Raw genomic sequence first — 501,972 nt, 5'->3', positions numbered from 1 at the left:
AGAGGACAGCTTCAAGCTATGTATTCGCTGAGTGTTCGCCGATGACAGTACCGATCAAGCAGTCACTCGCATGCAAGCGCAAGATCCAAAGGCTCTTGCGCAAAAGTGCTCCTGGGAACATTTCAACTTGACTCAGCAGATACACACAACAATCCACTCGAGACAATTCCTCGAGCATTGACGCGATATAAGGGAGTTCTGAATGACTTGAGAAGCTTCTAAAGTGAATATCATATCTCTTTGCTTGCGCGAAGACTACCAACGCGTACTTTACAAGGATCTAAACCAATTACGGTTAGTAGCTCGCTTGGCTCACTCTGGCTGCAATATGGTAATATCAGTCGTCTGCAAGATTTCTAAGACGCTTAGATAGTGTCTTAGCAGTGGGGCGAGTACGCGTTGGTAGTCTTCGCGCAAGCAAAGAGATGATACGCTTAACTTGCGCGAATATTGCGGGGTAAAGTGCCTGCAGCCACATCAACCACCCCCACCTGCTCAAGGATGGTGTTAACACACTTGTGTGTAACAGCACACGTTATTGGTCCAATCAATCTTCGTGGTCTAACCGTTCTTGATCTTGACCTTGCTACTTGCTTCGCCCAAGACGGCCAATAGCCAGCAGAGCTTGGCCCCGCAAAATCCCTGTCCAAGGACCTGCTGCCGAAGCCAACGTCATTGACCTGCTCCGCTTCAGACCTTGCGCAGCATGATGCTTCCAAGAAGCTGTATCGCGATTTTTCGGAGAATACAGTGGCATCTGCTTCCAATACTAAAAAGAATATATCCCCCTTTAGTACTGTCCTCCGGGTTTGCTTTAATTCGGATCGAGTCGTGTCAGACAACTGGCTCCACAGGGATCATTGATGGCACCAGTCAATTGATGAGAATTATCTAAAGAACAAAAGAAATTGAACAGCCATGTGTTCAGGCAGAGCTATTTAAGCTCATATCGTTAGGATTGGAATCCTTGATGCGACAAGTTGGATGTGAAACCGGATACACGACCCCAAAGTACGGGCCGCGTTTCATATCCAGTCGCACGAACCTAGTGGTGATATGCGACACTCAGCTGTAGTCTTCGCAAAATAGAGGAGATAATGATGGGGACAGATCCCACGAGTGCCCACAAGGCTCCAACCAGTACCTTGCCCCAGTGTTATATCATTAACAATTGGCCGCTTCTTTTAGCCGAAGAGCTGCTAAAGACTTATCATCACGATACTTAGTTCTCAAGCAGATGATAGAGAGCGAAGATGTATCGCCGTCACTGGAAGCCCTGATTGGTACGAACCCTTGGAGCCTTGTGGGCACTCATGGGATGGGGGCAGAGCAGTTCCGCGCCGCGCAGCTCCAGCTTCTGATTGAGCTCGTAAAATGCCTCGGGGTCGCGCCGCCTCTGCGGGCATGGACGCCAACGGCAAAGATACGATGGTCGACTACTTCTGCGTCACGCTCACTGAAGCGGATTCTATGTTTAGCCCGGATTGCCAAATTTAGACACCTCACGTACGTTAGACTGGCGAGCCGTAAGGGATTAATTGGGTGTGTCGCTGTGAGAGAGTTTCAAGTCTATTGACGCTGGACCTTATATATAGGCCAGAGCAGGGAGCCGATAATCGAAGCATTTGAGATGCCGCGAACCGTCTGTCGATAAGAGACTATTCATGAACTCGGGTAGTCAACTTAAAGTTGCCATAAACCAAGGCTCCAGATCTTTATCCGCCACCAGGACATCAAGAAGACAAACCCATCGTCTCTAATGTGACCAACACCCATTCTCGCTAGTATACCTACAAGAATTCTAAAGAGAGTTGAGACGTGCGAAGACATCCCCTCCAGCTAGGCCTAGAACGCTGACGGAAAGTTCCATCATCACCTGCGTCAGGGAACGAACGTTGGAAGCAAACGACCCCAATGTAAACGCCACAATATGCTTCAAGCCTCCGGTTATATTTGCACCCCTGACCTCGCTAAATAAGTCGGTGTATGTACAAACCTCGGGTTCCGACCCAGAAACCAAACTATCAGCCGCTTTTACAGTAGCTGACAATCTGACCATGTAGACCGTCCCTGATGTGTCCGCGTCCGGACAACGCCGCGAGATCTAGACACTGATGGCCCTGCTAGTTCGGTCCGCCTGGAACAGATATTGGCCATCCCCAGCCCCTCCAACGAAATGTGGCAAGCTGCCAAGCATAGGGCGACGGTGACAAGCGTTACCGGGGTGGTGCCCTTAACGAGGACTGCTACTGACTCTGCGGCGCCAAAGTGTGTGGCCGCCGAAGGGCCATTGATGACCTAGCTCGAGTGGTCTAGATTCGAGAGACTTTTACTTTTGAAGAGGATCAGCCCACTACTACAACTACCGCTACTACTACTACTACTACTACTACTGTACAAATTACTCTGTCGCGGTGCTCTATGTCGTTAGGGATGTGTTATCGGCGGCGAGCTTCGACAGGTGGTTGCCGGGCACCGTATCGTAAAAAATCATAGCACACATGGCCGTGGGATCTCAAACCCACCCTCTTGGCCTGGTAATTTCTCAATCAAGAAGTGATTTTAAGTAGAGTAAAACACACTATTATAGAGAATGGAGCTCTAGCTGTCTATTGATACTATTCTTTAATATGTTCGAGCTGCTCTTTCACGTAGCTTCCCTGTTGTGAAATGACCATTATCCCAGAGTGTGCCATGTTTTATTACGATATGGTGCCGGGTTATTGGGCGTGTCGTGCAAGCTTTTCACGGCATCCCATAACCTTAATTTGGCGCACGCCACGACGCAACGGGAGCAGCACTGCAGCTACTGGCACCAGACGCCACGAGAAGGTCAGCCTCTTCCGTCCTACTGGTCTCTTAAGAAGCATCCAGTGTGCTCACTGGAGGGTGTTAGCATGTGAGCGGAGCTAGCCGTTGGGCTCTCCCTGCTTCAGCGTATCTTCTGCAAAGTCAGCGGAAGTTCCCAGCTCGACCTCCATCGTTGATGTCCGGGCTAATATCGACCTAACTTGCCCCTGAAGTCTCGATATCTGGCTTTTTAATTCATGACAGTCTTTTTCTCTCGTTAATATCGATCCTCGCAGCCGGGCTTTGAATCCTTTCTTCCGCTTTTATTGTTGAAGTATAAGTCTCAACAGTCTTCTGGGGGTAACCCCATTTTTGTTTCAACATTTATCCTGCCGTTGTCGCTACCGGATCAGTCCCCGACCCCCTTACGCTACGGGTCTTGCCTGTCCTCAATTGGGAGGTTTCGTCCATTCACCTGGAGCAAACCACCCGCGGTTGTGCGCTCTCTTCGCATCCCTATCTTTCCTTTACTGACCGCTGGTTGCTAGATCCAGAGTACCCAACATGAAGCAAAAACGGGCCTGTGATGCCTGCCATAAAAGAAAGGTACGCACTCCACCTTGGACCCAACAACCAATTGGCGCCGCCAAACACCCCACCCCAAACCGGCGGCCCACCATCTTACCCCCCCTTCCCACTGCCTCCTTTTACCCGGAAGACAGAAATGTGGGGACGATACCGTGATTAAAGCCATTAATCTCATTGCATGGTGGGAACAGATTCATTGTGACGCTCCTACTGTAGACGGGCAATGCAACTGGTGCGACCATCATGGTCTGGCATGCACCTTCAATCGGGTAAGATCGAGGAGGAAGCCCAAGAACAAGTAAGTCAAAACCTCTGACCAAGTGAGACTATCTTAGTGTAAACACGGCCTATATTCTCTAACACTCCTTTTTCTGTCTCCGCCCTAGGCCAAGCCTCGGGTCCGAAAAAGAGTTGGCTGAGCGCCTTGAGCGCATCGAGAACACCTTGGCAAGGGCCATCGCCCTCAGAAAGAGCATAGACCCCTCCTCGCCTCCGGCTTCTGGTGCCGCAATGTCATCCCCATCGACGATAGCCCAGGCGCCAGATGAATGCTCCGCGAGCCTTGGGGAACAGTTTGCCGCTTACGAATCAAACCATCCTTGGTATATTGCATCCCCTAGCGCGCTGAGCACTAGCAACATCCCAAATGGACAGATTCACCTTGCAGGATGTCACCTGGGCCACATCACCTGCCACGATGGGGTGCCACTGTTCTCCGAGGAAGGCCAGGCGTGGATTTTCTCCCGAACAGGCGAGGCAACAGCATTTCAGAAACTGAAAGCCTTGAACAAGCGTCAGCAAGTCCAACCACCCGCCTTGTCACTCTCGCACCTCCACGGTTCTCTCGAGCAGCTTTATGAGTTACCAGACAGGAGCATCGTCGAACAGGGGATATATTGGTTCCAAAATTCTGCGTTCAGACTGGTGTTTCCTGCAATCGACACTGTTCTCTTCCAGGACAGCGTCACGATGGCCTATGAGCCCTGGGAGGGACCGCTGTCGCTAGAACGCATTAGCGCTAAAGGCTGTGTGTTGGCCTTTCTCTCTATTATGTGCGTTTTCAATGGGGACTCGACATGGCGCCCCATTGTGGATAGCGATGCATGTGCTATCAAAGCGCACTATTTACTATCCGATATGGTCGAGGACGCTAGCATAGTGACCCTCCAGACCGTCTTCATGCTGGTAAGTGTCGGATCCCCGTCAAGCATAGGTCGACAAGCTGATAACTCATTCTGCGATAACAGTACATGCATCAAACATTTTCCGGCCGCTTACACTCCGCCGCTCTGCTACATGCGGTTGCCTGCCGCATCATCTTCATGCTTGGTGGACATACGCAGACGAATATCAAGCCCTACGGAGCAGAAGTCACTCGCAAGGAGCGAGAGATCCGCCATCTCCGCATGATCTTTTGGCTCTGTTACATCTTCGATAAGGACATCGCGTTACGGACTGGCCAACCCCCCATCATGTGCCAAGAACACTGTGACCTCATGCTGCCGAACGGATACCTAGAAAATTGCTTTTGTCTTCCAGCCTTGAGCAACGGCATAGTCTCCCCTTCGTTTGCGGACGAGAGCCTGTTTCCATATCTTCCTGGAGACTTACGACTTGCTCAATTAAAGGAAAAGACTTTTCGACTACTCTACTCGGTTCAGGCTCTCGGGAAGTCTGACGCTGAACTACTCCGTGATATCCGGGAGCTGGACAATGAGATTGAGACCTGGCGGTTATCGATTCCACTTAAATTTCGCCCTGCGCTCTCAATTTCTCAACATCCGCGTTTAGCACCAGAAACGAACTTACCACAGAGCATGCAACACATCGCTTTGCGCCTGGAGTACCATCATCTCATGGCCACCATTCACCGAGCAAGTGGCAGATGCTACCCTATCAGTCTAGACGTGAGCTTTTATGAAGGAGAAAGAAGCGGCGCTATTGACTCAAGCCTAGCGCTGGCCTTGGAGGCGAGTCGATCGACTTTGTATTATCTTCAAGCAGCCATTGATGGACTTGCAGGTGAAGCCTTTTGGTAAGTGAAACGCACCTCTCCTTCTGCTCCCTCCCCCGTCCTTCATTTCTCTTCTTTAAGCCGAACAGGACAAGGCAGTTAAGTCCACCGAATGATCGACGAGAACATTCTAACAGTCAATCGTCAGGATCATCGTCTTCTATCCCACTGCCGCAATAATGACATTATTCTTCAACATTCTACTGAACCCGCTTGATACGCAAGCGAAACTCGATCTGGAGCTTCTTAGCTCCGCGGCGGATCTCATTAGAAGCATGCCGATACGGAGGCTAACAGAATACGAAATTGAACACCTCAAGATGGTGGATGATTTTATAGCAGAGTTGATACGGCTGGGTAATTGCGCGATTTCCAAAGCAAAAAGGGAAAACGGAACGAGAGAGTGAGGCGCGAGTACCGCGTGGACATGAAATTGGGACACGAAAGAATTAGCGCATGGATTAAACCTTCCCCCCTAATTTGTGAAAGACTTGCTTACAGTGTAATTCTGTGCTTTTGTTTAGGGCTTTGGGCATCTCAGGTACTGTAGATGGATAACACTGATCGCAAGATAGCACGACTTAAGAAAGGCCAGAACTACTGGGTTTGGGTACGTGATGCATACCATGTCCATTTTTGCTAGTGAAACGATATAATCGCATCTCATACATCTTTCTTCATGGATCATTCTCTTTGACTACCCCATATCACCAATTTTGGGTAACCGAGTCCTCAACCGGGATAAATGAGAAGCTTGAGAAACAGGCTACTTAGGGGCTGAAGTAAGGTCACGTCCGAACTTATGAGCTAGTACACGGTTGAGCACCAGACACATTCAACCAGTCGATATGGGTTAGCTTTTGACCGCGCAACAAGCCTCACCTCTCGGAGGAACTGGTGCTGCCCCGAGCCTTATTCATCACAAATCGGCCCGGGTGTTACTCTACCGCTTGGCATCTCTAAAGTAGGCTGAGCAGACGCCTAGTATTATCTAACGTGCAAAATAATGCCTGTTTACACATCCGGTCCTCGGAGTAACTTGGTGTTTTATGTTTCATCATATGTTGGTGGAGCAAGCTTCGGTCCTCCAACCCACTGCCTTGAACAACATTTGACATGGTGTACGCGATAGAACGACCCAACACCCTTGATAGGAAACTTAAAAGGCTGCTTGCCGATTATTGAAATCCCAGCTTTGTTCCATGAAAGTTCGACCTGTCTCTTCTGTAGCGAAAAGGCTCAAAAACCCGTGCTGAGGATCGAGAAACTTTAGCCAACCGCGATGCAACGGGGCTTGAAAGTATTTTAGCACGGCCGCCGCGTCTGTCAGCCCGACAGCATCGTGTGAAACGAGAGAAAACTTGTCGAAAGTTACTGCATTTTGTTTGGTCAGGTATAATGCTACCATGCTAGGGCCGTGAGTCTGCTTACTGATGAGCAGTCTTGGCAGATACCAGAAGGTTGCAAACTGCTCCAAGAAGAGTCGAAGAATGTTTTCTTGCGTTTTTACTCCAGCTGAGCGGTCCGGCCAGGAACTGCTCATGATTTTATAGTGGAGATGAAGGATTACCAGTGCTGTGTAGATAATGAAGCACACGGCTGGGTCGACGCTCGGCGAGTGCTGGTTGTCCCACTGCTTGACGACTGCAACTATGTCCTGGCAGTACTCCAGGGTCTTATACCACACACCTCGTCGTTTCTCTTCTGATTTTTGCAAGTGCAGAGGCAGGCAGATGAGGAGACGAGAGACATGCAAGTGAAGGACACAAATCAATCGAGCGTGGTATGCATGGTGAGACTCTTCGTGCAAAGCATCGCGTGCAATATTGAGATATCGGAGTGGCAACGCCAACCGTATCTCTGTGAGATGATATTCCAGCGCAGTTAGACGGTCCTGCAGGCGGTGGGAGGGGTTCTGCCACCATAGACGGTAGAGCGTGGCGGCTTCCCTGAGAATGGCGGTCGTTACGATGTGGAGGTTGAAGTTGACATTATGGCCATGAGATGTGATCGCCTCAACCGTCTGCCAGAACATCTCTGGTTGACCAGGCAGGAATATTTGGGCCTTACGGCCTCTTTCTCGACCTGGATTGGTGATGAGAGACGTCCTAATGCTTTCGATATGAACGACGAATGGACTCGCTGCTGTGATGTTGGAATATGAGTCAAGGCAGAAGATGCACCACCAGACGTATCTCCACTCATCTTTGTCATCATCCTCATCATCATTATTATTGTCGTCACAGAGGTCGTGGTTGTCAAGCTGGTGAAGTCCGCAGGAGTAAGCTTTGCGTGTGAGATGGCCAACTCTCAACCACGCCCTCTCCCCTGGGTGTTCATGAAACTCGTAATAGGCGAGCAGGCAAGCCTGCCTGAAATCATCGAGAGACCACCGCGCTGCTGATGTTTCCAAATCTAGGCCGTTCCTTTCCCGAAGATGCCTTAAACGCTCTTCGAGGCGTGGGTCGCTACAGAGTTCGCGTCGGCCAAGTATCTTGACAGTCAGCGCAAAGATGACGAGAAGAAGGTCTCCGGTCACAGCCCCGGATTCGAATTGCCGGAAAAATTTGTCTCTGCGGAAGAGAGGCATGGATGAATGGATATGATCGAAGAAGTTATTTAGACTGGCGGGTCATTCGTCCCTGTTAGACAAAAAGTGTTTTGACCAAGAAGGGGGGGGGGTTACAGTTCGCGCTCGTGCTCAAAGGTCAAGGAAGACTCAACGGCATTTGGCTGATCTTGTACTGGAGTCGGCCAAGAACCTAACGCCTGCCAAAAGTCGTATGTTGGTTCCGCAAGGACGTGTTGGGCGTCGAGACACGCACTGTCAAGCTCCGGGAGGGACACCTGATCAGCTTGCAGAGTCCGTAGAAGGGCTTCCTCAGCGGTGTCTGGTACGGGTAACTGAGGGGATCGTGCCGCTATAACTTAGAGAGTAGATAATGTTAGCCAGAGAAGAGGAAGAAGGTGCCCGGGCTCTCTTGAATAACCTCTTACCGGCGCGTTTGCGGAATCCCCTTACTGGGCCGGGTCTCTTCCTGAATGTGGAGTATACACAGATCCGCCCACTCTCCAGGCAGCGGGAACACGTGGGTCGCCTCATATCGCCTACATAGCTTTAGAGGAGTTCAGAAACCAAGGGGTCAAACATGGTACTACACTTGACTTTTTTCTTGGTACAGTCAGCAAGCTGTGACAATAATTGGAGACTCGAGGGAACAGACGAGATGCATAGGTCGCACACGCGAGTCCTCAGAGGCCCATCCGGCGCAGATCGGCCGTCTGGGGAGGGAAGGGTACTGCCCCACGACATTGGCGTGGGCAAGTTGAGATCGATCGCGTCTCCTATCGATCTCTCTGCAGCATCGATAGAGCCAGGAAAATCGAGCTCAAGAGCATAGTCCATAGTTCGGGAGATATTGCTGTTGGATGATTCCTCGCACACACAGGCAGTAGTCTGTGACCAGGCATCAGGCGGACGTACGAATTGATTACTTGTCTGTCTCCAAGGAAGCGAAGGGGGTCTCGTCAACTTATTGCAGGGTTGCGGGACTCATGGCGGAGACGGAAGATAGTAAAGCCGCGATTGGACTCGGCTAAAAACCCACTTTTGCTAACCAGTGGCGGAGAGGCTAAAGCCACTTAACCAAACCAATGCTTTTGGTGGCCGAGCCCACCACCATTACGGGGATCGGGCATCTCCGGCGCCCACACATTTAAAAGGCGGGGGCTTGTAGATCGCCGATCTCCATAACTTCCAGTAAAGTTTTCTGGGAGTTCCACCGAGGAGTATCTCTTAGCCAAGGTGGCTTGGCCAGCCCTTTCCCTCTAAGCAACCGAGTTTTCTCTGTCTTCTTGCCGAGACGCCGCTGACACATATCTAGACCCTCGCCACAAAGTTTTTGTGCAGTAGCCTGCATCCAGAACCCCGTACTCGTCGTACTGTCTACAGCGCTCTCGTTATCAGCAATGGCACCGTTTCACTCCCTCATTCGTTTTGAGTCCGCCATTGACGGTCAGACATACTTTGCTGACGTGGGCATCGGTGGCATCGGTGGCATCGAGAGCGCTCGTCCTGGGCTACAGCTCGAGGGCTATGTCTCCATCGAAGATTTAATCGCCAGGAATGGTGGCGAACCCGTCACGGTCGGAAAGGTAGGCGCACAGCTAGGTTACAGCGCTGAGCCGGGACCAGTTACAGATTGGATAGGGCTCTGACCAGAATTCTGCAGATCCTTGCGACGGTTCCCCAAACCGGACCGGAATACCGCTCTACTGCATTGGCTTGAACTACAAGTCGCACGCAGAGGAAGCCAAGGTCGGCCGGTTGACCCCACGCTCCGATTCTCGATCCAGGAGGCGGAGACTGATAGTGTGCTCCAGCGTCCAGTTACGGAACACCCTTCATTGTGGACCAAGCCGGCTGCATCTCTGGCCAACCCAGACGAGGATATAGTGATGAGCAAATTCTGCGCAGCGAGCTTGCCAGACTACGAGGTGCGTCCATCACTGCATTGACAGCTCCAGCGTCTCTTTAGAAGACATTCACCCTTTCTAAGGAGAACTTGTATTTGTGACTTCTCGAGACTGTCGGGACGTTGGCCCAGATGAAGCAGAGTCCTACATCCTCGGCTACCCCATCGGCAATGATATCTCCTGTCGCCTGTTTCATCTCCCGGAAAATGCTGGAGGTCAATTCTTCTTCGCCAAGGCATTTGACAAGTTTGCCCTATTGGGCCAGCGCTTACACATCCTGATATCTTCAAACAGGGTGAAGGTCTCGGAATCGTCACGCGATTGAATGGCCAGGTTGTGCAGGAGGCAAAGCTCGCTGAAGATCTCGTGTGGAAGCCGGCTGAGCTATTGAGTTGGATGAGCCGAAGTATGTTTGCAGATGAATGCCCTCTTCCCCATAAGTTCGGGAGCCCTTGAGCTCTTTGCACCAGAACTCAACTGATGAACGCTCAAAATCGCAGGTACGACAATACCCGCAGGAACTGCCGTGATGACTGGTACCCCGGCCGGAGTGGCCATTTTCAAACAGCCTCGCCGCCTCTTAAGCGATGGCGACATCGTTGAAGTGGACGTCCCGACCCTGGGAACTTTGAGAAATAAGATAATCTTTGAATGATGGGCGATAGGGCTGCTGCCTTGCTTCCATCGGTATGATGAAAGGGGGAAGTTTGAAATTGGGGGGTTGATACGGCCGGAAACAAGTTCGCCAATCCGTGGAACCGGGGCTGAGGTAGTTTCAACTCCGGACGCTTCCTTACAATTATGTGACAAAAGTCTGTATCCACCCGACGCGCCCGCGCCAAAAACGCGACGCGACTTCGACCACCCCTCTGACTTTACACCCCTACAACTTTTCAACGCGATGTCCCAGGAACGTCGTTTAGGGGATATTATATGTCCAAATCGCAAGAAACATGAAGAGTTCTCTACGGAGGCGAAAGCTGTTATGGTTGCGCTGATACATCAAGGTAAGTCCGCGAGGTACGTCGGCGATCAGTTTTACACAACCCATCGCGCCGTCATTAAGATTGTCAATCGATTCAATACTTCCGCCACGCTTAAAAATCGACCTCGAAGCGGCCGTCCGCAGAAGCTCAATAGAGTGCAGAAGCGCTATATTATGCGTATGATTCGGCGAGACCGCTTTATCTCATGGGACGCGCTTGTCGGCGCGTTGGATGGTTATGCATCCCGCCGGACAATCCAACGCGTCGTTTCCCTTTATTATAGGCGCAAATGGAAAGCTCTCGACCGGCCAAAGTTAGATAAAGAAAAAGCAGCTATTCGGCTACGTTGGTGTCAAGGTTGGATCGACGAAGTCGAAGAATTGCGGGAGGTATGACTATTTAAAGATTGAGTGTCTGTCGCCTAGCTAACCGTCGAGATGATCAACTCGGACGAAGTTACAGTCCAGAACAAAAGCGGCAGCCCCAACGCATACGCCTTCCGGCTTCCTCATGAAAAGCATAATAAGGAACTAGTGAATAAGGGAGACCACGTTAAACCTACGATTTCTATGATGTTTTGGGCAGGAATTTGGCCGACAGGTCGTACCTCTATTTTGTCTATGACACGAGATCAGACAGCCAGAAAGAAAGGTTATTCGGGCTGGAGCTATAGGAAAGTCCTTGGGGAGGGACTTCTGCCTCACTACGACGGCACCCGTGTGTTTCAGCAAGATAATGCTAGGATTCATACGTCTGAGGCGACTATGACTTGGTTGCTTGAATACGGCATTGAGCTTTTAGATTGGCCGCCTCACTCCCGGATCTCAGTCCCATTGAGAATATTTGGAGTATTCTAAAGCGACAATTACGCAAGAAATACACTCATCTACAGGATCTGAAAAACAACGAAGCGGACAGGGCAGAATTGCAACGTTGCGTGGAGGAAGTGTGGAGGGCAATTCCCCAAGAGCAGATTTTTAACTGTATTAAGTCTCTCGAGAAAAGACTGCGAGCCTGCATTCGGGCACGGGGTTGGTATACCAAATATTAAAGAGAAAGAGCAGGGCTTTCATTATATATACGAATGATTATAATTGGACTTCATTTGGCTGAGAAATATGTAAGTAAAGTTGCGCGTTGAAAATGAGGTGGTTGGGAAATTGGGTGGGTGGGTACAGACTTTTGACATGTTACTGTACAACCCAGGCCTTAATCGTATTCTCTTTCATCCCTTCTCCGTAGATTACGACTCGCCTCATCTTCAGTGACTCCAGTTCCGTGATGTGACTTAAAAAACATGCACGTTTGCACACTGTTCACCAGCTAGCATATAGGAAGCAGTGAAGGGCAGGGCCTGAAATGATGTCAATGAGCCAATACAGAGCTCATCCCCTGTTTCCAGGCGTTTTTAGCAACGTCATGAGATTTTACTGAGGCTGATTGCGAAGTACTACACGAAGGGATGCATTGGTCAAGCGACATTATCCATTTACTCTTGAATGATACAAATCTTTCTTTCTTTTTTTTTTTTTTTTTTTCAGTGATAACAATACCTATCTGCTTTCCAAACCGAATAAAAACATGAGGATAGCGCAAATGTCTGTGTAGTTCTACGGTTTCATTACGCTGATGCTCATAGAACATCACCGTGCGCACCTTGTTAAGGCTCCAAAAGTCTCTTAAGTAAGACAAGGCACTGCTCGAGTTGGTGAAGCGTCTGTACTGCTGAGAATATGATCGTGTCGGGCCTGATAATTGCAAATTTAGTCGAATGCCTCAGCCGGGTCATGTATGCGCCCTCGTCATAGCCGGGGAGGATTCGCACACCAGCAAGGTCTTGCTTGCGAGGGATTGAGTACTGCTGGGGCTGAGTAGGTGCTTCGATGATGCTTGGGTTTGGATCAAGGAATACAACAGATTCTTCTGAAAGGACAGCAGTGGGCAAATCCGCAGCGCGAAGAATATTCTTGACCTTGGTTTCTTCATTTGCGTCACCCCGTCCGACAATAAGGAGTGTGAGGATTGGATGTCTGACCAGGATCTTGTCCGAGAGCAATAACCCTTGACCACCTGTTCCAACATAGACTTGGGCCAATTTTCCGCCACCACCAAGTCCTGCGAGGTAGAATCCGCCCTTGGTTGGCTTGTACCCAAGTCGGTCATCTTGGATGCTTGGAGGCAGGGCGCCTGACAAGACCGGGATGCGTTTGAGCAGAGCCGCAGTGCTGCGGAGTATCCACGATGTGAAAGTGTCTTCTTCGTTGCACATCTTGCCATTTATCATCGTTAACCTGGTGGAATCGTCGACGCCTTGTCTCCGCTCCAGCGCCCAGATACCTAGGAGCCTATTGGCTAGTGATCGAGAGGGTCCTGTTTTTTCGAGCAAAGCGAGGCGCCAGGCCAACCCATGAGCATCCCGGATGCCACAAGCGATGCCTTGGCCGCCAAAGGGCGGGAAGACGTGTGCGGCATCGCCTATAAGGATGATGCGGTTGTGAAACCATCTATTGACGACCTTCTGCGTGAAAGCAAAGGGTCGACACCGCAGAATGTTGATGCAGTCCACAGGAAACGAGACGGCGCCGCAGGACAGGGTCTGTCCGCTTTCGTCAGTGTCACGCGTCAGCGAAGGTAGTAGCTGCTGTAGAAGCACGCCGCTGGGATCCATTGAGTCGTCCCAATTCTGCAAGGCGATCTCGTGACGCCAAAGCCTTGCTTCGTGAGGGCCAAAGCGGCCGCAGGCGGTTGGGTTACCGGGAGGGCTGCAGAAGTGCCAGAATTTGGGCCAGAAAAGGTCGTACACTCCCTCTGGTGTGAAGCCCAATTTCCAAAGAGGGAACTCGGGATGCGTCTCAGGGGTCGGTGGTCGAATCTCCAGGTTTGCCGCGAGCCATGTAGCCTCATACCGGAACAGGCCCGTTTCCTGCCTGACATCGGCCGTTGGCTCGAGAAAGTGCTTTCGAACGATGCCTCTCTTTCCGTCCGCTCCAATGAGCCACCTGCAATTGATTTGTCCAGGGACACCCGACGAATCAATATAGTCCACCCTGAGACTGTCAGTCTGCTCCTCACGAGCAGTAACCTCGCATCCTTCCTTCAGGTCGCAGAATGCAGATTCTGACACAACGCATCGTAGCGCATGCTCTGGAGTTAAGTTAGACATATTTCAACCCCATACATGGTGCTTAACTGACATACCGAGCCTTGGTTGAACTTGCATGATGCCTTCCGGAACTGCTTGGTTGAGCGCATCTCTGGTGGTGTCGATTGAGAAGAATGGATCGTCCTTGAAACTTGATTTATGGAAGAGAATTTTTTCGACTTCTGTAGAGCAAGTGTTAGGAAATTAGAGCATTGAGGTAGGAGTTTCTGCGCATCCATCCCTACCATGGCCTATTGCTCCCAACTTATCACCTATGCCAATGTCATACAGAATCCTGATGGCATCTCCACCCAAAAACACCCCTCTGGGATCCTCGGTGATGCCTTGCTCTTTCTCGAGGATTATTGACTGCATAAATCAGCTCTGTGAAAGCGGCGTGATCGGAAGCGTCAGACGTACATGGACTCCATGCTTCGCAAGAGAGAGCCCAAGCATCAGGCCTGAAGGCCCTGCGCCAACAATGACAACCGGTGAGTTCACCATAGCGAGACGAGGGCATATGGAATAGCCATCCTCGGTTGCTCGAGAAAGCGCGCCATCGATCATTCTTTAAATGACATTTGGGCCAATCAAGGGCCCAAATAAAAAATTGCGGAGGAACTACAGTACCGTTTGAGACGATCCTCCGTTAGCTCCCAGACTGTCGGAAGCATGAGATCCTCCTCGGAGGAACTTAGCCCCACTGACCCCGCACGGCTCGGAGGATGTAGCTTCCTCTGTGCTCCCGAACATACATCATCGTCGATCCACCAAGCTCCCAGATTTACATAATATCAATCGCCGCAACTCATTCCAGAGCACCCGACAAGAATCCGGACATCTTTGTAGTTGTCAGTTCGAGCGATACGATTCTCTTTCTCCATCTTCCGTTGACTTCAAAGGATTCTGAAGACACAACTAAAAAAAAAAGCACTCGTCATGGAAGACATGCTCATCCCCCCGTTTCAAACTGCCCATCCAAGGTGCAGCTGAGTCGGCTAGGACACATCTATTTTGAGCACCCCGATCTCGAAAAATTCGGACTTTTTGCCAAAGACTTCGGCTTCGTGGAGGTCACACGACGCGAAGATACCATATACTACCGGGGCTACGGCAAAGATCCGTACATCTATGTCGCTCTGAAGAGCAAAGATGGAAAAGCCAGGTGTGGTGGGGGAGCATTCATCGCAGCCTCTAAAGAGGAGTTCCAGAAGGCGGCCAAAATCCCCGGTGCGTCGGCTCCTATGCCGATCAATGCACCGGGCGGTGGGCAGATCATCACGTTTGCACGCCCGAATGGCACCTGCTTCCACGTCATTTTCGGTCAACAAGATCGGCAGGTTGACGCGGAGATCCCATCCGAGACACATGAATTCCAAGGCCCCTATAATACACCATTTGAGAAGCAAAGACTTGGTGGGTAGCCCAGATTCCGCGAACATGGCTTCCTCGCCTAACCCATCTTGCTAGGTCAGTTCCAGCGCTACCACGACGGCCCGGCTCTTATCCACAAGATCGGCCACTTCGGGTATGTCTGCAAGGAGTTCGATAGCGAGTTCGAATTCTACACATCCAACTTCAACTTTGTGCCTTCCGATATCCTCTATCACCCACAGTTCTCTAACGTGGATGTCCTTGCTTTTATTCACCTCGATCTTGGGAAGGAATACTCGGACCATCACGTCTTCTTCTTGCAGCGTGCTACACCAGAAGTAAAGAAGACATTCCTTCATCACAGTTCGTACGAGGTGGCGGATTTCGATACCCAGCTGCTAGGACATGAATGGATGGGGAAGAAGGGTTGGAAGAGCCTCTGGGGTGTTGGGAGGCACATCCTAGGGAGTCAAATCTTTGACTATTGGGCTGATCCCAGCGGATTCAAGATTGAGCACTATGCTGATGGTGATGTTGTCAATGAAGACGTTCCAACTCGCCGCGATGTAGCAGGGCCTCTCTCAGTCTGGGGTCCCGAGTTGCCGAAGGATTTCGGGGAAGATCTAACCGAGCAATTATCTATCTAAGGAGGAACTTGGATTCTTGCTCATATTCAAGTCGAAGCGATACGATGTGAGAGGCGCCCTGATACTGTGACTAGAAGTTTTCCTCTGCCCCAGCCACCTCCCCCACCTTACTATAGAAATCTCATTGATTAAAATGAAACACTTCGCCAATAGATGATCTTATGAGTACCTACTTTGGCAATACTTGTGCAGAAGAGTTCATGCCTTGCCACCGCCCCGGCCAGCCCTATCCCCAACTGGAACCCCCCTTTCTTCCATACTTAGAAGCCACGATGGACTCTTAAAGGATCTATAGAAGACGATATATAAGAACAGTGTTGCTAATAATATAAACAATACGTATAACGTGCATAATAAGCGAGTGGCCACCAGACCGCGACCACGCGACAACATCCCTTACAAACTCAACCACAACTCCTTGGATCAATTGAAATCAGTTGGGACCGTTCTCCTAAGACATTTACACTTCTCTCTGACATGTTCGCGCGTTATTTGCTCCGTCTCAGTCCTCGGTTTGCGCCCAGTATCCTGTCGCATTTCTTCCTTGACCTGGGCCTCAACGTCCGTCTGGGTCTGAACATCCTGTCTCTCGGCTAGAGTTAGGCTTCTTCCTTGTCTGAGATCTGTTTTTCCTGCCCTGCGGTGCTTGCTAAGTGTCTCATTCGCCGCCCGAAGTATCATGATCTCCGACAACGTCAACGCCATCTTGTGCATGATTCCTCGCGCCCCCTTCGCAACCTGATTAACAGCCTCGATAATTGACGTCGGGGAGCTGTTCTGATAATGGGCAATTTGCCCTTTGGTGAAATCAGACTGCGAGGACGCTTCGATCGGATTGTTGAGCGTCTTGGAAACCCAAGGGGCCGGTGCCTCCGGGACCCCTCTCCTCAGGCGTTGGCGTCCGTGGATTTACATCTAGCCAGATATAACACTTTCCGGGTCAAATGGAACGAGCCCTGCCCCTCGAAAACCCAGTTGGACGCTCTTTTCCGCTATGGAAGCTTTGAATGCCGCAAAAAACGCGGGGAAGAGGTCCTCCTTCGTAAAGTGGGTTGCACTGGCCTGCATCAGATCCTCGATCTGTCGCCCGTACGCTTGCTTGAGCGGGCTAAAGCACCCAATATTGAGAGGCTAGAGTATGTGGGATGAATAGGGTGGCATATAAATCGTGATGATGTTGTTGTCCTTGCAGGAGAGCTCGAAGTCCGTGGAGTGGTGACTGTCATGCCCGTCCGGATAAGGAGGCGATGTCCGATTACGTTCCGCGAGGAGACGATTAGCCATTTCTGCAATATAGCTGAGCCGGGGAGGAAATAATCGTAAGTCAAGGTAAACGATATACTCGAGACTAGTATCCTCTTCTAGTCGCGTCAAATTTCTCGAATTGTGCATTGCATCGCGTCGTAATGGTCGACCCGATATCCGGTCGCGAAGGGTTGAACGGGGGACTTTGTAGATATCAGCGATTGACCTGACACTAAGATTTGGGTATTTTTCAAGAGCCTAAATATCTAAAATTCAGCGAACCTCTCTATACCTCGATTCCATACGAGGATGTCAAGGATGGAGGCGCGCTTGGAACTGATCTCATCGGTATAGGCCTCTCCCGCGAGACGCGTGATCTCAACCCTCGTCTGCTCATCTCGCACGTACTCGAGGAGGGTGAGGAGGCTCTGGACTTGGTGTTAGAAGATAAGAATCTTAGGACAACTAAAAACGCGAGGTCTGAAGGCTCAGACATACCCTCTTGGTTGTAGGCTGAGAAAGCTCCACGTAGGAGCTGAGAATGCCGTATGCTGGCGTACTTTCGTTCACTGGGAGGGGCGTGGGCTGATCGGTGGTGATACTTAGGTGTACGTCTCTCGCTAGCTTGAAGCAGCGCAGGGCGCGATATACGCTTTGTTTCGGGTTGATGGGCAGCACGGCGAGATAGTCGCCAGATTTGTACGTCATACCCTCGGGTGGCTTGATCTCAAGATGTTTCTTGATGCCGTGGGATTCGTAACTGACCCCCTTTGTCAGTAACTTGATATTAACGACCACGGCCTCTTTCACGTCTTGTCTCAAAGTTGTTTTCCTAGGGTTCGGGACAGTCACATCGAAACCCCTTGGCTTTGCTTTGGACACAGAGGTAGTGGCTCTTTTGGTCTCGGGGTGGTATTTCTCCTCGAGCGAAGGCCATAGAATCTCGTCCTCCCAAGTCTCGAACTCGGCGAAGACCTCACCACTCGACACGTCTGTGAGACCCATTGTAGCCAAACGTAAGGCGCCAGCCTTCTTGAGCGTCGAGTCGATAAGTTTAGGGATACGGTGAAAGGTTTGAACCCAGTCTCGGTTGCCACAGCCGAACACGAATAGGAGACATCCTTAAATGGAGACTCAGTTCCCTTGATTCCCTCAATCCAAGTAACGAAATGCCCAGCGTTCTCGGGCGGTTGATCCTCGTACGAGGCCGTGATGATGACCACGGGTTGGTCAGTGGGAAGATTGCCGTTGGCGTTATCGAGACAATCGACCTTTGTGGCGTAGAAACCGTGCGAAGCGGCATCCGAGGCAACGCGCTGAGCAGGAGATTCGCAAGTGCCACTATTGGAGCCATACAGGATCGTCAGTGGCATACCCTTCTCGGTAGCCCCCGAACCGTTTGACAGCCCAAACTTGGCGGCAGCATGAGACTCCGGCTCAGAAATGCCGGCAAGACGGCACTCCAGACTCGTAGGAGTCAGCCCTTCCCTCAGAATGGCGCGCATGTGGAGCTCCTTGGGCTTTGATGGTGAGGGTCTGCTTGACTCCGAAGACGTACGGGGGGACCAGCACGAAGTTGAAGTTTTGCAACAGCATGGCCGCGACGAGCAACGCCTCCTGCCAGGCGAAGGGTCGTCCAATGCAGGCACGCATCCCATTGCCGAAGGGCTTCCATGAGTTGGGGAACCCTTTGCCCCGTTGCTCAAACTTGGCATCCAACATGCGCCCAGGGATGAACTGGTCGGCATCGTCACCGTAGACGCTGGGGTCGAGGTGGGACTTGGCGAGGAGATTGAGGATAGTTTCGTCTTTGCTTATAGGGTATTTGCCAGCGAGGAGGGTATCCTCGTGAGGCTCAACGGCGAAAAGAGGAATGGTGGCATTCAGTCGAAGGGTTTCCCGGAGGACGGCGGAGATATAGGGAAGCTTCGACAAGTGGTCGACCTTGATGGTGCTCTGTCCGATGACGTCATCAACCTCGTGCTGGGCCTTGCGGTACTTTTCCGGGTACTTCAATAGCTGGTAGAACGTGAAGGAGAGGAGACCAGAAGTAGTCTCGTGGCCGGCAATCAGGAAAGTGATGAGGTTATCCATGATGCTCTCGTCAGTCATGTGCTTGCCAGTCTTGGGATCAACGCCCCTGAGCAGGGCAGTAAGCAGGTCACGGCGGTCACTCTTGCCGGCTTTGCGAGACTCGAGGACTTCCTTGGCTGTTATCCTCAAGACGTTGATGTCTTCCTCAAACTTCAGATCCCTGGCCCGATAAATGATCGAGGGCAGTGGAAGTCTATTAGACTTTTTGCCACACTCGACGAGGAAGGTGCCCATAGCGTCAACGAAGGGATGGAGGGTGGGAGAGTAGAAGCTGTTGAACCGGAACCCCATTGAACATAGGGCCAGGGTGTCGAGTGTCAATCTCGTGAAGTCGTCGGTTACCGTGATGGGGGCTCGGGGTCCGTGGCGAGCCCACTTGAGGGCGAGCTGAGTGGCAATATCGTGCATCTCGTCGAACATGCCGCGGATAGAGATGGGGCCGAAAGCGGGCATGAGGACGCGGTGGGCGATGCCCCAGTTCTCCTCACCTTCTCTCGCGGTGAAGAGACCATCGTGTACACCTTCTCTGACGATCTGGAAGCGTGTTGGATTAGGAACGGCCTCATACTGATGGGAAAAGCCAAGATGTACGCAAGTTCAATACATTGCTGACTGATTTCTTGAAGCGCTTCTCATCGCATGTCTCGTTGACCAGGCCTTGAGTGGAGACGACGACGATAGATATCCCGGGAAGCGTAATCTGTAGACTTCACCAAACTGGTCTGCCAGCGACACCATGGACCCGAGGGGAAGTCCTGATTGAGGTCGCCGATGTTCCCAATAATCGGCAACCCCTTGGGCTCCGGAATGAGTGCTGTTTCTGACATTGGAATGGTCGTCTTTGTCCCCTGCTTTGGTACGGATATTGCCGTGTCTGAAGGAGACGACACACAGGTATTGCGATGATGGCGGCGGTGGTGGTAATAATGGCGAGGCCGCGAGGGTCGATGAGTGTGTAGGCGCCAAAGGGAAAGAATGTCTAGAGGAGAGGGGCCACACCAGGAACGTGTAATACTACCTCGACTTGTGGAATGATCCCGGAGCGGGCCACACGTTTCATGGCCGATCCGTGCTGTTCGGCTAGTCAGTCTCATGGACGAAGGATGCCTCGCTCCACGGTGGGCGTGGAGTAAGCAGAAGGTCTATAGCGGGCGACATGGTAACGTCCTGGAATGGGTGATGATCATGAAAGGGGACGAATCACTGCTAGGGGACTACTAACTGAGTCGTCTTTGTTGTTGTCCAATGGGTGGGCCACCAGAAGGACGGGAGATTTGTCCGACCCGCCTGGGACGCATGGCGAAAGGTTTGACGGTGCTGGGCTTGTGCATTAGGCTCGCTTTTAGGGCCCCTAAATAATGTCGCCGGGGAAGTATCGATATACTTTGACCGAACCCCCACCCGACATCTCCCTCCTTCTTTCTTCTGCATCCGCATACTTCGCCATGTCATTTGATAGGCCAGAAGCCCTATTTTGGGGGTTCTCTAGCCAGAAGAATTCAAGCTGTGACGTTCATCGACAAAACAATGACCGTCACGGCTGGCACTTACTCCAGCGTCGGCCTCGTTTACTTGGCACAGGAAATGGCACCACTATGGAATATCCAGCTTTACGGGAGGAAGAAAGAGGGGAAATGGAGGATAGTGGGGGAGCGAGGGTCCGCGTTTGAGTTCCTCCGGTGCGGCTGAAAGCCGGGCTGCTCTGCCGGGTAGGAAACGCCGATGGCCAGCTTGACAAACGGTGGCCGGTCCTCTTCCTCTTTTTCTCCTCATAAATGAAGTTTCAAGCTACGTTTGGTCTCTTATTAATGAATGCATCTACTAGACCTTAGTGGTTCGCCAGATTTTACAAGCATGATCTTGTCTATTTAAGGGCGATGAGAGATGCGAGCGTTGGAGGAAGAGGCCGTCAACAGCACGGCCAATACGGCTTTTTTCTTCTTCTTCTTTTTTTTTTTTTTTGGCGATGAGGCTGTAAAACTGATATCAATCCCTACCGTGGCTGTTGCTTAGAATGATGAGATGAATCATGTGGATCGAGGAGACCAGATGAGGGCATATCGGGTCTACGATCATGCCATTCGCCGCGGCGCTTGGCAGCTCTCACTTGGACCTTCCTATTAGATGTGATCCTCGTGAATAGCTACCTTTTGCAACTACACGGTCAGCCTCATTGGGAGCGATATACACATCAGAAAGACTGGCGCCGGCGCATTCATAACTGTCGCAGGTAATGATGGGCCATGAGGAATCGAGGATCAAATGAGCGCTTGATTTTCTATCTAAAGGAGTGACGAGAGTCCGTCTCTTATACCTGTGTTAAATCTGTCGATCTCATAGGCAGCAGACTGTTGCCTGATGCTAGTTATGGTGTAGCATTCACGCTGACCGTGAAGCTATTCATGATGGTTGTGATCCTTACCCTTGACAATAACGAGCTGTTCAGGGCCGTCCACAACGAAAGTCAGTCTAGGCGGAGGTTTCGGACCGTGGATGAATTTACGCCTGTGGCACAGCATAAATTCGTCCGTCGAGGGAAAAAATCTAATTGCCTTGCTTGTCAAGGTCGTCAGCTTGGAAAGCCAAGGTCAAAGAGCTCAAGGAAGCCGTTGGGGCCGGTCAGTAATAACACCAAGAAGCCTCAAGTAAAGAAAACGAGGCGTCAGTCAATTTGGGAATGCAAGCAATGTGATGTCGCACTTTGTAACTTAAAAAAGTTGGGACAAGTGGCATAGACTATCCCTTCAATTGTGATAAGCCTCCCGGATGTAACTCGCCCCACATAACTCTGTCCCATCACTAGTACATCAGAGAAAGACACTCTTTACACTCTTTACACTCTTTATTTTAGCTGGTGGGCGTAGGCGTAGACGCCGGTGCTGCCGGGAGCGTTGCCTCGCGAAATGGACGCGACCGTTGAGGAGATCCTGGTCGAGGGTGGTGGTTCGGTCGCCGCGACGCGTCGGTCCTCAAAACCGGCGAAACCGACAGCAAACCTGCAGGAAAACCTGCAGGCGGCTGTGAGAAAGACGGGTACGTCAAAGAAGGCCGGTTCGGCGCAAACGCGAGAAGGAGAGAATGAGTTTGGCGACAGGGCCGGAGCATCAGAGACGGAAGGTGCGGCAAGCAACAACGCGTCGCTGGTGCAGATGATGCTCCGCACAATGCTCCAGGAAACATCAACCCATCTCATGAGCGAACAGAAGCAAATGCTGGAGAGGCTGTGGGACGCGTTGATGGAGAACCAGCGAACAGCAACTCAGATGATGAGTGATCAGCTGGAGATGATTCGACAACTCCAGCAGGAAATCCAGACGATCAAGATGCAGGCAGCCGAAGAGCTGAAGAAGGCAGAAGAGTTTAGACGCATGCACGAACAGACCACCAGGCAACTGAGAATAATGCGAGAACAGACGGCTGAGCAGCTTAGAACCATGCGAGAACAGGCAGCAAAAGACCTTGAGCAAATGCGGCAACAGATGATGGAGCAGCTAGAACAGGCGCGCAACCAGGCGGCGGAAGAAATGAAACAGATGAGGGAACAACTAAATGCGATGGCCGACGGTATCACCAGCGGTGCCCAGGCGAGCCCACAACCATCGTATGCAGATGTAGCCCGCACCCCGCCAACGAGCCAGCCGAGCAACGTCCAAACTCTCTCATCCATGCGCACAACACCATCATCATTCACGGATACTCTGTTTTGTACCATTGACACATCTCGAGTCAGCGAAGAGGACAAAGGCAAGGCGCAAGTCGGGGAAGTCCGTCAAGCGATCGAAGAGAGGGTGCGGACAATGGACGGCCGACAAAGCTGGAGGTGTGCAGCCGTGGTGAAAGACGCGAGGAACGCAGACCGCATCAAGGTGATCTGCCGGGATGAAGCAGAGATGCAGCTTGTCAGGGAGGTAGCAGAGAAGACGGTGGTCCAGGGCGCCAGAGTCCTCAGGGACCAACTGTACCCGGTTAAGGTCGACGGCGCAAACAGGACTGCGGTGCTGGATCCATCCGGCAACGTGCTGCCAGGTGCGGCGGAGGCACTAGGAAAGGAGAATGAGGTGACAATCGCCAAGATGCACTGGCTCAGTGACAAAGAGAATGGGAAAATGTACGGTTCGATGGTGATCTACGTTACGAAGGCGGGCGATGCGCGACGTCTACTGGAGGAGAGGTACTTCCATCTTGCCGGAGAGTCAGCCAGCACCAACGTCTTTGAGCGACGCCAGGGTCCGGCCCAGTGCTATAACTGCTGGGATGCCGGTCACAAGGCGTTCGCCTGCAAGAAAGCACAGCGGTGCGGCAAGTGCGCGGAGACGGGACATCACCACGGGCAGTGCCAGGCGGTCGAGCCGAAGTGCGTTCTATGCGGAGGGCCGCACGAGTCGTTCAGTCGATACTGCCGAGTGCGGCGACTACATGGTGATGTGCACTAATCTGAAAATCTTCCAGCTCAACGTGCGGAAGAGGGATGTGGTACAACTGAGCATGATGAACGACAGAGACTTGCGGGACTATGCGGTGCTGGCGGTAGCGGAACCATACGCTTTGAACATTGATGGAGCGTTGGTGACAGTACCGAACAATCACAGAAACTGGACGAGATTCCTACCGACAAAGAGACATGAGATGCAATGGGCGGTTCGCAGCATGCTTTGGATCCGCAGTGATCTAGAAGCGGAGCAGGTACCGATACCCTCGGCTGACCTAACCGGAGCAGTACTCCGGTTGCCCGACCGGGAAGTCTTGGTGGTATCTGTGTACGTGGAAGGGAGGGACGAGAATGCTTTACGCACGGCCGTGAGACAACTGCACACGACGATAGTGGACTTCCGCAACGGCACCGGCAGAAGAACGGATGTCGTTCTGGCCGGCGACTTCAACCGACATGACCAACTCTGGGGAGGCGATGAGGTGACAGGCAGGAGGCAAGGCGAGGCGGGCCCGATCATCGACCTCATGGACGAACATGGCCTACTCAGTCTTCTCCCGCGAGGGACGAAGACTTGGGAAGGGCCAGATTGCGAAAGCACGATCGACCTGATGCTTGCATCGTCCGAGTTGGCAGAAGAGGTGGTCCACTGCAGCATCCACCCGACCGAACACGGGTCAGATCACAGGGCAATCCGAACAGAGTTTGACCTCTCGACGACTGAAAGGATGGTTGAGCCAAGATTACTTTTCAAGAACGCACCGTGGAATGCGATCAGGGAGAGGGTGAAAGACAAGCTCGCACTACTTCCGTGGGACGGCGGAGTTCAGGCACAGACGGACAGGCTGATGGAGGTGGTCCTCGATGCGGTCCACGAACTGGTTCCACGGGCTAAACCATCGCCGTACGCGAAGAGGTGGTGGACAACAGATCTTACGAGGCTTCGAAGGGCGTATACGTTCTGGAGGAACCTGGCGAGGTCCCAGCGCCGTGTAGGCCACCGGATCGACAACCTAGAAAACAGAGCCAAGGAAGCAGCCAAGGAGTATCATGACACCATCAAAAGGCAGAAGAAGGCCCATTGGGATGATTTCCTCGCAGACGGGACCAACATCTGGCAAGCCGCCACGTACCTCAAACCCGGAGGTGGGATGGCCAGTGACAAGATTCCCCCATTGAAAAGAGCGGACGGGACGACGACGCAGGACAAGGCCGAGCAGGCGGAAGAATTGCTCAGTGCATTCTTCCCACCGCTGCCGGCAACCATAGAAGACGAAGGCCCGCGACCGCGGCGGAGAGAAGTGGCCATGCCGAACTTGACGATGGAGGAAGTGGAGGAGAAGATCATGGAAGCCAAGGCGTGGAAAGCGCCCGGGGAAGACGGGCTGCCGGCGATGGTGTGGAAACAGCTGTGGCCGGTGGTGAAGGAGCGCGTTATGCATCTGTTCCACACTTCACTGGGCGAAGGACAACTACCGGACCAGTGGAGGAGCGCCAAGATCATTCCGCTCAAGAAACCGGACAAAGGAAACTACAGGATCGCAAAGGCATGGAGGCCGATCTCGCTTTTGTCGACGCTGGGCAAGATCCTCGAAGCAGTAGTAGCTGACAGAATTTCGTACGTCGTCGAGAGGTTCGGACTCTTACCCACAAACCATTTTGGGGCGAGAAAACGGCGGTCGGCGGAGCAGGCACTGCTGCTCTTTCAGGAACAGGTCTACAAAGCATGGCGGAACCGCAAAGTGGTCAGTCTGGTTAGCTTCGACGTCAAGGGTGCCTACAACGGAGTGTTCAAGGACAGATTACTGCAGAGACTCGAAGCAAGAGGCATCCCCAAGGGGCTTGTGAAGTGGATAGATGCGTTTTGCTCGAACCGCACGGCCACCATCGTGGTGAACGGCTACACTTCTGAGCGATGGGAGCTGCCACAGGCCGGCCTTCCGCAAGGGTCGCCGCTGTCGCCTGTGCTCTTCCTCTTCTTCAACGCAGACCTAGTGCAGAGCAGGATCGACTCGAAAGGCGGCTCGATCGCGTTCGTTGACGACTACTCAGCCTGGGTCACAGGGCCGACGGCGGAGGCGAACAGGGATGGCATACAGGCCATCATTGACCGAGCACTAGCGTGGGAGAGACGCAGTGGAGCGACGTTTGAATGCGACAAGACGGCTATCATCCACTTCACACGCGTCGCTGAACGCACCAGTGATGCGCCGTTCATGATCAAGGGTGAGGAAGTCAAGCCGAAGCAGAAGGTCAAGATCTTGGGAGTGGTTATGGACACGAAGCTCAGGTTCAAGCAACATATAGCCGAGGCCGCTTCCAAAGGTCTCTCGGCAGCTATGTGTCTGAGGAGACTCAAGATGCTTCCACCGCACACTGCCAGACAGCTCTTCGTCGCCACCGTTGCTCCGGCCATGGACTACGCTTCTGTCGTGTGGTCGCATGCACGCGGAGAAAGAGAACTAACCTGGCTCAACAGGGCACAGAAAACAGGGGCACAGGCGATCACGGGCGCCTTTCGAACGGTGTCGACGGCAGTGGCTGAAGCGGAGGCTAGCATCCAGACAGTATGCGAGCGGCATGCTCAGGCCGGTACAAGGCTATACATCAACGTCCGGACTCTACCAAAGACACACCCGCTGGCAACATTAAAAGTGTCAGTAAGCCGAAGATACATATCGCCGATGAAGAGACTGGCACTTGCACATACCGAGAGCGGAATCGAGCGAATGGAAACGATCCAAGCCTATGCGGTACCACCGTGGCACGGCCGCATGTCGCTGGTGTGCGAGGCTGATCGGGAAGCGGCGGTAGCAGCAGCCGACAGTGCCGACGATATTGTCATCGCGACTAGTGCTTCCGACAGGGAGGACTGGTAGGCATGGGAGGCGTCATCTGCCACAAATCACCTGGCCGGGCAGATAAGGTAGTCGCCAGGTACTCGGTCACTCTCGGTTCGCGAGACGACCAGAACCCATACACGGCCGAGCTGGAGGCGATAGCGATGGCACTTCGATGTATGCCCGACGGACTCCGATGCCGAGAGCTTACGGTGTTATCGAGCAGCCAGTCATCCCTAAAGGCGATTACACGACCACGACAGCAGTCGGGTCAGGGCACCATTCGGCAGATCTATGATCATATTGAGCGACTAGGAAAGGCAAATAACAGGGTCAAGATGATGTGGGTACCGTCGCGAAGCGATGAATTTGCCATGGGCCACATGGCAAAGAGGCAAGCTCGAAGAGCAACCGCAGTAGAGCGCACACCGGAGTCGTTACCATACCAGGCTCGCTCCACCCGGACCAGATTGGCAAGGTTGCAACTGCGGCAGCAACGGACACTGCCCGACAGAGTAGGCGGCTACTCCAAGAGGATCGACAAAGCTTTGCCAGGCAAACACACAGAAGCGCTATACGATGGACTAAAAAGAGGAGAAGCAGACGTGCTCTCGCAGCTCCGTACGGGAATGGCGAGGATCAACAGTTACCTGTGCAAGATAGGTGCGGTGGAGTCGGACATGTGTGACTGTGGACAAGCAGCCGAGACGATGGAACATTTTCTGTTCCGTTGCACAAAGTGGGAGGCAGAGCGTGAAGGCATGCGACAGGTTAGACAAAACATGATTGGAAACCTTTCGTTCTTTCTGGGAGGCAAGTCGACGTCGGATGGGCAGAAATGGGCACCTAACCTACATGCGGTGCGGGCGACGGTCAAGTTTGCAACAGAGACAGGAAGACTGGGAGCGAATCGAGGGATATAACATACTAATCATCGAACCTAGGAGATACTAACATCCAACAGCCTCAGGTTGACAGACCATGCTTCAGCTGCTGAAGATAGGATGCTGAACACTTGGAGAAATCGGCCTTCAAGCAGGCCTGTCAAACAGAGTCCAGCGAGGCTGGAACAAAAAGAATCGGAGAAAGTTGGGCTTTCTTTTGTGGTCAGGATCAACACGACGGAAGTGTAAATGGCAAGCGTATCCAACGGCCCTATGAGACTCGTTCTCCCGGGCGTAATAAAACCTACTACTACATCAGAGAAACCTCGCGACGCGTCATCAATCATTATCAACGCGAAGTCGCACTTTGTAACAAGAAGAATTGCTGGAACAAAGACCAAGGGCTAATTTACGTTAGAATAGATGTACCTTTCATCCTTACATTTTCATTTGGCAGACATCCCTGGAGTGACCTGGCGGGAGCCTTAACACATTTGAAGGGATAGTAATTTGCGATGATATCCTGTGTTCTGTCGTGAGCTCCGATCTTGATGTTCTTGGATCGATAGGGGAGGCCTGCACGGATTATCGAATCAGAGCCCAAGTTAACTCCTATGTAGAAGCGTGGCGGTTACACTTATACAAGCAGTTATCAACAGAGTAAAAGCAACTTCATCTAGGAGAATAGTAAAAAGGGTCTATGGTAGAGCTAAGGAACAGGAAGCAAATCTAACTTTCAATTTTTCTGCGTTATTATCGACAGACCAGTCGACACCATGGCGTACTCTGTCCACTTATCAGACTTGAGGCTTCTCTGCTGCCGGTCCTGCCACATTATGGTGACACGACGCAGGATTACACATCTTCCCGGCAATCCTCACAGGCTTATCAAGAACCAAATTGACATTGTCAGACAGTGGGCTGCTAAGCTTGATCTCATCGATGGAGAGGATGAGATTCTGACTATGCCATTGGGAGTCTTTGGTTCTCAGAGAGGTGGCAGCTCAGGATCCCTCGGTGCAGGTGTTGGAGTCCGTAATCTCGGATCAGGGCGGGGGAGGACACCTTCAGGGTTGTAAGGAATGACTCCAGCGCCCCCGAAACGCTTAAATTTAATTCCGTCATCGCTACTTGGTTATAAATGCAGGAACGAAATTAAGCTTGGTAATATGGGTTACCTGGGTCCTAATCAGGTCCTCAATTTGCCGACCATACGCCTGTTAAAGCGGCTCGAAGTAGCCAATATTAAGTGGTTGAAGGATGTGAGACAAATATGCCAGCGTGAAGAGTGTAATAGTCTTATGATCCTTATAGAAGATCTCGAAGTCGGCGGAGTGGTGGCTTTGGTGCCTATCGAAGATCAATACGCGATATACCGCCGAAGAACGAGGCTTAGAATGCTGTTCGAAGCGTTGAATCCATTCTAAGCCTCTTTAATTGGTAGTCCAGCCGTTATCGCTCGTAGCGGTAACCCAGTCGTGAGGTAGGCCCGTTTCTTCATAACAGGCAGAGAGGTGACATTGACCCGCGAGGATGATATACGGCGGAATCGCCCATCTTTGGGAATTAATCTCTTAAAGCACAGTAGCCCATTCCTAGTTTCCCTATTGAGCCATTCTAGGTCTTCCATGCCTTCCAGCGCTCGTAATAACTATACCGCTCGCGATAACGCCTATTATAAAACCGGTCTCGTCAAAGTTATAGATATCAGACTCTTAGATACCATACTTCAAGATTATATTCCGTATAAGCTAGAACTAACACCAAATTATGTCTGGGTCCTCGCATTGGGCTGTATAATAGTTATATCTGCGATAAAAACGCGTCTTAAGCCCTGGTTATCGCTTGGCGAAGCTAGAAGCCTACCGCTTGCTCACTGTTACGGTCGGTAAGCAGTCGGTTGGCCATGGCTTCAATATCGCAAAGCAGGGGAGGAAATAATCACGCATCTAGGTCAAGGATATGTTGAATAATTAATCTTTCCTCGAGCTCCGTAAGCTTGCGCGAATTCAGCATAATATCCTGTCGTGAAGGCCGACCGCGACGTTGGCGAGCTAGTGTACTAAAGTCAACCTTATAGATATCAGCAGCGGCTCGTATGCTTAGAGTTGGGTCTTGATATCAAGCCTGTGAGGAAAGGAATATTTGAATTTCACTGATTTTAGTAATCATTGTGGATTAAAGAGAAAATTGCGATTGAGGGAGGAACACCGCGTTGACGCGATTGGTGTGGCACTCGCCTATCATGTACGTTAGATATCCGAAAGATATCTTAGGTGTAGATAGCCTCATAGTACTATAGCAAAAGGTAAGTTGACAAATTTTTTAGTAATGATTCCCGCTGATAATATAAGCACGGATTTTGATATAGTTATTCTGTTAAGGATATAGCAACAACAGCGATATGCAGTCTCTCACCTCTCACAGTAGCAGCCGGAGAGTTGGAGATTGAATGCGACGCCACGGACATGCTAACCAAATCCAGGGCATAAATTCCGATGACCTTCGAAGCGATTCAATCAGTGATTATGCAGCACTGCAAACCTCTTCTAGGAACACAAAGCGAATACCACGGTCTCAGGGACTGAGTGACTAGAGACGGATGATTACTGTTTTCGGGTGTTTGCATTTAAGATTCTGCAACAAGTCATACTTACGATTGGTTCGATGCAACGTCCAATGGGCTAGGACTATGCCATCAGCCTTCGAAGTCCCTTTTGCTTGGTCAAGACGTGCCCTATCTCCGGAGACCTGGCCGCTGCCACCTTGTTTAGCACCTCCGTAATTCTCCTCTTTGCTCAAAACGACACCATACACCCTCGTCACTGTTGTCGAGTCTCCTCGGGCGGGAACTGCAGCCACTGGTCCACGTCAAACTCGGCGCCAGTGACGGCGTTCCAGTCGAAGGCTTCCTGCCCTAGTGAAAACATGAGATTCGGGGAGCTGGCCTCCTCGGCCATGACCAAGTCCGTGGACGTAGGGCCACCGTTTGCCGAGTCGAGGTCCTGCTCCGCTAGCAGAGTTTGCCCGCTAAAACCAGCCCCGGTGAATTTGAGGTGCTGGTAGGTGACGTCTGCGGCGGCTAGCTCGTTAATGTCGACGCCAACCTTGCGCAGCGCGGCGTCTAGTAAGCCAACGATATCGTCGGCGGCAACGTAGATCTCGCGCAGCGTCTCCATGACGCACATGCACTGCTGGAACCCGCGGGCAGCAAGGTCACGGGCCTCTGGGACAGGGTTTCTCATCGCAAGGAGCTGTATCATCATGGTGGGCAGGATGACCGTCACGCCGGTGATGGGGAGAAACCTGTCAAGTCGGAGATGGCGTAACTCCGATGCCATGTGTGTGATATATATAGTGGCGTCCCGGACACGTAGGCGGGATATGTCCTGGACTATGCGCGGGGTAGTCAGGACATGAATGGGTGACGGCGGCAAGAGCTGCGGTCGGTGTAGGGTCAACACTGTGGTATAGTATACCATGTGCAATACGGTTCGATGGACTGCAATAGCCGAGTTACCGTCCTTGACGTCGAGCGGCATTAGAGGGGTATACCGGCAACACGGGGGCAAGGCGTCGGCCCAAGCCACAAGTTCGAGGTCGATAGATAAGAAGCTTTCCATATTATCAAGCTTCTTATTCGGAAATAGCATCCAAGTGCTATTAGTGGTGTTCTCTGGGTGGACTTTATCCCGCATGGAGACTGAATATAGAGAATTTAGCATGTGGCCGATGCAGATGCCTAGCTGAACTTTGGCGATGCATAATGCCGCAAGCTCCTGCTGCATCGTAATATCTCGGACAAGGGTGCATTCAAGTGGAAGAATGCTATTATCCTCTGGAAAGACCTCAATCTCAAAGTCGCCCTCCTCCAGCATCGGAACATCGAAGTCCTCGTTGTTTATACGGCTAGGCTGCCGCATACCTAGCGCGATGAGGCGATCGCGCATAAAGCATGACCACCATATTCGCTTCCTCAGCTTCTGGCTCAGCGTAGATATACCCGCAGCACCGGGATCACGATGGAGGCCGATGATGTATGCCTGCGATATGGCCAAGCCTATCCAATGCCAGGCGTCTTTCTGGTCGTCCGAAGTCTCGTACCAGTATGTCATCAGGAGTAGAGCCTGCACAACCACGAGCCGATCCGATTCGCAATCGAAATCATGCAGCAACTACAAAATCTCGTTCGTCAGCCTCTGGAGATTTCGGGAGGAGAGATGGTCCACTTGCTCTGGTCTTCTGGAAGAATGCCTTCCTCGCAGCTTTGCGGGTCGCATAGCCGCCTTCCAGCAGAGCCTCTATATCGACAAATGCCGTGGCGGCAAACATGATGGCCTGATACATCAGCAGGCTGACCTTCCCGGCCCGACCATCGCCGGCATTTACGGCGTTCAGGAATGGAAACAACTCCAGAGGCATATACGGGTGGACATATTCCACGTAAGCTTGCAGCAGAGCATTCTGTAACGGCACACTGGGGACCGACAGAGCGCCCTTGGACTGGAGATATCTGACCTCTTCAGCGGAAACCTTGGTCGGAAGAGGCTTGAAAAAGGCGGGCAGCTGGCCGTACAGGCTGGGCTCCTTGAGAGAACTCGGTGACTGACTACTTCTCAACTCGCCAAACAGCGATGCCTGACTGAGAAGGTTGGATAACAGTGCATTGTCATAGTTGAATCCGGATCGTTGATCTAATTGGGGAAAGACTATGAGTGGGGTGGTCTTGTGGTCAGGCTCCAGTCTTGTTACTAATGCTGAAACATGAAGAGTGAAATTGACAAGTGAATGTGGGTAGTTCATGTCCAACAATACTTACAGAGCAGATGAGGAACATGGTCGCCGAGGCCTGGTGCACCATGTACGATTATTTCCCTGGCTGCGGCCGCCTCTGTTGGTGCTTTATTTGCGGTAGGGCCATTAAACGAACCAATAGAAGCACCTCTCGACTTTCGCACCTCTGCGGCGCTGTGGATGTTGGGCACGTTGGCTATGGGGCGACCCTGTGCTTCGGTTCCTGCAACTTTGTTGGAGGTGAAGACGTGTTTTCTGTAGGTGAATAAACGTCAGCTTGATCAACCTCTTCGACTGCAACGTTCGCCTTATCCTCGTTGGCTGTGAATGAATAAGAGAACTGGGAGATGAATAGCAAGAACTCACATTTGCCGGCGACTCTCTTGGATGATGCACTCCATCTTGTCCCATCGACAATTCCCGCACGGCATGCCGTACGTGACGTCGCAGCGTACCTTGCGAGCTTGACAGCGCTTGCATGCCCGTGCTGCCCGCTTCTTGACTTTGACGGGCGGCGTGTTGGCCGCCGAGTGTCTCTTGCTCTGGTGTGGCCATGCGATGCCTCCGCTGCTGGTTTTTGCATCTGTTGTGTCTTTCGCTGCAATTTCTCTGTCCGCCGTCTTGGTCTGGACTGCAGAGAGTTCGGACGTTCTCATCTTCGGGTGCGATGATGCGTATTCGGAGGTCCGAGGAATGGCGCCGAGCTGCGGGCAATGACAATCGTACACCCTTGGATATCTTAACAGAAAGTGTGATTGCGTTGTAAAGATGCAACTCGTCGAGTCGATTCGGTTTCGGGAGCCCCGGTATATGGTTCGAATAGCTGCATGGTGTAATCTCCAACTCGAAGATATGTGTTGGTGACTTATAGGCGTGCTGAGGTCAGCAGCGAGATTCCAGATCCATCCAACCACGCAGTGATCTCGTCCAGTAAGTGGCGATCCAGTACCGTCAAGTCCGCGTCGTCCGCACCAACCTTGCTCGCAAGCCATCGCATTGACGCCGTCCCGATGCCAACCTCTAGAATTTACTGGCGGGTTTCCCCCATTCTTCCGGCTACCATCGGAGCTTTGGCGGCGCAAATGAGAGGCCGGGATTTTCGAAGGCCCGCGTTTTCGGCGAACCTTGCGAGTTGCTCCGAGGAGTATCTCATTTCCCCGTGGCCCCGGGCTATCTCACTCAATCATAAAACCTTATTGCTTCTCAGTAAGACATCCATCCATCCACCACCCTTTTGGACCAAGACTTCCGTCCTTGAACTTCCACTCGGAACCACGTTTCTCACCGTCATTAGCAATGCCGCTATTTCATTCCTCGTCCGGCTCCAGTGTGCCAACGACAACCAGATATACTTTACAGACTTGGATGTTAATGGCCTGAAGCGGCTTGGTGTTGTATCGCCAGTGGATGGCTCCCCTCCGTTGAAAGATTAGTAGCAAAAATGGCCGGAGACGCGTCAGACATGGAAACGTAGGCGGCCAGTTACTCGATGACTTGGCCCTAAGCAAGACAGATCCTTGCACCTGTCCCTCGAACCGGAGTACTCATCTACTGCGTTGGCTTAAACTACCAGTCGCACGCGGAAGAAGCCGAGGTATGTTATTCGACATGTTGGAATGCTAGCGTCCACCGAACACAAAAAAGACGGACACCGTGTATCCTTCAGCTACGGTCACGCAACACCCTTCGTTATAGACCAAGCCAGCTGCAGCTTTAGCAGATCGCTACGAGGACAGAGTAATAAAGAAATTCTATGCTTCAATTTTACTAGACTACGAGTTATAAATATCGCTTCAGCCGTCTAACATTAATCTCCTGCTTACTGCCGGCTTCGGTTCTAGGGAGAACTCGTATTTGTAACTTCGCGGGAATGCCACGACGTAAACGCGAAGAAAGCATAGTCATACATCATTGGCTACATGGTAGGAAATTACATATCATGCCGCTTATATCAGCTTCCAGGGCAGCATAGGCGTCAATTCTACTTCGCCAGAGCCTTCGACAAGTTTACCCCCATTAGGCCAACGCTTGTACACCAGTCATTAGGCAAGGGGAAGGCCTTAAACTCATCACACATCTGACTGGAGAGACTGTATGAGAGGCAGAGTTTATGAAAGAGCTTATATGGACGCCCGCCGAGATACCGGCTTGGATGAGCCAACATATGTCGCCAATTCGTGTTGAAATGAGAAGATTCAGATTGCTTGATTCATACAAGTGAGGTGGAAGGGCCACCATCTATATACATGTATGGGTAGCCGTAGAATGTTCTAGGGCTTTGCCACCGACTTGATCGTCTAACACCCCTGACTTCTAACAATTCGTCCCTTTACCCTGTTCTCCCTGTATTAGCACTCGACTAATTGGTGTCCGCAATTAAAGACACGACTATCCCTGCTTGGATAGTAGTTATGACTAGTACGCCGGCAGGTTTTGGAATTTTTAAGAACCCTCGCCTTCTCTTGACGGACAATGACGTTGTCGAGGTGGAGATCCCGAACGTGGGCGTGTTGAGTCATAAGATTGTCCTTGAATAACAACGGTGCATGCACTAGCCTCCAATCAGCAGCAAGTAGGGAGTGCTGGCTAGGCGTTGAAAGATAATCCATATAAGCCGCACGTATTCCAATTTAGATCTTAACAAAACCCAAGGTAGACTAGATGGCCCAAGAACATAGCCATAGTGTCATGTGGATGTATTCGATACTAGGCATCAAGTCTCAGACGCGCGGTTGTGAGGCAAGCTCAACCGCCAAGAGCTTCCCGCGATGTCAATACCATCGGTGGGGGAAGCTGATGGAGGGGAGAGTGGGACGATTGGATACACTACTGGATTGAAGTCCGAGTGAGGGTGATGTTGGGTTGTTGTCCATATTGACATCGGCCCTAGGAGAGTCCCCGTGCTACCAATCTCCAGGCCATCCTATTAGCCAATACTACAGCTTAAAGGCCATTCATATATACCACTTACATATCTGAGACGCGTTCCACGCAGTACAATAGCCCAGCCACCAAGATCAGCATCCAGCTGTAATATTTCAATTGCGGATGAATCGGGATAATGAGAGGCTCTTGATTTCTATCCAATGAGTGACTCAAGGTTAAACAGCTCATTCGGATCCAGATATCCATGGGTGGCTTAGAGTTAACCCCATCTATCTGCTATAACAAAACTCCTTTACGTCCTTCGCCACTCACGCAAAGGCTGTCGCCTTTCTCACCAACGTCTTGCTAAACACCCAAATGGGAATCACGAGGAGGTACGACCCCCACAGTATGCCCGCCATGGTGGAGAACTGATTCGCCGGGCCCATCCTCCGTAACCAGTCCACAGCACCATACGACACAGCAAACCCGATGCTGTTCTTCGTCACGTTGGCCAGGGCGCCGATATGTGCGGCCCGCGTCGGCAGACAGTCGACAGCATACGTGAGCAGTACGTTGGCCGAGCTCGTAAGTCCAAGACATAGCATGCCCCAGCCCACACATACCACAATGTAATTGCCCGGGTCTCGTAGCGCAAAACCCATGACTACGCAGCCAGCAGGGCTGAGCAAGGCACCAGGCAACAGGGCCGGGAGACGGGTCGCTGGGTTGGTCACACCGTTGGACCGTCGGGTTGCGCGGTTGAAGAGCAGGTCGGCGAGGGCACCGCCGATAGGGAGGCCAATGGTAATACCAACCAGTGGCCCGGCGTTGAGTAGACCGATGGACAACGGGCCCCAGAGGAAAGGTGGCTGGGCGTAGATGATAGAGATGAGGATGGAAGTAATGGCAGTCCAGCCGATGGTCAGGCCGAATATGACAACAGTGACGAGGACTTGGGGCAGGACGATGAGCTCAAAGGGCTGGAAGAAGGAGATGAGGGAGGCTTTCCAGTTCAGTTCGACGAAGTGCAGGGAGAAGGATCGCCGCACATATTCCATCTTCAGCGTCGGTTGTTCAGCCGACGATGAGGTATGCGCGGTGCTTGTGGTGTTCTCGACCATGCTCTCCTCAGCTTTACACTCCGTCTGCCTTGTTTCCGCCTCTTCTCTCTGCCCCACCAAGACCGTCCCTCCGCTGAGGCCCGTGCCTTCGTGCGTCGTCTCCGGGAGCATGATGATGCTGAACACGAGATTGACAGCCACGGCAATGGACATGACCCTCTGGAACCATCTCCATTCTCCCAAGCCTTGGGCTACGGCACCCGAAATGATGGGACCGAGCGCTGCTCCAATGGCAAGGAACCCGACGTAGGCCACCATGGCCCTGGCTAGCTGGCGTTTCGGGAATGTCTCGGTGACGATGGTCGGGGCGAGAGCCTCGATCAGGCCGCCGGCCATTCCACCTAGGATGCGGGCGCTCCGAAGGGATTGGTAGGACTGCGCCTCACCGCTCCAGATGTTGGCGCCGAGGAAGACGACGAGAGAGACGATGATTGTGTAGCGCTTGCCAATCAGGAAGGCCAAGGGGAGAGCAATGAGGTTCTGGGTGACGTCGGTGTTAGTGCGAATGGAGAGAGAATGATGGAGGATTGTCGTCGCCCATGCAACATGTGGAATGTTTCACGTACCGAGAGACCCAAAGTAAGCAAGACGTACGTGCCGAGCTGCGATGCTTCATTCTCGGTGCAGTGAAATTCCTGCATAATGAGCCCGAAGAGGGACGATATGCCTGCAGCAAAGACATTTCCGAGCATATTGTAGAAGCTAACGTTGAGGAGGATTAGGAGGCGCCAACAGAGTGGCCACGACTGCGAGTTTCAGTATGTGGGCTTGACGGAACTCGAGCTTTAGTTTACATACCCAAGGAGACAAAGCCATAATGAAGAGACCGATATGACTTTACGATATTCAAGCAGTCAGCAGGCGGATTATATAGTCTTGTGTCGATCTTCTCGGTTTATGCAGTGATCAAGTCTGAACCGCGAATGTCGGCCGATATATTTATGGTGATTGCTGCGAGACGATGCAGTGGTAAGCATCGTTTCTAACAGAGTCAGGTCACGCCCTTTTAACACCGTCGCCTTGGTTAGTCTTACACCTGGAGTCGAGGGTACAAGATTTCTCTCGAGGGTTACACGACCCCAACCAACCGCCATGTCGCCTACCATCAACCATTCCAGAGGAATAGCGCCGGAGGAACCAGTGCAGAGATGCCCCGCGTTGGGGATGGTCTAAGCGCTAGTTAATCCGGGGCCATGGTGATCATGAATGACACGACACGTCCACAACGCTCCGGCCCCGCAAACTTGTCGCACGCTAAATGGACGGTGTGGGTGATCGAACATGAATCTTAGCGAGAAGTCCATATTTTCCCAAGAGCCAGGAAGCCGTCGCCCACGCTGCTGTGAGTATCGACGGATCAAGCAAATCTTCCCCGACATGAGAATCCTTCCTAATATTGACCACATGAGGAATGAAGTGGCTGCGAGTTCCCGACTATTTGTGCCCTCCAGAGGATCCTTGGTCTCACAAATGCTTAGACATGGGCAAACTGCTCAATGATAAAGATACTGAGCTTATGCGTGCAATGCCATGCTCTAATTTTCCATGGTGTATTCGCCCAATTATATCTACCTGGGTCTCCTTGTAGCATTCCGCTCTATCAAATCTCTACACATGGTTCCGCTGTAACCCCAGCTTAGAGCTTGGCCTTCTCTTCCACCAACGGCAGATGAAGATAGTGCTCATACTCCTTCAGGCACTCCGGGTTTGTTGCCGTGCCGCCGACCCTGACCTTCTCCCCGCACACTATATCTCTGACGAGATTCTCGATCTTCTTCCCGTTCGACGTATATGGGATGTCTCGAACTTGAAACATATATGCTGGAATATGCCGCCCACTCAAGTCCTTCCTGATGGCCTTTGCGATATCTGCACGCAGGGACTCCTCTAGCCGGGTATTGTCCCTTATCTTGAGGAAGAGGAGCACGCGCTCGTCGTTGTCCTTGGGCCGGCGCTGCCCAACAGCAATGCAATCCTCGACTTGGGGGAACTTGTAAACGACGTTGTAGAGATCGGCCGTGCCGAATCGGACACCTGGAAATACCCATCATGGTCAGTCTACACTCTGCTCGAAGGATTTGTTCGGCATCGGATGCCATACCTCCCGGGTTCAGCACTCCATCACTCCGACCGTGGATGACATAACTCTGAGTCTTAAGATCCTTGGAGATGAAGTCGCCGTGACACCAGATGCCAGGGAAGACATCAAAATAAGCCTTGCGATATTTCTCGTGGCCTCCTTCACCCCAAAATGTGACGGGCATGCTAAAGAACGGCTTCGTGATGACGAGGTCTCCTTTCTGGCCTGAATTCTCAATATTCCTGCCGTCCTGGTCCCAGATCTCGACCTGCATGCCGAGAGTCGGAGCGGCGAGCTGGGATCCGTGAAGAGGAACGATGAGGTTGCCTCCGACGACTGCGTGCCCGCAGGCAATGATCAGCAGGTGCCACCACTAGGAACCTCGGCGATAATAGGAGGCTATGCTTACTGCCTGCAGCAAGATCCGTCCCCCCTGAACTGCTTTGAAGGGCGACTTGCTTAGGGAACACGGCGTAGAACCAGTCGCTCGTCTCCGTTGGAAGGGGTGCCCCGGACACAACTGCTACCTGGAGACTCTGGAGCGGAGGCAATGCGCCAGGAAGACTGTGCCTAAGCGCCGTGAGGAATTTTGGGCTTGTACCCCAGTGGGTGACACTTCACAACGGCATATCAGCGATCTATTGGTGACTCGCGAAGGGAACAAAGAGGCTTAGAGGATGACTCTGTTAGACGTACCCCTGCTGTTCGAGAAGTTGGACTTGGAATGCCGGCGACGGATGGAGCGGACTGCCATCATACAGGACGATTCTGGACCCAAGGCTTAGAGCAGCGACCAGCATGTTCCACATCATCCAGCCAATCTGTCCAAGTTGTTAGTCAGACTAAGCCTATTAGCAGGGAAAAGGACTGGCTCGTCCACTGACAGTGGTATACTGATAGTAGGTCGAGTCTTCTCCTAGCTCGGCACCAAGAATCAGGTCCTTTTTCTGCTGAAGGAGGACAGCCCCTCCAGCATGGCAGATACCTGCATATACTGTCAGTAGTTGCCGTTCAACATGTCACTGACTCTGTCTCTTTATAGCCATTCAAGCCATAGAATCAACGAGTGCCATAAGCAGCCTACATTTCGGCGGCCCGGTGGTGCCGGAGCTAGAAAAAAATGAGCTCAATCTGTACGGTCAAGAACGCCGATAGACGTACGAGTAAAGGATGTAGATGGGATGGTCAAATGGAAGTTGGGTGAACTCCAGTGGTAGGAGGTCAACGTTGAGGAAGTCATTCAGGTGGAGGCTGTATGGTGTCTAATGTCAGTCGAGGCTCTTCGTCTGGATCAAGGAGCTGCGAATGCACACTTACACGCCTGTATCATCCCAGGCCGGCCCTGTCATGACTACAACACGCTCTAGCTGCTTTACCCGTTTCTTTAGCTCTCCAACGGCCATCTTGAGCTTTTCTCGTTGGTCCTGCGTCTTTCCCCCGTACAGAACTGTGGATTCGAGAAATAGGACTTTGGGTTGGATTTGAGAGTATCTCTCAACGATGCCTTTAGCTCCCATGTCCGGGGCGGTGGACGAGAAGATGGCCCCGACAGAGCCTGCTGCAAGTAGAATGAGGAGCGATTCGATCGAATTTGTCGCCACGGCTGCACAATTCGAGGTCAACTTCAGCTTGAACTACTAGCATGTGACGATCGTTGCCAAACTTACTCGCCACGCGATCCCCTTGCTTAACTCCCGCTTGTCTCAAGGCACTGGTGTACAGGGCGACTTGCTGCCGGAGCTCCATCCACGTTAGATGGCGCCATCGCGTTCCCCCTCGCGACACGCCGACACAGCGACCGCGTCCGGGTGGGCGGCTAACCCTTTGATCAGTACGTTCTCTGTGTAGTTAAGCCGGGCATCCGGAAACCATCGCGGCCGCGGCCACATAGATTCGATGCCAACAGCGACGGCTGTCGGGGGTTTGGTGTAGACCAGGCCGCAAAAGGTCCAGATCTCGCGGCAGAAGGACTCAAGCTCGTCAACGGACCACTTGTGGAGCTGGGTGTAGTTGGTCAAGTTCAGGCCGTACTTGCGGTTGATAGATCTTCGGAATGCATCTAGACGCGTCAGGTGAGGGCTGGGGTGCATCCATGGACCCTTTGGTGCTACTGCTGATGATGCCGGCATGGGTGCTGCGTAGGGGTTTCGGCGGTGGCTTGAGGAGGTTGATGAGGAATGAGATATCCTGAATAATCCAGATGGGGTGAATACAACCGGCGTACTTTTCACGATCAACAACCATACGCTGTTTTATAGACGACGCAAGATCAAATCGAGGTTGCCTCTATATGCACAAAGCTTGGTTGCAATTTTCTTTCCGGCGTAAACTGGATGTTGGCCCGGAACGGCTATACCGAGGTAGAAGTGTCTGACCTGTGAAGGCAGGCTACTGTCCAGAGTAGCGGCCCCGTGATTCGCCATTGGCTCATGAGATAATAGAACGCGCAGAGGCAGTTCGTGAATTCCCTACAGGGGAAATCACTCCGCGGAGGAACCGTGCGGGATATTTTACGGAGAGAACGGGTCCTGGGTGGAGCAAGGCCTAATCTGGGGTTTCCGTTGATTAAGCATTTCCCCACTTCCTATCCCCTGAGAGAGGCGAGACCAACCAGCGGATGAGGAAGAATGTGTGGCTTTGGGTGATCACGACCAATCGGTAGGATCGAAAACAGATTAGCGTCTTTGGCAATCTCCTCAGTGCCAAGGAGACTGCAACCTGGTACCAAAAGCATGGTCGGCCCAATTGAATTTCGCAAAAGCCAAGATTGGCTTCCACCTATTCTTATAGCTGTAAAGGCACCCGCACTTATCAATATTACATATCACGACTTTAATATACGAGCTCATTAAGTAAGATCCTCGGTACTCACCTCGTACTCATGTTATGATAGGGTGGTGTGGGGCCGGGTACGCAGTGCAGCCTCCGTGGCACTGAGGAGATTGGCTGCCGCAGTGGAGGTCGAAGCCAGTGGAGTGGTGACTTTCGTAGATAACTGACTCCAGTCTACCGTACTTCGCGATTGTGTTCTTCACAAGCGGGAACCAGCCATGAATAGGCTCTGGGTCTTCGCATTGGGCTCTGTTGTAGTCACACTTACGAAAGAATCGCGTCCGGAGCGCTGGTTGTCGCCCGACGAACTCAGAGGCCCAGCGCGTCCCGACCTTGGCCACATTGCGGTCCGCGAGTAGCCGGTTGGCCATATCTTCCACTTCACAAAGCCGGGGAGGAAATGAACGCGAATCCAGGTCGATGATGTATTGGAAAATTGTCTTTTCTCAAGCTCCGTTAATTTGCGCGAATTGGGCGGGCAGTCGCGTCGGGGAGTCGTGCCTAGGCGTCGGCGACCCAATGTCGCGTAACTGCCTGAAGCAGATCTTGGCAGCGGCTCGGGCGCAGTTGGTTCTTGTTTAATAGCCTGAACGGCCAGGAACAATTGGCGTTCTTTGCTTGGACTCTCCCTTGTTTTGGTGGAGAAAAGTGCGTTGGAAGAAAAATAATCCCGTGGTCGCGGTTTTAGGTGTCTCACTCGCTGGACTCGGTACACGTCTGCGTTATGTATAATAAAAAAACTAAGATGTTAAAGCACCAAGGCTCCATTAACTTCAAAGCCTCACAACAACTACAATTTGATCCATCTCGTAATTAGTTATTTCGACCTGATTGTATATATAGGAAGATACGAGTAAACGTAGGAACCCCTTATGCATTGGGTCGGGAGCGCATAGCGCAAGAAGCGACTGCCATATTACCAACGCTTACTCGAAGTTTATCGTATTGGTCAAAGTGCCGACCTTTTGCATCTCAACTTCTACAACATCGCCATGTTGCAGGAATTGCTTGGGCTTGAGGAATGCGCCTACTCCCGCTGCTGTGCCTGTCATGACTGCCGTGCCCGCTGGAATCGTGGTTCCTATACAAATAAGCATCTTTCCCTAGTGGTCACGGATATCTTGAGGATGATCCCACCTTGGCTCATATGGCTAAGAATGATCTCCGGGGAAAATATCATATCCTTTTGCATATCCGCTTTTTGTCGGATCTCGCCGTTAACCCGTGTGAGGACGTAAGTAGAGGTATTGTCGGCAAAAACATCCGGACTAATCAATGTCGGGCCAATAGGCGCAAACTTGTCAAAGGCCTTAGCGAAGAAAAATTGACCTCCAGAGTTTTTGGGAAGCTGGAATAAGCGACAAGATAGGTCATTCCCAATGGTGTAACCCAGGATATAGTTCTTAGCATCTTTTGGCGACACATCTCGGCACTCTTTCGAGGTGACGAACACCAATTCTCCCTATAACTCGAAAAGGGTGGTCAATTATTGAGTTACCGTGATGGGAGGCTTAGCTCCATTACTAACTTCGTAGTCGAGGAGACTCTTAGCGCACAAGTCATTGACCGGAATTCTTTCAAAAGGGTGTGCGATAGATGCAACTGGCTTCGTCCATAATGGAGGATACGACGGAATTGGGAGCTGTTCGTTTTCCAAGTGTGTCAGATACTGCGAGGACATCAAGTCAGGGGAATTCCTACTTCTGCTTCCGCAGCATGGCTGCGATAATTGAGGCCCACACAATATATTGGAATACCTTCTCGCGGAAGAGGGGCCAGTAGCTGTTGGTGCAGGTTAGAACGTCTCGCCTTTGGGCTCTGACGTTCGAGAGGCAAGGACTGTTGGGAGACATACCCGCCGTAAAGTCACGGTTTTCTCCTCGCCCTTGTTGGTGAGGTCATCGAACGACTTGAATGCACCCAGCTTTGTTCCTGGAGAAGGCAACCCATCAGAATCGAGCCCGAGATCGGCAAAGTAAGGCTTATCGTCCTCTTCACATTCGAAGCGGATCAGACGGGAGAAGGACGACATTTTTGCAGGTAGGAAAGGTTGAGGGATTCACATAAAATCATTGATAGGGGTAATTGCAGTGACGGTGGAAAGTATCATTTAAGATCTCACACCCAAATGTATTCAACCGCCCTCTTGCCAAGTCTCAGGAACCGATTGTGGAAACGATACCGAGGTCCGCGTTGAGCGTCCATACACACATACTGGGGGCGGGGGTCTAGAACCGGAGGAACTTGATCGGAGTATCTCTTCATGCAACCAACCCGATCCCTTCAATGGGCACAAGAACGTATGGGGAAGCTCGAGGATCGGCATGGGTACGTACTTTTCTCTTTTTACAGGCATCGCAAGCCCTTTTTTTGTACCATGGCGGAGAATGAGCTGAATCAGAGATGACATGTAGACATGAAGAGAGCGAAAAGCTCCAGCGGTCTCGTTGCGTGGTATCCAGTCTCGGTTATGTCACAACAGCCAAGAAGGGTCTCAGGGGGAGACGGACAGGCCTATAGCCGCAACAGTTGATGTTTTCGGAGGCGACGGATGAGATAGCTACGTATGTGTCAGTTCGCAGGCAGAATCGGTAAGTCGGCGCAAATTTTCCTCAAACTCCGATCGCGAAGACTTTCAATTTCCAAAACGAGTTTCAAGACGATGAAGGGCTCAACTGGGAATGGTGACGCGGAATTGTCATGTTTCCAACTTCCGCTGACTCAGCGGTTGTCCAACAAGAAAAGTCCCGCTCAAGCCCCGGTTTTCCTGAATGAATGAAATGTTATTACGCCCGGGAGGACTAACCTCATAGGGCCAGGTGCGTTGGGCTGTGTACAGCTCTACGTTTTTGGTTCGCGTCTCCCAGAAGCCCCATATTCTTCCTCATCCGATGGTTGGTCCGGTTTTCCTGTGGAAGGAGCAACCCTCTCGTCTTTGAAAGAACCGACCTCAAACTGCCGCTTAGTCAGCGGGGGTGAGTCCTCAAATCGTAACCCGCTGTGGTTCTTCAGGCATCTCCTTTCGCATCTCAATCAACTCAGTGAATCGGACCCGATCTGGCCGGGGATACGGCGCCGACTTTGCGGCAATTTGACAGATCTCGGCATCTGAATTGTCATCCCGGGATTCGCTCCTTACAAACACCGACTTTACGCAAGCCCCACATGGCAGTTCCTCCGTGCCCGGGCCGCCGGCGAATCTGACCTCGAGAAATACCCCGGAGCTCGTCGGCTTTTTGCTCTTATCTTGGCTTCCGATCTCCGGCAGGGTGGCGATCAATTCAATCATACTCACTCCTCGGGCGGACAAAAGATTACTATGTGCACCGTGCGAGTGTGCACGTGCCATGTAACAGACCGCGCCACCCCTGATGCAACTCAATCGATGGCTAGATTGAATTGATCGCCACCCTGATCTCCGGTCTCCGTTCTCCACCCTCTCCACACGCACATGCTTATTGCGAGCAAAATGGAGAAAATGTTGATGGCGAGAACGTGTATTTCATGCTTGAATCGGATTCCCCGGGTCCCGTTTTGTTCTGCCGTCGCCTCTTCATGTGGTTGCTTTTTATCCATTCAACTTATACCTTAGCCAATGACTAAGCGGCGCCAGCTTTTTGAGAGTGCGAGGAGATAGCTCCAACAGCCCAATGGGTCTTGGTCCAGGGCATCTCATTGATATTAAACCCTCGCCTTCGCTTCTCCTTGCTTTCACTTGTTTTCAGAAAAGAACTTTGACATTGTCATCCTTTCACCCTTTTTGATATTTGGCCATCTTTCTTTTAAAGGCAGGTTTGTCGATTATTTCAGGAGTGGTTGCGGCTAGTATCCTTAGCCACGCGGACAAAGGTCCATCATCCAGACATCCACCATGGACTCGGACAGTAGCGACACCCAGAGGGTCTACGACCCGACTCCTACGAACGGTCTTGAGCACGATGATTCCGACTGGGCGCTGAAGCCCAATATCGCCGCTTTCAAGCAACGCGCCAAAACGTCAGGCTTCCCTGACCGAGAGCTTGGTGTGACCTGGCAAAACCTGAACGTCGAAGTCATCGCAGCCGATGCGGCTGTCCACGAAAACGTTGTCTCCCAGTTCAACATCCCAAAACTCATCCAAGAGTCCCGGCACAAACCCCCTCTGAAGGCCATCATCGATAACAGCCATGGTTGCGTCAAGCCTGGAGAGATGCTACTCGTCCTCGGTCGACCCGGCTCTGGATGCACGACGCTCCTCAACATTATTGCCAATAAGCGACGAGGATACGCCACTGTCTCTGGCGATGTTCACTATGGATCCATGTCTGCTGAGGAGGCCCAGAACTACAGGGGCCAGATCGTGATGAACACGGAAGAGGAATTGTTCTTTCCATCCCTTACTGTTGGACAAACCATGGACTTCGCAACCCGACTCAAGGTGCCCTTTCATCTCCCTGACGGCGTGACCTCCAGCGAAGAGATGAGGATTGAGACACGAGACTTCCTGCTTCAATCTATGGGCATCGAGCACACCCATGACACCAAGGTTGGCAATGCTTTCATTCGAGGTGTTTCAGGCGGTGAACGAAAGCGGGTCTCAATCATTGAGACCTTGACTACGCGAGGTTCGGTTTTCTGCTGGGACAACTCCACCCGTGGTCTGGATGCTAGCACGTGAGTATTTTCACGACAAATAACGTTTTGCATATAATTTCTGACCTCGATCCAGAGCGCTGGAGTGGGCCAAGGCCGTTCGAGCTCTGACAGATGTGCTTGGCCTTGCCTCCATCGTCACACTTTACCAGGCTGGCAACGGCATCTATGATTTGTTCGACAAAGTCCTCGTCCTTGATGAGGGAAAGGAGGTTTACTATGGTTCCATGAAGGAGGCCAGGCCTTTCATGGAGAGTATGGGATTCATTTACCAGCATGGTGCTAACGTGGCCGACTACTTGACCGGTGTCACCGTCCCCAGTGAACGAGACGTTCACCCCGACTACGAAAACCGGTTCCCACGAAACGGCGATATGCTTCGAGCCGAGTACGAAAAGTCCCCGATCTACGAGCGCATGATAGCGGAATATGACTATCCGACCACCGATCTTGCCAAAGAGAGAACGAGGCTGTTCAAAGAGGGCGTTCGGCAAGAAAAGGGCAAGAAATTACGGGACAACAGTCCCATGACGGTTGGCTTCGTCCAACAGGTCAAGGCTTGCGTCGCACGCCAATACCAGATTCTGCTTGGAGACAAGGCCACTTTCATCATCAAGCAGGTGTCCACCATTATCCAAGCCCTGATTGCCGGCTCTCTGTTCTACAACGCTCCAGATACCTCCGCCGGCCTGTTCCTCAAGTCTGGTGCCTGTTTCTTTGCTATCCTCTTTAACTCTCTCCTCTCCATGTCCGAAGTTACCGACTCCTTTACCGGTCGTCCCGTGCTTCTCAAGCACAAGGCGTTCGCCTTCTTTCATCCTGCGGCATTTTGCATCGCACAGGTTACGGCTGATATCCCCGTCATACTGTTTCAAGTCTCGACTTTCTCCTTGATCCTTTACTTCATGGTTGGCCTGACCTCAACAGCTGGGGCTTTCTTCACCTTCTGGGCTATCCTGGTTGCTATTACTATGGTAAGTTCCCGACAAATAGAAATTTCAGGGTCCTAGGCTGACTGATTCTCTTTCAGTGCATAACTGCTCTATTCAGGGCTGTTGGGGCTGGCTTTAGTACCTTTGATGGCGCTTCCAAGGTCTCCGGTTTCCTCATCTCGGCGACCACCATCTACTCCGGCTACATGATTCAGAAGCCTCAGATGCATCCCTGGTTTGTGTGGTTCTTCTGGATCAACCCCATGGCTTACGGCTTTGATGCGCTTTTATCGAACGAGTTCCACAACAAGATTATTCCATGTGTTGGACCAAACCTGGTCCCTAGTGGGCCTAGCTTTACAAGCGAGGAGCACCAGGCTTGTGCCGGCGTGGGTGGAGCACGGCCTGGTCAGTCTTTCGTGACTGGTGACGACTACTTGGCCTCTCTGTCGTACAGTCATTCTCATCTGTGGAGGAACTTTGGTATTGTCTGGGCGTGGTGGGCTCTTTTTGTTGCTCTTACTGTTGTGGCTACCTCACAGTGGCACTCATCGTCTGAGGATGGCCCTAGCTTGGTCATTCCTCGAGAGAATGCTCACATTACGGCTGCTCTCCGCCAAGCCGATGAAGAGGGACAGGTTGGAGAAAAGGAGAAGGCCATTAGCAGCCGCGACGACGGTGTCATTGCCGGCGATGATGCGGCCAGCAACTCAGAACAAGAGGATCTCGTTCGCAACACCTCGGTTTTCACCTGGAAGAATCTTACCTACACTGTCAAGACGCCATCTGGAGATCGTACCCTGCTGGATAATGTCCAGGGCTGGGTCAAGCCTGGCATGCTGGGCGCCCTGATGGGAGCCTCTGGAGCTGGAAAGACTACTCTCTTGGATGTTTTGGCACAACGGAAGACCGAAGGTACCATCCACGGTTCGATTATGGTGGATGGTCGTCCCTTGCCAGTATCTTTCCAACGATCCGCCGGTTACTGTGAGCAACTGGATGTCCACGAACCTTTCGCGACCGTCCGTGAGGCCCTCGAGTTCTCTGCCCTCCTGCGACAAAGCCGCGACACGCCTCGGGCAGCGAAGCTGAAATACGTGGATACTATCATTGACCTCTTGGAGCTTCATGACCTTGCAGATACTCTCATTGGAGAAGTCGGCGCCGGCCTGAGCGTCGAGCAGCGCAAGCGTGTCACAATTGGTGTCGAACTGGTATCCAAGCCTAGTATTCTCATCTTCCTAGACGAGCCCACTTCAGGTCTGGATGGCCAGTCGGCTTACAACACAGTCAGATTCTTGCGCAAGCTCGCTGGCATTGGTCAGGCTGTTCTTGTCACCATTCATCAACCTTCGGCCCAGCTCTTTGCCCAGTTCGACACGCTGCTTCTACTGGCCAAGGGTGGCAAGACCGTTTACTTTGGAGATATTGGTGAACAAGCCAAGACAATCAAGGAGTACTTTGGTCGCTATGGTGCCCCTTGCCCCGATGAGGTGAACCCTGCTGAACACATGATCGATGTTGTCTCTGGGCATCTGTCTCAGGGCAAGGATTGGAACCAGGTCTGGCTTGCGTCTCCCGAACATGACGCTGTCACGAAGGAACTCGATCAAATCATCTCCGACGCTGCGGCCAAGCCTCCTGGTACTGTCGATGACGGCCACGAGTTTGCGACGAGCATGTGGGAGCAGATCAGGCTTGTGACACAGCGCATGAATCTGTCTCTGTACCGCAACACCGACTACGTCAACAACAAGATTATTCTGCACATCTTATCGGCTTTATTCAACGGATTTACATTCTGGAATATTGGCGGCTCGGTCGGAGAGCTTCAGCTCAAGCTATTTACGATTTTCAACTTCATCTTTGTTGCACCCGGTGTCATGGCGCAGCTCCAGCCTCTGTTCATTCACCGCCGCGACATCTTCGAGACGCGAGAGAAGAAGTCAAAGATGTACTCGTGGGTTGCTTTCGTGACGGGCCTTATTGTCTCGGAAATTCCCTACCTGATGCTCTGTGCCGTGTTCTACTTCGTCTGCTGGTACTACACTGTCGGCTTCCCGAACAACGCTGAGCGCGCTGGAGGAACTTTCTTCGTCATGCTCATGTACGAGTTTATCTACACGGGTATTGGCCAGTTCGTCGCCGCCTACGCCCCCAACGAGGTCTTTGCATCTCTGGTTAACCCTCTCCTCATTGGTATTCTCGTGTCTTTCTGCGGTGTGTTGGTGCCATACCAACAAATCCAGGAGTTTTGGCGGTACTGGATCTACTGGGCGAACCCTTTCAACTACCTTATGGGGAGCATGCTGGTCTTCGACATCTGGGGCACCGACATCAACTGTGACGACAAGGAGTTTGCGCGCTTTGATCCGCCCAACGGAACGACTTGCGGCGACTATCTGTCAGACTACCTTGAGCAGGGCATGGGCATGATCAGCAACCTCGTCAACCCTGACGCGACGTCTGGGTGCAAGGTCTGCTCTTACACCAAGGGCGAGGATTACCTGCGCACCCTGAACTTAAAGGAGTATTCTTATGGTTGGCGTGATGCCGGCCTTGTGGTTGTCTTTGCCGTTAGTTCGTACACTTTTGTTTACGTGCTGATGAAGCTCCGCACCAAGACTTCTAAGAAGGCGGAGTAAATAACAAACTTGGATCTTGGCTAATACCACTGAATAGATTGTTAGCGATTGAAAGTTATAGACTAGACATTATAGACTGGATTAGGTAATAGAGGTTTATTGTGTTCACCTTTGTCTCGATAAGACGTACCTTTCCCTGGTAATCATGGCGCCACTGTGGCTTGATGAAACGTGACTTTTCGAGGAGGGTTTTCTTTTCTGCAATGGTTGACTAGATGATGCTTCGTCCTGTGTGTCAAGTATTCTCCAACACAGCGTTGATGGTAGAGGAAGCCTGTTATTTCACCTGGGAGGCAAAGCAGCGCAGAACCCCGATAACTGGACACCGAATATCAGTGCTGTCAGAGAGACGGTGAAGTTTGCGCTCGCAACAGGCCGACTTCAAACGGAAGCAAGATAGCGTGAGAGTGAATCAAACAAGGGGTTAACAGAATGGTTAAGACTACAGTAACGGCAGCCTTGACTAACTCTCAGCATCTAACCTCGTGCCACCACTAATACCAGGATGCGCTTCAGCCGCCGAAGGTAGGGCACTGAACACTTGGGGGAATCGGTCACCGAGTTGCCTGCTACTAACGGCACGAGTTCTCGCGTATCAGCCACAGGAACCACCCGCACGCCTAGAGAACGACCCCTAGCCTTAAGACCTGGCCGTCCTTGAAAGGACCCCTCAATATCGCGACAAGACCTAGCTAATCTCCGGGTTCAGCGATACCGTGCCCAGCAACATTTCTTAAAGATCGAGCGAGTCAACACACAGATTGAAGAAAACATCAGCCCACTTCCGAGAAAAACTAGGTCTAGGTATAAAAGCGAGGATGGGCGGGGAGGTGGTTAAGGTCTTATTCGAGTAGTCTCGCGACGTCCAAGTGGCCTCTTTCGGTGGCACAGTGTAGCGGCGTCCGCCTATCACGTCCCTTAGCATTCTTGTCGGCGCCCGCCTCGATGAGCAGCTTTATCACGCCCAAGCAGCCGGTATCGGCCGCACCATGCAGCGGCATCTCCCTCTATCATCACGGCTGTTTGGATCCGCTTTGCCCGTAGCAAGTAATAATCGAACAATGTCCGTTTCACCCTTTTGTACAGATTTTAAGAGTAGCTTTTTAGTAGACCAGGAATCGCGCCCAAGATTTGGGATTTGGTTTGGGTTCTCCAAGAAGCTCTGACAAAGTCTCCGGAATGGGGTTGACGGGACCATGCTCCGCAAGCGCCAGGACTAGATCGTTACTTCCGTTGACAAGTGCTGCAAAGAACGGGTTTTCATATCGCTCCTTGGTCGCTTCTAGGGGGAAGACCTGAAGAAGTGATTCAGGGAGACTTAGAGATCCAGCAATATCGGCACAAATGTACCTTAGGCAACATTCTTTCAGTTGTTGATGACTTTGCCCTTGAAACCAGTTCCTTATCTTCGGCCAGATCTCCCGAAGGCCGTTGTCCTTGAGAAGGAAATCCCGCATCGACTTGTGGATGAACTGGACAACTGGAGACGTCGACTTAGTGGTTTCAGCTAGTCCTTTGGAGGAATCTAGTATGAACCTCTGAATGGTGACAAGGGTAGTGAGCTCCTGATCCCAGGGCCCCAATGATTCGGGGTCTGTCCCGGCGAGAACTGCAAAGTACAGTCCTTCTGGCCTCAAGGGCCTTTCTGCAAAAAGGACCCATTGAATGCATAGGACCAACTCGTCTCTGTCCCGAGCATCTCGAGTAAGTATATCCCGGAAGAGATCATGCAAGCCAGCAGGAATTTCTCGAAGTCGTTTGCGTAAAGCGTGTAGGCGTCCGCGGTCATGTTCCTTAATAAGGATGTCTACAACTAGGACAACCCACATAAAGACACCTGACGCCTTGGCCTGCAGTTCAGCTCAGATCTCCGCCGTGACTTTTCTGCGTCCGATCTTGAGCTCGCTGTCGACATAGTTCGGCAATGACTTGATCGTGGCCTTCCTGGCCCTCCAAGACCATCTCTCTTCCGTGACCGATGGCAATGTGAGGATAGTGTCAGCTGAGAAGCAGACTTGAAACCGGATATTGGAGGCCATGGCCAGCTCGCCAATATGCTCGAAAAATGACACCATGTCTCGAATCTGGTCTTCGTCGCACTCATCCAGCGCATCGATGAAGTAAACGACATATGACCGGCCAAGAAGTTGTATGGCTTGCCCAAAGAGATCCTTGACTAATTCGACAGTCCACTCCATCCGGCCATCTCGCGGCCACATAGTCAGGCGAAGTGAGTCGAATATGGCCTCAGGGCCGGGAACGCCTTCTAGGAGCTGGAAGAGGAGGGACCGATACATGCCAATGTGGATTTCTCCAGCTTCTCGCCACGTGCATTGAAAAGAATGAGAGGATGACGCTGTCCTTCATCGTCCTTCGAGCTTGAGCCAGGGCAAATTTCATTAGTGTCGATTTTCCTGTCCCTGGCTTTCCCTTGACCCAGAGGAACCCGTGATGTTTGGGAATCTCGCTAGGGTCAACCAGTCGAGATATTTCCTCTCATCCTTCCCGGCGATACCCAATAAGAGTCAGATTGCCCGCTTCGTCTGTAGCTTTAATGAGACTTATTTTGATAAGTGTCTGTAACTGCACAGTAACTACCATTATATTCGCTATATCCAATTACTCCCTTCTCACTGCAAATACATTCGGCTTTCGGCGATTTATTACCATTTAGTACTCGGATCCACACCCCTCCACATTACCGTCTGCCCAACTTCTTCACCCGGAAAAAGTAGTACAAGACAATCGCCACGATGATATTGAAGCCGATGTAAGCCCAGAAGACCCCGTAGTTGCGCCATCGCTCACTCCAGTAGATCTGGGAGGCTGCAAGGTATTGGTCGGCGGTGCTAACTGAGCAATACTTGCATTGTTCCCTCGCGTTAGGGTTCTGCAGCGTTCCGGGGGCTTCTTGGAGGAATGGTTCAAGATATTCACCGCAATTTGAACCGCTGGGTGGGTTAAATTCTGACGTCTCTGTCTCCGAACAGGTGATCTGTCGACCATGAAGCGCCGTCGATACGATGCCACCGATCCAGTACGTGAAGGGTGAAACGCGGTACATAAAAATCCAGAATCCCGGAAGAGCAGTTGGAGTCTGGAGTACACCACTGAAAATAGTGCTCATCAGAGAAAGCAGTATAACGATACTGGCTGCCGTCTGCGCATCCGGCATAACGGCAATAGTCATATGTGCAAAGGAACTGGCGTAGATAAAAAGCTGGATGACAAAGAGAAGGATCAGTCCCTGCCGGGCAGAGCTTTGGATGCCCATAACTGGGTAGTAGAAGCAGGCGTAAATGAGAACCCCGGTAATGATCTGATAGGGAATTTCCACGATGATATTGGCAATGATGAATGCCTTCCACGAGTACGCCTTGCTTGGGCGTTCTCGGACTTCGTACAGCGATCGTTGCGTGATGAAAAGCGGTTGAATCTATAAATCATATTAGGACATCTTTTGAGCACCACCAGTTTTGTTTGTTAACACTTACCTGCTGTACGAGAGTTGAGAAGATTGTCGTTAGAAGGAATACAGCGAAGATGACCTCCTGCACTCCGGCCTGTGTGTCATTGGCGTCAAAGAACGAGAATCCAATGAACAAACCAGCCGCGATACCTAGAAGGAATTTGGCAAAGATGTAACTGGGAATCCTCCAATACTGCTGGAAAACTCGATAAGTAACTTCTTGAAGTTGATACCCAAACGGCATCGCGAACTCGGCCTGGGAGGTAGGGTCGTCTTCTCCTGCCACCTTTTCAGTCTGTTTCTCGGCATGGATTCTATCAATCTCGATTTCGACGGCCGCCCGTTCTTCACTTTCCTTCCAGACGGTGTGCCAGTCTTTGCCCTCGCCGTTGGATCCGCTATTGCCAATTTCCAGAAGATACTCGGCCGGGTTTTCTTCCTCGCCGCACTTTCGGGCTCCCTTCGACTCGAAATAGTCTAACATGGTGTGCGAGTTGACTCCGATATTTCCAAAGTATACAGTCTTGCCACCTTTGGCCAGGAAGAGTAGACGATCGAATTCCTGAAAGAGAATCGCACTTGGCTGATGGACGGTACACAACACAGCCTGTCCAGAGTTGGCCAGCTTTCGCAGGAACGAGCAGATGGCCCAAGAACTCTGTGAATCAAGACCACTGGTGGGTTCATCGAGGAAAAGAAGCAGCTTTGGCTTTGCGGCCAGTTCAACTCCAATGGTCAGGAGTTTTCGCTGCTCGACATTGAGACCCTCGCCTGGAACACCGACGACGGCGTCTGCGTACTCCTCCATGTTGAGCATTTTGATTGGGAATTGATATACGGGCATGACATTTTGGCTACACGGGCATGACTCTTACACGGGCATGACTTTTGTAACATCTGATTGGATAGGACCCTCTTTTGTTAGCACATCTCGGTTCTGCCGACAGCTCTAATTTGTACCTCCAGTTTTCAACCCCTAGTGGCTGACGGGCGCTCTCCATCTGATAATGAGCTATCCATTGCTAGCCTCCCAGCCTTTGACGATAAGAACCTTCATCATGTCCCAATCTGAGCCTTTTCATAGCTTAGAGAGCAATTGAAGACGCCGAACCCGAAGGCCTAGCCCGAGCGATCAATCACATCATCGAAAACGACAGCGACAGACCCGACCAGCCAGGTTCAGCCCGCCACTGCTTACGGATAGACCACAGTCAGCTTCTCTGCGAAGTGGAAGAACTACAGGGATAAGTGCCAGCGGACGGAGGACGCAACCAAGCATCTGGAGGCGAAGGGTTCAGTGGGAGATGGTAGAGAGCGACGAGGAGGTTCTTTCTTGTATAACAGTTAGGAAGTAGAGGTGTAGATAGCTGCCTTCGAGGGCGTAATAGAGTTGGCCTTGTTCCGGATGGAAAGCCAGACCTTATTTTGACGCCTGTGCAAGACTTGTTCAAGGGGGCTGGCCCGACTGAAAGGGAGATTTTGTTAGCGAAGCTGGCTTCACCGCCTTTGCGGGGATGTATCTATGGGTCGACGGAAATCTAGCGAATCAGATGTTACAAAAGTCATGCCCGTGTAAGAGTCATGCCCGTGTAGCCAAAATGTCATGCCCGTATATCAATTCCCCACCAAAAAAACGCTGTATCGGCTGTGCTCGTGCGTGGTCAGTTGACGGCTTCTTCCTCCAGCGAGGACTTCTTTCATCGCCCTTGAACACAGTTGTCAAGGATAACACGAGGCTATTGTCTTTCCACGCGATTTGGTTGACCTAGGGAAGAAGCAGACAAATTAGCAGACATTCTTTCTATAAGCTCATCTTAGATTCCTACTAGATTATCAGAAGTCGGGATAACCTTGACTTCATTGAATTGATAGCCCACTTTGCCTGATGACATATCCCGTGCTTTATCGGCTTTGAGCTCCTCGTGGATGCCGCAGTTAGGGCGGGCTGTGCCTGTAGCACCGTGGCCATGAGAGCGGAGGCTGCGGAAGAGGTCTGCCAACGAGAAGAGGTTATCCACAAAGACGTGATATGTCTTCTTTGGTAGTAGATTACATAGGGTAATAACGATACTCTGGGTTGAGTTCAGAGGGATGACCTTGTCGCTGTTGGCCTCTGTAGCGGCCTTCTTTCCTATGCCTCTGCCCCTGCCTCTGCCCTGGCCCCGGCCCCGGCCTCGCGTTGACCTCTCTTTTGGTGGCTCAATTCCAACAGCGCCGTATTGAGCACCCTTAAGGTGCCATAGCCACCGCATGAAGAAGCCTTTTTGAGCGATAACCCAGATCTTGAAGCCTAGGGGAGTGGGCTTGCCCTTGACAACGGCTGTCTCATTTGAGCGACCTCTGTAGCGGACCATACACTCATCTACAGCGAGATGAGTGCCTGGCTCGAAGAGCTCGGTCGATACGGCTTGTATAAGGTCAGACCACTCATCAGCGGCTTGGAACATCTTCGGAATAGCGGCAGTCTCGGCGATCTTCGTATGGTCAAAGGGGCGGTGGTAACGATGAGGGAGCTGAAACGTCTTCAAGGTCATGAACTTGATAATCGAGTGAAGGGGGCGTTGTTCTCCTGGCTTTGGGCCTTCCAATGGCTCTCAAACGATCTTTCCTCATGAACCCCTATATAAATCAGCACGCCGAGTCATGTATATACTTCTGTGGCGGAGATCCCCTCTTTGGGCCAAGATCGTATCCTGGAGGAGCGTGTAATTGGGTGATTCCAGCTATCAATTACGCCTCTCTCGAGCAAGCTAGCAACCCAGCTGTTGCTGTAATTGACCCATTTCTCAACGATCCAAATAGGCACAAAAAGCTGGAAAAGCTCTAATGGGGCCTGGGACAGTGGATTGACGTGAAGATCGCGTTGTTCAATGTTGAAAGGCTCGAAGCTATCGCCACGGCTCTTATCGGCCGGAAAGGCCGGCGCCCGGGTAAGGTCATTAGACCTAATGCGGTAGCTATGATCGTCTCTAATAAAGCTCCTATCATCGTAGGCATTGGCTACTTGTATCTCGTTGAGAATCAAGGGGGAAGTCATGATTATTCTCAAAATAATTTGTATGATGTTTTGCTAGTAAATGCTTCTGAGGGCATCTTCAGGTACCCCGCTTGTATTGCGTCATTACAGGGCCAAGTGGGGCGAGGTACGGAGCGAAGTCTTAAGGCAGCTGATGAGACTTGCTCTACGGCTTGGTGTGCATGTCAGGTTGCCCAACCATCGGCTTAAATATGGTTCTGATCAACCCAATCGAATTCGAAGTGATGCGATCATCGATGCGAATGATGCGACAAGTGTTTCTCGGTTTCCCGTGTGATTGGACACATTGCAGCCATTTTTGGCCTGAAGTTGCAGGCAAGGCGGGTACTCGAAATCCCTTTCGCAGTGGTGGCAACTGCCAGAATCTTCGGCCGCTCTCTGGTGGTTTCTCGCAACCACCAGCAGGGAACTCGAGACCATTTGCCAGTGCAAACGTCATCATTATGACAAATACGTCAATATATGTTTGTTCCGCGTGATCCCGCCTGTACTGGGCTTATTCAGCGCCATTCTAGAAACACGATTGGCAGGTTTCATGAACCTTCGCGAAGATGTAGGAACCCTCGACTCGATCTTCCTTCCATCAACCGAGTGAGTATAAAGCAAACGCTTCACATCCTCTGTCAACCCAGATTCTTCTCATCATTAGAACAGAAACCTAAAGTATCTAGCACTCAAGCCTACCCTCAACCACACACGCACAATGGCTTTCTTCCCGCGAAGCCTCTATGACTCCGACGCCTCTTTCGCTCCCCCTCTTCCGTCTCCCTTGACGACTTCGACAACTTCGACAACTACTCTCGTCAGGGAATGAGCGCCCGTCGCACTAGTGTGCCGAGCTGGCAGCCCAAGTTCGACATCCGCGAGACCGGGGAAGCATATGAGCTCCATGGCGAGCTCCCTGGTATCAACAAGGAGAATGTCCACATCGAGTTCACCGAGCCCCAGACTATGCTCATCCGCGGCAAGACTAAGCGCACCTATACTACCGGTACTCCCCCTACAGGCCTCATCGAGGGCACTACCACGAGCGGTGCTATTACCGAGGCTGGCGAGGGGGCCAAGAAGGCCAGTGAGGAGGTACACAAGTCCGTCCCACACGAGACCGGCACTGAAGCTACTGAGAAGGAAAAGCCTAAGGCCAAGGAGCCCGTCGACAAGGCCAAGTACTGGCTCAGCGAGCGCAGCGTCGGCGAGTTCTCTCGTAGCTTCAATTTCCCTACTCCGGTCGACCAGGAATCTGTGACCGCAAGCTTTAAGGACGGCATCCTCAACATTGTGGTCCCCAAGGCCAAGAAGCAAGAGTCAAGACGCATTGCTATTAGTTAAGTGATCAACGACAGCTTCCGAATTATGACAGCTTTGCGCCGTTTCCTAGCCTTCTTATGATCAAGTCTGTTAACACCTCTGTTTTCTGGCATGGGATTGGTCTTTGCTGAGATTGTTTATTGTATGAAATATTGATGGCTTGCCTTGATTTCCTGGAATGGTGCTTGCGCTCTTTTGTACAATAGCAGAATAATAATCAACGACATCAACCAAATGAATCAAGTGACCTTGTCATTATGAATTATAGTGCCCGTTAATCAAAGCGCTCGGCTGCCATGACGAAACGGTTTGGTCGGCAGTCCGAAGCATTTGGCATTGGCATCGAGCGCTCATACCTAGGGTTAGGATAGGGTTAGTATTAAATATCTAAGCTAGTCTGCCCAGAGGGTTTCTTCTAGCTAAAGGTATAGCTTATAAACTGCAGCGCTGCTGTCAGATCAATCAAATCAGATCAGGACCCAAATCTGATCTGAACTGATAGTTTACCCTCTATATCTGATCTGATTGATTGATTGATAGATATTTGATATATTATAAGTCACGTGAAGCTATCCCCGGCTTCGGCACCCTGCCCTTGGCTCTAACTGGCCTTGTTGCTCAAGCATAGCCCCCCTAGAGTAATACGCCCTCCCCTGATCCAGTTCTTCAGTAATTGGACCGACTCAATGCTCGATCCAAGCAGTGAATGCCTCTGCGAGGTGATTGTAAGCTTCGCGAGACTGAATGCTCTCTCACAGTCAGTTGCCATGGCCGGAATAGCAAGGATATCCAACGCAAATTTGCTCAGACGTGGAAAAGCGTTCCTATGATCGATCCACCACTGAATAGGGTCATTCACTTGCTCCGGTTCAAGCCTATAGTATCGTTCAAGCTCACTGCCTGTTGCCGAAAGCTTAGGCTGCCGGCTTTTTACCCACTGCTCAAACCTGCTCTTCTCAGGTTGGGGCGTTGATGACGGCGTGGTGAAAATACTCTCCTCAGATGCATCATCATCGTTTGAGTACCAACGCTCAAAGTAGTTTTTGATACCATCCTTTGCATCCCGAAGCCATTGTAGCTGCTCTGGGGAGGTCCAATTAGCCTCCAGCCACTGGAGACCAAGGTCCGGGTTCAAAATAATAGAGGCCGCGAATAGAGGCGATTGTCCGAGGAGAGTATAGTACTCGTTGAGCTTAATCCAAGCATTATTGATGCTCGCCTTAATGCTTGCACGCTCTTGACCCTCCATACTAGCAATAGTACTCATAGAGCGAGCATCGCCCTGTAGGTAGTCATCCCGAGAATGCGCAGGGAGGGCATCTTCGTTGAACTATGGGCGGGCATGTGGATAAGCCGGAAGAGTTGTTTCGCGATGGCGGCGTAACGGCGTGAGCTCACACCCCTGAAGCCTTGATGGTAGTCGCGACCGGCGTGAGGATCGCTCTCGGGTTTGGCCGACTGCTGGTGACCGCGTAGATGTTGATTTCACACCCATAGCTAGCTCAGGCTCCTCTCCCTGGCTTATCTGCCTTGCTTCCATAGCTATATGAGCGGGTTTCTCATCATAGAGAGCCCGCCAGTCTTCGAGATGTTCCAGAATAAACTCCATCCCCGTCATGACCTCCCAGAGCCGGCCGTGACCCCTGCTTGTACCCCATCCCTGTGTTCTCATCGTCATATTATAGATCGGCTCTAAGATATGACGGACTTCCCTGAGGACCTTCCAGTCATCAGAGGTCAGGATATCAGCTGTAGGAGGCCTTCTTGAGGCATCCGCTTCCAGACCTAGCTCTTGAATGAAGCTATTCAGCTCAGACTGCTTGATCAAGGCGCGTTCGATCATTATATAGGTCGAATTCCATCTCGAGCCCGGCCGCCAACTCGAGCAACGCGTCAATCGTAAACAACTGACGAGGCAAACGGCCAGGGCCATGACCAGCGCCCCTGACTAGGCTCCTATATTGACAGCCCCAAATTCCCTTCTCCAGTAATCCACTGACGATCGTAGACTCTTCGAGTTTAAATATCTTCAGTATCAGAACGAGTATAAAGAATGGGAGCATCAGGAGAAGGAGCTCGACGCTCTAAGCACCCATTTTAATGAGACAGTTGGTGCTAACTACCGTCACCATCTGGATCCGATCAAGTCTCTTAGAGAGTGATACGCTCGACTGAAGGAAGACCTTCAAGAGGATCGAGCCACCGTTCATGTGAGGGCCAAGTCCCAATACGAGAAGGCATTAGTTCCTTGATTTAAATTACTATCCCTAACAAGCTAAACATTAAGCACCCGCAAGATAGACATTAATGTATAGCTCTTGGTAGAATCTATGATACCAATATCTCTTCCATGGCAGAGGGCATCAACCTCTTCTGTATCTGATCTTTTCTTCCTTCATAACCCCTACTTTCAGCTATGTCTGCACAAGTAGCTGCCTCATTACCAACCAGCCGCCTTTGAAACTCGCTGCCCACCGAAAGAAGTACTTGATCTATGTATGGAAGGGCAACCTGCACACCAGGTCTGAACCAGCTGAGCGGGAAAAGAGTTCAAGATTAGTTGGTGGCCGGAGGGTCCAAGGGGAAACGGTCAAGAAATTTAAAGGTCAGGAGGCCCTGCTTGAAATCAGACACAATGGTCGACAAGGAGCTGCTCGTGTAGACACCAGCACGGAGAGTCGAGATGCCGTTAGAGGTCAGAACGGAGACGGCGGACCCAACGGCTGCGATCGGCTTGCCCCAGTTGAAGCCACTGTTAATGATCTGAGCAGGTCGGTGGAGGGGGTAGAGGGAAGAGGACGAATTCGCCGAAAAGATGGACTCGGCACCCTGGACAACGATGATACCGTCGAAGAAGCTGGCATCGGCAGCCGAGTAGGTGAAGTTAACGCCGGCAATCAGGGTCTCGGCAACGACGTTGGCAAAGACACCGAGCGTGGTGAACTCCTGCGCGAGCTCGGCGGCCTGAGTCATGGAGGCCGTGTCGTGGATGGACGCAAGAATACCGACGCTGAGACCCCTTATGGTTGGCAGAGGGTTGCTGAAGATGGGAACGAGCGACGTGGTGAAGTTTGTGTAGTAAGTCGTGACTTGCGGAGGCACTGTGACACCTTCAAGGACCTGGGCTACACGGACGGCGAGATCGTGGCTGATATAGTTGAGCTGGGTGATGAAGTTCTGCTTGACGATATTGGAGGTGAGGCGAGAAGTCTCGAACCGCAGAGCGTTGACCAGAATCTGCCGCTCCGGCGCAGTGAGAGAGCTCCAGACCATGTTAGGCTGCATGTAGAAGTTGTTGAAAGTGGTGGAGACCGTGCGAGTCAGCATGCCTTGCACGGTGCGGTTCGGTGCTGTGAAGAAACCATCGCCAGTTGTCTGGTTCGCCTCCATCGGGAAGTTGCCGCCCAAAGTGTTAGGTTTATACGCGGCAATGTTGGCGTGGATGTAGCCCTGAGCATACCCGTCACGGTTGTTGTTGTGTGGGATGCCATTCCTCGGGCGGTTGGTTGGCGCTTGGTTGAAGTTGGGGCCGTTGAACCGGTTGAGCTGAGTGTCCATGTAAGAGTAGAGACGGGCCTGGAGAACCGGGTCGTTGCTGAACTCGATGCCGCGAACCACGTTGGAGGGCAAGAAAGACACTTGCTCAGTCTCGGCGAAGTAGTTGAGTGGGTTTTGGTTTAGCGTCATCTTGCCAAGCCAGGTTATGGGCACCATCTCGGGAGGGAGAATCTTGGTATCGTCAAGCAAGTCGAAACCATATGCGAGTTGGTCGTCTTCATCCACAATCTGGACACCCAGCTCCCACTCTGGGTATATGCCAGCCTCAATGGCGTCGTACAAGTCTTGACGGTGCGTGTCCGAGTTCTTGCCCCCCGCTACCTGTGCCTCTTCCCAGAGGTACGAGGCCTTACCCTGCATGGAGCTCCATGTGTATCTGACGAGCTTGCTGGAGCCATCGTCAGTGACAAAGCGGAAGGTATGCACACCCCAACCATCCATGTGGCGGTAAGACCGTGGGATGCCATAGCCGGCCATGGCCAACATGACCAGGTTCAGGGACGACGGAGTCTGCGAGAAAAAATCATAGGCTGTGTCGTGAGCAGTGGCGGCCTGAGGGATGGCGTTGTTTGGCTGAGGTTTGAGGGCGTGAATAAGGTCAGGGAACAGGATGCCGTCGTTAATGAAGAAAACCGGGACGTTAATGCCAACGATATCATAGTTACCCTCGTCGGTATAGAACCGGGTCGCGAACCCGTGAACATCGCGAGCGGTGTCAGTACTACCGCGCTCGCCGATGACGGTAGAGAACCGAACAAATGTCGGGGTGACCTTGCCGGCCACCGAGAGGAAGGAGGCAGCAGTGATGTTAGACCAGTCGGCATAGCTGGTAAAGCTGCCGTAAACTCCGGCACCACGAGCATGGACAACACGCTCAGGGATCTGTTTATATGTTGCGTCAGACTTCGGTCGGTTGACAAGAGACAGACAAACAAGGTAAAAGTTGGGGCAGAAAAGCAAAGTCTTACACGTTCGTGGTCGAAGTGCTGCAGCTTCTGTCGCAAGATGACGTCCTCCAGTGCAGTCGGACCCCGGATGCCCGCCTTCTCGCTTATAGCATCGTCGATTCCAGCACCCCAGTCGGACGTCATATACGTGTTCGTGTTTTCAACCACGAACTGTGAGATGAACTGCTCGTTTCCCTCGGGGGGGCCATCAGCCTGCCGGCTGTGCAGCTCGCCCCCTGAGGAAGGGGCAGCCGCTGCCGCCGCCGGCGGCAGCCAGGGCGGACTTCAGGAAGAGGGCGGCAGGAATTAAGGATCGCATGACTGTCCTAGAAAAATGTTCTTTGCTATGCTTCACGACCAAGAGAGAGTGTGAGCTCTAGCTGTTAAATTTCTCGAGCAAGTTGGGAGGCCATCGGGGCGAGTTTTATACCCTCGTCCCCTCTGACCGACAACAGACTTGTATGGAATGCGATGTGATTAGCATGGCGGGCCAAAGGGTACGTAATGCTCGTCCTGCTAACTCAGAGAAAACATATTATTTGCACTAGTGATCCGTACATATCTCCATCTATTACGGCTATGCTTATTGAAGCTCAAAACCCGCTGCCATTTTTCGGTACTCGCTGCAGTGATCCAGCCCTCACCAGGTCGGCCGGTCAGTCTTTCGCTGGAGGAACGAGATTGTACTTAGTCTCCACTATCAGTAGAAGAGAAGACTCGGGCTCTGTATTTCCGCAACGGCCCGGCTAGCAAGCCAATGGATGATTGCCTGCATGTCATCTGCTTACAGTGCTCCGTGGCTATGGGAAATAAACAAGCTTCACTAGCAAAGCACGAACCCTTCGATGTCCATGATGCCGTACATCCGTGATGCTGTGTCGGCCGGAAGTCCGGAGAACACGACATTTGTGATAACGCCGAGCCGTTGTAAGAGCAGCCCGCGTCATCGCTGGTGCTGGCTGTGCCCACAGTCTAAGCCGCCCCAATGAACTTCGCATAGATCTCGTACCAGCATGGCAAGTTAACTGCATATGGAAAAGAGTGAATATCCACAGCGCTATGAAAGGCCATCGTGACTTTCGGGTTCTTTCGTTTCCGGGGCTGGACAGACCCGCTGTTGCGCTTAACTGTTGAGTAGTCGCGTACTGATGCGCAGTCGGCCGATGCGAACACCGTCATAGCAATAGTATTATTCCCCGAAAGGCAGATAACCGGCCCGAGTTCCAACACAAGGGCTTACGGTGTGGCCCCGCAAAAGTGGTGCCGGCAGAGCCGCTAAAGTCTCCAGCGCCAGCAACAACGGCAGCAATAATTGTTCCTTGCTGAGTAAACCATTGACCGGAAGAGCACCTACCAACACCGAGCTTTGGCCGAGGTCGCAGGAGGAGAACATTTCGTAAAAAAAATAAATAATTCGGAGTAAGGATCGGCATTGGTACTGTATTATCTACAAACTACGTTAGAGACGATGGGTTTGTCTTCTTGATGCCCTGGTGGCGGATAAAGATCCGGAGCCTTGGTTTATGGCAACTTTAAGTTGACTACCCGAGTTCATGAATAGTCGCTTGTCGACAGACGGTTCGTGGCATCTGAAATGCTTCAATTATCGGCTCCAGGCTCTGGCCGATAAAGCTCCAGCGTCAATAGCCTTAAAACTCTCTCACAGCGACACATCAAATTAATCCCTTATGGCTCGCCAGTCTAACGTACGTGAGGTGTCTAAATTTGGCAATCCGGGCTAAGCATAGAATCCACTTCAGTGAGCGTGTCGCAGAAGTAGCCGGCCATCGAATCTTTGCCGTTGGCGTCCATGACCGCAGGGGCGGCGTAACCCCGGGGCATTTTACGAGCTCAATCAGAAGCTGGAGCTGCGAGGCGCGGAACTGCTCTACACGCGCAGATCACAACTCACCGTTGGAAAAGAGGATCAAAATAGTTGCTTGCTTTCTAGGAAGGAAGGAAAAGCCGGCTCTACTTACTAGAAAGAATTGCGTCATCTCAAAGTCACAATGTGACGGTGTGGGTTAACCAACTATTAAACCGGGCCGTGATTGGTTTATGTTGGCAGTAGGATCAGGGCGTTGTGGTACTGAGCAACAGTGGTCACGTCTGGTGATGTCAAAGTAACCAAGTTGTATTGATAGCTGGAGAGCTAGTCTTGATAGAAGGTGTGCGAATGAGTGAATCTATATACATGATGGTGGTTTGATGGATCAGTGGTGGTGGAGGGGGAATCAGTGGTGAGTTAGAGGGGATCAGTTTAAGGACAGACTACTCCAAAGGTTAGAGGCAAGGGGCATACCCAAAATGTTAGTAAAATGGATCGACGCCTTCTGCTCGAATCAGACAGCTACCATTGTGGTGAACGGCCACACATCCGAGCGACGGAGGCCACCACAGGCAGGTCTCCCGCGAGGATCACCACTATCACCGGTACTCTTCCTATTCTTCAGTGCAGACCTCGTGCAGAGTAGGATCAATTCAAAAGGTGGGTCGATCGCCTTTATCGATGACTACCCAGCATGGCTAAGAGCGTCAACGGCGGAGGCGAACAGAGCAGGCATCCAGGCCATCATAAACCGGGCACTAGAGCGGGAAAAATGGAGTGGAGTGACGTTTAAAGGTAACAAGACTGCTGTCATATACTTCATATTCAATAACGAACGTACCAGCGATACTCCCTTCACCATCAAGGGAAATAATCAAGCCGAAACAGAGCGCTAAGATTCTAGGAGTCATGATGGACACTTAGCTACGACATAAGGAACATATAGCCAGGGCAGCCACCAAGGGCCTCTCGACGGCCATGTATTTGAGGAGGCACAAGAAGATCTCGCCGCGTATAGCTAGATAACTTTTCGTCGCGATGGTGGCCCCAACCATGGACTACGCCTCCAGTATATGGTCACACGCACGCAGAGAAAAAGAACTAGGATGGTTAAACAGAGCACAGAAAGTAGGAGCGCGGTGATCACAGGCGCCTTCCGGACGGTGTCGACAGCAGTAGCCAAGGCAGAGGCAAGCATTCAGACAGTGTGCGCGACAAGCTCAGGCCGGCACAAGGTTCTACATCAAGACTCGAACTCTGCCCAAGACACATCCGCTTGCGACACTGAGAGCGTCAGCGAGCCGAAGATACATCTCGCCGATGAAGAAACTGGCGCTTGCACATGACGAGAGCGAAACGGAACGCATAGAAACGACCCAAGTATATGCGGTACCACCATGGCACGATCGAGTGCCGATGAAGTGCGAAGCTGACCGAGAATGTGCGGCGGCAGCTGCCAACGATGTTGGGGACATCGTCGTCACCACCAACTCTTCTGAAAGGGGAGGACTGGTGGGCATGGGAGGCATTATCTGCCACAGATCAACTGGGCGAGCAGATGACATCGTCGTGGCTAGATATTCTGTCACTATCGGTTCGAGAGATGGATAGAACCCATACACGGCCGAGCTGGAGGCGATTACAATGGCATTGAGATGCATGCCTGATGGACTACGGCGTCGACATATGACCGTCCTGTCGAGCAACCTGTCAGTACTGGCAGAAAGCGCACGGCCGCGACAACAATCGGGACGGTGCACCATTCGACAGATCTATCACCACACCGAGTGACTGCGGAAAGGAAATAACTCGGTCAAGATGATGTGGGTTCCCGCCCGAGACGGAGTCTTTGCCATGGGACCCAAAGCAGAAACGGAAGCCCGTAGAGCAACCAAAGCGGACCGTATACCGGAGTAGCCACCTTATCAAGCCCGATCGACAAGGATGAGATTGGCAACTATGCAGCTACGACAGCAACGGATGTTGTCTGGCAGGGTAGGCAACTACTCGAAGAGGGTCGACAAAGCATTACCAGGCACACACGCGCGCTCTATATGATGGGCTGAAGAGACGTGAAGCAGCCGTGTTCTCGCAGCTTCGCACGGGAATGGCGAGGATCAACAGCTATCTGCACAAGATAGGCGCAGCAGAGTCAGACATATGTGATTGTGGGCAAGCAGCTGAGACGATGGAACATTTCCTGCTCCGGTGTACGAAGTGGGATGCACAACGTGAAGGCATGCGGCGAGTTGGACAAGCAAAGATAGGGAATCTGTCATTCTTTTTAGGGGGAAAGTCGGCATCAGACGGCGAGAAGTGAGCATCTAACCTACAGGCAGTGCGAGGGGTGGTCAAGTTTGCAATTGAGGCGGGGAGACTGAACGTGAACCAGGAAAATTTGACACACTGATCATCAAACTCAGGGGAAACTCACATCAAACAGCCTCGAGTTGGCAGACCATGTATCAGCCACCGGGACAAGGAGCGTGCACGGACCAGTTCGGTTGCGTTGCGACGCAAACGACGTGGCAATTGTACAGTGTCGCGGTCAGATGGAAAAGACTTGTAGAAAAGCTCTTGATTCCTAGCTAATTGAAGGCTGACAGTTCTTTTATACACACATAGTGTTGTCATCATAGGGGCTGTTGTGAGGTCCCGAAACGGTTGCTGTGGGTCTGGCTGACTTGTGGTGTTAGGACTGGATCTTGGTAGACCCCGTATAAGAGAGGCAAACGTTGATTGATGGGTTCTAAGATACCATAACAGTAGATATCCTAAAGCCAAAGTGGTTTACTTGATCATAATGTATTTCTAGGCATCTGTTTAATCATTTCGCTCGTCTATTGAACAGTGCATTTTGCCAAAAGTCCACAAGGACCCTCCTTATACTTCTTCAGCTCCCTAAGTTCCCTTGCATCCTCCACCTTCCTGGACACCTCCCTTGCCGCCTCAATCGGCTTGCTCACAGACTCATCCGCAGTAAGTTTCTCCACAGGCGCAGGGCCGCTGCCATGCAGTCAACCGGTGTACCTTACAGCGGTCTGGTAGAAGTGCTCTCCCTGGATGGATGCGATCTCGAGCTCCTTGGCCGAGGGTTGTCGGGAGCCATCACCGCCGGCGAAAGTACCGGCACCCCAGCCGCTGCCGCCGCGGACCTCAGACAGGTTGGTCAACTGACCGAAAGCCTTGGCATAGCCGAAGGGAACGTAGATGATACCGTGGTGGGCGAAGGTAGACATCGCGGCGAGAGCAGTGCTCTCCTGACCACCACCCATGGAGCCGGTAGAGACGAACACACCAGCCATCTTGCCCCAGAAGCTACCGGCAGCCCACTGTTTGCCGGTCTTATCCCAGAAGGCCTGCCACTGGGCGGGGAAGTTGCCGTAGCGGGTAGGGATTCCAATGAGGAATGCGTCGTAGGACTCGAGGGTGGCAGGGTCCTCGAGGACGGGGATGGAGGTGTCCTTTGGGGGGGGCGTGCATCTTTGCGATGACTTCTTCGCATAGCGTCTCCGGGATCTGGAAGATGTCGGCAGAGCCACCAGCCTTCTCGATGCCGGCCTTTTCGGCCGCGGCCAGCTGCTTGATGTGGCCGCACATGGAGTACTGGAGAGAGAGGAAAGAGTCAGTATCACTGTCATGGTTTGGAATGGCGGTGATGTTCTCGCTGAGATCGTTGGGTGTATGTTGACGTGGGGTTATTATTTAGGGGTTGGCGAAGAGGAAGGGCTGAATCTTGAGAGGTGGGGAGGAGAAGCATACGTAGACGATGGCAATCTTGGAAGCCATTGTGAGTATATTTGTCTGGACATCAAGGTGAAAACTGTGAAAAGAAAGCAAGGACTAGGTAACAGGACTCATCGAAAGTGAGTGCTGTGGAAACCAAAACAGTCTTAGGAGGAGAGTGAGCACTCTATCGTCTTATGGCTGCGAGCTCCTCAAGCTCCACTTTGAAGCTTGCTTATCTATCCCAAAGGTATTACAAAGGGATGGACAAGGTACCTAGGTAGGCATGATATCATTGGCTGCAGTAGCTCTCGGAATCTCCATCTTCCGCTCGCCCCAAAGCCCCTGTCCATCGGGGAATCTCCAATAAGCCTCATCAACAACAGTTTCGGTGACAGGGCAGAAGGCTTCGTTATCTGGGGTATCTCACTGAAGTAACTCACATTGCCATTTTTCCTTTGAAAGTGCTCATTCCCTTGTCTAGTGCCATCATAACCCCATCCCTTTGTAGAGTTAGTGACAGAGTAAACCCCATTCGAAATTATCCTATCTCGTCCCCTCCTATCCCATCCAAATCCTTGTCGCCTTCCCTCACCTCTTTCTTTCGCCTGCGGTTCGTTTCCTTTCTGCTGAGTCAAGCCGAGGCAATAACCGCTGCTTGGTCATTCTTAGTTAGCAGATGTCTCCCGGATTGCCCGCTCCACCTCTAGCAACGGTTAATTACGCAAGCCTGACAACTGTACCACTTCCTTCACGATAGAGAGAGACTATCGCCGCTCGGCTCGCTGCTCGGCGCTGAGAACACCGGACTTGGCACATCTTACACCGGGAGGGGCGATGATGTAGATCCTTGACGAGGCCTTTCATTCACGAGTCATCCCGCTCAATTATTGCAATACTCCGCCCGCGGTTACCATCACCGGCGTTGGGGCATCGCGGGGAGGACTCAAACATGTGGTGTAGTGGTGCCACAAACGGTCCTTCAAGGCTCCACATCTGGCCTCTTGTCGCGAGTCGTGGCAGTCCTTCCTTAGTCAAGAACTCGGTCGACCTTCGGCGGAACACAGCGGACACCCGCAATTGCCAAAGCATCCGAATTGAGCCGCAAATCTTGGCAGGCAATCCCCTTGTGGGCGGGAATATATACGTGGTAGTAGTGATTAATTCCAAGTCTAGCGAAAGATTGAAGACGTCATAGGAGCACCAACACGACTGAAGTCAAACAAATGCTCACCTCCGTTATCATAAACGAGACTCGGACCACCCCTGTAATCCCCCACAGCCCTCCACATTCCCGGCAGAAGCAGCACCATTATCACGGCAAAGTCTAACCGCCTGGCGTAGGCATTTTTGGAGGCTATGGGTAGGTTACTCGAGGTCTAAATCGGCCCACCTAGTGCTCTATCCCATGGAGTTGATCAACAAAGCAGGCCCCCCGTTGTTCTATTGCCGGTTGATGCGGAGGTTGGTGCGGAGATCTCCGGATCATAAGAATAACCTGCGTTATTTTAATGGCCGTCGAATCGGCATTGAGTCGTGATCCAAGCCCGCTATTTTCCTTCTCTTGATGGCCTTGTCATCTTTGACTCCTGGTTCGTCGCGGACGACGAGGAGGGTGGCAGGAGTGTTGTCCCTCGGCACACTTTCTGCTCCCCGCCTATTCGAGCGGCTCTGTAGCCTCCACAAGTGAATCTGCGGAGGGCGCGCCGCAGCCTCCACGAGTGAATCTGCGGAGGGCGCGCCGCTCTCCAGATGTGTGCAGGAGGGGAGTAAACAAGATGGAGTGGGGTGTGTAGATAAGCAGCCGAAAGCTTGAGGGTTGCACCCTCCAATGGATAGGTCCTGGTATGTCTTGCGGCCTTGAAGCACCGCGAAACCCCGCCGGCATCCACGGCTCCACGTACTACCTATCTTGCATGGTCACAGCCATTCCCAACCCAAGTCATTGATAACCCACGTTTTGTCCTGCAGTAGCCCGCCCGCAACGTCTCACTAGACAGTTGCGCTCGCGATCTAGACTGCTTATTGTAAGTCCAGGAGGCGAAACAGCCACCCCGCCAGGGACCCGGCTGAACCTTAATATCAACTTCGTAATACCTTAGTATATTCTTAGTCGATCTCGGGACCAGTCCCAACGGTTAGACTTCTTCCCGGCAGATGTCCGAATCCATGCCGCGGCGCGTGGAGTCTTCGACCGGGCCGCACTTAGGTCTATAGTCTGGTCACCTTCTTTCTCGAAAGCCGTTTCGTTAGACGAACGACCAATACGTCGCGTTGCTCTTCGTCCGTGTTCACATGTCAGTGGTCTTAATAAGATTTACTAAATGCCATAGTTGAACTACAATACTGCTTTCCTCTTGCTCCATGGCCGAGTACAAGGCTTCTTGTTCGTTAATTCAGTACGATCAGTCTCTGCTTTGTCCCTGTCTAAATAAGCTATCACCTCTTCTTTGGTCCACTAATGTGGGGAGTCTGACAGCGGAAGGGCTATACTTGATGCAGTAATTGGGACGGGGCCCGTCCAGTTTAGAAGGACGGGTACCCGTCCCCCTATTGATCGCCCTCATTATGGGCCCAAGCGCACGCCCCTGCAACCCCGTTATGGAGCCGTTTCTGCCACTACAGCTTTGAAACGCCAATGGAAGTTGCTCTTTCCTGCGATCCAGCTCTCTGTAAGCTGTAGTCCTACGATTTCGCCCCGGTCTCAAACTCTCCAGACAAACCAGTAAGACAGCCCGGAAAACCTTCCCGGGAGATTGGCCAATCAAAACCTCATAGGCTCCCCCCCGATTCGAAGGGTTTACTCAGCCCAGCCTCTCTTCGCCCTGTGCCCGCTTTCTAGGGCATAGGCAAGCTTTTTGTGAACTCCGCTCAGTACAGCATTCCGGCGAGCAGTTGGTAGCTTGTGAGAGCTGCCATATTTGATCCTCCCATGTCCCTCGATCCTCTAATGCTCTGCTCCTATTCTTGGTTCTCTTTATTAAAGGATTCCGCCACGGATCGTTTCCTCATCCATGTTCAGGATCATCAACCCGAGCCCATCGGAAGCCTGCTCATACCTTCTCTTCTGTCGAATCATCTTTCAGCCCTGCGCCCATTAAACACCTTGCACCGGCATCTAGCCTCCAAGCGGAATATATCCATCCAGGCTGGTCATCGCTGCCTATGGAGCCGGTGATGTCAGCATTCGTACGTTCGTGCTCTCACCCGGTAAGAGATCTTGGTTTCGGTGCTCACGCAGTGACGCAGATGCAATCGCCGCCACACCGTACCTGATGATTCCCTCGCCCAGTCGGATGAGCACTGCTTCCCCGATGTCCCGAAACAACATGGCGTATCAGCCGACGCCAAATCAATTCACCGACAGCTCATTCTTCGACAAGGCAATTGACACATCCCCAATCTCGATAGAAGTGGGACTCGGCTTTTTAGAGCACCCCCATTACATCACCACATCAGCTCAGCCCATGGAGCCTGAGAGCCTCAGGGACGGTGGAGCCCAACAAAACATATTACCAACCGTCGAGGGCGATAAGAAAGCCGCCCACCGCACCCGCAACCGGCGACAATCGCAAGCAAGTTCGGCGCTTTCAGAAACCAGTGCCTCTGGGTTAGTTACAGAGTCGCCTAAGCCAAGAAAACGCAGTCGGAAGCCTAAAAAGCAGTCGAAGGAATCGGATACAACAGGCCAGCAGGGGGACCTCGATGATGATGATCTTCCCAAAGATCCCCGCCGGCGGCGCATCCTCGAACGTAACCGAAACGCTGCCACCAAGTATCGTCTCCGCAAAACCGACGAGGCTTCGGCCCTTGCTTCCCGTGAACAAGCCCTGGAGGATCAGAACCGCTCCTTATCTACGTGCTTTGACGCACTAACTACCGAAATCTACCACCTGAAGACGCAGCTATTACAGCATACCGACTGCAACTGCGTTCTCATCCAAAAATACATTGCCAATGAGGCAAGGAAATCCGTGGAGGGCCTGCTTGCTTGTTCTTCAAGCTTTAATGCCTATAGTGGTTCTTTGAGTCCTGACTATGGAGGCTCTAATGACGCCAGCACTACCGATTCATTTAATAATCAATGTCCTGAGGCGGGAAGCATCTCGCTAACCTGGACGAACCCCTTTCAGCAAAGACCGCGGGCCCCAGAGGTTAGGGATGGCATGTTCGACATGAGTTTAGAGCCGTTTCAAAACGCTCCCATGCCGCCTGATTCGATGATATCTGCCCAGACAAGTCCAGCTGTGCCTCTCGCTGGATGTGAGCCGGGGCTATATATCAGCGCCGGGCCACAACAACAGCCAGCGGGTGAGACGGTTTTGGGACACCCACTGGGAATTTCGATGATACTAGATACTTTATATTAAATTATTAGAAACAAGAAACGATAGATTTATACCGGTAGTAGAATTGATTTTGTAGGTCTGGAATTGTCATCTTTGATCATTAGCGGCTCGTTATGCTTGTCTTAAGTACTTGATATTCATTCTGGTGTACGTAGGGTCGAGTGGCACTATCCGTTAGATTCCGACTGGACTTGAACATAATGCACCAGTTTTCGGGCTTCAAAATTTAAATAGAGATAAAAATAGACAATTTTAAACCATATTAAATTTCTGAACTAGTAGCTTATTCAGTTGTGGTGCTGTGCTGTGTTGAAATCAGCAGCTTTTTCGTCTTCGTGTCTACCGGTGTATGATTTGTTGCTGTTGCTATTTTTGAACATCGGCCAATTCATCCTTCGCGACCGTGCCAATCGGTTGGGACTGAGCCCAGGGGTTCAGCAGCCACTTGTTCCTCGAAATTTTCTTCGCTTCCAGTTCCATGTGTAATCGTGATCTCCCTCCTCCTGTCTTCTCATCCCACCCCAACCCCCGGCTCTTCTCGTCGATGTTTTGCCAAAAATTTTCTAAAGTGGCCCTCTTTTTCCAGCTTGTCAGTACATCAGTTGGAGTATGCCATTTGACTTCAACCCTCATCACTAGTCGCTTGGTTCATCCATTCTTCCAGTTTCGAGGAGCCAGCGAAGGAGGATGATCCAAGCCCGGTAGCGTTGCCCAAGCCACGCTCCATAGCGCCATCGTTTCTCTGTTCTTAGCGACGGATTTGCTCCTTTTCATCCGAGTACTAACCCCATTTCCTTAGCTATGTGATATTGAGACACCCTCACACCTTAGTCTACTCTAGAAACAACGTGTCATACCCCGTCCCCGGGCCTCGCTCCGTGTCAGCCACCAGAGGACTTTGGTATCAATAACCGCTCTCCGCCTGCGCTTCAATCACTGGATATGGCTTGGCTTTCTATTCAGATTTTATCCTCCTGGCACTCTCGAGGAATCTGTTGCGGACGTTCTGGTAATCAGGCGCAACAATCTTGCCATCCTGCTTAACGAACTTGCCATCGACCATAACATGCGAGGCGTCGCCAACGCTCGCGTGCAGCACAACGGCTGCCACAGGGTCCTCCCAGCCAAGGAGTGACGGTGGCTCCCGAGCGTTCCACACCACGAGGTCGGCCTTGGCCCCGGAGATCCTTCGCTGATTAATGCACAAAGTAAATGACGCCCTCCCGAAGAGTTAAGAAGGAGCCACAAGAGCTAATAATTTCTCCTAAATCACCCTAATCGGAGTCCTTAAGCGACTTAATAAGAACCTTTAATTCGTCTAAGGTAATAGGTTAATATACTACCGAGGCAATAGGTAGGATTTCCTTGCAAAGGCTAGCATCCTCTGAATCACGGATATGCTCTATCATTCGGCCATAGAGAGAATCCAGCCCCGGAGGGAACGACTGCAACCTAGGGAGCATGCGCCGTTTTCGGACCTTGGGATCTGCGAGCTCTTGACAGACCAAGGCTACCCAGAGAAAGCGGGAAAAGTCAAGTACGGAAGAGATATCGAACAGGAGACAAAGCTAGACAACATCAACAAGAAGCACAGCCATATCACCTTAACAGGGAAGTCAATCATGTCAATAGGCGTCATAAGTCAGATTGCTTTGCTTGTAAGGGTTTTCGGCAAGGGAAGGGCAGCCTAGGTCAAAAGCCCAAGAAACGGTGCCCTTAGGGGAGACTGATGGTAATAAGAGGAGGAAGAAAGAGAGGGGCCCCCAGAGCACATACGGCTGTAAGGTGAGTGATGTACCAATTTGTAATAACCAGAATTGCTGGGACTTTTGGCATAACCAAATTTAGGTGGGGGACAATGTACCTTCCTTTGCTGCATTTTAATTGGGTCGACCCCCTAGTCGTGATGGTCGTGGCGAAGTCTTAAGGCAGCTCAAAGAGATATCACTTCTCTGCTGCTCAATTGCATCCAGATTCCTCCCAACCTGCCTTGTCAATCTACTCGCCCTTCTGAAGTCCCACTAGTTCGATAGACATTTCCCAAAGTTTGACGGCCTTGTCCTCATTGTACACCCACGGTGCGTAGCCAGATCCCATCTCCCCCGTTTCAGGATCCCAGGGCCCAGCAATCTGGCAGTCTTCGACGTACTTCCCTCCCGTTCCTTCCAGTGCCTTAGACATGGCAGCCCAGACAGTTGTCGCAGCACCCTGTTCGGTATTCTTCCAGTTCGGTCCCATTGTCTCATGGCTTGTCCATTGATCCACTATCTCTTGCGGAACGTGCTTTTGCAGCCCAGTTGAAATTCCTCCGGGATGGACGCTGAAGGCGTGAAGGTTCCTTGATCCATATCGTCGCTCAATCTCATTTGATGCCCAGATCGTAGCAGTTTTGCTCTGGCCATAGGCCTTCCATGGGTCATAAATCCCTTCCAGGTTGATGTTGTCAAATTCAACTTCGCTGAAGCGATGTGCGCTGGAAGAGACCATGACAACGCGAGAGGCGAAGTTGGGCTCAGAGGCACGCAGTAGCGCAGGCTTCAGCAGTTGGAACAGTAGGAATGGTGCCAAGTGGTTGGTTGCGAACTGAGTCTCGAAGCCGTCCTCTGTTTGGCCCTCTGGCGTTGCCATGACGCCAGCGTTGTTGATAAGAATGTTCAATTTCTCTGACTTGGACAGGAACTCTTTAACGAAAGCCCGAACGCCTGCCAAAGAGTTCAGGTCGAGTTTTAAGAGTTGTACATTCTTCATTTCAAGCAAGTCTCCCAATGCCGCTTTCGCTTTCTCTTCATTGCGAGCGGTAACGTAGAGTCTTGCACCCGTCTTCGAGAGAGCACGAGCCGTTTCAACGCCTATGCCAGAGGAGCAGCCAGTAATCAAGATGACTTTTTCAGTAAGCTTCTGTTCAAGACCTTCGTCTTGAACGATCTGCAGCGCAGTGGGACGGGCGTCACCCGGGCCGGAAGGGTGGGCGTGAACGGCGGCATAGGCTGTAGCCATTTTGATAGAAGATGGTAGTGTGTCGAGAATTCGGAAAAGAACAGTAGAGAATAGGAGGTGGGTTGAGTTATCCAGTTGTATGGTAAACAACGGCGCTATATATACAGCAAGATTGACAAAGACTGCAGTTTCGGAGTTAAGGACGGGCACTGGTAACTCCGTATCGTCCTGCATCACCGTGATGTAATCAAGCAGGCTGTGGTGTCGTATCGTAACCCAGAAATTGACGAAGATTGCCTTCACCTCAAGTGCGTCAAATCCACCGATTTGCACTACCCCGAAAGTGGCAAGCCTTGGTGCCGTCGAAAGGTCCGACGCATGCTGACAAGCGCGCGGGGGCGGGCGGCGCATGCGGACGCGGGCGGACGCCGCGGGCGGACAAGGAGCGGATGGTCACTGCGACTCGCTCCGCCGCCACGATTCACGAACTACTAAAGTGGTGGCGCTAAGATCAACAGTCTCTGGGATATCACCAGGCAAAGCTTGTGCTGCCATCTCCAAAATCAAGACCGAGTCTTCCGAGGCCGGCGTTCATTTCCTAAAGATGGATAGATCTGTCCTCTGTAGTGAAGGCGGCCGACGAGCGAGTTTAAAAGCCGGGAGAACAGACTAAACGGGTTGGTCAATATCGTAGTGAGGCTTAGCATGGAAATACCAGAATAGTTAACATTACCAGCAATGGACACAAAGCCGCGCGAAGTCTGAGATGGATGTCGACGATATAGATTAAGTTAGCGGTGGAGTCTGGAGCCGTTATGGGATCTTAATAAGCTCTTTGATCCATAGGGTTCTGCTAATAAGTCGAAGGCTATCTGGATAGCTGCAGTGCATCCAGGCTTTACTAATACAAACCTCGTCAAGCAGCCAGGGGTGTCTTACATCGTATACTCCATTCTCAAGTGTTTGTGAGTATAAAAGACGGCTGAAGAAGGCTCTTTTTAACACGCTATGCGCGATTGTGTCTACCGCGTTCAATCAAAAACGAGAATGGCCAGTATTTTGAGCCTGTCGCGAAGAAGGGGAATGCAAGTAGTCACGCGTTTTACGGTGAGCTCGCGGGCCGATTGTGGCAATGGACTACCGCGAGATGAAGAAAGGGGAGTGGATCAACGACTGAAACAGAGAAAGTATACAAAGCTATATTGAGACTTTCTCTCTCGGTTCAGTAGGGGGAGCAGTCTAGAAAAGGCGATAATGGCATGTACCCGCCTAGTTATTTCCCGAGTAGTCATAACCGTCAAGAATCGCGATATATTCCCCTATTGTGTATTTAGCAAGCCAACGACCAGGGAGGATTAGTACCAACCGAACTTACTAGCGGAATTCCATCTTGTACCCAGAATACCGAGCACATCCTTGATAGTATTGGCCATAGGTAGGTAATCTTGGCCACCTGTTTCCAAGGTGTACCATAAATAGGTTGCGGCAGCCTGATAAAGACAATCGCAGACCAAAGGACTCATTCTCAACATCCCTCCCAATTCTGTGACGGCCTGAAGGCGTTTTGAAAATAGAAACACAGCATTAGGTATTTCCTTCAAGCCTGATATAGCTAGTCTTTGCATCTCCAGCAAATTTTCACATCCCATTTGGTTAGCCTCGCTATTTTCAGTGCAGCAATACGTATCGTAAAGGTGAAGCAACGCACTATGGCACAGTGCCGTTGCAGTAAAAAGGGGCAGGTCAGCCGTGGCATCGTTCATATGCTCTAGGAGTTCTTCGGATTCGTTGGTAATTGTGGCAGCCAGCGCCTGCACTGTGCGACGAAGTTGCAGAGCTTCGCTACATCTAAACTCAATATCAGAGTCTCTGTCGCTTATATGCCGCAGGACACGAGACAGCAAATGAGAAGCTTGGCAAGTTCTACCAAAGGGACAAATTTTCACTGTTGTGCTAGTTGATACTGCAAGTGGCTGGATAAGGGCGAGTTCCTACGTCGAATTAGTTTATTTTTTTTTTTCCTTTTGTTTAGGCTTAGACCATACCCCTTGATCCCAGTGTTTGTCATCCGCGGGAAGTAGCTCATCTGGTCGGACATCGTCGCATGAGAATGGACGATTTTTGCCGCCGACATTGACGTATCTGTTTATTCAGCAAGCGACTGCAAGCAGGCTCTACAAACATACCTGTCTAGTACAATCACAGCCCACCAAACTCGGTGCCTTTCTTCCAACTCAGTGGCTGATGCTTCTTGACATTAGAAATGAGGCAGAAAATCAAATGCAAGGGCAAATGCCTACTTGGTGTGTGAAGCATCTGTGGTGCTCTCTTGAAATCGTGGATACCTATAGCGTGGCCCAATCTTGCGCAATGGCCTACGCTGAGATAGGCTGCTGGGTATATCGCATTCGCTATCTCATATAAAGTGATGAGAAGTGTGGCTTGTAACAGCCGAACGGAGAGAATATTGCTCCTCTCGACATGAGAACAGCAGGCTTTGGCGAGCCCATAGAGCTCACGATTCGGTGGGTCTGAACTGTCGAGAGACCGGGTATGCAGTTGCATGGTGATCAAAAGGAGCGCTGTGTCGGGTTTTCGGCAACTCTGTGGAGCAGTGAGCTCTCGATACAGTCGCAATTTCGAGACTATCTTAAAGTAAGCGCACATGTTGCTGCCATGAACAACACAACAGATGTTGCAAGATGGACTGACCTATCGGCAAGAAAGTATGGATAGAGTTGAAATAGACGTCAACATCATGCATGTTTGATTGGGCATCAATAGAGTCAAACTCGGGAGGGAGTTCAAGCGTTGGCATCTGCAGTTGGGATTTTGTTTGCTGAAAATAACTAGAATCGAGAAAAAACAGAGCCGGAAAGTGGTTTTCGCCTGGCAAGAGCCCCGGGGCAGTGGATTCATTGGAGCTAGGCGCCTCTGCTGCGGAGTCGACGACCTGTAAAGGCATTACAGTCGGGTTCTGGATTCGAGGAGCGACACGCGAGCGCCCCTCAGGATAAGGCGCCGCACGGCTGCCGACAGCGTATTCGCAAGGCCGTCCATTTTTGGAGCAAAGAGAACATTCGGGAACCTCTCTGGTGCATTTTCGTTTCTGTTTGCGACATGCTACGCAAGCACGGACTGCTAGCGTGCGCCTTTCACTTTCCATGATGCTGAGGCATTTGGCCGGATGGCTTTTGCAGGCGGAGTTTGCGTCTGGTGGTCATTTATACATTTGGTGGTGGGCCCGGATTTTCCAAGCTCCGCTCGTCGAGTCTGACGGTGCTAACCAAAATAGTATATGCTAACTGTGCCGGCAGATTAGGGAATACCAGAGGGCGGGCGACTGATACATGGGCACCCGGATGCCCAAACAGAATGGCGCACCCGGGTGCCCAAATTATGTCAGCGCCTATTAGTACATATTCCTTAACGCTACATGTTGAATAGATTTTTATGGTGATGAGATTTTGATAAAATTAGAAGTTAAGATGACGCGGCTACAATAACGAAAGTAGTCTCTAACACATGAATTTGCCTTACTTCACCTTCTATATAACGTTCGCGCACATTGAAGTAAAGAGCAGCTCCCGCTTATAAGCGGATTCCTCATCGCAGCGCTATTCTCGATCACATTGAGGATTTACAATATCTCGTCAATCTCTTGGCACAGAATTTTCTCTCATGTCTTCTATGTCCACCGAAATGCTTGAGATGAATAGCAAACCCAGCTCGGGACAATAATGATTGGGATCCTGCAGTGTCAGACGGTGCTGTTAGTGCTATTGTAGCAACTTCACCATTTATGAAGGCCAGGCGCAGAGTAATGGAGTGGGTAAAGTGGGTACTCAAGAACCAATATTATTGGGTACCCAGCCCGGGTGCCCAAGGCTATTTGGGCATCCGGGTGCCCATGTCTCAGTCGCCCACGGTGCGGGCTTTCATCAAAGATCTCGAACATGAGGCTGCTGTTTACGAGCGTCTCAAACCGATCCAAGGCGTCTACGTGCCTGTCTTCCTGGGTGCCATTGACCTCCGATCGATGAACAAGATTTACTACTATGACCATCGGGTCTACGTGGTGCACATGACATTTTTGTCCTGGGGAGGGTGCAACATCGACAAAGCGCAGAACATTGGCGACATAAACAGGTCACTCGAAGACGAGGCCATTCGGTCCTTGAGAGCCATGCATCGAGAGGGGTGATCCACAAGGATGTGCGGCTTGCGAACATGTTATTCAATCCTGAGACCAACGGGGTTATGGTGATTGACTTTGAACGGGCTTTGTTTCTCAAGCCGCCTCGGCGTCCATTGGCACAGCTGGTGCCGAACAAGCGAGCGTGGAAGTCGGAGACGATGGATGCCAACAAGGTGACTGGTGATTCAGGCAAGCGAATCCGGTCAAGTCAAAGCTTTTCTGAGGATATTTGGTTGGCTAAGACGGCGTTCTTAGAGTGGAATACTCACCGAGGGATATGAGAGTCTCAGAACGGCCGAAACTTATCGTATTTAGCCCATCGGGCAATGACAGGACTGTACAGTAACCTACCAACCAACTCTACCATCAATCAGCCTTTGCACATGATTTCCTCCAGCATGTTCCGTGCCAATAATGGACGCCCTTTTCATCTTCCTAGTAGATAATGATTTTACTGTCCTAAATTACATGAGGCTTTCATCATCGATCCTCTCTCACAAGATGGTTTGGGTAATGCGATATATTCATTGTCGGATTGCCTGACTGGCCAGCAAAAGGGAGCGCGCGCTCCGGCAGTGCCTAGTACAGTTCTGGCTTCTATCCTCATTGTGACATCCATTATGTTCTTCTACCTAGACACTGGATCCTCGTGTGCTAGCTACGCGACCCTGCGGCCGAGTCCGACAGGTTACTACACCTTTGAACAATCATGCACACCGAGGAATTGTTGACGATTCCATTGCTTCATCCCAATCTCCATCGATCCGAAGCCGCTTGGAACTACCCCGTCCAAACACCGCTTCTACGGCATGCAACCTCCCGCCTTGCTTTTATTTAAGTCGAGCCCATTGCCTCATCCCAGATCATGCCAGATTTTCGTCCTTTGTCAAAGACTGGTGATCAGATCTCACCCCAACCGTCCAACACCAGTATATCCAGCGCAAGCAGTACGTCTGGGTAGGATTTGAGAACGCCACAGACTCGACCGAGTGCTATTGCATTTCCAGTCCATAAGATGGTTAACTTTACTGTGATACTTCGTGCCGAAAAGGAGCTTCAGAATCTCATTGACACTTTCTTGGACAAGCAGCCGCACACATTAGCTACCATTAACCAAACTATATATGAGCCTCTACGCACCCGGCAGGATTTCATCTTCATTAAGACCAAGACCTCATCTGGCAACATATACACTGCCAATGTTCAGCTTAGTGTTTGGGTCGCTGTGTGGCATGAGCGTATGCGCGGTTTCATTGCGCGCGGAGGAGGTCCAGAGGAACAGACAACATCATGACGACCCCCGTCATTCAGGTAGTTGGTAGTGTCTGGACCCTCCTGTTTGTCACGTATGCAGGCGTGGAAATTGTAAGTTACTTCGCACCCATCTCAAGTTAAGTACCTAGCCATGGAAAATAACGCGTGCTCGATGGGAACTTTCGGATAGGTGGTACCGACAGCATTTTTGGCATTTACCAGTTGCGAGCCGCCATGTCTGCGCTTGCCAACTGGACAAGGACACCTTTGAGCCCTAGTTCACTCCGCTCTCTAACTCGCGCAACTGGGTCACAGCTCTAGCAGTGATGAAAAGAACCAGCGTCAATTAACAAGCGAACGAGGCACCGTGGTTGTCACATGAACTTTGTTTATGTTTCAGTGAGCATCTCCCGATACAGCCCCTCCACGGGGTTCATCTGCGTCCATCCATATGCTGATCACATTGGCCAAGATGTTCAAGTCGTAGACAGCTCTGGCTAACAAACAGCCTACGACTTTAACCAAATGGTTAACAGCTCTGAGAAGGAAACTTATATGAAACTGGCGTCTTATATAGTCGAGACAAAATTAAGATATTTTTGGACCACATTATAATTCCCATCTTGATGTATATCACCGCGAGTAGAACGTCTTTTTGCTGAGAATTACTCCCAACGTGTTGAGTATATTACGGCTCGAATTTGGTTTATCTCAACGCACCAAGAAAGGACTGAAGGGGGAATATCAGTACATCGTTTGGCCTAAGCTCGGTTTTACCGGTACTCGAAACTTGAAAGAGATTTATTGCCTCCTGCAGGGCCTATGGCGCCCCAAAATATTGATCATTACAAGTTACTATAATAGGTAGCATAAGCTATTTAATCGGCTCGATTGCTAAAATGGAAGAAAAATTACCTAATAATCGTACAGACACGCTGGGGTAAGTCCTTAGTTGTTCGGGTGGGACGCGAAAGCGATTAAGATATATTGAGTTATCTATAAGAAAAATACTGATAGGAGAGAAAAGTAAGTCCGTCTGGGTTTTCCGTCAATCCCAACCCCTAATCATCATCAGCCATCGACCCTAACATTTACAAGACCATCAAAAGCCAAGACCAGGGACCCGGATCTCAGATTACCATTGCCCTCGGTGGTTGGACCTCAGTGACCCGGCCCTTAGCAAGATATCTCCTCTTCGCTCGCCTCCAAGAAGGAGAGCAGGGCCACCTTGATCAACAGCATTATGGGATATTTTTGCTAGTATGACTACGATGGTAGCGGTAAGTATCATATGTTGGAAGAACTGAGAGTTTCCCCTTACCTTCAGGATCAAGATTAAAGTTTGAAGTCCTACGGAGCATCGGGGCTTACCCCTTCGCCATCAAATGTCACATGTCAGCCAAAACTGCCGACCATCGGCGAAGTCCCGGCCAGCCACTTCTATCTCGGAGCAATTCATAGGGCCTCTCGAGGGCCTCAGCGTCCGCCGAAAATGTTCTCCGATGACCCGCATGTGACAGACGCTGAAGGTTGCGTCCACTCGGCACCCAGCATTGTGGTGCTTAGAGAAGAGATGGCAGAAATGGGCGAGATGGGTGCACTCTGGTACTGCGGACGGGAACTTTGACGGGCTTTTGGTCAGCGAGCAATTGAAGGTTTTGGCTTTGGCTTTGTGAAGGGATCCGAAAGTTCCCGCCTGACGATGATGGCTGCCGTTCATGATTCTCGGAGGGACGAGCGGATGTGAAAAGGAGGCCTACTAACATTTCAAGCATTTATCATTTCTGCTCAATTGGATATAAGGAGCTGTCACACTCACATTTGCGCGGTAACAATCGGTCTAACGACCACGAGAGATTAGGTCCCAGCCAGACTTGACCGTTGGGAGCAGCTGAATCGCATTATTTTGGCGGCCGAGGCCTGGCCCGAGGCATCACTTCTAAATCCCTTCGACCTCTACCTTGCTCACGACTTTCACCATTCCCCTATGTCCAGTCTTGAACAGCGCTCCGCCGCGGAAAGCCACGGAGAACCTAGACTACACCATGGATCCAGAGCAGCGCCCCGTCGCAGAGAAGTACCTCCTCAACACGACGGTCAAGAGTCTCACCTGGCGTAGTGTCACAGTAACTGTCAAAGATCAGGAAACGAAGCAGCAAAAGACGATTGTTGATAATGTCGAGGGAATAGTGGAAGCTGGTTTGTCAATTACCCTCTTGCATTGGGTCAGCATGAGAAACTAACAACTATTGACTAAACGGGCGAGATTTGCGCTCTCATGGGATCTTCGGGGTGTGGAAAGACAACGCTATTAAATGTCCTAGCTCGACGACCAAGCAATACAAGCAATATCGAAGCAAAGGTCCTCATCAATGGAAGCCAGCTTTCGAGAGCGGCGTTTCGGGATATTTCTTGCTTCGTTGAGCACGAGGATGCGCTTATTGGATCTTTAACTGTTCGCGAGACGCTGGAGTTTTCTTCGCGATTAGCTAGCACAAGGTAAGCTCCTGCAGAAGTCAAGAACGGGATCGCATGCTCTAGGGAATAGACTGGCTGACTGCTTAGCTCCCTCTCCAAGCAAGAGCGTCTCCTCCGTATCAATGGCCTCCTCGAATCCTTCGGCCTCGTCGACCAAGCCAACACTCTCATAGGCACGCCCATCCGCAAGGGCGTCTCTAGCGGTCAAAAGCGACGTGTTGGTATCGCAAGCCAGCTCATCACTAGCCCGAAACTTATCTTCCTCGACGAGCCCACCAGCGGTCTTGACTCAGCGGCGAGCTGGAAGGTCGTCAACTACCTCCGCCAAGTCGCTAGGCGGAACAAACTGATAGTCATCTGCTCGATTCATCAGCCCTCGACATCGACGTTTAATTTGTTTGATAAGTTATTGTTGCTTTCTCGAGGAAAGACGCATTACGTCGGTCCTGTGAGCGACGTAACGATGCACTACGAGGAATTCGGTCACACGGTTCCTAAGCACGTTAATCCGGCTGAGTTCCTCCTGGAACTGATTAACGTCGATTTTCAGCAAGACAAAGTCGCGGCAGCCCAGAGTCTCAACAATCTCCAAAGTACCTGGCAAAACTCGCACCGCGCGAAGGATACGAGGTCCGCCATCATGGCTGCTGAGCAGGAGGGCGGCCAGTTCAGAAACGAGGGGACGGATAACAAGCCCAGCATGCCGAGTCTGACGCTTACGCTATTGCATCGGAGCTTCATCAAGAGTTACCGCGATCCTGTGGCGTATGGTATTCGACTTGCCATGTACCTTGGATTGGCTGTCCTGGTGGGAACAGTGTGGGTTCGCCTTGCCCCTAACCAGGAGTCCATCCAGCCCTTCACCATCGCTCTCTTCTTCGGGTCTGCCTTCATGTCCTTCATGGCGGTCGCGTATGTCCCAGCTTTCCTGGAAGATAAGGTGCAGTACGTCAAAGAGCACCAGAGCGGTCTCTACGGCGCCGCCGAATTCATTCTTTCCAACTTTCTTATCGGCGTACCGTATCTATTCCTTATCGTCGTTCTTTTCTCCCTCATCTCGTACTGGCTATGTAACTTCCACCCTACTGCTAAAGCGTTCTTCATTTGGATTATGTGGTTGTTCCTCGATTTGCTGGCTGCTGAGTCCCTGGTGGTATTCGTAGCCTCCTTGTTCCCCAGCTTCGTCATTTCGCTGGCGCTCGTTGCCTTCGCGAATGGCCTGTGGATGTCCGTGAGTGGCTTCATGATCCCGCCCACGATTCTCAATCCGTTTTATAAGTACGTCTTCTCCTACTGGGACTACCAGAAGTATGTCTTTGAGGGCATGATGATAAATGAGTTTTCCGATCGGGTCTACGACTGCGGTGAGGGCTGTAGGTGCATGTACGACTCTCCCCTGGCAGACCAGTGTAAGATTGATGGCCAGGCGGTGCTAGATCAATATGGATATGAGAGGGGGCATATGGGCAGGAATGTGGGCATTATGATTTCTATTATCTTTGGGTATCGATTGGCATCGTGGATTGTACATAGGGTTAGGAAGTAGATAGATCGCCTCGGAGATTGTTGGACATTATTCACGGAATTAGTTCAGAATGTCAACAGTGCATTTAGAGCGTATCTACCACGAAGTCAGATGGAAATACATATGAAAAGCCCTTGATTTATAGCTAATTGGGGGTCTAAGTCGGCTCTTTCGTACATACATAGGGTTTATCATTATTGGGACTACCATGCAGTACCCACCTACCATACGGCGTCTCCTTCGACCCAAAGAAGACCGAAGTCATGCACTTCTCCCGCAGCAAACTCAGGGCCGCCCCGGCGATACGCCACGGTGATGTCGTGAAACATCCCGAGTCAGCTCTTTGCTAGCTAGGTGTATGGCTCGATAGCAGGCTACCATTCCGAATCCATATCGAAAAGTGGGCAGCAAAAGCGCAAGCCGTCGCCTACCACTTAAGAGGGCTAACCAACACGAAATATAGCCCTCTGCCGAGTGCCGTAAAGAGTGCCGTCAGAGCATGCGTCGAGCCAGTCCTGCTCTACGGCGCCGAGGCGTAGTACCTAGGCACTACTCAGCCACGGTAGAACCAGCCATCTAGAGACCTACCATCGAGCAACCAGCATCTGATGCAAAGAATGACTAAAGTCATGAACCAATCCATGTGGGCCATTCTCCCCGTCTGGAAAACGGCTCCTACCGCCGCCCTCCACCGGGAAAGCGAGATACCACCAATCGCCCAGCTTCTCGAAGTATGGCGGCTCCGGTTCTCTGCACGACTGAAATCGCTCGGCAAGGCTCACCCTCTGGCGAGTCGAACGCTCCCGCCCAGTCAACCTGTTTACCACGACCTCATCAAACGAAGATATCAGCCACTGACAGAAAGCAGATTCAGGACCCGCCTTCGTCGGACTGATGAGATCCTTGCGCCCTGCGCACGACCGAAGCTAGTCCAGCAATCATTTAATCAAGAACAGATGCCACCGCTGCTGACAAAATCGAAAGAGGAAACGGCCGACGCCTTCCTCCACTACGTTCAGTCACTCGATCCGCTCACCCTGGTCGTATACTCAGACGGCCCCTGTCCCCAGAGGGAGGAGCCAGCTACGACTTCACCGTCCACCAGAACAGACTTGATCCTTGACGGATCAGGCCGCCTCGGACCGGCAGAGGTCTTTGATGCCGAGGCCATAGGAGCATTAGAGGGCTTGAAGGCAGCTCTGAATCTCCAAGAATCACCAATACAAGAGATCATAATCTGCTTGGACAACCTCGCTGCCGCCACGTGCCTGCGGGGCACACCGTCCGACTCCTCCCAAGAAGTCTTCCTCGAGTTCCAAGCCTTGGCAGCATCCCATGGTGCTACCAAGGTGCGTTGGGTTCCAGGCCACACCAATATTCCCGGCAACGAACAAGCCGATAAACTGGCAAAAGCAGCATCCTCACTGCCCGATCCCGAAGGCGCTCGGCCAACGCTAGCGTACCTGCGAAGAATGGCAAGACAGAAACCCAAAGAAGCATTCGAAACGTGGTGGTCTACCGCCTCCCCTGAGCAGTACAAGAGACTCAATCTCAAGGCGACCCTAGCGTGCCCGCCAGAGCTTTCGCTCCCGCGCGCAGTCTTGCACCATCAACTCGCAGCGAGATCCCTTCATGGGGACTTCGCCGCATATCATGAGAGATTCGACCACAGTGAAGCACGGCTGGTCTGCTCGTGCAACCGACGCAAATCGCCGGATCATATCTTCTATTGCAGAAAGGTGCCGCCGCGTCATCGAATGAGACTGGCACCCTCACCGAATGCAGCAGTAAACCTCGCAATAGGAAATGTCTTCACTAAGTTTGTTAAGCTGTCTAAATCAGGCGCCTTCTTTGATAAGATCTGCCCTTGCTATTAGACGAGCCTGACTCGAGACGCACTTGCGTCCCTTACCTCTTTTATCATCTCTTCTTTTCTTTTGTTACCTCTTCTTTCTACCTGGGCTCAGTTAGATGGGGGATGCCGCGATGCCCTCCATCTGGCCGTGACCACGCACGCCCATGGCCCCAATATGGCCGTCCTGGTCACAGGCTTGTCTTGCGGCTACTGTTTCCAAGCCGCGCCTGGCCATCCCGCTGACGGGTAACAGGCTCGATACGATGCGCCGTTTGTGCCGATGATATGCTGGATAGTGTGGTCTGTGGTCGGTTTCCGCAGAAAAGTCATAGATAGATCCCCCTAGCTCAGCACGTCTTGTGCCCCAGTAGGGGACTTTTCGGGCCCATTGGCCCCCGGACGAATAATATACATACATACATACATATTCGTCTTCCTGTGGGTCTTTCGACCCTACTAGGAGACAGAACTCATGACCGGATCGTCTCCATTTGAGCACTTCGGCTGAACTTTCGGATGTAGGTGCGTAGCCGGATCTGAGACGCCGATCGGCCTCGTGCTTTAAAACGCTCTCAAGGACGGTACCGTTAGGCAGCGGCAAGACCCTGTCCCATTGCCTTTCGATACCTGGTTTAGAAATTATCCTTCAGTAGATCTCCTAGGAACATGGGTGAAGAAAAATATGGTAAAACTCCTCTGGTCTGTGATCTTCTGGATCGGTTGGGCCACTTACCGTAAGGTATTGTAGAGATAAAGAACTGCGTAGATGTATCCTAATTCGTAGCTAAGAGTAAGGCCTGTTGAAAACGTAACGTCTAGTATGTCGATTATGTGGTACCTTGCGGTCTAGGGAGCTTGATAGTATAAATCGAAATACCGCTCGCATTGAAATGTGCCAAGTCCTTGGATCCAGTCTTATCTCCTGAGTGCGTGCGGACCTCCAAGCCCGTACCCCGCCCCAGTGTTATTCCTTTAACAGTTAGCGCCCTATTTAGGAGGTCTCACAGGGACTCACTGTTAAGGCCTTATGACAGTTATACTTACTTCTCAATTGCAAGATAGTTGAGAATACGGTAACGTCCCTACCGAGACCTCTAATTGGCCCGACACCCTTAGAGTGACCGCATTGGAGGTCCGCACGCACTCAGGAGATAGGCTAGCTGAAGCACCTTTGTAATTCCAACAATAGCAATTATGGCCCAATCTTTTGCCCTGTGGCGTGACGGCTAAGGTGCACTATTACACGAGTTATCTGGCCACAGCTTATGGGCATGCTCTTTTTTAATGAAGCTATTATTATTATACATATTGATCGTATTTGCCTCTTGTGGAATTAATTAAGTACTCATTGTTAATATTGAAATGCTCCAGAGCTCTCTTAGTAGTGTTTTTTGGGGAAGGGGGGGGGGGTTAGGTTAATAGATCAAATTCTCAGTACAGAGTACCTCGCTCGTACTCTCGTTATCGGAGGGATTATGTGGGGCGAGGTACGTAGCGGAGGTTTATCAGGAGATGGGGTGCCACGGATTGGTATTAATCCGAGGCGCTTCGGCTGTTCGCCGGACCCCGCTATCAGGGCGTAGTTAGTTGGCCAGAGTCCTCCGCGCGTGTCGCGTCACGAGTCGCGACCAAAATGACCAAAATGTGGAATGACCACGCGGAATCAACGCGATTCTGGTCATTACAAAATTCCAAGCCGTGCTTCGCTTCCCTCCGTTCTTTCAATAATACTGGTACTGATAGAGGTCTATTCTGCTGATTGAGCGGCATATCGGGCACGGACCAACCTTCTCATGCATATTTTGTCCCCACGCGTCTGCGTGTTTGGATATTCTTCCATCATTGTTCAACTCCAGCTGGTGTCATGGGGGCTGGCGTTCAGGGGAAGTGGCACGTCGCCAATGGCTTGGCGGGATCGGCATCCCAAAATGCTCACCGCCAGCGCAAGCGCAAGCGCTCTCCTGCTGAAACACTGAAAGCCAAGGCACAGCAAATCCCTTTTTCACTTTCGGGAACTGGAGAGCAGGACGAGTTGATCGACTACTACACAGTTGAACCCCGCCAACAATGGGACAAAATGGGCCGATACAATAGCTTCATCCGTACGATCATGCAGATCATTCCCTTTATCAAGGCACTGACAATTTGTTGTAGTCAAGGACAAGAAGTTCCAGCGCGGAGACTTCGTTCTGGTTGCTAACGAAACGACTCGAGAGAGAACGAATAATGCCCGAGACTCGAAGCAGATGACCGGTGAATCGAGCCGCTTTTGGATCGCCTACATCCTAGAAATCAGAGCTGCTGATGAGAATAGAGTGTTTGCTCGGGTTTACTGGATGTATTGGCCAGATGAACTGCCGCCAGGTACGTTCAGCGGCAAGAAATCCATCCAAGGACGCCAGCCATACCACGGTCGCAACGAGCTTATAGCATCCAACCACAGTGAGTGATACAAAATAAGTGCCCCAATATGAGTTAGTGACACAATCCAGTGGATGTCATCGATGTACTGTGCGTCGAGGGGCCTGCATCTGTGAAGCAATGGATGGAATCCTCAGATGACGATCTCAATTCTGATTTCATTTGGCGACAGAGATTTGATTGCCATCAGAAACGACTCACGGTGTGTCTTCTCAATCGAACCATATCAGCTCACCGCTAATCCACATAGTCTGCCGAACCAATTTGTAGATGCGAGCTTCCTGCTAACCCACACCGACGCACAATCGGTTGCTCAGCATGCGGCATGTGGTTTCACGAATGGTGTCTCCTTTGGGACACTCTTGAACGTCTTCGAAATAGACTACGAGACTGCAAAGGCACTCCCCCTGGGAAATGGACAAGATTCAACGGGAGTGAGTGCCAGGGCGGTCTACGTTGCTCCGATGCGGAGACGGATGACCAGGAGACGCTTGCCATGATGTCAAAGGGTATGGATATCCTAGAATCTAGCATATCCCGATCGTTGGCGCAGTTGCTGGAGCCCCGGGGTGAGGACGAGCAGACCGAAACGGTAGGGCGGGAACCCAATCCTTACAGGACCCTACCGCATCCGTTCGAGGCCGAGCTGAAGTTAGATGAGGGACCGATCGTGGTGGAGGTTAAAAACGCGGAAAAGGAAGGGCCCTCGTCTACATTCTTAGCCGCAGTTCACTGTTCAGGTTGCGGCGGCCCCATGACATGATTTTCCAGTATCAAATTGATGGTGCGGTAATGAAGACAACGATGCAGCTCATGGTACGCCAGGGGCTGTATATGCGGCATGGGCAGCAAAGTTGAGCGGTGAAAGTCTCGGGCAATCAGGCTGGCGATCAATTCAATTCAATCATACATCTGGTGGACAAAAGACCAGCTAATGAACCGTGCGAGCGTGCACGTCCCATAAAACACACCGTGCCACCCCTGCTTCAACTCAGTCGGCACCCCAGATTGAATTGATCGCCAGCCTGCGGGCAATGGTGCATTTATCTAAATATCTTTCTTCTCTGTTATAATACGAGAGAGAACAAGAGGATGGCAGATTTTTACTCACTTAAAGATTGACTAGGTAGCGCTTGTCGGGTCATATGGGCTACCTTGACAATAGCGTGCTAGATTTTCTCAAGGATATATGGTGTGATGATGAGCAGAGGTGCGTGAAGTTTCTGCCGCTCTAAAGCAAGGAATGGAGAGAGACAGAGAGGCTTTATATATTCTAGTCACAATAAGTACCTCTAAATGCACTTATTCTCGTTCATAGCCTGAGTTACATAAGAAGGGCATGCATGGGACTATGTCGACTGAATGCGCGCGCCAATTGTGTGCCTCATCTTTCTGCAGCTAATCCCTTCACGCTCACCACTGTCTGAAGAAGCCCAAAGGGTCAGGTTGTTGCAAAGGAGTTGCATGAGAAGGATACTGTCGCCATCAGGCTCCTTGGTTAGGGCATCGAGCTCGGCCTTGGCATCGTCAAAAGCATGTTTCGCAAGACGCCTGGCACGATCGCGTAAATTCAGAATTCTGTAGTAGAAGACAGAGATATTGACAGCCAAGCCCAGCCTCAATGGGTGAGTGGCTGTGAACTCTGTCTGAGCAACATAGGCAGCAATCTAGGAAGAAAACAAAATCCTCAATTCAGTATACCTTGGCTGATTGAATTCTGAGCCAACAGATTTGGAACCCACCTTGTAGGCATTATACGCAGAGATAACTGCAAGATTGTGCTTCTCACCCGACACGAACTCGGTCAGATAACGGCTGTAGTCACCCTTCCTTAAAACATGAGGAGTCAGCCAAAGTATTCTCGAGAAGGGGAGACCAGTAAAATAGGCATACATCTTGTAGTATAATGCCATTGACTCGCCAGTACTGGCATTTGGGATCAGGCTCTGGTCTAGCAGATCCAAGACGTCCCGACAGATCTTTTCGATCTCATTCTCAATCTTAATGCGGTATCCACGGATGGTAGCAAGATGCTTCTCACTACCCTTGTACTCATTTTTCTCGATCGAGGAGATAATGCGCCAGCTGGCACGACGGGTGTCGAAAACGTTATTAAAAGCAGTAGTGAGAAGGTTCCGCTCATCGACACTCAGCTCACCACCCCTCTTGACGACTTCCTTCAGAAGGGGGACCATGTCATCATAGCGCTCAGCCTGACCACAGAGGCGAGCGAGGAAAACCTGGCTACAGCCATAACATCAGTGTTATGGGCCTGGAGAGACCGATCGAGCGGAGAGACAAACTTCTTACGCTGCATAATGGGTGTATGGTTTGGTATATTCCGGCGGTGCGGTGGGGACCTGCAAAAGGGAAATCGTACTCCGGAATAGAACAGTATCAGATATCCAAAGGAAAATGTGCTACTAGAATAGGAGACAATAAGGTAATGACACAGCAGCAACGGTAATAGAGAGTAGTGTGTGGCAGGGGCAATCTAAGGAGGGTTTGTTTGTTAACTCCTAAGTGTGGTGTGTCGGTTTCGATTTTGGCAAGCAGAAAGGAGCGGTATAAATGGTCGTTGGGAGTCTACAACACGCCATAGTCGGGCAAATGTAATGGGTTGCGCACCAAGCCGCTGACTGAAGGTTGACGTTGCGTCCTAACGGCACGCTCAGGCCCACATTCTGCTGCACCCGAGAGATGTGCAGAACATCAATGTATCGGCTTGAATAACTTGTATCAGGAAATGGGGATTTTATATAGATGTCTGCATGCTTTAGAGACGATGCGCAGCATTCTCATCTGCATTAGATGATAACTGCCTGGATCCGATCTGGCCGGATCCGATCTGGCCGGATCAGCATTAGCCAACCAACGGCGTGCATGTACAGCTCACACCAGAAGCGCGCAAAGGACAAATTGAAGTCAAATTAAAGATGGGTGAGTTGATAAAGAACGATTACCTTCAGTTTCGGGTGGCAAGCTCTCTCACTCGATGAAGCCGATAATTATTGTTCGCTTATACTCTATATCTTGCTTGGCTATGTCCATGGTCCTCTGAGTCCGGCTCACCAAGCATTGGATCGGATGTGGATGGTACGGATGTGTTTGCCCGGGACTGCTGGAAGCTCGCCGGTGGCGCAATACCTACCAGGGGAAGAACCCTGCAAGCGTGCACGGGCGAAAAGCGTGTATTTTTGAGGATATATCGGCAATGCTTGGGGCACGGACGTGTGCACGGACGCGCTTGGGGATATGCTAAGATGTCTTCTTTTGAAGGTGTAGAAAAGGATAATAGAGGATTAACAATATCTATTAACCTAGTTAAGAGGGAGTGCAGCTGAATCTATATGTAGGCAGGGGACCTGCAGAAGAAGCCAACTAGAGAGCCCTATCCCCTGAGGGGGCCTAAGGTCTATCTGGCATACTAATAAGTGTGACGAGAGGCTGCAATAACGACTGAATGGTCTCCCCCACCGGATCCAATGCTTCGTCAAGATGCACGCCTTGAGCAATCTCCGTGACTGCGCGGGGGCTACCATCGCGTACCGGACCCACCATTTCTCACGTAATGACGAGGGTACAAGCGGGGTACGGAAAGGTGTCTCAGAAAGGAATTACTGCCAAAACACTACAGAAATCATTTTAAAGAGACCTATGACTTCTCAACCAATTCCCGGCGAGGCACTTAACGCTTCTGATCTAAGTAGCTATATCACAGAGAAAAACAGCCGCCGTGAGCAGCCCAACGACGTCATGTGCCGACCGGTCTTCAACCCGGCCACAAGGTGCGGCGCCTACTTCCTCCCTATGGAGATGCCCTCTCGCGACCCTATTATCAAGCCTCTGCCCCATACGCCTCTTGACCTTTTCCAGCTTTTCCTACCTTATTCCTTAGTTGAAAGATGGGTTCAATACACCAATCGCTGGGTTAAAAGCTTGCTCCAAGACCGTCATTTGAAGCCGGCAGCCCGGCTCAAAAGCTGGGTAGAGACCTCTGTTGCAGAGGTATACATCTGGCTTGCCATCCTGATTTACATAGGAATTCACAAAGAAGCTACGATCCATAGCCATTGGGAGACCTCTCACCCAGAACATCATGCTCCTGACCACCCAATTCGTCGGCTCATGACCTACGACAGGTTTCAGCTTCTGCAGCGGCACATACGAGTCTTCAACCCGTTCAACATCGCCGATACACGCCTTCCGAGGGTATTCCAAGCTGTGGATGACTGGTCTGAGCACATACAACGCGTGTCTCTTAATTTATAGACCCCACCCACGAATCTCGCTGTGGATGAGTGTATGACCCGCTTCACAGGAAGGTCCTACGAGACAACAAAGGTCCCAAATAAACCCACGCCTCTCGGCTTCAAGTCTTGGGTGCGGCTCAAAAAGGCTCCTTCCTGCGGTGGATTTGGCGCCAGCCAAAGAAGAGATATGGGCCAGTTGCCCTGCCAAAGTAGAAGGGTCCCAGTCAGCTTTCTCGTCAGCTACGCAGTCAGAGAAGAAGGGGGCTTTATACGCCTCTGAATCCGACACAAAGCGTGGTCGTTGCCCTAGTTAAGAAGCTGCCAAAAGCCAGATATCACGTCTTCATCGATAACCTATTTTCCTCCGCGAATCTCTTCACACATCTACGAAGGCTAGGCCACGGGGCCACAAGCACAGCCCGCCGCAACTGTGGTATTTATAAGCCCTTTGTGCAGCTCAAAGTCGATGACACTGCCGGCCGGAACCTTCTTCGATTTGGGGAGGTACGAAAGGCCCCAACAGTCGATCACAAGGCAAGGAAGAAAGATATATTTACGTATAATTCCCTTACTAATTTGTCTCTTGGCGTGGCAGGTGAATCAAATCGCGTGGAAGGATAACACCCTCGTGCTCTTCCTGACTTCCGTGTTCAAAGGAGACGAGCTCGTCAAGCGCAAGAGGAAACGGCCCAACACAATAGAAGCTCGTGCACGCCCGATACAGCGTTTTTTTTAGTGACGAAGCCGTGAAGGACTTTTGTATCCCTTTGGTGGCCGCTATCTATAACGACGAAATGAATCATGTGGACCGAGGAGACCAACTGAGGGCATCACTAGGTTATAATCACCGCATTCGTCGGGGCCCTTGGCAGGCTCTAGCTTGGACTTTCCTCCTCGAAATAGCTCTCGTCAACAGCTATCTTCTTCAGCTCCACGGCAACCCAAGTTGGAAGAGATACAAGTCACAAACGGCGTGGAGAAGCTGTATTGTTGATGCCCTCATCGCAGCTTTCAGCCCGGGTTACAAAGGAAGGAAGCTATATAGATCAGGTCACGATAACCTCAGTCATCCGGACCATCAGCTTATCTACAGAGGGCGCACCAAGAATAGCCGCTGCCACGCCTGCCTAGGCCATCGCTGTGGTGTTGCGAGATCACAAGCACAAGAGCGTGCCTTGGCCGAGATCAACGGGAATAGGGGCAGGAAGGAGGCGCCAAAATCGAGGTACGGTTGCGGGCTGTGTGACGTTGCTTTATGTAACTCGGCGTATTGCTTTGACTTATATCACCATAGAAAATAGGTAGGAAAAGAAGTACCTTTCATTTGCGGCATTTTCATTGGATCAATCCCCTGTCCGGTACGCGATGGTAGCCCCCGCGCAGTCAAGGAGATACAAAGAGGGTTTCTTGATCACTGACCACCGCTCGGCCCCCTCAAGCGTGGCACGGCCTATCACGCTACACCACCACCCCCCCGCCCTCGGGGTCGCCCACCCCTACACCCGCCCGCCCATCAAGCGCAACCGAGGGTCCGATAGCCGTGTGTGCCCGCCACGACTTGATTAGCTGCCTGCCCTGCTTGTAAGTCTCAACCCTGCGACGGGGCTGTTGTGGCTGCAGCCGGTCAAACACGCCCGTCAATGAGCTTCCGACAAGGGTTCCCATCAAAACTTAAAAAAAAAAAAGGCAATTGATCAACGTAGTTGTCTCTTTTCCCCGAGGGGAGATACCGTCGATCATCCCATCAGGGCCCCTGTTCCTCCCGCTCCGCGTCGAAGCTAAGGCCTGAGAGCTTCGGAAGCTGGCTAAAGGGCACTCGAGCAATGCTACGAATGTGAGAGCAATAATTCTCAAACTAAGGCGGTTTCCGACTTTTATCTTTGAGTCGAAATAAGAGGCGTGTTGGCCGGTATTAATTTGATCATCTGCCTGTAGGGTCGTCATCCCGTAATTTCTCTTCCGTTTTAAAAATCGAGCCGATCAAATAGCTCATGCTACCTATTGCACTGACTTGTAAACATAAATCGAGACGTGGCAGGCCCTGCAGGAGGCAATAAGTCTCAACTTTGAAGTCAAGCCGAGCTTAGGCCCTGAAATGACATACCGATATCCCTCCCTCAGTGATTCTTCGATACATGGAGATCAAGAAACTCAAGTTACCATAGCCTGAACATATTAAAGGTAAGTCGGATAAAGAGGACGTTTTATTCGTGGCGACGTATATTAAGATAGAGAATACAATACGGCCCAAAATATCGTGGTTTGGTCCCGACTCTATGACTCCAGCTATACATAAGCTTCCTTTTCGGGGCTATTGACCGCCTTGGTTTTGATGCTAATGGCGATAGGCTTTCTTTGAAGTTCAGGTTAATAAATGTGATTAATTTATTGATTAGATTGCTGGTTTAGGACGGCTCGCTAGTCGTTTCTGTAATGTATCATCATGATATCTACTATCGTCGACTACGAAACACACCGCTCAACCCACCCACGGAACTCTTGGTTAACCCAGCCTGCCAGTAGTCGCAACACCGCGAGCAAGCGGTATGAGCCATCCACGGTAACGGTGCTGCCAATCTCGAGCGGGCCGCACACCTCAACCTCGCTCTCTCTGTCAAAGGCAAAGTATAGCTCCCAATTCTCGCACACAACAAGGAGGACTGGGAGGAAGGGCAGGTTCACCAACGTACCCGGATCCTCAGAAGGCAGCGGCGTAAACTTGGCCACACGCCCATACCAAGCAGCTAGCCATACTCCCAGCTGAGCCTTACCCTCAGCACGCCGTCGGATATCAACCTTGGTCTCGACAAGCACGCCCGTGGGCTCATAGCACAGCGGGCCATGTGTCGATTGGTTAAAGGACCGTGGGCCATCAAAACCGTCGACGAAGTCGGCGATGCGGATGGCAAGATCCCTGTCAGGCTGGAGCAGAAGAGCGTAGTCAATCATTTTCCCGCCCAGGGTCTCAAGCTCCCCACGCGAGGGTGGGATAAAAGCCTTGGCGATGGCGGCTTGAGTTATGTTCTCAGCGCCGACGTGCGGTACGCCAGAGACAGCGAGGCGAAGGGCGGGGCCATGGATGTGGTCGTTCCACGTCGCTTCGGAACGGGTCGTGTTTATAAACCGTATCGTGGTAGCGACGATATTGCGGATAGCGCTAAGCTCGTTGTAGAGGGCGATGAGGTTGACTATCCCGGCGTCAAAGGATGGGAAGAGCTGGCTGGCATCGTCCACCTCTTTCTTATCCACGACCGGAACTCTATCCTCAGCCGCGAAGCGAGACTCGCTAACCATCAGCTCATCTTTCAAGATATTTTTCAGCTCCCGCGGCAAGTATCCTTCTCCTTGTATCACTCTCCAAACGTCGTCAAACAAGCCCAGCGCCTGGGCACTCCCTGTCTTCTTCACCGTGTCCCGCAATGTACGAGGGTCAGGACTCGTCCATGCGACAGGTTTCTCGAGCTTAAGAAGGTCGTCTGGGTTCTTGACGGGGCTCGTAGATCGTGTGCGGCTGGTGGCACTGCTCCGTTCTCGCGAGCCAGAGGCAAAGGATTGCCGGTCGCTTGTGCTAAGCTTGGCGGTGAACGACATGGGCGGTGGAAAGACATGATGCAGCTGCTGCCGTTGCTGAGGAATAGTCCGACGGGGCCGCGGTGTAACTTGATGGGCGGCTATATCGGCGTCGTTGTCGTCGGACGTGGACGGGTCTTGCTGATCTGGATGGTTATCGTCTTTCTTTCTCGGGCTGCGTCGCATGTCGCTCTCTCTCGGTGCTTCTCCGTCGGAGATGGGATCGGTGCCAGCGCGGTCAACCCGTTGTCGCTTCGTTGAGGGACAGAGGTCGAGCACGTGTCGACGCCGCCGCGGGGAGGGAGAGGTTGAGGACTCGTACTCGTACTCGAGCGGCAACGAACACGTCTGTGGATCAGAGCAGGTGTGGAGCAGAAGGTGCTGGTCACAGATCCAGGCGGCAATGGCTTCAGAGTCCATGTGACTCCTGCAGACACGACGATTTGGAGCCGTTCTGCGATTGTGCGTTGAGTGACGTTGAGGTCGAGGATAATGATGGTGTGGATGGACGTGATCGGGTGATTGTTTGTTTTCAGTTGCTGCGCCAGCTGATAAGATAAGATAGCAACACCGCTAGTTGCTTGAGCGCGCTATCCTTGCAGTTCAACATTACCTGACTCTGATTGGCTCTTGAAGAATTGACAGGGATATCGTTCTTCCCACGGTCTGACCAGGGTAGTAGTTAGACTTACCCTGTACATTCCTGTTATTGATTTCCACGAATAAAATTCAACTCTCTCCTGTAAAAACTTTTTCTTGGCACCCGCTGTTAGCGCGCTGCTAGGGCAGAAAGTTTTTTTCCAGGCCAAAATGGCAGCAAAGACAGCTGTGGGGCTAACGGGACCCTAACAGCTGTCTGAAGAAGGGATTCAGAGAGTTGACCTTTCTTCGTGACGCGTGTCCCCAACGACACTGAGCTTCGCGAGCTCTTGACATCGCCTCCGGGCGCTATTTCCTATGTGGTATTTGCGGCTTATTCTTACCTCGACATCCCGGCTTCGCGAGCCTTCGACATTCCGGGCTTTGCGCCCTCGATTCGTTTTTCCCGTACGACCGACCTCTGCAGCCTCGGCTGCCCAGACGACATTCGCAGCATCCTGCTGCTTGACATTCAGGGTCGACGTACCCTCGCCCTCATCTGCAGCCTAACGCTGCCTCGACCGACCTCTGCAGCTTTGTCTGCCCGAACAACACCAGCAGCCGTCAGCTGCTCGACTTTCTGGGCCCTCTAGAGCCCCCGACCTCGACGCACGGGCCCCAAATGGCCTGCTGCCCTTTCCGCAGCTCAAAAGCTGCATGACCGACCTCTGCAGTCGTGTACTGCCCAGAGAACCTCTTTCTTTCTGCAGCCCCGGCTGCTGCCCGGAACAACACCACCGGGCCTCGACGATTCGTCTCATTGGATGAGACCACTAGACACAAACCGCTGGGTCGAAATGGTACAGAGCTTACCTGGAGACCGTAGAAAGAGGCGTCTGCCTCGTCTACAGAGCAGCGTTCTGGCCGCCTTGGGTTTTTCTCCTGCGAGGGTTTTCCCCAAGGATGCACGGTTCTAGGGTCGCAGCTACTGGCGATCTTGGGGATCATGGTTCTCCTACCTGTGGGTGTGGAAAGCTGCTTGATCTATCTGTGTAGGAGAATTCTGGGCTGGAGGGGGATTTGTTCCCGCTGACGGGATGCCCTCTTGGAGATAATGCGCCATTGTGCCGATGATTTGCTGGATGAATTAGATGGAGGCGCTGCTAGGCGGGACCTCTGCCAAGGTCAGCTGTATTGATGTCCTGTGGGACGTGCCTCACCGGAAACTACTGTAGGGCGGGCTACTAGTAGAGAGGTGCCTTTTGGGGGTAATGAGTACAGAAAAAGCTCGAGCATGTTGACGCTCCGATCCAAGAGGCCTTGCAGATGATCTGAGCGAGGTTCAGTGCGGCAGCGATTGTAGATAGTTTAGCTCAGCACGTCCTGTGCTCCCTTAGGAGACTTCTGGGGCCTCACGGCCCCCCGGACGAAAAACATACATATTCGTCACGCCCTATTCGTCTTAGACAATAACACAAAGAGCGATACCAGCACCGGGACGGTTAATGGTGTTGAAAAGTTTGATATTATCCTATTCTGCCATAGCATATACGGCATGAAGCGCAAACGTAGCTTTATCGAATAAGCGCTAGAGATGCTTATTGAGCGGCCAAAAGGCGGAATAGTAGTTGTGTTTCATCGTGATGGAAGCTTGCACTTCGATGGCTTGGTCTGTTATCGAATGGCTTCTTTCCCTACCGGGGCCATTCGTGTGGCAGATGACGACGAGGTACTGGATCGTTTCGCACCTTTCGTTGCAGGGTTTGTTATGTAGGATATGGGTGTGGATAAGACTATCCGACTCGAGTGGCGTAAGATATGTCGCGCCTTGGGCCGTCGCGAGGAAGCTAGCCCGGGCCATCTCTTTTTTAGCTCGCCTAATACTATGGTGGCATTTACCCAACATGCTACCACGTTGCGGGAGCTGACAGCGTAGGTGCTATTGGCGGCGAATGGGGATATGATGATTAAAAACCGGGAGGCTCGTCTCCGCTATCCCGCATCGACGTTAAAGCCCACAGAGATCTAGCACGTCTAACAGTGCGTGAAATGGGCTTTGAGGAATAAGGTTGGCATAACTGTCGTTGGCGGGGGGCATAGTGGTTACTGTCTCTGGCCCAACGTCGTCTCGGTCGATATGAGCGCCTTTCAAAAAATATATATTCTCGCGGCCGGAGAAGAGGGAGAAGAATCGGATTTTAATTCCAAACCTTTAGTCGTCGTCGAGGCTGGCTGCAAGACAGGTGACATTGTCCGAGAGACCATGGCGGCGGGCGTGATAGTGCCCCTAGGGGCTCGCCCAAGCGTCGGCGCGGGTTTATGGCTATAAGGCGGAATTGGTCACCTCGCCAGGCTGCACGGGCTCGCATGCGACGCAATCGTCGGGGCCGTGGTGGTCAGCGTCGACTCGGGCTAGGTCCTCTGCATCGGCCGTGTGCTAAGCTAATACTAGCCGACTGCCGCCGTGCGCCCAGAAAACGGTGATGCTTTATTATGGGCAATGAAAGGCGCCGGGACCAACTTTGGCATCGTAGTCAGCGTTACTTTCAAGGCATACGCAGCCCCGACCTACCTGATTCGAAACTGGGTTGTCCCGCTGGACGATAACGCCGATGCGCAGGCCAAGCTCAGTGATTTTGATGAATTGGTCGCTACAGAGGTCCCTAGGAACGGCTCTGCAGACGCTTATTTATATTGGGACACCGGCCGGCTGCGTCTCGGTATGACGATGTTCGAGTCCTCCGTGACTGGGCTTAGCCTGGAAACACCCATACCAACGCATACGCTCATGAGCATAATCCTGGGGCCAGAACAAAGTTCCAAGATCGTGGACGGCGTTGGTTTATTCGAGACCGAGATGTACGTGTCCGGTATGCATGGCGGGCATGGCGGCGGTAAGACGTCCTCATTTAAGCGATGTATATTCTTGAAAGGCATCGGAACATCGAACGTCGCCCGCATCCTGGTGTCAGCTGTTGAGACTCGTCCCTTAGCGCTCTGTTATCTCTATCTACTGCAAGGCGGTGGAGTAGTCGGCGACGTGGCGGGCGATGCCACCGCTTTCGGTTGCCGGGACTGGGACTTTGCTTGCGTTGTGACTAGCGTCTGGCCCCGTGATCAAGATGGAATAGAGACCGCTCGAGCTGCTGTGGAGTGGGTTTACAGAGTCGCCGGGGATCTGTTGCCCCCTGAGCAACGGCGCTTATGGCGCCGATCTTGGGCCAGACCCTAGAGACGCGGCGCTGGCGGCCAAGGCTTTTGGGCCAAACCGGCCACGTCTGGCCCGTCTTAAGCGCAACTTAGACCCGCATAACGTGCTCCCTTACGCCTGTCCGCTCCTGAATCCGCCAGTGGAACAGAAGCTCATCATTCTTATCACGGGCGAAAGCTGTGTCGGCAAGGACTACCATGCCCCACCCCCCTTTCGGTAACCCCCCCCTTTCGGTAACCAAAAAAATCGCCTTCCCATACAAAACTCACCAAGTTCATTTACATAGATTTCAGTCATTCTTGAACCTATTCGCAAGCCGTCGCCTTCAACATATAAAGAAATGGCTAGAGTTTATTTTTCAAGGTCAGCTGGTTACGTGGGGCCAGTGGTCCGTGGTCACCATGCATTTCAAAATTTACAATCCAGCGCCCGAATCCCCTCCTGCCTCCAGATAATATCTCCTCTTGCCAGTCCTCCACAATTCACATAAAGTGGCTTCAAAACGGCCTCGGGGTGTTTATACAGAGGATAAAATGGTTGATGCCATATTTAATATCACAGAAAACGGTTTATCGCAACACCGTGCCGCCCAGAAATATGGCATACCTCAGCAGACCATTTCCACCAGATTCCATGGCCAGACAGCCTTGGATGATCAGGTTCAGCCTAACCGACACTTATCCAGGAATCAGGAGGCTAAACTAGCCTCTTGGATTCTTCGTAAAGAGTCCCTGGACCATGCTCCCTCCCACAGTCAGATCCGCGCCTGCTGCGTGGCCCTCTTGAAACAACAAAACAAGAAGCAGGAATTGGGACGCAACTGGGTAGCCAAATTCATCAAACGCCATCCGAAGCTCAAGACTAAACCTGGGAGACGCCAGGAGGCCAACAGATTCAATTCATTCACTCCCAAAGCGGTGCACTGGTACTTTGATATTAGGGAAGAGGAGTATGGGTGGATTAAGCCGGAAAACACAGTGAACGTTGATGAGGGCGGTATTATGACTGGTTTTGGTGAGTGTCTAACTTTTTATTCATGAATTTAGCTAATCAGGCTTGTTTGCTAGGTCTGGATAGCCTGGTGATTGGGAGTTCAGATCCAAAACGAAAGGCCCTACTCAAGGGTCCCCAGTCCCGTAACTGGACTTCATTTATTGAGGCTACCACTGCGGACGGCCGTGCTTTGACGCCTGGCATCATATTTAAAGGCAAGGAACTTCAAAAACAGTGGTTTTTGGAGGAATTCCGGAAAATAGCTGATTGGAATTATATTACTTCGCCTAATGGATGGACAGACAACCACATTGCTGTCGAGTGGCTTGAGAGAGTCTACTTGCCTCAGACCCAGCCTGCCGACGAATCTGATGCCAGGCTTATTATTCTGGATGGATATGGAAGTCATGCAACGGTGCGTTTTTTTTTGTTTATATGCCAAAGAATCAATGTTGATTTGAAACAGGACGAATGGATTGTAACGTGCTTTTTGAACAACGTCTACTGTTGTTACCTCCCTGCCCATTGTTCTCATGGTCTCCTGCCGTTGGATAACGGTGTTTTTAATCTTCGAAGGCGGCATATCGGAAAGAGCTTGAAAAACCGGCTTCTCTGACCGATTCTGCACCTGATGACAAGGTCAACTTTATACGGCTTATGCCATATTTCTGGGCGGCATGGTGTTGCGAGAAACCGTGTTCTGTGATGCCAAATATGGCATCAGCCATTTCATTCTCCGTATAAACACTCCGAGGCCGTTTTGAAGCCATTTTATGTGAATTGTGGAGGACTGGCAAGAGGAGATATTATCTGGAGGCAGGAGGGGATTCGGGCGCTGGATTGTAAATTTTGAAATGCATGGTGACCACGGACCACTGGCCCCACGTAACCAGCTGACCTTGAAAAATAAACTCTAGCCATTTCTTTATATGTTGAAGGCGACGGCTTGCGAATAGGTTCAAGAATGACTGAAATCTATGTAAATGAACTTGGTGAGTTTTGTATTGGAAGGCGATTTTTTTGGTTACCGAAAGGGGGGGGTTACCGAAGGGGGGTGGGGCATGGTACGTTATAAAAACTTCAGAAAAGATATTTCGTATAATTCACTGCCCAGATAACCGAGTTCTCATCTCTGAGTTGTTTTGGGTTCAGCTTGAATATATAAAGAATTTTCTCAAAATCGCGATTTAAGGTATAAATCCCGATTTCCGACTCGCTTGTATTTCCGACTCGCTTATCATGTACGTTATTTTATTGCTTTTGCGGGTTGCTACCCCTTCAATTGTCGAGGACCTCCCGCCAGGTCACGGCAGGGGGAACAGCCAATTAAAATGCATCGGATCAAAGGTGCCTAATCCCCCACCTATTTTAGCCTATGATAGAAGTCCCAGCAATCTCTCGAGTTACAAATCGCTACATCACACTGCTCACATCCCCAAATGGATTGATGCCTTCTTTTGTTGTAGCTGACCGGGGGCCAAAGGCCTCCTTGCACTTCTTGACCTTGTCTGCCCTAATTGAAGCCCTTTGCAAGCAAGACAATCTGATTTTTTCCCTCTTCGGACGTGCTTATGTTGTGCCACGGGCGTAAATTCGTCTCTGGCTCGAAAAGTCCGCCTTGACTGGCTTTGCGGATGGAAGGCCTTGAAGACCGCGTTTGCAGAGGCATTCCCTCCACTTCTTCTGACTCGTATAACGGCTCCAAGTCGGCTGCCCATGTAGCTGCAAGAGGAAGCTATGTACAAGGACCACATCTAATAAGAAGGTCCAAGCAATAGCCTGCCAAGCGCCCCGGCGGATAGGATGATCATAGCCAAGATATGACCTTCTTTGGTCGCCCCGGTCAACATGATTCATCTCGTCGCTGTAAGAAGCAGCGATTGTAGGAATCGATATAAGCTTGACTGGCTCACCACCAAAAAAGCGCTGTGTTGGCCGTGCCGTTGGGGTCTGCGTTGATGGTCTCTTCCTCCAACGCTTAGTCGTCTCATCGCCGGTGAACACGGTTGAAAGGAACAATACGAGGGCATTATCCTTCCACGCGATTTGGTTAACCTAGGGAAGAAAAAGACTAGTCAGCCGCTAGATAAGAAGAAGATCAGATTATCTTACCTGATTATCGGCAGTTGGGATGACCTTGATCCCATTGAATTGGAACCCTGACTTACCTGCCTTATCGGCATTTTTGGTCTCTGCAAGACCTGGGTAGATACCACAGTTAGGCCGGGCTGTGCCGGTTGCACCGTGGCCGTGCTGACGAAGAGAGCGGAAGAGGTCCGGCGATGAGAAGAGGTTATCCACGAGGATGTGATATATCGACTCCGGTAATAGGTTGATAAGGGCAATAACGACGCTTTGAGTCGAGTTGAGAGCTATGATCTTAGCCCCGGCTTCCGTAGCCACGTAGATAACTTCTTCAACCTCGTCGGCCTTATCAGCCGTGCTAGGACCCTTGCTATTTCCCTTGCTTTTCTTTCTTTGTGATGCCGGCTTCTTCTTCTGAACTCCAACAGGGCCGTATTTTGCGCCGGGTTGGTGCCATATCCACCTCATGAAGAGGCCTAGCTGGGCGGCTATCCACACCTTGAAGCCTGTGTCGATAGGCTTACTGGGGACGTATGCAACTTGCTTATTCCTTCCGGTATATTGGATCATAGCCTCGTCGCCGGCAAGATGCGTGCCCGGCTCTCAGAGCTCTGTTGTTGCAAGTTGAATGTGCTGAGACTATGACTCAACGCATTGGAAGACGATAGGGAAGTCGTCGCCGCCGCCGTCGGTGAATCTGGTAAGGTCAAAAAGGCGGATATGACGATAAAGAAGCTGGAATCGATTGTAAGTCATGAACTTGATTATCGAGTGTTCAGCCCGCTGATCTTCTAGCTGAGAGGTCTTCCAATGGTCTTCAACCATTATGTCGCTGTGGACTCCCATATAGATAAGTATTCCAAGCCAGATATATACCTCTGCAGCCGTGGATGGCTTCCAGGCGTGGAGGCGTCACTGTTCTGTTATTTCGTGTTCTTGGCTATCAATAACGCCGGTTTGGATGAGGCTGCTGACCCAGTCATTGACTAGGGAAATGGGAATAAAGTGTTGGAAAAGTAATAGCGGGTTCTGGGGCAGCTTATTGATGAGAAGCTCTCGTCGTGGCACCTCGAAGGGTTGAAAATTGAAGCCTCGGTCTTCGGCAGGCAGAAAAGCCAGTCTCCGGGTGCTATCATCCTCATGCTCTTGACGGCTGTTATCTTCGTTGATGAAGCTACTATCATCATACGCGTTGAGCGCCTCCGCCGATATCTCTGTAGGTATTGATTGGGAAGTCATCAATTAATTCGAAATGATGTGTAGGGTGATAAAGGCGGAATCAATTAATGACGCATCACTACCTTCCCCTCATGTACCTCCTGACAAATGCGTGACACCCCACATATTCAACAGGATCACGACCATCGTGAATAGCTTTACGGTCAGCGTGAACGCTACACCATAACTAGCATCAGGCATGTCAAGATCAGGTCGCTCATTCAATAGTGTCACACGGATAATGCCTATCCAAGCCGGATAGAGACTATCCGAAGGATCAAACACATAGAAGTCTCAGCTCTGGCAGCAGACTTTAACTATAAAAGACTAACCTTTAGACCCTTATTAGATAGGGAAATTTAGAGTCATTCGTTGCCCGATTCACCGAGGGACCTTCTGCCCGGTCGTCAGCTAGTCATGCACCCGTGCCGAGCGACACAGACACTGCGATGTTGTTGAATTGCGCAGTGATGCTGAGTGTGATTGATAAAATAAGGTTATTATTATTATTGTCATGGTGAGAGCTCCCTAGGAGTTTATATCCCATGCGATTCCATCTAGGACTTTGTGATGTGACCCTGAAGTGAGGGGGAAGCTCCCAATTATTCCAACATGCGATCGATACAGGCCTCAGACTTTCCGAAATTGGCTTGGATTCTCTCATGGCAATCGAATGGCGAAGATGGCTCCGCTAGGCGTTTGGGCTTCAGGTCAGCGTGTTGGAAATGATGGGGCTTGCGTCATTGAGGCAGCTCGGAGAAACGGTAGCTACGAGGCTTCGGGAGAAGGTCAGCCAGTAGGATTGTTATGACTCATGAATCCAGAATGTCATCGTCAGGACGGGACTGGAATATGCCGATTTCAAAAGTCTATTTCCCAAGGCACACTTGTTGTTTCTGGAAATATTTTCACCTTTTTTGGCTGGAGTTTTGCTGGCTCAGATAGATGCCCAAGGGTGATACGCGATTGTCGGTGAAGGTTCTGGCGTGTGCGGGGCTCGGCCACACACGACGGTCCATCGGGTGACATTGAGATGAGTGTCTAGACCTAAACCGATTGCAGATCATGGGTCTGGAACACGCCACAGGCAGGCAAAATGAATCAATTAAAAAGTCCCGACCGCCGCCTAGCCACTGTATGTGTTATCATAAATAACAGGGACGCGAGTGTGAGGAGCAGTAACAGCTTCGACACAAGAGGTACCAAGATTAACATGGTCTCTAATAATGGCAAGGTTACTTGTCACTTATGTTGCACCCAGCGGATAAAGTGGCCCGAGTGTTATAGTCTGGCTGGTGAAGGGGAACAAAATGACGGCAAAGTAGCTGTTAATAAGTAAGGTAGTGTCTGAGCGGTGCCTATTTACTGTGATCGCCTTCAACTACCCCGCTTACCCGCGTACCAGCCACCCTTAAAACCCAAACACCGGATCCTGCTCTAGCCTCTCACAACCCCTGCTTCACGGCTTGCCCTAAAACAACACGAGAAATTGCCCAATAAAAACTGCCTCCCCTGTCTTGGATCTCGCGCACCCTCCAATCCCCCGTCCCGATCCTCTGGGTCACCGTGTATAAGCTTTTCCCATGCAACCAACCCATCGGGTCGACTCTCTGTCTTATTCAGCGATCTCAGCCTTAGACCCAGTCTGTCGGTGTCTCGCTGAAACCCCTCTTCTCCTCTTCACAGAAACACACCACCGCAGCACGCACCACCACTTGACCCTACAATTCCCTCTCCTCTCCCCAACGCAAACTCCTGCCTTTGATCCCTCTCCACTCTTGAAATCCCTGTTAGGGCGCGACGTGTCGTTGCGCACGACGCTTCCAGTTTTCACGGCAGCGACCCACAACTCGGTTATAACTCTGAGGATCCCGATGTCGAGCACTAATGGGCCGAGAGACAGTCTTTCCGAATATGAATTCAGCTTTGAGGCGTACCTTGACTATTCGACAGGAATTGAAGTCGACGTGAGTCTCATAAGAAAACCTTGGCCCCCATTCCACCGTATGCTCACATTTCATAGTCAAATCCTTGGAGTCGTCCCACGCTGTCAGCTCTCGGCCCTCGATCGCCAACGTATCTCATTTTCAGGGCTAATGTATCGCAGAGACACCGCATCCGTGGCAGAGAGCATCTACGAGTTCCACAAGGAGAATGGGCGAACCTACCATGCTTATCGCGCTGGCTGTACGTTCTGCTCTCATGTCTCATCTCATGCGCAATAGAAGCTCAACCTGCAGCCTACTACTATCCCAATGACATGATCGAGGTTGAACGGTTGAATACTCAACATGAGATTCTCAAAATCCTCTTAGATGGCAGGAGTTGCCTTGCTCCCTTCTCTCAGGGAAAACCCTCCACGCAAGGTTCTTGATATCGCCACAGGATCCGGCTGCTGGGCTATCGATCTGGGAGATGAGTTTCCCGAAGCCCCGGATCATCGGCACGGACCTGTCTCCTATCCAGAGCGACTTAGTTCCTCCTAATGTTGAATTCATAATTGACGATGCGTGCGTAACTGCCCCTAGCCCTTGCCTTTGACAAATAAACTGACAAACATAGAACCGACGAGTGGCCTCAAGGCAGGGACTGGTGTAACTTTGACCTGATACATACCAGGGTAACCATGGGCTGCTGGTCTGATATGGCTAAACAAATCATTCAGCCGGCCTTTGAACGGCTGAAGCCTGGTGGATGGATAGAATGCCAAGAACTAGAGGGCCTCTTGGAGTGCGACGACGGTTCGGTCAAAGACAATGCTTTCAAAAAGTGGTGCGATGACATTGTCGACGCCAGCATAACCGCCGATCGACCCTTGCCCGGTGCTGCAAGTATGAAGCAGGCGTTCATAGAGGCCGGATTCGTGGATATCCATGAAAAGATATACAAGATTCCCATCAACGGATGGCCTAAGGACTGCAGGCTTAAGAGGTTTGGAGAGCTATGGCATGCGAACGTGGTGGAAGGACTACAGGCGCTTAGCTACGGCTTGTTGCACCGCGTTAAAGGCATGACTAAGGAAGAGATCGAGGTGAGTTTCGACTACCTAATTAACCTAGCACTCAACTAATAGGTACTAGGTCAACCTTGTCGACGTGAGGAAAGATTTAGCAGACCAGAGAATGCATGGTTATATCAGAAGTTCTATGTTGTATGGGGCCGCAAGCCAGAGGATGCTGAGATGTCCTAGAGTGCATTGTGCCTCGATTATGTTCGATTAAGACCTTCGCGCACTGGGGTATGTATGTTGTTATTTAGGGGTCAAGAAAATTCAGAAGGATTAGGATATCACTCCCTAATTCTCAAAGGTGCCAGACTTGATAAGACCCAAATTTCTTACCCTCATCAGGCTTTAGACAACCGCTGTGTTGATCACCGTGTAATCTTCCTTTCACGGCGCCGTCGAATCCCTACTTGCGACGAATGCTCGACTTACACGATGCGTCATTGGCAAAAGAGGTGCCGTGGAGCCGGCAGTCGGTACGTGGTACCCTGCGGAAATTATTCGAGGTAAAGAAGGGAGCAATATCGAGTCAATTGGAGAAGTCAGTCACACGGATTAGCTTTAGCTTTGACATGTGGACTTCCCTAAACCGATACGCTTTCCTTGGCCTCCACGCTCACTATCTTGACACCTCTTATCAAGTCCAATCGCAACTTCTTGCCCTGCGCCGCGTGTTGGGAGCCCCTTCCGGAGACAACCAAGCAACTACAATATATGACATCTTCGGCGAGTACGGGATACGAAATCGGATTGGCGCGGGTGTCTGCGACAATGTCTCGTCCAATGACACATGCTTGGCGAGCCTCTATCGTCAACTTTCTCCTGCGATGGCCGAGGAGGATATTAGAAACCATCGAACACGGTGCTTTGGGCATATTGTCAACCTTGCAGCTCGAACGTTCCTCTGGGGGAAAGGGATAAAGCAATATTGCGGGAGTGGAAGATGATGTGTTGTTCTTGAAAGATCTAAGTTACATGTGTCTGAGAGAAGCACAGCTCCTTACATAGTATCCACATCCCAGCCATCAGCAGACCGGACCATCTTAGCCATACGGTCTCAACAGAGAGACCCTGACTCGTTTGAGCGAGAAACCTTCACCGAGGCGGCTTTCCAAGTTGAAAAGCGTAAGCTTCGACTTTGGCGGAAACAGGGAGCAGTGGGCAAGCTGCATAACATCGTCCGATTCGTCAGGACTTCTCCGCAACGGCGAGAGTTGATGAAATCTCTGGCGTGCGGCCGGCGCGATGAAGACGATTATCAACTTTTTGGGGACGTCCGAGCTGCCATCGATCTCAAACTGATGCAGAACAATGAAACCAAATGGAATTTGACGTTTCTGATGATCCAGCGTGCCATTCGCAAACGAGAGCAGATTGACCATTTCATCACATATCTCGACACGAAGGCAGCAGAGCCCCGACAACGGGTGCCTGTCCAAGATCCTCTTTCACAGCAGGACTGGCTTCTCTTGGCGGAGGTAGCAGAGGATTGATTCCCCGCCGACAGCGGAGTAGAATGGCGGTTGCCGAGTACGTTGGCGTGGGCAATCGGCTGATACATGCCTCTCTAAGGTTGCGAAGGAGGAAGAGCCGACGGCTGTGCGCCTGCGTCCATGAGAGAGGATGACTGCACAGTAGACAGAGGTGAAGCAATAGCAGGTGCGTGAGCGTGGGCATGAACATGTCGCCAAGGACCCCCACGCTGGCTGACCTCCCGAGTGGGGGGAACGGCAGCAGGTGCTTGTGGTTCAGACTCGAAGTCGAAGCATAGATGGGAGGCAGAGACTCTATCTACGCCTTCTTCATAGCCGTGGGCGGGTTGAGTACCACTAGTCACTGGCTGTGACGGAGCCGCCGGTGCTGGAGGTTGGTTGGCATACTGCCATGGAGCCGAACCCGGAGTTTGAGTTGGAGGAAGTGTAGATGGATGAGCCACGAACTGTGGCCCCCATAGTTTCTGGCTCTGAGCCTCGCCGATGCGCTTGGCCGTGATGTACCTTTTCGCACCTTCGACGGTCGCCATATCGTGCAAGATGAAACCGACTCTCCACTGAAAGAGGTTCTCATCTCTCCCGTTTTCGACTTTGAAGATGGCTTCCCACGCGATCGCATCCGAAAGAATTCCCTTGGCTTGCGCAGCCAAGCCGCCTGTATATGTATGTCGTCAGTAAGCTGTGGGCACCAAGGGTTGCACGGAAGTGCATACGGAAAACAACATTATGAAGACGAGCTGTGTATTCGAAGTCCAAATCTATGTCGTCAATCAACTGGTGAAGCAGCGGACCTTCGGGAAGATTGTTTGGGTCGATGAATTCCATCGATGCACCTCTCAACCGTTTCGACAGAGCCATCATCAGCTTTGCCTCGAGATCCAAACAGAACTTGAGCGTCCAGGGCTGTCTGTTGGAATCTGCTTCGAGATAGGTGAAAAGATTGACGCCAGCTATCATCTGGCAGTGAAGCAGGTTAGGCCTCGTCTTTCCACAAGTGCAAGGATGGACTTACCGTGCAGCCATTATGCACACAATGTTGGCACATGGCGGGCACGAGATTGAGCCAGAGTGACTCAAGCGGGCAGGATAGGGACAGAAGAGGATGGGTAGAAGTTGAAATCAAAGATGAATCAGCCTGCGAGGCAAGTGTAACTGATGAAATAGATTCGCAAGGTGGGAGACGAGTTAGATTTCGTCGCAGCGTTCAAGTCTTTGAACCCCAGAAGTAAGGCATAAAAATTTCTTTAGGGCTTCCAAATAGGTCGAAAGCACGTTAAAGGGGGCATGGTCTCGATTGTGAGGCCGTTTGTCCAAGGGGTGACTCTGGGAAGTCTTGTGTTCAAGCTTGCTGTTCTGCCATGCATGCATCCGACAATGTTAGTGGAGCTCCTGAGGGCCCGTTTAGGACGCTACAATGGCCTCCTTTTTCTGTTTGCACAGTGTTGATCCAGTGTCGTCAATGTCAAACGGACGGGTGCATGCTGTATTGACAAAGTGATGCATCAAGTTTGGTGATACGTTGCAGTCTCGGAGACGGAGGAATTCCGCGGTGGCTGCGCTAGCACTCGGGTAACCCCTCGCAACATAATAGGGTCCCACTTTAATTAGGCCGAGCTTCAAAACATGTCTACGAATGCAAATACCCACCCTAACCCTACTGTACCAATTACGACCACCCGCTCAAAGGACATAGTATCCACATCCCAGTCATCAGCAGATCAGACCATCTTAGCCATACGGTTTCAACACATATGAGTACCTGAAGAGGAGAATGATAGTAGATTGAATTAAAGGTATCCATTGTATAAAGTAAGCGGTTGTCGGAATCAAGTGTTGCAACGCGTTTATTCTGAGATAATAAACATTAGAAAACAAGCTGGGTGGCTCATCTGCTATGTTTGGATACTGTTGTCAGGCCAACATAGATAAGATAACCCTGCCACTCGGTCACAACGCAATCGTCAGGCAAATGCCCCCCTCAAACAATCGATAACCTCCCATCATCGCCAACGACACAGCCAAGGTCTAGCAACACACGACGAGAATGAATCACGAGCGCATCGAGGCTTGGATAGCGCAGACAAAAACTCGCCACAGCCGATCTCCCCCATTCGCGCCTGGGATCAAGCCCGACGCCATGGAAAACATCCTGAATCCATCCTCTCCTCCTCACAGTGACGTCTACCTCATCGACGACCTTGACCGAACGCCCAGAAACGGCCACTCCCCGAAGCGCCGAAGATTCCAGGCGATAGAATATCTTAGCCACCGCCAACGCCCCATCACCGAAGGCACGCCGTCCCTCCACGACACGAGCTCCGTTACGAGATCGACACGGTCGACACGGACGGGAACAACGGGCGCTCGCAAGTCTAAAGGTTCTAGGAGCCCCGTTAAAAGCGTTTCGGACCTGCGGTTGTCCGAGAAGCCCGTTGAATCGCTGGAACTGGACTCGTTTGATCAGTTGCCTTCCGATGTGGCTGCGCTCTTTGCCCAGGTGAAGAGGGTGTGCTGCGGAGATGGCATCGTTCCCCAATCAATAAAGGGAGACTTCCTGTCATCATTAACACCAAGAGACATGGGGTACTCAGATGCAAGCTTCTACGACGCAGGGCAATGGGCGACCTCAGTGGGACTCCGACCGTGGAGGGCAGACAGGGAGTTGGAGGTCTTGTCCAAGGTGGTCACCAACACCAAGGAATGCAAACGGGAAAGCTTTTCAGAAGCAGCCTGGAACTCTCGCGTGCATGAGCCACTGCTGGACTTTGTCCTGGACTGCTTCGCCGGCCAGGTCCGGCACTATGACGTCACTCGCGCGGCCATCGACAAGGCTTACATCCCAAGCCTCGAAGTGGGCGTGGACATGCAGGCCAAGATGGTTGACTATTGCCTCACTCTGGCCGGAGACGATATTATGAGCTCAGCGAAGAAGCGCAACAAGGCCAACAGATCCGTCTCCATCAACCACACATCCTACGAGCCTGTGCGAGACCGACCCATCGCCGTCAACATTGAGACCAAGGCCCCAGGGAGCTCCAATTCGGAAGCAGAGGCGCAGCTGTCCGTTTGGACCCTGGCGCATCTCAAGCGGCTGAGGTCGCTAGCATGTACATCAAACTCGACGCTTACGATCGACGTGACGATCCCGGTGATATACGTGTGCGGAGGGGAGTGGCACCTCTACTTTGTGAGAGACCGAGCGGATAAGATGGAGATGATTGAAGCTTGTCCAATCGGAGACACGAGGACGCTTGTTGGATGTTACAAGGTTGCTACTTTCTTGCGACATTTGGGCATTTGGATTCGGCTCGTGTATCGAGACTGGGCCTTGAGGAATGTCTTGACCGTGGGGAGTGTCTCGACTGTACAGGATCCTCCAGCAGCGGACGGGGCTGTCTTTGATACATGACGACTTTATGAGATAACTTACCAGATTGTTGTTGTTGAGCTTGCACTGCTTGAAATAGGACATGCAAATCGGGCTCCTCCCAGGGCTTGAGTCAGTGGGATTATTGATCCCTCGCCCTACAAGCAACATTGATCGTGTGACGAAGCAAACAGCGCATCAATACAGAGAAGCGGGCTTGAGCGGGCAAATGGAACAGAGAAAGTCAAAGACAGTCGCCGATCGAGTGGAGATATGGAGGCCCAGGTTTCTCCTAATTTAGCGCAGTCTTGTGTGTGCTACTAAAGGCAGGGCCTCAAAGTCCTCTTTATTCTTTTAGGGTAACGTGCTCCATAAGTGAGTGTCCCAAAAATCTCAACCTTTAAGACCAGATTAAAGATTAAAACATAATAAAGTATTTAATTAATTGAATTTAATTGTGTCACATCGTATCATCAAAGCCGCTCTGACACACAGGCTGTATGACCAAGCAGATTTAAAACTTGGATGAAATAGATCGTGAGGAACACTTCGTCATAGCTGACGAATACGACCCAATCCAAGGAAGGATAAAACAGGCCAACTTCAGTTACTCATTCAGTTAGAAATCAAGAGCTTCAACGCACAGTCAAGATCCCTCGTCAAATGTGACATTGTGTGCATTGACCTTGTGCCTGAGTGGAGCGTGGATAGTTTATGCGCGGGCTGGATTGCGCAATCACATGGTGCTTGCATCGACAAGACTGGGCTGCCACCGTACCTCTCTCCGACGTAGAAGTACCCTAACGTGTGGAACTAGAACACGTCTTGGCGTGGACCCGGAGGGCAGAGGAGGCTTGGTCATGGCATCGACGGTAGGAGTACGGAGCATTCGAGCCGCGCCCTGCGTTTGCTAAGCTGATTTAGTGGGGCGTCAAAGGGGCAGCCGGGATTACCTGCCCCGAACTGGTCCGCGCGGTAAATAGTGCCCAAATTAAAAGCTCCTCCACACGTCTCCATAGAAGGTAGGATGCCCTTTTACCATCATGATACGTCAATCTCTGGGGTAACCAATCCTGATCGGGGAAGTCGAGGAAGGATTGTAGTGGAAAGCGAGAGGGGAGAAGTGGCTGGCGCAAACTGGGGATCCTAGAGCGAACCAACCAAGGTCGGAGTGAAACGGACAAGTTACCCCCGCACAGGGTTCACACTCCGCATTGTCAAAGACCACCAAATGCTCCTTTATGCATCTCTCTCTCCATAATTCAACGGCCGTCTGCCTACTCGGGCTCCTCGATATCCACACACCGCTCAAGAGCTTGTGACTACCAGCGCTCGACTACAAATCGCCTGCTCCAAGATGGCCGCCGGGAAGCAGGGCCCCGTTTTTCGCGTTACCGGTCTCCCAGCCTCGCAGCCTAAAGATGAACTGAACATAGCGCTGAAGACGGTCATCAACAACAGCCTGTCGGATGAAGAAAAATCACAGCTAAATATCACTACGGCTATTGTGCCGTCTAGCCGGGTTCTCGCGGGTTGTAGTTCTCCGTAGCGTTTTCCCGGTGGGAAAGGCCGCTGTTTGCCCGTCGTGCTAGCGGGTGCTCTTTGCCCATGGCTCTGAACAGGTGGCCGAACCTGTAGCGGGAGTGTTGCAGCGCCAGCTGGTGGTGGCAGTGTGTGCATGGGTCTGGCAGCGACACCATCCGTGGCTGCCTGATGCCTTACTGCCTCTCCTTCCAATTGATCCCTGTTCTTGGACATTATTTCCAGTTCAATATCAGCTTGCAACCCTCAAAAAGGGGATTAACATGAGAAACCGTCATCGGTGACCAAGGCGACCAGAGGGACACAAATAGGTAAGGGGTTGCTCTAGGGATTGTGAATATTAGAGGAGTGGCGTCACCAGCCGAGATTGGGGCAGGAGACACAAGGAGAAGGGCGGGGTGGTAGCACTTTGCAGCCCGATCCAATAAATGTGGCTGCGGGTACAAAGTACGGGTTATGGAATTGCCCTCGCAATCGTACCATCTCTCAAGTGCCCTTCAGTCAGCTTCCAAAGCTCAGGGACCATGGACCTTGATGGGGTGATCTACGTTATCTCCTCTCCGGGGAAAGAGAAAACTGCGTCGATCTATTGCCGTTTTTAGTTTTGACGTGAACCCTTGTCGAAATATCTCATTGACGGCTTGTCTGACCGTCTGCAGCCACAACAGCCCCCTCGTCGGGTTGAGTCTTACAAGCAGGGCGGATGTAAGCACACGCCAGGTTGGGGCCCAACTGCAGGCAGCTGAAAGTCGTGGCGAGGACCCATGGGTATCAGATCTTTGGTGGCGCTTGGTCAACAACAAATGTAGAGGTAGGCAACCCTAAAGCCAAAAAAGAGTTTATTCAGCTGGGCGGGTGACTTACCAATGTGAGACGGTGCAAGACGCAGCTGCCTTGAAAGAAGATACATGAGAAATCGTGGTGGGGCAGTTGGAGGGAAATTGTCGACTCAACAGTAAAGTAGCCGACACTGTGTCGCTTGCCCCGCACGCTCTGTCAGCATCAAATCGGAGACGGGTCCGCTAAGTTGAGCGTTGAAAGGAACAAGGGACAGGAGGTTTTCGGGCGAAAGGCGTGCAGTGCAGTCAAGTTGGATGTTCTGTCAACCTCCAAAAAGCAATGAGGCCCGACGGCGAGTGGGGCTCAGACCACAACATGTCAGACAGCGCGCCCTCACTAGGTAACTGATGAAAGATGATATTGGGATGATCTTGAGTGTATTGATCAGGTTTCTTCTGTTCGCCCTCCTTGTTCTTCGTTCTCCCTCGTTGTCTTTGTATCTGAGGGGGTAAGGCCAAGATACTAGACCTGCTGATCCTACAACAGATCTGTACCGCTGTTCTGATAATTAAGGTATCATGGGGTGACATCTTCCCTTGAGGTGGCTGCCTGTGTAACATCATCATGCATGCCACTTATCCAAAAATAACCGCGCATTTCGCAGCTTTGACTGGCTGAGCTGAACAAACCCCTTCTTGACTTGTGAGTTGCGCACCTGCATTTGTCATAAGTGTTACTGAACATCCGATGGCACTGTGCATCCGCTTAGTGGTCAGCTGCCCACTATTAACCCCTCTGTGTTCTCCATATCCTATGCTGAAATCTGCCTTGCTCACCTGTCGACGGGACTGTTGTGGCTGCAAATAGGCCGTCAATGGGGCTTCAAAAAGGGTCTCTATCAAAACCGAAACGGCAATAGATCGACGCAGTTTTCTCTTCCCCGGAAGGGAAATAATGTATGGATGTGAGGGTAATAACATCCAAATTAAGGCGGTTTCTGGCTTTTAGCTTTGAGTCAAAACAAGATGCGTGCAGGCTGGGTTTAATTTGAATATCTCCCTGTAGAGTCATCATCCAGTAATTTTTCTTTCATCTTAAAGGTCTAGCCGATCGAGCTGCTGCGTATTTGCGGCGACGGGAATCTGTATCAGCTATGGAAAGTTGGGGCTGGGGAAGGTGCAGGCCAAACGTGCACGGACCCGAAAAAAGAGTGGCAATTAGTGCGGATGGGAGATTTTAGAAAGTCGCCTTGTGTCGCATACCACCACTAGGTTCGTGCGACTGGATATGAAACGCGGTCCGTACTTTGGGGTTGTGTATCCGGTTTCACATCCAACTTGTCGCATCAAGGATTCCAATCCTAACGACATGAGCTTAAGTAGCTCTGCCCGAACACATGGCTGTTCAATTTCTTTTGTTCTTTAGATAATTCTCATCAATTGACTGGTGCCGTCAATGATCCCTGTGGAGCCAGTTGTCTGACACCTTGTCATTAATGAGAAGTTCGATTTCGTGCAAGCCACAAGGCGAAGTAGCAACTACCGAAATCATATTCTCTTAAAAGGTATATAGAGGCGAATGGGCTGAACGGCTGGCATTCAAGCCACCGTGGGGCTGACTGGCTGGCTTCTTGACTAGGCTGATCTGCCTTTTGGTTAGGCTGAACAGTAGGCATTCGGCTGGGGTTCGAGCTACTTAGGCCAGACAAATGCCATCGCTAGACTTCTACCCAGCTCACTAGCCCTTTCATTTTCATTCGGGCACCGACATTTACTTCCAATCTTACAGCCCAGGGAGATACTGGGGCTTGATACTTGAGTCCTCCTCGTAACAAAGCAAGGCAGCCATGACCGACTGGGTTAGCGGGGATGACTACGTGCAGAGCCGCGAAGAAGGCTGGCGCGCGCACTCCAGTTATCCGGATGGACCATACGTCTACACTCCACTGTGTAAAGCTCCCGAACAGACAGGGATTCGACTGCTCGAAATTCTACCCAGTGACTGCGGTTTTCATATCATCTCCTGCAAGATCCACCATGTCACCCTTGGCAGCCCGACGACGAGACCATATGAGGCCCTGTCTTATTGCTGGGGCGGCTCTTCTCTCAATCGCTGGATTTGCATAAAGAATGGATCACACAGTGGATGCGACCAGTATCTCTGCGTCACTGACAACCTGTACTTTGCACTCTGGCGCCTACGGCATCCATACAAGTCTCGCTGGATGTGGGTAGATGCAATCTGCATCAACCAGCGGGACAACGTCGAAAAAGCCTATCAAGTTCTCCTGATGCGAGACATTTACGCAAACTCCAAGCGTGCTATCATTTGGCTTGGTGAGAAAGATGAGGACCACAGCTGCGAAAGAGGCCTGGAGTTGGCCCTTCGGGTCAATGAAGTTGCTGATTGGGACAGACAGCACGGGATGCACCGAGATCTGTTCCAACAGCCTCCTCAAGCCCCAGCGCTCCCACCCCCTACTTCTAGACTCTGGTGGGACCTATTTGCCATCCTAGACAGAAGTTGGTTCAGTCGAGCCTGGATTGTGCAGGAATTGGCTGTGTCGCCTGATCCGCTCGTCGTTTGCGGTCACCACCGACTTTCGTGGACGCAGTTCTGCGGCGCTATTACTTACATAGGCTGTATTGCCAGTGTGAGATTAGCAGCTTTTTCTAGCGCCATGTCGCGTCTGCAGCTGTTCACCAACCTCGATCAAATACGTAAGCAGTATCAACAAGGCACACTCTCTGAGGCCAGCGGTGAGCATCAAAATCAAGGTCCGGGATTCGAAGATCAACATCAAAGCAGCGGTTTTGAATCTGTCCGTGGACAAGACGGTTCCAGGCCTGGTAATGGCTTGACTGTCATCGAGGCACTGCTGTATAGTCAAATGGCGGAAGCTAGTGAGCCGCAAGATCACCTATTCGCATTTTACGGACTGTTCTCTAGGCGCCATGGAGGACTCCAAACGGCTCATCGGGACTATGGTCTACCAGATCCCAATTATGAGGCTGTCTGTGGCGAAATTTATCGGCAGGCAGCGGTCGGGCTGATGCGGCATATGGGAAATCTGGATCTACTGAGCGTCACCAACAGAACCATCGACGACCGAGGGCAGATTCAAGACGATAGAATGGCAGGCCTACCCACCTGGGCTCCCAATTGGGCGGCTGGCGCATTAACGGAGTGTTTTCTTTGGCGACATTTTCTGACGGAATTCCGACCAGACCAGAGATCTACGCACCGTGCTTCAGGGGACTCATTCTATACACCCAAGTTCGACGCGGCGGAGCGGAAACTCCTTCTACAAGGCTACATATTGGGTACCATCTGCAATGTCAGCGAGGTTGTTCGTCCCGCTCCCAAGCAGGAACTATCCTCATCTTCGCGAGCCAACTTTGCTCGAGGCTACCTTGCGTACCAAAGAGCTTGTCGCTCCTGTGAAGACGTGGCAGGCATGTGGGAGTCTGGCGACTACGGTGCTACAGGCGAGTCCAGAATACGAGCTTATTGCCAGACCCTTCACGGGGGAGCGGATGGCTTTCTTGGCGATGGAATCCAGGTCGAGCAGGTCGAGTTTCTCTTCAGGATTTGGTATCTCTCCCAGATGCTCCCAGCTCGGATTCTCCAGTTCCTGAGGCTCGATACCCTCTGGTTTTTTCTGCCTTGGATGCGAGTGGTTGCTGCTTTGAGTAGTCTCAGAGTCAAACTGTTCGGTTGGTCCGGTGGGCTTGACATGGGCTTCGGCATTCTGGCATCCCGTATGGCTCACCGGCGGATAGTCAGAACTGACGATTGGGAGGAGGGAGGCTATATCGGGCTTGGGCCGCCGTTGGCGAGGTTGGGTGATTCAATTCTAATCTGTAAGGGTGGTAAGCTGCCGTTAGTTGTGCGTCCAAACGGCAACGGAGAATGGGAGTTTGTTGGGGAGTGCTACGTCCATGGAGTGGCGGATGGCAGAAAATGGGAAAGGCTCGAGCAGGAGAGGAGATTATATAGAAGAGGATTAGCGGACTTTTGGGTTATTTAACTATACTGAGAGATTTATTATATTTTATTCACATTCTCCATAAGCAGGCATCCTAAAAGTCTTAACCTTTAAGACTAAATTAAAGATAAAATATAATAAAGGAACTATGTAATTTCTTAAGTTTAATTACAATTTTCTTCCCTAGAGTGCTTAATAACTATTTAAAATAAGATACTTGATAAGCATGCGGATCACTTATGTCACGGCCTATCTCTTTGCTTGCACGAAGACTACCATCCGTGGTTTCACTGTCACACGCGACGGAGCGCCAACCCGACCACACTTCCATGCGCGGATTAAGAACAACATCAAGTCGTAGAAGAGGGCGGCCGACAAGATTGGTCATCATTTACTACACTTAAGTAAGTGTTGAGATCCGTTGTTTTGACGGATCAATGACTATTCCGATCCATTGGTGGCGAGGATGTGGATGTCTTCTTGTCAATAGTTTCCGGTGGTTAACACCAATCTTTCTTCTTCTTCAATCAACACAACATGCTCATTTCAACACTAATACCCCCCGTCACGTTACCGAATACATCGGCCTTGATCTCGAAATGGCCATCGAAACCGACTACCACGAGGTCATTCAGCTTATCGATATTTTCCTGAAAGAGGTCTTCAAGGCCGTCTACTCCTCTCGAGAACTCGAGGTTATCCGCAAGCGATGGCCTAGCGGCGAGCTCAAGTGGCTTGACGAGACACCCATTATTCCCTTCAGCCAAGGTATTCAAATGCTCCGAGACAATGGCTGCGACGCTGAAGAAGATTTATCTAACCCCGACGAAATCCTTCTTGGCCAGCTTGTCCGCGAAAAGTACGGCACCGATTACTACGTCCTCGACAAGTTCCCCGCCGGCACCCGTCCCTTCTATACTGCTAAGGACCCTGACGACCCTAAGTATACTCGATCTTTCGACATCTTCATCCGAGGGCAGGAGATCTGCTCCGGTAGTCAGCGTATCCACAATATCGAAGAACTCCGCGCCAATATGGCTGCCGCGGGTATGTTGGAGGACGGCATGGATGACTACCTAACGGCCTTTAAGCTCGGCGACCCTCCCCACGCCGGTGCTGGTCTTGGCCTTGAACGTATCGTCGCTTGGATGCTTGAGCTTGGCGATGTTCGCTACGCCTCCCTCTTCCACCGTGACCCCAAGTCTCTCCCCGCCAAGGCTCCCAGCCTTGTGTTGGATTGTGACCCTGTATTACGAAACCTCTGATAGATCGATATCCTGACCTTAGTCAGAACGGGTGTGAGATTGACCCAAAAACCCCTCTCGAGAAATGAGGGGGGCCGGGAGGATCCTGCAGAATACAATCATCATCTTTGGTCTCCACAGTTGACCCTCTCTTGAAGTCCTGATGATCCTAGCCGTATTGGATCCATCACCTTGTTGAAATGAGAAGATGCTGATTGCTTGATTCTATCTCAAAGTGCAGTAGGGGAACCACTATTTATGTACAGGCACGATTTCTTGTAGAATGTTCCTCCTTCTTCCACACCTTGCCACCGACTTGGTCGCCTCACACTTGTGATCTCCAACAAGCCTACCCCACCCCGAAGCCGACATGTCGCATATCACCACTAGGTTCGTGCGACTGGATATGAAACGCGGCCCGTACTTTGGGGTCGTGTATCCGGTTTCACATCTAGCTTGTCGCATCAAGGATTCCAATCCTAACGACATGAGCTTAAATAGCTGTGCCTGAACACATGGCTGTTCGATTTCTTGTTCTTTAGATAATTCTCATCAATCGACTAGTGCCACCAATGATCCCCTGCGGAACCAATTGTCTGAAAGAGACAAATAAATTACTTTTAACAAGATACAACGATAGAGCTCCTCACTTCGCCTCGCTCGCGTGTAGCGCCCGTTTGAGCCTGCTCTCCAGCGGCTGATACGGCTCATTCGCCTCCTCTCGTGCCATATCGTTGATCCAGCGCTCATTTGGCTGAATTCTTCTTCCTTTGGACAATTCAGACGCCAGATACAGCCACGAGAGCAAGTTACCCACTGTGCTTACTTCGTCGCTGACGTTCGTGGACGCATATTCCCTCATACGATCGTAGAGCTTTTGGTCAGTCCAAAGTTGGAACAGATGCTCAGCTACAGCATCTGTATCGCTCACGTCTACGAGGAACCCGTTCTTGCCGTGCTGGACCTGCAATGGGATTCCACCGGCCAGCGTTGCAATCACGGGTTTGCCCTTATGCAGAGCCTCCGACACCTTGACCTCAAAACCCTCGCGGGTTGAGAGCTGCAGGGCAATTCTCGCCTTAGACAGTAGCGCGTTGAGCATCTGATCGCTCGGACCGATACGCGCGATGCAGATGAGGTGCTTGAGGTGATTGAGATGCTGGTCGACATACTCTAGGGCGGCGTCGTAGACAATGGTGCCGTCTGGATCATCAACTGACCCATGTCCGCAGATGAGCAGTTTGGGAGGTCTCCAGTCGGGAAGGGAATGACAGAGGAGCTTGTGGAACTTTTCGTATGCGACGAGCACGTCACATATTCCTTTGGAAGGGTCAAACCGCGCAATGTGGGCAATGTATTCCTCTAGGGTTGAGTGAAAGGTCAGAGCGACTCATAAGAGACATCAAGGTTAGAATCTTAGAGGACCTTACCTTCTGGGAACTGAATTGTGGGCATGTACTGCTCTCGACATTGGGAATTGAAGATTCGTCCATAGTAGGAGATGTCCCAGTCACTCATAGGTTTGGTCAATCCGTCTAACCTAATAATTGGTGAGCTAGCAATCATGAAAGTGCCCAGGGGTGCATCTCACCAGTCAGTTGACGCAGGCATGTATCCAACCGTCGAAGTGGGAACGTTCTTTGGCACAAACGCACGCACGGGGTGGCTGATGAAGACATCCGCTTGCTTGATGGACTCCCACAAAAGTTCCCAAGCCTCTGCCTGTGGAGTACCCGGCGTGGCGACGAGATCGCTTCTAATCTGGATATGACTTCGGTAAATGACCGGTCTGTCCGGCGTGCGCTTTTTTATCAGAGGGATCAAGAATGGCAACTGCGGGTCATCTATGATGATTACGTTGGCGCCGCCCTCGATAGGATGAACCAAGGGACCATTTCTCTGGAACCAGGGAAGTACTGGCAACTGAGGAAGTAACGGGGCATGCTTCTCAAACCACTCAGGCAACCACTCAGGAGCTGGTGGTCCGGCTCTCTTGAGCCAGAAGCGGTCTGCATTCTCATGGACCCAATCGCGGACAATATCCCTTTCTTCTGGTGTGAAACGCGTGCCCGGGGGGGCTACACCTTGAAGTATATTGTGGTTGTTCTTGGTGATGCGGAAGACGCCCGGCCTGGGTTTCGGGACATACCTGCACAGTAATGAGATCAACAGTGCATGGCATAATATAAGCTCGCTGCAAACGGGCGAACCTGGGGGCGAACGTACCATTCCAAATCCACTCCGAGTACCTTTGCAAGCCGGACAAGGGCATGGCGCATCAGGGCAACACCGCCACCCTGCGGGGTTGCGCTGAAGAACGCTATCTTCACTCGCCGTTTTTTGAGGTCACTGGCAAACTTATTGACTGCGGACCAGGTTGCCGGCCCCACCGTCTTCTCGTAGTCCAAGGGTCTCGTCAACTTGACATGGAACGCAGCGTCAACTTCAACAACGCCCCGGCTGCCAATCTCTAGGACCGGGGCTTGGCTGGGACCAAAGAACCTACAGCCAGTGAGAAGAGAGCAGTTACTAAATTTAAGAAGCCGAGGGATGCTACTACTTGCCTGATACACTTCCTTGCCATCGACTCAGCCTGTTCGTCCAGCGATTTGAATGGCAATTGCTCATCGTATGAACCCCAACTAACCTTCTCCTCCACCTTCCGGAGTACGATGGGTATGATGTCCAGCTCAAGCCAAAGGCGAGCACACAAATTAGGACACCGTTCAGCCAAGTCAGTCGACATGGCCAAGCCGATGAACTTCTCGGCATGGTCTTGTTGATATTCTCTCGCTGTCACGATGATATGATCTGTGATCACGGCCCAATCTGGATGCAGGTTACCGGAGGAGATATCATGCTGTGCGTAGTCTAGCATGTATGAGCTGTCACGAACAGCGACAGCGAGTGTGACTCTCCTATTGGCGAAGTGGTAATTAACAGCAATGCCGGCGTATATGGCCTGTCAGAGTAAGTCAGAGTGATGCTCGCCCTTAATTTGTTGTTTTCAACAGTGCCAATGGGACAGCGTCATACGTGGTATGGTGGCCCATCCCAGGTGTACTCTCCGAGGTCGCTCTTCAGTTGGCGCATCTGGTGTGCAGACGGCCGCCGCTGGAAGCTTTCGCAAGTGACAGGAGGAGCTGCGACCGCTGTCTGGTTATTCACGCTCTGATCACTGGGGTCCATGCTTAAATAATATAGCGGGCTATAAATCTTAAGTGCACAACAAAGGTCGTTTCCAGGTAGTATACTCATAGAGGGTTGGACTTCGTCAAGATATATAGTAAAATATCCCGGCAATTTCTCTTCGCATTATTGACTTTCTGATTTCACCATATGATTGGTTCAAACTCTTTCGTGGCAAAATCGATGATAACTCTGACGTAAGTCTAAAATAGTAAACTGACGCCTCTGTAGTAGCATATGATCGGAGCCAAGGTCTCCCAGAAGTTGAAGCTTTAATGACGAACGTCCTCAACAGTCAAAAAGCTTGTTGTGCGCGGGGATTGGGGCGCGAGGGAACCCCCTTGTGTTCGGCAGTGAACATGTGAATGCCAGCAATTTTTGGTTGTTACAAATAGCAACCTCGCATAATTTTGCAGCCGTACACTGTCTGCCTTCCTCGAGGCCTTCTCTTATTGCCGCTGACCTCTCATTTGAACAAACCTTTCGTACCCTGCTCGTACCCTCGTGATGACCGGGGTCATGTGGGGCGAGGTACGCCTTGGAGGTTCTTATGCACTAAGGAGATGGGCGCAAAGACCATCGAACCTTCAACTTCAACATCACGCCATTCACGTGTCGAACCCCCCCGGTCGTGACCGTAGCGGAGTGTCAGACAACTGGCTCCACAGGGATCATTGATGGCACCAGTCAATTGATGAGAATTATCTAAAGAACAAAAGAAATTGAACAGCCATGTGTTCGGGCAGAGCTACTGAAGCTCATGTCGTTAGGATTGGAATCCTTGATGCAACAAGTTGGATGTGAAACCGGATACACGACCCCAAAGTATGAGCCGAGTTTCATATCCAGTCGCACGAACCTAATGGTGATATGCGACACAGAGGCTTCGGGCAGCTCATGGGACAGATCCTTGCAGCCGGTTGGATACGTAACTTCGCGTCATTTTGAAGAGCTTGAATGGCAAGAATAATATTTGCCTCATTATTTGATGGTGGCATGTTTTATGGTTAGGGAAACTTTAATCAAATGAAGAGAGGTGAGGTTGAGGGATTTTTGATCGCTTCGCTTGTGCAGTCGGCTCGCTCATCATATACGTTAGAATTTATTCAAGGTTGAAGACGAAGTGTCATTTGGATGTGTTGGCTTTGAGGGGCGGGGTTCGGAAACTCCTCGGAACTTTTGTATGGACAACGGTCTCGAATGCCTCGAATAATCTTCTATCACCTCCACTTCCAATTGACTGTACCCGCTCCCTCCAAAATGGCACATAGCGGTTCTGCGCATCAGATCATATCTGTTCTCGTCCTTTCTAGGGGAACTTGCCTGTGCTGTAATTGTCCTCGGCCTCCTCAGCTGCCTCATTTATTCTCGCCACCATCGCCGGGGCGAGCGCCGATGGACGGATCATCTACACCATGGTCGTCGCAGGCATCGCATTGTGTACTCCATCTTTCTTTTCCCGCCCTTCGATACTCTTTTCTTTTCTTGAGCTTCCCGTTTGACCACTTCAGTCAGTCAGTATTTATTACGCCCGGGAGAACGGATCTCATAGGGCCGATGACTACGCTAAGCTGTCTTCGCTTCCCCGCTCTTCATCCGGACCACCCAAGAGAGCCCCACCCTTCTTGCCAGCTCGTCTCTTTTCCAGCCCCGCTTGCTTGACTCTGCTTGACAGGCCTGCTTGAAGGCCGATTTCTCCAAGTGTTCAGCATCGTTTGACCACTTGTTTGTAATGTGGCTTGTGGCATTTTGCCTGCTCGAGACCGCTTGCCCCTCCTTCCCTTTATCATCATACTCCTTGTGGGGAGACCACTAGCGGACCGCCTCTGCCCGCTGGTATTATGACTATTGGGGGGGGCTAGTACTGGGGCTAGTACTTGGGCCGTTTCTGGCGTGTCGTAGCCTTTTCGTTCATTGCCTGCTTGCCCACCTTCTGGGCGGCATTCTTAGTCCTCGCCCCGCGTCTAGCTACTTGCCGCCGTGTCCACTCTCATCAAACCTTTTTCTCTCCCGTTCCCATCTCCAAGAATCCCCGATAGCGGAAAAGTCCTGAACATCTTCCGTTCAGACCCTTATCGCGAACACGAAAGCGACACCCTTTGGCCCATCGCCAGCATAAGCTTTTTTGGTGCTGACCGGCTGCATGCGTGGATTCATCACGATCATCTCATTTAATATTTTGAGAGTCCTCCCTTTGACTTTGAGTACCTTCGTCGCGGGCCACGAGACAGCGGCCACAGAATCCACACGCCACTTACCCGTACAAGCATCATAGATAACCCCGCCGGGCACCTTTCGCTATGAAAGACAGATGTCAACTTCGCTGCCTAGCTATTCAACCTGTACGTGACAAGCTTCTCGTGTCGTCGCTTCGCAGCGAATTAGAGACAATGCCAGACATGCCTAGTACCGAGGCGTCCAAAGAGGCTCTTTGCGAATGGCTAACATGAGTGCACGGTGACAATTGTTCCACACATTGGGCTTGTTAATTTGACGCCCCGGCCATGATTTCGTTATTGTTGCTGGAGGAGATGCGGAGACACGGATATCCCTAGTGGAAGCTCGCCGAAAGCCAAATATGCATGGTTTTGTTTACCTACACGAAACTTTCTGCTAGCCTTATCACGTCTGAATTGAGGGGAGCCCAATGTTACTGATATTTATCCTGTGTCCCCCGATTCGATGGCTATCCAATTCTCATAATTAAGCATCCTTTTTTTTATTAGGATGTTTCTTGATGCAATAGCATTTCAGATCGTCAATTGCCTTCAATTCGCTTTAAGATGGCTTCATCTCAGGCGAACGATGATGAGATCAGCCTAGCGACCTCACAAGTCAATGTTAGGCACTCTGAAGAGATTCTGAACGAGTCCGACGATGCATCATCTCATAATTCTGAAGGGTCCACTACTTACGAGGATGGAGGAAGCAATTCCCGAAGCCCCGGTTCTAAGGCACCCATCTCGAAGGCACGCCCAGGATTTCACCGGACAGAAACCAGGCCCGTGATTGAGGACAACGACAGAAACGAGATTTTTCGGATTGCTACGGCGCTTTCCCGTCGCCATTCCGTCGCCACCGCCGGTGAAGGCCCGTCTCGCGTCCACACGCTCATTACTTATGATGAAGACTCCCCGGCTTTGGACCCGCAAAGCGATGAATTCAGCTTGGAGAAGTGGCTCCAGAATTTCGTCAAGACCCTTCGCGAGCAGAACATCACGGCGGAACAGACTGGCGTGGCGTTCAAGGATCTCAATGTCACAGGTACGGGAGCTGCTGTCCAGGTCCAAGAGACGGTTGCATCGGTGCTGCTCGCTCCTCTACGACTCGGCGAATTTTTCAGCTTCGGAAAGAAGGAACACAAACAGATTCTCAGAAACTTTGATGGACTGATTAAAAGTGGCGAGCTTCTGATTATTCTGGGTAGACCGGGATCCGGATGCAGCACTCTTCTCAAGTCGCTTTGCGGAGAGCTCCATGGCTTGAGCGTGGATGAAAAATCCACGATTCATTACGATGGAATTCCCCAGAAACTTATGAAGAAGGAGTTCAAGGGCGAAGCCATCTACAATCAGGAGGTAAGAGAAGTCGGCTGTCAACACTGTGAAATGATGCTAACTTGGACGTACAGGTTGACCGACACTTCCCTCACCTCACGGTTGGGCAGACCTTGGAGTTTGCCGCCTCTGTTCGAACGCCATCTCACCGAATCAATAACATGAGCCGCAGGGATTTTGTACAATATGTCGCCAAGGTTGTCATGGCTGCGTTTGGTCTCAGCCATACCTACAACACCAAAGTGGGCAATGACTTCATCCGCGGCATCTCCGGCGGAGAGAGAAAGCGAGTATCTCTCGCTGAGATGGTCCTCTCCGCTTCCCCTTTCTCTGCTTGGGATAATAGCACTCGTGGTCTCGACTCAGCTACTGCCCTCAAGTTCGTCTCTGCATTGAGAATGGCTGCCGACATGGGTGGGCGTGCTAATGCTGTGGCAATCTACCAAGCCAGCCAAGCTATATATGATCTCTTCGATAAGACTATCGTGCTCTATGAGGGCCGGCAGATCTACTTTGGCCCAGCAGAGCAGGCCAAGGACTTTTTCCAGAGACAGGGTTGGGATTGTCCCCCGCGTCAAACCACTGGCGACTTTCTCACATCGGTCACCAACCCGATCGAGAGAAAGGCACTACCTGGAATGGAAAACAAGGTCCCGCGAACTCCAAATGAGTTTGAGCAATATTGGCGTGAGTCGCCTGAGTACCGCGTGTTGAAGCAGGATCTTGAGGCGTACGAGGCTGAGTACATGGTCGAGCGCCAGGGAGAGAGTATCGCCCAACTTCGAGGGGTCAAAAATTGGCAGCAGTCCAAACACGCTCGACCAAAATCCCCGTACACTCTAAGCGTCCTGATGCAGGTCCAGCTCTGCACCAAGCGGGCCTATCAACGCATCTGGAATGACCTCTCGGCAACTGGAACACAATGTTTCGTGCTGCTCTTCATGGCTCTCATCATTGGATCCATCTTCTATGGAACGCCCGATGCGACTGCTGGATTCTATGCCAAAGGCTCTGTTTTGTTTATGGCTGTTCTTCTCAATGCGTTAACGGCCATTTCGGAAATCAGCGGTCTTTATGCTCAGCGACCGGTCGTCGAGAAACATGCTTCATTTGCTTTTTACCATCCTGCTTCTGAGGCTGCCGCTGGCATCGTGGCCGATATACCGATCAAATTTGCTACTGCGTCTGTCTTCAACATTGTGCTCTACTTTATGGCTGGATTGCAACGAGAGCCAGGCAATTTCTTTCTGTACTTCCTGGTTACTTATATGTCCATGTTTATCATGAGCGCCATCTTCCGGACGATGGCAGCCATCACGAAGACGGTATCTCAGGCCATGACCTTGTCGGGGGTCATGGTTCTTGCCCTCGTTGTCTATGTCGGATTCACTATTTACCCTCCGGAAATGAAGGTTTGGTTCTCCTGGATTCGGTGGATCAACCCAATATATTATGCTTTCGAGATTCTTGTCGCCAATGAATTCCACGGCCGTCAATTTATCTGCTCTAGTATCATCCCGCCTTATACGCCTCTTATCGGAAACTCGTGGATTTGCGCTGTTACTGGCGCTGTCGCTGGTCAGGATTATGTGAGCGGAGATGCCTTCATTGCCGAACAATATGAGTACTACTACTCCAACGTCTGGAGGAACTTTGGTATTCTTTGGGCTTTTCTTGTCGGTTTCATGGCCATCTACTTTGTCGCCATCGAGCTCAATTCCTCAACAAGCAGCACTGCCGAGGCTCTTGTCTTCCGAAGGGGTGGAGTGCCGGCTCATTTGCGCATCGGTCAAAAGCAATCTCCCAAGGATGAAGAGACGCCAGTGGATTCAACCAGCAAGGGGAGCGCCACTGGTGAAGGCGTCAAGGCAATCGAACCTCAGAAGGATATTTTTACCTGGCGCAATGTTGTATATGACATTGAGATCAAGAAAGAGCAAAGACAGCTTCTCGATCACGTCTCTGGTTGGGTCAAGCCAGGCACGTTAACTGCGCTGATGGGTGTCAGTGGTGCTGGAAAGACAACATTGTTGGATGTGCTCGCGCAACGTGTGAGCATGGGTGTCGTCACTGGCGATATGCTTGTGAATGGCAAGCCTTTTGATGCTAGCTTTCAGCGCAAGACGGGCTACGTGCAACAGCAAGGTACGTAAGATGAGCTGGGGTTATGACATTTTCTGACACCTTTTCAGACTTGCACCTCGAAACTGCCACTGTCCGCGAGAGTCTACAATTTAGCGCAATGCTAAGGCAACCGAAGTCCGTCAGCAAGAAAGAAAAGTACGGGTTCGTCGAAGAGGTAATCAAAATGCTCAACATGGAGGAGTACGCAGACGCCGTCGTCGGTGTTCCAGGCGAGGGTCTCAATGTCGAGCAGCGAAAACTCCTGACCATTGGAGTTGAACTGGCCGCAAAGCCAAAGCTGCTTCTTTTCCTCGATGAACCCACCAGTGGTCTTGATTCACAGAGTTCTTGGGCCATCTGCTCGTTCCTGCGAAAGCTGGCCAACTCTGGACAGGCTGTGTTGTGTACCGTCCATCAGCCAAGTGCGATTCTCTTTCAGGAATTCGATCGTCTACTCTTCCTGGCCAAAGGTGGCAAGACTGTATACTTTGGAAATATCGGAGTCAACTCGCACACCATGTTAGACTATTTCGAGTCGAAGGGAGCCCGAAAGTGCGGCGAGGAAGAAAACCCGGCCGAGTATCTTCTGGAAATTGGCAATAGCGGATCCAACGGCGAGGGCAAAGACTGGCACACCGTCTGGAAGGAAAGTGAAGAACGGGCGGCCGTCGAAATCGAGATTGATAGAATCCATGCCGAGAAACAGACTGAAAAGGTGGCAGGAGAAGACGACCCTACCTCCCAGGCCGAGTTCGCGATGCCGTTTGGGTATCAACTTCAAGAAGTTACTTATCGAGTTTTCCAGCAGTATTGGAGGATTCCCAGTTACATCTTTGCCAAATTCCTTCTAGGTATCGCGGCTGGTTTGTTCATTGGATTCTCGTTCTTTGACGCCAATGACACACAGGCCGGAGTGCAGGAGGTCATCTTCGCTGTCTTTGACGCCAATGACACACAGGCCGGAGTCAGGAGGTCTTCGCTGTATTCCTTCTACGACAATCTTCTCAACTCTCGTACAGCAGGTAAGTGTTAACAAACAAAACTGGTGGTGCTCAACAAACGATCGCTGTACGAAGTCCGAGAACGCCCAAGCAAGGCGTACTCGTGGAAGGCATTCATCATTGCCAATATCATCGTGGAAATTCCCTATCAGATCATTACCGGGGTTCTCATTTACGCCTGCTTCTACTACCCAGTTATGGGCATCCAAAGCTCTGCCCGGCAGGGACTGATCCTTCTCTTTGTCATCCAGCTTTTTATCTACGCCAGTTCCTTTGCACATATGACTATTGCCGTTATGCCGGATGCGCAGACGGCAGCCAGTATCGTTATACTGCTTTCTCTGATGAGCACTATTTTCAGTGGTGTACTCCAGACTCCAACTGCTCTTCCGGGATTCTGGATTTTTATGTACCGCGTTTCACCCTTCACGTACTGGATCGGTGGCATCGTATCGACGGCGCTTCATGGTCGACAGATCACCTGTTCGGAGACAGAGACGTCAGAATTTAACCCACCCAGCGGTTCAAATTGCGGTGAATATCTTGAACCATTCCTCCAAGAAGCCCCGGAACGCTGCAGAACCCTAACGCGAGGGAACAATGCAAGTATTGCTCAGTTAGCACCGCCGACCAATACCTTGCAGCCTCCCAGATCTACTGGAGTGAGCGATGGCGCAACTACGGGATCTTCTGGGCTTATATAGGGTTCAACATCATCATGGCGATTGTCTTGTACTACATATTCCGGGTGAGGAAGTTGGGAAGACATTAAGGTGAGGGGTGTGGATAGGTAATAAAAGGTAATAAATCTCCAAAGACCGTATTTATTTGCAGTGAGGAGGAAGTAATTTGTGTCAGACAGTACGTGTATTCGGTCCATTGATCCCACATCAGTGTATTCGTGTGGTGTTGTTCAGTGTCTGCCCCTGAATGATCTACTGTTTCTATGCGTAATCTCAAGACCCCTGACCCGCGCCTTCTGTTCAACATATGACTTTTTTATAAGATATCTAATATTTCATTTTTTTTTAAGTGTTTACTAATTATATAACTTACATGATAAGCATGCGGCGCATTTTTCACAGAAACTCTCATCTTTTCATTCTCTCATCTTTTCATTCTCTCATCTTTTCATTCTCTCATCTTTTCATTCTCTCATCTTTTCATTCACACACACATTTCTCAACCACCCAATATGTCTCAGCCAAATACCGAGGCAAAGACCCTGCTTGCCCTTCAAGCCCTTCAAAATGACCCAAAATTAAGTATCCGACGCGCTGCTAGCATCTATGAGGTCAAGGAGCAAAGGCTTCGTCGCCAGCAGAATGGCATTAAATCTCGACGCGATTGGATCCCGAAATCGCGTCGCCTATCCGATCTGGAGGAACAGACCATTATTCAGTTCATTCTTGACCTAGATTCGCGAGGGTTTCCCCCGCGACTTCGTGGTGTTGAAGAAATGGCTAACCGACTGCTCGCCGACCGCGACGCGCCACCCGTCGGCAAGAGCTAGGCTTCCAACTTCGTCAAGTGACACGAAGAGCTCAAGACGCGTTTTAATCGTAAATACGACTATCAGAGAGCTAAATGCGAAGATCCGACAGTTATTTGCAATTAGTTTACACTCGTAGCGAATACAATCGCGAAGTATAGTATTACCCTAGCCGATATCTACAACTTTGATGAGACTGGCTGTATGATGGGTGTGATTACAAGCGGTATGGTTGTTACAGGTAGAGAAAGACGCGGAAGACCGAAATCAGTCCAACCTGGAAACCGGGAATGGGTTACAGTCATCCAGGCGATCAATGCGGAAGGCTGGGCGATCCAGCCGTTCATCGTGGTTGCGGGCCAATATCGCCTCGCCAACTGGTACCGGGAAAGCAACCTCCCGGGCGATTGGGCTATCGCCACGACTCAAAATGGCTGGACCGATAACGATACAGGTCTCGAATGGCTAAAGCACTTTGATCGGCACACAAAGGCCAGATCAACCGGCCGCTATCGTCTTCTGACCCTCGATGGGCATGAAAGCCACCACTCGACCGACTTTGAGAAATATTGTGAGGAAAACTAGATCATCACGTTTTGTATGCCGCCTCATTCGTCCCACCTGCTCCAGCCTCTTGATGTCGGGTGCTTTGGGCCGCTCAAAAAGGCCTACGGTCGGGAAATAGAGCATTTGATCAGATGCTCAATAACATACATTTCAAAGACTGAGTTCTTTCCGGCTTTTTACGCTGCCCACCAAGCCGCTATGACAGAAAACAATATCAAGGGAGGTTTTAGAGGGGCCGGGCTTGTTCCTTTAGACGCGGAAGGTGTTATATCAAAGCTTGATGTGCAGCTACGGACTCCAACACCTATCGAAGGGGAGGCTAGCCACCCTAACCCTTGGGTCTCAAAGACCCCAAAGACAGTCCTGGAGGCTAGCTCTCAGTCTGAATTTCTCAAAAGACGAGTTGAAAGACACCAATGCAGCTCTCCGACATCTATTCTCGATGCGATTGAGTCATTTTCGAAGGGAACGAAGGCAATAATGCATGAGATGGCTTTAATGAAGTCTGAGATCTAGATCCTTCGACAGGCGAATGAGACCCTCAGCAAGCGGCATAGAGCAAAAAGAGCACGCCTCCGTAATGGAAGAAAGATGGCTCTAGATGAGGGAAGGGATGCAATTGATCAGAGGGATGTCAATGCGCAGGTAGTGGCCGAATCGTCGAGAAATCGTGGTCAAGGAAGGTCGGCGCCGCCGAGGGAAAGGCGCTGTGGAACATGTGCCAAGACCGGTCATAACTCAAGAAGATACGAGATCGTTACTGGGATGTCTAGGGAACGGAATAGTAATTAGCTTTAATTGATCAGATGCTTTGTTGTGTTTTAATTCAACGTTGAGTATTGATGGGTTAGGATTTTTGATCCACTCACTTGTCTGATTGTCGCATATCAAGCCCTGGCCGCACTAGTGCAGCTGCCTGCAGGGCAGCTGCTACTGCCTAGAACAGGCAACGCTTTCATTTGTGTATAAAGAGCTGCACGACTCAGTGCATCTTGTCATTGAGTTCTTGCTCCTCAGATAATCCTCATCAATTGACTGGTGCCACCAATGATCCCTGTGGAGCCAGTTGTCTGACAATGCATCTACTCCTAATTTCACGCTTTTTCACGACACCAAGCTGTAAAAAACACCGCAATTGTGTCTATCTTCGTTATGCCGAGTGAGGCCAATCTCAAGGCCGCCCGGGAAGTCGTGCAGTCACATGCACGCTTCGCCCGGTGCCTCCATCGCCGCCGTCAAACCACTCTCAATCCGCGATGCAGCCTCGCGGTTTAAAGGAGCCTCTCCTGCGACTGTTCAACGGCTCGTAAAGCTGCTCGAGACCGGTGATACGCCTCGTTAAGTCGGCCGACCGCGGCTGCTCACAGAAGACGAAGAAGAAGCTATCGTGGCCTTCATCATCTGGATGGAAAGATCCGGATTCCCCGCCTCCAGGCCTGAGATTGAGGACGCCGCGAATATCCTCCTTCTTCGCAGAAACGCAGAAGCAAGCCCAGTTAGTAGGATGTGGTATATCCGCTTCCGTGACGATCATCCCGAGCTTCAGCAGTCGCTCCTGAAGGCCGTCGAGAAGTCCCGTGAGTCCTGGGAAGCAGGCGGCATTGCCAACCTTAAGCAATGGTTTAAACAGCTTACTGAGGCTATTCGGAAATACAGGATTAACGCCTCTGAGTGTTGGAATACAGACCAGGCCGGCATCAGGATCGGAATCCTCAAAGAGAGCATCAAAGTCCTCATCGTCCGCACAAGGCGTCAGACAAGGAAGCAGGTCCTCTCTCCCTCAAATCGTGAGACCTGCACCCTCATCGGTACAGGCAGCGCTTCGGGTGATACAATTCCTCCCTGGCTCGTGTTCAAGGCCTTTCCAACGCTAGATTGGGCGTATATTGATGCCGATCCGCAGATGCGATTCACAAAGTCAGAAACAGCCTTCTCTAACGGCGAAATCACTCTTGAGTGGGCAATACACTTTAACCGGTGGTCCTGGGAGAAGTCAGCTACGGTACAGAGCCGCGGGCTTGTCTTTGAGGAGTGGTTTGGCTGCGATGAGCATCTTCGGGATCCTTTACGAAAGTACGTTCAATATGATATTCCTCCTATTTCTCATAGTGAAGTTGATGGTGTTTTCCGTCTCCTCGTGCTTGACGGCTTCAGCGGGCACGGGATCGTTGCTTCTAGAGAGCACTGTGCAAAACCCAATACAATCGCCGCTCCCTTGCCTCCTCGCTCTACACATGTGCTACAGCCGATGGATATAGGGGTGTTCCAGCCGTTAGAGAACGAACATCAAAAAAAGCTCGCTAAGTGGCTGCGGAAAGGTAATATCTCCTTCTTTCGCAGCGACTTCGTCAATAGCTTTCAGGCAAGTCAGACCGCTTCTTCCTCGTCGGAATAGATACTAAATTAAACCGCAAAAATAGGAGGTCTTCGACAAAGGATTCGCCGTACATAATATCATATCAGGCATTGAGAAGTCCGGCATCTATCCTCCTGATCCCGAGCCCACGATGGCGTATCTCGCTAAAAAGCAGCTACAGTCGAAGAAGGCCGTTGACCCAGTTTTTGCCTCTCTTTTGCCCTCAGAAGCACGCTTCCAAAGCGCCTCAGATACCGCAAAACACCTCTCAGAGCGGTACGGCGATATCCTCAGCTCTCCGGCTTGTGCAGGGCTTCGTCAGATCCGCAAGGTTGTCACTGAAGCCGTGATGCTTGAGAATACGGTGACTGCCTATGTAGATGACCGGCGGGCTCGCATTGAGAAGCGATATAACGCCAAAAAGAGGGGAAAGAGAGCAAAGCCGGCGGGATACTTCTCGCATAATGTGAGTCTCCAAGAGCTTCGAGATCAGCAACAGGAGGTCATCGCGGAAGACCGTCAGAAGGAAGAGAAGGCGCAAGTCCGGACCGCCCGCAGCTTCGTGATCCAAGAGATGAAGAAGATGAAGGATAAATGGAGGCAGAACAAGGAGATGACCGTCAACGGCGTGCTAAAGAGACTATCGTGGGCTCAGTGGCTTGAGCACACAGGAAAGGATATCGGGTATTTCTCGATGGAGTCACAACGTGCAACTACCGTATGCATCAGATGCTTACGCAGAAGGCTGATGACTTCATAATAGATATAAAGTTGCCGGAGGACGTCAAGGAAGCTATTCACGAAGCTAGCTACGCCCCGAAGCCGCTATCCGCGATGGATTGGACTGCCCTTGCGAGAAGTGACGATAGCATCACTTTCAACCTTGGCCAGGCAGCCGCCGCCGATGACGATGATGAAGACGATCCTGACGAGGAAGACGACCTTCCGCTTATTGAGCTTTCACAGCGAATGGCCTAATCATCAGAGATGCCCTCGTCGCCGCCGGTTACGGCTTCATCAGCTTCATCGCCGCGGCTGCCGTCTTTGCCACCCGAAGCCCCCTCAACGCCGTGCGCGTTACAACCTCAGCAACCCATATCAGGAATGCAGAAGATCGAGAGGATCATCAGGCAAGGAAGGGCTGCACCGGAAGCCAGCGCGAGAGGCTTAAGAGACGATATCACAGCTTAATTCGTATGGCAAGCCGTCCATCAAGGCGGCGGCTGTGGAAGCTCAGGCGGCGGCCGCTATCACAGTTATCATCAATATCATCACATCATGCATCGCGAATGGCTTCAAACCCCCTCTTTTCCAGCTTCAATAACCACTGTTGATGGCTGCCAATACTCAAAGGATGAAAAACTCGCCAAATCACACCAAAAATGAGGCCTCGTGGATGTGTCACATTTTTGTGACTGTCTCATGATTTTATGAACAACCTAAGCTTGCTAGGTTGGCTTGCCTGGGGCCCTAGCCCCACATGAGCCAACGGGTAATGCTCAACCACGACTTCAAAGTTTGATCGCTTTGGCTTTAACATGTGATTTTGAATCTCCTCGTTGGTTGAGTTCAGCCACAAAAGCTTTGTCACACCCAATGCAATGTCCCCGACGCAAAATGGGTGGGATCAATAGTAATGGTTACAAATCCCGCAGGACAAAGTTCGCGAGGTCATGATACATAGTATCGAAGAACCCGTATGCATTTCGTTTCCGTCTATACCTCGGTTCTGTCACATACACAATCTGATGGCATGAAGTATGGTACACACAAGGGAGAGGTATAATATTGCCTCAGGTACAATGAAGTAATGCACCCTGAATGGAAGGTATGCCCACGATAAGCGGCAGACTATATCACTTGTCCGCCATCACATCCAAGCATATAGCACTATAACAAGAACGGTTAATTTTAGAATGGAATTTTCTGTTAATATGAATGGCTTACTAGACAATAAGCGCGTTGGGCTAGGCTGAATGTTCCCCTGGGCCTTCGATTTCCATCTCCGTTGTCACTCGTTTGTACGTCCGCGGCGGAGCTATTGAGTCTAACAAATCGCTGCTCTCGGAGTTTGTGCTGCTTGATGGCTGGCCGCCCTCGGAATCCCCTGGGGTCGCGATCTAGTTTCGTCTGGTGTTCCTAGATTTGAGTCTTTCCTATCATTAGCACTTGACCTGTACTTGTTCGGTTTGAGATGACATACTCGTATATGAAGCCTGGATTTATGGCGATGCGCAGCTTCGAGCGTATACTGGTATCAGGTGCAATTGGCATGACCTTCTGGTTGGCATTCCCACCGAGTGATTCGGCCGGTGTGATCTGATCCGGAAAGTTTATTTCAGACTGACTCCTCTTATTCAGGCATGTGATTCTTACTCTCAAATCTGCTTCCAGGGTCAACTGGGCCCGTTGAACTGCAACAGTGTTATGTATACACAGCCGGCACCCACCTTTATTCCCACAGCTCCCGTTCGAGCTCTGGACTCTCGTTTTCGAACTGACCAGCCTTTCCACCGTCTGGCTCACACATTCGCGAATTCCTATTCCTCCGACCCGGAAGACATCTTATAGAATTCGCGGACCATAATCGTCAGTATGGCCATGAATGTCATGAGCGGCCCTGTTCATGATCCGTCAGTGGCCATGGTGAACAGCTGTGCAGTTACGCCACATGGCGCTCCGAGACAGCTTCAGGAGCACTACAACAAGCAGACACAACTGAACACTTACATTTACGAGTATTTCCTCCGCTATGGCATGTTTGACTGCGCACAAGCCATTCTCAAAGCCGACCCCGACGTCAAGCTCCAGAGGCATAGCCCCCGCAGTCCCCGTGACAACAACGGATGCCGGTTGAGGAATGCCCGCTCTTATGAATCCATTGACATTGCTTTGGACTCCAAACGCTCTGGGTTTCTTCCTGCTCCCAATCTTCCCAATCTGTCGCCGGAGAGCTGCTTTCTCTATGAATGGTTCTGCCTCTTCTGGGACATGTTCAATGCTCCAAAGAATGAGTATGGAAGGAGTGAAGCAAATCAATATTCCAGTCATATACAGGTATCGTCTTTAGAACATGATTTCTGGTCTAACGTAGCTCACGCGATACACAGCAAAACAGGCTACGGTGGAATGCTAGCCGGTCGCAGACCCAAAGTTCCTCACTACTACCGCATGCTCCTGACGGAACCACCTACGACGCCTTCTATAATCTTGGCAAGATGGATGTAGGTGACCTGGCGCCCGGGACTTCGGGTGGTCAGGCTGGTGGTAGAAGGAATCGAGCTTTGCAAGAGTTCCAAGTGCAACTGTCGTTAATGGGGCAGCAAAACAAGAAGGAGCTCATAGCGCGACAAGACACAAGTGGTCAAACGATCCGGCAACCAGAGGCGGCGGAAGAGACACAATTCCAGCAGCAAGAGAAGACTGGCCACAATGGGTCGGTGCAGTGGCAGGGCGGTCCGAATGAAAACCAGATTCCTCAGGCTGCTCGGCGTGGGGTCCAGGGTACACTGCAACAACGGTCTCGCCGCCCGTCATTCAAGCCGGCCCATGCGAACGACAGCTCCAAGCCAAGGAGAACCATTCCGTCACCGCCACAGACGAGCAAGGCTGCCCCGTCAACTCCACAGTTTAGTAAGGGCGTTCCCAGGAAAGGCACTGTTTCCAAGGGGACTACTTCCAAAAAGGAGACCAAGAACGTCAAAAACGAGGTAGGTGGTTTCCGATACAAGATTAGGTTGCTTACGTATTGATAACGCCCTATAGGCGGTGACTCAGAAGATCCGGAAATCGATCCCAGCCGGAGCAACCCCTCGCAAAAACTGTTCCCGTCTCATCCCAGTCAACTCAGTCGAGTACGGAAGGAGGCCCATAATACTAGTCTTGGCCAAAAACTGTTCCCGTCTCAGTGCCCACCGGACAGCCAGCAACACCTCTGTCACTTGCACCTGCCCCAATGGTGGCCCCATCGCCCGTTGACTTGGCTCAGAACGTGGCATTTAGCATGGACAAGGCTAACATGATTGTAACTCTTGTTCTCTCCTTGGTGCCAAATGGAGGGATTAGCTGATATGGCCGTAGGACTTCACGAGTCTCTCTACATTTGATGATGATCTCGACGGTTTCGATTTCGATTCTATTCTGGAAATCAGCGCAGAGGATTTCACTTCGATCATGTGCCGTTTGATGTAAATGCCGGTGATATCGACGGTTCATAACTCTCTGGAAATAGCCAATGGAGAATTTCACTATCATATGTTAACTGACTCAAACTTGATGCTGAATCTATAATAAAACGACTCGGCATAGAATCCAAGCGTACAGTAGGGTATTTAAATTCATCTTACCTATACATTAATAAGTTTTTATTCCTTATTGTTGTTATATTCGTCTTGCAAGTTCTTGACCTTACTGTCGGCCGAAGGCAACAAGCTTTTCTTCTGCTAGCTGACAAACTTCGCGGTCGGTGTACGTGTTCTGATTGAGCTGATAAGATCATCGTGCCCGGGCCGGAGGTGGGCACCTAGGTGCCCATGTATTGGCCGCCTGGTAGCAGGTCCTATGTTTGTCTAAGATGGGGCCGCTCTGTTTGAACTGAATCTCGCAGGAGGACGCATATTCGTCCCACTAGTCTATATCATACTCAAAGGGTACTGAATGGCGAGCTTTGAGCGTCGGCTACTGATACAGTAACAACAGATTCGACAACCATTCTTGGTAGCAGCCGCGAGGCTTTGGCAAATCTTTGTGAAGAATGCTGCGAGTCGCGCGATTCGGAAACACGGACAGGCGGACTGCTCGGGGAATCATGAGATGCTAACATGATCTGAACTTTATTAACAGGCATCATCAACGGCCGTCAGAACTTTAATGCCTCGTCGGACTGAGTGACCTGATGAGCTGATGCAAGCGGGACTCCCGCTTGCATTTTTTTCTGTACACGTACGTACGTACATACTGTATTTTGGGTAGCTGTACGTACGTACAACTTTTCTGTACGTACAAAATTGTACCATACAAATTTCCTCTTTCCTTTTTAGGCAATAGTTGAGTACGAGCATTCATACAGTCCTGGTCTCCTGTCACTCTAGTCTCCAACCACTGATTCCACTTCAGTACCAACCCCCAATATATCACCTGTCGACTGCAAGACACCTTCCCACTCGAAATCTCCATTGGCAGAGGCCATCACACCATCCATCCAGACCTTCTTGCCCTGCGCATTCACAAACAACTCGAGGTACGAATCTTCAAGTTCCAGCCAGTCCTTCTCCTCAAGATCCGCCCAGCGCTTTTTATGCGCGTACTTCTGATCCTTAAGGCGATCTAATACGCGATCATTCATAAAAATGAAGGCCTGCATGTCCGCGTGCATGGGGGTAAGGCGATTTCGAGCTTTCGTGTGTATGAAACTGATAGCAGAGAAACTTCGTTCTGAAGGTACGGAGTTTGCAAGCGTGTTCATTACCTTCACAGCTACTCTAGCCAGAGTCGAGCCCTGGTTGAGGAGGCACTGCCACGCCATTGCTGGCCTGAAGCCATCGTCGTATACAGCGCTGTGCTTATTGAATAAGCCGTCTGGGCCGCCTGTACGCATTCGGAAGTGTGTGAATTCGGAGAGGGCACGGTGATACTCGTCGTCATTTTCCAGCTGTTTCTGCAAATATTCTTGTACGCGTGCAAAGACGCTAGGCGGAAGTTTCGAGTTTGGACCTGTTGTATCAGGCCGGAGGGCATCAGCGATCCAATGTATATCGTACGTTTGCTTATCAAGCCTAGCTTTGAATATAGCGTCAATATCGTCCCACGGAATATCAGGAAACTGATCAGCCTCTCTCATCTCAGCCCATTTGCTTTTGATTTGCAGCCAGCGATTTACAACGTGTGCAATTCCCGCCCCATCAGCCTCAGAAACGTGTTGAAAGTCGTTCGCCGGTTTCAGCACGGCGATCGCAGCCTCGAGTTCTAGCCAGAAGCTGCTGTCTTTGATGATCCGAACCGCTTCGGGCAGGAGAACGGGGCAATCTTGAGATCGCAACTCATCCCGTACATCTTTTCGAACAGACCAGTCTCTGGCAGGATCTCGAGAACGGAGGAGGGAGAAGAGAGAACTGTACTGGGAACCCCAACGCGTAATTATACTGTTCGGAACGAGCAGGTTAGCATATCGATTTCTCAGTCGCAGCTAACCATTCACCGGTACCTTCTGATCAGCGCGCGAGTTACTCCGTTCCACCTTGTGCGCTGGCACATTCTCAATCTTTGTAATTGTAATTTAGACCGTGAGAAGAACACGAGCAGGGTGCTGACGTTATTAAAGAGATCCTCGAAGAAGGGAAGAAGAAGAATATCTTTAATCAGAAGCTGAAGGCCGTGAGAATCGCACAGAGAGAAGTTGGTGTGTGAGAGCTCTGGGAATCCCCCTAGCAGGTCGTGTACAGAGCGCATCGTATTTTCGGTATCCGTACAGATAGAATTGATCCTGGAGAGATCGCTGCCGCACAGTTGCTGCATTTCTCCCCAGATCAGCCGCACCCAGTTCTCTGCCGTGTGCTGTTCGTCTCCCGTGTCAAGTGTTTTCCAGTAGAAGGCCGGGCCGTCTGGTACCTGTACCGAGATATTAACGATCCTGTGGCCCGAGACATTATCGGAGGCGTCAAATATGATGTTGAACCATTCCGAGCTGGTAATACGTTTGAAAACCTCGTCATAGATTTCCTGATAGAAGTCGGGAAGAATTCTTGTGATAACGGCGCGACTGGGAGGCTTCCAGCCAGGCTTGATGCGAGTGAAGAAATAACGCCAACGACGGCTCTCGAAGAGGCTGAAGGGGCGACCGCCGGCGATTACAGCAGCGGCGGCATCATAGGCGAAACTGCGGCTCTCGTCCTGAGAGATATGCTGAATTCCGACCTCCGTTATCTTCTTTTGTACAGCTTCAGAATATGAGGAAAGATAGCCGGCGTTATCTCGAGCTTGGCGCTCTTGTCACTGCTTAGCTTGCCATTTGTCACACGCAGCGAGGCGCTCTTTCGGCCTCCCAACAGAGGTCGCTGCAAACTCCTTCTGGCAGTGACGGCATCTGTATCGCTTACTTTTCTTACAGTTAGAGCGGCCAAGGTCGATAAACTGTCGCCAAACGAAGGCAGCGTCAGCTTTGATGGGCGGCATCTTTTTGACGATACCCTCATTGAGGAGAGAATTGCAGAGATTTTGTACAGCTCCGTACTTGTACGATGGGACCCATAAATTACCGTGTTAGGAACATTGTGGGTCCCATCGTACGTACGCAGTACACGTACGTACATTTTCTTTTTGTACGTACGTACGTACAACACGGTTGTACATCCTGTACAACATCACTACCCCAGATAGCTCTGGGTGGCAAAGACTGACAGAAGATGAAAGCTACAACCAGGGTCTTTCGTCTTAGGGACAGGGAATAAAGTTAGAGATGTACTCAGGAACTCGGGGCTTGTATTGGTGGTGCCACGATGCTGTGGATATGATCAAGTTTCCTGATGAAGCGAATAATTGTCAGTGATGTTAAAAGGTCTAAGTTACATATGTCTCAGAGGAGCACAGCCCCTCACATAGTATCCACATCCCAGCCACCAGCAGATCGGACCATCTTCGTCATACGGTCTCAACATTTCCAGCCTGATTGACACGGGAGCCGCCGAACTCACGTCGCTCAGCGGCCTCAAGGTTCAGCCACAGAGTCTGTTGTTGGTTCCATGATGTGATGCAAAGTCTAAACAATACCACTCAGACCAAGCCATCGGGCGTGCGAAGTCATGGCACAGGTATTGTGATCTTTGGGCGTCACTTGTCCAAGGCTCGGCACTGGCTTGCCCGGTGCAGACCAAGTTAAAGAAGGGCCGCAGCCCGCGTCGAACTCCTTGTTGAGAGGACAAGCTGGATACGATCGCAGCAAACACCCTGCCACAATCGATCATGGCTTCAAAGTTTCAGATCTCAATCGTTGGCGTAGGCCAAGTTGGCGGCGCAGCAGCCTACGCACTCATCCTCAGCTCCCTCGCGAGCGAGTTGCTGCTGGTTGACACGGATATCGAGCGGAGGAACGGCCAAGTTCAGGACCTCCGCGACGTTGCCTACAGCTGCAACAACGGCACGCACGTGCGGGCGGCCTCACACCGCGAAGCAGCCAAGGCCGACATGGTGGTAGTGGCGGCTGGGTCAAAGCACACCATAGGTAGGGATGAGAGCCATAGTTGAGAGCGAGGGCTTACTCGACTACTCCCCAGGTCAAACCAGCCTCGACTACACTTCGCGGAACATATCGATTGTCCGTGAGGTAGTCGAGTCGATGAAGCCGTTTGGGCCAGACACCATCCTGCTCATTGTGGCAAACCCCGTCGACCTTCTCACGTCGCTGACCCGCGAGCTCTCTGGTCTCCCGCCCTCGCAGGTCTTTGGCTCGGGCACCTATCCGGACTCAGTTCGGCTTCGCGGATTGGTGGCTGAACGGTCGGGCGTAAGTGCGCCGTGCGATTGTGCGCCCTGAAGGGTCGTGTACTGAGCAAGCTCCAGGTTGCAGCGGACACGGTAGACATCTCCGTACTTGGCGTCCACGGAGATTTTCAGGTCACGGCATGGTCAACTGCAACAATCGGCGGCACGCCCATCGACAAGTCGGCCGCGGCCAAGGTTCTCAACCGTGACGAGCTGGCGGATGAGTGCAAGACCCGGTCACAGAGCATCATCCGAGCCAAGGGTGCGACCCCGTTTGGGCTTGGCTCCATCATCTCCAGCATCTGCTCCTCTGTGCTCCTAGATAAGGGTGATGTTCGCCCAGTCAGCCATTACCAGCAGGAACTCGGTTGCTGCTTAAGCCTGCCAGCTGTCATTGGACGAAAAGGAGTTGTCAGCACCGTGCAGAGACCTCTGGACAGTGAGGAAGAGTCCAGGATAGCCCGGTCAGCCAAGGATCTGAAGGGGATCATTGAATGGGTCCATTGTAGCTACTGAAGAGAACCCATTTGGGATAGGGCGTTTTGGAACAGATTGAAGTCCATGTAATTATGTCTAGTTGAGTCAACGACCATGTCTGCCACACCTGTCGTGCAACCAAAGATGACCGCTGCACCATGCACCAAGAGGTGGAAGGCCCTAATGACCTGGGGGCGCTTTGTTTTGGCATAATGTCCTTGATGTTCTTTCGTCTCCTCATCTCATGCTAGGCCGGCCGCAACGTGGGCAAATAGGAGGCAGCAACTCACCACTGCAATCCATGCATGCTTCAGCATGGAAAGCCAATTCTGACATGGAAAGAGAATACGGCATTGCCAACTATTGAAAACTAAAACTGCAAAGCTCAAGAGTCTAGTCTAAGTCCCTCATATCCTACCGCGAGATCAACGCACCCAACCAGACCCTCCCTCATTCAGGCCGCTTGGCAGCTACTGCGTGCCTTTTGACGGCGACAAAGCTGTCGGGACTCACCGAGATGGAATCAATACCGGTGTCGACCAGGAACCTTGCAAACTCGGGATGGTCACTCGGCGCCTGGCCGCAGAGGCCAATCTTGCAGCCCCTCTCGCGGGCGACCGAGATGACGCGGGCAATCATCCACTTGACGGCCTCGTCCTGCTCGTCAAACACCTCGGCCAGCTCGCCCGAGTCACGGTCTACACCGAGCGTCAGCTGCGTCAGGTCATTGGAGCCAATGGAGAAGCCGTCAAAGTGCTCGGTGAAGCTCGAGGCCAGGATGACGTTGGAGGGTATCTCGCACATGACATATACCTGCAGGCCATTCTCGCCGCGCCGGAGCCCGTTCTCTGCCATGACGTCGAGGACCCTCTTGGCCTCGCCGACGGTCCGGCAGAAGGGGATCATGACGATGGCGTTGGTCAGGCCCATCTCCTCGCGGACCCGCTTGACGGCGCGGCACTCGAGCGCGAAGCCTTCCCTGTACAGCGGTGAGTAGTAGCGCGAGGCGCCGCGGAAGCCTATCATGGGGTTGTCCTCCTTGATCTCGAACTGCGCGCCGCCGATGAGCCTCGCGTACTCGTTCGTCTTGAAGTCACTCATGCGGATGACGGCGGGCTTGGGGTAGACGGTGGCGCAGAGGGCCGCGAGGCCGCGCGACAGCTTGTCGACAAAGTAGTCGGGCTGGGTCTCGTAGCCGGCCGTGAGCCGCAGGATCTCTTGCCTGGCATCCTCGTCTCTGAGCTGGTCGAAGTGGACCAGGGCCATCGGATGCACCTGGATGGCGTTGCTCACGACAAACTCCATGCGAGCGAGGCCGATGCCGTCCGCTGGGAGGCGCCACCAGCGGTACGCGGCGGGTGACTCTGCGGCGAAAACACCAAAAGGCTCACCTGCGCATGGCTCCCGTGACCGTCATTAGAGCCAGCTGAGGCCCTGTGATTCTTTCTCTCAGCATTGCTCCCGCAATATTACTGTCAAGGCCATGTCTGACCTGACTAGCGCTAACTGTTGAAACAAAAAGGGTTAGGACCTAGGAGCCTGTTGGGTCTTATATTTCAACACTAACGTACTGTACGACGTATGTCAGGTCCTGCGGCAACTCAAAACGATGTGATCAATCATTCAACATGAAAATCCCCCCTGCCATGGTCTGCCTCGGCTGACAATAAGCTGCTGATGATTGGCTGAAACAAGTGTGGCTGAAAGGGTCCAGAACGTGAGCCCATCTTTCGATCGTACGATTCGGACCCCAGCGAATACACTTGAGTGGGGAGGGGAAGCAGAGCTCTGCACTGAGAATCTGAACAACCATGAAGCTGAACTGGCGACAAGAATGCTGCATAGTGAATGCTCCGTCGAACAGAGTGCCATCCGCCCTGGACCACCCACGAGCCGGGATCCCAACTTAATGCACCAGATGGAGCCTTTGGGCCGACGTAGTATTCCTCGTGACTCGGCCATGGCCGTTGTAATCAGCCCATACTTGCATCAAGACGTGGCTGCCACTAAGTTGCTGCCGGACAGTGTTATCCCCAGCATTCAGCAATACTTCAGCTGAAAGCTTAACTATGAAGTTCCCTGAAGAATCATAGTTCTCGCCCATCAGGCCATCTCGCACGTAATCGATTCTCTCGACAGTGCAAAGATCACTATTGAGGTCACACCGACCTTATCTCTCACACGAAAATGGACGCTACCATATATCCTTTTGACCGGGTCCTATCCTGTCGCACAAGCGAAAATGTAGGTGCCATGGATTCTCTTTGTCTCTGAATCCACTCGGGGATCTCCCCCCAGCTACTCCGTGCAGATCAGCCTACCCAATCTCATCCTTCCCCCAGCATCCTGCTCCACATTTCCCAAAAGCCGAAATCCCTGTGGCGCACCCTCCATCATTTTCCGCGACACATCATAAGATATTAAGATCACTGAAACAAAACGTGGGGCATTGTCATCTTTGAACTTGATCTGTGCTCATCGTTTGTTAGGCTGCGGCATCAGAAATCGGTCACTTTCCACCTGCGTGGGATCAATCCATCCCCAGATCCGATAATTACTCCGAAAAGGCACCATTTTTTCGGAAACTACTACGGGAAGGTTCCCCGGACCTTTGTTATAATGACTCTGCACTGTTGCCTTTCCAGAGCATAGCCGTTTCCACTCCAGAATCTGACTGCATCTCATTACCCATTCTGGATGTAGAAATGGCACTGGATTTCTGTATGTGACACCAGAGCTACTTATAACTCGCAGTGGCGACTAAACCCAATGGACGTAGGGGATACGTCAATGGATATTATGGAGCCTATTCCTTGGGATCTCAGTCTAGATCAACCAACATATGGTGGTCTTCCCACGTCAGACCTGTCCCAAGATGTCCAAACTGCCTCCGGTTATACCCGCACAACAGGCTACCGACAACAATCAGACGCATTTTCTCTATGGACAGTAGCGAGCAATCCCCGGGCAGAGCCGGGCCTAGACGAAGCGCAAGAAGAGGACCATACCTCGAGCTCACGGCAAAAGCGAACCGCCCGATCTCGACAACAGAAAAGAGATAACAAAAAGTCTTCCGAAACATCCCTTGCTAGCAGTGCCAGTACTATTGGTGGCGCTCCCTCGGTATCAGACGCTGCCAGTCCCAGCTCCAGGCCGCAAGACAGCCGCGCTAGCATTAGGTCCAAATCGACGTCGATGGCTTCTACAGCATCAACAGCTTCTAGCCGTCAAGCAAAGCTCAGAAGCGCGTCTCGTACTTCGAAGAACAGCCGATCCCGGCCAAACGATACCCCCAAGGAACGCCGAACGCGCGCCTCGCACAATCTCGTCGAGAAGCAGTATCGAAATCGTCTCAATGCGCAATTCGAATCCCTTCTCAGCGCCCTACCAGAACAACTTCGCGCGGGGTACAATGGAAATGGCGATACTGACGAATCGGGGGGAATGACGCGGACCGCCGTGTGAGCAAGGGTGAAGTTCTGGAAATGGCTCGCAAGCATATACAATTACTGGAGCAAGAGCGCGCTCAGTTGGAACGCGAGAACCTCGAGCTTCATGGAAACCTCCGACGGCTAAAGGGATACACCTCTGATGGTACAGTGTCCTCGTCGAGCCAGGAAACTCCACTCGATTTCAAAGCCGATGCGGATGGCGAGAGACAAGCCGACGACGAAGACAAGAGTTGAAAATGAAGGATCGCCAAGAAACAGAGAATGACTGCGCAGGAACATGATGGAAGATTCCAAACCATCCGCTGGCAGCTCTGGAAGGCAAAAACCGTTGGCACTGGACGCCTGTTTTCCATGGTACCTCGGGCATAGAGTCCAGGCCATCCTTCTTAGGCCTTCCTCTGCCTTTCGGGTTCTGGCAACGGTTGCACTGGCGGCAACGCGCTTGTTTTCCCTCTGAGTGTTGTAAACCTCCACCACGGTCACTCCAGGGGGGTCTAGTTAATTAAAATGCGTTAAATCAAAGATAAAATTAGTGTGGAACCGTAATTTTAATCAAACGATGAGGGGAATCAAGCGATTAACATCGTGAAGGCGATCGACAGGGGAACCTCGCCACAGCTGACGAACATAACCCCTATCTATCCTTAATTAGATAAGTAGACACATGAATAAAGGCCTGAACTATAGTCACTTATTAGATATCAAAATCAAGAGTTCTTCTGTCTATCCTATCAGCCCGGGAGACAGTGCTGTAATCCATGAATTCGAAGTTTCAAAAACGCCTTTACTTGCAGCTCCCAATATCACGCGTCACAGTACAATGATTCTTCTCACTTTGGGAAACCATAGTCTCAAATGAATGATAATACACTGATTGCTTAAGCTGTGCTGCGATTTTTCGTATCTCAAGAAACCGCAAAACATCTATGCCGTCAGTCTGTCCGCTTGAACCCTTTTGACAATCTCCAAAACCCGAGGATACAACTTCTCACTTGGCTGTAAGCCACAGACACTGGCCACTACTGTCTCTGGTGTCTGGCTAGCAATGATCCGGGCCAGTTCCTTGCTCTGTTCGTCTCCCTCCACATTTTGGAATCGGAGCGCCACTTCAACCGCATCGAGCAGCGCCGAGCAGTCATAGCCTTTCTCGACTAATTCAGACGCTGGCCTGATAAACCTCTCCGTGCGACCCAACTTCCGTAGAGGCGCGCGGCCAACCCTCTCCACGGTGTCCTCGAGATGAGGATTGCTGATTCGTATAATGACTTTCCTGACATACTCCTCCTGATCCTGCTTAGAGATACCGTACTTGTCAACGATAAGAGTGCTCGTATTGCTAAGCACCTTCTTTACCTGACCGAGAATAAAGAGGTCTTGCAACGCATTATGAACCAATCCCTTGTTGCGGTTATAGCCATAGTAGGCTGCTGCTGCATGTCCGGCATTGACTGTGTATAGCTTCCTCTCGGCATACAGCTGCACGTCGTCGACCCATCTGACCCCCCTGATCATTGGAACAGCGTCATCTGCAAAGGGCTTCCGATCTATAACCCATTCGTAGAACTCCTCCAGTTTGACATCGAGCTCTGCGTCCGGATGCTGAGTTGGAACGATGCGATCGATGACGCAGTTTGCGTATCTTGCTCTCTTGTAGTGGTCGTCGAGTCTATGTTCCTTTGTAGTGATTAGATGCCCAATGTTTGCCGCCAAGGCATCTGTGGCACCAATGGCGTTTTCACAAGCGATGATGGCCAACGGGATCTTGTCGCTAGGCCGCATACTAATAGCTCGGGCGATAATTGGCGCGATAAACCTGAGATTGTCCCTACCGACCGCGCAGGTAACGACATCAGCAGACATAATCTCCCGGATCAGATCATTCTCGTGCGTTCTTGGGTTGATTGCTTTGTAGTTACTTATGATCGTTTCCCTGGTCCCCTCGCTGCTAACTTCGATGACTTTGTATGATTTCTTAGTGTTAAGCTGGTCGACCAGCCTATCGGCGATATCTGCAAAGACGACTTCGTAGCCTGAGTTGTGCAGGAAGCAGGCAACGAAGCCCCGGCCTAATCAGTTTAGCGCGAGATATTCTTGCTGTTTGCGGAAGCAGGGGAGGGGCCTAACCAATGTTTCCAGCGCCGAAATGCACTGCCTTCTTGTCTATCGTACAGAGTATCTTTGCAGAGCATTTGGGGACCATCTCGACAACATACAAGTCACTATCCTAGGCAATTGCCCTCTGCTTTTCAATGGAGCTGCAATGGGAAACACGCTTCGTCACGGCATTACGACACCATCGTGGATGGAGAGATCGAGATACTTGGCCTAGAAATAATGATCAGCCGTGCGCTTAAGCCTCCTGTGTGGCTATGTTGGCGAGGGGATTTTCCAAGTCATCGTAATTTTCACATGGAAGTTATAACATTGGAAAGGACCTAGAGTGACTTCGTTTCGCGTCCCCCTCCAGGCAGGAAATGTGGGTTACGACACCCAAACCATGCTACAAGGTTAGAGATGGCTCTTCTGAGCCCTTCTGAGAATTTCGCAGAAAGGTATGTAATCGCCCCATTTTTGCGTCACCAAATTGCGGTGACATGCACATTCCGTTCCTAAGGTGCTGTTAGACCTCTAACGAACTTAATGTCGACTTTTCGCTCAGCGAGAGTCACTTGGATAATGTGGGTGGCTGCACCGGCTGAACAGGTAACCTGTCTAGTACTTCTGGCAGGCGAAAATTGCCGCGTGGTGCGTGACTAACTGGTTACTAGGGCAGTTCAAAGGGCCGTCGTAATGATGATGCGTCGCGAAACTCTCCGACTAAAGATGGCCGGCGTGGGCTAACCGCCTTCATATCGCAAACAGACCTTCTCAAAAACATTGGGTGAAATCCCCCTGCGATGTTGACATCTGACGATAATCAGCGCACGCACACTATTTGTGACCACCACGCTGCCGGCTGCGGTTACCGTTGGTGTCAGAAGCCCAACATTTGGTGTATTCGACGGCCCTGCCAACACCAAAACAAAGTTTTGAAGCCCCGCTCGTCTTAGCAGGTCTTAATGGTTGCCAGCCAGTCTGGTGCTCGCCAGCCGCGAACTTCACAAGCCACACGGGATCTGCGGATCTCTCAGTTAGTGGCAATTCGCGATGCTTCCTCGTGAAGGCGCTGGTATTTCCTCTCACGGCTAGTTCCTAACTTACTATTTACGCTCACGGACCTCCGTCACGAGACATGAAAATGCTGTTGGGTCGCTTGTCGAGTTGGCAGAAAACCTTCCGCTACATTCACTACCGTAGAAACTCGAAAAACCCGCCCTCTTGGCATTTCCACTTTTTACTTCATTATGCACGTTAAACAGCCTAGCGGCCAGCCACGCCCCAGGCTGCTCAAATCAGAGACCTGGACGCTTTTGCTAACTCCCTCTGGTATATCCAGAGCAGCCATTGGCTGATCGTGAATTTGATGAGGCCCACTTTGCCAAGAGGGTGGATTTTTCGAGTTTCTACGGTAGTTACTAGCAAGTAAGGATAAGTGTTAACCATCCAGTGATGTAACTACTACGGGTAATAAAAGTGTTATCTCAAATCGTCGAGAGTATGTGGTCGGTACCGACAGATCGCATCTCTTGGTGCCAGTATTGAGCTGCGCTCTGTGTTCAAGCCCTGTTAGCCACATTCAATTTCATGCTTCTACGCCACAAGCTTTGCGGTTGCCTAGCATTTGGTTCCCTGAAATTTGGAACACCATTTTTTAATCGCTTGGGGGGGGGGCCTCCACCACCTTCGTGAATTTCACATGATAACTATGTAGTAATATCAAAGTGCACCCCAGGCTTGCAAACAAATAAATCAAATTCAAATCTATTCAAATCAAATCAAATTTATCTAAATCAAATCAAATCAAATTGGCTGTAATGTTATCTAAATCAAATCAAATCGCGACGTCCAGATTTATTTGGATATCTGGCTATTTGGATAAGCCCCACAGCTGTGACCAGGCCCAATCACTGCCGGGAATCACGTCCCTGCTCGCGTCGCGTAAGGATACACAAAACTTTGCTTTTTACCACCTGACGACGCGCTGCACACGAAATTAGTTTATTTTGAGCCTGTGTCGGCCTTGTGGTAAACGTATCGCGCTACTTCATGAGTGCCCCAGTCTGAGAATATTGTAAAGCGATCGGCAATTCACGGTAACTCTTGTCCTATATTTGACACGGCTCAATCTGCGAACGCCAACGAGGCGTCAAAAGCTCTTTCCAGTGCTCCTTCTACTGCTTTTAGCGTCCTTGACAGCTCCGATCTCAGTTTATCAGAGTCCAAAGGAGGGGTGGAGGAAGACACATCGTTCTCGGTCGACTACATCGGCTATGAAGGCATCGATTGGAATCGCCTTTCGGGATATTCCATCCGCAAACACCGAAGAAGGCCGCGGACAGGGTGGGTATGGGAACATGGATTCGATATCGAGAAAGACGGCTCCGGTCACCGATTCTGGCTTTGCAAAACGTGTCACCGGAAGAAGGCTACGATCACCCACAGTCGGCTTCGTTGTTGTGGCCACATTATTAATCTTGTCGCCCGATCTATTCTTTTCGGCACGGACGCCGACGCATTTGAGGAGGATTGCCAAGCCGACAAGGAAATCCAAGATGAGGTCAAACTCTGGAGATCAAAGGGACCCATAGGCAAGCTGCACAATATTGTGCACTGGGTGCAAAGGTCCGGCCAGCGCATTGAGAAGCTCCACAAGCTCCAGTCGATTGAGAACACCGCCTTGAGCCTTGAGGACAAAACAACCTACGACGTCATTCCCGACAACGCTACTCGCTGGAACTCGTCTGAAGCCATGATGGAGCGAGGCTACCTGCTTCGGAATGCACTCGATTCTCTGGTCCAAGCGGAAGTGACAGAGTGGAACCAATACGTGGCCAGGAGGACACAGAACGGGACAAAGCCCATGCCGAAGAAGAGTCGCAAGAAGCCTGCGATTGTTGACGACAAGATGGCCACTGAGGACTGGTCAGTGATTGCAGAGTATTTGGCGATCCTGAAACCATTGAAGATTGCGACCAAGCGTCTGGAAGGTCGACCTCAAGAAGGCGAATTTGGCGCGATTTGGGAAGTTCTGCTAACGATGGAGTGGCTTTTGAAGCATCTGGAAGAGGCAAAGGTACGACATGAACGAGATGAGGAACCGTACCTACGGATTGGTTGCAACCTCGGCTGGATGAAGCTGGACCAATACTACACCCTTACCGAGGATAGCCTTGCGTACCTCGCAGCGCTTGTCCTCCATCCTGCATTTCGCTGGTCGACCGTCGAGTCGCAATGGGCTGACCATCCGGATTGGTTAGTCAAAGGAAAGGCGGTTGTGCAAGAGCTGTGGGAGGAGTATCGAAACCTCTCGGTCGAGCAGGATACGATACCGGAGCAACCGACTGTTGCAAGGTAGATAACGGACCTGGATGATTTTATGGCCTCAATCAGGAAGCTCAGTACTCAACCTGCACCTTCGACGTCCGCCATGCGCGATGAGTATGCAGAGTGGGTGGCCACAACCGATCCAGGTGATTGTTTAGTGGATGATCCGATTCAATATTGGCTTCTCCGAAGACGCCAGTATCCACGTCTGTCGCGGATGGCAATTGATCTCTTTTCAGTTCCGGCCATGTCTTCCGAGCCAGAGCGAATATTTAGCCTCGCCGGACAGATGGTCACGGCTCAGAGAGGCCGCCTCAAAGCAGATCTCATAGGAGCCGCTCAATGTAAATCATCTTGGGAGAAAAGCGGGGTTATCCAGATATCCAAATAAGATCCAAATTGATCTAAATTAAATCAAATCAAACCAAATCGCTAATTTTGGTATCCAAATCAAATCGAATTGGATTGTCGATTTGATTTGATTTATTTGTTTGCAAGCCTGCAACAGGGCGCCAGCGACGGCTCCTGCAGGTTCGAAGTAGAGGAGCACCGCGCGGTAGACGAAGGGCAAGTTGATAACTGGCTCGCTCATTATTACCAAGTGACAAAGAGCAGTTTGTAGAACACTGAAAAATAGATCCTGTGCGAAACGGTCCCAAGAGAACCACCTGGAGCGCCGTGAAGGTCGTGTTGGTGATGGCTGCTTTGATATCAACTGGCATTGACGGATCTGCGAGAAGGAAAAGGTACTAATAGTAGCCGAGCGCTCGTGGTCTAGAATCGACCCAGGATCCCCGCTGGCCGATCCGTAATCCACCTCAGCCAACAGACATGAAGAGATGCTTGTGGCGATTTGTGGCTTTTTCAGACCCTTGAACGCTCTTGCACTGGGAGTTGTGCGTGCGATCTCCTGACGTTGCATCATTTAACGCACACAATCTCATAGAAGCATGCGATCCGGTGCACCTCTGTCACATGCACCTCATTTCTTACTCCATGACATTACAGTCAAACTAAAATAGTTTGACTGCACCCAGCCCTGACGAACAATTCTTGACACCTTTAATTGTTTACCCTTAGTCCTCATCATGTCGAAGTCGTGCATTCCGGCATCCCCTTATCCTATTCTCGATGAAGAGCTCATCTCTGCCCTTTATAAACTTCCCGTCCTCTCCTTCGACGGCAAGTCTAGCCCATTTGGCGAACTAGTCGCTGCAAGAGATGGCATTCTCAATGTTGTCGTGATATTCAGTAAGTCCTTGCCGAGAGACCGAAAATGTTTAGGACGGGCGATTTAAAGTCAATAATTTAGTTCGCCACTTCTTCTGCTCCTGCGATCAAGATTATATCCGTTCCATAGCGTTACATCTTACACCAACCGTCCTCTCCACTCTCCCTATTGGTCCGTGTAGACTCATTATCGTTGGGTGCGGCGACTCGTCCCGCATCCCCCCTTATGCAGCGGAAACATCCTGCGAGCTGCCAATCTTCACGGATCCCACTGGCCGCCTGTACGAAATGCTCCGGATGAAAAGAACCTTAATTGCCTCTCGGAGACCGTCATACACGAAACAGTCCTTGTTCGGTCTTATCATCAGAAGCGCGAAACAAATGGTTTGGAGTGGGTATGAGGCTTTCAAAGGTGGAGACTTTTGGCAGAATGGTGGTGAACTGATTTTTAGAGAGGGACGGTGTGTATGGGTGCACAGGATGGAAACAACGGCAGGTCATTTGACAGCGGAGGAATTGGTGAAAGTTCTGTCGGGGACCGAAGATTGTCCCGTCGCGAAGTAGTTCAAGGGCCTCTAGAAACTTTAGGGAAGAAATGATTGCCGCCCAAGCCAGACTAGGAGAGCTGAGCGACAGGACTGTTAAGGATGTTGCGCTGGTTGAATGACGAAACGCATTCTGAAGAGTCGAGGTGGCTTCCTTAGGGGACAAGACGCGAGGAAGGGCCAGTCGCAGGGTAGTGTCAGACAATTGGTTCCGCAGGGATCATTGGTGGCACCAGTCGATTGATGAGAATTATCTAAAGAACAAAAGAAATCGAACAGCCATGCGTTCGGGCACAGCTATTTAAGTTCATGTCGTTAGGATTATGCGACAGGCCAGATGTGAAACCGGATAGTTACATCCGGTCACACGAATGTTATGCGACAGGTAGGCATGATCTTCACGGCCTCGGGAAACAACTGCGTTAGTAATCTAGCCGTATGCTTTAAGTAACTCTGCGGCCAGGGATGACTCACGACGTGACTGTTACTGTGTCCTCCTCGAGAGTCATAGCACCTGGTGAGCGCAGCCATCGGTCACGGCAGAGAGGGAGGAGAGGAGGCCAAGTGCAAATCCTGTTTGCAGCACCATGCTAGGTACTTCCTTATCTGTGACGGATGTCAAGGGGATCTCGTTGCATTTTGTACATTGAGCTGGTGCCGTTGGTCCCAATTGTGGCGGTAGTACGGAGTACCTGCCATCCATTGCTGGCTGGGGAGAATGCCCTGAAGACGCGCGCTGCATGGCGCCCAGGTGGCCCTGGAGCTGCCCCCTGGCGACCCGAGAACCACCCAAGCTCCGGGCCCGCCACAGTTGAAGATACCTACAGTGGGGTGCAAAGAGTATGAAACTTATATCTTGTATCCGTACCGGCCAAAGTTATCTAGGCCTAACTGGGCAGTTTATTTATTTACACTGCTCTTTTGATTGGAGCGGCCCATATTGACAGGGTATAATTCCCCTAAATTAGCGATCCAGTACAAGATACAAGTTTCATACTCTTTGCATCCCACTGTACTAGAGCTACCATCTGGATGATGAGCAATCTTGTTGTTCCCCCAACGTCAATGTACCTCGATTCAGACTGTACCTGCTCGGGGCATGTACCTCGTCTCAGCCAATGCCCGCGCATTCTCGAGGCGATGATGGCCTTGGGCTGCGGGGATACCGCCCGGCCGACCATTTTTTTTTTTTTGAGACTGGGAAAACTAGAGACCGCTAAATACATGACACGACCCCTCCAGCAAACGTCAGACTTGTTCCGTTCATCTCCCCGTCATTCGACCTTTTTCTTCCCTTGTTCCTCCTCCTCCTTCTCTTCTTCTTCCTTCTCCTCCTTCATAGAACCAGTCTCTCGAACATTCGGCAAAATGGGTTACTGTGAGATCGATCAGAAGGCCATCAACACCATCCGCACCCTTGCGGTAAGCTTTTTCCTCTTCCCCTCCAGCTCTTGTGCATTGGATTTTACCCCGCCACGCCTGCCCCACCATTCATTCACCTTGGCTTTGGGGGGAACGCGCAGAGAAATGTGGTGAGAGAGACAGTGTCACAACCATCGCAAGAGAGCGTCACCGCCTCATCGGTTTTGTTGTTTCGCTGGCTCTCGTATCGTCATCGTGTTGGGCGTGTGCCTGGCAGCTCTGTAGCTCTCATAACGAGCAGCAAACAAAGGACAACGTCAACTGACCAACTCTCAACAGGTTGATGCGACCTTCCACAGCAACTCGGGACACCCTGGTGCTCCCATGTGAGTTTTCCCACCCTCCGCTTCGTCGCCGATGAGCTTCTACAACAAAATACATGAATACTGACTCTCTTATCAAGGGGCATGGCCCCTGTTGCCCACGTCCTGTTCAACAAGTTCATGACCTTCAACCCCAAGAACCCTGACTGGTTGAACCGTGACCGCTTCGTCCTCTCGTAAGTCTTTTACCCGGCGACCGACGCCACAAACTCATTCCAAGAAAAAAAAATTGACCATTTTCCTCCTCAGCAACGGCCACGGCTGCATGCTTCAGTATGCCCTCCTCCACCTCTTTGGCTATGACCTCACCATCGATGACCTCAAGGCCTTCCGAGTACGTGATTCTGACGTCTTTTCTCGCCATTGCATGCTTACCGTTGCTGTAGTCGGTCGACAGCCGGACTCCCGGTCACCCCGAGGCCCATGACACCCCCGGTGTTGAGGTCACCACTGGTCCTCTTGGCCAGGGTATCTCCAACGCCGTTGGTCTGGCCATTGCCCAGGCTCACACCGCGGCTACCTTCAACAAGCCCGGTTTCGACCTCGTCAACAATCACACCTACGTCTTCCTCGGCGATGGCTGCTTGATGGAGGGTGTCTCCAGCGAGGCCTGCTCTCTCGCCGGTCACCTCCAGCTCGGCAACCTGATTGCCATCTGGGACGACAACAAGATCACCATTGACGGTGACACTGCCGTCGCCTTCACTGAGGATGTCCCCAAGCGATACGAGGCTACGGCTGGCAGGTCCTCACCGTCGAGGACAGTGACCACGACCTCGAGGGCATTGAGGCTGCCATCAAGGAGGCCAAGGCCGTCACTGACAAGCCCACCCTTATCCAGCTCAAGACCACCATTGGTTTCGGCTCCCTGAAGCAGGGCACCCACGGTGTCCACGGCTCTCCCCTCAAGGCTGACGACATCAAGCAGCTCAAGGAGAAGTTCGGCTTCAACCCCGAGGAGAGCTTTGTCGTCCCCCCAGGAGGTTTACGATCTCTATGGCAAGCACTCGTCCGAGGGTGCCGCCGCTGAGCAGGAGTGGAACCAGCTCTTCGCCAAGTACAAGGAGCAGTTCCCCGCCGAGGCCGCTGATCTCGTGCGACGACAGACTGGCGACCTCCCCGAGGGCTGGGAGAAGAACCTCCCCGTCTACAGCCCCTCCGACCCCGCCATCGCCTCGCGAAAGCTGTCCGAGACTGTTCTCCAGAAGGTCCACGAGGCCATCCCCGAGCTGTTTGGTGGTTCCGCCGATCTGACTGGCTCCAACCTGACCCGATGGAAGGATGCTGTCGACTTCCAGCCCAAGTCGACCGGTCTCGGCGACTACACCGGCCGATATGTCCGATATGGTGTCCGTGAGCACGCCATGGGTGCCATCCTCAACGGTCTCGCTGCCTACGGCACCATCCTGCCCTACACCGGTACCTTCCTGAACTTCGTCTCGTACGCTGCTGGTGCCGTCCGTCTGTCTGCCCTGTCCCGCGTCCGCACCATCTGGGTCGCCACCCACGACTCCATCGGTCTCGGTGAGGATGGTCCTACCCACCAGCCTATTGAGACTCTTGCCCACTTCCGTGCTCTCCCCAACACTCTCGTCTGGCGACCTGCCGACGGTAACGAGACCAGCGGTGCTTACTACGTCGCCCTGACTTCCAAGGTGACTCCCAGCATCATTGCTCTGACTCGCCAGAACCTTCCCCAGCTCGAGGGCTCGACCATCGAGAAGGCTGCCAAGGGTGGTTACGTCCTGCGCGAGGTTGAGGGCGCTGACATCACCCTCGTCGCCACTGGTTCCGAGGTTGCCATTGCCCTCGATGCTGTCAAGGTCCTCGAGGAGAACCACAACCTCAAGGCCCGTGTCGTCTCCCTGCCCTGCTTCGAGGCCTTTGACCTCCAGGACCAGGAGTACCGCCTGTCTGTCCTCCCCGATGGTACCCCCTCGCTGTCCGTTGAGGTGATGAGCACCATGGGCTGGGAGCGCTACACCCACGAGCAGTTTGGCATCAACCGCTTCGGTGCCTCTGGTGCCTACAAGGATGTTTACAAGGCAAGTTACCCCCTACCCCTGGCAAAGTTAAGCTTGGGCCAGGTGGCTCCCCGGATCGCTATCCCCAGAATCCTTTGCTAACCCCGACTATAGAAGTTTGAGTTCACCCCCGAGGGTATCGCTAAGCGTGCCGTCGCGACCGTCGACTTCTGGAAGGATGTCCCCAACATCCGCTCCCCCCTCAACCGCGCGTTCAAGCAGATCATCTGGATTCAAGACGAACAAAGCAAAGAGGAAAATAAGAATAGGAACAAAAACAAGAATAAGAGTGATAGCAAGAGGCTCGGGACGGGCCGACCCCGGGCAGAATGATTATGCAAGTGATGACGACAGGCTTTGGAGCTAGGGGTCCGTCGAGGTAATTTACCGAACGGTAATTTACCTATCTGACCAAGGTTTTTGACGTCAGAAACCTCGAGGTATTTTACATGACAAAAACCTCTCATTGGCCGATGTCCATTTCTTCTCCACTATTTTCTAAATCGGTCTCTTCCCAACCCCAGCCATCCACAAATATGGAGTCTTGGAAGGTGTTTTCTACCTTCATCAGCCGAGCAACATCAACTGTCTCCCAGTTTTTGACAGCCATCGGTTCTGCCGGATTATCTTTGACCGTCTTAAGCTCTTTAGCATCCGACTATTCATATAGATGAAAGTGACTTGGTCAGTGCTAAGTGGACTAAGCCGATTCCGAAGCTTACAATGAAGGTACCGTAGGATCTCGAGAAATTCGGACACTCTAGCGTCGCCACAAAACTTCGTATCAGCCAATTAACCAATGGTAACTCGACGGTTTGGAGGTTAAAAAGTGGAAAAGTGGAGGAGCTAGAGTGTCCGAATTTCTCGAGATCCTACGGTATTTCGCCGTTGTTAACCTCTCAATTTAAGAAGAAGAAGCGTACGTCGAAGATATGGGATCATACGCCCTTCGGAAGGAATCAGATCGTCCGTAATACGGAAGGTCAGATTATATGGCGTTGCAAGTACTGTAAAGGGAAGCCTGCCGAATATCTCGAAAATGGAGGCACGGCACACATCTACAAGCACCTTAAATCTCACACTACTCTCGATATATTAACGCCTAATGAAGAAAGGGCTGCTAAAACAAGGAATCACCTTGAGGAAGCCTTCTCACGGATGTCTCAGAACACGAATCCCCTCAAACGTCGTCGACACGATGACGAAACGACAGATCTTGACGCTGATAAGTTTGAGCAACTGTATGTAGAGTAGATTGCAGACTGCGGGATTGCACTTCGTATGGCAACAAGAGAAAGCTTTCGAGCGTAAGCGCTCTAATATACTTAATATTAATGGTTCATATACTAATCTTATGCCCTTTTAGCTTGCTCAAATTCCTCAATCCTGGAGTCCTCTCGATTTTACCTACATCGCATCAAACGATTCGCGAGTGGGTGATGCGAACGTTTGAGACGCAAAAGCGACGTATACGACAAGTTCTCCAATCAGCTATCTCGAGAATACACTCCACCGTCGATATATGGTCCTCTCCAAATAAGCTTGGTATCCTTGGTATTGTTGCACACTCCATTGGTAGCAACGGCGAGCTGGTTTCATATTGTGTCGCTTTACGAGAGGTACACGGCAAGCATTCAGGAGAGAATCAGGCCCATATTGTGATGAATGTCGTCGAGGACTACGGAATTGTCACCCAGATTGGATACTTTGTTTCAGACAATGAAGACTCGAATGATACGTTGATGAATTCTCTACAGAAATGTACGCCTCTATCAATTTATTGAGAGACCAATACCAATGATTAATAGTGTTGAACGAGAGGCACAATATCATATACGACGCGAAACATCACCGCCTTCGTTGTAACGGTCATACCATCAATCTAGCGGCTCATGCGTTTATGTTCCCAAAAACCGCACCCGACGAAGCCCCTACGAAAAACCAGGTTAAAAAGGACACTACGAGCGAATATATCAAGCCTTCAGACGCTGATATATTGAAGTGGAGGAAGGCTGGTCCAAGGGTCGGACCCACTACACTGTAAATCCACGTAGACCATCAGTATCAGTACCAGTATTTATTACGCCCGGGAGAACGGATCTCATAGGGCCGATGACTACGCTAAGCTGTCTTCGCTTCCCCGCTCTTCATCCGGACCACCCAAGAGAGCCCCACCCTTCTTGCCAGCTCGTCTCTTTTCCAGCCCCGCTTGCTTGACTCTGCTTGTGTCGTACAGAGCGCCTGCGGTCACCTTGAAGCATGAAAAACGGTAGTTGAAAGAGCCTTGTTCTTCTGAAAATGAGGGCATCGCCTAAAGCGGTAATATAACAGCGCGTAGCCCCTTTAGCGGGGCTGCTCTGACCAATCAGAGAGCGCTATCGTTCAACAGCTTGACAGGCCTGCTTGAAGGCCGATTTCTCCAAGTGTTCAGCATCCTATCCCCAGCAGCTGAAGCATGGTCTGTCAACATGAGGCTGTGTATGTTAGTAGTCAGCTGTAGTGTTGGTGTTTAGTATGTTCTGTTTCCCTTTTTCACCTCAGTCTTCCCGTCGCCATTGCAAACTTAACCGTCGCTCGCACCGCCTCTAGGTTAGGTGCCCATTTGGGCCCGTCCGACGCCGATTTTCCACCCAGAAAGGAGGAAAGGTTTCCCAACATGCTTTGTCCCGCTTGTCGCATGACTTAACGTTCAGTGTCCCATCTCGAGCATCGGAAAAGGAAGTGCTCCATCGTCCCTGGTGCGCGTCCGCACTCACACACGTCCGACTCTGCCGCTCCTATCTTGCTCAGGTAACTGTTGATCCTTGCCATTCCTGTACGAAGTTGCGAGAACACGTCGGCTTCTCGTCTTTTTAGGTTATCATAAAGCGCTTTCGTATGCTTGCCCGGTAGGGCTCGGTCGACCCGCTTAGAGTAGCCGCCCACTCTGTCGGGTAGTCCTCTTTGCTGGTGCAGCTGCGCTGCTACTAGCCTGGTCCGAGTGGAGCGGGCCTGGTATGGCAGCGATTGCGGCGTGTATTCTGCTCTAGTTGCTTTCTGCGCTTGTCTCTTCGCCTTGCGGCCGATGGCGAGGTCGTCATCTCGGGATGGTATCCATGCCATTCTGACCCTGTTGCTTCCCTTTCCCAGACGTTCAATGTGCTCATAGATCTGTCGGATGGTGATCTGACCGGATTGCTGCCGTGGTCGTGCGATCGCTTTCAGTGACGACTGGCTGCTTGGCAGCACCGTGAGTTCTCGGTGTTGCAACCCATCGGGCATGCAACGCAATGCCATCGCAATCGCTTCCAGCTCGGCCGTGTATGGGTTCTGGTCGTCTCGCGACCCGAGGGTGACCGAGTATCTGGCCACTATCTTGTCTGTCCGGTCCGGCGATCTGTATGCTACGATGCTTGAACGTCTGAACAAGGAGAAACCAGCATGATAAAGAGGGAGAGGCGGCCGCGGCAGAGGAAGTGGAAGAGGCAGCCGAGAGAGAGAAGCTAGCGAGGCTGATAAGGTTGAATAAGTTATCCATGTCCTCATAGACGATGAGGATAAAGTCATCGCGTTGAACTCGACTCAGAGCGTTGTTATTGCCCTTATAAACCTACTACCAAAGTCGACATATCACGTCTTTGTGGATAACCTCTTCTCGTCGCCAGACCTCTTCCTCTCTCTTTGTCAGCACGGCCACGGTGCTACAGGCACAGCCCGCCCTAACTGCGGCATCTTCAAGGAGCTCATTGATGCCAAAAAGAACGATAAATCAAGGAAAACAAGGTTCAAATTCAACGAGATCAAAGTCATCCCTACCCCAGATAACCAGGTAGAAAGCCTTTACCCTATTATCTATGAGTTCCTTACTAACTTATCTTTTCTTACTGCAGGTAAACCAAATTGCATGGAAAGATAATGCCCTCGTGTTATTCCTATCAACTGTGTTTAAGGGCGATGAGAGATGTGAGCGCTGGAGGAAGAGGCCATCAACGAAGAAGTGTACGGCACGGCCGACACAGCGATTTTTTTAGTAATAAGGCAGTCAAGCTGATACCAATCCCTACAGTGGCTGCTACTTATAACGATGAGATGAATCATGTCGATCGAGGAGACCAGATGAGGGCATATCAGGGCTACGATCATGCTATTCGCCGAGGCGCTTGGCAGGCTCTCACTTGGACCTTCCTGTTAGATGTGGTCCTTGTGAATAGCTTCCTTTTGCAACTCCACGGCCAGCCGCATTGGAAGCGATATACAAATCAGAAAGTCTGGCGCCGGCGCATTCATAACGACCTATTCAAGGCGTTCCACAATGAAAGTCAGTGTTGGAAATCCGAGGATCCCCCTTCCATTCAGGATTCAGACTAGCAGTCTGAAAGTCCTAGATTTAGAGTTCAAAGTCCTAGATGGAATCATTCAGAGATATAAACTTGAGAAGAACTCTTATATTAATAATAATAATATAATCAAGTTCCAAAAAAAAAAAACATCTTCACCCAGCACAGCTGCACAATACAAACAACAGTCAGTCCAGACGGAAGTTTCGGACCGGGGACGAATTTACGCCTGTGGCACAGCATAAATTTGTCCGAAGAGGGAAAAAAAGATAATGCGTTGCTTGTCAGGGTTGTCAGCTTGGGAGGCCTAGGTCAAGGAGCTCAAGGAAGCCTTTGGGGCTGGTCAGCAGCAATAAACGGAGGCATCAATCAAGGTGGGGATGTAAGCAGTGTGATGTCGCGATTTGTAACTCGAAATATTGTTGGGACTTCTATCACAGGTTAATTTAGGTGGGAAATAATGTACCATTCATATTGTGCAGTTTTATTGGTCAGACATCCCTGTAGTGACCCGATTGGAGCCTTAACACAGTCGAGGGGATACGACCAGCTATCGTAGAAAGAGGCCAGCGTGCTAACACAGCTTAGGACCGGAATAGCCCGGCTTAATGGTTATTTGTATCAGGTTCGAGCTGCGCCAATAGATAAGTGCCCGTGCGGACGGGCAAAAGAAACGGTAGAGCATTTTCTCTTCCGCTGCGTGAATTAGACGAGACACCGCAAAAAGATGCTTCAATATATAGACACAAAGCGCGGTAATATCTCCTTCTTTCTGGGAGGGAAGGCAGTATTAGATAGACAGAAGTAGACACCTAACATGAATGCTATACGAGCGATAATCAGATTTGCAATCGCTCGGGTCGCCTTAATCAGAGATGATCTAAGTTCAACTCACCCACCAAACTACCAATGCTAACTATCAAGTCCTCATATAATCGAAAGCACGCACTGCTTCAGCCGCCGAAAATAAGAAACTGAACACTTAGAGGAATTAGGCTTCAAGTTCACTTGCTACTAACCCCATGAGATGCCGCTGAAAACGTCCAAATTGGCAATAGGAACGTGGAAAGCAGATCTTCGGACGGGTTTTAGGAGACCATAGCAAATTGACATGAAGAGATTGTGTAATTTAGCAAGAGTGCCGTTTAGGCTTAGCCCGGGCGTCATAAATATATACATGCATTCGTATGGCCGATTCTGGCAGAATCGCCGGAGAATAATACCTAGCGTGAACCCGTAGTAATGACACCGGACGTGACATACCGGACACTCGTCTGTAACTTTATCTAACCACTAGGGTGAGATTAAATGCCTTGAGGCATTCCACGCCTCCTTGTTAATTATACCAAAATTCTTATGTATCTAGGGGGAAGTTGCAGTATATACACCCCGGCAGGATCCCCTCGTCAGAAGCCTTCCTCAGTAGCTCAATTGACCCTAATTGCTTCTTTCCACACCTTCTGTTGAACCCCCTCTTTTGAGGAGAAAGGCTAGATTGAGCTAGTCAACTTTAGTTATCGTATCTCTGAGCGTGGACGAATCAGCACTGAAGCTATCACCACTAATGTCTCATAATGACTTCATGTGAAATGGGGCTATGGACAAGAGCGGCTCCGCATAATTAATTCAGGAAGGCTCTGCTGCGCGCGTCCAAATCTCTGGACTCGCGCTAACGACGATGCTGACTCCGAAGCCCAACGCAATCCGATAACCATCACTTCTACGGTCGACCAGGAGCAGAGGTGCGCCAGCTGAGAGTCAATGTTGACCGAGTCTTCTCAATTGGGACGCTTCACCATGGCGCTCAATCGCATCAAATCCCCACGGGCCCGGTCATGTCGCGATTGACGACGCGAATATCGGCAACGGGCCATCGAGCGACGTCATCGGCGATGGACGCGTACGGGTCCAGTTCCACGACAACCCGCAAGCGCTGGCGACATGGTGCGACCGATTCCAGGGATCCTTTGCCGGCGAGCTGCCAGGCGTCGAACATTTGGAGCCTCCGAAGCCGCGAAGGACGAACAGCATCGCGTTTCTGCCGGACGTCGAGAAACCAACTACCAGCCCGCGCCTCAACATCGCCATCCATATCGCTGGCTCCAGAGGCGATGTCCAGCCGTTCATTCCCATCGCCCAATTACTCATGAAGCCACCGTGTGGCCATCGCGTCAGAATCTGCACGCACCCCGTCTTTAAGGATTTTGTCGAGGCCCAAGGCGTCGAATTCTTCAGCATTGGCGGGGATCCAGAAGCTCTCATGGCCTACATGGTCAAGAACCCTGGCTTACTGCCCAGCCGAGAAAGTGTCAAAGGAGGCGACGTGGGCAAGAGGAGAAGGGAGATGACTGAGATTATCAATGGCGCCTGGCGGAGCTGCATCGAGGCCGGTGATGGGATGGGAGAGCGAGTGACGGCTGCCAACGTGCAATGTGCGGGGGACCTCTTCATTGCGGACGTCATCATTGCCAACCCACCATCGATGGCTCACGTTCACTGCGCCGAGAAACTGAGCATCCCGCTACACCTGGTCTTCACCATGCCATGGTCACCAACAAAAGCATTTCCTCATCCCTTAGCGGCGATGAGATATGGAGATGCTGATGCACGGGTTGCTAATTACCTCTCTTTCATGATGATGGAGTTGTTGACGTGGCAAGGGTAAGTATAGTGCGAGACCACCAGAGAAATGAAGCGAACAAAATGCATTTACTAACTTTCCACATTAGTCTGGGAGACTTGATCAACAAGTTCCGCACCCAAACACTACACCTCGACCCGGTCAGCCCAATGTGGGGGTATCAACTGCTCTCCAGGCTGCGAGTCCCATACAATTACCTCTGGTCCGAGTCTCTGATACCCAAGCCATCCGACTGGCCTTCTCATCTCAACATCACAGGGTTTTCCTTTCTACGGCTCGCAAATTCGTACACGCCTCCTCCGGACTTGGTCGAATTTCTCGAGAAAGGGCCAATGCCAATCTATGTTGGATTCGGCTCTATTGTTGTGGACAATCCACAAGCTCTCACTCAACTCATTTTCCAGGCCATCAAGATTGCCGGTGTTCGCGCCATCGTGTCAAAAGGCTGGGGTGGTGTCGGCGGGGGAGATGACGTCCCTGACAGTGTGTATCTGATCGGAAATTGCCCACATGACTGGCTTTTTCAGCGCGTTTCCGCGGTTGTGCACCATGGCGGTGCAGGTACGACGGCAGCTGGTATCGCCGCTGGTCGACCGACGGTGATTGTTCCTTTCTTCGGCGACCAACCTTTCTGGGGCCGAATGATGGCAAGGGCCGGTGCCGGCCCGACATCCGTACCGTTTAAGGAGTTGACTGCGGAGATTCTAGCAGAGAGTATCACCTTTGCTCTGCAACCGGAAGTTCATGAGGTGGCACAAGAGATGGCAGAACATATTGCAAAGGAGGATGGGGCGGGCCAAGCCGCTATGGATATCACCGATCGCTTGGAAGTTGACAAGCTGCGCTGCGATATCTGCCCTGAGAGACTGGCAACCTGGCTTCACAGGAAAACGGGAGCCCATCTCAGCGGCTTCGCAACCTCCTGTCTTGTTGACAAAGGGTTGATTCAACCACCAGACCTCAAGTTGCTTCGTCATAAGCACTGGTATGTCGATGAAGGCGCCGAGGACCCCATCATCGGTGTCATAGCTGCAGCCTCGGGCTTTGTCGCGGCCGTGGGTACCGCAACATCTGACTACTCCCAACGGTTGAAAAATCCAGCTCCACTAAGGCCATCAAAGAGACGCCTGAGTTCAAAAAGAGACAAGCACTTCACTCCCATAGAAGAGCATCGAGCTCATGACGGCATCTTAAGACCCGTCATCGGACCGGCTACCCTAACACTGACGGACATGGAGAGCATCGCGATGAAGATGGCTACTAAGTCGCTTCGCAACGCTGACCCGGCCATAGCGACCTCCAAAATAGCACCCTCTATCCGCAATAGGCACAAGGCCTCGTGGAGAGCTCACGAAGAGGGCAAAAACGGCCGTGCTTACTACGTCACTCGTGCCACCGGAAGATATGCGTGCGACCTGGCCAAGGCTGGCGCCAAAGCTCCCGTGGCACTCTTCTATAACGTCGCCAACGGGTTTCACAACGCCCCATCACATGGGTTTGCTGGCGTGGAGGTGCGACGGCGCGATGAGATCACGGGGCTCGGAAGTGGGCTCAAGACAGCTGGGAAGGAGTTTATGTTGGGGATTTGGGACGCCTTCAGTGGGCTCGTTACAAAACCTTATGACGATACCAAGCAACGAGGCGCAAAGGGCCTAGGTAAGGGTATGTTGCGCGGTGGTCTGGGATTTATCAGCAATTTGGGCTCAGGTGAGTACTTTCAATTATTTCCCTATCTTCGGTAATGATCATTGCGATCTCGCAAGCCGGCACTAGAATAGACGAGCCGCTGACGCAGCAAAGCAATCTTTGGGCTGCCGGGTTACACACTCAAGGGCATCGAGAAAGAACTAGCAAAGCATCACCTTACGAAGCTGAAAGCAGAGGTTCTATTGATTCGGCTGAGACAGGGTATTAATGACTGGCGGGAGGCTCCTGTAGAGGAGAGGAAAGAGGTTGTGCGGAGGTGGAATGCTTTGGTGTCTAAATAACTATCCCTTCGAATATGCAAAGGCTCCCAAATGTACCTGGCCCCATACCAACTCTGTCACATGATTAGTACATGAGGGGAACCTCGCTTTGCATTATTAAACATTACTACCAAATCCTCCTACAAATCATTTAACAATCATCCATGAGCTCTCAATCAATCCCTGCAGAGGCACTTAATGCCTATGATAACCGTAGCTTTATTAACAAAGATAATAGGCGCCGCGAACATGACTGCGATAGCACCCGGCGGCCTGTTTTTCCGCCTTCTGAAACCCGAGGCTTCAATTTTAAACCTTTCAATGTGGAATGGCGCGAACTTGAGGTCAACCAGCTGCCCCAAGAGCCGCTATACCTCTTTATGCCTCTATCCCTAGCGGAAAGCTGAGCAAATCATACTAACAGCAGGGTTAATAGTTTGCTGGAAAGGGGCGTTATTGATAGCCGGAACCATGAGTTAGAAGAGGGTCGCGGCTGCAAGCTTGGCAGCCGGCCACAGCAGCAAAGGTATGTATATGGCTTGCAATCCTAATTTATTTAGAAATCCACAAGGAAATCGCGATTGAAGGCCATTGGAAGACCCCTAAGTTTAGGAACCAACGCCCTGAACACTCAATCATCAGGTTCATGACCTCTGACCGGCTTACCTCCTCCATCGTCACCTTCGCCCACTTGATCACACTAAATTCGAGGATTATGAGGGCTTTCCTGACGTCTTCCAATGCGCACAACGCTGGGTCTGAGCTTATCCAACTTGCTACAACGCAGCTATGCGAGCCGGGCTCCCACGTCGCTATAAATCAGGGCATGATTCGCTATACAGGACGGAACTCGCAAGTCACATACGTACCCAACAAACTTATTGACACAGGGTTCAACGTGCGGGTTGTGGCCCATCTTGGCATCTGTCTGAGGTGGATTTGGCACCAGCCCGGTGCAGAACACGGTCCCTTGGCGTTGAACGTTCAAAGAGGAAGAATTCGGTATCTCAAAGAGACAGAGGCCACCGCCACGGCCGAGGGAGAGGGAGAGGGAGAGGGAAAGACCGCCAACAGAGGGAAGCTAGGGAGGCTGATGCGGTCGAGGAAGTTATCCATGTCGTCACAGACAGCCGGGATAAGCTCACCGCGTTGAATTCGACTCAGACCGTCGTTGTTGCTCTCATAAATCTACTGCCGAATTCGACACATCACGTCTTTGTGGATAACTTCGTCTCCGGACCTCTTTCTCTCTCTTCGTTAGCACGGCCACGCTACTATATTCAATGAGCTCGTTGATGCTAAAAGGAACGATAAGTCAGGGAAATCCGGTTTCAAATTCAACAAGATCAAAGTAATCCCTACCCCAGATCAGGTAGACAGCGTTGACAATGTTGGCTATGATTCCCTTGCTAACTTGTATTTTCCTGCTATAGGCGAACCAAATAGCGGGGAAGGATAATGTGGTCGTGTTCTTCCTCTCAGCCGTGTTTAAGGGCGATGAGAAATGCGAGCATTGGAGGAAGCGGCCGTCAACAAGAATACCTACAGTACGGGCAATACGGCTTTTTTCTTTTTTTGGTAGTTTACTTGATTTCTGTCCTGGAACATCCGACACATGGTAAGATGAGCCGCCCCCAGTGACTATGCGTTGTCATACATCCGGCACTCTAGTGACATTAATGTCACGAAGAGCAGCAGTGAAACATGAAGAATGAATCTCCAAGATGAACTTCTAAAACGGTAGGCGATAAAAGTGACCCTTATCAAATGAACCAACTGAGCGGCTTCAACGCCTGCTCAACCTCAAAAGAATGAACCGAGTGGATGTGTATAAAGTCATCCAATCCAAGAAGATATTCGCCGTTTCGCCAAAGCATTTTCAGAACTTTTTTCCTGAACCAACCTTCATTTTTTGGCAGCCTTCGTCTTCTTTCCATCTTCCGTCAAATCCTTATCCTTGATGTTGTTGAAATGCCAAATGCCCCCTCTCCCGGTCCTCTTGAAGCTGCTGGATATCCTTGTCACTGACAGGAACTCCCTCGATGGCCTTGACCTTCTTTCCTTCAATGAACATCATGATTCCACCGACGGCGGCAACCACACACGCGAGACCAACAAAGAGGCCGGTTGCCCAGCTAGGTCGATTATATCGGTTCATTCCCCACATGAAGCCGGCGAGACAGCACTGAAAGAAGGTATTCCAGACCATTAGCCAGATGACGGCGTCCAGCTTCCAAATTGGTGTGGCCGGTGCGCGTCGTTCGGTAAGGGGGCGTCGGGGATCTTATCCTCGGGGAATGGGCAAGCGATAGACGAAGCGAGCTTGGGCGAGCTAGACACATTCTTCGGCCCTATGTGAGGGTTGAGCTCAGCGGAGCCCGGGAGTCGGAACCAGCCTCGGTGAATTCCACCCAGGCGTCGGAGGGGGATTTCTTTCCCTTGCATTCGGTATTGAAGCAGGTACCAAAGGTCGCGAAATCTCCAGGGAGCAAGCCCAAAGCCAGTAACGCAGAAAAGAGCGTTGAGGATCTGCGAGTCCCATTCAATCCATTTTCGTCTGGGAGAGTCGATATCATTGCAAGAGGGGTGACACATGGCAGGGGCAGCATTGCTGTGATAAATTCAGTAGAGTTCTTGTATGATGGTGGAAGGGGCGTCACCTTACCAGAGCAGCAAGAAGAGCATGCCACCCAAGCAACAACATTTCAGACCGTAGATGGTAACGCAAAAGCCTAGAGGCGTCACGAAATAGTTCCAGAATGCGATGCAGCCAGACTTTGTCGATTGCCAAGCGGAGTGCTTAGGGGGGAAATGGTACCCATTCTCAAAAGGTGCAGCAGTAGCTGGCTCTCCCGTGAAAGCCCTGCTCGCAGATGCGGCGCTCGGACAATCCGTTTCCTCAGGAGGCACCTCTTCACTAACAGCAGGAAACGTGCTCTGTCTCGAAGGATCTCCAGCAGCGGAACTTTGTTGCATCGGTATCGACGAATTCGAGGAAGTACGCGGCACGGCTTGACGTGTGAAGATGGATGAGCAGATGGTTCCGGTGGCGGCCATGAAGCCCTCCGGGGATTAGACACTTCAAAGCTTTGGGAGGCGCGACGAAGGCGACCGCTTATCGATGATGAGGCGGCTGGGCGATTCTCGACGGGCGATGAAGGGGCTGTATTGTCGGCGCGCGGTGATGCATCTTCGATGGATGGAAAGGGTTCGGTCTCGGTCTCGGTCTCGGTTCCGTGATTGGAGGCTTGTCGAGAGCGCATTGTGGCGGTGCCTACTCTGATGCTACCTATGACCTACCGCTCAGATTTGGGCAGGTAATGTATGTAAGATGGTTAGCGCTGATGAGCAAATGCGAATTAATCGGTGTAAAGGTGTATGAGCAAAGGTAAAGGAGAGGGAATACGATTGTGATATGATGCGCTAGGTACACAATACCGAGCAACGGGGGACTGGGGCAGTTTTAAAAGCGAATCTTGGAGTCTGAGGGCCGCTACTTGCATACGTGGGCGTCGAATAAGTTTATGAATTGATGGCGACGGTTTCTGCGCACCGAACCTGTCGCTACGGAATTGTGATGAATTCAATCTCTGCTCTTGTGATTTGGTCATCATCCAAGCTCAAAGGTTTACTGGATTTTCGCAAGATGGTGATAGGCTGGCTTTCGTTCTTCTATCCCTTGAGTTGTGGAAAACCTCCTGGCCGTACCGAGCCCCACATCCCCCCACTTCTCAGAGGTACATGAGGGGAACCTTATGACGCGTCATTAATTGAATCCGCCTACATTCCCATAGAAATTCTTTCAGATTGATCAATGACTTCCCAATTGGCACCTATAGAGATATCGGAGGAGGCGCTCAACGCATATGATAATAACAGCTTTATCAATGAAGATAATAGCCCCAAGAGCATGAGGGTGATCGCACCCGGAGACCGGCTTTTCCGCCTGCCGAAGACCGAGGCTTCGATTTTTAACCCTTCGAAGTGCCGTGACGAGAGCTTCTCGTCAAGGAGCTACCCAGGACCCGTTATCCGTCAATCAATTTGAGGATGTGAGCAGTGTGATGTAGCAATTTGTAACTCGAGAGATTGCTGGTAACGTACTTAATAAGCATGCCGGTCAGACAAGTATGCCGGACAGCATACTGTGCACCTAAAATTAACCTACCCTAGATAACCTAACTTTCTCTATAAAATACCTAGAAACTTAAAAAAAGTATTTTTATAAAGCTAATTTTGTAAATAATCTAGAAATAATTTTTTTTTTAGATTTTTTAGAAAAATCCGTTTATAAAAAAATAGCTAAGTATACAGTGCGAATTTACTTTTTTCTATACTACCTTATAAGGAATTAAACAAGATTTTTTTTTAAAGATTATATAGGATAATAAATTATGTAATAAGTATAATATAAAGTTTAAATTTATTTTTAGCTAGATTTCAAATTTTAAGGGTTTTTTTAATTTCCTCTTTTAAGGTAAAAATACCTCTGTCTGGCATACTTGTCTGACCGGCATGCTTATCAAGTACGTTACTTCTATCATAGGCTAAAATTTTGAGGGGGGGTTGATTAGGTACCGTTGATCCGATGCATTTTATTTGGCCGCAACCTCCTGTTGTGACCTGGCGAGAGGTTTTCCACAGCCCAAGGGATAAGGAAACGGTGATGTAAGAAGTTCGTCATAGAAGGCGAGAGGGCAGCCGTTGAGTGGGGTTCGTTTGAACCTTAATGAGTCCCCACCCCAAGAAGTTGCGCACCACTCAAGCTTCATAATCACTCTCAATTTAAATAACACTCCAACGTTATGACAATATTAAATCTGGCATCGCTGTAATCTCTAATTACACTCATGAAAGAGGTTCTCCCCCCCGGTTCTTTGGCTTCATTCCCTCTCTCTCACGCCTAAAGAGTAATAACTCTTGTTCTTGGCTACCATACGCCACCACCCTTTCGGCAACCCCACCCTTTCGTCAGGCAAAAAAAAAAAAATTTCATCTACCAAAACTCAACACTTTCATTTACACGCAGCTTGACCAGAATAAAAGTTATTTGCAAATGGTTGCTTGGTGTAAACCTACAATTGATGTATCTATTGATTTTTAGGCCTTTCTACTAGCCTCCCCGACCGGGTGGTGTGCTGAGGTGTTACGATTTCTTCTCTGACTTCAATTACCGAAGCAGCCTCTGATTCTGACCGAAGAGCTATAATTCGCCACAACACCCTTCCTTCCGCTTCCTTTTTCGGTAATCGCTTCTCTAGAGGCTAGAGCCTCACTAAGAGTCATGAACCGTTTATTGGGATTCGGAAGTGCCTTTCTCTTCCCTCTCTTCAGACGGGCCAGTTCCTCCTCCAGACTAGCAATCTTCACGGTATGCGCCATTAACGTCTGCTGTTGAGTCTCAAAGCCTTTGGCTATCACGTTGTATCGTCTCCGTGTCTTTGGTGTTTTGTTTAGCCCAAGATCGCGGATTTGGCGGCTGGTTTTTAGTGTATCGTCCGAACCAAAATACGGCGCCCGCTCTGAAGTCCTCCTTGGGCTGTCATTCGGCTTATCCCCTTGGATTTCTGGGTGCCGCAGAGCTTTGGCACGTGAAATCGGCCAATTGCCAGTAACTCTCCAGCCGGAGAGTACGGCGACTGATACACTGGCGCCTGGGCGCCATTTTAAAATTGGCGCCCGGGCGCGTTTTCTGACTAAGCCCCAAAAATGGTGCCCCCAAATCGGTGCGTGTGTGCGTGACGCGCCACGAGCAGTCGTCCGGCAGCTCAGGAGCCAAGCAACCGCACGACGATGGCCCAGGCATCATTTGTTGACGATGTTCTCCCACCTGAAGGGATATACGAATCGCGAGAATCAAGCTACGAGCAAACAGCACTAAACTGAGTTTATATGTGCTCTGCCTAGTTGCACTGTCGGGAACTTGATGTTTTCTAGTTGATTCGGTATACTCGAAGCGCTGGAAGCTTTGCTTAGAAGGCAATCAGACTTGATCCAGATATTTTATCTAGAGTCGTGCTATTCATATAACCCCTTATTGCTAAGGGTACAACCCGTCACGTGAAATTCGGTAATTTCTTCCTTCTTTCCTTACCTTCGCCTCTACATACCAAAAATTCTGACAGCTAGAGGTGACTAAGAATCACGCAAAAAGTCACTTAGTCTAGGTCCAAAGACCTAACCACAATCTCATCTCGCAGGGACGATTGAGTGACCGGGATGAAGTTATCGCCGGACGGCGTTGGTGTTGCTGACAGCCTCGAGCTAACCTGGGTTCCCCTTCCGCGCCTGCCTCGTATTCTCCTTCCCCTTGTATTTGTAGCTGTTCGTGATCGAGTCGATGACGGCGTTGAAGCCTGTGTCTGTGACGGCGTTGAAACCCGTGATGTGGGCAAATCCGTTTCGATCTCAGCTTGTGTACGGTTTCGACGGATACTCGGATTCAGCTGCCGTGTATTATGACGGCTTTGGCTCTGCCTCATAGCGGTTGAAGCCGTTGATGAGCGCGTTGACGATGATGTTGATGAACGCGTTGATGATGATGATCTCGTGGTCTCGCTGCTATACAGAGACCCAAGATTCAACGGAACAGCGGTCTTTGGGTTTATCGTAGCTCGGGGTCGGCCGCGAAGGTTCTGAGCAACATAGGGGTCTCGGATTCGGAGGAGTGGTTCTTCGAAGTCCTAGTCAACAGAAATTAGCATATTTCATATGTAAATACGCAGTTTTCTCACCAGAGGCTCCTCAAGCCACCAGCGGGGATGAATATCATCCTTTTGGATGCTCTCGTAAGCCTCAAGCCGCTCCAGAATACGATGGGCACATGGGAGTGCAAATTGCTGCGTAAAGCTGCCTGTACACACAGAAAGATGCTTCGGGCATGGATTTTTTGCTGTGAGATATGCCGCTATTGCGAGACGGGCTTGGTGGGCTATTAAATTAATTGCAATATACGAGACTTGCGTATTGATATCACGAAGCCAGTCTCGGTGCATAAACTTAACTCGGATATGCATATTCATCTCTGCGGCGCGTTGAATATAGTCTCGCTTCTTCTTCTCAAGCATCGTCTCAAGGGCCTGGTGGAGAGATAGAAGATCTCCCGTGCCGGTGACTAAGAATGACTTTACGTCCTTATGCGCAGTCTCAGTTGGGCTGTTAACCCTTTGGCCAAAGTTGCGATAGTTATCGATGAAACACTTCGCTCATTGAAGGCGCCAAGCCATGTATTCTTTAGAGATATAACTGAGGATGTGATGCTGAAGAGGATACGTGTCATTGAGCTTCATCCACTAAGCTTCAAAGTCAGCCTCAGTAGGAGCATACACAACGCGTTTCCAGGCTTCAAACATCCCTTGGCGACTATGCGGGTCATCTTCAGGCAAGGCTGACTGCAATGCTAAGTGGGCTAGGGTGGGTTCTTGTTCTTGTAAATCGTTAAGGGATGACGAGGCCACGTTAGCAGTTTCAGGTGCATCGTCAGCTTCAGAATCATCATCTTCAAGATCATCCGGGTCATCAGCATTCCATCGTGATCTAATCTTTGCCCTCACATTAGCGTTAATATGCCATACACAGAGTTGCTGCTGAGTAGTAGGGAAAACCTGGTTCAGGGCATTCTTGAGAGCCTTTTCCTTATCTGTGATGATCACAGATGGAGCTGGAAGATGAAGATCTCGTCTGCAGGCATCGAGTTGTCGACAAAGCCAGAGATAAGCATCCTCTTTCTCATTATCGATAAGGCCAAAGGCGAAATTCACAACAGACCTCTGATCAGAGATACCAGTTACTTGGAAGAAGGGCATTTTAAAGCGGTTGGTTTTGCATGTGTTATCGAGACCTAGGACCTCAGGAAAACGCTTCCACTGTATCTCACACCAGGGATAAGTCCAGAAGATTCCTTGAATGCGATGTTCATCATCATCTTCATATTTGATGAAATGCCGCAGACCGTGTGATCGAAGGATCGAAATCCAGGCTTGAGTTGCTGTCAGCCCACCGAGAAGCTGAGAGCGGAGACGTTGTCGATCATTATAGATATCTTTCTGCGTAAAATAACTTGGTGTTGATGATGAAAGACGAAGCATTTCTCCCATTTCTTGTGCAGGAAGAGAATGTATCTGAACAAGCGACTTAGCAAGGCCTCGCTGTTCTGAAGTTCTCCTCCGAAAGACGAGGTGAGCAGACAGATCATGAGAAGCAGGATGATTGTGACATCCTTTGGGCTCGTAGACCCAGAAATGGTTCGTGTTTCCACTGCAATTTGAACGGGCAGTTGATATTTTTCCTCGATGACTGTCGAAGGCCTGTAGATTGAGATTCTCGTACTGCAGCGCAGCGATCGCAGGCCAGCGTAACATATCTCAATCGAGAGGTTCCATCGATATCGCGCTTCTTTGTAGCAGCCTTCTTGATAAGGGCAGCGCCGTTATTCCGATAGAAGTCTTGAAGGAAGTCGAAAAGATCGTCAAATGTATGAAAATTCGGCGATCGGAGCGGCGAGGGGATTTCTGTTGGTCTCGAAGACTGCTCGTTGTCTGCAGGGGAATCGAATTCGCTCTGTGAGGCATTGGAAAAATTATCAATCGGCGTGAAATAATCGTCATTGATGAAGAGAGACTCGGTTTCGCTATTCATCATAAAATTTTGATGAAAATGATGACATTAGGGGTGTTATGCCTTTCGGTACGAAAGGTATCGCATTGTCGGCTACGGCAAAAGTGGAATGAACACTCCGCTAATAACTGAGGCCTATATCCTCATTTGGCAATGCGCACATGTGAACTCTCATTCGCTCTCTGAGATTATAAGTGTAAAGGAGCCTTCTTTTGAGGGTTTCTTGTTAAGAGGCACATGAAATGCACGTGAAATGCACGTGGGAACTCGGTTTGTGATAGCATTATTGCTCTTGTCTTTATATTTTATGAGATTTTCTGTTGTGCTTGAGTTAGGTGTAATGTATTGAGTTGATTTGGATCTAGTATTGTGCAGATGGATATGACAATAACGATAATCGGGCCTCATTTACTGTCCTCTCGCACAACTGTTCCAGCCTAGCCTCGCCATCAAACATTTCCCGTGGTATTTTATTCCCGACTACTTGTGGGGGCCTGCATCCGTGCCTTTGACAGCAACATAATAATACCATGCGCAACCACCCTTTCGCCAACCCCAGTCTTTCGCCACGCAAAAAAAAAAAAGCACCACCAAAACTCGTCAACTTCACTTACACGAAAGTTGGCCAAAATAAATAGCTACCTAAAAGAAGTTACCTCTATTGATTATAGAAATGATTGGAGGTAATTGTTTTGACTCTGCAAGGCTGTGCGGGGTACGCGATATAGGCAGGCCGTGCTATTGAAATATTGTCAGGTTAATCACCAAGCTCATCACCGCTCTTTCTCGCGTTTTTTGGTCTTTGTCTTTGACAACGACAAAAAAAATGCCTATCTCGCGGCTTCGATGGGAATATACAGAGGACGAGATGGCCGAGGCTATATTGGATATTACTGATAATGGCCTTTCACCCTCTCAAGCGGCTGAGAGACGGGGAGTGCCCCGAAGGACTCTAATCGACAGACTTAACGGCCGGGGAGCCGTGAAAGAGCAGATTCAGCCTCGCCGACGTTTGTCCAAGAATCAAGAGGACAGATTAGCTTTCTGGATACTCCGTCAGGAATCCTTGGGCTATGCTCCGTCCCACAATCAGATCCGCGCTTGCGTCATGGGCTTGTTGAGACAGCAGAGCGAACATCCCGAGTTAGGACGCAATTGGGTGACCAGATTTATCAAGCGCCGCGCAGACCTCAAGACCAAGATGGGTAGACGCCAAGAAGCCAAAAGGTTCGACTCTTTCACGCCTAAGGCAGTTCATTGGTACTTTGATATCAGGGAGGGCCAGTATGGCTGGATCAAGCCTGAAAACACCGTCAACGTTGACGAAGGGGGTATTATGACTGGTTTCGGCAAGTATCTATCTGTATACCTTGTCAGTGCTTGAAATTTGACCGACTAATCCTTTTTATTTAGGGTTAGATAGCCTGGTTGTTGGAAGCGCGGACCCAAAGCGGAAGGCATTTCTCAAGGGACCACAGACTCGAAATTGGACTTCATTTATCGAGGCCGTCACTGCTGACGGCCGCGACTTAATCCCTGGCATAATCTCCAAGGGCAAAGAACTCCAGAAACAGTGGTTTCTTGAGGGATTCAAGAAGATAGCAGACTGGTATTACATAACCTCGCCTAACGGGTGGACTGACGACCACATTGGCGTTGAATGGCTTGAAAGAGTCTATCTGCCCCAGACCAGGCCTGCCGACGACTCTGACGCGAGACTAATCATTTTAGATGGTCATGGGAGTCATACAACGGTATATTCTTCGTTTTCTTCAGCTCAAGATCACTACTGAGCGACAGAAGGATGAATGGATGGCCACGTGCTTTTGAACAACGTTTATTGTTGCTATCTGCCAGCACACTGCTCTCATGGGCTCCAGCCTTTGGACAATGGAGTATTCAATGCCTCCAAGGCCGCATATCGACGAGAGTTGGAGGGGTTCGCTTCGTTGACTGATTCCACTCCGATGGACAAGGTTAATTTCATCAGGGCCTACGCCAAGGCGCGTCGAGTTGGAATGACTGAGAAGAACATACTCTCTGGCTGGAGGGTTACCGGAAATTGGCCGATCTCACGTGCCAAAGCGCTGCGGCACCCAGAAATCCAAGAAGAGAGGTCAAATGGCAGCCCAAGAGCGACTCCCGAACCCAGGCCGTATTTTGACTCAGACGATACACCAAAGGCGAGCCATCAAATTCGTGATCTTGGGCTGAACAAAACACCAAAGACACGAAGACGGTATACCGTAATAGCAAAGGGCTTTGAGGCTCAACAGCAGACGGTAGCGGCGCATACTGCGAGGATTGCTAGCCTAGAGGAGGAATTGGCTCGCCTGAAGTGAGGGAAGAAGAGGAAGGCGGTGCCGAATCCTAACAAACGTTTTATGACTCTTGGTGAGACTCTAGCTGGTGGAGAGGCCATAACCGAAGAGGAGACTCAAATTATGCCTGTTGTGGTGGAATGTGGCAGCTCAAGCGAGCCGGAGTCAGAATCGGAGGCTGGCTCGGTCATTGAGGTCAGAGAGGAAACCATGCCCCATCAACCAACCACGCGATCAGGGCGGCTTATCAAAAGACCCAGGATTCAATAGAGAGATTCAATTGTCATTTATAAGACGGAAATTTTTGCGCATATCTATCATTTTGGTCAAGTTCTGTGTAAGTAAAGTTGTTGATTTTTGGTGGTGCTTTTTTTTTTTTGCGTGGCGAAAGGGTGGTTGTGCATGGTAGGCAAATCGAAACATCTGTTCTAGCTAACTATATAGATTTTAATAATCCATCTCTAGTCCCATATCATACAGTTCATCATCATAGACGCATTAGCTTATTTCAGCTTGAGGACAGCCTTGCCAAAGTTCTTGCCCTGAAGCATACCAATGAGACCCTCAGCAGCGTTGTCAATTCCCTGAGTGGTGTGCAGCTTGGCCTTGACGCTGCCGTCAGCGAGCCACTTCTGCAGGTTCTCCTGGTGCTCCTTGGCGTAGGCAGGACCGAACCTGGGGTTGGCAACGAGGAAACCTTCCATGTTGACCTGCTTGGAGATAAGGTTCATGAGGCCCTGAACTCCCTTCCGCTGGTTGGCAGGGGTGTTGTACTCGGAGATCTAATAGAAGTCAGCTAGGTGGTATTTCATCGAGAATGGTAATTAACTCACCATGCCGCAGACGGGGATTCTGCCGTTGACGTTCATATTGGCGAGAGCGACTTCGAGGTGCTCTCCGCCGACGTTCTCAAAGTAGATGTCAATACCGTTGGGAACAAGGCGGGGAATGGCATCCTTGGGGCTCTCCTTCTTGTAGTTGAAGCCGCTGTCGAAGCCAAGCTCCTTGGTGATGAAGTCGAGCTTAGCATCGTCACCAACGGATCCGATAACGGTCAAACCCTCACGCTTGGCGACCTGACCAACAACCTGACCGACGGCACCGGCAGCAGAGCTGATGAAGATAGTCTCGCCCTTCTTAGGCTGACCAATCTTGTGAAGACCAGACCAGGCGGTGAGACCGGGCATACCCAGAGGACCAAGGAAGAGGCCGAGATCGAGGTTGTGAGGGTTCTGGATCTTCCTCAAGCTGACCTTGGGAATGGTGTCCTTCTCAACGCGAACGTACTCGGCAATGGCGAGGTGGCCGACGACAAGGTCGCCCTCGGCAAAGTCAGAAGCGTCGCTCTTGATGACCTTACCCAAAACGCCATTGGTGATGGGGTGGTTGATCTCGAAAGCGGGAGAGTAGGACTTGACTGATGTGTCGCGCATCTTACCGCGCAGGTAAGGGTCGAAAGATGCATAGAGGGCCTCGAGGACGACACCGCCCTGAGGAGCCTCGTTGATGTCGACGGGACGATCCTCGATGACGAGATGCTCACCAGCCACGGGGAGGCCAGTGGGTATCTTCTTGTAGATAAGAGTCTTGTTCTGTGTCATTTTGGCGGTGATGTGAGTTGACTGAGTTGGATTGGAAGGGTATCAAGAGAGTAAAGAGAAAGATTGTTTGAGATAAAGTATAAGACGATAGAATAAATCAACGACGTCACTGCAGCTTCTTCAACTTATATACAGATCAACCACATACCGTAGCCACGTCAGGGTAGCGCTATACATATTGTACCGAGGCTCGTTGGAGACTGATTTGTAAGGGCAGCGCATTACAAACACGGAGATTATATAAAAGCTAAAACGTCACGGCGTCGTTCCCGAGGTCCACATCAACGCCGGTTCTTCCCGAAGCGGCAATGACCTCATGAATGATGCCATGGCCGAGTTCAATATTGAGAAAGCGTTATATTGAGGTTTTGCTACGAGGTCATGTAAAACATGACTTACATATCTAGGTATTGTTTAGGAAGCCAAGGTGTTTTCCACGCTGTTAATTGACCACGTCAGATTCTTATTCCTATCAAATTGCGGTAAGAAAGTAAGCAGCAAGATGACAAAGGCGGGATCTACAGGGATTTGTCGTCGACCGCTCGGATAAATACCTCCGAAAGGTTTAACGCTGTGAATAACCTCGGCGACCCCGTTTATCTTGCTGGCCGTAGAAACCTTTGCCAACTTCTAGCGTAGTCGACAGCAGGAGTCTGTATAGCCCCGAGTGGTTGCCGATGCCAACCTCAACCATTTTTTCTTCAACAAATACGTAGTAGTGAAACTTGAGAGGTTTTCCGAGAGAAAATGTGGTCGACATACCGTACCTTACGTAACGCAACATCTCGACTCAGATTCCGCGGGGTACTGCTCAGCACACGAGTCATGCATGCATGGCCTTAACAGTACTGGTAAATGTCTTGTCCTAGCTATCTGGCCAGTGGCCACTCAGTCGCAATGTTTCCCCAGCTATTTCATCTGATACTGCTATACCAGGGCTGCCGTCAGATCAATCAAATCAGATTAGGGCGTAAATCTGAACTGAACTGATAACTTGCCCTCTGCATCTGATCTGATTGATTGATTGATAGATATCTGATACATAATAGGTCACGTGAAGCTATCCCCAGCCTCAGGATCCTGCCCTTGGGTTCTGACTGGTCTTATTGCCCAAACATAGGCCCCCTAGACTAACACACCGTCCCCTAATCCAGTTCTTCAGTAGTTGGACCGACTCAATGCTCGATCCAAGCAGAGAATGTCGCTGTGAGCTGACTGTAAGCTTTGCAAGACTGAATGCTCTCTCACAGTCGGTGGCCATGGCCGGAATAGCAAGGACATCCAAAGCAAATCTACTCAAACACGGGAAAGCATTGCTATGATCAGTCCACCAACGGACAGAGTCATTCACCTGCTCCGGCTCGAGCCTGTAGTACCGTTCAAGCTCACTTCCAGTTGCCGAGAGCTTAGGCTGCCGACTTTTTACCCACTGCTCAAACCTACTTTGCTCAGGTCGGGGCGTTGACGAGGACGTGGCCAAAATCGTCTCAGAAGCATCATCGTCTTTTTCCTAGTACCAACGCTCAAAGTAGGCTTTGATGCCATCATTTGCATCCCGAAGCCATTGCAGCTGCTCTGGGGAAGTCCAATTAGTCTCGAGCCACCGGAGGCCAAGGTCCGGATTCAGAACAACAGAGGCCGCAAACAGAGGTGACCGCCCGAGGAGAGTATAGTACTCGTTCAGCTTAATCCAAGCAGTATTTATGCTTGCCCTGAGACTCGCACGCTCTTGGCTCTCCATACTGGCAATGTTGCTCGTGGAACGAGCATCGTCATGTAGGTAGTCCTCTCGAGAATGTACAGGAAGGGCATTCTCATTAAACTGTGGGCTGGTAAGTGGACGAGCCGGAAGAGCTGTTTCGCGACGGCGGTGTAACGGCGTGATCTCGTAGCCTTGAAGTCGCGATAGTAGTCGTGACTGACGTGAGGGTCGCTCTCGGGTTTGTCCGACTGTCGATGGCCGTGGCGGTGTTGATTTCACACCCGTAGCCAGTTCGGGCTCCTCCCCCTGGATCATGCGCCTTTCTTCCGTAGCTGATATAGCAGTTTTATCCTCATAGAGAACTTTCCAGTCTTTGCGATGTTCTGGACAAATTCCATCCCCGTCATGACTTCCCAGAGCCGGCCGTGGCCCCCACTTGTACCCCATCCCTGTGTTCTCATTGTCATATTGTAGATGGGCTCCAAGATATGATTAACTCCCCTAAGGACTTTCCAGTCATCGGAAGTCAGAAAATCGGCCGTAGGAACCCTTCTCGAGGCATCTGCTTCTAGTCCTAGCTCTTAGATAAAGCTATTAAGCTCAGACTGCTTGATCAAGGCGCGCTCGATCATTATATAGGTTGAGTTCCATCTTGTAGCGTTGTTCTGTATTACTTCCAGCTTAGCTGTTGACTCTTCTGCAAGCTTATAAATATCTGCCTCTTCCTGCTCCCTAGCATGTGCTTTGAATGCTTTAGTGCGCTGCGGAGAGGCCCGGATGAACTTAACGATATTATGAAGCTTCCCAACTGGGCCCTTAGCTTGCCAGTGCTCGAGGTCTCCTTCCACCCGCTCCAACATGCCATAAGCCTCAGATTGAAGTTCGAAAGAAGCTGCATCGTCGCCATAGAGGAAAGCTTGGGCAACAAGTTTAAGATATGCCCGAAACATCACATCCTTTGTGCCTCCGTATCCGCTCGAGTTACCGAGGCATCGAGAGTTGTGTAGAGGCTTCGCAAGTAAATATCGTTGCTGGCCGCATTGTCACAGATCGAGGCCCCAAGCTTACCGTCGATCCCCCAGTCACGGACGACATTTCTTACAGTATACGCGATATTCTCGCCAGCGTGAGACCCGATCTGTCTCCTGAAAGCAAGTAGCCGGCTTTGGTATAAGTTGCTCCGATCAATAAAGTGACCAAAGATCGAAATACAAGCTAGTCTGTTTGGAGAAGTCTAGAGATCGAAGTTGATATGTATCTGCGTAACAGCCTCGTCAAGTTCCTCCTTGACAATTGCTTTTTTTTAAAGAGAGTATGTCCTCTAGGTCTTTCTTTGCTGTAGTTCGACCCCAGGGTACCTGGATATGAAGATCAGAGTCCAACTGACGGAACAGCTCCTGTAAGTAGGTACTCTCGAAAGTAGTAAAGGGGAGATTGGAATCAACAATATAGCCAACTGAGAGTTCTCTGAGCCGTGCCATCTTCGCTCGGGGAAGAACTAGGGAAGAAGGGGTTGGCCGTTTCTTGGATGCGCTTCTTTGAAGATCGAGAACCGAACGAATCGCCAGGTGAGCCCGGTTCGAAGGTCTCGGTGATCCTGCCAGCTCTGAAACCGGTAGTGATAGCCTAGAAATGGGAAGGAACGCCAACTTGTAAAGATGAGCTTGTGCCGAGGATGTCGACTGAGCATTAAAAAACCGCGGCGCGCCTTTATCATCACAGAGCCGGCAACACCAGATATATCCGCTAGATATATATCTCTCTTCAATTCTACCAGGAACTAGCTATAGTTTCCTATCCAGCTTCGCCGGCCTCTACTCTTCCTCCTCTAAGAGGCTTACAATAACGAAACGTCATTAGCCCTAGGTAATTTTATAAAGGTCATCAATAGAAGAACCAGCAATCGAGGCCAAAGCTAAAGCTGCATTATACTGCTTGGCGATGCTCTTGGGTCGGGACCCAAGACGAGGAAACGTGGGTGGCGGCGATGGCGACGGACTGCTGGCAAGGCTGCCTTTCAAAGCGGTCTCGGACATTATATGCCATAGGCCATGATCAGCAGTAGATATAGATGGCTTGAGATTGAACAGCCAAGATACATTTCTGACGATCCAAGGGTAGACTTGTTTGTCTGGCTAAGGCTATGCCGGACTAGAGCGAGAAGTAGGAAAAGGGGGTAATCTGCCTTTAGATTTGCCTCTAGCTAAGACCCAGGCGAGCAAGGGTCCAGGGCCAATCAGGCTCGACTGACCCCTGTAACACCGTTACTTCTTAGAAAGAGCTTCCCTCTTCGGAGCCGGAACAAATGGATGATCCGGCAGCTCTAGGGTAGCCGCTCGCTGTATAAGAAATATCAGATATATCAGATGGATAGACGCCTGTATCTGAATTGATCGATCTGATAAAATTCTATATCTGGTTTGAACTAATTGATCTGGTTGGTGTATCTGATTGTTAATCTGATATGACGGCAGCCCTGTCCGTGACTCTACGGCCCTGTCAGTAAACTCATTCCTGCCTGCATTTTCGCCTTCTCCCGGCTGATCCGAGCTATTCTTTACTGCTTCGGTCTTCTTCGCGGTCACCTGCAGCTTTTCCTGCAATTTTGACGTCGGCTTTTTAGGTCTCGAGGACCGACGCGTCGCGGCGACGGAATCTCCACCCTAGACGAGGATCTCCTCAACGGTCACGTCCATTTCGCAGCTCAAAGGCTCGCGGCCGCATCAACTTCCACGCCCACCTAAAGATTGTAAAGATTGTCTCAATTACCCTGGGATCGTGGGGGGTGGTAGATGGTAATGCTACGCAAAAGCCTTTGGTGGCTCTACTTTTAACGGCTTTAACTGTGAACAGCCGCTATTTGCAATCTACTGCTTGAGGCGTATCTGGGATTGATGCCAGTGTGGACACAGTTGAATTTAAGATACAGGTAGACCACCATGGAACCCCACGATTCGGCTAATTCCCCCATTTCCTCCCTCTGCGAGCAGTGGGGGAAGCATCTTCAACTGTTCAAAACCGCGCAGAACATCCAGGATAGACTCCGTGGTATCAACAAAGCCGTGCCACCCAAGCTTCCGAGCTTTCAGCATGCTAATAACACTTCAGTATTGACTCGACCAATAACAAATATCGCAATTCGTACCTGAGGTAACTGGAGTATGGCGTGCGGACGGCCAGGTCGGCGGTACCAAAGATGCGATCCGTGTCATCGAGCTGGCTATTGACGAGGCCGTGTTTCAATCCGAGTTCTTTCCATGCTTGCTGCACTTCAGGCTGCTTTGCCCATTCCACAAAGGAAAACTTGACACGAACCTTGGCAACAGGGCCAAAACCACGTGGCGGTGGGTTGTGAGCGGTATCATACTCATGGTAGGTGGCGTCAGTGTCGGGCGCGTTGGAGTCGATCCCATACCAAGAAGCAAGCTCTGGCCAGAACTTACACCAAGTGAACGGAGAACCATCAGATGCGTTAAATGCTTCGTTTTTAGCAGCTTCTGTGAGAACGCACCACTCCTCAAGGTATGCGTTGAGCATAGCACTGCTCTGCATATGAATAGACTCCCATGATTCAAGGCCTGCTGGGAAATCCAAGGCTTGGCCAAGATGCTTGCATACAATTGCATATACACCAAGCGGGAAGCATAAGTTCATGGCTGCATCAGGGACTGCACCGAGGATCCAGGCTGGCCGTACCACATTCCATCCAATATCATGCTTCTTGCAATAAGTCCAAAGAAGATCTTCCTGGCTGTAGTAAAAGTTTGGTTCAAGTAGAACTCGAGCGTCGGACTCTTCTTGGGGGGCCACACATGGGCCAAGGTGCAGCCTGAGCAAGGTTAGCATTGGGGCTAATCACACACGTAGAGACTCACCCATAGTTCTTTGCTCCTGTTTGGAGCATGATCCGTCGTGGCTTTATCGAAGCTAACGAGAGCGACTCCAGGAAGTTTGAGAGGAGTAGGGCTTGAAGAACAATGAGCATCAATGTGAAAATGGCATTGTTTGGGTTTCTTACTGTTGACACGAAGTAGGCCCTCTGCATTCGCCCATATAGAAGCACCAGGCTCCGCCTTGACTTGTACATAGGAGAAGAAGAAGATGTAGTCCCTGTGCGTCTCAGATTGTGCACGCCAGCATTAAAGGCGATAAAAACTTACGCCTTCACACTTTTATCAAGCAGCGTCTTAGCAATAACGTTCGGCTCGTCGAGAAAGTCCAATGGTATGTGCTTTACAAAATCTGGCAATTTCCCTTCGACAACTGGGGGGCGCCTGGACAGACAGTAGATCCGAGCCCATCTTTTGGAGACTGGGTCAAGACTTGAAGCATGTATTGGCCAGAAATGCCATTTGCACCTGTAATGATGGCAGTGAGGCCTTGTACATGATCAGGAAATTGGGGCAGGCCATGGAAGATGTGGTTTGAGTGAACTGTTTGAGTCAACATTTTGCGTTTGTATGGAAGGTTTGAATACTGGGAGGAATATAAAACGGATAATTGTGTTGTAAATTGGATGCTTGTGGAAGATGGCACATGTCCAGTCCGAAAGATAATGAAGGAATGATGTAAAGGTATGTATTGTTGAGCTGTTGCAGGTGGTATGTGCTGTAAAGAAAGGCCACCGGAGATTTTAACTTGGCCCCGCGGGGATTCCATTTGCCGAGACTATGGCCACCGGCCCCAAATCCTCTAAAAGCCACCGGCTGTATGAAAGTGGGCCAGTTAAAGCCACCGGATATTAGAAATGCCGCGACCAATCAATAGACGAGGCACATCCCACATTCCAGTGCAGCGACTTATGGTCAACCTACTGATCAACATTTTCCGATGCGGACTACATTTCCCCTACCTTTCTGGACGCGCCAACAAGTCTCTGCATGCCTTTTCACGTCAAGCCAGCCTGAAAGCTGCTCGAGTCGTGCTTTCGTCCCACCGGGGCATGGGCATGGCAGGCATGTCGCACTCGGCCGATGTCGTGAAGATCCAAGGCACCATATTCCACATGTTTGTTGGGGCACTTGTTCTCGCCGCATATATCTCTGCAACCAGCCACGTGGGCAAGATGGCGAGACGCAATCTTCAGAGCTGATGGCGGTTCTGAAGCAACTGGACGGTATCAAGGATCACTCTCAAATGGCTGCAAGATTACTAGATGTTTTGACGCAGTTGTTGATCAGATATGTAGTTTGGTCAACGTCCACAACTGTCTCGACATATGCAGAGGGTGTAACGCCGCTGAATGCCGTTTCATTGGCAGATGACGAGCTGGGGATTTATGATCTTGACATGCCCTTCCCGTTTGACGAGCTGTGGGAGACGTTTGTAGAGCGACCGTCGGGTTTGGACATGCCAGATATTTTGGAAGTATAGAGCCTGCTTGGAGAATAGAGAACAGAGTAGTTCAGTAGTCCCAACTTTTACCGGCTAGCTGATGTCGGATCAAAATAATTCACGGTCTCGTAAACAAAAGTATAACGACTACTATTAATTGAACAGATAATTTATTATGTATAGCTATAACCTTGAACCTTGAGTCTTTTTCTGCATTTTCATATCTATTCCCTCGTGTAGAAATACGATATAATAGTGATCATGGTTTTTGAATCACGGATAGTCTAGAATGGTACAGCAACATATGTAGAAGATGCCAAGATGGCTTAAAATACTGATATTTTAGGCGTGCCCTTAGATTCATTGGCCTACAAGCAAATGCACCTTTAGATAGATGACACACCAAGGTAGTAAATCATTCTGTCATTCACAACCAAATTCCCTGGAGATCGCATGGCTTCTTGTGATACATTTTATGCTTCAAAACCATGCCAGCTTGATCCTATCCTACGACTTGTAGATTAAAATAGCCCCTGCCCAAAGAGATCCCGGATTGATGCGGTCGGGATAGATCTCCATCATGCGGGCATACAGCTCTTCGGCCGTCTTCGTCTCCGCGCTGACTTTCTCAAAATTCTCAAAATATGCCTTGGTATCCTCGATTGCTTCGATGCCAAATGAGCGACTCGGATCGCTATGCCCGCCCACGACATGCTTGGGCTGGAGTGCGGCGATGGTATCCAGACCCTTGACCCACTCCTTTCGCTTGCTAGCTGCTCCGGACTCTCCCAGATACGGGTGAGTGTTTGCGTAGACAGCATCGCCAGTCACGGCAAGTTGGATAGAGGGAACCCAGAGAGTTGTCGTATCATCAGTGTCGGTGTGACCCGTCCTGACCACCACCAACTTTTCACCTTCTAGTTCAAGAGAGTCTTGCTCAAGAGGCTCTGCAACCCTCAAAGTCGGCGGAATCTGGCCGGGAAACAGCTTTTCCCAAAGACCGCTGAGACGCTCCGGTGCAGTCTCCTGACTCATCTTGGCTACAACTTCGGGCGTTGCGACGAGAACGGCCTTGGGAAATCGCTCCAGAATAGGCGCGCTGCCAAAGAAGTGGTCGCCGTGGGCATGTGTAACGTAGATGTGGGTGACATTCTTGCCGCTCTCGATTACCCACTCCAAAAGCTCATTCGACGCTTTGGTAGTCAACTGGGCGTCGACCAAAACAGCATCTTTGTCGCCGTAGATCAGCGTGGAGGAAGTGGGCACCCACTTAAGGTGATCATGACCCGCTGGGCCAGACCGAGTGGCCGAATCGCGTTTGCTGAAAAAGACTTTGTACTGTAAGCCCATGTTGAAATAATGTGATTTAATTTGCGATGAGTGGCATTCTGTGTTGGCTTCTGCGGGGGAGACTGTAGCATCTTACACTTCCTCGACCTGAGGTATTTAATGGACGAGAGCTCAAGCTTTGGGACGATTGCTCAAGCCTTGGGGCGATTTATCAGCATACTGCTGAGTAAAAATGGAGCACGATTTTGAGTATGTCATCACCGCTGTTAGTTGCGAGAACCTGCGGAACAGCGGTTGATCCACCGTCGATCGCCTAACTTTAGTCGATGCTGTCGATATAGGACCACACCCATTGAGTCGATACGCTAAGGTTTTCCCCACTAATGCAGCTTATTCGCGTGACGCAGATAAAGGTGAGAAAATAATTCGGCTTTTGAATATACAAGGAAGAATAAAAAGGTACCAATTTAAGTTTTGGGAGGGCGTGGACCTCGGCACCCCACAACTTTTGGTTTGTCCGGGGTCCCTCACGGTGGAATTTGTCAGTGACCAAGAAGGACTGAATAGTAATCAGACTGGTGCAGAAGTAATTCTGACTCACTTGATACTACTCCGATTTCTAATACAGCATGGGCTTTGGTGTGTCATAAACTCATGCTCTTCTAGACAAACCCGTATCTTGATCGTTTTCAACGAGCCCCCACTATTCATTCCATGCCATTCGTCTCATCAGTCTTTGTTCGACTCATCCATATCCAACATGCCTCGACACTCTAGCTCGGTTGATGGCGCGGAACTGTTTTATCACTACTATACACCAGAAGGCAGACCCGCTCCACTTGCAGGTGAACCAGCCAGCGCAGCCAAGAGCCTAACTCTGGTCCTTCTTCATCAATGGCCTCTCACGTCGCGCATGTACGACTCGATCATCCTGGGACTTTGCGAGACCCACGGATACAATGTTATTGCCCCCGACAGGCGAGGTTTTGGCAAGAGCGACTGGTCTGGACCTCAATCCACGGCTGCCATTGGCTACAAAGAGCTTGGGCAAGACTTATCGGGTCTACTGGAAAAGATCCAGCCAGGGCCTTTTGTCTTTGTTGCCTCCAGCATGAGCACGGGCGAAGCGCTTCTGGCCTATCTTGATAGCCCGTACGTGCAGGAGAACTGTCAGGTAAGTCATATGGCAGGACAGCTTACGAAGTCAACGACTCAACAATGTGTTAGGGTATGCTATGGATAAGCACTTGCCTGCCGTACCCTACGGCTTCACCCGAAAACCCGAAGGCTTTGCCACAGAGCGCGTGGGATGAAACCCTCCAGGGTATAAGACAGGATAGGCCCAACTTCCTCGGCAACGCCTTCGGGGGGCCTTTTGGAGTGGGAACATCCGGTTCAGTCTCCGATAAGCAGATTGCATTTTTCGAGAAGACTTTCTACGAGGCTGATCCCGTCGCGGTTGAACGCTGCTTGAAGGTTTGGACCCGCGAGAACCTGTTTGGGGAGGTCAAGAGGTTTGGGCAAATCTTCAACAAACCCTTCCTTCTCATTCACGGTGGAGGCGACGGCGGAGTGCCCGCCGAAGTGAGCGCAGAACTTGTACAGAAGGCTGTTCCTGGATCGAAGCTGATTACATACGATGTGGGAGGACATGGTAAGTTGGCAGGTTTCAACGCCTGGCTGAGCACGGCTAATCTGTATCGCATAGTGCTGGTCCTTGCTCATGCGGACCGTCTTTTAGACGACATTGTAAGATTTGCAGCAAGTATTGAAGGACAGAATTGATGAGAACTCGAGAGGCCGTGGATTATTGACTCGGAAAAGAATTTGCGGCGACTGGAACCAACGAAGTGTGAGGAGCACGCAAACATTGGCCAGTATCGTAGATTTAATTTCAAACTCACTTCTCACCTCCGGGTCTCAATATTGATGAGCTTGGCCACAAACACCTATCATGTCTTGACTTTATTTCGCAAACGATTCCAAGTGGTTTACCCGTGGAATAACTGATTAGCGTATATTGAGTAGGCCTGCTTAATGCCAATATTTCATGTCAGTATCGACTTCAAAGATCTTGTGAATTGATGCAGCCTTTGTTCACAGAGACTCAGACCACCGATTGAGACGTTGAGGATGAATGTCCATCATCAAGGCAGAAATTATAGGGAGTAGTTTTATTGAGGTTGCCTCACGTGATGACCACACTGCACAATAGACTTCCCGGCTCGGAAGGTTCACTGAGGGGTTTTCTTCCCTCCTGCAACTGCCTCACGGGGAGTCAATTGCTCGCCTCGGCAGGTGTCTCGTCATCTCTCACGCAGTCAAGACTCGACTTTCACCCCCCCCCTTCCCTCTGTATATAGCACTACTACAATATACAGACACTTGCCTCCCTACGAGGGAGCGCGGACGGGCCCTCTCTGACGCTGCGGTCTAACACGCTTACGCATAAGACCGCAGTGACAGGTGACCCGTTGCGGCCAAACTACACACACTCTGTCCCTCTTGACTGCGTGAGGTCACCAATAAAAACAAGTTATCTTAAAAAGCAAACTCAATTGGCAAGAACATCACGTGATTCCCAGGTTGCCAATATGGCCGTGTTTGAATACGGCAGCTGCTACTGAACCATGGTGGGCATTGTATTTGCAGATGTTACAGTAATGCAGCTGGAAAGCTGATCTCTGTAGGCGCGCAAAATTACATAGAATTGTTCTGTCAGTATGATGTTATGCTTCTGATTTTATTAGGATATTGGCAACAACCGGGCCTCCCGCAATGTTAGCTATACTACTAGCACGGGGTTCGATTCTGAGATGTTTCCGCTCTTTCCGCCTCATTTGCATCAAACGGAAAAGGACTTGGGAGAAACACCATAACTACCTTTGTAAATAATGCAAGAAGGGGAGGGGGGTTCCAATGTTGCTACAGTATCAATTACCTCTCGATTCCTCTTACAGCCCCAAGGGGAGTTTTGTGAAAGCTAGTAAACCAGCCACAAGATAGGTAGAGATTTGCCACATATACCTCTACTCGCCTCATAGGTAATAACCTCGTAGGAGTTAATGTTCCTTGACAGCGGAAGATACGCGCGAAAATGCGGAATCTCACAAAAGCTACCCTCGGGGGCTATAACAGACCTAGCCATCGAGGGAAGTGATTAGAGCGGGAGCGGAGTGAAGCTTATCTTAGCATTAAGCAATAAGTTTACTAGTAGATATTTACAGTGCAAGTTCTAGCTAGGAGTTGATAAAATTGTCACCGGTCAGCATCTCTCTACCCAAAGTTTCTGCCACGTGGGAACAAGTACACGTAGACCAGCGGAGGAGATCCACCTTTAAGCCTCGGCGTCTCCACATCTAGTCCCAGGCCTGCTACTGCTAAGCACCCGCAATGTGGCGATACGTTATTATACTGACTCTGGGATACTTATTATTTACACTATACCCCGTGTATGAAATTAGCGTGGTACCTATTAAAGGGTTTAATAAATACATTTTCTATTATTTAGCTATAAGCTAATTCAAAAACTAGAAAACTAATTAAGTAATATTTTTAATTAAAACGTCCTTTTATTTATTCCTTAGTTTTTTAATAGTTATTATAAAGAAAATGCTATATATATAAACTACTAAAGTGGTACTAGTGCTAAATGAATAACTATTCAGGGGGTAAACTGTACTTATATATGTATAGCTAGAAGGAAACTTTGCAGAATCGCGTACTTAAATAGCTCCAATGTGTTACGAGTAGGAAGATCAACCAGGATACGAACGGAAAACGTCGGAGCTCGGAACGGAACAAACGGACCCCGGTGGAAGTGGTGTGTGGTCGAACGGGTCGAACGGGTCGAACGGGAACGAGTTCGACCACGTTCGATCAAAAGTGAAACCTTAACCTTGAATGGTAGAACAGGTCGAACGAGAGCGCGTTCGACCATGATCGACCAAGCAAATCAGAATAGTATATATAGCTTCGCTCATTCCCACTTGCCTGTCTAGATAGCTCTCCAGCTTTCAATACAACTTGATTACTCAAGAATACTTCTTGACATTATCAGACGTGATTCGCCACCCTACACTCAGTACGCCACGCCCCGTTGCAACTGCCAACATAAACCAAATCAGGTTACGGTTTACTACGTTGGGAACCTTGACCGTCACACAATGCTCACTCGCCAATGCCGAGTTGACCCTCTCTGAACACAAAACTACCGAGGTAGAAGTTAGCGTCAAGTATTCCGCACGAAAGATTCCGTAAACCAGCCCAGCGTTCCGGAAAGCTCCTGAGAGGTATCTTTAAGTGGACACCATATTTTGTTTGGTCAGTTTTAATGATTAAGTGACTCAATAATCACAATTGAAGCCTGATATTGGATTATAGCCATATCCACTTTCAAGGTACATCTTAGGAGCCTTACGAAATGCTATGGTAAAGTGCTAGCCAAAGGCAGGGATCGATGGAAAGCTAGTAATACGTGCGATGGCTAACATGATCTCATCCGGACAGCACAGAATAGTGATCATCGGGAGATCTGACACATAAGGCCGGTGCGGGTTGTTAATAAATACGATGAGAACTTTGTGGATTATTAATCCGTCACACTTGGCAGTTCCAGCGTTGTTCGGACTTCTGAGAAAGGTTTAGACTGCATCGTACCTAAAGACGCAGTTTGGAGAATTTTGCCCTTTGGCAAACACCCCGCACCCAGCCATTCCATACTTTCAATGACTATATGAGAGTGAGTATGGTCTGCGGTCAACCAAGCATGGCGTAGTTGCCGTCTGTATCTTCTGAGCTGGCTTATTTTCTCCTTCATTCACGGTCTCGACACACGTACCACAAGCGATTACAAACATGGGACTCTCACGACAAGACGTCGAATTTCGAGCTTGCGATGGTATCATACTACGTGGCTGGCTATACCCACAACAGGAGACCTCGCCATGTATTATCATGACCCACGGTGTTAGTATTATATAGCCTCCGCTCCAGATCGCATTTTAGGTTATAGGATCGCTAATATGCGATGTTCATCTAGCTTGGTGGCACCCGCCACTTCCTGCTGCCGAAGTTTGCGTCGGCTTTTCACGACGCAGGATACGTGGTACTATTATATGACAACCGTAATTGGGGAGACAGTGATGGCCTGCCTCGACAGGAGTCCAACCCACGGTTACAGCAAGCAGACTACTATGATGCATTCAACTACGCAGCCACTATTCCTTGTGTCGACAAGGATAAGATAGTGTACTGGGGTAGCAGCTTCTCTGGAGGGAACGTCATCTACGCTGCAGCGATCGATAAGCGGATCAAAGCTGCTATCATCCAGTGCCCAGCCGTCTCAGGCGAGACTAGATCACTTGCGTTCAAAGATCGTATTCCGACTTTGCTGGAGGACAGGCGTCAGATCACCTCCGGATCCGAACCACCGACTGTACCGCTGGTTGCTGCTGATTGAGAGTTTGCTGATCCAGTCAAAACAAACGCCATGTTTCCCACAAAGGACGCTTATGATATCCTGAGTCTCCAAAAGGATTGTGGGAGCCGCTGGGGGAACTTCATCACTTCGCAAACTCAACTGCACATGCTCACATTTGAGGGCCAGGCTATGATTCATAGAATCTCCCCAACACCACTTTTGTTTGTTGTTCCCGGCAATGACGTCTTGGTAAAAACAGCATACCAGGTGGATGCTTTCAACAAAGCTCGGGAACCAAAACAGCTGCTCTACCTGGATGGATGTGGACATTTTGATCTTTACGTTGGGGACTATTTTGAGCAGAACATCAAAGCGCAGATCGAATTTCTCGGCCGTCATGTCAAATCGCAAAGCAGTTAGCTTTCCTTTCAACAGAGAATCATTATTGTTAGCATGCGGATACAGTATCTCCGGGACATGGTCGTGAGATATGTCATCACAAATACCCTACCTAGGTATGCTTATTTTTCTGAGTTATAGGTAAGGCCGGCCCATGTGGAAGAATTCTGTTCAGACAGCTACAACCGAACAATACTTCTCAAGGAATAACTCAAAGCGTACTGGCGAGCGATTAATGCGTTATTATATTACGTACCCCTCAGCCTAACAATAAGGTTAGGATCAACACGCCGTATAAATACGGAGGATGGAGTAAAAAGGCCCACTTTAGATCATGTTATTGGTAATTATGCTTTCAACCCATGCACACTTCCTAGGCATACCCACGAAAGTACAGCCGTCAAAGGGCAGATTCTACACACAACAATCAATGAATACACAAATCTGCATCAATGGACCGAACACATATAATGTCTGACAATAGTAATAAAGATAAAAAGGCCTAGCTAGAGTTTCTCTAACAGGCCTATAATATTATCACCGAGCTCCTTATTGCCGATACTATTTCCACCGCTATTGCCGGTCCATTTGCTTATCCCCAAGCCGCATCTATCAGGGACAAATAACCCGGGATCTGTGCGTCTCGCAGAAGCTCAGCAGGATCGAGTCGTACATGCGGCATGAGAGCGGCCTCTGGTGGAGGAACACGAGAGTGAGCCCTTGCGCTGTCTGAGACTCTTCCTATGCATCGAAAAGAGGTGGTTCATTTTCTGGGCCGTACTAGCGATAGAAGAAATCCGTGCTATCGACCGAGCTGGGGTATCGAGGCATGTTGGCTGTACGGTGTATCCGTACGATAGCAAGTCATGAACTGTCAGGTGTGGGATCGTAATAACGAAGAACAGGTACTAGTCAATCTGTGAGCTTTAGGTGCTAAGGTCGAAAATAGAGGGTGGGTTAGTTTGACCACGGGAGAAATTATTAATGAAGGCCGTCACTCCATCATTTACGTTTCTGACTAATTCACTTGCTGAACAAGCCGTCGGATATGATAATTATTAATCATGGCATCCAAGAATCAACCCGTGAGGTGTCGAAATCCATGGCTTTCACCAGGGCTTGATCACCGTCAAGCTCTAGAGTCGTTAACTAGCCAAGACCTCCCTGCCAGATGGTTGTTTCCACGTTTTTCCTCGCCCGAGAAAACGCACGTTATCGGTCAAGGGCCGGTCAGCCCGAATTTGTAAATGCTGGCTCAAATCGAGAGGCCGGCGACATGATGGAAGTAAACAGTCTAGTCTTGTATTGTGGGTTTCCCATCTAGTCTGGACCAAATAGCATATTTGAGTCAAAAGACTTCTCACAAGGGAGAGTGGCTATATCTGTCTTTGGCTTGAGTGACACCACAAACATCCGGTTTAGCAATGGTTTACAAAGTAGTCCTAATGATCCCCGTTTTGAATGGACTTCGCCTTGATGTGTGATATAGAATGACTTTCGTCGCGTCTTTTCTCTCCAGCTTACCTTCAATGTTAGATCAACCGTCACGTTACCTACCACCCAACTCTATCAACTCAAGGAGGTCCTCATGCAGGATGGATGGAGTTGGGACAGTAACTGTTTGGGTCCACTCCTAGGCATATAAATAGAACTGTTCAGCCGTCGCTTCTTAAAAGGACAGCTGCTTCTCACAGGAGACCGAGTAGGTTAGATATCCCTACTCATTCCCAAGGGTGGATATTCATCTTCGCCCCCTTTCCATCTCGATATTGGTCCAACGCCTTGTTGACAGCATCCGCGTTTAAACCCTTGATAACCTCAAAACTGCTGGGGCGAAGTTTCCCTTCTTTGAACCATCGAGGAACCTCTTCCCAGAACCCCATTGTCACGTCTGGGTGCACGGGAGATACGCCAAGCACAAGGCGCCGTTCATACCCCGCAGACTTGGAACCTATCCGAGCAGTGTCAAAGTCTCCGTCGGGTCGACGAAGAGTGATCAAGGTGCCCTTCTTCGTGTTTGACAGCGCCGCGACACCGAGCTCTTGTTCCACGCCCGCATTGACCGTGTCAACCGCATAGACTAACTCATCCCCCGTGATGGCACGAATCTGGTCCTGCGCATCGGGGGCTCGTCGGTCGATGAAGTGGGTAGCCCCGATAGACTTGAGGTTTGCTTGATTGTGATGGCCGGCGACTGCGATAATTCGGCCTATTCCAGCCAACTTGGCGAGCTCAACTACGGCTCGTCCGGTGTTGGAGCCGCCTCCAATGACAAGAAGGGTGACGCTGGCAAAGTCGAAAGACTTTGCTTCGGTGAGAAAGGTGGGGGCAAGCCATGGCCAGAGCTCGCGAAGAGGGCAATAAAGCCAGCCAACACTATGACGGGGATTGTAGATGCCTCGTCGTTGCTCAGCCCGCTGCTGGCCACTCTACCTACAAACCTCGCATCGACCAGAGCATATTGCTGCGCTCCGTTGAAGTCATTGTGGAAGCCCCCCTCGGCAAAGGTGTGACCAAAAACACGCTCTCCAAGGGTGAACTTGGCAGAATACTCTCCGGTTCCCACAGTCACGACTTCTCCGACCAGGTCGCTAGCAAGGACGTATGGCATGCTCGTGACAAAGAGGCCAGCGTCGCGGGTTCTCTGGTCATGAGGATTTACTAGCGTCAATTAGTTATGGTTCTCTCATCCTCCGCGGTGGAACTGTTTCCAAAACTTACGGCCGGCAACCAGAACCTTGACCAGTAACTGGTTCTTGCCAGGCTGCGGGATGGGACGGTCCCCCACGACCAATGGCTTGCCCACCTCCTCGAGTAAAAGAGCCTTTTGTGACATGACTGTTTCTGAGTCTGAAGCTGAACGCGGTGATGAATAAACCCAAAGGAGTAGTGCTAATATGTAGAGGTATAAGGATGGCATTGCCGACGGTTCAGTAGAAGCTTAGTGCCAAGAATGGGAAGCTTGAAGTTTTAAGACGTCTGCATTCCATTGACAAAAAGGGCCTTTCGAACGGCCATCGCTGTGCTTAGACGGTTTACTAAGTCGCGGAAACCTCGGGAGGCTCCCTTCAAGATTCGTCACATTACTAATTCCCATTCCAGTCACAACATCCACACTGCAGCAGAGTCGCAAACCACTCCACTAGAGACCTCGGTGGAGTGGATTTAAAGGTGTGTGGGCATGCAGGGTTCAGCTAAGTGGTGCTAAACTCACTTAGGATGTGCGTCGAGTGGCATGGATTGCAAATCCAAACCCATACAGATGTTGCGGGAAGCTGTTGCTCCCCAGATCCATCCGTCCATAGACCCAGCTTGCCGAGTTTCTCATACATCAAGACTTGGAATGAGGAAAGGCGGTAAGTCAAAGTCACAATATCCGTACTATGTATGTGGACACAAGCTCAAGCGCATCTCTCGCCTCATGCGTCTCGGCACCGATCTGCAAGCCCCTTTGATTGGTAAGCGCTCAAAGCGTCAGATCAGACTCGTCTTGCCCCCCCGCTTTAGTAAGCGGCCAATGAAGTCTGGCCGCCTAATTTGCTAGCTTGAAACTAATCATATATTAACCGAGCCCGCGCACTCCATCACCGTATCTATACGGCGCCTCGTGCGACCCTCAACGTATCTCTCCATGACAAATATGATCAGAAGGCGTAAAGTGCACAGAAAGTCTCGGGAAGGCTGTGTTCAATGCAAGGAGCGGCACACTAAGGTACGGTGAGCCCCCACCCTGTGCTGTCCCTACTACTCGTCATGCCGAGGCGAAGCCCACAGCTGAACCCTGTAGTGCAACGAGGTCCATCCGCAATGCCTTCAATGCGAGCGGGCCAATATCTCGTGCAGCTTCTCGTCCCCTACCCTTACCATGACGCCACTCAACGAGGACAGCTTAGCTGATCTCGAGCTGCTAGAGCACTGGCACCGGTATCCCGTCACAGGCGACATGTCGGAGACCACGAAGCACCTGCAATACGACCTTGTTCGCTTGGGCTTCTCTCACCATTACCTGCTGAATAGCATCCTGGGCCTCACGGCCCTCCAGCTCTACAGTGAAGATCAGTCCCAGTCTAAGTGGTACGCTAGAGCCGTTGCACACCAGCAGGCCGCAATCACCCGAGCCAGGCCGCATTTCGAGTCCCTTGATCAGACGCAGCATCGAGCCCTGCTGGGGTTCTCTGCTTTCACCTCAATGTATGCGGTAGCGGAACCTGTCTTTCGCCCCCCTCGCGTCCGCTCTCTGGCACGGTTCGACCCTATCGAGGAGCTGTTAAAGGCACTTCACTTTAGCAGGTCTACCTTGGTGTTCGTGCAGCAGAACTTCCCCCCTCTAGTCGTCTCAGAATCGTGGCTTCTGACTAAATTCGGCGCCAATCACCAAGACACTCGGCAGGATCTCGAAATAAGATATCCACAGCTTGCGTCTCTTCGGGGATGTATAGAGCGTCGGTGTGCGGGGGAACAGAAGGCAGCATGCCTCCATGCCATCAAAGTACTGTTCCGCCGCATTGCAACGCTCTCAGACAACCTCGGAGACCCCGAACCGGGCAAGGTGATTTGGGGCTGGGGACTCGAGGTATACCAGACCTTTCTAGACTTGTGCTCGGCGCGACATCCCGTGGCGCTCGTTGTTCTGGCTCATTTTACTGTCTTGATGACCTTCTATAAGGAGCACTGGTGCCTGAGAGACTGGCCAGGTGGGTTGCTAGGACATATCATGGAGGTCCTCGGAGATGAGTGGGAAGATGCTATGAAGTGGCCGAGTAATCTTATCTTTGGGTCGGAAACCTTAGCGCCAAGGGGCCTACCGCGGCCACTCGCAGCGGCGTAAGGTGTCAGGAGGTCTAATAGAGGATGGATGAATGAGAATATCTCATTCACGTCGTGTTAGCGCTAGTTTTCGTATACTGCGGCCAGTTAATTTTCTAAGTACCGATTCTCCCGGTACTCGGGGTTTCCATGTCCATAAACGCCGGGGCCACTGCTCCTGGAATCCCCAACGGCAGTAGCCCGAGCCAAGGGCACCCCCTAGCGTAGCAGGCCGTATTAATACGGTCAGTGACCCACAAGCTATACATGATAGTAATACTCTCTCATCGCAGCTGTCCTAAGCCTCTTTACGCTAAGCATCATGTTGCAGGGTATATGACTCTGGTACACTGACCCCGAAGAAACGGCAAGGAACTTGGGGTGCGAGTAAAGTCAAATGCCTGTTTGAGGCAATTCTTTCATCCACTTGCAAATTGATTAGCAGCAGAATGACAAGGTCGATTCAAGTCAAGTTACTGTCTGAGGCTAGAGGTCCGGCCTGTGATGGCTTTTTGTAGTCGCGTAGACTACTTGCAATTTGATTGCAGACCTCCAGCTGGAAAGTCGCTGGGCTGGGCTGGGCTTCGTGTTTCAAGACGGGGCGTGGCGTCGGACTCGGATGAATGCTTAATAATGGTCACTGCTCGACTGATACCCATGTCCACGGAAAAACGCGTCACCTCGTCTCTGAACTTACTGTAAGATGCCAATGGGACGTTTGATTTACCGGTAATACTGGGGACCCTCAGTTTAGAGTTCATCTGTCGGAACGGTCAACCTAAACATTTGCCGAGGTGGACTATTTCACGATTTCACTCTGCATATGGCGACGACAAGACGGTGTTGAACCACCAGCACCAATCACAATCATCACATACACCTCAGTTACTACAACCATTAGAATGCCTGTCCGATACGCTTCAAAAGACGTCAGTCCCGAGCCGCTGGCCCAGGAGCTACACTTCCACCCTTCCGGCCGGGTTGCAAAGAACAGATTCCTCAAGGCACCCATAGCCGAGTCGCTGGCCACCTATGATGCCAAGGATGTCTCCAAGAGGAATTCCGACCGACGAGATGATTGGGCTGTACAGACGGTAAGTTGATCGATGAAGAATAGCGACTTGGACTGACTCGTGTAGATGGGGAGAGGGCAAGAACAACTTTGGCATCATCCTCACTGGCAACGTGGACATTGACCTCAACTCTGTGGGCCCCGCCGCCTGCGCAGGCATTCCCATCGATACCCCCTTTGAGGGCGAACGCTTCGAGAGGTTCAAGCAGCTGGCTGCGGCGGGCAAGAAAGACGGTTCTTTGTTCGTCGCCCAGGTCAACCACCCTGGCCGACACGTTAGATATAAGGCCAACCCCGTCGCCATCTCGGCTTCCGATGTTCAGCTTGGCGAGTACCTCGCGACACCCTCGCAAACAACTGCTGACTAGGTATTATAGAGCCCAGAATGGGAATGACCTTTGGCAAGCCGCACGCCGCGACAAAGGAGGAAATCGCGCAGGTCATCGAAGGCTTTGCCCACGCCGCCGAGTATCTGGAAAAGGCTGGCTTCGACGGTATTCAGATCCACGCAGCTCACGGCTACCTTCTTTCGCAATTCCTTTCGCGAACAACCAACAAGCGCACCGACGAGTACGGCACGCAGACCACCGAGAACCGACTCCGTCTCGTCTCTGAGATCACAACAGCCGTCAAGGCCCGCGTGTCGCCCAGCTTTATCGTCAGCTCAAAGATCAACAGCATCGAGTTCCAAGACGGCGGCGTCACTCCCGACGAAGCGAGGGAACTCTGCGAGAGGCTTGAAGCCCTTGGCTGTGACTTTGTTGAGCTTAGCGGCGGTACTTACGAGCGCATGGCGCTGATGTGGGAGAATGAGGCAATGCGCAAGCGGGAGGGCTTCTTCCTCGAGTGGGCAGAGACTATCACCAAGGCTCTCGACCCAGCACATAAGATGAGATTTTACCTCTCTGGCGGCCTGCGAACAGTGGGCGCCATGGTTGATGCGCTCAAGGTCGTCGACGGCGTGTGCATTGGACGACCTGCAGCGGCGGAACCTCGTCTGGTGAGCGACATCATCGAGGGTCGTGTCAAGGGTGCTATTCGTCCAATTGAGATGGCCGAGACCGATCTTGGTGTGAGCATGGGCGTTGCGGGGGCTCATCTTGTGCAGATTGCAAATGGGTTTGAGCCTTTTGATGCGAGCAACCCGGAAGCGATGCAGTCGTTCTCTGCCGACATGGGACAATGGTACGAGAAGCTGGTGCAGGATGGTGATAAGAATGAGTTTATTAGTCCTATTCAGTTTTCAGGCGCTCAGGAGCCGTATGGTACGGTCAAGACTTAGATGGGGCTTCATTTTATAGCTATAGTTGTAGAGTCAACAGTCCGGGCTCGACCCTCCACTCATAGTGTTGTTGACAGCTTGCGATCAGCAGGCTTGCAGGGGCTGGTACGGTGGGCGATAGGGGGGACTGTTGCAAAACTCCTGGTCGTTTCCATTTGGGTTCAGGGGCTTTACTTCTTAGTCATCTGAGTACTTTGGGATCGTCGGGAAAATGGTACTGCGGACTAGACTCGCGCGGTAGCCTTCAGCCAGTCGAACTTACCTGTCACCACCACATCAGGTGAATGGTGGACAGTCGCCGCGATACAGATGCTTACAACACGTTACCCAGGACATAATCTGAGTCGGTTTTTCCTATATAAACTCACAATCTGAGCTTTGATTTGCATTTCGCGATTGCAACTCACTTGCTTCAGACATCGCGAAGGTCTGACTGGCCATTCCTCTTCCATTCCCAACGAAAAGCAGCTTGGTGAGCCCGTGGTGGTTAACGCAGTAATCTTATCGAGAACTGGGCTCGGCCCATTCTCATAGAGCAAAGCCAAATGTCTGACCAGATTCTACTACGCACTCTTTGGCCCGTCAAATTAAATGCAACGACGATATCTCCGATGCCGAATATATATCGCAGATTGAAGGGGCGTATCAGAGGAGGCTAGACTCGGTGGTATCACTAATATTCCTATCAACAAAATTTAATATCACAGCATTCTATGGGCTATGTGCTTGGAGCTAGCTATGCGTCAGCCTAAGGTTAAGCCCTTTAGCTGGGGCTTGCCTTGGTAGCTCAATTAAGCCGTCATTCTAAAATCCAACTCTCATCCACACCTTCAATCGCGTTAGAGCGAATCAAGCTATGATGTTCCAAAAAGAAATTAAAAAATTAGATCTTCAAACGTAACCAAAGAGCGTATTAAAAATCCATCAATAGCCCGTTATCTCCGCTCGATTGATCTTATCTTATAATACACCGACGGCGAAAAACTCCGAGAACATCCGGAAATAGCCGAAGTCAACAATTGGCCGAGACTATAAAGAGAGGCAAACATGCTGTCGTAATGGCATATCTTTCCGCAATCTCATCAAGGTATTTCAAGGGCTTGCACATCCTTCTCACCAAGTCATTAATCTCTTTGTTCAAACTCACCACTATTATGGCGCAATTGAAGGTTCTCATCTGTGGCGCCGGCATCGCTGGCCAAGCGCTTGCATTTTGGCTCTCAAAAATCGACGTGGATGTTACAATCATTGAGCGTTTTCCTGGCTTACGTTCCATGGGTCTGCAGTTGGGTCTACGGGGGCCAGGCATTGAAGTCCTGAAGCGCATGGGTCTTGAAGAGGCGTTTCGGAAAAAAACAGTCCAGGAACAAGGTCTCGAGGCGGTAAACAACTCCGGCAGACGAATTGCCTATTTTCCAGCAAATAGGAGCGGCCAAGGGCTACAAAGTTTCACAACGGATTTCGAAATCATGAGAGGAGATCTCTGTCAGCTTTTGCAGGATTCTTGTAAAGATCGTGTGAAATATATATTCGGAACGACTATCGAGAGCTTCGACCAGAGAGATGGCGTCGTTGATGTTTCCTTCTCGGATGGAAAGAAGGATCAGTTTGACCTCCTTGTTGGCGCCGATGGCCAGGGATCTCGCATCCGCAGAACGTTGCTCGGGCCTGGTGTTCAGGATCCAACTGAGTATCTCGGCGTCTACATTGCCTACTTCACCATACCCAAACCACTTCAAAGAGGAGAAGAATACAAAAGCGCAATTTATATTGGTACCGACAGGCGCTTTGTGTTTACTCGCCGCTACAGGAGTTCCCGAATCCAGGTTTACATGGCTTGGAAGACCAAGTCGGACAGAATGAAACATATCCGCAAGGGCGACGTCGAAAGCGAGAAACAAGCTTTTTTCCATACTTTCAAAGGAGCGGGGTGGGACACTGATGCATTCCTGGAAGGAATGTTGGCCACTGATGATTTCTACTGCGAACGCTTGGGTGTTGTGAGGCTGGATGCTTGGTCTGAAGGTCACGTGGCCCTTCTCGGAGACGCTGCATATTGCCCATCAGCGAGTACTGGAATGGGAACTACTTCCAGCATGGTTGGAGCTTACGTGCTGGCTGGAGAGATCGAGAAACAGTGCGGACGGTCGGGAAATAGGAACGGGCTATTGGACGCGCTCAAGGCTTATGAGGACAAGTTTCGTCCTTTCGTGAGCCAAGTTCAGGAGGGCATATCGGAAGACCAAGTATATTGGGGGAAGATACCGTCCTCAGCATTTGGTGTCGCGATCATCAACCTTGTTCTCTGGCTGGCCGCGTTCTTGAGGTTGGATGTCATTAGCAAGTGGCTCCTTCGTGAGGACGTCCAGAACTGGGACCTTCCAGACTATGACCGGATGGCGTATGGATCGAAGTAGTGCTGAAGAGGAGCTACTCCGTATGTCAACGTGCCTGTGGGTGCGAGGGCCTGGAGTCGGTATCTAACTTGAGGAGCTGTGGTATAAGGGTCCGGTATGAATACAATACAGGTTGAGTCCGAATACAAGACGTTGCGCAAATGCATCAAGAGGAAGATGAGGCCTGTGGCTTGCGTCATGTTTTCTTGTTGAAACGAATAAGTTAATTGTGTTGTTGTTAGTTCTAAGTTACATGTATCCGAGAGGAGCACAGCTCCTTACATAGTATCCACATCCCAGCCATTAGCAGATCGGACCACCTTAGTCACACGGTCTCAACACGACGTACGCACGCGGACCGGACGGAATCAGTCACAAAACAACACAACAGCATGCTCTGAAATAATAGTACGATGTTTACATCATCTCCCGTGTCAACCAAGTTTTGCGGAGCAAAACCAATTGCACAATTTTCAATTCCGGAATCCATTTCTTGAAGCCGGTTTGAACTAGGAACAAACTGCGAATCGTGACTCTGCTTTGTATATACCTTGCTGATCATCCTAATCCTTAGTTGTTCTAGTTTACCTCTTGTTGGAAAATCCGGGAATTCCCCTTCCCTTCAGGATTCAGACTGTTAGTCTGAAAGTCCTAGATTTAGAGTTCAAAGTCCTAGATGAAATCATTTAGAGATACAAACCCGAGGAGAACTATCATTTCAATAATTAACAACAAGCTTAATAAATATATATGATCCACTCAGCACTACTGCGCAATATAAACAACAGGTTATGAGCCCGGGTTAGCAAACACCAGGTTTCTCAAGCAGCACGTTAAAATACAAAACAGGGCTTTCTCCCGAAAGACACCCATTCAGGGCCAGGTTCACGGCGCTCAGTATTGAGAAAGCGGAGTGAGGGAGTACCTAAAGGTTACCAGAAGGAGTAGGAAACTTCTGTAAGAAAGTCGATTCTGTGCTACCGGGGAAACACACGCGCAAGCTATACCATCCAGGACCACCTAATGCATAGCCCCACTGTCGCATATCACGACTAGGTTCGTGCGACTGGATATGAAACTCGGCCCGTACTTTGGGGTCATGTATCCGGTTTCACATCTAGCTTGTCGCATCAAGGATTCCAATCCTAACGACATGAGCTTAAATAGCTGTGCCTGAACGCATGGCTGTTCAATTTCCTTTGTTCTTCAGAAAATTCTCATCAATTGATTGGTGCCATCAATGATCCCTGTGGAGCCAATTGTCTGACACCCACCTGATGCATCACCAAAATTCCGGTCCTTCCATACGAAACTAAATCTTTAAAAGCGTCGCATTGGCTCTGAAACAAAGTGACTCACGAACTGAGACATGTATTATCATTTTTCTCCCGCGGGAATCTGATATCGGATTGTTTTTTTCCCGTTCCGAGACGTGGCTTGGTTCTTTAGTCCTTTGAAAAAATTCCAGTTTCACCTAACCTACCTTTTGAGACGACACATACTCAGGTAGGCATATCCCCTGGGGTACGAGGCGCAATCCCTGACCCAATGGCTCAAAATGACTACACTGAAGACTACGTAGCCGATGCTCTATTTGATGTCACTGATAGAGGCCTATCGCAGACTGAGGCGGCCCAGAAACGTGGAGTACCTCAGTGGACCATTTCTAGAAGACTTTCCGGTCAAGCGAGCAGGAATGAACGTATCCAGACTCACCAGCGTATCTCCAAGCTCCAAGAAGAGACTATACTTCGTTGGGCGCTGCGACAAGAGTCTCTGGGCTATGCTCTATCACACAGCCAGCTCCGCGCCGGTGTTGAGGCCATCCTCAAACGACAAGGTGATAACAAACCATTGGGCAAGCACTGGACCACGAGGTTCGTCAAACGTCACCCAAGTCTATCCGCCAAGCTTGGAAAGCGCCAGGAAGCTGCCAGATTTAACGGCCTTACTCCGAAGGCTGTCAACTGGTACTTAGATATCCGGGAGAACGAGTACGGCTGGATCAAATCTGAGAACACGGTTAATGTGGGTGAGGGTGGCATAATGGCGGGCTTCGGTAAGTCCTCTATAAGATCTCTACTGGTTCTTGCAGGTTATAACGAATTGGTCGTCCATAAGGCCTGGATAGCCTCGTAATCGGGAGCTCTGATTCGAAGAAGAAGGCGTTGAAGGGCTCCCAGTCGCGCACTTGGACCTCATTCATCGAGGCTGTTACCGCAACTGGCCGCGCTCTGAAACCGGGGATTATCTTTAAAGGGAAAGAGCTTCAGAAGCAGTGGTTTCTCGACGAATTCAAATTGATAGCCGACTGGCACTACATCACATCCCCGAACGGCTGGACCGACAACCATATAGCTCTCGAGTGGTTGAAAGACGTCTATCTACCTCAAACGGAGTCTTGTGATGCATCGGATGCGAGGCTAATTATCCTTGACGGTCACGGAAGCCATGTGCAGGTGAGCCTTTTGATGTTTTCGCCACGCAGTTACCCGCCATAGGGTCGCTAACGAGCAGTCAGGACGAGTGGATGGCGACGTGCTTTCTGAACAACGTCTACTGCTGTTACCTACCAGCACATTGCTCTCATGGTTTGCAGCCGCTAGATAATGGAATTTTCGATATCATTAAAGGAGCATATCGAAAAGAACTCTAAAAGCTAGCTAGTTTAACCGATTCTGCACCGTTTGACAAAGTGAATTTTATTCGGGCATACGCGAAAGCCAGGGAGGCAGGCGTGATAAGAGAGATTATCTTAGCCGGCCGGAGGTTTACAGGAAACTGGCCTATAAGTCGTCACAAGGCTCTAACACATCCTGAAATTCAACCGGACAAAGAAAAAGTGGTGGAACAGTTCAAGACGCCGAGCCCTCCTCAGTTGCACTCAGATGATACGCCGAAAACGAGCCGCCAGGTGAGAGATTTGGCCAAACACCGAAGTCGTCCAACCAGGTAGAAGTACAGTAAGATCGCGAAGGGGCTGGAAGCTTTAGAGATGAAGGTGGCCGTTCAGAATGCGCGGATTACTGGGCTGGAGGAGCAGGTGTCCCAGCTGCGGCGAGGGAAGAAAAGAAAGGCGGTACCGAACCCGAACCGACGATTCATGGCTCTGGCGGAGGCTCTAGCGGCTGGAGAAGCTCTTCTTGACTCAAAGGAGGCAGAAATAGAGGTGGATGTGGATGAGGAGGTCGAGTCGGTGATTGAGGTGGGTGTCGGATCAGAGGATGAAAGTGACGACTTTAGGGTCGTAACAAAGCACTGCCAGCGCACACGGAGCGGTCGGGAGGTCAAAAAACCACGCAGAGAGTAAAAATTGATCAATTTTCTAGAGTCTCTCTCCAAGGCTTCGCTTTTTAATTGACGACCTGGTGTTTTGTGCACGCATCAAAATTTGGATTTTGTGTGGGCGGAGCGAAATTTTGGTTATCCATTAGGTGGGGTTATCCATTAGGTGGTCCTGGATGGTACTGCTTCTGTGCCTTACGAGAAGGGTAGAGTCAAGGCTGCATCTTCAAACCGACTCTTCTGCCCGTTGATCCACCAAAAACCTCAACAATCCCCTCTGCAACGCACAAGGGGCAGCACCACCATGATTCTCAGCCTCAAACTCCCACTGCCAAACCCCTCTCAGATGGGGCGACTTTTCCATCCTCGCCACCAACGCAAGTGCATGATCCTTCATCTTCCTCAGCGCCGCCCCCTTCTGCTTCTTGTCAAACTTCTCATCCGACTCGCCGGATAATCTGATCAGAGTCTGCTCAGCACCGCCAAACATGGCCAGCAGCCGCGGGGCTCGGCCGGCAGGGGGCTCGAGCTTGTTGAACTGCTCTTCTTGCTCTCGCACGATGCACTGGTTGTTGAACCAGATGGAGGGACTAGCTGCGATGAAGGTGTCGAATGCATCTGGCCTTGTGAAGAGGGCGTTGAGGGCGAAGAGGCCTCCGTAAGAGTGGCCGAAGAGAGCCTTGGGGCCTGTTTTGAAGTGGGAAGAGCGTGTTTTCAACGTGTGACTGTATATCGTTCTGGATGACGTCTAAAAAGTCGGAAGCGCCACCGAAAGGACCCAGCGACGGCTTCCCATCGGGGCCAGGCGGAATATCGTACATCCCGTCGGAAGAGGCGGGGGTTAAATCGCCATTGCGTCGCTTGTCAAAGACGCATGTTTTATTAGGATAGCCAACCGCGACGAGGACAGCTCGAGTGTGGTGAGTAATTTCCAGGCGACGGGCAATATCTGTGGCAGTGAAGAAGTAGGCGTTTCCGTCAACAATGTAACTATAGTGAGTGCATCAGTTAAATGTCTTTTGGAGGTGAGGCTTTTCTTTCATTGTGGAGACGGGTGTGATATCATCTTTTGGCGGTGCGCGCTCATGGCCCCAGCACAGAGGCCATGAGACTTGGACCAGGTAATCGCCTCTTCTAGTTGGGAAGGTAAACTGGCACGAGTTGTGCGCGTTGGCGTGTTCGAATGCAAAGGGTAGTTGAGTCATGTTGGCGAGGCTGTGGTTCCTTTGGTGGCTGTGAGATGAAGATTTAGGTGTGTCTGATGATCAGATAAGATTACCTAGGCGAGTCGACCGAACCAACGAGATTATCGTGGGTGGAGCGACGAGGCTGGGGTGATTGGGATTGGGTGAGTGTGAAAGCGGTTATTCTTTGGGGAATTACCCAGATAGTCGTGGTGATGATCTCCGTGGTTTGTGCCGAGAGGGTGGACGGCTGATCGATCTGTCGTGTCGAGTGAAACACTGGCATTTGATGATCCGTTCTAACAGTAACAGGCGCGAAATGAGCATAAGTTATTAACTGATACTAAATTTAGGAATGTGACGTGACAGCCATCAAAGCACAATCCAAAGCCTGTTTGTTTTTGTTATCTGGCAACTCGGCTGTAATGCGTCATTAACCTTGTTGTCTTAGATAGCTCAACGCCCAATTCCGATAGTGTCGCGGGTCACAATCCCGAGCCAGCCCATGTGGTGTAAGTGATTAGTGCCGTTTAGCTCCTTGCCTCAATGCTTGTATCTCGCATAATAATACGGGTGCACAAGATATTCTACGAGCCAGTATAAGTGTGATGGATAACTAATTACCGCTTGTTCGGCTGCTCTTTAGACGGATATTCACCACGTCCAATCCCTTGTCCAGCCTCCCACATGTAGTAGCATTCACAGATATCTTGGCATTGGCTCTCGTCTTGCCGTCCCATGCACGTGGGCCCGCCAACGAGCTCAACTTGAGTTATCTGGCGTGGGGCCGCGTAACTAGAATAGAGCCAATTCTTGTATCCAGAATAACCTTGACGGCTTCCGGCATGAGGTCTCTTGGATGCAAGCTTGTTTAAAAGTCGGGGCTCCTGCTCAAGATCAATAGTGATTAGTTTGCAACGTATGGCGCCTGCGTGAGAAGGCAACATCTGGACCAGGCGGATACTGGTTGCCGTCGTGAGGGGAACATATTGGAAAGCGGGGGGTTCGGGAACATGATTGAGTTCGACACGGGAGCTATGGTGGTTTTTATTGTCTGCCATGAGGCTTGGAAGGTCCGAGGAATAAACTTTTAGCGAAGAGTGATATTTTTCGTTGAACTCTATGGAGATAATCCGTGATGTGCTTAGGCTGCAGGCTGCGAGCTATTTCTTCCAAAGCAAATGGTAAATTATTTGAGTATTTTTGGCTTCTTCAATATGATCGCACTCCTATCAGTGAAACTAGTTATGTCGGGCGCCTACTCAGCGTCAAGCAGCAATCTGTAAAAACGAGGCAGTTGTCTGTAGACCAATGGTAGAATCCACCCTTGCATCTGGGCTCAATCAAGCCTTGGCAGGGCGACAGGCCGTGGCCCACAGCCCTTCACTGAGGCCCTACTGAAGTGACCACGCTTAGCGCCTAACCTTGTGATGGTCCACCCAGCTGAAAGAACCTCGCAGAACCCTGTTTGAATACGGTATGGATACATGTGTACATCTGAAACCGATGAAAGTGACTGGGGACTCGATTACCATGTAAGTGAACGTGTCTATTGACTTAAATATGGAATCAATTAGTAAAGACACATGGGATTATAGCCAATCCCAGGCGCGATACGTTTTAATATCATCGTGAGTATCTATGAACTCTCCAAATAAATTGGTGTTAAGGTGAATACTAACCGACTCAAATGATAAAGTTTGTATCTAGTGTATAGTATGATAATGCGGCCCGTAGGAACCGCGGTATTAAACTAATTAACGGAGGAAGAGGCAATTCAGCGATGCTATTACCTCACCAGTCCAAACTAGGCGCCAACTGGGCAAACATGTCGATAGCCTCAGGCCTCCAAGTATCCGGTTGCAGAGAGACTCCATTCTCAGCACTGAAAACTAGATTCGTTGGATTGCCTCGGGAGTATCGTGGCCACCTCACTTTCAAATCGGAAACTGCTGAACGTTAGAGAAATATTTTTCTTCGCATGTTATAGACATGCATGACTCACTTCGGTGATGGTTAGGAGATCCTGTAACCACAAAGCTGATCCACATACGGCTCATGACCTCCACTAACTTTATATACTTTTGCCTTTTCCTAGGTTCGGATGGGAACGGGTCTGTATCCCAACCAACAGCTTCAGTATTGGCGAAAACATAAGGGATTTCTTGGAAATGAGCGGCGCCGAATATCGTGGAATTGAGGTTCGCGGGCGGAGTGTCGAAGAAATAGCTGTAGCTTGGCGTGCCATGTTCGGCCCATCTCTGATTGGCGATCCGCCGACCAGCAGCAAAAGCAGCGTCTCCGTACCAGAGGGTTGCCTTGCCATAGAAGGCCCCCAGCTGAGGACCTGGATTAGGCAGAACATTGTCTAAGCCTGCAGAAGAGGGCCTGTTGACCTCACTCTGATACAGCTTGGACCACTTGGTAAAGACTGCCTCATCCACTGGTCGTCCTAGGTATCCCTTGGCAAACGTGAAAAGCTCCTTATCAGTGTTTACAGGCAGAGAGCCGAACAATTGAAATAGAGACGTCCCTTCGTTTCTATTAGACCCAATCAGAAGAGGAACTTTGATGAATGACCCCGCCTCGAGAAGGCGAGAGCTGGTCGAGGTAAAGAGCTCTCCATCAACGACCCAAGATAGAGGAAGAAGCAGGCTGATCTTTCTCAAGGTTTCGGCAGGTAGAGCGCGTAGACAAGACAACTGATCCGCTGCTTTGGCACAGCCTGTTTCCGATATTACTTTATCGGAGTAGGCCTTCCTCTCGGCTGCGTTGCGATAGGGAGAAAAAGATAGAGGACCTCCGCTTTGTGCGATAGCATTGTTGAAAAGCCCCTCGTCTCGACCTCCATATGCGATGAGATGCTGACCTACAGAGGTAGCACCTGCTGATTCACCCGCAATAGTGACTCGTGAAGGGTCACCGCCGAATTGTGCGATGTTTTCCTGGATCCAGCGAAGCGCTTGACGCTGATCGTGGAGGAAAACGTTGGGGGCCCAGCCTTGGCTGCAGCCGGGCCATTCATCATGCCGAAAACGCCTAGGCGATAGTTGAAGCTTATAAAGATGATTGGGGTGCCCATTCGCACCGAGGTATTGACTAAAAATGAGCCGTTGTATCTAGGATCAGTGGCGCCACCTTCAGCGTAGCCACCACCCGGGATCCAGGCAAAGACAGGAAGTTTTCGAGACTTATGGATGCCAGACGGACGAATGATGTTAAGCTGGAGGCAGTCTTCGCTCATGGATGCTGTCGTGTTTTGACTGAATCCTATCAGGCCCAGATAGTTGCCAATGCAGTACGGCCCAGATGTCTTGGCTGATTTGATGCCTTTCCAGGGCTTTGGAGGCTGTGGCATGCTGAAACGTAGGTTACCAGTCGGGCTTGCTGCAAAGGGTACCCCGAGGAATGCATCTTGGTGACGGATCGGATCATACGAGCCTTCTAGCGTCCCGTTTCTGATCTTGACTACGGGACTGGGGGTGTAGATTGTTTGATGAGCCCAAGATAGTGAAGTAAGGAAAGAGAGCGCCCACAAAACGTGGATACTGGAACTCATAAAACCCATTGCGGTGATGACCAGTACACGGAGGCTCCTATCAGCGTGACAAGTTCAGTGCCTTATCATTGCGGAAATGTGCATTATATGCCGACTGAAGGATTGAGTCGCGAATCAGCGGATCAAAGTGAGCCGGGAATACTACATGCCATTACAAATCTACCTCCGATCCAGTGAAAATTACATAAAAGAGCCGGCCGGTGGTTGATGCGCAATATGATTACTGAACGAATCACGGCTCCTGCTATCCAAGGTTCCAGGGCAGCGTCAGGCTGGCATTTTGTTACCCCGGTTATCCACATTTCAAATTGGTTCGGTCTAATTATTTAAACATCCCGTAGGCTCGGTAGTTGGGACTTTTAAAACACCGAGATGGCAGGGCTAGCGGCCTTTTTGTTTCGAAACCTTATTTCTAGGAAAATTATCGCCCAGCGGGATTGCCTTTCTCAACTTCTTCTGTGATAAACACGTGAAAGGGTCTCTCGGGTGAACGCCAATAGTACAACTCCGATAACATTGCTAAATCTGTAAAGCATAGGGATACTCAATCGACTTTATGTCCCATACAGTAAGGAGTTATCTTGCATGCGGCCGAAAACTTATATGCTTAGGTGCTTAGGCAACGCGTACTTCAATAGCAGTAAAGAAGGTGGAAATCTTCCTTCATTATTTCATTATCAGGGCGTGATGTGATATTAAGCGTGTGCGGTTGATACATAAACTCCGTAGAATAAATCGTCTTCCAGTTGGCTTCATTTCGGATTTCACGTTTCGCTCCTTGATGTTAATAAGCGGGTCTCGATCGGAAGATGGAAACGCAATCACTCAACTAGGGTGTTGCACTACCCTTGAAGCATCACTCGCACATCGGCTGTCCGGCAATGTCCGGAGCAGCCCTCAAACGGCTTGGCGCGCGACAAGAAACGTGCGACTGGCTTTAACTATGCCTTTTAGGTCTATGAGCATGGAATTATGCTTTTCTCTAGCTAGGATGTCGGTTCCTCGAAATCAGGTCGTCAAAGAGATGGGTGATAATCCCCTGGCAAACAAGAGAAGGGGTGTAAAGGATATCTGGAAGAGCGTAGATGTTGCGTGACGCCTCGCCCTCTAATTGGTCAAGCACAGCCCCTATCGTGGGGCGCTCGGTGGCTCACAAAACCGGCTCTTCAGCCCCTTTCCTTTGTCGAAGAACAAGGCTCTTTATTATCCTCTTTCGTATGCTTGGTCGGTGCAAATAGCTGTTAGTCACAGTAGAACAAGACAGTAAAGAGCAGCAAGCCATGCACTCGGGCACTGACTCGACAGAACAGTGTATTACAGTCAAAGGATAGTAGAATTAAAATCCATTTTCTGTTAAATCTATCTGTAGCAGAAGAAAGAATAAACCAAGGCAAAGAAACAGGGGCGCCATTTTTCTTGGGCTTAGTCAGACAACGCGCCCGGGCGCCAATTTTAAAATTGCGCCCAGGCGCCAGTGTATCAGTCGCCTAGGGAAGCCCCTATGATTGGTAAGCGTTCTCGGATTATATGACTCGCCTTTACCCCGCTTTTAACAGCGGCCGACAAGGTCCGATCGGTTAGCTCAAACTAATCATATCAACGTAGCCAAAACACTCCATCACCGTATCTATACGGCGCCCCATGCGACCCCAGCGTATCTTCCTGTGACGCGACACGGAGGCATGACAAATATGATTAGAAGGCGGAAAGCTCACAGAAAGTCCCGAGAAGGCTGTGTTCAATGCAAGGAGAAGCACGCCAAGGTAACTATCCTCCCTGTGCCATTCCTGCTACTTGCCACGCCGAGGGGAGAACCCACAGCTGAACTTCCTAGTGCAATGAGGTCCATCCACGATGCCTTCAATGCGAGCGGGCCAACGTCGTGTGCAGCTTCTCGTCTCCTACCCTGAACAAGCCGCCACTGAACGAGGACAGCATAGCTGATCTCGAATTGCTGGAGCACTGGCACCGGTATCCCGTCACAGGCGACATGACGGAGACTACGAAGCAGCTGCAATACAACCTTGTTCGCTTGGGCTTCTCTCACCACTACTTGCTGAATAGTATCCTGGGCCTCACAGCCCTTCAGCTCTACAGTGAAGATCGTTCCCAATCTAAGTGGTATGTCAGAGCTGTTGCACACCAGCAAGCCGCAATCACTCGAGCTAGGCCGCATTTCGAATCCCCCAGTCAGGCGCACGAACAAGCTCTGCTGGGGTTTTCCGCTTTCACATCAATGTATGCCGTAGCGGAACCTATCTATCGCCCCAGTAGCGTCCGCTCCGAATCACCATTCGACCCTGTTGAGGAGTTGTTAAAGGCACTTCACTTTAGCAGGTCTACGTTGGTGTTTGTACAGCAGAGCTTCCCCCAGTAGTCGTCTCAGAATCATGGCTTCTCACTAAGTTTGTTGCCAATTACCAAGACACTGGGAATGATCTCGAAACAAGATATCCACAGCTTGCGTTTCTCCAGGGATGCATAGTGCGTCAGTTTGCAGGGGAACAGAAGACAGCATGCCTCCATGCAGTGAAAGCACTCTTCCGCCGTATTGCAGTGCTTTCAGACAACCTCGGAGACCCTGAGCCTGGTAAGATAGTTTGGGGCTGGGGACTTGAGGTATGCCAGACCTTTCTGAATCTGTGCTCAGCTCGACATCCCGTAGCACTCGTTATTCTGGGTTACTTTACTGTCTTAATGAGCTATAATCAGGAGCATTGGTGTCTGAGAGACTGGCCAAGCGGTTTGCTGTGCTACATTAAGGGGGTCCTTGGAGATGAGTGGGAAGATGCCATGAAATGGCCGGGAGGTCTTGTCTTTGGGATAGAAACCTTAGCACCGATAGGCTTGCCGCGGCTACTCGCACCAGCGTAAGATATTAGGAGGTCTAATAGAGAACTGGCGATGGAGAATGTCTCATTCACGTCTTGTCAGCGCCATTCTCGTCTACTTGCGGTCAATCAAATTTCCAGCATCTTATCTTCCCACTTCCCACATACTCCGGATTACCATATGCATAAAGTTTATTAGCGCCGCTGCCCCTGGAGTCCCCCCACACGGGCTAACCGCGCCACCTAGCGAAGCAGGCCGTATCAATACGGGCAGTGATCCACTAGCTGTACACAACCGCATGCTCATTAAATACAGCTATTCTAAGTCTCTCAGCACCAGCCATGATATTGCGGTGTACGACTTAGTCATGTTCTCCCCGAGGAAATCGCGAGGAAGTTCAACGCAATTCTTACATCCCCGTGTGAATTGGTCAGCAGCGTAATGAAGGCGGAGTGATCAACATGTTCATAATCAAAGCAAGGCTGGAGGAAAGCTATCATGTTATATATAGGATCAAGCATCCTACCCACGTATCAACCGACCCATTAAGCAACAACTGGATCAAATCTCTTCACGCCTTCATTACATCGATTTCAAATCTCACACCATTCTACTATAATCATCATGTCTTTGCCAAAAACTACAAAGGGTTGGGCGGTCGAGGGTCAGGGCAGCTTCGACAATCTCAAGTTTGACACACAACAGCCTCTCCCTGAGCTCTCCGACAACGAAGTTTTGGTTAGATTCCATGCGGCTTCTCTCAACTTCCGCGATCTCATGATTGCCCAGGTAACTAAACATCCTCTACTGTCACCAATATGACTAACTTGCACAGGGCACTTATCCTTTCGGTGTGAAGCCAAACATCATTCCAGGCTCCGATGGAGCTGGAGAAGTCGTGGCTGTCGGACCTAAGGTCACCCGCTTTGAGAAAGGTTCCAAGGTCGTGACGTTGTTTATGCAAACGTACTATGGTGGACCGTTGACCCCAACGGTCTTGGGATCGGGGGTAGGTGGTTCTATTGATGGCACTCTGCGACAGTACGGTGTTTTCAACGAGAATGGACTGGTGGATATGCCAAGGAACCTCAGTTATCTGGAGGCTGGAACGCTATCTTGCAGCGCCCTCACGGCGTGGAATGCTCTCTACGGGCTCAAGGCAGTCCTTCCCGGCGACTGGGTCTTGACACAGGGTACGGGCGGCGTTAGTATCTCTGCCCTGCAATTTGCAAAGGCGGCAGGTGCTCGAGTTGTTGCCACGACGTCTTCTGCATCCAAGGCTCAGAAACTGAGGGAGCTCGGAGCAGATCATGTCATCAACTACAAGGAGATTCCGAATTGGGGCGAGGAGGCCAAGAGGCTCACCGAAGGTGGTGTTGACTATGTCGTCGAGGTTGGAGGTGCGCATACTGTGACAGAGAGTCTCAAAGCCGTCAACATCGGTGGTCTTGTCACCATCATTGGCTGGATTGGTGGACCGGGAGAAACCGGACCGAGCTTCCCTCAGATCCTGTCCAGCATGGCTGTTGTCAGGGGAATCGTCGTCGGAAGCCGAGATCAATTCGAAACAATGGTACGTACTTTGGCAATGGATTTCCTCCTCCGGGCGGCTTTCGCCAGTTTTCAATTGAGTGGTTACTGACGTGAGAAGATTCGTGCCATTGAGGCTTCCAACATCAAGCCCGTTCTGGACCAGCAGGTCTTCAAGCTCGAGGACCTCAAAGAGTAAGTCGACTACATATCGCAACGATTCATAATCCAAGCTAACCAATTTAAGGGCTTATCAGTACCTGGCAGACCAGAAGCATTTCGGCAAAGTTGCAGTCAAGATTGAGTAGTCATGGTCTATACTGGTTTATTGCTTCCTTAGCTATTCAGTTATGTCTCTTAGGACAAGTTCACATACATCTCAGGATAGATTCTCATCATGGGCCTTATCTATCATCTCCTCCCTCACTTTCCACAATTTGCATCTATTGAGGAAAATTGACTCCTAGCTGCATGTCACTAATACAACTGTAAAACGTAAATAATCTTCTTGTTTATTTCTGCATTAGCCCAAGAAAAGACCAGACGACAAAACCCGGAGTCCTTTGTGTTGTTTGAAGTTCATACTTCGAGATCCTGTATGAGATGTATGTCGCATATCAAGCCCTGGCCCCACTAGTGCAGCTGCCTGCAGGGCAGCTGCTACTGCCTAGAACAGGCAACGCTTTCATTTGTGTATAAAGAGCTGCACGACTCAGTGCATCTTGTCATTGAGTTCTTGCTCCTTAGATAATTCTCATCAATTGACTGGTGCCATCAATGATCCCTGTGGAGCCAATTGTCTGACAATGTATGATATTGTCACGACCTATGTGTCAACCTAGCACCGATACATGAATGCAGACATCGAACAAAAGATCAGTGTAGATTGAGGATCAAAAGGAGCGTGTGATTTCTTATCTAAAGGAGCGACGAGAGTCGGTCTCTTATACCCGTGTTTAGTCTGCCGATTCATAGACAGCAGGCTGTTGCCTGACGCTAGTTGTGGTCGTTCACTCTCATCGTGAACAAGTTCACGATGATCGTGATCCTTGCCTCCAACAGTAAGCGAAGGTCTCCGGAGCTTGACAGCTGGTCGGTAGATCAAGGTCATCACACGAGCGACAATGATGGAAAGGAAAATGCTCAAAGCAGTACATCTCGTTCCCTTGTGAATTGTTTCAGTGAGAATCTTGTATCGTATGTATTAAAACGTGAGTTTGGACCGCTGTCATGCGCCTCAGATATACCGGGTAGTGTGTTGAGTAATTTGCACGTTTTCTGGCGGGTGCCATGTCCACGTTGGTCGTGGTTCCGCTTGCATGAAGCGAAAGATCTGGTAAATCATCAGTATCTTGCAATAGTAGATAAAATTTTGTATCCATCTTACTTTGATCTATACGTTCCCTGTGGAACATCGCTACAACCCTTCTTCTTTCAGGTAACAGACTCAAAGGCATCTGCTCTAGGGCTCAGGCTAATCAGGTCGCCTTTCTGCCGCCTCTTCTGCCTCCGAGCGCGACACCTCGAGGTGCCTTGAATTGTTGTCGCTAGCCACAGAAGCATACCAACTAGGTTAATCCAGACGACAGATCTCACTCTGCTTTGTGACGGCTTGAACCTTTCATTTTTCGGCGGTTTTCCTGAACCTATGTACATCGGCGCAAAGACTGCAAACTGAGCCATCCAGAGAATAAAAAGAAGCCTGTCCAAGATAGTCCAGCGACATTGAATCGTGGTGAGAAACAGGTGGGAGATGCAGACAAGCATGGGCAGCCCGGCCACAAATTCGGCGTAGATCCATGTCGAGTCTGGCTTGACGCCGTCCTGGGTCGCTCGTCGCAGATCGAGTGCGTAGATAACTACGACGACGAGCGCAAACACGCATTGAAGCCCACGCAAGACGGCGCGAATCAACAGGCCCGTGGCACCCTCCTTCTCCCAGTATTCGGCATCGTTCGGCGTCGACGTGGACATTGCGCCCAAGTGAATTTCGGGGGTCGTGGTGAGATGGATCGTGACTTTGTAGGGACCAGTCCGGGAGATTTGGCGCACATAAGTCGATGAGAGGCATAGGGTATCCATCAGAGAAAAGTACATACTTCCTTTTATTTATGTTTTGCCTTTGCATCTGTGCCCCGTGACCGGCACTTCACAGAAACCGGACTTGGCCGAGTCGACTCCACCCCTGCACAGTCCATGGCCGACTTTTGGTGACGAACTGATATCGGGGGGGTACGGAAGCTAGATACTGAAACACCCCACGGCAGATTGAACAGTCCAATACGGAAAGACAGGACATGGGTGGGGATGTAGAGACAGGAATCCTGCAAACGATTCTGCCGTAAATGTTCCGTAGCGTGGGCCACGTTCAAAGTTTAAAGGCGTAAAACAGGCGATTGGATGCAAAAGTGTCACTCGCTCCACTTTAGCCTTTGCGAAGTTTTATTAATAGCGGCCTCAAAAGCAGGATCTACATTCATCGACTCCTGTTTTGTGCGGCCTTTCTTTCCCGGTTTTTGTGGCAGCGAAGAACAAGCCTGGGCTGGGGAGCGATGCGTCTCGTCAGAGTCCTTTCGTCATTATCTTCACCCAGCTTATAACGAACCTGACAATCTGCGTGCATCCATGTCGCGTTGGAGTTATTATGACTCATGGGTTTGTCTCAGGGATGGGAGGACTTCACACCATTTGGCCCATGCACGTTTCCGAGGCGGTACCAGACACATACGTAACGACGGCTCGATAAAGCTCACTCCCTGGACTGCCGAAAAAGAGTGCCGGTCATGGTAGCGCATTGAGTGCGTTTGTGATACAAGCGCTTATTATCAATGTTGCTTGTAGGGATCAATGATGGGTTTAGGTTGTCGGTTTTCGGTTGTGTTTGGAAGGGCTCAGCCAATCAGACCGCGAATAAAATGAACAGCCAATCATACCACGGATAAAACGAGCAGTCTCCACTCAGCGAGCGCGATCTCTGTTCAACAGGAGAGGCAAGCCGGGGCTTGCGCATAGAGCCTTGAGGAACGAAAGCTTTGAGGTCGGTGCGAGATAGGATTTTTGATTTTGATAGTTCGGAAGATGAAGATAAAATGGAGGGGTTTGTAGTTTTCAGTAACTATAGAGTTAGGCTAGATAATAGGCCATTTCTGTCTTGGTTTTAATTTTCACCCTGAGAATATTGCAGCAGACTACCATTCACGTTGTTATTCCTTTTCCAGAATTTTTTTGCTAGGTTGACGGTTTCGATGTGGCCGGATTGGCGAATCTGATGGTAACGCGACAATTGAATGAAGCGCAGGCGTCGAAGGGTTTACCGAGGCAGGGCTCTGCCTAGTAGTGTTTGAGTCGCTAGAGGAAGACGCCGAGGCTGAGGCTGAGGGAGGGAAGGATTGAGTGGCAGCGCTGCAACCGTCAGGCGAAGAGGAAAGGTTTGGGGCCGGCTGCGGCATACGCGGCCTCTTCGTCGGCGTCGGCGCAGGGTCAGGGCAGTGTCGCTTTCGTGGCGGTGTAACGGGCTGGCCGGAAGATGAGGTTGGAGGACTCGGTAGGAGAGTGCTAGGCGTAGTCACAGAATAGCAGGCAGCGCGCATATCCTGGAAAGCGGAGGAAGCCGAGGAAGCTTGTTGTTTCGGTGACGTAGAGAGAGGCACGGTGGTAGCCCTATCGAGAAAAGTCCAAGAATCGGGAACGACAATAAAGACGTAGTCTCGTTCGAAGCCCGGGGGATGGACCATGACCCGATGGTCGAGCAGGCCGGCGACTTTGCCAGTGCAGGTGAATTGGGTGTTAGCCTGGAACTGGGAATCTCGCCTCTCGGTCATTTTCTTGCACAGGATGGCCCAGGGATTCGTGTGAACGGGGAAGATGACGAAGACCTGGAAAGGGTGAGAGCCTCTGAATGGAGTTTTGTCGGGGTTCCCTGGAGTAAGATAAGTGGAAAGCTGGATGAAGCCGCAGCAGTTTAGTTGGGCGGCGTCCAGACCTGGGAGGAGGTCCTGTCGCAGCAAGGAGTGACCGGGGCCGACGATGGGGCCGGTGAAGGAAACGATGGGCGGGATACAGGGGAAGTTGACCATGGAGGCCAAGAGCCTAGGCAGAACGCTTTGGGCATATATCAGCCGAGTTTGTTCGAAGGAAGTGCGTGTGGGGGGAGTGCGTTAAGACCTACGGCTGATAGCTTTGATCACGGACGATGAGGGCGGGCATGGTGTAGAGAAGGGTGCGGCCTGCATCAGATTCTAGACCGTCGAGCTGCTCAACCTCCCACGCAAGGGCGTAGGGGTGGACGCGGCCATTCATGAAGAACCACTCTTCGATCCATTCCGAGGCTACAATAGGTTGATTGTAAATCGAGAGATTGAGACTGAAGAAGATGGATGTCGGCGAGTCGTCAACGTCGGACCGCAGGGGTGCATATTCCGCGGCCAGCAACCACGAGGGGGGAGGCAGGAAGATGCGGGCGAGCGTTTCGGCATTGAGGCCCTTGATGCGATGCTGATCCTGGTGAGCGAATCTGGAGGGGCAGTCTGGTTGGGCGAAGAACATCATAGACATATCACCGCCAGCGGCCCTCTGGGTGTCGAGCGGCTTTCGAAGGTGGGGCGAAGCATGGGCGACGGGCGAAGAGGAAGACATGATACGTCCCGCATAGATTAAATGACTGATGTGGCTACAGGTGGAGGATTAAACCGCAGCTGTCGCGCGGCGTGGATACATAATTAGCTGACGACCGGGCAGAAGGTCCCTCAGTGATTCGGACAAAGGAAACGACTCTTGGGTTTCTGCCAGAAAGAGTGGTAAATCAAGTTGTTCTATATCCTGGACCATGTCCGTTCGATACCGGACTATCTCCGTGTTGAGATGGATATATATCTATATATAGAGAGATATATATAGACATCTAGATATATATATATATATATATAGGGTAAACTAAGCTGATCTATATCCTAGACGATGTCCGTTCGATACTGGACTGTTCCCGTGCTGAGACGGCGAGTGACGTAACGGCTCCCGAGGTCAACGAGGCTGTTATATATAGTAGATGATATCCGTTTAATATCGGACCGTTCCGTGTTAAGACGGTGAGTGACGCTCGACGGGAGCTGTGTGTTGCGCGAAACGGCAACGATGCGACCGTCTTCCTCAAAGTCACGGAGGGACGCGGAGGAGAGCACGGCGTTGGAATAGCCGGCTTTTGGCAAAGTTGCGGCGATGAATTGTATGCATGGACTGGCTGAGATTGTGACAATGGACGCATACAGGGAGGGTTGTAGGTGGTTAAGGGGGCTCTATTAGCATCATCAGCCAGAAGCGAAATCATGCAACTAAAGAGACTCTGACACGGAAGCCTTGTGATCTAACGGTCCGCCTGGAGTCATCGACGTCGAGAAGGCAGCAGCAAGATGGATAGTCCAGCGGCGAAGCCACGTGAGGCGGTTACTCACGTGGGAGCCTACTCATTGTCAGCTGGGAATGGACAAGAGGATAATGATGTAAACGTGTGGGGGAGAGAGCATGGAGTTGCGACGACAGGAGGCGGCGTAGTTGTGGTAACAGCCGGCGAAAGGGAGCCCAGCGCACAGGGCAAAAGGCTGCTGGGACGATTGTCAACATACGATTCGCTGGCGAACGCAGCATCAATGTTCCGACAGATTTTGCCTAAGCAGTCTGAGGTTGACGATACCTCATGGAGGCAGCATGCGGAAGCAATTGCAAGATCGTTGCCCAGAAGACCTCTGCGAGGCGGCTTGCGGTCTAACAGAGCACGGAAGCGTCATGATACGGCCAACAGTGGAGGTTCCGCGCGACATCAAGCATCGGGTGAGCTTGAGAATGGGGAGCTTCGAGGGAGGGGGGGGTTTCTGAACCGGGGACGTCGGCATGGCAGCCCCCGTTGCTTAGGGAACATGGCGCACCGGAGGCGGCGAATTCTGAACTCCCGCGCTTTCATCGACACTTCTTGCCTCAGGAGAGGGGCCTTGGAGATGATGAGCAGGGCGGTACGGCGGCGGCGGCGGCTAGCGACGCTTCGCTCTTTCGACGGAATGAGGCACCCACGGTTCGGATTATTCAGCCCAAACAATCAGTGTCCGAAGAAGATATTAGTCGAAGAGAGCTAGCAGCAGCAATCACGCGGGGTTTGCCCAAAAGACGTAGGGGAAGAGGTCGGCGGCTGAAAGCAAGACCGCACACTAGCCATGTCTCCGATGCAGCAGGTTTGGCGCAACATGCATTGCTGGCTCAGGCCCGAGATGGGGATGTAAGGGTGAATGTGGACGATGCCGCCGCAGAGCCGGAAGACGCTGCGCTGGTCCGAAAGACTCTGTTACCAAAGGTAGCGAGTGGTGCGGTGGGGGCGGCGGTTGCTGAGCCAGTCCTGTCTCGCCGACATGTTTTGCCCAAGGAGAATCGGCGAGGAGATGAGGAGGAGGATGGTATGGCAGCGGCTGCCCAGAGAGAGTGCGGGAGGGAGGGAAGCTCAGTGAGCAGGATGAGGCTTCGGATTGAGGGTGTTCGCCGGCATGGCTTGCAGCCTCTTGTGCCCAAAGAGAGGGACGGCGCGGTGGGAGATGCGCATCTAGCCGAACCTTCGTTGACAAGGCCACAGCGTCAGATGGTTTGCGGGAAAGCAGACCAAGCACGCAGAGATGAGGCCGTGGATCTGAGGCAGCCGCAGCGGCAAGGAAAGAGAAACCGCAACAACAGCCGAGATGAGCCTCCGAGGAAACAAATTCGAGCTGGAGGAATCCGAAGGCAAAGGAGGCGGGAAATGCAGGCCGAAGACTTGGCGAGCGTGCTGGGGTTCTTGGAGGAGGACTTTGCCGTGAAGGAGAGACTGTCCAACGAGCAGACGTGGTGTACGCCCGTATCGCAGGAGAGAAAGGTGTCGACCGTGCGAGACTTTTACCAGGCGTTCCACGATGCAAGCACCTTGCCGATACGGACCTGCATGCTGTGCTATCGTAAGTGCGCGAAGAAAGAGTTGAGAGAGGTGACGTGGGACCGGTGGATGTCTATATGCGTCGAAAAGGGCGACCGCTCGCCGTTTTCATGTCGAAGCTGCTTTCCCGTGGGAGACTCGATCTTGAGCTGTGCGGAGTGTATGAGTTGCCTAAGGCGGGGTGGCCTGTCGCCAGCGGCCCAACTTCACAGCCGCCTTGGCTGTGAGCACATGTTTCCGGACGAGCTCAAGGGCCTCACACTGGTCGAGGAGAAGCTCATCGCGCTGAATTCGTGTTATGGATTTGTCACAAGATACAGCATCCCGGGTGGCCAGAGGCAAAATCTGAGGTATCCGAGGCATGTTAAAGGCCACATCACGGTGTTCCCGAACAATGTGCAGGAGCTGGTCACGAAGGTGCTCCCCCATCCGCTTTTGCAAGTCATGGACGAGATCCACATCTCGTGGCAAGGCGCAAACAAGCCGGGACCGAGCGATCTTTCAAGCCTCCTATCGGTGAGGCGGCGAGCCGTTGAGAGGGCCCTTGTCTGGCTGAAGAAGAACAATCCACACTATGCTGAGATCGAGATCGACGCGGCGGAGATGGAGAGTTGGGGAGCCCCGCCGCATGGGGTGCCGTCTCTGGTGTATGATCGCATGGAGCGGAACGAGCCGTCCCCGTGGGAAAAGATGCGAACAGCGCACGTCGTGCCGCCCACGGAGCGCGCCATGGACGACGAGGATTCGGTGGAGATCGAGGAAATTCTCGCTCGGCTCAGTCAGGGAGAAGACGCGCCAACACGCAAAACCGGAGGACCAGCGACAGATGAGGCAAACGAGTCTCGCTGCAAAGGCGAAGCTGCGGCTAACCAAGTCACGATACCGATCAACGAGGTCACCTCTTCTGGAATGTTTCCGCTGGACGGACCGTCGGACGTAGCGGATGTCGAGAAATTGCGGTTTGCTTGCGACGCCGTCGGTGAAGGTGCTGGGACCGGCCATACGGGCCCGAGAACATGGGTTGGATCCTCGGCTGAAAGGTGGCGGGGGCATGCTGACGACTCTGAGCCGTACATTCATGTTTCTCGCGGGGACGAATTCGCCGATACGTCTGATGCCTCGTTCTTCGCGAGGACGTTTCCCACGCTATTACCGTTCGGCGTCGGGGGGCCACGATTAGTTCAAGAAGCTGTCTTGGAGGCGGGAAGAGGCGCCAGGATGAGTGTAGCAGATGCCGCGGCGCAAGATCTCTTGTCGTCTCGGAACATGAGCCTTCGGGCCTGGACTGACATCGTGTTGCGGCGTCATGGCGGCCGATTTGCGACGCACCACATTTTCGCATTTCTCGTGTTCAACATGGGCGTGCGGTCAAGGAACCGGCGTGTCAGCATGCTGAGCGTGACGAGGAAGAATTTCCGCAAGGTGGAGCGCATCGTACGGTCGCTGACTGCAGACAGGTTAGCGGCGGCGAGGGCAGAGTTGGAAAGCTCAGGCAAGACTACCGACGATGGTGTGAAAGAGCTTCTCAGGAGCCTGTCGCTGTATGGTTACCGCCAGCCTATGTCCAGAGAGCTCCGTCTCAGCATGCGGCACAAGATCCAGGCGCTCATCGTTCGCTACGGCGTGCCAGCCATTTGGTTCACTATCAATCCAAACGACATTACAAACCCGGTAAAGCTCCGACTGGCAGCGTACCGCTCACGCGATCCTGAGGCAGCGGAGGCTTTCCTGCGAAGCCTTGACATGTCGTTTAAACGTATGCGGTTGTCCATCTCAGACCCTATGAGTTCGGCTGTATTCTTCCACCGGGAGATGACGTTGTTTTTCGAGCATTACGTGAAAGTAGGAGAGGAGTCAGTTTTCGGGCGGATCAGCCAGTACTATGGTGCAGTGGAAACCAATGAACGAGGGGCGCTTCACGTCCACGGGCTGCTCTGGTTGCATGGAAACGCGCATCTGAGCTCTATGCTTACCGATATCCAGGGGGAGGATCAGGCGGCGTATCGTGAGCGCATCGTCCAATACGTCGATAGTGTTTTCTCCGAGGTAATGCTCGATGCGCGTTGTTGGCCTGGATCCAGGACTTCTGGTGGGCAAACAGGGCTGGGCTGACATGCTAGGCAGGATCTTGACCAGGAAGGGTTCTGCGCCGTGCAAGCGGAGCGGTCGGTGACGTCCGATATTTCCTCCCTGCTGGACAACACCGAGCAGTTCTCGGCCGCATTTGACGAGGAAGCCAACTTCTGTGCCGGCGCGACGCAGATCCATACGCACAGTCCAACCTGCGTCAAGTACTCCCTGGGCAAGAAGAGGCGGAAGGGCGACCTCTGTCGGTTCAAGGCGCCATGGACATTGGTCGAGAAGACTGCATTCACGCCAGACGGCGTGCTGCGGATTCGCAGGACGCACCCCATGGTTAACCGGTGGAACAAGACCATTGCCGTAGGGCTTCGCCACAACCACGACATCTCCTTCATAGCGACGCAGCGGAAGACCATGGCCCTCGTCTATTACGTCACAAATTACGCGACCAAAGTAGAGGACCCGACGTGGAAGCGCGTCGCCGCGGCCGCAGAACTGTTGCCTGTCCTCTCAGCGGGTGGCCAGCCGGCCGCTGGGGAGGATGCTGGAGGCGACGCCGTCGGCGACGAAGACGGTACAAAAAACAAGACGCGACAGTTTCTGATGAGAGTGGCTAACCGTATATTCACGGAGCGGCCTCTATCGCAAGTCGGGGTCATTGCCCATCTTCTAGGGTACCCGAGCGAGTTCACGAACAGCAGCGCCTGGGCGTACCTGAACGTATCTCTGCTCTACTGGCACGTCTTCCGACGGTGGCGACACCTCCGGCAAGAGAGCGGCATCGCGATCGCGGACGGTTTTGTGGACGAGTCGATCGTCGTGGAAGAAGCAGGCCAGAGAATCAGTTTCGCTAAGGCTTATCACCATCGTGGAGATGTCCTGCGACGTCTGTGCCTATATGACTATGTTTCGCTCGTCAGGCTCCAACGCGTTGGCAAGGACGAGAGCTTAGGTGCCTGGGGAGAGGTGCCCTTCGAGAGCGATTGGGCGGCTGGGAGGCAATGGGTGCAGGTGCTGAGACGGCCGGGAAAGTATGCCGTCGTCTGCCTTGACGGCTATCTGAGCAAAGATTTTGACCAAGACGATGAAGAATCGTGTTATTGCAGGTATGTCCGGGGATGACTCGACCGAAAAGGTGTTGGAAGAGATTTAACTCTCATACTGAAGAGCAGCCGTGCAGCACCTAGCCTTGTTTGTGCCGTGGGAATCATTCCTGGGTGAAGAACGAGACGGCATCAACGACATATGGGCGCGGGCACGAGAGTCGCTGCATCCTAGAATCTCATGCCTCGTCGATAACGTGCAACTCCTTCGGCGGTCCGCCGAAGACGCAAAACGGGACGCTAAGCAATGGGCATCCTCATCCGGCGACGGGGACGGCACGGGCGGACATGTTGAGGAGGCGGGAGCAGGCCAGGCGGATGAAGAGTCTGCATCGGCGTACCAGTCCGATAACGTTGGAAACGCAACGCGTCTTGTCGACGTCATCAGAAGCGCGGTCGGTGCGAACCAGATCACGGCGGGATCGCGGGAGCTCACAGCACTGATGCAGCAGCTCTGCCGCTTCCAGCAGTCAGCGCTATGCTCGACGGCCGAACTTCAGGCCACCATAACACCCGAAAGGGGGAAGACGGATCAACATGCCAGGGCGGATGTTTTCCGGGGCCGCAGTACCGCCGCAGGATCAGGTCAAGGCCATAAAGTCACAGCAGATATGTGCCTCCAAAGAGAGGGTGAAAATGATCCAGGGCATACAAAATATGGCCGCGGCCCATGGAACTGATCGCAGTGCAGCGGCGCGGAGCGTGCTCGCCGGTTTCGGGGACGGGGACATTCAAATGACGGCGGCGGACTTGGAAGAGATGGTAGACGACGCAGATCCGAGGGTAGAAGTCCGGTTCGGCCCATCAACCTCTTTCCTCGAGGCTGGCAAGGATCTGGTAGCACGATTGACATTGAATAAGAGACAGGCGATCACTTTCCTGATAATATGTCGCCAGCTCGACCTGATAAATCGTGTGGAGAACGGTGACATCGGGCAGCTCTGCCAGTTCGTCGGCGGCGAAGGTGGCACTGGCAAGTCGCGAGTCATCGAGGCACTCGTCGAGCTTTTTGCTAAGAAGGGCCTCTCGAATCGTCTGCTGATCACGGCGACGTCAGGGACGGCCGCAGCACGCATCGATGGCATCACGATCCACTCTGCATGTGGGTTCTCGAAGGACCAAGGGACAGGCGCGGACACGACGACGGACTTAGACGGCGTCCGGCTGCCGAAACAGGCGGAGAGATTCGTCCATGGTCAGTCGCGGATGGACTGGCAGGACAAGGACCTGCTAGTCATTGATGAGGTGAGCATGCTCGGAGCGCGGACGCTGCACGCGGTGAACGAGCAGCTCTGCCGGCTCCGCGGATCGCAGCAAGATTTCGGGGGGATCCCTATCGTTCTCTTTTGTGGAGACTTCCGCCAGTTCCGCCCGGTACAAGAGAGGTCGATCCTGCTCCCCAGCGTGGCCGTGTCGTGGGACGAAGACAACTCGTTCAGGGCCGAGCAACGGCACCAGCATGAAAAGGCGCACGCGCTGTGGAAGAAATTCACGACGGTCGTCATGCTGAACGAACAAATGCGCGCCGCCGGGGATCCGGTACTGCAGAGGCTGTTGAAGCGGATCCGGCTGGGCGTGCAGGACCGCACAGATCTAAACCTCCTCAACTCAAGGTGCTACCGGGAGGACAGGCGAATCCCGTGGGAGACGGGCATCAACGTGGTGACGCCGCTGAACCGGAATCGGTGGAACCTGAACATGGAGGCGACTCTGTCGTTCCAGATTCAGCAGCGGTCGATGATGCGAATCTTCATATCTGAGCACAAATGGAAGGAAGGTCTGCCGACGGAAGAAGAAGCCATCATGATCCTGAACCAGGGTGACGATAGCGCGATACCGGTGCCGGCCGTCTTCATGTTCGTGGCGGGAATGCCCGTCGTCGTGAACCACAATACCCACATGGGGCTGAAGCTGGTCAATGGTGCCAGTTACACGGCGCTAGAGGTCATTCTCGACAAGGCGTACGCAGGCTATCGGATCTCGGCCGACATGACGGTCCACTTCGGGCCGCCCGCGGGGATAGTTCTGGAGTCGGAAACGACAAGAGACTTCCACTTCGTCGGGATGCCGCAGGGCACCATCCTCCTGGCGCCCATGAGTATTAGGATACAATGCCAGCGGAAACGGCCGTGGCAGCAGAACGACGTCAGCCGAAAGGGTTTGCCTTGTGCGGCGAGTTTCGCGTGTACAGACTACAAAGTGCAGAGCAAGACGCTCGAGCGCGTAGCTCTGGAGCTGCGAGGAACGCGGACGACAAATGTCGACGGACGCGTTGTCCCCTCGCAGTGCGACCCGTACAGCCTGTACGTGCAGCTGTCGCGTTGCCGGACGCTGGACGGCATCATGCTCGTGTCCAAGGTGCGAGAGAGAGAGAGACCTGGTGGGCAATAGGGTCCCCGAAGATATGACGGCCGCGCAGGCGAGGCTAGAGAAACTGAGCGACAGGACGGTTCAGGAGGCGTTGCGCTGGTTAGATGACGGTTCTGAAGAGTCACAGAGACTGCGTTAGGTGACATGGGAGTGGCAGCGCGAGCCGCGGGCGGGGGCGGCTAAATAGGAACGCGCTTATGGGGGGGCAACATACACGCGGCGGGCACTGACCCATCACGGGCCGAAGCCCCAAAAGGCATCGACAGCCAATCACGACGGACACTCGGCAGCCAAGACACCATCGACCAATCGCGAAGGACTTTTCAAAAATTCAAGAGCACCTGGACGAATGTGGTAATTTTTGGGCCAATGGGAAGCGGGCACTTGAGGGGTGAGGCCGGCGGGTGGGGCATAGTCCTTTCGTTCCTCAAGGCACAGGGGAAGGCGCACGTCCGCCGGGGGACGTTGGAAGTTGGAAGCTGGGCGTGATGGGCAAGTTGGCGGCTCCCTTGCGCTGAGTAGCCTTTCGGTACGAAGCTTGCAACAAGAGCCTGTATGGCTGTTTTACTAGTGGGTTGCTGCACGTGTTGAGAAGAGGGCGCGGTTTTAAGTGGTCGGCTCCGGGTGGGTGGATGAAGAGACTTGGCCAATAGGGCGCGTGTGTGTGTTACCTTTATTTTGCGTAGCCAATAAGACGTACGCAGCGGGCTTTGAGGAGAAGGCACCATTTTGAGTGGCACGATTTGAAGAGCTTAATGCGGAACTAAGAGACGTAGCCAATAGGGTGAGGGTCAATAATTGAGACAGGGATCAGGGGACTGAGACTAGCAGAGATCAATCAGTTGCAATACCAAAGAGGGAAAATTGTCAATTTGAGTATAAGAAGCTGCCATGCCAAGATGTCCTGGTGTTGAGACCGTTGGACTTTTATCACTCGCATTGGTGTTGAAACCGCACCCTTATTGAGACTTGGCCTCTTCGCAGTCTTCAGTCTTGTAGAATTTCAGCCCAAAGCTGAACATGAATGTTTAGCGAGTCACCGTAATGCTTCTTGATGAACTTGAGTTCGTCGGCGTCGAAATACGAGTCAGCTAGCTGCCCCTCCGGGCGGTCATCGTTAGGGTAGTCCCGACCAATATCGCTATCGTCGCTGTCGTCGCTGTCGTCGCTGTCGTCGCCGTCACTGCCGGCCAGGATGGCCCGGAGGATAATACGACCCTCTTCGCGATCGTCTTCCTTGTTGATGTTGAGACCGTGGCTCGCTAGAAACCTGAATTCGCCGCCCCAGTGTTTCTTGAGCAACTGCTTTTCCTCGGTCGAAAGAGGACCTACCTCCGCCTGCTGCAGGGCTTTGCTGGCATGCGATGCCTCCCATTTCTCCCGCTCACTGTCGGCCCATCGCACGTTGATCCAGTACATTGCCGACGGATCAAACGGAGTAATGCCAACCCGAGGCCCAACCGGTGGACCGCTCAACCTCACCTGTAAGAATTTGCCGCGGGGCTCAAAGTAGGCAACGGTCCTACCCTGTTTATCAATGATGGTGCCTTTTATGTTTTGCATACTAGATCCCGTATGGATATCGTATTCGTCTAGAATCGGACTTCCAATGACATTACAGATGCCTGTGGGGACGTGAAGGACATCGCGCAGTCGTAGGATGCCGTGGGATCGTGGACCGGTAGCCCTCGGACTTCGTTTGACGGGAAGTTCGACCGTGCCGATCCCCACAACCGGCGTTTGGATCCCTCCCATCAAGTGGCCGACCATGGAGTTAAGAGGTGTGTAGTCGGCGCCGAACCACGACCGATCCTTGGCGGCACTAAAAATTCGATTAGATGTCAACTAAAGCTTCACTTCGACTTCGGCTTGGCCACTACGAGGGATAGAATAGAGCGGACCGGTAGACGGACAACGTATATATATGACTTGTACGTGATGATATTGCGAGCATGCGGGATGATACGTACTGGACGTTGGAATTATTGGACCAAATCCATGAAGGGCATGGAAGAGATCCGGCCATGGTTGATGATCCGTTGCTTCGCGCGTTGACGATCCGCTCTTGATTGGCAAATCTATGGCGACCGTAGAACGCAAACAGGAAATCTAGGCAGCCTAGCGGACGAGTATCGGCGATATGGAGATGAGATGACTAGACGGATGGAGGGAGAGTGTTCTGGCGGATCGTAAACGATGGTGGAAGTTCGCATGACGGAGCTCGTGAGCTAAAAACAGCTGACGTCATGGCGTCATGGCCTGAAGGGACCGGTCAAATCTCGGTACGGGACAACCTCGGCTTAAAACCAGCCAAGCTGAAATCACGAAACAAGACTTGCTTCACCGAAACCTTCAACGTCAATACAATGAATATATATTTTCAACGTTGATACTATTAATTTTCCTGTTCAAATTCGTTCCTTAAGGCCCTTTTGGATAAACCGCGAAGCGGTTTGGCTCTCCTGTAAAATATAAGGACAAGAGCAATAATGCTATCACAAACCGAGTTCCACGTGCATTTCACGTGCATTTCACGTGTCTCTTAACAAGAAACCCTCAAAAAGAAGACTCCTTTACACTTAATCTCAGAGAGCGAATGAGAGTTCACTTGTGCGCATTGGCAAATGAGGAAGAGAAGATTGGCACCTCTGGGGGCATTCGGATGGGGTTAATCCGGACCAACAAGAGGTGCGGTTGCGCTTCCGAATCGGGTAATCGCTGAATGCGGTAATTTTTTGCAAGGGGGGCCAAATTTTGGGGGGGGGGGAATCCCAGAGCTTAAGAAGACCTTTCGTACCGAAAGGCATACCACCTAAATCCTCATACAAACCATTCTTAATTAGATAATGACTTCCCAGTCGATACCTTCATCACTACCTATAGAGGCAGCCAATCCAGGGGCTTCAATTAGGACAGCCAAGGTCAAAAAGCTCAAGGAGGCCGGTCAGTCGTAATAAAAGGAGTCACCAGACAGTTTGGGGATGTGAGCAGTGTAATGTAGCAATTTGTAGCTCGAGAGATTGCTGGTACTTCTACTATAGGCTAAAATAGGTGGGGGGCTAGGTACCTTTGATCCGGTGCATTTTTATTGGCTGACCCCCCCTGCTGTGACCCGACCGGAGCTCCTCGACAATTGAAGGGATAGATATCAGCAAGGGTGATACCATATTTCGCGATTGTGTTCTCCACAAGCGAGAACCATTTACGAATAGTAGTCGGATCTTCGTATTTGGCTCTCTGATAATCGTATTTACGATTAAACCGCGTTGTAAGCTCTGGTTGTCGCCTAACGAAGTTAGAAGCCCAGTTCTTTCCGACAGGCGATGCATCGCGGTAAGCGAGCAGTCGGTTAGCCATTTCTTCTACACCACGAAGTCGCGGGGGAAACCCTCGTGAATCTAGGTCGAGAATGTACTCAATAAGAGTCTGTTCCTCCAGATCAGATAGTTTTCGTGATTTAGGGATAATATCGCCTCGGAAGGGTCTGCCGTTATGTCGGTCAAGAAGAGTACTATAAGGGGCTTCATAGATCCTTGCGGCGCGTCGGAGACTTAGTTTTGGGTCATTTTTATAGGCTTGAAGTGCAAGAATGATATTTGACTCATTATTTGATTGTGCCATATTGCTTGGTTGAGGAATAGATGATTAGATGACAAGAGGGGAGGATGAGGGATTTTTGACCGACTCACTTGTGGAGAACGTTAGACGAAGCACTGGACTGGGAAAAGACGGAGCGGCGCGACGTTCGAAGGAGACAAAACGGCCATCGTGCATTTCACACGAAACACCGCGCGTACCAGCGACATACCGTTCATAATCAAAGGAAAAGTAGTCAAGCCGAAGGCGAGCGCCAAGATCCTCGGAGTGGTCATGGATGCGACACTACGGTACAAGGAACACATAGCTAGAGCTGCCGCAAAGGGGCTCTCGGCCGCCATGTGCCTGAGAAGACTGAAGATGCTGTCACCGCGGACGGCGAGACAGCTGTTCGTAGCAACAGAGCTCCCACCATGGACTATGCGTCCAGCGTGTGGACGCACTCGTGCGGTGTCAGAGAAGCAGCTTGGTTGGACAAGGCACAGATGGTCGGAGCACAGGCGATCACGGGAGCTTTCCAGACCGTGGCGACAGCGGTGGCAGAGGCCGAAGCTAGCATCCAACCGGTGCAAGAACGGCATGCGCAGGCACCAACAAGGTTTTGGATCAACCTCCGGACCCTTCCCAGGACACACCCGTTGGCGACACTGAAAGTGAAAGCGTGCCGTCGACTCATGTCGCCGATGCAGAGGATTGCTCAGGTTCAAGGGGAGACAGCCACTGAACGAATGGAGATCATTCAGGAGTACGCGTTACCGCCATGGAGAAACCGTATCCTGGTGTCGTGCGACCCCAACCGGGAGAGAACGGCGGAAGCGCCAAAGAGGGCGGATGGCATAGTCATTGCCACCAGCTCCTCGCAGAGAGGGGGCATGGTAGGCATGGGAGGTGTCGTCCGAGACACGGCCATAAACAATGCCGACGAGGTAGTGGCCAGCTACTCCATTACTCTCGGGTCGAGGGAGGAGCTGAACCCATACATCGCCGAGCTGGGCGCTATAGAGATGGCCCTGAGATGCATGCCATATGGACTGTGTCGACGAAACCTAACCGTCATGACAAGCAGCCGCTCCGCCCTGGAAGCCATACGGCGGCCACGACAACAGTCTGGCCAACGGACCATTCAGCATATCTACGACCATGTCAAGCGTCTTGAAGACGAGGGCAACTCTCTCCGGATGATGTGGGTTCCAGCCGGGGAAGAAGACTTCGCATTGGGACCAAAAGCAAAAGCAGCAGCCCGGAAGGCCACCGAAAGAGAATGCAGACCATATGAGCCACCATATCAAGCAAGGTCTACGAGGATAAGACTAGCGATAACCAAGCAGCGGCAAATAAGAACACTACCAGAAAGAGTCGGGAAGTACTCGAAGCAGATAGATACGGCACTGCCTAGCAAGCATACCCGTACTCTATATGACCTGCTAACAAGGAAGGAAGCGGATGTATTGGTCCAGCTCCGCACCGGAGTGGCAAGACTAAACAGCTTTCTGCACAAGATCGATGCAGTGGAATCGGACACGTGCGAATGTGGCCAAGCATCCAAGACAGTTCAACATTTTCTATTCAGATGCACAAATTGGACAATGCAACGGGAAGGGATGCTGAAATGCTCACGAACAAAGATGGGAAACCTCTCGTTCTTCTTGGGAGGAAAGTCAGCATCTGACGGTGACAAATGGGCGCCAAACATACAGGCAGTACGGGCGACGATCAAATTCGCCATTGCAACAGGGAGGCTTGACATGAATAAGAAGCCTCAGACACACTAACTATTCAGATCGAATCCTACGAACATACAGTCTCATTTTGGCAGACCGTGCTTCAGCTGCTAAGGATAGGATGCTGAACACTTGGAGAAATTGGCCTTCAAGCAGGCCTGTCACGGCATATACACCAGATTGGACCAGCCAGTAAAGGTGAAATTGTTGGGCTTTGGGTGACCATGGAAGCACTGTACGAAACGAAAATAGCTTAGCGCCAAGGCCCTCTGGGGTGTGTCCCCCGGGCGAAATAAAATCTTTACCTTTACGATGATTGTGCATACATGGAGGGTCTGTTGATGTCTGACTGTCTGCCTTATTAGAGAGATCGAGTCAACACTAAGGAGCCTCGCACGACATCCCCTTTATAAACTATTGGCACTGCAGCTTGTCCAGAGGCAACTCTGGACTCCCGGCACAAGATACCATAAAGCCTCTGCACCGTCCAATGGGTCCGCCGCCATTATGGCGAACTGGTTCTGTCGGACGTAGCCAACTGCCGCGCCCTTATAATGTCGCCAAATCTCGAAGGGATCGTCGAGCTGTGTTACGTTCGTTGCGTTGCCGGAATTGGCCGTCGTATCCACTATAGGGCGCTGCTTGTTCCGAAGCTCGGGCTTGGTGGTTTCCGCGTCTAGTGCAGGAGGCTGTGGGAGCGCCCTGAAAGGGATTTGCCGTCGCGATGGAACAACGAGGCGTATCTGACGTCACACAGTTCAAGAAGGATCGCAATGAGATGCTCCAGACCGAGGCTTACACCGCCGGGGATGGCTCGACGAGGTCGAATCCGGTGATATATTCCTGCTTGTCGTCTTCGGTTATCTGTGAATGCTCCATGCTCTTCCGGATCTTCTGCTCATCATGAATCCGCTGCCCACCATTGCAGATCCAGTGACCACGCAAGAAGATATTGAATGAGTTTGCCCACTGGGTGCCTTCGGCACTATGTGTGTAGAACGGTCGGGTATGGGCGGGCAACTTGTCGAGTATGTAGTAGTCGGTCATGTATTTGTCATGTATTTCTGCTTGACCAGCTCGCCCAGCCGTACTTCATCTCGAGTGGACAAGTCTTCTCCTTCAATATCACGACCGTCGTTGCGGAGCATTTGCAAAACTTCGGTGAAGGGGATAATTGGGGTCTCGTCGAGCCAGACGACGTCTTTGCTGGGCCACCGGTCACGGACGACCTGGAGCTCGGGCATGGACTATACAGTAGCAAAGACATGCTTTAGGGCATCGTCAACAATCTGGATGACATAGTTGTATGACTGGCCAAGGGTCATTCCGACATCAAGGCTGGTGCACTCGGTAAGATCTTGTTGGGCTTCTTGTAAGGTTCTGTTGTTGGACTGCGCAGGGATGCTGAATGCACTTAATAAAAGGATTGATCTTGTGATGATTGTTATTATTGTTATTGTCTTCTTCTAGAGTTCAATGCAGGTTATGTATGCCTATTCCATGCGATGTGGAATCAACTAGAACAACTGCTTTATCAGCCTGTGGCGATAGGTGGCGATATTTCCAGCAGCTTCCAATAGCTTCCTCTTAACCTTGAAGTCGAGGGGGAACCCTCAGTTCTTCCAACAGGGTTTCGGAATTATTTGCGTGGAAGACCGGACCGATCTTGCGAGTCAGCATGTCAGACGTGAAATACATTCAGCCCGGCCTCCATCGACGTACCTCGTACACTTTCTTAAGCCAGCCGCTATCGCCATCTGGTTGGCTAGCTGCTGGCTTTGCGCCAGGACCGCCCTGCGACTATAATAGCTGACCTCGAACATCTCTGAGCCGCTTTCTATCGCTGCTGGCTGCAACTTAGGGGTATGGATCTCGACAAATCCTTGGTCCTCGAGAACTTGGCGGAACGTCCGAAGTATCATGGCACGGATGCGGAATAGGGCCTTATTGGATGGATGGCGGAGGTCGAGAATGCGGGTTGACAACAGCTCCGGGGGGGTTTGGGAAAACCGGAGTTATCAAATAGCAGGCCATGCGCGACGTCGACCAGGTGGACGGAGTAGACGGCGACTTCGAGACCAGAGTCGGTGACAGAGCGGATAGGCTCATGGGGTTGCTGGAGGGTACCAGTGACTTGAACGAGGGACTCCGGGGTGAGGCATTTGACCCATTTGACCAGGTGCGGCGTTGTGCGGTCGAGAGTGTCAACGATATTCCGCCCCAGCCGAGGAGGCGTCCGGATCCACTTGGGCGCCTTGTTGTGTATATAACTGGGACCTTCGTCCTCTTGACTTGAGCAGTGATTAAGGCCAATAAGACTCCGTTTCGTGTGTTTACATTTGACATTGGAGTCCCCCAGAGGCTGAAAACTCCCGAGTATTCTCTGCCAGCACTGGCCGCTGTGGCTGGGTTACATCCGTGGCTCTCCGTGTTTGACTTGACGCGCTGGCTGCTCGGGGCCAGGGGTTGCTCAATGAAACGGTCTGGAACAGGGGCGATTTCTGATACCCCCCTTGCACGGGTTTCTGACAAACCGCCGTCCTGAAAACCACAACTAGCCACTGTTGGGAAGCAGAAAACCTGTGGCTGTCGTCTCAAACCTAAATTTAGGGCGCGGCCGTTTGAGCGCCTTGTCGGATACCGTTTTGAACCACTCAAGCTGATGTTGTTGAATTGCGCAGTGATGCTGGGTGTGATTATTGTGCTTGCCGATTCGATGATTGGTTTCCTTATTGGATTTGTTCGTGGCTCGGGAGTTCCTTAAAGAGCCCCTCTTCTGGTTGTTTGTGTCTTGTTTTCTCATATTTAAGCCCTTCCTTCTAGTTCTCTTGCCATGGGCCCAATACGCAGAGGCAGGGCCAATACTATCGTCATCATCTGATAATCGGTTCTCGTCAATAAGGTCTTGCTACATTAATCGTAGTATTAGTAGATGCTCAGAGCGTAGGAGAGCGCGCTACCTAGCAGTCCAATCGGGGTACTTATTCTCGCAGGCTACCAGATAGACTACCTTTTTAAGGGTATCTAAGATTAGCTCTTTCTACTCGAGCAGGAGTTTAACGAGTCGTTTAAAATCGATATTAAACTATGATATCGTCTCATATGAGCCAGTTTTGATCTAAATAAACTAATATAATGTTAACGTAACGTATATGATAAGCGAGTGCACCGGACAAGTGAGTGCACCAGCATACTGTATAACCTAAAGTCACAAAATCCTAAGTCTCTAAAAATAGCTATAAAATAGCTATGAAGTTAAAAAGAGTATTTCAATAAATATAACTCTATATAGTATCTAAAAATGATTTTTTAATATTTTTAAAAAAATCCGTTTATAAAGAAATAGCGATATATACAGTGCGAATAATGTTTTTTCTGAACTAGCTTACTAAAGGATTTTTAAAAAGTTTATAAAAAATAATAAATACTTTTCTCATTTTATATAATTAAACTTTAAAATTATAGCTTTCTAAGATTTTTCCTTAATTTTAGAGAATTCTTTAAAGAGATTAAAAATTAAGGTATAAATCCTAAGAACTTTCAAAGTGGTGCACTCACTTGTCCGGTGCACTCACTTATCATGTACGTTACATGATAAGCTTATGTCACAGACAAGCATGTGTCACAAAAATGCCTCATTCTCTTCTCTTTACATTTGATCAATTGATTCTCAACCATTAAAGATGTCCCAGTCAAATGATGAAGCAAAAATTCTTCTTGCCCTGCAAGCCCTTCAAAATGATCCAAAATTAAGCATCCGAGGCGCCGCATCAATATACCAAGTCTGTCATCAGAAGCTAGGTCGCCGCCAGCGAGGCATGCAATCTCGACGCGATTGGGTCCCTAAATCACGCAAACTATCTGATCTAGAGGAACAGATCATAGTTCAGTTCATCCTCGACCTGGATTCGCGAGGATTTCCCCCGTGACTGCGTGGTGTGGAAGAAATGGCCAACCGATTGCTCGCTGACCGCGACGCGCCACCCGTCGGCAAGCGCTGGGCTTCTAACTTCATCAAGCGACACAAAGAGCTCAAGACGAGGTTTTTTCGCAGATATGACTACCAGAGGGCTAAATGCGAAGACCCAACCGAGATTCGAAAGTGGTTTAAGCTCGTGGAAAACACAATCGCGGAATATGGTATCGACCTTGCTGATATCTACAACTTTGATGAGGTTGGCTTTCTCATGGGCATGATTGCAAGCGGAATGGTCGTCACAGGCTCAGAAAGGCGTGCAAGACCAAAATCAGTGCAGCCTGGAAACAGGGAATGGATTACTGTCATCCAGGCGATCAATGCGGAAGGCTGGGCGATCGCGCCGTTCATCATAGGTGCGGGCCAATATCACCTCGCCAACTGGTACTGGGAAAGTAACCTCCCGGACGACTGGGCTATTGCAACATCTCCAAATGGCTGGACCGATAACGAGCTAGGCCTTGAGTGGCTGAAGCACTTTGACCGATGCACAATGACGCGATCAGTTGGTCGCTATCGTCTTCTGATCCTTGACGGCCACGAAAGTCACCACTCTCTCGACTTTGAGAAATATTGCCAGGCAAACAAGATTGTTACGCTCTGTATGCCGCCTCATTCATCTCATCTACTTCAGCCTCTCGATGTTGGGTGCTTTAGCCTGCTCAAGAAGGCTTACGGGCAAGAAATCGAGCATCTGATCCGATGCTCTATAACCCACGTTTCCAAGTCCGAGTTCTTTCCCGCCTTTTATGCAGCGTTTCAGGCCACCATGACAGAGAAAAATATCAAGGCAGCTTTTAGAGGGGCTGGGATTATTCCTCTTGACCCAGAACGCGTGGTATCGAAGCTTGATGTGCAGCTACGGACTCCAACGCCGGTTGAGGAGGAGGCCGGCCCCTCTACCGCTTGGGTTTCCAAGACACCCAGGACTGTCCTTGAGGCCCAATCTCAGTCTGAATACCTCGATAGACGAATAAGAAGGCATAAAAGTAGCCCGCCAGAGTCAATTCTGGAAGCATTAAAGTCACTTTCTAAGGGAACAAAGGCAATGATGCATGAGAACGCCTTGTTGAGAGCTCAGGTCCGTGATCTTCAACAGGCAAATGAAACACTAAGCCGGCGTCGAAGGGCAAAAAGGACCAGACTACAGAAAGGAGGGGTGATGATAGTAGGGGAAGCAAGGGAAGTAATTGATCAGATGAATATAGATGGGCAGGTCGAGGGCGAATCGTCGAGAAGTGGTGGTCAAGGAGGGTCGGCGCGACCGAGGGAAAGGCGCTGTGGAGGATGCGGCAAGACGGGGCATAACGCAAGGACATGTCAAATAGTTGTCGCAATATCTGAAGAAGAATACAGCAATTGATTTTAATTGATTAGAGAGTTTGTTGTGCTTTTCTGGTGATTTCTGTTTTGAAGGTTGAGATTTTTTGTGACACATGCTTGTCTGTGACATAAGCTTATCATGTACGTTATTATGCTAACCCGGGCTTATAACCTATTATTAAATTGCGCAGTAATGCTAGGTATGATTATTAAAATCAAGGTTATTATTATTATTATCATAGTGAGAGCTCCCTAGGGGTTTATATCCCATGCGATTCCATCTAGGACTTTTAACTTTCAATCTAGGACTTTATGATATGACCCTGAAGTGAGGGGGAAGCTCCCAATTATTCCAACAGCTGAGATGCGCTATCAATCTACCGAAGCAAGACGCCATTCCGATGGAACACCACTAACCTTTTTCAAATCTTTTGAGGCTCGCCGCGCTTTTTTCCACGAGTCAGTAGCGCAGCTGGTAAACAGCGCCGGAAGTAAAGCGCTTCTTGACCTGAGTCTGGCACATGGACTCAAAACGTTGTGTTAGGACCGCAGATGTTTGAGCGTTTCCGCGTCGAAACAGATTCACTGATCAAGAACGCAACAAATTTGATTCATCTGGCTTCTCCGGATGTTATGTTTGAATCTGGGCGTTTGAACCATCAATCGGAACCCCCAGATTTCAATGCCGAGGGCTCAGGGCCCAGAGTCGCTCATCGAAGCCCAAGCATGAGGGAGGACAACGAGTCAACACGGCGGTAGATTATCTACAGGTCATTTTCCTGATGGCCAATTGAGTTCTGGACCTCCTTGGATCCGGGTTCATGGTTTCGGACCTGATGCATGGGAATTGGTGATGTCAGGTTCTAGATTCAATCTCGCGGCTCTAGTCCCCAATCTGTACGGAGGAAGGGCCAAATAGTTTTTGCCCAGGAAAAAGCAACGAAAAAGCCACAACTAGGGTAGATACAAGGAATACTTCAATCTCATTTGACCCTGCTAGACACTAATATTTTATAGCACGCTCCAGTTGGCAATTAAAACACACGCTTCCGCTATACGCCCTGAAGCTATAGAGGCATTAGAGAGAGGCCCCCTGGAGCAGATTGAAGAGGGATGTACCTGTAAGTAGCTGACAAGGATTGAACAAGTCGGGCAGCGACTTTTTGGCCCTACATCTGTACCTTATCGCGAATAAGGTTAATTGCATTGGAACAGCCGTTGTTCAAAATTAGTCGTCATCGTCGACGTCTAGAGTATCACACGCGGATCCCCCCCCCCAGCAAAACAAGAGGACTAGCTTGCGACGTGGTTACCAGATGAAACCAGACCCCAGGGCCACCTCCAGGCTAACGCTGTGATGCAGCGCCCCCGCGTGTGCTTCTATTTCTGGATCCAAGGGCCCGGGGGAAGGGGGGAGGGAGCCTTCGGCCTTTGGATTGCGTCCATTCCATGTATGTCCACGTAGGCACGTAGGCACCTCGTGTCGCGAGAATATTACTATAAGAAACCACCCGGGCCATTGCCATCCTCCATCTCCATTCTCACTACCTTGTTTCCTTCCTTTTTCCTTGTCGCGCGGTTTGTCGTTCCATTTGTCTTCTTTCGGGGACTGGTTTCTCCTCTTCTCTTCTATAATACCCCCGTTTTCCGGCTCGTGGCTTCAACCTTCTGCGCTGGCGCAATACCCTTCATTTTTGATCCCACTGAAGCCTTTGTTTCTCCAGTAAAGAAAATTATATCCAAAATGGCTGGCTCTTTGGTTCTTCGGCTCGGGCTCCTTGCGGTCCTTGCGTCCAAGGCATGGGCATCTTGCGCCTACGGGACCTTGTTGCATCCAAGGGCCGAGGAGGGAACAGTCGACGTCAACATTTTTGGATACACGGGCGAAATTGTACGTTTCATCCAAGGGCTTGATTAGAATTCATATCCTTCGCGACTTGACCCATTAACACCAATGATTTTGTAGGGCCCAACGAAATGGGTGGCACTGAGCGCCGAGAACGCCCTCTGCTCTACCGGCACGAACCAGTCTCCCATCGACATGGTTGACGGAGCTTTCACAATTATCCCTGCCGCTGAGCTCAGCCTCTCTATCCCCGACATGCCTGAAGGCACTGAATTCGAGAACCTAGGCACCACGGTCGAGGTTGTCGCGGGCGAGGGCACCATGGCATTTGGCGGCGTCACGTACACCCTCCAGCAGTTCCACTTTCACCTGCCCAGCGAGCACCTGGACAACGGCACCAGCATGGCCATGGAAATGCACATGGTCTGGGAGGGCGCTGCTGGCGAGATTGCTGTCATTGGCGCCTTTATCGACATCGAGGACGGAGCTGGAGGCGAGGCCGGTGCTGCCCCCAACGCGACAGCCCCTGCAGCTCCGGTCAACACCACCCCAGAGGCGGTCAACTCTACCCCGGAGCCTGCCGCTACTCCGGAGGCTCAGCAGGTGCATCGCAGGAGGGATGGATTCTTGAAGATGCTCCGCAAGAAGTCAGTCAAGAAGACCCAGGAGAAGCGACAACTGCCCTCTATCCAAGGCCACTTCTTCCTCGTCAACACGCCGTCAACCAGCGTCGTCACGGCTTCGACGCTCCTCGAGACCGTCCTGGGTTCCGTGGAGGAGATTTCAGAGCCCGGAACCGTCACCAAGACGCAGCCTCTCATCATGTCCGAGCTGGTCAACACTCTGGCAGCAGGGTCGTTCCAAACGTGAGTTCCTGATGCTATCTCTCTGCATCCGTCAGGACAGAGTGCTAATTTCTCGACCAGGCACAATGGATCTTTGACGACCCCTCCCTGCAGCGAAGGCGTGAGATGGCTGGTTTCGGACCAGAAGCTGTCAATTCAGACGGCTACATTTAGCAAGACCCGGACTGTGATTGGATTCAACTCCCGGTTTCCCCAGGGTGCGCTTGGCGAGCCGAACGTCCTCCAACAGTAAACGTCTTCATGGAAAGGCAATGACTACGCGCGCCAGTGTGAGAAATAGGCAGTTCAGTCCAGTCCAGGGTGTCTGGACTGGAACGCCTATGTACCGGTACTGCCTGCATGTCTGGCGCCCATTTGGCACCGTCAGACGCTGCCTTTCCTCCCAAGAAAAACGAGAGATTCCCCATCTTTGATTGTGAACATTTCAGCATGCCTTCCCGTTGCATTGTCCACTTTGTGCATCCTCTTCTCCTGCTGGAACCCACATCATCGGGAGAGAGTTGCCATCGTCTGCAAGACACTTGACATGAGCGTAGATTCGCCGAATGGTCTGTTGGCCGGATTGTTGTCGTGGCCGCCGTATGGCTTCCAGTGCGGAGCGGCTGCTTGTCATGACGGTTGTATTCCCTATAGGGCGCCGATCGAATTTCGATCGAGTCTTGGCGTCGAATCGAATGATAGGTGCTGAATTCGATATCGAATCTACGGGAGACGTGCTGGATTCGATTCGAAATCTTATATGGCCACGCTCGAATCGAATGGCAATGGTTGACATTCGGTGCGATAGATTCGATAGATGTCTGTGCCCTGCGGCAGCCCTCGGCGCTATCGTCACATCGTACCGGCGCGAAGGGATCTACCATTTCCAATGAGATCCGGTGCGAATACGAGGATCTTACTAAACGCTACTGGAAGATACGAGCGGTAAACTAAACGTAGCATGCCACATCCAGAGGTCCCGCTGTTGTCTCTCCTCGTAAGCTCTGGTTTCGAGTATCGATCTATGCTTGCGACCATCTGCCAGACAAAACGAGAAGGGCGATCTTGTAAATTGTTGTCTGTACACATATCACTCAACGCATCAAGGCAAGCGAAGGCTTCGCCCTAGCTTCTCAATGATTCCCGCGGAAAACAAGGTCCAATCCTTTTGATAACCAGAATACAAGCAGCTGGTGATACTCTCCACCACGGCGTCGGATCGGCGTGTCTCTCGAATGAATCGACAACATCAATACCATCCAAACACAATCTAAACAATAGCAATTTGGTACCTTCGGTTCAACAGCTGGTTGGTCCCGCTTGCGCCCTTTGCCATCTTCAACTTCGTCTTGGGAGCTTGCCCAAACTCTAGAGGAAGAAATGTAGTCTTGCCTTGCCAGCAGTAATCTGCCAAGTTAGCAAAAACCACATGACTCCCAAGCTTCACAGCGCTCTTCCTTGGACCGAAGCATCCGCAGGACTCTGTTTCGTCAGAGACGGGAGCTGACAACATCCGGTAAAGCTGAGTGAACGAAAGGGCATAAAACATTCCAATACGTTGAAAATAGCCGGGCCTGTCTGGGCAAGGTTCTAGGAGAAGGCCTGATATAATGATCTGTACGAAATTTCCGTCGGCCAAGGGTTTGGGCGGACATCCGGAGATGGGGAGGAAGTAAGTATTATTGGCGGCGCGGACGGAGTTGCAAAGCTGGGTGCCGTCGTCGTACCAGAGGTATAGCGTGAGTTCGCCCCTCTGGGTCCCGGCGATTTTCCATAACCAGCCCGTCAAATTCAGAATACCATCCGACACGTCCATAAATGGATCGGAACTAGCGGGCGTGACCTCGGTGATTATCGAGTCCACGACTGTCCACCGCTCGTACTCTGCGCTGCAGCTGGCCGGAGTGATCTCTCCATCGATGGATGCCCAGGACCAGCTCGGTGCACGATATATCTTGGGCTTGGATGCGGCTGGTGACGGGTTCGAAGGTACCTGCCAGAGAAGCTGTTGGGCTAAGAACCGAGACCATAGCCCTGCGTGGTAGGTGATGTTGGGGCTGGGCGAGGATTTGCGTGACATATCCTGTATGGTTTTTGCGACACCGGCAATGGCCACAAGCTTATCCTTCTCGTAGGTTAGCGACGACGCGGTATATCTGCCAAGCAGCTCCGCCCAGATTTCCAATGGTTCCTTCTTTTCTATCATCAATTTCGCCAGTGGCAGTCTCCCAGCCTCCTTCGTCATTAGCCCGTCGGGCTCCGCTTCGGACGCGCATTTGGTAGGGCATTCCCAAAACACCATGTCTCGTGCAAAGTGGATAGTTCGCCGGGATAAAGCATGTTCCTGGAGAACCCAGCCTCGAGTGTTGAGAGTTGATTTAGAGACGCCTCTACTCCACATGTGCTGCGGGTTGATACAGACGAAGTGGCCGTTCGCCCAGTTTGTCCACTCGGTCTGCACCGTCGGTGGTTCAAGATATTCTGGGTTCCTCTCGCTGAACAAACCGCCTTCGCTGTCCTCAGCATGGGACGCCGAGATATTACAGATGCCGTTTTTGTAGATGAGGTGCATCTCTGCGCATTCTGCGTGCCAATCATTGCCGTCGTCTTGGAGGATACACAGCGAATCGATCCACAAGTACTCCCATCCGAGCTGTTTCACCACGGCAATAGCGTCACGGTACGTCCGTGGCATGCGGTTCATTGGCAGCTCAGTCTGAAAAGCTGCAACATTGTTCTGGAGAAGCCTTAAAGTGGGAGTTTGACCCCAACAATGGCTCAGTGTTGCGTACTGGGCCGACGTTGGAACGTTGGCGCGAAGTCGTATGGATGGCGACGTCTTTTCGTCTCCGACGTGGATGAGACGGCTGGGAAACCACGAGGACGTCGCACTTTCACAACCCGCATGCGATGTGAGGCACTGTGACAGCCACTGATGTACGCGAGTCATCATGGCGTCAGCCGTTGACCCTACAACCGGACCATCATCGTTGTGCATCAACTTCTCTGGACCCGACTCAGGTTGAATAAGCGCCGTGTCTACTTACTGTTAGTCGCAATGAACCGGCCTCGAATTTCCGCGGGCTACATACCTGGGATGCGCTGGACAATGATGAGCGGAGATGGGTTGTTGCCATAGTTCTGTCGAAAGAGGCCGAACTTGATTTTATCTCTCGATATTGAATCAACCCTCCAGTAGACGCTCGTATTGCCGCCCGGTCGACTCTTGTCATTCAAATCGGCGGTCCGCCACCTTGCCCGGTCCATCGAGGACATTTGGCTCGAGAACAACTGACAAAGGCTGCAGCGGCAGTTTTCCAGCTCTTCCAATGACACGTGGAGTTGTTGGTCAGGAAGTGACGTTTTCTTGAAAATCATACCGACCTGGCGGACAATGTCGCTATTGACGTCGGGTAATTGGTCGCAATGGAGACCCAAGACTCCGCGAAAAATACCTTGGCATGCTCCGCACAGCTTCTTGTTTGACGGGGGACGAAAGGCAAAGTTTGGCGAAAACTCAATTGCAGCGTCGTCTGGATTCGAGCGCTCGATGCGCATGCCCGTTCCAGCGCTTGTGGTTGACATGGTGATGGACGAGATCCCGTAGTCGTCTTCAAGTTGGTTCTAACGCCAAAACTTGGAGGATGACAGGTGCCTTCCGACAAGGTAAAAGTAGTGGCAGGCTCTGGTGATATACGCCACGGAATGTTCGGGTGCAGAGCTTCTCAATGTCGTTATCGCCTTGGCCATCGTTCCAGTGCGCATTGCTGATAGGCCGCAAGACTTGGCCTCCAGTGAGGTAGCATAATATCGGGCCAAATTGGCACCGAGTTGCGCCCACCTTCGCTTGAGCTGCCCAGAGTCCCGTCAATTCGCCCAATGAGTGCGACAGGACGGGCATTGACACGCAATGTAGCAGGCTGTGTTCATGACCAGATGCGAGGACCCCTACCAACTTGGCGGTCTGTTTCGAGTTAGTGATGACCAGACATCCCAATAATAAATAAATACATAATATTGGCATAGTTATTGTTATGTATTTATTGTTATAACCTTATATTCTTATGTATTGTTAAGCTTAACGTACTCCACAAGCGAGCCGACCGCACAAGCGAGCCGATCACTATACTGTACAGCTAAAAATAGCAATATCAGATTTTCTAAAATAAGCTATATAATTATTAAAAATATAAAAAATAATTTTTAGATATCTTATTAAAAAAGTCATGAGACAGTATTTTTTCCAGATTTTTAATTAATTTATCAAGCTTTCTATTTATAAAAATCAGAAAAAACACGGTGTGAATAAGGTTCCTAGCGCGCTAATAAATATGAATTTTTAGGATTTTTTTTCTATATAGGTATTTTACTAATTAGCTTATTTCCAAAATTTCAGCCATTTTAGGCTGAGTTTGAATTTTTAAGAATTATTTTAAAATCACGATTTAAGGTGAAAATCTGAATGATCGGCTCGGTTGTGCGGTCGGCTCGCTTGTGGAGTACGTTAGCATAATACGAAACAGCATGAAACTCTCAATAAGACACAGCTTGTTTCATGTAAATAACTTTAATTTTGGCCAAGCACCGTACAAGTGAAATTGGGCATTTTGTATGGGGAAACTTTTTTTTTGCTTATCGGTAGAGGGGTCTTATCGGTGGAGGGGTATCGCATGGTAGTCATAGGCGACCATACCGCATTCGTAATCTAAAAAATAATGCGATGATCTAAAACATCATGAAACTATCAATAAAATAAGCTTCATTCCACGCAAATTACTTCAATTTTGGTCAATCACCGTGTAAGTAAAATTAGGTATTTTGTATGGGGAACTTTTTTTTTTTGCTTAGCAGTAGGTGGGTACTGCATGGTAATCATCTCCGCCTGAAACATCATGCCGACAAGTCTACTAGAAAGCTCAAGTCCTTTCGAGGAGACTCAGTGGACTCGAGCCAGCCCTCGATATCCGATTACCAGGGCATGAAATCGATCTCCTCCCGCCGCTTAGATCGACCCAAGGAACTCCTAGTCCCGCTGGCTAGTCTATGGTATCGCCTTCGTCCAGACTAAGAATTGTCAATGTGAGTAGGAAGATGCCATGCATGTGAAGGTTATTGAGAGTCAAGTTGGCCTTAATCACTGCTCAAGTCAAGAGGACGAAGGTCCCAGTTATATACACAACAATGGTGCCCAAGTGGATCGGGACGCCTCCTCGGCTGGGGCGGAATATCGTTGACAAGAATGACTACTCTCGCGACCTCCTCTTCTATCTATTCCCACCCTCAGCTAACCTCCTTCCAAAGCCAGCATCAACCATTCGCCAGTGGGTGATAAATATGTTCGAGGTGAGGAAGGAGAGTTTGCGGCAGGATATGCTCGACAGTCAGAGTTGAATTTCGCTCTCCTTCGATCTTTAGACGTCGCCGAACTACCTCGCCGTACTTGGAGTAGCAGCACATTTCATCGACAAATCTGGGCTGATGCAGGGACGGTATAGTCAACACCGTACCCCAAGAACAAGCATCACTCACGTACAACGTACTTATGCCTTTAGCCAGGCAATTTTGTAGAGTTTTGGCTGCATTCAGTCTATAAAGCAATGGAGATGTATTCATCGCATCGTAAACATCCTCCCTCGCCTTGTATTCATGAATGTTTCCTGATATTCGGCTTGACAGAGTCCAAACACCCTACAAGAGGGTCGCCGCCATGGCAATGCCTACAACGGAGGCGGTTAAAAGTCTGCCCACCCCCCAATCTCACCAGGACTAGTGGTCGTTGTAATCCTCGTCCCTTGTGTCAAGTTAGCAATCGTTGAGAAGTTGTTTTTGGGGACCGAGGTGGAAACTCACCTTCCGGTGTACATGATATCTTGTTTTACCACGGCCCGGACGTGGTTGTAGAGGACATAGAAGTAGGTGAGGAGGAGCACAATGCTCATGCCGGTGCCCATCCACTTGACTGCCTCGCTGGCCATGGCACTTCCGATGGAGATGGTGGCGAGGATCCAACCGGTGTTGGGGAAGACCATGGCCCACCAGCCGAGATGGAAGTAGACGGGAGGCGACTGGAGGACCGCGATGACGGCAATGCCCCACCACCAGGCCGCGAGGGCCCAGAGGCTGATGCCGGATATCAGGGCAATTGTACGGATGATGCCAGCGTCGATGATGACGCCGTCCAGGTCGGGGTCGAAGCTGTCGGGGAGGCCGTTGGCCATACCGATGAGGGCCAGAGCAGTGAATGACGGGGGGCCGACGTTCATGAACAGGCCGGGACGGTGCTCGCGGTTGGGCAGGCCGGCCGACATCAAGCGGCCGACCATGTGTGCGTACATGAGGACGGCGACCGACAGGCCGAGACCCTGGCACGTCAAGCCGGCCACGATGATGGGAACGGCCGCGATCTCGGGCTGCGTGTCAGCGATGACGGAGGCAATCGTGCCCGAGAGCATAATGGGGAAGATGGGAAGGATCCACGTCGGCATCATGGTCTGCAGGCCGAAGCTGTGGGCGGCGAACACATAGCTGTACTGGCCGATGGCCAGCATGAGGGTGAGGATGACGTATCCCCAAAAGGCCACTTGAATGGCCCACACCAGCGTCGAGTCGTTGTCGGGGATGGCGTAGCGTTGGGTACCGGTGATGAGGGTCGCGATGGAGAGGAAGAAGGTCGGGAAGAAGAAGCCCTCGCGCTCGTGGGTGAGCGACTTGGCCATGTCTCCGGGATTGAAGAAGAACCGCAGCACCATGGCAGAGCATACGCCGACGAACAGCAAGATGTTGACCACGTAGACAGCCATGCCGATCTGCCTGAGACCGGGGAACTGGTGCGGCTGGGCGAAGATGAGGAGCGACAGACCACCGGTACTCATGGTGAGCGTGTACCAAGCCCATGTGAAGTGGTGCAGCCGCTGCTTCAGGGGCATCTTGGGCCGGTTCGGATCGAACATGTCGACACCGCCGCCGGGGTGGTCTTGGTCGTCACGGAACGGGTCCTCGCCCTTTTCGACAGCCGGTGTCATGGGTGGGTTGAAGATATCTGTATTTGTGTCCGGGTTGGCGTCGTTTGCCTTTTCGTGGTCCGGCTTGAGACTCAGAATAGGCGAGTTTGGTCTCGATAACTGCCATTCCGACGAGTTCTTGCGCGTCGACACGATGGACTCGGTCCAAGCCGATCTGTCCCCCCTGCTTTCCATGACGGGCGGTAACAGAATAATAATAGCAGAAAAAAAAAAGAACCGAAAAGAAAAGAAAGAGAAACCAGGAATAACAAGAGGGATAAAAGACGAAAATGCCGCTGCACAAGGGAGATTCCAGCTCCCCAGATTTTTGTATCCAAGTCTATGTCAGCTGCTTCTTGCTCCTTCAAGGGCAAGTTGCTTCCACACGATGATAAAGAACACTGTTTGTATCGAAGTCACTGAGGGTTTTGGACCGGATGATATATGGCATTGGGCAACGACTCGATTGCGCGCCCGGACAGCCCCAAGCTGCTGACAATAGAACTCACATCTACATCCTACATGGCTCGGCTAGCAGAGATTTCAGTTTAGTGGGCCTTTCTCCGTTCCGTGGTATCGTGCAAAACGAAACGCCAATCTCTTCCCGCGAAAGCTCGGTCAAGGCGGTGCCCCCGTTTGAGAAAGGCCATTCGATGTGGCGAGGCGGGCAACCTGAGAGTCTTGGGGGGCATTTCGATTTCGGATGCCATTTTTAGGACAGGGGATACCCGCCGTTGGCTCCACCGACCTTTGAGAATCCCAGAGGGGAATCCCAGAGGGAGAAGGGGTCCGAAGCAGAAGCGTTGAATCACTGAATCGTTGACGCGTTGAAGTGTTGAAGCATTCAATTTTCTATCTATAAAGGCTAGAAAAGCATAAAATTTGGTAACTATGGAAGCATTAGTTTGAAAATGCTAAAAACTACGGGAAAAAAATAGTTTGTTTTTTTTTGCCATTGTGCCAGCCACTCGCCCTTGAAGAAGCGGACAGCTATGAGGATGAGGATATTCAAGGCGTTCAGGGCGTGCGAGTCGTTGCAGGGCCCATGGTGCGGCTCTGTCAAGGCTGGCGAGTCGCCAGATCAGGAAGGACCCCCGCTGAAAGGAGGCTGCCATAATTAGAGCCGCCGCGCAATCAAGGTGCGTGCGCTACCGAATTAAGCCAGAGGGAGGACATCAACCGTCTCAGACAGCCCAGGGGGGACCCATCACTGTGATACAGATAGATACAGGCCCGTACCATAGAACGCAGGTTGTTTTCGGATGCTCCTGGCTGGATCGGCGCCGTGCTCTACGTCGGGCAGAGCCGTGGACGTGCAAATAGCCGCCAACGAAACACACGAAATAGAAACTACCATGGCAAACAGGGCTGGTGGGTTTTGTATGTTTTTGCACATTCATCGACGGCTAACAAGGACGGAAGCAAGAGGCCATCATTTTATTCATTCAAAACTAGAAATTAGCCTGGCTGTGTACATTGAATGGCTTCTCTGTGTGGCTCGAGAGCCAGACCGGACTCTTATCAAATCTCTACTACCTACATGTCCGTCGATCTCAATCGATTTGGGCCTCGTCCCGTATCAACACGACCCAACGCGCAACACATTGGGACGACAGCTGTTGGGCTCCGAGTTTTCTCGTACTGTGGAGACACGGATGGACAAACCTCAAGCCGTCGAAACAGCTGGCCTGGCACAGGGGGGAGCATGTACCAGAGATTTGCGAGAAACAAGTTTCACCAGAGGCTTAACTAGTTAGTTCTACAACGTAAAACCAATCGTGTGCTTTTATCCAGCCATGGCCCCAGCCAGTAGGGCCCGGCTGGCTACGTAAGCTGTTTCGAGGCCGCTTTAGGCCCTCCCATTTCTTGCCGCGTACGTAGTATGGACTATAATTAGGAGGCGGCCAGATCTCCGATTGTGAAACGAGGTCCGGACCCGACTCGGAGAGAAGCAGGCATCAAGCATCAAGCATCAGGCATATCTATCATCTATAAATATTCCCCGATCTACTAGTCTGTGCGCAGTAGACAGACTCCTGCCCCACTACACCTTCCGGGTAACAGGCGCCTCTTCCGGCCACTGTGATGGACGCCAATTGTTCAGATAACGAACGGCCTGACGCGGTCCGCCCCTCCCAGCGAGATGCAGAGATCGATCGCCATCGCCAAGCCAAGCCATCACGAAACACCATATGCGAGATCAAGCAACGCTCGGCTCCAATGAATGCCGGTGTCATGCACTGCCACGCCGCGATAAGCAACCCCAAGAGATACTGCGACGTTATCCCGCCATGACATGGCGCTTGGCATGGTCTTGAACGGAAAAACGCAGAGAAAAAGAAGGCGGGAAAAGTAACAAGGAATTTAACAAGCGCGCCAAATCGACCCTCGTTTTCTCTCCCCCAATGGCCCCCTCGAGCCCCGTTTTGCAGAGACGCAGTTTCCCCATGGCGGCATTGTCGGAGCAGCACGTCTGGGTGCAAACATGCATCGTCGCAGATCGTTTGGACGAATGCCATCCCTAACAGCAATTCAGAAATGAACTACTACTGTACGCAGTCGTGCTGGTAATTCGATCAATTACATAGAAACTGGTCTGTGCACGTTGCTGGGTCGTCCGTGCACGCGTCGCGTCTTGTATTTCATCAAATTACCTTAAATATGGCCCGTGCACGCATCGCGTCTAGGGACATCCCTCTACTACTGCTTCTACTATTACTACTCCTCTCCTTCCTCTCTCGTCTCACCTCTTCTATATACAGTACTATACCCATGCTTACTATAAGTAGAAATAGAAATAGCAGCTATCAGCAGAATGGCTACCCAGGAGCTACTCAGCAACCTCAACCTCTTCCACGATGCTGGAGCGCGTGTCTTGATCTGCACCCAAGATGATTGCAAATTCGCATTATCCAACGGGCCATCACGTGTCACGACACATCTTCGCGACAAGCATAACATTCCCACCGAGGCAAGGAAAGGGCTAAGCCGACTTCTTAAGTCCTTATCTCCACCCGGCCTTCTAGACCCCGACGAGGCGCCACTTCGAGCCGACGGATCTTCCGAGCACGACAAGTTGCGAGTCTACGAAGGCTTCGCATGTATCCACTGCCCATTCCGCACCATTAGTCGCCAGCTGATGCGGCGCCATCTATCCAGCCCGCCGGATGACTGCCGTTTCAAAGCCGATCATGCTCGACCCCGTCCCCGCCGCGATCTCGACCAGCAGTTCGAATGTGTCTATCTACAGACATGGACGACCGGATCAACGCGGAGATACTGGATTATTAAGCGAGGTGGACGTGCCGGGGCCCCATAGGGACACGCCTAGGCGCGCCTCCACTCGCGAACGCGTAGGCGTGCAGATTATGTCAGCCCTCAATTTGGCTTAAACCCCGCACACCTGTAATTCCGAGTTCTGAGGTGGTTCTTAAAATCCTATAAACTCTACTACTACTACTGAGTACTAAAATCCTATGATCCCGAACGGTGAGGAATAGTTGATTATCTACCTGAATAAATAGCCTGCTGGGCCTCGCCATCTGCCGCTGCCGCCTCCCAAATATCACACATACCTCTTCTACTAGAAAAAGGAATGCGTTCCATCTCCGTAGCTACCTGAGCCTCGACCCGGTCATCTTCTGCTTTGCTCCAATCTAGGTAGGCCATCATCTCCTCTTTAGTCCAATCTCTAGAGCCAGTTGGCGTATCGCAGCGCTTGCCCATCTGCTTCCAATCGAGACACCACTGATAGCTTGATTTGTCATACCGCAGAGGTAGACCTAGCGCCCTCCGATATTGCTGGTTGGTTTTAATACTGCCACGAGGCTGCGCCTTGTACCAGGCATCTCGAGCAGCAACATATCTCTGATAGATAGCCCGCGGGTCATCATACCTAGGTGCCGGCACCATCCTTGCCTGAGCCGACGGTGCTGATGATGATGCTGCCGGCACTGTACTGTCTGTGTCGTCGATACTAACAACAATGCAGCTAGCACTATCCCTGATTGGCCTTGCCTGCCCTGATGACCCTGAAGACATTGGTCTTAGAGCTTCCCCTGCCTGCAAAGATGGTGCTGATGAAGATGTCATCGGCACTGGTCGTACCTGCCCTGATAATGCCGACGGCAACGCCGCTGGCATTGCCCCTACCTGCGCCGACGATGCTGACGACTGCAAAAGTTCCTCGTATCGCTGAGGGCATGCCTTTGAAGTCATTCTATGACCTACTTGGTGGCATCTGCTGCATTTGGGTTGTGCCTTTGGCCGTACTATTGCCTGAACTGCCTCGAATGCACTTGGCTCTCTCTGGGTGCTTGATTGCGGTCTACCAGTAGTCGAACCGGCGGCTATTCGATCAGGTCGATGCCGAGGCTCTAGTAGTAACTGATGAACACCATGGCGATTGAGGTGCCAATGCGTGTGAAAATGCTCTAGGCGAAGGGCTTGACCTTGTTCTTGTAGAGCCTTGAGAGTATGGGCGCAAGGGAGGCCGTGAGATCGAGAGAATGCGCCGGTGCAACTAGGCAGGTTTTCTTTCAAGAGCAGCTTCCGCTGTTCTTCAACTTTGCGTAAAGCTTCGTGAGATACCCAGCCACGTATGGCACTATATAGTGATCCAGAGAGCTCAATCGGTATTCTCATTTGCTGGCTCGCTTGGTTGGATCGCAGTTCGGCTAATTGATTAAGGAGCGCATGCTTCATAGCCCTCCAAGCCTCGAAGAGATCCAGCGTAGATTTCTTGAGGTGGCTCTTAAGGAGCCCATGGATACCCTCAACCCGCGAGGTAACTACATTACCAAAATGAGGGTGCTGATCAACCCAAGCCTTCACCAGCTTTTCCTTGTACGGATCGAGCCAATTGGCCTTGATATAGCCAACCTCTTCAATGTATTGCGGTAGGTAGCGCCTTTCAAGCTCTTGTACGCGCTGATCAAAGGCCTCTTCATCTGGTGACTTCATAATTGAGTGCCAGTGGTTGAAAAACTCACTCCAATCGCTCAGGCCCTGCTGATAGGCCTCCGATCCTTGTTGGTGGCGCACGAATGTCGGCTGGCAATAGCGGAGGACTGCCTTGTTCGCGTGCCATAGGCATAAGAGAGAAATTGAAGATGGGAAGCAGATCTCTGCGGCATTCATACAAGCCTTATCGCGGTCTGTTAGGATAACAGATGGAAGCTTTGTATTGCCGAGTTCATACAGGGACCTGAGCCGGTCCAAGGCCCATAGGTAGTCCTGCTCAGTCTCGCCACTAAGAAATGCAAAGGCGATACAGAATGATCGCTGGCAGGCGTCGACGCCAATCATATCAAGCAGTGGCATCCCATATTTGTTCGTCTTGTATGTGCAGTCGAGGAAAAGTAGGTCTGGATAAGCCTGGAGGTACGCCAATGACTCTGGGTGGGCGAATAACACAGCCGTGACTCGGTCATCTGAATCGAGCTGCATCCGGCTCCAGAACCCTTCCTTATCCAGCTGGTTAGCAAAGGCATGTATAGTGCTCTGTCCCTCACACAGCTCTCGTTTGATATCTGCGATACGATTATAGATATCTTGCTGGGTTGCAATGGTGTTCGAGTTCTGACGGATATAAGTCCTGATATCCTTTGGCGCTACTCCGGCATTCGTAAGGCGGCTGATTGTTGACTTGTCCGCATCCAGTGTGGCTAACAGACCGACCGACCCAGACCGACCCCTCCGGTCTGTCGGTCTGGGTTTGTCGGGGCCCCCGGTCTGTCGGTCTAGGTCTGCCTGGCTTCAGTGGCCCGGTCGGTCTAGGTCTGGCAGTCTGATCACGTACTGCTTAAAAAAAAGGGGGGCTTGTCAAATGACTACAAAATGAAACCCTTTTGCTCTTCGTACCCAAGCATTAACTCCTACACTACTAGCCCTCTCATCAACCAGTGCTTTTGGAGTTGATCTGCCTCGACTATATCAGGTGCTAGCCTATTGCGCTCATCCGTGATCATCTTCTTTGTCTGGCTAAACACTCTCTCGCATTCAGCACTCATGCCAGGAATTGAGAACAGATCTAGCGCCATTCGATACAAGACTGGATATTCTAATTGATGTCGGCTCCACCATTCAAGAGGGTTTGCAACGTCTAGATCTTGGGGGTAGATTGGCCGTGCCTGGAACAAGTCAAGCTCGCTAACTGCCTTGGCCTTCTTTCGTTGTGTATGCAATGAGCGGATTGACCTCTTCCCAAATGAACTGTAGTCGTTAACATCAGCTTCGATCTCATCGGGTTCGTCTTCCCAAAGACCCGCTTGGGCTTGAGTTTCAACTTCATCCTGTCGAACGTATTCATCAAATAGGCCACCCACAGCGGACTCCATGTCGCTATACCACTGCGGTCTATTCATCGCGTTTTTCCAGTGCCGCTCAAAGTAGTCAAACCCATAAGATGGGTGAAGCGCTAGCGCTGCTCGGTAGACGGGTGTATGGTCCGTTTTGACGTAATAGTCTTCAAGCTTCGCCCATCCGCAGTCAATTCCTGACTTAAAGTGGGAGGCTTCCTCGAACCGAGTTTCCTCCGCGGCCTGCTTGAATTTGACGAACAAATAGTCCATGGTCTTGAGAGTTTCCCATATGGCACCATGCCCGCCCTCTGCGCCCGGTTTACTGGCGTTGCCCTCCATAGTCTTCGTAAGGATGTAAAACGGCTTCAGGAAGTCGTGGAAACGCTCCAGTTCAGCCCAGTCCGTGGCGTTCAGGAAATCTTTCGTCAAGTCACGGTGAACAGGATCACTTTTGGGCTTTTGCCAGCGAGATTGATAGAGCTCGATGGCGCTGCGCAGTTCGAGTGCTAGGATAAGCCGGTCCTACGTCAGCACAAACGTCCAGTAGAGGCGGATGACGGAAATTTACCGCGTCTGATCATAATGTAAATGGAATTCCAGCGTGTCTTGCCATCAACGACGACCTCCAATGTAAATATCACATCGTCCCCTGCGAGCTCGGTCTGTAAACGCCGCAGCGCCTGTCGTCGCTGGTCCGTCCGACGGATATAGGTAGCAAGGTTGTGGAGCCGACCAATGGCCCCCTTCTTAGCCCAAATATCGAAACTGAATTCATCCGTAGCCCCACGAAGCTCCGCCTCGAATTTAGCGACGTTTGAGCCGAAGATAACAGCCCGGACAACCAGATTGATAATGTGGCCTATGCAGCGTAAGCGACGGCGGCCGACGTCCATCGGGAACCATCTAGCCAGAGCCTCTAGGCAAGTATCGTTGCTTTCGGCGTTATCAAGCATGAAGTATCCAAGCTTTGATCCCATTTCATAGCGATCGATTACCTCCTTGACATACGGAGCCATATTCTCTCCAGAGTGTGGACCAACGAGGCGTGGCAGTCCAAGAAGGACATCCCGCTTTTCGCCCTCGCTGTCAACAAAGTGACCGACAATGCCGATATAGTGGAACCCGTTTGAAGCAGTCCAGAGATCAAAGCTTAGGTGAGTGGAGCTCTTTGCGCCCTGAACAAGATTGAAGATGATCTGTTGTCTGGATTCAAAGGTTTGACGGATCCACGAGCAGACCGTTGTGTGATGCTCAGGAAGCAGCCGACTCGCAAGCTCCCCACCGTTTGCTATCAGCCACCGAAGCCGCTCGCTTGATGCTTGCCGGAAGGTGATATCTTCGAGGATGACCCAATCCACGAAGCGAGATTTCCATGACCTTTCATCGAAGTGGGAGGCCAGCTGAAAGCCTAGGCTAGCCTGTCGCGACAAAGGACGCACAGAAGAGGGCGTTGACGTGGCTGCCAAGGTAAACGGAGTTGTCAAGCTGGGATTGATGCCACCAAATTCTGTGATCTGGTGCTGACGGAGTAGGTGCCTCGCGGCGTGGGCTGTCCCCGATGAGGCGTACAGAGCCGTCGAATAGCTCCTCTTTTTCATGGCAGAGTCTGCAAAGCCAGTAACGTACCCCCTTGTGCTCTAAATTTGCACCATGTTGATATATCCATGACTCCTTCATCTTTGTGCCGACGACCCGTCTATGACGAGGTCTCTTTTTGACGCCCACAAGTCTTTTTCCACAGTGCCATATATTCTCCCAATCGATGTTGAATTCACACTGGGAAGCATCGCCTGCCGTGGTCCCCGGGGTGGTATCGGTCGAGGTTGAAGGCAAATAAGACGTAAGAGACTGTGGTATAGACGGCACGGGGCTCGAATTCCTGCTAGAAGATATCATGATGCGGGTATGGATATGGATGCGCACATACAGAACATGAGCGAGAATGTTTGCAATAGTTTGTTCGCAAGTGCCGACGCGCCAGGTGAGTAAACAAAAACCTACCCCTGATTCCTAGGGGCATAGGGGGCCAGTGGCGGCACTGAAACACACTAGCCCATTTCGGCCAACCCAGGCCGACTCAGACCACCCAGTCAGACCGGCCTGTCCGGTCTGACGGTCTGACGAGAATTGGCCGGTCTGTCGGTCTGCGGTCTGTCAGACGGACTCAGACGGTCTGCCAGACGGTCTGTCTGTTAGCCACACTGTCCGCATCAGAGAGCTGCCGATGGACTGGATGAGCCGATTTGTGCCAGCTTGGCTCGTGGTTGTGTAAGGAAAATCGGCCGTCCGGACGATGCCTTAAAGACCAGGTCGCCTTATCCAGGGATTCCTTCGCAATGATTGAGAACCGACAATTGGTTCCTCGTGTAGTAGTCTTGCGCTGGCGATCTTTTGAGGCGCTAGGTGGACGACACCACCGATCACATGCGTATGTAACAATCTGCCTGCCACTGGTTGATCGCGAAGATCTCCCAGTTATGAATGCGTATCCTCTGGGCGCTGCCCATTCATTGATAGCTGCGAGTAGAGCCTCACGTGAATCGTATGTACCCTCCGGCGGGAGCACATCATCAGGAAATGTTGCTTGGGCCATAGCGGAAACCGGCTCCTGGAGACTGTAGTTGTGTTCAGCAGTGGCAGCAACAGACGGAGCCCCTGAAAACTGCGACTGTGGGGTTTAAGCCAAATTGAGGGCTGACATAATCTGCACGCCTACGCGTTCGCGAGTGGAGGCGCGCCTAGGCGTGTCCCTATGGGGCCCCACGCAACCCCTCTGTTCATCACAGAGGGGGCATCACAACCTGTAACTGCGTCACTGCTGTAACCGCCTTGCGCACCGTAATTGCCTCATTTCTCCACGAATTGAAGTCCGAATACCTTCAAATTAAAGATATACCTTATTTTCAATTGAAATTAACTATGCCTCGATTTTCAGCCAAAGAAAGCGCTGCTGCGGCGCGTGCGGCGCATGCGTATCTATCCGGGGCATCTACGCCACCGACAACTCGGGCGAACCCCTCCCCAGGCAAATACAGTATCAATGACACCGCCGCGCTTCACCACGCAAATGCCGCCCTGACTAAGAAATATATATATCTATTGAAAGCTGGGAAACCACTGCCTTCTGATTCCAAAGGAGGGTCTCCGTCGGCGCTGACTGGGCCGGAAGAACGGGCTTTGGTGACCTTTATCCGCTCAGTTGAAAGGAGCGCCTTTGCTGTATCAGAAGCCTCCATCCGTAACTACGCCAGTTTCCTTCGGGGACACCGATTTGACAACCCACAGCCTCCTGTATCAGTATCGTGGGTACGGAGGTTTAAAAAGCGTCATCCAGAGCTTCAATATAAGTCCCCAAAAGTCCAGGAAGTCACCCGTGCCGCCGCCGAGACCGATGTACAACACATCGACAATTGGTTCAAGGAATTCGACGCCCTGATGAGCACCCTTGGTATCCAAAAGTGCGATCTTTGGAACTTTGACGAGACCCCCTTACAAATTGGGTGGGTAAATGGTAGCCTTAAGCTCTTTTCTACCCGGATGAAACGAAACACACGGCCGACAGTCTTTCAGCCCGGCAATAAGGAGTCTTTGACCTCTTTTGATGCTATCAGCGCTGCTGGGAGGGCAATTCCTTCGTTCCTGATACTCACGGCGAAGACGTTACTAGAGGAATATACGCGTGCCGATATTGACGAGCGTGTTGTCCTCACATTCACAGAGACGGGTTATAATAACTCTCATCGAGCTGTCCAGTGGCTGCAACACTTTAACCGCTGTTCGTCGCGGTCGCCGGTTCAACGACTCGCATCTTGCTAGCATTTATGAGCGAACCGAATCCAAGGGCGTCAAGTGGCTATCCTGCATGATCCAGGCCACTGGAGAGATTCAGTCCAAGCGATGCTGGTCGTGCAATAAGAATCAGGGAGCTTTCGATGATTGTATTATTGTCGGTGGTGACCTCTTTCAGAAATGTGGCAACTGTGAGTGGAACCGTCAGCGTTGCCACGGCGCGTCTGGAGATACGATTGACATACTGGCTTCGAGGAAAAGGTCGCGCCAGCAGAGGGAGGCCAAGGGGTCGCACACCAGACCTGAGCCGGAACCGGAGCCTCCGCGCCTGGAGATCCAACCGAGACCTGAGCCTGCACCCGAACCACAACCCGAACAGGCACCTCGAACTGAGGAACCAGTCTGCGTGTCTTCGCATCATCCTTCACCCCAGCCTGTCCATCAGCCTGTTCCTCCGCCGGCTCCTGAACGAGGTCCTGAGCGAGCTCCCGAACCAGCTTACAGGCGTGCCTACGAGCCTTCTCCCGCACCAGTCAGCCGCCCTGCTCCCGTACCCAGGCCCGATCTTGCTCCAGAGCGTATGGTAGAGGCTATGGTAGCACCATCTCAGTCTCAATCTCAACCTAGGCCTGAAGTCCCATGTTCCGCCGTTCCTTCGCATGCCCCGCGACCTACACGGCCTAGCATCCTTCAGCCTACTACCGAGTTCGACACGCCCATGGAAGGCACGTCGGCTCCCATGCCCATCGAACTGTCGCCTCAGCCGACGGAATCTCCTTCTGAGGAGCCTCTGGAGGAGATCACCCGAGATAATCTGGTGCTCCGGCACAATGGAGAAGTCTACACTTACCCTGAGTGCGTTGAGGGTGTACCCCTGGTCAAGATCAACGAAAATCACCCCTATTGGGAGCCTAACTGGCCAAATGTGAGAACACTGATTGAGCCGCAGCTCGCTCGATGGCGCGAGAAACACCAGGCTGCAATCGATGCCGGTCCGAAGCAAGAAAAGGGTGGCTCGTCCAAGTATCAGATCGGTCAGCTGGTCAATCGGGGCGTCAAAATCCTTGAGTTTCACGAACAGGGCCCGGTTAGCCCGTATCAGCTCCTCAGCAAGAAGTACATCCAGTCAGGAAAGGGCGGCATCACGTCCTACGATGCGCTCTTCCGTTTGTCTGAGACGATGTCGGAGCTGGAAAAGTTCAAGTTGGATATCCAGCCAATTGAGTGGATGCGGCAGCGCCTGCACGAGCTAATCCTGGCCGAGGGCGCCAGCTTCAACTTGCCTCGAACGATCCATGACTTCTATCACGACCCGAAGCTGACTGCGCTTCGGCCGTCGGCCAAACCCTGCTTACCGGGCATGGCTGCTGGGAGATGGCGGCTAAAACCGAGTAGGAATAGAACCTGAACCTGAACCTGAACCCATGGTGAAGAACTGAAGGGTCTCTGATTACCACACACCAATACAGGATATCCTTGTATCAATTGTTAAACATTTCGTTTATGCCGCCAGTAGTCTGTTGGAAATAATACACGCTGAAAGCAGGATGGAAAGACGACTAGTTTTGTTTAAGCTGGCGCAGCCAAAGCGCGTCATCGAAAACCTTGGCGATTTACCCCACGCAATTCAATTCAGTTCCCTAGAGTTCAACTGGAATGGGGAAGCCAGGTTTGACCCAAAAACCCTGGGAGAGAATTCCCAGCTGTGATCTGATCCTCCCCAAAAAATGCCAAGAAACTTGTCATCCTCGTCGCCGGAGGCTTGTGTCCGATGGACTCCCACTTGTGAGCCCCATGTCTTTTGGTGTCGCTGATTGGTGAGTTATGACAGTGAATTGGCTCAAGAATGACGTATTGTACTTTTTGGTGTCATTAGAATTTCAGTGTGAGGTGGGGTAGTGCTGGTTACATATCTAAGCCATCATGATAGCTTCACGCGTGGCCGTTTATGTGAAGTTTCTAGGTGAAAGCTGCCCGTGTGAATGAACGATTGATTTACAAAACGTCGAACCTCGGAAAGAAATCAACCCGGCTGAATAAAGATTCTGTGAGTTTTCACAGGTTCACAATGCCGCTTTTCAGCAATAAAGCTCCCAGCGAAGACGTCCGCCAAAATAGCGTCGGACCAGAACCCGAAGAAGGGGAGCAATCTGCTCAAGATGAGCACACTCGTCTGCTCCCGAATCGCGTCAACTTGACTCAACGCTTATTTGCACCCTACGATCCAGCTGTTTCGCCGTATAACCTATGGAGCATTCGGGCCTTGAGATATCTCACTATTGTCTTCACCTTTGTGGCCTTCATCTGGTGGATTCTACTACTAGTGTCAACGTTTGCGACACCTCCGGGATTTCAGCTTCCGGGTAGTGGATGGCTGGCCTATAGCTATGCCAGTTTGACACTTGCCAACTTGCTCTTTACGCTTGTGTTCTTTGGGGTGCCTTCGAAATCAGTCAGGGTATTGGCAGTCTTCATGTCGGTAGGTTTTCCCCTTCTCATCCCCTGCTAATGTTGATCGAACAACGCTGATTTAATCGATAGGGTGTTCTAATTCTCGATATGATCCTTCTCTTAGCTGTGCACAAGATCCGACATGAAGAAAACTGGGTTGGAACTATCAGCATCATCTGGGCTCTCTTCATGGGACTGTGGACTCTGTTCACGGATCGCATGGTGAAATGGGGCAAGGCCGAAGAAGAGGAGCGCTTGACGGGACGCGCTGAAACGAGGCGTACACTCTTTGAATGGTCCGAGGTGATGCTTTCGACTATTGCGTACGCCATCATGTCAATGGTCCTGTTCCTCATCACCTTAACCATCATTCTCCGAGCTCTTGACACAGGCGTGGCACCGCCAGGAAAGCTTCACTGGGTCGATGATGGCAAGTATCGCATTCACGTGTACTGCCATGGCAACAAGACGGATTCGGGAGGCAATGAGCTGCCTACGGTGCTGTTTGAGGGCGGTGAGTGGACGGTTGAGCGAGACTTTTGGTCGTTGGCGGATAATGCTGTCAACAATGGCGCTATTTCTCGATACTGTTTCGCAGACCGTCCTGGATATGGCTGGTCAGACACTTCTCCCTCGCCATCCTCAGCCGGATTCGTGACTGATGTGGTGAGCGAGGCATTGGCCAAGGCTGGTGAGAGGGGGCATTGGGTTTTGGCCAGCGCCGGAATCGGTTCAATCTACTCGCGAGTCTTCTCGTCCCGCAATGGGGATCGGGTGAAGGGCCTACTCTTGATTGATCCCCTACACGAGGACTTGCTTGACCAAGTCGGAGCCCCAGGGCGAGGATTCCTACTCTGGCTACACGGCGTCATCTCCCCGCTAGGCCTCGATCGACTACCAGGAGCTATTTTTCTAGGACGAACGAGCCAGGATCGCGTGTACGGACGATCAGCGCAGCAGGGAGGCAAGTTCATCTTTGCCAAGCTGCAGGAGAATCTCGTGGCGAGATCGTTTACACGACGAGATGCGAAGAACAGTCGACAGATCCAAGACAAGGATACGCCGCTTGTGGTGATCAGCTCAGGACAACATGTCAAGCAGAGCAGTATGTGGGAGAAGAAGCAGCGAGATTTGACTAAGCTAACGAGTAAGTTGAGGAGCTGGGATATTGTGGATGGGGCACCGCATGAGGTTTGGAAGACGTTTGAGGGAAGGGAAACGATTGAGAAGCGACTTAAGGAGTTGGTGCATGGATGGGAGGCCGAGGATATGATATTGGATGGAGAACGGTTGTAATGAGGGTGTCACGTCCAACACCTGAAACACAATATTTCCGTCTTAAGACTGATAAAACTGCCCCTCTACCGCTAGGCAAGTTTCAAACTGTCAGCGGGAGCTGGTGAGTCGAAAGATGGTGAGGACGGTGAGAAAGTGGAACTAGGTACTTGGGGCTTGGTGGAGAGTGTCATGTTTGTGTCTACCTTTTTCTTTTTACGTTCGCATGAAATATTATTAGTAGCCCCTGATAACGTATGTCCGTACAGACGGGAAGGCTTCGTTTGTGTGGGGTCTTGAGAAGATTTCTTTTAAACTTTGCCGTACTTTATGTTTCTATTGGCTTTTTCCTGTCACATATTACTAAATTAATGTCGGATGCTGGGAGGGAAACGATGGTGATGTTGGTGATGATGAATGGTTAACGTACAACATCAGCGAGTGGATCAAATCAGTGAGTGGATCACTCATACTGTACAGCTAAAAGTAAAAATATTAGATTTTCTAAAACTAGCTATATAATTAATAAAAATTTTAAAAAAAATTATTTTAAGATTTATATAGTGAAAGTCATCAGATCTTACTTTTTTTAAATTTTAATTTAGTTTATTAAGCTTTTTATGTATAAAATTAAGAAAATATACAGTGCGAATAAGCTTTTTCATAATAACTCCATAAATAAAAATAAATAAAATTTAGGAAAATTCTTTGATATAATTTCTTATTTAATTAAGTTAATCTTAAATCTTTGGCTATTTTTGCCATGGTTTGGATTCTTAATAATTTTTCTAAAATCGCGATTTAAGGTGTAAATGCAACTGATCCACTCACTGATTTGATCCTTTCACTGATGAAGTACGTGTCAGACACGCGTGTTCGTATAATGATGGGGACAGATAGTCAGAAGATGGAGGAGGAGTGAGAATGATTGATTTAGGATGATGATCATGTCTGTGACTGATCTGTAGATGTGTTGTCTCCCTCTTCTTCGTTCTCCCTCCTCGTCTCTATATCTGAAGAGGCGAGGCCAAGATACTAGATCTGCTGATCCTGCAACAGGTCTGTAACGCTGTTCAGACAATTCATGTATCATCGTGAGACATCTTCCCTTGAGGTGGCTGCCTGTGTAACACCATCATGCATGCCACTTCTCCAACAGTACGTTACATCGCTTTCGGCCAAGAACGAAGATACTCACAAACCCAAACCGGCGTTATACTACTTCCCGCGGTACAAGTCCAACCCCCAGCATCACCAATACGATGATTTTTGTCGTGTGAAGCTAATGCTTGCTCATCCACATCGCGATCCCAACGAACTACGCAAGATCGACGGTGTCGAGTACGACTCGTATGCATCTGCCGCCGAATTCTGTTATGGGAACCACCGGCACCCTGATGATTACTATGGCACACCTAACGCCGAAGAACGTCGACCAGATCCGGATGAGTTCGAGGAAGAATTTCACGAGCCTGACCTTCTGGAGACTGGCTTGAGCTTGCCCGCCAGCTTCCCGACTGCCCACCAAGCCAAGAGGTAATAGATCTCCTGGGTCGACGGGATATCGATATCCAATACGATTGGACACCCCACGTTGGCCGCTACGCTGACTCAGAAATCGTTCAAGGCGATTATTGGCGCCATCGCATTGAGCAAAATCGTCTCCATATGGATGTTGAAGACCTGCCTTCAGAGGTCCGTGATACGCTCAACCCAGAGCAGCGGATAGTATACGATAAGTTTATTGGACACTTCCAATGCGGCAGCGAGGAGCAGATTCTACTCCATGTTGACGGTGGTGGCGGGACAGGCAAGCCGTACATGATCAAAGTCCTGTCTTCGCATCTTCAGAGGCTCGCTGGTAACCGGCCCAGTCCAATCTGGAGAGCTGCACCCACAGGTGTTGCAAGCAACCAGATAATGGGGACAACATTACACTCTCTCCTCCGGCTACCTGTGGATAGGGCTTTTACAGACCTATCCCCAGCAGATGCTAATGCTATTCAGAAGAAGCTACGGGACGTTAGGTATCTTGTGATCGATGAGAAAAGTATGCTAGGTCTGCGACAGCTTTCGTGGATCGACAAACGCCTCCGCCAAGTCTTTCCTGGCAGAGCAGCCGAATTCTTTGGCGGCATAAGCATCATCCTCGTTGGTGACTTCTTCCAGCTCCCGCCGATTGCGAACAAGCCTCTCTATTTTGATGGGCCACTCAAAGACCTGCAAGAGGTCTCTGGCCAGACGGCATATCTGGCGTTCAACCACACTGTCTTCTTGAAGAAGGTCCAGCGGCAACAGGGCGACGACCAGGCTGGCTTTCGTCTTGCGCTGGAAGAATTACGTGGTGGTCTAAAGTTATCCATCGAATCATGGAAACTTCTGAGCCAGCGTGTGCAGGCCAAGCTAAGCCAGCGCGAGGTAGATACGTTTGATGCTGCTCTCCGTATCTATAGCAAGAAAGCTCGTGTTAACGAGTATAATTACGAGCACCTCGTCCGTCTGAAGCACCCAGCAACCCAAGTCATGGCGAAGAACATTGGTAACGGTGCTGACAAGGCAACATCTGAACAAGCGGGCAACCTGGCTGGCCAGTTTCCGGTATGTATTGGTGCTCGTCTCATGCTAACCCAGAACATCTGGCAGCCAGCAGGCCTAGTTAATAGGGGCCCAAGGGACAGTATATGACATCGGTTGGCCCCCGGGCGCTGATACGCATCGTGACCCGCCATCTGTCATTATGATGGTGATGGATAAGTATACCGGGCCATCATATCTAACCACGGAAGGTGGACGCGAGGTAGTACCCATACTCCCAGTCAAGCGAGACTTCTTTCTTGGGACATCCGCGTGTACACGGAAGCAGTTCCCACTTATGGCATCATATGCCATTACGGTTCATAAGTCACAGAGCATCACAGTGGACAAGATGGTGACGGAGCTGTCTGAACGGGACTTCCAGACAGGGCTCAGCTATATTGCAGTCTCCAGGTCAAGATGTTAGACGGCTTAATGATCGATGCCCCATTTGAACGGGCATCTCTCCACTATGAGAAGCTACCTGATGGCAAGTATAGTTCTATAATGTTATTCACGCTTGAGGCTCTACAAGTCCTAACAGATTAGCAGGTGTTTTGATGAAAGTCCGGGACCAGGACCGGCGCAAGCAACAGCAACTTGACCAGCCACTATTCCAACCTGTTTTTTCTTGATGACGTCGCTATAGTACACAGAGAGTGCGAAAAAATGTCACGCATAGAGATACATCCTTCGGACTGTATTACACCCTCCCCACCGCTGGTGAGGGTGTCAGCATATTTTAACCTCCGCATAGCATCAAATCATCAATACCAGACAAAAGAATACCTCGGACGCTTGTGGGGAGCCGAAGAGTTCCTCGAGCATCCGAGAAGGTCCTAGGGCTGAGGAAGAGGGTACATGTTTGACGTTTATATGTAGCTTGAACATAGAAGTGTCAAAGTTCTTTTCTTAGCACATGCCACCGGTAGGTCCGGTATGGCCGATATTGATATCTTGGGCGCTCACCGAAGCACTAGATCGTGAGAGTCCTCACAGCATCGGATACCTCTGTCAAAGCATTCCGCACACAGGCAGAAACCCCTACTATAACACACGCTGCATGAGTAGCCGCAACCTTCCCGGATGCTCAGCGTACAGGCGTCGCACCAAGCGGATTCGGGATCAAACGGAGTAGAGATGGCATCATTGGGAGTAGGGTCGTCAGGGATTCGACTGCCAGCCCTTTCAGCATGCTGCACTAAGAGCTGGAGCACCCGAGGATTTCCAGTGCGCCGTGCCCACCATATCAGACTCCGGCCGACACCGTCTTGCTTCTCGATGGTTGCGCCTCCAGTGATGAGAAGCTCCACCACTTCGAAGTGACCGTTCGCTACCGCAGCAAACAACGACGTCGAACCGTACCAGTCCCTGGTGCCCGGGTTGATCCGCCCGTCTGAAAGCAGAACTTGTACCACTTGATGTTGTCCATACCTGGAAGCCAAGAAGAGCGCTGTGCGGCCAAGGCGATCCGTCTTGCTAGCATCGACACTAGGAATTCCTAGTAGTAGCCTGACTACCTCGACATGGCCACGACTTCATGCTGAGCTGAGTGGCGTCTGCCCGTTCTTGTTCGCGACCGCGACATCGGCCCCCTTCTCGAGAAGCAGCCTGGCCACCTCAACGTAGCCATTATTTGACGCTACGTATAGCGGCGTCCATCCATCAATATTCGCGACCGTGATATCGGCCCCCTTCTCAAGAAGCAGCTTGACCACCTCGACGCGGCCCTAGGCTGATGCTACAATCAGTGGCGTCAATCCATCGTCGTTCGCAACCGTAATGTCGGCTCCGTTTTCGAGAAGCAGCTTGGCCACCTCGACATGGCCCCTTGATGCTGTGGCTTCGTCCAACTTTCTACGTTCATTGCCCCTGGAAACCCTGACAAGACTCCCTTCAAAGGCTTCCATCCATTCCAGGTCTTTGTCATCTTCCCCATCCATGCCAATCCTTGGGCAGCCCTGTGCAAGAAAATGGTCGAGAGACAGGACACCCAGTTCCAGACTAACGCGCTTTTCACTTGCACGGGCAAAGTTGTCGGCCTGCTCGACCACAACATCATGGTGCACCCGCCCGGCTTTGACCGGGACTACGTTTTCATCGTCGTACCAGATACCTGGACCTTTCTCGACAGGGCCACGCCCAAATGGGCCGCCGCAGCCCTATCACTCTCGACCCCACCGAAACAACCGTCCTCCGGCCATATGGCCTTTGGGGATGCGAAAGCTATGTTTTCCTCGCCACCAAAACCAACAGTTCACCAATCCCCTTCGCTCGAACCGAATACACCACCGGCCAAGCGAACAAACTCTTACTGCAACCAGACCCCGACGAAGAAACGGCGCCTGTCCCCGGCCTCTTCTAGCACCATTTGTTGAAATGAGAAGATTCAGATTGCTTGATTCCTTCTAAATGTGCAGTAGGGGAACAACTGTTTATGTACAGGCACGATCTCTTGTAGAATGTTCCTCCTTCTTCCACACCTTGCCACCGACTTGGTCGCCTCACACTTGTGATATCCAACACCATTCCCTCTTCCCAGAGCAACGAGCCTATCAGATCCCTCAAGGTTTCGGCTTCCTCACAAGATGAACTTGATGTATCAGAGGCGGATTTTGCTACTACCTGCCGTCTAGATCCGCCCGCATCCGATTCAATCACAGCGTTCTCGTCAGACTCGCCCCGACCACATCGCAACCGTCATCCCCCAAAGAAATATCAGGAAGTTGAATAAGGATCCACTCAAAAAAAATCCCCTTATTGTAGCAACAAACGGTCACTTCGTACAGCAACAAATTGACTGAGATATCTGTTTGTCCACCCACCAGTGCCAACCATCAATATTCTCCAAAGTACGCAAATGCTCCTCGCTCACATTGCCCAGCCTTGGGCATGCAGACCTTCTTGTGAATCTTCCACTTTGCCTTTGATACTCCCCCCCCCCAAACAAACAATCTCCCGCGGCCCGGCATTGCCCGCAACTCTTAATGCCTTGTGTCTTTTCCCACACATACTTTATAAAGGCGAACTCGGCATTTGGTCATGATAGATACATGATTCTACAGACGCAAAGTTGCGTCTCCATTGCACGACGTTTTCAATCTTGCATTGTGTTTCATGAACCCTCACTTCCTACACCAGCATACCCTTGAAAGGACCCCATCTCCCGCAGATACATAACCTTATCTCTTTCCTGCTGGTCAGCGTCAGCAGTGACCCTCGATGTCTCTCCAAAGGACGGGGACAAAGCATACCTCTTCAGCCACGTTAACCGCCCTTGTGAATACAAATCTTCTTGTGAATCTTCCAGTCAGCCTTCTGGTGCTCTTTCCCACAGTATCCAACAACTTTACACCGACCACATCTCTTGGTCCCTTCCGTTTTCCCACATACTTTGCACGGCAAAATTTCCATGCAAGTACTCCGCCTTCGGTCCGGATCCTCTTGAACAATTTCACCCATTGTATCCTGGATTTCCTGCCGTATCCGCGTCTCACATCCCCCTTTCCCGCAAACGGGGCTGACCCAGATGCCAACGAAGGGATCCTCCGCCACGTGAAGCCAAGACATGGGGCTTTGTAAGATGTTCACTGCAAATAACCCACAGTTTTCGCAAAATGGTTTTGAAGCGGCACGACAGGCCGCCTCATGCTCCTTCATGAAAGGCTGCACTGCAGTCATAAACAGAGTGTTATAGCCGGCGTTTTGCCCTGCATTCTGAGCCTCGCTGACAAGACTGCGGGGAAGGTCGTGGGTGTATTTAAGCTCTTGAGTCTCGCCGCAGTAAAACTCAAAGCGAACTGAACAGCTGGCCATAGTGCAAGAATTAAACAATAAGAATGAGAACGCAATGTGTCTTCTGTTTGAAGGAAGGCCTCGAATGATCCTTGGTTGATTTATAATAAAATTATTTGAAAGTTTCATGATGTGCTTATCTCACCATCCCCTCATTTTCTCACCTTTTCAAACTGTCATTAGACTTTATAGCATGCCATGCGCCACCAGGATCCCCTGGACACATATAAGCCACCAAAGACAATTTCGGACGGAAAATATAAGACGGCCCCACGCAACCTTGGGAATAGCATTTGTGAAAATCTCCATAGCAGGCCCTTGGCCAATGCTGTAAAAGCACCTTGAAAACCGCCATAGCCATCTCCGTTCCTCAAGGCTCTATGCGCAAGCCGCGACCGGCTTGCCTCTCCTGTGAAATTCCCATGTCAAGCGAAATTCCGAGTAAACAAACCAGGGGGGACCCGCTAACGTACTTGATAAGCGAGCCGACCTGTGACGGTCAAGGTTCCCAACGTAGTAAACCGTAACCTGATTGGTTTATGTTGGCAGTTGTAACGGGGCGTAGCGTACTGAGCGTAGGGTGGCGAATCACGTCTGATAATGTCACGAAGTATTCTTGAGCAATCAAGTTGTATTGAAAACTGGAGAGCTATCTAGACATAGGGAAGTGGGAATGAGTGAAGCTATATAATATTACTTATCATAGATTTAGGATTAGCTTCTTCATAAGAATCCATATGTCCGATCAAGTATTCCTTCGGTAAGCTGGGAGGTTTCTGGATGGTAGTGGAGCATCATACTGAGAAGAGTCTTCCAGGGGAAGAGGGAAAAGGAAGACATGGAAGATTGTAGACAAAAGGATTGATCAGGAGTTTGGGGGAGTTTGATACAAAGTCTCTTAGGTGGGCTTTTGATAGTCGGTTCTATTTCTCCAAGCGATGATCTGGAGAACATTGGCTAGGCAAGCTGCGAATGGAATACAGGAATAGGGTTGATGACCTGTATCTCTTCTATAATTAAAGGGGAATTCATTGATGGTATCAAAATCAATTGATGGTGTTTTGGCGGGGAATTGGCAGGAATTCCTTCCGATTAAACTTTTCGTACCCCTCACGTACTTCCGGGGTTACCGCGGTCGGGTGGGGCTAGTGACATCCTGGGAGGGCAATGCGCACTCAGGAGATGAGTGTAATTTTTCCCGTAACCCCATCGAATCCGACCGGTTTTTGCGCTGCAATTGGACCAACCCCTCGCGAGGTACAGGATCTGAGGGTTATGATCACTCTGGAGCTAGGGCCATTTTCCGAGAATACCTGGTCGCCAATCCACTGGTAATTGACGGTCAATTACTAACCCCAGCCTGCGGGGACGGGTTGTCGCGCACGGGCCATTAGATTACCTTGGGCTTAAGGGACCCACGCAGTTGGACATGCAGGCGAATCTTATTTAGTAGATTATGGAGCGGAAGCTGGTGGTCTTATTGATTGATGGCTGGAAGATATTCTGTTCTTCTTGCTTATCCTTCGTGCGGAGCGTCGGTTCTTTCCTTACACCTTCACCGCCATAAGCCACAGATATTGTTGTAACCAGTGGGAAACCCACTCTAGCGCCTCTACAACCGCACACAGACGTCAATCTAACGTAGGCTATGAGGCCCCACTAAGTAGGTCTGTGGCGAATATGGTAGTGCGAGGGCCGGCCATTTCGAAGGATAGACCATCAACCTCCCGAGATGCCTCATTTAGCAAGGTAGAAGCTCAGACCTCTCGCAGAATTAACAGCCGACCCGCTGCGAGTTTACCAGATCATGCGATCGTGAGGCGGTGACCAGGGATCTTTATCAGTAAGGGACGGGAGCCTTGAAGCGGTGCACGAAGGAATAAGCTTTTCAATCGTCGCACTGTTCACATGCGCCTATGACGCGGCAATTGGCGAGACCACACCTAGTTCGTCAAGTCGCAGACTAGGGGATTTCCCAAGACTATGACGCTTGGACATCGAGGATGCTGGTGCTAACTTTTGTAAATGGATTAAGCGTGTGTTGGTTCTTACTGTGCCATAAGGCATGGTCAGGTTATTTGGATGAATCTTATCAGAGTGCTCGCTCAACCGAGCTGTTTGCCCTTACTTGTTTGGCGCTGTGGCTGGCATCTTCAACCCTAAACCACGAGCCACGGGATACTCGCGCCACATGGCTCCTAGCCACATCCCAATACCCTGTTCATCCTGCTGCAGCTCGTCCTTCCTTGACGCCATCACCACCGATTCTCCACCCACTCCCTTGCGACGACCTGATTCTCCCCTCTTTTTTTAATTTATTTACTTCACCACACATTTATTACTCTGGTACTTTAAGACACTTGCTTCTTGAATCAATCTTTTGCTTCAGATGGCCTGGCCGAGAGAGATGGTCAACCCCTCCTCCCTCCATCAGGGCTCCTCTAGAGGCCATCTTCCGCTACCCCTACAACCTCCCGCGCCTGCGACTTCGAACTCAACGACGACTCCAACGACAGTTCCCTCCTCTTCCTCGAACGCCGACGCCCCCTTACATCCTTATCTCCTCCAACCCCGTGTCGCCGTCGTCTTAAACGTACCCATGCCATGGCATCCATGGCTCTTCGCCCTGCGTCTTGTTTCCGTCTTGCCCGCGCTCTGGTGGGGTCTACCCTCGGCGGTCCAGCTGTTGTTACGCCTGCTACCGGGCCCGGAGCTTGTTGTCGTTGTGCCGTCGGCGGCTGGAGGAATCCAGGGGTTGAGTGTCGAGGCGGATTCCCGGTATGCCCTTACTGAGATGGGCCTCGCAACTATATGGGTGCGTTTTCGCGCGGAGAAGCTTGCTTTACCTGAAGCATCTGCAAAATGGAGGTAGAAGAGAAGAGTTATGCTGATTTGGTGGATGGTTCAGTGTTTTGTGTCGGGATATTTGTCATTCTTCTTTACAGACTGCTTGGTGTCTCGATGGTACGTTCCTGACATAGATTCCCTTTGGCACTCTGGATGATTTTTATGAAATACAGCTTAATTTGACAACTGGAGCAGGCTCATCAACTACACTCCCCAAGCGACAATGGTCCGTCTCCTTACCATCAATGCCTGCAACGCCTACTTCACAGCTGTCGTCCTCTCCCTCACAGGCGGCTTCCAAGATCCCCGTCTCCTGCTACCAGGCTGGATCTGCATAGCCACCGTACGTTCCCCCTCACCTCACCTACCCCTCACCTTCACTTTCACCGCAACAAATATCCCCTCTACTAATATCGCCCTGCAGACCCTTACCGTAATGTACCACATCATCCACCAAAAAATGAACATCCGCAAGCAGACGCCCACGTCCATCGACGTGTCCTCCATGGCCAGCTTCCTTAGTATGGTGACCCTGCTGGCGCATATGCGCCTACACTCTCTCGACTACCCCCAGATACCCCTCATCTCCTCCGGGCGGCACGCCTGGGACGAGGTGTTGCGCGTTGTTGCGCAAGTCCGGGGAGCATCGAGCAGCATGATGAATTGTAACCAGGGACTTTGGTAAGGAAGTTCTTCTAAAGCTCTGGATGATCTTTGGCATTCTTTGCAGAAGCGACGATACCAATTTCTGCTCACGGAAGAGGCTGAGGGATCTCGTCGGCGCCGTGGTGTGTTCGCAGCGCTTCAATTTCGCCCTTTGTAACTGGGAAGCCGGATCTTCTCTATCCACTTGCAGGGCGGGCTGGTCAAGGTCAATGTCATAGGCCCCGTCGCCTGCGCAGGGCGAGGTCATTGATTCGGCAGTGCAATTTTAGGGAAATTGATGATATCGGTGGCTTTACAAACAATACAATGCGCTTAACACAATCGAGGGGATAAAATCATATCAAAGTCAATTGTCTGCATCCTCCCGTCTCCAATCCTGGAAATCACCGTTGCCGACCAAGATACCTATCTCCTCAGAGCATAAGGACCTCCGAGGCGGTCACGACAGGGGTGCCAAGCCAATCAGAGTTCTCGGTAGGGGGGATACCTTATCCTAGCCAATTTTTTGCCTAAGGAGTAAGTAAACTTACAATGCGACCTTTCACAGTCATGCTCCCTGAGACCCCCTATCCCATCAGTGCACAAGGACCTCCAAGCAAAGTACCCCAAGGGGTCACCAACCAATCAAAGGTATTCATTAAGGAGATACATTATCCTTCCCTCACTTATGCCTCGGGAGTAAGTATCATGATCATAAGGTTTAAACACGAAGACCCCTCGCTCCGCGGACTAACTATTAGAGGGATAACACTGGGGCAAAGTACGGCTTGGAGGTCCTTGTGCACTGATGGGATGGGCTACTAATCATTACTGAACTAGTGACGAACCAAAAAATCCTTCCATCTCGGACGGTGACGCCGAACGGGTCCTGTCAGATCCCTGCATGCCAGACTTGTGTGCACAACACCCTATTCCGAAGGGTAGTGGAGCGAAAAAAAGGGAAAGAATTGAAAGAAGGGGTCTTTACGTAGAAGGCTCACCGTTCAGTCTCCGTTCAGTCTCCATATAATCAAAACCGCCTCCTTCATTGCATTTGTTAATCGACCGGCGATACTTCCTCAGCCGGAGCCTGTCGCCCATAATAACCCTACCTTCATGCCAGTACTCTGCGTTCGAGTTGAGCTTCCGGCGGGTCCGTCTTGGAGCACAAACCCCTTTGCGCCAAGAGCCGTTGACCGTTGAACCACCCTGACAATTGGCGCTTGACTGTGACATTCCCCCACGGGGAACCGGACGGCCAGTCCTCTCGGGCCGAGTAGGATTGGTTCGCCACCGCCGCTAAGCAAGCCAAGAAAGTTAACAAAGCAGACTGGGCCCTGGCGGAACGGCACCAGGTCGTGAACTGGTGCTGGCGGGGAATCCAGTTTCTGCTCACTCGCCATCGTACACTACCCCGCTTGCCCCGGCTCCACTCGGCCGTGAGGCATCTCGTCTTGCATCTTGTTCATCTCGTCGACACTCCGGGTCCGCTTCTTCTCCGTCTCTGTGACCTGGGGACCGCCCGGCAGTGAGGTGTGACCCCCCTGCGACAGTGGCGATCAGCACTCCGTCGATGTTTCGGCCGCATCCTGCAAGCGGATCTGCGCTGCGAAGGCTGCCAACATTCGATCCTCGTCGTCTAGTCACGCTCACAGAATGGCAATCTCACTGTCCTTCTTCCTGAGTGCCGCAGAGACGCTGTGACCTTCTCCAGCCATTAGCTGCGAAGCCTATCGACGCGCGAGGTGAGCTTTGCCCGACGAGCTTGGAGGCACTCGGACGGCCTCCCGGATCTGTGGTTCCTCCTCGACGGCGACTGAGAGGAGTGTCTCTTCGGCGGGCACCGATCCCACGCTGCGACTCGACGCCCTCGTTCTGCACCGCGTGGGCCAACCTTCTGACGGTGCATCTGATCCTTCGCAACCAGGCGCACGACACGCAGCACGGGGCGTGCGGGCGGGTGCTGAACGGGTGGGAGGGCGGCGTGGTGGGCGCGATCGAGACGGAGGCGGCGCTGGCGGCCATGTTTCGGAGTGCGCTGGGGTCAAGGGTTCGTCGGCAAGCCGGGTTCGAGTTCGAGAGGGCAAAGCGACACACGTCGACATCCAAGGGTCTTTCTTCTCCTCCGTGACCCCGGAAACGCGACAATCTCCTGAGTGCGCGTAGCCCTCCCAAGATGTCACGAGACCCACCCGACCGCGGTAACCCCGGAATTACGTGAGGGGTACGAAAAAGTTTAATCTCAGAAGGAATTCCTGCCAATTCCCCGCCAAAACACCATCAATTCATTTTGATATCATCAATGGATTCCCCTCCAATTCTAGAAGAGATACAGGTCATCAACCCCTATGATGACAACAGCTTTATCAAGGAAGAGCACGGTCATTGCTTGTGGCAGGGGGGGACCCCACCCGGGCCGTTGATCTTCCGGCCGAAAATGGTCGAGGCACCAACTTCAGGCCTTTCTATGTAGAAACACGCAACTTTCGCATCAGCCCACTGCCTCCAACGCCTCTGCAACTATTCCAGCTTTTCCTACCCATATCACTCGTTGAGAAATGGGTATCTTACACTAATTCATGGATCACGTGGCTCAAAGAAAACGGCGTCGTTGACAGCTGGAAGAACCCGATGGGGACGACCTCAAAACTGCACAAATGGGAAGGAACAACGGTCTCAGAGGTATTGACGACGATAGGTGTGCTAATCTATATGGGTGTGCATAAGGAAAAGACGATACGAAGCTATTGGAATCCCCCTAAGCCCGGTGATCAACGCCCTGCGCACTCATTTATCAAGTTCATGCCATACAACAAGTTCCAGCTCCTGCACAGGCACCTTCGTCCCTTTGACCACACCAAACATGACGAAACCGCACCTATTCCGAAGGTATTCCAATGCGTTGAAGAGTGGTCTGACCACATACAAGCCGTATCCATGCAGATATTCCGGCCCGGGTCTCGCCTTGCCGTCGATGAGTGCATAATCCGCTATACGGGCAAAAGCGATGACATAACGGTCATCAAAGGCAAGCCTAACCCCGTAGGCTTCAAGATATCTCCTCAGTGCCCACAAGCCTCAATTCTCGTACTGACAGCGGGGTCGGTCCAATTAAAATGCCTCAAATAAGAGGTACTTTATTGCCTACCTAATTTCTATTATGATAGAAGTACCAGCAATTCCCGTTGTTACAAAGAGGAACCTTACACACGCTACACCAGTAATCAGTCTGCCCCCTTCTCGCATTGCCGTCACCCTCCCCAAATGGCCTCCTTTTTTGGCCTTTTGACCTCACTTGGCCTTGCCGAAAGCCCTGACAAGCAAAGCGATCCGACCTCATCTTCCGGCGGACAAGAAGGTGCTCTTTTTGCTGTATTTCAAGGTCGGATTCGTCCCCTGCGCGATACCTCTTCCTTGACTGACTTTTTTCATGATATGTGTTGAATAAGGCGTTGTAAATGCACTCTCGCCACTCCCTTTGAGTCGTATATCTCTTCCAATTTGGCTGCGGCCCGTGTAGTTGAGCAATATAGCTATTGATAAGGGCCGCATCAAGAAGGTCCAACAAAGTGCCTGCCAAGGGCCGCGGCGGAGGGGATGATCATACGCATAATATAACCTCAACTGGTCACCTCGATCAACATGATTCATTTCGTCGTTGTAAGCAGCAGCAACTGTCGGGATTTTAATCACCTTAACAGCTTCGTCACCAAAAAAACGCTGTATCGGCTTGGCTTCTGACTTCTCAGAAGACGGCCTCTTTCTTCCTCTTTCGATCGACTCGCTGATCGCCCGTGAACACAGTAGTCGGGAATAACGCAAGGCAGTTGTCTTTCCAAGCTATTTGGTTGACCTAGAAGTACGGCACATAGGCAAATTAGTAGGGATTTCACATACAATAAGTGTCTGAAGCTAGTACCTGATTGTTAGGGGTTGGGATCACCTTGACTTGGTTAAACTCGTAGCTGGTTTTGGCCCCCCCATCAGCCTTCTTATCCCGTTGAAGCTCCTTATGGATGCCACAGTTAGACCCGGGCCGTGCCTGCGGCCCCGTGGCCATGCTTGCGAGGGCTGCGGAAGAGATCTGACGACGAGAAGAGGTTATCCACAAAGACGTGATATGTCGCCTTTGGCAGCATATTTGCTAGGGCGACAACGACGCTCTGGGTCGAGTTCAAGGCGATAGGCTTGTCTTCTGTGGCAGGCTTCTTCCCTGCGGCCTTGGCTGCACCCCTGCCTCGACCGCGTCCTCGCCCTGCCCGGCCTTGTGTAGATGAATTCGGTGGGGGGAGTTCAACGCCAGCGGCGCCGTATTTTGCTTCCTTGATATGCCATAGCCACCGGATAAAGAAGCCCTGTTGAGCGCTAACCTAGATCTTGACATCAAGGATGCGAACCATTCAACTCAACTCAATATGTTGAAATAGATTGACGTCAACCGTCAACCAACTCACCCAACGTCAGGCTTGCTGACCCAAATATACTAAATAATTTGATTAAATCTGCCGAGAAGTAGAATTAATTGGAAATTGGACCAGCAAACCTCATGTTGGTTGAGTCGGGATGGCAGTTGACGTCAATCCATTTCAACATGTTGATATGCGTGGAGTGGTTCGCATCCTTGGATCTTGAACCCTAGGGGGCCCGGCTTGCCCTTGACAAGCGTTGTCTCATTTGATCGGCCTGTGTAGCGAATCATACACTCAGCTACAGCTAAATGAGAGCCCGGAACGAAGATCTCTGCGGACACGGCTTGTATATGATCAGACCACTCATCAGCAGCTTGGAATACTTTCGGAAGAGGTGCGGTCTCATCGATATTGCTGTGGTCGAAGGGACAAAGGTGCCGGTGGATGAGCTGAAACTTCCAATAACGGCATGAACTTGATGATTGAGTGCTCAGGGCGTTGAACACCCGGCTGGGGGGTACTCCACTGGCTCTTGATCGTTCTTTCCTTATGTATGCCCATATAAATTAGTATTCCAAGCCATACATATACTTCTGCAACTGAGGTTCCTTCCCATTTTCTCAGACTTGCCGTTCTCTTCATTGGGTGCTTCCAGCTATCAGCAACGCCGTTTTCTTTGAGCCCCATGACCCAGACCTTGATGTATTGAACCAATTTTTCAACAAGAGAAATAGGAAGAAAAAGCTGGAATAGCTGCAGCGACGTTGGGGGTAGTGTATTGATGCGAAAGCTGCGTGTTTCTACGGGGAAAGGCTCGAATTTGGTGTCGCGGTTTGTTTCGGCTGGAAAAACAGCTACCCGGGTCGGGTCATTTGGGTGTATACGGCGACTGTGATCTTCTTTGATAAAGCTACTGTCATCATAGGCGTTGATAACATATATCTCTTCTAGAATTGGCGCGGAATTCATTGATAACTTCAAAATAATTTCTATGGTGTTTTCGCCGAAATTCTTTCATTGAACTAACTTTCCGTACCCCGCTTGTACTGTCGTCATGACCGGAGTCATGTGGGGCGAGGTACGGGATTGAGGCTTGTGGGCACTGAGGAGATGGGTCATCGCCCAATGCGGCTTCTAGATACATCTTCGCAAAGGCGGTGAAGCTAGCTTCGCTAACACCTCCCTTTCGGTCTAGAAGCAATTAGGTCGGGCCAGCCACTTAGAAACAGGTCTTGCCCAGGCGTCAAAATAAGGTCTAGTTTTCCATACAGAACAAGGCCAACTCCATTGTGCCCCCGAAGGCAGCTATCTACACCTCTATTTTCTAACTATTATACAAGAAAGAACCTCCTCGTCGCTCTCAACCATCTCCCACTGACTCCTCGACGCCGGATGCTTGGTTGCGTCCTCCGTCCGCTGGCACGTACCCCTGTAGTTCTTCCACTTCCCAGAACAGCTAACCGACCGCGTGTCCGGGGCTGGCATGAGGGACTGGCCTGGCTGCTGGCCTGTTGGCAAGTAAGGGTGGGCTGACCCTGTCTTGTCGGCTCTGTCGCTGTCGTTTTCGTGGATGTAATCGACCTCTAGGACTAGGGCTTCGAGTTCGACGTCTTTGACTGCTCACTGAGCTCGACGAAGACTCGGACTGGGACATGATGCACGTCCTGATTGTTGACGGTTGATAGGCTAGCAGTGCGTAGCTAGCTTGCGGATGGAGAGCTTGATCACGTGGTACTAAGGTATGATTGTGGGAGAGATAAGCTCTGGGTACGAATTAGAGCTGTCGGCAGAATTGTGATGTGCTAACAAAAGATGGTCCTGTCCAGTCAGATGTTGCAAAAGTCATGCCGCTGTATCAAAATTGTCATGCCGCTATATCAATTCCCTTGTTTTATGCAACCATAACGGCGGTCGAATAATCTTTAGCCAGAACACTACATTTCCCGCTGGATGGTTATTCCAGTACAATATCCCTCGCCTCACAATCCGTTAACTCCATAGCTTCGCCCGCCATGAGCCCCGTCATATAGCCCTCACCGACCAGCCTATATCGCCCTTCAGTGCCCAAACGCAAGACATACGGTATGCTCATTCCATCGAAAACACAGACAACGTCTCCTACATTGGCGCACTTCGGTACCCATCCCACGGCCCCTTTCCTAGAAGCGCCAAATCGTCGGCACATATTCTCGACTAAGATACCATCTATATCTTGAAAAAGAGGCAACTTGTATATCTTACCTACTTCCTCTTGCACTTCAGCAGTGGTTTTGGCCTCGCATATTGCTTCAATGAACGCGCGGTATCGTCGAAAGCTTTCCAATGCCTCCTGCGAAAGTTCATGACTAAAGTGCGATAAAATGGCGCTGATGAACTTTTTCTCGCCGTTATTTGCTGGGTGGTTGGTATCGTTTCCAACTTTCATGACAGATTCACATTCCTTCAGCCAGTGGTGGACTTCTGAGGCGTATTTCCCCAAGGATTCTGTCGTGAATATCCTTTGGGTCAGGTTGTTCACATAATTTGATAAGGTTAATGTTGGGCGTCATTCCCATGGAGTCGATGACATCAACAATCCTGCCACGGATGCTCAGATAGCCGGCTTGTACATCGACCGAGGCTTGCAGCGAGGAGTCACCCGCTGCATGTAAAAAGGACCAGTTTAATACACCGAGCCTAGAACCGACTGGATGGGGACCCCTGGGTGTGGACTTGATGTTGGGTATCCAAGACTCCAGTGCCCCGTGGTGGTCAGGCGAAATGCCGTTAATGAAAGACCATAGTATTGTGAGGCTTCTGCCATTCCGGATGCAAAATCTAGCAAATCGCCGGTAGAGTTCAGTGTCTGGAGTGCTGTAGTCGACCAACAGTTTGAGGTCAGAACTACTGACATCAGAGGCGAGCCCGAGCAGCGCAATAATGTAATCCCGAGAGTCTGAACAGTTGAATAGAAAGGTCGTATTCAAAAGATCGCAGAGACTTTCTTGTCTGTCTTGCAGGGACGCGAGGATACAGGCCCGTTGATACCATGTCGGCAGTTGGGAGTCGCTGTCGCTCTCGGGGCTACCAACAGCTCCCCGAGGGCAAGCGGCTTCAAAGTACCAGAAAGTCCAGGCATGATTCATGACATAATTAAGCCAGGAGGCTAAGAACTTCCAATGGAGTCTTTTTGTGCCAGCCACAAGTATTGGACTCGGGGATTTGGCTAGCTCCTGCAGGATCCATTTGCGAGAGAACCAACTTTGTTGAAGAAGAGTCCCAATGTCCCGAGCCGCAGACAGAGGGTCGGGCGCAAAGGCAGCAGTAATAAGTTCAACTTCAGCTTTATGTGGTGTTCTGGTATCACCGACTGGCAGACTCGTAGATTTACGAGAATATACCAAGTCGAACTTGCGAAGGAACTCAAATGCTCGCCTGACGCTGTCCGATTCCGTGCCGAGCCATATCACGGTCGTAGCCGCCGCTGAATAAATCTCGCCCATAAGGCGAACCTGGGAGGCACGCTCATCTGTATCGTTCTGGTTGATACACAACGCGTCTGCCCAGATCAAGCGTCGGTATTGTCGGGACCTAATGTTGACCAAGGCATTGTGCAGACTTGGGCCAATTTCGACCGCACGCCCAGAGCAGATGATTCTCTTTCGCGGAAGGGGATAACCCCAAGCGTATGAGAGAGCAGAAAATTCCACAATGGCGGCAGTTTCTAGCGGCAACGTTCTCAGTTCCGCAATAAGTTCGTCGTCACCAGATCCAGTGTGGAGGTGAAGCAGCCTGATATTGCGGGGAGGTAGTGGAGAATACTGGTACGCTTCCATCCCTGCTGATCATGAAGTGATGGTTACTCGCTTTGTGATGACGAACGGAAGATGTTGTTAATAACCAGAGGCTCAACGCTGTTGGAGTCCAGTTGTTGGAAAATGTCATGATGGGAATTGTTCCTGGGCGTCTTGGGCCAGAGTTTGGTCTGGTACTGACCATTTCAGAAGGAGGCGCAAGCAGTCAGCCTGGCCACACAGCCACCAGGCTGAGCCATTTGTATGCAGTTGGGCGTAGTGAGCCTTATCACTCGTAAGGCGACGATTCGGGAAATCATTCTGCTCCATCCAAACTAACATTTTGCCTCCAACCGTGGAGAGCCGATTCTGTGGCTCCCGGTCGAGGTAGCTCGCTACAGGCCGGGCAAAGTCGGACCAGCTCATGCTAGCTCACGCAGAGGTGAACAGTGATTCCTCAGGAAGGCAGAGAAATATCTCGACGTCGTGTTTGATGTCGTAGCTGGGCTGTGATCGTAGATCTATGATTTGGTTTGTCGCTGCTAGCCGAACAGACCGAAGAATAGAGGCAACAACCCCAAAGAATGAGCCAGAGAGGGAAAGAATGGACCTGCATAATTGCCATTCGACGGAGCTCCATCAGAGCCCTTCTTTGGGAGTGGCACCTCTGCGGTGTCGGATGACCGCCCGATCATTCGGAGTGGAGGGGTGGGGGTCGGGGACCGCCGCCGAACGAACCCCACCGAAGGCCGGGGAGGTAGTTAGACCGAAGGCAGGGTAACATGAATCATTACATTAACGCAACACGAAAGAGAAGTAAATAAAGCAACTCACACGCTTCATTCAACGGATCTCCCCCAGCTTGCCAGGGTCCCAGAACGACTCAAGGGCAGCGCCCGGCTTGAGAAGCTTCATTCGCGGGGTCAGCCCGGAGAGAGACAGCAAGGACCCATGTTTCATTTACGCGCCGGAGCTGGCGCCAAGGACCCAATTTAAATCACCAAAGTCAGGGCTTAAGCAGGGCTCGATAAATATCCCAGCGACAACGCACGCCGGATGGTGAAGCAAATGGGTCAACCCCTTCATAAATCTACTTTCCCGGCCCCTCTGCATAAAATTCCATCATGGCGTTTACTACGTGCTACCCCGTGCCTCCTCATCGTCGAGTACGCCGGCTGCTGTCTCCTTCTCCTGGTCGAGACTGCGGTGCTCCTCGTCATTTTCTTCGGCGTACCAGGCGCGACCGGGTACTTTGCTTGGTTCACGCATCAGTGCTTCTAAAGCTCTCGGGGCATGGCTCCGACGCGGAGCCGGGGGATCAGGGACCCTGAGGGGATGATCTACGTTATCTCATCTCCGGGGAGAGAGAAAACTGCGTCGATCCATTGCCGTTTTTGGTTCTGGAAAACCCTTGTCGAAGACCCCATTGGCGGCTTGTTTGACCGGCTGCAGCCACAACAGCCCCGTCGCAGGGTCGAATCTTAGAAGCAGGGCGGACAAGAGCACACATGGGTATCGGACCTTCGGTTGCGCTTGATCGGTGGGCGGGTGTGGGGGGTAGGCGACCCCGAGGGCAGGGAAGCGTTTGTTCAGCTTGGTCGGTCACTGGCTGGTGTGGTTAGGCGCAATCGTCTTCAAGGAAGATGTATACGGAGTACTACGGAGTAAGAAATCGTGGTGGGACAGTGAGGGTTAGGAGAAACTGTGCGCAATTGCGACCGGATTTGAAATCATTGGCCGTCGTTATCTTGTCTCAGTTTAAGGTGACACTGAAGGTTGCACCAGTGGGTAGCTGCATCACTTACCCTGCACACCTTGTCAGAGCAAATCGTGGGAGGGCAAACCGGCTCGGCCCGTGCTGATCGCTTAGAGCCTACTCGATGGTCTGCGTTATCTAGTCACCCTCGAAGCAAAAAAAAACTTGCCGCCGCATTACAGGTGTTGGTTGTAACCGAGCTTCGAGACTCATGAGTTGCTTGTATGCCGGTAGCTGCCAAAGCGGACAAAACCGGCAGGATGCGGTGTTTTCTCAGCCAACGTTGCTGGAAATGCATTGACCCATTGCTGCCTAATTCTCAAACATGCAGCAACACCAAAAGAGTCATGCACCTTGCCGCCCGAACTGCGCGTTGTTCTGGTTGAGCTGAGGTGGCTTACTAGGGGGTTGCGGGGACGCGTGATTGGCCGTGCTACGTTTGAGGGGCCCCGAGCGGTGGTCGGTGATCAAACAACCCTCGGTGTGTTGCTCAAGACGTGCATCCTAACGAGACACTAGATCTGCGAGGGGGGACCATTCCGTCGCTATTGCAGCTGACAGCTCTTGGTGTTGTGGATCATTACCGTGGATCACTCTCTGTGGTACGGGGTAATGAGGCCAGACGGCAAGTGGGGCTCAGATCACAACAGCGTGTCCGCGATTACTACTTGAATTCTTAACCTAAATCGTGGCTCGGTTTGTGGCCAAGTCACTTGAATGTGGCTCGTCTAGATACGTACCTGATACCTACCTCCTCTTACTAGCCCGTATCTACAAGGGCGGCTTTCCTTATCTGGAAAGCGCTGCACAGACCAAGCGCATGAAAAACATCTAGGTCGCCATCCCTTCACCCCATGTCGAGGACCTCCCGCCAGGTCACGGCAGGGGGGGCATCCAATAGGTGCGCTCTATCGGATCAATTGTCGAGGACCTACCGCCAGGTACGGCAGGGGGGGGGCCCCCACCTATTAAAATAATCCTATGACCTAATCCCCCACCTAGCAATAATTCCTATACATAGAAGTACCAGCAATTACTTTCTGAGTTACATATATTGTACATTATGATCAATGACGCATCGTGTGGTTCCCCTCATGTACCTTCTTGATGACAGGGGTGTTGTGGGGCACGGTACGGCCGGGAGGTCCTCGACAATTCAAGGGATAAATAAGCTACAATAAGTGTTATAAAATAGTTAACGACAAGACGACCTTATTTCTGAAATCGCCGGAATCGAAAGAAATATATATATATATATCAATTCCAGGTCTGTAGCTACTCTGTAAGCCATTTTTCGATTAATCGTCGGCTGCCTAATGGTCGGCTGCCCCTGGATTTAGCACTGCCATACTCCGTAGGATTCCAATAAAAATAAACATAAGATTAGCTATCTGGTGCCTCCCACCCCTCTAAGACGCCCCTATCCCCTGAGTGCGCAAGGACCTCCGCTAAGGTCATGCCAAGGATATTGAACCAATCAGAGGTCTTGATAGAGGGGATACCTTTTTCTAGCCTGGCTTTCGCCCGAAGAGTAAGTAGAGCTATGATACGATCTTAACCATTACGATCTCTAAAACCCACTATAATAGGCGCTAACTGTTAAAGGGATAAAACTGGGGGCGCAATACTTAGCGGAGGTCCTTACGCACTCAGGGGATACGTAACCAACACGATTGTTCACCGTCATCGCTGGTTTAAACTCCAGGGAACCATCACGAACGTGACGCCAACGCTCAGATGAACGCCCCCACCTCTCTTCCAACCTAACCCTGTCACTCGGGTTATTCCCTGGAAATTCAGCGATTATCACAGCCCAGCCGCCTGTGGAAGGACAATGGGCCTTGAGGCGGAAGTCGGAAACGGTTTGGCTGCTCGCAGCGGTTGAACCGATGTGGCCCAGCAGAGCCTTGGCATCCCTTGGGTGGCACGAGGATGGGTCTCGACCTCGATCGGAGCGGAGAAGTACCATCGACTTGCAGATGGTCTTTGTTTTGAGTTGCAAATCCCACTAACACCAGCGCCTCTCTGAGCGCCAAAACAACCTTACCATGCCCCCCGTCCCAATGCCACCCACAGGATCTCAGCCCGGACCCCCCTTAAATTGGGAAAGAGCGCGACTTGGATGAGAATTGACCGAGCTTGCGAGCTACTTACAGGATTACGATTAACCTTCTCAAAGGCTTTGAAGTAGGTAATATTGCCCCGGTTTGCTGGATTGACGAGGTTTCTCAGCTAAGAGTGAACAAAAAAGAAAAAAAAAGCCTTTCAACTCGACCCGTGCAAGACAGCGAGCACGACCTTGGAAAGCGGGATTAACCGACCGCAAAGCTACCTTCGAACGCCACGGCGGTCACACCAGAGCGCCCCAAGCCAGCGGCTTGGACTGGCATCAAGCATAGGGTCCATTTCGAGGGACTTCCTTGGGCACGTGGTGGGATCCTCCACAAAGGTTATCCGCAGCTACGAACTTGACATGGACCTGGTCGAGGCACCATTCTTGTTTGCCTCCGCCAAACCTGCCGAAATATACCACCGCCTCTCCGTGATCCCTGCTTCTCTCTTTGCCTCGTTCCTGATTATTGTGAAAGTAGGTCTGAAGTACCATAAATATAACATACCAAAGCATGGATACAGCACCTCCCAACAGCAAACGTCCACCCCTCTCCTCGTGGCCTGCCGGCACACCCCAACAAGTAGTATCGCTTCCGCATCCTCATCAAGCACGCTCGAGCCAGCTTCCTCCTCCGCCGGCGCCGTCTCCCGGCGCTCTGCATCCTCCCGCCCCGAATCCATGTCAGCATTATCCTTCTCGCTCTGCCGAAGACCGGGGCCGGCCTAACTCGACGGGCCATGCGCCGGATGGCATGCCGTCGATACCGCATCTCTTGCTGACGTCTCACCCACCACCGGCGCCGCCTCCTCCGGGCGCCTACCCGGGTAACCAGCCAGACCACATGAATTACAAAAGCGCGCCGTCGATGCCCCCAACTCCGGGTAGCGACCGTGCTCAGGCGTCCTACGAGCAACAGGGCGGGTATTCCTCTGGTCATGAGCCGCTCTACGGCGATTACTCGTCATCTATACTAGCCAAGAAGAGTACACGGGCTTCTCGGGTTGGCTTCGATCTTTTCAAGGATTGTGGAACAGTGCTGATGAGCAGTATAGGCGTGTTACAGTTGCCGTCAGCTCAAAACCAAATGCGATGAAGCGAAACCATGCAAGACGTGCAAGGAGAAGGGCGCAGATTGCAAATATCGATTCTCCGCACCAAAAGCGTAGGCTGTCAATCCTGGTGTATATGCATAAGTTGGACTAACTTTGAAACTAGCATGGACAGAGCTCAAGGTGACATCATGAAGAGCTTAATAGCCGTTCAGAATTCCCTGAGCACGATTCTGAGCCAGATTGGGCGATTTGATCAAAGACTTGCCAACATGGAGTCTCGTCTCCCTGGAGCAACCCCAGCAATGGAGATGAAACCCGAGCCCGTGGGGGGAGGGGATTACAAACGCGCGCCAACCTCGCCATATCCCACCAACGGTGCCTATGCTGAGACCTATTATCCGAGTGAGACACCGCAGGATCATCCTTCGTCAGAGCATATCCCCCTGCGCATGATAGCTGAGGATGAGATGGAAGTCAAGCCAGGTCCGCCCATTCCCCCTGGAGAGCCCGCTATCCCACTCAACCACACGACTCTTGCCAGCTTGCTCTTAGAATGGCCTTCGATTCGCGAACTAATCAACCATCACCTGGAGCGGGAAGGAGTCCGGCATATCAGCGAATACCCCATCAGTCAAGAGCAGAACAGAGGTGTTTTGTTTGTCTACGGGCGAGGCGAAGACTCACACCCTTCGCGACACGTGCGGGAGCTGGCTGACCATGGAAATCTCGATATGGCCGGTGGTGATTCATCGGATATAGTATCACCATTGCCAGCCTCTAATTGCGGTCAACTAAGTGGACTCAGTCCTCCCGATCAAGTCGAATACAAGGGTGGTGTTCTGGCATTCGATGTAAATCCAGACTTTTCCGAGTCGAATGTCTGGGCGTATGTTGAGAGCTTCAAAGAAAACATTCTGAGCATGCACCCTGTCATCCAGCCGGATATACTCGATCACTGGGTTCGGTATTTCTTGGACACGCTCCGGACACGTTCTTCCGAGCCCCAGACTCCGAAGCCGGCCTTTGCGGTGGGAGGCGGCTCGCAGACTCCGACAGAGATCACAGGGTCGAAAAGGAAGCGGTCGTCAGGCGCCTATGCATGCGAGCCGCCCAGGCCCGCACCGCCACGAACTGGCCGGCCAGATCGGTCAATCCACAGTGCCCTGGTCCTCTCTGTCCTTGCTCTAGGTAAGATTTGTTTACACCGTGACACCGTGCCTGATGTCGTGCAATCGTCCGAGCCTCTTCCCCATGGCAGCCAAGTTACGCGCAATGGTGCTGCTCCTCCGCCGCCTAACCAGGGCTCGCCTCCTGGTTTCTCGTCCCATTCGCATTCCTCGGGGCTGCCATTGCGGGAGGAGCAGGGCAGAAGCCTGGATAGCCGACGTTCTTCTATCCATGGCTTAGGGGCAATTCGCTCGGGTTATGGCTTAAAGAAGAATTACGAAATTACTCCTGGCCTAGAGTACTTTGCGTATGCGACAGACATTCTTGGCAATCATACAGGGGCCTACAATAACATGAAGAACGTCTACGCCAACGTCTTTGCTGGGTTATACCATGGACAGCTTGCAAGGCCGATGGAGAGCTTCGCCTTTATCCACAAGGCTAGCCACAAGCTGCAAGTGATCATGAGACCGTGGGTATTCTTGATTGTGTAATTGACTCGGACATTTACAGTGTACGCAGGAGCTTAGACAAGCTGCGAAGAATCAAGCGAAACTGCGAGTTCATTCAGGACATAAAGTACAACCAGCTCGCCCTCACGTTCTGGACTTGTTTGCAGCTTGAGAGGTAACAATCGCGGCAACACTGCTTCGTCGACAAACAAGTTCTAACATAAACAGTGATCTCATCGCCGAGCTCCGACTTCCCCTTCGGACCTGTTTTCTTACGAGGATGATATGCCTCGCCCCAATATGAGCCTTCTCGAAGGTTTTAATCAACGAGTTTTGGACAGCTATCCTGGACAGCTCTACTTGCGAACGCACCTCAACAGTATCCATCGAATGTTTTATGCGCCCGAAGACACCAGCAAGGCGGGCAAGGCTGGCAAGGACAAGTTCAGAAACGTCGTTGTGGTATCGGATGCCGTGTCGGGCATGCACTGGGTGGCTCCCAGCTTTGCCTTCCGGGAAGATGATCCCCCGGCAGACGATATCCTTGCGGCAAGATTGCGGGCGAAATACTGGGGTGCCCAGGTGATCACGTATCGACCATTCATCCGTCAAATTCTGCAGTTCTCGCAATTCGTGAAGAATCATGCGTCTAGCCCCTATCTTTCTAGCGTCAGCTCGGAGTTCCATCAGGGCATCATTACTCCGCTGATTCATCCTAAGCCAAGGACACACAGCGACATTGATCCGCAAGTGATTGAGTTGGCCAAGAAGGGTATCAAGGCACTGATTGAGAGTACAAGAGCTTTCCATGGACTACGCGAGAAGCGACCGATCATTACGAATGTTTTTGGCACAGCGCATGCGTGAGTAAATATGTTGGACTTTGTTTTCTTGGTAGCGGTGGCTGACCATGCGCAGACAATGGGGAAATCTGTTGGTTCTCTCGGCGGCATTCAAGGACCCTGTCCTTCATTCATACGTTGATGAACAGCTGTTGCGAATTCTGTTCCACAAGACGATATTGTTCTTGCAACAATCGGCGGCAGCGACTAGCTCGCTACGAACGGACATGCACATCCTGAAAGGCCTTCAGAGTGACCTGTTTGGGACTCCCGACCCAAGGACAAACTCGAGTTTCCCGAGCGGCACCAGCGCTCTGGGATATCATATCCCGAGGCCAGCTGCGCCGCCGCAGATGCCTCACCCTATAAGCGACCGAGTCCTTCCACAGCCGATGCTTCATCGCTTGCAGATGACGTCATGGCATGAGCAGTGATGGCCAACGTGCCCGAAGTTGACAGATGGTGGCGTTGGGAACTTAATACCAGCTAATCATCATAACGCGGCGTTTGGACGAGTGATTCCATGGCATAATTCTTACATCAAGAGAATGGGGGGTCTGATAGTTTCGGGTGATGTGCGGCCTGACTGGACAAAACGGAGCAGCATGGTCATCAATTCAATTCCATCAATGTCGCCTTCCGATTGCGTTGCATTGACTGCTTACTCATCATTTGGGACGCGGAGTTGAACCGCCGGTGCTGCAAATTGAATTGCTGGTGTTGAATTGAAGGCGTTGAACCAAGGCTCTGAGCCACTACATCCACTCCACATTGGACCAAGTAGAGTAGATGTACGATTTACTAGGCAATTACGTAGTGGATGTTGCACATATATCGACCGGAGTGGAATGGATGTACACACGCGTATTTATAAGTGGATTTTTGGGGCTATTCACAACCTCGTCGACGCCTATCCAGCCTCATTTTCAGAGGTTGACACTAACTCTTCAGCCTGTTGCTGCTGTGATGAATCGTCAACCTCGCTGGCGCTGTCCTCGCCCTCCAATAGCCATTTTGACTCAGCAAGCGCCAGCTCGTCGTCGCTTAGGGTCCCACAACCGGCATCTAGCTTACTCTCAAGGTGTGAGTTAAACAATGGATCCAGGTCCTTGATAAGGCCAGCACGGTACCAAGAGCGTAAAACCTGATAAATGGCGATAATCTCAGCATCTAGGCCCGTACGCAACCCCGAGACCATCTTTCCAGCAGCTGAAAATAACCTCTCACCCTCAGCGGACATCGGCTGGATCGTCATGAAGTCCAAGGCCATCCTGGATAATTGAGGATGTCTGCTTTACTTAGTGATACAGTAACCAATTGGATCACGAACGTTGACGTCGCTGGCCTCACGATCCGTCTGCCATGCTTGGTACTCGTCACCAACAATAGCTGCTGCGTAGGCTGGTATTGACCTTGGCAGAGGACTGTTCTTCTCGAAGGGGTTGAAAACCCGAGGTCTTTTTGCTGGTGGCTCGTTGTCGCCTCTTCTGCTGCTGGTTCTAACCTCGAGATGAGCGTAATCGGATAACCAGACGACGGCAACCATCTCTTTTGCCTTTTCAACCCAACTAGGCTTATGAGCCCACGTTTCGTCAAACCAGTCCCAACGATAAGCTGGATGGAGCGCCATAGCCGAATAGTAGATGGGCGTCTCGTCCAGCCGCTGATAATATTCATCCAGCTTACCCCAAGCGAGGTTGATTCCGATGCGGAAGTGCTCTGGGCCAGGAAAGTCAGCAGCAAGCTGCCTATATTCTTCCAGTGTGTTAATCAGCAATTCATAGCCTAGCACCCCGTCCCAGATATTGCCATAGGAGGCAGTCCAGTCTTGCTTACGCCTGCGGGTGTGCCCGTCGCCCTCAAGCGTCTTTACCACGGTCTCAAAAACAGTTAGAAATAGCTTCCAAATGGTAAAGAACCTTCCAGTCTTTGTCCGTTAGCTGATTCTCGTCTCGGAGGATGCGTGGTTTTTTTCATCAACTTGGCTTGTGTCACTTGGCCAGTCTTTTTAGACCGATTTTCGTCCTCCCATTGTACCTTATACTTGATCAGTAGGAGTTTGATAGAGGTTTTCAACCGTAGAGCCCTGCGGATCTTGTAGAATTGTGACAGCCAACGCGTGTCGTTATCGATAATTAGCTTGGGTGGTTTCTTCGATCAGAGTTTAAGGATGATGGCGCGATTAATTTCGTCCTGTTAGATATAGTTACCGAGTTAGTATGAGGCGAATAAGATTTAGTAAAACCGCTTACCCTCTGGACCACCTTGAATAAGTAAATCAGCCGATGGTTAATACGCACATCAACTACGATATTGTGTAACTTGGCAACTGGTCCTTTTTTGCGCCATTGAGCGTATTCAGTACCGGATAACGCTTCTGCGCCGAATAATTGCAGCTCGAATGCGTCGGCGTTTTTCCCAAATAAGAGCGCCTTGGCTGACAAGTGAATTGTGTGGCCATTTTAATGCATTGTTCAATACGTATCACCAACAAAGTCAATCAAGGAAGAGATATCGATCAGGAGACGAGTCCTACCCTGAAAAGCAGCAAAAACAGCATAACCACGTCCACAGGCCCAGCTTGAGTCTGAGCAACGATCTCTGTTGAAGGTGGCTAGCAGACCTCAACCTCACCAGTGTTCTTCTCAGTTCGTAGTTGCTGGTTAGCGTTGCCGTTAACGTTACTGGAGCATGGTACGGGAAATGAGGGATCAGATATATTTTCCAGGATGGGGGTGTTCGTTGCCGGTATGCACGGCGCCGACATCAGAGGACTTATTGGCCTGCTCGAGCGCCAAGTCACCCGGATCGAAATACGTTCTCCCCCTCGCATCGACGGAGTAAATTAGTTTGATTCGAACTGGCTAGCAGCATTGTAGAGCATATCCATACCTCTGACTGGTGATGGAGAAGGTTGCCTCTGGTTGGTACTATTTCCGTATAAGCGCAGGAGGCGCTTGTTCTTCTCGACAAGGGGCTCAGCGCTCTTAGAGGGATCAATATCTGCAAACTCGTATGTGTTGGAAGTTGAAGAGGGAAAAGAGATCATGGGGTACTTGTGGGGTACGTTCCTGGGTAGGCGCATTAACTAGTATCAAAATCTCTTTCTTGTACCCTAGGGCACAAGATTTCTAACATGAACGTGTAATATCCTATTACTGTACCCTGGGGAACAAGATCTAGCTCAGCTGGTGCCCATATTTTCTAGGCCTAGCCCAACACTAATGGCAGAAATCACTAATTGCAAACAATGACATCTTGCCACAATTATTTTCACCTCGAGATTACTTCCTGTCATTCTCTGTGTTCCGCTGGGGCAGACCGCCTTCTTGCGGCTGACCGGTAATGGGGTAGCCCAAGGGAGAAATTAAAATAGCGCCATTAGGACCACTTTGAACATAGATAATGCGCGGCTGTATGCTCTGCTGGTGAGTCTCGTAGCAAGTCATGACAAATAGCGTGATGTGGAAGAGTCTTCAAGGTTGGGTTGTTAGTAGTAGCGCGACAGCAGAGAGAGACATGCAGACGTATTACTAACATTTCCAAAATGCCCATGCCAAGGGCAGCGTAATAGAAATCATCAGCTTCTTCCGGATTTAAGTACCAACCACTGTAATCAGCGTCCTCTTCAATGCCCAAGACGCCCATCAAGACAGAGGAGGTCGTGAAGCCAAACCATAGGAGTAGATCGACGACGATACAAATGACTGGATGGAAACCACGGTGGTCACGGTGCGAGCAGAGAGATATACTCTCTATAAAGTTCCAGCACGCCGCGATGCCCGCCTGAGAGGGGAGAGTTAGGGAGGGAGACAGGTTAAAAAGCGAGCAAACGCACCGGAGGGGCAAATAGGCAAATAGGAAGCATGCTCCAGGATATAGCGATTTGGATACAGAGACCGATGTTGACAGTGCAGGCGAGGAAAGATGAGATGCGTAGGCTTAGCTTGGTCTTCCACAAGCCCGTACGTGAACCATCGTAGAGAGTCTCTGTGAGACTCTGAGGAGAATTTTGCTGTAGTTGTTGTGGTTGATAGTGATATTGGAGTAATTGTTGCTGCGGTGGGCCTGTTTGCGCCATCTTAAGACAGGAGAGGCACGCTCGTTGTCGAGTGCGATGCGACGCGATGAGTTTGTCGACTTCAACTCAGGTAATCTTACCAGTGCGGACCGTACAAATGAGGAAACAAAGGAGAGCAAACCGGGAGTGTGATGTGATGAAGGAAGAATGTCACAAGACCGGGTTGCCTCTGTCTTGTACCGATTTATATGCATGTGTGGCTTTGCGATGAGAATGGCAAACGGATTCGGAGGCGGAGAACACACTTGGGTTCCCAAATGACGATGCGTATGTGCCGTCAAAGGCCTCGGCATCGCTGGATCCACAGCTTATTGCGTCAAGATCTTGCTCTTGATGCTGTTCGGGTGACATTTCTTTTGCTGGGGATGCAAGGCAGGCTCCAGAAACGCCATTGCAGCGGCACGAAAGAGTGCTCACGGACATTTCGCCATCCTTGAGCAGGATCTCGGTCACCTCGACCGGTTTAGAAGCGTGTGGACGCAATGCAGTAGCGTCTGTGTGTAAAATGGTGTGGATCCTTGTCCCGTGTTTCCACCACTTACGTTCAGACGTTCCGTCGTCCGTCCTCTGAGGCAAAGTAGCTCACTTTGGTCGAAAGAGTCTTTAGCACACCATAGGAATTTGTGTGTTGTCTCACGCGCCCCCCTTATAAATCTCACGGCGCTGTTTATAACATCGACGATCTGTTGATACCCGGGGGTCTGTGATGTACGTACCTTACCAAGGCCGACCCCTCTCCTGCCGGAGAGGGGGTTGCAAAACTCGTAAATCTGTCGAAACCGTAAATATTGTCACCCTGTATATTCCGGTATGGGCTGACAGAAATAGTATTACAGTTTTCGTCGGATAAGAGTGGGTCCGATTTTCTAGATAAGTGGGCTACTATTATTGTCACCCTATATTAAAGAGGTATGTTTTTGTGGGGTGAAATATTTACAGTTTCGACGAATTTACGGGTTTTGCAACCCCCTCTCCGGCAGGAGAGGGGTCGGCCTTGGTAAGGTACGTACATCACAGACCCCCAGGTATACTCGTTGTCACTTTAACTAAAATATAGCGCCCTCTATTAGACCGGTACCTCGAGAGTAGGGGCTAAGTCGCTGACGTGGCAAAAAATGCGAGTTACTCTGCATCAACCTTGATTTACATAAAATTCATTCTTTGAGTCGAGGATGAAAGAGCGAGCTGAAGGGCAGTTTGTTGTGGCGGCTGCAAGTAGCGGGTCTCGAACCTCCAATGGTGGGGTACTTTGAGGAAAATGTGCGTTCTCCAATCTAGCTTCTTATTGGCTGGCTCCTATCACATCGCGGGCGCGTGATGGAGAAGATCATTCCCAGTCGGGCTGAGCGGGGGCCGAGCGGCAATGCCCGCGTGCCTTTCTGCCCGGTAGTTATCAGCGAGAGACATACCACCATAGCGCGTATCCTTAAAACAATGGTACTTGAAGCCAATAGATGGCTTAGCATATATTGCACAACCGGGGAGAGTATTGGGCAGTGGAACAAGAGCGGTGGTTTTATCGGCTACGAAATTGATTTTCTTTTTAAATCGCCCTGCGGATTGGCTCAAAGTAGCAGTCGCAAAGATTGATGCCGCGTTGCTCCTGCACTTTTCTAGCCTGCAGGCATGAGATTAGGGTTCGGTCGATGGTTAGCGTTGAGGCTGAGACAAATATGAGTCATGGTATATATGATTGGATGTTGGCCTTGCAGGCCTGACTTGGTTGGTTCTGGATTTGGGGAGTTCAAAAGCGAGGCCATCAGCCACGCCGATCTTTCTAGCATGCCAGCAGAAGATTAAGGTTCGATAGTTAGCGTTGAGGCGGAGACAAATATAAGTCATGATGTAACGTACTTGATAAGCCAGTGGTGAATTTTTCACCACCAGCGATACAGATTTTGTTTAAAAAAAAAAACAAAGACCCACAACAAGCCATTTGATCAATTAAACCTACCTGTGGGCTGCAAAGTTCTGGAACACTAGCATTATTCTGGGACAGCTAATTACATACGTATTTCTTATTTAAATAGAGACCTCAGTATACCAATCGATAGAGCTCTTTAAGGGCTTTCTAAAGACATTGAGTTTGTAGCATTTTTGATGTGCCATTGTTGAGAAAAACGGGGCTAAAGTTAAGATTTTTCAATAGGATTGATTTGCCCGAGAACAGCACTAAAATGCTATTTCTACAGTCTTAAAGGGAAAATTGCGATCTTTTAGGCGATTCTTTTAAAACCTCTATAGATACTAAATTGAGCCATAGGGATTATAACTCTTTTGTCTATTTTATTGTATCTATTCTATTGATTTATTTATGGATTTTTAAAGCTTGGCCTCTTTTAGTGAGAGCCTCATACAAAAATGCTGTCCCAGAATTGTCACGGCCCAATATCAGACCAGGCGGTCTGGCATGGCAGAACTCCACCACGTGACAGGATTGCTGCGGAAGTGAGCAGGACTCAGACAATTGGTTCCGTAGGGATCATTGGTGGCACCAGTCGATTGATGAGCGATTGATGAGAATTATCTAAAGAACAAAAGAAATCGAACAGCCATGTGTTCGGGCACAGCTATTTAAGCTCATGTCGTTAGGATTGGAATCCTTGATGCGACAAGCTGGATGTGAAACCGGATATACACGACCCCAAAGTACGGGCCGCGTTTCATATCCAGTCGCACGAACCTAGTGGTGATATGCGACATCAGGCGACTTGGCCAAGCCAAAGGATACCTGGCGAGGCTCAAAAATCCAGATGATGCGCGTATTGGAGCTCCTGGGTGTCGCTCTGATGACAGCCCTCGCGGCAGCCCAATTATCAGAGTCGATCGAGTCATTGTAGAGGATAATTATCCGTTCCCCATGGCTAATTCAGCGTCTGTTTCTTTGCGATGGCGCCGAGATGGAGTTGAAAGGGTCAAGATGCTTTATCTATCTGACAAGGACAGGGTGGGGAAGTTGTGCCATCCACCACGTGCGGGGCTGAGCATTGTATGTATGTATGTATGTTTTATTATGCCCGGGAGAACTAATCTCATAGGGCCGCTAGATACGCTAAGCCATTTACACTTCCGTCGTGTTGATCCTGACCACAAAAGAATCCCAACCTTCTCCGATTCTTTTTGTTCCAGCCTCGCTTGACTCTGTTTGACAGGCCTGCTTGAAGGCCGATTTCTCCAAGTGTTCAGCATCCTATCTTCAGCAGCTGAAGCATGGTCTGCCAACCTGAGGCTGTTGGGCTGAGCATTGCACAGCCCAGTGGCTTAAGTAATTGCTGCCTGCCTTATAATTTATTGCCCAATACCACTGTACTTTGTGCTTAATAACCCCGAGTTATTAAGAAGTAGTGATTTATAACAAGTCGATTTTTATATTTTGTGTAAAGAAAAATGCAGGATAAGCCTTATTATCTCGTCCCTTACGATAACTACCGTCCCGTGGTGCCGTGTCTCATCTTTTGGTGCACACCTCTGAGCTCAAGGCCGATATCGTAGGCTCTGCTGCCTGGACAAGGCTCTGGGGCTGAAAGGATAAAATGGTGGAATTGTGCCTTGCCCAGCAAATCAAGTTTCGGCCTTGTCGTTATATCCTTTGTTCTTTCAGTTACCAGCCACAGAATATCCTTTGCATCAACCTTTCCAAACTAGTGCATTCTGGAATATCTACTGGACTCCAGGCCTCAAAGACTAACAGGCAGCTAGGGAGTCTTGGGATACCAGAAACCGCAACTCGAATAGTTTCACGAAACATGACCACGGAACTGCATTTGAACTAATCGGGTCACGGCTACCTAGGGCATCATCTACTTCTGAGTCTGGGGCATCGGCATCCGGGAGCAAGTTTCGCGTAGGAGCAACAAGTATTCGTTTACGGTGACTATACTTTGTGCTGTCGAGATGCAGTCTCAACTTGTGTGCCTCCCACCCTTAGCCTCGGCTATGAACACAGAGCGTCCCATCTTGTTTCCTATCCATCGGAAAGATGTTCGTTCTCCCACTCAACCTCTCACTCCAAGAAATAGCGATCCAGCCCTAGTAAAAAGTCCAGTTCAACATTGATAAAGCTCTTCCATAAGTCAACTTCCCTCAGCCATGGCTTCGTCTGGATGGCAAACGTGACAGCAGTGCAGTACTTGAGCAGCTCATCAGCATCCTTTCCCATGACGAGAATCAAATCGCCGCGGCTCATCACATGGCCCTCAAACTGGCTTTGTAGCAACCCCAGCCTTCTCTGCGTCGTGTGGTGCGCGCTGAACTCGCTGCCAGGCATGTCCTTGGGCACGAATTTCCATTCCCACGACCGGCCAGCGCTGTCAAGGAAGCTGGTGCCCTGCCGGTTCTGCAACCCGACCATCAGAGGGGTAAAAGTGCGGAGCCGACCAGAGGCGGAGGAGGGCAAACCGGGCACCCTGAATGCGTCTCGGCGAAGCTCTTTGCCGCTGGCAAAACCTCTGGCCATTTGTCCGGGGGGATGAAAGAAGGGGGGAAGACCATGGGGAAGTTGCCGTGCCGGTCTTCATAGTTGATGAAGAAATCCAGCTTGCCGGGACGGTGAGGCTCCGTGTGAGCCGTGGCCATCCCAGAGACGACTTGCGAGTCGTTTTGCAAGTATGCCGGCGCAATAACTCCTGCACGATACACTGTAAACCTGTCAGTACTTGCACATGAAAGGGGGAGATAAAAGGGCTTTGACGAACAGCGAGCAACGATGGGGCGGACTGCAAGACTCCAATCAAAGGGATATACATCGGCGTAGTAAGACTTGGTCTTGAGGAATTCATTCCACTCGGTCCAGAACTTTGGGATCTCGGAACTTATAACTCGTTCGAGTTCTCCGATCAGGCAACGTCTTGCTTCGCTCCTTGGGGTCAAACAGAAGCGTGTTCCTGAAATTGTCGCACTGCTTGGACTTGATGAACATGGTGACAAGCGTGGCAGCCTCTGCTTCTGGGAAGAACATGGCCATTGCTGCAAAGGCGCGGACTAGATCCTGGATGATAAAACCATGTGGCCATGGAGCAGAGGGGTCGTGAGTGTAGTCGTCATAGTCTGCTCGCAGCCCGAGCCAGTCAAGGATCTCGGCGAGGAACCAAACCCAGTCAGTAGGGCCGGCATGGGGAGTCCCGAGCATGGCGTTGATTCTCTCCTGGACCTCGTCCCACTTCTCGTTGCTTCCCGGTTCGAGGTCTCCAGCGTGGAATGACTCCTTGAAGCCTAGTATACCCCCCGTTAGTGATATTGTCGGAGAGGAGTTTGAAGTTAGCTAACTCACCAAAAGATCTGTCTCGTTCCATCGTTTCCATAGGGTCCGACAGGTTGAGTCGCTGGTCGAGGGTCAAGCCCTTGTGAGTGGCAGACAGGCCAGTACGCTTGAGGAGGTTGCGTCGTGCGTCCGAGGGCTTTTCCTTGCGAGCTTGTTTGATGCCAGTCTCCCACACCTGGGGTATAGCCCAGATGCTGTCATTGTCGCGATCCTTGGCAGCGCGGAGTGCCTTCATGGGATCTTTGCCCTTGGTAAACGCCGCCATTCCCTTTGCAAGGTGGCGGATAGCGCCGGGCAGAACACCGTCTTCGATGCGACTGACGCCGTTTCTGATCTCCCGGAAGGGTACATTTTGCTTGTTGGAGACCAGCTCGTCTGGAAACAGGATCTCGTCTTCGGCAACGTTGACCTCGTTGTAGAACATGTAGGGCGAAGTGTTCAGCTCGGCGCCGGTGCGGCAAGTCACGCTATGTCCCTTGATGTCAAAGAGCCTGAACTCGTTCCTCTCATCCATGATGGTGTCCCAAAGGCTGTCCACCTTCTCGCCAGGCTTGATCAGACGAGTGCGCATCGTATCCTGCTCCCTTGTCAGGGTAGTCAAGAGCGGTTTCATGTGCAGATACACATCACGGGGGATGCTTTGATGCGCCATGCATTTCGCAGTTCCTATGGTGGTCGGTCAGCCACGAAAATACCGTGATTAGGCAAGACACGTACCGTGATGACAACGTTGTACATATCTAGAGATGGCTGGCAAGGGACAAAGTCCCAGATAAAGACGTCGTAGTAGTCATGGAACCCAAAGCGCCATTCTCGCAGCATGTCAATCATGTCAAAATACAAAGGTCCCACCTCCAAGACGTTGCGCCATTCATTCTTGGAAGCCCTTCCAAGGCCCTGCTTCATGCGATATGTCCAGAGATGCTCCTCGGGAGGCGCGGTGATAACACGCCCAGTCTTGCCATCTCGCACCATGATCAGCAGCTCTCCAGTCCGCATCGATAGGTACTGCAGAAAGCGGCGGGTGATGGGATCGTTTCGCTTCATGTGCCCGACAATGATGTTTCGTGTCTCGACAATGTCGTGCTGGCGCCGGCTTGAACTTCGGCCACCAACTTGGTTGTAGCGGCTGTGCTGCTGTGCCTCAAGATCGACAAAGTAAGGGAAGAAGCCCAGCTCTTGAAGCTGTTGGATGAGGCGGTTGTTGCCCCAAGAGACCCAGTTCGAAGCCGGGAAATACTGCCACAGGGTGAGGAGGTTCAGGTCCGAGAACTCAACCCAGTTTCGACAGAGCTGGATGGCGTGCTTGAGATCGCAGTCCTTGGCCATGACTGAGAACTGGAGCCAGCCGTCTCGGGACATGGCCTTCTCGCTGGCGTGGTTCCAGATGCTTTTGCCACAGACGGTGACCTTGGTCTTTTTCGGCTTGGACTTGGCCTTCTTCTTCAACGGTTTCTGTTTTTCCAGTTTGGCCAGAAAGTTTTCGAGAAGCCAGTCTTGGGTATGGAGATGGTGATAGCGGCTGCCGTCATTGAGAAGTTCTTCAAAGGTTTCTTCCTCCTCGTCATCTCCGTCGGCAGCCTCTACAGTATCCTCTTCTGCTTCATCGCCACGGGCAAAGTCTGCACATGCATCTCGAAATGTCTTGCAGAGTAGGGCTCCTCGACCTTCAGACAGAGATCTCGCAGATCCGATTCGGCAACCTGGGGGTCATTGAGAAACTCCTCAACACTGTTGGCACGTAGTGCAGCAGGCAGCATGGAGGCCTGTCCAAGCAGCAGGCGGCAAAACAACAGGAGCTTGATCTGTCTGATGTCACTGACGAGTGATTCGATCTCGTCATTGGTCATTGGTGCCATCTTGTCGTGGGTCTCGTGGGGGATTCTCCAGCGTCCCGACGATATGGAAGCCCCCGACGTTGTCATAGTTCTTCTTGACTCCATGGCCCAGCCGGTTCCGCATCTCCTCTTCGGTTTCGATGTTGTTCCTGTCCGGCTCTTGTAGGTCAGGCCCAACGGAAGCATGGTTGTTCTCCTGCATTGCTAAGAGCCTCCCCCTGGCCCGTGTGGGCCGTGCTGGATGGGTGCGTAGAGCCGCAGCCGCCAGCTTTGAGATTGGTCTTGGCCTTTGTTTTCTTCTTCTTGGACTTCTTGGAGGATGTCTCAGGCTCGGGGAGGTGGGGGGCTCGAGAGGAGGAAGCTCGAGTGGAGGAAGCTCCTCCTCAACGTCCATCACGTCCATCCAGAGGAAATGCTTGATCAAGTCGATGTAACGGTTCCGCTTGTCGTGCTCCATGTCTTCGATAGGGTCCCAGGCTTCGTCGTCTTCTCCCTCGTCTGCCGACAGCGACATGCGCTCCCTGTATGCATCCTCGAGGTACGCGTCTTGGCGCATCTGCTCCTCCTTCTGTCGCATCCGGTCGAGTCTAGCCTGCAGCTTCTTCATGTGACGTTTGAACAGTGCAGCCTCCTGCTTCACCTTCTTCTGCTCCTTCTTCTCGCGAGTGGCTTCTTCCTCCTCTTGGACCTTGCGAACCCAAGCGAACCATTGCTCTTTCTGGTGCAAGACTTGAGTGGTTCGCTTTTCAAGTCTCTGCATCGCCTTGAGAACTATGTGACGCTGGCTGATGAGCTTGTCAATGTAGGCCTGGTGGCCATAGTCGACATTGAGGGAGTAGAAGTGCTTGTGGTGAAGCTTGCGTGCATCAATGATGTTGCCGAGCAGAACATATTTGTCGAAGAGATGAGAGTGAACTTCTTGAAGGGTCTTCTCTTCCTGGATCGTCTCGAAGGTATCGTTGGCCAGGGGGGGTCTTGAGCATTCTTGAGGTATGCGGGGGCCTCGTCGTCCAGAGCATCCAGGCGGGCGTTGCGTCGTTTATAGCCCTTGTAGAGACCATAAACTTGCTTGGAATGAAATCCGCAGAAAAGGCCATTGGCGTGAGTTGCCTCGTTCTGGCATCTCTGATCATCAGAGAGCTGCAGAGCCTGTTGATTGTCAGTCCCCGCATCTTTCACCTCTCAGAACGACTTGGTCTCACCTGGCATTGCGCCTTATCTGAGGCCATAACGGCTGGAGTCTGCCTACACTGACTAAACACCCTTGGCCTTTGATCACAGTTACCAATTCGGCCCGAGCTGTTGGTTCAACTCTTGCTCAAGATGCAATCGCGTCGTTGCTGTGTCTCTGACGCGCTTACCCATTTCATGTCGTCATGATTCTCCCTTGCCAGCCCCGCTTGTGATTTGTGGGGCAGGAGGGGGAGTTTTGCCGATGATAATCCGAGGCGCGGCTTAACCGCGAGCAAAGGTACCACGGTGTGGAGCACCGTGGCACGGCCGCGTGTTGCTGGAGTGCGAGGCTGATCGGGAAGCGGCGTGTCAGACAATTGGCTCCACAGGGATCATTTACGGTCGCACATTACCATATGGGTGATAAAACCGTGTACGAAAATGACTGGAGCTATTTCGCACATAGGCTTTAGGCGTTTTTATATAGGGCTACAGTATTGATATGATAGCGCACTGTCTTTAATGTAGTAGACCTGATGCCATACCAAGCGGTGCTGATGCCATTCCATCGGCGCCGAAGCTCCGATAATGCCGGTTCAGAGGTGGCGGGATATTGCAGCTGGAAGCCTTGGAAGGAGGTATGAACTCCGACCTCTACCACGATCTCGACTCCCTGGTCTGCGTCTCGCACAATGCCGAGGCCCCGTAAGGACTTGGAGCGCGTCAAGGACTTGATCCTCGAGCAGCGGCGAGAAGGACTATCCATTGACACTATGTGCCCATCTCCGCGACGATGGGCACGTACTCGACGTCAGAACCCTGAAAAGGGGGTTAGCGGAATGGGGTGCCCAGGAGTACTCCCCCTTCATTCAAAGATTGATACCAACACCTTCGTCGAGCTGATCAAAGGCTACTTCTACCGATACGGATATAGCGATACTTGCATTGTCCGTGATCTTAAGCGACGCGGCATCGAGATCTCCGAGCGGACTGTATAGGAGTATCGTCTGAAGCATGGCATGAAGCGGCGCTTCCGAGATCTGGCTGAACGACAGGAGGCTATTCAAAAAGCAAGAGAGTTCCTCTTCCAAGACGACCGTCAGTCTTCAAGCATCAGAGGATTTGGCAGGGGGTATCTATACCATTACGTCCGCATCCGTGCCGGCGTCCTTGTCGGCCAGAATACCTTATATCGCGAGTACCAAACGAACCCAGAGTGGAAGAAGCGGGCCGAACAAAGACGCCTTGCTGATTGGAAGCACAGGAAGAACTTCCAGGTTCCTGGGCCTAACTTTATGTGGTCTCTCGATGGGTACGAGAAGCTCAAGAACTTCGGCTTCTCTATCTACGCCTGTATCGACACGTACTCGAGAGCCATCATCTGGATATATGTCGGCAGGGGGAACATGACTGCGCTGAGTTCACTCAAACAGTTTCTACGGACTGTGTCGTACTCAGGGGTCCGCCCCCTTTCCACCCGCTCGGATCATGGTATCGAGACTCCTCTTTGGGCCGGAGCCCAGGCGATTCTTGCCGACCTTGATCAGACAGAGCTTCGGTATACCACCGAGGATAACGACCAACGAGTCCACAGGCAGGGAGCGAGACTGATCTCCTGTCATATCTGGGGCCCAAGCACATCTAACCAACGGATCGAGTCTTGGTGGGAAAAGCTACTCAAGGGTGTCAGTCAGCGCTGGATCGCGTTCTCACACGAGCTGACTGACAGCGGCCTCTTCCAATCAAACCGTCTTGCTCACTAGATCACGGTGTATGCTCTCTATGGACCCATGATCCGTCAAGAGGTTGCGGACTTCACGGAGATGTGGAACGGCCATCGCATCCGGCCACAGAAGAATAGGGAGCATCTCGTCGCCGGGATCCCGATGGATCTGTATAATACAAGCGAAGTGGAGAACTGGGCAGTCTATCTAGGGCCTGCGGCTCGAGATGGGCTTGCCCAGATGATGACCGCTGTCGATTCTATCGATATAGACGATCTTCTTGACCCAATAACAACGGACTGGTGTGATCAACAGCTCCGGGATCTTCAGTTCGATGGTCAGCTAGATGGAGAGCTTGATCATAAGCAGCCACACCTCGCGATCTACTTACGGCTTAGAGACAAGATTCAGGTTCATCTCGACTGCAGGGCAAGTCCGGTGCTGAGCATCCCAGAGAGTCCAGATGGAGGGCAGGAGAGATTCGTACGTAAAGAAGTACTCCATCGCACTCAAAAGCTAGCCGACAATGCTTTAGCTTCAGCTCCTCGAGCAGAACTGCCTTGAGCCTATTAACAATAGCCTCTCCGGAACTGAGCTACCCGGCGATATTATCAGTAGTGTGGACGAGCTGATGGGGGACCTGGGTCACCTTGAGCTAGAGTAACTACTATTTCCTCGTCTGTTTACGAGGATGCCGACTACTTGGCCTCCTCGTATCAACTCCTCGGGTTCCAGCAGCGGGACTATGGGCAGTGAAGGCAGGGCCAGCTGAGAGCTCCTTATCCTCTGCGTCTACCGAGAGTGCTGAGCTTATAGAGTCTCGAGCCCGTTTCTGACCCGCGCGGGTCTCGTCCACGTCGCTAGTAATAACCTCGATCTGGTCTTCTGCGCTAGCTTTCGAAGGAGGTAGAACTGGGCTCAGAGAGGGGCTCAAGGAGGGCGAGCTGAACTCGCTCCCGATTAATAAGGCTGGCTGTACCTTCACCTCGGTCTTGACTAACTCTTTCTTGATTCCCTTCTCCTTTTTGAACGGCTTTACGGCTGACCTCGGCGTCTTGATATGACGAGGGGTCGGGACTTGTGGTCGAGGAGGCAATGGCTCATAGAAAACAAGGAAAAGGAGATATCTGCCCTCTGTTTTACTGAAACGAAAAGGGCAGTCCTCGCCGAAAAGCTCTGCGACTGTCTGTCTCTCCTAGTCGAGGTCGCTTAGCTCCGTGATACCCTCTTGAATATGGGCGTTCTGAACGAGTCTCTTGTCGAATTGAAGAATAGAAGAGAGGGTAGGCTTGTCCTTGAACTGAGGGAAGAAGATGCTGTCGAACCAGGAGTGGACAGGTAAAGATGGTTCCTCGTCGACGAAGGGGCGCAAAGCGACCTTCAGCAGCTCTCTAGCCAAAGACCACTGGGGCTCCTCGTCTTCGTCTAGTATTTCCCATGGGTCAGGCCTCGCAAGGAAGACAGTGAGACGCATCGAGATCTTCCGTCTGCTCTTGTTTTGGCTCTGTGTAGCCATAGCCTCACTGAGTTGCGACGAGCTCGCCCTCATGCCCCTCGCGATCCGACTCTGGGTAAGTTTGGCATCTCGATACACGGCTGAGGGCCGCGATGCTGCAAGGATACGGCCAGGGCCGTCTCTAGAGCCGATGAAGATCGTCTGTGAGGGCGTGGAACGATCAGAGGCTGTTAGGTCGATAGACTGTATAGCGGAGGAGGTGGAAGCTGTCCTAACGTCTCGAAACGGGACTGGCGAGCTGTCGAGGATGGAGATACTCGTGGGCCAACGTCTCCCGCAATATGGACAAAGATTCGACCCTGGGTAGCTATCGCGGATGAAATCGTGGCTCCGTTGGTACGATTTAGGGGCCACGGTCTTCGGAACATCGGGACATATCTGCGATAGGATGTGATCGGGCATATCTACGTACAAGACAAGGTCAGTCGCACAATCTCATAATGGATAGACCGGAGCTTACTTGGGGAATGGATGGGGATAGCCCATAACAGCTATGGGGTGGCGATGGGCTGGGTATTGACACTGGTGTGGATGTGTAAGTGGAAGAATTGTGACGCGTCACCAGGAATTATGACGACATATTCCCTGGTGGAGATGCCATCTAAATGAAGAGATACCTTCCGGATAGTGTGCGGTACTGTAGTCTTGCAAGGGGGGGCGCCGTCTAGGCGCACAGGACCCGTGTGCTCGAGGCACAGCCCGCTAGGGGCACAGTCCCTTGACTAAGCATTTCTCGTTGAATTGGGGATTGACTGAAAGCACTTACACATTCAACGGAGCCGACAACTACCTTTCGACTATGATTGTTGAAATGGGAAGGCTCGAGTTGCTTAATTCAGATAAGTGAGGGGTGAGAAGAGCTACTCAAATTATACACAGCTATGACAGCCGGAGAATGTTCTAGGGCTTTGCCATCGAGTGATCGTCTAACACCCATGACTTCCAACAATAATACAGTCTTCTGTCCTACGGCTAGCTAAGTGCAAAGCTTCTTGTTCCCTGCTATCCGTTTTTATTCTCTTCCAAATGTCTTTGACGCCCCTTCTTCTAATCGCAAGTGAAGTAAACTGTAAGCCTCCCAGACTTGCCTTTATTGGACCTTCCGGTAATAAAGGCATAGCCTCGTGGTGCTGCCCAGCCATTGATCGCATGGAATAGATCATCTCGAGATGCATATGTATGCTCAGGAGGTAAGCAGTCTTCCGGAAATTGATCCATTGAGGCTAATTGATGAGATGATGCAGAGATGAAGATGTTGAATTGGGCCCTGTACGCAACAAGCTCACGTGGAACCCGAAGAAGGAAATTGGCCCAATTAGGCAAGAAGGAGGGGGAGCTGCGTATTTCATAAGTGGCGATGACATCAGACAGTCAGATTGAACTCAACAAGAACAACAACACAATTGTAGTCATCTTGGTGCCACACATACTTTCCGACAGAAGATGCTTAACCCCTGAAAATCGCTCCTTCAATCGCCTAATAATAAATGCTTAGTCAAGGGACTGTGCCCCTAGCCCGCTGACGGGGGGGCTGTGCCTCGAGCACACGGGTCCTGTGCGCCTAGACGGCGCCTGCAAGGGGGCATACAATTACTAAGTATTTTAACATGGTTGAGGCTTCCCAAAAGGGTTATGTCACCCATGTGGTAATGTGCGACCGTATCCGTCGTCTGAAAAGAGGATACACCGTCCGCCGAAGTCCAATTTACACCGCCCCACAAGCAGATACCTAGTCAAGCTCCACTCTCCTTTCCGCCTCATTGTCAAGTGTCCGAAAATGGCTGGCGATTTCACTATATATACCTACTTGTCAGACACGCGTGTTCGTATAATAATGGGGACAGATAGTCAGAAGATGGAGGAGGAGTGAGAATGATTGATTTGGGATGATCATCATGTGTGTGACTGATCTGTAGATGTGTTGTCTCCTTGTTCTTCGTTCTCCCTCCTCCTCTCTATATCTGAAGAGGCGAGGCCAAGATACTGGATCTGCTGATCCTGCAACAGGTCTATAACGCTGTTCAGACAATTCATGTATCATCGTGAGACATCTTCCCTTGAGGTGGCTGCCTGTGTAACACCATCATGCATGCCACTTCTCCAACAGGATACGACCCAACGCCATTGTTTAAGGTAGGATTGGTTCGCAAGCAAACGGGTAATTTTTGAATCCTTTTTGGGTCTTATCCATCGCACCAATTAATAGAGCGATGCTTCCGGCGGCCGCTAGATTGTATGCATGGATACTCTTTTTACTGTCGTAGCTGCTTTGGCCTACAGATTTGGTGCTAATTTAGCATGCATGTCTGACAAACGCATTTCTTGGTATTTGTGATATGCCTTGAATCGGTAAAGCACACACCATCGCGTCATGTCGGCCACAAAAAGCATGCAAGTCCAATGAGGCCTTCAACCTTGGAAGCCATGCAATCTTTTCAAGAAAACTCTGTCGATCCCTCAAGATCTGTCCGATCGGCGCTAAATTAACTCTTCTCCTCTCCCCTCTCGGCCAAGACCTTCGCAATTCCAAGTGAGACAAATAAACCCCAAAGCCCGATTACCGACCGAGCCGACGTGTGAAACCCATGCCGCGCGCACACAAGTCAAGGGTCATCTGGACCCCTGAACCATTCGATTTCGGCACGCATTAAGCTCGGACGCATCTGGTGACAGCACCACACCTTGACCGGAGCACCTTAGATTCTTGGTATAATTTGATTCGTGGACGCCTTGCGCCGGCAGGCTTGGCGCTCTCTGTGAGTGTGGCAGACCCGAAGCAGCTCTCCTATGAGATGGGCACGCCTGGTGTGATGCGAGGGTAAAAAAAGGCGTAAAAAAAAATAACGCTTCAGCTCCACCGTTATCCTGGGATGTTTCAGCGGACCCCCCTTGCTTAGCCCATGTCGCAACAGGAGCGCCAGTGGGGGAGAGTGATTATGCAGGGTAACGCAGAGTAACGCAGAGTAACGGCAGCATTACGATCTTCGCGCGTGTATTGTTTGTAATGTTTCAGTGATTCATACCCCGGGCAGTAATAAATAGATACGTATTGCCTCGCCCGGGCAAAAGGGGCCACGTGTTTTGTATGGAATCACCCTTGTCGGGCGGGTTATTGGCACATGATGATGGCCGCCTGCAAACGCGTACTAGCCCCGCTGGGGCGCTGTAAGCGATTGGCCATGGGAGGCAATGTGCGAGATAGTGGTGTGCTCGTCGGCCAATCACGGCTTCGACCAGTCTATCGGGCCTCGGGCTGGGTGGTATAAGGAGAGGGTGTCTACCGCAAACGAGTTGCGTCATGTTTTTCTTTTTCATTTTTTGGTTTCTTTCTTAGAAAACCTTTCTATTCCAGCAGTAACCTACCCAGCTAGGCGCTGTTCATCGCCGCCAGAGTACCCCCAAAAAGAAGATTCGCCCTGCGTTCCAGCAATCTCGCTCTGGAGAGGCCATCCAAAAAGCTCCGCCTCTCATCTCCACCAATGTCTCCCGCCTCTCCAAAGATTTCCCCTCGGAATCTGAAGTCTACGCGATTGCGAGTTTCGCCAAGCCCATCAGGGAAATCTGAACAGTCACAAACAGAAAGAATAGAGGATACCATTTTTTTGCGCGCCACTTGAGTCTGTGAGTATGAAAGGGTGGAGCACCATTGAATTTGCCTGACATGAAGGGATTAGCGGTCGCCGATTGATGAGGACGAAAATGAGCTGGGTGAGCAACTGACACAGAGGTCGATACCATTCGAGGCAGTCATTCAGAATGAAACAGACAAGCACATCATTATTCAATACCCCAGAGGCCACGGATCCTGGTTCATCCTCCGCTGCCAGGAACATGACCTTGACTTTAGAAACCACCCGCTCAGAGCTGCCTCGGCGCATTTGAGGAGCAGACAGCACGGTCGGCTGCAAGACACGACTGGACCAGCCGTCATCGAGCATTTCGGCATCAAGGTTTTGAACTGCAACGAGGAGCTTGCGCAGATGAACAATGCTGCGACTTTGAAGTTTAAACCCGCCATTAAACGATCGGAATCCCGACACGTGGATGTGTCAGTACCAGCAGAGTTAGTACCAAGAGAGTCAGTGCCAGATGAATCCGCACCGGAAGAGTCGGTACTAGAACAACCAGTACCGGAAGAGCCGGCATCAGAAGCAGTACCAGAAGCAGTACCGGAAGAATCACCACTAGAAGAACCAACACGAGAAAAGTCAGCACAAGAAGAGCCAGTGCCAGAAGAGAGCACCCCACGCCAAAAGAGACGAAAACTGTCCTCAGCGCCATGCGATCTGGAAGACGAAGTGCCGCCCGCGAAGGACGAACCGATGCAAGAACCGAGCCATGACCCGATAATAAGCCCGACACCAGGCATCGTGTACCTGGCCTACCGAGAAACGACGAAAACTTGGCTTCCGGCTCTTGTTTTGCCATGGAACAATCTCGGCAAAGTTGGCTTGTCAACAACCCTCGAATCCCTGGGCCTGACGGAGAATGTTCCTAAATGCTACGTGTACGACCCAGGGACGACATATCTGGAATGGAAAGCGCAGTACGAAGATGGTGGCGCTCTTGTCGCTCAACGGCAATTTCCAGTTGTTTATTTTGATGCGACGGCTTTCCCAAGTAAAGATGCTGCGGGATGGGTCGGTACTGGCGGTTTGCAGGAACTGGACCTTTCTGATGCCTCTGCATGTCTCGAACCGCATTTCTCATTGGCCCGAGATTTCTTTGCGAAACGTCTGGGGATGACAGGAGATTGCAAGAGCTTGACCGCCCTTGTAATCCCGGACGGTAAGTTTGAGATTCTTATGATTGCGGCTCCTTGCATGTTACCAACTGCTGTTAGTCGAAGATGCCAAGAGACAACAACCCTCGCCACAAGCAACACCGAAAAAGATCGAAAGTCCCGTATTAACCATTCCCGAGAACTTACCGGCGAAGGAACCGGTCGTCGCATCCGTTATCGCAGAGAAAGAGGTCACTCCACCAGTGGAAACACCGACAACCGAGCCCAGCCGTGAAACTCCTGTGGAATCTGATTCGAAGCCCTCAGTGACCGAGCTCCAGCCGTGAAGCCCTCAGTGACTACTGAGTCTGAGCCCTCGGAACCCTCTGAGCTCCTCAACAAGCCAGAGCTGATCAGCAATTCTGAGTCTATCAGCAACTCCGAGCCAGTCGCCAACCCCGAGCCTATCCACAATTCCAAGCCCATCGACGACTCCGAACTCATCAGCAGCTCTGAGCTCATCAGCAAACCCGAGTCTATCGGCGACACCGAGGCGAACAACAGCCCCGAACCTATTAGCAACCTTGAGCCTATCAGTATTACCGAACACACTGACAGTCCCGTGCTCATCAACGAGCCCGAGCCGATCGGCAACTCTGAACCTATCAATAACTTCGAGCCCATTAGCCACCCAGAGCTCGCCAGCAAGCCCGAACCCATCAACATTCCCGGGCCTGCCAACGCCTTCGAATCTGGCAACAGCCCTGAACCTATGAACATCTGCAATCGAGAGGTCTCCATTGAGAACCAAGCAAGTAGGCGCAGCGAGTCTCGGAGCCACCATACCACACATGTGGTCATGGTGAACCAGCATACTTATTCACCGGCGAGCACCTACGTTGACCCCCGACCAACACCACCCGCATCAGAGATCCAGTCTCATCGACACCGCGTTGAGCGCGCTTTGCTAAACCACATGTCAGCCGATCTTTTTCAACTCAAGACAAAGTCAACAACCCTCATCTTTCCTAAAGCCGTATTCGACTTAGAGACATTACAGTCAACGCTGCCACCTATCCAACAACTCCCTAACATGCAGGGCCATTCTCAGGCTCTCCGACCCATCAGTGATCAGATGGGCTCCCCAGCACCTAGCATTAACTAAGCACAATCGTTTCTATCTCAGGCTACACAGCCCTCTGTGTACAGCTCACCAGCACCACAACACACGCCTGCGTCCATTCCCCGTACGGCTCCCGCAACAACAATCAAAAGGAGACTTGCCACACGGAAACCTGTTCCTACTCAAGGACCTGTCCACACACCGAGACCTCTCGCTCCGCGGCGACCTGCCGCCGTAGAGGAAGCTGAGCCTCGATTTGGAGAGACCCTCTACGGCGTTCCCGAGTATATTCTCCAGGGCGTGAGAAGATGGTTGAGGACGACCGAGAAGAACCCTAAGATTTCCGAGTTTTGCCTTTCTGATGGGCTGTACCGCTGCCCTTGGTGTCACAAGCGGTTTGCCAGACCGGGTATTTTCACGGATCATTTGTCGTTGAAGCATGATGAACGGCCCAAACCGCCGGAGATTAGACCAGATCACAGATGATCTGCAACTATAGGAGTTCAGGACGGTCATAAGTATATTGTAATGAGATTTCTTACATGCATTTTCACTTTATCGTTTAGTTATTGTATCGTTGACTTAACTCGCTACATCCGTTTAACCTGGTGGTGATGGATTAGTAGAGGGAGAGCCTTATCCTGGATTCCTTGCAATATGACAATCTAGTCTCATTAGAAATAGCCTTTCCTAGCGCAAATCCTCGCTTTTCAGGCACGTTCCGAAAGGCATTGGCGGACCCCGTAGGGGACCGGTCTCCTGTTAGCTTCACGGGTCTTCTCACGGGTGGGCATTTTGCAGTTTTATTGGCTGCTTTCGCCCCACCCCCCGAGGTCTCACCTCGGCCAATCACATAAGCGCTTCAAGAGCTACACTTGCACTAACATTCCAGACACCTGCCTCAATCGTGGTTGAACAGGTCAATTGCAAAGAACGAGTTGCATTTGATATTACCGCTGGCTTCGCAAAATCTCAAACTATAAATAAGTATGGTTAGAGAGTCCAGAGACAAGAATTATTTACGTCTTTGCTCAGCTACTTATCACAATATAGCATTCCACTCAGCTCAAACATGAGCTACGGCCGAGTCAGATCCAGCAATATATTACGTTAATGAGAGGGGAAAAACGGGTCTTATGTACAGCATATACTCCCACTAAAGGCTAGGTAAGACATAGAAGCTACAACTACTTCCTTCTTATGGGTTTAAGAAATGATACTTGGGCTGGATAGAGATGGTGTTAATGGATATGTACCGGTACCTGATTTCACGGGACCCGTGAAACTAATAGAATCACGGGTACCCGTGAACCTATGGGCTCCCCGACGCGATAGACGCGTTAAGCATATCTCCCCAATGCGTGCGGACATGCGAAATATCGACCAAGCAATTATGGGCAATCTGTCGTTCTTTCTGGGAGGCAAGACAGCAGAGGACGAGGACAAGTGGAGGCCGAACTTGGGAGCGGTGCGAGCAGCGATCAAGTTTGCAATAAGCACAGGCCGTTTGGATGCTACACAGACAGGAAAAACACACTAACAAATCAAATAAGATAGTAAGAACCAACATAGCACAGCCTCTGGTAGACAGACCAGGCTTCAGCTGCTGAAGATGGGACGCTGAACACTTGGAGAAGTTGGCCTTCAAGCAGGCCTGTCGCAGGGACAAACGAGGCTGGGGAACGTGGCAAGATGCAAGGATTGGTGAGGTTAAGGGCCTAAGGCGTGAGATGTTGGAAAAACAATATAACGAGATACAACGTTGTGGGCCCTATGAGGCGTGTCCTCCCGGGCGTAATAAACTCATTCATTCATTCATTCAGCCATCCGATTCCCCCCTCAGCCATGTATGATGCTCGCAAATTGCTATGAAATTTAATCCCGAATGGTTTCTGCGCGAAGTTTTAAGCTCGCCGGAGGTCACTGAGGTTTGACTGCTCGTCGACGTGATTGATGTCAGTCTCACTCTCTTCCTCCTCCCCTTTCTTCCCCTTTCCGTATAGTTTATATACCTAAGTTACGCTTAAAGCATCTATTAATCCCGTAATAGCGTCTTCTGCATTAAGCCCAAACTTATTTTCCTCGAACAAGATGCGGAGATTCCCGTCCCTAATCCCACACCCGCAGCAACCCATCGCACCCATTCTGAAAGTCTTGTCATCCTCGTTGGGCACAAGGGCCTCGAGAGTGATCTTATGGTTGAAGCATATCTTGTTGAGCTCGCTCTTCATGTCGGCGTGCTCTTTGCTATTGATGAGCATATTCAGCCATTTGTAAGCACCTGAGAAGTATCTGGATGCGTTTCAATTTACATCAGTCTTTCCTCTTCTCTAACGGTAAGGGGATAATGTATATGAAAGAAGTAACACTCTTCTTACCGTAGGATCTGGGATCCTATAGTACCGCGTTCGTGATCCGCTATATGTCGATGGATTGCGTCATAGATTGCGGCTGTGTTAGCCTCGATCATCCATGGTCTTTCAAAAAGGTTTGAGACGTCATTTTCCACTTCAGGTTTCTTGAATTCGTATTGGCTTCGTACTGCGAATGAACTGTCAGTGGCGCCTAGAACTACAGCATTGAGTAGAGAGTCAAAGAACCTACTGCTTTGGCGGACATTGTAAGGGAGTACACCTTGCCCGTACTGCCCATCTTGTGGACCGGTCTCCTCACCCGACGCAGCCGGATCCTGTTGCGGTCTTTGCGCCACTTCGATGGGCATGTGAAAGAACAACCGCCTCGCATATGCGGCCGCTACCGCAGCCGCATACCCATGCCACCGGTCGTTCTTGTGGGAGTCGCAGTAGTCGGAGATGCCACGGATAACAATGCATGGGAAATCGGCAAGCGCTCCTGCCGCCTCCATCTCGAAACATAGCAGCCCATACTGCTGCGCTAAGCTATCTCTCAGCTTAGCATCCTTCACCACCAACTCCCCAGACGCGATCGTCCCTCGGTGTACAACGACAAAAGACTCGTCGCCATCGTCAATAGGTCTCTCAATGCGCTGCCCCGGGTCACATCCACCTTCTTCGCAAGATGCCCCCGCCCGCTGATGTATGTAGTCTGATTGGTAAAGATGATCGTTCGCGACACCGGGAAACTTGAAGCGTGGAAGACTTCGACGGCTCGTTTGCATTCTCTGCGTATCCTCCCAAACGGGATCGCAGTCCACCATTGCTCGCTGCACTGCTAGGGATTGTGCAGCGTTCAGGAGGGCTGCCGGCGGCGGCGCGAGGGCGCCTGTCCGCTCAAAGTGGCCCTCCCTTGCTCTTCCATGGTCATATTTTACTGCACCAGAGTGTATGCTCGTCGGTTTGCTGACCACCACATGGCCTAACCGGATCGTCCCGTCATCCGTCTCTACCGGCACTCCGCCGCCAATACCAACCAATAGGCCATACCTGAGGTTCGGGAATGTCATCCTCATCTGGGCGATGACAGTGGCTGCGGGGCAGTTACCCGGCTGGTGGAGACCTGCGATAACGACATTGTGGTTGTTGATGCTGCCAAGTTTGTAGACGTTGTGATCCGCGGGCAACTGCGGTAGAGATTCGTGCTCCTCGTCCAGCATCAGCATCGCCGCGATCTGTTCCACCTCCAACGGACAGATCCATCCCACTCTGTAGGCATCATGGCTCAACATTCTCGGCGGCATCTTCGGTCGGCCGGGCGTCGGCCGGGCGTCGCACCTGGCCCAGGGAGGTTCTAGGTGAAGGGTATCTTTGGAGATTCCTGAATCGTCGGGGTTACTAAAGCTTTCGTGAACGTGGGGGGGAACCGACGTCCAAGAAGATGGGGAAAAGTGACAAGATGACTGCATGCGAGACCAAGGACGCCTCGCAATCAGCCCTGGGCGTTGGGAACTGAAAAGAGACAGTGCCTAAGCGCCAGCCTTGATGCGGGTTGGGGAGTGCATATCGCTGGCCAACCAGACATCTCGACTGCTGTTTGACAGGCAGTGACTAATACATGCACTAATGCAGTCAGAAGGCGTTCAATTGGTCCAGGTGTTAGACACGAATGACGAATAGAGCGGGCTGCACTTAAAATGCACCCCCTGTCAGATCACAATCTTTGCCGCTAGCCCCGATCAGGCTTTGTTATGATGCTGCATTTGCGTATGTGACCTGATAAGACTGGGACGGACACAGAGGAGAAGCGTCCAAAGAAGGGGAGGGCCGCTCGCTTGTCGAATCTTCTAGAATCTTTAGCACGTGACCTACTACTGTACGCAGTCGTGCTGGTAATTCGTTCAATTACACAGAAACTGGCCCGTGCACGTTACCGGGTCGTCCGTGCACGCGTCGCGTCTGTAGACTTCCCTCTGCTACTGCTTCTACTACTATTACTGCTCCTCTCATCATCGTCATGGGACGCGAATCGGACGTTCCGGGCGGGGGACATCATCGTCCCCTGCGTAAAAGAGCGAGAACGACGAGGGCAATGCAATCAGAGCAACAAGAACATGATATGGAATGGCAGGAGGAGGAGAGCAGTGAGGGGGTGCCGAGCAACATTCGACCCAGGAAAAGGACCACGCCTAAGGCGGCCGACAGTATGACCGACGCGATTCAGGGCCTGAAACAACTCCTGGAGCAAGACTTCAATAAGAAAATTGAAATCATGAAGACAGAGTTCCAGCTCGAGTTCACCAAGCTTAGCGACCGTATGACTGAGGAAGTCGCTAGGACCACGGCCCGGATGGCACAGGAATTGTCACAGGTGCGAGAGCAGCTTACTCAGGTGTGCAGCGAGCTGGAGCGTACCCGACTGCAGCTGGATACCGTGAGCGAGGCTCATGCAGCACGATCGCCTAGTCAATCATATGCGGATGCTGCCAGGATAACGCCTATTAGTATTACCACTCAAACTCCATCCACGGTTCGATCGGCAACCCCGGAACCGGTGTTCTGCACAGTAGACACATCCCGGGTGCCCGAGGATCATATCGGAGACACTACGCCAGCAGTGCTTCGCAGAACCATTGAACAGGAAATGCGAACGTCTAGCGACCAACCTAGTTGGCGATGTGTTGCAGTGACTAAAGATGGACGAAATACCAACCGCCTGAGGGTCATCGGTAGGAATGAGGAAGAACTGAAGAAGATCAAGACCATTATTGAAGTCAAGAAGGCTCCAGGTGCGAGAGTCCTCCGAGACCAACTGTACCCAGTCAAAGTTGACAACATCAACCGTGCGGCCGTCCTCGACCAGGAAGGCAAGGTCCTTCCAGGAGCAATGGAAGCTTTGGGCCAGGAGAATGAAGTCCAGATTGCCAAGATGACCTGGTTGAGTCGAAAAGACAGCGTAAAGGCGTACGGATCTATGGTGGTATACCTCACCAAAAACAGCGATGCCAGGAGACTCCTACAGGAACGCTACTTCCTTGCAGCGGGTGAATCGGCATATACCAGCGCGTTTGAGCGGAGAACCGGACCGATACAATGCTACAACTGCCAGGAGCTTGGCCACAAGGCCTTCTCGTGCAGCAAGAATCGGGTATGTGCGAGATGCGCCGTCGAAGGCCACCATCACAGTGAGTGCCAGACGCAGGTACCCAAGTGTGTACCCTGTGGCGGACCGCACGAGTCGTTCAGCAGAAGCTGCCCGAAACTCTATCCTACCCGGCATGAGTAGTATGTTTAAGGTGATCCAATTGAATGTAAGAAAACAGGATATGGTACACGAAAGCCTGATGAACGACAAGCGACTCCAAAATTGTGCAGTTTTGGCGATCCAAGAACCACAGGCACGAAAAGTCGATAGCAAACTATTTACAGTCCCTATGGGACACCCCAAATGGATCAAAATGGTCCCCACAATTTGGAGAGATGGCAGATGGGCGGTCCGGAGCATGTTGTGGGTGAACAAGAATGTGGAGGCGGAGCAGATACCGATTGAGTCGCCGGACATGACGGCAGCCGTCATAAGGCTCCCTGAGCGGCTGGTCCTGGTAGTATCAACTTACGTGCCAGGAGGAGATTCTCAGGCTCTACGAGACACCTGCAACATCTTACGCCAGGTTATCACAGACACAAGAAGAGAAGCAGGTAGGGTTGTGGATGTGGTGGTTGCCGGAGACTTTAACCGGCACGACCAGCTCTGGGGAGGAGATGACGTTACTTTAGTGAGACAGGGTGAAGCGGACCAGATCATTGACCTTATGCACGAACTTGGCCTCACCAGCTTGCTCCCCAGAGGAACGAAGACGTGGAGTGATGGAGTCTTTGAGACAACGGTCGACTTGGTCTTGGCCTCGGAGGGAGTTGACGGCATCAACTGTCCAATGCGCGATTCACGGGACGGAACACGGCTCAGATCATCGGGCGATTAACACGGTCTTCGACATTTCGGTTCCCGGACCAAAACAACAGACTCGGCTTCTCCTGAAGAATGCGCCATGGAGGGAAATCAACGCAAGAATTGCAAGCGCACTGGAGGCATTGCCGTCGGAAGGCACCGTACAGGAGAAAACTGACAGGCTGATGTCGGTGGTTATGGAGGCGGTTCATTCCCTGGCACCAAAAGCCAAGCCGTCACCGTACGCCAAACGGTGGTGGACAACGGATCTGACGCAGCTTCGCCAAATATACACGAACTGGAGGGACCGCGCTCGAGCCGAGAGGCGGGCAGGGCAAACCAGGACGGAGCTAGAAGAGATGGCCAAAGGGGCTGCAAAGCAGTATCATGACGCCATCAGACAACAAAAGAAGAAGCATTGGAACGAGTTTCTGGCGGACAATGACAACATCTGGAAAGTGGCCAAGTACTTGAAGTCTGGGGATGATACGGCATTTGGCAAAATTCCGCAGCTGGCCAGGGCGGATGGGACAGCCACGACTAACCACAGGGAACAAGCTGAAGAGCTACTATCCAAGTTCTTTCCTCCCGTGCCGAACGACATCGCAGACGAAGGCCCTAGGCCTCAAAGAGCCCCTATAGCGATGCCAGATATCACAACAGAGGAGGTAGAACGACAACTGTTGGCGGCAAAATCTTGGAAGGCCCCCGGGGAAGATGGACTGCCGGTGTTTGTTTGGAAGCAGGTGTGGCCAGTCGTCAGGCACTGGGTGATGGCAATCTTCCGGGCTTCACTGGAAGAGGGAACGTTGCCCCACCAGTGGAGGCACGCAAAGATCATACCGCTCAAAAAGCCCGGTAAAGGAGACTACACGGTGGCAAAGGCCTGGCGACCGATTTCCCTACTGGCTACACTCGGCAAGGTGTTGGAGTCGGTGGTCGCGGAAAGGATCTCACATGCTGTGGAAACGTACGGCTTGCTCCCGACGAATCATTTTGGAGCCCGCAAGCAACGATCAGCAGAACAAGCGCTTCTGCTCCTGCAGGAACAGATCTATGCCGCTTGGCGACGTGGGCGGATCGTGAGCCTGGTCAGTTTCGATGTCAAGGGAGCTTACAATGGAGTGCGGAAGGAAAGGCTTCTTCAGAGAATGAAGGCTCGTGGCATCCCGGAGCAGCTAGTTCGCTGGGTAGAAGCGTTTTGCTCCAATCGCACGGCATCGATCCTTATCAACGGAGAGTCATCGGAAATTCGAGACCTACCGCAGGCAGGCTTACCCCAGGGCTCTCCGCTGTCTCCAATCTTGTTTCTTTTCTTCAACGCAGATTTGGTACAGCCTCGGATCGACAGCAACGGAGGAGCGATCGCGTTTGTGGACGATTTTACAGCCTGGGTCACAGGGCCAACAGCGCAGAGCAACCATAAGGGAGTCGAAGCAGTTATCAAAGAGGCTATGGATTGGGAGAGGAGAAGCGGCGCGACATTTGAGGCGGACAAGACTGCTATCATACATTTCACCCGGAAGGAGTCCGAGTCCGACTCAGAGCCCTTTATGATCAGGGGGCAGACAGTCCAACCGAAAGACCGTGTCAAGATCCTGGGAGTTATCATGGACGCCGGGCTCAAGTACAAGGAACACATCGCCAGGGCAGCATCCAAGGGGTTGAAAGCAGCAATGGAACCGAAGAGGTTAAGGGGCTTATCACCAGCGACAGCAAGGCAGCTATTCACAGCTACAGTAGCCCCGGTTGTGGACTACGCCTCCAATGTGTGGATGCACAGGTGCCAGGACAGAATCATGGGACCAATCAACAGGGTGCAGAGAGCGGGAGCTCAGGCTATCGTTGGAACGTTTAGTACAGTGGCGACGAGCGTAGCGGAAGCAGAAGCTCACATCGCTTCAGCACAACAGCGGTTCTGGAGGAGGGCAACCAAGATGTGGACGGATATTCGCGCATTGCCCAGCACCAACCCTCTCCGCAGGATGACATCCCGCATACGAGCGTTCAGAAGGGCTCACCGGTCACCACTCTACCAGGTAGCAACGACACTCGGAGACATACCAATGGAACAGCTGGAAACCATTCAACCATTCGCACTAGCGCCATGGGAAGAAAGAGTGGAAGCCATCACCGACGATGCAGCCCCAGGAGAGTCGGAAGCAGGCTGGGCCATACGCATCGCAGTGAGCAGCTCTGCGCGAAATGACGTAGTGGGTGTTGGTGGAGCAGTCCAGATTCCGCTGTCGGTGCGAGGCGGTCCAAAGCTCGAGACCTTCTCATTTACTCTTGGTATGAGAACGGAACAGAACCCATATAGCGGAGAACTAGCAGCGATGGCGTATGCCCTAAGGCGAACTCCACCAAGGGTGAAATATCGCAGCTTTGCACTGCTAACGAGCAACAAGGCTGCTGCGCTTACGCTCAAGCAACCCCGTCAGCAGTCCGGGCAAGAATACATACGCTGTATCTACGATTCCATTGAAGACCTGCGGGAAGACGGAAACGTCGTAAGGGTCCTGTGGCTACCCTCAAGCGATGAAAACGAGCTTCTGAAGCAGGCCAAGGCAGAGGCATGGAAGGCAACACAGCAAGGAGCCATTCCTCAAAAGTGGTTTCCTGGCATGAAATCGACAACGCTCAGGATTGCACGATCAAAAGTCAACGCCAATGGGTCGTTGCCAGACAAGGTTGGAAGACATTCTAAAAGAGTCGATGCGGCACTCCCGGGGAAACACACGAGACAACTCTACGACCAGCTGTCATGGAAAGAAGCTAGTGTGCTCGCCCAGCTCAGAACAGGCATAGCGAGATTGAACGCATATCTCTTCCACATCAAAGCGGTACCATCGGACCGGTGTGATTGTGGACAAGCGAGAGAGACAGTTGAACATTTCCTCTTCCGAGGCCGAAAGTGGACAGCATACCGGACAGAGATGCTTCAATGCACCGATACCCAGAGAGGCAACATCTCTTTCTATCTTGGAGGAAAGTCACCATCTGATGACCAAAAATGGACGCCAAACTTGGAAGCTGTTCGAGCGACAATCCGGTTTGCATTGGCCACGGGACCCCCCAGCAAAACCCCTCCCCACCAACCAACTATTTCCCAACTTCACTCGACCCTCACCCCGTGCCAATAAAAGCGAACACCGCTTCAGCCGCCGTAGATAGGACACTGAACACTTGGAGAATAGGCTTCAAGCTAGTTCGTTAATAACACTACCAAACCACGGGAATCCGCAGAGAGAGAATAGGTAAGGAAACACAAGCAACAAGCGGGCACGGTATGGGCATAAGGAGACAAGGACACAATTTGAGAAATGTATGGATATATTAGTGATTGGTGCCCTTTCGGTTTAAGCCGCCGGGCGTAATGAATAAATAAATAAATGTCTTCGGACCCATACATTCTTCGTCCAACCCCATAATCCCTCTAGGGAAATAGTCAAATTAAATCCAGCCTACATGCCTCTTGTTTCTACTCAAAGACAAAAGCTAGAAGCGGCCTTTGGGAATTATTGCTCTCACATTCGTCGCTTCGCTCGAGTGTCCTTTAGCCAGCTTCCACAGCTCTCAAGCCATCTCTTCGACGCGAAGCAGAAGAACTAGGGACCCTGATGGGATGATCTCATTATCTCCTCTCCGGGGAAAGAGAAAACTGCGACAATCCATTGCCGTTTTTGGTCTTGATTGAGACCCTTGTCGAAGACCCCACTGACGGCTTGTTGACCGGCTGCAGCCACAACAGCCACATCGTAGGGGTCGAGTCCTACAAGGGCGGATATGAGTACAGGCCAGATACGTGCCTAATTGCAGGCAGCTGAGCAAGTCGTGGCGGGGACACATGGGTATTGGGCCTTCGGTGGCGCTTGATCAACAGACAAATGTAGAGGTGAGCAACCCTAAAGCCAAGAAACTGTTTAGCGGGTCACTTACAGGTGTGAGAGGGGGCAAGACGCAATTGTCTTGAAGGAAGATGCGCAAGTAACCGTGGTGAGGCGGTGCCCCGGTAGTTGAGTGGTTGGAGCAGTGAGCAGCTGAAAGTGTGTCGCTTGCCCCGCACACCCTGTCAACATCAAGTCGTAGTAGGGCAGACCGGTCCGCACCGCGCAGATCGCTTAGAGCCGACAGATGATCTGCGTTATCTATTCGCTCTTAAAGGAAAAACCATGCTACTGCATTGCAGGTGTTGGTTGTGACGGAGCTTACTGTCTTGTCTCACACAATACGAAGACCAGACATGGCTATATGAATATTCAAATAACACCTTATTTGAATATGCATGAATATATTCATATTCATATCCATATAATATATGAATATAATATGTACTTATGTATCCATATTCATGCATATTCATATAAGGGAGGGGGTCCTGATTGGCTCAAATGAGATGTAATCTCTGTGGGAGATGATAGGTACTAGTCACATCGGGCCTCATCAGCTTAGGTTGTATGGCAGCGTAGGCGCTATGCCGTCAATCTCCCAGTCACTTGAGTTGCTGAACCTTCTATGACACTGCGAAAAGTGGAAGTATACGACTAAGTTTTACATCTGCCTGCTTTATCTATAGCTTATACGCCATGCTAATCATCTAATTAGGCTCACTACTCGCAGCCGAGCAATCGCGATGATCGTATAATTCACTCTATCGATATGTGCTGGTTTATACTCGATAAGTATTACACTATGACCGAGGATGTCCCCGTATATGCCGCCGCCCTCCTTCTCGATCCTTCTAAACGCAAGAGCTATATCGAAGAATGTTGGCCCGAGGAATGGCACGAGGGCGCGTTTGCCGCCGCCCGTAGTCTCTGGAAGGAAGAGTACAGTCACGATGTCGAGATACAGCTCTCAGAGCAATCCTTGGCTGCGCCTACTTTATTAAAACGAAAGAAGGATACGATGCTCTCAAAGATGCGCTTAGAACTGCGAAATAAGATGATGGCGAGAGCTCGGGGCAAGGACGATTTTGATAGCTTTATCTCAGAGGCTCCTATTGCACTTGCAGAGGGTACTACGCCCCTTCAATGGTGGTGTAGTGAGGACGTTCGTACAGCGTACCCACAGCTTAGCCGTATGGCTATCGATATCGTGTCTGTACCAGCCGAATCAGCAGATCCAGAGCGGAGCTTTTCAGGGGCTAGGCGCACAGCTAGATGGGATAGGCTACGATTGCTGATTGAGAGCATTGAGAAGATTGAGTGTATCGGCAACTGGCTGCGAGAAGGACATATTAGACCGCCAGCTAAGGGCGGGACAGCCCTCCCGTGCGATCCAGAGGCTATAAATGGTGATATCTAAGAGAGAACGGGAGTGATTGGGAAATTTTCGGGACATATAGCTACGTCAATCGATTCCTCTCACTTCACTGCAGTAGCTTGGCATCACGTGAACCCTTATATGAATATGCATGAATATGTTATATGAATATGTGTTTTGCGAGATAAGTTGAATATAATATGAATATAAGAAAATCAGCGTGAATATTCATATAGCCATGTATGACGAAGACCGAGGAGTTGCTTGTCTACCGGCAGCAGCCAAGGTGGATAAAACCGGTAAGATGCGGTATTTTCAACCAACGTGGCCGGGAATGCATTGACCCATTGTCAAACCTGGAACATCAAAAGAGTTATGCACTTTGCCGTCTGAACTGCACGTTGCCTTTGTCGAGCTGAGGTGGCTTACTAGAAGGTTGCAGGGGCACGTAGTCAACCTTGGTACGTTGGCAAGGAGGCCCGAGCGGTGGTCAGTGATCAAACGACCCTCTGTGTGTTCAAGGCGTGCATCCTGATGGGATATTGGAGCATTATTGTGGACCCACTGTTGGAGGAATGAGGCCAGACGCAAGTGGGGCTAAGATAACAGCGTGTCCGCGATTACTTTTAATAAATATAAAGATTGTATTATATATAGAGGAAAATAAATATATATATATATAATATATAAGTTAAAAATAAATTGAGGTAAAAAGAAATAAAGTAGTAATAATAATAACATATGTCTAAAGACGTAATATATATATAGGCTAGATTCGAGGTATTTTATTTATTTACATAAAGACGTAATGCGTGCATAGACGGCCCTATGACGTGCACGGGCTAGTTTGGGTGTAATTGAACGAATTACCAGCACGACTGCGTACAGTAGGGCAGATTCGCCAGGCATCAATGAACAGCCACGACAGCCAAGATACCCAAGTCCAAGCCCAAGCCCAAGCCCAGGCTCAGGCCAGAGTCAGCCGTTAGGCCATTCAATATGTCTCAGCAAAAAAAGGTAGTGACAACAAAACAAGGCGGAGGCTCTTCTGAGGTACTGGTACGACCTGGTACGCGCTTGGTCTCGGAAATGGCCCGTCTCCAAATGGCGGTGGGGCTTGCGGAGGCGGGTCGAAGAAGCCGCAGTCGCCCCTGTTATGCTCCACATTCAGCCCTGCACCATTCACCCTGGATCCTTGCTATAACCTCTCGTGGCGAGGTTATGGGTAAATAGCCCTGAGCAGGCTGACTCCGGGCGTTCGATCGGCGCAGTATCCTGGCAATGGATTCGGTGGCACCAAGACATGGCTGACAAGCCAGTCCCCGACAAAGCTGCCTCTTGAAAGCGGTTTGCCCAAATGCAGCACCCATGACCGGCTCAAATAATCAGGCTGCGAAATGATTGGGGTGGAGTCTAGTAGTACCCGACAGTGGCGATATTGCCAGGGCCCCGATCGGCACCGGGCTCCACCCTACTAATAGCCTATCTAGCAATGTAATAGGCAGAGACGGGGCTTTAAACTCGACTGCTATCTGAGAACTTGAGGCGAGGTGCAGGGGTGGCAGGGGTTAAATTGTCTGGGCGCCATCCTTACGAGCTGCACCTGGACCGCGGCGTCACAGGGTTATGACCAAAATTTAATTACCCGGATGCACGGAAACCGTGCAGCTCTCATACATAAAATGAAAACTTTGACTTGCTAGGTGGTAGCAGCTGGCTGCTAGGCAGCAGGGCTGGATCCGAGGTCGACATGACTACTTGTCTCGCTCCGTCGCCCGAGTGACGCGCCTCGCCTCAAAAACTGGTCGTGCAACGTAATTAGCATCTGCTTCCCGTCGATACATGCAATTAACTGTTCCGCCATCTAGTATCAAGTCCGCGTATGCCCAAAATCTCCCGGCACATGTTTCATGACACCGGCCAGCATTACACCTCTCGCTAGTTGAGTTCGGTAGACCCTTATATCGAACAATGACGTGCCCATCCCAACCAACGAGTCCACCTGATTCCATTCACGATGTAGAAACGTAGATCGGGGAAGACTGTGAGGTGCCCATTGAATTCCCTATGTCGTTAACCAGCTGAACATCAAGTGGACCCGACGCCTGGCTGACGCTGACATCAATTTCCCCGTAGTTAAGTTTGGCGTAAATGTCGTCAAGTTTAGCGTGGACGCGAGCAATGAAAGCGAGGACCCCGATGAGGGCACCCATAGAGATGAGATTCACAAGGAAGTTGAGTAAAGTGGTGGTTTTCATGAAGGTTGAGGGGCCCTTAATGGGCGCTTCCGGTGGGTGAGCCATGGCTTAATCAGCGGGCTTGGAAGCTGTGTTTGAGACGCAGGTGGAACTTATGATAGAGGAGCTGGGGCGAGGTGACCGAGAGGATATGGGAGGGCGGAGAAGAAGAAGGAAACCTTTAGTTGGAGAAGAGAGAGGCATGGGGAATCCCTGGAAGATAAAGCCATGACGGTTTGACTGATGATCCCGAAAATAATCTTAAGATTGCCTTAACAGTGAGACGGCCAGGGAGAGGGAACCTCGCCAATGCGAGAAGTCTCATGGCATTGGACGGCCGTAACCATAGTAAGCTCGGGGAAATTGTTTGTTTGCTTCCGCTTTTATGGTAAAGAGCTGGCCTGAGGCGATGCCTATTTGGGCACGCCGCCAACGTGGGGAGGCCCTATCAGGAAAGTCGATTATCTCCCGAGTGCGCAGAAAGCTCCAAGGCGTACCTCGCCCCACATGATCCCAGTCATCCCGAGAGCACATGAGGGATACGAAAAGTTTAATCCCGGAAGGAATTCCTACCAATTCCCCGCCAAAACACCATCAAATTACTTTGATACCATCAATGAATTCCCCTCCAATTCTAGAAGAGATACAGGTCATCAACCCCTATGATGACAAGAGCTTTATCAGGGAAGAGCATAGTCGCCGGTTGTGGCCGACCGACCCCACCCGGGCCGTTGATCTCAGCGCTCATCATAAACCAACTCAATCAATCAATCACCCCAATCAAATCAATCAACCCAGTCGATTCCTTGGTTCAATGAGATTAATTCCGGTGATTTGTAAGTTGCCATGATTTGAGAAAGTTGATATATGCCGTGCTGCATCTAAACTACCTAAAAAAGAATAACTTGGACGTGCCCTTCGCCTAGTCCTACCCTGTACAAGATGGCTACAGATAGGTGATACTTCTTAATCCCGTGTAAAGCCGTAGCCTGGTTGGTAACTGCTATCGCCACCTAACGCACACCAAACCCCTCGGCGGAATGACGCGCTCCTCTGCACCCTACCGCGACGCGTTAATTTCGCCGTCAACATGACATGACACCAACGACAAGATGTCGGACTTGCCAGCACCCTTTTCACCGGCGAGTCTTTCACCGGCGAGTCTTTCGCCGGAGATTTCAACGCCTTGCCCCACGCCACTTTTTCCCTCTGCGTTCTCGCGGCTGTCACAACCAAGGACCGTGGCCGAGCAGCTCGAGAAGGCTGCGGTCGGAGAGCTGCCCCCTAACCCGACTATTGAGGATCTACCCAAGGTCATCTGGAAGAACCGCCGTTTCGTTCAAGAAGCTTTGCTAGCTCGGAAAGGTGCAAAAGGCAGAAAAAGTTGGATCAGATCGCACCGCATGTTCTTCATTGAATTGAATCACCAGGAGCAGCCAATCGGTCATGTGTGGTGCTGCAGCCGATGTGACACGAGGGGTCGGCCAGAATTCTTCTCAGTACAAGCGACATCTTCTGCAGCAGATTATCCTCGCAAGTATAGATCCACCCACTATACGAACATATCCCATATACTGACTTGCACAGAGCCCACCGGATCACCCCTGTGAGTCAATCGAGCCCCAGCGACGATAGCGCGATCCATGTACCCCGCCAGCAAAGTCAAGCGCCAGCTTTTACGGTAGCTGCCTTGCCGGAGCATTCTCAAGCTGAGTATGCGGCGTTTGACAAGCCACTGGCGTACAAGATTTCCCAGAAGAGCTCATTACCAGCAGACCACCGAGCATCGATCAATGACGGCTGGAAGAAGCTGGATGAGTACTACAGCCAGACTTCTCAACAAGCAGTACTGATTGATAAGGCCCTTACTGATAACTGATTGATTGATCACCATGTTACTGATACTGATTGATTAGCTTATCAGTAAATGCCAAGACATGACGTAGTTGTCCTTTCAGCCCGAATATGTCGCCACCCCCTGATTCTCAGCCTAGTTGTCATCATCGCGAAGTACATGCACCTCGCGAATAAGGTCGTTCTTGTTCCAACTGCTAAGACACTCTGTCATCTCAATAGTCTCAGCCCCAAGGCGTGCACGATCAAACGAAATAGTACGCCGAGCACCTGAGAAGACACGTTCGGCCTTATCCGACATAGGCGCAATCGAAAGTACGTTAATAGCCATCTTGTGCAGCCGCGGGTATTCCATCCGTTGCTCCTCTCTGGCCCACCATGCAAGGGGACTGACTGCGATTTTGCATGGAGAACCGTTAATAAACTTCTCCAGCTCATCCTCATCGCCGCACGCCTCCGTCACGTCGAGCGATAGCGCCAGCCTATCATACGCTGTCATCTGGGTCTCCGGAGGCTCCTCTGGAGTACTGGCAACAGGAATATCTTTGTACTGAGCCCAGATCTGTCTGGCTTTGTTGATCGCACCATCATGCCAATCCTCATGCCAGTTCTGGCGGAGGTATTTCAATCGCTTTGATGGGTGGAGAAGCAATGCCGCGGAGTATACAGGCGTCTCATCAGTCTTGAAGTAGTACTTATCAAGCACAAACCAACCCATGTGGATGGAGTGGATAAGGCGTTGATTCTCGCTGTACGTCTTCTATCATAACGTAGTTAGCGCCATCATGCATCATGCTATACAAGATCGAAGTGACTGTATACCTTTGCATCTTCAAAATGCTTGAGCAAGATGTCCATATGGTAAAGTAACTGGTCTAACGACGACCACTTCTTCTGTTGCGCTAGTGTCGCCTGCCAGAAGGGTTGGAGGAAGTCCGCCGTTAACCTGAGGACATCCCAGTCATCCTGTGTGAGACTATCTTCACCCAGGGCCTTATGATGCTCTTGTTGAAACATCATAAGCTTGTCTCTCTTCTCGAGTGCAGTACGAAGTAGCATGTACCACGAATTCCATCTCGTTGCATTGTCAATGCCGAGTGCACGACCTGCCAGGCGCTGCCACGCATCGCTGTGCACTGTCGAACTCTGTATAAACACGGCGATATTGTGTAGTTTACCAAGGGGGCCCATCGATCGCCATCCGGCTTGATCCTCCGGCACTTTTCGATGTTTACCCTTGCTGTTCTTTTGCTGCAATTGCGCCTGTAGAGACTCGACAACTGTGGTGTTCGCGTTACTATCTGCCTCTTCAATTGCCGCACGGAGTGCCTCTTTGCTGGAGGCGAAGAGAAACGCCTGGAGGCAGAGATTGATAATATGGCCTCCGCATCGAACTCGGCGCTCGGCGGGGTCCATTCCAATGCCAAACTCGTTCGCCAATGCCGTCGATAAAGCACGCAGGCAAGTGTCATTGGCGGTGGCGTTGTCTGATGTAAAGTAGCCAATGTTGCCAGCGACATCGAAATATCGTATGGTGTCAAGCAAGTGCCGCGACATCGTCTCTCCGGAGTGACTGTACTGTACGTTCGGCAGACCCAATAGGGCCTCACGGAGCTCGTAGTGTTCATCAACCCATTGCCCACATATTCCGAGAAAGGCTTTGCGATGCGGCGATGACCATAGATCGATGCTGAAGTGGATTTGTGACTTTGCCGCCTGCAATTGAGCCTTGATGTTCTCGCGATGCATCATGTATGACCGCTCAACATGAGCCAATACCGTATTACCTGACTGGATAAGAACCTCCTCTGCCTTCGGGTTAACTGCGCAAAGAAGCGCTTGATATTCCGGCCAAGAGACACAGTTGAGCGGGAGACGGCGGCGCGTGATCAGTTGGATTTGGGCTTCATAGAATGCGTCAAGCTTGATCGTATTCCGCAGGATCGATTCTTCGTTCCGGGAGAGTATCGCTCGATTTTTCTCTTCGGCACGCGTGAAAGCTACTTCCAGAGACTGTTGAAGTGCCTTCTTGGCTGGCCTTTCTTCGTCATCAATGATAATACCGTGGTCCTTTCGCATATGTCGTTTGGCGCTTGTGGTCGAGACTGTTCGCCATGGCGGGTTGTGGCAATGTTGACAATACCACAGTCTCTGGTTATTCTGGTGCGTCTCTTCGTCTCCTTGAGGCACACGGAAGTACTTCCAGGTTTCTGGAGTGCGTAATTTACGTTTCTTCGGCTGCGATTGACGCGTAGACGCGGATGATGCGGGGGAAAAGGGGCCGGAGAAAATTGACTGTTGTGAATGAGGCCGCTCAATTGCGGAGATGCTTGATTCTGGCGCCGGCGAGCTTAATTCTTCGCATTGAACGTCCCCTACGAATAGAGACGACCCGGGAAGCATGTCGGCGCGTGGCATATCATTCATGTCTTATAAATGCAAGCCTATTGAAACCTTTGGAGTGGTGCGCACGAGACCATCTACCTACCTTCAAAACAAACGTCGGACCCCTGGCTCTGCCCGACAAGTGGCATAGCGCTAAACGCGAGAAGCGGACACGCCGTGTCGCGTCAGCTTCGCGCACTTGTCGCCCCATTTTGGCGTCTGATCAGAATTGATTCTTGAGCTCGTCACTCAGCTCACGCAAGGTTGCGTCGTGGGACCTTCGAGGTTAAGCCATCATGTGCAGTCCAGGAAATCTGCGAAGTCGCTCATACAACGTCAACGGGCGTATTTTGGGTTGGGCGCAGTGGGTTGGGTGACGCTAGCGGGGTAAGTGCGTAGATAACCTTTTTCTCGACGGCGAAACGACAGCTGGGAAAGATAATTCTAACCGGGGTGGAATCAGTGCCAGGAAGGCGCTCTCGCCAGGGAAAATTTCAGCGACGATGCCTTCAACTTGTATGATAGATCATTTGTAGAGACCAGCGTGTTCGCTGCGATGTCAAGTGCATTGCGCAGCAGAATGCTAAGTGAGCCAACCTACCCTATGTACAGCGAATAGAGGCTACCGCATATCTCACCTATTTGTTATGGCGGGGCTAGTACCTAATAACTCTGTGCCTGTTTCCCTTGAAAGATAACAGGCGCCTCACTCAAGCTACGAATATTCGGGTTGTAACCCTGCAAGATATCGATTCAAAGTTAAAAAAAAAATATTGTGTTGCCGTTGAATACATATGTAGAAAGTAAGTAATTCTGGGCTCTGACCCGGGCGATGGGTTGCGTTGCTGAGGTACCTGATTTACCGAACTGATCGCAGCAATCTGACTGTACCTGCTAACACATCTTAGCACCACGTAGGCAGGTCGCAATAGCCTGGTCACGTGAGTTACTGATTACTGATTGATTGGTTAGGGGCTTACTGATACTGATAACGTATCAGTATCAATCAGTAATCAGTACTGATTGATAACTGACTGCTTGTTGAGAAGTCTGACTACAGCAAGCTCGGAGAATCTCCCTGATTCGCGGCAGCAGTCATCCTTCATCCGAGATTTGGCATCAGCTGGTTGGAGGCTACTTGGGCCACTGAGGAGCAATTGGCCTGGGTTTGCGATGCGAAGACGGGCATAAAGGACTACTTCGCGCGGTGGTATCAATCAAACCAGCGGAAGGATGAGTTACAGTCGAAGTCTACTCCATCGTCAACGAACAGGGGTAAGGAGGATGATCACTACACGCAATGGATCAACAGCAGAACGAAAAAGGCATTTGCAACGAGCAACAGTGTTAGCGAGATGGACAAGTACTTCCGTCTCGGGCCACAAGATACACAAGAGCCGATCCAATGGTGGAGGGACCACAAACCTTCATTCCCGGTGCTAAGTTACCTCAGCAGGCTCAGACCCACTCACTAAGCGCACAGACGTACCGATCACGTGCTTCTGTGAGAGGGCCTGAGTGGTTTCCGACGCGTTTTGGTGCGAGTGCGACTGAATTCATTCCATCGACGCGTCCCCGCCACCCCGCACCATCGCTAGCTTGTCCAGGCGAATGCCACAGGCATTTCCATCAGACCGTGGGCAAAAATACGACACAGGACGATTCTTCAACATCGAAGCGCACGATGCATGAACCCGCCACATCATTGTCATCCCTCAGCTCGATAGGCAGCCCGCAATCTATCAGCAGTCCGTCATCTCCTCCGCCATCTCCATCGCAGCGCAATACGGATGCACGAAAACAGAAGCGAGATAGCACCGAGAAGCTTGATCTGATATGGAAATACATACGTGACGACTTGAACTGGTCGATTGGCGACTTTGTTCGAGCTCTGGCAACCTCTGAGGGCCAGCGGAATACTCAGAGGAGGACTGCATTTGCCAAAGCAACGTTCCAAGATGCTACAGTCCTGGATGCATACGTGGGCCGGTCTGAGAATAGGGTTGTAGCATCCTCTCGAGGTTACTTGATCCAGTACCTAAACATCGGTGCTATGGAGCTGCGGCAGGAGATTGAGCAACTTGGCAAGATAACGCCATTTCTCTATGCTCAGGGTCAAGAGGTGGTTGATTTTGAGCGACTGGACAGCAATCAGATCATCGAGGCCGCTCAGCAGAAGTGCCCACTGCTTATGCAGACTCTGCGGAGTGTTTTGAGGCCACATAACCACCTCAGGAGAGGCTATGAGGGCCATGAAGATAACGGATATCTCATTAACGTCCTGGCAGTAATATGTAGATCGCACCAGCGGAATCGATCGTCGGGTTTCCAGATACAACTGAGCGTATATCTCCACTCCAAAGGCGTTAAAAGACGGCAGTTAGAAGCCCTACAACGACTCGGGCTTTGCTGCTCTTATCACAAGACATTGCAGGTGATCAAGAGGCAGTCAGAGCACGCTGCGAAAGCAGTAGCTGCAAAAGGGCAACAACCAACTGTCGTTACTGCATACGATAATTTCGAGCAGATGGAGCACGTCAAAGAACAACGTGTTGATAATCAGGGCTCGTTCCATTCAGTCACGACTGGACTGCTTATCCAAGGCATTGAGATGCCGGAAGGAGGCCTGATGCAAAGCATGCTGAATCCAGCAGCAAGGCTGCAACTGGAGGATATATTCTTATCCCCAGGGAATCAAAGAGATACCATTGAAGTAGAGGTGAGATTCATTTCCATATCACCCATCCACCTTACGGTTAGCTGATCTTGTAAAGAGGTAGATATCCCGTCATTTCGTGTACGAGTCAATCAGGGCTGCTTTTTCGGACTGCATGTCAATGCCACCGCAACATCCTATGCCGGTGATAGATATCCTACCACGACGGAAGACGGCTCACCTATCGCTTGGTCCTATCCCATACGACGAGAGCACGAATGCAGGCAATCTGGATGTATTATCCAATATCTTCCGGGAGCAATACCAGTTGCCGGATGAGGCATTCAAGGAGCGGTTACTTCTCGTATACGGTGACCAGAAGACAACCCAGCGCATCCGCATGATCAAGAGTCGCCGATCTAGGGCCGCCCAAGCAGTTGATAGCTTAAGATGGGTATTGCCTGTGCCAGCTCTCTTTCACGTGAGAATGAACTACCTGTATATGCTAAGCCGGACGCATTTCGGCGCAGCAGGTGATGGCAGCAAGGCCACACTCTATGACGCTATGAACTTCTGGGTTCGCAAAGGAATCCAGTCGAAGAAGGCCGACTTCTACGCTCTTGAACAGCTCGTTATCCACAGCTTTCAGGCCAGGATCTGTGCTCTTATGTGGTCTAGACTCGGTATTCTGGGTCTAGGTGATACAGAGTTGGATATCGCCCGCATTTTGCAGTCATACGGCCCGAACGAACTCAGCCAACTCATTGAGAGCATCGTACAGTCTTACGACGTCGACTGTCGATACACGAAGAATCCCGAGCTTAGAAACCACATCTTGTTCTTACAACATACCCAAAATTACCTGGTTATGAAGCATGCCATCAAGCACGCCGATCTTGGTCTCCTCCATCGAGGTATTGCCCGCAGCTGTGTTTATTTCCATGCATCGGGACAGCACAAATACGCGTTTGAGATGCTCTATCTTAAGCGTCTTATTTCAACCACGGCCGCAGCGCCTGAACTACAGAGAGCCATCTTGGCAAACGGTCTAGTGAATACCACTGGCGTTGACGACGGTTGGTTTGAGACCGATAGATTGGTTGAGTTCCATAATGGCAAGCTGAAGACTATATTGAGGAACCGCCGCGGCTCAGCCATTACCGTCAAATATCTCATGGAGAACTGTGCTCTAAACACAGACTTCTTCAAGTCAGTGGAAGAGAATACGGAGTCGCTCCTTGGCATGAGTCATAACGGGAACCATCCCGAGAAGAAGGCAACCAAAGATCTCAGAATGATGGCAGAAGTACTCGTTGGGAGTGGATCTATCACTGGCACTCAGCGCCGCCCAGTCACACATGAAGCGATCGATCTCTTTGATGCTGCGATCTCGAAACTAGCCGGAGGAGGTCTATGCAAATTCAATAGGAAGGAGTGCTTAGATCGACTGGATCTCACCGCAGATGACCTCAACGCAGAAGAAGAGGATGCTGGAGACGAGATAGGTGAGTTCTTCACCGTCGATGCGGAAGACGAGGTAACGGGCTAAGCCCTGCGGGACAAGGCACTGCCTTGTCCTCTTGCTAGTCTGAGCACTGTTGCTCCGGTGAGTGGTGACGACTTCGTCTATCTTGTCGAAGGATTTTCTGTCATCTTCTCTTTCTTTCTTTCTTTCTTTCTTTCTTTCTTTCTTTCTTTCTTTCTTTCTTTCTTCTTTCTTCTTTCCTCAGCTCGGATGTAAAAATGCATGAGGACTATATAGCTGTAATTTACACTATTAGAATCCATCACAGACGCGCTGTGATGCTCATTGCTCGGCTTATACTTTATATGGCTTTGTGGCCCTCTGTGCCTTCTTACTCGTCCCTTGACTGTTGCTCTCAATCTCTTGCAAAGCACGACGCTTCCTTGGTCTAAATTCGGTGGCCTTTGCCACCTTGGCTTCCGAACATGCAGCTCGTAGGAGGTCTACTACTTCAGTTGCATAAGTCTCCCGAGCGGCCCAAATAGTACCAACTAGCAGCCCTAGCGTGTCAACAGTATCGATGGAAGACGCTGCTTGTGATAGCTTGCGTAATACAGTATCGGGGAGCACTAAATCCTCTCCGCCCCGAGACAATACAGAGGACCACCGTTGGGCAGCCTCTTTCCTCCACTTCAACAGAGCGGCTCTTGCAGCAGCAACGATATGCTTCTGTGATACCATCGTATTCGGTAGGCCTCGTGCAACTCTGACTTGTAAGGACGGTGGATCTCCTCGACAAAGAGCGCAGCAAGACTGTGGGCCGGAAGGGTGCAAGTATGAAGCAGTATCTTCGAAGAACTGGAGGATACTCTTTCTGGTGCAGTGCTTGCTGTTGATCACGTCACTCAGTTCCTGAGATAGAGATCGATTGCGCGCCATGCTTGACTGTAAAGCTCCTTGAGATCCCTTCTCGGGCATCGCCACTTCGAAGCACCAAGGTTCCACGAGCCAGATGAACTCTCCTGTGATACCAGCACCTCTGGCTGCCCGACCTGCCCGCTGCCACAGAGAGCATAGTGTGGCCGGTTGTCTCCACTGTACCACGAGTTGGATATCTGGATTGTTGATGCCCATTCCCATGGCATCAGTAGCCATGATAATGCGATGCCTGGAGCTCTCCCGGGCAGTTTCTCTGTCAGGCTTCGCAAATTCCCTCGAGATGCTCTCTTTATCGAAGGTTGCGAGCTCGGCGTGATACGGCTGGATCGCGTTCGATGCAGCCGTCTTTGAGCAACCAGTGTTGATTAGTGCTACAGTTAATAACGCTGCGGCAGCCTCAAGAGTCGCAATGGAGTCGAAATACACCACTGTCTTGCGGATTTTCATGCACCATGTCCGGCTGTCCACTCCCTGAAGGACCTGGCTGCTCCGTGGCTCTCGTGCGGCGAGGGATATAAGCTGCGTTGCACTGTGCATGTCGCCAACTGCTATTGCTGCTCGCGCTTGGTTTTCGCAGTCCTGGGCAACTGCATCCTTTATGGCCTTCCTCACTGGCTGAATGAGGAACTCAAGGTCTCGGAACGTGGTAAGCGGATGTGCCATCCGCTTCACATCAATGAAGATGTCCGGGCGATCAACAGAGTTGCGCTGGATGAAGACCTTCGAATCAAAACCACACAACTCCTTCACTTTGGCTAGTGTTTGAGGATCAAGTGTTGCAGAACATGCTAGCCATGGCACCGTTCCGCGAATGAAGCTTCTCAGTACAACTAGTTGACTGTAGTGCATTCGGAATGACGCTCCCCACTCCCAAACTACGTGAGCTTCATCTATAGCAACAAGAGCCAGCTTTTGTTGGAACGACGGGTCTCTAAGCACCTTTGTTTTAAAGGTTTCAGACAATGCAAGCTCCGGACCGAGAAGAACTACAGAATCAGAACGTAGTTCGTAGATATCTAAGGCTCTCACTAACCATGGGTGTACACACCTTTCCTGATGCTTTCAAGCAATGCCAGTGAGTTCGTCCCTGCATTGAGTACACATGGACTGCAGCCTGGGACCCTAGATATTGATCTTGCCTAGTTAAGGCGACTCAGATAAGCCGTACTCGTAGTCATGTATCAAGAGCGGATGACTAACCTGATCTTCCTCTAGAAGCGTCAGCGGCATGATCATGAGGCAAATTCCACCAGCCAGGGCTGGAACTGTTTGAAAGACGAGGCTTTTCCCCAACCCGTCGGTGCAATCAATATCATATCTTTCTGATCAACCACGAGTTTGCGTATCGCCTCTACCTGCCCAACTCGCGGCCGGAAACCCACCAAACCCTCAATCTTAGAAGTCAATTGCGCGTCATCCATATTAGTGGCGGCAATCTCAGCCATGCTGGACGATCCGTCAAATCGGCAGCCTCTCCTGAATATCCGTTTCAATTCGGTTGAGTGAGGAAAGGCGGATGCCTTGAGTCTGGGACTATCCGACTATCGCTATTGCATGAAATCTGGGAGCCGTTGATGTTCGTGTCGGTTTCACAACAGAGGACTGTAGAGTACCAAGTCCAAGGCTGCCCGAAGGTCGTACTAGCTTGGGAGAGCCTCTCTTAATAATGGAGTCTTTGTTGCACAGGAGATGGTGGAGTTGCCGGTCGTTGTCGAGTGAATTAGCTGGCGGATTTTCCGACGCGAAGGCCGTTCGTAGTGATATTGCACAAGAACCGGATCCAATTGAACAAAAACAAGATGAGCAGGTACCTGGTGTTTGTAGGATTTTCGGAAATACTAATTATAATGAAAAGTGTCGAATTGAAGGCGCTATGCCGCGTGGGAGTTGATGGCGTTCACGTCGCGTTTGCAAAGCGGCACTCACTGTACCCATTTTGTATGGTAGATAGTCGCACTCACACCAAAACGCGTCGGAAACCACTCAGGCCCTCTCACAGAAGCACGTGATCGGTACGTCTGTGCGCTTAGTGAGTGGGTCTGAGCCTGCTGAGGTAAGTGCTAAGCAGCTTTGGGGGCCCCATAGGCACACGCCTAGGCGCGCCTTCACTCGCAAACGCGTAGGCGTGCAGATTATGTCAGCCCTCAATTTGGCCCAAACCCCGCACAGCTGTAATTCCGAGTTCTGAGGTGGTTCTTAAAATCCTATCAACTCTACTACTACTAACGTGCATGATATGCGAGCGCCGCAGACAAGCGAGCGCCGCACTTTAAAATTTCTTAGTATTTCTACCTATTTTTAAAAGTTATTTAAAAAATTCTTTAAAATCCATTTTAAGCTTAAAATAGCTAAAAATAATAAACTAAGTTTATTATATAATAAGACATAATATATAATTTTCTTAGATTTTTAAAAAAATCGCTTATAAGCTTTTTTAAGAAAAAGTATATTCGCACTGTATACTTAGCTATTTCTATATAAAGAAATTTTTTTAAAAATCTAAACAAAATACTATACGGTTTTATTTTTAGTTATATAGTTAAAAGCATTTTTCTTAGATTTTTAAGAATTATATAGCTAGTTTTAGAAATTCAAGATTTACTTATTTTAGCTGCACAGTATAGTGCGGCGCTGGCTTGTCTGCGGCGCTCGCATATCATGCACGTTACTGAGTACTAAAATCCTATGATCCCGAACGGTGAGGCATAATTGATTATCTACCTGAATAAATAGCCTGCTGGGCCTCGCCATCTGCCGCTGCCGCCTCCCAAATATCACACATACCTCTTCTACTAGAAAAAGGGATGCCTTCCATCTCCGTAGCTACCTGAGCCTCGACCCGGTCATCTTCTGCTTTGCTCCAATCTAGGTAGGCCATCATCTCCTCTTTAGTCCAATCTCTAGAGCCAGTTGGCGTATCGCAGCGCTTGCCCATCTGTTTCCAATCGAGACACCACTGATAGCTTGATTTATCATACCGCAGAGGTAGACCTAGCGCCCTCCGATATTGCTGGTTGGTTTTAATACTGCCACGAGGCTGCGCCTTATACCAAGCATCTCGAGCAGCAACATATTTCTGATAGATAGCCCGCGGGTCATCATACCTAGGTGCCGGCACCATCCTTGCCTGAGCCGACGGTGCTGATGATGATGCTGCCGGCATTGTACTATCTGTGTCGTCGATACTAACAACAATGCAGCTAGCACTATCCCTAATTGGCCTTTCCTGCCCTGATGACCCTGAAGACATTGGTCTTAGAGCTTCCCCTGCCTGCAAAGATGGTGCTGATGAAGATGTCGTCGGCACTGGTCGTACCTGCCCTGATAATGCTGACGGCAACGCCGCTGGCATTGCTCCTACGTGCGCCGACGATGCTGACGACTGCAAAAGCTCCTCGTATCGCTGAGGGCATGCCTTTGAAGTCATTCTATGACCTACTTGGTGGCATCTGCTGCATTTGGGTTGCGCCTTTGGCCGTACTGTTGCCTGAACTGCCTCGAATGCACTTGGCTCTCTCTGGGTGCTTGATTGCGGTCTACCAGTAGTCGAACCGGCGACTATTCGATCAGGTCGATGCCGAGGCTCTAGTAGTAACTGATGAACACCATGGCGATTGAGGTGCCAATGCGTGTGAAAATGCTCCAGGCGAAGGGCTTGACCTTGTTCTTGTAGAGCCTTGAGAGTATGGGCGCAAGGGAGGCCGTGAGATCGAGAGAATGCGCCGGTGCAACTAGGCAGGTTTTCTTTCAAGAGCAGCTTCCGCTGTTCTTCAACTTTGCGTAAAGCTTCGTGAGATACCCAGCCACGTATGGCACTATATAGTGATCCAGAGAGCTCAATTGGTATTCTCATTTGCTGGCTCGCTTGGTTGGATCGCAGTTCGGCTAATTGATTAAGAAGCGCATGCTTCATAGCCCTCCAAGCCTCGAAGAGATCCAGCGTAGATTTCTTGAGGTGGCTCTTAAGGAGCCCATGGATACCCTCAACCCGCGAGGTAACTACATTACCAAAGTGAGGGTGCTGATCAACCCAAGCCTTCACCAGCTTTTCCTTGTACGGATCGAGCCAATTGGCCTTGATATAGCCAACCTCTTCAATGTATTGCGGTAGGTAGCGCCTTTCAAGCTCTTGTACGCGCTGATCAAAAGCCTCTTCGTCTGGTGACTTCATAATTGAGTGCCAGTGGTTGAAAAACTCACTCCAATCGCTCAGACCCTGCTGATAGGCCTCCGATCCTTGTTGGTGACGCACGAATGTCGGCTGGCAATAGCGGAGGACTGCCTTGTTCGCGTGCCATAGGCATAAGAGAGAAATTGAAGATGGGAAGCAGATCTCTGCGGCATTCATACAAGCCTTATCGCGGTCTGTTAGGATAACAGATGGAAGCCTTGTATTGCAGAGTTCATACAGGGACCTGAGCCGGTCCAAGGCCCATAGGTAATCCTGCTCAGTCTCGCCACTAAGAAATGCAAAGGCGATACAGAATGATCGCTGGCAGGCGTCGACGCCAATCATATCAAGCAGTGGCATCCCATATTTGTTCGTCTTGTATGTGCAGTCGAGGAAAAGTAGGTCTGGATAAGCCTGGAGGTACGCCAATGACTCTGGGTGGGCGAATAACACAGCCGTGACTCGGTCATCTGAATCGAGCCGCATCCGGCTCCAGAACCCTTCCTTATCCATCTGGTTAGCAAAGGCGTGTATAGTGCTCTGTCCCTCGCACAGCTCTCGTTTGCTATCTGCGATACGATTATAGATATCTTGCTGGGTTGCAATGGTGTTCGAGTTCTGACGGATATAAGTCCGGATATCCTTTGGCGCTACCCCGGCATTCGTAAGGCGGCTGATTGTTGACTTGTCCGCATCAGAGAGCTGCCGATGGACTGGATGAGCCGATTTGTGCCAGCTTGGCTCGTGGTTGTGTAAGGAAAATCGGCTGTCCGGACGATGCTTTAAAGACCAGGTCGCCTTATCCAGGGATTCCTTCGCAATGATTGAGAACCGACAATTGGTTCCTCGTGTAGTAGTCTTGCGCTGGCGATCTTTTGAGGCGCTAGGTGGACGACACCACCGATCACATGCGTATGTAACAATCTGCCTTCCACTAGTTGATCGCGAAGATCTCCCAGTGATGAATGCGTATCCTCTGGGTGCTGCCCATTCGTTGATAGCTGCGAGTAGAGCCTCTCGTGAATCGTATGTACCCTCCGGCGGGAGCACATCATCAGGAAATGTTGCTTGGGCCATAGCGGAAGCCCGCTCCTGGAGACTGTAGTTGTGTTCAGCAGTGGCAGCAACAGACGGAGCCCCTGAAACTGCGACTGTGGGGTTTAGGCCAAATTGAGGGCTGACATAATCTGCACGCCTACGCGTTTGCGAGTGAAGGCGCGCCTAGGCGTGTGCCTATGGGGCCCCGCAGCTTTGCCTTGGACGTCTTCGCCATTCCGGCGATGGCAACCGACTGCGAGAGGCAATTCAGCCTAGCCAAGCTGACATTAACATCTCAAAGGCTCTCAATGGGCGCAGACACCCTGGAGAGTGTTCATTGTCTGAGGAACTGGGTCCCACACGGCGGGGTAAAGCTGGGCAGTTGGGTCGGCAATTGAGACTTGGGAGCCGGCGAAATACCTTCACATACCATATATAGGCCGCCTATACAGTTGATTGAGAGGGGCCAATCAAATCAAACAAATCAACTTTTACCTCAAAGTTGATTTGATTGATTTATGATGAGCGCTGGCGGCCAGTGGTGCGAATGGTGCCATGGTTAGGGGCTTGATTGAACTTGTTCAACTCCGCCTCAAGGTCTCGGATGAGCTCCTTGCAATCTTCCATGCAAGAGTTCATGTTCGCGAGTATTCCATGGTCGTCGGCTTGGGATACGAGCCGCTCGAGTTGTTGGCGCAAACTCTCAAGCAACTCGAGAAGGCCACGGAGCTTCTTGGTCGTGTGGGCAACATCGGATTTCTGGCCTTGAAATGCCGCGTAGCAGTCGAACAATTCCTGAGCAATTCCTGAGCAACTGTGATGCCAAGCGATATGACGCCGACTGCGCTTCCAGCGACCGAGAATGGGTCTACCATGCTGGTGCGCAAGGGGGCAATTTGCGTCCGAGGGGTGTTGACCGTGGATGACAGTCAAGAGAAATGAACGGCATGCATGCCTGATTGGAGCTGGGACTTTGCCAGCCTTTCATGTCTAACCGCCGTGGCGGCGTACTAGACGTCAGGCAGCAATGATGCAGGTAGCCCAAATGGAGGAGGCGACCATCATTCCATAGGACGGTTAAGATGTGGCAGGCGTGGGGACGGCCTGGTTGGACGCCTCAGAGAGAGGCTCATGCGTGGTGAATGATGTGGTGCAGTTGGCCTTCCTGGAGGCCAGTTCCTGACCTTACCAATCTGGAGACCATTGTGAGGCACTGGGTGGCTGACACAAGGCTGGCAGGCTGACTCCACGTCTTCACCATAAGTGAGGGAAACTGAATCAAACTTTTGGGCGCAGTTCGTCTCGTGATGCACGGCTCGGCACACTATGTTGGGAATCACGCGACGTCTCATGGTGAAGATGAGCCCAAGACTATAATCCATACAGGTGCTGAGTTAAGTTACAGCATATCGAAGTTCGCAGTCAGAGGCCTTTGTTATGGCCAGTGACGTGATACCTACCGCGTCGCGGACGCGTTGCGGGGCCATGGCCAAACGCGGCGGGGGCGGGGCGGCGCGAGACGATCATTAGCATCCATCCTCAAGCATAAACTCGCTAGCTCGGATGAGTGGGCACAGCCTTGAACTCGCCGGTGCGGGAAATTAGTGCCCCGAACCGGGTCACCTCATGCTAATGCACAGACAGCAGAGCCCTGCGCGTCGTGGAGGCGGGTACATCAAGGGTGCGGCGGCTGTCCGATTGGCGGCCGGGTTGGGGCTGGCTGACTTAGCACGCGGGGTAAAATTCACTCGTGGACGGCTCGGACTTGCAAGAACCTGGAAGTCCTAAATTTAAGGTATCACCAAGGGGTTAGGATAAGGACGCCTGTCTTTACACATGAGTGTAAAGATACAATAAGGCTTAGGAAAATTTTGCCTCAACCTCAGGTAATGAATGGTGCTATGTGTTTATTTCGCTGTAGTTGCTGGAAGGCATTCTGCTAATTCAACTGAGAACGCATTTAGCAGGGCCGTTTCGTCGTCCACCTGTTCTTTCGGATGTATGGTAAGTCTTATACTTGTACGACAGTATGAGCAGCTGTCAAAGCTGGAGCCTACGCTTATGGCGGTGGCAGTGTGTTTGCGGCTGCGCAGGCAGGATCGCGGACTGGCCAATGGCACAATGTCGCTGGCCTGGCGGCAGCTGAGCTACCTGCTGTGGCTGTGGCTGTGACAATAGCATTGGCGGTTGGCGGTGGAATTGATGGCTGCCACGTCACATATGTAGGAGCCGCGACGCTGTGTTGACAAGGCTCTGGACTTGGTCTTGGATGCCTCTTGCCATGCACAAACACAGTACCCTGTCCCAAATATATCAGCCCTCCTCGTCCTTCCTGAGGTCAGGCTGGCATCTTCATCCTTTTATTCTTTGCCGTGAATAGTTTCCACCATGTCGCTCAACATTATTGTTCCGCACTTCTTTCTGCCGCAAAGCTCTGTCAAGCTGGCCCGCTTCATCACGAACATTGATCATCCACACCAGAGCTTTCACGATCCTCTGTACACCGAAACACCAAAGCCCGCCGTTTCGCCCCGCGAGGCTTTCGTCGGATTGAACCACAAAAGCAGCAATGCTAGCTTCGCATCCGCACTCACATCCCTTATGTCGGCAGGATTTTCGAAGCGTGCTAAGGCTCAGGTGAAGATCACGGCAGAATGCGTCAAGACCCACACGCTCGACAATTCCGACGAGTGGTTCAACAAAGCCATGGAAATTCTAGCCACCAAGACCTGGATCGAGAGACAGGTAGACAGAGGCCATGACATATACATGATCGTGGGATTTCACACAATCACGAATGCCCGCATTGTCGAGGAATTCGTCCATGGGATAGGTGCCGGCGGCCAAATCCACGTCCCTGTCAGCCTCTCTCTTGCTGCATTCGGCGTCGTCGCGCCTCTCGGAGAGATCATTGACCCTTCAGTCGGGGGGAACAATGATTGCGTTGACAACACGCAAACCTCTTTCAGGGCGCCGGGCGAACAGGTCTGCGCTTTCCAGTACCGCAAAATCCGGCATCGGTGGTTGTCCAGCAAAAGTGCCGATTCCTTTCGGCTCTCCAAATCGCCTCGGTGGTCCTCCGTTGAGAGGGGCAGGGACGAGGAAGATGGCGAGGATGACATTATTGAAGTGGAGGCGACGCCACTGTCTGAGGGGGCCATTGACGGAGAGTGGGACAGGATGGACGCACCAGGGGGGAGATTTTACTGATCCGCGCGGGAGAAACAGAAGAATAGGTGACGAATGAAAATTCGATAGATGGATCAGGTCTTCCGGCAAATAATAAAATTATAAACTTAGGTCGAGACATACAACTCTTAGCGGGAGTACACAAGCTCCATGACGAGTGTGTGATAAGGCATCGCAGCATTAACGTTAGTCCACCTGGGTCGGTCCGCTCCTGGCGTCCCCACATGGTTGCGGCCATCAATCCCGCAGAAGATTGGCGAGGGCAGTGGGGCAGTGCTTCCTCATCTCACCCCTCGGGACATGGGGTAGTGTGACTAGTCCTATTTCGGTCCCTCCCCTCTGCTATGATTGACTGGTTGATAACAAACACGGACGCGACCACGTCGACATCTCGACGCGTCTGGAGAAATCAGGCGATCAATTATAGCTGAAATAGGTCTAGTCACACTGCCCTCTCATGCATTGTCCCTTCGAGACAAGACCGAGACAACCAAGGACTTCCGTGGCCGGCTTCAAACAAACTTCATCAAGGACCAGGGGGTTCAACGCACGGACGAGTAGTGTGTAATTCAGAACCCCTACTGCGCGTTCGGCCACTCTGCACGAGATCCAAATCAATATATGGATTCTAACTTTTACAAAAGTCTAGTCTACCCGTTGATTTTGGTCTCTTCGTTTTATTCTCGTAGAAAAACTTGCTGATCTGGCTAGGATATGCTGTACTGCAACTTATGAGTTACCGTACCTCGGACGTGTTGTAAAGATTCCATATCGCGCATGACCTGGGATTGTTGGGGTTGGTAGGAGGCATCCAGGGCTGAGTGTTGGACCCATAGCCGCCGCCACAAGGAGCAGCTTTTCAGCAGGCGACCACTGAGCGAACTCCAAATCCAAGTCAGCACACATTCCGCCCATCACAGCCACCGCCAGAATAGGCAGCCGCCAGCCACGCACGACACGTAATAATTCTGACCCGGCACCATACCATAATTAGGCTGTCATCATGCAAATGAGGGTCGACGAGGGATGCGCTAACCTTCCCATCGGCCATGGCGATAAAAGCATATAAGAGACAAATCATCCCAGCTAGGCAGCGAGCACCTCAGGAATCAAGCTTCTCCCAGCTCAGCACTTTCATCCCAGCTGAGGAAACTCCGCGATATTAGCCAGGCTGCCATCCAACCTGCGCGCGACCCACCTTCGCTGCCACTACCACAACAGCAGCAGTGCGCTGGTGATGGTCCATATGAGAATCCTACGAGTCCGAAAGTCTAATGGCCCAACCTCTCACTCCAAGCCAGGCTGCAAATATGGACCTCGAGCAGGTAATGCAACAGTGGGGGATCAGCGAGGAAGATATGCCGGCTTGTCTGTCAGGTCTGGCAACAGAAGCGTACAGAACATACAACAGGACAGGGAGCCAGAGCCACATTAGCCTGGCAGTTACCTATGCGCAGGCAGCCGTGGGCATGATGCAAGAAAATGATCCGGGCTGGCTAGGCATGGCGAGCATCCTCAGTATCATGCTTGCGAGTCAATATGAGGGAACAGGAAACGTTGCCGACCTGGAGGAAGCAATTATCGTGGCTCGTCAAGCAGTCAATGCCACTCCTGAAGACGACCCCGACCACCCAGTCTGGTTGAATAACCTCGGAAACGTGCTTGGTCGTCGGTATGAACGGACTGGAGCGATGGGCGACTTAGAGGAAGCAATTAGCGTGGCCCGTCGAGCAGTCAACGCCATTCCTGAAGACCATCCCGACCGCCCAGCCTGCTTGAGCAACCTGGGAAACAACCTTGGTCATCGGTATCGACGGACTGGAGCGATGGGCGACCTAGAGGAAGCAATTAGTGTGACTCGACAAGCAGTCAACGCCACTCCTGAAGACCACCCCTACCGCGCAGGCAGGTTGAATATCCTGGGAATCAATCTTCAGAGTCAGTGTCGACGGACTGGAGCGATGGGCGACCTAGAGGAAGCAATTAGCGTGGCTCGTCAAGCAGTCAACGCCACTCCTGAAGACCACCCCGACCACGCATGCAGGTTAAATAACCTCGGAAACGTGCTTCGTCATCGGTATGAACGGACTGGAGCGATGGGCGACCTAGAGGAAGCAATTAGCGTGGCCCGTCAAGCAGTCAACGCCATTCCTAAAGACCATCCCGACTACCCAGCCTGCTTGAATAACCTGGGAAACGTGCTTGGTCGTCGGTATGAACGGACTGGAGCGATGGGCGACCTGGAGGAAGCAATTAGCGTGGCCCGTCAAGCAGTCAACGCCATTCCTGAAGACCATCCCGACCGCCCAGCCTACTTGAATAACCTAGGAAGCAAGCTTAAGAGTCGGTATCAACAGACTGGAGATATGGGCGACCTAGAGGAAGCAATTAGAGTGGCCCGTCAAGCAGTCAACGCCACTCCTGACCACGTCGACCGCCCAGCCTGGTTGAATAACCTGGGAAAGCATCTTCAGAGTCAGTATCGACGGACTGGAGCGATGGGCGACCTGGAGGAAGCAATTAGCGTGACTCGTCAAGCAGTCAACGCCACTCCTGAAGATCACCCCGACCGCCCAGCCTGCTTGAGAAACCTGGGAAACAATCTTCAGAGTCGGTATGAACGGACTGGAGCGATGGGCGACCTGGAGGAAGCAATTAGCGGGGCCCGTCAAGCAGTCAACGCTACTCCTGAAGACCACCCTGACCGCGTAGCCTGCTTGAATATCCTGGGAAATGTGCTTCGGGGTCGGCACCAACGGACTGGAGCAATGAGCGACCTAGAGGAAGCAATTAGAGTGGCTCGTCAAGCAGTCAACGCCATTCCTGAAGACCACCCCTACCGCCCAGTCTGGTTGGACAACCTGGGAAACAGTCTTCGTCATCGGTATGAACAGACTGGAGCGATAGGCGACCTGGAGGAAGCAATTAGCGTGGCTCGTCAAGCAGTCAACGCCATTCCTGAACACCATCCCGACCGTCCAGTCTGTTTGAGTAACCTGGGAAACAGGCTTCATCGTCGGTATGAACGGACTGGAGCGGTAGGCGACCTGGAGGAAGCAATTAGCGTGACTCGTCAAGCAGTCAACGCTACTCCTGAAGACCACCCTGACCACGCAGGTAGGTTAACTAACCTGGGAAACAATCTTCATCGTCGATATCAACGGACTGGGGCGATAGGCGACTTAGAGGAAGCAATTAGCGTGGCCCGTCAAGCAGTCAACGCCATTCCTGAAGACCATCCCGACCGCCCAGCCTGCTTGGGCAACCTGGGAAACAATCTTCAGAGTCGGTATCGACGGACTGGGGCGATGGGCGACCTGGAGGAAGCAATTAGCGTGACTCGTCAAGTAGTCAACGCTATTCCTGAAGACCACACCGACCGCCAAGCCTGCTTGGGCAACCTGGGATACAATCTTCGTCTTCGGTATGAACGGACTGGAGCGATGGGCGACCTGGAGGAAGCAATTAGCGTGGCTCGTCAAGCAGTCAACGCCACTCCTGAAGACCACCACCACCGCCCAGACTGGTTGAATAACCTGGGAATCAATCTTCAGGGTCGGTATGAACGGACTGGAGCGATGGGCGACCTGGAGGAAGCAATTGGCGTGACTCGTCAAGCAGTCAACGCCATTCCTGAAGACCACACCGACCGCCAAGCCTGCTTGAACACCCTGGGAATCGTGCTTCGTCTTCGGTACCAACAGACTGGAGCGATGGGCGACCTGGAGGAAGCAATTAGCGTGGCCCGTCAAGCAGTCAACGCCATTCCTGAAAACCATCCCGACCGCCCAGCCTGCTTGATCAACCTGGGAAAGGGTCTTCTGGGTCGGTATCAACAGACTGGGGAGATGGGCGACCTCGATAATGCCTCCATTTATCTCCAAATGGCTTGGAACACAACAATGGCCATTCCCTTTCAACGTATCCAGGCCGCCTCTCTGTGCATCAAGTTGCTTGCCCTCCAGCGCAAGACAGACACTGCTATATCGCTTGGTAAAGATGTCATTAATCTATTGCCCACGGTGAACACAAAACTTCTCGACCGCAGCGATCAACAATACGTCGTATCGACCTTTGCAGGCGTAGCTGCCGATCTTTGCGCACTGCTCCTGACATCAGACCAGACCTGCGACGCCCTTCACTTCCTAGAGAAAGGCCGGGCGGTCATTCTGAGTCAGCTAATAGACAGCCGGAGCGACGTGTCCCATTTGGCACAGAACCATCCAGAGATTGCTCGCCGCTACGAAGAGCTCCGCGACGAAGTCAATACTCCCCTGGTCGGCCTTGAACAAGATGCTCTAAAAGAACAGGGCAGGCGACGTCGTCAAGCCGCCCTGGACTTGGACGCCTGTATAGGAGAGATCCGAAACATTATGGGCTATGAGCGATTCTTGCTCGGTCAGACAATAGCCGAGATGCAAGAGTGCGCAGCGGGAGGCAGCATCCTAGTGGTTAATATCACGGAGTTCCGGAGCGACGCCATTATTGTTTCACCCGCGGCCATCAAGGCAATCAACCTCTCTGAGTTGTCTGCATCAGACGCAAAGGCCTGGCTGAGTAAAGACTGGACCGGCCGGAGAGCCGAACGTGCAGCGAAAAATCGAGAGTATTTGGCCTACCTGGCTTGGCTCTGGAAGTCTTGCGTCAGGCAGATACTAGATGAGCTGCGCATACTCCACGAGCCAGCAGCGCAAGACCTCTCGAGAGTGTGGTGGATCGGGAGTGGTCTTGCTAGCTCGATGCCTTTCCATGCAGCCGGCATACACCGCATCGGCACGACCGAGACCGCCTACCACAAGGTGGTCTCGTCGTATACACCGTCGATCAAAGCGCTGGCCCACGCTCGAAGGCGAACCAAGAATTTGGAAATGACACGGGGGTCGCTCTTGGTAGTAACGATGCCGACAACGCCGGCTGACGGCCAGAGGCCACTGTCTGGCCTTCCCGGTGTCACTCGAGAAAAGGACACTCTGTTGGGGCTGAGCAGGGGACACATTTCGGCAGAGCACATGGAGCAGCCCAGCGTTGATCAGGTGCTCGAAGGACTACGGCGGTGCTGCATCGCACACTTTGCGTGCCACGGGTCGACGGACCATGTGGATCCATCGAAGAGCGGACTCATATTGCAGAGGCGCAGAGAGGATTACGTGGGTAATGGGGGCAATGGAAACGGCAACGAAGTCGAGCTCGTTCAGGACAGACTTACGGTGGGGAGGATCTCGGAAATGAACCTCAAGCATGCGCGGCTGGCCTACCTATCGGCCTGCTCGACGGCGCAAAACAAGGTAGTGAGGCTGTGGGACGAGGTCATCCACGTGGTGAGCGGATTCCAGGTGGCAGGGTTTCCACACGTGGTCGGCTGTCTCTGGCCGTCCAATGATAGGGTGTGCGTGGAGGTGGCGAGAGGGTTCTACTCGTCGGTCTTCGGGCAAGGGGAGGGGGGCTGGAGGGATGGAGAGATGGCGGCGGCACTGAGGGAGGCGGTGATGGCGGTCAGGGGGGATGAGATGGAGACGCCGCTGCATTGGGCGCAGTTTGTTCACTACGGCCCCTAAGGTGTGCGTGGGGTTTTTCTAGTGATTGTAGCTTAAGATTTGAGGAGAGTAGTACAGTGATAACAGTGACGAGTTTCTACCGCTCTCTGAGCTGCTCCTTCGTTCATCACAACCGTATCCCGCCGATCCTTACCAAGGCAAATAATCCAGTCATTCAGAGGCTTCTCACCACCTAGAGACGGGGTTACCAAGCAGCGAGGCGACCCCTAGAAGCCATGCAAGGCCTTATGCACAGCCAGAGAGCCAAGTTAGTGGTGACACTATAGAGGGTTTTGTTACGTTGAATGAACTCCATATCGTAATTTAACCAGAAACATTAATGAACATGCAGGGTTTATGTTGTTGGACTTGACAGATTCGGTTTTTTTGAAGACCATCCGAAAATCCAAAAGCATAAAATATAATGTTCATCTCATACAACAGATTTCAGCTCCTCCACAGGCACCTACGTCCCTTTGACCACACCAAATATGACGAGACCGCACCTCTTCCGAAGGTATTCCAATGTGTTGAAGAGTGGTCTGACCACCTACAAGACGTATCTTTGCAGATATTCCTACCCGGCTCTCATCTTGCCGTCGATGAGTGCATAGTCCATTAACGTACATGATAAGCGAGCGGCGCAGACAAGCGAGCGGCGCACTTTTCCCTCCTACACCTAACTTTCCACTTCAATCAAATCTTCGCCACCAAGTATGTCGCAATCAAATACTGAGGCAAATACCCTTCTTGCCCTTCAAGCCCTCCAAAATGATCCCAAAATTAAGTCTCCGGCGGGCTTCTAGTATCTATGGGGTCAAGGAGCAGAGGCTACGTCGCCGGCAGAATGGCATTCAATCTCGACGCGATACCATTCCCAACTCGCGGAAACTATCCGACCTGGAAGAACAGATTGTTGTTCAGTTCATTCTCGACCTAGATTCGCGAGGATTTCCCCCGCGGCTGCGTGGTGTTGAAGAAATGGCCAACCGACTGCTCGCAGACCGCCACGCGTCACCCGTCGGCAAGCGCTGGGCTTCTAATTTCGTCAGGCGACACCTAGAGCTTAAGACGCGTTTTTTTCGTAAATACGACTATCAGAGGGCCAAATGCGAAGATCCAACCATTATTCGCGATTGGTTCAGGCTCGTGGAGAACACAATCGCGAAATATGATATCACCCTCGCCGATATCTACAACTTTGATGAGACTGGCTTTATGACGGGCCTTATTGCAAGCGGAAGGGTTGTCACGGGCGCACAAAGGCGTGGAAACCCGAAATAAATCCAGTCTGGAAGCCGGGAATGGTTTACAGTCATTCAGGCGATTAATGCGGAAGGCTGGGCGATCCCGCCGTTCAACGTGGTTGCAGGCCAATATCACCTCGCCAGCTGGTACCAAGAAAGCAGCCTCCCGGGCGATTGGGCTATTACGACAACTCAAAATGGCTGGACCGATAACAATACAGGTCTCGAATGGCTAAAGCACTTTGATCGGCACACAAAGGCCCGATCAACCGGTCGCTATCGTCTTCTAATCCTCGATGGGCACGAAAGTCACCACTCGGTTGAATTTGAAAAATATTGCGAAGAGAACCACATCATTACGCTTTGTATGCCGGCTCATTCGTCTCATCTGCTCCAGCCTCTTGATGTCGGGTGCTTTGGACCGCTCAAGAAGGCCTACGGTCGGCAAATAGAGCATCTGATTAGATGCTCTATAACCCACGTTTCGAAGACCGAGTTCTTTCCGGCCTTTTACGCCGCATTTCAAGCCTCAATGACAAAAGCCAATATTCAGGGAGGTTTTAGAGGATCCGGACTTGTCCCTCTAGACCCAGAAAATGTACTTTCAAAGCTTGATGTGCAACTACGGACTCCAACACCGGTCGACGAAGAGGCTAGCCTCCCTGACCCTTGGGTCTCAAAGACCCCAAAGACGGTCCTTGAGGCTAGCTCTCAGTCTGAATTTCTGAAAAGACGAGTTGAAAGGCACCAAAGCAGCTCTCCGACATCTATTCTTAATGCGATTGAGTCATTTTCGAAGGGAACGAAGGCAATTATGCATGAGATGGCTTTAATGAAGTCTGAGATCCAGATCCTTCGACAGGCGAACGAGACCCTTAGCAGGCGGCGGAGAGAAAAAAGAGCACGCCTCCGTAATGGAGGAAAGATGACTCTAGATGAGGGTAGGGAAGCAATTGATCAGATGGGTGTTGATATGCAGGGAGTGGCCGAATCGTCGAGAAGTGGTGGTCAAGGAGGGTCAACGCGAGCGAAAGAAACCCGTTGTGGAACATGCGGCAAGACCGGCCATAATAAAAGAACATGTCAGATAGTTGTTGCGATATCTAGGGAAGAGTATAGTAATTAGTTTCGATTGATCCAATGCTTTATTGTGTTTTTATTCTATATTCTATATTGAGGGTCTTAATATTTTTCCGACTCGCTTGTATTTCCGACTCGCTTATCATGTACGTTAACGTACGTGATAAGTGTCGGATACGAGGGTGGTCAGTCAAGATGAATGATGATCTCAAGATGGAGAATAGATTAGTGATTGATCCAACTCTCTCCTGTCGTTTTCGTCCTTCCTCGTCCTCATTATATTCGACGAGACGAGGCTGTGATACGAGACCTGCCGGACCTGCAACAGATCTGTAACACCACTCTGACTCTTGTGGTGCACTCCTGTGACAATCTGGGTAGAGGCATATGCAACAATAAGCATGTGTCACAAACAAGTATGTGTCACACTTTTACCCTATAGTGTAAATCTCACCTAATTTAAAAAATACTTTAAAAAATTCTTAAAAATTTAATTTAAAGTTTTATAAGCTAAAGATTTAAATTAAGGTGTAATAAAAATTCTAAGTTATAAAAATGATTTTATACTATTTTTAAAAAAATTAATTAGTAAGTTATTTAAGAATTATTTATTCGCACTGTTTGTTTTTATTTTTTTATTTTTTAAAAATTAAAATCTTTTTTAAAAAACTTTAAAAAATTATAAGCTTATAACCTTTTTAGTTAGATTTATAAAAATACCCATTTTAGGTTTATAGCTATTTTATAATAGTTTTTGGAAATTTAAGGTTTATACTTTTTAGGTGCACAGTATGACTGCGACACTTACTTGTTTGTGACACATGCTTATCATGTACAAAAATACTATTTTTAAGTTTCTAGCTATTTTATAGCTATTTTTAAATACTTAAGGTTTATTATTTTTAAGTGCACAGTATAGGTGCGCCGCTCGCTTATCATATACGTTACCTACAAGAAAATTAGACTATTAACAACGCATACATTCTTTTATTGGTGACCTCACGCAGTCAAGAGGGACAGAGTGTGTGTAGTTTGGCCGCAACGGGTCACCTGTCACTGCGGTCTTATGCGTAAGCGTGTTAGACCGCAGCGTCAGAGAGGGCCCGTCCGCGCTCCCTCGTAGGGAGGCAAGTGTCTGTATATTGTAGTAGTGCTATATACAGAGGGAAGGTTGGGGGGGTTGAAAGTCGAGTCTTGACTGCGTGAGAGACGACGAGACACCTGCCGAGGCGAGCAATTGACTCCCCGTGAGGCAGTTGCAGGAGGGAAGAAAACCCCTCAATGAACCTTCCGAGCCGGGAAGTCTATTGTTGTCAGACAGTACGTGTATTCGGTCCATTGGTTGAATCAGTGTATTCGTGTTGTGGTCGCGTTCTGGTTCAGTATCTGCCCCTGAAGGACCTGCTTTTCATCTTAAGATCCTTGACCCACACGTGACACCCCACATATTCAACAATTGTGCAGTGTGGTCATCACGTGAGGCAACCCAAATAAAACTACTCCCTATAATAAAAATGTAACTTGGTTAACTCTATTTAAAGTTTAAAGCTAACTTATTTTAAAGAAAGCTATAGTTAGGTATAAAACTCACTGCTCTTAATCTGAACTCGCCTCGTGGATGTATCAGCCGGGAAGAATTTAGCGGGATGGGACCTCAACTCAGAGAATACTATTCGCCACCCACAGTGGATGTCAAATAATGACAAGAAGGTCCATGGACGTCGATATCGTATCATATCGAATCGACGACCACCTTGTAGGCAGCACAGACGCAGCCACACCTGCAGTGACCTGCTACGTCAGCTGTCGTGTTGACTTACTACTGGATAAATTACTCGCTGTTTTTTATTGAGTAATCGCGGACACGCTGCTCTGGGTGTGGAACCCATTTCGGCAGTCCCGGCCTCACTACCCCGGACCACAAAGAGTGGTCCACTGTGGCCCACAACACCAAGGCCTATCAGGCTGCAACGACGGAATGGCGTGCCCCTCCTGGAACCAATGTCTCGTCAGGATGCACGTCTTGAACAACACAATGAGGGTCGTTTGACCCCTGACCGCCGCTGGGGCCTCCCTCAAACGTATCACGGCGGATCACGCGCCCCGCAACCCCCGGTAAGCCACCTCAGCTCGACCAACGCAACGTGCAGTTCAACCGGCACAGTGCATGACTCTTTGGTGTTGCTGCAGATTTGAGCATCAGGCAGCAAAGGGTTAATGCATTTCCGGCAACGTTGGCTGAGAAAACACCGCATCTTGCCGGTTTTATCCGCCTTGGCTGCTGCCGGTAGACAAGCAACTCATGGGTCTTCGTATCGTGTGAGGTAAGACAAGAAGCTCCGTTACAACCAACACCAGCAATACAGCAGCAAGTTTTTTGCTTTAAGGCGGACTAGATAACGCAGATTATCTAGTAAGCTCTAAGCGATTGGCACGGGGCGAGCCGGTTTATCCAACCACGATTTGACCTGACAGGGTTTTGCGGGGTAAGCGACGGACTGCATGTGCCCACTGCTGCAACCTTCAGTACCACCCCAAACTGAGGCAAGATGCAAGATACCACGGCCAATGATTCCAATCCGACCGCACTTGCTGCTGAGTAGGCAGATTCCCCTCTAACTGCCCCACCACGATTATTGGAGATCACAAGTGTGAGGCGACCAAGGCGGTGGCAAGGTGTGGAAGAAGGAGGAATATTCTACAAGAGATCGTGCCTGTACATAAACAGTGGCTCCCCTACTGCACTTTTAGGATGAATTAAGCAACAGCATCTTCTCACTTCAACAACGATTTCTTAGTACATAGTATACGTCTTCCTCCAAGACGATTGCGGCTTACCCCTCCCACACCAGCCAGTGACCGGCCAAGCTCTCGAACAAAGCATTCCAAGAGACGGTATCCGGTGTGATGACGGCTTTGGCGTGGTTGACCATTCGATCGAATGCGATATGTATGAACCGAAGCTGAGCATCGTCTGACTCGCCCGGGTCGTTCGGACCGACTTCATATTCCATGGAGATCAAGTCCCTCAAAAAGCCCTTTTTCCCGCTAAAGTCCTTCAAGTGGAGAGCAGAGCTAAGCCGACGAAGCCACGGATTCGGCGCAGTAAAATCGTTCTCCGCATCAATTCGCCCTGCCTCTTGACTCCGGACATCATTGTCCTTACGCTGGAATGCGTCAATGGCCTGCTGAAGTCTGACCTGCGAGCCGTGGTCTTCAGATCTGAGCCCGTCGAGATTTAGTCCCCTTGCCACCTCGAAGTACTCGCTACGAGAACCCGTCAAGAAGAATCGTTGATAGAGAACCCCGCTCCTCCACGGATTATTGCTTCGCTCTTGTTCAGCCATAGCAGCTGAGCGTCGGCCAGCCTTCAGCTTTAGATCCCACTCGTGTTCATCCTTCAGATGCTGCCGTATTCGTTTCAAACTCGTGCCCACCTATCGGCAAGTCGATACAGTCGTGCTATCTTCTGATACAAACGTGCAGCGGAATCCTCCCGTCTTTGGCCTACCCAATGCAGCAATTGGCGGTGTGCCGTCGGGTACAAGCAGAAGACTATCGTGGATCTCTTGCTGATCTTGGATAATATCAATCTTGGATGCCCACTTCTGCACTTCCTTGATCTCGGCAATGCCCAGATGGTGGGGAGAACTCTAAAGATGGTTTTTGATATGTCGTCGAGTTACCATAATCAGACAAGAGCGGCAACCGAGAAGCCGGTATTCCGGCACGTGTACGAAGTAATCCATTGCGAACAAGTTTAGAGAACCAAAGATCAAGATTTCTTGCCTAACTCACCCTGGCTACTTCTCAATATTAATAATTCATCTAACCCCTTATTTCATATTGACTTTCTTCAAGCTGAACATAACGAGACCGATAGTCTGCAGCCACCTCTGTGCCTCGCAAGTCGAGACGCGTTCTTATTGGCCACGGCGGTACACCCCATGTTCTAAAACCCCGTCGCTCAACAACCATAAAAAAAAAGACATCACGAAGGAAATACGTCCACAATCCCGCAATCATATATTTCATAAAGAAATATTGATATCAATCAAATCGCAGATATCAGTTCTATATTCTTAGCTACTTTTAGCTTCACCGTAACCCTCGTAGTGGTCAAACTGGTAATTGCCGGCTGGTGCTCATTTTAATCGCCACCTGACCCATGCCTTACAAGCGCCAAACAATTTTCCATACAAAATTAATCGTCGACGACTCACTGACGCAAGGTATAGTTGTCAGGGGCGGCTCTCGTTCCAGATGAGAAAACTATTCCAGTAGGTGTTTGTTAGGCTCGCCGCGGTCATCGACGTCTGGAAGCAGGTCTGATTGCATCATCTGCCAGCGATGGTCGAGCTCCTCCCTGTGAACCTTGTTAGTTACCTTTCCACATGCAATGCTTGGAGGCTCCATGCAAATGAGCTGTGGAGGCAAGATTGGTACTTACGTCGTCTGCTTCAGCATCCTGACTCCCTTCTCCTTACAAAAGAACAGGAACCGCCGCATAGTTCGATCTCGCTTGAAAGATGCCATCACATCGCCACGAGGTGCTCCATCCGATTTGTCCATCGTAACGTTGACCTTGCGCATGATGATGTGAATGCGAAGCGCCTCAATGTTCCACATCACTTCCTCAATCTCGTCGAGGTTAACATGGAAGTCAATGTGATCCTTAAACAAACCCCACGAGGCAGGGCTGACGTTCTTAAGGACTTGGTGCTGGAAGCAGCCGGCTTGCTCAATCCAGGTCCAATACTGGGTGACTGCCGTCGAGCTCGTGAAGAATCTGTTTTTGACCTGGTAGAGGCGCCAGTCGTATTTGGTGGTTTCACCACCACTATGTGAGTCCGTATCAGACCATGCGTCGATGTGGAACTCGTCGTGAACCGGACCGGAAGCGGGCGACAAGAACTTGGGTCGCTTATGAAGATGAGTGTTAAATGGGCTCTCAGGCCCCATGGGAACTTGAGTAGCCAAGGGAGATTGGTCGATGAAGGACGTTTCGCGAGGCGTGCTAGCAACAGAATGCATGCTCTTGCGCTTCTTCAGAGGCTTGGGCGTGTCGCTTGGACTGCCCTGGCTCTGACGCGCCTTCAATCCAGAGGGACGGCCGATGTTCTTGAAGCCATGCTTGTATCGAAGGGCAGTCAGCTTCGGGTCGTGATAGAAGTCATGGATCGTTCGAGGCAAGTTGAAGCTGGCGCCCTCGGCCAGGATTAGCTCGTGCAGGCGCTGCCGCATCCACTCAATTGGCTGGATATCCAACTTGAACTTTTCCAGCTCCGACATCGTCTCAGACAAACGGAAGAGCGCATCGTAGGACGTGATGCCGCCCTTTCCTGACTGGATGTACTTCTTGCTGAGGAGCTGATACGGGCTAACCGGGCCCTGTTCGTGAAACTCAAGGATTTTGACGCCCCGATTGACCAGCTGACCGATCTGATACTTGGACGAGCCACCCTTTTCTTGCTTCGGACCGGCATCGATTGCAGCCTGGTGTTTCTCGCGCCATCGAGCGAGCTGCGGCTCAATCAGTGTTCTCACATTTGGCCAGTTAGGCTCCCAATAGGGGTGATTTTCGTTGATCTTGACCAGGGGTACACCCTCAACGCACTCAGGGTAAGTGTAGACTTCTCCATTGTGCCGGAGCACCAGATTATCTCGGGTGATCTCCTCCAGAGGCTCCTCAGAAGGAGATTCCGTCGGCTGAGGCGATGGTTCGATGGGCATGGAAGCCGGTGTTGGTCGCTCCGCTCGCTCGGCTGATGGGGGTCTACTGCGAACGTTGGCCGGCGTGAATCCAGGGGTAACTCGATACTCTTGCAGTATCGGCATCTGCTCAGGCTTCCGCGCTGGTCGAGTGCTATTGGGAGCCGACGTGTCTTCCATGGGCGTGTCGAACTCGGTAGTAGGCTGAAGGATGCCAGGCCGTGTAGGTTGCGGGACATGCGAAGGAAGGGCGGAACGTGGGACTTCAGGCCTAGGTTGAGGTTGATGTTGAGACTGAGACGGTGCTACCATAGCCTCTACCATACGCTCTGGAGCAAGATCAGGCCTGGGTAGGGGAGCAGGGCGGCTGACTGGTGCGGGAGGAGGCTCATAGGCACGCCTGTAATCCGGTTCGGGAACTCGTTCAGGAGCCGGCGAAGGAACAAGCTGATGGACAGGCTGGGGCGAAGGATGACGCGAAGACACACAGACTGGTTCTTCAATTCGAGGTGCCTGTTCGGGTTGTGGTTCGGGTGCAGGCTCAGGTCTCGGTTGGATCTCCAGGCGCGGAGGCTCCGGCTCCGGCTCAGGTCTGGTGTGCGACCCCTTGGCCTCCCTCTGCTGTCGCGACCTTTCCCTCGAAGCCAGTATGTCAATCGTATCTCCAGACGCGCCGTGGCAACGCTGACGGTTCCACTCACAGTTGCCACATCTCTGAAAGAGGTCACCACCGACAATAATACAATCATCGAAAGCTCCCTGATTCTTATTGCACGACCAGCATCGCTTGGACTGAATCTCTCCGGTGGCCTGGATCATGCAGGATAGCCACTTGACGCCCTTCGCTTCGGTTCGCTCATAAATGCTAGCAAGATGCGAGTCGTTGAAACGGCGACCGCGACGGATCTTGACAGGTCTCCGAATTTCGAGTTCCTGGATTCCTTCCACCCATTGATTCCACGGCTCGATGCGTTCCACCGGTCCGATCACATTGCCATCAGCATCGACAACGTCCACCATAACATCAGATGCGGGTTTGTCAGCGGCGTTCTCGTCGTCGTGATGCTCAACACCTTCCATGCTCTCTCCATGGGTAGCCGATTGATCGGTTCTCACTTGGATGGAATCATCGGCGACCTCTCTCCGAGGAACATTTCCACTGACGTTTGAGAGTTCCGGTAATTCCCGAGGAAGGCCAAGGGCTTCCATGTCGGGGTCTTCGGAGTCCTCGACGTCGGGGTCCTCGCCCCTCTTCTCCTTGAAAAACCGACGCATCGTCTTCCAGATCTTCTGCTGAGTTTCGATCCTCGCCTGTCGCGACTCGTGGTAGTCTTGTTCAATGCGCTTCAGTCGATCTGTCTTCACTTCACACTCCTCAGTCACGCGGGCTAGCTCGGCCTCGACCTTAGCTAGTTCTCGAGCTAGCCGCGCTTGCGACTCGCTCAGCTGGCTTCGTTGTCCGGTGAGCTCACGAAGTTTGATTCGGAGTTCGGTCGTAGACCGTTGAAACTCTTGCTCGACCATGTTGTTTTCTGCTTCTCGTTGGCGACGAAGGTTGGTCCAGAAATTGCGTTCTGTCTTGTCCCAAACGGACTTGTGTTCCTCCACTGGGAGCGCCTCCCCGGCCGCGGCATCATCCACGGTAGCCATTTTGGGCCGCGTTGAGGCTGAAAGTCGCCCTTGAAGAATCGTCGAAGATGACTGAGATTCAAGGAAAGATCAAATGTCTTATGTGTTGGTGGATGTTGGCATAAGTGATGCTTTCAGTCAATGTCGAATGCGGGACGCACGTGACCGCCTCCAGCTGGAGAAAAGTGCGGCTCGAGTGGGCAAGCTGCTGGTGGCCGAGCAAGTCCCACAACTTAGACCAGAAAAAGAGAAGAAAGGCTGGGTCGAGTCGGAGGAATTGGAAGATCGCTATGGCTCCAGCTACAGTCCGATAGTCCGAGGGGCGAAATAGAGTCGTGGGGCGCGTGCTCCAAGGGGGCGGGAATTGGACGAGCCACCCAAAGGACAAGCTGAGGTGATAGACAGGAAATTGGAAATGAGTAACCGAAGGGCGCGTAGGACGAAAGCCCGACAATGGAATCGTAGTTGGTAATCCGATTGATGTGGACCGGCCGATAGGCACCTGCAATCCCCTCACGCGCATAGCGCAATTTTGCGAAAGCGGACAAATCCCCGTCACTCGTCGCTCGTTAGTCGTCCCGGTTAACACCCAGCCTTTTTTTTTTTTCTCCCGGCGTCGTCGATGGCGTGTCTTGGGAAAAACCGGCCTCAATCCAACCGAGAGTCACTTCGAAATCCCTTCCACCTCCGTCGCGCCGCCCCCCCTGGTTGGAGCGCACCTCGTTTTCCTAACTTGTTCGAAGGGAGCAAAAACGAAAAGAGGGAGGAAGAGGAAGGGCGTGTGAACGAGAAAAGTAGTGAAACCAACAAGGCGACAGAGAAGGAGATTCCTAGGCTGGAGAGACTGAGTGAAGAGCGGGTAACGCGTTGTGTGAAACGTTGCACGACCGTGGCGCGCGATATTCCTGGTGATAAATGAAAGGAAAGAAATTTCAACAGGTGACCGGTCCCTACGGGCCCACCAACGCCTTTCGGAACGAGGCCTACGGGTGTGATCTGGAAGGCATTGGGCGCTATGTGCCCCGAGCGCTGGGAGTTTGAGCTACTGCGTATCCACTGTCTTGTCGCAACCCAGGGATCTCAATCTGAACGAATTACCAGCACGACTGCCTAGGTGCCTTACTAGCAACCACGCGGATCGAGGGAAAAACCAGACAGTTGTACAACGGCATTAGCTTTCCTTGCTTAGACAACAATAGAATTATACATAAAAAGGATATAAATTTACATGTAATTAGGATATTATTATTACAGTTATTATACCATATTTTAGATACATGTATTTATATCATTTGAGAGCAATTAGACTACCTCTCGTTCTCGTTCCCACGTCTCATTTATTTCTTCACCCGCGTGACATGCCCCAATTCGAGACTCGTTGGTTGGCCAGATCTCGGGGCTCCATCGTATTGCGCCCTCGTGATTCCGTCCGAGATCCATTGATCGGCCACCTCCCAACAAAGTTGCCGCCGCTGTGACACTGTCAGCAACAAGAGAGTATCTTTGACATGACGCATTTTAATTGGCTGCAACCCCCTGCCGTGACCTGGCGGGAGGTTCAACACAACTCAAGGGATAGGCTGCCGCATTAGAGACCCCCACAGTACCGATAAACTCCACCATCTTCTCAAGAGCATGCTGGTCACCTTCCATCGTCCCAGCCAACTTCTTTGGTACCCATCCCTCCGTATACCCACCGCCAAAATCGACAACCCACGCATCCTGATTCGTATCAATCAGAACATTATCCGGTTTCGCATCACCCCAGACGATGCCGGCATCATGAAGTTGGTCGATGATATCTCGGAGCTGTGTCGCCCATTTCTGCTGCAGGGATGGCGACGTCTCAAGCTTTACAGCATAAGAGAGCGTCATGAATTTGCAGTGAATATAGGTGAGTAAAAGGCCAAAAACCAAGCCACTTTCGTCCCGCACTACGCCACGGAGGCGTGAGACTCGCAAGGTGTTGCCAAGTCGCGCCTCGTCGAGCATCTTGTACTTGTCCAGCTCATTCAGGAGGGGCTGATTGTCGCCGCGGCGCATGAGCTTGATAAATGCGACACTACCATCCTTCAGAAGTACTCTACTGGGCGTCTGGGAGGGCGGTCCGGGCACATGGTTCTGGCAGATCAAGATTTCCGACGGAAGGAAATACGCCCATGGTGCACAGATTCCGTCAGCAAGAGGAATGCCAAACCGAGGTTCGACGTGCTCTGCATGGTTCCTGTCTTTCGGCTCCGGGATCAGTTGTCCGGAAACTGCTCGCAAGGTGTAGACAAATGTTTCTGGGAAAAGGAAGTTGTCGAGCGTTGGCTGCCGAGCTTTATCATCGGGGCCGACTGCCCTGAAAAACGGGATCAAAGGCTCAACGGCCCAATTCCAGAAGTCCTGCACATATAACCCATCTAGCTCGAGATTTTCGGCAACTCGCAAAAAGAACAGATACTGATCTCTCAGAGACTCAGACAATTGATCAGCGAATAGCTGTATGATGAAGCATCTGCCATTACACATAACCACCAACTCTGAATCACTGTCTGTTTTACTAAAGGTGAACTCGATCACGTTCCAAGGCGGCGGCATCTCCAGCGGCGTTGCCGGGTCAATGAGGACTTCGGAGACAGCATCGTTCATAATGTGAAGGTATGGCTACTTGAGGCCAGTTGTTCTCTGGGATATGAAGTCGGCGCAAACTAATAACAATTGTTGGCGATTTTTCTCTGTCAATGAGTCGGCTGGGGAAATGCATTTTCAAGATGGAAATGATGGGGAAGGAGAGTCGGCGGGCTTGGGTCAAAAGGGAGGAAGGGGGGCGGGGAGGAAAGAAAGGGGGAGGAGGCGGCGGGCAAATCCCTTCGACTGGGTGCACCTGGTAATGGTCACCTGGAATCACAGCTTCGTCATTATGTTGTCTCGACGACATGCATGTGGAGCTGGCATAAAGTTTAGCCAATAAGGCTGGGCTGCCAACTCTTGTTGGTCCTGGGTATCCTGATTGAGGCACTCCGCAGTAAAACGCATGTTGTAGCCAAGGACGCGATCGCCCCTCGGATACTAGGGCTTACGGAGCGCCTCCGTGATTCCTTATTGGACAACGCAACTGTCGAAGCCATTTAGTTGTGGGGACAACCCCAAATTTCGGAGGTCCTGCAGCCAGGGATCCTTCATGATCACACGACGAGCGACGGATCGTGTTGTGTCTACGGATAGGGTAAGCTTCTATCCTATCACGTAGCCTGCGTATAGAATTGGTGTGTGTGTGTGTGTGTGTGTGTGTGTGTGTTGTGTGTTGTGTGCTGTGTGTTGTGTGCTGTGTGCTGTCTCAAGAAACTTGTACAACTATGACGACACGGACATCCTCCATCTTTTTACAGTATCCCTTCAATTGTGGAAAGCCTCCAGGAGGGTCACTACATGGGAGACGTACTTGACTTCCCACCTAACTTATCTTGCAGTAGAAGTCCTCACGACCTCACAAGCTACAGATTAAAGACCTTACGTTACTTTTATCCTCTCGCTAAATGCCACACCGATGCAGTTACCTGACGTACAATTGAGGTACGTGGGGTCATGTGGGGCGCTATACCTAATGGAGGCTTTCCACAATTGAAGGGATACTAACAGTAACATTACCAAGCACTGGGGGACGGTAAGTGTCTCATCTTTTCAAGTTCTGACCCTCAGTCACACTGCACTGTGAGGACCAGGTTTTAGTTTCATGCGATTCGACTACCAGAGTGCGATAGCCGATAATTGCTGAGAAACAGCCTAGTTCTAGTGTGCGGCAGCCCATAGAGGTCACTGTTGCAAAACCCCGAAGCACCTTCAACCCAAAAGTGAAGTGGGTCCAAGTCCAACAGCAACAACAGCAGTGGGACAGCTGCGAACTAGTGCTTGTGTCGCATAACATTCGTGTGACCGGATGTAACTATCCGGTTTCACATCTGGCCTGTCGCATAATCCTAACGACATGAACTTACATAGCTGTGCCCGAACACATGGTTGTTCGATTTCTTTTGTTCTTTAGATAATTCTCATCAATCGACTGGTGCCACCAATGATCCCTGCGGAACCAATTGTCTGACAGCTTGATAATTTCATCCCGCGCTCTGAACAAACCCCCGCTAGGCCAACCGCCTCTTCTTTGGCAATAGCAACACTCACTCATCTACATCCTCTCCTCTCCTCGGCCCTACCTTCCTCGTTCGACTCATTGAGCTGCTATACATCGATTTAGCAGCCAAAACATAGTTACGGGTTTAAGCACTTACAACCCACAGCCGAGCAGCCTCGGCGATAGCCTCCAATGCAATAACCTTTCTCTCCTCTAGAGTCATTTGACCGACTTCACAACGTGGAGCCAGAGCAGGAGTGTGAACTTGAGCGACAGCAGGACTGCGCTCTACACTAGCACTGCAACCGCGCAACTGCTGCGCTGCACGCTGAGCACTGTGCCAGTCATCACTGGGTTCTATATTTGCATCCTCAATCTGCCGATTTAGCTCCCAGAAGGTACGCACAGCAGCAATAGCTCCAGAGGGGACCTATGTACCAGCTGATTAGTAGCTTGTTGGTCGAAAACGGGTCAGGCTCCTCACAGGCCTGCAGGTGTGGCCATTCCTGGCGCAGTTCCAGCAAGCAGCACCAGTGTCGAGTGGAGCCAAGGTCAATTCGGGCTACACTTACGATAGTGTTCCTGCTCGTAGCAGAGGCTACAGTACGAATGCTCTGTCGAAGGCTCTGTCGAAGGCTGTTTCGAAACATACTGAAAGGAGGTAGGAGAGATTATACAGCGAGGAAGAATTGATTGCAGACATGTGCAATTTGAAAGGGGATATATCCCCTCAACTGGGCGAAGGCTCCCAAGCGGTCACACGCAGGACCTCTATGGGATAGCGGAGAAGATGTTTTGGAAGACGATCTGGGGCGGGAAAGGAATAGCAATATGATGTACGTTGATAGCGCGGTGACATCATGATTGCGAGGATAGTTTGTAATGGGCCCCAAATGAGCGGTGCCGGGAGGAATCCAAGGGTGAGATTAAATACTGTAGAGCATTCTGTTCGATACGCGGACGGCAGTTCGAACGCACGATGGGGTGAATGCAGTAGATGGTGGGCTAGAACCGGTGATCTTGTTGATTGATGACTTGATGATTCCTATCTTGCTTGCTTGGTCTTGGTGCGGTAGTTGTCGGTCCATTCTTTACGCCTTCACCGCCCAGAGTCATAAATATCGTTCGTAACTGGAAAACTTGCTTTATCCGCGAACAGACGTCAATCTAACACATTCCCCGACCTCCCTGCTAATTACACCAAAATTCCTATGCAGCTAGGAGTGCAGCCTTCAATAGCTCAATTCAATCTCCTCTGCCCACACCATCCGGTTACGTAATATAATGCTGATGCCTCAACTTTGGTAAGGCATCATGTCGCAAGCCAGGCGTGATGTCAACGAGCCTCAGGAAACAACTGTACTTTAGTAATCCAATTGTGTGCTTCAAGTAAAATCGGTGGGCTAGAGTACCCCGCACCTTACGCAACAATCAATCAACACACTGCTGTTGCTTATTATCGTTTACCTGACCTTTGGTCCTTTTAGCACGCTCAGTGCGACACACCAGCTTCCAAACCTGCCAACGACGAAACCACAACCAAGAAAACCAAAGCTCTACGAACGCCTAAATCACAGCATTGAATCCGTCCCAATCCCCAACCACAGCCATGTTCTCCCGACAAGTCTTCCGCACCGTCCGGGCTGCTACTCTCCAGCGTGCTGCTTCCCTCCGAGCGGCTCCCGCACGAACCTTCGCCGGCGCCGCCAACGACAGCCGACCCCCAGTCTACCTCTCTGGCCTTGATGGAACCTATGCTACCGCCCTAGTACGCCGATGTGTCGTCCTTTGTAATGGACCAATGCGGCTGCGTCGAGTGAGGCAGAACCATCATGTGCTGACTATCTCAATTTAGTACACTGCCGCGGCCAAGATGTCGACCCTCGACCCCACCGCCAAAGCCATCGCCAACCTGAGCAACGTCTTCGTGAAGGACACCAAGCTGACGCAAGTCCTGTCAACGCCGAGGCTGAGCGCTGAGGACAAGTCGGCGATCGTAGCCGAGCTGAGCAAGCACACGGGTGCCAACGTTGCGACTGTCAAGAATTTCCTTGAGACTCTCGCTGAGAACAACCGACTGGGTCACCTTCAGGGCGTGTGCGAAAAGTTTGGTGAGCTGATGTCCGCCAAGCGGGGTGAAGTGGAGATGACTATTACGAGCGCCGAGCGTCTGGATAACAAAACTCTTTCGCGACTAGAGGCTGCTGTTTCTAAGTCCTCCTATGCCAGTCAGGGCAAGAAGCTCAAGGTTACCAATAAGGTATATTCTGCTTTTCGCAAACACGACCTCCGTTTTGGCCCCAACCTAACATATCTTGATACAGGTCGACCCTGAGATTGTTGGCGGACTCATTGTCGCGGTCGGCGACCGAACCATTGATCTCAGCGTCTGCTCCCGCATCGCCAAGATGAACAAGCTCTTGACGGACAGCCTGTAAACTTTAGCCAATAACCACACGTCTATTTTATCTGAATGCAATTCCGCCGAGGTCATGAAATCCTTGTTCTGCGCATTGGAACTGGAATTGTAAATTTATTTCGCATCCCGAGACGACACGAATGGCTTAGTAAATGATCGGGCGTCACTTAGTTGCCATATGTGATACCCCGTTGCTGACAGTGGAATACGTCGAACGAGGAAGAGCGTTTCTGGACATGTCAAAGTCTTGACGGCTGGTCTGAATACGTAGAGGAGATTTCCGGCGTTTTAAACGAAGCCGATACTTATCAACTTAATGATGGTAACCGCATCCTGCGAAGAGTAACCGACCAGAGGGGACTGGTGCGGTTGAAACTTAAAATGGCCCCGAAGGAACGAGAGTCGGGGAAGTTGATCGGCTGCGATCGGTTGAAGAAAGACTTGAACCTTGAATGGCCGACGGTCGGTCTCGATTCATGAGGACCTCGAGGAAGTACATTCTACGGGGCACTACATGAGGACAAACCTCATCTCCTTGTTGAAATGAGAAGATGCTAATTGCTTAATTCATCCTAAAAGTGCAGTAGGGGAACCACTGTTTATGTACAGGCACGATTTCTTGTAGAATGTTCCTCCTTCTTCCACACCTTGCCACCGACTTGGTCGCCTCACACTTGTGATCTCCAGCACCCTATACTCCCGACACGAACCCGATTGAAGAGCACTTTGCCGAAATGAAAGCTTGTGTGAAACTACGGTGGGATGAACACATCAACCTGATCCAGAGACTTTGGGGCGTACGTCAAGTCGTGCGTTCAAGCTGTCGGCGAACGGCAGGCCAGCGCTGAGGGTCACTTTCGTAATGCGGGGCTCGCAGTTGAGCAACCTCCAGAGAAGCACTAGAAACTGTCTGTAATTGCAGCTAGAAAGAAACAAGGCGTAAGGCACATGAAACATTCCATCACTCTACTACCCTAAAGTTTCTTCAACCCAACGTGGAACATCGTTGATGAACGACAGCGCAACGCCCAACTGGACTCCTTTGTCGGTGTAAAACTCGACACCGACTTTGGCATGGACATGCTTGAGATCGAGACATGCCTCCCTTGTGATTTCGTAGGCATGTTGAATGCTTTGCTGCCAACGCGGGCTGTCCATTTGATCCTGTCGCCATTCGTGATATTTTTCCAGAGCCTTGTTTCTCCGCATGGGAATGACACAGTCACTCGGTCGTTTTGAGACAGTACTGATCCCTGCGCTTCTCCCCGCGCTTCCACATTGGGCTCAGTGAACATTTCACCCGAATGCTGGCCAGGATGACCGGGACAGGTGACGTGGATACTGATTGGAGGCGAACTGTCAGATCTCTTTCGCTTCAGTTTCCTTCGCTCCGAACTCTCCTCTTCGTGCTTGTAGATCACCTGACGGATATTCTCAGGTACGTCATCGTGTGTCCTCAGAAGATTTCCTCCCTCAGCGAAGTCAACGAGCATCCCCAGAATGTTAGTGTCAAGTTTGTAATGTTTCTTGCTCTCTGGATCACGTCAGCAATAAAATTGTGAGTTTACACATGGGACCCCTGTGCAGTGCAGAAGCTCATATACTTCTTTCCATACTGGACGAGAGCCGGTTGTTTCTTCCTGATCGGAAAGCAGCTGGTCTCTGGCGATGAGCTATCGGCCTGTTGCCCCACGGCCGCGGCTCCTTGTGGCCACGGCCGCTGGCTGGGTGGTCTCTTTGTAAATAAAGGAAATGTAAATCCTTAGCTTGTTACCTTCACGGAAAAGAGGAGCCCAGCTTCTCAGCTTGTCTTCTATCGTCTTCCAGTCGACGATGAGGCCATCAAATCGCTTTCTCAGGTTACGTTCGCTACGTTTCTCTACGCTCACAACAACGGTGATCTCGTCGGGTTCGTATCTCGGGTCAGGGAGTTTGTCCTTTACGGTCGCCGCTAACTCGACGCTCAGAAACCTGTCCCAGTAGGCAATCGGGGAAAGGGTGAGGTTCTCCTCTGTGATCTCGACCAGCTTAGATAGTCTTCCCTTCTTGAGTTGAAGCTTCCACTCGATATCGTAGTGAATACACGTTGGATCAAGTTCATCGTCTCGGAAGGCCGGATCCCAGTTATTTAGTTGAAGTAACGGTAGGCAGCTATCTTGAAACGGACTCCCCCTAGCACAAGGAGTATCACAAGTCGGGAGTTATGGGGTTCTATCCCCTCAATTGTCGAAAGGCTCCCGAAAGTACCTTGCCCCACATGACCCCTGTCACATGACAGGTACATGAGGGGAACCTAAAGATGCAGATCATTTCAAAGTCATATGAGTTCTCAATCAATACCGGGCGAGGCCCTCAATGCATATGATGATGCCAGCTTCATCAGAGAAGATAGCAGCCGCCGCGAGCAAGAAGGGGATAGCACGCGGCAGCCCGATTTTCCTCCCGCCACAGACCGAGGCTTCAATTTTCAACCTTTCAAGGTGGAAAGGCGCGATCTTAGAGCCAACCAACTGCCCCTATACCTCTTCCAACACTTCGTGCCACTTTCCCCAGTTAGCAGCTGAGCCGAGTATACCAATAGCTGGGTCAACAGCTTGCAAGAAAGGGGTGTTATTGATAGCGAGAACCACGAATTGAGAGAGGGGCCAAGACTACAGGAGTGGAAGCCGACCTCTGTAGAAGAAATATATGTCTGGCTTGGAATCCTAATTTATATAGGAATCCACAAAGAAATCGCGATTGAAGAGTATTGGAAAACACCTGAGCTGGAGGATCAGCGCCCTGAACACTCAATTAAAGAAGAAGAGGCATCAATCAATTTGGGGGTGTGAGCAGTGTGATGTCGCGATTTGTAACTCAAAATATTGTTGGGACATCTATCATGGGCTAATTTAGGTAGGGAATAATGTACCTTTCATTCTTGCATTTTAATTGGGCAGACATCCCTGGAGTGACCTGGCGGGAGCCTTTCGACAATTGAGGGGATAATTTTGCAACGTCTTCCCTCCATGACTACTCACGGTCTCCGCTAACGTCGACACTTCAGCTCTGTCGGAAGCCGACCCACGCTAGTGAACACCTGCTCTCCTACTTCGGCTCCAAAGACATAGGCGTCGCGCATACGTTATTCCGACGTTTCATATGGTCTGATAATGCCTTGTGGAAGGAAGACATCCAGGACCATCGCGTGGCTATTGTGTTAGCCGGCAGAGACGTGATTGTAGACACGAAAGCAATTAGGGCGTATCTAACGGGCGCAGATGACTAGTATCTAGAGACTAAAAGCTAGGAAAATAGAATATGGAAAGGTAACGGGCTAGATGTGCTGTGGTTTTAAGATTTAGATCATAGAGAGGTCTTTAGCGGGAGGAGGACGAGAAAGACGTTGGTGGATATTATTAGGAGATTCGTTGTGGAGGAATAGCTGTCTAATAACGGCCGCGAGCTGATCTCTTTCACAGCTGGTAGCTTCAACTCTTAGTCGCACACTGGTGGAGGCGAAACGAAATTGATGGTGATTCGATAATTTCGTCAGGAGCCGAAGCAAAGGCAAATTGCGGTCAGTCATTGAGAATCGGGGGTGGATAAGGGGAGAAGAGTTTATGAAGCAGAGTAATAACAAGGAAGCCAATACCTGCAGGACGAAGGGCAGAAAGCACATTGCCCATGTAGATCAGGCGGAGAACTTCTGTCTCTGAAAAACAATCTGCTATTGGCTGGGATGTAGATACTATAGCACGGCGTAACTCTCTCACAGAAGCAGACAACTTATTAGACCTTTGATCATCAACAACATCCATTTCCTGCTTTATGTGAACTATCCCTTCGACTGTCGGGAGGCTCCAGTTAGGTCACTACAGGGGTGTCTAACCAATCAAATATGAGAGCATGAAAGGTACATTATTCTCCACCTAAATTAGCCTGTGATAGAAGTCCCAACAATATTTTGAGTTACAAATCGCGACATCACACTGCTCACACCCCCCCTAGATTGATGCCTCCTTGTATTGCTGCTGACCGCCCCCAAAGGCTTGCTTGAAGTCTTTTGCCAAGGCTTTCCAAGCTGTTGGCCCTTGCAAGCAACGCAGCTAGATTTTTTCCCTCTTTGGACGTATTTATGCTGTGCCCCAGGCGTAAATTCGTCTCCAGTCCGAAACGACTGCCTTGAGTGACTTTCCTTATGGAACGCCTTAAACAGCTCGTTATAAATGCGTCGGCGCCACTCTTTTTGACTCATATATCGCTTCCAAGCCGGCTGCCCGTAGAGTTGAAGAAGGTAGCTATTCACAAGCACCACATCAAGCAGGAAGGTCCAAGTGAGAGCCTGCCAAGCCCCCCCGGCAAATTAGGTGATTATAGCCGAGGTATACCCTCATCTGGTCTCCTCGATCGACATGATTCATCTCATCGTTATAGGTAGCAGCCACTATAGGGATTGATATCAGCTTTACTGCCTCGCCACCAAAGAAACGCTGTATCGGCCGTGCTATGGCCTTCATCGTTAACGGCTTCTTCCTCCAGCGCTCACATTTCTCATCGCCTTTAAACACAGTTGACAAGAATAACACAAGGGCATTATCTTTCCACGCGATTTAGTTCACCTATAGCAGCAGAAGACAAGTTAGTAAAAGCAACACAGCCAAAAGTATCAAGGGCTCTAACCTGGTTATCAGGAGTTAGTATAACCCTGATCTCATTAAATTTAAACCCTCATTTCCCTGATACATCCTTCTTCTTATAATCAGCAAGCTCCTTGAAGATGCCGCAGTTAGGGCGGGCTATGCCTATAGTACCGTGGCCGTGCTGACAAAGAGAGAGAAAGAGGCCCGGGGATAAGAAGAGGTTATCCACAAAGACGTAATATATCGACTTCGGCAGTAGGTTTATAAGGGCAATAACGACGCTCTAAGTCGAGTTCAACGCGATGACTTTATCCCCATCGTCTATGAGGACGTGGATAACCTCTTCAACCTTATCAGCCTCACCAGCTTCCCTCTCTCGGCTGGCATTTCCTCTTCTTCTTCCTCAGCCGCCTCTCCCTCTACCTCTGCCGCCTTTGCCTCCTCGAGCTACTATTCTTATTCTCTTAGAGCGTTCAACGCCAACGGGACCATAGTCTACACCGGGTTAGTGCCAAATCCATCGCAAAAAGATACCAAGTTAGGCCACAACCCACACCTTAAACCCTATTTCAATAGGCTTGCCGGGTATATATATGACTTTTGAGTTCCTCCCTGTATAACGGATCATGCCGTTATCTACAGCGAGATGAGACCTAGGCTTATAGAGCTCTGTGGAGGCGTATTGTATATGCTCAGACTACGGTTCTGCGCATTGAAAGACCGCAGTGAAGCTCTCGTGATCATCAAATTTGGTATATTCAAAGCGGCGAAGGTGACGATGGAGTTGAAACCAGTTATATGGCATTGTTGCGGGGCCCCATAGGGACACGGGTACCCGTGGGCATTATCTAAGCGTGGATGCGCTAACGCGAACACGTCGCGTGCCTGCTTCAAACTTCTCTCCAGTCCCTACGCTTCTTTTAGATATCCATCTGTTGCATGGTGGAAAATGGGGTCAAGGGGAACGGCTGCTCGTTTTCCAGATGACTGTCTCCCTCCTGAATGCGAGTATACATCCCGAGATGCCTTATTTAAGGCGATTAATAGCTGGGCAGCACCACGGGGCTATGCCTTCGTTACTGGAAGGTCCCACAAAGAGAAGTCCGGGAGGCTTACAGTCACATTCACTTGCGATCGAGCCTGTCGCCCTCCAGATGTATCGAAAGAACGACGACGGAAGACAAGCACCCGAGGCACAAGCTGCCAGTTTTCTGTGCTTGCAAAGCAGAGCCTTGATAAGGCCACATGGACTTTAAGGCACCGTCCAGATAGCCGATTCGCCATTCACAATCATGAGCCAACCTGGCACCAGTCTGCTCACCCAAATCATCGCACACTATCCGACACGGACAGATCAACAATCAGCAACCTCACAAACGCCGGGATAGCGCCAAAGGATATCAGGACTTATATCCGCCAGAACTCAAACACCATTGCAACCCAGCAAGATATCTACAATCGCATCGCGGATAGCAAGCGAGAGCTGTGTGAGGGTCAAAGTACTATACACGCCTTTGCAAATCAGCTAGATAAGGAAGGGTTCTGGAACCGGATGCAGCTTGATTCACATGACCGGGTTACAGCAGTATTGTTCGCTCACCCGGAGTCATTGGCATACCTCAAAGCTTACCCAGACCTGCTCTTCTTGGATTGCACATACAAGACGAATAAATATGGAATGCCGCTCCTCGATATCATCGGGGTGGATGCCTGCCAGCGATCCTTCTGTATCGCCTTTGCATTCTTGAGTGGCGAGAGCGAGGAGGATTATACCTGGGCTTTAGACCGGCTTCGATCAATGTACCAGCTTTGCGGTGCAGCCCTCCCGTCTATCATCCTCACGGATCGGTGCCTCGCTTGTATGAATGCTGTCGCTCGCTGCTTTCCAAGTGCAATCTCGCTTTTATGCCTCTGGCATGCTAACAAGGCAGTCCTCCGCTACTGCCAGCCAACCTTTACACGCCATGACCAGGGGCCAGAGGCTCGCCGAGAGAGTCTCAACGATTGGAACGAGTTTTTCAATTGCTGGCATTCGATTGTAAGATCAACGGACGAGGAAACCTTCGATCGGCGCGTCAAGGGGTTTGAAGAGCGCTACCTGCCCCAATATCTCGAAGAAGTTGGTTATATCAAGACCAACTGGCTTGATCTCTACAAGGAAAAGCTCGTCAAGGCTTGGGTGGACCGATACCCCCATTTTGGTAACGTAGTTACCTCGCGGGTCGAAGGTATCCACGCGCTCCTGAAGAGCCACCTGAAGAAGTCTACATTAGACCTTTTCGAGGCTTGGAGGGCCGTGAAGCATGCATTGCTCAATCAACTAGCTGAGCTACGATATAACCAAGCTAAGCAGCAATCGCGTGTGCCGATTGAGCTCTCTGGGGTTCTCTATAATGCCGTACATGGCTGGGTATCTCATGAGGCTTTACGCAAGGTCGAAGAGCAGCGGAAACTGCTCTTGAAAGAAGACCTGCCAGCTTGTACCGGCGCATTCTCTCGATCTCACGGTCTCCCTTGCGCCCATACGCTCAAGGCGCTACAAGAGCAGGATCAGCCCCTTTGTCTGGAGCACTTCCATAGACACTGGCATCTTAGTCGCCCTGGGAGTCCTCAGCTGCTGCTTGAGCCTCGTCAGTACATTGATCGAGTAGCTGATAACTCAGCTAAGCCACAGTCGAGCATTCGGCGGGAGGCTAGTGCATTCGAGGCAGTCGAGGCAGCTACACAACCCAGGGCGCAGCCTACATGCAGCAGATGCCACGCAATAGGCCATAAAATGAGCTCAAAGTCATGCCCTCTACGGCACGCGGAGATTTCACAACGGTCAGCAACAGAAACGTTGGCAGCCATAGCTGTTCCGCCAACAGTAGCCGGTACTTCAACAATAGCGTTGTTGCCAGCGACAACGAAGGGACCGGCAGCAGTTGAATCATCGGTGGAAGCAGTAGCGGTAGCACCGGTACTGCGGTACGATGACCCACGAGCTATCTACCAGAGATATACTGCAGCAAGAGAAGATTGGTACAAGGCGCAGCCGCCCGGCAGCATCAGGACTGACCAGCAGTATCGGAAGGCGATGGGTCTACCTTTGCAGTATAGTAAAGCCGACTACGATTGGTGCCTCGACTGGAAGCAAATGACTAGGTGCTGTGAGACGCCAACAGGCTCTAGGGAATGGACTAAAGAAGAGATGATGGCCTATCTTGACTGGGACAAGTCAGAGAACGACCGTCTTGATGTCAAAGTAGCCGATGAGATAGTAGTAGCACCTTTTTCGAGTAGACGAGGGCCAGGGGAGATATGGAGAGCATGTGAGAAAGATAGTGAGGAGCAGCAGGCATTGTATTCAGCCCTATAGTCGTAGTAGCAGGAGTAGTAGTAGTAGCATTAGAATTTATTACGCCCGGGAGAACGGCCTCATAGGGCCACTTAACACACCAATCCGGCTGCGATCCCTCCTCATTAACCCGATCTGCACAAGCCTGTAGCCATATCTCGTTGTAGTTGTCGCAGTGTTAGCCATCCACGCTTAGATAATGCCCACGGGTACCCGTGAGATTTTGGAGCCACGGGTACCCGTGTCCCTATGGGGCCCCCGATCTGCTGGTGGCTGGGATGTGGATACTATGTAAGGAGCTGTGCTTCTCTCAGACACATGTAACTTAGACCTTTCAAGAACAACACATCATCTTCCACTCCCGCAATATTGTTTTATCAGGCATGCACTTGATGATTAAATGTTCAGGATATTGATCCCCTAGCTTAGGGGTCTTCTAATGGTCTTTAACCTCACTTTCCTTCTGGATTCATGTATAGATTAGGATTCCAAGCCAGATATATACTTTCGCTGCAGAGGTCGGGGTCCAGGCTTGGAGCCGTGACTCTTGTTTCAACTCGTGGCCCCAGCTATTAATAACGCCCCTTTCCAGCAAGCTGTTGACCCAGCTGTTAACTAGGGAAAGAGGCACAAGGTGTTGGAAGAGGGACAGCGGCTCTTGGGGCAGTTGGTTGACCTTAAGTTCGCGCCTTCCACATGAAAAGGGTAGAAATTGAACCCTCGGTCTTCAGCCGGAGGAAAGACGGGCCGCCGGGTGCTATCACAACCCCCTTCAATCATTTAGGAAGAAATCAAGACCTTCAATGCAGTCAAAATCCCGGGTTGAATGTGATAGAACTTGGTGGAATGCTTTTTGTTCAATCTGGACAAGACATAAGATCACAGGATAGTTGGATATGTGCTGAGAGTTGACATAGGCCAAGTCCTTAATAGTAGAGTCTTAAAGATGGGAGGCAAATTTAAGAATAATATTGCTACTCTCAGAAGAATGGCAGCCCCGTGTCATTAATCGACTAAAGACTTCAGTGATTCCGTATGTCCTTGTATGTTATCCTTGCCCGCGTGTGTTGCCTTTCTTCCCTCGTTGAAAAGGACGAAATCTCTTGACTTATAAGCACTCTGGTAGCCCTGCTGGCTTGTGCATGTGACCACCTGACTGATCAGCCCAAGCTGATCTCAGCGAAGCTGAATGCCCCCTATCCACTATGTAGGCGTATCGCCCATGCAATTCTTCAGAACTCTCGATGCCAGGAAGGAGTTAAAGTCCCGCCTGTCAACGAATAGGTGCCCATGAAACCACCATCTTTCGCCAGGTTGAAATTGTCTCTAGATTCATGGTTGGTTGTGCCGGCTTGCACATCGACAGACATCCAGCAATTTTCCCTTCCTGAAACCCGTTCTTGGCCAGGTCCGCAAAAAGGAAAGTGTAATCTTGCCCAGTCATCAAAAGTCCACTATGCTCGGACTCATGAGCGCCCGACTTGACGTATACCCAGCATGAAAATGCTGCTCTGTTTTCGATGCGAATTCCGCTTGAATTAGGATCAGACATAATTCTTGCTAAGCTTTTGGAATAGCTGAAGTAGAATGTGATGGATACAGTGATGATACAGAATGGTTGTTAATGACGACCAGACTTCGATAATGTTGACTGCTGGAGATCATGGGAGAGCAGCTGAAGGCGTGTTTATTTTATCTTCCTCCTTTCAACCGATTTAGGTTTAAAATTTCCACGCGTGACACGTCTTTAGGGCCTGATGTAGTGAAGACTTCCGGCATTTGACGTCCCCATTAGTCGCACAAATACCGCATAAGAATGCAGCAACGCGAGTTCGCCACGACTGACATCTCAGGTGGCGTTTTTCAATGTACTGATCTGCACACCACTTCAATTGAGGCTGCTTTTCTCCACATTACTTCCTTGTGAGGTAAGAGAATTCAATTCAGATCGTGTTTTCAGATATCCGCGAAATTCATTGATCTGCAATCTAACATCTCTTGCAATCCGACATCAAGACTCTAGAGCTCCTATAGCGATAGGGAGCTTAGGTGCTGTGGCCACTATAGCTATAATCGCGGTTATAGGGGGGCCGACCCCGCTATGGTTCTCAAAGGCCCTGTAGCTACAGTGACTGTAGCTCCATAGCTCTCTATCCCATCAACTGTCATAAACCTCCATTCCGTACCTCGCCCCACATCACCCCTGTCATCGTGACGGTAACCGTACCCCGCCCCAGTGTTATACCTTTAACAGTTAGCGTCTGCTGTAGGGGGTCTTGGGGAGCGTAACTGTTAAGGTCTTATGAGAGCTCTACCTACTCCTTGGGTGGAAGCTCGGCGAGGAGAAGGTATCGCCTCTAATGAGGCCACTGATTGGTCTGCACCCCTTGTCGTGAACGGCTTGGAGGTTTATGGGCACTCATGGGATGACGCGCCATGACGCGTCGCGACTTGTCTCGATCTGCAACGCTTCGGGTCATTTCAAGAGAGCCCAACTCTTCTGACATCGATCAGCCGCAAAAACTCGATCGTCGCACGGAGGATGTCGAGGAGAAGAATGAGTCAGAAACTTAGCCAATCCTTGTGAATCGATTGCTAGGACCTTTGAACAGCCCACTAAAGTAGCCTTGGGCGCGTTGGGCTATTGTCCTGATCCAGGCTCAACCTGATGGAAGTGGAGCAGTTGATCGAGCCCTTTACAATGTAAAGCTATGCTGAGCTTGAATTTCATTATCACAATAGGCAGAGTAAAGAGACTATGTCGGCCTTTGAAGTAGCTGCTCGCTTAAAATGACGATCATCAAATGCTTTGAGAGAGTCAAACCCCTCATTATCCACCCCCTGTTTGAATCAAATATGGTTGGATATGGGTTTCGGGAGAATCTGACCTTCAGATATCGCAACACGTCACTCTTGCGCTAGTATTACAGTATCCTTAACGTCGTCGACTTTCGTAGTACGGTCACTTTAAAATGCTTTACACACTTGCTGCCTGGCCACTGCGGAAACTACAGCTTCAGCTCCGACGCCCCAGGATCGACTGCCACTTTGTGTACGACTTTTAGACTACGACAACTGATCCAGTATACTATGGCTATACTGTCAGGCTTCCATATCCTGACCGGCTGTTTGCCTAGATACAGCTCTCACACGTTCATACCATCTCTCAGTTGTCACAGCAGACTCAAGCTGCCATCAACCCGTCGCTCGATATCCTCCTACCTCACGAGTCCGAAGGACCTGCACGAAGCCATTAAGACGAATCCACCATCCACCGTCTCACCTGAGCCACGGGTTATTCCCTTGTGCGCCTCCTGGTTTCCAGCCAATGACCACGAAAGTCCCACCGGTATCCAGACCTTCCACCAGAAACGAATCCCGGAAGCTCGCTTTTTCGACCTCGACAAGGTTATTGACACACAATCCCCCTTTCCTCATCTGCTACCCAGCGCCCTGGGCTTCGCCGCCTCTATGAGCGGATTGGGCATTCGCAGAGAGGATATTCTGGTAGTGTACGATACAAGCGAACTAGGTATCTTCTCGGCACCAAGGGTAGGGTGGATGTTGAAGGTTTTTGGCCACCCGAAGGTGCACATCCTCAATAATTTCCGGCTGTGGGTGGAACAGGGCCTTCCGACAGAACAAGGGGAGTTACCTAGCCTCAAGAGTCGCGTGACTTGTATCTACCCGGTTCCTCAGATAGATGGGGGAAAATTGCTAGCTATGAGGAAGTTCGCGAAGCAGTCATGGACCATAACAAGGAGGGTAGAGAGGGCGTACAGGTTCTGGACTCGCGATCCAGCGACGACTTCAGCGGAAAGTATCCGGGACCACGACCAGACTCACCGTCAGGACACATGCCCGGCTCGATAAATATTCCATACGACTTAGTGCTGGATCCGAAAACGAAAGCATTCTTGCCATCTGATCAACTTGTGAAACTATTCAAAACGAAAGGTGTGGATCCCCACAAGCCGATTATCTCGAGCGGAACAAGCATCACAGCGTATGTGATTGAAACAGCGCTGAATGAAGCACAATTCGGCTCTTCCGATTCACGCAAGGTTTACGATGGAAGTTGGAGGTCAGTTTCTAACCTCTACTGCTCGCGCCTTCTACCATGTTTTCCTTGGTGACTGTTAGAGACGTGACTGACCATCTCAGTGAATGGACGCAAAGAGTACGGGCATCGGATTATTTGGTTCGGAAGACAAATCCTTGATGGAAAGCATGGAGAGATCGTTTGTTTTATCGACTGGAGACATGGGCTCGAGGACTTGGTCGAAAGTATGGCAAGAGCTTCGTTCCTGGTGGGAAGGAGATGGGAGGTGGTGGGAACCACGGATTTGTTCAATTTGGAAGGCACAACCCTTCTGAATGCCCTCACTTGGTCATTGGCCAGGGCCCCACAGGATCTTAACCAATGAGGAGATGTGTTGGAATTAGACAAGGATCATGATCCTCGTGAACGCTTCACCACAACTAGCGTCAGGCAGCAGACTGCTGCCTATGATATCGGCAGATTAAACATAGGTATAAGAAACCGACCTTCGTCGGTCCCTTAGATAGAAAGCAGCGCAATTCAATCATCTCTTCTGACCGCACCCTTTCTTGCACACCTCAAACTTCTGACAATGTCATCTCAAGTTCTCGTCGGTAGCTTCAACTGGTTAGCACTAGTTTTGCTCCTTTAATCAACACAATATGCACATTTCAACAGGTTATGAGCCCGGAACAGCCACGATATAGCTGAGCATCCTCCTAATCATGATTTCCAATATAACTCGAGATCTAATCGCCTCCTTCCACTGTCACAGATACTCATCACACCTTACCCGAATTTTCACCGAATACTGCTAGCTGCCTTATTTAGGAACAAGCGCTTGATTTTGCACACCTCCCGGCCTCAACCGTCACCAGCCTCTCGACCAAATCTTTGCGCAAAATTTCACCCTAGACACGGCCTTACAATGGCCTGGCACGACTATAATTTGAGAGCTCGACCGCTCTAGAAACGGACCTTGTTTTGTTTCCTCCACAAGCAAAGTTTTACCCATCATGTCGCTGAACTTGACGAACGTTCCATTGTTGAATTCCGTTGATGGATCGCACAAGGCCTTTGAGACCTTCCATCATCGAGTGGTACTCTCTAGGTCTTGAGTCCTAAGAACAAAAGAAATTCAACAGCCATGTGTTCGCGCACAGCTATCTAAGCTCATGTCGTTAGAGTTGGAGTCCTTGATGCGACAGGCCGGATGTGAAACCGGATACATGACCCCAAGATACGGGCCGAGTTTCACATCCAGTCGCACGTCTCACTGAAACACAGTAGAACCTGGTGGTGATATGCGACACGATCTGTTTCATCCAAGTCTGATACCGTAGGTCACACAGCCCGTGTGCCAGAGCGGCCTTAGTGATACGATGTGACACCTACCTTGACACTACTTCCCCACGGTACCTCTACCAAACTTGTCGTCGGCCCGGAGCCGTATGTATTCCGGAACTGGGCCTGGAGAAAAGAAGCACGGATACTGTCAAATGCCGGCCATGAGCGTCCTGGCAGTCTGCAATACGTCGGCGATTGAAGAGCAGTGGGCGCGGAGAGAATGAAGTGTTGGGAAATTACGGGGGTACCTGGCACCTCCACATATGTCGGCGATAGCGTCGTGGAGTTGTGTGTATAAGGCTACTACTATTTTACATATGAGCATTCGTCCTTGATGAACCGAATCTACGGCTCACACCTGCCGCGCTGCGAGGGAATGATTAAAGTGTCTGAGTGCGTCCCCCAAGGACTGTGTGACTATTGTGATAAACTCCATGTACCGTTATGACATGATCGTGGATTCGCATCTTAGAAAATTGTTTGGTTAGCGATGGCTGCCAATTGAAGGGTAAGTGCAAGCTATTAGAAGCCAGGTGCTGTCCGACCACAAGCTTACTATGAACTAAGCGTGGACCTCGGCAGGGATTTCCTCCTCGCCATAAACCTCCTCGCTATAGACGTCGTCGTCGTCGATGGCTGCATCCTGATACTGCTGGTACTCCGACACCAGGTCATTCATATTGGACTCGGCTTCCGTAAATTCCATCTCGTCCATGCCTTCTCCAGTATACCAGTGCAAGAAGGCCTTGCGGCGGAACATAGCGGTGAACTGCTGGCCGACGCGCTTAAAGATCTCCTGGATGGCGGTCGAGTTGCCGACAAAGGTGGACGACATCTTCAGTCCCTGCGGCGGGACAGAGCATAGAGTCGTCTGCACGTTGTTGGAAATCCATTCAACAAAGTAAGCCGAGTTCTTCTGCTGGACCTTGTGCATCTGATCCTCCACCTCCTTCGCAGATACCTTTCCGCGAAAGATAGCAGAGCAGGTCAGGTAGCGACCATTTCGGAAATCAGAGCCGGTCATCATGTTCTTGGGGTCAAACATCTGCTGGGTAAGCTCGGGGACAGAGACTGCGCTGAACGAGTACGAGCCACGGCTAGTGAGGGGCGCAAAGCCAACCATGAAGAAGTGCAGGCGAGGGAAGGGAACCTAGATGAGAAGAGGGGAAATGCTTAGCCATAACGTTCTTCGATGACAGTGATATGGGTCTGGATGAGAGGAATCTTCCCACCATGTTAACGGCCATCTTGCGAAGGTCGGAGTTTAGCTGTCCGGGAAAGCGCAGCGAAGTTGACACGCCGGACATGACGGTTGACACGAGGCGGTTAAGGTCGCCATATGAAGGATTCGACAGCTTCAAGGTACGCTTGCAAATATCATACAGAGCCTCGTTATCGATACAGAAAGTCGCATCTGAGTTGTCAAGCAGCTGGTGGACCGAGAGCGTGGCATTATATGGCTCCACGACGGTATCGGATACCTTGGGAGACGGTACTATACTGAAGGTAGCAATCATATGATCCGGGAACTCTAAATAGGCTGTTAGAACCGTGAGAGACAATACATCAAAATGAGCATCACATCAGTGATATCAATCTCACCCTCACGAATCTTGGAAATCAGCAGCGTGCCCATGCCGGAGCCCGTGCCGCCGCCGAGCGAGTGGGTCATTTGAAAGCCTTGGAGAGAGTCGCAGCCTTCGGCCTCGCGACGGACCACGTCCAGCACCTGATCAACCAACTCGGCGCCCTCGGTGTAGTGGCCCTTAGCCCAGTTATTGCCGGCGCTCGAGTGTCCAAAGACGAAGTTGTCGGGACGGAAAAGCTGGCCAAACGGACCGGAGCGCACCGCGTCCATCGTGCCAGGTTCTAGGTCAACGAGCACGGCGCGCGGCACGTACTTGTTGCTGGATGTCTATGCGAGTTCGATTAGAGACCGAGGATAGTTTGAATGGGTCACGCAATATCGCACACCTCGTTGAAATAGACGTTCATGCGCGCGAGCTGGAGATCGGAGGTTCCATTATACCTAGATTGATGCGTGAGGAGGAGGGATGTTGAGTGGCGATTCGAATGGATTGCCTACACGCCACTGCTATCCAGACCATGCTCGCCCGAAATGGTCTGCCAGAAGGCAGAGTCGACTTGGTTGCCCTATTGAGGTTGGCACACGGCATGAGAAAAAAACGCACATGTAACAAGAAGGGCGTGATACTCACACATTGGCCAGCTTGTAGATGCACCTATAGAGAAGAGGGAGCTCAAAATTAGTTTGTAGAGCTTCCAAGGCGGATTGGAAGCGGACTCACAATCTCACGCATGGTGAGCTCAATTCAGCAGTTGTGGTTATTAGGCGCCGATGAGATAAGTCTCTTCAGCGTGTGAGAACCAAAGACAACGTTGAAGTGGTGAGAAGGCGGGGTTGACAGTGAAGGCGTGACGACTGGTACGTAACAAGTAAGCATACAGCCCTGATATGGCAGTATCCAAGGAGACCATACACCGTTTTACGGGCTATCCCCAAAGTAAGGATGATAACGCGCTCCGCTGTTGAATTGAGATGCTCGCATGATGTCACCTAAAACGCCTCCATAAGCATATCTGGTTTATGAGCATACTGCCTCGAAACCCTGATGACGTCATAAAACGATGGCACGTTGGTTACTGTTCCAAAATTGTCAAGGGGTTGCAACCTTGTTCCTCAAGTCCTGGCCTTAGATCACCACTACGCGTAAATATTTCTTATACTAAAGCTCATACCCATTTATAATTCCGGATCAGTCCTAAATAAATAAATCATTTTTCGCTATGGAAGACACTAAACTTCTGTTGGCGAGCGCCGTCATTTTTAATAATATTTAACGTCCATTCATCCCCATCCACGTCCAGGAGCTAGGTTCTGGCACGACGTCCGTGCCGATGGCAGCGTTGCTCATAGTATTCAGCGAGTAGTCTCGATGAGGCCTCGATATTAAAACGGGGTGTTAGACACTACCAGAGTCAGGGCTTAGTAACTGGTGGCCCCCTTTCTACTACAAATTTCTTTTACTAACATCTAAAGGGCATACTACGATGCTTGATGCTATTCCGGCACCTGCACCCGTGAGAGTTTGAATCGTCTGAATGGATCATCGTGCCGTGATGATCTCCAGATAGGCCATTGATTCTTGGGAATAGCGCCCGTGACGGAAAGAATAGGGGGCAATTCTATTCGTTTCTAAAGAGTCGAGATATAGCATTGTTGGTGGAACTACAATGACAGGGTTGTTTATTAATGTGCAGCTTGTTTATACCAAGAATGGCGCCAGCAGAAATGATGACGTGGGCCGGGGACAAGCCCCACATGTGGCAGTCTTGCTTCCAGCAACATAATAACCTTTGAGGGGCGCAGAGGTTGTCTGCCTTGTCTACTTGTCCAGGATTGGGCCAAATTTTGCTGTACAGGTGACTTGGGTGGCGGAAGCACACATGCGAGCTCGATGCTGCACCCAATCTCCGATGGAGACTCGGCGGCGTTTCTGCCATCCGTGTTTTTGGCGCTTCGATATATAATATGAGTAAGACGCCGGTGAGCGCTTGACCTAGCACTCCATTCCATAATTCTTTTGGTCTTAAGACTGACAGACCATGATTGGTAAGCAACAACCTCATTCCATCTCCGCCGCATTGAAGCCTTAGATTCCACTGCGCTTCTATCAATTGAAACTCGCGCCCGAGCCGCATATGCCGTCGCTAGCTAACCTTTTCCGCGTACGCAGCCTACCCAGCCTTTCGCAAGCAGGTCCGTCGCACTTGGTCAGGCAGAAACTCCGGCCGAAGGGTCAACCGCATCTACAGCGACGATGAAGCCGCCAACCCGGGGCTCGACCACGAGGGATCGCCGTTGCTTAGCGTACCACCCGTGAATGAGGAGCGCCATGGATTCATGAGGCGCTTATTTGACGGCACAAGCACTCCTGGCACAGACAGCCCGAATTGTCTGAACAAATGGCCAGCAAATGCTTTCCATGTCACCAAGGTTACGCTGATGAGCAGTAAGCATGTCTCTGCTGATTGATTGAACTACGACTGAATTGATGCGATAGACTACGTCAACATCCTGCTCCCATTTGTGCCACTAGGTATCATTGCCGGCGTGCTTGGTTGGAGCCCTGCGGCCGTGTTCTCGCTGAACTTCATCGCCATTATTCCCCTGGCAGCGGTGTTATCCTTCGCTACCGAAGAGATTTCCATCCCACTGGGCGAGACATTAGGAGGGCTGCTGAATGCCACTTTTGGCAACGCAGTTGAGCTCATCGTGAGTATCGTCGCCCTGAAGAAGAACGAAATCGAAGTCGTGCAATCGTCAATGCTTGGCTCCATTCTATCCAATCTTCTTCTTGTCATGGGCAGTAGCTTTCTGCTCGGCGGCCTTGTCAACATGAAGGATGATTCAGGCAACGGCACCGAGCAGACCTTCACCAGTGCGATGGCACAAACGACATGCTCCTTGTTAGCGCTGTCAGCCGCCTCAATGATCATTCCCGCTACTGTGAGCAGCCTCCCGGAGGCCATTCCACAAAACATTGTGCCACAATTAGCATCAGGAAGAAGACTAACCTCGATATGCAGCTCTACAGCCTCCTCAACAGCTCGGATCAGCACGGTAAAGCCGAAACCATCCTTTGGCACTCGCGGGGGACGGCCATCATCCTTCTTATCCTGTACGCCCTGTATCTGTGCTTCCAGCTGCGGACGCACAAGAATCTATTCAGCGAGGGGACTGGTGAAACGTACTCCGTTGATGAGGGAGAGGACGAGCCCGAATCAGTAATGAGTCCTTGGTCTGCTGCAGCGGTACTGGTTGCCGTGACCGTTGTTATCTCCTTCTGTGCAGACTACCTGGTTGGCAGCATCGACAGCATCGCCAAAAACGCGCACACCAGCAAGAGCTTTATTGGCTTGATCCTGATCCCCATTGTCGGCAACGCGGCCGAGCACGCCACGGCGTGTGTGATGGCCGTAAGAAATAAAATGGATTTGGTGAGTGATAACCTGCTTCTTTACGTTGTTGTCTTATTGTGAACTGACAGGTTACGTGAAAACAAGGCCACGGGTGTTGCAATCGGATCCAGCATCCAGATTGCGCTGCTGATTACGCCGTTACTGGTTGTCTTGGGTTGGGCAATGAATGTGCCGATGAGTCTGAACTTTAATATTCGTGAGTTATTATAAGGACGTAAGCGACTTTTAACACGCTAGCTGATGCTTGGTGCAGTTGAGACAATTATCTTCGCTGTATCTGTTTTAGTCGTGACGGGCACGGTGCAGGATGGGAAATCTAACTATCTGGAGGGAGCCATGGTGAGTTCATGTTCCGCTGCCCTTCTATACCTACAGCGTACTAATCACACTGCAGCTTGTGGGACTCTATATTATCATCGCTTTGACATTCTGGGCTATCCCCAGTGAGGTTTTGGGAAAAGCTATGGGCTGATTGCCGGGTTGCGATGTGCTGAAGGTTTGAAGGTTACGCGACGTATGGATTGATAAGCATGCATTTTGCTTTCATAGAGGTGCATTACCCGGAAGGAAGTGAACTCAGTATCGACCTTGGAACTTTTTAATAACCTTGGCGGTGTTTTCTTTAATAACAAGGCAGCCTTCTTTTATAAAAATGAAATAGTTTTGGAATTCGGGTAACTAACGAAAGTTGCTATACATACGAACGGAGAAACTAAGGTATGTCAAAATGGAAAAAACGAAACCATCTCTTCCCCACAACGCTCAATGCCGTTTTACCTGCGTCACGAAATTTGTCCGACGTCAGATAGCCCCGATCGCATGATAATCTTCAACTCACACTCATTAGTGTGAAAGAACAACTCTGCTTACCAGTTCCTAGCCTCGGCTATACTCTCAGGCTCACCCTGCGAATTTTCAGCAGCCTTAGAATAGATTTCATGGATATTGCTCTCTCTGTTTCCATCGCTTTCTTTCTCCTCTTGTTGTGCTCACCTGTTAGCGTCCTTGTCAAGATTGCTTAGGCTCAGTACTGGACAGTATGGATGTGATATAGTCTCCCTGTGGGGATGTTGACTCCCAGTCTCAACACTGCCCATGTTGGAGGCTTTCAGGCCTGCGAAAGCGCGAAGACCCATCGCATTCTAAATTACAGCGGTCATCGGCTTTAACGTAAAAGCTTTAATAATCCGTAACTTCTAAGGCCTATCTCGCTCTCCTAAAGCATAATTAATACTAGTGATTGCCCTCTCGATATTATCAGCTACCTCTAGGCGCGATCTAATTACGATACTTTTCTCACCCTCTGTAATCGCCTCCTTTAGCTCCTTGAGAGTAATTCCTGCGCGTCTCCTCTTCCGACTACTAGCAGGTGTATCGTTCAGAGGGAGATTACTAGTTGGAGGGCCCTGTGGCTATCGTCTCCAGGCTTGACTTGCCGCCGGCATGCTCTATGTTATTAACAAGGTAAGGGATACTCGTGGAGTTGCTAGGGGAGTCATTCTGAGCTGATTTGACCTTATACTTGTAGTTGCCAGCCTTTGGCTTGGTATTATGGCCTCGGTCGACAGCATGATAGTCTTTCAAGCCCTGGATAAGCTCTTCAAAGGCGGTTCAGCGTTCTTGTCGAACAAATCATTGGCAGGATCATCTAACGCAACGATAATATTACTAGATTTATCCTCCTCTTCTCGATCTTCCTCTTCTCGGTTTTCCTTCTAGAAGTTATTATCACTTAGTCTTTGTATATATTTCCCAGCTAGGGGATTATCCTAGAACATAGAAGCCTATATTTAGAAGTTAATTTCGTGACTAACTATTAAACCTTCTCTTACTACCCTGCCTTCTTATATAATAAAGAGCCTCTTAAGTTTCTCTTACTAGTATTTACTTATAAGAAGCTTTCCAGTCTCCTTAAAATAGTTAACTCTAGACTAGTTACACGCTGGCTTAAATACCTGCTAGAAACTCTTTAGATCCTTTAGCTTTCTCGTAAGTATAGCTATATCCTAATAATCATATAGAAACCTCGCTTAGAACTCAGGAAGTATGCTTATAAATAATAGACGATATTGCGCTAGCTTGTTTAATTAGAACTTACCCTTGATACGAGCTTCTTATAACTTATAGATAAACAACAAGGTCGCCTTGTTACTTTATGACTAGCTCTTCGGGCTACCAAGCTTTACTCCAGTGCTAGATTTAAATAGCAAGAGTAAGGTGTTGAATTGGGCCCTGTACGCAACAAGCTCACGTGGAACCCGAAGAAGGAAATTGGCCCAATTAGGCAAGAAGGAGGGGGAGCTGCGTATATCATAAGTGGCTATGACCTCAGACAGTCAGATTGAACAAAACAAGAACAACAACACAATTGTAGTCATCTTGGTGCCGCACGTGCTTTCTGACATAAGGCACCGCTAGTACCCTCACTATTCTTCTCAACTAACGGGATGGCCCTAGTGACTCTACCCTAGAAGTTTCTTTATGCTGCTGCTTATTTTGCATGAAATTTATAGTTCGAGAAGTCATTTCGTTAAACCCTCATCTATATAGCTTGAAAATAATACCTATTGCAGACTAAGTTAGTAACCATTCCTGAATATTATGATGACCTCACTGGGGGCGGGGAAAGGCGGTTACAGAAGAGGAATAGTCATGAACCTAACGGGGGTTGAGGTGCAAGACACCCCTTACACCAAATTTATGCGTTATGAAGTCCCTAGTCGAGACCGCGGTCTAAACGAATCGATCCCGGCATCTGACCTTTAAGCCCGCTTCACACCCATCCAGCGGCTGTCAAGTCATGCGACCGCTAATGGTTGATTTTCAGGGTCGCCAGTCATGGCGTCAGAGGAGTGTCATTTTTGACCATGGTGCGTCATTTGGCATAATTCCCCGGGAATTCTAAGCCATCCATGTTTCCCGAAGTTTTTGGGGTCATTGCTGCGTGCTCGTATAACCATAATGACGACTCCCCTGAGTTCCCATTAGCGCAACATTTCAGGGTTCGTCCCATCATTGGCCAAGGATCGACTCAAAGGCCTCGTGGCCATCGAAGCAAACAATCGCGGGTAAAATGAAGGCGTTGTCGGGTGACGCGGCCGGCTTAATCATTCACGAGAATTGTCCAGCAGCTGCATCTGGCGTTGAGATTACGAGACGAGTCTGGGGCTTCACTATTTAATGCAGAATTACTTAGCGCTTGTGAACGGCAAATTGGAGTCGATCAGGTACTACTGCCGCTAACAATCAAGGGAAAGAACGGCAGTTGATGAGTTTGTCCACTTTTCTCTGCGTATTTCCCTGATGGACATCGTGGAATCCGCGCTTAATGGCTTTGGTAGCGAGATAGACATGTAATCGCGTCATGGGAAAAGCTTGTACGAATCTATATCGCCTTGTGGATCACGAACAAATCAACATGCCGAGCCAGATAAGAGCCCTTTCAGAACGACTCACTCCTCGTTCCCTTAGCCATGCAGCACGAAACCCAACAAGAAGTCAATAGACTTCCTCGACATCCACATTCACTGGCACCCTTCCATACGCCCAGTGCGCTGAACCAAACATGCATTGCCATGGAGGACACCAAAATCCCGTTGGTAAGCGCCATCGTCTCCGACGATCCTGAACACCCATTCTTTCCCGCCCACGTCAAGGTGCCTGGTTACGTCGCGACGTCTTTACCAACAACAGCGTTACTCACGATATTCTTTGGGGCATTGGCGGCCATTTTGACGACGTCAAAAGTTTTTCTCAAGTGGTCGAACTTTATTCTTTCTAAAGGAGAAGTATGGACGGCATCATGGTTTATTCTATGTGGATTTATTCATCTCTTCTTTGAGGGTATGATATGTTCATACCATTTGGTTGATTACATTCCATATTTGCTAATGCATTGCTTAGGCTACTTTTCCTACAATTCCCTTGCTATGGGCAGCCGCACCGATCTCTTCGGTCAGCTCTGGAAGGAATACGCCCTCTCTGACTCCCGCTACATGACACGGGACCCGTTCGTCATCTGCATGGAATCCTGGTACAGCGTACCTTTGGGACCCACTATCCTTTCTCTGTGCCTACTATTACTATTGGCCACTCTCTCCGACACCCGCTGCAACTGATCGTGAGCTTGGGGCAGCTGTACGGCCTCATCTTATACTACGGAACGTGCGCATTTGAGGGGCTGGTTCATGCTGTGGTGTTGAGTCGTCCAGTACGGTTTTACTATTGCGTTTATTATGCCCTGTGCAAATCTTTTTGGTTATTTATACCTGGGTGGTTGATCTATTAGAGCGTGCGGGAGACATCGATGGCTTTTGCGAGGACCAAGTCGGCGGATAGGGCCAGGAAGATCTAGCAGACCCCTTACAAGAAATCGGAGGTTAACCTCGGTGCAAAGCGTGAGAACTTGCTTATCATATTCAATAACCTCATTTCAACCTACAACTATAGATTAGAACGAATTTTGTCGGCTACTGCTTGCAAAACGTCCAGACAATCTCAACCAGCCTGCTTCTCGTCCTCTTCTCATCAAAGACCTGGCCGTGATCCAGATCTTGAAACCAGATCACATCCAATCCATCATCTTTCCGCCCGAGATCCATCAAGTCCGTAGTTTCCAAGGCCCAATTGTCTGACCCCAGCAGATATGCCCGAATCGCTTTCGTGTCGATCACACTGTCTCTGCCGGCCAAGACCACAGTCACTGGACGATCTTGGATGTCCTCCTTCCATAACAAGTTATCAGCCCAGAAGAAGCGGCGGAATAGCGTGTGAGAGATGCCTATATCCTTGGAACCAAAGTAGGAGAGTAGATACTCGTTGGGTTGACTTGGCCTTCTACATATCTAGTGTTTGAGTTTAGCCAATATCGTCAGTCTTGGGACAGAGCCGGCATACAAAATTATAGGCCACGTCAGGTAGATGAAGTAGAAAAGACACGGGGTCAATAAATAAAATGGGGCCAATATTTTGTGAGATCTCCGGGCTACGGAGGAGTTGCGCGGCAACCACACTTCCGTATCTTCACACGGTCAATATCAATAAGTAGGGGAATTGAGTCACTCCAGGGGATGGTACTTACGAATGTGATACCAAAACACACCTCTCCCACCCATGTGCGGTCAATGTGCGACGAATCTCATCACACATTTCCTCTTTCGACATTGCCTCGTATGTTATCCTAGAGCTTACCGACATAATCTCTATAGCGATAATCCCAACCTGCCCATCGGAGGGATCCTCGTCAACTTCGGCATTTACGTCGGCTAAGAAGTTTATGTATGGGTAGAGCCCCACGCCGATGCCGTGGATGAACAGAATAGGCAGCCTTGTCTTGGACGTATGTGGACGGTGCCAGTAAGTGAGGCTCTTCGCAGGGGAGGCACAGGTCGCAAACAGAGTGAAAAGACGTGGGGGAAAGATGGTGAGAAACTGCCGAAACGACGTGCGATGAAAGTTGAACGAGTGGTATCGTAAAGAGATAGACGCTATCGTGTCGACAACAAACACACACTAGAGTAGTACGAGCAGAGTTAGCAACCTGGTTTACATGAGCCAGTACTTGGGCGCGTAGCCCTGTGAGTAACTGACTAGATACCACGTTAAGCTCCGATGCAACATCTCGACCTTGTCGAGAGTCAATCGGAGACATTTGGCATTTCCGCGGCCAAGCTCCAACTTCCTGCCCAGCAACTTCTCTATCTCTTGAGTATACTCTTCTAATTCCTCTTCATAGGCTGGATCATGCTCTCCGGTGTTCAAGAATGCCCACCGGAAGAAGTCTTTGACGTTATCACGCTTAATCTCGGACGTTGGCGCATTCCGGAACCATTTTCTTAGGTACTGAGCCGGGTCGGGAATGTTATTGTGGCATTGTAGGAACAACTTCCGGCGATCGGCGCGACAGGGCGGGACGGGGTGTTTTGCGGCCCTCTGAAGGTATTCTTTGAGCGGTAGGTAGACAGCTAAATAGAAAAGAGCCTCCAGAGCGAGCCACGCCTGTAGTACTCGCGGGAACTGAAATGGAAGACGGACTAGCAGTCTGACCAATGAATAAACGACGCTGAGGGGTGCGACGAGGTGTAAGAGGAATATAGATGTGCGAATGAAGATGTAGTCCCATAGCGATGTTCCCGCCATGGTAGCGCAGACATGTTGTTTGGCGGCCTCACGGGAAACATGTATGTTGCCATGTTCTAGCTTAGGCGGTCATTGTTTTCTATGAAGGGTAGAATTGTGATACTTATGTTAGAAATATCCCGATCTAGATAAATCTGTAGCGTCATAATAACGTAATGTTTGTTGGATACAGTCAAGTCGATTTGTTGGGACCTCGCACGTGCCGTTGTCCCACTTACAAATGCCTTGGTTGAAGCATGTGCTAAACCTGGCATGTGAAAGCAATTGCTGCAGGGATGATTCTGCCGAGTACACGGTGGCATTATCTAATTATCGTGGCTTGATCCTAACTGGACACCAGCAAAGAGGCGGGTAGAGATTGCGCAAGCAATTACCGCTGGACCGACCGGAGCGTGTCATCACGATGAACTTCCTGAGGCTGCAGACGATACAAATAGACCACTATTATGTACGTAAATTACCAAAAACAAGCCACTGCGATGCAAGGAGCACATGGTCAGAGCAGCCGCCAAGGGCCTCTCGGCGGCTATGTGTCTGAGAAGGCTCAAGATGCTCTTACCACGGACAGCGAGACATCTTTTCATTGTGACCGTTACACCGGCCATGGACTACGCCTCTAATGTGTGGTCGCACGCGTGTGGAGTGAGACAGCTGAGCTGGCTAAACAGAGCACAGGGGATAGGGGCACAAGCAATCACGGGCGCCTTCCAGACAGTGTCGACAGCAGTAGCCGAAGCAGAAGCAAGCATCCAAACGGTATGCAAACGGCATGCTCAGGCCGGCACGAGGCTCTACATCAGTGTTCGGACTGCCCAAGGCGCATCCGCTTGCGACACTCAAAGTGTCAGCGAGCCGAAAACATATCTCGCTGATAAGGAGACTGGCACTTGGGCATGAGGAGAGCGAAACGGAGCGGATGGAAATGACCCAAGCATATGCGGTGCCGTCGTGGCACGACCGTATGTCGCTAATATGCGAACCTAACCGAGAATGCGCGGTGGCAGCAGCCAACAGTGTTAAGGACATCGTGATCGCGACCAGCCCCTCCGAGAGAGGGGGACTGGTAGGCATGGGAGGCATCATCTGCCACAGACCAACTGGGCGAGCAGATGATGTCGTGGCCAGATATGCTGTCACCATCGGTCCGAGAGATGAACAGAACCCACACACGACAGAGTTAGAGGCAATAGCGATGGCATTGAGATGCATGCCCTAGGGACTACGGCGCCGAGAGCTGACTGTCCTGTCGAGTAACCGGTCAGCCACTAGAAGCAATCATGCGGCCGCGACGACAGTCGGGATAGTGCACTATTCAACAGATCCATCATCACATCAAACGATTGGGAAAAGAAAGCAACGCCGTCAAATTGACGTGGGTGCCTTCCCAAGAAGAAGACTTTACTAGGGGGCCCAAGGCGAAGACAGAAGCTCGGAGAGCAACCGAAGCGGAGCATATGCCAGAGAAACCACTAGATCGAGCTCGTTCCACGCGGATGAGACTGGCGATCACCCAGCTGCGACTGCAACGGACGTTGCCTTACAGTGTAGGTAAATACTCAAAAAGAGCCAACAAAATATTACCAGGTGAACATACGCGCACTCTATATGACGAACTGCAGAGATGCGAATCAGACGTGGTCTCGCAGCTTCGCACGGGGATGGCGGGGATCAACGGCTACCTGCACAAAATAGGCGCAATCGAATCGGACATGTGACTGTGGACAAGCAGTAGAGACGGTAGAACATGTTCTCTTTCGATGCACGAAGTGGTATGCACAGCGTGAATACCTGCGACGGATTGGACTAGCAAAAATAGGAAACCCTTCGTTCTTAGGAGGAAAGTCGGCATCGGACGGTGACGACTGGGCACCTAACCTTACAGGCGGCCCGAGCGGCGATCAGGTTTGCAATTGAGACGGAAAGATTGAGCGTGAACCAGGAGATATCAACACAATAACCATCATGCTCGGGAAATACTAACATTCAGCAGCCTAAAGTTGGCAGACCATGCTTCAGCTGCTGAGGATAGGATGCTGAACACTTGGAGAAACTGGTCTTCATGCAGGCCTGTCAACTCTGCCTAAATCCTCTGATGCCAGGATCAGGTCGATTGTCGTCTCGCTGTGTGCGCCTTGCCATGTCTTCGTGCCTCTGCATAGCAGGCTCTTGAGGGAGCAATCGTTCATCAAGTCAATGATCGGGTCGGCCTTCTCCTTGCCTCGCCAAGGATACGTCGTCTCCTCCCCATAGCTGGTCGTGGGTGGAGTTCACGTTGTGGCTGCTGCAACGACTGTCGGAGCGGAATATGACTAATTCCGACGACTAGAATTGAACAAGTCTAGAGAAAGAAACCGACGCGGGAATCGAACTTGCGACCTCCGAAGCCCCGCTGGCTAAGCTCCGGTCGGGCTCGTCAGTGTGTGCACGGAGCAGAGTCTGGGTAAGTACATTTGAATTTCGAATTGATCGCATTACCACAATAGCCCCGGGTTTCTCTAGCCCAGTCGAGCACCAGCGCCTTCTGGGATCCATCTCTGTCTACTTATTCGATACTGTTTCCTCCACCAGCTTTTTATTCTTCGAATTTGTTGACAATGCGCTGCGCCTCCATTCCACTAAGCTCGCCTCCACGGCCTTTTGCTGATGCTTGACGGCGTTGCGCAAACCGCGGTCCATGTCACGCAGCTCCTGAATGATAAGCTGGATGTCACTCTCTGCACTATTTACATTTTTAGCTTCAAGCACCACTAGTTCAGACTAGGTAACACGCACACATCTTTGGGCTCGAAAGTACCGCCCGTAGCCGCCATGCTACTTGTCTTTGCGGGGACTGTTGTTGCCCACCTCCCGGGCTAAGGACTTATTGAAACCAAGATGTGGGATGCATAGGATCTGGCCGGCAGAAGACGGGATTCAGAAGTTGGCTCTACATGAAATTGTATTCTACCATGAAGGTAGTCTTATACTCGAGTCCAACTCTCGATATGATGGAGAGGTTCTAGACGGCGGTCTATTCGCCAGAGTGCCGAAGACAATAATACGGAGAAGCAAGGCCTAGACCACCAGGAAAGGAGGGGGGTGAAACCCCATTATGCACCCCGGAGCAACTCCCCCGACGGCGGGGAGGCCCTGTGTTGCCACCTGGCCAATCAAAGTGAATCATTCACATGGCAGCCAAAGCCACGCAGGCCCCTCCGTGTCTTAAGCGCTCCGCTGTCAGTCTCCGCTCAGCGCTCAAACCCAGCAGGCTCTCGGATATGCCTCATTGTCTGTCCCTCCTCTGAAACCGCTCTCCAGTGGCTCATTTCCTAGTCAAGTAATCCGACAAGCCCCGACCCTAAGCGCTCAGGGAGATGAGACGGGATCCCGGATCCTCGGGACACTCACCCAGTCCCACAAGGCAGCATCACATAAATCCTGACCATACTGTTTCCGTCCTTAGAACACCCATCATCAAGGGAAAAACATGATACATCACGGCAGGTGGTTCGACAATAACAGTTAGCAAAGCACGCAGCTGAAAAATAGAAGACTAGAGTCAACTAAACTAGAAATCCCCAGGATTGAGGGCTAGAACTGGGATACCACCCAGGAGATTAACAGACGTTTCCTTTGACGGCCAGAGACCAGTTCCCCATCAAGAACCACGAACCAACAGGCGCGTGTTACTTATTCTCGAGCGTTTACTACGGATCCCTTCGATTGTCGGGAGGCTCCAGTAGGTAACTCGCCCCACGCTACCCCTGTCACATGAGCAGTACCTGCGGGGAACCTAAAGACGCGTCATTAATCATTCCCACCTAAAACACCGTACAAATCATTTTGAAGTTATCAATGAGTTCTCAATCAATCCCTGCCGATACCCTCAATGCATATGACGACCAGAGCTTCATCAGGTAGGATAACAGCCGCCGAGAGCATGAGTATGGCCGGTCAGCAGCAATAAAAGGAGGCATCAATCAAGGCGGGGATGTAAGCAGTGTGATGTCGCGATTTGTAACTCAAAATATTGTTGGGACTTCTATCACTGGCTAATTTAGGTGAGAATAATGTACCTTTCATGCTCTCATATTTGATTGGTTAGACACCCCTGTAGTGACCTAACTGGAGCCTCCTGTCGAAGGGATAGTACTGTTGCCCAAAGCCAGCTCTACGGTTCTTAGGAACAGAAACAACGACGGCTTTCATCCCGGAGTTGAGGCTTGGAAAATCCGCAAGAAAACAGAAGATGCTTTAACGTCCCTAGCCACAATAGCCCACCAACTTCATCCGGGTCGCTCATGATATTTCATCCTGGAATTCATACCTGCTACGGTAGCCGCTTTGGATTAAAAAGTTTTGGTATCGGAAGAGCTGCGCATCGAGAGTCAGAATGCCCAGAATCAGACTGCCTTCAAAGCATATACGCGGACACACAGACGCGCAGTGCAGCCATGCATTTTTTCAGGGCTTTCATCTCATCTCGGGCTGGGGGAATGAAGACCTCCCTGGAACTATGAAGTTAGTGTCTTGAGAGTTCCCCTGGATCTTGGGATAGCATTTCCGGGGAGTATGAACTGTGGCGTCCAATCATGATGAGTTGCTTCATGTCATTCATTTCCTTCACACCGAAAAATGACTTGCCAACATGATCTTCCACAGGCTGCAACTGTGATCTTCAACAGGGGCAAGGTCCGGGGTCTCTGACTCTCTCTTCAGCTTCTCTCTCACTGTCGACCGTCAATCGGATAGAGCTCCGTCACAAGTTAGCAAAAGCGGTGGCCGCCTTCGCCTCCGACTCCGACTACCGTCTCAGGCTGGGCACATGCCAGTTTGAGCCGCCGGGGTAAGGGTTCAGTGAACCGACGACTGCGCCTGAGGGTAGTACACGGCATATATGTTCCAGGCGGACTGCTGCTGCTGGTGATGCGACATGTAGGGGTGAGAATGGGGAGTGCCGGGCTGTAGTGGAGGATTGCTGAGGCGGAACCCGGCGTCTAGACACTAAGTGTGACTAACCTCCTCGCCAGACCTCACGTCGGGCAAAGGAAGTTCTTGCGGAATCGCACCGTGGTCGTCATACTCCATCTTGACAACGCCCTTGTGGCACACGGCGCTTATGCTTGAGGAGCTGGTGTTGGAGGGGAGGATCAAGATGGGCCCGCTGATTGGATATAGCCAGCGCTATAGTTGTCGGCTGATGATGATGGGCTCGAGATATTAGAGGGGACAGGGCAAGAGACGGTGCCCGCCCAGGATTCGCAGTTGTTGGATAGAGGGACGTATTGTTGGCTGTAGCCGGGGAAGGAGTTATAGTCGCCAGGGAATGGTGACCCGCGAGGGCTAGGAATGGCATCGCTACCAGTGCTGAGGTTGTCGTCGTAAACTATTGATGTTAACAAGAGCTCATCTGGCAAGGAGAGCTATCGTAGAGTTAGACCTAGTGCAGGGCACGGTAATGAAAATCATTGGCACTCCCATATTCTCCTTGAGTCGCATCAGCTCTTCCTCGAGCGCCTTGTTGAGGCGCAATAGCTCTTGGACGGTCTGGTCGCCGCTCTGCTTGCTCTTGAGCTCCTCCAACTCGCGCTCCAACTCGCGCTCCAACCGCTCGATGTGCTCCTTGGTGCGGGCGCGGATGGCCCTCCGGGCCTTTCGATCGTTGGCAGGATAACGCCGTAAGCCAGTTGGGCAGGGATTCGCGGAGCCGAACCGAATACTGGTGGAGATTGAGGTTGAAGAAGCAAAGGCGGGAAATTTGGGGGCAGCTGGTCATGGATGTAAACATGACGAAGTGGGGCGTCACGGATCAATATTCGGGGCTTCGGCTGCCGCGCCGAACCCCAATAACCGAATAAACCAACCAACCAACCAACCAACCCAAGCCGGGCTCGGATGGACCTTGACCTGGAGTAATCCGAGGCGCGGTCCATTTGAGGTCCTCGAATGGACCATTACATCGAGTATCCTTGACGAGGGTCTTGTCGAGGCCCTCGGATTGATTGTTGAGCGCTCTTCCTCTGCTGTTTGTCGACAGCGCTCATCGATTGCTTTATTGAAAGCGGGCGCGGCGAGATCGCATATTGAGCTTGACGGCCTGTGCATCGCCGCATATTTCGCTTGATCAACGTCACATCCTGCGACGATCTTGCACATGTGCGGAAACACGGCCGCGCCCCATTGTGTTGCGGGGCTGTCAGCGTTGCTGACGCGGAGCATTGTGTCCGCCGCCTACACAATGATAGAATTGGCGAATCCCCGCTTATCACGTTTCTTTGTCTCCTTGTCATTCCCGAGTTGGTTCACTTCCATGAATTGTACCCCGCTTCTACCTCGTGCCCTTCTGCTCTCAATGGTGCCAAACTCTCAAATGTCCTCCTCTCGTCCACTTCCAAGTCCATCTCTCGGCGACAACGGATTACCTTCGGGTGTCCCCGGATTTCGTACACTTTTACCAGCTCCAGTTTCGAATTCTGAGGGCACTAGCTCTGGCTCCGACCGCGGACCATCTCTGCGATCCCATCTCCCTCCTCGAGTCAACCTGACAAAGATCGCCTGCGAACCGTGTCGGAAACGAAAGGCCAAAGTACGTGCGGAGGTCGACAGGTCCATGTTTCTTCTGGGAAATCTGACAAGTTCCGCCCGCTAACTCCCCATCTCTCCCACGCAGTGCTGTGGCGAACGTCCGAAATGCAGGGCTTGCATTAACAGAGGTCTCGAGTGCCATTACCAAGCTTCAGATCGAGACCTGCATGGCCTGAAGCGCAAATATGATGAGATACAAGAAAAGACCAACACATACGAACAACTCTACCACCTCCTGAGGTGCCTGCCAGAGCGAGAGTCCTATGGCATCCTCCGCAGACTTCGCGAGGGCGCCGACGTTGCCACAACTATGCGGCAGGTGAAAGACGGCGACCTTCTTCTACAGCTGGCATGGGCGCCAGAGACACGACTTCGTTACGAGTTCCCTTATTCCACTTCCATGCCAGCGGCTCTGTTATCACCGGGTAGCCCGTATCTCGGCTCACCAGTATTCCAAACTACGTTTCACGCTCTGCCGCAGTCAGCAGAGCAAACGGAGGCTTGGGCAAGCCCGTCCGAGACCATCTACATGACGCCGTATCACGCAGCAGAACTGATTGACCCTCACATACCAAGCATTCAAGTTTCCAAGTGGACATCGGTTGAGTCAGACGATGAGTTGCTGCGAACACTCTTGCGAGCGTACTTCCTCCATGACTATGCGAATTACACTTGTTTTCAGAAAGACATCTTCCTCCAGGCCATGAGAGACGGCGATGCTCGCTTTTGCTCTCCTCTACTCGTCAACGCTGTCCTGGCCGAAGCGTGTGTAGGTTACGAGAACGCAACAACACGTAGACCTGCTAAATCTCTCTCAGCATAGTTATAGTGGAGTCACCCACCGTGCCCAGCTTTGGAGACCAGAGACTCTGGGCTACAGGTTCCTCGAAGAGGCGAAACGACTTTGGGAGCTGGAGAGCGGTAAGGTCAAGCTCACCACTCTGCACGCCGCATTGGTGTTGCATATCATCTATACCATCAATGGGATGGATCAGGTCGGCATATCGTATCTGCTTCAGTCGGTTCAATTGGCGCAGGACCTGAAGCTTTTTGCACCGGAGCAAGAGAAAGGGAGAAAGAGGGCGGCCCGTGTATTTACTGCCTGGGCCCTATATCGCTGGCAATCGTGAGCCCTTTTACTCCATGTTGTACATAATCTGAGGAAGGCTGATGAACGGCTGACAGAATGCAGGGCTTCCACTGCCTCAGAGCTCCCCTGATCAGAGAACCTCCAGCGACGCCTATGCCAGACCTAGACGAGGAACCCTCGTGGTACGGGGAACTCTGGTTGAGATACCCGCCTAGTTCGACACTCTTCCCAATGCACTTTGGATATGTCTATCGAGCTCAAACGGAACTACGTCGTATTGCGAATGGCATTGCCTGTATCATATCCGAGGGCCAAAATATGACTCGGAGTTTGACAGCAAGCGAACTGGCTCATTTCCGAAAGGAACTCGACGACTGGTACGATGCTGTCCCAGAACCTATCAAGTCACACAAGGCGGTGCTACCGTGCCAACTCATAATGCAATAAGTTTCAAAAGATAATAAGAATACACTACGCAGTCCTTGAGGCTGACATATAGGCAGCATGGAGTACTGTGTTCTGCTCTTCAAGGTTGCCCAAATGGTGCCAGAAGAAACGGAGTTGCGCCCATCAACAGGTCCTGGAGCAGTCAAAGATGAGACTCGATCCCCCAAGCTGTCGCGTACGCTTTGAGATGTCTCGAAACTGTACTTCGTCTCTACTACCTCCGCCACAGCTTCAAGCACACCGACACATTCCTGACCTACTTCCTCTCCATCCTAGCAAATATGACCATCGAGAGCATGAATAGCGATTCAGTATCCCTGGATGATGTGGAAACTCTCAAGATCCTACGCGCAACACTTATCCTCGCTGTCAAAGGCCTCTACGACCAAGGCCAGCACGTGTACGTCTCGTCCGTTATCTGCCGGCTGATGCGGGACCGCATGACGGACGGAGACATGAATGCGCTGAGGCGACACACGACGTGGGAGGACGACCAGCCGCTGGTGCCGCAGTATGTTAGGTCGGCGTTTCCGGTGAAGATTGTGAAGCTGGATGAGGATTGGCAGATGGAGACGGTGGAGAATCTGACCAAGAAGTATGATCAATTGGCACTTGAGGCGAGCGAGAGCGCAAGTGGTAGGGCCCATGACGCCGGATAGGAGGTCCAAGCATGCTGTATGAAAGCTGTTAATTGACTGACCCGTCCTCCGAGTCAATGAACTTGACAGTAAATCTAACACCTAGCATACGTGAGCTGCCAGCTTTCACGTCTTCGTGTTTTTGTGCTGGCGATTGTATACCTGCAAGTCTCTGCCCGCACCGAGTCACATCTTGTTTGGTCTGGTTTAAGACAAGTATTGACTTGGGAACTAGTGTCTCGCGCGAAGCTGCCATGGTCCAGGACTCAAATGGCGGGAACGCGGGCAGACCCTTAATGAATCCTTCGCCAAGAATAGGCGTGAGGGTTTCCAGCTGGGCACAGCCTGATGGTGGTTCGTATCCACAAATCTATGTCATCATCAGCTGGGGCAGAGGTGACGTTGTCGATACTAGGGTTCCGTCGAGGTATTTTACATGACAAAAACCTCTCATTGGCCGATGTCCATTTCTTCTCCACTATTTTCTAAATCGGTCTCTTCCCAACCCCAGCCATCCACAAAAATGGAGTCTTGGAAGGTGTTGTCTACCTTCATCAGCCGAGCAACATCAACTATCTCCCAGTTTTTAACAACCATTGGTTCTGCCCGATTATCTTTGACAGTCTTAAGCCTCTCTAGCACCCAACTGCTTATATAGATAAAGTGACCTTGTCAGTGCTAAGCGGACTAAGCCGATTCCGAAGCTTACAATGAAGGTAGTTCGTAGTGCTGAAGGAACGCTCTGAAGGAACAGAGTTCGCCAAAGATCCTAGAATTCTTCTTACTAATGTAGCCAACTTAACTCCCATAGACCCAAAGTATCCCCACGTGCGTAAGACATAATAGTGAGAAGGCATATAAGAAGTCTTCGGCTATTCCTGATAGATCTGCAAGGTTGGGCCAAAGAGAGCACCTTCGCAAGAGTATTATACTTAGGACTTGTCAATCTGCCTCCTCCTCTTCTTCCCTATTAATAGCCTTAGCCTTTAGGGAATTGAGGACTATAGCATTATATACATATACCTGAAGAGCCTCTCTATTCACTAGTGAAGATATAATAGCTCTAAGTTATATTCTCTAACAAGTGATGGCTAGTGTAACGAAAGCCTTCTGTTTACTGTAACACTCAAACTAATAAGCATGAAGTCGTGCAAGTTGGAGCCTGGCCTTCTTAAAGAATATAATAATTCTTGTAACTTTCTTAAGGACTACCGGTAAAGCCCATCTCTTCAATTCCACAATGTCTTTCACCAGAAGTTAAAGACCATAGAAATCACATAAAATAAAGAAATAATACCTAAAGTTAGACATATTCTTTATCTCAGCGTGGAGTTTCTATATTATCGAGCATATACCTGTGCAGATAGTATTTATACAACGTAATCCTGAAAGTCCTCTTCTTCCTTTATAAATATATCTTCCAAAAGTGGCTGAATTAAGCAAATAATATTCAAGACTATATACTCCTCATTCTATATATTAACAGTCTTCTAATAGAATATAACTGAGTTGGGAACTAAAATTGAAATATTAACAATACAGTTATTGCTTACATTATCGGAACCATTAAAGATAATATTGAGATAATCAGCATCGTCGAGGATCTCCTTAACTTAGACTTAGTAATCTTGGTAGACTTCAGGCAGCATAGAGGTAATTTAATCACCGCTAGGGGGGTTGTACACTGGATTGAGCATTTGGATGAACTTAATGATACCAGAGTCTTCGAAGGTAGTATATGGCTTGCCAGACTTAAAGATGGCGAGGGCTGCAGCTCAATCAAATTAATCTTTAGACTTTCAATCTATCATAGACAGAGCTATAGTAATTCAGGGCTGGCGATCAACATAACCTGTAGCTTATTAGAAACCAAGACAGTCTTTAACAAGGTGATTCTGTTGCCATTGGACGTGCTTGGCCATTATTTTAGAGCAGTATTTACACCGAACACAAAGTTTAGTAAACTTCCCCCTCCTGGACGAATTGGGGCCGCTTCAAAGTATTCATGAACACCATGGGTTTTAAGGCGACCGCCTTTGTTACTCATAGTGACAGTCACATATCCATTGCTTTTCAACACCGAAGATGGGAATGTGGTGATGATTTGTGCGTCTCATCGGTGATTTTGCAATGCACTAAACCTATTCCGTGCACATGCTAGTCCTAATACAGGTAGGCACTAAGCCTAAAATGGGAGGGTTTTTGACGTAAATTACCGCCAAAAACCCCCTTTAGGAATTTGACCGTCAAATACTGTTTTTGACGGTCAAAAACGGAACCCTACTGCGACCGGTCATTCCATCTCCGGTAGCTCCCAAGGACAATCTCCAGCAAGCGCACGACGGTTCAGTTTTGGTCATCTCCGCACCCCAGACTTACCTCCCCGTGAGTACCATATGCTTATGCAGTCAAAGTTGCAAGTATATGTTTGTAAACTGATGTACTTTCTCAGATACGGCCATCCAGAGCACATTTTCGAGAAGACTTGGCGGGATACACAACATACATATGCCGAGGATAACATCCTTGTCGACATTCCAGGATACACACTTCCACTTTCGCGATGGACGACTATCTCCAGCGACGATAAACCCTTGAGCTATCTCTTGCTGCTCTATTGGACATGGGATACAGTCTGCAGTCGTGTCATCGATCGGACCATCTTCGAGGAGGACCTGAAATCACTTGATCCCCCCTCAAGCCAGCCACACGCGTTATGCTTCTGCTCCCCTTTTCTTGTCAACGCGCTTTTAGCCGTCAGCTGTGTACGTAGTTTACTAATGTGGCCACATATGAAGCCTTTACTGACGAGAGCTTTAGCTGTACACAACGAACCAGGCGACTTTTCGTCAGTCCAGCGACCCAAACACACGAGGTCGGGCTTTTGCTGAAGAAGCAGCAGGACTCTTACCTTTAGAAGATATCTGCCCGTTCATTGCCAGTAGTACAGGGCCTGGCGTTAATGTACGTCTACGAGGGAGCTCTCGGCAATGGGGAGACGGCGTTGAGTTACCACAGTCGCATGCAAGCGAGATACCTTACGCTGCGACTCGATGATGTACCGCGCTCCACTGGCGTCGCCATCACCGGAGCGCGGCAGCGCAGAGAGGCACACGCGTTGTCATGGATTTCATGGGGGTTCCACGTCTGGGATTGGTATGTTACGACCTCTGGCCATGTTCAGACAGGAGGCCTAACCATTGTTACAGGAAGCCAATGCACGGCCTCTGTCACCGGTTCGTTACCAAGAAACCGAATAGACCAAAGACCTGGCGCGACGAAACCACATCGCCATTGTGCAAGAGAGACAATCCGGATTACTGGTGGTTCCCATACCCAGTGTCTGTGGTTCCACAAAAGGCGTTGAAACGAGAGATATTTGACGCGGAATATGACCTTACAGAGATTACAGAACAAGTCCTCGAGTTCTTGATCCCGCCCGAGGAGGGCCGTCCGCCTCGCCGGAATACGAAGAGGGCTATGGAACTCTACACAAGGCTTAGTGAGTGGAAGTTTTCTCTTCCAGAACCACTTCAGGCGGAGAATGCGGTGCTGCCAGCCGCTATACTACTCCAGTATGTTAGTAATCTCTGAAGTTGCTTTCCATCACTAACTTAAATGCCGTTAGCCTCAGCGTCGAACTCATCATCATCAGCATACTCCGGCCGTTTGATGGTTTAACTAAGGAAGAGTTTGGGCCGTTTGACCCAGTTACAATGTGTTACGCACACGTACGCAACGCAATGTCGACATTGTGGCACTTCCGAGCTCTGTATACTCTCCGAAACGAGCACTGGACGATTCAAGCTGCTTCGGCCTGTGCATTTCAGGTGTTATTCGACATAGAGGCCAGTCCGATCCAACTTGAGGCGTTCATCAAGGCTTGCCAGGCGCTGATTGAGCTGGGAGAGTCGTTTCCGGTTGCCAAAGATGTCACTCTCGATAGTCTGTTACAGGCTGAAGCCAACTTTAACATAAACGCGGTGACCTTCCCAAAGCTATCCGCTGTTCCCTAAATGCCCGCCTTCGACCCACTCATCTGTACGATCTGAGAATAGCCCAAGGCGAGCATCATACCAACCCCGACCTCTCTCGCGTATTATTCGAACATTCTCAGCTCCAGGCCTTGACCATGACTTTGTCCATTCATTCTCCCCAAGATCTGCCGGATAGCATCCGTCCACCAGCTCAACACAAATCCACCATATCGAGGCAAGGCTTTCCAAGCTCTACAGCGGCTGTGGAGATATTTTCCCACCCCACAGCTTATCCGTTGTCAGTGTCCGACCCTTGGACTTAATGACTTGTCTAGATTCTCGGGCGAAGGGTGTCGCTGGGGAAGCTATCAAGACTGGCGTTGGCAATCTGCTCGTTATCTTCAGTCTGGCACGATTAAGTTGGATCTTACCCTTGGCCGGCCCTGGTGATCGTCTATACCCGTAATTGTGTGAATTGCTCGAAGTCGCCCTTCTTCATACCTGGCGCTCAATGTCTTCCCGTGGTATGTTAGGTCCTCATCCTTGATGAGGACGATGGGCATAGAGCAGAACCACATTTGCGGTGTTCGCGGCGTCTTGGTGATGGTATTGTCCTGCGTTTGGTCATACACTCGGAACGGCCTTAGAGGGAAGTTGGCGCATCTGTTCGAATATACTGTAAAAGGAAGGAGAACATACGTGTCGTCATGGACAAGTCTGTGAGACAACACACAACACATAATACACACACACCAATGTACGGAAAATTGGATGCAAGGTACGTCGGCATAGAAGCTTCCCCTAGACACATCGCGATCCATCGCTCGTCGTGTGATCATATAGAGACCCCGGGCTGTAGGACCTCCTGCGAAGTTTGATCCCGCCCCCCGCAACGAAATTGTCTCAACCGTTGCGCTGACCACTAAAACATTACGGAGGCACTCCGTCAGCCCAGGTTTAGGGTTTGTCGCTGATAAGGTGGTGCCCGAGACATAAGCCTCATTGGCTTGATCCACGTCATCAAGGCGCTTTCCGAAAGGTGCTTTCCGAGAGGCGGTTTCGTCGAGAGGGTAGGTTTCCCGGTCGCGTCCCTGGCATCTTTTAACAGCTCAGCAATCACTAAAAACGTGTGTTTTTACAACGGATGAGGCTCAATCACTCCAATCCATCAGGGTACATTGGACGGCAGTAACGTAACGATAGGCCATTTCTGAAACAAAATAAAAAATAAAATAAAAAAACGGAGGGTGAACACGAGGAGAAGACGAAGTTCATTTTCACATTTATGATGCGCATCGATGAGAAGTTAAATCCTACATTACTACAAGGGTATGGTTCGGGTGTGCGCAACATGGTAGTGGCAAGTATCTGGTTGCAAATCTCGATCTGCCTTGTCTTTTGGGAGGTTATATTCGATTTATTGATCCTACCACGTGAGAACGCGCAGGGGATGATGTCAATATCGTTCACAATTCACAAAAGAGTTTTGGCTGCGCCCCCTCATGCCTAACATTACCAAGGTGGCCTGCACAGAGTTAGCCAAGGCCAAATAGTAATGGCTGAGATACAACATGCAATGTATATGCCGAAGGTATCTCCCTCACTGGGAGGGATACCTCGCATAACACCCAGACAATCGTACTGAGACATGTAAATAAGGTCCCCGATTGAATACTACAAGCCGCCAGCGGCAAATAATTCGAATTGCCTGCAACTAAAACGAGGACGGCTCCGATGGAATATGACGCTAATTTAGATGATCCTCATCCCAGCTTAAGGTATCTTTCCCGTTTCCCCACTCCATCCTCAAGCTTTTAGATCGGCTCCTCGTCCCCCTCTCATCTCGCTCTCCCGCCCGTTGCTCGATATATCGCCCATTATGGAAGACCCGTGCAAGTCGTCGTCGTACTCGGTCATCCCAAGAATCCGCTACAACACTGTCGGCGGCGTTAACGGTCCCCTCGTCATCCTCGAGAATGTATGTCGTTATGCCAAGGTCCAGTCAGCTTGTGCCTTACCAGCTGACAACAATAGGTCAAATTCCCGCGATACAACGAGATCGTGACGCTCACTCTTCCCGATGGCACTGAGCGATCGGGTCAGATCCTGGAAGCTCGAGGTTCGCGCCGCTACTAAACAACCCCTGGAAGTAATGACGCGGGACATGCTGACAGTGATTAACAGGCGACCGAGCGGTCGTTCAGGTACTTCCTCGAAACGCGATGTATTTCAACAGGGCGATTGATGAGTGTACCAGGTCTTCGAAGGCACTTCCGGTATCGATGTCAAGAAGGCAGGCAGCAATGCGAGCTGTAATAAGAAAGTTAGGCTGAGACGCAATAGACTAAGGTCGAGTTCACCGGCCAGAGTTTGAAGCTCGGTGTGTCTGAGGACATGCTTGGTCGTATCTTTGATGGATCTGGACGAGCTATCGATAAGGGTCCCAAGGTACTGGCGGAGGACTACCTCGACATCAACGGCAGTCCCATCAACCCTTACTCTCGTGTAAGGCAGGCGCTCCGGGCGTTCATTCTTGACTAACAACCCTAGGAATATCCCGAAGAGATGATCTCGACCGGTATCTCCGCCATCGACACCATGAACTCGATTGCCCGAGGACAAAAGATCCCCATTTTCTCCGCCTCCGGTCTGCCTCACAACGAAATCGCCGCCCAGATTTGCCGGCAGGCTGGTCTGGTCCAGAAGCAGGGAGTTACCAACAAGGGCGTCCATGATGGTCACGACGAGAACTTCTCCATCGTCTTTGGTGCCATGGGCGTCAACTTCGAGACTGCACGTTTCTTCACTCATGATTTCGAGGAGAACGGCAGCTTGGAGCGTGTCACTCTCTTCCTGAACCTCGCCAACGACCCTACGTAGGCGCGGTCATCCATGATATCATGCAATCGAGACTGACCCTGCCTAGTATCGAGCGTATCATTACTCCCCGTCTCGCCCTCACCACTGCCGAATACTATGCCTACCAGCTCGAAAAGCACGTCCTGGTCATTCTTACCGATCTCTCTGCCTACTGCGATGCCCTTCGAGAAGTGTCGGCTGCCCGAGAAGAAGTACCCGGTCGACGCGGTTTCCCCGGTTATATGTATACTGACTTGTCCACCATCTACGAACGAGCCGGTCGTGTCAAGGGCCGCAACGGATCCATCACCCAGATTCCCATTCTGACCATGCCCAATGACGATATTACTCACCCCATCCCCGATTTGACTGGCTACATTACTGAGGGCCAGGTGTTTGTCGACCGAGCTCTGGACAACCGCGGTATCTACCCTCCCATCAACGTGCTGCCTTCGCTGTCCCGTCTGATGAAGTCTGCCATTGGTGAGGGCATGACCCGCAAGGACCACGGTGATGTGTCGAACCAGCTGTACGCCAAGTACGCTATCGGTCGTGATGCCGCGGCCATGAAGGCTGTCGTCGGTGAGGAGGCTCTGTCGCCTGAGGACAAGCTGTCTCTGGAGTTCTTGGAGAAGTTTGAGCGCCAATTCATTAGCCAGGGCCAGTACGAATCGCGAACCATCTACGAGTCTCTTGATCTCGCATGGACCCTCCTCCGAATCTACCCCAGGGAGATGCTCAACCGTATTCCCGCCAAGATCCTCAACGAGTTCTACCAGCGAGCCGCCAAGGATGCGAAGGCCAAGGTCAGGGTTCGGGCGGAGACCGAGACCCGGGGTCAGCAGCAGAACAAGGAAAACCTCATTGACGCCTGAGGAGCCAATTTGTTCGCGTTTCGATAGGTAACAGTATAATGGGCGCGCAAGGCAGAGGTGGGACTCGTAGAGAGAGCAACTTATTTTCAATGGATGTTCACATGCTGGAGGACTCGTCTTGGAGGAAACTGTAGCGCGCAAGAGAAGGTCTTGGGAGTGAACATAGGTAGCCGAGTTAATTCCATTCAGTCAAGTCCTAAGCCGATACTTCAAAGTTTCTACAACAAGTGATCTTTATGAGTGTTTGACTGACTTGACAAATCTGGAAAGTGGGCGGTACAGTGCCAGAAATTCGGGTTTACATTGCCGCCCAACTTTTCATTCTGCAAGTCTAGCCAGACTGATATGAAAGCGAAACTTAAGAAACCGGAAAAATCACTTGAATTTTCTGTTTCTTACTCTTCTGTACTTTCATACCAAGAGGAAATGGAGGAGGACCGGCGACAGACCGACCTTGGCACGGCGGCCGATATCGAAGAAGCCCAGCTCGCTAAGTCGACTTCGCCCCCCGCCGCCGAAACTTAGACGGCACCGACGACACAGAATAAAGGAACGCCATTAAGGCAACCAAAGAAGATATGCGTGGGTCGACGAGCCGCGGCTGAGGCTGCGGTGAAGACTGGAGGATCAGGGACGCCAGGTGAGAGTGGTGCTGTTCAGAGTTTGCTTACCGCTTCATGACAACCAGTTTCTTTCTCGAGTTTGTGAGATCAAAGTATGAGTGAGGATCATATAGCTCACATATCTTATTATTATTGCTACTAAATCTTGAAGAGCACTCAGATTCTTGAACCGAGTTCCCAAGGAGATCCTCGAAGATCCCAACTTCAAGGCCGCTATCGCCCTGCTGCCCGCCAACTACAACTTTGCGATCCCCGAGACGATCCATCGCATCCGTTCCTCAGGTGCCCAGAAAGTTGCACTGCAGTTACCGGAAGGCCTACTCCTCTTTGCCATCACCATCTCCGACATCCGCACCCAGTTCTGCCCGGGCAATCGAGACGCTTATGGGTAACGTTACCGACGGCGCATACCGTATTGCCGATCACACGGCGCGGGCGCTTGGCTGCGATCTGCTCGTTCATTTTGCTCACAGTCTCATCCCCGTCGGTGTGACTAAAATCAAGGTTCTCTACGTCTTGTCGAGATCATTATCGACGCGTCACATCTTCTCGCGTCCCTGGAACGCAACTTTGCCAGCGGCAACCTAAGTTGAAAGTACTGGTTTCTAGCTGTGGCTAGCTTAGCCGTCTAAGTGAATTTGTTTGGATTAATCGCTCCTTGAATTCGTACAGTAGCGCAGCAGAAAGGCCCTGATACTCTGTTCCGGAAACTGCGTCAACTTCCCTCCGTTCCTCGTTTATCTCTAGGGTTCTGGGCTCCCTTTAACGTACGTAATCAGTGAGTGGACCAAAAATCTCAATCCTCAATAAAGAGTTTATAACAAAAACACAACAAAGCAACTAATCAATTAAACTAATGGCTCTACTCTTAGACGTCTTAATAACAACCTGACACGTTCTTGCGTCATGACCGGTCTTGCCGCACGTTCCACAGCGCCTTTCCTTCGGTTGCGCCGACGCTCCTTGTCCACCGCTTCTCGACGATTCGGCCACCACCTGCGTATCAATATCCATTTGGTCATTTACTTTCCTACCCTCATCTAGAGTCACCTTCCCTCTATTCTGTAGGTGGGCTCTCTTTGCTTCCCGCCGCTTACTAAGGGCCTCATTTGAGTCGAAGGATCTGGATCTCAGACTTCAATAATACCATCTCATGCATTATTGCCTTTGTTGACTTAGAAAATGACTTCAGCGCCTCAAGTACAGATGCCTAAGAGCTACTCTGATACCTTCTGATTCGTCTTTCAAGATATTTAGACTGAGAGCTAGCCTCAAGGATGGTCTTTGGAGTCTTCGAGGCCCAAGGGTCGGGGAGGCTTGCCTCCTCCTTGGCAGGCGTTGGGGTCCGTAGCTGCACATCGAGCTTTGATATGACACTTTCGGGGTCTAATGGAACAAGCCCGGCTCCTCTAAAACCCCCCTTGATATTGCTTGTTGTCATGGTGGCCTGGTAGGCGGCGTAAAAGGCTAGGAAGAACTCGGTCTTCGAAATGTGGGTGAGAAAGCATCTGATCAGATGCTCCATCTCTCGACCGTATGCCTTTTTGAGCGGCCCAAAGCACCCGATGCCAAGAGGCTGGAGCAGATGAGACGAATGAGGCGGCATACAAAAGCGTAATAATCTTGTTTTCCTCGCAATACTTCTCGAAGTCGACTGAATGGTGACTTTCGTGGCCATCAAGGATTAGAAGACGATAGCGACCATTTGATCGGGTAGTTGTATGCCGATCAAAGTGTTTTAACCACTCGAGACCCGTCTCGTTATCAGTCCAGCCATTGTAAGTCGCGGCGATAGCCCAATCGCCCGGGAGGTTGCTTTCCCGGCACCAGCTGGCGAGGTGATATTGGCCTGCAACCACGATGAGCGGCTGGATCGCCCACCCCTCGGCATTGATCGCTTGGATGACTGTGGCGCATTCCCGATTTCCGGTCTGGACTGATTTTGGTCTTCCACGCCTTTCGGCGCCTGTAACGACCATTCCGCTTGCAATCATGCCCATCATAAAGCCGGTCTCATCAAAGTTGTAGATATCGGTGAAGGTGATACCATATTTCTCGATTGTATTCGCTACGAGCGTAAACCAATCATGAATAAGGGTCGGATCTTCGCATTTAGCCCTCTAATAGTCATTCTTGCGAAAGAAACGCGTCTTGAGGTCTATATGCCGCTTGACGAAGTTTGAAGCCCAGTTCTTGCCAACTGGTGATGCGTTACGGTCGGCAAGCAGTTGATTAGCCATTTCTTCAACACCACGCAGTCGCGGGGGAAACCCTCGCGAATCTAGGTCGAGGTTAAATTGAATAATGATCTGTTCCTCTAAATCTGATACCTTGCGTGATTTGGGTATGGTATCGCGATGAGAATGCCCTTCTGTCGGCAATATAAGGCCCAAAAACGGACCTGGTAGATGCTTGCAGCGCGTCGGAGACTTAATTTTCGGTCATTTTGAAGGGCTTGAAGAGCAAGAAGCATATTAGCCTCGTTATTAAATTGAGACATATCTGGTGGTTGAGAATCAAATGATCAAATGGAAGAAAGAGAGATTGAGGGAATTTTTGTTGCACTTGCTTGTTTGTTGCACTTGCTTGTGGGGCACGTTACGTTATTTATTCGTGGTTTTGCTTCACGCGAGACATCCTCTACCAAACCAAGGCACGGCCCTATGAGATCCGTTCTCCCGGGCGTAATAAATACTGATACTGATACTGAAACCAAGGCACGCCAAATCAGATTTCTGCCACACATTTTACCCCCCCTTACTGAACTGCCTTCTCCAAACAGAAATCACATCCCAAGTTAAGTCAGCATGACTGGAGGCGAAACTACTTAGTACTCCTAATTAAAACATGGGTCGCATCCCAGAGTGTGCATCGCTTGCATTTACCGCCAAGCACAGCAACGATAATGAACGAAATTCCACAGACGATAGCTAACCGAATTGTAATGTAGGCACGGTGCCCGAGGCGTATATGATGTGGCCTCCAATGCGGCACTGGTTAGCGAATTTGGCACTTATTTAAATGAGGTCATTTAAATGAGGGTGCCATCAAGGGAGATCTTGGAGAAGGGCTCCATCCAGCGATCTGAGGTCGGTTTGCCCGGTTCCTCCACCTGCAAGAGCTCAACACTAACGTCGTGTGCCCAACACATGCCACCGCGCCAGGGAACAAGGAACGACACGCGAGGAACCATGGTTGCCCACCAAATTGTGAGAAAGTCCAGATGCCAACAGCTGGATTCATGAACTCCGTGGCTTCCGATCATAGTAAATGCGATGTCATCTATAGCATTAGCCCCTCCCAACTCAGGCATGGTTCAACACTATCACTTCTGCGTACCGGAGCGGTGCAACTTCATCGTCAACGATGAAATATTTTCCAGCCAGTCTAAGTATTGGCAATAATTTCAAATCTTCCTTTCATAAATCACTCTCGCTCTAGAAATCGCTAGAACATGTGTCAGACCGTGAAGTCTTCGGTGGCGAAATAATGAAGTTGGTGCTACGCCCCATCAGGGATTGTGTGCAGACCTTACCAATATTGTGTATTCGCCCTGTCGCCTGTGGACATTTGCTCAGATCGTTTACCAGACAAAATAATCGCGTCATTGTTCGCTTTTATGCTCCTAGTTTAGAATATTCTTTGCTAAAACTTCCTAAATGTTGTTTGAGCCTCAGATAGCGCTGCGCAGAAGCTTTAGTATCAATAAGAAAGGATGACGGTGCAGAGATGATGTCCTGACAAGGGGAGCAGACGATGCAAGCCATAGCGTTAGGCCGGTGCAGGCGGCGTGCATGATGAAGACGACGCTGCTGGGTCCGTAGATCTTCTCGCGGCGTTATACACGAGCTGCTGACAAGAATCACCGTGGTGGAGTGGAATCCGAACTACGGATACGGGTGCTGGGCAGCGGTAGCGATGGGATCCGGTCTTGCGCGCATCGTGGGTCCCGGGTTTAAGAATGACCCAAGTAACGAATAATAATGATAAACCTCCTTCCGTCCATGGAGAGTGACACATGACCGAAACCGTATTAATTTATGCGGTCAAGCACTGGGATCCCAATACGGTGTGATGATAGTCAAACGCCTTCGCCATGCCATAAAAATGCGTTGCCGCAGCGAGCAGGACAAACATGTGGAAGATCTGATGGGAGCTGCCCCAGATGTCGAATGCTCCAGGGAAACTCCTCTCCGGCCATCGAGCCTACATTCCCAGTCAGTCAGTCAGACACCGTCACTGTAGGAGTCGATTGGGACGTTTGCGCCTGACCGCGTAGAGAGCTGCGCCGAAGATATACATGGCGCCGTGGATGATGATACGGGTGACGCTCATCCTGTTCTCGAGCCCCTTGTAGCCGTAGATAGTAATACCGTGGATAACAGGGATGAAGCCGGATAAGCCGAGGCCGATGAACATCATGGCTCGGTATGGTCGCCATTTTGAAGTGCGGAACTGCTCTGCCCACGAGACAACGGCGCATCCGGTGCCAAGCAGACAGATCTGGGTCTTTGTCAGTGGCCGTCACCGTTACGTCACGTCCTCTCAAAGTCAAACTCACCAGGCACAAGTACGCCGTGAGGAGTGTAGGCTTGCAAAAGAAGCCATAGTATAGCGCCGGCACAAAACTTCCCACAATCAATACGACAATTCCCGTGTAATCCAGCTTATTCCCCCACCGCGCGACCTCCTGGCTGTGATTTAGCACAGCGTGGAACGTCGCGCTCATGCCAAGGCACAGTACTGCGCCGCCAATAAAGCACGCGAAGACGAGCACGTCAGACACCGTGGCAGAGTCGTAGCGCGGGCGGATGACGTAGTACAAGTAGGGCGAGCCAGCGATGGCTACAATGGCGCCGACGAGGTGCGACCAGATGTTGACGGATTCATTGTGTAGATAGAAGAGGGAGCGCAGCGAGTGCAGGTAGGAAGGGCAGATTTGGCAATAGGCAGAGTAAATGAAGGCGTTGTCGCGGCGCCAGGGGGGAGGTCGTCCCAGAGGAGGAGGAGTGTTTTCTCTGCTTTATCCTCGATGGCCTTAATTGTGTTGATAGATTCTGTTGATAGGCCTGTCGCTGAGAGACGGCGGTGGCGCAATGCTACTTCCTGGGGCGCAGACTGTGAGCTTCTCATGGCGCTTTGTAAACAAGATGTTAGATGAATGGATTGATCAGATACGATTTTTAGGGTAGAAAGAACTCAATCAGTCGCGAGTCGTGTGTTGAGGTCTTGGGTTTTAGTGGATCGGATGGCGTTTTTCGTCCTGACACGTTACTAATCTGGGGTTCCTAGACGGAAGTACAACTGTACCAAGGACTCGTAGTATTTTTTGTCAACATGCCATCGTTTCGGCCGTACACACGTGATAGGTTCATTTCCTCTGTTATCCACCATCGCTGCAAATCCTAGTCAACGGTTTTATTGATTGGCAATATACATGTAAATGGTGTTAATCATCATCGTCCCCCCTCAGAGCGAGCAGGAAAGCTCTTGCACATCGAACCATCCTCCAGCGGCTATGCTCCATTCCATCATTATCAGGGACTGTTGGACCGGAAGAGAAGAGAAGAATAAGATGTCGATTGTCCACTTCGCTGTACTAGATCAACCGTTGAGTAAGCTGCCACAACTACGGCGAGCTTCCTTTTCCACGGGATCATATCTACCCCTTAATTCTTGGCCAACCTAGGACTGTACATTGATTCGAACGCTCGAGTTTTGATCTGTTGTCACGAGGAGTGTCGAGATGCCCTCTGCACTCGCCGTGCGCGAGTGACCACGCATCTTAGGGTTAAGCACCGGATCCCAGAGGAAGCAAGAAAGGGGTTGATGAAGTACCTGAAATCCTGTAGCCTTCGTGACCCTAACGAGTCGCCTCTTCGTGATGATGGTTCGCCGAGCGCCGCTAGCTTGAGGTTCATGATGGGTTTATCTGTCTTGGCTTAGGTAACTATCGCGCAATTAACCTCCGATCTATTAAGGGCTGTTTCTCTGACCCCCTGGCAAATTCTTGCCCTAATAATGGCATGGCGCGGCATGGGCATGATATTGACGAAATGATTATGTTAACTTGCAGACGTGAGGACCGGACCGAAGAGAAAATACTACACCATCCAGTGAAACGGGGCCTTAGTCTAACCACTAGATCGTGCGGGGGCCTACTAATAATACCTGTAGTTGATCCTTAAAACGTGGACTTGACTAAGGGAAGATATTAGAATAAGCGTAAGGCGCCTTAACCTCGGAGCTATCGGAACTTACTTTTGCTAAGCAACGGCCGTGGTCCATAGATAAGAACCAGCGAGGATAAGATATAAAAGCACGTCAGTCGCGAGCTTCTCTCTGCCCTTATTCAACTCCTTCTTTATCATCCCGGTAGATTTTGCTACCTCCTCGCACGACGTGACACTAGTGGCCTGTCTGAGGACTTAGTGAGTCTACCGGCAGACGAGCGAAGAATAGCTTTGATTCTTGATCTAGAGGACTTTGTGATAGACCAGTGCGAATACACGGCTAAGAAGACGAGCCGTAGTATCCTTTGCTGGTTAAAGAGCACTTGCCCTCTCCCGAGCTACCCGAAGCCCTTCACGCTTATGCGCCTTCCGTCGACTACGGTTAAAGTATCGGCGGCTATTTAACTAAACTCGTCATAATATTCCGAGCGTATAGGCTGCCGCCTCATATCTGCGACAGGATAGCAGGCATCTAGTTAAGTAAAAGGCAGGTATAACTCCCGAATAGGATCTGGAACCACGCTTTCTAGACGTAGGCCGACTATAATAGGAATTCACCATGCAGCTTGTTAAGTCGCTGGCGGTGGACGAGGGAATGAGCTATGCTGATAGGTGTGAGGATGAACTCTTGGAGGAGAGCGATTGCAGTGATAGTGACGACCAGGAGGATGATCAAGTGGTGGTAGGCGAGGACACAGACGATTGGGACGAGCAAGGAGAAGACGATGCTTTTGGAGAGGCACATGAGGACCATCGAAGCGTGGGCGATGCTGGTGAGGGATCGCCGTAAGTACGGGGATGACGGGGCTAACGAGGGTCTAGCGGAGGACGTGCTGGAGCTCTTTTTCGGGCTGAATTAGGCACTTTATATGCAACCTCTCACTGATGACCGGCTAAGCTCTATAGCGTTGATCTAATCTGGCGGTGTGCTTAGATTTTCGCTTTATTTGAGCAGTTTTCGCTCCGCTAGCTCCTCCACGATATATCTATCGGCTCTGATATATATATAAAAGCTCCTGTTTCTCGAGTATGCCCTTCCGCTGAGTGACTATCTAAGTTGTGGCGTTACCTGCCGTCCGCAAACGAAACTGCTGGAGCGGCGGGAGCCTGTACTGAAATGATATATGGTGACGGGCTCTTAATCGCCATTTGAGAAGGTGATGAGTCTTCGATAGTACGGGCGCTAAATCGGCCGTTCGAACGCGCCGCTATTTCTTCTTTACGGGACGAGGATGGCGAAAGGGTTTCTTGCGGGGGATAACATTGAGATCTCGATAGGTTAATTTCAACTCTTCCCTGAGCATTTCATCGAGCAGGCTAGCTGCCTGTGCTCTGAACTGATGTTGGGCTGGGACCCCACTGCTAATCTGAACAAGATTGAAGACGACATAACTAACGCTGATGAAGGCTATTCCTTTGTGCAGTATCCCGATAGTGGGCTTTAGGAGGTCTACCTCGAGTTATGCAACGAAGGATATACGACCGAGAAGGAGAGCCTTTCTCGCGGCGGCATATAGGACTGGCATGCAGTATTTGAGTAGCTTAAAAAGGACGAGGCTTTTCGCAGGTCCAGGCGAGGCTATCTGTACACTGGGTGCGGTTGGATTCTAAGATGTAAGGAACTGCTAAGTCTATGGTGCGTAAACTGCGAACTCGGCCTAAGAGGCTTCTACGATTATAATAGGTCGATGATATATAGTACGCCACCATAAGGCGAAGAGCTCTATGATCGAAAGTCAATCCCTCCTCTAATGCGATTCGCGCCAATTCCTCTGTGGAACAGGACGTCAGTGACTCGATGATATCGTCTTCTAGAAGCCCTAGTTCTTTGTCACATTTGACGAGGGATGTTGACTGTGCGTTGAAGCTCTTGATTTTTAACTGAATGAGTGACTGAAGTTGGTCCGTTTTATCCTTCCTTGGATCCCTCGTATTCGTCAGCTATGACGGAGTGTTCTTCACGATCTGTTTTATCCAGGTTTGATTTTTCTTGGTCAGACAGCCCGTGTGTCAGAGCGGCCTTAGTAATACGATGTGATATTCTTAATCATCATATAACGTTACATTAGCTATCTCTTGGTTTTGTGCCTCTCCTTCGGCGCCATTTGATGCGATTTCCCAGTTAGTGAAGTCAATCTCTTCTTGCTTAATGTTTTTTATGCTGATCTTATATTCCTTACTTCTATTAGGTCGTAGACCTATTCCGCACGTGTAAAATGACTTCTTAACTATATTAGAATGCTCTTGGAGCCGATCCCACGCCTTGGCCACAATGTGTGTTATTATGATCTGCTTTTTAGTAGGAGTCCATGGCTTGGAACTGCGTTCCGGGTTAAGGTCTCTCTCGGCAATCTAGTCGTCCGCAAATTGCTGTAACCACTGCTTAAAAGGGTTGTTTATTGATATATCCGGTGGTTATAGGAGACTTGTATAGCCAGGAGGGATTATAGCCGGGAGGATATTCTTCTCTGATAAGAGTGTTGTTATGGCATCGGTCTTATGAAAGCTGGCTATATCCATAATGAGCATGAATTCCTGGTATGGTCTTTTGCAAGGGATAACTTCCTCGTTTACCTACTTTAGGAATAACTTCTTATTATTATAGGCCGTTGGATTGAACTTAACTGTGATACTAGGGTGATAAAGATGCCCCTCTCTCCTTAGTATCTTTCCCTTCGGTGGCTTAGCTCCTTTGAAGATTAGCTTTAGTTTTAGCCAGCCAAGACTATTAGCGAAAATTGGGAGTAAAAGAGTGGCTTTTCTCTTGTTCTAACTACTTCGATCGGTCTTGCCGGAGATAGTTTTTTCGCCCTCAAAGTCATAGGTTGAGCCGCCTGTGTGTTCGAAAGGTACCGGGGTCTTATCTACGTTCAGGATGTAGTTATTGTGAAAGCGACGCTTTGGCGAGTCTAATATATTAGGGATCTTTTTATATGGCTTTGGAGGGAATTTAGGGGGCTTTGCCGGCGGTGGTGATGGTCTTAGTTGAGTATTCCGGCGAAGAAAGCGAAGAAAGCTAGTAACAATCCTTAAATACTCTTCTGGGGTCTTCTGGGCTTAGTTGGCGAGCCAGCGTTTAATAATGCGGTGCCTTTTCTTGAAGTTTAGGAACTATGCATTTAAGAATCCAAATAGCTGATTATATTCTAGATAGAACTTTCCAAAGAGGTATTTTGCTATGGTCTGGAACTAAGCAATGGTAATGATTTTCCTCTTTGATCGATATTAAGCGAAGCGTCTGAATAACTTATCCTCGAGCTCTGGCTAATGAGGCCTCTAAGTCGACTGTTCGGGCACTACGCCGAGGAGCTTTTCCCTATTCTTCCACTATACTTTGATCGTCTGTTCATTGATTAAGAACCACTTTGCCGCCTCAGAAAGGTATGGTTAGCGATAACCATCACTTTATTGAACGCGTTGAGAGCCTCTTGTGTTGGGCTTTGGATCGTAAATGCGGTGGTTAAGGAGAAAAAGTAATACTCGCACCTTCTTATCATGAGAATACGTTTCTTCTTTGCGCTTGAGGGGCGAAAACGGCTTTGACTTGCGCTGAGAAGGTGGCTTTGGCTTTGGGCCGCGCTTGGGCTTCAGTGTTACCTGCATATTCGGGTCTTTTGGTTCTAATACCATCCTTGCGACCTAGGGATATGTCAGACCGTTTTAAATGTCAAAAAAAGAGGGTATTCTGACTCCTTAGTTGAGGGATTAATCTAATATCGGATTTGAATGAGCCTCATCAGCTTTAGCCCTTAAGGGCATAGTGGGTGGGGTGGGTGGGTCAGCTCCAGTTTGCCAAGAGGTTGAATTTCTCGAGTTTCTAGGGTTTTCGGTGACAGAAGTCCCTCCTTCCCTGCCGGAATGTCTTTCAATTAAGCAGGTGGCTGTTCCAACCCGCTCTTCGTAGAGGGGCCGAAAATTGCTAGAGACGGGAAGGAGTTGGAACCGTCGGTTGGGCGAAGACTGATCAAATTGTTGTGCAGGGTGCATAGACCCCAGTACTAGGAGGGAGTCTGTAAAAATAGGTCTGACAAGCAAACTCTACGAGGGTATCCAGGCTTATCTTTTGGTGTGGAGAGATGCCAACAGTGCTCCTCAGTGTTGTGTATTTCGTCCAAACACGAACATGGCAGCAGCAACAGCATCGTCAAATATTTTAAGCCACGTATCCTCATCCACGTAGCATCTAAAAAGTCGAGACCTACCATCCAGGACCACCTAATTGATAACCCCACCTAATGCATAACCAAAATTTCGCTCCTCCCATACAAAATCCAAATTTTAATATCCACAAAAACAGGCCAGATCCTTGATGAACATATGAGGCTTTAGAGAAAGTTTCTAGAAATTTATTCAGATTTTACTCTCTGCGTGGCTTTTTGACCTCCCGACCGCTCCTTGTGCGCTGGCAGTGCTTTGTTATGACCATAAAGTCCTCACTTTCGTCCTCTGACCTGACACCCACCTCAATCACCGACTCGACCTCCTCATCCACATCCACCTCTATTTCTGCCTCCTTTGAGTCAGGAAGAGCTTCTTCAGCCGCTAGAGCCTCCGCCAGAGCCATGAATCGTCGGTTCGGGTTCGGTACCGCCTTTCTTTTCTTCCCTCGCCGCAGCTGGGCCATCTATTCCTCGAGGCCAGTAATCCGCGTATTCAGAACGGCCACCTTCATCTCTAAAGCTTCTAACCCCTTTGCTATCTTACTATACTTCCTCCTGGTCGGGCGACTTCGGTATTTAGCCAAATCTCTTACTTGCCGGCTCGTCTTCGGCGTATCATCTGAGTGCAGTTAAGGAGGGCTTAGCGTCTTAAACTGTTCTACCCCCTTGTCTCTATCCGGTTAAATTTCCAGATATAATAGAGCCTTATGACGATTTATTGGCCAATATCCAGTAATCTCTAGCCAGATAAGATAACCTCCTTCCTCAAACCCGCCTCCCTAGCTTTCGCGTATGCCCAGATAAAATTAACCTTATCAACCGGCGCAGAATCGGTCAAACTAGCCAGGTTTTGGAGTTCTTTCCGATATTCACCTTTAATTACATTAAAAATCCCATTATCCAACGGCTGCAAACCATGAGAACAATGTGCTAGCAGGTAGCAACAGTACACGTTGTTCAGAAAGCACGTAGCCATCCACTCATCCTGGGCGCTCGTTAGTAATCTTATAGCGGGAGAATCTGCGGGGAAACTACCAAAAGACTCACCTGCGCATGGCTCCCATGACCGTCAAGGATGATAAGTCTCGCGTCCGAGGCATTTAGAGGCTCTGTCTGGGGTAAATAAACATCTTTCAGCCACTCAAGAGCTATATGGTTATCGGTCCAGCCGTTCGGCGATGTGATGTAGTGCCAGTCCGCTATCGCCTCAAACTCCTCAAGGAACCACTGCTTCTGCAGCTCCTTGCCTTTGAAAATAATTCCTGGTTTCAAAGCTCGACCAGTTGCGGTGACAGCCTCAATAAACGACGTCCAAGCGCGCGACTGGGTGCCTTTCAACAGCGCCTTCTTCTTCGGGTCAGAGCTCCCGATTACAAGGCTATCCAAGCCTTATAGACAGCTAATTAGCTATGGCCTATCAAAACCCGTTGGGGACTTATGGGCAACGTACCGAAACCAGCCATTATGCCACCCTCGTCCACGTTAACTGTGTTCTCAGGCTTGATCCAGCCATACTCGGTCTCCCAAATATCAAAGTACCAATTAACCGCTTTTAGTGTAAACCCGTCAAATCTTGCGGCTTTCTAGCGTTTTCCAAGCTTAGTAGATAGTTTTTCGTGACGTTTAACAAACCTCGTGGTCCAGTTTTTACCCAGAGGCTTATTATCGCCTTGTTGCTAAAGGAGGGCCTCGACACAGGCGCGGAGTTGGCTATGCGAGGGAGCATAGCCAAGAGACTCTTGTCGCAGCACCCAACGGACGAGAGTCTCCTCCTGACTCTTTGAAACACATTAATGGGCTTAGATACGCTCATTCCTGCTCGCATGACCGGAAGGTCGTCTAGAAAGGGTCGACTAAGGCACTCCACGTTTCTGGGCCGCCTCGTTCTGCGAGAGGCCTCTATCAGTGGTATCGAATATAGCCTCAACTACGTCATCTTCGGTATAATTACGGCGAACCATTGTGGAAGGAGGTCCGACGAGTTTATTAGGTGAAAATTCGACCTGAGTGAATAGAGTAGCATAGGGTAGATGAAGCGAGATGCGAAGAAATTCAAAGGGCTAGAGAACCGGGTCACGAGGCAGAACGGGGAAAAGTCAAACCGATATTTAAATTTCATAAAAAAAGCAATATAGTATAGGCCTTAGCTTATGAGTGCCTTTATTCCTGGCTGAATACGGTGTAATTGAAAATTTAGATTTTGTATGGGAGAAGCGAAATTTTGGTTATGCATTAGGTGGGGTTATCCATTAGGTGGTCCTGGATGGTATCAGTCTCGTCCACTACATTTTCTAAATGGCTACAAGACGCGTCTCAATAATCGCCAAGCTCATCACCGGCACCATCTGATAGCCTGCAACCGTACCGATCTACTTTCGTTACGCCGAGCCACTTATTATGAATGGTCTACCTATGCAAACCGACCTCCCATGCAGCTAGCGTCTTGCCGATTCTATTTCTACACCGACTTTGATGATAACGCCCGAAGTTGTCTTAATGCAAGAGAGTTGCCGCCGTGAAAAATACTAGGAAACATGGAAGAGCTTGCTGATAACTACATCTTAGGTTACTACGCATAGGATTGCCTTCTAGCAAACACAATATTCAACTTAATCAACAACCCTCCGGGCATCTATATCTCAGCTACGGCAAATGCTCGAAAGTCTGCGGCCATCCCACCAGTGGGCCTACTCCCACATTAGCGTCACTCAACTTCCAGCGCATATTGCGCAGCCGAATGAAGCTCAACTATAATACATTTTATAGCATCAAACAGCTCTATTTCTGCCATTCTATATTTTGTATACCAGACCATGGCGCGTTGCACGGCCCTTGGTTTGCGTCGTGGTACTGGCTCCAGTGGCTTCCGATTTGTAGGCCGCGTCCAACACAACCCTTCAGGTCACCAAGATGAGGGAACAACAGGCGTTATTTCAACCTTAGAAGGTTCCAAACGGTCTCAATAGTTTCAAATATGGAGAGAAAGGCGGCGGGTCAATAAAGTAACAGGCGTGGACCAGGAACCAAGTCACCGTCTCTTTTGCCGTGTGTACACACGAGTCATCGCGCTGATAGACAGGTTCCCTATGCTTTTGAGAAAAACGTTCTTCGTCAAGCACCTTGCCATAGCTCCAGTCGGAGTATCCTTGCCTAGAGGCGTTTAAATCACGTCCCATCCACACGAGGAATATCCGATCTTCTAGACGAATTCCTCCCAGAACGTCTCGGATATTATAGGTTCTACATGGTCTGTTCAATTCACTAGGTCTTATTTATACTTCTCGCGGGTATGTTGGAAGATATGCGTGTTGGGATTGCTAGATTTATTCTGTACCGTAGCCTCTTCGGTCAACATCACCTGGGCGGTATTTAGCTTGATATCCCTACGAACTTTGAACTGCAATATCTCAATCAGTTCCTCAACTTTTGGGGTCCGAATTTGTGTTCAAGCAAGCCCCTTCTTAGTGTTATTTATTTTTATTTTGAATGGTTTGGAGCCTTCCATTTGCGCTTCCAACAGCCGCGAGCCATCCGCCATACTGTCGAAGGGGATACCCGGCCATCGACTCCGTTCACAATGGTAACCCATGAGATAACGCGTTCTTGAGATATATACGTATTATATATCGCTTTTCTGTTTCTCAAAGTACCGCGACCTACCCTGCCAAGGCTGATTGAGCGTTGTGTGGTCACTTGTGCAGTGTTTCTTAATCCGTAGGTGAGGGTGTATGACTAGATCTTGGTAATCCTATTGGCCCGCTACGATAATCGAAGGTATGATTCTGAGCTCATAGTCCACGTTTGTCTGATTCGTAATGAAACCAGTTGATGCAACAACAGCGACACCAGTCGTTCTGATGACAGAAATCTTCCCCAGCGAACACAACAACACCGGCGCAACGGCCCAAACGGCGGCTTTGTCAAAGCAAGGCATAGGTCTCGTGGCAGCAATTCCGGCGCCGGCGGTTATCCTCATTACACTCCTGGGCTGTTGAGGAGCTGTATCCCTTGAGATGCGCTTCACTTTTTAATGGGCTGTTGAGGTGAACTTAATCAAGTCCCAGTATGTGGAAGGCCATGCCAAATGTAGGTTCAATCGCTTCTAAAGTTCTTTCGCTCGATATTAGACACCCCAAGGCAAGGCATCTCAAATGCCTGGCTTTTTGAGCTTCCACTTTAACAGGCAGCACACCCAGCCTCGTCACGATGGAAAGCCTTGGAGAAAAACTGCTGCATAGCTGTGCATTAGAAGAGGATGCCACCTAGCACCACTGTGTGTCAAAGATTATGACTGCCACTAATGTGATCAAACATCCCAGGTCACCGTCTTTCGGGGATCTTGCTTGCATAGACCATCGCGCCTCCCAAATAGACCAGTATAGACTCTGATATGGCAGAGTAGAAATCGTAGACAAACTTGGGTCTGCGAGTCATATAAAGCTGTAGGATGGGCATGAAGCCGGTCAGGGCCAGTCCAACGTGAAAGACGACATGAGACCAGGCCATATCTGCGCCGTTGAATCGCGGCTGCCAAGGCAGAACAACACCACCGCCGGCCAGGAACGCTGACAGGCCCATGTACAACCACTGGCTTAGGGGCTCGCAGAAGAAGGCTGTGCATTCGACTGTCATGATCGAGGCGGTAATAAGCAGCGAAATCCCCGTATAGTCCACGCAGGCAAACATGAAGATAGCATTCACATCGACCACTGCATTCGTGGGGTGCCAAATGATGGAATATACCAGTGTCAGGCAAGCCGTAACAAAGAAAACGGCAGCAAAAAAATATCACTTTTGCTACTTAGGGACAAGTTGGTACTGCTAGGGTAGAAATGGTGGGCCACAGCGGGGACCAGAATGAGGCCGATGGCGTGGGGCTAAATGTTGATGAACTCGTTCGAGAGGTTGAAAGCAGACCGGACACACTCTAGCTTGGTTTCAGAGAAGCGGTATCCCCTCTTGATATACGGGTTGTTTCTCCATGCGGCGGGCACTTCCTCGTATACCAGCAGGCCTCTCTCCTTGGCCTGGAGAATGGCTTGTTGGATATGCTCCAGAACCAAGGCAGTTCGCCTGGCTCGCTCGATGCCTTCGTTCACGACTCCTCTTGCTCTCTGCAAGCTTTCGTTGGCGACACGTCGGTCTTCATTCATGGACGTTCCAGCAGCGGTGGCAGTGTTTTCGAGGTCCCGTTCCCGTAGCTTATACGCGCACATCTCGAATTCGGAGAGTATCGCTACGAGTAGGTCGAAGCCGGCGCAGGCCTTCTCGTTGAGTGACCGACGAGGATTGGAACGGTTAGTACATTACGCAATGATGACTTGATGGATGTCATAACTGGGCCGCTAAGCTTTCTCTTAAGTCGGTCCGGCAATTATGCCTAAAATAGCCGAGCCCCTCCATTCACTCCATTCCTTGGAGAATGACGCACTGTCTGCGATTTGGAACAGACCGAAATAAATATCCATCCATCCACCCATCCACCCATCCACCCATCCATCCATCCAACGACTTAGCCTTTTTATACTCGTTATCCATAATGCCACCCAAGCATCACAAGCCATCCCCTTCCAGTTCCCAATCAATTTCCCACCTGGAGCAACTTACCACCCGTTTCTCTGATACCTCGATTCAAAGTTTTGCCGGCGCCATCAGTGGGGTAGCCACTAGTGTTGTAATATGTCCTCTAGAGGTAATAAAAATCAAATTACAAGGACGAGATTGTCTCCAGTTGTGGACGCTCGACTTGATCAGCAAACGACGTTCATTTCAAGACAGAGGCTTGATTGGTACTGGACGAGCAATATGGCTTGAAGGGGGATTGATTGGCATGTACCAAGGATTGGGGCCGACCATGTTGGCGTGCCTTCCTAGGGGGGCGATATACTTCACAGTATATCACAGGATGAATCAGTCTTTAAATGAGAGATTCAGTAAGCCACCCCTCCTGTGTACTGGCTTTGTCTAAATAGTTGTGGGCAATGCTAAACCTCAGTCAATAGGCCAACGACAGACGTGGGTATCCTCAAGTGCGTCCGCAGTTACTGGAGGTACCTGTTCCATATTACTCACAAATCCATTGTGGGTTATCAAGACCAGACTCATTTCTCAATCAAGTACCTCTACAAACACCGCTCCGAAAGAATACAAGTCTGCCATAGACGTCGCTTGGAAGATGTACTACCGAGAAGGCATTACTTCATTCTATTCAGGGCTAACTCCAGCTCTGCTTGGGGTGACACACTTAGCAGTACAGTTTCCGTTATATGAGCAGTTCAAGAGGTACTTGACTGGAGCAGGGCTTGGGAATTGGCATGAGGACCATGGATGGCTCCAGGTTCTAGGGATTCTAGCAGCTAGCTCCGCGAGCAAAGCGTGTGCGATCGCAGCCACATATCCTCACGAAGTTATTCGAACAAGGCTGCAAACGCAACAGAAGATATACCCCTTTACACCAGTGGAACCGGCAAGACCGAGCAAGACCCTAGACCCATCCGTGCGTGGGAGTGGTCCACGAAGGGAAAAGTGCTGTGATGGAGGAAGAACATGCGAGAGGTTGCCCCTTCGATACCAAGGAATTATCAGCACGTTCAAAACAATTTTACGGGAAGAAGGCTGGCGAGCCCTATACTCTGGTATGGGCACTGGTCTAATCGGAGCGGTACCAGCGTCTGCCACGACAATGCTAGTTTATGAAACAGTGGTGCGAGTACTCAAGAAGTCGAGAATGCAAGGGAAAAGAAAGCTCGAACTACAGGATGCCACTGGACAGAGTGGTAGCCCCTAACACAAAGAATTGTAAACACAGGGTGAAAGACTTGTTGGTGACGCGAGCCGACGGTTTACGCAGCGTCGAGAGAGTACGATATGAACATGTATACAATCGCGAATAAAGCCGCACGGGTATCGAGAACAAGCAAGCTTCTATCCTGCTTTCCATACGTTTAATACCTGTGAATCCTTTCCTAGACACGTCTGGTCCTAACGGGCGAAAGCAGGTCCGGCGTGCCTTGACTCGAGCATTGGACGGTCTACATGACTCTGTCGGGGGCGGGGTACAACACTGGAGGCTTCGCACAATCGAAGAGATAAGTACGACTAGCCACCCAGCTGCAATGCATGCAGGAAACGACAAGGGACAAGCTACCGCATGTATATATTCACACAAGTTAGGTGTGGAGGTACGTCGGCTGGCGTGCCCTCTACCCACAAAAGGCAATCTGCTGGGCTCCCCCAGCGAATGGTCCCGGAGCGCAGAAAGTTGGGGAAGGGTGGGAAAGATGTTGAGTCGACTACACACATCCACCAGCAATCACCAGTAGTAGCAACCGCAGAGCTGGGTACCTTATCTTGTAGGTGTTGCGTTCGGGGGGCTGATCTTGACCTCGGCATTTGGTCACGACCGAATACATACTCGCCCCATATGATGGTCAATCGAAATGGCACTGCTTTCAAAGGTCTAAAGAAAAGTTTCCGGTTAGGAAACCCACTCTGTTGCAAGTTCTTGCACAGTGATGTTGCACTCGCCGTCGAGACATGGGACCGACGGGTTTCTCGCCAACCCTCGAACATGCGATTCACACCTACGCATGATACGTACACCCCTATTGCCAAGCTGTGTGTTATATTCCTAACCCTTTCGTCGCAGCAGCGGGAGCTTTTCCCACCCAGACCCGGCGGCCCGGCCCAGCGCGGGTCCAACAAAGTTTGGAGGTGCCACTTTGTTGAGTCTTTGGGTGCAACGTGTTCCGTCGGTCCCAACCCCAAGGTAGGTTGGTAAAGAGTGGGATTGGAAAGCAAAATACAGGAATAACACAGCGACACACATCACTCACTCACTCACTCACATGTGAATCCCCAGTGTGTGGACGATCCATCTCGCATCACCTTGCTCTCAACTTCTCCTTCCTGTCCCTGTCTTTTCGTCTTCCTTCTCCCGCATCTTCATTCTTTAACATCATCACGAGCAAGGATGTGTTGTTTTCGACTCCTCCCCGTTACTGTTGCACTGCTAACCCAACTCCCAAGGGAAAATTGCCTCCTGTAACCCACATACTCGCCTGGATTCGGGTCTGACGTGAAGCCTTTTGGCACCACCCCAACAAACCGACGACCTGCCGATCCATCCTTTCTCTCCCTCTAGAGCGCCTTACTATCTATATCCTAGCTTCCACCTCCCATTTCGCTTTCGGAATACCACCCTCATCGCGGTTTTTCGCATTGGGTGAAGAGTCCTGCTAGTTCCTCGTCGTGGTCGACTCTCCCTCAAGCAGTCCCACCACTTGTTTGACCACCGCTCAAGATGTCGTCGTCGTCTTTGGCCAGCAAGGAGGCCGCGGCCTTCCCGGACGGAACCATCGAATACGAGCCGCTCCGAAGCAACACCAAGTATAATCCCAAGAAGGTTCACATTGCCGACACTCCAATGACTTGGCCCAACATCCACCTCCACATTAACTGGCTCAACACCACTCTCATCATCATCATTCCCATCATCGGCTTTATCTCTGCCTACTGGGTCCCTCTCCACCTCTATACCGGCATCTGGGCCGTCATCTTCTACTTTAACACCGGCCTTGGAATAACTGCTGGTGAGTCCGTTGTTCAAATGTGTTCCAATCAAATGTCCTCTCCTTCCGCTGGTTGTTGATACTGACCTTCCCACCATTTTGTAGGTTACCATCGTCTTTGGGCTCACACCTCCTACAAGGCCACTACTCCCCTCAAGTTCTACCTGGCTGCTGTCGGTGCTGGCGCTGTTGAGGGCTCTATCCGCTGGTGGTCTTACGGCCACCGTGCTCATCACCGGTACACCGACACCGAAAAGGACCCCTACTCCGTCCGCAAAGGTCTTCTCTACTCCCACGTCGGGTGGATGGTCTTTAAACAGAACCCCAAGCGCCAGGGTCGAGCCGATATCACCGACCTTAACGAGGACCCTATCGTTGTCTGGCAGCATCGCAACTACTTCAAGTGCGTCATTTTCATGGCCCTCGTTCTGCCTACCATCGTCGCTGGTTTCGGTTGGAGCGACTGGCTCGGCGGTTTCGTCTACGCCGGTATCCTCCGAACCTGTTTCGTCCAACAAGCCACGTTCTGCGTCAACTCCCTCGCCCACTGGCTCGGTGAGCAGCCCTTCGACGACCGAAATTCACCCCGTGACCACGTCATTACCGCTCTCGTCACCCTAGGTGAGGGCTACCACAACTTCCACCACGAGTTTCCTTCGGACTACCGAAACGCCATCAAGTGGTACCAATATGACCCCACGAAGTGGTCCATCTGGATCTGGAAGCAGCTCGGCCTTGCCTACGACCTGAAGCAGTTCCGCCAGAACGAGATCGAGAAGGGCCGTGTCCAGCAGTTGCAGAAGAAGCTCGACCAGAAGCGTGCCACCCTCGACTGGGGTATCCCCTTGGAGCAGCTCCCTGTTGTCCACTGGGATGACTTCGTAGCCGACTCCAAGAACGGAAAGGCCCTCGTTGCCATTGCTGGAGTCATTCACAACGTCACCGACTTCATCAAGGACCACCCCGGCGGCAAGGCCCTCATCTCTTCCGCTATTGGTAAGGATGCCACCGCCATCTTCAACGGCGGTGTCTACAACCACTCTAACGCCGCACACAACCTCCTGTCAGCCATGCGTGTGGGTATCCTTCGCGGTGGCTGCGAGGTTGAGATCTGGAAGCGTGCCCAGTTCGAGAACAAGGACGCCACCTACATGAACGACTCGGCCGGTCAACGCATCGTCCGAGCTGGTGCCCAGATTACCAAGGTCACCTAGCCCGTGGCCAGTGCCGCGCAGGTGTCCGATGGTTTTCAGGCTTTGATATCTCCCGGAAAGTGCGCTTGGCCTGCCCTGGCCCCGGGCTGGCCTGCGCACTGTCGGTCGCTCTGGGTTCCTGACTTAGCGAGGCCGGCGCTAAGACCGAAGGGTTGGTGATGTCGATGTTTTTTTTTTTTTTGAGGATGTCTTTGAGGTGTCGGCGGCTATGTTTATTGTAGCGCCTGTTGCTGTTGGTTGCGGCTGCTTTTCAGCGGGCACACTTGCACCATTACTTGATCTGAGGTGTGTCTTTCGAGGAGTCCGTTCAACATCTGGGCGTTGCCGCCCGAGTGGGCAGACGTTCTAGGCCGAGACTGGCAGTGAAGGCAGGCGAAGAGACGCCGGATGCTACTCATGATAGTCCTGGTTTTAGGGTATTCCCCATACTCCATGCAAAATCTCACATTTTGGAGAGAGGTTCTGTATTTTGTAGCGTATTCATGTGACAGAGAGCGTCGTTAGATCATCCTGATCGCGCAGCGCTAAATGCTCTGATCGTGGATCCCGCGAATCCTTGTGGCTAAGGTGTTCATGGATCCTGATCCCCATCATGCAACTCTGCTCACGTTATACGTGTGATTATGGGGCGAGTATGTCCTTCATTGGGCTGTTACTTCGAACCATGTTGTTACTGATAGATGCCTCGTCGAGCGAACACCTAAAGCTACAATACGCACATAAAGCATTCTTGCTAGGATATGAATCACAATAGCGGTGTCATTGTTCTCCTCTCCTTTGCGCGTCTCCATCTTTTTTCATCATCTCTCATCTTTAGGGCGAATTCTTCAGACACTCGTCGATTTCCTTCTTGAACTTCTCATGAACGACTTTCCGGTTCAGCTTATGCGTGGCAGTGACAAGTCCCTGGGTATCGGTCAATATGGCTGCACCTAGATAGCTCTGGGTTGTTTGAGACTTACGCTTGGTGGGGTCCACTCCTCATCGGTGATGACGACGCCGGACACAATTTCCATGCCAGCTAGGCCAGAGCGCTTGCCGGTGCTCTGAAGATCCTTGAGGATGAGGCTGCGGACCTTAGGGTCGTAGTGCATGCTGTGCTCATCTACGCCTAGGCCCTTAATCTTCTCAACGAGAACGGTCTTGTTGGGCATGATGACTGCGATGGGGCGGGAGTGTTGAGAGTCGGCGTGTACCATAACGTTTATTATGGTTTGGGTGCCTCGGTAGACAGACTCGAGCTTCTCCAGGGCGATATACTCACCGCCCTGCGTCTTGACAAGATTCTTGACACGGTCGATGACTCGCAGATGGCCGTTGCCGTCGAACTCGCCGATATCACCAGACTTGAACCACCCATCACGAGTAAGGGCCATATTCGTCTCCTCGGGGTTGTCATAGTACTCTTTCATGATCGGAACACCCTTAAGCCATATCTCACCCTGAGGAACCTCTGCGTCCGTCGAGTATCCAATATCGGGAATGGATACCAATTTCACATCAACAGCAGCAGGGACAGGGCCAATTGCATTGGGTGAGTACTCGAGTGGGCAACCTAAGGCGCCGTTGGCGCAAGTTTCCGTGAGGCCATAACCAGCCAGCATAGGGGCGAGGACCATGGACAGGAAGTGCCTGGTGCCATCGGAGATGCCGCTAGCACCGTTCATGGTGAATCGAAGTCGGCCACCAGTCAGTTCTCGAACCTTGCTAAAGACGATGTTGTCAAATATCCTAGCTCCGGGGAGCTTGTTTTTAGACATGAAGGTCTTAAAGCTGAAGGCGCTCCAGAAGAGCGCCTTGACGACAGGACTAGAGGCGTCAAGTTTGGCTATGACGCCCTTCTTGACGGTTTCCCAGATCTGAGGCACCCCGACCATGACAGTGGGCCTGAACTCCCGCATATCACCAGCGCAGTTCTTCACTGAGGAGTCGGCGAGCGTTCTGGGGTTACCATATCCGAGGGTTCCGCCAATGAACAAGACGAGGTTCTCGAGTGCCATCTCGAAGACGTGGGCTAAAGGTAGGTAGGCAAGCACGTCCTCCTTGTCGCTAACGCATTCTTCAACACAGGTATAGAGACCTGTAACTATAGCCAAGGGAGTCAGTCAAGCCCGTAGATAGGACAAGTAGTGTGTAAGAATAGGATTGCGAATATACCTCCAGCAACGAGCGCCTCGTGCGTGATGCAGGCCCCCTTGGGAGGACCGGTAGAGCCGGAGGTGTACATAATGCAGTAGAGGTTGGGGCCTTTGGCCGGCACCGGATCGACCGGGTTGTCCTCGCCCATCTTTCGCAGCTCCTCGAATGTCAGAACCTTGAACTCGGCGTGGGCGTGCTTGAACTCTTCGATCTCATCCCCAGTCGCGAATATGCAGCCCTCGTTGACAATGATGGTCTTGACATTGGACTTCTTAAGGGGGCGGGCGGCAATCTGGAGGAGGTGAGGGTCGATGTACATAGCGTCGGCCTTAGTCTGGAGGAGGGTGTGTTCAAGGCCGCTTTCGCCGAGTGTATCGTAGGCGGTGACTATAGAGATAGACTGGGAGGCGCAGCCGTGGGACATGGAAATCCAGCTTATGCTAAGGAGATTGTGAGCGCGATCCGAGGTGAGTTGACCACAGGAGAAACATACCTTGTGGTACCGAAGAGATGAAGCTTGTGCTTCGATGTCAGGCCTAATCTGCGCAAGCCATAGCCAACCTGAAGTGCAAGCTGCTCGTACTCCTTGAACGTCAAGTACGAAAATTTTGAGAGCTCAAATAATTGCCACTCCTTCTCGAGCTCCTGGATCTTGCCGTCAACGACCTTCTGGACCTTCCTCCTCTCCTTGTGCAACTTAACGAGCTTCCGGGAGCCGACGGCGCGGTGGTTGGGGTAGACGCGCGCGCTACGGCGGACGATATCGAATACGGTGTGGACGTCGTTGACGGGACGGTTGATAAGGCCGTCCTTGGCTCGGGGATGGCGACGCGGGACGGTCTCACCAGGGACCTTCGCGTATCCGGGAGCTTCGATGGTGAACGGCGGCTTATGTACCTGGTTCAAGGGTATGAGACCCGACGTGTAATTCATCGTAGCAACTTCGATAGTACGGCGGGGGTCGAAAGATTTCAGTCCATTCTATAGAACGTTTTGTATGGAAAGGAGGCGGGTTTGGTCGTGCATTCAGAGTCCGAGGGGAATAATATGGAGGTGTATTAGCGCAGGAGCGATATGTGGCAAGACTTTCAATGCAGCAACCGCTGGACGGAGGCCAGCGCAGACTAATATATTGGAGTATGATAACCACTGACGACATTCTGACAGCTCCAAAGGTAGATACATTTATATGAGCAGCAGCTGATGCACAAGCTTCTTGGCTGCAAATAGAAACACTGTCTCATTCGGGCTTAGCGAGGCGTGGCGCTTCTTAGCCAACGTAACATACCCTTCGGGGAGAGATTGCGCGGCAAATAAAGCCATTGCCTAGCAGGACGGTTATAAATATCGATAACCCAGGAGCTTAGAGATGCGCTGCTAGGTATACTATACGGGATGGGAAAATGCGAGTAGACTTCGTCAGTCGGCGGTAGGGACGCATATTCACCCGTTTAAATTAAGAACGCAGCTAGGTGTACGCCTCGTCGTGCTTATACTACCATCCTGTAGTAATTCCTTATCTCCTCAGTGCCCACAAGCCTCAATTCTCGTACTGACAGCGGGGTCGGTCCAATTAAAATGCCTCAAATAAGAGGTACTTTATTGTCTACCTAATTTCTATTATTATAGAAGTACCAGCAATTCCCGTTGTTACAAAGAGGAACCTTACACACGCTACACCAGTAATCAGTCTGCCCCCTTCTCGCATTGCCGTCACCCTCCCCAAGTGGCCTCCTTTTTTGGCCCTTTGACCTCACTTGGCCTTGCCGAAAGCCCTGACAAGCAAAGCAATCCGACCTCATCTTCCGGCGGACAAGAAGGTGCTCTTTTTGCTGTATTTCAGGGTCGGATTCGTCCCCTGCGCGATACCTCTTCCTTGACTGACTTTCTTCATGATATGTGTTGAATAAGGCGTTGTAAATGCACTCTCGCCATTCCCTTTGAGTCGTATATCTCTTCCAATTTGGCTGCGGCCCGTGTAGTTGAGCAATATAGCTATTGATAAGGGCCACATCAAGAAGGAAGGTCCAACAAAGTGCCTGCCAAGGGCCGCGGCGGAGGGGATGATCATACGCATAATATGACCTCAACTGGTCACCTCGATCAACATGATTCATTTCGTCGTTGTAAGCAGCAGCAACTGTCGGGATTTTTATCACATTGACAGCTTCGTCACCAAAAAAAAACGCTGTATCGGCTTGGCTTCTGACTTCTTAGAAGACGGCCTCTTCCTCTTTCGATCGACTCGCTCATCGCCCGTGAACACAGTAGTCAGGAATAACACAAGGCAGTTGTCTTTCCAAGCTATTTGGTTGACCTAGAAGTACGGCACATAGACAAATTAGTAGGGATTTCACATACAAAAAGTGTCTGAAGCTAGTACCTGATTGTCAGGGGTTGGGATCACCTTGACTTGGTTAAACTCGTAGCTGGTTTTGGCCCCCCCATCAGCCTTCTTATCTTGTTGTAGCTCCTTATGGATGCCGCAGTTAGGGCGAGCCGTGCCTGTGGCCCCGTGGCCATGCTTGCGAAGGCTGCGGAAGAGATCTGACGACGAGAAGAGGTTATCCACAAAGACGTGATATGTCGCTTTTGGCAGCATATTTGCTAGGGCAACAACGACGCTCTGGGTCGAGTTCAAGGCGATAGGCTTGTCTTCTGTGGCAGGCTTCTTCCCTGCGGCCTTGGCTGCACCCCTGCCTCGACCGCCTCTTCGCCCTCCCCGGCCTTGTGTAGATGACTTCGGTGGGGGAAGTTCAACGCCAACGGCGCCGTATTTTGCTTCCTTGATATGCCATAGCCGCCGGATAAAGAAGCCCTGTTTAGCGATAACCCAGATCTTGAACCCTAGGGGGTCCGGCTTGCCCTTGACAAGCGTTGTCTCATTTGACCGGCCTGTGTAGCGAATCATACACTCATTTACAGCTAAATGAGAGCCTGGACCGAAGATCTCTGCGGACACGGCTTGTATATGATCAGACTACTCATCAGCAGCTTGGAATACCTTCGGAAGAGGTGCGGTCTCATCGATCTTGCTGTGGTCGAAGGGACGAAGGTGCCGGTGGATGAGCTGAAACTTCCAATACGGCATGAACTTGATGATTGAGTGCTCAGGGCGTTGAATACCTGGCTGGGGGGTACTCTAGTGGCTCTTGATCGTTCTTTCCTTATGTATGCCTATATAAATTAGTATTCCAAGCCATATATATACTTCTGCAACTGAGGTTCCTTCCCATTTTCTCAGACTTGCCGTTCTCTTCATTGGGTGCTTCCAGCTATTAACAACGCCGTTTTCTTTAAGCCACGTGTCAGACAATTGGCTCCACAGGGATCATTGATGGCACCAGTCAATTGATGAGACTTATCTAAAGAACCAAAGAAATTGAACAGCCATGTGTTCGGGCAGAGCTATTTAAGCTCATATCGTTAGGATTGGAATCCTTGATGCGACAAGTTGGATATGAAACCGGATACACAACCCCAAAGTACGGGCCGCGTTTCATATCCAGTCGCACGAACCTAGTGATATGCGACACCACGTGACCCAGACCTTGGTGTATTGAACCCATTTTGCAATAAGGGAAATAGGAAGAAAAATCTGGAATAGCTGCAGCGGCGTTGGGGGTAGTGTGTTGATGCGAAAGCTGCGTGTTTCTACGGGGAAAGGCTCGAATTTGGTGCCGCGATCCTTTTCGGCCGGAAAGACCGCGGCCCGGGTCGGGTCATCCGGCCACAGCTTATGGCTGTGCTCTTCTTTGACGAAGCTATTGTCGTCATACACATTGATCGTATCTGCCTCTCGTGGGATCAATTGAGTACTCATTGCTGATATCGAAATGCTTCAGGGCTCTTTTAGTGGTGTTTTGGGGGGTTCAGGTTGACGGATCAAACTTTTTGGTACCCCGCTCATACTCTCGTCATCGGAGGGATGATGTGGGGCGAGGTACGTGATGGAGGTTTACGACAGCTAAGGAGATGTACACAGTTTTAGTGCATAATAAGCAAAAGTAGACTACCACGAACTATCTCGCAATCGTGATGTCACCCCGCTATCGACGTACATCATATTGGTACCCCTTTCCGCCCCAGGTCGTCTTCCAAAACATCTTCGCTATATATTCCCTTTCAATTGCACATGGCTGCAATCAATTCTCCCTCGCCGTTGACTCTCTCCTACCTCCCTTCAGTATGTTTCGAAATAGACTTCGACAGTCCATTCGCACTGCCGCCTCTGCTACGATCAGGAACACCCTTGTAAGTGTAGCCCAAATTAACCTTGGCCCCACTCTACTAGTTATAACTTTTTCGGTATCGTACACACGGGAAGCAGCTTATTCATCCCTCCAAACATGTGTCCTCGTGTTTGCCCCGAATAACATTTTCTGTATCCCGTTAATTTACCTTTTAACTTGGGCTCAGAATACAGAGTTAGTGGCTGCCAACCCCCTCTCGATACTAGCTCGACTCTATATTCCTGAGACCACCACAGCGTTTTCACCCTCACTCGAACAACGAACTCGCGGCGTCGAGGAGAAAGATCTCTCCGAGTCTGGCCACGTTCTCTCTATCGGGTATGTTGACAATGGATATATGCGACACTAGGACTGGCTGCAACCACCAAGCCCCAGTGTCAATAGCCATGAAATCATGACAGGCGGGTCAATTATACCATGTGTCCTAACTTGACGCGTGTGCAGGAACGGCGTTGCCCGCGTGCATGGCATGGCCAATGCCCAAGCAGAGGAGCTTGTCGAGTATATTTATTATCTGCCTAGGAGGCAGCTTCGGAGCTAACGCCGAAAAGATTTGCCTCTGGCGTCAAGGGAATGTTTATGAACCTCGGTTCCGACCGTCTTGTCAGGCAAGGTGAGACTGTTAACGGTACCGGAGAACTCGTGGGTGATCGGACCTCATAAGATTGTGATTAGGTACTAACTTTTCCTAGGTGGATGTCCCTGTGGGCCCCGAGTTGCTTGGTCGTGTAATTGATGCTCTCGGGAACCCCATTGATGGAAAGGGCCCCATCTACACCAAGGAAAAGCGCCGAGCCCACGTAAAGGCGCCTGACATCCTAACCCGTTGTTCCGTAAACCAGCCGATCCTGACAGGCTTCAAGTCCATTGATACCCTGGTTCCCATCGGACGTGGTCAACGTGAGGCGATTATCGGCGATCGTCAAACCGGAAAGACCGCCATCGCAGTTGAAACCATCCTTAATCAAAAACGGTGGAACAACGGCTCTGATGAGACTAAGATGCTGTACTGCATCTACGCCGCCATTGGGCAGAAGCGATCTACAGTTGCGCAGCTTGTTAAGATGCTGGAGGAAAATGACGCCATGAAGTACACTGTTGTGGTGGCTGCGACTGCCTCTGAGGCTGCGCCTCTCCAATACCTCGCCCCCTTCACTGCCACCTCTATCGGCGAGTGGTTCCGTGATAACGCCAAACACTCTCTGGTTATTTATGATGATCTCTCCAAGCAGGCAGCCGCCTATCGTCAGATGTCCCTTCTTCTCCGTCGCCCTCCCGGACGTGAAGCTTACCCCGGTGACATCTTCTATCTGCACGCTCGACTTCTCGAGCGTGCAGCCAAGATGAATGACAAGCATGGCGGTGGCTCAATGACTGCCCTGCCTATCATTGAAACTCAAGGTGGAGACGTGTCTGCCTGCATTCCTACTAATGTAATTTCCATTACTGACAGCCTGATCTTTTTGGATGCCGAAAAGTTCTATAATGGCACCCGATCTGCCGTTAACGTTGCTCTGTCTGTATCGCGTGTCGGTTCTTCTGCACAGCTCAAGGTCATGAAACAAGTCGCAGGACCCTTGAAGCTCTTCTTGGCCCGGTATCGTGAAGTGGCTTCCTTTATCCGGTTTAATTCTGACTTAGATGCCGCCATGAATCAAACTCTCCGCAGAGGGGAACGTGTGAGCAATTTAAATCTGTTCTTTGTAAAACTATGAAGTTAATCATAGTATCAACAGTTGACTGAACTCCTAAAGCAGAAGCAGTACTCTCCTATGGCCGTCAACCAGATGGTTCCTGTTATCTTCGCTGGTGTTAACGGTTACATCGATAACGTCCCCGTCTACAGAATCCTGCGATGGGAAGCTGAGTTTCTGGCGCACCTTAAGGTCAACGAGTTGGAGCTAATGGCTGCTCTGGATACGGGAAGAACGATCAGCAAGGACCTAAATGTCAAATTGCGGGCTGTCATCCGTAGTTTCACCCAAAGCTTCCTAGGTTAACAAATGGAATAATTTTGATGGTCTTCTAGCTGGAGCGGCTGTTCTAAGTAGTCTGGACTCCAATAGGACATGGAGGCCCGTTGCTGCAGGCCAAGAACATCGTGCCGAGCCTAGACCCCAAGCCCATCCAGGTCTGAACCGTGAAGTTTTTGGCTCACAGAATTAAGCACTAACGCATCGTTGTTGCTGGACGACTTCTTTGAGAAATTCCTTCAACGTTCGGTCACGTGCGTAAGCAAGGCAGCAGTTCTGGACCATGTACACATGAGGCAGGATCATCAAGCGGAATATCAGGGCGAGTGGAACAGATGAGTTGGCTCCAGGCTGCATTGTGTTTATCGTACAATGTGGCTAAGACTACAGAAAGAAATAGGGGAAGTATTGTCCCTCGCGAATATGCTACATCATCTCCAAGTAGTCCTTCAACTCCTCCGACTCCTCTAACATAGTGTTGAACGAGAATGGTGCAAACGGCCAACCTCCAAACTCTGCGAACTTAGAGAAAGACTCAACCCACGCCAATCTGAGCGAGTGCAGCATGGCACTGGTACCCTCCATGCACACCAAAATGGCAATCGCTACAAAACTTGTCAGTGCTCAACTTGTCGCAGTGGAATTGAAGGCAGAGCTTAGCTTACTGAGGAAGAACCAGATATAGAAACAGACGACAATCATAATGACGCCGATAACGCCTCCCGTCTTCAGAGCAGGGCCTAGAGTCATGTTCCAAAGCACCACGCTCAGTTGCTGATGGGCTAGCGACAAAGCCCAGAGACGCAGGTACGAAGCAGTATGGGAAACGCAGTTCAAGCAAAACTCTATAGGCACAGGTTAGGATTCAATGTCCCCTCGATTGCAGATAAAGCAGCAGCTTACCAATAGTGTGGATGACTTGGTGAATTATTACCTCGCTAAACTTAAACTCCTCGTGATCTTCGCCAATGTTCTGGGTAATCATTGCAACGCCCTCGCCATCATCGTCAAAGTTGTCGCCGTGTCCATTGATCAAGGCCTCGCTCGCATCGTCGCCGTCCAGGGCGCTAACACGGGAGGTTTCGCCGATGCCGCGGTACCCGGCAGCACGGGCACGGTTGTGATCCCAACGGAGAAAGAAGGGCTTGAGGAAGAGCAGGATCGGGACCTGGACAAAAGCTATTAAGAGCAGAATGACCTGAACATATTCTTGGCCAGCGTACAAGCGCTCGTCAAGGGTTCCAGGCTGCAGGAACATGTAAATCAACATGTTCAGAAGGCTAGGAGGCTGCGCCCCAGTGTCAAGCCAGTCCACGGACCACTTGTAGATGATGCAAAAGACGAGGTAACCGAAGATAGCCTGGAAAAAAATCATTTCAGGAAGGAAGTTACCCCAGATATCAATAGGCTTCTTGAGATGTCTCGCGTTGATGTACGAGAAGCAAAGCGAGTACGTCATGTGAGCCCAGCCGAGGATGATGCTCATCTTCATCTTGTAGCTGTTGCTGAATAGAAGATCGTTCTCTGTTCCATGCCATGCCCAATCTAGACCGAATGGATAGCGGTAGCCGTTGTTGTCTAACGTAGCAGAAACAGGCATTTCTTCTTGCCAGCCCTCCGGCTTCTTGAACGTCCAAGCACTGTCAAATAGGGTCATAGACTTGGAAAAGGCGTCATTGTAGATGAGGCCAGTGAATAAAGAGAAGACGGCCATGGCCAGGGCAACGTATCGGCCGTAGAAGATCATGGCAAACAGTTCGAATGAAACCTTCTTCAGAGGCTTCTCCCAATAGATCATGGCCAACGCAGCAGAGAGCATGATAACAGCGTGTCCAAAGTCGCCAAACATTACAGCAAAGAGGAAAGGGAAGGTAACAATGACCGGAATTGCCGGGTTAACCTCCTGGTAGGTGGCTGTACCATACGCATTGACAATGGTCTGGAAGCCTTCGGTAAATTTGTTGGTTCTTAGATAAGTAGGTGGCTTCTTGTTGGTTCGAATCTCATTGATGATGGACGTAACGGAGAGGCCAGCTCGGTTGGTAACGTCCTGGAGAGTAGTCCTAATGAGAGGCAAATCATTGGTGGGACACCAACACTCAGCGATGAGGGTCCGGAGGGCAGGATCGTAAGAGAACAGATTGAGGGTGGTGTATACAGCCTTCTCCTTTGCAATGAGCACCATCCAGGCAGACAAAGACTGTGCAATCTGGCTAAGCTCTGCCTCAAGAGTAGCTTGGGTGTTGCGAAGGACGCTCTGAACGTCCTCGAGACGATTGTTCACCACGTGAATCTGATCACGTCGGAGATCGCTGTTCTCGTCGACATTGTATACCTCAGCTCCCATATATTCAGCGATCTTCCGGATCTTTGCGACAATCTCTTTGCCATGAGCGAAGATGAGAAAGACATTCCTCTTGACAGCCTCGTTGTTCGTGGGGTCAGTCAGCGGCTCCGGAATCTCCGACTGTTTCATGTACAGGTTGCCACGAAGAGTTCGCCAGAGGATCCGCTCAAAGGTAGCAACCCGATCCCTGGAGATGACGCCAGCGACGAAGTCGATTTTCATGCCGGAATATGACCTCTCGACGTCAGGCGCAGCGCTGTGCTGCTCGAGGTCGGAGAGCAACGGCGCGTCATGGTTGTGTGTAGAGGCTCGAATCTCCTCCACGTTGCCGAGAGCGCGATCAAAGAAGCCACCAGCCTCCCACAGCACCCAGCGCCATTCAGTGAGGTCGCGCTCACGCTTCTTGAGGGTCTCGTAACTGTCGTTTAGTGCGGAGATGCGCTGCTCAAGCTTCTGGCTTCGCCCGGCAAGTTGATCAATTTCCGAGGGAGAGGGCGATGCAAGCCTCTCAGCATCAAGATCAAGTTTTCGAAGTGTGATTCCGGCCTTTCTCATCTGCGAAAAGAAGTAACCTGCGTCCCGCCTCATTAGGCCGAATGCTTTCCGAGGGTTGCAATGACGTACGCAGCTGTCGTTCGACATTGTGAAGGCGTCGGATCTCCTGGGTGAAAGTTCGCTGAAAGGAGCTGACATGCTCATTGAGCTGAAATGACATGAGTATCCTGCATCGAGGACTTGGCGTGGGCATGGAGGCTTACGTCACGGAACTGGCACAATCCTAGCTCGCCTAGGGCAGTGACAACCTCCCGATCGATTTCGTTGGAGACGTACAGTTGCACCATGCTCATGTCCGCCGAGCGGAATGGGGTATCCTGCCGTGGAGCCATGGTGATGCAGCCTCGGGGCGCGAAGACCCCGACTCGAGGTTGTGGTGTAGCTCGTTAACGAGTAAAGGGAAGCCTGTTTCTTTTACGTCCTGGTTGATCGATCAATCAAATCATAATCAAAACCCTTTCAACCAAATGTCGGTTTTGGCCGGGCTTTGTCTGCAGCTCTGCCTGCAGTGCGGGGTTTGACCCTCCTGTCTTTCGCCACTGCAGTGTTCCCACCCCACTTCGTCACCAAATGCGCCTTTCGGCAACTTTGTGTCCCCCATATCACCCACTCTCGGTAGAGGCTAAAAGGCGTAGCACTGACAGTGTCAAACGCCCCTTGACGTCAATCTTTGTCTTCTCTTTGTCACGCGCTATTGCTAGCAGGTGTCAATGTGCGTGGACACATGGTGAGGGAAACTCAGTGTACCAGTAAGTACATGAACGTAGCTGTATGACAACCAGCCTCTCTCATCGCTTGATGAGCTCATGGCGAGGTTCAGCCTGCAGGCCATCAAAGCCATCGACGGCAAAATCAAGGACCAAGGCCATGCTAGAAACCGTGCCATCTTGGCGAAGCTCTTAGCAGTCATTGCCCAGCAACATAGCGCTGTATCAGTCTGTTAAACTGCACAGACTTCCATTGGGGACGGTTAAGTTGGGTAACTCGCTAGGAAGCATGCTATTCTGCCGACATTCCGGCGTAACACGAAACCGTTTACCGGTGGTTAATTCTGCGTTAAGAAACCATCTTACCCTCGCCAGCAACATTTACGGAGCCACCACAACATATTCGAAATACCTTGTCTGCCGACGAGAACCTGAAGAAGCGGCCTATGTTCGTCTACAAGCGGTTGGGATATGCCGCTACAGAGTCTTACCGTCATGCCAAAGCTGCAAGGCGGCCATGAGTACCATGTAGAGTCCAGCCACTCCCAGGGGCGGGCATCTAGGAAGTGGAGCAATATTGAGCAAATAGCGAGGGCAGGCGTGCATTTGCTGGCATTGAATAAGGCCAACAACAGCAAACAAGAGAAGACATAGCTTTCGCCCGAGGACGAAGGCAGGCGCGACTCATCAGCAACGTTGGTAAAAATACGGCAAGTGTCAGGAAGCAGTGGGCCGTGGGACCTTCGGCATCGTGTACGTCACGCCCAAGAAAAGGAAAATGGAGCGGGCGAGGAACTATACGTGGTCAAGAAGGTCCAGGGGGGAGCCAGAAAAGAACTACATTAGACGGTTGATGGCTGAGTTCTGCGTCCCAAGCGCGTTGTTACATCCAAATGTAATATGCACGCTCGACTTTCTCAAGGGCGACTACTGCGAGGTGATGGAGTTCTGCACCGGTGGCGACTTGCTTCGGTGGGCAAATTGAAGTGGCAGTAGGCGGACTGGTTTCTTCAGACGATGCGCGGTGTTGAGTGCATACACGAGATGGGCGTAGCGCATTTTGACCTTATGCTTGAGAACCTACTACTCGCTGGCAATGGCTTGCTAAAGATCAGCGACTTCGGCAACAGCGAGTGTGTCCGGCTGGCCTGGGATAAAGACGTTCACACGGTTATTCCACCCCTCGATGATCAGCAACATTTCGATCCATGGATCTTGTGTAACGTAGTGCGAGGGATACCCCGTATTGCTGACGCGTTGACTGCATCATATCTGGAGGTCTGGTCGCCCTCTTTGATTAAAGCCAATTATTCCTCTCTGAAGATGGAGCATGAACCACAGATGCTTCAATCATATGGCACACTTCACTTTGTCATCTTCTGACAATGGCAGCTGTCACACGCGTAAAAACTTTGTTGTGCTGCTCTATCTTACGTTCTCCACTTTCTATCCTCATGCAGCCTGCTTCATACCGCTAAGCCGATGAGCCTGTAGGTATCGAAGGGATCTTGTGGCTACTACTGGGTGATGAATACGTGCTTTTTTTGAGTGCTCCTTGGTCTGTTCCCCCCTTCTCCCGTCTGCTCACCATAGTTAAAATACGGGAGTTCAAGTATCGGCTCCCCGGGAAATCTTCTGCCCCTTAGCCTTCGCGCAAACTTCAAACGCCTTGGAATCATCCATCATCCACCGTGGCGGCTTGGAACCGACCTGAAGTCAAGATCCGACTATTATTCGCATTGGTTCTTGCTCGTACAGAACACAATCGCGAAGTATGGTATCACGCTAGCTGATATCTACAACTTTGATGAGGCCGGCTTTATGATGGGTATGATTGCAAGCGAAATGGTCGTTACAAGTGCAGACAGGCGTGAAAGACCGAAATCAGTCCAGCCTGGAAATCGGGAATGGGCCACAGTCATCCAAGCTATCAATGCCGAAGGGTGGGCGATCCAGCCGCTCATCGTGGTTGCAGGCCAACATCACCTCGCCAGCTGGTACTGGGAAAGCAGCCTCCCGGGCGATTGGGCTATCGCCACGACTCACAATGGCTGGACCGATAACGAGACGGATCCATTGTTCAATGTGCGGCAAGACTGATCATAACGCAAGAACATATCAGGACGTTCTTGAGACGTTTAGGGAATGGTATAGCGATTAGTTTTAATTGATCAAATAGTTTGTTATGGTTTTATTTAAGATTCTATATTAATGGTTGAGATTTTTGACCGACTCACTTGTGGAGCACGTTACTCAATAAGGTAAGGTATACTAGGAAGAGGGTGTAGATGGAGATCCTCTGCCCGGGGGTAACCGTCTCCGTACTGTTGCTGAATATAGTGCTGTGCCTCGTTTTTAATGTAATGCTGTATTAGGGTGCAGTTACAACTCGTGTGCTGCAATAGTTGCATCTTGAGGTGAAGGATCTCTTCATTCAGATCATCCACGCAGCTGGACAGAGTTCTATGGCGTTGCTCTATATCCTGTCCATCGGACTCGAGCCTCGCAAGATCCTCCCTCTTTCTAATGCGAAATTTGTTGGCAGCGATGCGGTTTCTCTCTTGCACTCGCTTATGTCCCGCGTCATGTTTGCGATTACGAGTGCCGCTGTTAACGCTGATCTCATTCGCGTGGGTATGAATCCCCTTCGTCCTCGGATCATCGTTATTGTCTCGTTTGGAATTGCGTCCAGCGGATTTAGGAGCTGCGCGCTCACTAAGCTGCGTCTTGCGTTTTCGACCAGGCTTTTTGGGTGGCTCCTGTGACGACTGGAACGAAGGAGTGAAGGTCGAAGGTGGTTCGTCAGCGACTGTAATCAGGCCGTCGGAAGACAGAGTATGGTCCTCAATGGTGGAGTATTCATCGGCCTGATGGCCTCCCCAGTAGAGTACAAATTCGTCGTCAGCAAGGCTGGCTTGCCTGCAGGAGGTAGTGAAGTCAACTTCATCCTGGAAAGCGCCTAGGAAGTGTGGCGGGTCGATCGACTCCGAGAGCTTCAATCGCGGGTGGAACGGAACGGCCGCACCGTCTATAGTAAACTCGTCTCCAATAGCCACATCTGGAGTGTAGCTGTCGAGCATTGTCTCCCCTTCCATGTACGGAAGGGAGATCGTGTGAGTGTCTGTTTCAGGATGTCAGCTCATATCACACAGGCCTGCTTGCAGAATAAACCTACCGTAGCCCATTTATCTGCTGAGGCTTGGAACACTGGCGGAAAGATGCTCTCTATAGATGACTATCAGTGGTTTGTTGAATGAATCGATATGTGTAGGGATGATCGTCTTGTAAGTTTTGGTAACTTGGTGAAAGTCAAGACCTTGGATTTAACACCAGTTTTGCGGGAGGTTGATGCAGGGTGGAACGGAAGTTTTCTTGTTCCTGGATCGTCCCCAGCATAAGACCGCTCCAAGACACTAAATCACGACCGTCTCGCTTGAGTGACACTCAGTGACGCCTGGCTGCATATGGTAGCATCAGGTACCCTGAAACACGCGGCCTGAATTGAAGGGGCGGCCAAAAGGGGGGCACCAATGAGCCGTTGGGTTGTCGGGTAAGGTCTAAGCGCCAAAGGGTGCACCCAACCCAATATCTGAGCACAGAGACGGGCGAGCGGCTTACTCCTTACTAGACCTCAGTCCTCAGTCATATCTTCCTTGGGGTCGAAGCCTGGATCTCTGGGGCCACCAAAGCCTGTACGTAAAAAAGGCGAGCTAGTCTAAGAGTTTGAGAGACTGGAGATGGGGCGAGGCAGCGGGAAATGCATTGCAAGTCGACGAGTTCTTGCTCACTGCAGGTCAGAGTTTAAGGTCAACACTGGTTGGTCATTGTGGCTCGACGCTCGACCCCTCGCTGGAACACAACACCCCCATCCCCCCATGTTGTCATTGGTGTGCTCGCTAAAGCGGCGGAAGAGGCCTCGTGCCCGTTGGAATTGAGCTGCATTAGCGGCAACGCCCGCAAGGAGTGTTTGCCGCCCTCTATGATTGGACCAAATGCCCGGACCGCATCCGGACCCCTGGTTGTCCACTGGAGGCGAGAGAGGTCTGACGCGCTATGATGCGTCGCGCCGCCCAACGCTTCTTACCACGATCAGCCGCAAAAATTCGATCGTCGCACCAAGGATACTGACTTGTGTTTATCTGGGCAGATCCGTTCAGAATCTAAGCCGATTCTGGAAGTGGCCTTGAGCGCGTGGAGACAAGTGCTGATTCAAGGGCGTGATCGGGGAACCCCGCCGGTCGGAGGTTTCTTCTTGAGAGGACTCAAACCAATGTGGCTTGTGTTTCTGGCACCACCTGATAGGCGACAAACCCTAAACTTGGGCTGACGGAGCGACTCCGTAACGTCTTATTGGTCCGCAACGGCCCAGACCCTTTCGTTATGAGGTGCAAGATTAAACTTCGCAGGAGGTCCTGCAGACAGGGGTCCCTACTGATCACACGACGGGTGATGGATCGGGATATGTTAGAAGAAGCGTCTATACTGACGTAGCCTGCGTATGGTTTTTCCGTAAATTGGTGTATGTCGCCATTTCCCTGTACTTGAGGGCTCTTAAAACCGGTCATCCCCTGACCTTTGTACCTCAGGTAGGGGGTTGCTTTGGATAGCAAAAAGACGTCGGATTCGTAAAAAAAAAAAGTGACTTCTGCTGGCACCAACCTTACGTAGCTCAGCTCGTAGCTTCATTTCCACGGTTAGCGGGGGCTACTTGCATATTCTTGTACGTATGTAAGCAGACGTGATGACCTTTGCGAGTTAAGCTCATAGTTATATGGCTTAGCTGCATTTTTGCGAATCAACCCTCTTTTTGCTATCCAAAGCACCCCTACCTGAGGTACAAAGGTCAGGGGATAGTCAGTTTTGAGAGCCCGCAAGTGGGGCCGTTCCGCCCGTATGACTAAACGCGCATCTTCTCCCATTTTTTATTATCATGTCAGCCGTTGCCTCATAAAACTGTCACTCGTCATCCTCACTCGCTCAGAAACAAACGGCTCAGTCACTGGCCTGCTACGCACACTCTAGGTACCTCCCGTCGCCAACGCCTCCATTCACGGCTTCTGGGGGATACCGCCCTCGCGTGAGCCGTCGCTTTGCAATCCATGAACTCCGGCGACTGGGCAGATATCTCCTTGCTGAACCACACACATATATCGCCGCCACAAGACGTGAAGGCCATAGGATCATCTAGATCAAAGACATCCTTCCCCCACCACGCTGACAGCATTCGGATAACGCTGCTATCGCTGGACGGCATAGCTTCGTCTATCTTGATATGTTCCGTCAAAGGTGAGCAAAGAAGTCTGGTTTTTTACACATGCGCGCGCTTCAAGCACACCCTACTCTAAACCTCGCTCTGATCTTACAAGGCTTTACGCGGCTCAAGATGCAGTGTGCCACTTACATTTCTCTGCTTAGAAAGAGCTTGAAGAAGCCCGCGGATGACCTGCTAGCCAGCTTTCAACAGCAATTTCCCGAAGTCGCAGCGGCCAGCTCCTCGGCCGCTGCCGAGAATCCCCTGGTACCCCCGGGCGCCGCTGCCTGAGAGGCATGTCTCTAATTCCCGCCTTATATATCGTAACGCGATCACCTCACGTCTCCCCTATCTCTGCTTTGAGTCATCGCGGCTGGTTTTCACTGTCGGCGCGGAGATGCTGGACAACCTTGCTGATTGTAGTCCTCCCACAGGCCCCGAGACATTGGTCAAGATGCCTTTTGCGACCAAGACCAAACCCCTCGGCCTACGAATGAGCTGTGGAGGCTTACACCTTCTCCCTTAGATCTCAATTTAATCTCCTTTGCCAATTTTGCGAATACACCTCCCGGCTGCTACACGCCAAGTCCAGGCGGCACCAATACGCTTTTCCATCCAGAGGCTGGCGACCTACACACCCTCGCGATGGGCTTGAGTATGGGCCTCGGGACACCATTGTCCATGTCGACTCTGGGAGATGTAATGCACCCGAGACCAGTCCACACAATATCGGAAATGACGGGATTCCAGATATCGCAACCTCATCAGTGCCACTATTGTAAACCCTTCATCCAGTCCCCCCCGCATCAACAGGCTTCTGTGCCGTCCACTTTCGTGCACCAGGACACCTGCTACGAGACCATGGACCTAGACGACTCGCCGATGGATTCGTACCCTGCTGAAGACGGAATAATTTCAACCTCCTTGGTTGGCCTCCAGACGAGCCAATTTCCCGAACAGTTGACCCATCGATTGCCTCCCTCGGCGGAAAAGTTTCGATTCCACTGCACTCTCAACGCGCCCACTGCTATGATCAAGCATGCAGACGAAATCCCTGTCACCTACCTCAATAAAGGAAAGGCCTATTCTCTATCCGTTACTGACACCAACGCGACCATGCCGGTTTCCCCGGGCACAATATATCGCACATTTTTTCGGATATCATTTGAAGACGATCAGCAGCGGCAACGGCCAGGTGTTTGCTGGGGTCTTTGGCAAAAAGATAGAGGGGCCAATGAGGCGCATCAGAGAGATGGAAAGTTGCAGGCTGTTGAATACAGGAGAAGGCAAACCGGTCGCGGTTTGCGCAAAAGAGCCTTGAGGAACGAAGATGGCTATGGCAGTTTTCAAGTGCTCCAACAGCCTGCTAATGAGATTTCCAAAAGTTTATTCAAAAGCATGTGTGGGAGCATTTTGGGAGGATGTGTCTAGGGTATCCTGGTGGCGCTTTGAGGATGCCTTTGCAACGTCACAATTAAACGCAATGACGGTTTGAAAGGTGGAGAAAATGAGGGGCTGGGGAGACAAGCATGATGAAACATTCCAATAATTTTATCATAAATCAACCAGGAATCATTCGAGGCCTTCTTTCAAACAGAAGACACATTGCCTTCTCAGAATTCTTATTGCTATTGCACTATGGCCAGCTGCTCAGTTCGCTTTGAGTTCTACTGCGGCGAGGCTCAAGAGCTCAAATATACCCACGACCTTCCCCGCAGTCTTGTCAGCGAGGCTCGGGCCGCTGGGCAAGATGCCGGGTACAACAATCTGTTTGTTTCTGCAGTGCAGCCTTTCATGAAGGAGCATGAGGCGGCGTGTCGTGCCTCTTGCAAACCATTTTGTGAAAACTGTGGGTTATTTGCAATGAACATCTTGCAAAGCCCTATGTCTTGGCTTCACGTGGCGGAAGATCCTTTCGTTGGCATCTGGGTCAGCCCCGTGTGTGGGAAAGGGGAATGTGAGACGCGGATACGGCAGGAAATCCAGGATACAATGGCTGAAATGGTCCAAGGGGATCCGCACCGAAGGCGGGGTACCTGTATGGAAATTTTGCCCTGCAAAGTATGTGGGAAGATGGAAGGAATCAAGAGGTGTGGTCGGTGTAAAGTTGTTGGATACTGTGGGAAAGAGCATCAAAAGGCTGACTGGAAGGTTCACAATAAGATTTGTATTCACAAGGACGGGTAGTTAATGTATTTGAAAACGCATGCCTGTTCTTTGGCGAGAGATAGGATTAAGGGTGTGGAGTTAAAGCTGCACTTGGTTAGATAATAGGCTAATTCTGTCTCGGTTTATTTTCCTCATGAGAATATTGAAGCAGACTACCATTCATGTTGTTATATTCCTTTTCTAGGATTTTTTTGGTGGGTTGACGGCTCCGATGTGGCCGGTTTGGCGCACCTGATGGTAAAGCGACAATTGAATCAAGCGCAGGCGTCGAAGCGTTTACCGAGGCAGGGCCCTGCCTAGTAGTGTTTGGCTCGCTAGAGGAAGACGCTGAGGCAGAGGCAGAGGCAGGGAGAGATCGAGTGACAGTGGTGCAACTGTCAGGCGAAGAGGAAAGGGTCGAGGCCGGTTGCAGCACACGCGGCCTCTTTGTCGGCGCCTGGGCATGGTCAGGGTAGTGCCGCTTTAGTGGTGGTGGTGGATCGGGCTGGCCTGAAGATGAAGTTGGAGGACTCGGTGGGAGAGAGCTCGACGTAGCCACTGGATAGCAGGCAGCGCGCATATCCTGGAAAGCAGAGGTAGCCGAGGATGTTTGCCGATTTGGTGGCGTTGAGAGAGGCAAGGCCGGTTGGGTTGCCGTGGTGGTGGTTCTGTCGAGAAAAGTCCAAGAATCGGGAACGACAATAAAGACATAGTCTCGTTTGAAGCCTGGCGGGTGGACCATGACGCGATGGTCGAGCAGGCCAGCGACTTTGCCTGTGCAGGTGAATTGGGCGCTAGCCTGGAACTGGGAATCTCGCCTCTCGGCCATTTTCTTGCATAAGATGGTCCAGGGATTCGTGTGAATGGGAAAGATGACGAAGACCTGGAAAGGGTGGAAGCCTCTGAATGGAGTCTTGTCGGGGTTCCCGGGAGCAAGATAAGTGGAAAGCTGGATGAAGCCGCAGCACTTCAGTTGGGTGGCGTCCAGATCCGGGAGGAGGTCCTGTCGCAGCAAGGAGTGACCAGGGCCGACGGTGGGGCCGGCGAAGGAAACGATGGGCGGGACACAGGGGAAGCTGTCCATAGAGGCAAAGAGCCTGGGAAGAACGCTTTGGGCATATATATATCAGCCGAGTTCGTTCGAGGACGTGCGAGTTGGGGACGGGGGGATTGCGTTATGACCTACGGCTGATAGCCTTGATCACGGACGATGAGGGCGGGCATAGTGTAGAGAAGGGTGCGGCCTGCATCAGATTCTAGACCGTCGTGCTGCTCAACCTCCCACGCAAGGGCGTAGGGGTGGACACGGCCGTTCATGAAGAACCACTCTTCGATCCATTCCGAGGCAACAATGGGTTGATTGTAAATCGAGAGGTTGAGACTGAAGAAGATGGATGTCGGCGAGTCGTCAGCTTCGGACCGCAAGGGCGCATATTCCGCGGCCAGCAACCACGAGGGCGGAGGCAGGAAGATGCGGGCGAGCGTTTCGGCATTGAGGCCCTTGATGCGATGCTGTTCCTGGTGAGCGAATCTGGAGGGGCAGTCTGGTTGGGCGAAGAATATCATAGACATATCACCGCCAGCGCCCCTTTGGCTGTCGAGCGGCTTCCGAAGGTGGGGCGAAGTATGGGCGACGGGCGAAGAGGAAGATATAATACGTCCGTACTGATTAAATGACTGATGTGGCTATAAGTGGAGAATTAAACCGCAGCTGTCGCGCGGCACGGATATATGATTAGTAGCTGACGACCGGGCAGAAGGTCCGTCAGTGATTCGGGCAAGGAACGATTCTTGGTTTCTGCTAAAAAGAGTGGTATGTTGAGATCCATTGTTTAACGGATCAATGGCTATTCCGATCCATTGGTGGCGAGGATGTGGATGTCTTCTTGTCAATAATTTCCGCTGGTTAGCACCAGTCTTTCTTCTTCTTCAATCAACACAACATGCTCATTTCAACATGTCGGATCCCTCTATTTCTGGGGATGTTTTGGTATTTGTTTATGTCCCCATTTGACGCGTCCCGACGGCCGTATTCTTCAAGACCTGGTAAAGGGGTGAGCTTAATTTCGAGTTTCAATGTATGATTGGATAGGGGTGCCTGCTGACGAGGAAAAAGCAAACATGAGGTCAACTCGGCACTTGCTTTCCTTCAGGGACACCATATACGGTGATCTAGGGTAAGAGCGAAGAATGAGCGCGACAAGCAAACACGATGTAAAAGTGAACTCACAGTGACGTAGAATATAGGATAATTTCCTAATTAGCAAGATGTTTCCTCGCCAGTAGATGTTTTGTATCTGAACCATGTTACGTAGGGAGATAAAATCTAGATCGTGCGTAATACGATGAAGTCTGCAACCAGTAGTTATCCGCAGCTATGACGGGATCGTTTGGTTTCCAATTTCATCCACCCCAACATTCAGTCAAGCATATAGCGCAAAACGAAAACTTGTCTGTTTTAGGACGTTGCTGTGGAGCCGACCAGGATACCGTCCGGTCCAAACCAGGATACCGTCCAGTCCAAGCCTTATTCTCATTGGTCGAAGTATGACGACAGCTTGACAAGGTTGTAACGATATTTTGTAAACAGCCTTTCTGAGTTCAGATAATGCTTTCGACTTGAAATAGATAGATACGAATGCCTTCTATTGCGTGTTCTATGGTTATGAGTAAGAAAAAATAATGTTCGCAATGCCTTTCGGTACGAAAGGTCTTCTTAAGCTCTGGGATTTCCCCCCAAAATTTGGCCCCCCTTGCAAAATTCCCGCATTAAGCGATTACCCGATTCGGAAGCGCAACCGCACCTCTTGTTGGTCCGGATTAACCCCATCCGAATGCCCCAGAGGTGCCAATCTTCTCTTCCTCATTTGCCAATGCGCACAAGTGAACTCTCATTCGCTCTCTGAGATTAAGTGTAAAGGAGTCTTCTTTTTGAGGGTTTCTTGTTAAGAGACACGTGAAATGCACGTGAAATGCACGTGGAACTCGGTTTGTGATAGCATTATTGCTCTTGTCCTTATATTTTACAGGAGAGCCAAACCGCTTCGCGGTTTATCCAAAAGGGCCTTAAGGAACGAATTTGAACAGGAAAATTAATAGTATCAACGTTGAAAATATATATTCATTGTATTGACGTTGAAGGTTTCGGTGAAGCAAGTCTTGTTTCGTGATTTCAGCTTGGCTGGTTTTAAGCCGAGGTTGTCCCGTACCGAGATTTGACCGGTCCCTTCAGGCCATGACGCCATGACGTCAGCTGTTTTTAGCTCACGAGCTCCGTCATGCGAACTTCCACCATCGTTTACGATCCGCCAGAACACTCTCCCTCCATCCGTCTAGTCATCTCATCTCCATATCGCCGATACTCGTCCGCTAGGCTGCCTAGATTTCCTGTTTGCGTTCTACGGTCGCCATAGATTTGCCAATCAAGAGCGGATCGTCAACGCGCGAAGCAACGGATCATCAACCATGGCCGGATCTCTTCCATGCCCTTCATGGATTTGGTCCAATAATTCCAACGTCCAGTACGTATCATCCCGCATGCTCGCAATATCATCACGTACAAGTCATATATATACGTTGTCCGTCTACCGGTCCGCTCTATTCTATCCCTCGTAGTGGCCAAGCCGAAGTCGAAGTGAAGCTTTAGTTGACATCTAATCGAATTTTAGTGCCGCCAAGGATCGGTCGTGGTTCGGCGCCGACTACACACCTCTTAACTCCATGGTCGGCCACTTGATGGGAGGGATCCAAACGCCGGTTGTGGGGATCGGCACGGTCGAACTTCCCGTCAAACGAAGTCCGAGGGCTACCGGTCCACGATCCCACGGCATCCTACGACTGCGCGATGTCCTTCACGTCCCCACAGGCATCTGTAATGTCATTGGAAGTCCGATTCTAGACGAATACGATATCCATACGGGATCTAGTATGCAAAACATAAAAGGCACCATCATTGATAAACAGGGTAGGACCGTTGCCTACTTTGAGCCCCGCGGCAAATTCTTACAGGTGAGGTTGAGCGGTCCACCGGTTGGGCCTCGGGTTGGCATTACTCCGTTTGATCCGTCGGCAATGTACTGGATCAACGTGCGATGGGCCGACAGTGAGCGGGAGAAATGGGAGGCATCGCATGCCAGCAAAGCCCTGCAGCAGGCGGAGGTAGGTCCTCTTTCGACCGAGGAAAAGCAGTTGCTCAAGAAACACTGGGGCGGCGAATTCAGGTTTCTAGCGAGCCACGGTCTCAACATCAACAAGGAAGACGATCGCGAAGAGGGTCGTATTATCCTCCGGGCCATCCTGGCCGGCAGTGACGGCGACGACAGCGACGACAGCGACGACAGCGACGATAGCGATATTGGTCGGGACTACCCTAACGATGACCGCCCGGAGGGGCAGCTAGCTGACTCGTATTTCGACGCCGACGAACTCAAGTTCATCAAGAAGCATTACGGTGACTCGCTAACATTCATGTTCAGCTTTGGGCTGAAATTCTACAAGACTGAAGACTGCGAAGAGGCCAAGTCTCAATAAGGGTGCGGTTTCAACACCAATGCGAGTGATAAAAGTCCAACGGTCTCAACACCAGGACATCTTGGCATGGCAGCTTCTTATACTCAAATTGACAATTTTCCCTCTTTGGTATTGCAACTGATTGATCTCTGCTAGTCTCAGTCCCCTGATCCCTGTCTCAATTATTGACCCTCACCCTATTGGCTACGTCTCTTAGTTCCGCATTAAGCTCTTCAAATCGTGCCACTCAAAATGGTGCCTTCTCCTCAAAGCCCGCTGCGTACGTCTTATTGGCTACGCAAAATAAAGGTAACACACACACGCGCCCTATTGGCCAAGTCTCTTCATCCACCCACCCGGAGCCGACCCCGGACTTAAAACCGCGCCCTCTTCTCAACACGTGCAGCCCTCTTCTCAACCGTGCACAACCCACTAGTAAAACAGCCATACAGGCTCTTGTTGCAAGCTTCGTACCGAAAGGCTACTCAGCGCAAGGGAGCCGCCAACTTGCCCATCACGCCCAGCTTCCAACTTCCAACGTCCCCCGGCGGACGTGCGCCTTCCCCTGTGCCTTGAGGAACGAAACGTGCCTTGAGGAACGAAAGGACTATGCCCCACCCTCCGGCCTCACCCCTCAAGTGCCCGCTTCCCATTGGCCCAAAAATTACCACATTCGTCCAGGTGCTCTTGAATTTTTGAAAAGTCCTTCGTGATTGGTCGATGGTGGTCGATGGTGTCTTGGCTGCCGAGTGTCCGTCGTGATTGGCTGTGCCCGCCGCGTGTATGTTGCCCCCCCATAAGCGCGTTCCTATTTAGCCGCCCCCGCCCGCGGCTCGCGTTGCCACTCCCATGTCACCTAACGCAGTCTCTGTGACTCTTCAGAACCGTCATCTAACCAGCGCAACGCCTCCTGAACCGTCCTGTCGCTCAGTTTCTCCAGCCTCGCCTGCGCGGCCGTCATATCTTCGGGGACCCTGTTGCCCACCAGGTCTCTCTCTCGCACCTTAGACACGAGCATGATGCCGTCCAGCGTCCGGCAACGCGACAGCTGCACGTACAGGCTGTACGGGTCGCACTGCGAGGGGACAACGCGTCCGTCGACATTTGTCGTCCGCGTCCCTCGCAGCTCCAGAGCTACGCGCTCGAGCGTCTTGCTCTGCACTTTGTAGTCTGTACACGCGAAACTCGCCGCACAAGGCAAACCCTTTCGGCTGACGTCGTTCTGCTGCCACGGCCGTTTCCGCTGGCATTGTATCCTAATACTCATGGGCGCCAAGAGGATGGTGCCCTGTGGCATCCCGACGAAGTGGAAGTCTCTTGTCGTTTCCGACTCCAGAATTATCCCCGCGGGCGGCCCGAAGTGGACCGTCATGTCGGCCGAGATCCGATAGCCTGCGTACGCCTTGTCGAGAATGACCTCTAGCGCCGTATAACTGGCACCATTGACTAGCTTCAGCCCCTGGTGGGTATTGTGGTTCACGACGACGGGCATTCCCGCCACGAACATGAAGACGCCTGGTACTGGTATCGCGCTATCGTCACCCTGGTTTAGGATCATGATGGCTTCTTCTTCCGTCGGCAGACCTTCCTTCTATTTGTGCTCAGATATGAAGATTCGCATTATCGACCGCTGCTGAATCTGGAACGACAGAGTCGCCTCCATGTTTAGGTTCCACCGATTCCGGTTCAGCGGCGTCACCACGGTGATGCCCGTCTCCCACGGGATCCGCCTGTCCTCCCGGTAGCACCTTGAGTTGAGGAGGTTTAGATCTGTGCGGTCCTGCACGCCCAACCGGATCCGCTTTGATAGCCTCTGTAGTACTGAATCCCCGGCGGCGCGTATTTGTTCGTTTAGCATGACGACCGTCGTGAATTTCTTCTATAGCGCGTGCGCCTTGTTATGCTGGTGCCGTTGCTTGGCCCTGAACGAGTTGTCTTTGTCTTATGATACGGCTACGCTGGGGAGTAGGATTGACCTCTCTTGTACCGGGCGGAACTGGCGGAAGTCTCTATAAAAGAGAATGATAGGGATCCCCCTGAAATCTTGCTGCGATCCGCGGAGCTGGCAGAGCTGCTTGTTTACTGCGTGTAGCGTCCGCGCTCCGAGTATGCTTACCTTATTAATGACTAGTAGGTCATTGTCCTGCTAGTCTATCCGCGACTGACCATGAACGAATCTCTCCGCCTGTTTTGGTAGCCGGATGCCGTCTAAGTCTGTCGTCGTGTCTGCGCCTGTCCCTTGGTCCTTCGAGAACCTATATGCAGAGTGGATCGTGATGCTATTAATGCGTGCTGCGGCCGTTCTTGACGTCGCCGTGATTAGTAGACGATTCGAGAGGCCCTTCTTAGCAAAAAGCTCGATGAGTGCCTCGATGACTCGCGACTTGCTAGTCCTACCTTCGCCGCCGACGAACTGGCAGAGCTGCCCGATGCCACTGTTCTCCACATGATTTATTAGGTCGAGCTGGCGACATATTATCAGGAAAGCGATTGCCTGTCTCTTATTTAATGTCAATCGTGCTACCAGATCCTTGCTAGCCTCGAGGAAAGAGGTTGATGGGCCGAACCGGACTTTTACCCTTGGATCTGCGTCGTCTACCATCTCTTCCAAGTCCGCCGCCGTCATTTGAATGTCCCTGTCCCCGAAACCGGCGAGTATGCTCTGCGCCGCTGCGCTGCGATTAGTTCTATGGGCCGCGGCTATATTTTGTATGCCCTGGATTATTTTTACCCTCTCTTTGGAGGCATATATCTGCTGTGACTTTATGGCCTTGACTTGATCCTGCGGCGGTATTGCGGCACCGGAAAATATCCGCCCTGGCATGTTTATCCGTCTTTCCCCCTTTCGGGTGTTATGGTAACTTGAAGTTTGGCCGTCGAGCATAGCGCTGACTGCTGGAAGCGGCAGAGCTGCTGCATCAGTGCTGTGAGCTCCCGCGATCCCGCCGTGATCTGGTTCGCACCGACCGCGCTTCTGATGACGTTGATAAGACGCGTTGCGTTTCTAATGTTATCGGACTGGTACGCCGATGTAGACTCTTTATCCGCCTGGCCTGCTCCTGCCTCCTTAACATGTCCGCCCGTGCCGTCCCCGTCGCCGAATGAGGATGCCTATTGCTTAGTGTCTCGTTTTGCGTCTTCGGCGGACCGCCGAAGGAGTTGCACGTTATCGACGAGGTATGAGATTCTAGGATGCAGCGACTCTCGTGCCCGCGCCCATATGTCGTTGATGTCGTCTCGTTCTTCACCTAGGAATGATTCCCACGGCATAAATAAGGCTAGGTGCTGCACGGCTGCTCTTCAGCACGAGAGTTAAATCTCTTCTAATACCTTTTCGGTCGAGTTATCCCTGGATATACCTGCGATAGCATGACTCTTCGTTGTCTTGGTTAAAATCTTTGCTTAGATAGCCGTTAAGGCAGACGACGGCATGCTTTCCCGGCCGTCTTAGCACCTGCACCTATTGCCTCCTAGCCGTCTAATCGCTCTTGAATGGCACCTCTCCCTAGGCACCTGAGCTCTTGTCCTTGCTAATGCGTTGGAGCCTGACGAGCGAAACATAGTCATATAGGCATAGACGTCGTAGGATATCTCTATGATGGTGATAAGCCTTAGCGAAACTGATTCTCTGGCTTGCTTCTTCCACGACGATCGACTCGTCCACAAAACCGTCCGCGACCGCGATGCTGCTCTCTTGCCGGAGGTGTCGCCACCGTCGGAAGATGTGCTAGTAGAGCAGAGATACGTTCAGGTACGCCTAGGCGCTGCTGTTCGTGAACTCGCTCGGGTACCCTAGAAGATGGGTAATGACCTTGACTTGCGATAGAGGCCGCTCTGTGAATATATGGTTAGCCACTCTTATCAGAAACTGTCGCGTCTTGTTTTTTGTACTGTCTTCGTCGCCTCCGGCGTCGCCTCCAGTATCCTCCCCAGCGGCCGGCTGGCCACCTGCTGAGAGGACAGGCAATAGTTCTGCGGCCGCAGCGACGCGCTTCTACGTCGGGTCCTCTACTTTGGTCGCGTAATTCGTAACGTAATAAACTAGGGCCATGGTCTTTCGCTGCGTCGCTATGAAGGAGATGTCGTGGTTATGGCGAAGCCCCATGGCGATGGCCTTGTTCCACTGGTTAACCATGGGGTGCGTCCTGCGAATCCGCAGCACGCCGTCTGGCGTGAATGCAGTCTTCTCGACTAATGTCTATGGCGCCTTGAACCGATAGAGGTCGCCCTTTTGCCTCTTCTTGCCTAGGGAGTACTTGACGTAGGTTAGACTGTGCGTATGGATCTGCGTCGCGCTGGCATAGAAGTTGGCTTCCTCGTTAAATGCGGCTGAGAACTGCTTGGTGTTGTCTAGTAGGGAGGAAATATCGGACGTTACTGACCACTCCGCTTGCACGGCGTAGAACCCTTCCTAGTTAAGATCCTGCCTAGCATGTTAGCCTAGCCCTGTTTGCCCACTAGAAGTCCTGGATCCAGGCCAACAACGCGCATCGAGCATTACCTCAGAGAAAATACTATCGACGTATTGGATGATGCGCTTACGATACGCTGCCTGATCCTCCCCCTGGATATCGGTAAGCATAGAGCTCAGATGCGCGTTTCTATGCAACCAGTAGCCCGTGGATGTGAAGCGCCCCTCGTTTATTGGTTTCCATAGCACCATAGTATTAGCTAATCCGCCTGAAAACTGACTCTGTTCTTACTTTTATGTAATGCTCGAAAAATAATGTTATCTCCCGGTGGAAGAATATAGCCGAACTCATAGGGTCTGAGATGGATAACCGCATATGTTTAAACGATATATTAAGGCTTCGCAGGAAAGCCTCCGCTGCCTTAGGATCGCGTGAGCGGTATGCTGCTAGTCGGAGCTTTACCGGGTTTGTAATGTCGTTTGGATTGATAGTGAACTAAATGGCTGGCACGCCATAGCGAATGATGAGCGCTTGGATCTTGTGCTGTATGCTGAGATGGAGCTCTCTGGATATAGGCTGGCGGTAACTATATAGCGATAGGCTCCTGAGAAGCTCTTTCACACTATCGTCGGTAGACTTGCCTGAGCTTTCTAGCTCTACCCTCGCCGCCGCTAACCTACAATTATGTGTCAAAAGTCTGTGTCCACCTGACGCGACCGCGTTTTCTCCACGACGCGGTCGCGACCACCCCAACCACTTCAACCCTTCATAACTTTTTACTACGATGTCAGAAAATCGTTCTTTTGGCGATATTATATCCGGAAATCGCCAGAAAAACCATGAATTCTCTCCCGAAGCCAAAGCAGCTATGTTGGCGATGCTGGAAGCCGGTTTAAGCCAATGCGCTGTCGCGCGTCAGTTTAAAACCAGTCACGGCGCTGTCGCCAAAGTTCTTAAACGTTTCCGTGAGACCGGCAGCGTTAAGAATAAGCCAAGATCAGGGCGTCCTTCGGTCCTCAATAGGGCCCAGAAGCGCTATATTCTATGTATGATTCGCCGAGACCGTTCTATCTCTTGGGATGCCCTCGTCTCTGAGTTTGATGGTGAAGTGAGCTAATTGATAATCCGACGCGTTGTAAAGTACTATTATAAGCGCAAATGGAAAGCAATAGAGAGGCCGAAACTTGATGCTAATAAAGCAAGAGAGTGGCTTTGATTTGCGCGTTTTTGGTTGCCATGAATCGATGAACTCGAGGAGGTATAGCTGTTTAAAGTTGGTGATGGTGTCAAGCTAATTACCTTTTAGATGATTAACTCTGACGAATCTTTTATTAATAATAAATTAAGTAACCCCAATGTCTATTTCTTCCGGGGAGCTTATGAGAAGTATAATTAGGAGCTTGTTAATAAGGGAGACCATATTAAACCGCTAATTTTGATGATGTTCTGGGGAGGAATTTGGAAGATAGGAAGAATACTAATTATCCTTATGAAGCGTGACTTTTTGGCTCCTAGGAATGGATATTCCTCTTGGAGTTATGAAATTGTACTTCGAGATGGTTTTCTTCCTATATATGACGGCACTAGAAGGTTTTAGTAAGATAATGCTAGTATTTATCGGTTAAGAGAGATTACTGCGTGGCTTGAATGCTATGGTATTATTTTTCTAAATTGGCCGACTTGCTCGCCTGATATGAGCCTAATTGAGAACCTTTGGAATATTCTGAAGAGGCGATTACGTAGAATATTCCCTTATCTGAGGGATCTAAAGGATAACTACGCTGATAGGGTTGAATTCTAATGGTGCGTTGAGATTGCGTGGAACTCTATCCCCCAGAGCATGATTCGGGAGCTTCTAGAGTTAACCGAGCGATGACTGCAGGCCGTGATTTGAGCATGGGGTTGGTATACTAAATATTAAAGAGGAGAATTAGGGCATTATTTTGATATATTATTTATTTAAATTGGACTTTATTTCGGCTGGGAATGTGTAAGTGAAGTTATGTGGTTGAAATGCACGCGTTGCGCGACAGGTGGGGTCGACACAGACTTTTGACAGGTTACTGTATCTGCAATCAGCGACCGTACGATGCGCTCTACCTTGCGGAAATTCTTCCTCGTCACGCTTAGCATGCTGACACGACGGTTCCTCGACTGCACGCCTATGTTGAACACTAGAAATGCGAAAATGTGGTGCGTCGCAAATCGGCCACTATGGCGCCGCAGCATAATGTCAGCCTAGGTCTGAAGGCTCATGTTTCGAGATGATAAGAGGTCTCGCGCCACCGCCTCTGCTCCAAGGATATCGGCGGGACCTCTTCCTGGCTCCAAGGTGGCTTCTTCGGCCAGCCGTGGGCCCCCAAAGCCGAAAGGTAGTAGCGTGGGAAATGTCTTCGCGAAGAACGAGGCTTTAAATGAGTCGGCAAATTTATCCCCGCGACGAACATGGATGTATGGCTCAGAGCCATTGGCATACCCTCGCCGGCTATCTCCCGACGATCTAACCTACGTTCTCGGGCCCATATGGCCGTCGTTATTACTTTTACCGATAGCGTCGTAGGCAAACCGCAATTTCTCGGCGTCTGCTATATCTGGCGGTCCATCTAGTGCGAATATTCTAGACGAGGTGATCTCGTCGATCGGTTTTACCGCCTGGTTAGGCTTAGCGTCCCTTTTAGCCGGAGACTTGTATGCCTTGTTATCCCCTGCTGTTCTAGTCTCGCATCTAGGCGAGTTTTCTCCTTGATTAAGCGCGGTAAGGATTTCCTTAATATCTACTGAAGCCTCGTTATCTATGGCGCGCTCCGTGGGCGGCATAACTTGCGCTATTTGTGTTTTTTCCTACGCTGACGGCTTGTTCTGTTCTATGCGATCATATACTAGTGGCGATACCTTATATGGCAGCGCGCCCTAGCTCTCTATCTCCGCCGCGTTAATCTTAATCTTAGTGTAATATAGGTTATTCTTCTTTAACTAGAGGAGGGCCCTCTTAATGACTTATTGCCTTACTGATAGTAAACCTAATAAGTCGCTTAGCGCTAGCTTCTCTATACCCTGCTATGAGATATAGATCTCTTTTATAACTTATATAAGCGGATAGAGGAGTACTTTTATAGCTAGCTCTTATATATTATTAGGGAATACTATAATATAACCCTTAATATACTTTAGATATTAGGCACTTTATTTCTAGCTACTTATAATATTATATCTTATAACTAACCTATAATATAAGTTTAGCGTAATAAGTTTCTCTTTGACTAGCATAAAGCCTTTTAGCTCTTCGGAAAATATATACTTATACCTAATATATCTATAAAGCTAGGCCATAGGCGATAGAATACCTTGCCTTAAGTAATAAGTATACTCCGTATATATTAAGAAGGTCTCGCCTATGGGAAAGTAGCTCTAATATAAAAATAATAAATAGCTATCTTTTTTAATATAACTTAATATCTATTAGTCTTATGCTATATCTCTTAACTCTTTTTTTATATGCTTATAATAGTATTAAAGACTTTTATAAGAAAGGTCTTTTATATAAATAATTCTAAGAAATTCAGCTTATAAGATATAAGTCTCATAATTTGCTACCCTATAGTAAATTGTTGGCGCTTTGTAATGGTATGCTTATCTAAGCCATAGCTACTTAGATAAGCGAGATATCGAGGAGTTATATAAACTTCCCTTCTAGGCGATTCCGGCCATAAAGGGTAAGTCACGTGACCCGGACTTAGGGCTTTATCTAAAGACCGATAACTCCATTAAAGCCGACTTTCCTATATGGGTATTTCCTATCCGGTTTCTAATATTTAAAATATAAAACCCTATAAGTCTGATCTTCCTTATGCCATAACTCGGCTTCTTCTTATCCGATTCATACATACCCTATGCGGTTAAATAACTCCGGAAAAGGGCTATCCGACGGTATGACTTTTATCCGAATCGGACTAATAGGTTCCGAGCAATTGGCTATAAAAGAATAGCCTTTTCTTAGAATAGTTTTCCTTCCTTAGCTCTACACACACTCAACCAATACAAGCCATAAGACCACCAATCAGAAGCTGGCCTTCTACCCTATACTTCTACCTATCTTGTGACCCACTTTTATTATCCTATGATCCCTTATCTAGCCAATCAGCTCTTTATAAGGACTGATTCCACTGTCTATTCACCTCCTATTTCTATCACCTACCCTATAGTCTTTGAAGACTATATAGTCTCTATTTTTCAGTCCTTTACAAATAGTATAGTATATAAGTCTATATTAGTAAAGTTTTTATATTATAGAACTCCTTATAGAAGGCTCGCATAGTTAATACTTTTCTCTTATATAGTATTCGTATATATTATATCTGCTTATTAGATAGGCTCTCCTTTACGGCAAATTTGTCCTCTAAGAAGCATAGCACGCTCGCCAGGTCTTCGGCCTATAACTCCTATTTTCTCTACTTTTAGGTTCTAGCTTAGATTTATTTCCTCGGAGGTATACCGCGCTACTTATTATCTCTATTTTGCCTCTCTTTAGGTAAAAAAATTAATAAAAAAGTAAAAAATTAAAATATATAGCCTTTAGTGTATTATGTTCTCTAGCCTATAAGGGCCTTTAAAGCTAACTTAGTAGCTAATATTATATAGAATCTCTATTATTAGCTATATTATAAGACTTCTATGCTCTATTTAATCATAAACTACCTTATAGATATTATCTAAGTAATAACCTTATAATTACTTTTATATATTATCTCTATGCGGTATCTTTAATTATAGACTACTTAGGCTAAATTTATTAGAATATTAATGCTATATTTGTGAGTAAATTATATCTTAATTAATATCCTAGTCTCTTACCTATAGCTACTATTATATCTATGTTGCCTCCTATTGTCTTATTTCCTTACTTTTTCTCTTATATACTTATATTATTACCCCTAGTTTATTCCTAATTAATAATAAGTAGGCTCTTATATAAGTAACTGCCTTATGTGGCTTTTCTATTAGACTATCTAGCTTACTACTGCCTTCTTAATATTAATGGCTCTAGGCAGATAATAGATTGCAAGGCTTGCATATTAGACTCTTTTTAGTTATATGATTTTGCTTCTAGATAATAATTATGCTCCTTAGTTTGGTATTGGTTCCTCTACCTATAAACTTACCTATATGCGTCTATTGTTATAATCTCGGCTAGCTAGCTATTTTAATGTTGTGCTCTCTTTTGTGTCCCTCTGTGATTTTGAGGAGGATAGTCGCATCGTTGCCTTTTCGCGTAATATATAGCTACTGTTAAGATTAGGTAGCTTGGGAGCTCTTATATCGCTCACTGTCTTAATATAGAATAACTCTGGTATCGAATGGATATCGTCTAGTATATAGAATACATTATATATACTGGTAGTTAGATATATCTATATATACTTATATATTTATCTTAATATAGAGATAGTCTGGTCTTAAATGGATATTATTGAGGATATATAATAGCTAAGTTTACTATTCTTTTTAGTAGAAACTAAGAGCTATGCCACGCGATAGCTATAGTTTAATCCTCTACTTATAGCTATATTAGTTATTTAATCTATGCGGGATATATTATATTTTCCTCTTCGCTTATTGCCTATACTTTGCCCTACCTTTAAAAGCCGCTTGATACCTAAAGGGCTGCTGGCGGTGATATGTCTATGATGTTCTTCGCCTAACTAGACTGCCCCTCTAGATTTGCTTATTAGGATTAGCATCGCATTAAGGGCCTTAATGCCGAAACGCTCGCCCGTATCTTCCTGCCTCCCCCCTCGTGGTTGCTGGCTGCGGAATATGCACCATATAAATTATTGTGAAGTTATTAATGAATTCCCTGCCAATTCTAGAAGAGATATATGTTATTAATACCTATGATGATAGTAGCTTCATCAAAGAAGATCATAGTCGCCGTATACACCTAAATGACCAGACCTGGATAGCTGTTTTTCCGGCCGAAATAGACCGCGGCACTAAATTCGAGCCTTTCCCCGTAGAAATACGCAGCTTTCGCATCAACACACTACCCCTAACGCCGCTGCAGCTATTCCAGCTTTTTCTTCCTACTTCCCTTGTTGAAAAATGGGTTCAATATACCAAGGTGTAGGTCACCTGGCTCAAAGAAAACGGCGTTGCTGATAGCTGGAAGCACCTAATGAAGAGAACGGCAAGTCTGGTAAAATGGGAAGGAACCTCAGTTGCAGAAGTATATATATGGCTTAGAATACTAATTTATATGGGCATACATAAGGAAAGAACGATTAAGAGCCACTGGAGTATCCCCTAGCCGGGCGTTTAATGCCCTGAGCACTCAATCATTAAGTTCATGCCGTATTAGAAGTTTCAGCTTATCCACTGGCACCTTCGTCCCTTCGACCATAGTAAGATCGATGAGACCGCACCTCCTCCGAAGGTATTCTAAGCTGCTGATGAGTGGTCTGATCATATATAAGCCGTGTCCGCAGAGATCTTCGTTCCGGGCTCTCATTTAGCTGTATATGAGTGTATGATTCGCTACACAGGCCGGTCAAATGAGACAACGCTTATCAAGGGCAAGCCGGACCCCCTAGGGTTCAAGATCTGGGTTATCGCTCAACAGGGCTTCTTTATCCGGTGGCTATGGCATATCAAGGAAGCAAAATACGGCGCCGTTGGCGTTGAACTTCCCCCACCGAAATCATCTACACAAGGCCGGGGAGGGTGAAGAGGCGGTCGAGGCAGGGGTGCAGCCAAGGCCGCAGGGAAGAAGCCTACCACAGAAGACAAGCTTATCGCCTTGACCTCGACCCAGAGCGTCGTTGTTGCCCTAGCAAATATGCTGCCAAAAGCGACATATCACGTCTTTGTGGATAACCTCTTCTCGTCGGCAGACCTCTTCCGCAGCCTCCGCACACATGGCCACGGGGCCACAGGCACGGCCCGGGTCTAACTGTGGCATCCATAAGGAGCTTCAACGGGATAAGAAGGCTGATGGGGGGGCCAAAACCAGCTACGAGTTTAACCAAGTTAAGGTGATCCTAACCCCTGACAATCAGGTACTAGCTTCAGACACTTTTTGTATGTGAAATCCCTACTAATTTGTCTATGTGCCGTACTTCTAGGTCAACCAAATAGCTTAGAAAGACAACTGCCTTGTGTTATTCCTGACTATTGTGTTCACGGGCGATGAGCGAGTTGATCGAAAGAGGAAGAGGCCGTCTTCTAAGAAGTCAGAAGCCAAGCCGATATAGCGTTTTTTGGTGATGAAGCTGTTAAGGTGATAAAAATCCCGATAGTTGCTGCTGCTTATAACGACGAAATGAATCATGTTGATCGGGGTGACCAGTTAAGGTCATATTATGCATATAATCATCCCCTCCGCCGCGGCCCTTGGCAGGCACTTTGTTGGACCTTCCTTCTTGATGTGGCCCTTATTAATAGCTATATTGCTTAACTACACGGGCCGTAGCCAAATTGGAAGAGATATATGACTCAAAGGGAGTGGCGAGAGTGCATTTATAACGCCTTATTCAACACATATCATGAGGAAAGTCAGTCAAGGAAGAGGTATCGCGCAGGGGACGAATCTGACCCTGAAATGCAGCAAAAAGAGCACCTTCTTGTCCGCCGGAAGATGAGGTCGGATTGCTTTGCTTGTCAGGGCTTTCGGCAAGGCCAAGTGAGGTCAAAAGGCTAAAAAAGGAGGCCATTTAGGGAGGATGACGGCAATGCGAGAAGGGGGCAGACTAATTACTGGTGTAGCATGTGTAAGGTTCCTCTTTGTAATAACGGGAATTGCTGGTACTTCTATCATAATAGAAATTAGGTACGTAATAAAGTATCTCTTATTTGAGGCATTTTAATTGGACCGACCCCACTGTCAGTACGAGAATTGAGGCTTGTGGGCACTGAGGAGATGGTGGCTTGCTTTCAAGCCGGCTTCTAATTGGCTATAGATGAGGGCCCAATAGCCAGTGTCTGCTTACATGATCCCCGTTACCCCGCCAACTATCCGATAGCTCCCAAAACACCAAAAAACGTCAGCACCCATCTCACCATCAAGATGTTAGAAGTTGCCGAATCCAGACGACAGTCGCGACCTCAATCGTCAACATGATCGCTGTGACCCATAGCCCGTTGCCAATCATTACAACACCTAGCTACGTGGCTCCTACGCTCCAGTGCTCGCGCACTGAAATCATCGCCGCCTGGATTCAAAGCGTCGAGCAGCACAACGTATCCCTCCCACCAACACCCCCGTCTCCCCTAAGCCGACCAGAGACGGCTTCTAGAAAGAGTACATCCAACAGCCAAAAACATCGAGAATCTGCCTTTTCATCACCACATCGCCGCGCCCTAATAACACTGGACTCCAACATGTCAAGACGACCACCCCAGACACCATCACCTCGAAAGTCAGCCCGGCTGCAAGGAAGGAAAGAAGAGAAGCGAATACAAACTGACGACCTCGGCTCACCCGAGAAAACTCCCCGCCCGATTATCGGAAGGGTCACCACCCTGCCTCTAGGGATCCCGAACCCTGGGATAGGGTCACCAACACGACAATCATCATCAAACAAACTCGCGAAGCCGGACGATCGACCGAGATTCGAACCCGATGGGTACACACAGGCACTCTACAACTCAGTTTCTGGCCTTAACCAAGATAGCGCTCCCCCATCTCCCACCAAGTCCACAACAACAACCTCGACCACAACATCAAAATCACGCAGGTCAAAAAGCCCCGTTAAGCGCACGGCTGATCTATTGTTGAGTCTGAAGCCAATATCCCAAAAGACGTTGTCCTCCTTGGCCGCCCTTCCACCCGGCGTAAGACCATTGTTCACGAGCATCAAAGGAATCGCTTCTGGCAAAGACGTCATTCCTCGGATGGTCGAGACGAGAATCCAGAAGCGTTTACGAATTACCGATGACGAGTTACTTCCACACAACTTGTACGAGTTGGACGATTTGCCAGCACAATCTCAGCGCAGGAGGCCGCGGACCATCTACGCCGCCCGCCGAGAGCTTTCTGTGCTGCACAAGGTGGCGCAAAAGACAGGCCAATGGATAATTGAGAATGTGTCAGAAGCATCATGGAATTCGCTCGTCCATACCCCCCTGCTTGAGATAGCCATCGACCCCCCATCTGAGGCAGACGACGATGAGAGCGATGTAGATGTGGATAATGATGCGGATGCTGATGGAGATGCCCCAGTGTCATTCTGGGATATCACCGCGGCGCGTCCTCACCGATCGTTCCTCCCGAAAGACGCCAGGGGAGAAGCACTGGAGGCTAAGATGGTTGACTTCTGTCTGTCTGTCTCTGATTCAGACATCCAGGCGGCTGCTGTCCGTACAGTAAAGGCCTGCCAGGCCAACGCCCGTCCAGGCGACGGCACCTTGATTCGCTCTATCAATCACACCGAGTATATGCCATTAAGGTGGCGCCCGATTGCGGTCAATATCGAAACCAAGACACCGGATGGGTCTTCTCAGGAGGGCATGGCTCAATTATCTGTGTGGGCGGCCACACATTTCGAGAGGTTACGGGCGCTGACAAGGAGCAAGACGGCGCTCTTTGGAGAGATGCAGAAAGAGGAGGCTCTTTCCATGGCATTGCCTCTTTTACTCATTCAAGGTTCAACCTGGAGCCTGTTCTTTGCTGTCGATCGCACCGACCGAATCGTGAGTCATTTCCCGTCACCACCCGACATGCCACGAGTGGTTTACTAATATTCAAGCAGGATATTCTCAATGCCATCGCTATTGGTAATACTACGACATTGATTGGCTGCTACAAAGTTATGGCTGCTTTGCGGGAGCTGGCAGCATGGAGTGAGACGACTTTTCGGACATGGTTATTGGATGAAGTGCTCATATGAGATGATGAATTAATGTCAAAGTCCCATCAGGCTTCTGACTCTTGTGATTAACTGTGCTTCCTGCTATCGAGTTGTGGCGACTATCTGTTGTCTACTCTGTTTGATCTCCCTCACGCTGCACCAGGTCTGCATTTGATGAATCTTTCTGAGCTTCTTCGTCTCCTTTCACAACCCAAATTCAAGTCACTGGCCATGGTTCCGATGCTTGCCCCTCAATCTCCGGCTTGTCACTGAGGTATTACTGGGGTGATTACTAGGTAAGTTGCAGTGGCCTTCCGGCGGAGTGTCTCCCACAGCATCGGTGCCCTTTTGTTCATGGATAAGCTTGAACGACTTGGCCACATTCTACAACATTTTCTCTACCCATAATCCAAGAACACCAAATCTCAATCAACTGGCAGGGTCTCTTTCTTTCTCCTCTTATATCCATCACATCTTCTGTTCCTGCTCCGCAGTCCCCACAGCCACAAGGCAAAATTCATCCCTCCCTTGCCAGTGCTTCATCGACTCTCCATCCTATCGTCATATTATCCCCATAGATACTTGTAGAAGTACATGTCTTTATATTCAAGACTCTCCGTCAATGATTCCTTAACGCATTACCTTGAAGCCTTCTTCTATGCTCGTCTCTTGGACATGGTTATTCTGGTATTTTCTGGGCGAGAGTCAAAGGCTTTCATCCCCTTTGGCAATATCGCTGATGGCGCGCCAGAAGGCATCTTCCAGAAGGTATGCGATGAGGCTCTGGAAGTTACAGGTACAAATATCGAAATGGCTAGGGGTAATCGATTGAGCTATGATTATCTGGTTATCGCCACCGGAGCTGCTCAGTCACCGCCCGCGCATCTCAAGTCGCGTGATCTAGAAGGTGGGTGGTATCACGGAACTACAGGGATTCCAACAACGAATCAGCAAAGCCGAACGCATCGCGGTTGTCGGTGGAGGAGCAGTGGGTGTAGAGCTGATAACGAAGATCAGGGGAAAGTATCCCGACAAGAAGTTGACTCTTTTGCATTCGAGATCAGCTTCTACCAAGATTCCGGGCAAAGTTACATAAGCTTATCCTTTCTACCCTTCGCGCAAAGAATATCGAGGTCCTGCCGAAAGAGCGACCTGCTTTACCTTCTCAGTCTGGTCAGGCTGTACGGGAGACTCAAATCGCTCTTTCGAATGGCGAAAAGAGAATTTGGGATCTGATTGTAAGTCTCACATACGCCGTGCTATGGTGCCGGCTTACATGCTAATTGCGAACTATTAATGAACCCAAATGTCATACTACCGAAAGGTATTTGCTGTCTCTCTTACTAAGCTTTAAACCAATCAGCGCAAAGCATTACCTAACGGATGCCTTCAGGCACCTATGGAGCAAATCAGGCTGGTTTACCCCGCATCGATTCCCGCGTGATCATTATTATCGCAACCCTTCTCTAACACATATCTACGGCGTATCATTAAAAAAAGAATACAACTGCAAGAACTTTCATTCTGACCCCTGGCATCTAAAAAAAAACTACAACTCATACGCTGAGCGATCGTGTCCTTGACCACCCTATACAATTACAAATCCGGCCCTGCCGTGTGTCACGATGAAGCGATCGATCGACTTATGAATTTAGCCACAGCAACGACACACTCCTGATCCTTCATACATGTCGTCTACACTCTTTTCAGTGGTCCAATGATAGCCTTTGGACCCCTTACAAGCAAGAAATTGAGAGTAACAGCATAAACCGCAAGGAAAAGAAGAGCAAGAAGAGCAAGAAACGCCGTGGGCCAAGGGCAGATGCATCTTTCAAAGCCTTCACCAGCACCATCGCCGAGTCCTTCGAAGATCCACAGCCTATCGATAACACCCCTATTGCGGAGGAGGTACCAGCTGTCGATCAGGTACCGACAGTTGAGGAAGCCCTAGCCGTATTGGTACCGGCTGAACAAGCGCCAACCGAAGGGCACATCGACGAAACACCGAGAAGTACGCCCGCTGCCGGTGAAGAGAGTGAGGATGTTCACCATAACAAGCAATCGTCTCTAGCAAGATGTGCTTCGATCAGCAATGAAAACATAGACATGGACTCTACCACCCAAATGACTGAGCGGACCCTTGGAGAGAGCCCTGGAATTAGGCATGGGCAAGTGTGCTATCAAATGCTAGCGTCCTCGGCTCATTTGACCCAAGCTTCACCTGTCTTTCGAAAGATGCTCAATGGTTTGTTTACCGAGGCGGTGGCTGATAGCCAAGGGCTTTACCGCATTACGACAACTGGATGGGATCCGGAGGCTCTTGTCATCGTCCTTGACATCATGCATGGTCACAGTCGAAGCGTGCCACGGCAGCTTACCCTTGAGATGATTGCAAAAGTCGCCATGATCGTCGACTACTACGACTGCCGAGAGATAGTCGAAGTCTTTGCAGGTATCTGGGTAGACGCGCTGGCGGAGAGCCAGTCAGGTACTTACGGCAAAGACTCCATACTCTGGCTTCTCGTATCATGGGTGTTCCAACGTCAAGATATCTTTGAAAAGATGACCGGGCTTGCGTTGAGGCATAGCGAGAGGTTGATCACTACAGGGGATGTTCCAATCCCTCATGTGATTCTAAGTAAGTTTTAGAATTCTTTGTCATGCCTTTTATTAACACTTCCAGGACGGATTAACGAAGAGCGTCAGAGCGCTCTTGCTCAAATATTTTCGAAATTATACGAACTTCTCGACACTCTATGCCAAGAGTCGGAATGCTCCTATGAATGCTCAAGCATACTCTTGGGTTCCTTAATGAAGGAACTGGACAAGCGCGGCATCCTGAAGCCACAAATCAAGAAGCCCTTTGAGGGCTATAACATTGCCTCGGCCGTGAAGATGATTGACACCTTCGCCTCACCAACATGGTATTCCCGAGCGGAGCGTTCTAACTCGGGGTATTACCACTCCTATAATTCAGTACACACTTGCAGCATCTCGGGTAAAATGAGGCCAACTGTGGACAGGGTGAAGAGCAAGGTGCCCGTTCTGACTCTAAAAGACTTCCGATTTTCTGCAGACTATGGTCAAGATGCTGTTCCTTAGGCCCGACTCCGGGGTGAAAGAAGTCTCCCCAAGTCCAGGTTTTGCAAATGGCTTATAAGTCATTGGAAAAGCCTTGGGTGTAAGTTTTCGTTGGGTTACTGGTTTGTTATTTCCACCGGGGCTGCTCTGACTCTCCTACAAGGTCTTTATCGAGCCTACTTGCTCAGTACATGGAAGAGCCGACATATAGTTCTTCGTCAGCATTTTATCACAGTGTGGCTAACAGACCGACCGACCCAGACCGACCCCTCCGGTCTGTCGGTCTGGGTTTGTCGGGGCCCCCGGTCTGTCGGTCTAGGTCTGCCTGGCTTCAGTGGCCCGGTCGGTCTAGGTCTGGCAGTCTGATCACGTACTGCTTAAAAAAAAGGGGGGCTTGTCAAATGACTACAAAATGAAACCCTTTTGCTCTTCGTACCCAAGCATTAACTCCTACACTACTAGCCCTCTCATCAACCAGTGCTTTTGGAGTTGATCTGCCTCGACTATATCAGGTGCTAGCCTATTGCGCTCATCCGTGATCATCTTCTTTGTCTGGCTAAACACTCTCTCGCATTCAGCACTCATGCCAGGAATTGAGAACAGATCTAGCGCCATTCGATACAAGACTGGATATTCTAATTGATGTCGGCTCCACCATTCAAGAGGGTTTGCAACGTCTAGATCTTGGGGGTAGATTGGCCGTGCCTGGAACAAGTCAAGCTCGCTAACTGCCTTGGCCTTCTTTCGTTGTGTATGCAATGAGCGGATTGACCTCTTCCCAAATGAACTGTAGTCGTTAACATCAGCTTCGATCTCATCGGGTTCGTCTTCCCAAAGACCCGCTTGGGCTTGAGTTTCAACTTCATCCTGTCGAACGTATTCATCAAATAGGCCACCCACAGCGGACTCCATGTCGCTATACCACTGCGGTCTATTCATCGCGTTTTTCCAGTGCCGCTCAAAGTAGTCAAACCCATAAGATGGGTGAAGCGCTAGCGCTGCTCGGTAGACGGGTGTATGGTCCGTTTTGACGTAATAGTCTTCAAGCTTCGCCCATCCGCAGTCAATTCCTGACTTAAAGTGGGAGGCTTCCTCGAACCGAGTTTCCTCCGCGGCCTGCTTGAATTTGACGAACAAATAGTCCATGGTCTTGAGAGTTTCCCATATGGCACCATGCCCGCCCTCTGCGCCCGGTTTACTGGCGTTGCCCTCCATAGTCTTCGTAAGGATGTAAAACGGCTTCAGGAAGTCGTGGAAACGCTCCAGTTCAGCCCAGTCCGTGGCGTTCAGGAAATCTTTCGTCAAGTCACGGTGAACAGGATCACTTTTGGGCTTTTGCCAGCGAGATTGATAGAGCTCGATGGCGCTGCGCAGTTCGAGTGCTAGGATAAGCCGGTCCTACGTCAGCACAAACGTCCAGTAGAGGCGGATGACGGAAATTTACCGCGTCTGATCATAATGTAAATGGAATTCCAGCGTGTCTTGCCATCAACGACGACCTCCAATGTAAATATCACATCGTCCCCTGCGAGCTCGGTCTGTAAACGCCGCAGCGCCTGTCGTCGCTGGTCCGTCCGACGGATATAGGTAGCAAGGTTGTGGAGCCGACCAATGGCCCCCTTCTTAGCCCAAATATCGAAACTGAATTCATCCGTAGCCCCACGAAGCTCCGCCTCGAATTTAGCGACGTTTGAGCCGAAGATAACAGCCCGGACAACCAGATTGATAATGTGGCCTATGCAGCGTAAGCGACGGCGGCCGACGTCCATCGGGAACCATCTAGCCAGAGCCTCTAGGCAAGTATCGTTGCTTTCGGCGTTATCAAGCATGAAGTATCCAAGCTTTGATCCCATTTCATAGCGATCGATTACCTCCTTGACATACGGAGCCATATTCTCTCCAGAGTGTGGACCAACGAGGCGTGGCAGTCCAAGAAGGACATCCCGCTTTTCGCCCTCGCTGTCAACAAAGTGACCGACAATGCCGATATAGTGGAACCCGTTTGAAGCAGTCCAGAGATCAAAGCTTAGGTGAGTGGAGCTCTTTGCGCCCTGAACAAGATTGAAGATGATCTGTTGTCTGGATTCAAAGGTTTGACGGATCCACGAGCAGACCGTTGTGTGATGCTCAGGAAGCAGCCGACTCGCAAGCTCCCCACCGTTTGCTATCAGCCACCGAAGCCGCTCGCTTGATGCTTGCCGGAAGGTGATATCTTCGAGGATGACCCAATCCACGAAGCGAGATTTCCATGACCTTTCATCGAAGTGGGAGGCCAGCTGAAAGCCTAGGCTAGCCTGTCGCGACAAAGGACGCACAGAAGAGGGCGTTGACGTGGCTGCCAAGGTAAACGGAGTTGTCAAGCTGGGATTGATGCCACCAAATTCTGTGATCTGGTGCTGACGGAGTAGGTGCCTCGCGGCGTGGGCTGTCCCCGATGAGGCGTACAGAGCCGTCGAATAGCTCCTCTTTTCATGGCAGAGTCTGCAAAGCCAGTAACGTACCCCCTTGTGCTCTAAATTTGCACCATGTTGATATATCCATGACTCCTTCATCTTTGTGCCGACGACCCGTCTATGACGAGGTCTCTTTTTGACGCCCACAAGTCTTTTTCCACAGTGCCATATATTCTCCCAATCGATGTTGAATTCACACTGGGAAGCATCGCCTGCCGTGGTCCCCGGGGTGGTATCGGTCGAGGTTGAAGGCAAATAAGACGTAAGAGACTGTGGTATAGACGGCACGGGGCTCGAATTCCTGCTAGAAGATATCATGATGCGGGTATGGATATGGATGCGCACATACAGAACATGAGCGAGAATGTTTGCAATAGTTTGTTCGCAAGTGCCGACGCGCCAGGTGAGTAAACAAAAACCTACCCCTGATTCCTAGGGGCATAGGGGGCCAGTGGCGGCACTGAAACACACTAGCCCATTTCGGCCAACCCAGGCCGACTCAGACCACCCAGTCAGACCGGCCTGTCCGGTCTGACGGTCTGACGAGAATTGGCCGGTCTGTCGGTCTGCGGTCTGTCAGACGGACTCAGACGGTCTGCCAGACGGTCTGTCTGTTAGCCACACTGTTTTATCATGATGTTCCGGTAGCATTAGTGTCATCGATAGCTATGTTTGATCTTTTAAAGGCGTATTTTGCAAGTAACGTTCAGATGCAGCCTCCTCAACCCGGCCATCAGATAGAACTATCTAGCTGGTTGTTTAAGTGGTACTTGGACTTAGAGCATGGGTATTATTCACAGGCGATTTAACTGTAATCTATGAGTCTCGTTGCTAAGGACGTCGGGGCCTAATTTGAGAGTGAACTCTAGGTACACGGCGAGGCTGATCTGTTCGTTGGGATCTTCCATATGGTTCCTTTGTGCTGCTCGATGGCAGTCGTTGCAGCATCCTTGGAATTTGACAAGTTGTTCTGCCAGCTCTTGTGCGAGGTGCCCGACTGGATCTGGCTCGCCGTTTCTGCTCTCTGCATTATCCAAGTGCTGGATAGGATGGCCGTAATCAGCTGGAGGCATAATAGAAGGAAGGTGCAAGTTGTAGAAATTGCTGTATGGCAAGCCTCTCTCTCTAGCTGCTACTTTCTGCCGCTTTTCCCGTTTGCGTTGAGTATCGGCTGTCGCTTTGTCCTGGGCTGTTGCATATATGCGTGGTCGTCCACGTTTTATTGGTCTCTCAATATTAACTCTAGGAGATGTTAAAGTATTGGGTGTTGGAAATTACTTGATGTTGATGCTGGAGATTGCTTCTTGAAATTCCTGTTATTTTATTGCTTTTGCGGGTTGCTATAGCAGCGATTAGCACACGCTGCTCTTGCTTGAGAATACTCTTTTATTTGGCGGGCTGGGTTGGCTATACTGTGAATACCCGCAATATCTCCTCTCTCACAACGCAAATAATAAAATATGAATCTGACCGGATTCATATTCTGCTATTCTATCGCACTCAATAAAGCGGCCAACAAGAAACCTAATACAGACCTCAACGGGAAGTCAAGGAGTCTCCCTCCCTTTCGGCTTAGCTTTCTGGAATGATGCGCTAGGCTTTATCTGGGTTAGTACCTCCCCGCTTCCGAAAATGGATGGATTTTGACCGCGAAATTCATGATTGGCTGCAACGCTTGAGTCGAGAGCAAGGTCAACCACTTTACAAGACGAATATAACAACAATGAGGAATAAAAACCTATAAATAAATAGGTAAGATGAATTAAAATACCCTATTGTATGCTTAAATTTTATATTTAGTAGTTTCATTATAGATTTAGCGTCTAGTGTGAGTCGGGTAAAGTGTAGTAGTGTTACTGTGTCGATGTGCACGGACAAAAATTGTAGAATCTGGGGGTGGTTTTTCGGGAAAACACCGGGGAATTATATAGTGGTTAGGGTTGGCACGGACGAAAATTGAATAATGCGGCGCGATTTGGATCAACATTTGTACAGTGGGATGAAGGAAGAAGGAAGCTGCAAGCTGCAGGTATGAAATCTAAAGTAGTTGAGCTGACCCATGCTCCACCTTTCTGGGCCAATCACGGGCCGTGGTTTTAGTGGAGCATGGGTCAGCTGAACCCTCAAAAGTGGAGTAAAAGTGGAGCATGGGTCGCCTGAGCGACCGGGGCACGAGTGACCTTGTGTAATCCACGGAATAATGTGCCTTTCATTCTTGCATTTTAATTGGGCAGGCATCCCTGGAGTAACCTGGCGGGAGCCTTTCGACAATTGAGGGGATAGGTTAATTTCTTAACTACTCACTACATTATACAAAGATCCCCTTGTTCTCTATAACCCAAGCACTGAAATCCTGCATGTTAGGGTTCGCGCTACGGCATTCCTGAACGTTACCACCATATCCTTCGTCTCCGAACCACTTGAACATATCGCCCACAGACCCCTTCAGCACAAATTTCACAGCACTCGCAATCGGACATGCCGCCATAGCCATACTCTGGCCCGTGACCTTTTTGTAGATGGCATCAGCCTCAGGCTGCGTCAACTCATCGCCCACGAGTGTCAAGGCCACATTTCTGTACTTATCGGGCTGGAGAAGGCTCTGGGCCGCAAACCAGCCGATGTCCTTGGTCGATACCATCTGGAGCTTCTTGCTTCCCAGTTGCTCCCACATGCGGGCGAAGCCTTTGCCGTGGATGTCCGTGGTGAGGTTCTCGAAGAAAGTCACCGGTCGAAGGATAGTATACGTCATGTGTTGGGGGCTCTTCTCGACCCTCTGTTTAAGATGCTTCTCAATGGCGTGCTTTGCAGCAAAGTTCTTAACATAGGTGGGATTATGAGGCGATCGCTCGGGACCACCGCGGTCTCCAGACGAGTAAACGAAGTGCTGGGCACCATGCATGACGGCAGCATCGACCATGGCTTTGCCTTGTTGTTCTTCGGCGTCTGAGTTGATCTGAACGCTGTAGACGCCCCACACGGACCCGGCCTTGTTGAAAATATTGTCGAGGTTTGCCAAGTCGCCCTCGATGACCGACACGTTGGGGTGAGCAGCGAGCTTCTGAGCTTTCCGGCTGGTCGCATCGCGGGTTACTGCGACGATGTTGAAAGGAGACGTTGAGGGTGAGGCTAGAATGTTGTCTATGACAGCGCCGCCTTGCTTGCCAGTCGCGCCCATCACTAGCACAGTCTTGGGGGCGGTGGTTGTCGACATCCTGATAGTTCTTTCTTTAGTGATGGTGATCTTTTTACGGGAGGATAATCGTGTTAGAGAATGAGTCTTGGAATTTCCCTAATAATCGGTTCCAATGTAGAAAGATATATGATGATAGTAAGGTGAAATATATTGAGATGTTGTTCGAGGACGAGCCAATTTATGGTCATTTCATCTGGCGTAGTTTCTAGCCGGCTATGCGGCACCAGCGTCAACAGGGCTGAAACTCGCAACTCCTGACCCCCCTGCCGCTGTAGTTAACCGAGTGCGAGGGGTAAGAGGCGCGAAGCACCGGGCTAAGAGTCGACTAGCTTGTTTCAGGAATAGATCCACAGCGTGCCTTGCCCTTCTATGCTACCCTAAAAGCGGATGCGAGCCGGCAGGCTGTTTGCCCGAAGGCTAGCGGCTCGTTTACCCATCGGGCGGCTATCTCCTTGCTTGCGCGAAGGCTACCATCACGTACTGAGCAAGGATCTAAACTAATTACGGTTAGTGTATCGCTTAGCTCACTTCGATAGCAGTAGAGTGATAACAGATGCTCACCAAGCCCTGCGCATTTTTAGATAGTGCGCTAGCAGTGGGGCAAGTACGACGTGGTAGTCTTCGCGCAAGCAAGGAGATCCTTTTATTCCTTTTGCTGCTGCTAGATGAAGCGACGGAGGAATGTTACCCAACCCCGACTTGCTATCCATCAAGTCCACTGAATGAGACAACTCGGGAACAAATTAGACAGACCACATGTTGCATATGCCTCTACCCAGATTGTCACACGAGTGCACCACAAGTGTCACGGCCCAAGCCGCGACGAGCGGTGAGCAATGGCAGAATGCCCTCTGCGTCATCAGGGCCACTGGGAGACACAGAGTGATGAGTCAGCTAGCCTGACGAATCACGGAAGGAGCGACGGAGCGTCCAGGAGCGACGGCTTGCAACACCAACGCTCACAACGCTCCAAGCGCTCCCAAGGGCATCACCAAGTATATAGAACACACTCATCGCACTTTCTTATGTACCAGCTACTTCAGCTATCAATACAACTTGGTTACACTCAATACCTTTGAGCACATTACCAGACGTGACACTCCCATTGTTCAAGCACAGCGCGACTAGTCTTTCTGCCAACATAAACCCAGCACGACCGGTTTATCCCTTGGGAATCACACGATCGTCACAGTACAAATACTAAGAAATTTCAAAGTGCGGCGCTTACTTGACTGCGGCGCTTGCTTATCATGTACGTTATATCTTAATTAAGATATATTTATAATATATAATAAGGCTATTTAATAAGATAAGTTAAGTCTTATATATTATAAAACTAAATGTTTTTAAAATTTCTTAAAAATAATTTTTTAAAATAAAAACAACTTTATTAAGACTTATTGCTATTATTATATATAAGTACTAACGTTATAGCTTATTGCGAGCTAGCCCTAACCCTAAAATAACCTTAAAAGTATTATGATATAGCTTAGAAAAAGGGCTATTTAATAGTATAGGTTAGGTCCCGTGCATCACAAAGCTGATTTTTCTAGGACTTTTTAAGCTAATTTTTCAAAGTAAGGAAAATTTTACTAAGACCCGCGGCCGCCGCTACACATAGGTGCTAGCCCTAACCTGAAATGCACCACTGATTTCTTAAGCTATGTAAAGAATCTGTCCTAGTCTCTGGGACTGTCTTATTATCCATTCAATCTGTCCATCACGAATAACATTCCCCATAGCCTTATCCCCTAAAAGCTCAAGCACCATCTTCAAGGTGCTATACATCATGAATAGGCCAGATGCTACCACCTGCTGCGCGTGCTGGACTTTATTCCTAGGAAACATTTGGCTCGCGTTATTCCCGTCATCAGATGGCTGCACCACAGATGGCAGAAGCACAGTCATTGCTCTTAGACCACCCGCAGCCGCATCCCCGGTAAGGAATGGTACACTGGCGCATATTTCGTCGACGAGAATCTGGGCTCTGAATAGGAGGGCGGGTGGAAGCACGCGCAGTCGACAGTCCTGCTCCGGGGATGATAGGCTCACAAGACAATCGCCGATGAGCGAAAGGCAGCATAACTCAGTGACTCGGTGCCGATTGTATGAGTTTGCTATGGAAAGACTTGCGTAGACGGCGGGATCCACGTGGCTGTACGCACCAGCAGCCTGTATTGATGGGGGAAGAGAACAGGCCGGAACAGATAGTACCTTCCAAGCTGATGGAAGGGTATTCTGCCAGAGACTACATTCGCTGGCGAGGTTAATGGCGCGGCTGAGAATCTCGTGTAAGCTCAAGGCTCTCCTCGCTAGGAATTTGAGCCGAGACAGCCTGAATGCCAGTGTATCGGCCTTCACCGCCGGGCTGTACATCTGGGCTCCGGTGCCGCAATCCCAGACATCTCGGAGAGTTTCAAAGGCTCCTAGTCCATCCAAGCCGTGCCAGGTGTGTTGAAGTAGCCTGTTCCGAGTGGCAACGACCAGGCGCCACGATAGTTCGTCCTTGTAGTCCAGGGACCCGCGGTGTTTCAACAGAGCGATGGAGCCAAGGATATGTGTGTGAGACTGCGATACGCCATGATTCGTCTTCCTAAATGTGGCACGGGCATTTTCGTACGCCTCTAGCACAAGAGTCGTCATGAGAAGCTCGTTCGACTTGCTCTGCGCCGATGCGGTGAGGGCTTCTTTGGTTCGGATCACCGCCTCAGTGTATGTGCTATAGCCCACGACTGAATACCCTCCAGTCGACCGGTGCAAGTGAGCCACCTCAAGAGCAAGCGCCGTGGTGGCCTTGGCCAAGGGGGAGTTCGAGCTGCACTTTGCATACATGCCTGGGAGGATGCCGAAGATACTGCAGGTAGCTTGACCGTCGTAGCAGCGGCCGTAGTGGAAGAAGAAGAATCCCAAGGCGTCGAGCTCGTCGTTTGATGGCGGACTTGGAGGAATTCGTGGTGATAGCTGCGTTAGCCTGAGCTCCGGTGCGGCCGTGGAGGTCGTGTTGCTCCTGTGCGAATGTCGCATTCTAGTCTTGACGGTTTCGTCCCGATGCGCCTTGTCGAAAATATCACCATAGCCTGGACACGAGCTTCCTCTAGTAAGGCAATTTCCACAGGCTGGTGTTCTCTGATCACACTAGAGATCCTCGGCTCAGCTCGGGCCAGATCAAGACAATGTTGCCACTCACCTTGACCCTCCTGTCTCGGCACATCCGACACCCCTTACTCGGACCGTTATAGACCATTTCATAGGCAGCGAGGATTGGAAGATGAGAGACGAAGATGCGTTGAAAGGTTGTTGATTGATGTGGGGAGAGAAACATTCTGCTGGTTCGGAGATCCATTTAACCCTGTCCGTCCAATGTAAACAATGTCGCAAGGGGACCCCAAACTTGGGTTAGTTCCCTGTACTCAGCCACTCTCTGACAGGATCCCTGTTTGTAAATTGCTAAGCCCGTTTCAGAGGATACTAGCGATTACGGCATGGGAACGAATTACAGAACCATCAGTACTGAACCCATCAGGCTCAATTCGGAGGGTCCTTGCGACATGATAAGTCATGATGATGGAATGGCCTACGTCATGTCCTTCTGAGCCTCACTCGCTTCATCTGGAATTTTCTTCTAGAGCCCTCGAGTCCACGGCTGTAGGAGTATAAAGAGGCAAGATGATAACCACTCTCTGCACTTCAGCAATCAATTACAACGCAAACATCATCCAGCACGCAAATAAGAATCACAGAACTTTCAAGCATGCATCTTCCTCATATTGCCACCCTTCTGGCCACCCTGGCTGGACTATCCGTTTCAACAGCCCCCCAAGGCATCAACTGCGTCCAGCACCGGGCTCGAGCAGGTGACTTCATGGATGGACCTGCCAAAATAAGCGCAGATCCTCTCGTTCACTTTGATTCCCCAATGGTCACTGTGTTCAATGAAACCGTGAGCGAAAACTGGTCTTTCGACGCTGCCTCTCATGACGGAAAGGCTAGTATCGTCCTCTATCTCACCCGGGGCACAGTTGCCAGCAATATCGCTGCCCAGCGTGGCTTGATTTCGATCGCGTGGGCCAACGGAACCCGATACATGGAGAATGCTTTTGTCGATACATCAACCTTGACGACCTGCCCAAAGACCACCACTGGAACTTGGACTAACGACGCTGGAAACATAACCTGGGGCTTCTCCGCGTCCAAAGATTTCAAGCAGTCTGTTGCTACCATCAAGTCTCCCACCATCAACGGCACATTCAAGCTCAAGTCGCGAGGACCTCCAATCTACCCCGGTGGACTAGTGTACCCCGATTCCAGGGCCAGCGTGCTACTTGCCCCGGAGATGTACTGGCAGGAGCAGTTCCCGGTCGCCGACGCCGAGGTACATCTCAGCATTCGTGACACACCCTTCGACTTGTACGGCGTTGGAGGACGGGACAAGAACTGGAACTCCCGACCCTGGGCCGCCATCAGTGGGAAGTGGGACATGGCTCGGGCTATTGCTGGACCGTACGGCCTTATGCTTTGGAACTACACATCGGCTGTAGACGGCCGCCCCTACTTTAGCGCTACTCTGACGAAGGGCACCAAGGTCATCTTCCGCACTGCCAATCAGGAGTCTTTATGCTCCGAGACCTATGGTACCGTCATATTAGCCAAGGATGGCCCTGTCCATCTATCATCCGCCCCGGGTACCAAGTCCCCGTTGCCCAAGTCGCGCCACACGGGGTACCTCATCGACTTGGTGTCCCCAAAGACAGACGAACACTGGCGCTTCGCTCTTGACTTTTCGCAGACCACGTTTTGGTTTCCTGCTAGCGAGACTCTGACTGTTGGGCAGTTCGCAGGGAATGTTTCTGGCGGACTGGTGGGTGGGAATCAATACAAAGGGGTTGCATCTGGGTCGCTTCAGGAGATTGTCCTCTAGAGAAATATGAAACTTGTTGCAGAGTAATATAGAACTAAATCAAGGCGGCACAGAGTTCGGGTATTATTTTCAAGACTATTTCTAGATATGCTATCTCATTAGAGTACGGTAAGGCACCTGCTAGCACCTTGGCATTAGTATGTAAATATTTGATTACAAGAATTTACAGAATATTTACAGTCCCAGTGCTCCGATCGACGCACCATCTGAAGCCTCTAAAATTTAATGTTCCCTCAAACTCCCTTTCTCCGTTAGCTGGCTCATCATCCTTCCAGCCAGTACGTCCAAGGACCCTCTCGAAGAGCGACAGGTTAAGTTGAAGTCTCTATGCATCTGCGAGTCTGGCATTCGTATGTTGCGGGAATACACTCCAATCTGGGCCAGTCAGAGCAGCTTCAGTTGAGTTCACTCTCATAAAATGAAGCAATCTATCCTCACCATACTTCCAGAGGCTGTGCATAATCTGGTCGGCATCCATCTCGTAGTAATTATTTTCGAAACCGTCCGAGGATCTCCACAAACCGATCTCCAGGAGGGCAACTCTGATGCAGTAGATGTCGTGAAGGCCATTGAAACGCTTCTCGAGCTGACCTTGCCTGTCAGGGTGAGGGTAGATGTTTCGCCCCAGGCAGTCATCCTGCTCAGTCATTGACCTATCCCTCTCGTCGCGAGAGAACTCAAACCTCACAGCGAACGGGCTCTTGTAGTTTCGGTGACTATCTTGATAAACAAAGAGAACGTTCTCGCTTCTGATAGACTTATGAAGCCAGTCTACAGAGTGAAGACCGAAAACGGTCTTGGCCAGACTCTTAGCAATGGCGAACCTTTCGTCCAGTGTCGGCCGCTTCACTGTTCTCGACTTTATCGCCTGGAGTAGTTTTGTCGGGTCCGATGCATTAGGAAACGAGCGATATGGCAGTCTGAAGGCGAGTGCATATGCATTCTGTGGCGGAGGATCCCGGAAAAGGGCATCGCACTGTTGAGTCTAAAAGCCAGCCTCGCTAGCTTCGGGGTGACCCAAGACGCGGCCAAGTCTCAGGACACCTTGTTGAACGAGCCCTGAGGGGTCCATAGACGAAGTGGCCGAGGCCAAGACACTAGAAGTCCTTGAACACGCAATCACCCTTTTACACCAGGCCAGTATGACTGAAGTAAGTAGAGCAACTAGCGGTCAGAGTTGCTTACTCCAGAGATAGCGATGATGTTGCAGCTGCCTAGCTCGGTGCTTTTGGGCTCTCAAATAACCGCGGTCTAGTAGATGGGAAGGAAGATGAGGAAGACAGTGCGATGATTGATTTACAAGATCTAGTGACTTGGGTGGACTCTTCTATTAAGGCCCTACAGGAGCCTAGGAAGGCTACATGTTGTCCTAACAGTATACCTAAAGTGCTATTCAGTCCTTAACTCGGATGAGAACAAGCCAGGCAGCTTTATCATAGAATGGCGGATTTTTGTATTTTACTTGATTAATGGTTGATAAATGCTTTTTGTATTTTACTTGATTAATGCACCCTCAGTTGATGCGGTTCTCTGTCGCTCGCTAAATGCGTTTAGCTGCTATGTTACGAGAAGCCGCATGCTAAGTTATGATAAAGCGAGAAGAACCTTATTCCCTTTCCTTCTGATCGCTTTGCATCGTCGCACCTTCCCTCTTCGGTTTCTAAGTGCGCACGTTACATACCATCCATCACCAGCGCACGAACCCGACGGATTATCCCATCCCCCCTCAACAGGCTTCTATCATGGCGTCGTCTGAGTGTCCTCAACGGTGTAAGCATTTGCGTTTCTAGACTAGACCTCATCCAATTTGTCGACAGCCCTAGCCTTTGCGAGAGGACTGCGGCTGTGGCAGCACAGAAGCCTGCGATATGTTCGACTTGATGTATCAATGGCAGAAATTCGGGGCGGCGGCACTGAAGACTAGAAAGCCTTTTGCAAGGTGTTTTCTGACGGACTACGGGGCTTAAGACGCCGAGTTCAAGTAACTAGTCCCCGTGTCTACCAACCACCGGGTTTAAACCATCGAGCAAAAGACACCAAGCTAGGTGAAGGAGATGGCCTGTGGCTAGATTACTCCTCGGACACTTCTGTGGCCTCGCTGAGTGGGCTCAGAGCATTGAAAGTGTTAGAGATAGGGCTATCGGGCGCAAGATGGGCCTTGCATCGAATGGTAACGTGGTGCGAGATGCTAAACAAGCTCGTAAATCTCACAAGAACCCGGGAACAAGAACAGCTTTATGTAGTTGGGGCTGAATCTAGATTGGTATTAAAATACTTCGAACACCCGTTAAGTTGCCAAGGCAAGGGACTTAACGGCTGAATATTCAGCCCGAAGGGTAAATACCGTATACCTGCTATTAAACTCTTCTGGGGGAACCCCCTTTCGACTGCGGCGGTAACCAGCTATTAAAACCACTTCAAACCTGTAGTAAGGGAGTTGACTGATAGACATAGGGGTCCCTCTACCACTTCCTGTCAGGCCCAATCAACTATATACCGTATATCGAGTTCCCCTTTCCCTGTAACTTATAGGAAAACGTCATTTAGTCAATGTAACGTGGTGGATACGGCGGATCGATCAGCTGTTGAGCTTGACGGCGTTGTTGGTCAGCAAGGCGCATTTTCATCCCTGCCTTGTAGTTAGCCATAAACGCAGTACGTAGGAAACGCAGGCGTATAAACCTTCCGTGGGCGTGTGGTTATAGAGGTTCTGACGATCGAAAGGCGCCTCGAGGAGTAGGCCTTTCAGCGAGGTAACTCGTGAGACTGCAACATAACTAATACCGGCCTGGAAGTCGCGTGTAGCGAGGTCAGTAACTATCTGATCCTTCGTTAGGCTTTGGCATTTGTGAACAGTGATGGCAAATGCCACGATCAGGGGAAACTGCGTGCGGGCGCAGGTCTCGTTGCCCACTAGGAAATCACGCGTGACTGGAAGGATGGGTACGATTTTCCTGCCCTCGTTAGTTGTTAGATACGGCGGTCCGTCGTAGCTATCGAAGTCCACCATGATAACGGCCGGGGGGTCTTCCCATGGGTTGGCGCCTTCATTCCAGGCGACATCATATATCGTACCCTGGGCGCCATTAACCAGGCCAGCTGGTTGCCATAAATTGGTTGTGAGCATTACCCTGGCGCCTCTAGCAACAGGAAACTTGTTGGATAGATTGCCAGCGTTGTCGCTTGGCGCCTGCCCCGCGCCTCTGCCCTGATTCTTGGCCTCCACCTGTATTGCCGGGGCGTTGAGGTGCACCATATGCTCGTAATTGTATTCGTTGACCCGGGCCTTTGTAGAATACACCCGCATAGCGGCCTTGAATCTGTCAACCTCGCTCTGCGTTAGCTTGGCCTGCACACGACTGCTAAGGAGGTTCCAGGAGGGTATAGATAACTTGACTTCACGCAGTTCTTGCAAGGCCTGACGGAACCGGGCCTGATCGTCACCAGTCTGGCGCTGTACCGTGGTCAGGAAGACGGTGCGGTCAAATAACCGGTAGGCCACCTGTCCTCTCCTTTCCAACGAAGACAGGCCAGTGCTGGTGGTTGAATACAGGGGCTTTTGTCGGACGGGTGGTAGCTGGAAGAAATCGCCCACAAGCAAGACGCTCACACCACCAAAGAACTCGAGGCTACGCTGTGGAAAGGCCTGTCGCAGGCGAGAATCAATTCGCCCGAGCTGTTCAAGTCCTAGCATGCTCTTCTCATCAATGACGAGGTATTTGACGTGCCGTAGGCGGGACTGAAGGGCGGCTGCGTCAGCTGGGCGAAGGTCGGTAAAGGCACCGCCTACTGGGAGACGGAGCAGCGAATGTATGGTGCTGCCCTGTATCTGGTTACTCGCAACGCCTGTTGGCGCTACGCGGCAAATAGGGCTAGGATTCGGCAGGGCAGCTGCCTGAAGGTGGGAGGAAAGCACCTTGATAAGGAAGGACTTGCCCGTGCCACCACCACCGTCAACGTGGAGAAGGATTTGAGTAGGATTTTGCACCTGGAAGTGACCCATGAAGGTATCGTACACTAACCGTTGTTGCGGGTTGAGATGGTCACGCCAGTGAGGGCCAAGAACCTCCACATCGTTGGCTATAGGGTTGCTAGCGATGAGGTCTTTCCAGTAGCTGTCTCGAAATTCCGGATAAGTGCCCACATGCCGTGTCCAGTCGTAATTGACATCGATATCGCGGCGGCCAAGTAGGTCAAGACCTTCCTGGGTAAGGGGGTTGTCAGGTAAAAGGGCGGCGAGACGGATCCAGTCTTCGTCATCAAATTCCTCCTCCACCGGCAAAGCCTCGTACTGATCCTCTTGAGGTTGTAATCGAGCCTCTTTTGGCCGGCCGTAATGGTCATCACCATGACTGTGGTGCTGCCAACAATAGGAGAAGGCCTGAGCGTGAGAATTAAAACGCTGGCCGTCAAATGTGAGGAGCTCATCATGCCGACGATGTGGGTGGTTCAATGTTAGCTTTACGCGGCAGTAATCTGGCCACTGTTGACCTTCTGGATCAGCCTGATAGCGAGGAAAGTAGACCAATACACGAGGCCTGCCGTTGACGTTGCCTGGCTGCCATGGCTTCAGCGCTCCTAATAGTCCAATCAGTCCGTCTGGATGCCTCAGACTGCCCATTTAGTCCGTTTGACTTGGCTAAACTAAACCAGCAGTCCGTCTGACTTTGGTCAGACGGGACTAGCAGTCTGGCTGAGGTGTGCAGACTGGACTGGCAGTTTGACCGAGATGTGCACACTGAACTATCGGTCCGTCCGTCACCGTCAGACCAGACTGCAGTGCAAACTGCGGTCTAGACTATTAGTCTAGACACGTAACTGGTGGCCCTTCTCCATACCGGCCTCCAATGTTGAAGGCATCATGTCGCTTTACCAACTGAGGCAAAAGGGAATGCGCACACCATTAGTGCGGTCGTTAATCATGCCTTATGGCCTAAATGTGACACATCACATGATAATGGTCCAAGGCATCACGGAATACCTCCGTAACCACACAACGCAATTCCGTCGCTAAACAGAAGCTGGCATGATATAAAGAATGAGCTTCCTATACTCTTCTACATGGAATCGGGCACTCGATGGCCCTCAATTATCCTCCCTCGTGTGTGACGTCCAAGCCCTCCAATGACATCGTCGAAATGTCTCCTCGGCCACTCTCCTTCTCACGTTCTGAATCATAGGCATCGGAGATAGCAGCCGTGGTTGCCGGATCGACATAGCAATACTAGAGCCCATAATTAGACAATCGAACACCTCACGAAGCGGAATGCTTACTTCTGAAGGGACTATCAGAGTGCTCCTGTCCCAGGACCGCAAACATTCCAAGAGATTCAAAGTTTCAATATTCATAGATCCTCGCTGGTCAGTTACCGTAAGTTTGGCTTTGGAGAAGAGTCGCTCTGTCTCAGTAGACATAGGCGCAATCGATAGAATGTCGATGGCCATCATAGATAAGTTAGGGAATCGCCTTCGCTGGGCCGGTTCTAGCCACCATTTCAACGGATCCGATACCATCAGCACAGGCTCGCGGCAGTACACTTCGTACTCGTCATCATCCATGTTGAAGATCGTAGCCTTTTGCTCTTTCATCCACACTTTGTAACCATTTGGTCGTCCGGTAGATGGTCCTTGTGCCGAGCTTGGTCGAAAAACAGGGCAGGAGGAGGTGGTTGACTTGTATATCTCCCTCCACAGTTCCCCCACACGAGCTTTAGCTTTCTCAATCCACTCATTCCTGTCCTCCCACGTCTTTTCCATGTAAGCCCACTTGAGAGAAGGATGTAATACTGTTGCTGCTGAATAGACTGGTGAATCTTCCGTCAGTTCATAGTAGTCGGCCAGTTTGGCCCAGGCCGTCTCCATCATTGTAGCCAAGTGGGGTAGGGTGGTGGCCTTCTTGGCGGCCTCGATGTGATGCAGGAGGTAATCCATGGTAGGCAGAACGTCAGATATGGAGTCTCCCATGCCTTCGTTGGCCATTGTAGCATCGTGAAATGGCTCAAGAAATTTGTGTGTCTCAGCCAAAGTTACCCAGTCAGAGGACGTCAGCACATCCCCCTGCAGGGCCGGCTCTTGCGCACAAAATATGGTGATGGCTTGCCGGACTTTAGGCCTGAGTACCCACTCAACCATTTTGTACCACGAATTCCAACGAGTCTCGTTGTCGCGACGTAACCTCAGACCGTCGCTGAGACCAGTAAACGTTTGAAGCCGCTGAGGGGTCCACATGATGTAGACCACGATATTGTGAAGTTTCCCTATCGCTCCTCGCTTTCTCCATTGTTCAACTTCCTCGTCGGACGGCCCACGGTAGGAATCTGTCGTCGGTGGTCGCTTTCCTATGAGAAACTCCATCACAGCCAGATTAATGATGTGGCCGAAACAACGAAGTCGATGTGGAAGAGGGTCGTAGAAAACATCGAACTCGTGTTCCAAGTCGTCGGAGACTTTGTCGATCATGGTGTTCATGTTGGTGGCATTATCCATCATGAAGTATCCAACTTTCGATGCGATTCCATATTCTCGTATGAACTCCATGATGGCTTCTGCCATGTTCTCGCCGCTGTGCTGCCCTTCCAATTCTTTAATCCTCACCACAAGGGACTGCAGGCCATGATCTTCGGTAACGAATTGGACTGTGAATCCTATTACGCCCAAACAATTTGGCGATGTCCAATTGTCCGGAACAATGTGGATCGAGGAAAGGGCATTTTGGAGAGCGCGCTTCACAAACTCCTTTTTGTTGTCGTAGCCCCATTGTAAGTCGTTTTTAACCGTATCACCAGACCTCGGGAGGAAGTCATCCGCAGCCGGACAAATGTACCGGATAAAGTCGCGAAAGGCCGGCTGTTCGACGTGAGCAAAGGGGAGACTGCAGGCGACGGTGTAGCGGCAGTACAGCTCGCGCAGGGTGGCTTGGTCAAGTGCATCTGCCTCTGCCGTCGCCTTGCGTTTCTTGGCGGAGTGTAGAGTTTCATTGGCCAGGAATGCAGTGATGTCTCCAAGACGATTTTGCGTGACTTCCCGCCGGATTTCTTGTCTTCCAGAGATCAGAATGTTATGCTGCTTGCGCAAATGATTGACGATGGTGGACGATCCACCTGAGTAATTGTATTTCTTCTCTCTTTTCTTGTCGAAGCAGGGCTGGCAATGCCACCATTTCGTTCCGTTGGAATTGACCCAGGCTGCTGGAGTGCTCTTGCCTTCTTCTATTCGACAATACTCCCAAACAGGAGATGTCTTTGGGCGGCAGATGCTAGGAGTTGACGAAGACGATGGTGTCAGCGCACGGGTGGCTACTGTAAGTTCAGAATCATCCAGGTGGCTGACGCTGCCAATAGCACTGGCAGTCTCAGAGAAATCCAGGATAGAAGACATGATTCAGGAGATGGCAAGTAGACAACAAGGGTGGTGATGACAGAACACCGTGGGAGAGAATTATCTGGCGACTTCGATGGTGGTGCGCACAGAGATTATGTAGCAGACGACTTTCTCTCAGACCATTCTGGACACGAGAGAGTGAATGAGTACAAATAGCCAGACATGACTTTCGGTAGCCATTCGGGCGAAGCCGCAGGGTGCGTAATCAACGAACTACTTCCAATCGTTGGAGGCGTTGGATCCTCCATCTGTGGCCCAACTCGTCTGAGATCTCACTCCCTGCGCTCAGCAACCAACCGATTCCTCCGTCTGGGGGCCACCGTGAAACTGCCCGCCTGGCGCCATCCCGTCATGCTTCACGAAAAACCTTGGATCGTCGTTGCACTGTTCCACCCGCGCCGGTTTCGCGCTCTTCTCGCGGCAGCTTGGTGTCTGATTAGAATTGATTCTTGAGTTCGTTATTCGGCTTGCGCACGTATGGTTGACGGGGGCTCGGAAGTTGAGCATCCACGAGAAGGTATGCGGGGGATCTGCGGTCGCTGGCACATCGGTCCAGGGGTGTATTTTGGTCTTGGCGCAGGTCCAGGTAGCCATTTCAAAGCAATAAAATTAGGATGCTGTTGAACAGGTCGAAACATGTAATTCTGGGATCTTGTTCGGCCGATGGTTTCAGTTGCAAGGTACTTGGTATGCCATAGATTAACGCTGTGCTGGGCTGTACCGGCTAACATGTCTTAGCACTGCGTCGAAGTTTTTACCAAACGCGTGTCACACGTTGGACGCGTTGGATCGCGTAGTTGTTGAATTGGCACTCTGCAGCAGGCCACAGATTTGGAAAGACGTTGCCTGAGTCACCCCGAATCTTGGGACGGACTAATAGTCAGACCGTTAGTCTGCGACCCTCGGACTGGACTACTGGTCGGTCTGGTAGAAGTCAGACTGAACCATCCGTCCAGTCCGAGAGACGTAGACTGGACTGTCAGCCAAGTCCGAGAGACGCGGACTGGACCGTCAGTTTAGCCCGAGAGACGCAAACTGGACCAATAGTCTGTGGACTATTAGTCTGGACTGCAGTTTGGACTAATAGTACAGTTTTTGGTCTGGACTATTAGGAGCTCTGCATGGCTTCCACTTGGAAGGGTCCCTAGAGCGGAAATTCCAGTATTTGAGAAAGGAAACATAGGTCAGGTCCTCTAGGGCTTCTAGGCGTCGACAGTACTTTTCGTAGACGTTGGGGGCCTCGTCAACCTCATCGGCGTCAATCCGTAGGGAGCGGGAATGCATGTCAGGATTACGGCAGTCAACGTATAGACAGGTTCGTGAGCCCTCCTGTAACGGCAGGCTGAGGAGCAAGTGGCTGACCTCCTGCTTCGAGTAGTCTCGCTCGGCAACTAGCTGATTCAAGAGCTTTGACGTGAAGGAGATCAGCGGGTTGTGGTCCTTGACCCGGGGCATCAAGGCCTTCCCAATCTGAGCAAACGACTCGCTCTTCTTTTCCGACTTGGAGCAGTATTTGGCTGCGTAATCGATCACCTGCTGTAGGCTCGTGCAGGGCGAGACATCTGTATTGGCTAGCCACGCAACGGTAAGTAAGCGGTTGTAGTGGTTCATCTGGCTATCGTTCCGCTCGCCCCTGAAGCTCCAGTGCTTAGAATAAGGAACCTTTTCAAGGGAGGCTAGTAGGCGCTGCCCGTGAGGAAATCCAAAGCGGCACTCTACCTGTTTGGTATGCTAGCCACTATTGCTCGACGACCTTTCAGTGAAAGGTCAGACCCCGGTCAGGTTCGTAGGTACCTCGCAGAGCGTAATTTGCGTGGGAAATGACATGGCTTGATAGCGTGCGGTCGTTGAGTGAAGTGAAAGGTGATTCAAGTGAAAGGGCATAAGCTGATTGGACCAAAACTGGTGCCAGGGTCGCAATGAACAAAAGCAAAAACCAATACGAAACGCCGAGCCACTACAACGACGACGAGGACGAGGATATGATATGCATATACTTGTAGAATAACGAATTCGAAGTATAATTCTAAAAAACGAAGGGTGAAAAGAGACATCCGTCAGAAGGAGAAGAGTGTATTCCTACCCTTGTGAGTTATCTAACTCAAAAGCCTCACCGTCAGCCTCGTGTTTGCTTACGTATAGAGCGAAGGAGGGTGAATAACTAGCCTTTGCGCTTCTGGAGGGTTTGTGAAAAAAGGGGGTAAGGTCTCTAGATTATAAAATGAAGAACTGGCGTTCCCTTCCCTCCTTCCTTACTCTTTGCATCCTCATCATCCTCATTATCCTCGTCAAATATTTATATACTATTTATGATCATCATATACATATATTCATGCCGCGTATTCATAGCATGGGGTTAGATATTCTCCGCTATGACCCTGATCACCGGGTTGTTGTCTGCCGGCTATGCCGGACGTGTCTAGTCCCCAAGGCGGCAAGCTGGAGGAGCCACCTGCGGGCCGAGCCGCACCGAATGAGGGGTGAGGAGCTAAGGACGACCATTGAGCTCTTATCGAGTTACGACCTGCGCCCAGTAGAGGAGCTCCGTCAGTGGAGGCCAGATAGGACGAGACCTTGCCGGCCGATCGAAGGCCTCGCTATCTTTACCGGGTATTACTGCTGCACGCGCGATGGCTGCAACTACTGCACACGGAGGCTCGCCAAGATGCACCAGCACATGCCAGCACATGGTATGAAGGCCTCGCAGCACCGAGAGGCCGTCCCCCTCTGGAGAGGCTGCATGCTCCAGACGTATTTCACGGCAAAGGGACGCATCGATTACTTCATCGTTGAAGAACCCTCGTTATCGTCATCGCCATCGGGGGAGGTATCGGCCCTTAGATTCCTTCTGCCGCCGTCACAGGAGGAGGGGAAGCTATTCAATGAGCTAAAAGCGGATCTGGCCCAGGCATCCCGCGACCTAGAGGAGCAGGCCGGGGTTATGCAGGACGTCGGGGAGTCACGAGCGGACCGAGTCCCGTGGCTCGTCCATACCGGGTTCCCTGCCCACATGCGGGGGCTCCGGGATGCCGAGATCCAGTCGTCGTACTCGCTGCCGCCGAAGAAGCTCCCAGGCGGGGACTGTGGCGGCGAAGGGGAGGACAACTCGGACCTCATCCGCATCCTTGTCGCGGCCGAGACCGTCCTCAGGGACGCCTACAAGCTCTGCAGCGATAAGTCACTCGAGCGGAAGATGACGCAGCAGCGGGCCAAGAGGTTGAATGAGTTCCGTGATGCCGGCGGCTCGAGCAGCGGCAAGCCCGGCGGGTTCCGCAGTTTTAAGAACGAATCCTCGCTGACCTCGTACTTCCGAAGGATGAAGCAGCTTCTCGTCTACTATTATCGGGTCGTATTCTGCGAGGACGGTCACTTCACGAGGGAGAATGAGGACCAAGTGTTGCCGCGGGACGTCATCGAACCAACACCTCAGCAGCAGCGAGCCATAGAAGGCATCATCGATGCCCTGCGGGAACAAGACGAGATGGCGAAGGAAAAATCAGCCGATGAGGAAGATAACGAGGAGCGCGACGCTGAGCTAAAGCATGTCATTCGCAACTTCTACGTATCCCTGATCTGCCAGACAGTCGGGAGCAGGCCGTTCCGGTCCGCGGTACTAAGCTTCTGCGCCATGCTCAGCCGGAAGAAGGCCTTTACACGGCGAGAGGCGAATGATAACGAGCAGCGCAAACGGTGCGTCTGGAACGAACCAGGCAACTTCAACAGCAACTTATCCGCACTCACGTGGACTGCTCAGCTCATCCTGTTCGACTTCGTGTGCTTCCACAAGCAGGACGACGAGGACGGGATACCCGAACTGCTGGAGAAGATGTGCAAAAAGTACTTCCAGCAGATGGCAGAGACACCCTTCGGTCATATCCTGCAGTGGCGGCTCTACCTTTTCGCAGCATCTCGAACGGCTTTCGCCAAGAACCAGGCACGCTGGTCTCTCGACGGCCAGACGATCGACTACATGGGAACCAAGCTACACATGGAACAGGTGTCGCAGCTGGTCGTATCAGAGTTTCGCCAGGCGCATTCGCTTCTGTATGATGAGCTGTTGTTCGGTGCGAATGATATTGCACCAATCGAAGCGTGGAGACTACAGGACGACCTGGACCTCGACGACTACGGCGGCTCATAGCTGACGGACGAGAGGAATGCCGAGATCCTAAAGGGAACGCAGGACGCCCTGCTCCGGCAGATCGAGCATAGGGCTGAGCTGCGAGGGGTCTATATGCGGACCGATCAGGCCGGCGGGTTGAGCCTATGTCCGAAGGCAATGGCCTGCTACGAGGCGCACGTGCAAGAGTTCCTGAAGCGGATGGTGACGCTCATCCATATTCCGCCGGCTCCTCCGTTGCGGGCGCCGGAGCTGCTTTCCGTCACCTACACCAACACAGGTCGTCGTCGATGCATATTAATCTGGGAGAAGATGGTCATGGTGTACGTGCGGTATCACAAGAGCCAGGAACAGGTTGGTGCCGAGACGGAGAACATCCGCTTCTTGCCCCGCGCGATTAGAGATCTGCTCTTAACATATCTGGCTCTAGTGCCGCCGCTGCGCCAGGTCTTCCTTCGTCAGAGAAAGCCCGGCGCTCTGCTGTCGCCGTACCTGTGGTCGAGCCTGGACGGCGAGGTCTGGAGGGACACCACGATCTCTTCTTGCCTTCGCAGGGCCTGCGCACGCGCCGAGGTACCGCAGTTCCAGGTGGCGTAGTAGCGCCAGGCTGCTGCTTCTATCACCAAGGAGAAGTTCAGCGCCAAGGAGCGGGCCAACTTTGACCTAGAGGAGATCGCGGCAGCTGAGGAAGTCGAGGATGAGGCGGCCCTCGCGGACCTGGCCGGAATGAGCAACCACAGCTACCGCACGTTCAACCATGCCTATGCTGGCAGCACGACGCTGACGATGAGCACGCTGCTCCATCGCGCCTACCGTGCATCGCAGAGCTGGCGCTCCCTGTTCCGGGTCGATCAACTTCTCCAGGGGAAGCGGCCGCATACGGTATCAGGGACGCAGGCGCAGGGGTTGCTCAATGCTTGCAAGAAGGCGCGGTTTCGCACAAGGCCGGCCCAGAAGGAGGACGGCCTGCTGAAGGTGGCTCGCAGGCTATACAACGACCCGGGGCTGCAATTACGTCGCCCAGGTCAGCGAGATGGCATGCTGGCGACATTGGGCCCGCGACCAGCCGAGCAGGTCATCGTTATCCTTGCGACCGGATCAGGCAAGACACTAATAGTGATAGTTAGTGCTGCGCTCGAAGGCGCTGCGACGACTATCTTGATATTACCTACGGTGGCCCTCCGCGGTAATATGCTCGTTCGCCTCGGCAAGGTGGCGTTGAAACACTACGTGTGGTCGCCAGGGTCGTCCAAGTCGGCGCCGCTGGTCATCATGTCGGCCGAGGCCGCCTGCACAGAAAGCTTCCTGGAGTATGCCAACCGACTTGCGGACCGATAGCGGCTGGACCGGATCGTGATTAACGAGTGCCACCTGACCATCACGGCGAACGATTATCGGCGGTGTATGTCGCAGCTGGGCTGGTACGTGCGGCGGGTTCAGACGCAGACAGTCTGGCTGACGGCGACGCTCCCGCCAGACTACCAAGAGCTCTTTATAGAGCATAATAAGCTCGTTCGGCCGCATATAGTCAGGGAGTCGACGAATCGGCCGAACATCCGGTACATCATACGGCGTGAGCGAGGCTTAGGCACCTTATGCCAGAGGGCGGCTCGTCTTGTCCAAACCTGCTGGACCCGGAAGGACCTCTTCGAGAGCGAACGGGATAAGATCATCTTATACTGTCAGACGAAAGAGCTCGTGGCGGAGCTCGCTGACCTGCTGGGGTGCCCGTCATACACGGCTGACTCTGGTACAGAGGAGGAGAGGAGGGCGGTCATCGAGCAGTGGCTCAGTACTACGGACCCGCCTGCTATTATAGCCACATCTGCGCTGGGCCCTGGCTTCGACCATCCGCACGTCCGGTGGGTCATCCACGTCGGCGCCCCAAATCTAATAATAGAATTCTCGCAGGAGTCAGGCAGAGCCGGTCGGGATAGCAAAGTAGCAGAATCCATCGTCTTACTTAGCGCGGCCTAGCAACCGCAGCTAGACCGGCAGCTAGGGGCAGACCAGGAGGCCATGCAGCTATACCTCACGCAGCAACAGTGTTCGCGCGGCATCATAAGCCAATTCCTCGATATGCGGTCGGACTGGAGGTAGTGCATGGAAGGCGATAAGCTTTGCGGCGTCTATCCCAACCACCACATCAAACGCCGGCCGACCGATCTTAAGTTCCATCTACCGCAGCCCCAGGCGGAAGAAGTAGCGAGCGGGGGTGAGGGTAAGGGTAAATAGTGCTCTATGGCCAGCGAGATGGTTTTTACTGGGCCCAGTAAGGTTCTTCACTAGGCCCGAGTTTACAATAAGGTGCTAAGCTGATACGAGAGGGATCTTAAGATAATGATGGGCTGCTATCTATATTGTCGGGTGGAGGGGAAGCCATTTAAGCATACAGCGGCAGCGTGCACGCGACGCCATGATTAGATATAAGCGAAGCAGAAGGCACTTCGGGACTACAAAAGCCGGGGTAAGGAGTAGATAGATCTATATGCTATCTATTAGATGTGCTATTAGCCATAGGAGATCTGTCGGGCGGCGGACCCGGACTATGACGGAGATGGTTCATATCGATTCCCAGATATGGTTATACCTCTATGTTTTGGGGCTTATAGCTAGCCATGCCATACCGATTAGTTCCTAAAGCATTTTAACCAGACATTTAGGACGTATTAAGAGTATATGTTATGGCTTAGTAAAAGTGCCTCGCTGGGAGATAGTAGATATACGCAGGCGAACTACGTAGCAGCGCTTTTATTGGCCGAGCTTGGGTGAAACCCGCCGCTAATAATAAATAAATAGTAGTTAGTTATAGAGCCTCTAGTTAAAATTTAAGAAAAAATAAAGAAAGGGATAGAAAAGATAAAAACGTAATATATAGGGGTAAGTTAAGGTCTAGGGTAGGACTAACCTATATTAATATAATTAAGGGGGAAAAATAAGGCTCTATATGGTAAAGAATAAAACCTATAAAGGCTATACTAGGAATTAAATCTTAATTATCTGGTTTATAAGTTAGAAATTCTATTATTAAACTATATAGCTTATTTCTCTCGACTAGGTTACCTAGTCTAATATTCATAATAATTAAGCAAGTCTCTAACGCGATACTTATAACTATACCTCCTTACTATAATAATTGCCTTTCTAATAATAGAGATAGAAATATATATAGATTACTATATAAAAAGTTAAGCTCTGCAGCAGAATTTAGCTATATATAAGGTAGTAAAGAAAGAATATATCATAGACCTAACTATACATCAACGCGAGTTCGGGGGCGAACTTATGAAAATCACCATACTGGGGGAAAATGCGCTATTGAAGACAGGGGGGCGAACTCATGATAAATAGAGGGGGGTGAACTCTTGAAAACTATAAGAGAAAAAAATATAAAAAAGAGAGGGATCTAAAGATAACTTATATGCAATACTATATATATGATTATAAGGTATTATATCTTAAATTGCTTAAGCAGTAAGTGATTTAAGTTATGCTGGAGTTTTTGATGTGGTTGAAAGAGAGGGGAGAATCAGAGGGCAGCATGTAATATTATTGGGTGAATTACGTGGTCTGTGCGCAGCAGCACATCACAGAGGCAAGTCGCCCAGCTTGTCAGTAAAATACTAATAGTAGGAGAGAGAGACTACATAGCAGATAGCAGAAGCTATGCGCAGGCAAGAGGCAATTTAGTGATAAAGTCAAACGTGGCACGCGTGCAGCAGGAGGGTAACAGCAGCGTTGAATTTCGTTGTCAAGTAGTAGCTATAATGCCAGATCCAGCGCAGTTGCATCCAGTTTGCAGGGTGAAGAAGAAAGGCGACGTTGAAAGGCCGGGCCGCAGGGGGAAGCCGATGCTGATGTAGACGATGGCATAGAAGCCCGGAAAGCCGAGGCCGAAGCGCAGAGTGAGAGTGCCGTGGTCAAAGGTGGCGGCCACGGCGAGAGGGCCGATAGGTACAAGGGCAGGCATTTCGACAGACGACTTGAGCAGAAGTTAGCGCTAATTGCCGCATAGTAGACAAGAGGTTATTACCCGTTGCAAGAGAGTTGATGTTGGATCGAAAGGGGTGACTATGGAGACGGGTGAAATGGATTATGGTTGAGGTTGCTAGTATTAAGCCGGGCTGGTCGATGTGAGTATGACGATGAGGGAGGGAAGAAGAAGAAGGCAAGAGGTGAGAGATAAGAGAAGTTTTTATAGGCGACATGTGAACAAAGAGTCATGCGAACAAAAAATATGCCATCAAGAGAGATGCAATCAAGAGATACGCGATCAAGAGATATATAACCGAGCGATATGCGACCAAGGGGTAATATACTAGAAAGCATAAGGCAGAAATATAGTCAAGTTTACTATAAAGAAGCTTTATTAATATATAACTATATGCTATATTTAATAGGTGATTAGTAGGCTTAGTATAGGTAGTAAGCATGGTTCTATAGCAACCAGCAAAAGCAACTTCAAGTCGAGTTTCATAAACGCCACAAATATATAAACCCAAATAAAAAATAAGACCAGCTTCCATTTTATTCTTACCCCATAAAACATTATATCTACAGTTTATAACATATCAACACGGCAATCATTTACTTAGGAGCCAGCTATAAGACACCATGACGAACCAGCAAGGCAACTTAGGCAGCTCTATGCCCAGCATCCGGCCATTTATCTACTTGGACGAGTACCCGTTCGTCATCTGTAAGAGTTGCAGCATTGGCATCATCGCCAGCGAGGTTATGAACCATCTGAAGTCCAAGCATTCGCAGATTGATCGCAAGGACCGGAAGAGGATCAATGCAGCCATCATGACGATGGACGGTGTTGCCAAGGATCAGGCCGAGTTACGCTGTTGGGCTCTGCCGCCGCCCACGACCGGCCCGATTGTATATATCAAGCCGCCAAAGAACGACGGCTTAGGTTGCCAACATTGCCCATACGTCGTCCGAGATACAGTTCAGATAAGGAAGCATTATCGGGAGCAGCATGGTTTAACCAATGGCCCAAAGAGGACCGGCAGCACGCGGCGGGGTACTCGGCGAGAGCAGGATCCCGTGCCATGGAGGGTTGGGGTTCAGTGCCAACGGATTTGTCATTGGGGGTACGGCAACCGATGGTTCGAAGTTGGCCGGGTCGACGAGGGGGGCACGAAGACCATCATGACAGTCAAGGTCACGATGAGAACCCGGCCGCCGACATAGATCGAATGTACCACGAAGATACGCAGGCATTCACCACAGAGGCCAGAGAGGACATCCAGGGCATACACGACAAGTGGGAGGCCAACAGCTGGATAATGCGATGCGGTTGGGCCCACCATCTCGAAGGCATCAACCCCGACCATATGCTCGAGGTCATGCAGCCGATCCGACCCGACGAGCCCGTGCTGCAGAAGATGTGGGAGGTTTTCGAACGCGTGCTGGACAGTGCGTACGCCGCTGCGAGTCGTTGTCATCCCGGCACGGCCGAGTTGTTTGAGGTCCAGCGCAAGGAAGGTTCCATCACGACGAACGACCCGTTCCAGGGGCTGATGGAGCCAGACGCGTGGCAGCGTTACAAGGCGTGGTGGATGACGTTGATGATCATCTGGCGGCGGCTAGAGGGCCCGGGTTGGAGTGTTGCCGGCGACGAGGAGGAAGGCGACGAGGAGCAGCAGCAGCAGCAGCAGCAGCAGCAGCAGCAGCAGCAGCAGCAGCAGCAGCAGCGTGGTCCGTTCAGTGACGGAGAGAGCGACGGCGGCAGCAGTAACCACAGTCGCAGGTCCAGCGAGACGCCATCCGTCGAGCGAAAGAGGCCACCATACCGCATGACCATCCGGCAGGAGGAGCTGTGGAAGGAGTTCAGCCGAGCCGTGACGTACGCCACTAGGCACGGGGTTCAGCCCACGGGACAGTACAGCGATGCCCAGCTGCAGCGTGGCTGTCTCGATTTGGTTGTGCAGTTTCTCGATCATCCGTTCAAGACCGGCAACCACTACGAGAATATTATTATTAGTGCGTTGGCCGTCATGGGGATAGACCGAGAGGGTCGTGGCTGGGTGCCGGTGGGGAAGTACACGCCGATATACTCGGCCGTCATCAAGGTGGCCAGGTATCTGGTGCTGTACCAATCCATGCTGGAGCGGGAGGCGCAGGTGACACAGCTGCGGCAGTACATGACTGCCCGCCAGGCGAGGGAGGAGGCCGAGGGACTGTTCAGGATCGTGCGGCACAAGATGTTGCAGTTCATGATCCGGACTCCAGAGGGGGTAGCCGCTGACCCGACACCGATGAATTGGATCTTGAACACGCGCGCATACGGCATGCACATCCACTTCACGACTCCGGGCAGAGAGACGATCGACTGGAGGGGTGATCAGATCATCCACGGCAGCATCAAGTTCAGGATGTATGAGATATCGGACATGCTGCACAATTTGCTGTTGCACACGCGGCAGACATTGGCCCAGCTGGTCGTGGGCAAGGTGGGGTGCCAGAGGAAGATGCAGGGCAGGGCAAGGACGAGAGAGCTGAGGCAGGTGACGGCAGGTGAAGGGGGGAGCATGAGGTGATGGGAGGAGGAGGAGAGTATGATGTGATGGCTGAAGAGGAGGGTGAAGGTTTACCCCGGTCACTGCCGCGCATACCATGGTCGAGGATAGAGGACCGGCACGGCGAGACCATGCTAGATCATTCATTCTTGAGCAACGAGGATAACGCGGATTGGGTCAGGCGAGGGGAGGGTTGGGTCAAGGACCAGATCAAGGGTTCGCCGGCCGCCCGGGAGGCGTGGACGACCATGTCGGAAGCCGGCCAGAGCGTATACCGAGAAGCTGCAGTGCGCGAGTATGGACGGCTGGTCGAGCAGTTCCGGGGGCAGTTGCTGATGCTGATGCATATGCTCGGGGGCCAGCCGGCACGGTCAACCGAGCTCATGGGGATCCGGATGTGGAACACGGCCAACGGCGGCGTCAGGAACATATTCATCCACGAGGGGATGGTGTGCTTCGTGACCATGTACCACAAGGGCTACCGCAGGTCGGGCACCGTCAAGGTCATCCACCGGTACTTGCCACGCGAGGTCGGAGAGCTGCTGGTGTGGTATATGTGGCTGGTGCTGCCGTGGTGGCAGGCGGTGCAGGGCAGGGTGAAGCAGCAGCGCCGGCGGAGTGCGTTCTTGTGGGCCGACCAAGTGGTCAGTGAAGACGGGCGGAAGGATAAGAAGCGGGTGTGGAATGTGAAGAGGGTGAACCGAGAGCCCGGGGGGTTAACGGTGGAGGAGGAGGAGAGCGAGAACGAGATGATGATGGAGGAGGAGGCCGCATTCATGGACTGGTTCAGCGAGCGCAAGTGGGGGAACGACCGTGCCCGACGGGTGATACAGCGCTACAGCTCACAGTTCTCCGGCCAAGAGCTCAACATCAGTGGCTGGCGGCACATCGCGATCGGCATCAGCAACCGGTACTTCAACAAGGCGTTCAAGCCGGACGGGGACGAATGGTTTGACGACAACAACGATGAGGGCAGTGGCTTTGCCGACAGCATGTATGATATGCAGGCCGGGCACGGGTCACACATCGCCGGGTTGGCATACGCGAGGTTGTACGGGCAGGGAGATCTGGGGACGATGAAGCGGCGGGAGGGGTTCCGGATGATCAGCATGCAGTGGCACCGGTTCTTCGGCTTCGGGGCGGAGGACCGGACGGAGTTGGGCATCGGGGATAAGCGGGGCCGATACGCCATCGACGACGAGCGGGACGGCATGCGGCGGAGGCGCTTCGACCGGCTGCACCGGGCCGACATGCGGGGGCAGCTCAAGCAGATGATGGGACCGGGGGCCGAGTTCAGGGGGTTACAGGAGGCGGTGATCCACGCCGTCACCCGTGGTTACTGGCCCATCGTGCAGGTGACGCCGACGGGGGGTGGCAAGAGCTTGACGTTCATGCTCCCGGCGTACTGCACGCCGGATGGGGTGACGGTGGTGGTGTCGCCGCTGGTGTCGCTGCAGGATGACATGGTGTCGAGGTGTATGAGGTCGGGCATCGACGCGTACGTGTGGAAGAGCCGCGGTGTCGTCCAGCGAGCGGCGGCGTTGGTGTTTATCACGCCCGAGTCGGCCGTCACCAAGGGGTTCCGGACGTTTGTGGAGCGAATGCACGGGCAGCACAAGCTTGACCGGGTCGTCGTGGACGAGTGTCACACGGTGTTGCGGTGCAGCAAGAAGTTCCGGCCAAAGATAAAGCGACTAGGCCAGACGCTCCGTGACTTTGGCGTGCCCGTGATATGCTTGACGGCAACGTTGAAGCCGACGGACGAGAGTGCGTTGTTCAAAGCGATGGAGTTCACGCTGGATCGGGTGCACATATTCAGGGAGCGAACAACGCGGCGAAACATACGGTATAGCGTCGACGTCGTGGAGGGCAAGGAGCAGGAGACGAGGAGGAACTCGATGAATACCGGCCGCAGGAGGATGATAAAGAGCAGCGGCGGCGGTGGTGGTGGTAGTAGTGTTGTTGTCAGGGTTAACCGGGAGGGCGAGGAGGAAGGAGGGGATGGGGATGATGGTGAAGACGAAGAGGCAGTGGAGCGTGCGTGCGAGATTGTCCGGCAGTGGACAGAGGCACACGGCGAGGGCAAGGTGATTGTGTACGGGGGAACCATCCGGCGAGTGCAAATGGTTTCAGAGAGGCTGGGTTGCATAGCGTACTGGCGCGGAGCCGGTGACTCGGCAGAGAAGGCTCGGCGGTTGCAGGAGTGGATGAGCAGCAGCGGGGGTGAGGAGGGATGGATCACGGCGACGAATGCGTTGGGGTTGGGCATCGACGATGGCAAGGTGCGATTAGTCGTGCACGTGGGGATGCCGCGGACGCTGGAGAACTTTGTGCAGGAGAGTGGACGAGGAGGGCGAGACGGGCAGAGGAGCGAGTCAGTGGTGGTCATACGGCGGGCGTGGCTCGAGCAGGAGGCAGAGAAGAAGAGGTGGGAACAGCAGCGGCAGGGGAAGAAGGACGAGTGGGAGTGGGATAGGGATGCGGTCGAGTTCGTCGAGGGCAAGTGTTGTCGACGAGAAGTGCTTGATCGGGAGATGGATGGCAATATTGACAGGTTTGGGTGCGTGGATGAGGAGGAGATGTGTGATATATGCGAGGCGGAGCAGGTGGAAAGAGAGATCGCGGATCGTCGCGACATGATGGGGATCACGGACGTTGACGAGGGGTCAAGTGCAGAGGCAGAGGCAGAGGCAGCGCTGGATTATGAGAGGAGTCAGCGGTTGGTGCAGCAGCGAGAGGTGGAGAGGAGGTCAAAGGCAATGCGGGAGGCAGGGGAGGTCATCATGTTCGAGAACATGCTGGCAGATTGGAGTGGAAGCTGCAGTGTATGCAGGTGCGAGGGTGTAGAGGATGTGTATCATGAGATGGAGGCATGTAGATGGAAGGGGTCAGAGGAGTGGCGGAAGGTGAGGGCGAGCATAACGCGGGCAGAGGAGGCGATGATGGAGTTGAAGCGATTCGCGGATTACTCGGCGTGTTTCAACTGCGGGTTACCACAAGATATATGCGAGCAGTGGGAAGCGGCGGGTGATGATGAGAGGTTATTTAGGAGGGCAAGGGGCAAGACATGTCAGTATAAGGGGGTATTATTTGAGATCATGGCAGTGCAGTGGGTGCGGGATATAGACTGGTGGTTAAGGGAGGTAGGGCGGAAGATAGGTGAGGTGATTGATGAGGTAGATAGCGAGCAGATGGGTAGATTATTCGAGTGGTTGGGGGAGTTGATTGAATGGGGTGGAGGCATAGGCGGCGGGATTCAAGCAAGTAGGGTATGTCAAGTAGTAGTGAGTTTGGAGAGGCAGTGGCAAGAGAAGGAGGGATAAGAAGCTAAGAGGTAAATAAGGAAATATAAATAAGAGAGTTTTTTAAAAGAAATATATATAATTAGATAGTAAGGGCAATAAAAGAAAAAATAAAAAGGTTTTATATAAAAGGGGTTAAATAAATAAATTAATAAATATAATAAAGGAATAGTTATATAAAACATAAATAAAATAGAAAAATTAAATAAAAATAAAAATAAAAATAAAAATAAAAATAAAAATAAAAATAAAAATAAAAATAAAAATAAAAATAAAAATAAAAGAATAATTATAAATATAAGTAGAGAGATAGATTTAAGAATAAAATTAGGGTAAGGGTTTAAAGAGAAGGATAGGGGAGTAGTTTATGAATATAGTTAGGGGGAGTGAGGTCCAGATACGGCCATAGAGAGCCGAGGCAAGGGATAGAGGTGAAATACCGAGTTTCGAGAGTGAGGTGGTTTTAAACGGAGGGGCGACGGCCGAGGGGTTGCGGTCGAGATGTCGAAAGTCCGAGCGTAGGCAATGGTTTCGGTCGGTGGTGGAGGGAGAAAGGAAGAATTGAGGTGAGAGTTTGAGAAGAGAGGGGAGGCGGATTTATAGACGAGATGCAACCAAAGAGGCATGCGACTAAGAGATATATGACGCATGCGATGTATGTGACCAAGGGATATTTGAGGAGGAGATGAGGTAAGAGAAAGAGAAAGAGATGAGGCAAGTGAGGCAATAATAAGCGGGGAGATAAACAAGGGGAAAGGAGGCGAGGAGGGGAAGTAAAGTAGAGGGAAGAGAAGAGGGTAAGGCGAGCAAGGTGCGAGGTAGGCGAAGAAGAGCATTGCGATGTTTATAGCGAGCGGGCGTTGAGGATTAGATGAAGACATAGGCATAGGTGAGGGATATATCATGGGCCGATGGAGAAGGTGAAGACGAAGAGAAGATAGCGAGGGCGAGGGTGGCGATATCGAGGCGAATTATGAGAGAAGCAGGAGGTTGATCCGGCAGATAGAGACGGGGCGAGCGTTGGATGTGATAAAGGAGGCGCAAGATGCGACGGATTTTGAGGCAGAGTTGGACGAGTGAAGTAGGTGTTGCAATGTATGTAAGGAGGGAGGATATGATGACGACGAGGATGTTGAGCAGGGAATAGATGCGTGTGCGAAGAAAAGGTCGGGGTGTGGCAATTGTTCACGGAGAAAGGCAGTGAAGTTGGGGAAGGAATGATTAAGAAGGAGAGGTTTATGGGTTGAGCCGCGGTGCGATGAGGCGTAAGGGGTCGAGGTATAAAGGTGAGTTTTAGTGGGTTGTAGTCGCATTAGATTTGTGATATTGGTGTGATTGAGCGAGTAGGTAGGGTTAAGAGGGAAAATGAAGCAGCGTATAACGAATCGAGGCATGGGTTGAGAGATATAACGGGGTTGAGTGAAGGGAGTAGAGCAAAGAGAGAGATATGTATAGGCGTAGAAGAAAAACATATTGGCAGGTGAGGTGGAGGTTAATGGTTATATAAGATAGGGGTTGATCATAGGTGCAATAGGTTAGACGGAAAACACGGTGCGAGTTATAGAGGGTAAGCATTGTAATTTTGAGGATGGATGGATGTAATATAAGGAAGGCGTTAGCAGAGCAGTAGCGACACGATAATAGTGGATCGATTGTGTGTAGACGCATGGGTTGAGGGTTAGGCAGGGTTTAGAGCGGGGTTACATACAAGGTAATCAAGTAATCAAGGAGATATAAGGTAATCAAGTCATTATAAAGAGACGAGGTAATCAAGTCATCATACAGAGGCGAGGTAATCAAGTCATCATACAGAGACAAGGTAATCAAGTCATTAAGATAGTGCATGGTTAAGCATGTAATCAGGGAGAGGCGGTGTAATCAAGCAATATAATCAAGCAATGTAATCAAGCAATCAGATAGATGGAAGTAATCGGGGAAATATGGCAGGATAGGGTTAGCGGGTAATCAGGTAGATCGGGGGATAAGAAGTGGTGGAGTGGGTTATATAGGAAGACATATAAAGGAGGAATAGGGGTCAGAGATCAGGGTTAGGGGCAGGAGCAAGCGTTAAGGTTAGGGTTAGCGGTGTTTTTAAGGGTTAGGGTTAGGGTTAGAAGCGTCAGGGTCAGGGTTATGTTTTTAGGATTAAAGAAAAGAGTAGTTTTTAGAGGTAAGTAAGAAGTAGGTTAGGTTAGGATAGGGGTTAAGGGGATAGAGTAGTAAGGGGTTTAAGATAGATAATATAAAGTAAATAAATAGTAAGTAAAAAATTAGAGTATTAAGAGTTATAGGTTAGTAGGGGAGTAGGTATAAGGTTTAAATATTATTTTAAGTTAGGTTTAATATAATAAAGCAGGGGGAAAATAGTAGGGAGAGAATAGGGGAAGGTTTAGTTAGAGTAAGAAGTAAAATAAAAGGAGAGTATTAAAGTAGGGCGAGGAAGGAGCAAATAGTTTAGGTATAGGGATATATATATATATAGTAAAGGTTAGTAAAATAGAGTTTTAAGTAGTTTATATAGGGTTATAAGAGGGTTAGTAAAGAGAAGGGGGGTAGAAAAAGGAGAAGGGTTTTAGTTAATAAAGGATAAGGAAATAATAAAGGGTAAAAAGGTATAAAAAAAGAAGAAAAAAAAAAGAAAAATAAAAAGGGGAGTAAGAAAGGTTAAATAAGGTAAGAGGGAATATAAGAGGGTTAGAAATAGAGTTATTAAGAAAGGGTTAAGTAGTAAGTTAGGTATCCAGAAGGTAAGGGTAGTATTAAGGTAGATATAGTTAAGTATTAGGTTTAGTTAAGGGTTAGAGAGGTAAGTAAAGAATAGGAGTGTTAGAAGGATAGTAAGATAAGGGTTTATATTAAGGAGAAAAAGGTTAGTAAGTATAGGGTAGGAAAGCAGGTAGGGTAGGGTTTTTTTATAGCGAGTTATTAATAGTTAATTATTAATATAGGGTTAAGAGTAGGGAAGAAAAAAAGAAAGTAAGAATAATTAAGGAGTAAAGTAAAAGATATAAATATAAGGAGTTTAAGATTAATATAGTTTATTTTATAATTTAAGAGTATAAGAAGAGGAGAGTAAAAAAGAAATATAGGTATTTATTATAATAAGTTTAATAAAGTTAGTAGATAGTTTAGGTAGGGTTAGGTATAGAAAAGCATAGAAGTAAAAGCATAAGAGGAGGGGGTAATATAAAGGTTAGTAAAAGGTAGAAAAGTATTATTTATAGAGTTAAAGTAAAAAGTAAATAGGCAAAGTAATATAATTAAGAGTTTTTTAGTATTTTATTTAAGATTATAAGATAAGAAAATAAAGTTAAAGTTAAAGTAAGAGTAAATTAAAGTATAAAATAAGGTAAAAGAAATAAAAAGAGAAATAATAAGTAAGAAGAAGTATAAATAAGGCGAAGTAGTTTATAAGTATTTTATAGTTATATTAGGTTAAGAAAAGAAGTATAATTATTAAGATATTTAAGAGAATAAATAATATTAAAATAAAAAAGATTATAAGGATAAAGTTAAAAGGTATTAAAAAAGGTAAGAGAAGTTATTTATTTATTAAGTAAAATATAAGGATAGAATAGGAGGGTAAGTATATTATAGAAGGGTTAGGTTAAGGAAAGAGTTAAAAGGAATAAAAAGAGAAAAAAATATAAAAGGAGGTTAATAAATAATATAGAGGTAAGTAATAATTAATATAAGAAAAATAATATTTAAAAAGAAGGTATAAGTAAGTAGGTATAAAAGGTAAGAGTAATAAAGAGTAAAAGAAATAAAGTAAAAAATAAAAAAAGAAATATAAAAAGATAAATATTAAAGAAGGAAATAATAAAAAAGGTAAAAAAGTTATAATTAATAGAAAGGAGGTATAAAAGAGTAGGTAAAGAGGGTAAAAGGTAAGGGTAAAATAATTAAGTTAAGTATTAAGGTAAGAAATATAAAAGGGTAATAAAGTAAGAGGTTAAGTTAAAAGTTAAAATTAATTATAAAGGTTATAGTAGTAAGAAAATAAGAAATTAAGTAAGTTTTAAATAAAATTAGTTTTTATTTTATTAATTAATTAAAAAAAATATATATATATATAATAAAAAGAAATAAAATAAAATATAAGTAAATTAATTTAAGTTTAATATATTAGGGATATAAAAATATAAATAAGAGTTAAAGAGGGTAAAAAGTATATATAGGGTAAGGGGATAAAATAAAATAAGGGATTAGTTTTATAAGTAAAAGTAATAATTAAGTATAATTAGAGTAAGTTTTATAAGTAAGGTAAGAAAAGTAAAAAGTAATTAGTATATAAAAGAGAGTAATAAGAGGGGTTAAAAGGGGGTTAATAGTTATAAGGAGGAATTAAAGAAGTTTAATAAGGAGAAGGAAAAGTTAGGTAGTAAAGTAAAGAATAAAGGGTTAATAGGGGTTAAAGGGGAAAGAGGTAAGTTTAGAGGAGTAGTTAATAGAGTAGGGTTATTTTATAGTTAGTAATAGTTAAGTTTAAGAGAAGAAGATAAAGAAAGAGTTTTTAGGTAAAGAAAGTAGTTTTAAAAGTTAAGGGGAAATTAAGGGTTAGGAATAGGGTTTAGAAAGAAGTATTATTAAGTGGGTTTAAAAGGGGGTTATTTATAAAAAGAAAAGGTAAGGTTAAAGGGGTAATAGAGGGGAGAAAGTAAGTTATTTAGGTTAAAGGGGAGAAGTAAAAGAGGCAAGGGAGGGGTTAAGGTATAGAGGAAGGTAGAGTAATATTAAAAAGTATTTAAAAGAGGGGGTTAATAGAGAAAGAAGGGAGAAGGAGTAATAAAGTTATTAAGTATTAAGGTTAGTAAAGGTATTGGGGAAATAAGAGGTTTTAAGTAGTATGGGAGGAGGTTAATTTAAAGATATTAGGGAAAAGAAGGGGAGAAATTTAAAGGGAGTATTTAAGTAGAGAAGAGGAAGAGGAAGAGGAAGAGAGAGGTTAGAAGGGAAGGGAAAGAAAAGAGTTTATTAAGAAGTTATAATAAGTTAAAGAGAATAAGAAAGAGAAAGGGATTTAAAGGGGTTTATAGTAAGAATAGTTTATAAGTAAGAAGTAAAGAGTAAAGAGTTTTAGAGTTAAGGGGGAGAAAGAGTAGTAATTAAGAAAGTAAGTAAATATAAAAAGAAGGTAAAGTAAGTTAAAAGGTTAGGGTTAGAAGTGAGTTAAAGTATTAGGGGTAGGTGGTGAGTGTGAGTATAGGAGTAAGGGTCAGGGGTAGGGGTAGGAGTAGGGGTAGAATAAGTAGTTATAAAAGGGTGAGGTAAAGGGGTAAGTAGTAAAGAAAGAAGAGGTGAGAGGAGTAAGAGGAAAAAAGAGAATAAGGGTTAGGTAGGTAAGTATTTAGGGGAAAAGAAAAAAGGGTTAAAAAAGAAAAAGAAAGAAAGAGGAGAGAAAGGATAATTAATAAGTATTAGGTTAAGGGGAAGAAGGAAGTAAAAGAAGGGAGAGTAAGGTATATAGAGTTAGGGAAAGAAGGGAAAAGGGAAAGAGGAGTAAAAGTAGGTTAAGGTAAGAGAGTAGGGATTATTTAGGTAAAAGGTAG

The 501,972-nt window shown here is 50.7% G+C and overlaps 149 protein-coding genes across 149 annotated transcripts; 76 read left to right on the top strand and 73 right to left on the bottom strand.

Annotated features, from left to right (window-relative positions):
• Positions 1 to 3,621: 3,621 nt before the first annotated feature.
• MRS44_018513 (uncharacterized protein) lies at positions 3,622 to 5,417 on the top strand (the record flags this gene model as incomplete). The annotated part of the gene is made up of 3 exons (XM_065615992.1): positions 3,622 to 3,647; positions 3,765 to 4,563; positions 4,626 to 5,417. The coding sequence occupies 3 exons, from the start codon at positions 3,622 to 3,624 to the stop codon at positions 5,415 to 5,417; spliced, it is 1,617 nt and encodes a 538-aa protein (XP_065472064.1).
• A 1,134-nt stretch (positions 5,418 to 6,551) lies between these two features.
• Positions 6,552 to 7,982, bottom strand: MRS44_018512 (uncharacterized protein; the record flags this gene model as incomplete). The annotated part of the gene is made up of 1 exon (XM_065615991.1): positions 6,552 to 7,982. The coding sequence occupies one exon, from the start codon at positions 7,980 to 7,982 to the stop codon at positions 6,552 to 6,554; it is 1,431 nt and encodes a 476-aa protein (XP_065472063.1).
• A 1,379-nt stretch (positions 7,983 to 9,361) lies between these two features.
• MRS44_018511 (uncharacterized protein) lies at positions 9,362 to 10,523 on the top strand (the record flags this gene model as incomplete). The annotated part of the gene is made up of 4 exons (XM_065615990.1): positions 9,362 to 9,563; positions 9,615 to 9,889; positions 10,163 to 10,274; positions 10,369 to 10,523. 4 exons carry the CDS (start codon positions 9,362 to 9,364, stop codon positions 10,521 to 10,523), a joined length of 744 nt encoding a protein of 247 aa, XP_065472062.1.
• A 1,991-nt stretch (positions 10,524 to 12,514) lies between these two features.
• On the bottom strand, positions 12,515 to 14,563 carry MRS44_018510 (uncharacterized protein; the record flags this gene model as incomplete). Its single annotated transcript, XM_065615989.1, has 4 exons — positions 12,515 to 13,998; positions 14,053 to 14,178; positions 14,242 to 14,365; positions 14,417 to 14,563. 4 exons carry the CDS (start codon positions 14,561 to 14,563, stop codon positions 12,515 to 12,517), a joined length of 1,881 nt encoding a protein of 626 aa, XP_065472061.1.
• Positions 14,564 to 17,148: 2,585 nt separating this feature from the next.
• MRS44_018509 (uncharacterized protein) lies at positions 17,149 to 20,416 on the bottom strand (the record flags this gene model as incomplete). Its single annotated transcript, XM_065615988.1, has 8 exons — positions 17,149 to 17,494; positions 17,545 to 17,690; positions 17,761 to 18,254; positions 18,368 to 18,729; positions 18,821 to 19,923; positions 19,970 to 20,056; positions 20,249 to 20,335; positions 20,375 to 20,416. 8 exons carry the CDS (start codon positions 20,414 to 20,416, stop codon positions 17,149 to 17,151), a joined length of 2,667 nt encoding a protein of 888 aa, XP_065472060.1.
• Positions 20,417 to 22,259: 1,843 nt separating this feature from the next.
• Positions 22,260 to 27,548, top strand: MRS44_018508 (uncharacterized protein; the record flags this gene model as incomplete). Its single annotated transcript, XM_065615987.1, has 3 exons — positions 22,260 to 23,650; positions 23,691 to 26,660; positions 26,723 to 27,548. 3 exons carry the CDS (start codon positions 22,260 to 22,262, stop codon positions 27,546 to 27,548), a joined length of 5,187 nt encoding a protein of 1,728 aa, XP_065472059.1.
• Positions 27,549 to 30,331: 2,783 nt separating this feature from the next.
• On the bottom strand, positions 30,332 to 32,959 carry MRS44_018507 (uncharacterized protein; the record flags this gene model as incomplete). Its single annotated transcript, XM_065615986.1, has 4 exons — positions 30,332 to 31,636; positions 31,689 to 32,266; positions 32,329 to 32,558; positions 32,670 to 32,959. 4 exons carry the CDS (start codon positions 32,957 to 32,959, stop codon positions 30,332 to 30,334), a joined length of 2,403 nt encoding a protein of 800 aa, XP_065472058.1.
• A 2,538-nt stretch (positions 32,960 to 35,497) lies between these two features.
• Positions 35,498 to 37,108, bottom strand: MRS44_018506 (uncharacterized protein; the record flags this gene model as incomplete). The annotated part of the gene is made up of 3 exons (XM_065615985.1): positions 35,498 to 36,772; positions 36,859 to 37,038; positions 37,091 to 37,108. 3 exons carry the CDS (start codon positions 37,106 to 37,108, stop codon positions 35,498 to 35,500), a joined length of 1,473 nt encoding a protein of 490 aa, XP_065472057.1.
• Positions 37,109 to 37,928: 820 nt separating this feature from the next.
• MRS44_018505 (uncharacterized protein) lies at positions 37,929 to 40,501 on the bottom strand (the record flags this gene model as incomplete). The annotated part of the gene is made up of 10 exons (XM_065615984.1): positions 37,929 to 38,326; positions 38,394 to 38,708; positions 38,782 to 38,942; positions 39,069 to 39,193; positions 39,257 to 39,357; positions 39,457 to 39,482; positions 39,534 to 39,623; positions 39,690 to 39,975; positions 40,040 to 40,112; positions 40,208 to 40,501. The coding sequence occupies 10 exons, from the start codon at positions 40,499 to 40,501 to the stop codon at positions 37,929 to 37,931; spliced, it is 1,869 nt and encodes a 622-aa protein (XP_065472056.1).
• Positions 40,502 to 42,130: 1,629 nt separating this feature from the next.
• MRS44_018504 (uncharacterized protein) lies at positions 42,131 to 43,236 on the bottom strand (the record flags this gene model as incomplete). Its single annotated transcript, XM_065615983.1, has 4 exons — positions 42,131 to 42,285; positions 42,342 to 42,666; positions 42,733 to 42,846; positions 43,060 to 43,236. The coding sequence occupies 4 exons, from the start codon at positions 43,234 to 43,236 to the stop codon at positions 42,131 to 42,133; spliced, it is 771 nt and encodes a 256-aa protein (XP_065472055.1).
• A 1,839-nt stretch (positions 43,237 to 45,075) lies between these two features.
• Positions 45,076 to 49,413, top strand: MRS44_018503 (uncharacterized protein; the record flags this gene model as incomplete). The annotated part of the gene is made up of 3 exons (XM_065615982.1): positions 45,076 to 45,857; positions 45,913 to 46,810; positions 46,867 to 49,413. 3 exons carry the CDS (start codon positions 45,076 to 45,078, stop codon positions 49,411 to 49,413), a joined length of 4,227 nt encoding a protein of 1,408 aa, XP_065472054.1.
• A 1,103-nt stretch (positions 49,414 to 50,516) lies between these two features.
• MRS44_018502 (uncharacterized protein) lies at positions 50,517 to 51,710 on the bottom strand (the record flags this gene model as incomplete). The annotated part of the gene is made up of 2 exons (XM_065615981.1): positions 50,517 to 51,206; positions 51,294 to 51,710. 2 exons carry the CDS (start codon positions 51,708 to 51,710, stop codon positions 50,517 to 50,519), a joined length of 1,107 nt encoding a protein of 368 aa, XP_065472053.1.
• Positions 51,711 to 52,111: 401 nt separating this feature from the next.
• On the bottom strand, positions 52,112 to 53,690 carry MRS44_018501 (uncharacterized protein; the record flags this gene model as incomplete). Its single annotated transcript, XM_065615980.1, has 2 exons — positions 52,112 to 52,849; positions 52,908 to 53,690. 2 exons carry the CDS (start codon positions 53,688 to 53,690, stop codon positions 52,112 to 52,114), a joined length of 1,521 nt encoding a protein of 506 aa, XP_065472052.1.
• Positions 53,691 to 54,696: 1,006 nt separating this feature from the next.
• MRS44_018500 (uncharacterized protein) lies at positions 54,697 to 55,919 on the bottom strand (the record flags this gene model as incomplete). The annotated part of the gene is made up of 2 exons (XM_065615979.1): positions 54,697 to 55,395; positions 55,617 to 55,919. 2 exons carry the CDS (start codon positions 55,917 to 55,919, stop codon positions 54,697 to 54,699), a joined length of 1,002 nt encoding a protein of 333 aa, XP_065472051.1.
• Positions 55,920 to 56,110: 191 nt separating this feature from the next.
• MRS44_018499 (uncharacterized protein) lies at positions 56,111 to 57,248 on the top strand (the record flags this gene model as incomplete). Its single annotated transcript, XM_065615978.1, has 3 exons — positions 56,111 to 56,373; positions 56,424 to 56,472; positions 56,727 to 57,248. The coding sequence occupies 3 exons, from the start codon at positions 56,111 to 56,113 to the stop codon at positions 57,246 to 57,248; spliced, it is 834 nt and encodes a 277-aa protein (XP_065472050.1).
• A 580-nt stretch (positions 57,249 to 57,828) lies between these two features.
• MRS44_018498 (uncharacterized protein) lies at positions 57,829 to 59,070 on the bottom strand (the record flags this gene model as incomplete). The annotated part of the gene is made up of 2 exons (XM_065615977.1): positions 57,829 to 58,477; positions 58,655 to 59,070. The coding sequence occupies 2 exons, from the start codon at positions 59,068 to 59,070 to the stop codon at positions 57,829 to 57,831; spliced, it is 1,065 nt and encodes a 354-aa protein (XP_065472049.1).
• A 713-nt stretch (positions 59,071 to 59,783) lies between these two features.
• Positions 59,784 to 62,585, bottom strand: MRS44_018497 (uncharacterized protein; the record flags this gene model as incomplete). Its single annotated transcript, XM_065615976.1, has 3 exons — positions 59,784 to 61,667; positions 61,754 to 62,015; positions 62,572 to 62,585. The coding sequence occupies 3 exons, from the start codon at positions 62,583 to 62,585 to the stop codon at positions 59,784 to 59,786; spliced, it is 2,160 nt and encodes a 719-aa protein (XP_065472048.1).
• A 3,992-nt stretch (positions 62,586 to 66,577) lies between these two features.
• On the bottom strand, positions 66,578 to 67,349 carry MRS44_018496 (uncharacterized protein; the record flags this gene model as incomplete). The annotated part of the gene is made up of 3 exons (XM_065615975.1): positions 66,578 to 67,000; positions 67,056 to 67,166; positions 67,323 to 67,349. 3 exons carry the CDS (start codon positions 67,347 to 67,349, stop codon positions 66,578 to 66,580), a joined length of 561 nt encoding a protein of 186 aa, XP_065472047.1.
• Positions 67,350 to 70,615: 3,266 nt separating this feature from the next.
• Positions 70,616 to 71,656, top strand: MRS44_018495 (uncharacterized protein; the record flags this gene model as incomplete). Its single annotated transcript, XM_065615974.1, has 1 exon — positions 70,616 to 71,656. One exon carries the CDS (start codon positions 70,616 to 70,618, stop codon positions 71,654 to 71,656), a length of 1,041 nt encoding a protein of 346 aa, XP_065472046.1.
• A 1,977-nt stretch (positions 71,657 to 73,633) lies between these two features.
• Positions 73,634 to 74,983, bottom strand: MRS44_018494 (uncharacterized protein; the record flags this gene model as incomplete). The annotated part of the gene is made up of 1 exon (XM_065615973.1): positions 73,634 to 74,983. The coding sequence occupies one exon, from the start codon at positions 74,981 to 74,983 to the stop codon at positions 73,634 to 73,636; it is 1,350 nt and encodes a 449-aa protein (XP_065472045.1).
• Positions 74,984 to 75,841: 858 nt separating this feature from the next.
• MRS44_018493 (uncharacterized protein) lies at positions 75,842 to 77,738 on the bottom strand (the record flags this gene model as incomplete). The annotated part of the gene is made up of 7 exons (XM_065615972.1): positions 75,842 to 75,891; positions 75,948 to 76,025; positions 76,281 to 76,563; positions 76,618 to 76,714; positions 76,759 to 76,819; positions 76,873 to 77,217; positions 77,285 to 77,738. 7 exons carry the CDS (start codon positions 77,736 to 77,738, stop codon positions 75,842 to 75,844), a joined length of 1,368 nt encoding a protein of 455 aa, XP_065472044.1.
• A 636-nt stretch (positions 77,739 to 78,374) lies between these two features.
• MRS44_018492 (uncharacterized protein) lies at positions 78,375 to 78,776 on the top strand (the record flags this gene model as incomplete). Its single annotated transcript, XM_065615971.1, has 1 exon — positions 78,375 to 78,776. One exon carries the CDS (start codon positions 78,375 to 78,377, stop codon positions 78,774 to 78,776), a length of 402 nt encoding a protein of 133 aa, XP_065472043.1.
• An 859-nt stretch (positions 78,777 to 79,635) lies between these two features.
• On the top strand, positions 79,636 to 80,064 carry MRS44_018491 (uncharacterized protein; the record flags this gene model as incomplete). Its single annotated transcript, XM_065615970.1, has 2 exons — positions 79,636 to 79,717; positions 79,778 to 80,064. The coding sequence occupies 2 exons, from the start codon at positions 79,636 to 79,638 to the stop codon at positions 80,062 to 80,064; spliced, it is 369 nt and encodes a 122-aa protein (XP_065472042.1).
• A 2,005-nt stretch (positions 80,065 to 82,069) lies between these two features.
• On the top strand, positions 82,070 to 85,904 carry MRS44_018490 (uncharacterized protein; the record flags this gene model as incomplete). The annotated part of the gene is made up of 4 exons (XM_065615969.1): positions 82,070 to 82,223; positions 82,349 to 82,523; positions 82,590 to 83,875; positions 84,655 to 85,904. 4 exons carry the CDS (start codon positions 82,070 to 82,072, stop codon positions 85,902 to 85,904), a joined length of 2,865 nt encoding a protein of 954 aa, XP_065472041.1.
• A 1,842-nt stretch (positions 85,905 to 87,746) lies between these two features.
• MRS44_018489 (uncharacterized protein) lies at positions 87,747 to 89,066 on the top strand (the record flags this gene model as incomplete). The annotated part of the gene is made up of 4 exons (XM_046272952.2): positions 87,747 to 87,984; positions 88,037 to 88,324; positions 88,375 to 88,505; positions 88,554 to 89,066. The coding sequence occupies 4 exons, from the start codon at positions 87,747 to 87,749 to the stop codon at positions 89,064 to 89,066; spliced, it is 1,170 nt and encodes a 389-aa protein (XP_046128776.2).
• Positions 89,067 to 89,652: 586 nt separating this feature from the next.
• MRS44_018488 (uncharacterized protein) lies at positions 89,653 to 90,620 on the bottom strand (the record flags this gene model as incomplete). The annotated part of the gene is made up of 4 exons (XM_065615968.1): positions 89,653 to 89,970; positions 90,046 to 90,133; positions 90,197 to 90,547; positions 90,607 to 90,620. 4 exons carry the CDS (start codon positions 90,618 to 90,620, stop codon positions 89,653 to 89,655), a joined length of 771 nt encoding a protein of 256 aa, XP_065472040.1.
• A 1,181-nt stretch (positions 90,621 to 91,801) lies between these two features.
• Positions 91,802 to 92,836, top strand: MRS44_018487 (uncharacterized protein; the record flags this gene model as incomplete). The annotated part of the gene is made up of 3 exons (XM_065615967.1): positions 91,802 to 91,894; positions 91,955 to 92,515; positions 92,576 to 92,836. 3 exons carry the CDS (start codon positions 91,802 to 91,804, stop codon positions 92,834 to 92,836), a joined length of 915 nt encoding a protein of 304 aa, XP_065472039.1.
• Positions 92,837 to 95,019: 2,183 nt separating this feature from the next.
• On the bottom strand, positions 95,020 to 96,546 carry MRS44_018486 (uncharacterized protein; the record flags this gene model as incomplete). The annotated part of the gene is made up of 1 exon (XM_046280188.2): positions 95,020 to 96,546. One exon carries the CDS (start codon positions 96,544 to 96,546, stop codon positions 95,020 to 95,022), a length of 1,527 nt encoding a protein of 508 aa, XP_046128630.2.
• A 2,659-nt stretch (positions 96,547 to 99,205) lies between these two features.
• Positions 99,206 to 99,937, top strand: MRS44_018485 (uncharacterized protein; the record flags this gene model as incomplete). Its single annotated transcript, XM_065615966.1, has 1 exon — positions 99,206 to 99,937. The coding sequence occupies one exon, from the start codon at positions 99,206 to 99,208 to the stop codon at positions 99,935 to 99,937; it is 732 nt and encodes a 243-aa protein (XP_065472038.1).
• A 512-nt stretch (positions 99,938 to 100,449) lies between these two features.
• MRS44_018484 (uncharacterized protein) lies at positions 100,450 to 101,525 on the top strand (the record flags this gene model as incomplete). Its single annotated transcript, XM_065615965.1, has 3 exons — positions 100,450 to 100,930; positions 100,984 to 101,324; positions 101,376 to 101,525. The coding sequence occupies 3 exons, from the start codon at positions 100,450 to 100,452 to the stop codon at positions 101,523 to 101,525; spliced, it is 972 nt and encodes a 323-aa protein (XP_065472037.1).
• Positions 101,526 to 102,478: 953 nt separating this feature from the next.
• MRS44_018483 (uncharacterized protein) lies at positions 102,479 to 103,819 on the bottom strand (the record flags this gene model as incomplete). Its single annotated transcript, XM_065615964.1, has 3 exons — positions 102,479 to 102,964; positions 103,022 to 103,594; positions 103,646 to 103,819. The coding sequence occupies 3 exons, from the start codon at positions 103,817 to 103,819 to the stop codon at positions 102,479 to 102,481; spliced, it is 1,233 nt and encodes a 410-aa protein (XP_065472036.1).
• A 2,267-nt stretch (positions 103,820 to 106,086) lies between these two features.
• MRS44_018482 (uncharacterized protein) lies at positions 106,087 to 108,709 on the top strand (the record flags this gene model as incomplete). The annotated part of the gene is made up of 7 exons (XM_065615963.1): positions 106,087 to 106,179; positions 106,236 to 106,261; positions 106,320 to 106,399; positions 106,560 to 106,722; positions 106,775 to 107,243; positions 107,293 to 107,307; positions 108,281 to 108,709. 7 exons carry the CDS (start codon positions 106,087 to 106,089, stop codon positions 108,707 to 108,709), a joined length of 1,275 nt encoding a protein of 424 aa, XP_065472035.1.
• Positions 108,710 to 108,783: 74 nt separating this feature from the next.
• MRS44_018481 (uncharacterized protein) lies at positions 108,784 to 109,754 on the bottom strand (the record flags this gene model as incomplete). Its single annotated transcript, XM_065615962.1, has 3 exons — positions 108,784 to 109,364; positions 109,423 to 109,666; positions 109,722 to 109,754. The coding sequence occupies 3 exons, from the start codon at positions 109,752 to 109,754 to the stop codon at positions 108,784 to 108,786; spliced, it is 858 nt and encodes a 285-aa protein (XP_065472034.1).
• A 999-nt stretch (positions 109,755 to 110,753) lies between these two features.
• MRS44_018480 (uncharacterized protein) lies at positions 110,754 to 112,118 on the top strand (the record flags this gene model as incomplete). Its single annotated transcript, XM_065615961.1, has 1 exon — positions 110,754 to 112,118. One exon carries the CDS (start codon positions 110,754 to 110,756, stop codon positions 112,116 to 112,118), a length of 1,365 nt encoding a protein of 454 aa, XP_065472033.1.
• A 4,126-nt stretch (positions 112,119 to 116,244) lies between these two features.
• MRS44_018479 (uncharacterized protein) lies at positions 116,245 to 119,651 on the top strand (the record flags this gene model as incomplete). Its single annotated transcript, XM_065615960.1, has 3 exons — positions 116,245 to 118,261; positions 118,742 to 118,790; positions 118,877 to 119,651. The coding sequence occupies 3 exons, from the start codon at positions 116,245 to 116,247 to the stop codon at positions 119,649 to 119,651; spliced, it is 2,841 nt and encodes a 946-aa protein (XP_065472032.1).
• A 625-nt stretch (positions 119,652 to 120,276) lies between these two features.
• On the bottom strand, positions 120,277 to 122,819 carry MRS44_018478 (uncharacterized protein; the record flags this gene model as incomplete). The annotated part of the gene is made up of 6 exons (XM_065615959.1): positions 120,277 to 120,992; positions 121,061 to 121,170; positions 121,222 to 121,779; positions 121,857 to 122,132; positions 122,204 to 122,592; positions 122,667 to 122,819. The coding sequence occupies 6 exons, from the start codon at positions 122,817 to 122,819 to the stop codon at positions 120,277 to 120,279; spliced, it is 2,202 nt and encodes a 733-aa protein (XP_065472031.1).
• Positions 122,820 to 125,602: 2,783 nt separating this feature from the next.
• MRS44_018477 (uncharacterized protein) lies at positions 125,603 to 130,205 on the top strand (the record flags this gene model as incomplete). Its single annotated transcript, XM_065615958.1, has 4 exons — positions 125,603 to 126,397; positions 126,451 to 128,521; positions 128,569 to 129,522; positions 129,583 to 130,205. 4 exons carry the CDS (start codon positions 125,603 to 125,605, stop codon positions 130,203 to 130,205), a joined length of 4,443 nt encoding a protein of 1,480 aa, XP_065472030.1.
• A 491-nt stretch (positions 130,206 to 130,696) lies between these two features.
• MRS44_018476 (uncharacterized protein) lies at positions 130,697 to 131,014 on the top strand (the record flags this gene model as incomplete). The annotated part of the gene is made up of 1 exon (XM_065615957.1): positions 130,697 to 131,014. The coding sequence occupies one exon, from the start codon at positions 130,697 to 130,699 to the stop codon at positions 131,012 to 131,014; it is 318 nt and encodes a 105-aa protein (XP_065472029.1).
• A 1,747-nt stretch (positions 131,015 to 132,761) lies between these two features.
• MRS44_018475 (uncharacterized protein) lies at positions 132,762 to 134,894 on the top strand (the record flags this gene model as incomplete). Its single annotated transcript, XM_065615956.1, has 4 exons — positions 132,762 to 132,885; positions 132,928 to 133,878; positions 134,024 to 134,634; positions 134,688 to 134,894. The coding sequence occupies 4 exons, from the start codon at positions 132,762 to 132,764 to the stop codon at positions 134,892 to 134,894; spliced, it is 1,893 nt and encodes a 630-aa protein (XP_065472028.1).
• Positions 134,895 to 136,511: 1,617 nt separating this feature from the next.
• MRS44_018474 (uncharacterized protein) lies at positions 136,512 to 138,107 on the top strand (the record flags this gene model as incomplete). Its single annotated transcript, XM_065615955.1, has 5 exons — positions 136,512 to 136,930; positions 137,011 to 137,626; positions 137,716 to 137,770; positions 137,825 to 137,940; positions 137,997 to 138,107. 5 exons carry the CDS (start codon positions 136,512 to 136,514, stop codon positions 138,105 to 138,107), a joined length of 1,317 nt encoding a protein of 438 aa, XP_065472027.1.
• Positions 138,108 to 141,872: 3,765 nt separating this feature from the next.
• Positions 141,873 to 142,907, top strand: MRS44_018473 (uncharacterized protein; the record flags this gene model as incomplete). Its single annotated transcript, XM_065615954.1, has 3 exons — positions 141,873 to 142,131; positions 142,184 to 142,413; positions 142,470 to 142,907. The coding sequence occupies 3 exons, from the start codon at positions 141,873 to 141,875 to the stop codon at positions 142,905 to 142,907; spliced, it is 927 nt and encodes a 308-aa protein (XP_065472026.1).
• Positions 142,908 to 143,318: 411 nt separating this feature from the next.
• MRS44_018472 (uncharacterized protein) lies at positions 143,319 to 144,711 on the bottom strand (the record flags this gene model as incomplete). The annotated part of the gene is made up of 2 exons (XM_065615953.1): positions 143,319 to 144,259; positions 144,609 to 144,711. 2 exons carry the CDS (start codon positions 144,709 to 144,711, stop codon positions 143,319 to 143,321), a joined length of 1,044 nt encoding a protein of 347 aa, XP_065472025.1.
• Positions 144,712 to 145,667: 956 nt separating this feature from the next.
• On the top strand, positions 145,668 to 146,554 carry MRS44_018471 (uncharacterized protein; the record flags this gene model as incomplete). The annotated part of the gene is made up of 2 exons (XM_065615952.1): positions 145,668 to 146,327; positions 146,390 to 146,554. 2 exons carry the CDS (start codon positions 145,668 to 145,670, stop codon positions 146,552 to 146,554), a joined length of 825 nt encoding a protein of 274 aa, XP_065472024.1.
• A 690-nt stretch (positions 146,555 to 147,244) lies between these two features.
• Positions 147,245 to 148,520, bottom strand: MRS44_018470 (uncharacterized protein; the record flags this gene model as incomplete). Its single annotated transcript, XM_065615951.1, has 2 exons — positions 147,245 to 148,386; positions 148,445 to 148,520. 2 exons carry the CDS (start codon positions 148,518 to 148,520, stop codon positions 147,245 to 147,247), a joined length of 1,218 nt encoding a protein of 405 aa, XP_065472023.1.
• Positions 148,521 to 150,690: 2,170 nt separating this feature from the next.
• On the top strand, positions 150,691 to 151,775 carry MRS44_018469 (uncharacterized protein; the record flags this gene model as incomplete). The annotated part of the gene is made up of 2 exons (XM_065615950.1): positions 150,691 to 150,764; positions 150,863 to 151,775. The coding sequence occupies 2 exons, from the start codon at positions 150,691 to 150,693 to the stop codon at positions 151,773 to 151,775; spliced, it is 987 nt and encodes a 328-aa protein (XP_065472022.1).
• A 3,112-nt stretch (positions 151,776 to 154,887) lies between these two features.
• On the top strand, positions 154,888 to 157,621 carry MRS44_018468 (uncharacterized protein; the record flags this gene model as incomplete). Its single annotated transcript, XM_065615949.1, has 8 exons — positions 154,888 to 154,941; positions 155,221 to 155,267; positions 155,345 to 155,440; positions 155,514 to 155,598; positions 155,651 to 155,959; positions 156,010 to 156,231; positions 156,269 to 157,351; positions 157,403 to 157,621. 8 exons carry the CDS (start codon positions 154,888 to 154,890, stop codon positions 157,619 to 157,621), a joined length of 2,115 nt encoding a protein of 704 aa, XP_065472021.1.
• Positions 157,622 to 158,220: 599 nt separating this feature from the next.
• MRS44_018467 (uncharacterized protein) lies at positions 158,221 to 159,332 on the top strand (the record flags this gene model as incomplete). The annotated part of the gene is made up of 4 exons (XM_065615948.1): positions 158,221 to 158,254; positions 158,304 to 158,529; positions 158,655 to 159,049; positions 159,097 to 159,332. 4 exons carry the CDS (start codon positions 158,221 to 158,223, stop codon positions 159,330 to 159,332), a joined length of 891 nt encoding a protein of 296 aa, XP_065472020.1.
• A 638-nt stretch (positions 159,333 to 159,970) lies between these two features.
• MRS44_018466 (uncharacterized protein) lies at positions 159,971 to 160,834 on the bottom strand (the record flags this gene model as incomplete). The annotated part of the gene is made up of 1 exon (XM_065615947.1): positions 159,971 to 160,834. One exon carries the CDS (start codon positions 160,832 to 160,834, stop codon positions 159,971 to 159,973), a length of 864 nt encoding a protein of 287 aa, XP_065472019.1.
• Positions 160,835 to 163,401: 2,567 nt separating this feature from the next.
• On the top strand, positions 163,402 to 166,233 carry MRS44_018465 (uncharacterized protein; the record flags this gene model as incomplete). The annotated part of the gene is made up of 4 exons (XM_065615946.1): positions 163,402 to 163,436; positions 163,483 to 164,265; positions 164,334 to 165,952; positions 166,046 to 166,233. 4 exons carry the CDS (start codon positions 163,402 to 163,404, stop codon positions 166,231 to 166,233), a joined length of 2,625 nt encoding a protein of 874 aa, XP_065472018.1.
• A 2,187-nt stretch (positions 166,234 to 168,420) lies between these two features.
• MRS44_018464 (uncharacterized protein) lies at positions 168,421 to 169,475 on the bottom strand (the record flags this gene model as incomplete). The annotated part of the gene is made up of 3 exons (XM_065615945.1): positions 168,421 to 168,823; positions 168,878 to 169,177; positions 169,222 to 169,475. The coding sequence occupies 3 exons, from the start codon at positions 169,473 to 169,475 to the stop codon at positions 168,421 to 168,423; spliced, it is 957 nt and encodes a 318-aa protein (XP_065472017.1).
• A 4,029-nt stretch (positions 169,476 to 173,504) lies between these two features.
• MRS44_018463 (uncharacterized protein) lies at positions 173,505 to 174,849 on the bottom strand (the record flags this gene model as incomplete). The annotated part of the gene is made up of 2 exons (XM_065615944.1): positions 173,505 to 174,257; positions 174,541 to 174,849. The coding sequence occupies 2 exons, from the start codon at positions 174,847 to 174,849 to the stop codon at positions 173,505 to 173,507; spliced, it is 1,062 nt and encodes a 353-aa protein (XP_065472016.1).
• An 805-nt stretch (positions 174,850 to 175,654) lies between these two features.
• Positions 175,655 to 177,170, top strand: MRS44_018462 (uncharacterized protein; the record flags this gene model as incomplete). The annotated part of the gene is made up of 3 exons (XM_065615943.1): positions 175,655 to 176,181; positions 176,252 to 176,582; positions 176,709 to 177,170. 3 exons carry the CDS (start codon positions 175,655 to 175,657, stop codon positions 177,168 to 177,170), a joined length of 1,320 nt encoding a protein of 439 aa, XP_065472015.1.
• A 482-nt stretch (positions 177,171 to 177,652) lies between these two features.
• Positions 177,653 to 178,750, bottom strand: MRS44_018461 (uncharacterized protein; the record flags this gene model as incomplete). Its single annotated transcript, XM_065615942.1, has 2 exons — positions 177,653 to 177,931; positions 177,983 to 178,750. The coding sequence occupies 2 exons, from the start codon at positions 178,748 to 178,750 to the stop codon at positions 177,653 to 177,655; spliced, it is 1,047 nt and encodes a 348-aa protein (XP_065472014.1).
• A 1,510-nt stretch (positions 178,751 to 180,260) lies between these two features.
• MRS44_018460 (uncharacterized protein) lies at positions 180,261 to 180,899 on the bottom strand (the record flags this gene model as incomplete). The annotated part of the gene is made up of 1 exon (XM_065615941.1): positions 180,261 to 180,899. One exon carries the CDS (start codon positions 180,897 to 180,899, stop codon positions 180,261 to 180,263), a length of 639 nt encoding a protein of 212 aa, XP_065472013.1.
• A 2,471-nt stretch (positions 180,900 to 183,370) lies between these two features.
• MRS44_018459 (uncharacterized protein) lies at positions 183,371 to 184,901 on the bottom strand (the record flags this gene model as incomplete). Its single annotated transcript, XM_065615940.1, has 6 exons — positions 183,371 to 183,545; positions 183,598 to 184,281; positions 184,328 to 184,418; positions 184,471 to 184,562; positions 184,613 to 184,726; positions 184,765 to 184,901. The coding sequence occupies 6 exons, from the start codon at positions 184,899 to 184,901 to the stop codon at positions 183,371 to 183,373; spliced, it is 1,293 nt and encodes a 430-aa protein (XP_065472012.1).
• Positions 184,902 to 186,293: 1,392 nt separating this feature from the next.
• Positions 186,294 to 187,136, bottom strand: MRS44_018458 (uncharacterized protein; the record flags this gene model as incomplete). Its single annotated transcript, XM_065615939.1, has 1 exon — positions 186,294 to 187,136. One exon carries the CDS (start codon positions 187,134 to 187,136, stop codon positions 186,294 to 186,296), a length of 843 nt encoding a protein of 280 aa, XP_065472011.1.
• Positions 187,137 to 187,836: 700 nt separating this feature from the next.
• On the top strand, positions 187,837 to 188,861 carry MRS44_018457 (uncharacterized protein; the record flags this gene model as incomplete). The annotated part of the gene is made up of 3 exons (XM_065615938.1): positions 187,837 to 188,250; positions 188,304 to 188,730; positions 188,785 to 188,861. The coding sequence occupies 3 exons, from the start codon at positions 187,837 to 187,839 to the stop codon at positions 188,859 to 188,861; spliced, it is 918 nt and encodes a 305-aa protein (XP_065472010.1).
• A 3,072-nt stretch (positions 188,862 to 191,933) lies between these two features.
• MRS44_018456 (uncharacterized protein) lies at positions 191,934 to 192,537 on the top strand (the record flags this gene model as incomplete). The annotated part of the gene is made up of 2 exons (XM_046271878.2): positions 191,934 to 192,044; positions 192,118 to 192,537. The coding sequence occupies 2 exons, from the start codon at positions 191,934 to 191,936 to the stop codon at positions 192,535 to 192,537; spliced, it is 531 nt and encodes a 176-aa protein (XP_046123831.2).
• Positions 192,538 to 194,618: 2,081 nt separating this feature from the next.
• MRS44_018455 (uncharacterized protein) lies at positions 194,619 to 195,733 on the bottom strand (the record flags this gene model as incomplete). The annotated part of the gene is made up of 3 exons (XM_065615937.1): positions 194,619 to 195,273; positions 195,339 to 195,558; positions 195,619 to 195,733. 3 exons carry the CDS (start codon positions 195,731 to 195,733, stop codon positions 194,619 to 194,621), a joined length of 990 nt encoding a protein of 329 aa, XP_065472009.1.
• A 1,029-nt stretch (positions 195,734 to 196,762) lies between these two features.
• Positions 196,763 to 197,725, top strand: MRS44_018454 (uncharacterized protein; the record flags this gene model as incomplete). The annotated part of the gene is made up of 1 exon (XM_065615936.1): positions 196,763 to 197,725. One exon carries the CDS (start codon positions 196,763 to 196,765, stop codon positions 197,723 to 197,725), a length of 963 nt encoding a protein of 320 aa, XP_065472008.1.
• Positions 197,726 to 198,605: 880 nt separating this feature from the next.
• MRS44_018453 (uncharacterized protein) lies at positions 198,606 to 199,143 on the top strand (the record flags this gene model as incomplete). The annotated part of the gene is made up of 2 exons (XM_065615935.1): positions 198,606 to 198,797; positions 198,853 to 199,143. 2 exons carry the CDS (start codon positions 198,606 to 198,608, stop codon positions 199,141 to 199,143), a joined length of 483 nt encoding a protein of 160 aa, XP_065472007.1.
• Positions 199,144 to 199,160: 17 nt separating this feature from the next.
• Positions 199,161 to 200,057, top strand: MRS44_018452 (uncharacterized protein; the record flags this gene model as incomplete). The annotated part of the gene is made up of 1 exon (XM_065615934.1): positions 199,161 to 200,057. The coding sequence occupies one exon, from the start codon at positions 199,161 to 199,163 to the stop codon at positions 200,055 to 200,057; it is 897 nt and encodes a 298-aa protein (XP_065472006.1).
• A 1,058-nt stretch (positions 200,058 to 201,115) lies between these two features.
• MRS44_018451 (uncharacterized protein) lies at positions 201,116 to 202,474 on the top strand (the record flags this gene model as incomplete). Its single annotated transcript, XM_046273259.2, has 1 exon — positions 201,116 to 202,474. One exon carries the CDS (start codon positions 201,116 to 201,118, stop codon positions 202,472 to 202,474), a length of 1,359 nt encoding a protein of 452 aa, XP_046123826.2.
• Positions 202,475 to 204,001: 1,527 nt separating this feature from the next.
• On the top strand, positions 204,002 to 205,763 carry MRS44_018450 (uncharacterized protein; the record flags this gene model as incomplete). The annotated part of the gene is made up of 4 exons (XM_065615933.1): positions 204,002 to 204,512; positions 204,575 to 204,912; positions 205,257 to 205,367; positions 205,431 to 205,763. The coding sequence occupies 4 exons, from the start codon at positions 204,002 to 204,004 to the stop codon at positions 205,761 to 205,763; spliced, it is 1,293 nt and encodes a 430-aa protein (XP_065472005.1).
• Positions 205,764 to 205,964: 201 nt separating this feature from the next.
• Positions 205,965 to 210,490, bottom strand: MRS44_018449 (uncharacterized protein; the record flags this gene model as incomplete). Its single annotated transcript, XM_065615932.1, has 8 exons — positions 205,965 to 206,417; positions 206,485 to 206,728; positions 206,897 to 206,971; positions 207,018 to 207,221; positions 207,547 to 207,957; positions 208,721 to 208,871; positions 208,928 to 209,978; positions 210,023 to 210,490. 8 exons carry the CDS (start codon positions 210,488 to 210,490, stop codon positions 205,965 to 205,967), a joined length of 3,057 nt encoding a protein of 1,018 aa, XP_065472004.1.
• Positions 210,491 to 213,937: 3,447 nt separating this feature from the next.
• MRS44_018448 (uncharacterized protein) lies at positions 213,938 to 215,151 on the top strand (the record flags this gene model as incomplete). Its single annotated transcript, XM_065615931.1, has 4 exons — positions 213,938 to 214,102; positions 214,149 to 214,886; positions 214,965 to 215,038; positions 215,091 to 215,151. 4 exons carry the CDS (start codon positions 213,938 to 213,940, stop codon positions 215,149 to 215,151), a joined length of 1,038 nt encoding a protein of 345 aa, XP_065472003.1.
• A 1,126-nt stretch (positions 215,152 to 216,277) lies between these two features.
• On the bottom strand, positions 216,278 to 216,817 carry MRS44_018447 (uncharacterized protein; the record flags this gene model as incomplete). The annotated part of the gene is made up of 1 exon (XM_065615930.1): positions 216,278 to 216,817. One exon carries the CDS (start codon positions 216,815 to 216,817, stop codon positions 216,278 to 216,280), a length of 540 nt encoding a protein of 179 aa, XP_065472002.1.
• A 1,229-nt stretch (positions 216,818 to 218,046) lies between these two features.
• Positions 218,047 to 219,478, bottom strand: MRS44_018446 (uncharacterized protein; the record flags this gene model as incomplete). Its single annotated transcript, XM_065615929.1, has 2 exons — positions 218,047 to 218,944; positions 219,012 to 219,478. 2 exons carry the CDS (start codon positions 219,476 to 219,478, stop codon positions 218,047 to 218,049), a joined length of 1,365 nt encoding a protein of 454 aa, XP_065472001.1.
• A 770-nt stretch (positions 219,479 to 220,248) lies between these two features.
• On the top strand, positions 220,249 to 227,480 carry MRS44_018445 (uncharacterized protein; the record flags this gene model as incomplete). Its single annotated transcript, XM_065615928.1, has 6 exons — positions 220,249 to 220,703; positions 220,748 to 223,832; positions 223,911 to 224,974; positions 225,036 to 225,570; positions 225,617 to 227,274; positions 227,330 to 227,480. 6 exons carry the CDS (start codon positions 220,249 to 220,251, stop codon positions 227,478 to 227,480), a joined length of 6,948 nt encoding a protein of 2,315 aa, XP_065472000.1.
• Positions 227,481 to 228,328: 848 nt separating this feature from the next.
• Positions 228,329 to 229,554, bottom strand: MRS44_018444 (uncharacterized protein; the record flags this gene model as incomplete). Its single annotated transcript, XM_065615927.1, has 3 exons — positions 228,329 to 229,163; positions 229,312 to 229,419; positions 229,469 to 229,554. 3 exons carry the CDS (start codon positions 229,552 to 229,554, stop codon positions 228,329 to 228,331), a joined length of 1,029 nt encoding a protein of 342 aa, XP_065471999.1.
• Positions 229,555 to 231,351: 1,797 nt separating this feature from the next.
• Positions 231,352 to 232,334, top strand: MRS44_018443 (uncharacterized protein; the record flags this gene model as incomplete). The annotated part of the gene is made up of 2 exons (XM_065615926.1): positions 231,352 to 232,121; positions 232,229 to 232,334. 2 exons carry the CDS (start codon positions 231,352 to 231,354, stop codon positions 232,332 to 232,334), a joined length of 876 nt encoding a protein of 291 aa, XP_065471998.1.
• A 732-nt stretch (positions 232,335 to 233,066) lies between these two features.
• On the bottom strand, positions 233,067 to 235,462 carry MRS44_018442 (uncharacterized protein; the record flags this gene model as incomplete). The annotated part of the gene is made up of 7 exons (XM_065615925.1): positions 233,067 to 233,361; positions 233,459 to 233,571; positions 233,751 to 233,906; positions 233,958 to 234,063; positions 234,382 to 234,556; positions 234,670 to 234,950; positions 235,260 to 235,462. The coding sequence occupies 7 exons, from the start codon at positions 235,460 to 235,462 to the stop codon at positions 233,067 to 233,069; spliced, it is 1,329 nt and encodes a 442-aa protein (XP_065471997.1).
• A 1,144-nt stretch (positions 235,463 to 236,606) lies between these two features.
• Positions 236,607 to 238,717, top strand: MRS44_018441 (uncharacterized protein; the record flags this gene model as incomplete). Its single annotated transcript, XM_065615924.1, has 2 exons — positions 236,607 to 237,716; positions 238,511 to 238,717. 2 exons carry the CDS (start codon positions 236,607 to 236,609, stop codon positions 238,715 to 238,717), a joined length of 1,317 nt encoding a protein of 438 aa, XP_065471996.1.
• A 985-nt stretch (positions 238,718 to 239,702) lies between these two features.
• Positions 239,703 to 240,902, top strand: MRS44_018440 (uncharacterized protein; the record flags this gene model as incomplete). The annotated part of the gene is made up of 3 exons (XM_065615923.1): positions 239,703 to 239,849; positions 239,925 to 240,670; positions 240,731 to 240,902. The coding sequence occupies 3 exons, from the start codon at positions 239,703 to 239,705 to the stop codon at positions 240,900 to 240,902; spliced, it is 1,065 nt and encodes a 354-aa protein (XP_065471995.1).
• Positions 240,903 to 241,919: 1,017 nt separating this feature from the next.
• Positions 241,920 to 244,234, bottom strand: MRS44_018439 (uncharacterized protein; the record flags this gene model as incomplete). Its single annotated transcript, XM_046271287.2, has 2 exons — positions 241,920 to 243,688; positions 243,742 to 244,234. The coding sequence occupies 2 exons, from the start codon at positions 244,232 to 244,234 to the stop codon at positions 241,920 to 241,922; spliced, it is 2,262 nt and encodes a 753-aa protein (XP_046128668.2).
• A 2,181-nt stretch (positions 244,235 to 246,415) lies between these two features.
• Positions 246,416 to 247,845, bottom strand: MRS44_018438 (uncharacterized protein; the record flags this gene model as incomplete). The annotated part of the gene is made up of 2 exons (XM_046281479.2): positions 246,416 to 246,440; positions 246,500 to 247,845. 2 exons carry the CDS (start codon positions 247,843 to 247,845, stop codon positions 246,416 to 246,418), a joined length of 1,371 nt encoding a protein of 456 aa, XP_046128667.2.
• A 2,620-nt stretch (positions 247,846 to 250,465) lies between these two features.
• Positions 250,466 to 250,969, top strand: MRS44_018437 (uncharacterized protein; the record flags this gene model as incomplete). The annotated part of the gene is made up of 1 exon (XM_065615922.1): positions 250,466 to 250,969. The coding sequence occupies one exon, from the start codon at positions 250,466 to 250,468 to the stop codon at positions 250,967 to 250,969; it is 504 nt and encodes a 167-aa protein (XP_065471994.1).
• Positions 250,970 to 251,545: 576 nt separating this feature from the next.
• MRS44_018436 (uncharacterized protein) lies at positions 251,546 to 255,550 on the bottom strand (the record flags this gene model as incomplete). Its single annotated transcript, XM_065615921.1, has 5 exons — positions 251,546 to 251,626; positions 251,681 to 251,869; positions 251,923 to 253,360; positions 253,531 to 254,458; positions 254,521 to 255,550. The coding sequence occupies 5 exons, from the start codon at positions 255,548 to 255,550 to the stop codon at positions 251,546 to 251,548; spliced, it is 3,666 nt and encodes a 1,221-aa protein (XP_065471993.1).
• Positions 255,551 to 256,871: 1,321 nt separating this feature from the next.
• Positions 256,872 to 259,191, top strand: MRS44_018435 (uncharacterized protein; the record flags this gene model as incomplete). Its single annotated transcript, XM_065615920.1, has 3 exons — positions 256,872 to 257,651; positions 257,698 to 259,132; positions 259,175 to 259,191. The coding sequence occupies 3 exons, from the start codon at positions 256,872 to 256,874 to the stop codon at positions 259,189 to 259,191; spliced, it is 2,232 nt and encodes a 743-aa protein (XP_065471992.1).
• Positions 259,192 to 259,809: 618 nt separating this feature from the next.
• On the top strand, positions 259,810 to 261,488 carry MRS44_018434 (uncharacterized protein; the record flags this gene model as incomplete). Its single annotated transcript, XM_046282268.2, has 2 exons — positions 259,810 to 260,220; positions 260,283 to 261,488. The coding sequence occupies 2 exons, from the start codon at positions 259,810 to 259,812 to the stop codon at positions 261,486 to 261,488; spliced, it is 1,617 nt and encodes a 538-aa protein (XP_046128655.1).
• A 1,116-nt stretch (positions 261,489 to 262,604) lies between these two features.
• On the top strand, positions 262,605 to 263,007 carry MRS44_018433 (uncharacterized protein; the record flags this gene model as incomplete). Its single annotated transcript, XM_065615919.1, has 2 exons — positions 262,605 to 262,697; positions 262,750 to 263,007. The coding sequence occupies 2 exons, from the start codon at positions 262,605 to 262,607 to the stop codon at positions 263,005 to 263,007; spliced, it is 351 nt and encodes a 116-aa protein (XP_065471991.1).
• Positions 263,008 to 263,135: 128 nt separating this feature from the next.
• MRS44_018432 (uncharacterized protein) lies at positions 263,136 to 264,152 on the top strand (the record flags this gene model as incomplete). The annotated part of the gene is made up of 1 exon (XM_065615918.1): positions 263,136 to 264,152. One exon carries the CDS (start codon positions 263,136 to 263,138, stop codon positions 264,150 to 264,152), a length of 1,017 nt encoding a protein of 338 aa, XP_065471990.1.
• Positions 264,153 to 264,953: 801 nt separating this feature from the next.
• On the bottom strand, positions 264,954 to 266,103 carry MRS44_018431 (uncharacterized protein; the record flags this gene model as incomplete). The annotated part of the gene is made up of 3 exons (XM_065615917.1): positions 264,954 to 265,017; positions 265,152 to 265,532; positions 266,051 to 266,103. The coding sequence occupies 3 exons, from the start codon at positions 266,101 to 266,103 to the stop codon at positions 264,954 to 264,956; spliced, it is 498 nt and encodes a 165-aa protein (XP_065471989.1).
• An 84-nt stretch (positions 266,104 to 266,187) lies between these two features.
• MRS44_018430 (uncharacterized protein) lies at positions 266,188 to 266,406 on the top strand (the record flags this gene model as incomplete). Its single annotated transcript, XM_065615916.1, has 1 exon — positions 266,188 to 266,406. The coding sequence occupies one exon, from the start codon at positions 266,188 to 266,190 to the stop codon at positions 266,404 to 266,406; it is 219 nt and encodes a 72-aa protein (XP_065471988.1).
• Positions 266,407 to 270,243: 3,837 nt separating this feature from the next.
• On the top strand, positions 270,244 to 271,368 carry MRS44_018429 (uncharacterized protein; the record flags this gene model as incomplete). Its single annotated transcript, XM_065615915.1, has 2 exons — positions 270,244 to 270,704; positions 270,879 to 271,368. The coding sequence occupies 2 exons, from the start codon at positions 270,244 to 270,246 to the stop codon at positions 271,366 to 271,368; spliced, it is 951 nt and encodes a 316-aa protein (XP_065471987.1).
• A 1,625-nt stretch (positions 271,369 to 272,993) lies between these two features.
• MRS44_018428 (uncharacterized protein) lies at positions 272,994 to 273,353 on the bottom strand (the record flags this gene model as incomplete). Its single annotated transcript, XM_046274070.2, has 1 exon — positions 272,994 to 273,353. One exon carries the CDS (start codon positions 273,351 to 273,353, stop codon positions 272,994 to 272,996), a length of 360 nt encoding a protein of 119 aa, XP_046128643.2.
• Positions 273,354 to 275,353: 2,000 nt separating this feature from the next.
• Positions 275,354 to 278,162, bottom strand: MRS44_018427 (uncharacterized protein; the record flags this gene model as incomplete). Its single annotated transcript, XM_065615914.1, has 5 exons — positions 275,354 to 275,698; positions 276,323 to 276,712; positions 276,774 to 276,928; positions 277,165 to 277,326; positions 277,979 to 278,162. The coding sequence occupies 5 exons, from the start codon at positions 278,160 to 278,162 to the stop codon at positions 275,354 to 275,356; spliced, it is 1,236 nt and encodes a 411-aa protein (XP_065471986.1).
• A 7-nt stretch (positions 278,163 to 278,169) lies between these two features.
• MRS44_018426 (uncharacterized protein) lies at positions 278,170 to 279,552 on the bottom strand (the record flags this gene model as incomplete). Its single annotated transcript, XM_046284235.2, has 1 exon — positions 278,170 to 279,552. The coding sequence occupies one exon, from the start codon at positions 279,550 to 279,552 to the stop codon at positions 278,170 to 278,172; it is 1,383 nt and encodes a 460-aa protein (XP_046128642.2).
• A 4,338-nt stretch (positions 279,553 to 283,890) lies between these two features.
• Positions 283,891 to 287,326, top strand: MRS44_018425 (uncharacterized protein; the record flags this gene model as incomplete). Its single annotated transcript, XM_065615913.1, has 5 exons — positions 283,891 to 284,447; positions 284,595 to 286,070; positions 286,121 to 286,225; positions 286,431 to 286,913; positions 286,969 to 287,326. The coding sequence occupies 5 exons, from the start codon at positions 283,891 to 283,893 to the stop codon at positions 287,324 to 287,326; spliced, it is 2,979 nt and encodes a 992-aa protein (XP_065471985.1).
• A 476-nt stretch (positions 287,327 to 287,802) lies between these two features.
• On the bottom strand, positions 287,803 to 290,973 carry MRS44_018424 (uncharacterized protein; the record flags this gene model as incomplete). The annotated part of the gene is made up of 6 exons (XM_065615912.1): positions 287,803 to 288,135; positions 288,223 to 288,640; positions 289,754 to 289,963; positions 290,181 to 290,366; positions 290,431 to 290,678; positions 290,731 to 290,973. 6 exons carry the CDS (start codon positions 290,971 to 290,973, stop codon positions 287,803 to 287,805), a joined length of 1,638 nt encoding a protein of 545 aa, XP_065471984.1.
• A 9,290-nt stretch (positions 290,974 to 300,263) lies between these two features.
• Positions 300,264 to 301,632, top strand: MRS44_018423 (uncharacterized protein; the record flags this gene model as incomplete). The annotated part of the gene is made up of 3 exons (XM_065615911.1): positions 300,264 to 300,929; positions 301,008 to 301,451; positions 301,504 to 301,632. 3 exons carry the CDS (start codon positions 300,264 to 300,266, stop codon positions 301,630 to 301,632), a joined length of 1,239 nt encoding a protein of 412 aa, XP_065471983.1.
• Positions 301,633 to 302,163: 531 nt separating this feature from the next.
• MRS44_018422 (uncharacterized protein) lies at positions 302,164 to 302,886 on the bottom strand (the record flags this gene model as incomplete). Its single annotated transcript, XM_046277071.2, has 1 exon — positions 302,164 to 302,886. One exon carries the CDS (start codon positions 302,884 to 302,886, stop codon positions 302,164 to 302,166), a length of 723 nt encoding a protein of 240 aa, XP_046128637.2.
• A 2,777-nt stretch (positions 302,887 to 305,663) lies between these two features.
• MRS44_018421 (uncharacterized protein) lies at positions 305,664 to 308,372 on the top strand (the record flags this gene model as incomplete). The annotated part of the gene is made up of 4 exons (XM_065615910.1): positions 305,664 to 305,744; positions 306,159 to 307,272; positions 307,328 to 307,498; positions 307,549 to 308,372. The coding sequence occupies 4 exons, from the start codon at positions 305,664 to 305,666 to the stop codon at positions 308,370 to 308,372; spliced, it is 2,190 nt and encodes a 729-aa protein (XP_065471982.1).
• A 1,970-nt stretch (positions 308,373 to 310,342) lies between these two features.
• MRS44_018420 (uncharacterized protein) lies at positions 310,343 to 311,988 on the bottom strand (the record flags this gene model as incomplete). The annotated part of the gene is made up of 2 exons (XM_065615909.1): positions 310,343 to 310,622; positions 310,709 to 311,988. The coding sequence occupies 2 exons, from the start codon at positions 311,986 to 311,988 to the stop codon at positions 310,343 to 310,345; spliced, it is 1,560 nt and encodes a 519-aa protein (XP_065471981.1).
• Positions 311,989 to 312,776: 788 nt separating this feature from the next.
• On the top strand, positions 312,777 to 317,776 carry MRS44_018419 (uncharacterized protein; the record flags this gene model as incomplete). The annotated part of the gene is made up of 3 exons (XM_065615908.1): positions 312,777 to 313,832; positions 314,008 to 314,548; positions 314,652 to 317,776. The coding sequence occupies 3 exons, from the start codon at positions 312,777 to 312,779 to the stop codon at positions 317,774 to 317,776; spliced, it is 4,722 nt and encodes a 1,573-aa protein (XP_065471980.1).
• A 1,549-nt stretch (positions 317,777 to 319,325) lies between these two features.
• MRS44_018418 (uncharacterized protein) lies at positions 319,326 to 319,940 on the top strand (the record flags this gene model as incomplete). Its single annotated transcript, XM_046270212.2, has 1 exon — positions 319,326 to 319,940. The coding sequence occupies one exon, from the start codon at positions 319,326 to 319,328 to the stop codon at positions 319,938 to 319,940; it is 615 nt and encodes a 204-aa protein (XP_046125873.2).
• A 1,970-nt stretch (positions 319,941 to 321,910) lies between these two features.
• Positions 321,911 to 322,201, bottom strand: MRS44_018417 (uncharacterized protein; the record flags this gene model as incomplete). Its single annotated transcript, XM_065615907.1, has 1 exon — positions 321,911 to 322,201. One exon carries the CDS (start codon positions 322,199 to 322,201, stop codon positions 321,911 to 321,913), a length of 291 nt encoding a protein of 96 aa, XP_065471979.1.
• A 1,046-nt stretch (positions 322,202 to 323,247) lies between these two features.
• MRS44_018416 (uncharacterized protein) lies at positions 323,248 to 324,014 on the top strand (the record flags this gene model as incomplete). Its single annotated transcript, XM_065615906.1, has 2 exons — positions 323,248 to 323,672; positions 323,723 to 324,014. The coding sequence occupies 2 exons, from the start codon at positions 323,248 to 323,250 to the stop codon at positions 324,012 to 324,014; spliced, it is 717 nt and encodes a 238-aa protein (XP_065471978.1).
• Positions 324,015 to 324,125: 111 nt separating this feature from the next.
• On the bottom strand, positions 324,126 to 326,416 carry MRS44_018415 (uncharacterized protein; the record flags this gene model as incomplete). The annotated part of the gene is made up of 2 exons (XM_065615905.1): positions 324,126 to 324,749; positions 324,812 to 326,416. The coding sequence occupies 2 exons, from the start codon at positions 326,414 to 326,416 to the stop codon at positions 324,126 to 324,128; spliced, it is 2,229 nt and encodes a 742-aa protein (XP_065471977.1).
• A 1,642-nt stretch (positions 326,417 to 328,058) lies between these two features.
• Positions 328,059 to 330,579, top strand: MRS44_018414 (uncharacterized protein; the record flags this gene model as incomplete). Its single annotated transcript, XM_065615904.1, has 3 exons — positions 328,059 to 328,661; positions 328,809 to 329,093; positions 329,263 to 330,579. The coding sequence occupies 3 exons, from the start codon at positions 328,059 to 328,061 to the stop codon at positions 330,577 to 330,579; spliced, it is 2,205 nt and encodes a 734-aa protein (XP_065471976.1).
• A 270-nt stretch (positions 330,580 to 330,849) lies between these two features.
• On the bottom strand, positions 330,850 to 332,879 carry MRS44_018413 (uncharacterized protein; the record flags this gene model as incomplete). Its single annotated transcript, XM_065615903.1, has 4 exons — positions 330,850 to 332,420; positions 332,468 to 332,487; positions 332,635 to 332,645; positions 332,817 to 332,879. The coding sequence occupies 4 exons, from the start codon at positions 332,877 to 332,879 to the stop codon at positions 330,850 to 330,852; spliced, it is 1,665 nt and encodes a 554-aa protein (XP_065471975.1).
• Positions 332,880 to 334,646: 1,767 nt separating this feature from the next.
• MRS44_018412 (uncharacterized protein) lies at positions 334,647 to 336,878 on the bottom strand (the record flags this gene model as incomplete). The annotated part of the gene is made up of 3 exons (XM_065615902.1): positions 334,647 to 334,862; positions 334,916 to 336,704; positions 336,805 to 336,878. 3 exons carry the CDS (start codon positions 336,876 to 336,878, stop codon positions 334,647 to 334,649), a joined length of 2,079 nt encoding a protein of 692 aa, XP_065471974.1.
• Positions 336,879 to 337,159: 281 nt separating this feature from the next.
• On the bottom strand, positions 337,160 to 337,995 carry MRS44_018411 (uncharacterized protein; the record flags this gene model as incomplete). The annotated part of the gene is made up of 2 exons (XM_065615901.1): positions 337,160 to 337,407; positions 337,833 to 337,995. The coding sequence occupies 2 exons, from the start codon at positions 337,993 to 337,995 to the stop codon at positions 337,160 to 337,162; spliced, it is 411 nt and encodes a 136-aa protein (XP_065471973.1).
• A 1,036-nt stretch (positions 337,996 to 339,031) lies between these two features.
• Positions 339,032 to 339,853, top strand: MRS44_018410 (uncharacterized protein; the record flags this gene model as incomplete). The annotated part of the gene is made up of 1 exon (XM_065615900.1): positions 339,032 to 339,853. One exon carries the CDS (start codon positions 339,032 to 339,034, stop codon positions 339,851 to 339,853), a length of 822 nt encoding a protein of 273 aa, XP_065471972.1.
• A 1,289-nt stretch (positions 339,854 to 341,142) lies between these two features.
• MRS44_018409 (uncharacterized protein) lies at positions 341,143 to 345,387 on the top strand (the record flags this gene model as incomplete). The annotated part of the gene is made up of 1 exon (XM_065615899.1): positions 341,143 to 345,387. One exon carries the CDS (start codon positions 341,143 to 341,145, stop codon positions 345,385 to 345,387), a length of 4,245 nt encoding a protein of 1,414 aa, XP_065471971.1.
• Positions 345,388 to 346,137: 750 nt separating this feature from the next.
• MRS44_018408 (uncharacterized protein) lies at positions 346,138 to 346,650 on the top strand (the record flags this gene model as incomplete). Its single annotated transcript, XM_065615898.1, has 1 exon — positions 346,138 to 346,650. One exon carries the CDS (start codon positions 346,138 to 346,140, stop codon positions 346,648 to 346,650), a length of 513 nt encoding a protein of 170 aa, XP_065471970.1.
• A 3,877-nt stretch (positions 346,651 to 350,527) lies between these two features.
• MRS44_018407 (uncharacterized protein) lies at positions 350,528 to 351,442 on the bottom strand (the record flags this gene model as incomplete). Its single annotated transcript, XM_065615897.1, has 3 exons — positions 350,528 to 351,100; positions 351,149 to 351,346; positions 351,431 to 351,442. 3 exons carry the CDS (start codon positions 351,440 to 351,442, stop codon positions 350,528 to 350,530), a joined length of 783 nt encoding a protein of 260 aa, XP_065471969.1.
• Positions 351,443 to 351,965: 523 nt separating this feature from the next.
• Positions 351,966 to 355,055, bottom strand: MRS44_018406 (uncharacterized protein; the record flags this gene model as incomplete). The annotated part of the gene is made up of 2 exons (XM_065615896.1): positions 351,966 to 352,059; positions 352,144 to 355,055. 2 exons carry the CDS (start codon positions 355,053 to 355,055, stop codon positions 351,966 to 351,968), a joined length of 3,006 nt encoding a protein of 1,001 aa, XP_065471968.1.
• A 1,497-nt stretch (positions 355,056 to 356,552) lies between these two features.
• MRS44_018405 (uncharacterized protein) lies at positions 356,553 to 357,668 on the bottom strand (the record flags this gene model as incomplete). Its single annotated transcript, XM_046279618.2, has 1 exon — positions 356,553 to 357,668. One exon carries the CDS (start codon positions 357,666 to 357,668, stop codon positions 356,553 to 356,555), a length of 1,116 nt encoding a protein of 371 aa, XP_046128608.2.
• Positions 357,669 to 359,198: 1,530 nt separating this feature from the next.
• Positions 359,199 to 359,798, bottom strand: MRS44_018404 (uncharacterized protein; the record flags this gene model as incomplete). Its single annotated transcript, XM_046281474.2, has 3 exons — positions 359,199 to 359,255; positions 359,306 to 359,578; positions 359,721 to 359,798. 3 exons carry the CDS (start codon positions 359,796 to 359,798, stop codon positions 359,199 to 359,201), a joined length of 408 nt encoding a protein of 135 aa, XP_046128609.2.
• A 959-nt stretch (positions 359,799 to 360,757) lies between these two features.
• MRS44_018403 (uncharacterized protein) lies at positions 360,758 to 361,586 on the top strand (the record flags this gene model as incomplete). Its single annotated transcript, XM_046284236.2, has 3 exons — positions 360,758 to 360,916; positions 361,004 to 361,408; positions 361,473 to 361,586. The coding sequence occupies 3 exons, from the start codon at positions 360,758 to 360,760 to the stop codon at positions 361,584 to 361,586; spliced, it is 678 nt and encodes a 225-aa protein (XP_046128617.1).
• Positions 361,587 to 362,536: 950 nt separating this feature from the next.
• Positions 362,537 to 363,826, bottom strand: MRS44_018402 (uncharacterized protein; the record flags this gene model as incomplete). Its single annotated transcript, XM_065615895.1, has 4 exons — positions 362,537 to 362,731; positions 362,815 to 363,101; positions 363,342 to 363,624; positions 363,815 to 363,826. The coding sequence occupies 4 exons, from the start codon at positions 363,824 to 363,826 to the stop codon at positions 362,537 to 362,539; spliced, it is 777 nt and encodes a 258-aa protein (XP_065471967.1).
• A 3,312-nt stretch (positions 363,827 to 367,138) lies between these two features.
• Positions 367,139 to 369,547, top strand: MRS44_018401 (uncharacterized protein; the record flags this gene model as incomplete). The annotated part of the gene is made up of 1 exon (XM_065615894.1): positions 367,139 to 369,547. One exon carries the CDS (start codon positions 367,139 to 367,141, stop codon positions 369,545 to 369,547), a length of 2,409 nt encoding a protein of 802 aa, XP_065471966.1.
• A 2,951-nt stretch (positions 369,548 to 372,498) lies between these two features.
• MRS44_018400 (uncharacterized protein) lies at positions 372,499 to 373,669 on the top strand (the record flags this gene model as incomplete). The annotated part of the gene is made up of 4 exons (XM_065615893.1): positions 372,499 to 372,578; positions 372,697 to 373,058; positions 373,226 to 373,532; positions 373,591 to 373,669. 4 exons carry the CDS (start codon positions 372,499 to 372,501, stop codon positions 373,667 to 373,669), a joined length of 828 nt encoding a protein of 275 aa, XP_065471965.1.
• A 1,808-nt stretch (positions 373,670 to 375,477) lies between these two features.
• Positions 375,478 to 377,236, bottom strand: MRS44_018399 (uncharacterized protein; the record flags this gene model as incomplete). Its single annotated transcript, XM_065615892.1, has 6 exons — positions 375,478 to 375,986; positions 376,036 to 376,455; positions 376,518 to 376,830; positions 376,890 to 376,944; positions 377,002 to 377,069; positions 377,225 to 377,236. The coding sequence occupies 6 exons, from the start codon at positions 377,234 to 377,236 to the stop codon at positions 375,478 to 375,480; spliced, it is 1,377 nt and encodes a 458-aa protein (XP_065471964.1).
• A 1,306-nt stretch (positions 377,237 to 378,542) lies between these two features.
• Positions 378,543 to 380,391, top strand: MRS44_018398 (uncharacterized protein; the record flags this gene model as incomplete). Its single annotated transcript, XM_065615891.1, has 7 exons — positions 378,543 to 378,549; positions 378,674 to 378,949; positions 379,001 to 379,446; positions 379,527 to 379,903; positions 379,988 to 380,115; positions 380,173 to 380,258; positions 380,314 to 380,391. 7 exons carry the CDS (start codon positions 378,543 to 378,545, stop codon positions 380,389 to 380,391), a joined length of 1,398 nt encoding a protein of 465 aa, XP_065471963.1.
• A 3,001-nt stretch (positions 380,392 to 383,392) lies between these two features.
• On the top strand, positions 383,393 to 384,037 carry MRS44_018397 (uncharacterized protein; the record flags this gene model as incomplete). The annotated part of the gene is made up of 2 exons (XM_046281475.2): positions 383,393 to 383,762; positions 383,823 to 384,037. The coding sequence occupies 2 exons, from the start codon at positions 383,393 to 383,395 to the stop codon at positions 384,035 to 384,037; spliced, it is 585 nt and encodes a 194-aa protein (XP_046128612.2).
• Positions 384,038 to 384,388: 351 nt separating this feature from the next.
• Positions 384,389 to 386,057, bottom strand: MRS44_018396 (uncharacterized protein; the record flags this gene model as incomplete). Its single annotated transcript, XM_065615890.1, has 3 exons — positions 384,389 to 384,755; positions 385,021 to 385,430; positions 385,509 to 386,057. The coding sequence occupies 3 exons, from the start codon at positions 386,055 to 386,057 to the stop codon at positions 384,389 to 384,391; spliced, it is 1,326 nt and encodes a 441-aa protein (XP_065471962.1).
• Positions 386,058 to 391,186: 5,129 nt separating this feature from the next.
• MRS44_018395 (uncharacterized protein) lies at positions 391,187 to 392,255 on the bottom strand (the record flags this gene model as incomplete). The annotated part of the gene is made up of 3 exons (XM_065615889.1): positions 391,187 to 391,459; positions 391,512 to 391,804; positions 391,913 to 392,255. The coding sequence occupies 3 exons, from the start codon at positions 392,253 to 392,255 to the stop codon at positions 391,187 to 391,189; spliced, it is 909 nt and encodes a 302-aa protein (XP_065471961.1).
• Positions 392,256 to 392,388: 133 nt separating this feature from the next.
• On the top strand, positions 392,389 to 394,817 carry MRS44_018394 (uncharacterized protein; the record flags this gene model as incomplete). The annotated part of the gene is made up of 5 exons (XM_065615888.1): positions 392,389 to 392,622; positions 392,758 to 393,390; positions 393,440 to 393,747; positions 393,807 to 394,088; positions 394,388 to 394,817. The coding sequence occupies 5 exons, from the start codon at positions 392,389 to 392,391 to the stop codon at positions 394,815 to 394,817; spliced, it is 1,887 nt and encodes a 628-aa protein (XP_065471960.1).
• Positions 394,818 to 397,234: 2,417 nt separating this feature from the next.
• On the top strand, positions 397,235 to 398,812 carry MRS44_018393 (uncharacterized protein; the record flags this gene model as incomplete). Its single annotated transcript, XM_065615887.1, has 4 exons — positions 397,235 to 397,561; positions 397,717 to 397,952; positions 398,006 to 398,371; positions 398,425 to 398,812. The coding sequence occupies 4 exons, from the start codon at positions 397,235 to 397,237 to the stop codon at positions 398,810 to 398,812; spliced, it is 1,317 nt and encodes a 438-aa protein (XP_065471959.1).
• A 1,840-nt stretch (positions 398,813 to 400,652) lies between these two features.
• On the top strand, positions 400,653 to 402,507 carry MRS44_018392 (uncharacterized protein; the record flags this gene model as incomplete). The annotated part of the gene is made up of 7 exons (XM_046282281.2): positions 400,653 to 400,751; positions 400,808 to 400,892; positions 400,958 to 400,977; positions 401,031 to 401,057; positions 401,117 to 401,278; positions 401,324 to 401,649; positions 401,700 to 402,507. 7 exons carry the CDS (start codon positions 400,653 to 400,655, stop codon positions 402,505 to 402,507), a joined length of 1,527 nt encoding a protein of 508 aa, XP_046128709.2.
• A 426-nt stretch (positions 402,508 to 402,933) lies between these two features.
• Positions 402,934 to 403,522, top strand: MRS44_018391 (uncharacterized protein; the record flags this gene model as incomplete). The annotated part of the gene is made up of 2 exons (XM_065615886.1): positions 402,934 to 403,001; positions 403,282 to 403,522. The coding sequence occupies 2 exons, from the start codon at positions 402,934 to 402,936 to the stop codon at positions 403,520 to 403,522; spliced, it is 309 nt and encodes a 102-aa protein (XP_065471958.1).
• Positions 403,523 to 404,340: 818 nt separating this feature from the next.
• Positions 404,341 to 405,603, bottom strand: MRS44_018390 (uncharacterized protein; the record flags this gene model as incomplete). The annotated part of the gene is made up of 4 exons (XM_065615885.1): positions 404,341 to 404,613; positions 404,693 to 405,250; positions 405,305 to 405,460; positions 405,532 to 405,603. 4 exons carry the CDS (start codon positions 405,601 to 405,603, stop codon positions 404,341 to 404,343), a joined length of 1,059 nt encoding a protein of 352 aa, XP_065471957.1.
• A 1,565-nt stretch (positions 405,604 to 407,168) lies between these two features.
• Positions 407,169 to 408,263, bottom strand: MRS44_018389 (uncharacterized protein; the record flags this gene model as incomplete). Its single annotated transcript, XM_065615884.1, has 4 exons — positions 407,169 to 407,336; positions 407,403 to 407,633; positions 407,692 to 407,824; positions 408,013 to 408,263. 4 exons carry the CDS (start codon positions 408,261 to 408,263, stop codon positions 407,169 to 407,171), a joined length of 783 nt encoding a protein of 260 aa, XP_065471956.1.
• Positions 408,264 to 409,922: 1,659 nt separating this feature from the next.
• MRS44_018388 (uncharacterized protein) lies at positions 409,923 to 410,153 on the top strand (the record flags this gene model as incomplete). The annotated part of the gene is made up of 1 exon (XM_065615883.1): positions 409,923 to 410,153. The coding sequence occupies one exon, from the start codon at positions 409,923 to 409,925 to the stop codon at positions 410,151 to 410,153; it is 231 nt and encodes a 76-aa protein (XP_065471955.1).
• Positions 410,154 to 413,720: 3,567 nt separating this feature from the next.
• On the bottom strand, positions 413,721 to 415,249 carry MRS44_018387 (uncharacterized protein; the record flags this gene model as incomplete). Its single annotated transcript, XM_065615882.1, has 4 exons — positions 413,721 to 413,987; positions 414,571 to 414,911; positions 414,974 to 415,102; positions 415,156 to 415,249. The coding sequence occupies 4 exons, from the start codon at positions 415,247 to 415,249 to the stop codon at positions 413,721 to 413,723; spliced, it is 831 nt and encodes a 276-aa protein (XP_065471954.1).
• A 2,594-nt stretch (positions 415,250 to 417,843) lies between these two features.
• On the bottom strand, positions 417,844 to 418,739 carry MRS44_018386 (uncharacterized protein; the record flags this gene model as incomplete). The annotated part of the gene is made up of 2 exons (XM_065615881.1): positions 417,844 to 418,232; positions 418,448 to 418,739. 2 exons carry the CDS (start codon positions 418,737 to 418,739, stop codon positions 417,844 to 417,846), a joined length of 681 nt encoding a protein of 226 aa, XP_065471953.1.
• Positions 418,740 to 421,825: 3,086 nt separating this feature from the next.
• On the top strand, positions 421,826 to 423,307 carry MRS44_018385 (uncharacterized protein; the record flags this gene model as incomplete). Its single annotated transcript, XM_046282279.2, has 2 exons — positions 421,826 to 422,114; positions 422,199 to 423,307. 2 exons carry the CDS (start codon positions 421,826 to 421,828, stop codon positions 423,305 to 423,307), a joined length of 1,398 nt encoding a protein of 465 aa, XP_046128699.2.
• Positions 423,308 to 424,120: 813 nt separating this feature from the next.
• MRS44_018384 (uncharacterized protein) lies at positions 424,121 to 429,269 on the bottom strand (the record flags this gene model as incomplete). Its single annotated transcript, XM_065615880.1, has 6 exons — positions 424,121 to 424,213; positions 424,270 to 425,393; positions 425,465 to 425,886; positions 425,940 to 426,427; positions 427,830 to 428,341; positions 428,966 to 429,269. 6 exons carry the CDS (start codon positions 429,267 to 429,269, stop codon positions 424,121 to 424,123), a joined length of 2,943 nt encoding a protein of 980 aa, XP_065471952.1.
• Positions 429,270 to 429,634: 365 nt separating this feature from the next.
• On the top strand, positions 429,635 to 431,699 carry MRS44_018383 (uncharacterized protein; the record flags this gene model as incomplete). Its single annotated transcript, XM_065615879.1, has 6 exons — positions 429,635 to 429,700; positions 429,866 to 430,017; positions 430,144 to 430,200; positions 430,251 to 430,341; positions 430,392 to 431,378; positions 431,427 to 431,699. 6 exons carry the CDS (start codon positions 429,635 to 429,637, stop codon positions 431,697 to 431,699), a joined length of 1,626 nt encoding a protein of 541 aa, XP_065471951.1.
• Positions 431,700 to 432,098: 399 nt separating this feature from the next.
• MRS44_018382 (uncharacterized protein) lies at positions 432,099 to 434,906 on the bottom strand (the record flags this gene model as incomplete). The annotated part of the gene is made up of 5 exons (XM_046282277.2): positions 432,099 to 432,277; positions 432,338 to 432,517; positions 432,576 to 434,591; positions 434,644 to 434,722; positions 434,778 to 434,906. 5 exons carry the CDS (start codon positions 434,904 to 434,906, stop codon positions 432,099 to 432,101), a joined length of 2,583 nt encoding a protein of 860 aa, XP_046128696.2.
• Positions 434,907 to 436,325: 1,419 nt separating this feature from the next.
• On the top strand, positions 436,326 to 437,381 carry MRS44_018381 (uncharacterized protein; the record flags this gene model as incomplete). Its single annotated transcript, XM_065615878.1, has 2 exons — positions 436,326 to 436,414; positions 436,895 to 437,381. 2 exons carry the CDS (start codon positions 436,326 to 436,328, stop codon positions 437,379 to 437,381), a joined length of 576 nt encoding a protein of 191 aa, XP_065471950.1.
• A 149-nt stretch (positions 437,382 to 437,530) lies between these two features.
• Positions 437,531 to 438,361, bottom strand: MRS44_018380 (uncharacterized protein; the record flags this gene model as incomplete). The annotated part of the gene is made up of 1 exon (XM_065615877.1): positions 437,531 to 438,361. The coding sequence occupies one exon, from the start codon at positions 438,359 to 438,361 to the stop codon at positions 437,531 to 437,533; it is 831 nt and encodes a 276-aa protein (XP_065471949.1).
• Positions 438,362 to 442,765: 4,404 nt separating this feature from the next.
• MRS44_018379 (uncharacterized protein) lies at positions 442,766 to 444,252 on the bottom strand (the record flags this gene model as incomplete). The annotated part of the gene is made up of 3 exons (XM_065615876.1): positions 442,766 to 442,785; positions 442,933 to 443,777; positions 443,867 to 444,252. The coding sequence occupies 3 exons, from the start codon at positions 444,250 to 444,252 to the stop codon at positions 442,766 to 442,768; spliced, it is 1,251 nt and encodes a 416-aa protein (XP_065471948.1).
• A 1,706-nt stretch (positions 444,253 to 445,958) lies between these two features.
• MRS44_018378 (uncharacterized protein) lies at positions 445,959 to 447,210 on the top strand (the record flags this gene model as incomplete). The annotated part of the gene is made up of 3 exons (XM_065615875.1): positions 445,959 to 446,044; positions 446,094 to 446,201; positions 446,349 to 447,210. 3 exons carry the CDS (start codon positions 445,959 to 445,961, stop codon positions 447,208 to 447,210), a joined length of 1,056 nt encoding a protein of 351 aa, XP_065471947.1.
• Positions 447,211 to 448,045: 835 nt separating this feature from the next.
• MRS44_018377 (uncharacterized protein) lies at positions 448,046 to 448,747 on the bottom strand (the record flags this gene model as incomplete). The annotated part of the gene is made up of 1 exon (XM_046284238.2): positions 448,046 to 448,747. One exon carries the CDS (start codon positions 448,745 to 448,747, stop codon positions 448,046 to 448,048), a length of 702 nt encoding a protein of 233 aa, XP_046128672.1.
• Positions 448,748 to 450,784: 2,037 nt separating this feature from the next.
• Positions 450,785 to 451,384, top strand: MRS44_018376 (uncharacterized protein; the record flags this gene model as incomplete). The annotated part of the gene is made up of 2 exons (XM_065615874.1): positions 450,785 to 450,940; positions 451,235 to 451,384. 2 exons carry the CDS (start codon positions 450,785 to 450,787, stop codon positions 451,382 to 451,384), a joined length of 306 nt encoding a protein of 101 aa, XP_065471946.1.
• An 8,326-nt stretch (positions 451,385 to 459,710) lies between these two features.
• Positions 459,711 to 464,545, top strand: MRS44_018375 (uncharacterized protein; the record flags this gene model as incomplete). The annotated part of the gene is made up of 7 exons (XM_065615873.1): positions 459,711 to 461,285; positions 461,345 to 461,435; positions 462,093 to 462,350; positions 462,503 to 462,681; positions 463,154 to 464,081; positions 464,127 to 464,367; positions 464,434 to 464,545. The coding sequence occupies 7 exons, from the start codon at positions 459,711 to 459,713 to the stop codon at positions 464,543 to 464,545; spliced, it is 3,384 nt and encodes a 1,127-aa protein (XP_065471945.1).
• A 429-nt stretch (positions 464,546 to 464,974) lies between these two features.
• On the bottom strand, positions 464,975 to 467,076 carry MRS44_018374 (uncharacterized protein; the record flags this gene model as incomplete). The annotated part of the gene is made up of 2 exons (XM_065615872.1): positions 464,975 to 465,906; positions 465,969 to 467,076. The coding sequence occupies 2 exons, from the start codon at positions 467,074 to 467,076 to the stop codon at positions 464,975 to 464,977; spliced, it is 2,040 nt and encodes a 679-aa protein (XP_065471944.1).
• Positions 467,077 to 469,285: 2,209 nt separating this feature from the next.
• Positions 469,286 to 470,191, bottom strand: MRS44_018373 (uncharacterized protein; the record flags this gene model as incomplete). Its single annotated transcript, XM_046277075.2, has 1 exon — positions 469,286 to 470,191. One exon carries the CDS (start codon positions 470,189 to 470,191, stop codon positions 469,286 to 469,288), a length of 906 nt encoding a protein of 301 aa, XP_046128680.1.
• Positions 470,192 to 471,829: 1,638 nt separating this feature from the next.
• On the bottom strand, positions 471,830 to 473,197 carry MRS44_018372 (uncharacterized protein; the record flags this gene model as incomplete). Its single annotated transcript, XM_065615871.1, has 1 exon — positions 471,830 to 473,197. The coding sequence occupies one exon, from the start codon at positions 473,195 to 473,197 to the stop codon at positions 471,830 to 471,832; it is 1,368 nt and encodes a 455-aa protein (XP_065471943.1).
• A 727-nt stretch (positions 473,198 to 473,924) lies between these two features.
• On the top strand, positions 473,925 to 475,091 carry MRS44_018371 (uncharacterized protein; the record flags this gene model as incomplete). Its single annotated transcript, XM_065615870.1, has 1 exon — positions 473,925 to 475,091. One exon carries the CDS (start codon positions 473,925 to 473,927, stop codon positions 475,089 to 475,091), a length of 1,167 nt encoding a protein of 388 aa, XP_065471942.1.
• Positions 475,092 to 475,416: 325 nt separating this feature from the next.
• Positions 475,417 to 482,468, bottom strand: MRS44_018370 (uncharacterized protein; the record flags this gene model as incomplete). Its single annotated transcript, XM_046270346.2, has 4 exons — positions 475,417 to 476,067; positions 477,751 to 479,669; positions 480,258 to 480,315; positions 480,366 to 482,468. 4 exons carry the CDS (start codon positions 482,466 to 482,468, stop codon positions 475,417 to 475,419), a joined length of 4,731 nt encoding a protein of 1,576 aa, XP_046128683.2.
• Positions 482,469 to 483,551: 1,083 nt separating this feature from the next.
• On the bottom strand, positions 483,552 to 484,082 carry MRS44_018369 (uncharacterized protein; the record flags this gene model as incomplete). Its single annotated transcript, XM_065615869.1, has 1 exon — positions 483,552 to 484,082. One exon carries the CDS (start codon positions 484,080 to 484,082, stop codon positions 483,552 to 483,554), a length of 531 nt encoding a protein of 176 aa, XP_065471941.1.
• A 1,054-nt stretch (positions 484,083 to 485,136) lies between these two features.
• MRS44_018368 (uncharacterized protein) lies at positions 485,137 to 486,612 on the top strand (the record flags this gene model as incomplete). The annotated part of the gene is made up of 1 exon (XM_065615868.1): positions 485,137 to 486,612. One exon carries the CDS (start codon positions 485,137 to 485,139, stop codon positions 486,610 to 486,612), a length of 1,476 nt encoding a protein of 491 aa, XP_065471940.1.
• A 138-nt stretch (positions 486,613 to 486,750) lies between these two features.
• On the top strand, positions 486,751 to 487,929 carry MRS44_018367 (uncharacterized protein; the record flags this gene model as incomplete). The annotated part of the gene is made up of 2 exons (XM_065615867.1): positions 486,751 to 487,164; positions 487,219 to 487,929. The coding sequence occupies 2 exons, from the start codon at positions 486,751 to 486,753 to the stop codon at positions 487,927 to 487,929; spliced, it is 1,125 nt and encodes a 374-aa protein (XP_065471939.1).
• A 2,413-nt stretch (positions 487,930 to 490,342) lies between these two features.
• On the bottom strand, positions 490,343 to 490,561 carry MRS44_018366 (uncharacterized protein; the record flags this gene model as incomplete). The annotated part of the gene is made up of 1 exon (XM_065615866.1): positions 490,343 to 490,561. One exon carries the CDS (start codon positions 490,559 to 490,561, stop codon positions 490,343 to 490,345), a length of 219 nt encoding a protein of 72 aa, XP_065471938.1.
• A 644-nt stretch (positions 490,562 to 491,205) lies between these two features.
• MRS44_018365 (uncharacterized protein) lies at positions 491,206 to 496,149 on the top strand (the record flags this gene model as incomplete). The annotated part of the gene is made up of 4 exons (XM_065615865.1): positions 491,206 to 491,690; positions 491,756 to 492,976; positions 493,123 to 495,943; positions 495,997 to 496,149. The coding sequence occupies 4 exons, from the start codon at positions 491,206 to 491,208 to the stop codon at positions 496,147 to 496,149; spliced, it is 4,680 nt and encodes a 1,559-aa protein (XP_065471937.1).
• Positions 496,150 to 501,972: the final 5,823 nt, after the last annotated feature.

The sequence above is a fragment of the Fusarium solani genome (genome assembly GCF_023522795.1).
Source record: "Fusarium solani strain SB1 chromosome Unknown bctg00000016, whole genome shotgun sequence".
NCBI classification, from domain to species: domain Eukaryota; kingdom Fungi; phylum Ascomycota; class Sordariomycetes; order Hypocreales; family Nectriaceae; genus Fusarium; species Fusarium solani.
This window is presented reverse-complemented; position numbering and strand designations above follow the sequence as displayed.